Source organism: Mixophyes fleayi, chromosome 5 (assembly GCF_038048845.1).
Source record: "Mixophyes fleayi isolate aMixFle1 chromosome 5, aMixFle1.hap1, whole genome shotgun sequence".
NCBI lineage: Eukaryota > Metazoa > Chordata > Amphibia > Anura > Limnodynastidae > Mixophyes > Mixophyes fleayi.
In genome coordinates, this window is record NC_134406.1 from 175756188 (window position 1) to 176332903 (window position 576716).

The window sequence follows — 576716 nt, forward strand, 5'->3', positions numbered from 1 at the left end:
CAATAGTGATGAAATACATGCTGATTTGCACTGTAAAAAGCCACTTTAGTTTCTACATATACTTCACCAGACGCTTTGACACTAATCAACCTGGTTTCCGTTATTCGGATATTTAGGGGCTATAACGATGAGGGTAAGTAAGGATATGGGCAAGCAGGGCATGCTGTCACCTGTAGTTCCACGAAAGCTGTATAGGTACGGTATGCCCATGATATACAGTACAATAATATGGTTTCCTATGTAAAAATACATTAGCAAAACATCTTATCATAGATAACTTTTCAAATGATAGCTGTATACAGCGAGGGACACGAGGTATAAACTACTATATTACATTACATGTATACTGCTCGATATAAGGGCAACTATCCAATAGTCAACAATACATACACAAACACATACTCTTTGCTTACAGTTGAGTCATGCGTAAAATTGTATTTTATTTATCCTAGAAATATATTTATTTTAATAGAGCCGTCGTAGCTTTTACTGATTTCATTTAGCAACATTTCTGAACAGTATCTATGGAAAACGAATGGCTAACTACATCTATAGACAATTCGCTTTTCTGAAGGAAATTAAGATCATTTTAATTCCCATTAAAAAGTTTACAAAGTGTCGTTAACGGTCTTATTATTATTTTGCTAATGTGAAATAAAAATATGTAGCACATATTTCAATGTTACCCACGATCAGGGCTGGAGAATATGTTTGCTCTGGGATCAGACTGTTTGGCAATAGATTAAGGCACAATGCGCTTCACAATTGAGAATTAACAGTCCAGTAAAAGCGATGACATTTTCTATTGATAGCACTGACTAGTATGTTTGCAGACACTTTCATTGTGTATAGACTGGATTAAAGAGCAGGTACTTCACAAGTACATACTGTCTTCTGGTTTGTACATCATTTATTGGAGCCGAGTTTGTTTGCGAACCAGTAGCAGATTGTTGCTACACATTAATAGGAATAATAATGTATTTTGCGGTGTGTTTGAATTTGAGCACAAAAAGTTGGAGGGGATATTTGAATGAAATCCACTCAGCAAAATATGATTTTTTTTATAGACGCACTATATATATATATAATATATATATATATATATATATATATATATATATATATATATATATATATATATATATGTGCTACATCCGCTGTACAGTGAGATCTTTAGAACACAACATATTTCACATCTCAATCAGAGCGGTTGCCGTGAGAGTCTTGGTACTGTCACAGCTAAAAAGTAAAAACGTGCATATATTTTATCATATATCTTTATTTTATTATTGTGTATAAAGTTTATTCTTATTTTGTATTTTTTCCAGGAAATCTATGAGGCCTCTGATAAATACATTGCTATGTTTGAATCAAGCTAAAAGAAAACAAGTCTAATTTATTTCGTCTAATTCAATAAAATGACCCATATTTTACTAATAAAATATAGATACCACGAACGGTTTAATTTCGTCCTACTTTAAATAATGTCATTACTTGTTTCTATCTTGACGTCTTTTTCATCTGAATATCTCCCTTTAATTCAACCAAAGCGAGTATTGTTTATGAAATCACTCGGCGGCAGAACCAGTTATTTTTATCACAGCATGGGACTTTTGGAAGAGAGAAATGATTGTTGCATTTTGGTATGTTTCAGTTCTGTTGGTGTTGCGGGATTTTTCTATCGGTTATCTATATAATATATCAGTTCTTTTATGCCAATCATACGATAATGTATGCTATCTAATTGCTCAGTACAGTCCAAGCAGAGAAAACAGTCTGAGTTTATGTGGTGCACTATTCACTTACACTAAACTGCACGTTAATAAATGACCCTCTGAGTAATTACCATATATGAATCACACTAATTAATCTGTTGTATTTGCATATTTAGATTACACATAATTCTTATCAATGTATTATAATATAGATATTTTAAAGCTCTATCGTCATAATTTGAAACATCCACAGTTTATTTGACAGTTTTGCAGACCTCACATTTACATATGGTGACTGTCTGACAGACATTGCCAGGGGCTTTGCTTGTTCTAAGTCTGTTCAGCACAACAATTAGGATGTCATTGTCACCATTACTATTGTAAAGGTTTCGATAATTGTTCTTTTCAACAAGACAGCACATCAGATCATTGTACACTGTATTTAGTGACTGACTTCAATTCTTCAAACTTAAATGTCAGAAAATACCATAGAAAATTGTTCATTTCTTTCACTATTAGCAACAGGAAATAAAGAATGAATCTTTTAATAAACGGATAAACATTTAATTATTATATTATTGCTAATGTTATGTCCATATATTGTACTTGATGTGTATGTTAAAATATCCCCCACTTGCATCCCTATGTTCAATATCTATGACATACTGGAAGGTCAATTGGCTGCTATTAAATTGCCCTTAGTCTCTCTCGGTCTGTATGTGTATGTTAGGGGATTTAGACTGTAAGTTCCAATGGGGAAGGGACTGATGTGAGTGAGTTCTCTGTACAACGCTGCGGAATTAGTGGCGCTATATAAATAAATAGATGATGATGATGATGATATGATTAATTAGACTATATACTATGCTATATAACTTATATAAATGCATATATATTGCTAATGCTGAGAGTATGAATTGTAGCTGGGATTACACAAGTTCACCTGTCTATAATTCTTACTTTAACGTTTCATACACAATAAATATATATATATATATATATATATATATATATATATATATATATATATATATATATCATTCTTTTGTATCTAGTTGTCCTTAGGACATAATTTTATGAACTACAACACATGAATGGGCTGTAAATCTAACTGAGCTGTGTACCGTTCATCGGATGAATGCCTATGTACCGATATGATGTACCAGTAAATGTCAAAAACACACAGCGTTACATTACACGACATTCATTTTATCTTTATAGTCTTGAGCCCAAATTCATTTCTATATAACTACAGGCAACTGCAACTATACTCAACACATAGTTATAGCATTCACGTTATATATGGTAAGAGTTTCCTTTGATACACATTAATGCTAACATTCCTATTAGCTGTATTAGTTTATAGTTTAATGTTTTTAGTTCATTTTATGCTGTTTGCAAAGTTGTCCCCAGCTGCTCTTTTGATCTGATGCATATTACTATGATGTTTTGTTTCTAGCTTGTAAAGCAGGCATAATTACCAGTACTCCATGCATGCAGTGTGAAAGTATTTGTTCGGCTCTGTTTCTCCTAAAAGAGCCTGACTCTTTGAACTTAAATACACATGTACTGCGTTCCCACCTCAGCAGTGTTGCTTTAGCACACCACAAAAAAGCAGGTGATTGCAAAGAGCACAAAGGGTAAATACTAGCATGTCAACCGAGACAACAGCAAATCTGACTAACAGTGCTGTACTCACCTGTGGCAGTTTGGGGTCATTGATGTCCCAGGTTAGCTTCATCCCATAGGAACAGATACAGTCAGAGTCATCGTACATGTCCCCAGACACCTTGGACATGATTAGTACCGGTACTGTGAGACTGCGAAAAGAGAGAATGACAGTGTGAGCAAATCCTATACGGTAAGACAGGAACTATACACACATAAAATATATCTACACCTTCTGCCTTACATCTACAGTAGATGTCTGCATAGGAGTCAGAGCGAGTACACTCAGGACCCAGGGGGGGGGGGGGGGGGTAAAAATGACAGTCAGTGGCACAAACACTGTGACCTCTGTATGAAAGGAGCCTGGACATCTACATATAGTCGTATAAAAGCTGCAGTGTGATATACCTGTGTGCTGCTGGCAGGGTGTGATAACCCACTGTCCGCTGCAAGTGTCAGGTACAGGTAGAATCCTGCACTGCCCTTGTCCTACTCCTCCTCTTGCCTTATGTAGATGAGAGAGGCAGGTCTGTCTCATCACTACCTGTTGTCAGTTGTGCAACACTCACTAGTACTGATCCGTACGTCTGACCCCTCCTTCCACACACAACTGAGACAATGCTAGAGGAAGAGAAGGAAACTGGCAGATCAGAGACCCATTCACTCAGGGGTAAAAGAAAAAAACATCCAGGTGACAAGTGTAAAGAGATTTAATACAGAGATGACAAGAAGAGAAAGATTTGTAGAAGATAAATTCCACATCAAAGGTCAAGTGCTACACCTCATCTGGTCAGAGGACAGCACATAGACAGTCATTTAAATGTAATCCCAGGCGATACGTCTACTGATTGTACCTCTACGGTATCGTGGCTTAGCCTTTAACCGATGTATATGAGGTTCGCATCTGCTTGATCTTACAAATTAATTTTATTATTACTACTGCTACGATCACTATTATTTTTACAATCCTTTCAAAAAGACGCGTTGTCACCATACATTAGTTATTGGGCTGCCTTGGTTCGGAATTAATCGTTTCATTCATAAGTTTTAAGTTTTAACAAATAATCCGTCTGCGGATAAACAATATATATATAGAAATATTCTCCCACCCAAGCCGTTTTTATTAAATAATGTATTATTAATGTAAAAAAATGAAGTTATAACTGTACATGTGTGGTGCATTTCTTCTTATGTATATTTTAGAATCATAATAATATATATAATGCAGTATCTGTGTGCTACATTGTTGACACTATAAATATACAACATTGATGTAATAAGAATTGAACTAAATCAAACATCAGATAATACAATATTAAATACATTAAGCCACAATGTTGGACATTAATGTTTCAGATTGGTTTACCTACCAGCCTAAATATTTTCCGTTTCTGTTATCAGGTGTAAAAGTTAAAGACCAATTCCTGGGGTTGCTTTGTACCGCACAACAGACTTATTCAACCTACAGTTCTTGAGCTGTTGGTGAGCTACAGTAGAGTAGTTAGATCATGCTGAGACTTGTAGTCCCACAACAGCTTAGTGAATTAAATTCACTGTATATTCATATTACAATTGATCAAGAATAGAATATTAAGCAAGTTTAATATCAGAATTGTATTTCTTCAATATTTGACCATTTTAATATATGTAAATGTATTTTTGAAAGAAAGTACATTGAAGAGCGATTATACCTCTGGTTTTGTATTTCAACTCATACAAAATGGAAGTAAAAAAAATAAAGTAAAAAAAGTAAAGTATAATTTATCAAATTCTTCTGTAGGTTTGTTAAATATGATTTATTTTTAACTATAAGCACTGAAACATTATTTCATTTGAAAACATATAAACCTTCCATCATATTGTTCTGTAATCTTTCTAGCCATTTCCACTGCTCTGCATGTGCTATAGTTACAGTATTTCATATATGCACTATTACTTTCCCTTTATTATGTGCCCTCTTTGTGGATTAATGTTAGCCATGGACAGAGTACAGTACTTTATTTCCATAAATAGCTAAATGCTGTACATACATTTTCAATTCCCTGTTACAGATATGACAGCTTTGAGTTCCCTATTACTAGTGGAAACATCTATTTACTGAAATATGACTTAGCTATCACAAAAATCATATCTCATTTATTTTTAAGTTTAAACATAGGAGGGTATACATGTATTATCTGCTTGGACCACCTTTTACAAAAGTGTTAGTTTTTAATTGTTTTGAATAAGAGTTCCTAAATATCAGAACTGGGGTTTCTCCTCCAGCCCCAATAAATTGTCTCTTTTGTGTTGCAAAAAACACTTGTGTTCTTCGATTTGTGCAAGTGAGCCTAGATTTCCAGCAAAGTGCACAGGTTTGTGGAGCAAGATGGCAGCATTTTCACAGGCCGAGGGAAGAAGTTGGGCAGAGAGTGGACATACTTTACAAAGGACAGAATTGACACATTGGTGCACCTACTTTTGCAGAGCAGTGGAAAAAGGATAATTATTTTACAGAGAGTGATTATTAAAATGAAATAAATGGAAAGTGGAAAGTGTTTTTTTTATTTGCTTTGCAATGGACTCCTTGGCCATTTCCACTTGAATTTTGCAACAGATCAGAGCTGGTAGTCTTCAGGTCTTGTCCTAGACATTTAGGACCTCATTTAGAGTCGGATGCTAAGTCCGTTTTAGACGCATACAACAAAAAAACACTGCCATGCATGTGCAGAAAGCACTAAATCTGCCTGCATCTTGGATGCAATTAACACTTGCGACTCACTACGAGAGAATGGGAGGAACGCAGAATTGTGAAGGTGTGACCATGTAAATACATCCTAGTCGCAGTGAGGCGCAGACGCAATAAACATCAAAACAGGGCTAAAGCTGTGCGGAGGAATTAGGTGGCGCAAGCGTTAGCTAGCTGCAGGAACTGCTCGCAGCTCGATAGGGTATTACAAGTGGGATGCAACTGGGGTTGCTTGCCACTCGTAATACCCTACCAAGCTGCTGCACGCTCCCACTCCTACACTTCTTACACGGACTTTGCGTCTGACTCTAAATGAGGTCCTTAATGAAAAAAAATGTGATCCTCCATGTTGTAAATTAAGGCTAATTCAGTGAATAGAGCATGATGCATTACCAAGTGAGAGCACAGTGGATAACTCCATTAAGGAGTTGAATCAAGGACAGGTCTAGCAAAAGGAATTCCCATACAGACAAGAATCTCATAGTAAGGACACCTGTTAGCATGTAAATATAAATGCATCACAACAGAAGGGGAATTAAAACAAATACTAAGAAAATGTGGCCTTACTACAAATTTGTAAATAAATGATAATAAATAACTTTCATTCAGTTCATTATTTTTCAAATGCTGTTTGTGGTTAAACAAGCTGATGTACACACCTACTGTAACTGTATAAACATGCTTTTACATTTATTAGTAACTATATAGTCCATGTTTGCACATTTGCATTGTTCAGAACTGTTTTCATGATTATGATATAATGTTACCTACATGCTGATATAAACTATATGCTGTAATTCATAAGTTTATTTGTGTCAATTAACATCTTAACTGTACACAGATTCATTAATACTGGTATTGTGAATGTAACATTCCCTAAATTACAGGGTGATGCTCTCTTGCAGAATGGACTGCTTACTGAGCAGCTCAGCCCTACTGGATCCCAGGATATGTTGCTAGGTATTAGAGCAAGTTACAGCTCCAGTTTGTATTTTCTATCTCCTATCCTCAGTCATTGTCTTCCTTCCTTACACCTTTTTATACAATATATTACCACTTACAGAAAACCGATGAATTTATAATAATGTCTTAATGTTTTATTGATCTACCACACCTACTCCTATTGCAGTGTGTTGGTAGATAGAACATGATATACAATAACTCCTTTCTGTTTATGGCCTTTAATTAGTCACATTTATATATAATATATTTAAGGTGACAATGGGGTAAATTCCAGTTTTATATTAGGGTTTCCACTGAAAAGAACAAAAAAAAAAATATATTTTTACTTGTACAACCTGTAATATATGTAATAGTTATACCCTGCTAGACTTTACAGTGATGTTTTTGAGGAAAGTGATTCTCTGTTGTCTGTCCTCTTTATACCCTTCTCTCTGTTTCTCTTTATCTGTCTTATGCTTCCCCATTAGAGTAGAAGTTCATGTCAAAGGAGAGACATAGTATATTATACCTATATTATACTGTCTAGTTTATAATTGAGGAGTTTAGGAGCAGGCCTAGAATTCTGCAAGACTTATTGGAAGCAATCATATATTGCTCCGGCCACAGCCTGCAGCTTTATGTAGGTTTGAGGTGACGTTCACGGTAGCTTTAAAAATATTTGCTTGCAGTCTTGTTGGAAATTGCTCTGTATAGATTGGTGCATTCAGACGAAGGGGTCTATGTATCAATTAGATGCGGTGCAACTAAATATGCATCGCCGCACATCACAGTGATGCATAATTATGCACCGCTTGAATGCATAATGCCGGAGCAACTCTGGGAGCCCCGGCAAAGTGACCCCTCTCCTGCAATCTAATTTTCCTGCTTACCGGCTGCTTAGTGCTGCCAGTGACAGGAGGAGGTCCTGTGCGCATGTGCGCAGCACTAACACTGTATCGGATTCTGCAAAGCTGAAGAGGCTTCAGCAGAATCCCATAGGAAATGACAGGTAACGCCATCCGGAGATGGCGTTAACTGTCTGTGCAATCATCATCATCATTAACAGTAGTTTCCGAATCTTTTAAGTGTACTTTAAACTGGATGCATAGACCCCAGAGTGTGATATCACTAAATGTGATGACATGAGGGGCGTTATTTATTAAGGAACGGAAATGCCTATTTGTTCCTTATTTTGCATAAAATTGCTCTAAGCATGCTCAGAAACGGACTATATGCCAGTGAACACAAGTGTATGCAATTTATCTTCGAACGCAACAGACACTTCCAACAGCCTATGATGTAAAGGACTTAACAGGGTAGGCTAGGGGCTTATGCACGTAGTTACTGCACAGTAAGAGTGTGTCAAGGCAGAGAGCATGCTCGGGCATCTCTGAGGTACGTGATTGTTAGTGTTAGCCATATCACTTACACCAGCTATAGGATGGGTGTAAGTACCGATCAATAGTGATGACAGTCATGTATGCATGCCAGGACATGTGTTTGCCATTAGCAACTGTAAAAAAATAAATGCATTTTATCTACAGTAGACATTAATAACGTTGTGATAAATGTGTTTCTTGTAAAAAAAAAAACAAAAACAACGTTTATAATGTATTTTTATTAATGATTAGTCTATATTAACAGGTGTTAATGTATATAATAATATTTTTTTTTTATCTGTGCATTCTGATAGAACTTTAAATATACATATGCCTTGTACGTATTCTGCAGCGTATTGACAAGTGCCATATAGGCAGAGCGTACTGATGCACGTATTCAACTAGAAACGTTTCTTGAGATCCTCTTATTGTTGAATATGGGCATCTTTGCGTGCAATTTCCATCTAATTTTTATTTTAAAAAAATGCGAATTGTATTCACTTTGCATTCATTGATAAATCAGGACTGATGTGTGGTTTAAAGTGTTTTTTGTTTTTTTTTGTGGCCTTATGTGTATAGGTTGAGTTGGACACATCTCAAAATATAAATATGTCATCACGGTGTTAGTAGCAAATGGTAAAGACCCCTTACACTATTTGCACACAAAATAATAATGTAATAAAGTTGCTTATACACAAGAAACAATATTGTCTGGACAGTTATCAAATGTGCCAATCGCATTTTCAACTTAAAATGCAATGAAATACAAACACTTCCACATCTGTTGTTTAGCTCTTTCAAAATCAAATGGGAATCTTCTTTCCTGCAGTAGAAATACTAAATGGAAATGTCAATTGAATGAGAATAGACAGCAACTTCATATAATAGCGCCGCTATGCTAATGAATTAAGTACTATCAGCTGGAGGCCAATCAGAACGCAGTACTGCTGATTGTCATTGTCATCATCATTCCCGTAATTGCTGCAATTATGTGAACACTCCTTAACTGTACTCATTCTACGCTTGGATGCCCCTGCGAACCCCCTCTCTGCCTCTCCAGGCATCAGGGGATATAAATTAACAACATGCAAAAGTTTACCTACATATTGTATGTATGCATCTGAACTTTTGCTGCACATGCTCAGTACAGAGTTGTACAAAAAATTTATATTTGTTCAACTGTAACTAAGCCCCAAGTTGTCTCCAAAACTAATCAATGCGGGTGGTTTTCGTAGGTTTTGGTTTTAAAATATTATATGAGCATAAACATAAAAAATAACAGAACAGTTATAACAAGTCCAGAAAGTTATCAAAAACACCTGATATAGGGCAAAAATAGGAACTTTTCTAGGTTCCAAAAAAAAATCTTGGCATGGTCCCACTACCAAACTTATCACCCGTATATTACATACTCGTCTACTCTCCCAAATTTCATGGAGTCCTCCTGGACTCTCGGAAGAGTAGGCAACCCTCCTGGATCCTAAAAATTGCAGAAATTCACTGCATTTAATATGAGGGCGGGTGGCTTCATCATGTCATTAAGCCTTGCTATTCAATGCTGTGAATTTAGGCATTTTATAGTGGGGGCGTGGCTATGGTGACGCAAATACATCACCACGCCCCCTCCCACCCCTGTCACGTGACCTGTCGTCCCGGAGGACAGAGTCACAAAGTCGGCAACTGTGGTATAGTATTCCTAATATGCACATGTACACTGTGAAAAGTTACAGTTGACATGAATAAAATAATACTTTTTTTTCTTACTTATATTGTTGTTGAAGTCACACTGTATGAATGAAACATGCGAAAAAACATACGACTGTGCTTGAGACTTGGCACCAGAACCTAACAACTCCCTGGACAAGAAAAAGCTGAAATGAAAAAGTAAAGCATGGTGGATATGATTCCAATGACAGCACTTGCAATGTATTTTTGTATGTGTCCACCTATCTGCAATCCATACTGTTCTTGTTAGTTTCAGAATTGCAGCTGTAGAAATGTCTTCATAAAGAGATACATTTTAGTAATATACTGTATGTCCACCAACTCAGATCAAATGCTAAAATCAAGTAGAATGGAAATGATCCTGTTCCCTTTGAGCAACATGGAATACCCCTAAAAATACAACCTCTTGCACCCCTTTATCTCATTTCAAAAATCTCATTCAGCAAATTGAAATCTTGATTTTGCACTGCTCTTCAAATCTGGGCACATCAATGTACTTTACACGGAACTGCACTCTACTCCTCCTATAAGCTGTTGCACTCTTCTTCTCCCCACATGCTGCCATATTTCCCATATGCTTTAGTGGATATCTAAGTGCACTTGTACAAATGAGGAAAATGGCACAGTTAAAGAAGATTTTGCACTGCACCATGGCCTTTTTGTGCTTTGAAAACATAATTTGTGCAGAAAATGCTATTCAAAGTTGATAGACGGCTACCACTGTGTGTGTGTGTGTGTGTGTGTGTGTGTGTGTGTGTATAAGATATATGTTTGGGCAAGACAAAGGTTAATGCTGGCTATAATAGAATGGTGTCAGAACAAACAGTGCATCGCAACTTGCTGCATACGGGGCTGCATAGGAGGAAAGTGGCCTGGTTTGATGAATTATGTTTTCTTTTACATCATGCGAACAGCCAGGTGCATGTGCACCCTTTACCTGGGGAAAAGATGGCAGCAGGATCAGGGGCGGGCTGGACCGGGGGGCAAGGGGGCAGCGCCGCCCCGGGCCGCTCGGGACAGCCGCCCCCCATGCAATAGTGGCTTAATATTACCGGCGACCGCATCACTTGTAAGGCGATCACATGACACGCGATGCGGCCGCCTGTGCGCCCCCGGGCTGAAACCTGCCAGCCCGCGCCTGAGCAGGATGCACTATGGGAAGAAGGCAAGTCACAAGGCAGTGTGATGCTCTGGGCAATGTTCTGCTGGGAATCCTTGGGTCTTGGCATTCATGTGGATGTTACTTTGACATGTACCACCTACCTAAATATTGTTGCAGACCAAATACACCCTTCATGACAACGGTTTTCCTTGATGGCAGTGTCCCCTTTAGCAGCATAATGTGCCCTGCTACACTGCAAAAATTGTTCAGAAATGGTTTGAGGAACATGACAAAGAGTTGAAGGTTTTGATTTGGCCTCCAAATTTCCCAGATTTCAATCCGATCGAGTATCTGTGGGATGTGCTGGAAAAACAAGTCAGAGCCATGGAGACCCCATCTCACAACTTACAGGACCTAAAGAATCTGCTTCTAATGTCTTCATGCCAGATACCACAGAACACTTCAGAGGTCTTATGGAGTCCATGCCTCAATGGGTCAGAGGTGTTTTGGCAGCATGAGGGAGACCTACAATATTAGGCTGGTGGTTTTAATATTGTGGCCGATCGATGTATGCATTAGGAACAGCAATACTGGGATTTTCATAGTTCATCATGTTATATGTAACATTGGCCTCTTCCCAAATAACATTCTACGATTGTAAACAGACCATTAGTGAAAGGAAACAAGAGAGGTTGACTGACTTTACCAGAGATACTGCTATTTCATGCTGATGGAAGAAAATCAGACAAGTCCATTTTGGGACTGTGATCTGACTAATTCAGGCTGTTAAGAGGAAAATAGGGGAACAATTGCTTTTTGATAGATATTCGTGATTAAGTGACCACTCAGAGTATATCAAAGCAAGTTTATTACAGAGCGAAATAATATACCTGAAAACATTGATATAATACATTCACTAAATTTGTTCAGCATGTTGTGGGTACCTTCTGTTATAGTAAGCAGATATCACAAAATGCTTAGGAGGCTTGTGCCTCTCTATTCATGGCTCTGACACAGTGCACAGACAGAAATTGTACAGTTTGCTGTCTAGCCTAGGTAATAGAAATGCTTTGTATAGACTGCAGATAGGAGTGACTTCAACAACAATAAGTAAAAATAGATAATGTACTCTTTTATTATTGTCAAGTATAATTTTACACTGTGTGCATGTGCATAGTAGAAATGACTATAACCTGGTCTTTTGTGAACCTAGTAACTGTATTAGGTCTATAACATCCCTCTACACTCTGTGTAAGTGTTGCGGGCTTGCTATAACTGTTTGTGAGGTATATTTAATTAAATCTTTATTTTTTTAAGTTGCTGTGATGTTTGTTTTTAGTTTTCTGATTATATATTTCAAAACTAAATTCACTTTAAAAAAACTTGTGTTGAGTGGTCTTGGATACATCTTGGGGCCCATTTAGAGTTGTGTTGTGCATGTACACAAAAACTGCACACGCGTTTATTTATAAGTAGATTTTTACGTATCGTTGGCTGGTGTCCCATTAAGCCTGGAGAGTTAGAACTGGGATACACACTTGTACATCTGATGTACGTCTGGCGTAAATGCTATTGTTTTTGAGCTGGACACACCTTGAGATGCATCTAACTCAACATATACACTTTAGGACGCTTTTAAAGGTGTCCATCGGTAAATAAATTCCCCTATGTCATTATACATATATAATTCATGCAATAACATACAGGTGCTTTTTACAAATTGAGATAAAACTGCTATGTTGTGACATAAACAATACATTAATGACAATGAGAAAAAGCTGTTGGGGCATTGGCTCTAGTAGCCCATCCCATTCCAGTGTCTATGGTTTCTGTCAGTGAAGGGCTAAAGTGATCTCTGCCGCAGGGCTCCAAAGTGATGATGGGTTAATGGTCCAGTAGGTGGAGCTGGTTGATCAGTAAGCCAAGGTAGATTTGTACTTGGGAATGCAGCTCTTCAGACTGGTTCTACAGCCATTGTTGCCAACTTGATTGATGTGTTTCCCTGTGTATGCTAGGAGATCCAAGCACTTTTGTCAGCTGTGATGTCCATTCCTCTTGAGCACCTGGACACAGTCTCTAGAATGTTGAAGAAACACAATATAACTTCATCTTGTTGTTATTTCCGAGGGCTGTACATGTACAACACACTGCTTCGGTGAAAACATGTACCGTAGGTCACTATAAAATATTATGAATACACATGTTAACATTTTGTCAGCTACATATTAAAATATCTATTTCCTGGAAATGTGGAACAAAACAGACAAAACTTTATATTTTCACAACATCTTACTCCATTAGGAAGTGTTTTCATTTTAAGAGACGAGACAATTAAGAGGTCTTAATGATAGTGACTTTAAAGTTCGACTCTACAAAAAACACAAGTAGATCTAATATTAAAAAGGTGCCGAGTATCATTCACACATGTAGGTGTAAGTTCCATTACAGACTGCCAAAATGAAAGATGTTCTCCATTGTATACAATATTGTTATATACCCAAGTACAAGTTTTACACTTCTATACCGCTCCTGGTCCAATGTGCATGGAAATGACTGATCTCGTTCATGGAACTATGTTCTATTCCTCAAGTGTCCATTGTTGTAAGGTCCTCAAAGTTTTACATATGTAAATGGAAAAGTTATTCACACCTCTTTTCTATAAATGGTGACCTTTTATCTGTACAATATTACTAAACAATAATCAAAATAGTTCCCCTGTCAAAAGTTTATGTTATTTAAGTTGTGAACTTAAGATGAAAAAAAAACCACTCCAGCATAATTCAGTGGGTATATATTGGGCAATATGATTACAAAGATATCTACTATAAGAAGAATGCAACACATAAGTTATAGAAAAAATGCTAAAGGAATAAACAATTTTTGTTAGGTCACATGAGATTCAACAATACATATATTCAAACATTTATTCTACATTTAATTATATCTAAAACAACAACAACATACTGACACTTTAGGGCTTGGCCTGTAGGCGGTTGAGACATTGGCATCTCACAAGGGGACGTTATTGTGTTCCGATGGAATGGTCATGCCCTCTGATGGGCTATACCTAATGAATCTGAAGTGCTAGGCAGCCCTTAACACCCCTTTTCTCCTAAAAATTACCCTTGCAGTACTGCACACACAAGTGGCAGGTGTGTGCCGGATCGTACACCGCTGTTGTGCTGTGCATATTCCACAACATACCCAGCAATGTGGAAACTGGTATGGTATTATACAATATAATACATTTTTTCATTTTTCTATATGTTGTTTTATTGCTGTTTTGTATAGTGGATTTGTTTGTGGCTGCTGTTACTAGTAAATAAAGTTACCCAGGGCCGCAATGGAGGCAATGATAAAGATCCAATCATGTATCTTTATCTAAGGTGGAAATAAATGGTGTACAGCACAGTATATTCTTCTCTGTGACAGGACCAGCAAAGCCATGGAATGTTTGCTGTGTGCCTACGTGTGTCTTAGTCTTATCTTTGATGAACAGGTTTGGGAAGATGTTCACAATGGAAAGGACATCTTTGTTCCACTCTGTTTCAGAATTGTCTTGCTCTGAATAGTGTGATTCTACTGGCTGCTGTGACACCACTAAGATAAACTTGAACATTGGTTTCCAGACTCTGCACTGCAAATTGTGTCAAAGACAGGACGGTTGTCAATGGTGATGAGTGAAATTTTCAAAACCTATTGTGATTTCACATTTGATTGTGAAATTTTGCAGCCAGAATTCAGCACTAAATGTTCTTAGTTCCCCAACCACATCATGCAGCCACAGGCATGCACAGCACATTTCATTAGGGTGTGTACCCAGGAAAATCTAGAAAAGGATGCTCTGCTCCGCAGCTTGCCACCAGTGGGGCATGTCTAGAAGTGCCCTCAGACCATTTTATGACACACAGTAATACCCCCAGTTCATATTATGCCACACAGTAGTACCCCCAGTTCATATTATGCCACACACTAGTGCACCCAGTTCATATTTTGCCACACAGCAGTGCCCCTAGTTCATATTATGCCACAGTAGTGCCCTCTGTTCATTTTATGCCACAGTAGTGCCCTTCTCATTTCTGGAGTCAAACCAAGTCCAGAGCGCTTCAGTTACACAAAGAAACATGGTCGGAGTTGCTGAGGCTGAGAATGCTCAGCAGCTCCTTTCACCGTTGAAAGTATTGTGGCCACTTGAAAGAAGCAACTGCAGCATAGCTGTTGTAAATGGACCACTTGTGCCCCCACCATAATTCATGTGTACATTAGACTGTGTCAGTGCACACCCTGTGCACTTGCCTATGAACACAGCAGAGTAAATTGACAGTCATTGTTCTAGCTGTATTCATCGATGATACATTTTATGAAATGCAAATTTACAAGACTAGGGGCTAATGTAGAGTTGAACATACAGCGCGTCTGATGTTTTGCGTTGCACTGCGCATGCACACCAAAAATGTGTATGTATATGTGCATATGCAGATTTATCGCATCTTACACTTATGACTCTTTGCACATAGAGGGGCGGGCCGGCATAGGCTGAATACAGTAAGGGTGTGTTCTCATCAATGCGACTAAGGTAGAGCTGACGACAGACTCCTATATTTTCAAAAGAAAAAAGAGAGACAAACTAGGTGCACTATTTATAATATCGGAGATGAAACTGATAAAACTTAACTTTTATTATTTAATAAAGCGAAATATATGACAATATATTCCTCATATAAAAACAATGTATGTTATTAAAATTCGCTGGATGTAACCCCCCTTACTCTCTCTCCCCCCCTCCCGCTCTACCTTTCTCTCCCTCTCTCTATCCCTCTTTGTCTTTCCCCCATCCCTACATGATGTATTATTGAATACTAAATGGTACTATATTGTTATGCTGAACTATTGTTGAATCGTGTTCATGTATATGTGTCTTTACGTAATATTTTTGAATATCCTTAATGCATTGTTCTATACAAAATAGATATGTTTGTAAAAGCTGTTCAATCTTTCAATAAAAAAGAGATTTACAAAAAAAAAAAAATTCGCTGGATGCACTCCTAGCTTTAGTCTAATATAATGATTGAACTACCTAATATCTAAAATGAATCAAAAATAGGTCTATAATAAGACCACTCAACCAAGTCTGGTGCGTGTTAATATGAAATGAAGGTCCCAGATATTCTAATGGAATGAGTAGGCAGATTAGTTCTTAGTAATAAAGCATTCCAATGAATCGTGTCTTGCTAACTGCCTAGTATAAGCTCTGTCTAACTTGGGACCTAGTAGGAGCAATACAGCTTGAATTAGTATCTTCAATATATGCAGGCTATTGGAAGCATCCAGCGAAACGCTGGCGCGCATTTCGCTATGTGTGCTTAGTTTTGGCCAAGAGAGGATTGAACTGACAGCTCTTAAATACTGTCAGCAAGGGAAAAAATGCGCTGTCACATGGGTTCATTCTCCAACCATAGAAAAGTAAATTGATTGGCAGTATATGGAGCCAATCCATGATATCCATTCAGGCTGATGCCTTCTGCAGTATGTCACCAATCAGATTCTGTTACGTTTGTTTGCATCATGATAATAGAACCAATCCGAAAGCGCTACTGCTTTCAATCATTTCTCGGACTTCTTATTGGTTCATGGTAGTCATAGCAACTATTGCATACACTACCGGAATGTTCGTACGGTGTAAACTCAAATATTAACAGCTTTAGGGTCATCATTTTTGAGTTATCAAGTACATATGTCCATTGTTCGTTAGTGCTCCGTTGGATAACATCTGAATATTTCATATTTAAAGCCAATTTAAATATCGATCGTATTGAATGCATATAGGTGTTTTTACAGGTAGGTATAGTGATATCAGAAAATACATAAGAAAATCCTTATCTCACATCATAAATGTATTAGAAAAACAGTATAGGTAATCGGAGTGTGTACATTTGTCATTGTTTGAACCAGAATAAAAGCATTTCAATCTTTAAGCCTTTATAAGGATTTTATTTGTATCATAGTACATTGGATCAATCTAAAGATATTTAAGCCTCTGATCTTTTATGAGGCTTCTTATTGGCTGCTAATGGTCATGATGATTATTATATCCACTCCTGACAGACTCATATATGCCTGTCAGAAAGTGTTTGCGAGTGTTAGAGGGCTGGTGAAAATATATACACTGATAATGGATGATGTAGCATTAGCTTCCTCTTTCTGATTGAGTTACTGCATCTTAACCCCTCCCACTGATAGCACTAAATTCTCTAATCTCTAATATGACTGCTATATTATATATATTATGACAGTCTATTCACATTGCTTATTTGATATTTCTGTTAGGACTGCAGCAGGAAAGAAGATTCCCATTTAATTCTTAAAAGAGAAAAACAACAGATGTTTGCATTTAATTGAATTTAGTTTGTGCTCTCATTTTGTATTTCTATCTGTATTTATTTTTTATTATTTTACATAGTAAATGCAGTTTTTGCATTTATTAATAGCACTGTGCAGACACTATTCTCTCTTATGCATATGACACTCTATTACATTATTATATTCTGTACAAGTTATATAATGGGAATTTTGCATTTACTACTAACACTGTGGATATACATCTCTAAGCTATACACAATCTTCCTTTATGCCATTGTGGTGTATAAGTATACAGACATGTTACTCTTGATGTAAATCTGGTGCATATAATAGTATTGTAGAGCTGGATGCGTCTTGAGATGCATCCGACTGAGAATATGAACTTAAATTCGCTTTTTCATGCATTCATCTTTTCCTACTTCCTATTCTACATTTGCTGGGATCCTAAATTAAACCCTCCAAGTGAGAGTGGAGGAATATGACCAAAACTATTGAATGCAACTGAAACTCCTTTTTCTAATGAAAGAGGTAACAAAGTAAAAGTTATTTAGGTTTACATAACACTACAGTACTTATTACATGTTAATAGCATATAGCGTACATTTTAAATTTCCATTAAGAAAAACATGTAAAACACACTCGGTACAAAACTGTATTTAGAAAAATAGCAAGTTTGTTAATGCGCTTTACAAAATATTGATTGTATAATTCGCACCAATTTTCTTATCGTTTGCAATCATTTTGGGCCCGATTCATCTTCAGACATAAAGGCCCTTTTTGCGCCATATCTTGCATGAAATTTTTTTGCGCATGCACCAGAACGGGACTTACACCAGTGAACACAATTCAATACAATTCACGTCCAAAAGAAAATGATTATTCCGACTGCCTACAACTTGAAAGGCAGAACAGGGATAGAAAGAAGCGAATAGACATAGGCAATATACAGTAAAGGCATGCTGAGGTCGAGTGCACACACATTTGGCCGATTCAAGTTCAGGGCATGGCTTAAGTATGTGTTTTTATAGCCAAGTCACTTACACCAACTAGAGGACAGGTGTTAGTACCGACTGATAGTGATGAGTACACATATGCATGCCAGAACATGTGTTTGCAAGTAAGAGAAAATATAAAGATGCATTTTATGTACAGTGCACATATAAAACATCCTGATTTATGTATTCAATGTAGTATTAAAAGTTGTTCATTTATTTTATAAAATATGTATTTTTGCATGCGTTCTGACAGTGTTCTATCTGTCATACAGAGTGTATTTATACCCAAATTCAGATGGAAACGTTTATTGAGAACTGCTTGTATTTAAATACGGGCATACGTTTGTACCGATTGGTAGAAGAATGGTTTCCATTCTATTTTTACTTGCTGCCTTATGCTTTAAGCCACTCCACTTAATGAAGTCCTAGATGCTGAAACATGTTAGAGACATGGTTTTGGATGGAAATCTACAAGTGATTTGTATCAGCCAATGCAATAAGCAGATTACTACAAAGCTTCCAATAGAGGGATAAGTGATGTATGTTTTATATCTTACACATTCATATTACTGTTTTATGTTAAATAAAGATGTACGTGGAAATGCACCCAATGCAGTTGTACTGTTGACAATGCACCCTCACTTGTTGCAGTAGTGTTGACGGAGCACTGCAACCTGTCATCTGTAGCTGGTATTGTGGTGGATCCTCACAGTACATCTCCTTTAAGGGAAACCCTCTAGGCTATGGAGGATGCAGCCTGAAGAATTTTGTGAGAAAAGCAAGTGTGTAAACAACAGTCCACTTAACCCAAGAGTAGTCTTTGGGAACGAAGTTATTGCAGTGCACCAGGCATCAACTGGATGATGTATTCCTGTGTAATGCTCCCTCTGGCTTTGTTATTCACACCTCCCAGTGACGGAATGTGTGGCCCAAGCACTAGGACCCAGAGGAGACACGCCTGGAACAATTGCTTAGCAATATATGGCTGGTATGAGCTGAGGAGAAGTATGTGGGACCGGGGACAGAGGGGAGGAGGTACTGGGATGCCCTGACAATGAGTCCCAATAATAATAGAGAAGAGCACCTGATAGTAAATAAAAGGTGTGTAGGGTCGCTGCCCAGGGCCATCTGGGTCAACATCTGGGTCTGGGTCATAACAACATTATGGGCCCCCAGGCAAAGCAGTGCACTGTGGCCCTTACCTACACAACCACTCACAGGAATAAAAACGTAGCTTATCAATAAAATTAAGTTTATATGTAGAGATTAATCCACATTTTTTTTTTATTATAAACAAATTAATTTTAAACTATGAATAATTTATTATCAAAGTGTTCAACACACTGTGCCCTTCATTATGCTCGTTTGCCCCCCTTCAGCATGCTTCTGGTCTGCGCCTATTTCACACACTGAACCCTCCATTATTCTTCTATTTACACCATTCATCATGCTTCTGGTACCCCCCCCCCCCCCTGCCCCTGTATCAGATACTGTGCCTGTGCCCTCCAATATTCATCTATTTGAACCCTTCACCGGGGCCAGACTGGGACTAAATATCAGCCCTGGCATTTGAAGCATACAGGCCCACCTCTGTTGATGAGCAGGAGAAAACTGTGTGCCGATGCGCAGCGGCGGCGCCGCCGCCATCAAGGGCGTGGCCACATTATGTTGGGGGTGTGGTCAGCACTGATACATACATTATAATAAAAGATTACATTTATCAGGCCCTCCCCATCCACATCACGTCACCCCTCACCCCAGAAACACATTGTAACACCTCAGTCCACTGTACTTATCCACACTTCTGATGCTGCTGACATCCATCAGGCTGGGAACTTCCTGTAGAGTGAGCAGGGAAGCTCTTAGTCTCACAAGATTAATAAATCTCATGATACTTAGAGCTCCTCGGCTTGCTCTGCAGGCCGTGTCCTGTTCGGGGACTGGGAGCAACTATCAGATTCCTCCAGCTAACCAGAGCTGGATTAAGGCTCGGGGGGCCCTAAGCACTTAAGACAGGGGCCCCCCCGAGCCCCCAAGACTATGATGTAATATGATTATTAGACACATTTTCAACAAATACACAGGCAATACTGTGAGCACTACTGTTAGGTGCTGTCAGGTGTTTTGGCTGATGGCGTTTTTAGATCAGTTGCTGCTTGTCTGGATCCTGGAATGTTAGGGGCCCTATTTGGAGAAAAAAATGGGTGCATGAAATTTAGAAAACTCCAACCAGCACTGCTGTTAAATCAATATAGCACCCATGTTTTAAAATTTGGCCTCACTCCAGCCCCAACATTAAAATAATAGTATTCCCATTTAATAAACCTATTTCCTTCATTACATACAGACCCAGCAATAAATTAATAGTATTTACATTTCATAAATATATCTATTTCTTGCAACCATCACTGCCATTACATTGATAGTCACATATAATAAAGAGACCTCATTCTCCCCAAACTCACCAACACATTCAATAGCCCCCAAACATGTGCAGGGACCCTCTGGTCATCTACATCCACGCCCAGGAGATAGCCAGGGCTAGAGAAGGAGGTGCACTGCCTAACCCATGCACCTTAGGAACACACACAGTGACAGGGGATTTTCCTCTACCTCTACTGCGGGATGGAAGAAACATCTTTCATCATGGAAGCAGGTACTTCATCGACAGTTTCAGAAGGGAAATGTGAAACACTGTGGAAGGTGGTAGCTGTAGCCTGCATGCTCTGGATTCATCTTCATGCTGATTGGGCATGGACCAATGTACTCACGCCCCAGTTTGATATTGTAACCTTGGGAGCTGTGGAGGCCAGTTTATGTAGTGGAAATGGCATTGTTCCTTTTTTGCACAACAAGACAAAGTATATTTAGTAAACTGGGGGTTTGAAAAAGTGGAGATGTTGCCTAAAGCAACCAATCAGATTCTAGCTGTTATTTTGTAGAATGCACTAAATGAAAGCTAGAATCTGATTGGTTGCTATAGGCAACATCTCCACTTTTTCAATTTAGTAAATATACCTCAATTACCCTAAAATGCATTAATTTTCTCTTACTCCAATATATTTGTTTTGCACAATTAAATCTGATTAGTACACTGCTCCACAAAAGTGGTGTATCTACTCTTTACTTTGCACTTTCCCCAACTCTTCCCATCATGCGATGCAAACTCCTGGTCCTACGCAAATGCCATCATCTTAAAGCTACATTTTTGGTGAAAAACTAGGTGCACTTGCGGAAAGCAAGATGTACTGTCTGGCCATTTTGAGCTTCATAAATGAGACCAGCTAGACAACAGCAATTATTCTGAGTGGCAGGTTCATTCTCTCATTCAAGCTTCTTGTAGTCAGAACATACACGAACATCTACAGTTAACAGCCATGAAATAATGGGTTTCACCGGCTTGCATTTGGTTATGTATTTCTTATGCTATTTCTTGAGAAATTTACTGAGAAGAGATTTTCTACATGCGTAAAACTCTTCTACACTGCAAAAACTAATTTTTAAGATTAATTTACCTGAACATTTAACCTTGCTGTAGAATAGACTATGTTGCAAACTGCTAATAACTTGCAACAGTTTGGAATAAAATAGATTATGCTGTTCTATGGAGCAATGGAAAGCTGTGTGTGTCGTCTGACTAGTACAGGGAATTACTGAGAAATGAACTATTACATGCATTTTACAAAGTCATCTCCGTGAACACAGACTTAAATAAACAATTATGAGTATCAATGTCTTTGTATTTTAAAACATGTCACGTTGAGTGATATCATGATAGTATAAACAGTATTATTTAACTCCCTCATTTCACTCTCCTAGAAAATAATATCTGTTTATTGTTTTGTTACTTGTGTATTTCTTGGATGCAGTTATCTAAATATATGCTACAGATAGATTTGGTATTAAGTAAACAGAGTAAGATGACATTGTATACAACATCACCTTTAAATTAGACTGTACTGTTAGAAACCTTCATATGCCTACTACACATATACATACAGTATATCTGGACATCCAATGCTAGAAAGATGTATAACAGATTTAGGAATCCTTTGCAGAATTTGGGAAGGATGATTTGCTTCGTCAGTCTAAGGGCTAGATTTACTAAACTGCGGGTTTGAAAAAGTGGAGATGTTGACTATGGCAATCAATCAGATTCTAGCTGTCATTTTGTTGAATGCACTAAATAAATGGCAGCTAGATTCTGATTGGTTGCTATAGGCAACATATCCACTTTTTCAAACCCGCAGTTTAGTAAATCTAGCCCTAAGACTAATCCTAGCTGAAATACATATAATATACAGATACATATTCACAATCATTGTACAGGAAAAGTATAAAGGATTTTTTTTTCAATTAAATATTAGTGTATTAACAAACTAGTCATGTGTTTGAAAATGTGCTTTTGCAAGGGTATGGTCCTAGAAAAAGCAGGGTAAAGGTAAATAATTAAAAGGCTAAGGGGTACATTTTTCAAGCTGCGAGTTTCCGTCAGGTTTGAAAAGTGGAGACGTTGCCTATAGTAACCAATTAGATTCTAGCTATCATTTAGTAGAATGTACTAAACAAAATTATAACTAGAATCTGACAACATCTCCACTTTTCAAACCCGCAAGAAACTGGCAGCATGATAAATTTACCTCTAAGCCTTATCTGACAATAAAAGCTTGAGCTAAAAAATTGAACAAAAGAATATTCTTGTGTTTTTTTTCCAACAAAATACTGGGATTTCCAGGTATTGGGCAGTTGTCTTTAATTCCCTGGTGTTAAAGCTTTGTCCCTGGCAATGTCACTTTTTTCAACAATGACATTGACATAGTACAATTCTAATTATTTGCATTTTAGATGCATATCTCACTATGAGTTGTTATTCTCTGGGATTTTCAAGTTAATATTTATTGAAGTGCTCAAGATAAAATGCCAACTGATAATATTATACATACGATCAATAAAGCATTAGGCCAATAGGCCACAAAGGTCCACTCTACACTGTACCATGTGTGATGAGCTTCCTGAATGGTTTGATTTGTGTCCATGTTTCTGAATGTTTGTTCGCTGGTCCCATCCAACAATCAATATGCCCAACTAATTCACATTATAGTCTACAACTGTGAAAAACAGGTGAAAGTACTACATATATACTTGCCCATGTAGACCTTCCTTTACCTCATGGAGACGTGGGACAATCCTAACAGCCTCAGGCCTGTCACAAACTGCTACCATCACCAGTGGCGAAACTACCACCATTTAGGGGGTGTAGTGGATATGGGGCCTAGAGGTAAGGGAGCCTATCAATGCTGGTCCACGCAGATCTGTTCTTCTGGCATTGCAAGGCCCCTTTCCCCAAATTCTACTATGAGACCCGGCGATTGAATGTTCCATTTCCAACTACCAGTTATAGCCCTGTATCCAGCATAACTGCATCATGCCCACCACAGACATCCAAATGCTCATAATATTCAGCCCAGAGGCTGACTATATCCATATCCAACTTAGCCTAATTCTCACCACAATACAATACCTAATATAGACTCTAATGTGCCCATTTAATTAGTGTTATTACCACAACAGTGAAATGCCAACAATATGATTCAATATGGTCCCCCAAAATCGCTATTATCCCACCAGAATCAGACAGATTGCAGATTGTCGTTCTCTTCACACACCACATAACATTAATACCCCCCACCAACCTCAACGTAATATTAATACCAGCCCCCTTAACAGTAATGCCATTTGCTGCAATAATAGGCTGAGCGGCCCCTACCTTCACAACAGTGAAAAATGGGGGGGGGGGGGGAGGTTAGAGAGGTTACCCATTACCTGGTGCAGTTGCTAATAGGAGGTAGTGATTAGGGCACGTGTGGGGGGGGGGGGGGGGGGGGGGTTCTGTTATCTGAAATTTACTCAGTCAATAAAAACCACCCCATACTTCCCATTGGATGCCAGATATTATAAAACACCTGTAGGAATCTATTCGTAATACCTCTGTGCATAGGTGCAGATTATTAAAATGAGATAAAAGGTATAGCGTATACATTTTTAAGGGAGTGGTGAAGGGAGTGGTTTACAGCCATTTCCATTTAAAAGAGGACTTCAGTATTCCAACACATCAGAGCTTGCAGTCTTTGTGGTGTGTCCTATACCTTTAACGGAACTCTTTCTGTGCCTCTATGTTGCACTTTGTTGAGAAGAGTTTTTTCAGGCACACTCCAATCAATGTAATGAAAATCTTCTCACGCACACAAAAGTGACATATAATACAACTTGATGTCCTCTGACTCTTATGAATAAGCCATAAATTAGGCTAAAGTAAGCAGTTTTTTTAGGAGAAAAATATGAAAGTTTATTTAATGAAAGAGATGACTAAAGTGGCAGGAGTTTAGACTTCAATGTAATGTTTACACTTTTTCTAAAGATTTTTCCACACAGCTAGGCGCACTTCTAGGTTTTGGATACATTTCCCAAGAGCAGAGGGTAGGCAAGAGTAGGTATACAGGTGAACACAAGCAATAACCAAGGCATTTTGTGGTGCGCATGTCATAAATGTGGCCTGGTAAATTACAGTTTTTTTTTCATTTTTACTGCACAGTACAGCTTCTCTTATTCTATATGACTCATGGAGGCATATTTAATTGTGCGCGGAGTGCTTCCAGAACGGACACTAAAGCACTTCGCGTTACCACAACAGTGCAGGTAATTGAATATGCCCCATAAATAAAAATCTATTCTACTTAAGATCTACTTAACATAGAATCATTTTTGCTGAAGTAAAAACTGCCATCTTACCCTGTAATGCCCGTGCATAACAAAAGTGGGAAACAGCTTTTACACTTTGTGTTGCTGCAGCCGCTGGTTGTAGGCAAACCCCATTGTTCTGTTTGACATAATTAGATTTTCCTTATATCCAGAAAAGCCACTTAAATATGCGCAGTACTACCACTAGATGGCGATCATTACCATTACAAGATATATGTATAAACCTTTGCATTTTTGTGGAAACACATGAGCATTACATACAGTCAAACCCCCATTTTACATTTTTCAAGAGACCAAAGAATACAGGTGTAAACTCCAAGAAAGTTTAAAACGAGGGACAGTAAAATCACCAACACACACAAGGCAATATGCAGTTGCCCACAGTAGTCTATTAAAATAAACAGTTATTGCATTTCAAATTTCTACGTATGGTGGCCTTTTCATGAACAAAACCCATCTGTACAGTGAATAAAAATGGAAACAATCTTAAAAAATGTAATTATCTTAGTCTGAGCAAATATATCTAGTTCTGGATATGGCCATCACCAGGAGGGTACATGCAGGAGCCAAAGAGGGAACCAAGAAATTAGAGGTGGAAAGGGGACACAGAGCTGCAAAAGTTTATACCGCTGGGTCCCTTTGATGTAGCTTGATTGTTACTAGGAGCTGCCAGGAGCTGTTATTTAATGGGCTTTCTACTTTTAATAAGAATTTTACTTAATCTTCTCTCTTAGCAGTAGCAGTGAAGAGACATTGTGACTGCCTTATTACATGAGGCACTTTGTGCTTTGACGCTTTATTTCTACACTGGGAAATTGTCCTTATAAATGCACTGAGCCACTAAAGACTGAAAGATACAAATACACATCATATTACCTTATTAGCATTAGCAAAAAATTGGAGTGTTTTTGTGGAGTGAAAATGTCAGTCCATCCTTCCATAAAGCAAGAAATGCCCCTAATAATTTTGCTTCTGCACTACTCCGCAAAAGTAGGAACACCTGTGCACAGAAGTATTAAGAATAGCTTCCTATAGTTGTTTTATAGTATCTTAAAAAATGTATTTATCCGAGTCTGAGCAAATATATCTAATTCTGGATATGGCCATCCCCAGGAGTGAAGTATGGTGTGATTTGTATTGACTGTGTAAATTTCAGATAACAGAACCCCTCTCTGTCCACCCATTATCTCATATCAATGAGCTCTATAGAAGGAAATCTCAGATTTATACTGCTCCCCAGGTTTCACCAGGGACCCCTTTGTACTGCTCCCTGGAGTGGCGACCTGATAACATGAAGAAATGGAGTGTAAAGTGAAGGGAAGTAGAGGAATCTGACTAACTGGCACATGAGCGGATTGCAAGATGACAAATCAGAACCAATAGAGAAGTCAAATACCAAGCCAAGATCAACCAGAAGTTCACAGAGAAAATCACGAGCAGTAAGGAACTCAAACATCAGAGGCAGGGAATCTGATATTCTGTCACTAAAAAGTATTCAGTTTTGTTCCTGGTCCGAAATCCATTGATCATTCTGCTATGGCTTTTCCAGTTCTAACATTGGGCGAGTACAGTATAAGGCTTTATTGTGCAAATGCAACTCATGCATATAGGATTGTTAGGAGGGCGTATATTTTGCACCTTTTATGGGGCAGCTGTAGATATTCGTTAATGACTTATTGTAACCAGGCCATATGCTGCTCATGCAGAGGTGGATATATCTCAATATATTGATTTTGCTGATTTTTATCCGATTACACATTTTTTTATTTGTATATTTTCCACAGTCATTATTAATATATTTACTGGGTTGGTTGTAGTTCAGAAGGAGACAGTCTCCTGCGTCCCAGCCGTCTCCTTGACGACTGGGATGTCACTTCCGGCCCGACCATTGCTAGGGCAACAGTCAGACGGTGGTGCATTAGTTCGCCGCGTCCCGGCAATTCACAGCAGCCAGGCGTGTGCGCACCTGTCAAAATAACCTGTGGGCTAATTTACCCTAATGAGCTTAATTATGCAATGTCTAAGGGTGGCTGTCAGATGACCCTACTCTTGCTTCTGATTGGCTGCATTTAGTATTTAAGGCAGGGAGGGCTTAGTCTCCCTGCCGTTATAGCGTGGATTCTGTCTGTTGCTGACTTGCTCCTGTTCCTCTGTTATTGGACCTCCTGTTGACCCTTTGCTCGGTTTCTGTATTCTGCTTTCGAGCTGGTGACCCCGACCTTTTGGCGTGTTATTTGACTTCTCTGCTTTCTTCGGACCCCTGACCTCGGCTAACCTCTGACCATCTGTTACTATCTGAACTGCCTCATCTGGCCCTGCCACTGCGGTGTTGATAATAAACTTATACTTACAACAACAGTTAATTCCTGGGGGCATCCGAGTACCTGTGAGCACATCAAGCTCTACGGGAAAGGTGGCTGCTATAGGCGAAAACCTCTACCGCTAGTTCTGTAAGTTTATTACGAGACTGGCAGTCTAGCATTTACCCATTATTTTTATTTTCCTTTTGCAATTGCCTAATATTTAGTGATAAATGCTTAAATATATTCTTCTTACAGGACTTCACCTACTTTCTTTGATGGTGCTAGTAAGACTGCTTTCAGAGCTCAGCATTTAGTACAATTCCATTGTTTCAATTGAATTCCTTCAACATCTCCTGAAGCTCTCCTCTCAGTCAACTAAGATGTGAAAATCCTTTCACTATACAATAGCTTGCAGACATGATTTGGTGGCAAGGGATAGGTGACTCAGTATTGGGGCTGGGTAGAACATTAACTGGCGGCAAAAGCAGGACTTAAAATGTTAAAGCCAGCAGGTGTCAGACATAACTTGTTTATAATACAAAATTATTTCTAGCATATACACTCCCTTTTACTAAGCACTACAGTGTTGAAAATGTTTGAGAGTAGTATCACTTTAACATAGAATCATAAGCAGGTAGATACAGTAAACCACTGGGATTCCTGACACACATGCAGGCAGGATAAGACTTCAAAGATTTGCCCAGGCTTAACATGTCACTGACTTACATCATAGTTATTGTAATGGCATTCAGATTGGGTATAAAGGTCAGTGCTTGATTAGATATTAGCTGCCAAGTGTGTATTGTGTATTTTCACTGTATGTGTTCATGAATATGTCTGCTAGATTTGATATCACATACTCTAAAGGTAAGTCTATTTTAAATTCAGTCAACTAGAGCCAATGAATTGCACAATGAACCTGTAGCAAATAATATATCTGTAACCCACTGTCACTATGTGTGGCCTTAGGAGGGGTGCATAACTAGGTATTGCTCATTCTTGTGCTCTTCTCTGCCCTGGCTAGCCCTTGGGTGTGGGCATAAGTGACCAGAGTTTACCCGCTCATGTGGGTTTTCGTAGCTCCCAACTGTCCGATTTCAACGGGACAGTCTTAATTTTAGCGTTCTTTAATAGTATAGGGGCTCTCCCCCTTAGTTGTATTCTGCCCGATAATGCAGCAGCCTTTACAAAACCATTCCCTGGTATCCCAAAGAAGCCTGGGACCCCCTCTGCCCCTGGTCTAGAGTTATAACTATATAGAAACCCAAGCATGGAAACCAGAGTTCTTTATGGACTTGGATCCCACATGACCAGCCACATAGGCAAACTGAGGGGGGGTTTACTAGTGCATAGAAACCCCTCTCCAAGCCTGGAGGCACTGTATAATTGAGATGACTGGACCCTGCCCCCAGTTCACACAGCTCTGCTTGAAAAGGGAGAGCTGTGTGTACCAAACAGTAGTGCATGCAGCATTGCCCATGTATATTATAGGTATAGAAAGAGTTGGAGAGCAGCCAAGCACGGTTTAATATTATAGCCATGCCCCCATGGATGCTGGTCACGCCCACTGGCGTGGTGTGGAAACCCCCCCCCCCTCTACAAATCCTGCGTTTGTTCATGAGCCAAGCGAACCCTCGTCTTGCCACATGGCTCCTCCCCCTTGGTGATGTGGTCACCCATGTCATTTTCTATGCTCTTCCCTTGTGGCCCAGTGCTTCCGTTTCATCTTTTCCCTCCCTGTGACCCCTGCCTGCTGGGGGCATGGCCTAAACGCTTCGGAGGGGGTGTTAAAAAAATGAAAATCAAGTGAAAATAGCTTGTCTTCATTTAACCATTGTATTCCCCACTATCATCCTCATTCCCAGAGATTACAAAAATAAATAAATAAGCATAACAAGCCCCTCACCAGATTGATGTTAATATTAAGCATCTGACCAAAGCTACACATAACCACAGTAACCAGAGCACACCTCTTCAGAGGACCGTTTTTGTATTGAACCAATTATACTGCATACATTATATATTGTGGATGACTTTAACTATCACAAATACATAATGTTGTACGCGTAGGATAATTCCTGTTATTTTTTTCTCTTTCCGCCTATTTTCAGCCTATAGTCTATCTCGTAAGCTATGACTCTCATACTGGAACTACCACTCTTCATTGGACTACTAGGAACAAGATTGATTAAAGAATAGGGTCTAGTTCTATTAGTTCAGCTATTATCTTAGACAAGCTCTAATTTACTGCTTAAACCTACTGGACCGGGTTCATCAAGGGACGCAAATTGAGCGCAATGTGCGTTTGTTCCAGAATGCATGCAATTCTGGTCTTTGCACTCCAGACTTCACCAAGGAGCGAATGGGAAGATACGTGAGCTGATAAATATAGTAGTAAAGTCACTTCTGTGACGTAAAAACTGTGTGAGTGTGTACCACTGCGTTTTTGTTTGCCCTATGCATTTGCTTTGCAGATTGACAGTTGTACACATGTAAATGTAAAAAAATATATACTTATCCACCCTAGTGCTGTCAGACAAAATGCCTGTGGTCCCCCTGATTTTACTTACTGCCAGGGTGAGTGGCAGTATAGCAGGGTCCCTCTGCCAAAATGACATACCAGCCCCAGGCCAGTCAGCACGGGGCTGGATTCTCTAGAGACCAGGTCCGCCATAAGCGTGGGGCCAATAATAATTTTATAATACATAAAAGCATTTTGTCCCTTTTGCACTACAAGCATCAGCATACTCATGGCTGCCAAGGTATGCTGGCACTTGGGAAACCACAAGAGCCAGCATGCCTTGGCACCCATGGCCTGCTGGGAACTGTAGTGCACAAGGGAATATGTAAATAATACCCCATTCATCTTGGTGCAGTATGAATAGTCCAACCACAAAATCCCGGGTCTAAAATCCCGGGACTTAGACCCGGGATTTTGCGAGGGGTAATTCCCGGGTTGGACCCCGCTCGCCTGCAGTATGAATGGTGCAACCCGTGTAATTCCCGGATCTCACCATTCATACTGTAAAAAAAAAAAAAATGTCAAAGTAAAAAAAAAATGATTTTAATTAATAAAAAATACATAACAAATGTTTACTTAACTTATTTTCAGCCAGCGGTGTCTCCGGTGTGTTGCCGGCTGTCAGGGGGACCTCTGGGTACTAAAATGACGTCATTTCTAATGGACTAGAAATGACGTCATTTTAGTACCCAAAGGTCCCCCTGACAGCCGGCAACGCACCGGAGACACCGCTGGCTGAAAATAAGTTAAGTAAACATTTGTTAGGTTTTTTTTTTTAATTAAAACATTTTTTTACACTTTTTTTTTTTCTAAAACCCGGGTCGGGCAGGTGCAGTATGAACCCGCCCGACCCGGGAATCTTCTTATCTATACTGCCCTGTGCCCCGGCAATATCCCATTGCCGGGCAGCAGTATGATAGTGGTATTATACAGGCACACTACTTTTCAAAAACACAATTTTTTATTAGAATTGTAACAATAAATTAACAAAAAAAATAAAAAAACATTCTAATAAATTGTCTCATTGATGAGGTATTTCTTTACATACATATATTATTTTAATTTTTTCTTCTATATTTTTTACTGTTTGTTTTTAGTTTTTTGAAAACCCCCCAAAACTTGGGGTGGGGGTTAGAGTGGATAGGGGTCTGGAAACTGGGGCAGGAGATGATAACTGGGGTCCTGTTTAGGTTGGGGACCAGAAAACGTGCGCAGCCACAATGCTCAGAGGAACATTGCGACTAACTGAATATGCCCCTTAGTACATTGATAAAATATATATTAGCTCTATGGTTGTACTTTGTTCACACATTTTACAAACTCCGCAGAGTTCTGAAGTGGTTAAGTGCAACACTCTGCATTTGTTCATGTTATGATGAACACAGTAATAACTAGATAACTACTACTTTTTGGAGGCACATGTAGATTGGGGAGGGAGCTTTGCTTTGCAACAAAAACCTATTAGGCCTATGATGCCAAACACCTGTGGAATGGCCAAGTTTGCTTAGGCATAGGGAAAGTCACATTTAGGAAAGAAAGGCTTTCAAAGGACTACACTTTGATGCTGCAGAACAAAATAATTAATATTATGCAGCATTATAACATCAAGATACTTACATTCTTTTGCACAGGCCTGGGATGACCCTGTCTACTCTTCCAGGGTCTCTTCAACTATGTGCAGAGATCCCTCACAGGATTCTGCCCTGGACTGTTCCTCCCCAGTTGGGGAGAAATCTTGCTTGGGGAATGGTATATAGGCCGCCGACTCCTGCTCCTCTAACTCCTGGGCCTCCTCAGTATCAGGCGCATGCACTTCAGTCACGGATCCCTTCAATACTAAATCTAAAATGGCTGACTTTCACCTGTCAGTTATTCACTAATAATCCATCTATGTAATTAGGAGGGTGACACCCCTGCCCATTCACAAACAGGCAATCGCAGGAGGCACCTGCACACCGTATATAGCAGCTAGAGGAAATCATTCAGCCCTGCCATTATTTGAGACCACCACTTGGTCTGCAGAGGTCCATTGGGTTTTTTTTTTTTAAGTGAAGCAGAAGTTTCGTTTTCAAAGCATTAGTGAGTACAAGGCCCTATATGGGCCACTTTACAGGCCATGTAAATATTATTAACAATGAATGGGTTTTTTTTTTTTTTTTTTTACACCTCATTAACTAACCACGCGTGAGCAGGGCCAAGTCAGGCCTCGGGCTCCTATGGCCTCGGGCTCCTATGGCCTCGGGCTCCTATGGCCTCGGGCTCCTATGGCCTCGGGCTCCTATGGCCTCGGGCTCCTATGGCCTCGGGCTCAGGGGGTTAAGGCAAAATCTTCTTCCAATGTTGGCTGAAGAGGCAAGCTGGGCCGAAAAGTCTTTGGTTATTATTTATTTTGGACACCTGGAGTTTGTTTGCCTTAATACACATTTTAAAAAAGGAAGAAAACAAACAAAAAAGAACTAAAATCTCCTGGTGTTTTTTGTCAATTTAATGTAAGCATTACATTTAAAACAAAGACCAAAAGTTTACTTTACACGCTCCATGTAAAGTATAATGAACATTTATTTTAGCCAGAATAGTATTGTGGATCCTATGAAGAGTAACAACAAAACAAATTCGTTACTATTTATGCATACATAGTAGACGACACAGGCAAAATGTTAAAAATCTTTCACAGCACAAATTACAATGCACATGAATGCAAGCATGTAGTAACTATACAATATGAGCGTTTAAAAAAAACAGACAAACATTGCTAATGTTCAGACTGTGTTCTAATTTTTAAAAATGTATGAATAGAAACAACAAAAAAACATTGGCACAAGTATGCAGGGTTTGTAAAATAAAATAAAAAGACAATTACCTCTTTTGTATAAAACATTCCTATAAGGTTCAGCAAACACTGCTAAATAACATCCTTTTAATTAAATGACACCATAGTGATCTCCTACTTGTATGCCAGTAAATACTTTAATCTCCCATTAGATAATGAGGTTATCAATACTGTTTATGGTCATCACTATGGTTCAGACTAGGCCCAAAGCAGGCGCATATTTTCCATCTGAAAAACAGCTTACTTATGAATGTTCCGGAGCTTGAATCTGACATGTGTAGAGAAACGCTTTTACTGTACATTGCCCAGGTGCATGTGCCCCTTCCATATGAGTTCAACTCCCGACCATGGTCTTATCTGTGAGGAGTTTGTATGTTCTCCCTGTGTTTGCTCCAGGTGCTCTGGTTTCCTCCCACTCATTAAAACAAAGTCCATATCTTAACATACAGGTATATATTGAAATTACAGCAAACACCAAAAGCTTAGTAATAAAATCAGCAGGATACTAACAAGCAATGAATATAGAATATGTGACTGTATAAAACTTTCAAACTAAGGTATATATTTAGGGGCCACTCTTTTTAATAAAAAGATATTAAGAGTTGCTGTATAATCATGAGAAATCCAATATTGAGGCTACATCAAAACAATATCGGGACCCACAGTTGAACTTTATCCTTTTATTAGGCCCACAGGAACCTACCTAAAGTTTGCATACTGGTAAGGTCAGCCCTGTGAACCAAACTAAATTAAATGCCAGTAGGTGTGCTAAGCACATTTCAGCCCACTTTAGCGCAAAACAGTTTATCTACCTACACCTAAAACATATACCACTAAATATAATGATGAATTATGACTCAAGTAGAGTTAAAAAAAAATAAATAAATTTGGAAACTTGTTATTCAGCATGGTAACATATTTGGACACATAGCTGAACAGGCGCCGGCCCCGCCCCGGAGCTGCTCCAGCCAGCAGCCTGCAATGATCAGTAATTGATTGCACTTGTGCTGAGCTCTTTCTTGGCTCCGGCAAGATGAGAACTAGTGGGCGATTATCGGTGCGTATGGTTTGGAATGTAGTTATGTTATCTAAGTGTATTGTCTACATATGTGGCTGCCGTTCTCCATTCTCTTCGTGGCACATCAGCAACAGTGAAGATAGGGGCTATGTCCTGAGATTGGCATGCTGTTTAATATGGTAGATTTTATAATGAATTCTTTATTAAGTTGTAATAATGAAAGAGGTGTTTTTACAATATTTTAAGAGCCTATATAGACAGTTTGCATATGGAAAGTTATAATTTTGGTTTTGGAGTGTGTTGTGTTTAGCAACTTACATTCTGCATGTGTTGCTGTAGTTATTGCTGTCTGTCAATTGCTAAGTGACTTTCATTTTTTTTTTTTTTTTAATCAAAGAGGGCATGAAATAATACATTTAATCAAGCCGATGCGTTTATAATGAGATTATAAAGCCTGGTTGTCTATTTTAAGATTACTTTATTTTGGCTTGTACATGTTCAACATCAGCTTGTGCTAAAATATTGCTTTAAATTTTCTGCCCTCCTTTTGTGCTTTCCAGATATTTGTTTATATTGTAATATATAGAGGTTATTTTTTTTTGTTTCCCTGGTACATAACACAATTCTGATGTGCTCACATGTATCCAGATTGTTTTATGATTTAAATATAAAAAAATTGATAGAAATCAAAAATTGTAAAATATAACAACTTATTAAACAAATAAGTTTGTTTTTGGATGCCTGAAAATATCTGCTTTATGACTGCTTGTCCATAGTCTAGCAATGCTACACACTCACATATGCTGTGATTCAATTAAATGCCTGTTGCCTTGCACTTTATTTTTACATGTGGAATATGCTGTGAGCAATTCAGTGACAAGATCAGGAGGCTGAAGTTAGCTTCTTATTCGGCCAGCTTCTTTTTCGTTTGTAATTCATGCTCCAGCTTCTTGTTCAGAAAAGCTTATTTTTAAAGGATTAAATCAATTTGGATCACTGATTTCACATAAAATTAACACTACAGGGGGTCCCTTATACAAAATGCATTAGTATATCGCCTCACCCAACAAGGTTATGGGCATGAAATCAAGGGGCAAAGTCACCATATTTTATAATTTTGAATAAGTAGCTGCAGATTTGTAAGGGTTAAATGCTGTTGGGCCAGCAATTTGACAGTGGAAATCAACACAGGGTGGTCAGTTACATATAAAACATCTGTTTTTAGCCTGGCCCAACGCTGTTTTGAGCATGCAATCAGGTGGCAAAGTGGGCACAGATAACATTTTGAATAAGTAGCTGCAGATTTGCAAGGGTTAAATGCCGTTGGGCCAGCAATTTGACAGTGGAAATCAACACAGGGTGGTCAGTTACATATAAAACCTCTGTCTTTTGCCTGGCCTAACGCTGTTTTGGGCATGCAATCAGGTGGCAAAGTGGGCACAGATAACATTTTGAGCATTTTGAATAAGTAGCTGCAATTTTTCAAGGGTTGATGTTTTTTTTTATTAAAAATTGCAACAAAAATAAATCCAATATTTTGTCCAAGACAAAATAGACTATATACATTATCCAAAGGGTAAAAAGGACCAATATGAACAAACCTCCACACACCCAATTCTACTACAATCCCACCACAAAACAACAAATACACCACTTCACAAATATAAAAATAGACAAAAAAAACGCAAATCAAATCAAAAACTTTTCAGAGAAACATGCCAACCCTTAGCACAATACTCTGCATTACCACAACCCCGCCACCAATCTATAATACCACCCACACATCCTTTACTGTCAGGTAATGAAAGCAAACTTTAAATGTATGTAAACCTTATTAGAAAAAAGGGTTTCCCCAAAATCTAATAGTGATACAACAGGATAGATAGCCAAGAATGGAGAGACTGCCATGTGTTAGCTACCGCTTAGGGAGGTCTCAGCCCCCGCCAAAGTGTACCCCAACTCGCAGCATCCATCCGGCCCCTCTCCATGTCCCTTATTTTCGAAACCTCGTGCAGAATACTATCCACCACCTCACTATAGGGAAGGATTTTGCCCCTAATGGACACTAAACTCTGTGCGCTCCATGTGTAAAACCTAACAACTACGCTAACTAAAAAACGAGTGCTTAAATCAAAATCCCCACACCTTTTCAGCGCTCCATACACCCACTCAGGGTAACTAAGCCTCGAAAGACAGGGAAGGCATAAGGCGTGGGACACTCCCTTGTAAACCTCTATATTAAAAGAAGCAAGAAGTGGTCCATTGTCTGTTTTTGCCTCATCCACCTCAATCTGCCATTTCCTTGTCACCTTTAAACCCTGAACCACATAGGCCGGGAGGTATCCATGCTTAACTCGAAAAAAAATTCAAAAAGAAACTCCCGAGATGAAGCTTCAAGAAGTACTAAAGAACAGCACTGGGTTTACCACCATTCCCAGGCCACCTTCATCCTTCGGTTTGTAGGTCACATTGATGAAGTTCAACTTGTTCCCCCATAACAACTGAAAGAACAAGGAACTGACCTTGACCCTTAATGATTCTGGCAACAGACATATGTAACTGACGTACAAAAAAAATTTGGGATCAAGTAAGTCTTGATCAAATCAATCCGTTTTCTGTAGGGCAGCTTCCACTTCTTCCAGTTATCCACCTTAGAGCCGGCATCTGCCAGTTTCAATTCCCAATTTCGCTGGGCATAATCACCCGAACCAAATAGAATGCCTAAGATTTTAACCTCTTGACTGGCCTGAGGGAGCGCATCCGGAAGGACAAACTGCTGTCCTACCTCCCCTAACCAGAGAACTTGACTCTTTTTTCTTGGCTTATCTCTGAGCCCGAAGCCTCAGAATATTCGCAGATTAGATTTTCAATGCCACGCGCCTCGGCCATGTCTGACAAGACGACTGTGACATCATCAGCGTAGGCCGCTACCTTCATGGGAACATCCACAGCCAGCTGCACTCCTTTCACTGCACCGTTCTAAATCCTCCTGATAAAAGGATCAATCGCAAATACATAGAGGAGAGGGCTCAAGGGACAACCTTGTCTGACTCCAGATGACACCGCAAAAGTAGGACCCACCCAACCATTTACAAGAGGGAAGCTCTCGGCCTGCCTATAAATGGTACGCAGCCAATCAACCAACCTCACTGGCAGACCATACCTCTCAAGAAGTGCCCACAGATATTCATGATTGACACAAGCAAACGCCTTAGATTGATCCAGCACCAGAAGGTACTTACCCCACTTCTCAGCCCTGCACCGCTCCACGGCCTCCCGAACGCCAAGGACAGCATTAAAGATGCTTCGACCCTTCACCGTACAGTGCTGAGAAGTGGAAAGCAACAGGCCTGATACTTCCATGATCCTGTTAAAAATGACCGTTGCCAGAAACTTTCTATCAGAATTGACAAGAGCGATGGGGCGCCAATTCTTAATCCTGGTTGGGTCTTTCCCCTTGGATAGCAAAAGAAGGGCGGACTGCCTCATGGAGGGAGGGAGTAACTCTCTACCCAAGCTCTCTTTAAAAAAACGCCACTAGGTGCGGGGCCAGGAGGTCCACAAAGGCTTTATAAAACTCGGAAGTTAAACCATCCGGGCCTGGGATTTCTTATTTGATAAACTCAATCGCCCTCCTGACCTCGTCCACCGTTATCTCAGAATCCAAGGGCTAAAGAGAAACCTGATTGCCACCAAGCCCAGACACCCCCATCAGAAACCGTTCCATCTTCTCTCTGATAATTACCTTCCCAGACAAAAAGCCAGAGTAGAAGGAGTGCATGACTGACAAGTTACCTCCTTGGTCTTTCCGGAGAACCCCCTCTGTCATCGCGCAGTTCCCTCACCTCCTTTGCATCAACCGTACTCTTACAGTTAAGGTAAGGATCCGGAGAGTGGTACTTACCGTAGTCCCTTTCCAAGACCAAAGAGGCATAACGGTCATACTGGCACTCTTTTTTTTTATCTGGGATTTTACACGGGAGATTTCCCCACTATCTTCACCCACAGAAATCAGGAAATCGAGTTTCTGTCTCAAGGCATGGCAGACGTTTTTTTTTTTTTTTATCCAATTCTTCTGAACTACCAGTTCTTCCTTTGAATTTCTCCCACCACTCTGGCCTAGCCCAACCTGTGTCCAAAAGTGTTCCTTGGGTTTCAAGGAAGTCCCTAAAGGATTGTCTAACCTCCTCATCATCCAGAAGGCTGGAGTTCAGACGCCACAGGCCTCTGCCTTTCTGAGGGGTGAGAACGTGATATGAGAACTCTACCGCCATAAACTTTGGAGTTGATGTGACAGAGCTCCCTTTAACAAAAACCTATCTATTCTTGACCTACTTCTACCTCTAAAAAAGGTGAACCCCGTGAGGTCTGGAGAGTGCCGAATATGCACATCTACCAGCCCAGCCTGACTTACCATATTAACTAATAAACCTGCATCATAGCCCAGCGATGTCCGCGAGCCTTCCCTATCCTCTGGTCTAACAATGTTGTTAAAATCACCCCCGAAGACAATCTGCTGGCCCGTAAAAAGGTAAGGTTTAATTTCCCTGAAAAGGCATTTCCTGCCCCTTTGGGTCTGTGGACCTTAAATATTTATGAACCTCAGGACCTGCCCCCTTATGGAAACATCCATAACCATACATCTGCCCATGCTTATTTCTATAATCCGCTGAATGGTTACCATGTCAGTAAAAAGGACTGCCACTCCATCATACGGCTCGGCCGCAAGAGACCAATAGGAGGGACCTCGCCTGCACTCTCATTTGCATTTGTGGAGATCCGCGAGGCGCCCAACCCTAGTCTCTTGCAAAATCAACCTCAAGCATGTTGAAAAAATCAAGGGCCAAATACCGAGCTCGATCGGAACGCACAGATGCCACATTAATGGTGGCAAACTATGGGTTGGGGAGCCATCATTAAAGATTATAGGCATGGGCATTGCCTTCATTACCTCTCAGCATTATATTACCTAACACCTATAAGGCCTTTGACCCTATCCCCTGATCCTGTATACCATCACTTCTGGCCAAAGACTCTTCTGACCGAACCACACTGTCAATCCCAGGAATTGTCCCCCCCTTCTGGATATATTTCCTCCCCCTCCCCCCTGGTTCCATCCCACCCACCTCCCTCCTATCCTGCTCCCTATACACTTGATTATTTCCACCTGAACTACGAACTACCTCAAACATGGTGTCAGTATCCTCAGAAACCTTAGTAGGCTCCCCACCTACTTGAATTACAGACAGCGGAAATTTTACACCCATAATATTGATCTCCCCACAATTCTCACCCCCAGCTACACCACCTGTTCCAACCTCAGCACCCACCACCTTTTGAACAAAGGGTTCAGCCTGCCTAACCTCAACCTTTGCCCTAGTTCTCTGCACCAGCAGTACACACAATTTCCCAACGCCATTTAACCCTTGAAAAACTGCAGCTACTTATTCAAAATGCTCAAAATGCTATCTGTGCCCACTTTGCCACATGATTGCATGCCCAATACAGCGTTGGGCCAGGCAAAAGACAGAAGTTTTATGTGTAACTGACCACCCTGTGTTGATTCCCACTGTCAAATTGCTGGCCCAACGGTATTTAACCCTTGCAAATCTGCAGCTACTTATTCAAAATGATAAAATATGGTGACTTTGCCACCTGATTTCATGCCCATAACCTTGTTGGGTGAGGCGATATACTAATGCATTTTGTATAAGGGACCCCCTGTAGTGTTAATTTGATGTGAAATCAGTGATCCAAATTGATTTAATCCTTTAAAAATAAGCTTTTGTGAATAAGAAGCTGGAGCATGAATTACAAACGAATAAGAAGCTGGTCGAATAAGCAGCTAACTTCAGCCTTGTTACAAGATCTCCAGTTATCTGTCTGAAATTAGGTCTTGATGTTTTAAAAAATTTGAATAAAGGCCCATTTTCAGATCTGATCATTACTGCAGATCTTGTAATACAGATTAATTCTGATCTTTTACCATTCAGTAATCTTGAGGATTCAGTAATCTTGAGTGAGTGGGAAGCTCAATATAACTAAAATTACGGGGGGGGGGGGGGGGGCAGAGTAATAGACTTTACATGGGAAGCCTCCATTATGACTTCTTTTCTTGGCCCCACACAGCTTTGGATAATCTAGTTAAGGGTACAGTGTCTTGCAGAAATATCAGGAGCATTGCTGCAAGTTGCGCTTGCAGAGTTAACAACTGCCACAATAATTTTAACAAACTTTTAAAACTGCATGTAAAACTCATTTGAAAAATAAAAATGGGTATGTAGGGATAATTTTCTGTAGTTAAGTAACTTACAATGTTTTGTTTCGTGAAGATTTTCTGTTGCTGTTTTTGTCTGTACCGTTAATTTATTGTGCTTGTTTTGCTACAGGAAGAAGAAAATTTGCATCCGTGTGAAAAAATGGATATTGGCGAGTACTATGTATGTTTACTAATGATTGTTTTGTTTTAGTCACTGCAGCTTCTCACTACCTATGAGAGTGTTGTTATTCATTGCACAAGAATGTTTAAAAGAAACATTTCTTGTTTATAAGTTAAGTCATAAGAGGTATTGCAAACTTTTTTTATACTACAAAACTGTTCTCACAAGAAGGATAATTTGCAATCACCTAAGCATTGGTGTTGTACACTGCTATATATATATATATATATATATATATATATTTCTCTCTATATCATCGGCAACTATTTTTATATAATGCTACTATTTCCGCAGTGCTGTACAGAACACTCACTCGCATCTGTCCCTACCCCATTGGAGCTTGCAGTCTAAATTCCCTAACACACAAATACACACTTGTCTCCCAACCAAATATCACAATTCCCTTTACCTCCGTCATGTTTCACCATTTTTTGTTCTGTTGCAAGTGCTGCTTGTGTTTCATAAATGTTGAGATGGTGTTCCAATGTTAACCTTTGCAAAATAAGTACCATTGCCATTGTGTGCCAAGTTGTAGGGGGGGGGGGCAATAAAAAATGTTTTGCACTCTCCTGTTTTATAGCGATGATGCTCTGACCACCATCATTGTGTAGGATTGCTTTTGCAGACTAGTTCTAGAAATTCCATTATGTCATTTTCTGGACAGCATGACACGTAGGTGGCCACATAGGTATTGTGTGTTTCATTATTCATAGACCCCTCATACGTGTCAAAATTGCCTACACTGCTCTGGTTAAATGCATATATTGGGTCTGATAGAAATCTTTGTTTCTAATGTCACTGTAACCAATGGCGTTTTAACTTGTACTGCTTTCCTTTCCCTACCATGACCTCCAAACATTAGTAACAAAAGCTTATCAAATGCCAAAAGTAACTCCAGTGGGTGCCTGGACTGAGCAGTCACTTCTGGGAACATGGCAGCTCTTTTATTCAATGCTGTGCCCACTGGCATTCAGGGTATAAGTAACATGAGGAGGTATTTGATTCAATGAAATCTGTTTTACTGCTGAATTTACAGACTCAGTCAATAGGTAGGGACAGCAACATGGCTGTCTGGATATCTAAAGGGACATTATGGAATCAAACTTGTTTTACAAGCATTTTAGCTAACAACATAACATTCAAAAATGTGATCAGTGGATTTAAAAAAGGTAATTACTGGCAATCTTTATATAATTGTTTTTATTCAGTTGGAATCTCTTATAACTGATGCTGTTAAAGGCAAAGGATTTCAGAAAATTAGTGAATTCCTTGATGACCAGGGAGTAAGTTCTACGCAGCGACACAGCAAGGGGTTCTTAAACCAGCTGGACAGAGTAATCAATAAGGTGGGTTTCTAGTAGTACAGCTATGCCTAGCACAGCCGTTCTGTCACATGTTTGAAAAGTGGTCTTTTTTTTTTTTTTTTTTCTTTTAGGAATTAGATCGCAATGAATTCAAACACGTCTGTTTGGTAATTAAATGCATTCGGCACTTTTTCAAGAGTGAATGTCAGGAAGATTGTTCTTTGATTCAGCAGGGGCTGGTTCCTAAGATAAGTCTTATTTAAGAATTGCTTCTAATAATATCTAGTCTTGTGTGAAATGAATGTTGCCAAATAGCATTCTGAATTTGACCTTTAAGGCAACCAGTGGCTGTTAATTATCAAGTTCAGTGGTTCCCAAACTGCGCCTAGGCTCCTTGGGGTGCCACGGCGATCTCACAAGAGTGCTTTGGCCAGGGCCGGTGGGAAGCAAGGCAGGGGGCTACTTAGTAATTATTTTGACTTAGGGGTGCCTTGAAAAAATTTGGGAAACAAGAATGCCTTGAACTGAAAAAGTTTGGGATCCACTGATCAAGTCCATACCTCTTGATTTACTGTTGGCAGTTACAGGAGAAGAAGCTATTTTATATTCTCTCTGGTCATTTACAGTTTTGGTGCACATTACTGTGTGATCTACTGTATTGGGAATACATCTCACTAGTAAGTGGGGGGGCCAAGCAGATGCAGCTTCAAATATATATATATATATAATCGCTGTCAAAATATGACTTTAATCATATGATGTGGGACTATTCAGGATAGAGTGATGTTGTCAATAAGGGACCATAAATCCCCTCAACTGTAAGTAAATTACGGTAAAATTCTTCTATGTCCCTTACAGTTAATGCTGCATCCAGAATTACTGATTTAATGATATCAATACAGGTGTATGTGCAAGGTATGGGTAAAATGACTTGTGTTATCTAGGTCCCAAAGAAAGAAAACTTATAAATGCTTTGTCCACCCTAAATTTATCCCTCATTATGGATTACTTTATTTTAATATTAGTGACCGTATATACTTGTGTTAACCAACATCAACCGCTGACAACAACTGTTGTAGCGTCTGCAGTGTGCCGGTTGCAAGTCGTTTTGCTTTCAGCATTTGATGCAGAAGTTTCTGACGTATAATGTGCTATATTATGCAAATATATTACAGTATAGCACATTCTAGTGATCTAGAAGTGCTAGGACAGCTATAAAAGATAGGCGTTACATTTTAAGTGGAAATGCCTTTAAAGTTATGGTGAGGCGGCTTAAAGGAAACAAAAGGCATACACTGTAAATAAAATATGGTCAAATAATTCTTAAAAGTCAGTTTATTCACTGCCCCTATTGTAAAAGTAGTTTTACCCCCTTTTTAAAAAAAAAAAAAAAAGATTCAGAATGTAAAGAATTTTCAAGTGGAATCCATCCTGCAGTTTTGGGCGGCATATTCGTCCAATAAGGGTATACACGTTTGGAGGGTTCTGTATATTTTGGGCAGATTGTTTTTGAAGCATTAGTCTACAACTACATTTATAAGATGACACCACATCACCTGACAACTAGAGTAATTAATGTGTTCTGCAGGATGTGAGCATCTTGAGGATTGTGACACTTTGGATTATTGCTTTCCTCATTCATAAATTATTTCTTGTCGCAACATGGCATGTATTACTGCTACTGAAATTTTTTTTTTATAAACATAACTAAACATGCTTCTGTATGAGCATTGATTTTATAACTACATTGTAGCTCTCTTTGTAACATATTTTACCTTCATCCTAGAACGTGACATCTGAGAGGAGCTTAGTGATTTGCTAGTTAGCATCATCGGCTTCCTCCATGGTATGCCTTAGTAACAGATGCATTTAAATTCCGCGCTGGTTGAAATGTACGTAGGGAGCATAGAAGATCTAAAATGTAAAAAAGCAGCAGTTTGATGTGTCTATTTCATAAACTTTTATTTTCCTTCTATTACATGGCCCTGTGGTTTGAAAGAGCCATGGAATTTCTGAAAATTTATAAAGAAACAAACCCCTCAATTTCTGCTCTTGTGGAAGATTTTTTTGATACTGCTCTGGTATGTTTTTACATTTTAAAGTTTTGATAAACTAGGCAGTTATTTTAAACGTTGTGTAAAAGGGTTATGATTTTCACAAACTAGCCATTGTGTATTTAATAACTGGTATTGTTATAACTATGTCTTTATATTAAATTGACTAGTATGTTAGTACATTTGCAGCTGAAATTGAAATGTATTTTTGGGTGGAATTTTGAAAATATTCATCATTACAGAATATTACTTGCCTAGGGTCTGACATTTCATCCAATGTACTAGGTCCCCTCTGATGCTTGTGGTGGTGCTCTACTGTTCACAGGCTTTGTTTGATACAGATAGTGTATTGCCAACTAACACGCCTTCAGCGGAAGCAGGGCTAGCATCACACAACTGCAACAGATTTGAGTGAACTGGTTGGGTGTAATGCTAGCTATCGTGTAAGTAGTAATTTGTGAAAGTGTATTTATGAAACTCCATCCAAAATGCAGTTTTCAGTTTTGGGTGTAGATAAACTACAAGCATTTCAGCTCATATAGGTGAACTTTAGGGAGAACACAGTTTGACTTATTTAATACCATGTTGTATTAGTGATATTGCTCAGTTATGTTGTACTGAAGACAGCCACTCTGTGGGCTTTTTAAAGGACTGAATTCCTAGAATTTTCAGCACCTCTGTAATGTCTACCCAAATATTAATTGAGAGGGTACATTGCATGCCAAGGAGCCACATTCAGGTCATCACTTGCCAGGATTCTTAACTACAGTGTCCAGGATGCTATTTTGCTTGCCACATGAAAAGCTGGCAGGTATACCCGTAATAACACCAAAATATTCTACCTATATCGTTTTTGCAAGGAAATAGAATAAAGGAGCACTTTTCTAGGTGTGAAACTGCAATATCGAAATTGGGGCGTTCGCTGTGCAATGACTTATGCTTCAAATCTCTACAGTTTAAAGAGAGAGCGTTTTTTCTTCAACACACTGAGTCTCAATCTTGGCTTGAGTGTGAGAATCCTGTGGATGGATTTAGGAATGTTGTATAAGAAACCCTACCAATTTCACAAGTTCCAAGCGCCAGTCCCTCTAAGCAGCCACAGTACATTTTGCCAACTATCTTTATTTGTTGATGTAGTTTGGATTAGCTGGATTCTCTTTTGATTGTGATGGACTCAGTTACTTTGTTAACCTTCCCTTTTCACATTTGTGACTGGGATGTATAAGGGATATAAACACTCCTACGTTAGGGTGGTTGATCAAGCAACACAGGTTACCCTGACATTTTGAAAATGTCTTTTCCATTTCAGATATTTTTCTTATCCTTTCCTGTCCATTAATATGCATTACTATGTTCACAAACATCTCGGGGGTACAATGAAGGTACCAGATGCTCTGTGTTCAGACTATCGGGGGATATAACAGTTGATTTCCTTATCAACTCCATGGTCACCATAACAAATGGGTTAACTCCCTAGTCAGCTGAGTAGAGGCAGAAAAAAGAAACACCAGGAAGGTATATAGTGTGACAACTCCTTCCCCTGGTGTCTTTTTCCGGACTCTTGGCTGAGTAAAGCAGTGTGTGAGCATAGTGTAGCTGTTTGTTGTTCTCCATTGGGGGCCTTTCCTTTTTCCAGGTGGTTCTGGACTGTCCCTGCCACGCAGCGCCAGGAGTGCATACAGGAGCAGGGTGACTCCACTGGGGATGCTAGTTGCTACAATGGTATAGCAAATGTGGGACCTGGCTTCTGGGCCTTTTCCTTGGTTCATTCCATTATTTCAGCTTAAGTCACAGTCTGGCCTGAGGCCTAAAACAGCATGCGGAAACCTCTGACCCGCTTATTGATTGATGCGGGTACTGCTGTAGAAAATTGTTTTGATATGGATCCTGAGCACATCAAAGAAAGCTGAAAAGCACACATTTCAGGTATTGAATCTAAATCATATTGTTCACCTGTAAGTGTCAGTATCAGTCTATGAGCTCATCAGCCGGAGAGAATAAAATACACTGCAATTTCTGCGTGTACAATTAGATCTGATTTATTAGTTACAAGTCCAAATCTATAGAACACAAGATCACGTATTACAGAAAACTACGCCCCAAAAGGTTTTTAACCACTCATGCTTCCTTTACACAGATCTTGCTACATTTTCACATGGGAATTCTCCCCAGGGGGTGTTGGTTTATCTCCTGTCTGCTATATCCAAGGTCATGGGCATAGTTTCTTGCAAACAATGAATAACTCCTACAAACTAGCAGTATCTAAGCTGTCTTTGAGCTATAAGAGAATAGAATGGCTATAAAGCAACAAGATGGCGTCAGCTTAGCAAAATCGCATTTCTCACAGGTAGGCCCCTTGCTTAGGGGTACTTTCTACATTTTTATTAGTCTGTTATAATCCAGTTATTCTTCCTTCTCGTAATATTTCAGAGCCTGCTGAAGGAAAGAGAAGTGGCAAGCCTCATTACAGTGGTTGTGGAGCATGTGACAAACCTTTGAGAGTTGTGAAGTGGCTTCCTGTACAGACAGACACTTCCTCAGCCCAAAAGATCCAGTGCTCTGCCTCCTGAACAATTTTGCAGAGTTAACTTTATCAATGATGAGAGCATTGAAGGACACTTTCTTCACAAAGGGAGGTTTCTATGCAATGCATAAGCTTAAGAGCCAAACCAGACATGCTTGGATCTGGAGAGTATTAGTTCTTGTATGTCTGTCTGGGGTTTGTTGGGTTGTGTCAATGATCCCAAAGGGTCATCAGACAGTCGGGGTAAATCGAAGATATCCCAGGTTATTTATCCCCGAAGTTGTGAATGTACTCCTCAAACATATTAATAGAACCATGGGGATTGATTATACATCTACTCCTTTCTCTCAAAGATTTCCTGTTTAGGAATCATCAGCTTAAAGACAGTGTTCCAAGTGCACAACATTATGAAAGATCTCATTAATAAGGTATGGGAACAGCCAGACAGTCACCAGCTTAAGCACATGATGCTTGATTGCATGTATCCTATTTAGGACAAAGAAGTTTCAAGAGGTCATTGGTGCCTAAAATTGTAACTGCTGAAACCAGGACCACTATTCCATTAGAGGATGGAGGCCCATTGAAAGATACTGTGGATAGGAAAATGGGAAACTGTTTCAAGAAACTTTACATTTTCTTGGGTACTGTGCCTAAGTCTGGAGTGGTTGTGGCCTCTGTCTCCAGGGCACTCAGAGTAAGGGCTGATACCCTGCATAAGGATGTACAAGAACAAATAAGACTGTATCTGTTCAAAGGCATTGATGTCAGGAGAAATGGGATTCCTTTGTGAAGCCTCACTATATAGTTGGTACTTCTGCCAGAAGCTTAGCGTCAAATTGTGGTATCTAGAAAAGTTATCTGGCTATGTCCTTGGGTGGCGGAACCAAAACGTAAAGAATTGTTTGGCCATGCTTATTTTTGAAAGCATTAAATATTTACCGCAAGTACACGTTTCCCTTTCTCTACCTCTCAACAGCACTTCAAGGAAGCACATAGCAATCAGACGGGAAAGCAGTGTTCTAAGCAGTATGCTGGTAGTGCTTCTAGATAACCATTCCGTCCTATCGGAAGTAAGGAACAGTGGCCTGGACCGAAGCTCTCTAAATGACTCTTCCGGCTCAACCTTCAATTAGGTTCTATGGGTGGTAACATTTCAAGTTCCGCAGATATTTAGATGCATACCAGTGAAGTCCATGCTTCACCTGATGAAAGAACTTCATCAAGGTGCTAGGAGTTCTTGTGACTCCTCTCAAGAAATGGTAGGCAAAGACAACAACGTAGCAGAATATCTCTAATCCAACCAAGGGAATGGTCATTGCACAAAATATGTTGTGGCATCTTGGGATCTCAATGATATCTTGAAAGCCTTAATGCCTAATTTTCTTGAGCCTTTACAAGGTGTCTCGCTCATGTGTCTCTCACTTAAGTTATTATTACTTATAGCAATCGCATCTGCCTGACGAGTGGCCAAACTACATGCCCCCTGTAAGGTGCCATTTCTGAATATCTATACAGCAAGGTGGTAAAACAAACGAATCCTACTTTACTACCTAAGGTAGTTTCCAGTTTAATGTAAATCAGGATGATATACATTATTATTATTATTATTATTATTATTATTATTATCATTAATTTGTTAGGCGCCACAAGGTGTCCGCAGCGCCGTACATAGTACAAACAGTAAACCATACAGGGTAAACAGTACAGAACAGTAAACACAAAGTACCAGTGCTTCAGAAACTCCGGGACAGACAAATGGAGTAAGGACAGAGCAGAAGAACAGGTGTGGAGACACGAGGGAAGAAGTGCCCTGCTCAAACGAGCTTACATCCTAAGGGAGGGTGGACGAAACAGACACAAGAGGGAGCGGTGATACCAGGGGAGAGAGGGAAGAGCGTGCAGAGTAGGTGAGGGGTTAGGTGGATGATTGGTAGGCTTTAAGGAACAGGTGAGTTTTAAGTGCTCGTTTGAAGGAGCACAGTTTGGGAGCGAGACGGATGGAGCGAGGGAGGTCATTCCAGTGTAGGGGGGCAGCTCGGGAGAAGTCTTGGATTCTGGAGTGGGAAGTGGTAATGAGAGTGGAAGAGAATACATCCATCTATTTGCCCACAACCAACTTACGAGTAGTAAAGATTACATACAGTAGATCTTGTCAGAACAGTTTCGGTGTACCTCTAGACCAAAGGAATTCATAAAAACAGATCAATTATTTGTTCTACCTGTAGGACCTCCACCTATCTTTATCAAAACATACGCTTGCAAGGTGGATCAGAGGTCTGTTTCACAAGCTTGCAAAAGTAGTGACATGAGGTGCTGAGAATTCTGTTTGTACATACAAGAGTGGTGGCAACCTCCTAGTCGCACAAGGCTCAGGCCTTAGGAGACTATCTCAGCAAGCTGCAAGGTGGTCATCGATTCACCACTCTACCAGACATGGTAGAGTGCTCTTCCACTGATCCACTCAGACTGATGCTCGGTTTGGAAGAAAAATCTTTTCAAGAAGTTATTAAAAAATTCATTTGGCACTGTTGATTTTGCTTGGGTGCGCCCCATTCGTTTTAGCAGCTATGGAATTGATTAGGAAATGAGAATTATTACTAAAAAAAATTAAAATAATTTTATTTAGTAACCTCCACATACTCAAACCTCAACTCTACTTTTTCATTTTTGGAGTTGTCCCCACAACCCCATTTTTCATTAGACCATTCATCCAGGAAGCACTCTTCTGCGCAGTTAAAACTATGACCATATGATGGATATCAATCAACCCCATCACATTGCAGGCATGGAAAGCTCTAGTTGACAACATGGTTCTGTATCTTAAATACATACAAATTCAAAGAACCCATATCTAAATTTGAGATAATGTGGGGTAACTGGATTGTTTGCAACGGGCCCCCAGCTTGCATGTAATAAACTACTTCAAGCACTTTTACCTGTATTGTTAATCAGGATGATGCACTATGTAATTATTGTGTTATTTGGATCTGATATGTAATGCACTACTCCTCCCTTCTGTCTCCCCAACCTCCTTTAGGTCATTACGGGGCATGTTTGACTCTGCATCATGAAAAACCCTAATAAAAACAAATACCATTTTTCATTTGTATTTGGGATATGTTTAAGAAGATTCTCCTCGAGCCCTACTCGTAGTTATTTTTGATTGCTAATCCTTTCACAATATAATAGTTTGCAGGTGTTGCCCAATGGCAGGGAGTCTGTATTACATTCTACGAGTGGATAGATTGGACTTCTAAAAAAGTCTGTAGAGCAGGCATTTGCAGGCCTGTGCAAAGGGTGTAAACATATCTAGCATATGCTAACTGTTAAGGAGACAACACTTTCTATATTTGTGTACCTTACCAAGATGTTCACAAACTGTCCTGGGCAGTAATATTCAAGGGAATATCAGCTGCATCCTAAGGATCCCATGGTCATGGTGCTGACATGCTGAGATTTCTAAGCAGAAGTATATTTAGCAACCCAGTACAGGTAGGCTGGTGAATTTTGAGAAAACACTTCTTTCTGCGAATGTGTGTTCCTGGCATTCTGTATTAGCTGACTTCAGAAACGTACATTGCAAGAGCTGGGCTGCATATTAACAATGTGAATCCAAAAGTAAAGCAGAACTCCAGGAACATCATTTTACAGAAATGGAGGGCAAATAATTTACTTGTGTGGGGTTGTAAAGCACTCCTGCACCTAGTGTGTTCACGCCATGGCAGTGGGATCTCTGAAGTAGTACAGAAGCGTATGATCCTGTAAGAAGAACATTTTTAGTTACAACACACACATTAACATATAACTAAAATTAGATTTTTTTTCTGTTCCACATTGTACCCAAAACTGAATTGTTTGTGGCGGATCATTCAAATTTGAAACCAGATTTGAATGTCTCTCCGTTAGGATCTTTTTATAGTTATCAAATACAAGCGGCTAGCTACATTGTATTTTCACTGTGTTTTAGGAACACTGATCAGGAGTAGTCAACAAGTCGTAGTCCTATCATGAGTTAAGTTCCTAACTGCCAAATTAGATCACCTTATCGCTCAATACTCATTAGTATCACTGTTAAATCTCTTGTAAGGGATAATTCCTACTGTTGACAAAGCAGTAGTGAGATCCATATTACGTTCATATGAGGGAGACAATAATGCACTCTGTACAGTAAATAGTGTTATTAGAAGTCACCAACTCAGTGAGCTTTGTACAGGTCACAGAAATACAAAGTTACTTCTAATATATGTGGTAATTTATAGTAGGGGTGCATTATTACTTTTATAATTCACCAGGTTTTCTAATGAACACTTAAATAATAACCTAATGGACAGATTTAAATAGATATTTAAAGGGGTTTAAATATATAAAATTACTTGTGTATTATACAATGTATATTTGTACATTTTAAGTTTTCCTATATTGTAAAATATGTGAACAATAAAAAAAATAAATACAAGTTTTAATCACTACTTTGTTTTGTTTTTTCTCCCCCTGTTATTTTTCAGATAATTTGTAAATTTGGCAGTGAGGGTAAGTATTATGTTTTTTCACTTTTCTTAGTATTTATTGCACTTATTTCAAAATGTAGGATTTATTTCCAGTGCTGTATAGGTAGATAAAAAAATCATTTACTTACTCTGTTAGGAAATCGGCCATGTATATCTTGGTATATACCAAAACTCCAAACACTGCTTGGCTGCAATGCAATTAATTAGTTTTCCCACTTATTACCACACTGAATGCTTTTAATCTATCTGGTGTGCAACTGAGCTGCAGGTGTTTTTCATATGTATACAATACAACAAAATAGGTACTTCTAACAGGAAGAACACTGCTTATGAAAGTTTACAGTTTCAGGTTTCTGCTGTAATGTGAGAGGTTTTGAACACTGTTCCACAATCTGTGAATCCCCCCACTGTGTAACAATGTGTGTGTCCATGTCCTACTACCACAATAGTTACATTGTCCGACTACATCAGTTGCAGTGCAAAAGGAAAAGTATGTCTATACAAGTTAACCCATGCATAATACTCATGCATTCTAGTCAAATCAAGCTACTTAAGGTGTTAAAAAGGTTCTTGTCATGCATTTGGGGCCAGGCCTCCTCAGGGGAAGAGCGTTACTTCCCGACGCAAGCGCCCTTTTTTAACGTGGTTTTGTCCACATGTCACCACCTCATCATTTTTCTCCATCACCTCATCCTTCATCTTTATCGCCACATCTATCCAGATGTCTATCCAGACACAGGGATCTCTCTAAGCGGTCCAACCACTCCCAACTGTTACCCCCGGCAACCACCAACCACTCCCAACTGTCACTTTTCCTTCAAGAAATATAAATAAATAATATATATATATATATATATATATATATATATATATATATTTTTTAAATCTTTATAAACACTTTTAACAATTAACAAATTAAATTAACAAATTAAAAACATCTTAGTATACCAAATTTCAGCCCTTTCTGAGTTTTTTTCCCCACACACACTAAGAATTTAGTAGGTCAGTGTATAACTTCGCCCAGCAGGTGGCGCTGCAGCTTGTTTTGTTTTTTTTTCACACACAGACACACGCCACTAGGCTTTTATATAGTAGATAAATGGGACAAACAATTCACTATGCACTAAAAGTGTTTGAATGAAATTCGTTGTCTACATCCTCTGTGAAATTCGGATTCAAGGGTCACTTTTACGTTCACTTCTGCATTAGAAGTTAAAATCTACCTAGATGAAATATCCTTCAGTTTTTATTTGTCTCAATGTTTTGTGCACTGTAATCATAATTCATGTCTGCTGTAAACATTAAGCAGTTTTCATCATGCTAAAGTAATGGCTATAGTAGTCAAATTTATTTTGAATAAATTGTATAAACTATTTTCTGTTCTTGGTATGACTGCAGTTTGTTGTATTTTCTTTAGGAAAAAAACAATTACTGGATTCATTTTTCTTTACACTTGGTTTTATAATTATGGAAAACTGGGCTGCTTTTCATATTCGTTTGGAGGTGAGCCATGTTTATAAAATGTACTTTGTACGTTTGCCTGCACTATTGAAAACATCCTATTAACACTACATTTCTATTACCCAATATATGATCATCTTGGGGGGAAAAAGGCCTTAAAGACTTTTAACTTTATTATTGATAATATTTCACGTGAGGAAAAGAGAAAGCTTCAGTCTTCTGATGAGATCTGTGAACTAATGTAAGTATCTGTCAACGCCTTAACTTTTTTTTTTTTTTTTGTGTGCATACTTTGTATAAGTCAAGTTACATTGTGGTTGTGTTATTAATGTTAAATTTCAGAATTAAAACTTCTGGTGATAGTACAGTTATGTTGAATATTTAATCTATATGGGTGGTGTAGCTGAATGTGTATGTTACTGAAGGAGATTGGTCAATATTTACCAAAGTTAAATTTCTCTGTCTTCCTTTGGGGGACATTGGGGTATAGAGTAGGGACAGGGCGAACTGGCACTTTAAACTTCTGTTTAACTAAGCCCTAGCTCCTCCCCCTCTATACCCCACCTCATGCAAAGCCTCAGTCTACTTTAAGTGCCCGGCGAAAGGGCTGTGTCTGGGCTCAGCAGCCATCTTCTGTTACTTTTATTATTTTATGGCAGAAATCTGCAGTATGCAGAGCGCAGCAAGCGCTCTATGAAGGGGGGGGGGGATTCGGAGGTGCTGTGAGAGGTGCCTCTGTTGCCAGCCTCCCTCTCCCAACATTTTCATACCCTCCTGGGAGCCGGGCACAGTCGCCGCAGGCTGTGTCCGTCCTCCTGATCTGACAGTCAGACTGCAGACACTGTGAGGAGGGGTGGCAGAAGGTAAGTGAAACCCTCTCCTAGCACAATGTTGAGAGAGCGGGGTAGAAAATCGCAGTTTGTCCCTGAGCAGGCTGCTTCTTACTAGAAGCAGTCTTTTCTGAAAAAAAAAAAAAAAGATTCTTTTTTTTTTTTTTTTTTTTTTTTTTTAGCTCAGGAGACAAATTCAGGCTAGGGTCACTAACATAGTGAAGCCCTGCTAGGCACTGGATTGTTGAATGTTACCAATTCAGTGCTGGGCTCTGGGGGAGTGGTGTTTTTTCTAATTACACTTCCTCCATGGTGGTCTCTCACTATTATGTGTGCAGACACCAGAATAAACAGCCATTTTATAGCTCCCCTTTTCTGACCTGAGTCCTGATAGAAAGGTTTGGGGATTGTTATTTTCAAAAGTTTATTACTTTTACTCTGTGGGGCTTTATTGGCTGTATTGCAGGCTCACTTTCTGTTCAGTTTTGTGGGCTGCTTGTTATTTATATTGTGTTTTGTTACACTGTTTATTATTGTTTTGTTTGTGTTTTGTCCCATCTGTTAACATGTCAGAAGGGGAAAAACCATGCGTGGTAAAGCTGGTGTTGCATCAATGTTGTTTCACCTGGGCTGTCTGTCACGTTAAGTTACCATCAGATCAGTCAGACGCGCAGGCTCTGTGCGCAGCCTGCCGGCTTTCAAAGGGCATACCGTGTAATACAGCAGCTGCTGCTTTACATATGGCAACACACGCCTGGGTTCGGTCTCTCTCCAATACAGTGGCTGAGCTTGCTCAGTTGGTGCGGTCACAGGCTGTGGTCGCTCCCATCTTCTGATTCTGCTTGCACTGTAGCAACTGACATGGGTTCTAGTTTGCCAAGTCAAGGTTTGACTGTTTCTCCCTGGTGGAGTCTGTACAGCCTGCTTGGGTACAGGGAATTGCATCCTCTGTACAGGGTTTGGTTTAGGTTTCTTCCTATTAGAGAGGATGTTGCAATCTGCGGCACCGTCTTTCTCACGTAAGCGTAGGAGGATGGCGCCACAACTTCAGGAAAATAAGCCAGATTTGACTGTAGTTCCCAGAATGAAGGTAATTTAGCTGTGAATTCTGACATGGATGCTCCTTCGGTTGTGGAGGAGATTCATTTGGTTCGCCAGAGTGTGGAGGAATTAATACAAATTGTGTGCCAGGTGCTTCACTTTCCTAAAGTAAGAGGTTCCTTATGTTGCACAAGCTCCTCTTTTTGCACGGAGAAAGAATTTTTTTTTTTTAATTTTTTTTTTTTCTGGCTTCTTCCCTATTGGAAGATTTGTTGTCAGAGCCGTGGTAGCCAGATAGCAAGTTCCAAGTATTTCGGTGACTGCAGTCGGTCTTTCTCCCAGACAGTTCTTTGCCATAGGGCTTTCCACTTGTCCACGAAAGCGACTGGTTTTACGAGAAACTATTCTATCCCTCCTTTATTCTAGAGTGATGACTCCGGTGCCAGATTCTCAAAGAGGTTTGGGTTTTTATTACAACCTTATTCTCGTACCAAAACCAAAGGGCTTATTCAGACCAATTATGACTCTGAAAAATCTTTCAACACCCATGTCACAGTGCCCAGGTTCAAGATCGAGTCTTTGAGCTCGGTCATTCACGGCATTGAACAAGGAAAATTCATGGGGGTTCTAGACATCAAAAATGCCTATCTTCACGTACCTATCTAGAGGGGTCATCGGTCCCTTTTGAGCCTAAAATTGTTAGTGCTGTGACCGAACCGGTCACAGGACTAACAATTTCAGGCTCTTCCTTTTGTTCTGGCCACGACCCCACGTATCTTCACAGAGATCATGCCGGACGTGGCTGCTCTGCTAAAGTCCAAGAGGATTACAATCATCCCTCGTCTGGACAATCTTCTTTTAATGACCGAGTCTCCAAAGGTGCATTAACGACATATCCAAGTAGTAATCCAGACTCTACAGTTTCACAGTCGGATTCTCAACTTCAAAAAGTCCAAGTTGCTCCCATGTCAGCAAATGATCTTTTTGAGTATTTTTTTTTTTCACATCTGTCAAAACGGGTGTACTTGCCAACCAAGACAGGATTCTAGCCTTGTAGAACAGGGTAAGATCTTGGTTGGCGGCAAGGTAGCCTTCGGTACGTTTCGCCATGAGCGTTTTTGGCAACATGGTATCGACTTTCTAGCCGATCCAGTTTGCTCAATGTCATGCACGGCAGTCCCAGTGGAATCTTCTGTTGCAATGCAACAAATACCATCTGAATCTGGCGGCCCAGGTATTTCACCTGCCTCCGCAGACTAGTTAGTTGCTTGTTTGGTGGTTACATAAACAGATTCTCGCCAGGGGACGCAATATGTCAATTTAAAATTGGACTTTAATCACAAAGGATGGCAGCCTTTGAGATTAGAGGCCTTCTGTCTTCATGCTCGGTTTCAGGGTTTTTGTACTCAAAAGGAATCCAAGCTTCCAATCAATGTCTTTGAATTGTGAGCAGTCTTCATGCTCTTATAAGCGCACAACACTTGCTGCAGGGAAGGCCAGTGAAGATTCAGTCAGACCATGCCATGTCGGTGGCATACCTCAATCATCAGAGCGGTACCAAAAGTCCCTTGGCCATGTGGAAATTGTCCCTTCATCCTAAGGTGTTTTGTCAGTTGGTGGAATGGTGGGGTCACCCGAATGTCGACATGGTGGCGTCTCGGATGAACCGCAAGGTTCTCCTCCTCTGCTCCCGTCCAAAGATCCTATGGCTGTTGCAGTAGACGCCATGTCTGTCCCATGGAGGTATTGCTTAGTGTACCTTTTTCCTCCGGTAGCCATGCTTCCAAGGGCGTTAAGAAAGGTAAAGAGAGAGGGTGTTCCAGTTCTTCTGATGATGCCGGATTGGCCGCAGAGGGTCTGGTACACAGACGAGCTCGGAACTGGCGGTTGCCGTTACGACCAGATCTATTAACTCAAGATCCCTTCTGTCATCTACGTTTACAACGTCTGGCTTTAACGGTGAGACTGTTGAAGCTATGATCCTAAGCGCTAAGTTGTTTCCGAATTTGTGGTGCAAACCATGCTTTGTGCTCGGAAACCAGCCTTTGCAAAGATTTCTCATCCAGTCTGGAAATCTTTTATTGACTGCTATAAAAAGAAGGGATATCCTACTTCTTCTTTTTGCTTGGCCAGGTTACTTAGGTTCTTGCAGTACGGGTTGGATGCAGGTTTGCGCCTTAGTGCTCTTTAAGGTCAGGTGTCGGCTTTTTCTGTCTTCTTTCAAAGAAAACTTGCTGTCATTCCTTATGTGCACAACCTCCATATGTTCTTCCGTACCACCATGGGATTTGAATTTGGTGTTGAATGCTTTGCAGCATCCGCCTTTTGAACCTTTGAATACAGTGGAATCCAAATTTCTATCCTACGGCACGCACAGTTTTCAGAGCTTGCTGCTTTCTTAAAAGTCTCCTCTTTCTTGTTTTTCATAAAAACAGGGAAGTTCTTCGAAACAGGACCTCTTTCCTTCCTACGGTTGTGTCTGGTTTTTATCTAAATCAACACTTTGTCATTCCGGTCCTGATTGATTTTTTTGTTTTCAGTTTAACGATATTTCTATTAGTTTCCTCAATGTTGTCTAAGTCTTCCGAATTTATGTGCAGAGGTCTCAGAAGATGCGCAAGACTGACCATCTTTTGAGTCTCTATCATGCTCACAAAAGGGTCTGTAAGTGCTTCCTGGGCGTCCCGCTATGCTGCTTCCAGAGAACAGCTGTGTAAAGTGGCCACGTGGTAGTCTGTACACACATTCACTAACTTTTACAAGTTTAATGTGTTTGCATCCAAGAATGCAAGTTTTAGAAGATAGTTGTTTCGTGCCTTTTCTTCTGAGCGTTCCCTCCCGTAGGGCAGCTTTAGGATGTCCCCGGTGTCCTCCAAAGGAAGACAGAGAAAATGGGATTTTTATACTTGCGTAAAATCTGTTTCTCTTAGTCTATTGGGGGACACCAGGCGCCCACCCTTAACGCTCTAGTTTCTCCTTCTTTTGGACATGTCTTGTTGTGAAGAGAATGTTGGTTTGTTAGTTTATTCTCTTTTCTTGTTTTTCCTCTAGCTCCGCTTTCTGTGGGCTTGGTTAAACATAGACTGAGGCTTTGCAGGTGGTGGGGTATAGAGGGGGAGGAGCTAGGGCTTAGTTAAACAGAAGTTTAAAGTGCCAGTTCGCCCTGTCCCTACTCTACACCCCGGTGTCCCCCAATGGACTAAATGGATTTTACGTAAGTATAAAAATTCCATTGTTATGCTTGTACGCCTGAGTTATAAAGAATATACCCAGCAGGATTGCAAACCCCTATCTCCCCCCCCCCCCCCCCCAGTGTGCTCCAGGCCACATTTTATGTACACTAATATTAAAGGCCAGATAATACAGCTTAGGGTGTAGTAGTATAGGACAGGGGTTTACACGTGCTGCTGGGCAAAATAAAGCACACACTTCAGTGTGGCTGTGAGTATACACAGTGGAAGTTTAGTAGAGGCAGTATACCGGGAGTGTAGGAATATAAAGCAATTCTCTGGTCAGTATTTGTTCAGAGTGACTTTTTAATCAGATACAGTATTTTATTGGAAAAAAGTTAAAAGAAACTCACACACTTCTGTACTCCTGTTTATCCAGGTATGCTTGTGACCGTAGGTAAAAATCGCATTCAGTAAGTCTGCTATAAATGCCCATACAAGTCCTCCTACACGTGTCCACTCTTATGCACTTGTAGGATACAATTGCTGCACTCTCCTGTCGTCTTATAAAATCACAGGAGAGTGCAATATGTATATTTGTTCTAATATATTTTTTCATACTGATTGCATGAGATTTTGACATACAGGCAATTGCAGGTAAAAATTTACCATGTAGCCTAAACGTAGCCTGGCCAAATCCATTAATTATTGATCCCTAAAGATATCGGCCCTGATGGACTAAATTCTTGCTCTTGTTCTTGTTATAACTCTGTCTGGTCAGTTGTACAGAATAGATATATTTTTACGGCTGTCCCTGTCCAATCCTTTGCAGGTACACAGAAATTGTACTCTTGGCTGCTGATGTGTAGTTCTGTCTGCTAATATACAGTAACAAAAATATCACTGGATCCCCAACCTTTTGTGGTGTGTTATCTGCCAATTCAGACTGCACAATTGAATCTTTTCATAACAATGTTAAAAGATTATAATAAAACAATATAAATATAATAACATTATCTGCATTTATTTACATTTTAAATCTTAAGTGCATATGTATACTGTAGTAGTAGTAGTCATAGTAGCAAGTCATCTGGTGAGTTATGTTTCACCCCTAGGAGGCAGTGCACTGGAAAAAAGGGACTTCTCTCTATAAGGGTTTCCTTACTCCCCGTCCGTTCTCTTACAGTTCCTTGAGTTTTCTATATTTTATTTATCTTTTAACAGTAATTGAGGGACAGTCTGAAGCATGCCAGGGGTGTCTGTTTTACCCCTTCATCTGTCCTCTTATATCATGCGAGTCTCTCAGCCACATCTCTGTAACCAGCCACTGGCAAAATAGAGCGTTTGTCAAGTTGAAAACAGACAGAAATAGTCTTCATTCCCTGAAGGCTGCTTCTTGGAGGGTGTAGGACCAATCGAACCCTGCACAATTGACATGGACTAATAAATCTTAGGATCGTTTGTATAAAAACACCTATGCCTGCTATAGATTGCCTCTCCAGTGCTTCTGACATCCGTTTAACCTGTACTGCAACCACTCATTGGTCCATGATGCACATTGTGGAAGACCAACCAATTATAACTTTTAACTGACTGCTTTTCTCTTCATTGTGCTGGCTTTTCTGATATTCAAAACAAAGACTAGGGGGTATATTTATTAAACTGCATGGTTTGAAAAAGTGTATATTTTGCCTATAGCAACTAACCAGATTTTCGCTGTCATTTTGTAGAATGCGCTAAATAAATAAGTAGAATCTGGTTGCTATAGGCAACATCTCCACTTTTTCAAATCCGCAGTTTAGTAAATATACCTCTAGAGGTTTTAGGCCTCACCCTTAATTGTCCAAAGTTTTCTTTGTGCAAAATAAGACTGCCTGTGGGACAATAAGGTCCCCTCTGTGCTAGCAATATCACTCCATGCTTAATCCCTCAAGTAAGGCTTGTCCTTCCCCTCTGACTAGGCTTCTGGAGAGTGTTTTGGATGAGCTGGTGGTGGACTGTTCCTCAGTTAATGTGGAATGTGAATCAAAAGAAGATATTCGGGCCTTAGACAATTAGTTAGACCTTCCAGAATCTTACGAACCGTTCCCCGTCACTGATTCTGTCTTGGCAGGCCTGTACTTTCGTGTGCCAGGGCTCGGAAGACCAAGAAAAACCCCCAGCGTTCTCTCTTTTTAGAAAGTGATTCCCCCCCCCCCCCCAGTTGTTTTCCTCACAGACTACATCTTTAATGAGTTGGTGTCAAGGGAATTGGCAGATCTAGACAAACGTTTTGACCTCTCACACCAATTTGGAGCCTATTACCTCTTACTCTTTCCTACCATTGGGAGACACTGATACATTGGGGTATAGTAGGTAGACTAGAAGTTAAGGCACTTATTATACTAAAATACACACTCCTCCCCTACTATACCCTTCTCTGAAAGCAAACTCTGTTTTTAAGTGTGTAGGAGATGGTGCACATTTGTATTGGCTCCTACCCATACTAGAGATGGGAATAAATTTTCATATTTTTATTTTCTCCCTTCTAGGGTGTCGGCGCAGGGACATTAAGACCCAGTGAGTGAATAGCCTGTCTGTTTCCTTTTACTCTGGGTCCCTGCATAGGGGTGAGCAGCCCGTCTGCTTCACTCACCCCTCACACCATTTCCGGCAGTCGGGTTGTGAGCACCTTTCACTTGTAACCAACAAAAGGTGACATAGCCAGCAGTTTTGCAGTTTTGGGAGCTATATGTGACCAGGCAGGAGGGAAGCTGTCAATCCTCTCCTCCCGACCTGACTGACTTGCCGGCGTTCCTCCTAGCAATAAATATCGCTACTGGGGAAGCGGGCAGCAGCAGATCTAAATGCTGCAGATTCTTTAGTGCCCAAAAGACAGCATTTGACAGCCATAATATCGATGAGCTGTCCAGCTGCGCATGGAGGCGACTTAGGGAGGCAGTCCTGGGAGAAGGACTTCCCACTTATTTACCTTACCTTGATAGGCTTATTCGGAAGCAGCCATTTCCAGGGCACTCTGCATCTTCAGCTATACAGAACTCTCTCTGCCACGCTGCCCTTACTGTGTCTCTCCTGTTTGGTATCACTTGATTTGTTTTTCTTATTTTGATGCTTATAACCTAGGTTTCCCACGGGACAGAAGTTTTTACAGAGTACTGTGTCTCAGGGTGCTGATGTCTTAAATTCAGGATTAAACTTGATTATATATACTCTGTGTGAAATCCTTGCATATATAACTGTTATAAATAAAAAAAATAATAATAGAGTATAAGAGTGTGACACCTTTTGAATATAGCATCATGTCTGAGAAATGGACTTCTAAGGGCAAGGGGCTTGCTAGAACGTCTGTGCAGCATTATGCTTGTGCATACTGTAATGGTAAATTATCTTGTGGACAGTCTGACTCGGATGCCCTGTGTGCAGCTGAGAGCGGTTATCGGCGTGCACTCACCCTGGAGGAGCCGACCCGGGCCAGATCGCTGGTGCCATCCATAGCAGAGCTCGCTATGGTGGTGTCAAGGTCCACAGAGGTAGGTGATTATTTTCCTTCCTTGACTGCACCTCATACACAAACCCCGAAGTCCCGGCCTGTGGATCTTTCCAGGCTGAGGCAGGTTTACCAGTATGCCTACTCGATTCCTTCCACAGTTGCGTATGCTTGCTTACCGTCTCCCACAGAAGTAAGTGCATAACTCATGACTTCTTTCAGGCCCCCAATCCAGATACTGACCACTCTTCAGCTGAAGATGGCGAGACCTTTTTTGAATCGGAAGGAGAAGATGCACTTGGTTCAGAAGCTCTTTCCTGCTCACACAATGTGGATTATCTTATCCTAGGGGTCAGACACTCAATATTTGCACTCAGAGTACGTTTTGTTTAGACTCGACGGGCCTAAGTCATTAAGGAAAGTAAGGCAAACAATGGAGTAAATACTCTCCAGGACAAATCATGTTACAATGCAAAAGGTGCAAACTAGTTATTATTTTGCACATAAGTTATATACCGGCTGTTTTTTATGTAGCACACAAATACTTGATATCTGTATTTTTACACTGAAATTTAAAGTAGATCTAGGACATGCCCTACCCCAACTATAAATCTGTCCCCACTTTTTAAATTTACCTCCCCCTCCAATGCAACATGGTTTTGCCCATGTGCAAAGTTACTCTTTTTTTTATGCTTTGTTCTCCTTAATGACTCAGGCCCGACATGTTCACAGCCTGGTTTAATAAAGTCAATCAACTGTGGTCAGAGCAGTTTGTTAAGGGCCTCCAGGATAATATACTTAGAACTGAGCTTCTGACATTGGCAGAACACATCCAGGAGGCCTCTTATTATGTGGTCAGGCATCTATGGATGTGGTGTGAGACAACTCTAGGTTCTCGGGCCTCAGCATAGCGGCCCCTCACACCTTATGGTTATGCTCTTGGGCGGTGGATGCTGACTCTAAGCACACCTTGGAAGCTTTGATGGTTTCACACTGTTTGGGTCCGATTTAGAACATGTTTTTCAGATTGCCACAGAGGGCAAGAGTACCTCTCTACCCATCAGTTCCGCTATTCGGAGACTATCGCGTTTTTGGTCCTTTCATTCCTTCGGCAGAGCTCGTCGGCTCCTAGAGGAGCGCACCATAGAGGCTGGAGCTTGGCCAGACATGGAACCCCTAGGCTAGGGGACAAGGCTGTTGCTGACAGGATTTTACACTTTCTATACTAGTGGGAGCTCGTCTACGGTTCCAGGAATGATGGTGGGCATCAACCACAGATGCTTGGGGCTGTGGGGGGATTGTCACAGGAGGTTAGGTCATCAACCTTGTTTAGTTCTCCCCCGCAGAGATTCTTCACCACAGCTCTTCGCTCTTGTGCCATCAGGGGCAAGGCATTTCAGGATGCCATCAGGAAGCTTCTATCTTCCAGGGTAACTGTTCCGATCCCACATCAGGAAAGAGGCAGGGGATTTTACTCCAGACTTATGTCCTTCCGTCCCATCCTAAATATACAGTAACTCAACAAGCAAGTCTGCGTGCTCAGGTTCCGGATGGAATAACTGCGCACTGTTATTGCAAGCATGGGACCGGGAGAAAAAACTTATCTGAAGAGACTTTATGCCACCTGAAAGTTATAAAAAAACAAAACTGGCATATTTTCACCCTGGACAAATTCCTGAAACAGGGAATGTTCATGGCTTCAAAATGACATCAAAGATGCCTACTAACATGTGCCCATCTGAGAGGGACACCAGTGTCTCCACTGCTTTGCAGTTTAGCGACATCCGTTTCAGTTTAGGGCCCTGCCCTTCAGTTTGGCTACCCCCCCTGAGGGTATTCACCAAAGTGATGGTGGTAATGGCGGAAGAACTGTGCTTCTAGGAAGTCACGATCATACCCTATTTGGACGACCTGTCAGGAGACCACACTACCCATCAGTTTCTTAGAACTTGGGGGTTCAGAGAGTCTTAACTTCAGGGGGCAGCGGCTTCTGACCGGGAAACCATATAAGATTGTCAGACAATGCCACGGCAGTGGCTTATCTGAACCATATGGGTGGTGGTGGGGCACGCAGCTCCATGGCAATACGAGAGATGATCAGGATCATATTCTGGGGGGAACGTCATGTTCCGATCTCTGCCATCTTCATACCAGGAGTGGACAACTGGGAAGCCGACTTTCTCAGTTGTCACAGGGTCCACCCCAGGGAACGGACTCTCCACAAGGAGGTCTTTGCCCTTCTCATACAGTGTTGAAGCACTCCAGAGATTGACCTTATGGCGTTCCAACTAAATTTTCAGATTACTCTTTACTGCTCCAATTTAAAGGGATCCTCAAACTGGGTACACAGTTGCCATGAGGATCCCATGGCGTTTCACTAGTGTACCTGTTTCACATGATTTTGCTGGTGCGTAAATAAAAAAAAAGTTAAATAGAACGCGTTGCAGCAATTCTTGTGGCCCTACATTGACCGCGCAGGGCATGGTTCTCGGACATTTAGGGAGTGAGCGGTGCCTCCCTTCCATCTGTCTCTTCATCCAGACCTTCTGGTTCAGGGTCCTCTTCACTGCCATTACGTAAATTGGCTGACTTTGACAGCGTGGCTGTTGAGACCTTGAATCTCAGGGTTAGAGGGTTTTCGCAGGGTGTGGTGAGCACCATGATCCAAGCACGAAAATCTTCGTCCATTTATCATTGGGTCTGGAAGGTACACATCCTTTGGTGTGAATCTCAGGATTTTCACACTTCCTGGTTTAGTCTTGTTTGCTATCCTTTTTGCAGACGAGTCTGGATAAGGGACTTCGTCTTGGTTCTTTTAATGTGTTTCTGAACTCTCCATAGGTTCTCAACGCCGGCTGGCGGTTTTACGGGACGTACAGATGTTCCTTTTAGGGCGTTTTACACATTCAGCCACCCTTGTCCATCCAGTGGAACCATGAGATCTCAATATCGTGCTGAGGGCTCTCACTATGGCTTCCTTTTGAGCCTTTTGAATTCAGTGGATCTGCATCATGTTATTTGGAAGGCGGTGTTCCTCTTAGCCATTGCTTCTTCTTATCGAGTGTCTGAACTGGGAGCACTGTGCTGCTATCCAGGTTTTCCATGAGGATTGGACGATCCTAAGCACTAAATCCTTTGTTTCGAAGGTGGTGTCCCGGTTTCATTTGAATCAGGAGACTGTTGTTTCAGCATTCCCTCCTTCTTTGACGTCTTCGGATGAGGCTTTACCTTTGTTGATCAAATGGCTCCTGTCCGGAGTGCAAATGACCTCTTTATTCTCTTTGATGTGCATAAGAGGGGTTGGCCTGCCTCCAAGCAGTCCGTTGCTTGTTGGATCACATCCGTCATTTGAATGGCTTATATCTGTGCCTCTCGCCTTGTGCCAGTGACTTTGAAGGCTCATTTCACTAGGGCTGCGGAGCAGCTGTGCTGAGTGGAATCGTGGTCATCTGTCCATGCTTTTTCAAAATTCTACAGGTTGCAGGGCTTTGCATCTGCCGATGCGAGCTTTAGGCTCAAGGTGCTGCTCGCAGCTGTTGCAGAGCAAGCCCTCCCTTAGGGCCAGCTTTGGTATGTCCTCAATGGATCAGTGTCCCCAAATGGGGGTAAAGAGAAAAGAGGGTTTTTACTTGCCTTTTAAAATCTGTTTCCCTGCTTACATTGGGGGACACTGCACACCCTCCCCTTGCTCTGAAATTGGTTCTGTTAAACTTTACGTTCTGGTTTTTGTCTTTTTTGGTCATTCTTCCCTGCTTGGTTATACAAAACTGAACATACTGTCCAGAGAGGTGAGGCACAGTAGGGGAGGAGTGTGAATTGAACAAATCTGATTAGTGACTAAACTCCTAGTCCATCTGTTATGTATCACGGAGATTTCATTGGGGCAACCTTTGAGATTGGGGTTTCCCCCCCCCCCCCCCAATCTAAAAGGTTGGGTTGGAGTTGTGAGAATCGTTCGCTTTTGTTACTATATAGTACAGGCCTTGCCAACCTGTTGCTCTCCAGGTGTTGTGAAACTACAACTCATGGCATACACTACTAGCTATGACAGGCTATCGGCAGAAAAAGCATGCTGGGGTTTGTAGTTTTACCACACCTGGAGAGCCACAGTTTGGACAGGCCTGATTATAGTAGGATCAAGATTCCTGTTCAGAACATTGTGTACTTCACTGATACTTTTAGATTGTCTTTTATAGAGCTTGTATTTCACTTGTGGTTCAACACTTAGGCAACCCTTTGCAGCTACTTTGATAAATACTCAACAATCTTTTCCCGTTCTAGCCCAAAAAAGGCTAAGGATGCTAAAGATGAGAAGAGTTACAGGGCCACCATCATTTCAATCGCTTCCTTTTGGATTTTCATGAGCTCTGCTGGTATTCACCATGTTCATTGTCTCTAACTTTTGTGTCAAAGTGATAATTGTTCCTTATGTGGATGATATCCAAAGAGATGGTACTACACCATATCCAGCTTCTGAAGTTGCATGGCTGAATTATAAACCTGACCAAATTGTCACTGTTTCAATACGGTTAATTCTGAGGGCAAGATTCCTTCTTTGTAGGAGCTAATATCCCAACTTCTGTCTAACCCATACACTACCATCTGATACTGTAAGAGGGTGATGGAAATTGATTTTGAAAGTGAATCTCATTGATGCCCTGGCAGTTCAATTGTCATTCCACTTGGTTATCTTATGCCTCAAAATCTAGGGAAGGTTTTAGAAAAAGGGGTGCTGACCTTATTCATCACCCGATTTGCCCAGATGGTTCACAGATCTAATTAATATCTCTGAGTCAACCTTGACATTTCCCTTTGCAGCCAGACCTGTTTCAAAGCCCCTTCTATTTACGGTGCCTACCCTAGCTTGCTTTAATGGCCTTGCCATGATTGTTAAACGAAAGAACCATGATTGCCCACTTCTTTAGAACCATACTGTAGTCATTCAAGCTTTTTTCCTCCATAAGGTGAAATGCTTCACTAATTGGATGTGGTGCATTGTCTGTGGATCTAATCTAGCCAGGGCTCAGAAGTTTTATCATTGGAAACTCTTTATCCTTTTACGAAAGCCACAAGAAAGGGTATGGTGCCTCTCAGTCTCCCTCTGGATCATGATGGCAATCCGGCAGGCCTGTTCTGCTGCATAATTTCCCCTTCCCCTTCAGAATCCTCTTCAAGCTTCTCACTCTTACTTACAAGGCCCTCGCCAACTCCACTGCACCCTACATCTCCACCCTCCTCTCTATTCATGCTCCTTCCCGCCCTCTCCGATCAGTCAATGACCGTCGCCTCTCTTCTCCCCTGATCACCTCCTCCCATGCGCGTATCCAAGACTTCGCCCGCGCTGCCCCCCTCCACTGGAACAAGCTCCCTCCCTCTATCAGAACCTGCCCTAATCTGTCCAGTTTCAAACGGGCTCTAAAAACCCCACCTTTTTCTTAAAGCCTTCCAGTCTCACACTTAACTCCCTACCAGATCTTCTGCCTCTTCCCCTTCACTCCCCTTCCCTTATCCTCCTTCTCTCCCTCCCTCGTGTCTCTCTGTCTGTCTACCCCACCCCTTAGATTGTACGCTCCTTCGAGCAGGGTCATCTCTCCTCCTGTCTTCACCACTTTTAACTCTGCTCTCCAGCTACCTTGCCCTCCTCCTCCCCGTTCCCTCTTGCTCCCTCCTCTCCTCTCTGGGGGTTTCCCTGCCCTCCATGCCCTCTTGGGCTCCGCCGTATGCGGGACCTTCCCCTGTCCCCTCCACCCGCCCCTCTAGCTGTGCTTTGAGATCTCGGAGTTACTGTGCATTTTGTTTACTGTATCGTGCTGTCTCACCTTGTATTGTACTTTGTTTGTCCCTGTACGGCGCTACGGATACCTAGTGGCGCCCTATAAATAAAAATTAATAATAATAATAATTTACTTTGGGCTAATTGCACACTTTATGAGGGCATTACATCATAGCTGTCCAGATTTGCAGGACAGTCCCACGTACGGTTTCCAAATTTTGCTGCTGTTGGTAAGAAGGTTCTTTTTAGGTTGCTGTTCATTCTTAGACATTCCTTCCCTCCCATTGGCAGTGGCTTTGGGACATCCAACAGTCTGCTTCTTCCTACTATTGACGTAGGAAGGGATTTCATGTGCTTGCTGGTAAATTCTTTCTGTGGAGCTACTTGTTTTTCTCTGCTTTTATTCTTGTCTCTTTGGTGACTAATGGTAATCTTCAGAAGGGGGAACAGGTTCTAGGGAGGCACAGCTGTTCTTTTAGTTGCCCTGCCTCATAGGGGTAAAACATAATCAATTGAAATATTATAAGACCTGCTTTACAAATTGCTGCAGGTGCCTGTGGGTGCGATGAGCTTTGCCCAGGCATAAAATGGCTGCATCTCCCCGAATATGGCACCTAATTGGACAGTGATGCGGACACACTACATTTGGTTAAGTGGAGAGATTACCCATTGTGTGTTTGAAGGTGCCCATATTGTGGGTGTGTTTTTTTTTTTTTTTTTTTTTTTTTTTTTTTATGGTAAGCTGACCTAATTGGCTGTAAATCTGCGCTAGTCCAATAAGGCAATCGGTCATATTTGACACTGCATAGAATTCATCAGGTATCAAACAAGATGGGCAGTAAACTAAATCAGATAGTTACCATTCCTCAGAGTGTACATGGTCATTGTCCGACCACACTAATGGTGTTCATCCTGATCTAGCCAGATGCCCAGATGTTATAGATTCAGTCACCTACTTGTATCAGCCGTTGTGTGGACATCTATTTCTACAGTTTGTGAAGATACAAAACAATGTATGAACATGTTATCAACACTGCTTACTAATGGTGTATGATGTTAAAGTTGGTTGCCATCTTTTCTTTTTTTTTTTTTTTGTAGTGGAACGAATATAATGGTATTTTCTTTTAAAAAAAAGTCTTATACGTATGTATATATATGTGTGTGTGTGTGTGTATATATATATATGTGTGTGTGTATATGTGTATATACATATACATATACATATATATACATACATACATACATACATACACTCCTATCTATCTCTCTATCTTATGGTTTGTAACACATGCATGATCGAATTCCATTATTTTTTTCTACAGGCAATCTTTGGCAAGAAAATTGTATGACGTCGGAGGTATATTTTGTGTGTGTGTTCACTGTTAGAAAAACTGCATAGAAAAGCAATACAGTGGCACAAATTTAGTGTTGCTATGCTCAACTGATGAACTGGGCAGTATATCTTGTTGCTTGCTTGACTTCAAATAAGGAACAGACTCCATGATTAGAGTGTCTAAAAAAAAATAAATGCTTTGAATATCTAGTTTATGAAGATGGAGAAAGGCAGTATTTTATTTTACCCGATATGATCAAAACTCCCACTAAATTTCCATTCCACGACAGAGCATAAATATTTGTAATGTATGGAATCTTAATACCAAGTGTTTTCTACTATCCCCAATTTTAGACTCCAACATTCCTTTGTAGTGTTTTTCTTTCAACTTGATAGTCGAATGTCAGATGCATGTAGGAAGAAACAAATTCCCCATTATGAAGCCATTATCTCCAAATATCTTTGTTAGAACTTTTACAAATGTGTAGATGTATGTGATTAGTGGCTATTTTTTTTATATAAAGCAAATTTTATCATTTAATTTGGCACATTGTAGAAGTTGCTATGGTAAGGTTTCTTTTAAAGTTTGCTCCCCAATAGGAAAGGAAAGTAACAGTTGCTAATATTGGGGTCCTCCACGTAGGGGGACATCCTATTTTTTTTTTTTTAACAAACGATGCATAGCAACATAATTAGTCATTTATAGTGGATTATGTCAGTGATTGCTGTTTGTAACCAGGTAATAAGAACAGATGTAGAACATATTACCTTCAAAATAAGTAATTTTCCAAATTTTCACTTGAAAATGTGACTGTTATTCCTTCCTCTGTCCATCGTAGACTTTGATATCCAAGTTGCCATTTCTGAAGCACTCTGCAGGATGACGACTAAAAAGTTAAGAACTCATTTAGCTCATCTATGGTTTGAAGATAACTCTCTTGCTGAAGCCTTCAAAGAGATTAGCGATAAGGACTTTGAAACGGTATGCATCTTGTAAACTGTGATTACGTGTTGTCTACATTTTCGTTTTTTTTACTTTTTCTACATGTACAATATTGTATATGAACTGAAAGTTGTACATAAGTATGGCCGTTATTACATAATACATTTTATGTCCCTGAGATTCGCTATATCAACGAATAGTCACAGTAACACTGCATTTGGCTCCAACACAAGCATAGTGCATGAATAATAATAAGGTCTGAACTGATCAAATCATTATTGGTCATTGGAAAATTCAATTGGAAGATAATCGCTTTCGGACTGTGTATGTGGGATCATTATTCCAATCGCATTTATAGATTTCCGTGAGGCCTTTAGGTGTTCCTGGTGCTTGGACTGGGTTCCATCCGAACTGTGTGGCCAAATTGTACAGTGACCCTGTTGCTCTGTGAGCAGCTGGATTTCCCTGTATGTGTCCAGTCTTACAAGTGTTAATAACATCCGCTGTCTTATTACTTTAACTTCTATTTTCAGTTGAGTGCTGAACAGTCCCAGGTTTTAAAGATTGTCCCTAGAAAATGTTCCCACCCTCTGACCTGTGTTGCTGGCAGAACTGTGAGCACTTTCTTCCACATTTGTTGAACTTACTCACACATTATACTGTTCTGAAATAGAGTGCACTCTATTATCAACTCCTTATCAGTAAGATGTCCAGGGGTATTGGTTGTTCTAGCTTGTCTTTCACAGGATGCGAGTATACAAGCTAAAAAAAAACCAGATTTCTCTTTCATCCAGTCTGGGGGACACTGCTTACCATGGGTTGTGGAGGGGAGCTCGGGAGTTGGCACCTAGCTAGTTAACTTTAGCACTGCTGACAGACCCCTCCCCTCTACAATCCCCCTGCCTCTTCCTCTTCCTGTCAGTTTTTTCTAGGTGCCCAAAGGAGTTGGGCTGCTATTTTAGTGCTAGTGCTAATTTATTAATTTTTATTTAATTTAAGTACAGAGACTTTTATTTTGAAGGCAGACCTGGGAGTGTGTTCTACCATAGAGAGCACACTCCCAGACCCGCAGCGCAGACACGGCTCTGTCAGATGAGAGCCGAGGGCTCTCGCTGGCACAGCCTTGGGTGTCTGGAACAGAGTGACAAGCGTTCTCACCGGACCGCTGTCACTCTCAAAGACGTCCCGATAACTGGCGCTGCCACTGCAGGCATAGAGCGCCGGTTATCGGATAAAAAGAAATGCCGGCGGCCATCTTGGATCGGACCTCCGGAGTTAAGACAGGCGGGGACAGATGGGGACTATACCAAGATCCCCCCTCAGTAATAGGAGGGGGCATCGGGGTCAGAACTACTGCAGGTTACCTCAATCTTTTTGAGGTCTCCATTACTCTGCTATTTATTTATTTTTCTAAAAAAATGGAGACAGAATATGGAAGAGGGGTAGTTAAAATTATATAGAACTCCCCTGCTCTTCAATTTACGGGCAGTATTGCAGTCTTCTGGAGCATAAGAAGAAGCCTAGGGAACAGAGACTGCCTTGTGGGAGCAAGCATCAGGACATGGCTGGTGGACTTCTCTCCTGTTGGCCTTTTGGCTAAGTATTCTTTTTTTTGTTATTAAGCATTTATAAAAGCTGTATTGCTTTACTGACAAAGTGGGGCTAGTATGGGTAATATTTTAGTACTCTTACTTGCCAAAACGCAAATAACATTGTTTATTTAAAGGAACAAGTGCAACTTTTACTGTAGATTAGTTGATTACTTGTTTTTTCTCTCTGTCTCCTTCAAGTCAATGGTGTGCTTGTGACGCTTTCCTTTGTAAAATGTTAGATAAAGGAAAAGCTCCTATGGAAAAATATTTTACCTGTTTTAAATGCAAGGTTTACTTACCACAGTCAGTTTACTCTTTTTAGCTCAGCTTCTCACTAAATCTACTTAGTTATTGACAAGCTCCGCAACACTTTCTTCTATATTGGATAAGGTGGGGGTCCTGCTGTGTGGAACGGCTGTAGCAGGCCCTTCTCTTTTTCATAACAGATCAGACACATGTCTCCACAAGCTAGACCAGTTTCTGAATCCACATATTTGGCCCCTACTAAAGGAAATCTGTGTAGATCCGCAAATCCTTTTCTGAGGAAGGGGAAGCAAATTTTAATCCTGATCAGGTTCACGTGTCTAATTGAGAAATAACTGCCAGATATCAGGCCTTTGATGATTGCTATCAATGGTAAAGCAGGCCTTGGACCTCCCAGAGTCAGAGGATCCTAGTCCTATAAACAGAAGTCTCGTTAAGAAGGTCAGAAGAAAGGTTATTCGTTTTCCTCCGTTGGTGGAATTGCACAATGTTGCTGAGGGAATATAGAAACAACTTGATTTAAAGGTTTCTATTCCAGAAGATTCTCTTCCTTATATCCATTACGGGAAGAGGATCTGGTTCACGGGGAAGGAATCCCTAGGGTGGATACTCCTGTAGCCCGTATAGCCCCCCATGCTACCAGCGGGTTCTTCCTTTAGACCCACATTTGATTTGGCTAGGGTCCCTAGAGCCATGAAAGCATGGGCAGAGCAGCTGGCTGAGGCCTTGCAGAACTCATAATTGCTTCCCCGGCCTTTACATTTTGAAAGAGGCAGCTCAGAGTACAGTACACAACTGTGTCTTCTATTCAGGCTTCGAAAATTTCAGCAAAACAAATGTTATGGCTGAGATCCTGGAAGCCTGATTCGGAAACTAAGAAATCCCTAGAAACCATTCCTTTTTCTGCATCAGGTTGGTTCGGACCGAAATTACAGAGTTTGATTTCTACAGTAAACGGGTGCCAGGAGAACACCTTTTTTCCAGTGAATGTGGGTAGAGCCCGGCTCTCAGCTCCTTTTAGGCAGTCCTTTCGGGGGACCTCCTTTCCTAGGGGCCAGTCATCCTGCGTCAGACCACTCAAATTCTAGAAGCTTCTCAGTCAGAGGTAGACCCTCTTTCTCAGCTTCATGTCAGGCCTCCAAGGTTCAGGAGAAGCCTGCACCCTGACTGCCATTCTGCCCACCAGGAGGCGGCGAGAGGAGGGGGGGGGGGGGGGGCACCTGTCTCTTTTCTAGAACAGTGGACAGCGTCTTCTCAGGATCCCTGGGTTCGGGGCAGTATAACTAGGAGATACAGGATAGATCTCTTGGGTCCTGTTCTGCATGGTCTCTTTGTAACCCTGCTAGCTCGCGTTCCACAAAGTAGGCGGGTAATACAAAATTGGATCGCCTCTCTTCTTTCTGCATGAGTTATTTGCAGGGTCCCAGTAATCCAGAAAGGGAAAAGCTTTATTCAAACCCTTTTTCTTGTCAAGAAGCCGTATGGTTCCTTTTGACCCATCTTAAATCTAAAGAACCTAAATATCCACTTAAAAGTGGGTAAAATTCGGATGGAGTCCCTGAGGTCAGTAATAAACGGATTGGAAAGGAATCGGTTTATGGCCTCCATAGATGTAAAGAACGCATACCTCCACGCTCCTGTCTGGAACGGTCATCCGTCTCTCCTGAGATTGAGTGGGGGCCTTTCATTATCAGTTTAGGGCTCTTCCCTTCGGCCTCTCCTTGGCTCCAGGGGTTTTTCACAAGGAGGAACGAGAATGTCGGTAATGGCAGCTTGTCTTCATTCAAGGGGAGTTCAGGGCGTGCCTTACTTAGACGATCTTCTCATAAGATCCGCCTCAGAGATTTGCTTGCAACAGCACATGTCCTTTCTTAGCTTTCCTCAAGAGCCATGGGTGTTTAATACACTCAAGGAGATCCCAGGTGATTCCGCGCCAACGCAGGATGTTCCTGGGACTCGGCATGGACACCAAACAGCAGAAAGTGTTTCTGCCAGAAGAGAAGATCAGGTCGGTTCAGAAGATAACATCGCAGGTCTTGTCCTCTCAATACACTTGTGCATGCGTCTCCAAGGGAAGATGTTGGTCTCCTTCTTAACGGTCCCCTTCGGTCGTGCTTAATCCCGGTGCTTGTAGTGGGACCTCTTCACAGGAGGGTCGGGATCCCACCTACATTTGGAGCGCCAGAAGGTTCTCTGTCTCCGGATGCGAGAAATTCAGACACAGCCTGCAGGGTTGGGGCGGTATCCCTTCATCTCCGGCTCCGGGGTCAGTACAGGAGTCCTCTCTATCCATCAACTTATTAGAGTTGAAGGCAATCCTTTTGGCCCTTCGGTGGGCTCGATTCTTTCTCCAGGGTCATCTTCTCAGAGTTCAGTCCGTCTTGCCATGGCTGTGACATAGGTCAACAGACAAGGAGGAACGAGAAGAGCAACGGCAATGCGGGTATCGGCTCAGATATTCGCTTGGGCGGAACAGTGTGTTCCAGCAATCTCGGCTGTGTGCATTTCAGAAATAAAGAACCGGGAGGCCGATTATTTCAGTCGCAATGCGATGATGCCAGGGGAGTAGTCCCTCCATCCGAAAGCTTTTCAGTCTCTGGTTCAGAGGTGGGGTCTACCGGATATAGATATCATGGCCTCCATACACATCAGGAAGTTTCCCAGGTTTTGCGCAATTCCCATATTTCCTTGAGTACTCAGACGAGTGAGGCAAGGCGGTCTGTCGGTAATTTTGATAGCACCTACATGGCCCTGGCGAGTGTGGTACGCGTACATAATCTTTATGGCAGTAGGGCAAGAACTTTGTCTTCCGCACTGACAAGATCTTCTAATTCGGGGTCCTTTTCTTCACCAGGATTTACCTCGGCTAAACTTAACCGCATGGCTGTTGTAGCCAGGCTCTGGAGGGCTAGGGTTTTTTTCCCCCAGTGTAGTGAACACTCTGCTATGAGCTTGTAAGCCTGTTCGGCTTGCATATATCGTTGCATTTGGCGAGCCTATGTCACAGGGTGTGACAATAGGTCTTGTCATACGTCCTCTTTTCGTCTTATCCGAATTCTGGCCTTTTCTTCAGGATTGTCTTGAGGCAGGTCTCTGCTTAGGCTCCTTAAAGGTATAGGTTTCTGCCTTTCAGTTTCTTCCACCTGAAGTTAGTAGATCTGCCAGACATCAGGACGTTTCTTCAGGAGTTCTTGCATATCTAGCCTGCTTTCACTTCTCCTACAGCACCATTGGATCTTTTCCTGGTGCTTCATATGCTTACAGGGTTTTCTTTAAATCCTTACTTTCGGCAGATTAGGTCTCTAATACCCCATTCATACTGCACCAAAAACCCGGGTTTTTGCAGGGGCACGCTGAAAAACCCGGGTCTTGGTGCAGTATGAATAGTCCAACCCCAAAATCCCGTGTCTAAAATCCCGGGACTTAGACCCGGGATTTTGCGAGGGGTAATTCCCGGGTTGGACCCTGCTCGCCTGCAGTATGAATGGTGCAACCCGTGTAATTCCCGGGTCTCACCATTCATACTGTAAAAAAAAAAATATGGCAAAGTAAAAAAAAATGATTTTAATTAATAAAAAATTCATAACAAATGTTTACTTACCTTATTTTCAGCCAGCGGTGTCTCCGGTGCGTTGCCGGCTGTCAGGGGGACCTCTGGGTACTAAAATGACGTCATTTCTAATGGACTAGAAATGACGTCATTTTAGTACCCAGAGGTCCCCCTGACAGCTGGCAACGCACCGGAGACACCGCTGGCTGAAAATAAGGTAAGTAAACATTTGTTATGTATTTTTTTTTAATTAAAACATTTTTTTCCACTTTTTTTTTTTTTTTTTTTTTTTTTTTCTAAAACCCGGGTCGGGCAGGTGCAGTATGAACCCGCCCGACCCGGGAATCTGATCTATACTGCCCTGTGCCACGGCAATATCCTGGGTTAACAACAGTTAACCCGGGATATTGCCGGGGCACAGGGCAGTATAGAATAGTATAGGGCAGTATGAAAGTGGTATTACCTGCAAGGTTATGTTTCTCTTAGCCATTGCTTCTGCTCGTAAAAGTTCAGAGTTGGGATCTCTGTCCTGTCGACAACATAATTGATGCTACATGAGGACAGAGCGGTATTCAGAACTCTCCCTTCCTTTGTTTCGAAGGGTGTTTCAGCTTTTCTTTTGAGCCAGAAAACTGTGGTTCCGGTATTTCGGACAGCTTCCGTATACACCTGTCTGATCAGGTGTATACGGATATATATTATATGTGGTTAGGGCTCTACGCTTATATGTTAGAGAGCAAATTCGGTGTAACGGGTTTCTGTTTGTCCTTATTGATTCTCATAGAGGCTGGCCAGCCTCTAAGCAGTGAATTGCAAGATGGATTAGGGCAACAATTACTCAGGTTACATCAAGGCTAACCATCCTATGTCAGAGAGATTTAAGGCTCATTCCACCCGGGTGCTGGTCTTGGGCAGTCAGAAGTGGGGCTTCTGCAGACCAGCTATGCAGGGCAGCCACCTGGCCCTTTGTCCACACCTTTACAAAATTTTATCAGTTTAATGTATTTGCATCTGCGGATGCAAATTTCGCTCGTAGTGCTCTAGGAGCGGGCTTTCAGAGTTGTCCCACCCTTAGGGGGCTGCTTTAGAACGTCCCCATGGTAAGCAGTGTCCCCCAGACTGGATGAAAAAGAAAAGAGGATTTATGTACTTACATTAAATCCGTTTCTCTGATTCCGTCTGGGGGACACTGCGATCCCTCCCTTCTGCTTTTCTTCTGTGTGCTTTTGGTTGATTGGCCTTTTCTCCTTGGGGCTTTTTAATTAACTAACTGACAGGAAGAGGAAGAGGCAGGGGGATTGTAGAGGGGAGGGGTCTGTCAGCAGTGCTAAAGTTAACTAGCTAGGTGCCAACTCCCGAGCTACCCTCCACAACCCATGGTAAGCAGTGTCCCCCAGACGGAATCAGAGAAGCGGATTTAACGTAAGTACATAAATCCTCTTATCCCATATCCTTACAGCTGTTATACCTCAAATAGACAAAACATTGAAACCACAGGTACCCTCCTTAAATTCTGTCTTTAAAAATTGTCATCCTGCAAATCGCATGCATGGAACACATTACATATTACCTCCATGACAAACAGCCTAAATTTGATGTTCTATGTGTCCACTTGTTTTTCAGAGAGTTCTAGTCATTGCCAACTTCTCCCTAAGTCATACATCCACGCTTCACCATCTGCATATCTTACAAGCTCTGGACATCTTCACATAGGATAGTAAGGCTTCCTGATAAGTTAACCACCTTGTATTTACTAGGTGACTTACAGCCATATTAGGCCTTGAAACTATTTACACTCTTATTGTTACAGCAGACTCACAATTACTCTGTTGTGCACCTGTCTCAACACTTTCTTCCTTTTCCACCCTCCCAGTTTTATAAATCAAAGATTAATCATTTAGTTGTAGAGTTTGACTTAAAGGGTATGGAATAAAAAACAGTTTCACAAACACAACAAAAAATGAATGTGTTTTGTTTACAGGTGTGTGTGTGTGTGTGTGTGTGTGTGTATATATGTGTATATTATATTCTAAGCTAAAACCGTAGATGTCAGATGTTTTGCTGTGTCTGCATGTTGGTTTTTCAGGAATGGTAACATTGTATTTCATTTTTTTTCTTCCAGGATTGTCGATCATTTTTGAATTTCCTTAATTCTGGGCTTCAAGATGCAAGAAGGTATGATTTGTCTTATACTTAGCTACCTGTACTGTGTAGGTGACAGGTGCACTGTCTTTTGAACTGAACCAATAGCCTATCAATTTGCTGTAAACTAGTGACTCCATCTTATTCCTTAATCTTTTACTAGGGCAAGGGTTGGCAACTTTTTTTTTGATCTGTGTGCTGGTTAAAATGTAGTCAAGCCTAGTTGTCTTTCACCTTCCCTCTCTCGCCACAATAAAATATAAACGTTCATGTTGTGCCATATAGTAATGCCCCCAATTGAAGTTGTGCCCCTAGTTGAGCTTGAAACATATGTAGGCTGCTGTTTTTCTTGTGTGACTCTCCTCTGGTGTCAGCACACACATCTTTAGTTCTGCAACGGAACCTGGTAGGAGCTGCTGGGCATCCGCAACAGCTCTGTTTTACCCATCTTCCGTTGCTTTAGTGAAGCAGCTCTGGCGTGCCAGATGAAACGGATCCTCATGCCGTGGGTCGCTGACCCACGTCCTTGGGATTTAATAGGTTATATTCTCATAATATTTGCACAGCCCACAAAATGCCTACTTGTGTAATATGTCTAATTTTGTAACATGATGGAATGTCGGGGAAGATGAAAGCACAACTACATAGGAAATAGCCTTTACAAACACATTGCGTGGCTTGTTGTATTGAGGCATAAGAAATATACTATGTCATATAATTACATGACCTTTTTCATTCAGATTAGGGAAACCTTATGATCTATTCCTTGATTTCAAGGCTGATTTAAAATTCTGTATTTGTCAAATATTGCAACTTTGAATGAGTCATGCTATAAAGCAATGAATTGTTTGTGCATTTTTGTATATCTGCAGAATATGGGTATTGTGAAATTACCATTTGCCATTTTGGGAAAGTTACAGCTACATGATGCCAGCCAGCAATGCTATCCATATTATAGATTTTCCTCACTGGTTACTATATAAGCCCCCAAGCATATCAATGTGCTGAAATCTATAGCAACCAGTAATATTTCTGTTTTTTTGTTTTTTTTTACAGTGAAGGCTGGTCTCTGAGCAATAACACACTTGTTCACATTGCATCATGTTATTAAAGTAGTTTCTAGCAGTTATTCTAAAGCAATGTGAAATGTGCACAATACACAAATACTTCTTACTCTTTGACTCTTCTCATATGTCACTAGTTGTATTCAGTAGGTTTTATCTGTGTAGATGTAAGGTGGATGGGCCACAAAAGCTTTGCTTTTTAAGACTCCATGTACATTAATCCAATAAGTCAGTAACATTTTGTTAGATGACATATTTTTCAATGTTCAGTCTGACAACCTTTTTTAATAAGTTGTTATATGTCTTTATTTTAGGGTGTACACATTTCCATGCATTAATGTTTTCACTGATGTGAATGAGGTAATATAAATTTAGTAATTTTTGTTTCAAGATGTGACCTAATTGCTCAGTTATTTAATGGTGACTTTCACAGTATAGTGCATATATAAATAATGCAGGAGTGTAAGTACAGAGGTCCCAGAAGTGGCAGCTGCAAATGTGTTCTAGAATGTAGCACACAGAATGTTTGTCTTATTTGTTTGTGTTTTTTGTATAGCACCAAGTCGCAAAGAAACCAGAGTGCATGCTGAGCATAACGCAGTTTAATTCCCATCCCCCTCCTGAAATGTGTTGGATTATGTAATTTTCCCAGATAAAGTATGTGCCATAGGGAGTGCTTTTCAATACAATCCATGTGTAGCTCATGAACTTCATTGCTGTGACCTGGGGCTTTTTTTTTTTTAAAAGTAATTTTTATTGGGGTTTTTTCAAAACAAAACAATGAGATTGAAACATACCAAGAGAATGTATAAACATACTGTATACATATGAAATTCAGTAGAGTTTACACATAATAGAAAGACTTAGATTAATTCTCTAAAATCCGGTATGTTATTTATGGAAAAGAAAAAGAAAAATGTTGTTTGTTTTTATTTTTCACAGGGAGGGGGGAGACGAACAATAGGGGAAGGAAAGGGAGGTTATGGGAATAGGGAGGGGAACAGGAGAATATTCTACTCATTGTATTATGCCTCAGATTGTAGGGTAGAGAGTCATTGACCCGTGTGGCTATATGAAGAACGAATTAAATCAGAATTTTCCAGAACTTATATGCGCAATGATCCTTCTTAAACCTGACAACAGAGATTTGTCAACTGGTTGTCGACCTGGGGCTTTATAGCAATGTTAGAATAAAATTCAACTGAGATATATATATATATATATATATATATATATATATATATATATATATATATATATATATTATTTTCAGATTCAATGTGGATTGTGTACTTAATTGCTACGTGTGTGTGTGTGTGTGTGTGTGGTTTTTTTTTTTTTTTTTTTTTCACTTTTTTTTTTTTTATTTGGCCGTTTTAGTTGACAAAACCTGAGGATGATAAACTTGAACACTTCTGGATTGATTTTAATGTTGCCACTCAGTGTGTTTCCTTCTACATTCAAAATAGAGAGGCAAGTATGGCCATCAATACATTTATATCTTTGATCAGCTTCTATCATTTGTTTTTTACTCAATAAATACATGTAAAATCAAATTGTAATTTGTATTAAAGCTTTAACAAAGCCAAGTGAACTTGATATGGAAAATCTAGTAAATCCAGGTTGTTCCCATGACAGAGAGCTTCCATCACTTTTGGATTGGGTACCTGCTGTACTTGCCCCAAGCCTTGATAGTAGGGACCTTAATTCAGTCAAACAGTTAGCTGCAAAATGGCTTAAGCTACTATCAGGGCCTTCTCTTCCATTGGGCACAATGGGCAGGTGCCCGGGAGCCCTGCGGGCCCATCAGAGGCAGCGCTATAAAAAAATCCTGCAAAAAAAAAAAAAAAGAAGAAAATACTTACCTTGCGGTCAGCTGGCGATCCGGCTCCCTCCCTGGTCTCCTCCTCCGTGCGGCACTCGCAGTGCATGTCAGGCGTGACATCATCACGCCCGCCCGACATCCATTGCGGAGCGCAGCGCGAAGGAGTCCCCAGCGAGAAAACAACTTTAATCAGCAGGCAGCAGCAGTGACTTGGAAGAAGAGTGAGAATAAGGTAAGTTAAGGTTTTTTTTAAAAAAAAAAAATTATTTCAAGGGATGCTGACGGCTGACCAGTGTGTGTGTGTGTGTAAAACAAAGTGATATATATATTATATATATATATATATATATCTTTTTATATATATATATACACACACACACACATATATCTATAATATAAATGTCTAGTGGCGTATGTTAGTCTGTCTGTGTGTGGAAAAAATAAAACCAAGCTGCAGCGCCACCTGCTGGGCGGAATTATACGCTGACCTACTAAATTCTTAGTGTGTGTGGAAAAAAAAATTCAGAAAGGGCTGAAATTTGGTATACTAAGATGTTTTTAATTTGTTAATTGTTAAAAGTGTTTATAAAGGTTTAAAAAAAAAAAAAAATATATATTTCTTGAAGGAGAAGTGACAGTTGGGAGTGGTTGGTGGTTGCCGGGGGTGACTGTGGGGAGTGGTTGGTGGTTGCCGGGGGTGACAGAGTGAGAGGAGTGTGATACTCAGGACCGCTTAGAGAGATCCCTGTGTCTGGATAGACATCTGGATAGATGTGGCGATGGAAATGAAGGATGAGGTGATGGAGAAGAATGATGAGGTGGTGACATGTGGACAAAACCACGTTAAAAAAGGGCGCTTACGTCAGGAAGTAACGCTCTTCCCCTGAGGAGGCCTGGGCTATGGCCGAAATGCATGACATTAAGTAGCTTGATTTGACTAGAATGCATGAGTATCATGCACGGGTTAACGTGTGTGTGTATGTGTGTATGTGTGTATGTGTATATATATATATATAATCTTTTTTTTTTTTTTTTTTTTAACATGTATGTACATATGGGCCCCAGTCCACTGCTTTGCCCAGGGGCCCATAATGTTGTTAAGAGGGCCCTGGCTACTATTGCCCTCTTCACTGTTTTGTAGATTTTCCTTCTCCCTTTTCTGGGTGATGGAAAATGGATTTCTTAAACGGAGTTCTTCAACTTTGTATGTCCACACTTATGGCAAGATCACAGAAGATTTGTGAGTAGATGTAATTGCATCCAACAGCAAGTGAATTTTCATGTTATTTCTAACTTCACCATTGATCTAATAAAGATGGAGCGATAGGAACTGGGTCATCTTCCTCAACACCACTTCCTCACAAATTATGCCCATTACACCTTTTTGTTTGGTATATCTGCAGCGGCAGTGCTTTAGAGATGATGTTGCCCCTACCACAAAGTAACAGCCAAATCTACCCTAAGTGATCCAGATTAAATAAATAAATGGTGATGATGATATCACCATAGTTATAAATGTCAAACCTGTGCAGTGGACCGTCATCTATGCTACACTGTGGAAGCTGCAGCTTTGTTATTGCCAGCAGGGCTGTCACAATTTTAAAAATAAACATCATTGTGATAATAGTAACCGCAAATGAAAAGACATGTGAAACGTGTTTTTGTTTTGAAACCATTTTTATATTTCAAGATAAGCAAATGAGCATTTACCAGCATTTACATTTATAAACTAAAAACAGTAATAACAGATTGACAAGTTTCAATATACTAACAGTCAAATGTTTCTTGAAATATTGTATTGTAAAATATAATAAAATGTAGTTATGAAAAAAAAAACTTAAACAGGGGAGGAAAAATGGGAGAAGGAATGATAGGAGGGAGAATTAAACAAAGAAATGGGAGTGGAGGACAATAAATAAGGTTGGAAAAGGAGGAGGGACAAGGGTGTCAAGTTCTTCTGATTCTGAATCCCAGCGAACCAAGTATAAATGAGAATCAAGCTATCAGTATAACATTTCTTAAATGTTCAGTAGGTTTAAGGTGTAACCATATGCTGTTTAAGGATGGTGTTTAGACTTTAATCTTAAGAAGCTTTCCAAGTCTGAGTTGTAATCAAACCAGGGGTCCCAGATTAGTCAGCAATGTTCTTTAGAACATGTGTAATCTTTTCCATTTCTGATACAAACCAGATTTTATTTTCAACTACATGCCAGGATGACTGCATTTGTTTCCAACATGTATCTGTTAAGCTTATGTAGCCTGGATGATCTGTGTTGCTAGTCCATTGGCTCAGGCTAACCATCATTTGTAATGTGTCCTCAAATAATTGCTTATCTCAGTGGTTCACAAAGTGTGTGCCACGGCACTGTCACAGGGGTGCCGTGTCCAGGGGAAAAAAATGTACCAATCCGGCGGTGCCCCGGACCCAGCATACTCCTCCCTCCACGCATCTCATTAAATGTCTGGCATGACGTCGTCACGTCCGACATACTCAGTGAGCAGCGGCAGGAGAAAGGAGCCAGAAGACATAGAAGAAAGAAGGCTAAGTATGGTAAGTAAAGAAACGGAGGGGGAATGGTGATGGTAAACAGCAATGGAGGGGCAAGAGAATGAAGGAGGGCACAGAGTGATGATTTTTGTACATGTTTTATTTTGTTTGATCTTATTCCTCTTGATGTTAGCTGTAAATTATTCTTTGACAGAAATATAATTGAAAAAAATGTATAAAATTATTCTTCCTTGGATTTATGTGTATTATTTTTGCAAACAGCTTACTAAGTACTTCTGTACCAACCTAAATACTTATGTTATTTTGACCCAATTACTTATAAATTGGGACTGCTTTGTAATTATTTTGGAGAGGGGTGCCTTAAAAAAATTATGGAGCTTAAGCTTGCCGCGAACTGAAAAAGTTTGGGAACAACTGGCTTAACTACTTGTTTATGGTGACACTACAAACAATGTTTTCTACTTTCCTATCCATTTACCTGGCTTTTACTGGTGGTAAAAATGCAAGTAAATTGTAATGTCAGTAGTATAGAAATCAATAGCTTACAAATCTACATTATTAGCTATTTTAATGGTCGAGTATATTTACTAAACTACGGGTTTGAAAAAAAGATATTGCCTATAGCTACCAATCAGATTCTAGCTTTCATTTATTTAGTGCATTCTACAAAAATGACAGCTATAATCTGATTGGTTGCTATTGGCAACATCTCCACTTTTTCAAACCCGCAGTTTACTAAATATACTCCTTAAAGTTGTACATTATTCCAATACTGTGGACTGCTTTAAAGACGTATTTATATCATCCAGTGTCTATGGTGACCAGAATGTTTCAACCATTTTTCTATGATCTTCATGCTTACCTGGAAATACATTTATGAATCTCAATTTAATAATTTTAATACATATACGGCTATAAGTAACTTGCTTTTGGCAATCTCCTACCTGTTCTTGCTTTTTGTCCTGAGCAGCTGTCCGCATATAATACAGGAGACACCTATGAACTTACAGCGAATCAAAGGGACAAGGGACTGAAAGAGACAGGCAGGGTCATGAGCAGGAGTTTGCATTCTTGATTGGCCAGAGATTGTGCTGCCATGGAAACAGGAGTTGGTAGTTTCCATGTGCCTCTGACAAGTGACTTCCCTAGCAGCTGAATGTTGCCTGTATTGCCACATTATTATTATTATTATTATTATTATTATTATTATTATTATTATTATTATTATTATTATTATTATTATTATTATTATTATTTTTTATTTATAGGGCGCCACTAGGTGTCCGTGGCGCCGTACAGGGACAAACAAAATTACAATACAAGGTGAGACAGCACAGTACAGTAAACAATAATCACAGTAACTCAATGAGCTCAACGCTAGGGTAGGGGGAGGGGAGAGTCCGCATACGACGGAGCCCAGAAGGGAGGGCACGGTTGACAGGGAAACTCCCAGAGGGAGAGGAGGGAGCGAGAGGGGATGGGGGGGGGGGGGGAAGAGGGTCCTCGAGGAGGAGGGCTGATAGCTGGAGAGCAGAGTTAAAAGTGGTGGAGACAGGAGGAGAGATGACCCTGCTTAAAGGAGCGTACAATCTAAGGGGCGGGGTAGACAGACAGAGACACGAGGGAGGGAGAGGAGGAGGAACGGAGGATAACTATGAGGGAAGGGGAGTGAGGGGGAAGAGGCAGAAGGAAAGGTAGGAAGTTAAGTGGGAGACTGAAAGGCTTTAAGAAAATGGTGGGTTTTTAAAGCCCGTTTGAAACTGGACAGATTAGGGCAAGTTCTGATGGAGGGAGGGAGCTTGTTCCAGTGGAGGGGGGCAGCGCGGGCGAAGTCTTGGATACGCACATGGGAGGAGGTGATAAGGGGGGAAGAGAGGCGACGGTCATTGGCAGATCGGAGGAGACGGGATGGAGCATGAATAGAGAGGAGGGTGGAGGAGATGTAGGGTGCAGTGGAGTTGGCGAAGACCTTGTATGTAAGAGTGAGGAGCTTGAAGAGGATTCTGTAGGGGAAGGGGAGCCAGTGAAGGGATTGGTAGAGGGGGAGACAGACGAGGAGCGGCGAGAAAGGAAGATGAGCCTAGCGGCTGCGTTAAGTACAGAACGATGGGGAGCGAGATGAGATTGGGGAAGGCCAGTGAGGAGGAGGTTACAATAGTCCAAGCGTGAGATAATCAGAGAGTGAATAAGACATTTGGTGGCATCTTGGGAGAGGAAGGGCCGGATGCGAGCGATGTTACGCAGCTGGAAGGGGCAGGATTTAGCGAGAGAGAGAATGTGGGGGCCAAAGGAGAGAGAGGAGTCGAGGATGACACCGAGGCAGCGGCACATGTATGGCCTCCCCTTCTCCCCCAAGCAAGTTATGAAGAAATGGAAACCTGTGAACCGCAAAAATTTTGATATTTTATATGTATGTATATATATATATATATATATATATATATATATATATATATATATATATATATATATATATATATATATATATTACACACACACTTTCTTGTTCTCCACCTATCTGAGGTGTATTTATCCCCTTTAATGCTGCTAGAAGTACCTCCAAATATGTCCGCTATGGAGAGAAACGGCTCTGTACATACCAACATTAATTATCAACACTAAGGAACAAGTCAACACAGGAATTTTGATGAGTTAAATGGTATTGAAACTGGTATGCACTGACCAACTGATCTCAACAGGTGAGTGCTCCCTGTTTTGAGGTGCATTTTAGCTGCATTTTGGTGTGGATGGACACCCTTAAGATCGATGGAACACTGATGCAAAAAAAAAAAAAAAATGCCTATAATGTTTGTAAAATTAAAATTCTTGGTATTTTGATTTATACTTGTCATATATTCATTTTTATTTTTTTTAACCTTTTTTATGACGCCTAATGTGTAAATAAGAACTAGCTTTAATGCTACTATACTATTTATCAACACATAAAATATTGATCATTAAGAGACCATCAACACAAAAGCATTTAATTTATCCAATTAAAGAAAATCATGGCATTTTTTTAAAAAATAAATGTTAAATCAAGTAGGAAACTTTTACAGTTTTTTTGGTAATTGAAGATAGTTTACACACTGCAATAAATATGTGAGTACAATGCATTTCTATTTCTACACATAGTCCTAAGGAGCATATCCAGAGCATGCCTTCTTCATTCCAGACTTTGGTAACTGTCCCCACTTTAACCCATAGCATTCCCAGACTAATTTGCAAATAGTTGTTCAAAGGATGAAAACATCACAAACACCATATGCTTTATTAATGAGTGGGCATCGTTACTGTGGCTTTTGTGTGTTTTTAATGCTCTTATTGTTGGACAAATTGCCTATAAATTGTCTTTCCAGGAAAATGTACATCTGAAAAGTGCAAAAGGAAATGATTGGAAACCAATTGTTAGCCTGTACCTCCACCTGAAAAGATTTGTTAATAAAGTCCTTTTGCATGGAAAAAAGGGATTGTCCTTGAACGTGGTATTCAGTCTCAACAGTTCTGTACTCTGATGATTAACTTGCGATGTTGTCTCCTTTTAGGGTTGCCTTTGGGATTCTGTTAGGCTACACAAGGAAAATCTCAGCGGTTACAGCTTGGAAGGTACTTACTATTACTGAATGAACTCCATTTCTGTTTTCATTAAAATGTCACCTAACTTTATAGTTGAATACGTGCGTGGGCAACTAAAAAGACATTACTGATTGTATATAAACCGAATTTCCCTTTACTGCCACTGGGGGACACTAAAACATTAGGGTATAGTAGGTGGACTAGGTGTATGCACTTTGAGTTAACCTCTTTGAACATAGACTCCTCCCCTATTATGCCTCTCCCATCTGGGATCTCGGACCGCTTTGGTTAAAGTGCTCAATAGTCAGAGCATTTTATTTTTGGCTGCTGGCTGTTTCTCTCTTTTACTTTTTTTTTCTTTTTTTTTTTTTCTTTTCTTCATTTTTACAGCATCACAGGAACATTTTGTTAATTTGCCTAGGACTGAATAGCCTGCAGGCTGCCTTCACTCAGAGTCCCTGTATGGAGTGTGCATCCTCTGGGCTTCCCTCACCTTTTAATGCTCTGGCAACCGTCTGGTAATAGCTGTTGCACATACACATACAGCGCGGCTCTGTGAGAGTGAAGCTGTCAGCTGCACGGCTTGCCGACATCCCTCTAGCAACAGAGAGATGGGAAATTTTCGGCAGGGGTATAGGCCGCGCGACATGACTCCTCTATGGAGTACATGTCCCTAACTGTCCTGGAGCAGAGGAGAGCTCACCAGAGGTAAGCACTGACAGCTACAACCGTAAGAATCCTCATTTTTCTAACCCGAGCACTGGGACAGGAAATATGAAGAAAGGAAAGTTGTTCCTTCATTGAGGCAGCCTTTACTGGGAGAATATAGTTGAGGGGAGGGGCTTACTCTTCATGGGGTGTTGGCGCGCCCTCTCTAAGAAAGGCTCCCATCCAGTAGCAGTTCAGAATACATCTAACTGAAATTTTCACCTACTGTGCTCTCCCTGTTTGTGTTTCTAGTACAATCTAACAAACAGGGAAGTTATTTTTTGTGTCTGAGAGGACGGTTACTGGTGGTGTGAGGCATGCCTCCACTGCACACTATGTGGATAGCTTGCCCCTGGGTGTTTGGCAGTTTTTAGGACCTGCGGTTACTGATTTTTCTATCTTCCTCTTTTTTTCCCTCTTACAATTGGAAGAATCTATTTGCCCAAGACAAATTTCCCATTGCCCACCTATATAGAACCAGCGGATGCTGGCTCGAAGCAAATTCTGGGGGTTTACTGGCTCCTGACAACAAAGGAGTTTTGTACTGTTGCTACAGAAAACAAGAGCTTGCTATGACTGAGAGGGCCTAGATTTTGGACCTTCCGTGTCTTCGAGAGGATGAGAGCTACTTACACTGGCTGTGGTTGTTGGACTCATTGTTCGCTGAAATGGTGAGCCAAGGGAGTACCTTGCCTCCCTGGATGTGGAAGGAGTTATCTCCATATCCCTATGGTGGAGGGGTATCCGTTTTGCACTTTGTGAATGACAAGTGCCTTACACTCTCAGCACTTACCATATAGATATGTGTCGTGATGTTTGGGAAGATTTGATGTCCAGCCCCTGCCGCCCTCTGCTTTTCAACAGTGATTCTGGGGAGATAGGCTGGAATCAAGGAAGACAGAGAATCCAGCATAACAGCTGAGGGGTCCCATGATTGTTTTTTCCCGAAGGGCTTCATCCTTTTGTTCTGAATATTGCACAGTCTATGATGGCCAGATGGGCAGTGGCTCCTCTCTGGTGTGGGTTGTTCATGGCCAAGCAGGTGTTTCATATTTTCAAGTCCTGGGTGGTATAAAAAGTTTCAGGTGGTGATATTAGCCACATTCTTCCCAGTACTGAAGTTCTGGGAGATGTATGAGAAGCAGTTTTCCACCCTTGGCTTTGTTTCTGCTCTTCTGGTTCCTCAGTGCTGCTCAAGGTTTACAGACTTCTGGACGGTGCATGAGGATGCCTTGATGATCCCTTGAGTTTTGCAAAGGGTTTGTGTTCTTGGTGATTCTCATGATACTTGTGGGGTTGCCAATGCTACTACTATTGCAAGTGGCAGGCTTCTATGGGTTGTTTTTTTTTTTTTTCTTTTTGACTACCCCTGCCATGGTTCCCTGACATCTTGTAGTTGGCCATCGGTCCGCCTTGTGGTTACCTCCTTGCCTTGGAACCACTTGTTAGCCATCTGCTTTGGCGATGGGACTCCTAATTCCTTGATTCTATGGCACAGGGGTTTTGAGCTTCTCTGTTGTGAATATGGTGTGGTCCTTTTTCTCTCCAATATTAAAATGTATGTGCGGATTCCCTTCCTTAGAGATTTTTCGTTTTTAATCTCCCGCTTATCCTTTTCTTTTGATATGGTATGCACAAGTGTGGGTGGTCGGCACCTGCACACCCTCTTCTGGTTAGATACCTTCCTGGTTGTTCTGCTTCTCTTGTGGAGCAAGACTGGTACCATTTGACTTTCTTTTTACCCAGGGCAGTTGATGCTTCCTAGGTGGCGTGTGTTGTTGCTTCATCCAACTCACTTGTTGCGAGTCGCTGCGTGTTCATCTGAGAAATTGTGGACAAAGTTTTGCAAGTTTCAATGCTTTGCATGTCTGGTTGCTAGTTTTGGCTGAAAGTTGTTGTATGCAGCTGTTCCAAATCAATCCCTCCATTAGGAGGTGCTTTGATTTGTCCCCAATGTTTTCTAGTGTCCCCTGGCAGGAAAGCAAAGAGGATTCTTTTTCACTTGCCATAAAATCCGTTTCTCTGACTCCGTTGGGGTACACTGCGCACCCTCGCCTTGCTCCGACTGTTGATGTTTTGCAGTTGCATTTTCTCTTTCATCCATCTGGGGGACACTGCTTAACCATGGGGTTGAGTAGGTAGGGAGGAGTCTTGGCACCTAAATAGTTAACTTCTGAGCTGCCGACAGGCTCCTCCCCCTGCCAACGCCCTCCTGTATTCAGTTTAATGTAGGTGGCCAAGGAGTTGGGCTGAAGATTAAAGAGTTGCAGGACAGTGAATTAAAAATTCACTGTCGGGCTTTTATTTTATATTAAAATGATTTTTTACTTAATAGTACAGACGGGTGTGCTCTGTAATACAGAGCACACTCGTGTTGAGAAGCAGCTGCCAGCAGGGAGCAGAACGGCTCCTGCTGACAGCTTCAAAGAAACTGTGAGGGCTTCTCACGGAGTGACAGGCGGTCTGTGCAGACTCCTGTCACGCTGCACAGGATACTCGCACTGCCGCTGGCAGAGAGTGCCGATAGTCCTGTAAGTACCCTGGGGCAATGTTCGGAGGCACTGAGACAAGTGCAACGTACCAAGTTCCCCTCCTTAGCAGGAGGAGCGGGAACTGTGGAATGGCCATGCAGTGTGAGCGCTGCATGAAGGGCACTAAATGGCAGATATAAAAGGCGACACTACTTGCAGAAGAAGTAGAGATCGCCAACATTCTGCTAGAGAAAAGCAAAGGGGGAGTTAGATATGGAACCCCCCCTGCTGATGGATTAGTCGGAAGGTCCCTCTGGCACCAAAATGAGTTGAGGGGAAAAGGAGACAGCAGCCATTCTGGAAAGTCTGCAGCTGCTGACAAGCTTCTCTCTGCTAAGTATATTTTATACTATCTATATGTAGATGGGGAACTATATATTCTGGGCACATTTGGGGGAAGAGTGTAATATTTATAAGAGATTATTGCTCTCTCATTGACAGAAATACTATCTTTTGACTTGTTCATAAATTAGTTAGTATTTTATGTGTAAAGATCTTGTGTGTATGTGCCTATACTTCTTGCTGTGTGGTAGCTTTTTTTTTCTTCTTAAAATGTCTGAGAAAAGTAAAGCGACACGTGCAAAGTATTTTGCCTGTTCCAAATGTAATGCTAAATTAGCTGGTGAACATCAGGACCCAGGGGTGCTTTGTGCTGACTGCGCTTCGGCGTCAGTTGTGGTGCAGCTCCATTCAGGTTGCAGATCCTCCTGAGTGGGTGGCTGTTTTGACCATGGTTAAGCTATTGTCTAAGCCAACTGAAATTCCAGCTGTAGCTGCGGTGTTACCTTCTACCTCTGGAACGGTAGCCTCTGTTAGTTCAGACCTGTCTACGAAGATAAGTCCTTTACCCTCGGTAGTAGCACAATTTCCTTTCCTGGTGTCTCTGGTATCTTCCCCTGTGAGGGAGCCTGGATGGTCTGCAGTGGTAAAAGGTTTGGATCGGTTAAACCATTTGCTGGAGAACCCTAGACATTTACCTAAAAATAAGCGACCTAGATCAGAAATCCGCTGTTTCTATTGTCTGACTCAGGGGGATCCTCTTCGGAAGAAGGTGAATTGTTAGAGGACTCTGATCCCTCAATAGTAGAATTGGAGGAGAGTTCTAGGTATTAAGGTATGGACAATCTGGTTAGAACAGTATATCAGACTTTGGGATTTGTAGATGTGGAAGAGACTAGGTCTCTAGACTGGTCGTTTTTTGTTTTTTTTTGTTTTTTGTTTTTTGTTTTTTTAAAAAGGTTTCAAGACAGGTGATTAGTTTCTCTCCCTCTGCAGAGTTGAGATTGCAGAGGTTTCTTGGAAACAGCCAGACAAGAGGTTTACTATGCCTAGAAAGTATGGGTCATTATATCCTTTGCAAGAGGAGGATATGGCCCGCTGGGAACAGGTAGCAAAGGTAGATAATTCTGTGGCGAGGTTAGTCTGCCAGACTACGCTGCCGGTACCAGGAGCAGCTTCTTTACAGGATCTGACTGATCGTAAATTGGAAACTTGTTTGAAGTCTGTCTTTACAGCTGCTGGTACAAACTTTAGACCAGCATTTTGAACGGCTTGGGTTGCCAGGGCGATGGAAGCATGGGCTGGGCAGTTAGCTCCGAATCCTGCAAAGCAGATGCCGTTTCCTTTGGGCTATGCACCTGAAGGAAGCAGCAGGTTACGTGTATGAAGCGGCCCAGAATTCAGCATCCATATCTTCTATTTCGGCTACAGCTGTAGCAGCCAGAAGAACTTTATGGTTGAGGTCTTGGGATGCGGATGTGGAATCTAAGATCGTTCGAATCCCTTCCTTATGCTAGTGGAGTGTGATTTGGTCCAGAATTGGACTCCTGGATTTCGCAGGCAATAAGGGAAAGAGTATCTTTTTGCCTGTCCAATACTCCATGATCTAGGACTCCGAGGTTTAGTTCCTTCAGACAGCCCTTTCGAGAGGGTGTGTCTGGCAGAGGTCAGACAGTTAGGTCAAGATCTACTGGAGGTAGTAGACAATCTCTTCAGGGGAGATCATCTTCTTGCTCCTCTTCTGGACGTCCCTCTTCCAAGCTTCCGGATAAACTGGCAGCATGACGCCCACCCTCCTCTGTTAACTGCAGGGGGGTGGGAGGACGTCTGCTACTGTTCAGAGACCAGTGGGCAGAGTCATATGGGACAGATGGATTTGGGGAATCGTGACGAGGATATAGGATTTGGTGGGGCCAGCTCCTCACAGGTTTTTCTGTAACCAGTTTGCCCCGGCATCCACTCAAAAGACATGCAATGCTCCATTGTGTCGATTTACTCCTTTTGCAGGGAGTTATTGTGGAGATTCTGGAGGATCAAAGGTGGCAGGGGTTTTACTCCAACCTCTTTTTGGTCCAAAAGCCGGCTCGTTCAGGCCAGTATTGAACCTCAAGCAGCTAAATCTTCACCTGCGGGTAGTGTAATTTCGGATGGAATCTCTGAGGTTGGTCATCAGTTTGTGGCGTCGATGTACATCAAGGACGTATACCTCTGTTCCAATCTGGAAGGGGGATCAGCCTTTTCACAGATTCACGGTGGGATCGGCTCACTAATCCGTTCAGGGCTCTTCCATTCGGGCTAGCAACAGCCCAAGGGTGTTTACAAAGATAATGGCGGCTTTTCTTCATACCAGAGGGGTGCAAATAGTGCCCTATCTCAACGATTTGCTAAGCAAACCTGCATCCGAACAGTTGTTGCAGCAACATCTTCGGTTTACCATTCAGGTTCTGGAGAGACATGGTTGGCTCCTGAACAGGCCGAAGCCACAGTTGATACCCTGTCAAAGAATGTCATTCCTGGGACTAATGGACACGGCATGTCAGAAATTTTCTTTCAGAGGACTAGATAAGGTCCCTGCAAAAGTTGACGAACAGGGGGTTCTGTCCTGCAAGAGACCATCGGTTCTCCTATGCATGAAACTGTTAGGTAAGATGGTGGCATCTTTCGAGACTCCCTTACGGCAGGATTCACTCACTTTGTTTTCAATGGGCCATGTTGAAGAAATGGACATGGCCCCATCTGAAGTTAGATTGTCAGTTGGTGGTGTTATCCCCAGAGAGGAGACAGTCTCTCAGATGGTGGCTTGTGAGAGACATTCTGATGGAAGGCAGGTCTTTTGCTCCTTGGTCTTGGATCTTGGTATCCATAGACGCCAGTCTCAGAGGTTGCGGGGGCAGTGGCTCTTCACCTGAAACTACAGGGACTTTGGCCAGTACAGGAGTCTGTTCTTCCCATAAATGTTCTAGAACTGATGGCCATGTTGAAGGCATTGCAGGGAGCACAGAGTCTTCTGCAGGGAATGCCGATTCGTGTTCAGTCCGACAATGTCACGGTAGTGTCGTACATAAACAGGTAAGGAGGCACCAGGAGTGCAGGAGCAATGGAAGAGACGTTTCAGATTTTAGCTTGGGCGTTATCAGCAGTCTGTATTCCAGTAATTCAGAATTGGCAAGCGGACTATCTAAGCCGACACGAAGTTCTGCCTGGAGAATGGGCTCTTCATCCGGAAGTTTTTCAGTTGGAAGTGGGGACTTCCGGATCGAGATCTGATGGCGTCACATCTCAACAGGAAGGTTACAAAGTTTTGGGCAAGAGATCCGGTGGCAGTGTATGTGTTGACAGTGCCATGGGACTTCAGGTTAGGTTACCTGTTTCCTCCCATATCAATGATTCCCAGGATCCTTCGAGGAGTTAAGCATGGAGGTCGGCCAGTCATTCTGGTGGCTCCAGCTTGGCCACGAAGAGTCTGGTTTCCAGAAATTCTTAGTGGCAGTAGGTCCGGGTCTTCGGTTACATCTTCGGAAAGATCTGCTAATTCAAGGACCATTCTTGCATCAGGATATAGCCCGGCTGAATTTAATGGCGTTGCTTTTGAGGCCAGTTTGTGGAAATCCAGAGGGTTTTCTTCGAGGGTAATTGATACTCATTAAAGCTAGGAAGCCATTTTCGGCTCAGATTTACCACTGGCGTGTATATATAAAATGGTGTAGGAATAGGGACTGCAGTTCAGAGTCGTTCCATCTTGCTTGGTTCCTTGCGTTTCTACAAGATGGCTTGTATGGAGGTCTTAGATTAGGATCTTTAAAGGTTCAGGTGTCGGCACTTTGTGTATTTTCAGACGTTTGGCTGAGATTCCGGATGTTAAGACTGTTACAGGGAGTTCTTTATATCCAACCTTCCTATGTTCCACCCACGGCTCCTTAGATCTTAATTTGGTCCTTAATATGCTGCAGGAGCCTCCGTTTGAACCGTCGGCAGAGTTACGGTTCCTAACTTGGAAGGTGGTTTTTCTTCTTGCTATTGCCTCGGCTCGGAGGGTGTCTTACCTGGGGGCTGTCTTGTCGTGAACCTTATCTGGTTTTTCATGATAGAGCGGTTTCTAAGAACAATTCCATCATTTCTTCCTAAGGTGGTGTCTGGTTTCCATGTAAACCAGGTGATAGTAGTTCATGTGTTCAGAGAGTCCTCGGATCTGGAACAGGGAACATGAGATTTTTGGATGTGGTTAGGGCTCTACGAATTTATGTCAAGAGAACTGCAAAGATTCGCAGGACAGATTCTTTATTTATCTTTTCTCTAGACGTGTTTGGCCAGCGTGTAAGCATTCTATTGCTAGGTGGCTTACCCTGACTATTAAGCAGGCTTATGTCAGTGCTAGACGTCCTGTGCCAGAGCATATTGTTGCCCATTGTACACGTTCTGTTGGGGCGTCTTGGGCCCCACGAAATGGGACCTCAGTGGATCAGTTATGCAGAGCAGCCACCTGGTCCTCGGTCCATACTTTTACGAAATTTTACCAATTCAATGTCTTTGCGTCTTCGGATGCCTCATTTGGCCGTAGTGTTCTACGTGCTGGGCAATCAGCAGGTCCCCATGGTTAAGCAGTGTCCCCCAGCTGGATGAAAGAGAGAGGAGGATTTATACTTGCGATAAATCAGTTTCTCTGATTCCATCTGGGGGACACTGCGATCCCTCCCTTCTGCTTTCTTCTGTGTGTTCTTTGTTGATTGACCTATCTTCGTGGGGATTTAAAATCAAACTGAATACAAGAGGGGATTGGCAGGGGGAGGGGCCTGTCGGCAGCTCAGAAGTTAACTATTTAGGTGCCAAAATGCCTCCCTATCTACTCAACCCCATGGTTCATCGTCATCTATTTATTTATATAGCACTACTAATTCAGCAGCGCTGTACAGAGAACTCATTCATATCAGTCCCTGCCCCATTGGAGCTTACAATCTAAATCCCCTAACATACACACACAGACCGAGAGACTCTAACAGCAATTTTAATAGCAGTCAATTAACCTACCAGTATGGTTAAGCATTGTCCCCCAGATGGAATCAGAGAAACCGATTTTATCGTAAGTATCTTTTCTTGTTATCCCTCTCTTCTGAGCTTGGTTATATAAAAACAGATTTAGATCCCAGATGGGAGGTGCATAGTAAGGGAGTAGTCTATGTTCAAAGAGGTTAGGCGTTTGGCACGTTAAATTGGTCTGCCTACGATACCAAAATGGAGTCGGAGAAATGGATTTTGCGGTGAGCGAAAAACCCCTTTTATTACAGCATGTACTGTAAATAAGAAAACGGAACAGCACTATGGTATTGGTAAAATGAGTTTTTATAGTAATAAATTATATTGTCAGAATCTGATGAAAGTTTGCACAATCTATCCAAGAAAAACCTACTGTGTATTAATAAAATAAAAATATCCCTCGGCTGAAGCAAAAAATTCAAATGGGCAAATAGGCCCCCTTTTTTTTTTTTTCTCTTCTTTCAAATTGGTAACATACATCACCACAGATAGTATCACATAAATAGCAAAAGTTCAGGGATGTTACAAGTTTAAAATATAGGAATCAGCATAAATGAACCAGGCACTCTAGGATCTAAAGCCCTATATCTATATATGAACTTTAAAGGCTTTTTGCCTTTTGAGCCGAGGTTCACCAATAATTGTAGTGGAACTTTTTAAGCTGAACAAATAACCATCCCTCTTGTGCAATAAGCGATCCATGCTCCATAAAGACTGGTAAATGTCTCGCTACTCCCAAGATTTTCAGAAGGGCTCACCAGTCCTCAGACGACAGAAGCCTTGCTGTTTTCTTTAAACAGATTTCTTGGGTGTGGATCCAATGCTCAAAAACATAAATGAAGGATTCTCAATATGCCATGGCTCTGCAATAGAGCTTAGTGTGTTTCTCTGCAAGCTGCTGTTTTGTCAGAACTATAAATCCGTAACCAGAAAAGTGTTTAAAACCTAGCAAACTGTTTTCTTTTCTGATTTTATACTTCTAATAAAAATCTTAGATAAAATATATAATAAACATTGACTAATACTGTGTCAATTTATGTAAAACTTGCTATATATGTAATGTATATTCAAAGTTCTTTAAAGCGATCGTGACTACTTGTGTTTAACAGTTTGTTCCCATCCTATGTGCAAATGTTCATATCTAGTAGTCCTAACTGTGTTTCAGTATAATACATGAAAGTAATAAATATAATTTATACACAAATAATTAACTGCCACAGCGGCTCATAAGTCCATTTTTTGAAGACCGCAGTAAGTAAGAAGGGATGAGTTTTCCCGGCACTTTAAGATGTGAAAGAACTTATCCATAAGGAATAAGAGCAGATGGAGAAGCGCCAGTCTTAACTCTGAGATTGTAATGAATGTATCTGTACAGTGTTAAAGAGACGCCAAAATGGATCTTTGTTCTAAAAGTAGATGCACTTTTAGTTAGTATGTCGGCCAAAACTATTATCCCAATTGCAGGTGGTGGTCCCTTGAGGGATCCCATGGATAGAAAAATGAAATTGTTTTGAAGAAACTTAATATTTCATCTGGAAATACATTGAGGTCTGGCATAGCCATGGTCTCAGTGGCCAGGACACTGAGATGGTTGGGAGAGCTTTAAAGGCATTGTTTTGACTTTAAAGGCAAAATAATGCCTTTAAAGGCAATGCTGCTTTAAATGTTCACTGCAAACTCGCCGAATAGCTGTTGCTTGAATAAAATTGGGGGTTAATACATTTACCCCCTGGACTGTTCTTGCACGTTATATACTACCATTTCATATATATATATTTTTTTTTTTCCTGCCTGTAGTTGCAGTTATATGTAACTCCAGTGCAGGAGGGTTCAAAGGGTACACGGTCTCCTCACAGTAGCTCAGGCTGCTACTCATCCAAAATCTCTGGAAGGAACTGTTGAAGTGGGGATAAAAATAGTCATAAGTGGCCAACATGTCCATTACATACACATCAGCCATCCCACATATCGGACCTTTCCACATGCCATCAAATCTACCCACAGGCCCCAGAAATGTCTGTCTGATATTCCCTGACCTCTCCACATGCCCCTAATATGCCATCAGACTTTCACACATGTCTTACATGCCAATCACACACATTCCAACAGATTTCCTTGCATGTCAATTGGCCTCTTACATGCCCCTTACTTACCTGTCACACCTCCCACAGCGAAGCTGGAGCCCACGAATAGGAAGGAGGGAGAGGACATTACACACTCTGCTCCTCCTTCCCTGATTGTATTTCCTGGCATAACATGACCTCTCCATCATGCCGAGGAGGTCACATGACTGCTGCTCTTGATCAGACGAGTTGTCAGATGTTTTCCAGTTCGTGGCTGTCGGCACCGGGAGCTATGTGCTTAGATTATATCCTGGCCAGCAGCCACAATTCTAAGCTCAAAGAACTGAGGCTTGGCAAATGCTGAACTAGAGCTTGCAGAAAAATACGCTAAGCTCCTTTTGCAGAACTGTAATTACAATATTGGAAATCCAATATATGTGCTTTTCAATGTTTGAGCCATACCTAAGGAGAATATTTGTGTTCAGAGACTGAAAACAACAAGGATTCTGTCATGAGTGGTGGTGGTGAGCCCTTTCTGAAATTCTTGAGGTGAACCATGGACAGATGAACACTGGCTTTGCTTTTGGACCCTGGTAAGATTCCAATGCCTCCCCCCACTTTACTTTTGCTTGTAGTATTCACTAAGAGTTTACAGTCCAGAGCTCATTATAGGTGGTAACCTTAACTTTGTGCTTGATACTACTATTGACAGGTGCTAATGTCTCATCTCAAACTACATTATCTTTGATATATAGTGCTTAAAACATCCTTTCACAATGGACTACACCAGACATTCTTTAACATAGACATGCTCTTTGTCACTGCCTCCCTAACGCAACTAGCCTCCATTATTTCATTTGCACCTCCCTTTCCTTAGATAATGAAGCCATCGCATTTGGCTTCTAGATTATACTCTATTCTCATTCCAAAAGATCTTACCATTATTGAGTATTTTGACCTCAACTCCTCTTGCAATGTTTTGCCTAGGAGGTCAATAAGGCAACCATATCAAGAAAATTAATAAGCATCAATACAACAGTAGCCTGATTGCATCTGAGATTGCTACTTTTGAAGCCTGCTTAACTTTTCTGATGTGACAAAGGGGCCCCTTCCTCTGATCTCACACATATGTAAAAAACAAAGTCAATTGAATGTTTTGCTCTCTAGAAGACCTTCTTCCGCTTTGAAAAAGTTGCAGTTTATTGACCAACATTGTATTGGTTTTGTCAGTCTTATCATGCAGCAAAAAAGAGCTTGTGGCCTGATTGGGAGGTAAAATAAAGCTTGCTTATCTATGATTTCGCAGACTTAAGCTGGGTAAACACTGAAGAATTTTTCCGACCGAGGTGTTACCTCAAACGATTATACCTACTACTAAAGGTCCGATCAGTCTGGCGATTCATGCGTACACACTGACACGATTTACCTTTAGATCTGTGCTCTTCATCTGGTCCTTTATCTGGTCCTCTAGTCCGGAGAATGACCGCACAATATTCATTCATTCATTCACTGTTACATTATCACACTAATTAAAACCACCTTGTTAGAGCTATCCACATCTGCTAACGAAATTCGTTAGCACATCTGTGACTCTGAAACTAAATATTCTGTCTCAGAACGAACAAATGAATTATTCCTTCTACAGCACACTCTACATTTATTCACTCTGACATTCAGTGCTAACATCGGCTAAAAAGAGCCCGACTCTGTAAACTCTATGGAGATCGTCAGCATGAGTGCATACACACTACATGATCGAAAAATACTAAACGCTACAACCAACCAAATGCAATGATGATCGGCACTTTGGGACGACTTTACATCATCGTGTCACTATACACACTCGCACGATATCTGTCCAAATGTACATATCCTTACACAATCTGACCTTCCTTTCAATTTTTTTCCCGAAAACCAAATAGAGCTAATTGATTATCACGTAAAACCTTACCCAGATTGTCCCTAAATTGTTTTTAAATGACTATCACTCGACAAAACCCTGTGAGCAATCAAGTCATTGAAAGCATCTTCTTTTCCTGGCTCATTTGGCCTTACTGCTGATTACAAAAAATTTTAGAACGTGAAATTAATACCGTCCTGGAGGGGACAGCCTTCGTTCCAGCAGCCACCTGTGCTAATATTGTCATCATGCCAAATTCTGGGAGAGATCTTGTTTACTGCACTTATTACAGGCCATTGGCTAAAAACTTTGCAAAAATGTTTAGGTCTACATTTAGCAAACTGTTAAATGTCCTTCGCTCATCCTTAATCCACTTGATCAAAAAAAGTGGGTACATTTAGAAAATTCCAAATAGCCCCAACGTTAAATCAATACCACCCACGATTAATTAATTCTTCCTCCAGCTCCAACATTTAAAATAATAGTATTCCTATTTAATAAGTAATCCTATTTTGCTCCCTATAAACAGCCCCAGCAATAAATGGTATTTAAATTTCATAAATATACCTATTTCCCCCAACCATCACTGCCATTAAATAATTCATACTCACATTTAATATAGACCTCACGCTCCTCAAACTCACCCCCACATTCAATAGCCAACAATCCACCCCATCTTAAATTAATAGTCCCCACTATTACATTGCCCCAACGTCACCCCACAAACAAAATAGCACCCATTAATTAGCCACCACCTACCACACACACACTGCTGTGCCCCTTCATCATCACCACTCTGCCCTCTTATGATCACACTGCGCCCTCCATGCTGCTTTTCTTCCCTTCACCTGTCCCCACCCTTCATCATCCCGTGCCCTGCTGCTTTTGATTCTCTTTACACTGTCATGCTGCTTTAGAACAAAACTTGTCCTGGCCTTCAAGGGATCTTATTTGTTTGCTGGTTCTGTTTCATGAAGTACCAGCACATCTTGTTCCTCCTCATTACAGTGAATAATATATCCAATGTACCAGATGTTATCGTACATTGCTGCTATGTAGGTTCCAAGTTGCAGATCATTTTTTTTTTGGTCTACATTTTTTTTGTGACTGTGGTCGTACTGACACTAAATCTGGTTCCTGCTGTCTTCATGTCTTCTGATAAGTGGTATCTTTGTAGCTGATCATTACTAATAGGCTGAAATCTGTGATGAGCATGTGTTCCTGCCACAGTCTTTGTTTCTAGACAGCTTTGCAGCTTGGTTTTGCATTCTTGTATTTCACTTTGTGACACACAGAAAAACTTTATGCCATGTTTATTTTCGTTTGCCCAGTTATACAGGTCCAGTGGTGTCGAGATGTGATGGCTTTCCACTACTTGCAGACTAGTGCGGGTGGCTAGACATTTAACTGTCCATCACACATACTCTTACCATGAGATGCTTCTATAAAAAAAACTTCACCATTGAATTTTTTTTCTGCAATATAAGTTCAAAAAGCTTTTGCAGTTCTTGTATTGTGCACAAGCACCATCATTAAAGTAGTGCACATACTCCAATTTTGGTAATTTCGATAAGTGTTTCATAACTACCGTAATGAAGGCATGAACAGTTATGGCTACATGATCATGGGTATCACTTATCATGCACAGCCTTGCATAGATTAAAGTGTCACAATCAATTTTTGTAAAATGTAGTAACACAGTAGCTTTTGTTTCTGGTTGAATGGTTTCCTTCAACTGGCGAAGGTATTCAGCCTGGGACTGTGCTGTGTACAGATGGACTGTTGCATCCTCAACTGCACTACAAATAGTTTTCACAGAATTGTTCCACAGAACTAGTGATTGTAATGAAATTACTTTGGTCAATGTGGTCCCACTGCTTATAAACATTTGTGTTGTCCTTCCATGTTGCGATCATGAAACCGTTTTTTTAACTATTTTTTCTGAAGTGCTTCCAGACCTGGGCAATTGTCACACCAATAAAGCGTACAAGTTTTTGAGACTGAAGAACAAGCAAGGATTTCACTTGGGTCTTTGTAGTCCATATTTAGTGATAGAGCAGCAACTAATAATTTAATGTTTTGGTGAGATTTGCAAACACACACACAGAATGCATACCTCTTGCAGCAACACTAACACACCACGGAGGTCGTAAGGAACAGAACATAGACAATCCAACTCGAATGTCTGGAAAACGGTTTTTGAAAGGAAGATAAAGCTCTTTCAAGTTTAGTAGGAGTAGCCTTTTCTGTTTGAATTCTTTTTTTCCTCCTGGAACTTTTACAGAAACTTTTTTTTTTTTTTTTTTCTTTTTTTCTTTCCAAGGCACATCTGAGAATGTTCATGATCTTCGTAAAATTTCTGTACCTGATGAACAAATTGTGCAGGAAGGGCTTTCCCTTTATATTTTTCAGATTTTTCCAGTATGTCATGAGTTGCTGTGAGTATTCTTGATTGGTTTACTATGTACTCTGTGACATTAAATTCTTCTGCAGTCTGCTTAATTGTCTAGCTGTTTGGTGCCAGTCAATATTTTTATTACTTTTTTGCTTTAAGTCATATATCAGACTCTAAATCATCACAACCTGGACATTTGCTTACTCTCTAGGGTGATTCTAGAGATATGTTAAGAAGAGACAATATTTGAGTAAACTTGTCTCAAATGCCTGTACTTGCCTGAAAGAAACTAAGAAGGTCAAGAAAGTAGTACAGACAGTGACAGCCACTTAGATTACGGGCTGAGATTTTAGTACGAAGACGGGAGGCCAAGAGTTTGTCGGCCTTTTCTCCCTTTTCGTAGTAACATTGATTCAGCCATTTTAACTTATTGGCTACTCGGTGTGAAAGTAGAAGGTTAAGCTCGCCACGTACTTTGACAATCTGTTGAAAAATAATAGGGTCTGGATTGGCCTTATGTTGCGCTTTTAACTGTTGTAGGGAGGCAGTGAGGTGGATCGTTTTTGCGAGACTCTTTCCTGGCGCTTGATGCTAGGGCAAAAAGATGCCCTCTAATGACAGCCTTATGAGCATTCCATAGGGTCGTGGGCGAAATGTCTGAGGAGTCGTTAATTTCAAAATACTCATGAAGCAGGGATTCGTTAATCCTCCATGAAAAGAAGGAGGGGCGCAGTGCCAACAAGGAGAGATCGTCAGAGATCGGGGCATGATCCGACCATGTAATTGTGTGAATGTGAGAATTAAGAAGTTTAAGGGTGAGATTATGGCTGAGCAGGATAATGTCTATTCTGGAGCAAGGGGGTCAGAAATACGCCACGTGTCGTACAGGTTACGAAGTTTTTAAAAAAATCTTGTAAGGCTTTGGAGTTCATCCCATCTCTCTTGTTGGGAGGGGCAGCTGGAGAAGTGGATCTATCTAAAGGAGTGAGAACAGCATTAAAGTCCTCTCTAACTATTCGTTCCCCACGTACGGACCCGTGATATCAAAATACCTAAAGCGCTTAAAGAATTTGTGCTGGTCTTGGTTAGGGGCATAAATATTGACCAAGGTGCAGGGTAGATTGTTCAATTTGCCTACCAGAATGAGAAATCTGCCCTGCTTGTCACTATGCGTATCTTGTAATTCAAAAATGAGGTGGCGCGCAAAGAGGATAGCCACCCTGCGTCTCTTCTGAGTACTATCGCATGCATGGAAGGTGAGAGGGAATTGTCTGGATCTAAGTTCTGGGTGCAGATGTTTAATAAAGTGGGTTTCCTGGAGAAAGACTAGGGGGTAAATGTATTATGATGCGATTTTTTTTTTTTTTTTTTTTTTTCATCTCGCCAGAAATCGGCTAGATGACAGCTAAAATTTAAAGCGGCGCTGCCTTGTAAAGGCAAGTTTCCCTTTACAAGGCAGCGCCGCTTTAAATTTTAGCTGTTATCTCGCCGATTTCCGGCGAGATTAAAAAATTGCATCATAATACATTTACCCCCAGGTCTCCTTTTGAGAGCCTGCAGAGATGTATGGAGTTTGTCTCTTGTTTGGGGGGAATTAAGTCCCTTTACATTGAAGGATATAAGACCGAAGGTTGTGAGTAAGCTAGGGGTCGTGGAGCAAGTAAGGGAGACTGGAACTGAGCGTCATGGAGCTTACATTCAGAGGGAATAGGAGAACGAGACGACCCAGGAGAGATAGGTATGGGAAGGATGGAGGGGGCGGTGAAGGGAAACTGAGGGGAGGTCGGGTGTGGTGCAGAACACCCGCCTGTGACGCTGGCTGGTAGGGAGGAGCAGTACTCTAGGTACCTGGGGACCAGCTGGCAGACATGAACCAGTTGACGTGGGAAGATGTGCTGATGGGAGGAGACATGACATTTGTCTATAGTGGGCTTAGGAGGGGACAACAGGTCAGGAACAGAGGTGAGAGGAGAAACCAGGGAGCAATGTAGAGATATAGAATTGGCACCATTAGACAAAAAACAGAAAAATACGATACATCGTCAAAACTATTTGTCATTGTACGAGCACAGAGCCAATCACACCCTCAAGCAGAAAGAGAAAACAATCTCAAAAAGTAAATCTAAAAATAGAAGTCAATGATAAAAATAAAGATATAGACAAACAAGCCTGCAAGCAGGTAGCAGCGGGAGAACGAGGAGGCCAGTGCAGGCAGCATACTTGGAGGGCGTCAGTCTCGAAGAGCAACCTGAAATAAAAGAGAAGAGAAAAACAACACAACCATAACATCTAAACAATGTACCAGAAACATGTTGTTGGCAAGTCAGAAAGACAGGACAAAGCGGGCCTGCTGCAAGTCCCTGATGCCAACCCATTGGGGTGTCCGGTGGTCTGCAGATGTCTGTGAGGGCCTTCTTTTAAGTACATTTGCCTTCGCTGGTATGGGCCTCCTCGGATTTTAGTAAGGAGACCAAAGACTGCGGTATTAAGAGGAAGGCCTGTGAGAGGCGGAAGGCCTCGCCGTCATGGACCATTCGCTTGTAGGTGCTCTTTGAGGTCGAGGGGTGGCAGCTGGAGACCCCGCACCAGATGATTGAGAGTCGCCCGAAGTGGGCCCTGGAGCAATGTGCTGGAGAAGGGCCTGGGCCTAATCTGACAGAGACCTTACTATCTTAATGCCAGAGGAAGAGGCAAAAGGGGAATCCCCATCTGTGCCGTATATTACGAGCTCTCAGAATCTGATTCACAGGGGCCAGCTCCCGGCGCCTGGCTAGGGTAGCTGGCGAGAGGTCTTGGAAAATCTGTAGGATATGGCCCTCATATGTGTGTGGACAACTTTCTAGCACCTCATAGGATCATCTCCTTGGCTGTGTAGAAATGGAAGCGTAGAATAACATCCCTGGGTTGATTTTGGTCGGGCGACTTAGGTTTTAGTGCCCTATAGGCTCTGTCTAGAAGCAGGTGTTCCTCCAGGATCTCAGGGGCAAGTTGGGAGAATAGCTTCTTGAGGTATTGGTCAAGCTGCAGAGGTTCCACTGATCCATGCCCTTAATACGCAGGTTGTTCCGTGTGGCTCGATTGTCCATGTCCTCCTGTTGCTCTTGGACTGTCGTCAATTAGTTTCGGATATGCCGAATATCTTCCTCCATTCCGGTCTGGGAGGACACAACTGTATCTAGGGGTAAATGTATCATACCCCGGTTTTGTCAACTCCCGCGATTTCGGCGTCTTTGCAGCTTAAATTTAAAGCGGCGCTCCCTTGTAAAGGGAAGTTTCCCTTTACAAGGCAGCGCTGCTTTAAATTTAAGCTGCGAAGACGCCGAACTCGCGGGAGTTGACAAAACCAGGGTATGATACAATTACCCCCTAGTCTCTTTTCCACCTCATCAGTATAAACCGCTATAGAGGTCACTTCTGCTCGCAGTGAATGAGAAGATGTTTGTACTTCAGAGTGGACGGAGGACTTGAGCTTTCATTTCTTTAATTAAGGTCATGAAGTCCCTTCTAGTGATAGGAGCAGTATCATCCTCGTCAGACTCAGCGGACGTATGTGGAGAGTCCGTTCACTCAGAGCGCGAGGTGGGAGTCTTCTGCTTTGCAAAATACTGAAGAAGATATTTGGATTGGAACTTTTCCCCCTTGGGCATGATGAAGGAAGAGATGAGTAGGGCAGAAGAAGATTGCTGAACCAAGGACCTGGGTTAGAGTGTAGAAGTAAATTACAGAGAACGAGCCCACGGTGATGGGAAGACTTACAGAGACATTGGTCAGTAAATCGGCGTAGAAAAGACTCCTCCCCTCTATCAGCATGTGGTGGGTGTTTTAGGTCATTTGAGGCCTGCGGGGACGGAGGGCTCTCGGCTCCTTACGGATGCTGAGGGGTGTGTTGTCAGAGAAATTAGTGGTGCAATACAGTGAGGGTAGAGTTGTTGCTGAGGGGAGATGACATTTTGCACAAAAACCAAGGTTAAAGTCTAGGATACAGTACCTAATTTCGGCCACAGGAGGGCAGTGTCTCGTTAGTTGTATAAGGATGCGGACGACTCAGCCTCACTGTGCTGGAACTGAAGGACGTGTAATGTATTAGGCAGCTGTTAGACACCGACTAAGGCAAGAGGAAGGACCCAGCCTCTTGCCGGAGTTCCAGGCGCTGCTGACCAGAGAAGCTGACTGCAGAGATCGGAAGCAGTGAAAGGGGACCTGCCAGGTAAGATCCACTGTATGTGCCAGCCGGAACCCAGTGGGTAGTTGCCCCTACAATGGTGGGGAACTGTCACGGCTGGTCTCTCTGCGGTGGGCGCTGGAGGTTATGCGGGGCGCCCCCGTCAGACCACAGGGTGCAGGCCACTAGTCAGGGCTCTGATGGAGTCAGGAGCCCACACTCCGCGCGCTCTCTCCGTGTGCAGCTGAGCTGGGGCAGATGATGGGCAGAGGACAGTCGGGCCCACAGCCTGCAGTGTGGTGGGCAATCGCCGTGGGTCTCTCTGCCGGTTGGCCCTGGTGCCAGTGCTGCCGCCGTCAGTCCACAGGTCGGGTCTCGAGTGAGGAGGGTGCCTGCTTGAATCGGGAGGGAGGGGGGAGGGCAGGGCCTGTGGGCAGCTGAACCGGGGCAGACAGTGGGAGTGCCTGGGTAGGCCTCAGGGCTCTGTGGGGACTTGGGTGATCTCTGAGCGGCCCAGATGGAAACAGGTGCCTCAAACGTTGCCCAATCCAATAGTGGCTGGGCTGACACTTTTATTAGCAGGGAGAGCCCCAATAGTTGGTAAACTGGCCCCCAAAAACTCTGAGGACCACGCCCCTATCGTCTGTGCCTTTAAAGGTTTATGTGGATAGAACTTCTGCTTGTCGGAGGACCGACTTTCTTTTTGTACTTTTATGATTCTCGTAAGAGGCCAGCCACCAAGAGAACCATTGCTCGTTGGATCCGGTCCATGATTAAGCATGCCTTTGTGAGTAGGTATCGAGCTGCACCTCAGGTTCACATGGCGCTCTCTTCCTGGGAGGTGGGGGCCTTCTGGGCTGCTCACCACGGGGCTTCTGCTGATCAACTGTCTATGGCAGCAACCTGGTCCTCTGTCCATACATTTACTCTCATTTGACCGTTCAACATTTTTACGTCTTTGGAAGCCAGTTTTGGCTGCAGTGTCTTGCGTGCTGGTAGACCAGGTCTTCCTTCCCTCAGGGACTACTTTAGAAGGTCTCCATGGTAGCAGTGTCCCCCAGATGGACTCCTGAGAAAGAAAAGAATATTTTTTTTCTTAAGTTTAAATTTCTGTGTCTCTTTATCTGGAAAGTTTCAGTTTTGTGTATGGTTTGTAACCTAGCATGGTTTCTTGTGTAAATTACGTATGTGGTACAACATTAATCGAACATCAAGTTCATTATAATTTTTTCTCCACTATGAAATTAAATCCTATGCTAATTTTTTTTGTGTGTTGTAGTAATGTATACATTTTTGTTAAGCATTTAAAAATATCCCTTTTTTTTTTTTTTGATCCAAAAGCTTTTATTTTTGCTGTTACTTTATCTGCCCCTTTTCAGGTAATTTGGTTTGGAATCAGGAGGAAGTTACCTATTTAGGGGTCCAAATTTAGTGGTGATTTTATAATAAACACCCGTGATACTTCTAATATACTGAAATAAATAAGCTGCAATTAGTAAATAGTTTTACATTGAAAAATTTATATTTGGGAAACTAATGGTCAGACAGTTGTTATTTGGACATCCTCTCCTCAAAAACAAAATCTGAGATGGATGGTGGACAGTTCATATATTTTTTTTTTTTTTCCGGGTAATCTGATGTGGAATGATTCTCCCACCCCCTCCCTGACAATATCAGACGAATAAAAGATCTACTTCAATCCTTAAATAAACATCAAGGTCCGTCTCTCGTTTTTTTTGCTGAGAAGGCGTTTGACTGAATCTACAAGCCCTTCATGTTTCGTACTTCATTTCCTAAAGGCTTCACAAGTAAATTCTTTCTTTAAGGGTATTTTGGCACTATAATGCACTTTGGCCAGAGTGTAACATACTTGACAATGACATTACTAATGGCACGAGAGAGGGCTATCCTCCTCTTCTGTTTGTTCTCCTTGGTAATCAAACTCCTTGCACTAAGCATCTGCTCTAAGAGATTTATTGGGAGTTGTCAGGCAAATTGAAACGGAAAATTGCCCTGTATGCCAATGACGTTCTCTTCATGGTTACCCAACCAGAAAATTCTCTTCTAGCTCACCTGGTGGAGATCTACTTTTCTCTCTGGGTATAAAATTAAAATTCCAGAACCTCTGTCTTTTTTTTTATTTTTTTATTATCTTGCTACCCAAATTCAGTCCACCTGAGAAATTCAATTTCCTTTCAGAAACCTTCAAAAAGTATCCGGTGCAGTATCCTCAACTTTTATCTTTGGTTAGCTGGAAAGCTCAATATATTTCTTTGGTTTGGCTCATTAATACTATTATGATGCACATTCTCCCTAGACTATTCTATTTTCTTTCAAGCTCTCCACATGCATGTGTCCCTCCCCCACCCCCAAACCTTTAAATTCATACAAGACATAATCTCCGCTTTTACATGGCCCATTAAACACCATAGAATATGCTTCAATTTTGTAAAGAGACCATCCCAAGGTGGCATGCTAGGTGTCCCAAATTTCAGAAGGTGCTACCAAGCGGTACAACTGGTCCAATGAAATACAGCTCCTGATGCAAAAGTGTGGGTCTACTTCCTTTTATAGTTTCAATACCCCCACTCGCTCGACTCCCCCGCCCCCATGCTGCTCACCTACCAAAATCAGCAAAGTGACGACATCTTTCTCCTTGTCGGTCTGGGATCGAGTGAATAAAGGTCTATGCTCTAGCTCCATAGCCTTCTCTACTCATCCATATTTTTTGGCCATCCTGCCTTCACCCTGGGTCTTTACTCCACATTCTCCACCTCTTAGATTGCGGATGGTGTTAGATTTGTCAGAGTAGACTTCATTCCCTCAATGCATGGATTTCCAATCCACACTTAATATCTCAAATAAGCACTTATCAGTTTTTATAGGGCAGAAATTTTACTACATCGCAAGTGCTTAGCCCCCTTACTATTTTTGAAACCTCTGCTCGAGACAGGTTTCCACCCAGGGGCTCTTCTCTGCTTTGTATACCAAACTCTCTGCCTGGGTCCTGGATGGTAGGTACCCACGAACTATAACATAAACGTAAACAGATCTTATCTTCCCTCCTGCCAGAGTGATCAGCTCACCTATAATCTCCCTCACTATCAATAGCGCCACAATTTCTTTAGTGTCCCAAGCCTACTGCCTTGGTGTCACACTTGACTCCACCTTCTGCTTTATTCCTCATATCCAGACTCACTCCCAGTTCTGCTGATTCCACTTTAAAAACATTGCCAGAATACGCCCTTTTCTTACTCAACATGTTACCAAAATTCATTCTCTAATCATATCTAGTCTTGACTACTGTAACCTCCTGCTATCTGGCATTCCTGACACCGATATATCCACACTTTAAATTCAAAATGCAGCAGCAAGACTGATCTTCATCATTCACTTCTCCACATCTGTTGCACCACTTTGCAAATCCCTACATTCAGTGGCAGATACAGGGAGGTGATCGCCTAGCCCCCCCCCAGCAGGGACTTGCTGCCGGCAGCTGCACACTGTATTTTTTTTTTTTTTGTAAGTTGCGCCCTTTCCCACTTAGAATGTAAGCTCTCTATTGTACATGGTCCTCCATACCCTTTGTTTTAATGTCTCTGTATTTTGTCTGCTTTGTATGTCCTGTGTTCCCTACTGTTCAGCTCTGCAGAGCACTGTGGCACCTTAAACATCTATGATAATTAGTGTGGGAAACTGATCTCTGAGATCGCCTAGATAGAGAAGAATGTCTGAAATCTGAGAGCGCACCTCATCCAGCTCTAACTGCCTTAAGATTAAGGAAAATGCTTGCAAATTATTGTACGGTTTATACTATGTGCAAAGTAGAACATACTCAATCCTGAATGTTCCGATAGATGCTGGAAAGGTTGCCCAACACCCAGCACCTTTTTGCATATTTGGTGGCCATGTCTCCAGAATTTATTATTTCAGACCTGCAAATTGACCTATCATTCATACCGAAGTGTTTTTTGTTCTACGTAGAAATTCTAGACTTCTCCCTCCTCCCTCCTTTGCCATGAATATCTGGTAATGATACCATATGGAATACATGACCGCCTTAAAAAATAGCTCCACAAAATAATTATCCAAGACCTGGGAGTGTTGGGTTATTTATAATTTGAACCTCTAATAACCTTACTACGTGCACAAAATTGTCTCATTTCTGGCTCCCCCTGCACCCCCCCCCCCGCCCCGCCTGTATGTTATATTGTGTATGATTGTAATAAAAAAATAGAAATCAAGCTTTTTTTTTTCTTTTCTCTTTTCTTTTTATTCATAGTTTTGTTTTGTTGTTTTCTTTGTAGTCTCAGTATTTTTTTCTTTTTTTGGCTTATTGTGCATTTTCTTTTCTCAGACACTATTGGACTCAAACTCCTTAAAATTTTCCTTAAGAACCCACAGTCTGTCGATGAAAAAGAGACAAAACTCTTCAAGATTTTGTTTGAACCTAATCATGACATTCAGAGAGCCACAATCAAAACATATGGAGGGGAACTTCAAATGGTAATTTCAATTTCTTACCACAAAGTATATATGAAATGGGAGTACATACACACTGGTTAATCTGGTTGGTTCTCTGGCGGCTAATATAAAATACTGACTGTACTTGCTGGTGGCTAGCTTACCATACAGAGCCCTCTGCTTGGTGGCTACTGTTCAATATGGAGCCCACCCTACGGTGGCCTGGGTTCCAATATGGAACCTATTCCCTTATTTCCCAGGGTTCATAAAGAGTACGCTCGCAGGGACTTGTTTGTACTTACCACCCTCCACACTTACTTTGCGGTATGTTGGCTAATAGATCCATTTTTCAAAGTGAACTCTTGCAGTCAATTGAATTCATTGGTAGACTCAAAACTGAGCGTTGAGGTGCTGTGTTCAAAGCATAATTGTTTGGTAAAGCTAAGTAAGTATTGTGTGCTGGTTTTCTGTATAAATTGGGCCACTGAAGTCACTTATTGTTGGCCATTGTCATACTTATTAATAACTGCAAATATACAAAGGAATTAGATTCAGTGTTCGATTCACAATTGATATATGCCATTGTGTTACTATAACAGACGTAGCAAAGGGGCTCATTCTAAACTGTTTTTATGTAAATTGTGTCCAATTTTCAGGATGAAAATAATGAAAGTCTAAGAGAAGCAAATGCTTCTTCTGTGGGAAAAAGTACTGGTAAGCACTAGATATGTAATGCTATTTTAGTTTGTCTCCAAAATATTGTGTGACCGTTTCCATACTGCTACAATTCATCTTCTTGTTTTATTTGTATTTGTGACAACTTAATTACTTCTAACACAATGCGCAAAGGTTTTGTTTCTGTTTTTTTCCATGGTTTTTTCATGTTTATTAAAAACAGGGAATGCTAGTTCCACATATTGCTAGAGTACAGCTTGAAATAGTTAGAATAGCATTAATAATGTCTTATAGTGCAAAGAAGAATTTTTTTTTTGTTTTACACAATGTGGTTATAGCGCTCTTTCATCCCAGTTTTCATTTAATTTCTTTACGTTCATTAAATTTTATTGATAGCGCACAATACCTTATAGAGAATCATATTTGTGATTCTTAAAACCATTAAAATAAACTGCAAAATGTTGTGTGTCTGAGCTTTAAATACCTACATTTTATAGTGTCACGTTTTTTTTTTTGGTTTTTTTTAAACTTTAATCGCAAATATTACTGGAAAATAAATGCAAATATTACATGGAAAACTGCTAAAGTACTATGCAATATAGGTATTAAAGTTGAACAAACTTTAACTTGGTTAAACTTGTTCTCCTTGATCCACTTTAGCTTGTGTATGTGTGACAAGTTTCTCACAACCTTTTGAACTTTTCAGCTGATTCATAAAACTGGTTAAAGAACTACTTTTAGAGATTTTTAGCATCTCTAATATGGCTGTCATAAACTTGTGTTTATCACTAGATTTAATCTACTCTTGAACTAGTGCTACAGATAAATGGAGTAGAACGCATTTTATGTATATTAATAGAATCTGATATGTTGAGAAGTTAGTGTTGAATGGTAGAGCAAGAGTTGATGTCATGTTGCAAAAAGGCTAGAGAAAATAATTGCTACACAATTTGCTTGCTACACATGGTCTTCAAAGTCGTGTAATTTTGATATTTCTGATATTTTGATGCATTTTCCATGTCCCTGAGTAAAAAAGGGATTTCTCTAAATATCCGCCCTGGGGGTAAATGTATGAACATGCGGGTTCTTCAACACCCGTGTGTTTGGCGATTAAATTTCAAGCGGCGCTGCATTGTAAACGGAAACTTCCCTTTTACAATGCAGCGCCGCTTGAAATTTAATCGCCGAACACGCGGGTGTTGAAGAACCCGCATGTTCATACATTTACCCCCTAATGTGCTTTCATATGTTACATTTTTTGCCTACAGTGTGGTGTTCTGCTTTTTTTTTGGGCAGGGAAAGCTATAAATGCAACACTGCAGCCTTGGAAAAAGAGCCAATCAAGCCACATTAAGACTGCGGATACTACTTCTGACATATTACATTCTCAGACTAATGATCTGTCTTCACCTGTGAGTTCACATTTGTTTGCATATTTAGCTTGCATACGCCTGTAATTTCTTTTCTGTGTCATTGCTAAATTTTTGCTTTAAAATTTATCAGAGAAAGGTCTACTGGATTTTGTTTTACTGATTTAAAATGTTCCTCCATCTTTATGTAACATATTACAGTACATAATTTTAATGGTCTAATGATTTTTTGTCTTGCAGTTTTGTGACATTATGATTGTGATAAGTTTTCATGCTCCTGTTTTAATTATCTTCATATAATCATTTTTTATTTTTTTTTTGGTTTTCAGAAAGAGAGATCTGCGTCCCCAAAACAATGTGATGTTTTAACCGATTCACAAGATCAATTGAAAGGTTCTTAAAGGCATATTTATTAGACTATTGTTATGCTTTAACTCAATTGTCACACTGGCTATTAATATTTTATGTGTTGTCACCAGATTCTTGGAAAGCTGCTGTTCCCAGAACTGGAGAGCAAGCACCTGCATCAGTTCTTAGCGATGCCACTAGGTGAGATTTGTTGGAACTAATATGCACTATGAAATCCTGTGAGTTAATATTTTGCTAAAGGTTTCTGAATGAACATCAGTATTTTACCTGAAGAGAGGATTGCATGTAATCATACACCTAAACGAGAAGAAATCAATATACACCCCCCCCCCCCCCCAATTGCTGAGCAGAGTTCAAATGGATAAATGTTTTTGTTTTTATTTTGGGCTCCATCTAGTGGCTACACAACATAACACATGGCATTGGTAGAAGTGTACTTTATTAGCAGAACATGCAACACGTTTTGCCAAAGTATCAAATCACGTTTTTATGACATTACTGAGTACATCACAAAGTAAAGCAAAACTGTACATTGCGGTCTTAAATACCTGTACTGCACGCTGTCTTTTGAATCACAGGTATAATATTTGATTTACTATATTTGCAAGGCTTGGCTCAGTGATCACAGCAGGCTGCTTTATCTTGTTGACTGGGAGCTTCCATTTTGATCCCTTTTAAAAGTCTTTTTTTAGTTTGTGTAAAGTAATTTTAGTGATACCCTCCTACCCTACACATGTAATGGGGCTGCTTCAGTTGTTGTGTGCTTAATTCCTATGAACTGTAAATATCTCTTGTGGACTACTTTTACCAAAGCCTTTCAAAGGATTGTAATGGTTTACTTTACTTGGTAGTAGAATGGATTAAGGTAGACAAGGTTTACCGAACTCAAAGTTGCAGGAATTTTCATGAAGCAAGATAACTTTACCAGGTTCTCCTTAGAACATAGTTGCTGACTCCCTAGTTTGCAGTTAGTCCCATGTCTTCAAGATTTTACCAGGTATGTTTTGTCCACGGAAATGTCCATGTTCCTCAATATTGACCAACTGTACAGTAAAATTTCTTATGTAAATGTATTGATAAGTTAATAGAAGTAGATTGTTTAAAATGCATAAATTGTCATCAACAAGTTGTAAGAATGTCCCGATTGGGATGGCAATACACTGCTGTTTGTCTCTTCAAACTTTGGACTGAATCCCATATGCCTGGATGGGCTTAATCTGCCACCTGATTTTTTTTTTTGGAGTCTTACACAGTTTTTCTGGTTTTCTTTCTGTTGGTCAGTAACTTGCTGTTACTGACCACTCCTACTGGTGGCCACTGTCGCCAGACATTCACTGACTGTGTATGCCAACTGCACACTAGTTTTAGGAGGGTAGCTGCTGGCACCATAAGGCTTCTTCACCAGCACCTGGAGATGCTTAATTCTGGGTAGTTGATATAGCTGCTGCAGTACCCCTTTTACTGATGACTGGTTCCTCCTGATCACTTACTTTGGATCAGGACTGTGGCTGGTTCCTCCTGACCTCTTTTTATGGATCAGGACTGCTGGGTATCGGGCAGAGCATTGACGGAGAGGCATTGTTTTCTACACAGGGCAGCCTGGAAACAGATTAGAGTGTTAGCTCTTATATATTTGTCGTAAGATACAGAAGGCAGTAGGTATCGAGCAGAATCTTGAAGCTCTGATGGTTTATTGTTCTTAATGGGTCCTTATAAGGATCGTTTAACGCTTGTTAGAGGTACGAGGGATCATCCAGATGTACAGATGGGAATACAAGTTGAAATACAAAATTCCTCTATTTTTATACAGTTTCTGTGACGCAGTTGTAGGGGTGATTGAGCGGTCTGAATAATGTCCCCTGTACATTGAGGAGCTATGCTGTGAATCCCACACCACCTTTACTGCAGTGTTCCTCAGCACTCAGGCATCTGCTTCACCCAATGTTGCTGCTAAAAATGCAGATTCCTGTCTTACACAGTGTTTCCCTTTCATCACAACCCATGGTAGCTGTGTCTGGGCGACACTGCTACCATGGGCTGTGAGAGTGGAGGTGGAGTTGGCACTTAACCTGTTAACTTTGTTAATGTATCAAAGCTGACAAACCCCTCCCCTCTGCAGCCCCCTGTAGCCTCTCGAGTCTTAAGTGCCCTAGGGCGTTGGGCTTACTTTTATTACAGAAATAAATTATTTTATTTTCTTCTTAATTGAACTTATTTTTTGCAGCAGTGTGCTCTGTTGGCTTACAGAGCACACTTATTCAGACAGTGAGAGCCAGGCGGCTCTCGCTAACATCGGGAGTTATTTTATTTTGTGTTTTTCTTTTAATCTTTTAAAACGGTCAGTGCTGACAAGCGGCTTATAGCCGCTGCCAGGCTGCTACAGGTCTGTTACCAGCGCTGCCTAAGCGGCAAAGAGCGCCGGTAAATCAAAGCGTCTGGGGCCTCTATATTGGACTATACCAAGTCCCCTCCTCTGGAAAGGAGGGGGGGTACTTGTGCAATCAGAAAAATGTCCACCAGTAATCTGCTAATAGCGACTGCTACATAATATAGATACAGCCCTCTTTAACAGTAGAAAACTCGAGGAGGAGCAGGAAAAAGGTGCAGTCGGAGGGTACTAAAGACAGAGACCCTCCCCCCCCGGGACCCCCCCTGCAGTCTGAAGCAAGTGAACTATTCCAAGGGTGCCAAACACTGCCCGGGAAAAGAGAAACGGACAGTCTCTGAACACTGAGTCGCTGACAGGCCTCCCCTCCTCTATAAGACATATTAGCCTGATTTGAAGGCTAGCCTTTGCAAGGGATACTCATTTTTGACTCTGTCATAGATTAGATTAGCTTTCCTCTATCAGTAGAACTGAAGGAAATGGCGAATGCATCCTGGAAATAACCAGATAGGAAATTTGCTGTACCGCGAAGGTATCTGGCTTTATATCCGTTACTGGAGGAGGACCTCAACCGTTGGGAACAGGTTTCAAGGGTTGATTCACTGGTGGCGAACTTAGTACGACACACCACACTCCCTATCCCAGGGACAGCCATCCTGCAGGATAATATTGACCACAAAATAGAGAGATTTTTAAAATCTATCTACACTACGGCAGGTACTTCATTCAGACCTATGTTTTCATCAGCACAGGTTTGCCAGGGCTATGGAAACGTGGGCTGACCAAATAGCAGCCGGTCTGCAAAATTCGGAATTGCTCCCCCTTGCCCTGCATCTCAAGGAGGCTTCCGGATACTTATTCAGGGCCGCATAGAATGCAGCCTCCATTTCGTCATCTATTTCTACAACCGCAGGAGCCGCCAGGAGGACCTTATGGCTCAGGTCCTGGGATGCAGACACAAAATCAAAAAGTTGTTAGAATCACTCCCTTATCCAGGGGGAGTGTTATTCAGCCCTGAACTGAACAGCGTAATTTTTCAGGCCTCAGGAGGCAAAAGCAGCTTCCTCCCAGTAAATGTCCCAAAATCTAGGATACCGAGATTTGGTTCATTTAGACACATAGACTGAAAACTTCGGCCTCTAGAGGACAATCGGACATTTCGTGGTGGAGGAAGACCTACCTCTATACACCTCCCAAGCTTCCTGAAAAAGTCGGTTTGACTGTGTCACGAGCCGCGGCGGTACTCACAGCCGCCGCGGCTCACTTACTGTGCCCTCTAGTGTCCCGGTGGTCAAGGTGATTTCCGGTTCCTGCCCGGCCGTTGCCAAGGCAACGGCCGGACGCTTCTGCTTTAGCGCTGCGTCCTGGTGGTGCTAGTAGCCGGGCGCATGTGCGCAAAGTAATACAGCCTGTGGGCTGATTAATCTAATCATTTCAGGGGGCTGTGTAGGATTCAGAGCTAGGCTCTGATTGGTGGCCTTTTGTATTTAAGGCAGTGCGGTCTGCAGCCTCGCTGCCGGTTATAGCTTCCTGTTACCAGTTTGCTGACCTGCTCTGCCCTTTGTCCCTGTACTGTGGATACTCTGCTGGATTGCCTGTGTATGACCCCTTGCCTGGATTTGGACCCTGCCTGTTGTTTCCTGTGACCCTGACCCTTTTGGCTTGTACCTTGGACCCTGCTACCTAGCCCGTGACCCCGACCTTTGGCGTGTTTATCGATTAACCTGTTCGCTCGTGACCCTTGACCTTGGCTATCGTTTTGATTACCCGCTGCTTTCTACCAGTCTCCTGGCCCGCCGCTGTGGTCCTGTATTACCAACCCACACTACACCTGGAGCTAAGTCCTGGGGGCATTCGAGTACCGGTGAGCGCATCTAGTTCTAAGGGAAAGGCGGCTGCTAAAGGTGAAACCTCCGTCATCTAGTTCTGTGGGTTGGTGATCAGGGCCAGCAGCCTAACAGACTGTCTACATATTAGAGCAACCCATGCATCTCACTGCAATTAGAAGCAGGATTAGCGATGGTCTCGTTCTAACCCAAACTATCCCTCTCGTTCTTCAAGTCGGGATTTTACACAGGGAAGAGAGATCTCTCTTGGTTATTCCCAGGGCCATAAATTCCCTGATCTTGGGTCTTCTATGGCTTTGCCTCCATTCCCCTACCCTGGATTGGCGAACTGCTCAGATCCTCTCCTGGAGTTCACACTGTCATTCCCATTGCCTGGCCAAGGTAGTTCCTTTACGTACATCTCAATGTTCTCCTTCTCTTCCTCCTCACTACTGCTGAGTTATGCTGAATTTTTTTGTGAACGGGAGGCAGCAAAACTTCCTCCACATTGGATATGGGAATGTGGCATCTACCTCCTACCAGGGAAATCCATACCCTGTGGACGCGTTGACCTCTTATCTCTTCCGCAATCCAAGGCTATGTCTGAATATATTCAAGAGAACCTAAAAAAAGGTTCATTCGGAGATGGTCTTCTCCTGTGGGAGTAGGATTCATTTTTTCTAAAGGAGGAGGATGGTGCCTTTGTCCTTGCATTGATTTTAAAGGTCTTAATGCCATCACTGTTAAAAATTGATATCCACCGCCATTAGTCTCCAAGCATTTTAACTGCATTAAAGGGGCTGTCTTTTCTAAGCTGGATTTACGATTGGCTTACAACCTCATCCACATTAAAAAGGGAATTGAGGGGAAAGACTGCCTTTAACACCCACAATGGGCAGTTTGAATATCTGGTGATGCCCTTCGGGTTGTGCAACGCCCCAGCGGTCTTTTACAACTTCATGAATCAGCTCTTCTAGGACCTTCCGTATCGTTTGTAGTAATTTATCTTGATGATATTCTCATTTTTTCACAAGATCTTCCTTCTCACAGGAGACATGTGGCATAGGTACTCTCTCGCCTCGGGGAGCATCAGCTGTTCTGCAAGCTTGAAAAGTGTCTCTTCGAACAAGAACAGGTGCCTTTCCTGGGCTACATTATTTCTGGAACAGGACTCCAAATGGATACCGCTATTGTGAAGGCTATTTTTGATTGGCCACAACCCACTGGGTTGAAAGCTGTTCAGAGCTTTCTGGGTTTCTCCAATTGTTACAGGCAATATATTAAAGGTTATTCTTCCATCATTGACCCATAACGGCTTTAACTAGAAAATCGGCTAATACCAAGTCTTGAAAGCCTTGACGGCTTCTGGAGTCCAAGCAATTTAAAGCTGCCTTTTCTTCGGCACCTATATTACAACAACCTGATTGTCAGTGACCATTCTTCGTAGAAGTTGAAGCTTCCTCTGGAGCTATCCTGTCCCAACGTGATTCTTTGGATAAAGTCCACTCTTGTGGTTTTTTTCTCCCAATAGTGTTTGCCTGCTGAGAGAAACTACGGAATTGAAGATAAGGAGCTACTAGCAATTAAATTTGCCCTTTCCAAGTGGCGGAATCTCTTGGAGGGGGCTTTATTTCCCATAGCTATACTTACAGTTCGCAAGAATCTCTTATACATACTTTCAGCACAATGCTTGAATTCTCGCCATGCAAGGTGGTCACTTTTTTTTTTTTCCCCTCCCGGTTTGACATTAATTTAACATATTGTCCAAGCCCAAAGAACAAGAAAGCCGATGCAGTTTCCAGGTCCTTTGAATCTTTCGACAGTGATTCTCCCGAGAAGAGCAAGTTAATTTTTGATCCTAAGTGTGTCCTGGCAACCACTCCTCTTGTGGACTCCAGTTGTCCTCCCCAGGAAGTCTTTATTCTCCCACATTTACAAATTAAACTGCTTTGATGCGCTCATGCCTCCCGCTTTTCAGGTCATGCTGGAATCTGAAAGACTTGGGAACTTCTCTCACACAATTACTGGTGGCGCTCCTTACGCAAGGATGTGAAGACTTTTTGTCCGCCTGTTCTATGTGCTCTCAGCATAAAGTTCCTTGTGAAAAACCTAATGTTCCTCTTATTCCTTTACTGGTTCCTGGGACTCCTTGGTACCACTTGTCCATGGACTTTATTACGGACTTGCCTTCTTCTATAGCGTATACTGTTATCTGGGTCATCACTGACTGTTTCTCCAGGGCCGCTCATTTTGTCACTATTAAAGGTCTTCCATAATCTTCTACCTTGGCGGATCTATTCATGAAAGAAGTTTTTCGATTGCATGTTTGTCCTCTTCATATTGTATCTGACCGTAGTACACAATTTGTTTCTAAGTTCTGGATTTTTCTGGCTAATCGAGAGTTAAACTTAATTTTTTCATCTGCCTACCATCCTCAATCCAATAGCCTAATCGAGAGAAACAATCAGGAACTCGAGAAATATTTGCAGATGTATCTGTCGAATTTCTCAATTGGGCATAATTTGCCCATAATCAATCACTTTCATGAGGCCATCTCGAACTCTCCCTTTTTCATGATATATGGATGCCATCCGAGACTCCCAAGTTATCTCAGGTTCTGAATTCTCCAGTTCCATCAGTAGATCTATTTGGGCACAGGTCAAAACTAGTTTAAAGGAAGCTTCTAATCGTTCCAAGGCGAGTTTTGACAGAAGAAGGCGCGCTGTTCCTAAACTGGCTCTCAGAGACGTGTGGTTGTCCACTAGGAATATCTGGTTAAAAGTTCCTAGTATGAAACTGGCACCCAGATTTATTGGTCTATTCAAGATCTCGGAGATCATTAATCCAGTAGCCTTCAGGTTAGATTTGCCACCTTCTCATCGCATTCCTAACTTGTTCAATATCTCTCTTCTGAAGCTCGTAGTCCGGTGTCAATTTTCTACTTCCACCAACCCACAGCCTCCAGTGTTGACCCAAGATCAATGGGAATATGAAGTGAAGGAGTTTTGTATTCCCGCATGTTCAGAGGTATGGACCAATTTCTCTTGAATTAGAATGGCTATGATCCAGAGGAGCGTTCATGGATCAAAGCTTCGGATGTACACGTCGTCTTAAGCAGTTTCACAGAAAATTTCCCAAAACCCATTTTAGGGTGTCCTGAGACCACCCTTATGGTAGGGGGTACTGTCATGACTTGCCTGTCCTTGTTCCAGCACCGTCTTGCTTGCGCTGCTGCCCGGCATTTCCAGGTGTCTGCTCACGTGACTGCAGCTCGGGGCAGGTTTTTCAAACTTGCCTGGTTAACTAAACAGCGCTCTGACACTCGTCCAGTGTCAGAGCAACTTTATTGCCAGCTCCTGACCCCTGGTTTTCATTCCTGTGTCTTGCCCAACCTCTTCCCTTTGGAATCGCTACTGATTTGCTCTCTGTGTTCTGAACCTCTGCCTGCTGACCACGCTCCTGATTGCCCTCTGTGTAGCGAACCTCAGCCTGTTATTCTGTGTCCAGTTCCTATCTCCACAGTACTATGCCCTGGGGCATCCTAGAGGACCGCGACTTCCGAGTTCCCGCCAGCAAAATCCATCCTGCCTTGCGGTTCTTGGTGAATGATGGGGAATTTGTTAGACTTCGCACCTCCTAGGTTTGCCAGCATCAATCAGTGTTAGTACCTGGGCCCCTACCTTTCTGGATCGTAACACAAGCCTGCTTTATATCTGTTATCTGTGCGGGTCAGAGGTTAGATTTCTTTTTTTCTACTGCAGTTTAGAAGTTGCTGAGTTATGCAAATTTTACTATAGAAGTTTTTTGTTTTTTTTCTTCTTACTGTACAAGTATTTTTGTTTTGTATCCTACATATTATTTTTGTTTTACTCAAGCTGTTTTCACTTTGCATGTATACAGCTAAGGAAAAATATTTGAGTGTTTATTTAATTGTTTTATTTTTTCGATAGAATACTCTGCTGCGGAAATGTTGCAAAGCTTTTTCGTGACGGGAACATTGTGATAGCTAGGTGCATTCATAATCACATGTTCTATGGCCTTTGTTCAGTGCTCCAGGCATAAATGACTGGTGGAGTACATTATATGTTTTAACATGAGGTATTTGGTTTCTGTAACCTTCATGAGTAGAATGGTTGTATTTATCTTACACAAATGTTATGAAATCTACCAATTTGAAACTGGGCAGTTAAAATCATGAGTAGTTTAGTGTTTATCCCTTATAAAGTGTTAGTGTGTTGGTGAAAAGCACACAGATGTTACATACATGTACACACTGAAACAATGATAAAAAGGCCATGAACATAGGAACCTTGTGAGATAAATGCACTTAAATTTAAGCAAGTTGCCTGTCAGAGTGGCAGGCTTGTTGACAGGATGTTGATTAAAAAGTGGCGTCTAGTAATGATGGGGAATCTAGTTAATTTTGGAGATTAGTTCATTCTGATCTAGTTCACACAAAAAATTAGTTGAAAAGATTAGTTCATTTGGCTCAGTTAGTTCATTTGGCTCAGTTAGTTCACTAGCTCTGGAACACTGTTGAGAGAAGTGATTGGAGACATAGATCTACTGTATTACACATACTGTAGGCATATCTACTACTACCTCATTAGATGAGTTATAGTCCTGTTAAAATCTGGTAATTTTAATGTCAGATCATTTTTAATATTTTAAAAAGCGCAATCACTTATACAAAAACCAGTAGTGTTGAGCTCTGCAAAGTTAATTACGTTTTCATTATTATTTTTTACTTCCATAATATGCAAATGAGAGACCCAAATTCAGAGTATTATAAAGTGTTCCCTTTTTTGCTTTTATAATATTGATTAGATAAAAAACGCATTTTCTAGTTTCAACCATTAATGTCACTGAATGCATGCTGTAAAAAGAGGCATTGTCACTGGGGGCGGGGGCCAAAATTTGCACAATTCACAAAGCACCGCCCCCTCCACCCATACACCACTCCAGGAACTCCCAGACGTAACCAACATAATGTTGACAATTATGACTAATCAGCTTCTGTCATTAATCTAGCAGAGTCTTTAAAATGGCAGAAAATGATTGGTTGCTATGGGGTAATGTTTCCTCTTTATCTCTCTTGAAGGTTTAATACATCTCCTCTGTATATATGGTGGAGTAAACAGAACTACAGTATATAGCATGCAGCACTCAGCAGTGCAGTGTCTCTTGAGCCGACAGGGAAGGGAATGTGTCCTGTGACTCATGAGCTAAATGATTCAAAAGAGCCATAAGGGTGAATAGAGCCAGAAGAGTCCTAAGAACTAGATGAATTATTGAACTCCTGAGACAGGAGAATGTCTCATGACTCATAGTTCAGCGATCAGCTCTACAGAGTCTCACACCATGTCTGAGCACAGCAGTGACACCTTGGTAGTTTAGAGGTACTGACTCGTGAGTATTACATGAGAGAGCTGAATAGCAGTGGTGCTGTATTAGCACCTACAAACCCAGTAGCATATTTAGCAAAGATAGGAAGTCTACGGAGAGGGGGGGAGTTCAGGACCCATTACCAAAGCCAGAATTAAGACTAGTAGGACAGTGATTTTATCACAAAAAGGTGAGTAGCATGAACATAGACACTCGCACACAGGCTTTAGCTAGTCAGTACAATTTTAGATATTTTTTTTAAATTAGATTTTTTATTTCATGGACTGTGTTGTGCTTTCTACTTTACTTTAAGCTGGGTACACACTACACTGTTTTCGTCCAATAATCGGCTCAAACAGCCGACATACGACCGCTCGTTCGTTCAAAAGTCGGGTCAGTGTGTGCAGTGACACGATAGTGGAAAGTCTGCCCAAATGGACGATTATCGCCTCATTTGGTTGGTCGTACCATTTAATATTTTCGGTCCAATCTCGTTTCCGCTGTGTAGTGTATAAACTTCCGACCGATCCACAACAGTGAGTACGAAATTACAGTCATTGCTCACGACAACATGGCTGTAAAAAGTCGCTAAAGGGACGTCCGCTCTTCCCTTTATCGTCCTAAACAAGGGTAGTGTGTATGCAGTCCATGGACCGAGCGATCGGACCATCGGTCGCATGTAAAATCGCTCGGCATAAAAAGTTGGCCGAAATTTCTGTAGTGTGTACCCAGCTTTACAGTTAGAAACTAAAGAGCCATTGTGAATAAGACAGTGAGTGAGGCTGCTGGAGCTGCTCTGCTTTATCTCTAACTCCTCCCACTTGTTTTAGTTCCTGGTGAACTAATCTTTGCCAGAGCTGTGAACTAAATGAGTTAGTTCACTTTGAAGATTAGTTCATTTTGAACTGATCATTCTGAACTACCCATCACTTGTGTCTAGGTAATCTTCTGCTTAATGACATGGTACATTTAGTCCTCTGTTGCTGTAGTAGTGAGAATTTGATTATAGAAATCACTGAAGATGTAATGCTTGGCCCCACATGGTCCGGAGTGTTATGATGTTTTTATTAATCCGTCTGAAGTTAGTCATAAGCCAAAAGATCCAATCCTAACAATCTAACAATTGTGATGAAGAAACAATGCATTTGAACAGTCATATACTTTTTTGGTTACTGGCAGATTTGTAGTAACACACCTATTTTAGGACTCCATGTTTCTAGGTCTCCCTTCAAGGTTTTTGGTGATCCCTACTACAGGGTTTACTTTAACTACTGTGCAATTACCTGCACCTCCCTCTGGCAACAATAGGCATTAGTACAACAATATCAGTATAGTCCTCTGAGAAGAGGTTGCCCCCTGATGGAGCATACACATGCATGTTGCCCAAAAGTATTTTGGTGTTATTAACTTCCTCTGTTTATGAATATTCGAGAATATATATAGATATCGTACACAGTTCTATTTAGTTTTATATGGTATTTTGAAAAGAAAACTGAAATCTCTCCCATTCTGACTGTATCAAATGGGTATCCTGTAAAGAGAAATGCTGATGAACCGTTTATATATAACAAATTGTGTCCTTTTTCGAATTCATTTGGAGTACCATCCCCTTCATATTTATGTAGCCAAAACTTTCCAATATTTCTTTCAAAACTTGTTTGATTTTACTTCATACAGTATACTGTCGTGTCCTTAGCAACTACTAGTGGAACTCTCAAAGGGGGTGAATATATAATTGATTTGTTAGCCACATAGGCACGAGGAACATCAATCAATTTTCAGAATTTCTTCCCAAGATAGTGGGATCACCACTAGGGGAATAGCATACCTAGAATTTAAAGGAAGTTGTATACAGTCTCAAGACTTTCTGATTCATAGGGGCCGACTCAATTCGGCCACATTGGTGTAGGAATAACGCGGCACTAATTGTATTACCGTAATATAGAAACCTTAACCTGAATTTTTGCTCGAGGCCCCAAGGGCTGCGAGCAATAATCAATGTTAAAATTACTGTACTAATAGTAATACTGCGCACATTTACAGTTCTACGGTAGAATAACGCAGCCATGTCTAATTGGCCCCTTCTTGGCAACATTTCCATGTATCTGTAATTCAGAATTCTCTCCAGTAGAGTTTTTAGTTTTTGCTTGTCACAAAATCAGAAGAAAAAAAGACAATGATCCACTTCACGACAGTGCCCATTTTGAGCCCCCAGCAGTAGCCTGTTGCTGTCTTAACGTTGGGGGCATTATGTCCTCTAAAGGTCCTAGATGCTTTCTCTTAATCAGGTATAGCAGGACTGCCTAAATCAGTGTTGGCTAATCTGTGACTCTCCAGGTGTTGTGAAACTACAAGTCCCAGCATGCTTTGTCAATATATATCAACTTATTGCTGGAAGGGTATGCTAGGACTTTTAGTTTCACAACACCTGGAGTGTCACAGGTTAGCCAACACTGGCCTAAGTCTTAGCTTTCTGACAGGATCTCGTCCACTTGAGCCACTGGTTTAGGAGGGGTTACTTTTATGGTACTAGATGCCAGTAGTACCTTGTACTGTCCTTATTTCCTGCTTTCATGGAGTGACATTTGAAAGGCAGCTTTGGTTGTGTGCCTATCACAGATGCTTGCAATGCCTTCAAATCATTAGTCATTTTTATCAGATATTTCACTGTCACATCCAGGGCTGTAGTGTAGAAGTCAATAGCTGGGCTTAACACCAGATTCCCAATTAAAATTTTGTATGGGTGGTGATCAGAGGCCCTTTTGGTGGTGATGGGCCCTACCTCTTTTGTTACATGTGATAGTATTTAACACAAGAAGTAGGGTCTAGACCATTGTAGACCAGTCTGTTGGGTGATTTTAGCAAATATAACTTTGCTAGTACCATTGTACCTCTCAACTTTTCCACTAGCCTATAGATTATAGGGAGTATACAGATGTTATTGTTTACCCTCTACAATGTCACATTTTTTTTTTTTAAACACAAGTCCAGGAAATGGTTTCCTTCATCAGAGGAGATAACCTGGGGTGTATGCTATACTTGTACACAAATTCTGGCACTAATTTCTTTGCTGTTACACTAGCTGTCTGTGAGGCAATGGCATAGGCCTATATCCACCCTGAAAACAAAACAAGGCATACCAGTATATACTGTAACATTATCACCTTAGCATGTTGGATGAATTCAATATGTATTACCTGAAAGGGTCCTTCAGTTGGTAGGGGATGAGAAGGTTCTATGTGCACCTTCCTTCCCGTATTGCTCATCAAACATATTAGGCAGCCCTCACAATGTGTTTTTTGTTTTTTGTTTTTTTGTTTTTTTGTTTTTTTAGCACAAGTGGAGAATCCAGGGGCATACCTGTAAGTCTTGCCATGCCCGCTGGATTAGATAATTTAATCCATGTGACGGTTCAGCCAGTCGGGTAGAAGGAACTAGGTGCTACTGGCTTTCCTCCTTTACTGTGCCACAATCGCCTGGCATCAGTGATTCCTATTGAGAGCAAGCGTATTGCGTAGATATTAAAGTCTCCATCAGGTACCATAACATTTAGCATTACAGGGGCATCGAGACCTTTTTCAGTAGCTGCATTTGCAGCTGCATCTGTTCTATGGTTTCTTTCAAAACTTGGTTCTGACCTGATGTTTGCTTGGAATTTTTAATCCCCGCTATTTGTTTAGGCAGCAGTAAGGCTGCTCTGAGTTTTTACTGCTTTTGCATGTGCAATGGGAGAAAGGAATGTAAGGAAATTCTGGTGCTTCCAGAGAGCACTGCAATAGTGTTTCACACTATAGGCATAGCGAAAAGCTATGTAACTGTTCACTGCCTTTTGCTTCTGCTAGTTTACACGCTTGTGTTAATGCTATAAGTTCAGATACTTGTCTGAATGCACAGGTGATAATGTTTAACCTGTTGTCAGAGTTGCATATTTAGTATGTTTGTAACGTGTCAGGTAAGCAATTAGGAACGGGATCTCAGTGAGAGCCAGGCGTGATGAAAAATTTAGCCAACTATTTGTATGCAATCATGTGGTGAGATGGCTATTTCTCCCCCCTCCCTCTGATACTGTCCAGTACCATTAATGGACATCCGTGTGGTAAATGTGAAGTAATGCTACAGTGTGTGGAGCATAAAGAAACAAAGGAGAGTCTAGAACAATGTCAGATGATTTTTTTTCCCCAACAAGTAGAGCTGCTGCAGCTACTGCATGCAGACACAGGTAGTGCTCTTGCGACGGGTCCAAGAGGACAACTGTAGTATGCTACAGGTCTCTGATGGCCACCATGTTGCTGTGTGAGGATCCCTGTAGCAAATCCCATGCCCACGTACTCGGGACAAAAAGGTAAACCATAATTTTGGAGACCTAGCGCTGGAGCCTTAGTAAGAGATTTTTTTTTTAAGCTGTGTAAGACACATTTCAGTTTCATCAGTTTGTATATGTGGTTTTGAGACTTCTTTAGCACTCAATGCATACAGTGGTGCCGTTAACTGGGAATAGTTAGGGATCCACTGTTGACAAAATCCTGTTATGCCTTTAAAAAAAGAAAAAAAAAAAGCTCAAACTTGTTTTTTATTCTGTGGTAATGAAATTTGGAGCACTGCTTTTATGCGTCCCTTAGTTAAATGGTGGTAGCCAGGGTAGAGACTGTGTCCTATGTACATGACCCTGGAGGTACACAATTGAAGTTTGTCTTTGGATGCTTTGTCAAAGGTAAGCAATTGTTCTGTGTCTTGAAGAGTGGGTTTTTAGAGGGTGAGCAAAAACAAAAGGTTATCTACATACTGTATGAGTGTAGAGCCCTGCAAAGGAATAACACCTCTTAAATTGTCACTCAAAGCCTGACTGAATACCATGGGGCTGTTAATGAATTCCTGTTAAGTCTGGTTCACATTTATTGGTTACCCCGATATGTGAATGCAAAAAGAAATTGACTTTAAGGGTGGGTAGGGACAGAAAAAAAGACTAACAAAGATTAATTACAGAGAAGTATGTGCTGGTGTATGGTATGTGCATGTGAATTGTTGCTGGGTATGGTGCAAGAGGAGGCTGAACTACAGAATTAATAGCCCTCAGGTCCTGAATGAAGCGCAGCCACGCGCACCAGATTTCTTGATGGGAGAATAGGTGTGTTTGTGGTCCTTACAACCACATCCTGTGATAGTAACTCTTGAAGTACTGGAAAGATGCCTAACTCTGCTGCTGGTTTAAGTGGATACTGAGGTAATTTGGGTGACTGCTTGTGAGGTTTTAAGGATATGTGTACAGGGGAGATATTGGACATTTTGCCTACATCTTTAGGAGGTATGGTCCAAAACCTGCAAAGGGAAACATGCAAGCATATCCTGAACCTCAAAATCCAGGGGGAAATGAGTGTTTTGTAGTAAGGGAAAAAGTGAAACTGAGGGGCTTCGTAAACCTTGCACTTACTGTTCATGTTGTTCAGTATCTTTCAAGTGTACTCCATCCGGAGTAAAAAAAAAACAGTGTAATTTAGCTTACATAACAGGTCACGTCCTAACAAATGAACTGCTGCATCAGCAGCCACTAGGAAGGAATGTTCTGCGCGCAAAGGACCCAGAGTAACTTGTGTATGGTGAGTTTCTTGTAATGTGAGGGTTTTAATAGCCACCTCTACAGCCTGAATCAAATTTCCTGATCGTGGAAGAGGAGGAGGTCTTGCAATAAGTGATCTAGCGTCTCCTGTGTTTAGTAAAGGATAGTCTCTCCCTTCTATAGTAAGCTTAACAGTATGCTCAATGTTTTCGCAAAAGAGGAGGGAACATACGGGAACTGCAAGATTCCGTCATAGTGTCTTTTTGGAATCTTTTGTCTGGGTTTTCTACAATTTCTTGCTATGTGCGCTCTTTGGCGACAATTGTAACAGATTATGTCAGTCACCCTAGTTCTGACCATGGGGGAGGTGCTTTCCTGACTTGGTGGTTTTCTCGTCTGTATGCAGCATCCGTCTTAAGGTTTCTGCTGCTCTTATTTGCATATTCATCAGTTTAGTGGAAGCACTGTCCCTCTTTGCTTCTGTTATTATCTTGTTGTTTTGCCTCTACGATAATTTTAACTAAAAGTTTTTTCTTTCCAATCAGAAGAGGGTTTTAGTCTGTCTTTAATAGGGGTTGTAAGATTCTCGACAAATCTTGTTACTAACAGGGATCTTAAATCGGCTTTGTCAAATATATCAGTGAGTCCGCTACAGGACTTGGCCATATGTGAAAATGTGAGTGATTTTCATTTATAGTATCATTAGAGTTTTGGTGCACTGACGTGATTTTTATCCAATCTGTTTTAGGAGGGAATTATTTCTCTACAGCCCCTGTGAATAGTGTCCACAGTGTCTAATTGTTCTGCAGTTTCAACATCCTCTTTTCTATCTGATGTTTAGCCCAGCTCCCAAAACAACGTGTCTGCATCTCCTTTAGTAAAGATAGTAATAGCCAACTGTAGGAGGTCTCTATATATGGGCTTATGAATGCTGTATATCCGTGATAAGTAGGTAGTCCACTGGGTTTTAACATTATGTGGGGCTACAGCTCCTAGAGCTGGTGGTGGTTTGGTGACAGTATGCTGGCGATACAAAGGGGAGAAGGCAATATCTGCCTCTTTATTTTTAGCAGCTGCTATACTATTCCTAGTCTACTATACTATTATCAAGACTGAGTGGGAAAATTGGGGGAATTGTGGTGCTAGCAACAGGTACCATTTCACAATTTGGCTGCAAATGTAAGTGGCCAAATTGGAAAGATGTAGCTTATTAGGCCCTCTGGTCAAGAGGCAGATCCCATGTTGGTCTAGTAATGTGATGCGAGATGACTGAACACACTGGATGGCAGTGATCATCGCCTGAAGAGGTTTGCTGAACAAAAATATTAGAGGATATCTTGCAAGCAACTGTTTTTTGTTTTTTTTTTTTGATTTTTTTTCTCTCTCTCCACTACTATCATTTTACTACAGGAATAACTCTTAAATATAATTTAAAAAGGACAACAGTCTTTAAGACTGTTAGATGTGAGAAATAAAACACATTTTCATGTGGATCTGGTAGGGTAGCAAGGAAATATCCAAACTGAAAGAACATTCCGTAATTGCATGGAAGAGTTTCAAACCAGAGAAACCCTTTTTGGGTTTTTTGTTTTTTTTAAAAAAAAAAAAACGTGTTAACTTGCGCTTTTCCTTTTTTCGTTTTAGTCCTGCATTTCCAAATTCACCAGTGTCTGGCACAGATGTTAAGGTAAAGAAAGTCTTGAATTTTCAGACGCAAATACAGAAACCTTTTATGTGCAAAATAGAGCAACTTAATAGGACTATGTGAAAAATGTAAACTCTGCACATGAATCATGTTATTCTTTTTTATTTTTTAACTGAAGTATGCATGCGTGTACAGCTTTAAATTAAAAATCATGCAGTAAAAGATGATGTAATATGCTTCTTTTTGTGTATTTAAATACTTTTGAAAAGCAGGTCAGGGACTCAGATGGTGTTTCATTTTCAATAAATATCTGGTTCTTAAATGGCAAATGAATTATTTTTTGTATATTTATGTTTACAAAGATTTGTAAAACTGATATAAACATTATTGCTGAAATATTGTCTAGCATGCCTCTTTATGTTCTAGAGAATGTAGTTTACTTAATAGGCTGGTGCTTATTTACCTTGCATCATCTGTGGCTGTTCAGATGCCAAAGCCTTACAAGAGGCTAGTCTCATAGGCAACGGAAATACATGTGCATGTTTTGATTGCTAGTTATGATGCCACCATCATAACTGAGATTTATTTACTTGTATCATTTTAGCTTTTTGTTCAATGTCAATACCACTTGAGACAATTTCTTGGAGCTGTGGGGATGGCTAAACCATCAGTAGGGGGAGTAAGGGAGGGGCATCATTAAATTTAGCCTTATAACAAAGCTACAGTGGAAACCTAAAGTAAGGTCTGATTTACACAGGTGGTATGTTGCCAGCTTTAAAAGCAACTCATTCATCCATTTTGGATCAGATTTTTAAAACTGCAGAGAGTAGTTATCATTGATTCCTATGCAGAAACAGATGGTCTTTACACATGGGCTTTTAAGAAAATGCAGACAAGATCAAAAATGTAACTGCAATTGATCCAGCATACATTTTCTTAAAACCTGTGTGCACTTCCAATTTGTTTCTGCATTGGAATCATACATTCTTATGCTGTGCTGAGTTAGTCGCATTCACACAAGGGTGAGCACTGTGCTTTAAATTGGAATTATTATTATCGTTTATTTGTTAGGCGCCACAAGTCTTCCGCAGCGCCGCACATAGTACAAACAGTAGACTATACAGAGTATAACAGTACAGAACAATAAACAAAAAGTACCAATACTTCAGAAACTCCAGGCAGGCTGATGCAATGAACACGGAGCAGAAGAACGGGTAAGGAGACAGGAGGGAAGAGGGCCCTGCTCATGCGAGCTTACATCCTAAGGGAGGGTTAAACAGACCAGGCACAAGAGGAGCCAGTTGAGGCAATAGGAGAAAGGGGAGAATGAGCGGAGGAGATGGATGCATGAATGAATTACATGCATGTAAACAGGGCCTTACCCTAAGCAATATATATTTCAGTGTTTTGGATTTAGTTGGAAAAACCGAACCATATTCATTAATGCAAGCAAAATGAACGTATTGTGTGTCAGCACTTACACCTGCACTGTAGATGGTGCAAGTGAAATGACTGAAAAACACATACCTGAGAGATGCACAGAGCTTGAATCGGGTGTTTATGCGTGCTCTTAAGCTTGGCACATCCTTACTCTACATTTTCTACGTGCAAAGGCCCATTCCCCCCTCTGTTCTTCCCATAAAATCCTGGCGTATAGTCAGTTTCTTGACCTGTGCAGTGCCATTTAATGCAAAATACGGCACTTACAGTGAATCCGGAACACAACACTTCAGTTTTTTCATATTTTGCTGTTATAGCCTCATTCCAAAACGGAATAAATTCCTTTTTCCCCTCAAAATTCTACACACAATAAATACCCCATAATGACAAAGTGGAAAAAGTTTGGGGTTTTTTTTTGAGATTTTTTGCAAATTTATTAAAAATAAAAAATAAAAAACAAATCACATGTACATAGGTATTCACAACCTTTGCCAGGAAGCTCAAAATTGAGCTCAGGTATATCCGGTTTCCACTGAGCATCCTTGAGATGTTCCTACAGCTTAATTGGAGTCGAGCTGTGGTAAATTCAATTGATTTGGACGTGATTTGCAAAGGCACACACCTGTCTATATAAGGTCCCACACTTGACAGTGCATGTCAGAGCAAAATGTCAGAGCAAAAACCAAGCATGAAGTCAAATGAATTGTCTGTAGATCTCCAGCATTGTCTCGGCACAAATCTGGGCAAGGGTACAGAAAAATATCTGATTCTCTGAAGGTCCCAATGTGAACAGTGGCCTCCAGCATCCGTAAATGGAAGTGCGCACCACCAGTACTCTTCCTAGAGCTGACCAGCCGTCTAAACTGAGCGATCGGGGGAGAAGGGCCCTAGTCAGGGAGGTGACCAAGAACCCGAAGGTCACTTTGTCAGAGCTACAGCATTTCTCTGTGGAGAGAGAACCTTCAATCAGGCCTGTATGGTAGAGTGGCCAGACAGAAGCCACTCCATATTAAAAAGCACATGGCAGGCCAAAATACACCTGAATGAGACTGACCATGAAAAACAAAATTCTATGGTTTGATGAGACAAAGATTGAACTCATTGGCGTGAATGCCAGGTGTTATGTTTGGAGGAATCCAGGCTCCACTCATCACCAGGCCAATACCATCCCTACAGTGAAGCATGGTGGTGACAGCATCATGCTGTGGGGATGTTTTTCAGCGGCAGGAACTAGGAGACTAGTCAGGATAGATGGAAAGATGAATGCAGCAATGTACAGGGACATACTTGGTTGAAAATCTGCTCCAGAGCGCTCTTAACCTCAGACTGGGGCGACCGTTCATCTTTCAGCAGGACAATGACCCAAAAACACAGCCAAGATATCAAAGGAGTGGCTTCAGGACAACTCTGTGAATGTCCTTGAGTGGCCCAGACAGAGCCGACACTTGAATCCGATTGAACATCTCTGGAGAGATCTGAAAATGGATGTGCACCAACGCTTCGAATCCAACCTGATGGAGCTTGAAAGGTGCTACAAAGAGGAATGGGCGAAACTGCCCAAAGACAGGTGTGCCAAGCTTGTGGCATTGTTTTCAAAAAGTCTTGAGGCTGTAATTGCTGCCAAAGGTGCATCAACAAAGTATTGAGCAAAGAATATGAATACTTATGTACATGTGATTTTCTTAGTTTTTTATTTTTAATAAATTTGCAAAAATCTCAAAACTTTTTCACGTTGTCATTATGGGGTATTGTGTATGTGTAGAATTTTGAGGGGAAAAAAGGAATTTATTTCATTTTCGATTTCGAAGGCTGTAACATAAAATGTAGAAAAAGTGAAGCGCTGTGAATACTTTCCGGATGCACTGTATGTTCTTTAATGAAGCAGTAGTAGTGCAGCAGTATATTAGAAAACGTACTTGAAAATCATAACATCTTTTCCGCCATTGGGGGACACTGCGCAAATAGGGTATCATACATGTAATTAGAGGTAAGGCACATTAAATATTAAACTGTTGAAGAATGGCTCCACCTCTACTATAACCCTCCGAAATGGATCCATCTTCAGTTTTAGCTAAGTGCTCTTTGGAGTAGCACTGGCAAGCATCTGTGCCATCCCCTAGTAACTTCAGGGGCGACTGTCAAAGCAGATCTCCTTCAATGAGCAGATCTCCTTCAATGAGAGAATGAATTTGGTGGCTACAATAGGTATTTCAGCGAGTATCCTGGGTTCAGTGGTGGAGCGGGACATGTGCTGCACAAGAGGTTCCTACTGCCTTGTTTTTTGGCATGCTTCCTCGTCTGAGTCCTCCATTTTTTTTTTCCCCTCCATATCTGGATTTGAATATCTGCAAGATCTTGTCTGAAGGAGGAAATAACTTGACCTCAGGGAAGGCAATGGGTCTCCTATAAGGAGTGAACTTCGCTAGCTGTACAAGTACTTGAATTACAGCCAAAACTGTAAGTAGATATCCTAGTTACCATTGTATGCAGAACTAGATACTGTATCTCCTTGAGATACAATTTATTTGTAATCATGGCTTGCGTTTACCCAGTGTGACTGGTGTATGCTATTCCTTCTCAGTGTTTTACATTTCACCAATGTCTGAGAAAGAGACTTTCATCATCAGCTATTTATATTGCGCTACAAATTCTGCAGCGCTGTACAGAGAACTCACATCAGTCCCTGCCCCATTGAAGCTTCGTTTAAATTTACTAACATACATAGATAGAGAGAGACTAGGGTCAATTTGATAGCAGCCAATTAAGCTACTAGTATGTTTTTGGAACGTGGGAGGAGGCCTCCCCGTGTTTGCATGGGTTTCCTCCGGGTGCTCCGTACATACAAACTCCACACAAATAAGGCCATGGTCGGGAGTCGACCCCAGTGATGCGAGGCAGAATTGCTATCCACTAAGGCCCTGTGCCGACTTTCAAGACTATCAGAGAGATTTTGTGCAGTCATAGCACCAGAGCTGTGAGTAACATTTTTTGCACGGTGTAGTATCAAAGTATTAAAAAGTGAAAGTTTGATGTAGGATTGTTTAGTTTGTCCCATTACTTTTGGTCCCTTTAAAAAGTGGGAGGCACATATAGAAACTGTTGTAATTCCTACACTGTTCACCTGATTTGGATGTAAATACCCTCAAATTAAAGCTGAAAGTCTGCAGTTAAAGCACATCTTGTTAGTTTCATTTCAAATCCATTGTGGTGGTGTATAGAGCCCAAAATATGACAATTGTCGATGTCCCAATATTTATGGACTTGACTGTATACTGTTATTACTTAAATAAGGTAACGGGCCTGGTGTATATTTTTCTTTATCTAAAGTTCACCAACTTGTCTTAGAATGGGACTTTCACAACTAAAAAGTCTGCTTTATTTCAGTGGCGGCCAGAAAGTGTTGTGTCCCAAATGTAGGAGCAAGGAGGGGGGCTTCTGGCATATGCTCTGGGAATGTCCGCTGGTTTCATCCTTTTGGGGAAAGGTGGAGGACTGTATTAAAAGATTGGAGGTGGGAGTGAATGCCCTGACTCCAAGGCTCTGTATATTCGGTTTAGGCCTGAACAAAAAAACTCGTAGACTCATTTGATTGCTTATCAATACGTTACTCATGCTGGCAAAGGTAGTGATAGCTAGGAAATGGATGGCACCAGAAGGTCCGACATTGAATAGCTGGATTGACCTTGTTAACGATACAGTCGGGCATGAAAGGTTCATGTATACCAGCAGGAATTGGGTGGATAAGTATGAAAGAATATGGTATAGATGGAGGATATCCCCCGTATGTCACGGAGGGATTGAGAGAAGTGGAACGCTCCTGATTGAAGCTTGGGGCAGACATCCAGCCGCCTATTATGTTATTAAGATCAACGATTGTATCTTGTATTGCCAAAGCTGTACCATTATTTCACTATATCTTGGAAAAATTTATATATCTTTACTTGGAAATGCGAATGTCAATGTTTTTTTGCTTTTTCTAACTGCATGGTGTACATATACTTGACAATACTTGTATCACTGTATGGGGTATAGTTGGGGGGGGGGGGGGATAACCTACTGTGTTGTTTTTTGTTTTTTTGTTGTTTAAAGGAAAAAATGCAATAAAATTTTACCTGATTTAAAAAAAAAAAAAAAAAAGTCTGCTGGATATTCTGTGTAGCACTATACTTGTAATGGTCTAAATCCTCTTGTGGACAGATAGAACACAAGCACCGCTTCAGACCTTTTATTTTATTGTAGAGAATAACTTGCTCTGTCACAATAGTATGGTGTTGATAGTTAGTTGCACAGAGTAACGTGAGGACGTGTTTTTCTGCTGGGCTCCCTCATATGGTACCGTTTGCTCACGGGATAGTCTGAAACGATATTTGTTGGCTGCTTAACACTGTACTACCTTGCATAGGTTCAGTAGTATGTTTACGGTTTATGCAGACAATCTGGTCACTATAGGAACAGTCAAAGCATCATGGTTAACTGAAATAGACCCTTTTTTCTTTAGTTTACTTGGTGGGGTCTTACATTGCTGTTTGCTTTCTGTGTTTGTATGTATGTCACCACTGTGGCTGGAAAGCGACTTCCAAACCTAAAGAGTCTGCCTTATGTAATTCTACATTACTTTTTGGACTACCTGACCCATATGCAATCATGCAGGGTGTGACATGATCTGCACTCTTCTACGACTGCATCTGCAGCCATGGAGAATCCCCTCTGGGCTAAGTCAACAATGACATCCTTGGCCAGACTCTGGGTAATCTCTCAGACCAGAGAGATAGGTGTACCTTTTCCTTCTCAACATTAGGCACACATACCTGTTTCACAGCTAGTGCTGCCCTCTCATGGGCTTTACCAGACAGAGGTGGGGCTGGCGTTGCCTTTAGTCGAGTCCGCTAAAGGTCTGGTTAGGGCTGATTCCCCGCTGGTACTTGGCATTAGCCTTCGTTTCCCCCAGAGGAAAACGGGCTAGTGCCATTTTCCTGAAACGTTGCAGGCCTTTGTTTCTGATCTCTTCCGAAGAGGATTATACGTTTGTTCATAAGTTTGAGGGGAAAGACACTTGAGGGTAAATTTATCAAGCTTGTTGTTTTGTAGAATGTACTAAATAAATGCTAACTAGAATGTGTCATCGATTGCTACAGGCATCATCTCCACTTTTTGAAACCCACAGCTTGATAAATTTACCCCGTAGTGTGCAGTCATGTTCAAAAGTTGTGAGAATGACACAAATTATTTTTCACAAGTCTGCTGCCTCCGTTTTTTATAGCAATTTTCATACACTTCAGAATGTGATGAAGAGTGATCAGATGAATTGCAATTAATTTCAAAGTCCCTCTTTGCAATGACAATGAACTTAATCCCAAAAATATTTCCACTGCATTTCAGCCCTGCCACAAAAAGGACCAGGTGACATCAGGTCATTGATTCTCTCTTTAACACAGGTGAGAGCGTTGACAAGGACAAGGCTGGAGATCATTCTGTTATGCTGATTGAGTTAAAATATCAGACTGGAAGCTTTAAAAGGAGGGTGGTGCTTGAAATCATTGTTTCTCCGTTAACGTTATGCACTGTGACTTTACTCTTTTTTATTTATTTTTTTTATTGGTTTTAAAATAAGCAGATGTACTGTTTTAACACAGTCTCTTTTCAACTTGTATTTTTTTCCCCCTTGCCATTGGAAGAGCCTAGTAAATGGGGGAATTCTCCCAGGGTACATCCTCCCTTTTCCTGTCTAGAACCATTACTATACCGGTGCCTCGTTTTGGGTTTGTACGTGTAGAACGATCTAATTTTTCTCTTTGAATATACACATGTTGTGAGAAGCATTTTCTTCACACCAATCGTGTCCATGAAAGTAGTATCCATGGCTATTCTGATAGATGCGGAACAAGATTGGGCCTAGAGCTGGCTGTTACTATTGGGATGCAGATTCAGGGATCTTTGGACGCTACTTCTGTCATCCACTGGTTTTCTGTGCTTAAAACAGCGGTCCGTTGTTCCTTGAGGATACGCTCCTGAGCTGCAGAATCTAAGCAAACTGAAGTTCTTAGTGTTTGTTATTACGCTTTTTGGTCCAGAACTGGTACAGATCATTAATGTAGTTACAGGAGGTAAATGCTTCTTTCTGCTATACTAAAGCGACACAGCCTGCTTTTCGGTATTTTCATTCCTTCAGATTGATGATGGCAGCATCCACAAGTTGCTCTGATCAGTGCTCAAGGGCCTGGAAGGATGAGGAGTTCCTTGCCCTCCCTAGACAGAATCAATGCCTACTTCCATGTTCCCTGAGAGGAGAGGCTTCATTGTCTACTTCAATTTGCTGTGCACAATGCACATTTGACAGCAAATTCAGCTGACTATCCAAATTCTGACAAGTTATGGTTGGATTCTCAATCGTCCCAAGTCTTCATTGATTCCAGCACAACGGCTGCAGCTCTTATTGACTGTCGACAGAGTGTGTTCTAAGGTTGTTACTCCTGGCAGACTAGGTACTGTCCTAAACAGGGCCAAGTCTTAACTGGCCAGATGAGGGAAGTGTCTCTCTTCTCCAGTGCTTGAAGTTGCTGGGAGCCTGGGTGTCTGTGTTTAGCCCTGTTTTTTACTGAGAGCTTCTCAGGATATGGTGCAGGTTCACTTTGCAGCTGGACAAGGAAGATCATTCATTTGCTCACATTGGGGTTGATAGGTTTCAATCTATTGGGCAGTGACATGATCATGAGGGAGATGGCGTATTGAGTGCCTTGGGCGTTAGGCCAAGTTCAGTGATATCGACCACGTTCATCCCAGGGCTGTAGTAGTGGGAGACAGATTTACCTTAGCCGAATCAGGAGTATGGTCACTTCCATAGAGGTGCTGACTCAGCGCTCATGGCGATCCATTGAATTTTGCGGTGGGTGTACCTATTTCCGCCTATTCCCATGCTCCCACGGTTGTTCAGGAAGCTACAATAACTATGTGTGGCTGGTTTTATGATGGCTCCAGATTAGCCTTGCAAGACACTATATACTGATATCCTTGTGATGTCCGTAGTTCGGCTGACTGGTTACATTTGTGTCCAAGTCTTCTGGTCCTCTTTACTACCACTCTTTTTGTCGTCTGGATTGGTGGCATAGCTGTTGAAACTGTGATGCTTGGGCCGGGGGTCTCTTTCTATAAGCTTGTGCATACAGTGGTTAAGGTGAGGGAAATATCTATTAATTACTGCCATGTATGGAGTCCTTATATTCCGTGTTGTGACTGTCAGTTTTCACACTTCGTGATTTTTGCCTTCCAGGCTTGTTAACCTGTTCAGATTTTTCATTCTGGAAGAGCGGTACTTTGCACAAAGCGGTCTTATGTGCCAAAGGAGGTCTCTCAATTTCCCTTGAACCTGGAGATTGTTTTTAGACCTTTTGCTATGTGGACCATACAGCTCAGATTTGTCAAACCACATAACACTTTTCATTCTGTATGATACACACAAGTGTGGATGGCTGTCATTTGCGCACTGTTGCTTGTTGGATAACTGTTCGTTTGGCCTCCATTGGAGCGCTGGACCTATTCCGTGTTTTGAATTTTCAGTCAGCCAGGGCACCTGGTGCTTCCTGGGGACCATGTCCAGGTGCTTCGGCGAAACAGTTGTACCAGGCCGCTACTTGGCCGTCTGTCCTGATTTTTACAGAATTTGAAGGCTGCAGGGTTTTGCAGTCCCGGATGCCAGTTTTGGGTGCATGGTCTTATGTACAGTTGTTTCAGAGCAATTCCACACATAGGGGAATCTTTGTAATATCCCCATTGTTGCAGTGTCCCTCAATGGCAGGAAAAGAACATTTCTCTGTGTCCAATGGAGGACACTGAGCTCCATCCCCTTGCTCCGACTCTTTGTTGGTATTCTATTGTTACGCCTAGTTAGGCCTTCTCTTCTGAGCTTTAAAGCTGGATATGGCTCCAGTTCGGACGGGCATAGTATTAGAAGAGCTACCCTTCAACAGTTCAAGATTTAAAGTGCCCTAGCTCCAGTTCCACCTACTATACACCATTGTTGCAGTGTCCCCCAATGGGCAAGAGCCTCCTTTTTATTTTATTTTCTTTGCCTTTTGTTGTGCTAACAATGTAACTGTTAAAGACTGATACCTGTCCCAACCCCCCCCCCCCCCTCCCCCTCCCACTTCACTGCTGCCAACAAACATCTGAAATATCCTTTTTGTGGCTGTCTTCACTCAGGTTTAATATATTTCATTGTTTTAATGCCAGTGAAGTTGGTGCATAACTGCTTTTTCTGACTGCGCTAATGCCAAAAGATCATATTGAATAATAATTTGTATTTTTTTTTTATTTTGTTTTCAGGTGTCTGTGGCAAAGGAGAAAATCTTAAGCTCAGTGTCTTTATCCAACAGGTATTGATCAAGTATTGGGGGGGGGGGAAATTATAAATATGTTAAGTGGCCATTTTATTGCAAAGAAAAAATGAAGTTTTGCATATGTTTAGACATGCATGTGCACTACAGTAAACTTGGAGTTAAACTCATATAGGCATCTTTAGAATGTTGGCTCTTTACATGTGTTTTAGTACTGTTTATATGTCTAGGTCCTATACGGCCAAACATGTATGTGACCAAATTGGACTTGACTCAAAATGGCTAGATGACTAGATTCTATATAGTGAGGTCTCACCATAACCACACATGAAGTAAGAGAAAACACTTGCTATTGGATCACATTTTCTGTCAGTTTCCATTGACCTGTGAGCAGAATATGACACATTAAAAAGGAGGAATGTATTATTTGTACTTTAAAATATATGAAGTGCATGCCTTCATAGTTATAGTGCATGCAGCGTACATCTGACTTAGTTGCCATGTAATCCTGCGTTATTCATATTTAATTCAATATATCTGTTTTTGAAATTCCTAAACAATCGGCCCTAATGGATTAATAATGCAACTTCATTCATTGTACATATTGGGCCCATGTAGTCATACTTTAGCACCAGTGCCATATTAAACCTAATTTTCTTTTACTTAACATGAAGTCTATTTTTTGTGAGATGGCGTCTTACCAGTAGTTTAATACAATGTAACAAGTAAGGAAAGGAGGGGAATGGGGAAGGGGAAAGAAAGCTCCGCACTAGGTAAAAAACCAACCTCACCATTGAACCAAACTGAATTGTAAAGGTAGTGAGGGGGTGCTCTGGTCAATGTTAATAGTTATATATTTGCAAAAAAGGAGAGAATGACCTAAGGAGCACTCCAGGTATAGGACAATTTAAAAATAAAGTTTATTAATATTCATTAAAATTGTATGAGAATACACAAACTAGAAAGGCGAATATTTAAAATAAAGTGATGAATAAAGAGAATTCATACAATGTGTAAGGATTTCTTGCTTTTGGTCAAATTGTTGCAGAGAGGGACTACTTCACCTCTAAAGATGATAATACTCTTGCATGTAATCATTACGCACTACTGTATCCTAGTCTGGTACAGAATAGAAAAAAAACAAAACAAAAAGCAAATCTGGGTAGTTATTGGTAAATGCTGAATAAGAATTGATGTTTCATAGCAGAATTTAATCCAGCATGACTAGTACTACCGGTAGTAGTGGTAGTGTGCAACTGCTAAGTATTAGAAGATAAAAATAAATAAAAAATACCTGGGACAGCGTGAGATGTGTTAAAAACTAGAATGTTTCTGGAAGTTTGAGGTGGCTTCAAACCATGATATTCATTTAAGCATCTTTGCAAGTAAAAATTGGTGAATTTTTCAAAACTTTTCAGTGAAATATTAACCTTGTTTCCTCATTTTGATGTGAACACTTGGGGCCAGATTCCACTAGTGAAACATGCAAAGTCTTACCCCAACCACTGCACGCAGAATGAACCCACATTTTCTCAGCTCTATTCATTGAATATAAATTCATTGAAATGTAAATTTACAAGTACAGCTGGAATGACGGTGTAAAAGTGTTGCAGGTAGTTCTAGCTAGCAAACCTAACTTATGGTGTGTGTATGTATATATGCTTGTATTGTATATCTTATATGTACGTGCACAAAGTAACCTAAATTTTTATTTATCAAATATTTAGAGATCACATGAGTGATTACATTTTGCATTATGAGGAAATCTAAACATATATGGCATAATTTGGGATATATAGCAGTATACAATAAAATTATTTTGATTTAAGGGGATGCGATCTGTTATTAGGCAGTTTTTGCTTTTTTTTTTAATTCTCCTCCTCTATGGCAGCATATACAGCGTTTAATCCTCCCTTCCACTGAATTCAGGACAGGACAAGTGCTTTCGGAGAAGTGCAAAAGGCCAGTACTACTTTCTCCAGGTGTTCTTTCTTGTCTTCCTCAAAGAACCAGGTAGCAAGTTTATTGTTTTTTTTCTTAATCTTAAAGGGGCTTACCTGTCAGTAGAGGGTGAGGCTCTATTCCTGATGCATCTTTGGTGCTGGACTCTTGTATAAGTAAGCTTCCCAATTGTGAAGCATCCTTATGATGCTACATCAGGCTTCAAGTATGGTGGAAAGGGCTCATGGCACATAATCAAGCAATTGCAGCCTGATGCGTGTTGTGATGTTAGGACTCCTGGGGCTTGTGTTTTTTTAACTTGCACTCTTATGTGCAAAGCTTGGTTTCAGTTTCCTCCTATAGAGAAGATGTTTGGAATCCAGTATGCCATCTTCACCGCAAAAGCACAGGAAATTGATAGTGCCCCAACCAGAGAATGTATCAGATTCTGACTGTTCTAACTAGGAGAGGGGCAAACTGCTAGTTGAATCAGACATGGAGGGAGGACTTCTCTTTTGTTGAGGAATTCTCCTTTGGCCATCGGGGTGGAGGAATAGATACTGGATGTACGCCTGGCTTTGGACATTCCAGAGGCGGTAGTCATTGATAGTGCGGAGACTTCTCAGTTTAAGTGGAGATCGAAAAGCTCTCATTTCCCTCCTTATCCCAGCTGGGTGATATATTAGGTGATGCTTGGAACTCGCAAGTTCTGAAGTTCCATAGTCCTGTCATCCTCTTCCCCTAAGGATATTGCTAAATGGAATGCACCTCCCAAAGTGGAGGCACCTGTTACACAGTTGTCTAGTAAGACTACCATACCTATTCCCAATGCAGCTACACTTAAGGATGGTGCAGATCATAAGGTTTAGGGTGTCCTGAAGTCCATTTTTGTGGCAGCCAAAGGTTGACCTCCTTAAAGCCTGTTTTGGCATCTGCTTGAGTGAACAAGGCAGCACTGTGGCAAAGTGGTTAGCACTTCTGCCTCACAGCAATGGGGTCATGAGTTAAATTCCCGACCATGGCCTTATCTGTGTGGCGTTTGTATGTTCTCCCTGTGTTTGCGTGGGTTTCCTCCGGGTGTTCTGGTTTCCTCCCACACTCCAAAAACATACTAGTAGGTTAATCGGCTGCTATGAAAAATTGACCTTAGTCTCTGTGTGTGTGTGTGTGTGTGTGTGTGTGTGTGTGTGTGTGTGTGTGTGTGTGTACAGGGAATTTAGACTGTAAGCTCCAATGGGGCAGGGACTGATGTGAATGAGTTCTCTGTACAGCGCTGCGGAATAAGTGGCACTATATAAATAAATGGTGATGATGATGATGTGGCGTTGATCCAAGGAACATTGAGGGTTTGTTAACTGGCAAGCCAGGATCTGAATTGCTTTCTTTGGTGGAACAGATTCAGAGAGCTACAGTGTATTTGGGGGAGGTTCCGCTGGATGCAGGACTGATTAGGACTTGGATATCTGCCTCTGCAGTCTCTGCCCGTTGGACTCTCTGGCTTAAGTCCTCGGAAGCTGATGTGGAGTTTTTCTAGGGGTGTCCTGTTTGGACTGCAGCTTGTCAACATTATTAGTAAGGCAAAAGGAGGAAAAGGTGATTGAAGCATTAACAGGAAGGCAATCAAAGCCTATGGTGTCCAGGATTCTTTCCTTTTGACTAGTCCAGTAGGTCGCTGAGTCAGTACTCCAGCGAATACCCCCAGGGGGGGTGGTTTGCAGCATGGACAACAGGCCTGGTCCGCTAGGCGTCGGTTATCCATGTCTGCCAACGCGCAGTCGGCACGACGGGTGGTCTGCCATCCCGGTATCTGCTCTGGTGTCAGCCTGTCTGCTACTCTTCTGCGACTAGTGATTTCAGTTCACCACATGCCTGTGTGAAGGGAATCGTGGACTGGGGTTACATGAATAATATTCTCTGGTTTTTGAGCAGACTGTTCTTTACCAAAGGGCTTTCAGTGTGTTAAGCAAAAGCATCTTGCTCTGCTAGAGGCCATCCACTTAGTTTTCTTCAGTGATGGTTTATACTAGTTCTGGACCAGCAAAGAGGTTGTGTGTTTTTATTCCAACCTGGCTTTGGTTAAAAAATCCAATGGTTCACAAGACCGATCATAAACCTCAATTCTTTGAACACCCAGCTGCGGGTGCCCAGTTTTAAGGTCGAGTCCTTGAAGTTTGTATTTCACAACATGGAACAGAGGGAATTCTTGGTGACACTGGACATCAAGGACGCATATTTACATGTTCCCATCTGGGAGGATCCATCAGTTTCTTCTTAGGTTTGCTGTTCAATGCTCTTCCTTCTTGTCTTACCATGACCTCACGGTTCTTCACCAAGATCATGTCGGCTTTGTTTTCTGTCTAAGGGAGTGATGACCATTCCCTATCTGGACGATCTACTCAAAGCGGAGTCACCAACAATGCTTTTTTCCCATGTTCAGGTGACAGATCCTGGAATCCTACAGTTGTATTGTGATTTTTAAGAATCCTAAATGGTTTCCGTTTCAGTGGATGATCAATTAGACACCTGCAAACAGAGGTTGTTTGTTACCACCTGGCAAGATCCAGGCCAAATTATGGTAATGCCTCTGTTGGCTGTCATACAAACTGCATACAGGTTCTGGGCAAGATTGTATTGTCTTTATAACCTCAAACCCTATTCAATCGTTGGTTCTTTGTAAGTGTGACTGGATCACTTATAAATAACTTATGGTATAAATTTATGTAAAGGAAATGGCGTAGGGCGTTTATCTAATTCCAAATGTACTTATTTTTGATATCTTTTACCAACATACCCGCAATATCTTTATTTCTGAGACCAGGGGAAGAAATTTGTTTTAACTGAAATGCATGATTCGTGAGGTATATATCTGATAGGGTTGGGTACGGAATAATGATACTCATTATTCCGACACTACTTACCCCGACGTGGAGAGATCGAAGGGCTCCCTTCCCAACCAGCGTGTCGCGGTTATCTGTGACGTCATCAGCTTTCGCCGCCTTCTTCAGGGGTCGTCTTCACTTCCAGTCGCAATACACAGAAGTCGTCCTGCATGCTGGTCGGGGAAGGAGCCCTTTAGTCTCTCCACGTCGGGGTAAGTAGTGTCAGGTATATGCTGACTACCACCGATCTGATACAATAAGCCTTTGTGTAGGAAGTTTTTTGTGTATTGTGATGTGGGGAAATGACTTGTTTGGGAATCATCATCATCATCAACATTTATTTATATAGTGCCAGCAAATTTCGTAGCGCTTTACAATTGGGAACAAACATTAATAAGACAATACTGGGTGGTACATACAGACAGAGAAGTAAAACAACCCTGCTCGCAAGCTTATAATCTATAGGGAATGTGTATTATGCAGCTGTCTGAAGAAAAGACCCATGTTAATCTCATGTTAACTAGACCTTCTGATGTGTGAGGGTCCAGCACCTGAAGGCACAGGTTTACTTAGACTTGCTACATTTTCTGTGTCCAAACGAAGATGTAAGAAATCACAGTAAGTTTTAGGATATCACAGAGAAGTGTAAATACTGTTAGCTTTGCATTGCATGTAAATCCATGTTTGGGTAAACAAATTGCATCCTGATTTCTAAAAATAGCTCAGACCTCAAGGGGGCTAGCTCTTACCCTTTGAGGCTGTGTCTAAATCTGTATAAAAAGCACTGACTTGTATTGAAATTTGTTCTTCTCGTTCCATCTGACTTGCTCTCTGGTACCTTCAACCAGGGTGAGCAAATAAACATCACTTGCTTGAAAGACCTGCTTGGAAATGTCTCTCTTCCTGTGACCTACATATTAGACCCAACTCTACTCTGTTCCCGGCTGTTTCTGAGATTTGAACCCAGCATCCAGTACCGCCACTCTGTTCACTACCCAGCAGCTCTGGCTAGTGTGATAGACTAGGGGGGAGGGATCCATCCACAGCAACCCTGATCTATAGGAAGAGGTCAGGAGTACCAGCCCAGGTACACCACTAACTGGGTACATTAGCAGTGTCGCTTATCCAGAAAAACCTGGTTCTGGATGCTGGTAAGGAGTCCAGTGGTGACGGCATTTGTTAGTCCCTCCTACTGCAGTAAGAGGGCGCATTCGGAATAACGAAAAGGAACGGTGGCAAAGTAAGCCCAGCAGGTTACCAGCAACAACAGACATGGTGGTATAGGCAGCCAATCCTGTCACAGTAAGGATATCCTTATGTATATATTACAAGCATGTATACATTGCTCTAATGTATTATTCTCTACCACCTCTGATGGGAGGCTATTCCACTTAACCACTACCCTTTCTGTGAAGTAATTGTTCCTCAACTTTTCCCTGAAGCTACTTCCCTCCAGTTTCAGTGCATGTTCTAGTGTTCTAATACTTCTCTGCCTTGAAGAATGTTTCCCTCCAGTTCTTGTTAAGAATCCTTAATATATTTGAAAGTTTTTATCATGTCTCCCCTTTACCTTCTTTGATTCAAACTATACATGTTAAGATATTTTAGTCTCTCCGGTTAAGTTTTTTTGTGCTATAGACCATGCACCATTTTAGTTGCCCTTCTTTGTACAGTCTCTAATGTATTTTTATTCTTCTGGAAATATATGGCCTCCAGAACTAAGCACTGCATTCTAGATGAGTCTACCAATGACCTAACTTGCCTTTCTCCTTGCTTTGTTACATTGCTTACCTTCCTTTAAGTCACCTGAAATAGTGACTTCTATATCCCTTTCCTCCTCAGTAGTTTCCATTATAGTGTTGTTTATTCTATATTTAGCCTTTCGTTTTTGAGAGCCAAGTGCATGATTTTGCATTTTTTTAGCATTAAACTCTAGTTGCTACACACGTTTACCCTGTTGCATATCTTTGTGTCATTTGCAAAAAAGGCATACCTTCCCTTCAATACCATTTGCAATGTCAACAATAAAGATATTAAAAAGCACTGATCTAAGTACAGATCACTGGGGTACTCCACTGGTAACCTTTCTGTCCTGCGAATACACTGCTGTTACTACTGTCTGTTTTCTATCTTGCAACCAAGGTCTTATCCATTCAATCATCTTTGAATCCAGTGGAAATTGTTAAAACGATTACCACAATTCCGACACCGACGAAACCTACAAATAAAAAGTGAATTTACTAAATACCGATTTAAATATAAATATACTTACCTGAAAACAGTCTGTGCAGATCATCGATGGAGCAGCCTGCTGACCGCAAGTTATTCCGAATGAAGAGCTGTCCGTCCGGCACTACTGTTTGGCGTCATCACGACTTCTAGTAATGTTAATTTAAAGCGGCAATGTCAGGACCCCGCAGGTTAAGTGTTTAACTTTATACACTTAACCCGACATTGCCGCTTTAAATTAACATTAATAGAAGTCCCAATGACTCCAAACAGTAGTGCCAGACAGCTCTTCATTCAGAATAACTTGCGGTCAGCATGCTTCAGGTAAGTCTATTTATATTTTATATTCGTTTTTTAGTAAATTAGCTTTTTATTTGTAAGTATCGCATTTCATGTCTGTATGGACCATTTATGTTGTCTGCTATTACCAATTTTTTTTTTTTTTTTTTATAAACTACATGCTTGTATCCAAGCCCAAATTTGTAGAAAGGCTAAATGGGGCATTGGTCTTCATTTGCAAAGATAAATTGTGGGTCAGTACACTCCAAATTTTGAACATGAATAAAAATTTATAATTTCTATATTCTAAATATTTAACCATAGACTAGGCATGCAATATTTATTTTAATAAAGTATGTTATATATTCATTTGACCATGGGCTAAATTATTTGTTTATTTTCCATGTATAAGGCATGATGGAGGTGGGCGCCATGCCACTCTAATGCAGTGGTAATGGTGGAGTGACGCAAAAAAGTTGGCTAGAAAGACAAAAACTATTAATCCAAGCCCACTTTATAGCCTTACATGTTACCAAATAATAAGTTGCAGTTTAGAATTTGCTGAGCTATGCAAATTTTACTAGCCAATTTTTTTTGTCTTATTACTGTCCAAGTATCTTTTGTATCCTACCTTTTTATTTTTGTTTCACACAAGCTGTTTTTACTCAGGAGGTAAACAGTCAAGAAAAAATATTTCAGTGGTTTTTAAACTGTACCAGTAATGAATAACATAAAACCATTAAACTAGTAATAAAGTCTCCTCTGCTGCCCAAATGGAAAAGGGGAACTTGGCACATGTGTTCTGTGTTCCAAGCATAAATGACAGAGAAGTAGGTGTAGATTAACGGTAATAATGTGTGGGCTGCGTTCTAAAGAATGCGCTAATTGAATCTACCCCTATATCTTTTAACATGAGGTATTTGGTTTCTGTAATATTTACGAGAAGACTGATTGATTTTATAACATTTGTAGAAGATCAATACAAATTGAAACTGGACTCTTAAAATTATATTGCATGAGTAGTTTAGTGATTGTTTAGCATGTTGAAGTGTCAGGATGTTGGTGAAAAGTGCACAGATATTGAATTCAAGTACACACTGAAACATGATAAAACAAAGCCCAGCACATAGGATCCTTGTGAGAGAAGAGAAATGCACCTAAATTGAAGCAGGTGCCGTGTAGTGGCAGGCTTATTGAAAGGATGCCTGTTTCAAAACGTACTGGGGAGAGGGTACAGGAAGCTATCCATGTCTAGGTAATCTTAATGACTGACAAATTTGAGGAGAATATGATGCAGTGAGATGATCTCCAGAGCTGCAGCTCTGAGAAGTCCTACAGATTTGCATGAGAGATAAGATATGGGCATTACATTTTTATGTTTAGGTGGAGTATTCCTTTTAAAATTAATATATTTATTTTATCCTGAATAGCAAAATAAGGTTATTGCAAGTACTGGCAGAGTGGGACTGCAGAGAATGTGGGGCTAGTTGGGTTAATAAAACAGTCAGCATTATTCATCATAGACTAAATGGTGGGCAGTATGTGGAAAGTTAGTCCAGTTAGAGTTGCTATAGTAAAAATGTGACATGAGTGACCTAAGATGGCCCCACATTGTCCTGAGTGCTGAGCAACAGGATCCATTTCATAGTTTGCCCACACACGTAAGTGGCCAAATTGGAAAGATCGGCACTCAGACCAAGGTGCAAATCACATATTGGTCCTGTAATGTGGTTGGCAGATGACTGCACCCACTGACTGGCAGTGGTTATATTCTGAATAGGTTTCTGGCATCAATAGATCAGAGTATATCTGTCTAACTAGCAATTGCAATACAATTACAATAGGAATGATCCTTCTGCTATAGGAATATCACTTAAATATATTATAAAAGGGCAACAATCTTTAAAAACGTTAAATATGAGAAGGAAGACAAATTTTATTTAGGATCTGGCTGGGCAGCAGGGATGTAACTACACTGAAAGTACATTCCATGATTGAATGAAAGTGTTGAAAACTAGAGAAACTTTTTTTCACCAAAAATATTTCATCTTGCGCTTTTCCTGTTTTTGTTTGGTTTTTGTTTTTCTTTCAGTCCTGCATATGAGAAGTTTGAATTTCCAAATTCACCAGTGTCTGCCACAGATATTGAGGTAAAATTAAGTTTTGAACTTTCATAAACAAATACATTTTATAACGTCTACAAATGTTAAATAGAGCTTCTTAGTAGGTTGTATGTGAAAAATGTAAACCTTGCACATTAAACATTGTTTGTTTGTTTTTTTATCATATGTATGTATAGCTTTTAGTTTAAACATTATGCAATAAGATTCTCCTGTTTGTGTATTTAAATAATTTTGAAAAGCAGGTCAGGGACTTAGATGGTGCTTCATTGTCAATAAATATCCAGTTGTTAAATGGCTAGTGAATTCTTTTTTTGTACATTTATGTTTACAGTTTCTTTGTTTGAGACAGTTTCTTGGAGCTGTGGGGATGGTTAAAGCCATCAGTAGTGGAGTCAGGGGATTTTGCTTTTTAACAAAGGTCTAGTTGAAAACTTGAGTAAGGTCCCATTTGAATAAGCTATTTTTTTCCAGATTTAAAAGCAACTCTTTCACCCATTTTTTTAATGCAGCAGAGCATAGTTATCATTGATTCTTATGTAGAGACAGATTATCACTGCACATGAGCTTTTAAGAAAATGCAGACAAGATCAACAATGAGAAAAGGCTGTGCAACTGATCCAGTATACATTTTCTTAAATCCTGTGTGCACGTCTCATTCTTTGCTGCTTAAGAATCATAGATTTTTATGCTTTGCTGAGTTAGTGTTGCATTCACACCAGGGTGAACACCCTTGAATGTGGAATAAATATCCCGCATTTCTCGATCAAACAGGGCCTTAACCTAAGCAATATATTTCAATGTTTGGATTTAGTTGGAAAAACAATGTACATTTGTTCCCTTTTATTTAATAAGAATTTTAAAAATCCTTAAAAAAATATTTTTTTTTCAGATATTATTTGTTATGTTTTGATTTGAATTGGTGCCAGAACACGCCAACTTTTTTTCACTCAGGTCAAATATATTTGACGGTTTTAATTTCATTGAAACTGGTATATAACTGCTCCTTGTTACTGTGATATGTCCAAAAATCATATTGAATAATAGTTGGTATATCCTTTTTTTTTTTTTTTTTTTTCTCCTTTTCTTTCAGCTGCCTAGGGCAAAGGAGAAAATTTTAAGCCCAGTATCTTCATCCAGCAGGTATATTTCAAGAATTGGGAAAAACAATATTAAAGATTCAAAGTGTCCATTTTATTCAAGGGAAAAAAAATAATAATTTTGCATATGTTCAAACGTGCACTACAGCAAACTTGGAGATATAAATGGTACTAAAACACATGTGTAGATCATACTTGCCAACTCGCCCAGAATGTCCGGGAGACTCCCAGATTCCAGGTACGTCTCCTGGGCTACCGGGATAGTATGCCAACCTCCTGCATCTGCCCATTTCCTAGTGAAGTGGCAGAATTAGATCCAAACTGCCGCGATTCCCTGCATTTGGGGCAGGGCCAAAATGGTGCGATTTGCATAGCCCCACTCCTGAAACCGGCCACCTCCCCTAGGCAGGTCCTGGATGCCGACTTCAAGAAGTCAGCAAGTATGGTATAGATCAAACAATCTAAAGATGCCCAAATGATTAACCAAGTAGCAAGTACCTATAGCTAGGTTATATATGGCCAAACATGTATGACCAAATTGGACATGCCTCAAAATGGCTAGATCCTATATAGTGAGGTCTGACCATAACCACACAGGAAGTGAGAGAAAACTCACTATAGGGTCACATTTTCTGCCAGTTTCCATTGACTGGCGAGCGGAATCTGGCACATGCAAAAGGAGGAATGTATTATTTGTACTGTGTATTTTATTAGTATGAAAAAAGCACTTCAAATATTTTAGCCATGTAGTCCTGCAATATATGTATTTAATACAGTATATCTATTTTAAATTTCTGAACAATCAGCCCTAATGGACTAATCTTGCAACTCTTCAGTCATTCTACATATTGGGCCCATGTGGTTATAGTTTAACACCACTACCAAATTAAACTTAATTTTTACATTAACACACTCAAATGTAATATGGTGCAGACACAGCCTACAACACCTCTCAAGATGATATGGCTGGCTGCTGCACGCAATCATTATACACAACCATCGAGCTTTTTTGTTTTTTAATTATGTACTGTACCACGGTATAGTAATCAGTAAATGCTGAATAAGAGTTGATATTTTAGTATAGAATTTAATCCAGGATGCACAGTAGTAGTGTGCAACTGATAAGTATTATAAAATACCAGAATACCTGGGACATTGTGAGATGTGTTAAATGCTAGAACATTTCTAGAAGTTTGAGGCAGTTTCAAACCATGGTCTTCGTTTAAGCATCTTTGCAAGTAGAAATTTGAAAATTTCAAAACTATTCTGTGAAATTTCACCTTGTTTCCACATTTTGATGTGAACTCTGCATGTTTCACTAGTGGAATCTGCCCCTAAGTGTTCCAAGTCCTACCCCAATCACTCCACACAGAATGAACCTGCATTGTCCTAGCTCTGTTCACGGACTATAAATTCATTAAAATGCAAATTTACAAGACTTGATTTAAGTGGATGAAAATTGCATTGGCTGACTCATTTGTGACCCAAGGATCATTTTTGGCAGTTACAGCCTAGACGATCTTGCTGCCATCAAATCTAGACATTGCAGTAACTCATCACCATTTCCTCAAACTTGCTCCTATTTTGAATATAAAGTCCCAGGTCATACCAATGCCAGCCACAAAAGTTCTGTAGTGGTATTCCGGTGTCCCAAAATTAAGGATTCTGGTCTGCTTGATGAGGTCAGGGAGGTGATCCTGGGGCTTAATTTCCAGATTTACTGTGTTCCAAAACTGTTGGGAATAAGCCAAGCCTTAATGCAGAACATGGAGGCAGGTCTGGTTATAAACTAGATTATGTCCAGGGTGAAAGTGTGTGATGGGGCCCATCTGTTAAAATAGAAATACTAGCAATGTTTGGTGTTGGTTTTTTTTTTTTTTTTTTAAACAGTGGCTCAATTTTAACTGCTTTTATAAATTTTTAAAAGTGAGAAGCCCCCCTGCAAGATAAATACCCATATGCCATTCAAACCCAAGAAGTATTCACCCTGCAGCCAATCACTGTATACACCCCTGGCTTTCTAAATCCATAAATTGGTAATCGCATATGAAATTTTACATTACTGGATAAATGTAGATCTTTATAATATTTTAGTCTACTTCTGTTTTCTTTGGTTACCGCACCATGTTGGCATCAGCACATATTAAACCTTCCCACCTTGCTCCCCTACAAATGGAGGAACAGTCTGTTGTGAGCTTACTTACCATACCTAGATTTACTTTGGGTCGGCACTGCTGGATTGTGATTGTAGGGCCTGGGACACTGCACCCTTAAACCAGCCTGTGTTGGAGGTGACAGCAGTTGTACACATTGTCATTTCCATTAAAGACATAAACTTTCTCCGTCACCTGACTTGAGTTGCGGGAGAGCGTTTGATTTCCAGTAAGAGGGACCATTCGCCTTAGGTGTCTACGCATTTGGCTGCTGAGTGGTGTTCCATGGCATCAATTTCAATGGTCATAGATATTATGTAAGGTTTTAATAGGCGCTTCCGCTTGGTTTGTCAGTTGAGTAAATATGGTGTTTTTGTTTTACTTTTAGGGAAAGCAGGCAAAAAATATATACACACATTATTATTCAAAAAATAAAACGCACAAAATGGATTAAAGGCGCTAGATTCTTTGTCGTAAAAAGTACACAAATAGTACTACTTATCAGTTGATGTCGTCTTGAATCGCACTTTTTTTTTCTTTTCTTTTCTTTTTTATTCTTTCTTTTTCTTGGTCTCCTCACCACTCCACAGTTGCAGATATTCAACCAACAAAAAGAGAAATAGATACATATGGTGAAGTACATCAAAGAAGAATTTTCTGTATACATCTATAGAGTCCCTCACCAAGTCGATGAAATATCACCAAAAAATATAGCTCCCACTGTACTAATTCAGTCAGTGTGGGCTAATACCACCCACAATAGTATTATGCTTACATCAATTCTGAATCATATCAGCCTTGTAACATCAATCCTAAACGAACTTCCACTGCAACTGTTTTTTTTTTTACTGGAATATCACTCTCGCAGCAAGTGCTCGAAAAGACAAAAACTTGATCAGATGGTGCTGGAAACATAACCTATGAATGCAAGGAAGAAGTCAAACAGAGATGTCCCCAAACTTCAATGTGCATATCTTCTCCCAGCACTCCAATGGCAGGAACACACTGCACCACTAGAATTGCCAATGACAAACGCGTTTTGGTCCTATAGGCTTGGCTCTTTCTGAAGGTATAGATAGACCTCTTCACAGGCCTACTATATGTAGTGCCACACAACCACCGAACAACTTCAACACATTTCCATACAATGTTAATATTGGTGATATTTTGTTGACTCAGTGAGGTACTCTATAGATGTATGTAGAAAATCCTTCTTTGATGTACTTCACTATATATATATATATATATATATATATATATATATATATATATATATATATATATATATATATATATTATAATTTTATTTTTTTTCTTTTGTTTGAGAAGACCAAAGGAAAAGAAAGGGGAAAAAGTGTGATTCAAGAAGGCATCAATTGATAAGTAGGACTATTTGTGAACTTTTTATAACACAGAATCTATCCATTTTTTGTGTTTTATGTATTGGTCTTAGGATGGTGGTATCCTACTAATGTGATTTGGGCTGCTGTGATTTATTGAAGTGTTCTGTGATGTATCTATATTTCTTACTGCACATTGTTATTCACTGCTACTTTCACACATTTAATAAAACCCATGAAACATACCCCTTGTGGCGTTTTATAGAGATAACAAACGTGAGCTTCATTAGCGGTTTGGTGTATTTATGCGAGTCATAATAAAGTACCAGTGTAAAACACTGAAGCAAATGAAAGGGGCTGAAATAAGGCATATAAATTGTTGAGAAGTAGGAGTTTGTGGTGCTTGTAGTCTTACCACAGCACCCTCTCTCTGTCCTCTTCCCAACACAGACAAACACATTTGCTTCAAACGAGAGTTTTAAACGGTTTTAAAACATGCTGCTTCCAGAGGTTTTTGCATAGCTATGACCAGGAAATGGTCCTTTTTCTTATTTCAAATTACATTCATATTCGGATATCAATGATGTATAATATATAGGAACGATATTGTACTATTTTATGCTTTTTATACTTCTCTCCTGCATATTTAGAAATTCATGATTCATTTATTTTTTGCTGCACAGGAAGGGTAGTGATACACCCAGAAGGACCAGGTCACAAACAGACTCTAAAAAGGTTTGCTTATTTTGTATTTTTATTTAGTTGTGAACAATCTTTGTTTCTATTTCTGAAATATAAATATATAAACAATGCAATAAAGAACATCGGTATGCACATTATGTTTTGGAAACATTTGGGTAAGATATTACATATATTTTAATAGATGTAATAGTACGTGTTTTAAAAAGATAGTTATTAAAATTGAAGGAATGGTAGGATGAGTCACCCTAAAAAATCACTCCATGTGATCATAGGATTTAGTGTTTAGCCTGCATGGCATTTCTAAATATATTGTTTTATTAATGTTTACTTTTCAATATAGAAACTATTTGTCCACAGAGACCAAATTGCTCACGTGATTTGTTTTTCTTGCAAACATTTTGCTGTGTTTCCTTATAATTAATTTTGTCTTAACTTCCCAAATTGACAAGATTTTTTTCTTTCAATTATCAATATGCCTGGAGGTGTACAATGATGAACCTGTCTTAACTAGTTTATTTATTGACATTGCCACAAATCTTTTTTGTATTATATTCTCTAAAAGACTTGCAATATTACTAGTCTAATAAAGCTGATAAAGAGCTCCTGGCATGATTATAGTCTGAGAATAATTATAGCAGTAGTATGTTAATGTCACGATCTATTCTAATATCTGAATTGAAATGGTTCCCAGCAAATCCCTGTGTGTAAGCAAACAAGTGTGTATTGTATGATGCAAAAAGAAGGTATTTAGAGGCCTGCTTTCTGTCACCTTAAATTGATTGTAACAGAGTGTCTGAGTAGATAAAGATACCCTTTTAGCACAGAAGAGCAATCAATCCTTTTTATTTTATTTTAAGTACTCCCAAGGACCTTACCAGCTTGACTAAAATATCTGGGTCATTACAAGTTCATTATGTATTGATTCTAGGAAACCAAATGGAGCGAAGCAATACTTAATGTTTGTGAAGTTCTCTGCCTTAATTTGTAACCTCTGAAAGTGACCAGATAACCTGTGTCAATGGCCTATACAGGCACAATAAGAAACCTATAATGAGGATGTCTCTCGAAGGAATCCATGTAACATACTCATGTTTTCTGTGTATGTGTGCAGAAAAGTATACCTTGTTTTGTGGAGGTAATCGATTTGATACTTCTGCTATGTTCCAGAAGGGAGTTAAGAGGAAATAGACAAATTTAGAAGACTCATTGTTTTACAGAATCAAATGCAAAAAGTAGGGAGAAAGCTATAGTTTTCCGGTTTATTTAATCAAAAGAAATGTGAGTCCACAAATAGCCACTTGGGGGCAGCAGGTTCATGTTTTGATTAGAACAAGACGTATATAGGGATAGTCACAGTGCGAGTGATGCAATCTTGTGAAAAGTGAGAGAGCAGGTATTGTAAATGCAGGCTGTATAAATTTTAGCTGCTGATAAATGTGACCAATGTTAAGCTGCTGGGGATAAAAATGCTGGACCTTTAGCTTGGAGATGCAGGTGATGGTGTCCTTCAGTCATAGAGATCTAAATGTACAGCCATTCAAATGGTGCATACAGTGGATTCTAGAGACAGAGCTGTGATTTTAGTAGTGTCTAAGTACCGCTCACCTGTAGTCCTCTCCTGAATGTTAGTCAAGTGGGTTCTGAATAAGGGTGGAGCGAATTAAGTATGGCCTGAACAGTATGTACAGTTCATCCTGCAGGGCTGATGAAAATTGCGACAGTCTGCAGTGAGTGGAGAGGCGCTCCATGATCAAGACGGCATTTATAAGCCTCTCCACTGTTCTTGAATAGAAATTGAAACTATGCGTCAGATGATGTAGTGTCTCAATATTCTAATTTTATACAGAAGATTTGCACATCGCAGAATTGTAGGGTAAGAATAAAATCCTTAAAATGGGTAAAAACTATAATTTGTAGTAAGAGTAAAGCAGTGTGCTTCCACTCCGTTCGGCTGCCCAGCCACAGCCTATTACAGCCTCTCCTTCCATCCTGCCACACTTGCCGGCATTGCTCCCCCTAGACAACGAGCATAATGCACAGCCATGAACGCGGCAGGCATCCGCAGGTCTAAGGGGGGAAAAGGTGAAGCGCATCGCCTCCTATACATTTTCCTCCTAACGCTGCCTCCCTGATTTTATCCTTCTGTTTAATCCTACATATATAACGTTTACAGACTGCTTTGTTTCACTCACACACAGATAATATATATATATATATATATATGTATGTATGTATGTGTGTGTATATATATGTATGTATGTGTGTGTATATATATGTATGTATGTGTGTGTATATATGTATGTGTGCGTATATATATATATATATATATATATATATATATATATATATATATATATATATATATGTGTATATATGTATGTGTATATATATGTGTGTATGTATGTATGTATATATTATATCTATATCTACACACACACACACACCTAAAGGACAAGATACAGGTTTATTCTGTAACACCATTGTATTGTCTGAAAGGGCATCTACAGGGGTAAGACACCCTCTGGTTCGTCTGTACTGCATAAAGTATGTACCAAAATGACGAGATTCAGTTTTATTCTGTGACGCTTTGCTTTGAATTGTCTTATGTTTCACATATACTCGCTGATACGTATGAGCTGCATTATATTTGTGTCCAATATATTTTTATATTATTTTTTGAACATCTTAGCCCGGATGCTCTCTGTGCAGTTTACGATGCTAAGGTCTTCGTACGAGGTGCTCCCACTTCGGTGTTGGTAGCTCTGAAGAAGCCAATCTAGGCTAAATCACTGGCATCATCAATGGCTGAACTCGCTAAGGTGGTGATAGGGTCTGAGAAGATATGTGAATCCCCCTTTTCTCACACTTGTACACACATATCAGATCTGTCGCAGGCACACCTTTCCAGACAGAAGTGGCTATGTCTCTGTCCTGGTCTGAGTCCACCCAGACATAGACACATTTGCTCACCATCTCTCAGGGCTAAGCATAATCAGGTCCATTCCTCGGCAGAGGATGGCTATTTGAATCTTGATTTACAGGCAAAAATATTAACTCATCCACTCTCAGGATATGATGGATAGTCTCAGCTTAAGCATCAGACACACTTTAACCCTTGTGGAACTTGAGTCTGTGGCCCCACGCGCACCTTCTCAGATGCTGGACAGGGTGTCTGACCTTTGACAAAAAAGCCAAATAAACAATTATTAGACTGGGTGGATTTTCATCTTTCTCTTTCATCCTATCTGGGGGACAATGCTGCCATGGGGTTGTGTGAGGGGAAGAGGAGTTTGGCACTTAACTAGTTAACTCTGTTAATGTATGCTGCTGACAAACCCGTACCCTCCACAACGCCCCTGTAGCCATCAGTTTCTGTGGAGTGCCCAAGGTTAGCTAGGCAGTAAGTTGTTTTTTTTTGTCTTACTTTAAATGGTTTTTATTTTAATTATTTTTTATTTTTAACAGAGGTGTGCTCTGTACTCTTACTGAGCACACTTGTTACTTGAAGAAGCAGCTGTCAGTTAGAGAGCCGGACGATTTTCACTGACAACAGACTGATCCTTTTTTGATTTTTGTGCTGGCTTCTATACAGTGGTGACAGGCAGCTTATATAAGCAGCTGTCACACTGATCGCTACAGGTTACCGGCGCTGCCACAGAGGCAGAGAGCGCCGGTAATCGCCGTCGGAGGCTGACATGATGGACTGTTCCAAGTCCCCTCCTCAGAAAGGGAGGGGGGAAACTTTGTATTCATCCGCAGTGCCCAGGAAAAAAACGCAGAGGCGATTACTACTTACATCGTTACCCTGCTAAAATGGAGCAAATGCAGGACGGGAAGAGCTAGGATAATAGAGGTCCCCCCCCTGCAGAGGAATATTGGACTCATCCAAGGTGCCAAGATGTGCGCGGGAAAAGCATCAGCTCCTTCTGAGGAACACGCAGAGCTGTCTATTTCTTATGATTGCCTGTATTAGGGCAGCACAGTGGCCTAGTGGTTAGCACTTCTGCCTCACAGCACTGGGGTCATGAGTTCGATTCCAGATCATGGCCTTATCTGTGTGGAGTTTGTACGTTCTCCCTGTGTTTGCGTTGGTTTCCTCCGGGTGCTCCGGTTTCCTCCCACACTCCAAAAACATACTGGTAGGTTAATTGGTTGCTATCTAAATTGACCCTAGTCTCTCCCTCTCTGTCTGTCTGTCTGTCTCCCTGTCTGTGTGTGTGTGTGTCTATATTAGGGAATTTAGACTGTAAGCCCCAATGGGGCAGGGACTGATGTGAGTGAGTTCTCTGTACAGGGTGCGGAATTAGTGGCGCTATATAAAATGATGATGATGATAATTTACTGATGATGATTATTACATTTTATTGCTGTACTGTTACCTTTAAAATGTCTGACAAGCTTAAAGCACCTTGTGCACAATATTTTTCTTGCTTCAAGTGTAAAGTTAAATTACACATTGAACAGCAGGACCCGGGGGCGCTTTGACTACGGTGGGCGTCCCATTTTAGCGCAGACACAGACTAACGCCCTAACTATAGCGGAAACAGCAGCGTGGGCGGCTGCCCTGACACAGGGTGGTTGCCAAATTGGCACAACTGCTTTATAAACCCACAGAAATTCTAGTGGTTGCTGCGGTATTCCCTTCAACCTCTGGAACGATGGTTCCCCTTATTTCAGTGAGGGCCACGGGGACTACATAGTCCGTTGTCTCTGGACAAGCTGGAGATCAATCCACACTACCATCCCAAGCCCCCCTTTCGGGAGAACCAGCTTGGTCTACATCATTGGTCAAGAGCCTAGATTGGTTAAACCGCTTTTTGGAGGCCCCAAGACTTTTACCCAAGAAAGACGCAGATCCGCTAACCTTCTGTCCCTCTTTGATTCGGAAAGATCCTCGGAAGAGGAAGGAGAGGTTTTAGAATATTACGATTCCGGCACAGGTTACGGACCTAGAGGAGTCTCCCAGATATTGGGGGATTGATGACCTGGTAGTAGCAGTGCGTCAGGCACTGGGATTTCTAGACATAGATTACAATCTGTAGATCTAGTCTACTCTATTTAAGACGGGTGATCCTTTTTCCTCCATCTGTGGAGTTGAAAGAGATTGCAGAAGCATTCCGAAAACAACCTGACTGTAGGTTTGTTATTCCACGAAGGTATCTGGCTTTATATCCGCTACAGGAAGATGATCTAATCCAGTGTTGGCTAACCTGTGACACTCAAGGTGTTGTGAAACTACAAGTCCCAGCATACCCTTCCAGCAATAAGCTGCTATATTTTGGCAATGCATGCTGGGACTTGTAGTTTATCAACACCTGGAGTGTCGCAGGTTAGCCAACACTGATCTAATCCGTTGGGAACATGTCCCAAGGGTGGATATGCCAGTGGCACACTTAGCTTGCCACACCACGCTCCCTGTTCCAGGGACAGCATCCCTGCAGGACTCCACTGACTGTGAGATAGATGCTTTCTTAAAGTCCATCTACACAGCAGCAGGTACTTCATTGAGACCCATGTTTACATCAGCCTGGGTTGCCAGAGCTATGGAGACATGGACTGACCAGTTGGCTATAGCTTTGTAAGATCCTGACTTGCCTCCCCTGATCCTTCACCTCAAGGAGGCTTCAGGGTACGTGTATGAAGCAGCGCAGAACGCAGCTTCCATTTCCTCCTCTGTTTCAGCAAAAGCAGCAGCAGCAAGGAGGGCCCTATGGCTGAGGTCCTGGGATGTGAACACTGTATCTAAGTCCCTCCCTTATTCCAGTGGAGTGTTATTTGGCACGGAATTGGACAGCATAATGTCCCAGCCCACAGGAGTCAAAGGTACCTTCTTACCATTCATTGTCCCAAAGTGAAGGACACCCAGGTTTGTCTCATTTAGAAAGCCCTTTCGAGGGTGCCACACACTCGGCTCCAGACCATCTGGCACCAGAGGACACTCGCACCGAAGTAGGTGTTCCTCCTACTCCACAAGTCGTCCTTCTTCTAAGCCGGCAGTGTGATGTCCACCCTCCCTCCCCCCCCCCCTTTCTTCTAGCGGCGGCAGGAGTGGGGGGATGTCTGCTTCTGTTCAGAGATCAGTGAGCAGAGTCCTTGGAGGACAGTTGCAATGCTTCTCTGTGTTGCCTCTCTTCTTTCCGCAGGTATTATCCGACAAGTTCCGGAAGACGAAAAGAGACAAAGGTTCTACTCCAACCTCTTTTTGGTCCGGATGGCTCCTTCCGTCCCATCTTAAACCTAAAACAGTTGAACCTTCGCCTGCAGGTGGTCAGAATTCGAATGGAATCCCTGAGGTCTGTTTTCGACAGACTGGAAGCAAACCAGTTCATGGTGTCAATGGACATCAGAGACCCCTACCTTTACATTCCTATCTGGAAGGCACATCGGGCTCTTCTCAGTTTCACGGTAGGATCTTCTGAGCTCTCCCATTCGGCCTTGCATCTGCACCAAGGATGTTTACAAAAATTATGGCCGTGATGGCGGCTTATCTTCATTCCAGAGGTGTGTAATTAGTGCCCTACATTGATGATTTACTAATCAAGGCTGCTTCGGCTTACCTGCTCGATTCTGGAGAGGCATGGGTGGCTTGTAAATTGCCCCAAATCCCAGTTAACCCCTTGCCAGAGAATGACTTTTCTGGAACTGATAATGGATACCAACAATCAGAGTAATTCCATCCAGAGGACAAAATACGATCCCAGCGGGACTCGGCATTTTGAGTTTTGTGCTGCCGCAGATCGTCGGCCCTCTTGTGAATCTTCAAGGAAAGATGGTGTCGACCTTCGAGACTCACCCTTATGGTTGAATCCACTCTCATTGCTTCCAATGAGACCTCCTAAAAAAAAATGGTCAGGATCCCATCAGAAGTTAGAACGTCAATTTATTCGCTTGTCACAAGAAGCGGGACAATCTCTCAGATGGTGGATAGCTCGGGATAACTTGCTAGTCGGCAGGTCCTTTGCCCCATGGTCTTGCATCTTAGTATCCACAGATGCCAGCCTTCGGGGCTGGATGGCTGTGGCCCTTCATTTGAGACTTCAGGGGCTCTGGTCCGCTCAGGAGACCCCCCCCCCCCCCAAATCAACATACTAGAACTAAAAGTCATGTTAAAAGTTCATCCTTCACGGCCAACCGGTCCGTCTGCAGTCCAACAACCCCACGTTAGTGTCGTATGTCAACAGACAGGGTGGCACCAGGCGTGCAAGAGCAGTGGAGGTGACTACTCAGATTTTGACCTGGGTCGAAAACCACGTCCCCGCCATTTCCGCAATCTTTAGTTTGCTTGCCAGTTCTGGATGCCTGGAATATCTGTCTACATGCAATTCTGCCAGGGAAATGGTCTTTTCATCCAGAGAATTTTTTATTCTCTGGTCGTTCGATGGGGAACCCCGGACCGAGACCTAATGGCGTCTCGTCCCAAAGTAAAAGGTCCTACAATTTTGCTCAAGGGCAAGAGATCCCTTGGCAGTGGCCGTAGATGTAATGACAATGCCCTTGGACTTCAGGTTAGGATACCTATTCCCTCCCATTTCCATGATTCCCCGCGTCCTTCGGAGAGTCAAGCATGGCGGACTGCCAGTCATACTGGTGGCTCCAGCTTGGCTGCGGAGGGTCTGGTATCCAGAAATACTGTTGTCGGTAGGTCCAGGTCTTCTGTTACCTCTTCGAGAAGACCTTCTACTTCAGGGACCATTCCTACATCAGGACTTACCGTGGCTGAATTTAACGGCATGGCTGTTGAATCCAACCTTTGGAAATCCAGAGGGTTCTCTTCACAAGTAGTGGATACCCTCCTTAAAACTAGCAAACCAGCCTTTGCTCATATCTACCACCGTATCTGGCTTACATACATTAGATGGTGAGAGAACCGGACCTGCCACACGGATTCATTCCGCCTCTCTAGGATTCTTGTTTTTCTCCGGGATCGTCTGGATGGGGGTCTTCGTCTAGGACCCTAAAAGTGCAAATTTCGGCTGTGTTTTTTCACCGTCGCCTGGCAGACATACCGGATGTCAGGACCTTCCTAAAGGGAGTCCTTCATATCCAGCCTCCATATGTACCACCCACGGCACCCTGGGATCTTAATCTGGTCCTTAATAAGTTTCAGGAACCTCCCTTTTGAACCGTTGCAGACTGCGGAGTTATTGTTCTTAAAATGGAAAGTGTTTTTTCTACCTGCAATTGCCTCAGCCCATAGAATTTCCAAGCTGGGGGTGCTATCTTGTCGAGAACCTTATCTGGTGTTTCACAACGATAGGGCAGTTCTCAGAACAGTTCCTTCTTTACTGCCAAAAGTAGTTTCTGTTTGTCATGTAAACCAAAAAATAGTGGTTTCGGTGTTAATGGACAATCCACAAGTGTCTGGCACAGGATCTATGGAATTTCTGCATGTAGTCAGAGCTCTCCGAATCGAAGTCCATAGGACATCAAAGATACGTCGCACAGATTTTTTTTATTTTATTTGACTTCTCAAAACGTGGTTGGCCGGCCTCCAAGCAATCTGTTGCTAGATGGCTTACGTCGACTATTAAGCAGGCTTATATTAATGCTAACCAACCTGTGCCAGATCGCATTGTTGCCGATTCTAGCCGTTCTGTAATGGCGTCTTGGGCTGCGCAAAATGGGGCCTCAGCGGACAAGTTATGCAGAGCAGACCACCTGGTCCTCTGTCCGTACCTTTATTAAATTGTACCAATGCAATGTCTATGCGTCGGCAGACGCCAGTTTTGCCCGCAGTGCTCTACGTGCCAGGCTGTCAGAGCGATCCCTCACTTGAGGGGCTGCTTTAGAAAGTCCCTATGGTAGCAGTGTCCCCCAGATAGGATGAAAGAGAAAAGAGGATTTTTATACTCCCGATTTTAAATCCGTTTCTCTGATTCCATCTGTGGGACACTGTGTTCCCTCCCTTCTGCTCTTCTGCTGTTTTGGTCTTTGGTTGGTTGACTTCCCTTCCTTGGGGCTTTATACTTAAACTGAAGGCTGCAGGAGGGTTGCGGAGGGGAGGGGTTTGGCAGCAGCATACATTAATAATAGTTAACTAGTTAAGTGCCATACTTCTCTTCCCCTCACACAACCCCATGGTAGCAGTGTCTCCCAGATGGAATCAGAGAAACTGATTTATCACAAGTATAAAAATCCTCTTTTTCCTCTCCTGGCAGAGAAAATAGTTATATGGGAAAGAACCCTTGTGGTTGACAACCCTGCTACTCGTCTGTTCACTTACCCAGTCTTCCTACGCAGGGCCAGGCGCCCATGGAAGGTTTTTTCTGACGGGAAGTGTAACCTGTCCTCCATTCAGCTTAAGTGATGGTTGGCTGTTTGTTTACACCCAACAGGGTCATATCTGGGTTTTTAAAATGCCATTCAGCCATGGTCGGAGCAGTTAGCCAGAGTTATTCTGGAGGATGTTCCAAGAATGGAGCTTCTCGCTTTTTTCCCGTCGGCCACGTCAAGGGCAGTCTTAAACCCTTCGTTCCTTTTTTTTTTCGGGGTTGAGGTGCCCCATCGCATACTCAATTCTTGGCTCCCACAGGAGCATAAGGTACCTGCACAGGTGCAATTACGTGAGGAACCTATATACCTGGTGGAATTTGGGGTATTTTATTCCAACCTCTTCCTGGCCCATAGACGGATCCTTTAATTCAATTTAAGCTGGCAGTCCCTCAACAGGCAAGCCTGCATTACTTTATTTCGGATGTAGTCACTTCGCACAGTCAGTGCAGGCATGCAACAGAGAGTTCCTGACCTCAATATAAATCATGGAGATATTCTTGCATGTACCAGTCGGGAAGGGGACAATGGAATTTCTGTACAGCCAAAGCGAAAAAGACACCAGTTCCAGCTCAGGGTCCTGCCTTTTCATTCTGGACATTGCGCATTGTGGGTTTCCGAGGTTATGGCGGGCATGGCAGTGCTACGGCGCACCTGGCGAGTCACGATTGTACCCTATCTGGGCAACCACTTTTCTGAGCGCTTCGTCCTCTCACAGATAAATTTCCATTCATTTATCCGACTTGCAAGTCTGTGTGGGGACCTATGTAGTTTCTGCACCCAATCTGCCACGGCAGATACGTTTCTTAGACCTCATCTTTTATAGTGGGTCCCACAGGGTCTTCCTACTGGAGGAAAGGGCCCTCCCATCTCAGTGCAGGAAAGGATGCTCCTGGCACGGGGAGAAGTTTTCTCTTCTTAGTTGCATGAGGCTTCTGGAAAACAGGGTACCAACATTTGAAGTAGTAATGTTTGCTTGCTCCACTCTCAACATCTCCAGGGGGAATTTCTCCAGAAAGGGGCTTGTTCCCAGGTTATTGGAATCGCAGATCATCACTCTGTCCAAACTCACACGTCTATCTGTCTCACAGTGCTTAGTCAGATAGTCAGGAGTGAGGGCATTTTCATCATCCGTTCTCCTTGGTCTGCTATCACTACAGCATTGGGTGTGAATCCAAGTGTTTTCACACATCCCAGAGCTGGCTCTCCAAGTCGCTTTCTTTCGCAATCTGGCTCTGATATGGGACTCCGCCTAGGTTCCTGCAAGATGCAGCTCCCGCTGCTCTACATCAATTTCAGCGCTGGTTTACAGGATCACGGTATCTTCAATCTTTTTTTCTTCGATTTAAACCCGGGCGGCTTTTCGTGCAGCAGTCAGGAGAGCCGATTTATTCAGGAGAGGAATAACAGCAGCCAGGAGAACACACAGAATGTCGAAGTACAGTTAAATGTCCAAGGCGGACCTTGAGATACTGTGCCAAGCAAAGAATTTGGAATTCCTTACACAGCGACAAGCAGCGAAATGAAAAAGACACTGAGAGCCTGGGATGCGCAGTACGGGTCAGTAGATGTGGAAGCTGACAGTGACCTGGAGGAGACATTATCTTCACACCCACAGGTATCTGCAGTAACATCCCAGAACACAGCACCTGTTTCAGTCCACTCCAACAGAGTGAACCAGTGATTAAATTCAACAGCGTGATTAGGGCAACTTTTCTGTACTAATGCAGCAGCTGGGGGTCCCTTGGAGACAAAGCAACAAAGCCGAGGCGGAGCGGTTGCGCAATCGGTGGAGACCACCTCCTGCAGCAGCCCGTAAATGGTCTTCTGCTGTGCACAGATTGGAATCTCTTCACTTTTCCAAATTTGATGACACTGTTAGAGATATTGATGGAAGGTGTTTGGGCAAGTCATGGAGGCTACAAGACATTTCAAACAGGAATGGGTAAAGTATCTGGTTCCCACGCTACAAGGAGGTGCAGTGGAAGCTTATCGCAGAGTCCGCACAGAGGACTGTGCGGACTATGATGTGGTAAAACGGGCCCTCCTTAAGCACTGTTATTACCCTGGAGACCTACAGGCAGAAGTTTCGGGACTTGGCTAAAAGCACCCACATCAGCCATGAGGAATTTGCCAACCAGTTGTGGCAGTAAGATGGATTAATGTATCTGCGCCAAGTCCTGGGAAGAATTAGTTCACTTAAGTTGCAGAGAGCAATTTCACTGCCGGTGCGCGCTTTAGGTGAAGGAGTGAGTATTGGGCCGTAGCCCAGCAACCCTGAAAAATGTGGCCAGCTAGCGGATCGGTATGTGGCAGTGAGGCCACACTGGCAGAAGCGCCAGGTTAACAGCCAACCCCAAAGTACTGTACAGTTGGGGACACCCCTCTTCTACTCACCCCAAAAAGCAAGTACCTAACCCTTCGGGTACCCCTCGCCAGCCACTGCCCCGCCCTGTCCCTTGGAGTTATCAGTGACCATCGGAGCCCAGGCTGTAGAGAAAGTGCTACAACTGTGGAAAAACTGGTCATTTAAGGATGGACTGTCCCAAAACCCCAGTACCCCAGACTCGTGCCCCTAATCAGAGTTGCTTAACTGGCAAAGGTGAGCCTGTAGAGACTGTTTCCACCCCTGCCAGCTCAGTGGAGTGTGGCGTGTCTGAAGGTAACTCGGCAGAGAGAGTCACCTGTGTGTTTAAAAGACCCCCTAAAAACATGTGGAGAAAAATACAGCTGGTCCAAGTGGGGCCCCTGCAGGGTGAAGGACTGAGAGACTCCGGGGCCTCAATTACTGTTGTGAGTCCCCATCTTATTGATCCTGCTGCTCTTTTGCAGGTTCACACTGCCAAAGTTACTGTGGCAGATGGATTAGAGAAGGAAGTGCCTGTAGCAAGAGTGTATTTGGACTGGGTTGATGGCCAGGAGTTGAGATGTTGCTGTTATGGATGCCCAAAATCACATCAGTTGGGAGGCCAACGATGTTGGGGGTGGAATTGTGACTGCATTTCTCAACTCTATTACCCAGAGCCCAGCTGCTAAGCTACAGTCTTCAGGATTTACACCTGCCCAGCCCAGAGGAAAAAATCACAGCTGCTATTTCTTCAGGAAACAGCCAGCACTTTGCCTCTGGAAAGACTACGTCCCCTAGCAACGCAGAGGATGTTGACTCTTGCCAACCTGATCTTGGGTGCCTGGTGATGCCCCTGTCCCTAGCACTATGCCAGCTCCAGCAGTGAGTACAGCTGACCACAGTGACCCCCCCCCTTTGACGGACCCTAGTCACCCCAATATAGACCCCCCTGCAGCGTAACCTGGGCAGTGACCAAAGGCACACCAGGGCAGTGAGCATACACTGAAGCGCCTGACACAGAACTTTTTCTGGTCTGGAGTGTATGATGATGTTCTGGCCTACTGTAAGTCCTGTGATGTGTGTCAGCGTCTCGGGCGCCCCAGTGTTCGTGCTCACCTCAGGTCCTTGCCAATAATTGGGGAACCTTTTCAGTGAGTGGCTGTAGACATAGTAGGTCCCCTGCCAGTGCCCATGTCGGACACCTACCTTGTATTAACGCTTCTGTAGATGAGTTAGGCAGAGTTCAGGGTTACCTATACGACATTTTCAATTTCAGTAAGATTTGGGAAGATAATCTGGAGCAAATAGGGAAAGATTGGGTGGGCATTTTTGACTGTTAGGGCAGAGAAGTGCCAGATGGGGATGTCAGAGGTACAGTACCTGGGTGAACGTGTGGGGGGAGGAAGGGTTAGGTCAGAACCAGCTAAGGTAGGGACAATCCGAGACTGGCCCCAGTCCACGACCCAGTTACATGTACTGATGTTCTTAACGAGTGCAGGGGACTACAGACTTTCCGTCCCATACTTTAGTACTGTAGTGAAGATCTCACGAAGAATAAACTCTCCAAAGTAGCTGACTGGACACCCGCTTGTGTGCTGACATTTCAGTCATTAAATGAAGTTTGTGCTCCAGTACTGTTGGCGCCTAATTATGACAAGGACTTTATTGTGCAAACTGACGCATCATAGTATGGACTGGGAGCAGTACATGGCCTGATGGGCAGGAGCACCCCATGGCCTATTTGAGCAGAAAACGGCTTAACTGGGAGGTGGGGTATGCCACACTTGAGAAGGAATGTTTGGCCATTATGTGGGCAGTGAGAAAACTGCAATCTTATTTGTATGGACGACTTTTTACTCTTGTGACTGATCATAATCCTTTAAAGTGGCTACAACACACCTCAGGGGAAAATGGCCGGTTGTTGCGCTGGAGCCTTGCACTTCAAATTTATGACTTTGACATAATTCACAAGCAAGGAACGGCTCGCAGCAATGCGGATGGACTGTCTCTGCAGGAAGAGCCTGATCCCCTCCGGTAAACCTAGGATACTGCGGACCGGGAGCCAAATAGTTGGACATGGCACTCTGGTTGCCGCATGGATAAGTGGGAGGGACTGTGACTGAATCCCTCATAAATAACTTATGGTATCAATTTATTTATGCAGGGCGCATATTTTATATAATTGCATAGGCACTTGTGTTTTGTACTGTATATATTCTGAGATAGGAATTCATTATTTCTGAGACCAGGGTAGAAACTGTTTTTTCCGGCTTTTACCTTACTAAAGGATGTGCCTTATTTGCATTTCTGATGTATATATCTGATACAATAGGCCTTTGTGGATGGATTGTGTGTATTGGGATGTATTTTATATATATGTCATTTTTTTTAGGATTTGTAAGGTTGCTAGTGGAAAACTCCAATTAGGCATATGTGCAAGGGAGTCTGATAGCAGGAAGTGCTAACGAAGTTTTGTGATGAAGTGTCACGTCTGCTCTAGCCAAAGGCCCAGCAGGGGGTGCTACTGTGTGGCCTTTTGCCAGAGTGAATTTCATAGATGAGCGCAAATTTTATTAGCTTTGCAATGCATGTAAATCCATGTGTGTAAATAGAGAATATCCTGATGCTAAAAATAGCATGTGTCTGAAAGGTATAAATGCACTGACTTGTACACTGAAATGTGTTCTTATGATTTAAACAATTGACCTGATCACTGGTACCACTAACCAGTGTGAGCAAATAAACATCTTGCTTCAAAGACCTGCTTGGAAACCCCTTCAATATTGCTGTAATCCTGTGACCTGCAGATTGGACCCTAAAACAAATCTGTTCTCCAGCTGTCTGAGGTTTGGACCCAAGCTTTTTCAGTACCACCACTCTGCCCACTACCCAGCAGCCCTGGTCAGTGTGATAGGCCAGGGGGGGTCCATCCACAGCAACCCTGATCTATCATGAAAGGTCAGGGGTACCAGCCCAAGTACACCGGCAACTAGGTACGCCAGCAGCGTCAACTACCCAGAAGAAACTCGGTACTGGTTGCCGGTAAGGAGTACAGTGGTGGCAGCTCGTGTAAGCCCCTCCTACTACGGCAAGAGGGCTCATTTGGGATAACGAAAGGCAACAGTGGCAAACTAAGCCCAGCTGGTTCCCAGCAACAACAGACAGGGTGGCATAGGCGGTCCATCCTGTCACACCCGGGGTAGGGGTTTTCCCTTTGATAGTGCCCCTGTTCGCAGAATTTTGGTGGCGGTAGTGTGGATTGCACTCCCGCATTTTACTTTTCCAGGAGGATAGAGAAGTGCATCGCTCCAGCCAATATTGGTTCAGAGGATAGTATCTGTATTACACTTTACGCAGGAGTTTGTGGTCATGCATTCTGTTATTTTTCTCCTTTTCGTGTGATACGCTTCCTCGGCTGGATGTGGTTCGTGCTCTTCTGTGTCAGATTAACCACAGGGTCTCTATCCATGAGACTTATGTCCTTTCGGACACTCCATAGCGGCGGGGCTGTTCAGTTTCTAGACGTCTCATGCCTTCCGGTTGGCGCTCCTTGGAGGGCACGTCGGGGTGCTTTGGTAAAGCAGTTGTGCAGGGTGGCAAATCCCACATCTTCTGCAGAGTTTCTTGGTTGCATTTCTTTTCATCCACTAATGCGAGCTTTGGGCGCAGGATGTTGCGTGCAGCAGTTCCAAGGCAATCCCTCCCTTAGAGGCAGCTTTGGTATGTGCCCAGTGTCTCGCAATGTCCCCCCAATAGTAGGATAGAGAAAAGGAAGATTTTTACTCAGCGTAAAATCAATTTCTCGGACGCCATTGGAGAACCTTGCTCTGAAAGTAGTGCTATTTTCTATATTACTTCTCCTTTCTTCCTGGCTTTGTTGTACAAAACAGGTCTGAGCTGGAGAGAGGAGGGGCTTAATGCCCAATGCCTGCAACTGCTTATCTATCTAGGGAGAGATTTGCCGCAAGCTGTGCGAGGGAGGGGTGAGTCAGATCAGAAGATGCTGCCTCCTCCGCAGGGACCAGAGTCAAGGTAGCCTCAGGCTTTACACTCCTCTAAATCTTGGTTCAATCCCTGCTCCGCACTAAAAGTGGGAAAATAAATAAATAAGGGAAAAACCATAACTATTAGAGTTTAGGCAGGAGCCTATATTGAAGTGCCCTATCTCCGAGGTCGGAGCTGGAGAGGAGGGGCACAGTAGGGGAGGAGTGTGAGGAACAAACAAGTTAAGTGCCTAAACTCCTAGTCCCACATACTATACCCCAATGTCTCGCAGTGTCCCCCAATGGAGTCGGAAAAATCGATTTTATGGTGAGGAAAAATCTTTTTCCAACACCATTCTGTTTTAATAAACCTACCTGATCTTTGTCGATCAGGAATTGATTCAATCTTGACACTAATTTTGAGGATATAATCTTAATGGTGTTATTTATCACACTTATTGGGGCATAGCTGTAAATATTCTTTCAGTCTTGTTGTCTATTTTGCTCTCTGCTTTGTTCTGGATGAAAAAAAAAAGAGTACTTGTAGTAAGTCATGTTATAAACATTGTTATGATAAACATGAACTATCAAGGCATGGAGCTTTGGAATACTTTATTTTCTTTAAGATCATTTTATATGTCTACTGGAGTAAAAATGTTTCCAGCAAAGCCTTGCAGTCTAATATACTTGGCAAGGATTTTTTCTGCATGTGTTCCAAACAGATGTAACTTGTCATTAACTTTGCATCCTATCAGGAGAATATTCATGTCAAAGTCCTTGAGTATACTATTGTATCTAAGGGAAAACTTTGTTATTTTTTGCTTAAAACTTATTTTTGGGGTAAACTACAGGGACTGCTTGCCCAGTAATAGTTCTTAAATACGTTTCATGAAAGGGCAGTGGTTGCTATGCTTTTATAATGGTGGTACACTTGTTGCTTTGTAAATACTATTTTTATGCTTTCTGCACATATGTGAACATACAAATTTGAGGTTTTCTATAGTTTTTTGGCTCATTTTCAAAATGTTGTGTTTTCTGTGTTGGTTTGTTCTTTTTTTAATAGCTAGGCCTCTAATTACATCCTTACACTACTATTTTTAGAAAGCAGTGTTTTTGCAGTTTTTATATTGAGCTACTTCTGAAAAAATTATCTTCAAAAAATCTTTTAAAACACCGCTGTCTAAAACCACCTTGTGTTGTGGAGTTATAACTTCTAGACTACAATTGCTTCTTTCTTGAGATGTGGAAATCACTAAATAGATTATAAAAAATGCACTATGTGCACCTACACAAACGAAGCAGTTGGGGCGTTTGTTTCCAGTTACGTGTTGTGATTTTATGGGATAGCAGACCTACTCCGTTGCTATTCTGGATTGTGCTGGCCCATTTTAGCAGATAAGATTTATAAATGTGGAACAGTGGACTTGTAGACCTATTATTCTTTAAGTCATGAAAGTGGAAAGAGACTTTGGTTAGGGCCCATCATAAATTTAATTGAGGATGTTCAAAATAAATACAGCCTCAATGTACTTGCTATGAATACTACAGCTGGAACAAAAAATACACGTTGAGCAGATACAACTAATTACATTGTTCAATTTAACAATGATATTTGTCTGGCTTGGGAATGGCTGGATCTCATATAGCAGGTAAGCCTAAAAGGGTCTAGGATCATCCTTAAAATATTTTAGAATGTTTGTTTGAGACGAAGGAGCAATCTGGTCACCCCCAAACCCATTGTGTTAGATTGCAATAACTGCAGTAACTTTCAGCGATATTGGGAATCTAGCTTGAACAGCATGATTGCCACTACAGTGTTTTTACCACATTCTTATTCATTCTCTTAAGGCACTTAATCCATTTAAGAAATTGTTATACATAGATGAACAGCGTTTGTACACACACTAGTACACACTGTGGACTCTTAAAAAGCCCATTTACAATTTTTAGTGTTTTAGTCTTTTTATACAATTAACACAACTGCACCATTTATTTGGTATACAAAATAAGGGCATATAACCATACCTCCTAAATTTGTAGCACTTCAATTCAGACCATACAGCTAACCTAGCATGGCTGCATCACTGGCTGCACACCTACCACTTCTGAAGTATTGGGATGCCCCTTACATCCCTCCACTCTTTTCAAGACTCATTCACTGCTGTGCACACCTGCATGCATTCATCGCTTTACTGCTATGCCATTTGTAGGTACAAATAAGTAACTTTTAGTAAGTGATAAATATACTCCACTTTTCAGTTTCATTTATTCTTTTGAAACCCCTTGCACCCCAGTAGTATGATTTGTTTACTGTATTGCACTGTTATACCAGGTACTGTCTTGTCCGCAGCACCGTACAGAGGGCAAACTTCATGTGGTGCACTGTAAATAAAGGTCCATATTTATAAATCACTGAAAATATAGTAACTTTTTTATTTTCTGCATATAGTTTATTACAGATTTTGAAAAGCATAATGAAGCTAACAAAAATGTCAGATTTCCCATATTGAAAGTTAAATTATTTTAAAATTCCTGGCCCAGCAGTTACCATCATATTCCTATAGTTTTGATTGGGAGACTCTAACCGTCCCTCTGACAGCATATGGAACCATATTTCTTTTGAGGGGTAAAAAACATAACCTGGGCTCTGCGGATGAGTTGTGACTCGGCAGTGAATTTGGAAGGAGATACAGTAGCTTGTATAGGAAGAATGTGACAGATACAAAGGGTGAGGAGGGGGGGGGGTTCTGTCATGGAGGATACATATTTCCTATTGCCCCCCCCCCCCCCAGGTGAGGAGGCGTTAGGGAATAGTATTCACAGTATGGTAATATTTAACTAAAAAAATTATAGCTTTTAGAAGGGCAACATTTAATTGGCTCAGTGGAGCACTAAAGCTTGTAGACTGGAAAAGTGTGATCGTAAATTAAAGCAGAGACCAAATGGGAAATATTTTGCAACGATTTTAAATTCTGTTGGAAGTACTTACCATATGCCAATGTAATTTATAGGAAGAACACCAAGGGAGGGCTGGCAAATTTTTGTCTGGGGTGCAAGACAACATTTTGAAGGATAAAAATGCAGGTGGCCCAGTGACCTAGCCCAAGTTAGCCCACTATGACTCTGACCCAGGGGGCAGATGCCGCCCGGCCTGCCCGCCCCTCAATAACACTATTCTCTGCCTCCATAATCTGGGTCCTTACCTTGCTGAAATATCTGTATTTTCACTGACTTTTGCACCCAAATTGGGATAAGACCCACATTATTCCAATTTACATATTATTGCCTTGAGTTAGCCGTAAAACAGCCTTTGCAATGTGTCTCTAACGTTAAGCGTGAGATACCTACTAGACTTGAATTTTCTCCACAGCAATAGTAAAGCATGGAGCACATTTCCCATGCAAGTCCTTAGCTGAGCCAACATGGTTCTCAAAAAGCACAGAGCTAGAAGTCTCTAAAGAATTAAGCATGAAGACATCAAAAGTGTCAACCTTATATCGCACTAATATACAGTTCTAGCCAAACCAATAAGCATTATATAATCAGATGAACTTAATGGCTGTGTAAATCAATAATACAAACATATCTTTAATTATCTTAGACAGCTTATAAAACGTCAAAATGGCAGTTAAAATATAATTTTTAAAACTATAAAAAAGACAAAACAATGAACAAATGGACACAGAATAAACTGTGCTCTTTTAGATGTATAAATGCAGTGGTTAATATGAGCAGATCTCCAACCACAGTAATGAAATATTAAGGAACTCCTTTAGAAAATACTCATGGGGGGGTATATGGATTAAAGTGCGGATTTTGCAAAGTCGCTAAGTATCGGCGACTTTGCAGGGGAAATTTAAAACCACAATGGCTTTAAAGACAAAACTTGCCTTTAATGCCATTGCCATTCTAAATTTTCCCTTTGACTTGCAAACTCCGCACTTGAATATTTAATATATTTACCCTCAGGTCTCTAAACCTTAAACAGGCATCCCATATTCAAAAGGTAAACAAAATTAATTTTATTTCATTAACAAAATATCAGAGGTGATAATTCTTCATATCAATAATATTGATTTTAATTTTACAAAACAAATTAAAAACTCCTCTAGCACTTTGCAAACAGCCTTCAACTAATACAGACAGTGGCATTGATGCACTGCAAACTAATAAACTTAAGCTCTGAACAAAGTTATTGATATCAATGCATATATAGTGACACCTACATAATGTTAAATACCTTAATAGGTTCCCAAACTCAAAAAAGTCATACAAATAGAAACAATAAGATGTCCAACCTAATGATCGATCATGATTACAGTTTATATACGTCAATACCTCCATAAAATGGAATATTACATAAATAGGTTCCCAAACTCAGAATGTAAATAAAATGCCAGTCCCAATCCAACTACGCGTAAAACACTACGAAAGGATAGTATTGTGACTATTAAAAAATGTGCAGAAATCTTAGCTAGTGTTTGAGAGAGCATGAAATAAAAAGCATGGTTCTCCCCCTCAAAATTATTTATCAAGAGCAAAACAATAATCAGTCCTTTTTAACTGCTATGAGGCCCAGCAACACAAGGAGTCCTTCCCACTGGAAAGTACACACTATAGAAATTTCCAACCAATGTGTTATCTACAACGATTTTACCAATGTCTGAAGTTCAAGTTAGTCGGCTGATTCATGCGTACAAATTATACTCATTTTAAACTTTTAAACTTTTTTTTGTATGTCTTTGCGTCCAGGTAGCCATTTTTGTCTGTCATAACATCGTCTCAAAACATTGTGACTCCGTACACACTGAACCAATATATGGCATCCCAGCAGCAATATGCTAAATATATTTAAATAAAGGGCTGAATATCAGCGCTAAAGACTCCCACAAACAAGGATTCCGAAAAAGGAAATACGTAATTGCTATTCATTGTATAGCGTATGTTCGTTCGCAACTGCACATTTACTACGGTTTATTATAATATAAAGGCCACAATTGATCAATAGCAAGCCTGTGGTCTTTTGCTTGTCGCTCTGATAAGAAAACTTCAAGCACAGACCCGTAGGGAAAGAAGGCGAAAGAGTTGGGCTTGTGGTTCCAGAGGAGACGCTACTTTTCACATATGTCCCTGCTACAGGAGATATGTGACAACAATCCTTATGACTTCAGGAATTTCCAGAGAATGAATGACCTCACATTCCAGGAGCTGCTCCAGCTTGTCACCTCGCTCATCCAAAATGAGAATACCCATCTCTGCCGAGCAGAGACTGGTTGTTACCCTACGGTTTTTGGCCACAGAAAGGACTCTGGCTAATCTGAAATTCAGTCCAGCCCTGGGTTTGATCATACCTGAGACCTGTGAGGCTGTCGTACAAGTTCTGCGTGGACAATTATATGAAGGTTGGTAAAAGAAATAGTCTGACTCGTAAAAAGCAAAAACAAAAAAAAAACCCTTTTTTAATTAAACCGGAAAGTAAACATATTAAAGACCGCACAAAGCAAATATACAGTACCCAATACAGTAGATGTATAGTGCTGCTTTTGGCCTATATGCTGTCTGGATATGGAACCCGTCTCTGCACAGAGATGGAAAAGTGGAACTAATATTTGAGGGCAAAAATTTATTTGTGTCTAGAGGGGTATGAGAACTCTCTGGTGTGCAGACCAGAGATGGGCTGAAGAAAGGAAAGCAAAACGAATATTTTAACTTTAAATAGGGCATATAAAAAAAATATAAAATCATTCTTAATAAAAACCACAAAAAAACCACAAGTGTCACAGTAATTCATAATGTAAATGTTCACTGTTTTCCAATGGACGGAACTCCCTGTGTACTGAAGCAGACTTGTGCTTCCAATATGTGTTGAAGACCTGTAGGTAGGAGGGTTAATAAGCTTGGCCTCCCATTATGGGATATTGCCTGTGGAGTGGGCGAAAGGTATGAGTTTGGGTTGGCCTTGTTCCTGTGTGTGTAGTGTTTCAGTCAATATTGTGTCTTTTGTGAGAGATTCAACCTCTGTTACCTATAATTTGTCACAAGCCAAGCGTTTCATATAAATTCGCATCTATTTGGGAGGGGGGGGGGTTGGTAGTGTTGCTTTAAGCAAATCAAATGTATCTGGTTCTTTTAACATTAACTGGTTCTCATACGCTATCGTTTTTCGCGTAAGAGAGTAACTTTGCTCATGGCCCTTTTTCTTTCACCTCCTGCCACTTTGCTCCCCTTGTGGTTGGGTGGTTTTACCACTGTCAGTAGACAGCCAGTGAAGCACATTTCTACCGTCAGCTGGGTGACATGTGGCGTTGTCCCAAATTGCTCTGCCACAGCAATAAATCCTTTGGATAAGACAACTGGCTGTGTTTTTAAAGCAGAAAGTAGATTAGGTAGTATGACAGTACGTGCATGTATTGTTTTAACATTACACCAGTCTTCTTGCAGTTTCCTACGACGGTAGAAGAATGGAAACTTATTGTGCAAGAGTTTGAACCACTTTGGAATTGCCCCAATTGTGGCGGTCTCATAGATGGCAACCATACATTTTGTTTTTGTAATTGATGAAGCCTTTGTGCTGCACCCCAATGTATTAAAACCTCATCCCCAAAGATACCTCACATCAGAGAGGAGTATATTTAATTATAGATTTTTAGGAGCCAGGTGAGTTGTGGAAAATATTTTTTGGTATATTGAGCAACAGATTTAGAGTTTTCCATTCCGCCCTAAGTCTGCGCCTAGACAAAGTAGACAAGGTGGTGATGGTGTGTCCTATATAAGTTTCATAGGAGTAAAAGCCACGGTGTGCGCAGTGGACCTAGCAATATGGAGAGCGCTGTAGAAGTTGTGGGGTTGACACCACTGGAGTCTTCCAGGCAGAATTTTTACAACATGGCAAAGGTAAACAGGGAGGCTTATTTGGAATACTTTATTGGTGACTGTGCAGTGTCCTGGCAGAATGACATTTTGTAATGTATATGCCTTCACAATGAATATTTGTTTATAAACTTAATTTTCAGGTAAATGTAAACAAAACAAATTTATTAACAATATTGTATGTTTTCTACTTACTGTGCCACTTACCATTATTTCGTCTGTTTAATAACTTCAGGTGTGGTACTACTGTCCATCTCCATGTTGCAGGTAGACTGTCTTGCTATTTCTTCATTACTTGTGCAATGCAGGAGATCAAAATACCACAACTTGGACACATAAATATCCTCAGCCTCTGTCCCTGATTTTTTTTGAAGGCCTCAGTCTTAAATTCTTTTTTGAAGACAGTCCTCAGGTTCTGGATCTTCCCCTTGACCCACTCTACAGTTGGAAACACAAAAGAATCAAGACCGCACCAGTAATATAATATGACCTATATGTAAAATGTAATATATAACCTAGGAGAGAGACTCCCAGGGGGTGCTCCCAACACATGATAATTAGTTAGAACAAAAGAAGAGAAAGAAGTGTATCGGAGGGGCACTCCTTAGATCAGTAGGTAAATAAAAAAAATTATTTTATTAGGTATGCATTAAAATATTTGATAGGACAAGAGCGAAATATTAAAATACAAATAACAAAAAAACAAAACAAGGTGTATGTGAGTTAAAATGCCATGTAAATTGCATTGCCTCTACTACTCATGAATGCTGCACCTTGTTAAGTGCAGACGTTAGCCAAACTCCCATCAGAGATCAGTTCATCGATCAATTTCTTGGATTTAACCATTAGTAAAACCAATGAGGAACTTTAACTACAGATATTTTCAGAAAAAAGACTGCTACAATCACCATTTTACACAACAATAGTGCACACTTCCCACCTGTCATTAAGGGAATCCCTAAAGGTGAATACCTGAGAGTTAAACGAAATTGTTCTGATACTATCACATATAAGGAGAGCGCTGATGAACTTACTATGAGATTAAGAAACAGAGGATATAGCAACAGAATGCTAAAAGAAGCTAAAATATCTGTCAGAACGGAGTAGGGAGTCCCTTGTATACCCTTCAAGAAATTTAGGTATTAAAGATTCCAAGATCAGGATGGTTGGCACCTTTTGTAACCAATGGAAAGAAATCAAAGCTGTCTTTCAGAAACACTGGCACCTATTGCTTACTGATAGAGATTTAGAGAACAATCTTGATGAGACTATCTCTTTCAGTTGGAGAAGAGCCAGGAATTTGAAAGACCGATTTGTTCACAGCCACTTACAAAAGAAGAATACAATTGTGGAGAGACCGAAAGGTTTCTTCAAATGTGGCACGTGTAAGACATGTTTCATACATGGTCCCCACTAAAACTTACCAAGATCATTTTGGAAAGACATGGCAAATAGAGGATTTTCTTAATTGTAGCTCCTCTGGGGTCATCTATTGTCTTTCATGCCCCTGCCCAAAAATTTATATTGGGATGACAACACGGCCCCTCAAGAAACACATATCTGAACATGTATATAATATCAAGAATAGCGTTAGGGACCATGGAAATTTCAAAACTCTCACCACGGTTGCAAAACATTTTATGCTCCATCACAGTAGCGATCCGAAATTTATCAAAGTCTATGCCATGGAGAAAATTAAAATGGGAATACGAGGTGGCGACATCCAAAAAGAACTACTTAAAAGGGAAACTAGAAAAATCTTCCTAATGGGAAGCATGGTCCCTAAAGGACTGAATGACTAACAGTTATATGACCTTTCTGTAATTAAATCCTCGTTTTAACTGTAAAAACAAATATCTTTACTAATATACCATCAACCCTGTTCTGAAGTCCCGAACATCTGTTACATTACTCTCCTCCTGGGGGGGAATGTTTATTCACTCATTACAATGGATATTGTATGTTATTACCGTCTATTGGAGTAAAAACTATGACTTTTGATAATCTATGGACCCTCCTCATATATATTAATATGATTTATTTAACTTAGGAATATTAATTCCATTTATTTTCTTTATTTACCAATTATTTCGTATACCCCATAAATACTAATGGACTCATTAATATATTATTTCAAACCTAATATTATTTAGGATGATATATATTGTGGTTGGGAATAATAGATATCCCATTTCTACAGGTAGCCACATACGGCGCTGAGCGCTGTCTGAGGATAAAGTATATATATTGATCATCTAGTCCATTGAATATATAACACAGTTTTTTCCTGGGATTATGCGATCTTAATGACAATAATCGAGAGATCGTTATGTTTAGATTTATGAGGAGGGTTCATTTTTTAAGATCATGCAAACTTTTATGATGATATATTTGCCATACTGGTCAAATCGCATGACAATCAAGGGTGAACTCACCCTCCCACCTCGATTGAACCACATAGGATTATGTCATTTGACATGTTCATCACAATGTACTAGTTTTAACCCAGTATTATTCATGACGGTGCATACATTTCTTGGCTGGGAGCATAAGATATGTTCCATCATGACAGGTAACTACTAACAATGTTTAGTTCTCTCTGAGAATACATCGCATACTCTTATCACACAATTCATTTGGATATATAGTATTAGTGCTTCTTTGGGGCTACGCGATCTCTATAATATTATTTATGAGATTGTGCTGCCTATTTACATCCACGAGGATGGTATACACTAATGATCATATCAACTCTAATAATGATAAACGATATAATTCCCTTACTGGCCGAATTTCATGTCAATCAAAGGGTAAACCCACCCTCCAACTTTGATTGGACTATTCAGGATTGCGTCATCTAACACGCCTACTATTTTCACTACAAAAGAGCTGTCATTCGGTTCCCCGCTGCAGCCTTGAAAAAGCCAGAGAGCGAAACGCGCGTTGGTGTTTTGCCTCACTACTCCACCATTTAGCCTTTAACTATCTCCCTTTGATCGCTTCCCAGCTTTAGATGTAGGCAGGTCATTTCACATATACCCGCGATCACGGGGAGTCTATTCCTACCCGTCTGCTCACTTTGATTACCGCTGATTCAGATGAGCACTCTCTATTAATGGGATCATTTATGGAGGATTCTGATTACCAATAGCATTTTTCTGATCTATCTCTAGCTCCTATCTCAGCAGGGCAATAGTGGGCTTATCATACCTAAATTTTACGGGTGTCTCCATACTCGTAGACATATACGATCTGCCTCACACTATTTCTAGCATTTCCTACATCTCTACTATAGCTGGCTAACGGCTGCACTTAACAAGGTGCAGCATTCATGAGTAGTAGAGGCAATGCAATTTACATTGCATTTTACTCACATATACCTTGTTTTTGTTTTTTTGTTATTTGTATTTTAATATTCCACTCTACAGTTGCCCTGGCATAGTGGGGAAGGCACACTTTTTTATCATTTCATCCAAAGCCAAGCTCCTCTTCTGGCTCTTGAAGTACTGTTTGGAATAAGTTTTTCACAAGCAGGGATGGGATCTGTAGGCCTCAATGAAGTCCTTCATGAGCTCTACACATTTTTCAGATGCCATTTAAAAGTTTTCCTAAAAAAACATAACACATGTCTTGTCATATTTACATACACCTCCCAAAGCAAAAACTACTGGAAGCCTCATGCTATAAAGTACGTACTGATGAAAAGCTGAAAGACAGGTGACAGAAGTGATGGAGGAGTGGAGGGGGATGGAGATGGAGAAGAGATGATATTGGAAGACCTTAAAGAACCGAGCCAATGAGCCAGATGGAGATGATGGTGAGAGTGCTGGACTAGCATGCTTACGACTGTCAAAAGCAAGAATACTGAAAAATTAATCACTGAAAGTAACGAATAATGCAGAAACTCTTAAATCTGCTTATAAATAAACTCTCTCTTAATAAAAAAAACAAAGTTCCATGTTCAAAAAAAGGTGGTCCAACTTATGTTATGTCCATTTCTATCATCGCCAATAAAGATTGTCTGATGCGATTGTGGTTTCAACGCCCAAGTGATTTAATAGCAAAATATAACAAAATACAATAAAGTATAACCAATACAGTGCGCAGCGCACTGGATTCAGGATTGGTGGCTGTGTTAGCAAATCATCACACTCTGTACCCTCCTTCATTCTTTTGCCCCTGCATTGCTGTTCGTTATCACCATTTTCCCTCTCCTTTCTTTACTTGCCATACTTGGCCTTCTTTCTTCTATTTCTTCTGTCTTCCTACCAATCCGGCGGTGCCTGGGACCCAGCATCCTCCTCTCTGCTTCTGCTTCACACTGAACATGTCGGACGTGATGACGTCATGCCCGACATTCAGTGAGGAGGGAGAAGGCTGCTGGGTCACAGGTGCCGCCAGATTGGTAAGTTTGTTTTTGTTTTTTTTCTTCCTGGCCACGGCACCCCTGTGACAGCGCCGCGGCGCACACTTCCATGGGGAGCATGGGAGTTGACACTTAACTAGTTAACTTGTTAATATAAACATGCTGACAGAGCTCTCCCCTCTGTAACCCCCCCCCTGTAGCTCCTCGTGTAGATTAAGTGCCCAATGAGTTAAGTTTACTTCTTACTGACAAGTGAAAATTAGTAAGGCTTTTTCTTTTATTTCATTATTTTACTTGTTTTTATTTAGAAATAGGTTCACAGCCTGCTTAAGTGTGCGGTTAGAATCTGCACACTGTACAAAAAATGCAGGCAGTGTAGGAACTGTCTTCAGGTAAGAGCCCACAGGCTCTCACTGACAGCTCTCTCTGTATTATTCTTGTCTGTAATTGCTTTTCCTCTCAAAATGACTGAAAAAGGAAAAGCACCTAAAACAGAATACTTTACTTGCTCCAAATGCAAGGTAAAATTGCCAAATGTACAGCAGGACCCAGGTGCGCTCTGCGTATACTGCGAGGTAGGGCCACAGGCTGCACAGAGCCAGGGTAGTAATCCACTGTTAGCAAAAGATCCGGTGTAGGCAATATCACTGCTACAGTCGGTGGGCAATCTGGTGCAGCTACTCGTCCGACAGGCAGAGATTGCTGCGCTGTCTGCGGGTTCTCCTACCGATGTAGCGGGGGCACCCTTTACAGCGGTACTTCCACAACCAGTCAGTGACAATGCAGATTTAGGACCAGCTGGCCCTTCAGCTTCTCTTGCTCCCCAAGGGAGGGGCCTCTAGGTGAACCTGCATGGTCCACATCCTTGGTTAGGAGCATAGATAGACTTTTTCTGGACATAGGTGGTCTCGGAGAGTCCAAAAATCTGTTCAAACGGCAAAGGACAGGTCATCCTCTTCTTGCAGTCTCTGATTCAGAAATATCATCTGAAGAGGATGGGGAAATACCTTACGAAACAGACTCCCCATTAGTCATTGATCTTGATGAATCTCGCAGAAATCGGGGCATTGTGGATCTGGCCCTGGCAAAAGTTAGACAGACCTTGGATCTCTTAGACATAGATGAGTCCACAGCAGCGGATCAGGGTCTTTTTAAAAAACCAGAGACGCATCGTCTGTTCCTCCTACAGAGTTGAGGGAAAATGCAGAAGCAGGTTGGTCACAGCCTGACTTCAAGGTAGTAGTTCCTAGGAGGTTTGTGGCCTTGTATCCCTTAGTCAGATGACGTCTGTTGGGAGCTAGTACCAAGGGTGGACACTTCGGTGGCATTACTTGTGCGCCACACCACTCTGCCATTTCCGGGCATATCCTCACTTCAGGACGCTACTGACTGGAAAGTGAAAGGATTTTTAAAAATCCAACTGTGGCAGTGGGAGCCTCATTTAAACTCATGTTGTCTTCGGCATGGGTTACCAGGGGCATGGAAACATGGGCTGACCAACTCGCTGCAGGACTACAGGATTCGACCCTGCTTCCCCTTGCTCTGTACCTCAAAGAGCCGTTGGGCTACTTGTACGAGGCTGCTCAGAATGCAGCCTAGCCTCAATATCATCCACTGCGTCTGCTTCAGCGGTGGCAGCCAAGCGGACTCTCTGGCCCGAAAAGTACAGAGCCAGAATATGGAAGGGCCTCTAGGGAACATTTTGACTTTGCATCGGCTTTCCAGGATCTAAGCCAGAGCTTGACATCATTTCTCAAGCGACTGGTGGGAAAAGCACATTCCTCCTAGTAAATGTACCGAAAACACGGGTACCAGGGTTCAGTTCATGACGCCAGCCTTTTCAGGGGGGCTCCTCCAATAGAGGTCAGGCGAGGAGAGAGAGACCTTTTGGGTACAGAGGACATTCCCATAGAGGAAGGTTGTCTTTTCCTGCAGCTTGGGAGTGGCAAGTCTTGTGGAAAAAAACAGCAACCTGTCTCTCATCCACCTCTCCTCGCGGCTGTGGGAGTTAGGGGGGGGGGGGGTGTGCAGGTGGTTATTCAGGGAGCAGTGGATAGCATCTCCAGATCGATGGATTTAGGGGATAATGGCAAGGGGCAACATAATCAATCTATTGAATTAAGCTGTTTGTTCACACCTCCTTGCCGCTCAATCCCACAAGAAGGCAAGCGATGTTAAAATGCATTGATGCGCTTCTTTCGGCGGGATCATCTATATGGACTGGAACTGGAAGAATATCTGGCGTCCATAGATATTCGGGATTCCTGCTTGCACATCCCAATAAGGGAGGGACATCCATCTCTACTTCGCTTCACGGTGGGAACTTCCCACTATTCATTTTATTCTTTTTCCAGCACCCAAAGTGTTCAAAAAAATCTTCGGTCCAGGGTGGTCAAAATAGTGGCTTACCTGGAGGACCTTCTTATCAAGCCCGCATTCGAACACCTGTTACGTTAGCATCTGCACCTCACCATCAGGGTGTTTGGAGTCCCATGGCTGGATCATAAATCTAAACAAGCCAGTTGATCCCTTGCCAGAGGATGAAATTCCTGGATCTCATCATGAACAGCAGAGAACAAAAAAAATTCCTTCAAGAAGACAAAGCTCGATCTTTCAGTGCTGGATGGTCCAGAATCACTTGCTTGTAGGCAGATCTTTTGCATCATGGTCCTCTGTTCATTGTCACGATGGACGACAGCCTTCAGTGCTGGGGGGCAGTGGCCCTTAATTTTCATCTCCAGGGCCTGTTGGATGGAAAGGGAGGCTTCCCTTCAAATAAACATCCTGGAACTGAAGGCCATGTTGATATTGCTGAAGAGAGCTCAGGCTTTTCTAAACGGCTTCCGAGTCTGTTTGCTTGTCGACATATGCCACTGCAATGGCATTGTCAGATTGAAGAACGAGTGCCAAGGCAATGCAGGTGGCAACTCAGATCCTGGAAAGTGCGGAACTGTTCGTTCCCTCACTTTCTACAGTACTCTTCCCAGGTGTGCTAAACTGGGAGGCAGACTATGTAACTTGCCACGCTGTAATGCCAGGGAAGTGGTCTCTCCATCCGGAAGTCTTCCAGATGCTAGTTCCCAGGTGGGGTCTTCCACATCTGGACCTCATGGCGTCAAGGCACAACCGTCAGGTTCTAAGGTTCTACTCAAGGGCCAGGGATACTTTGGTGGTAGATGCTAATGTCATGACAATGCGCTGGGAATTTGGGTTGAGCTACCTATCCCCCCTCCCAATCCCAGTTCTTACTCATGTTCTCTGGCGGGTCAGGCCAGGGCTACGGCTGCCAGTTATACTGGTGGCGCCAGATTGGATGCGCAGGGTCTGACATGCAGACATTCTATTCATGTCATGTCAGTCTCCTTCAAGGCCCCTTTCAACATCTAGACCTGCCTCGGATGGCTTTAACTGCATGGCTATTGATGCCAGCCTTTGGCGGTCAAAGGGGTTCTCTTCCAGGGTGGTGAACACCGTTTTGCGGGCTACAAAACCTGTTTTTGCTTGCATTTACTACATGATTTGGTGAACCTACATTAGGTGGTGTGAGAGCAGGGTCCGCCACACTGCGTCATTTAACCTCCCCAGTCTTCTGGCTTTTCTCCAGCATGGACTTGAAATGAGGCTCCAATTAAGATCCCTGAAAGTTCAGGTCTCTGCCCTTCAGTTTATTTTCAGTTGAGTTTGTCGGACATGCCAGACATAAGGACCTTCTTGCAGGGGGTATTGCACATTCAGCCCCACTGTATGCCGCCCCACTGCTCCATGGGATCTAAATTCGGTGTTTACCATGCTTAATACACCTTTTTGAACCTTTGCAGTTTATGGACCTTTAATCCGAAGCAATTGCTATCAGAAAAACCAGAGTGTCTGTGCTTGGGACTCTTTCATGCAGAGAACCATACTTTATTTTCCATGAGACTGCACTGTTCAGTCCTTTGAACCAAAAATAGTATCTGGGTTTCACTTAAACCAAGAAATTGTAGTTCCAGTTTTTCAGGAGCCTTCTACTCTCTCTGGGGATAACCAGATTGAGTACTTGGATGTGATCAGGGCACTATGCATTTATGTTCTTCGGGCCTTGGGCATTAGGCGTTTCAGACTCTCTTTTTGTGTTTATATGATCCCCATAAACGTGATTGTCCTGTTTCCAAGCAGAGCATTATTAGATGGCTTATTTCAACAAATAAGTATGCTTACACCAATGCGAATCGGCCTGTGCCCAGTCCCATTACTGCCCATTCTACCTGGTCGGTGGGAGCTTCTTGGGCCGGTAGAATGGGGTCTCGGCGAAACAGCTATGCTGGACGGCTACCCCATCCTTCTTCTCTTCTGCTGTGTGGTCTCTGGTTGGTTGACTCCCCTTCCATTGGGCTTTAGAATTACACTGAGGAGCTACAGGGGGGTTGCAGAGGGGAATGGGTCTGTCAGCATGTTTACATTAACAAGTTCACTAGTTAAGTGCCAACTCCCTCGCTCCCCACCTACAACCTATGATGGCAATGTCCCCCAGATGGAATCTGAGAGAGAGATTTATAGTGATTTTTTTTATAATCATATTTTCTTAGGACCTGAACCATAAATACCCTTTTAAAGGTTATTTTATATGAAGATAAATTTACATTGTCTTACTAATATAATGATGTGCATTGGAACTTTATTAAAAGTGAACTATTTACAAGTGTAGGTGCAAATGAAAGTGTATTTGCTGTTTACCTGTGCAATTGCATATCTACCCTGGTATGATGTGGCGTACTGAGTAGTCGCACGGAAAAATATTACAATCAATATTCATTCATTTAGAGCGACTTCTTCCAATTATTCGACTTGGAATAAGGCGCAAAGTAGTCTCAAGAGAATCAGCGAAAATTTTAAAAAAAAAAGTGCGTATTAAAAGTAGTTATACTTTCTACAACTAGTTGGTAAACTGTAACAATCAACGGTAACAATAATGATTAGTATGATTAGTAAGTTTGATATTTATTTACAGAAATAAAAATAAGTGAAGTGTGCTGCATAGCTACTCAAGGTAAAATGGAAGATGATATAGCAACTATAAAAGAAGAAATTACTGTGATCGGAATTGGGGCAATAAAAGAGGAATAGAAATAAGGTAATTAAAGAACGTTAAAAAGGTTACAAAACGTAAGGTATACCCTTTACCTTTTTATATTTTAAAAAGGAAAAAAAAAGACTCAGGAGGGACATCAGCATAAATTGATTTCAGTTAGTGTCCAAGGTGAGCAAATGATAGTAGTCCCACTGGTAAAAATGATGTTGTGTTAAGTTTAATCATTAAACTTAATTAAAATATTTTTCCTTAAATCGTATAGGTGGATATATCTTTATATCCAACGAAAGTTCAGAAGGAGGGCACACGCAACAATATTTAAATAACTTCCGTTGATGGAAAAAGTATTTTAAAGAATTAAGGGCAAACATTAATGATATCAAGTAAACGTTCAAAAATTACCAGGACTTGTTTCACATGTATGAGAAAGTAATGTTTGAAGCCTATAGCTAGATTAAATGTTAAAATAATTATAATTACTGCAGAAGTTTTTTTTTTTTTTTTTTTTTTAGCAGATTAAGATGTTTGTTCCATCAGTTAAACAAACGAAAGTTTAAGGAGACTATATACTTTTACGTGTGTTCGCAATACATTTACACTTGCACACAGGAAAACATAAATGACATTTGGAGCACATAAAACAGGTTTAGTATTGCTTCTCCATTAAAAGAATACTATTGCCATTTTGATACACCACGTGGAAGACGGACAGACAATACCATAAATTTAAATATACACGCCCAGAGGCGTTGCTGTTGGAGGTGTGATCAACAGAATGTTGGACAATTCGTTGTGAGTTTGTACACACTGCAGGATTGGTACAACGTTCCATTGCTGATTGAGATTTTCGAGTTAGTTTGAAAATCTCGATTAGCTATTTCTTGTGCTTTGGAACGACCATGGGTCATTGTTTCACTGTACACATTTATGTGATATCAGACAAAACGGTCAGTTATAGTCCAATTGACCCAATGATCTGCTAAAAACACTAGTGTGTACCTAGCCTTCAATTGTAAGCATAATTCTGAAGAACACATCTATCCAGGCAATTGTTTTAATTGGAAACTGATTGTGTGTGTGTGTGTGTGTGTGTGTGTATGTATATATATATGTGTATATATATATATGTGTGTATATATATATATATGTGTGTATATATATATATGTGTGTGTGTATATATGTGTATATGTATATATGTGTATATATATATATATATATGTGTATATATGTATGTATATATGTGTGTGTGTATGTGTGTATATATATATATATATATATATATATATATATATATATATATATATATATATATATATATATAGTGTGTATGTATGATTGGGCGCAAAAGGGAGGGGAGTGACGTAAAAGGGGTTGTGAATCTGCTTTTAGTTACCTCTGAGTGAAAAAACGAAACCCCCCCCCTCAATGTTTATCTTATGTAATACTACATCAATTATATAAACCGTTTAAAATGTATAAAAAAATATTTACAATTACTCATTTTTATAAAGTACTGCTACTAGTGTCCATGTAGCACAATTGGTGGCTTGTGAGATAAATGGAATGTGGTATATTGTCCAGATATTATATTGATGTGCCCCCTTTCCAGTGGATATCTAAGTTCGATTAGGTGTTGCACCTGAAGCACAGTGATTTAGTCACACCTGCGTTCCGCTTCTCCCTCCATCGTCCTCAATAGCATGGTGTGCATGTAAGAGAGGAGATAAAAGCGGAAACCACTCGTGGTGCAGCATGTCTTTCATCTTTTATTTGAAAAGGTGCCGTATGGGTAGATAAAAAAATCCTCACAAGGTTTCTTTTCATCTACCCATACGGCATCTTCTAAAATAAAAGGTGCCGTATGGGTAGAAGACTACTAGTAGTTCCTTTGCAAGAGGAAGCAAATATGAAAGCTGTCACCCAGTTGCAATGCGGACCACAGACACCATGACAACTATAACGTGGGTGGCGGAGACCCTTTTTTAATGGGTTTACCTTGGCTGCCTGCGCTTGATTTGTGTGTCCTAGTGGTTGTTGCTGCCGTTATGGATTCTCCAGGCGTTCCAATTCCCGTGGTTGTCGTTTTCTGTGTCGTTGTTTCTGCCGTGGCGCAACCTATGGTCCCTTTAGTGGAGAGATGAGGGGTGTGGGAGGAGAAGAAAAGGAGGGGGGTAGAGAATTGCAATTGAAGCGGTGCAGACAATATACTTAAGTGCTAGCAAGTTTAGCAGATGTTTATAGCTTATTTTGCAGTTTTAAATGCTATAGCTCTTTTGCTTTGTTTATAGCTCTGATGCGGTGTATATTGTGCGTGGTTTTGTTTACCGCTAATTGCTGAGAGCGCTAGTTTATAGCTCTATGAATTATATGGTGTTGGTGGTAACGTTTATAGCTCTGTGTTTATAGCCTTGTTATTGGGGTGAGCGCATACTCGCTCTGGTTTATGGCTCTGAGGATATTCTAGTGTTTGGGGTAATGTTTATAGCTCTGGGTTTTATTTCCCTGCTGTTAGGGTTTAAATATAAAATTTTGGCCTGTATGTGTTGTTGTCCTGGGGGCTAGGCAATGTGTCAGTTCTTAAGGGATAATTATAGGTGTAATATCCTGTTTTTTAGAAAATTTAGGGCATGAGTAGGAGGATAAAAGAATTCCTAAAATTCAGTAGGATGGCACTAACAATTTGTAATATAGGTGTTTGTGGTTCTAAATATGAGGCAAACTGGATGGGTGAACGATAGTGCGGTGCCTTGGCATTATCGTGGATATGGGGCTGTAATAAGTTTGAAGGTGCTCTTATAGTTTGCTCTTATACGAGCAATTATGGTAAATGCCTTAGTAGGCTGATGCTGGTGAGGTTAAGGAGGAGGCCTTCTCTCTCCTTGCTTCCGAGATAGGGGAAAAAATGTAGCTATGGCCGAGCGGTTTCCTGTTTCGGCAGTTGGAACTCACTGTGCTTTCCAAATGGCGAACTTCCGGCTTGTGAGTGGAGCGCACAGGCGCCGGTGCGTTCCACTTCTGGATCTATTCGCCGCTAAGTTGCTTGTTTTTTTCTTGTAGCTGTGGTCTGGTGGGAGAGCCGGTGGTGGACTTAGTCAGGGATATCACTGATTAAGTCCACGGACAAAACACGTTGGATAAACTACAAGAAGCACCCGGATTAGAGGACCAAAGACTCCTCACGCCACCACCTATCCTAGACCGTCTCTGTCACCAGACCACAGCTACGAGGAAACAAGCAACTTTAGCGGCAAATAGATCCAGCAGTGGAACTCACCGGCGCCTGTGCATGCCCATGAAACAGTTACTAACAAGTGGTCATATACTTGGAGCCCTTTGGAAACTGTCCTCGAAAGGGATTTACAGTATTGAGAAAGCCACAATAAATTTTCTAGTGTGCTGCGGTCCTGGCTTAGACAACTTGGCTGCCATTTCCCCATTTGCATCCTGCCTGCCCTAAATCTGATCCAACAAAACTCTGCTCTAGATCTTCCTTGCCTATCCATACTTCCCTGTGAATACAGTTATTTTCAGCTGAATATGTGCTCTGTTGCTATTGATATAATTTTTGGGGATGTGGCGATCAACTATGCAATCATAAGCTCTGTGAAGTAACTTTGTAGGGTTTTAATTTGTATTTTCTGTTATTTAATGTGATATGTATGAATCTTGAATATATTTAACAGGATGCATTTCTTACACTATTGTCTTGTTTTGCATTTTTTCTTGGTTTAAAAAACATTGAGGGGGAATTTACAACTGAAATACCTTTTTATATTTTAATAAATTTATTATAATGAAGTAAAAAAGAAAAACCTTTGTTTACACTTCCTTTTTTTATATTGTGATCTGTGGGTGTTAATATTGCTTTTAATAGTCATAATCAATACTCGCCAAATTCCTCCTCTTGCAGGTCATAACCTACAGAGAGATGATTTCTTCTCAAAGTGATGAAGTCAGCGATGCCATCCAAAATGAAAAGATCTGGATCCCGGAACATCAAAAGAGATCCTCCAGAATATCTGCAGACTATAGCCGCAAGAAGCCTAAAAGTAAACTGAAAGGTATTGGGGTTTTCTGCTGATCTACTTTTGTATTGTCAAAAATTGCGAGTGTGTACCAGCCTATGCTCTTTTACGTTTAATTATGGGTGGCCTGTGAATACTTACCACATGGCACTCACTTCTATTAAAAACGGCTCGCTAAAAGGCACCATGACAATACAAATGAATTGATTGACAATAAATACTTCATGGGCTAATCTTCTGTTTCAAGAAACTGCATAATTTTTTCTAGCGCATTGTTTTACCTTCATGACATTGATGCAAGCCTACAGTAAGTATTGGATAAATGTGGAAGTTAAGAAGCCTAATATTTAAGTGTATAACAGTGGCTTTATATTTGCTGGATTTTGTTTTTCTTTCAGTGCTGCCATTATGTTGGGAAAGTAGTGATGAAGAGCTGAAAGACACAAAGAAAGTATGTATTTTATTCCATTTGCTGTATACTAGTCTGTAATGTTCGTCAAGCTTACACCACATCCAAGAAGGTAGTTTACGCATTGAATCCCTCTACGCATATAGCTGATTATAAACATCAACATTTGCAATACCATGCTGAATTGTTATGTTTAGAAACGTTATGGGCAAGATGTCAGGCTGCACACCTCCATCCATTTCTGGACTGTGAGTGACACTTATTGTTCCAGTACTGTGGCTAGCAACCCTGCTGTTTTTGCTCTTCTACTTGTGATTGTTGCATATTTTTATTTTTGCCTGACTTCTATATTTTAAGAGGTAGACTTTTATAATGTTACAAGGACAATCCATAAGAGGATGGAAATCCAGGGGAACATGGGAGACACAAATCTGGTCCTGGCATGACTATTACTATCAGATAGGTAGTCTATCAGGTTCACTGTAAAATAATAAATATTGACAAATGAACCCTGCCTCCAGGTAACCCAACCCTCACCTACAATTCACACAGCCATGTCACAAAAACATTGCATGTAAAGTAATTTTTCCTCATGTAAAAGTAGTGTATAGTGAAGCCACTAAACACCAAAGCAGTAAATAATCAGGTAGAGTAACTGTCCAAAATGTTACAACTGTGCTCTATATACTTACTCTTAACTGCCACTTCATCTCTTGATTTATTTTATCTTTTCTTGTTAAGGGCCTTTCTCTTGGATATACAGCAATTAAAAAAGCGACCAGAAAAAAGCGGGGTATGGCCAAAAGTCTCTCATTCTCCGAATTAGAGCTTCCAGGTGTATCTGCACTACTCACTCCAATGGATTCTGTCCAACAAGCGTCAGGTGAGTGTGTTTCATAGAATGGTTGTTTGGCATTATTTTTCTTCTAAACGCTATCTAGGGGACACTGCTACCTTGGGGTTGTGGAGAAGGCACAGGAGCTGGATACAACATTGTTATCTTCTTAGTAATTAAAGCTATTTCCCTCTGCTAACCCCACTGCTTTTCAGTTTTATTTTAATGCCACAGGAGTTAGTGTTTTTATAGGGCTCCCTGTTAAGTTTTCTTTTGCTTTTTTCTGTATTAGATTTCTGACAGAAGAGTTTTAACTCCTGCGTTTGGAATGAATTTTGTTGCAGTCGCTTCATTCATTATTTTTCCATCGCATGCGGGAGCTGACATGTCATTGAGGAGGTGGTGCAGATCGGCTACTCAACTCTTACCTCAATCCCCCCACCATGGAGGGTGCTTTTTGGAGGGTGTTTTCTTGATTCAGAATGTTTTGACACTAACTGGTATACCCGATTTCAAGATTGCTGCTGCCATCAGGAGTGCAAGGCACACCTATCTGTTCCCCTGCTCCCAGGGGAGCAGAAAAAATATTTTAACTGGTATAATACCAGGGTAATATGGTCAGCTGGCACCTCTTTAATAGGGCTAATGCCACCATGGGCATGGGAGCTGCCGGGGACCTGTTCTACAGACAGGAGGCTTCCATTGCGCTAGGACTGCAGTGAGAACAAACCTACTGTTTTGGTCTCTCCTCCTTGGCAGGTTTCCCTCTGAGAAGTCCCAGCAGAAGCTTACCCTTACCCCAGGAAGATCTACAACTGTGTAACTGCATTCCACAAGACTGTCCTGTGTCTGGGTCTGTTTTACTTGGGACTTTCCTTTTTCTGGATTGAAGCTTCTCTCTTCTGGGACTTTTTGCTTTTCTTTTCATTTTCTTTTTCTTTTTAAAAAGGGCTCCTGCTGCTGACTGGAAGCCTGGGGGTCTATATATCTCAGATTTTGAGATTATTCTCTTTGTACAATACCTTTATTGGGTCTGGAGCTGCAAGACGCCTAAGGACTAAGCCCTCTGAAAAACACTCGGACTGCTGTGGGAGCCAGTCTCTTGTTCCTGTACATGTGAATAGCCTCACCTTAAGGTCTAGAAAATAACCCCTCTCGATTATACCTGTTACCCACTGATCTTTAGGGGCTTCTCCCAAAGAGATATTTTTCCACCAGTCGTCTTGAAGAAAAGGCAAGATGGCTGGTTCTTCGGAAGACTATCACCTCTCCTCTTTCAGGAGTGATTACCCCAATCCTGGAACAGGAGTAGACTCGGTGGTTTTGCACAAGTCTATCCCTAGTCCCAAAGCCAGACAAGCCTTTTCATCCCATTTTGAAATTCAAGTCCTGGAACACCTAGCTACAAGTGGAAGGGTTCAAGATTGAATGTAGGACACCAAATTTTTAGCCATAAACATCAAGGACACCTCTTCGTATGCTGATCTGAGAGGTATACCATAGTCTACTCAGATTCACAGTCCAGAACTCTCACATTCAATTCAGACCTCTTCTGTTCAGCCTGGTCATTGATCCATAGATCTTCGCAAATGGTCTTCCCCTTTCAATTGGCGTTCCACAAGGCTTTGTCCTTGACCCTCTGCTCTTCTGTCTCTACACCACCTCTCTTGGTATACTTATTCAATCATTTGGTCTCCAATACCACCTCTATGCTGATGACATGCAAATCTGTCTTTCCTCCACTAACCTCTCTCCCGCCTTCCTAACCCAGGTATCTAGCTGTCTCTGCTGTAACTACCTGGATGTCACGGTGCTGCCTGAAACTCAACATCTCCAAATCCGAGCTCATCATCTTTCCGCCTGCCAGTGTTGCTGTCCCTCCCAATATGTCCCTCTTGGTCGACATCACTTTTTCTCCTCTCACCTACTACTGCTGTGGAGTCAATTATCGTAGCCCTGTTGAGATCTCAGGGAATCATCAATGTAAGGTCTGAATGGTCTGTTTCCCAAAGCAAAGTCGTTGCCCTTGCTGCAGATTCACCTGCACAGGACAGCTCACATACTGGAATCACATGGGTTGATTTTGAAATATTAAAAAATCCAAACTAGTTCAGAGTCGGAGGATGGTGTTTCTGGTTCTAATCTTCAACAACAGGAAGCAGAGGGTCTTCCTTCTGAAAAACCAGATCCGGACTCTCCAGTCAGTTTTTCTCATGAAATTGATTGGGAAGATGGTCTCCACCTTAGACATGATTCAGTACTGCAGGTTCCATTCTAATATTCCAATTGGATATCTTGAGGAAGTGGTCGAGGTCCAGGATTCTCAATCCATCTTGCTGTACCCAGAGACGCGCTTACTCACAGGTGCTTGTTGAGAGTAACAATTTGACCTAGGGTTGTCCATTTTCCATCCTCGTCTGGACTGTGGTCACGATGGACGCCAATGTCATCTCCCCTCCACAAAGGGAGTACGTTGTACCTTTGCTTACAGGTTATTTAGTCTTCTTTTTCCAAGGAGTATATTTACTAAACTGTGGACTTGAAAAAGTGGGGATGCTGCCTATAGCAACCAATTAGATTCTAGCTGTAATTTTGTAGAATGTACTAAATAAATAACTAGAATCTGATTGGTTGCTATAAGCAACATCTCCACTTTTTCAAACCCGCAGTTTAGTGAATATTACCCCCAGTACAGACTGGATGGCGGACTTAAGCCTAATTCCCTTAAGGTTCAGGCCTCTGCTTTCTCTGTGTGTTTTCAGAAAAATTTGTTCCAGATGGTGTTTTACCCATCCAGCCTCCTCTTTTTGCCTCCCACAACGACATTATATCTTAACTTGGTTCTGTCAGATCTTCAGCTTCCCCAGTTTGTACCATTGGAGACTGGTGAATTGGAATACTTGACTTTGAAAATGACTTTCCTTCTAGCTATTTCTTCAGCTAGATGGGTTCCGAATTGGGGAGGGGGGCGGGGGTGTCCTGGGGGTCCTTTTTGAATTTTCACGACAAACACTCCTCCGTTGTTCCAACCTAAGGTGGTGTCATGTTTCCACCTTAATCAGGAGATAAGCATTCTCTCCTTTCAGGTGTCTTTTTCTTCAGGTGACCAAGAAAAACTCTCCTGAATGATGAACCTAGACACTACTTCTGGTTCTCTATGACGCACAGAAGCGAGGTTGGCCGGCTTCTAAGCGGACTATAGCGAAATGCATCAGGTTCACTATTCAGCAGACTTATTTTAGTTTTGGGCAGCCTTTTCCCAAAAGTATTTCTGCTCACTCCACTAGATCAGTGAGTGTTCCTTGGGCAGAGCATCATAGGGCTATTGTCTGAGAAGGCAGCCACCTGGTCCTATAGACACAAGCACATAAAAACAGTAAAATCTGGTTAACATGTGGACAGAGATGCTAGCTGTTGATGACGAGTTTTGCTCCCTCTCATCGTACCCTCCCGTAAGGGCAGCTTTCGAACATCCTGTAGGTATGATGTGGGAGAAGAGAGGACTTTTGTACTAACCATTGGACAGCACAGTGGCTTAGTGATTAGCACTTCTGCCTTAATGCTCTGGGGTCATGAGTTCGATTTCCGATCATGGCCTTATCTGTGTGGAGTTTGTATGTTCTCCCTGTGTTTGCGTGGGTTTCCTCCCACAGTCCAAAAACATACTGGTAGGTTAATTGGCTGCTGTCACAATTGACCTTAGTCTCCCTGTCTGTTTGTGTGTGCATGTTAGGGAATTTAGAATGTAAGCTCCAATGGGGCAGGGACTGAAGTGAATGAGTTCTCTGTACAGCGCTGTGGAATAGTGGCACTATATAAATAAATTATTATTTCTTTGAATCCATTTGGGGGATCACTGCGCTCCTACCCTTTTACTCTGTGTTCAGTTTTCTGTTTGGACTTTAATTGCCGTTCTTGTGTTACCTAAACCTTTGGGGTTTGCAAATTGTAAACTGAGGAGCTTCAGTTCTAAAGTAGTTATGTATTTAGTGCCCAGCTCCTTCCTCACCACAACCTGATATCCGCCAGATGTATTTGGAGGCATGTTTTTTTTTTTTGTTTGTTTTTTTTTTTGTTTTTTTTAAACACTTATAAAAAAATTATTGCATCTGGGTTTTTTATGAGAAAAAGAGATTTTGTATAGTATTATATTAAGTAGTCAATCCAGCATTATGCAGTGTTTAATACTGAAGGATTTTAGGCAGACAGTCATACTTTAAAGTAGACCTGTCACCGGGTCCACTAAAATGATTTATTTTTGCCTTACCAGTACCTTATCTGCTGGTTTTCGTCCATCGGCTATTTATGTAGTGCCACTAATTCTGCAGTGCTGTACAGAGAAGTCGCATCAGTCCCTGCCCCATTGGAGCTTACAGTCTAAATTCCTTAACATACAAACACAAAGGCTAGGGTGAATTTGTTTGCAGCCAATTAACCTACTAGTATGTTTTAGGAATGAGAGAACACCGGAGCACCCGCAGGAAAGTCACGCAAACACGTGGGGAACATACAGACTCCATGTAATCAAACTCATTACCCCAGTGCTGTGAAGCAGAAGTACTAACCACTTAACCACTGTGCTGCCCTACACATCATAGCTCTGATGCTGTGCAGGCTGGAGGACCCTTAAGTGCCGCTAAGTGGCTGTCACTGCAGTCTCCTGGCAGGTCCGACGCTGTCTTTGGCAGAGAGCGCAGGTATCGGTCAGTGGAGCGGCCATGTTGGAAGGTACAAAGTCCCCCGCTGAAGCGGAGAGGAACTTTGGATCTCTTTCGGTTACAGTGGATCTCTTTCGGTTACAGAAGAGCAGCATCGAATGCATTTAAAAGGGCTGCACTGTGGATCGTGAGTGCCAGAAGCCGGGCCTCTGAGCGGGCAAAGTAAGAGAGGATGTTCCCCGGAGATGCAGAACTATCCAGGGAGATGAGTGTGGGATACCTGCTGGTATGCCCAGAAGTGGGAGAATTATGCACCAGAATGTGTTCCTCAGACAGACTCCTCACTGTCACTGGAGTGCGCACCGTCTGCTGATGGCTCCCCTTTCCTGGCTCTCCTGACAGGAAAAAGGCCTAGTAACCTGTGTGAAACATTCAGTTTATACTGGGCAGCATATCCTATTTAGACTAGGGTATATTGGGTCTCTGTATACTGTCTGCACCTAGGTCCTGTCTTACATTTATTTTCATATATGCTTCCCTTAACACAGGCACTGCTTTTACTGTTTTTGGAGGCCATCGGCCAGGGTCAGAACAAGTAACCGTTTTACTGTGTTTGTCTGTGGTGCTTGCAGATACTGTAATTCTTGTTGTAAAAGACAAAGAAGGGGGAAACACTGTGTGTGTGTGTGTATATATGTTTGTATTAGCAGTTGTTGAACGCACTCTGTGATTTTACATTGTCTTGCGCTTCGTGGCTGAGTTGCTGTTGTTCCTAAACACTTCCTCTTTCTAATACCATCATTTACAGTTAACCATGGAATATCCATCAGGGATGAAATTTCATGAACCGTCTTATTGCAAAGGTGGCATCCTATCGCAGTACCACGCTTGTCACTGAGCTCTTCAAAACGACCCATTTTGTATCACAAATGTTTGCAAATGGAGACTGCATGGCTAGGTGCTTGATTTTATACATCTCTGGCAACGGGTCTGATTAAAAAACCTCAATTCAATAATTAATGTGTAGCCAAATACTTTTGTCCATATAGTGTATATATCCATATTAGACACATGGTCTACCATTACTGTTTTGAGGCTATTCGCCAGGGTCAGAATAAGTAAGTAATTGAGCTACTGTTTGTGGTGTTTGGTTAACTAGTTAAGTGCCAACTCTCACTCACTGTATTGTTTTTGATTTTTTTTTCTTAAAAAAGAAAGAACTGAGAATGTCTGAGAAGGCCAAGAGTTAAATTTTATACCTGCTCAAAATGCTCTGCTATGTTGTCTGTGGGGCTGCAGGACCAAGGGGCTTTTTGTGCACTGTGTGAAGCTGAACACCAGGATGGTGGGCCCTTCTACTGTCGTGGAGGTGCCTGCCTGGGTGAACTCTTTGGCATAGTCTGTTTCTATGCTTGCCCAGTTTATCAACCACTAAGCAGAGGTTACTGCCGGAATGTTAATACGAGATCCTCCTCAGCAATCTGGTGGCTAATCCCGTTGCTTCTGAGGGTTCAGGCAGCGCTGTCTTCCCATCTCCTTTCCATGTCATTCAGGCTGAACCTGCGTGGTCATCCTCTGGGAAAGCGTTTGGACTGCCTGAATGGGTTTTTAGAGTCTCCTAGTCATTTGGCGCCTAGGGCCAAACGCTCCCAGCTTTCTCACACTTTGTTGTTTTCAGAATCAGAGGGTTCATCTGAAGAGGAAGGCAGATTAGTGGAGGATTCAGATTCCACGCATTTGGGTGACTGGGATGACAATGCCAGAAGACAAGGAATTGAGGATTTGGTTATGGCGTTGTGTCAAACCTTTTGACCGAGTTGAGGATGACCTGTATCTTCCTAAGCAAGGGTTGTTTAAAAGCAGTAAGCCCAGAACGGTTTGTTTTCCCTAATCGGCGAAGCTCACTGGGATTGCAGAATCCGCCTGGATGCAGTCGGACAAGAGGTGGCTCAGAATGTAGTTTCCAGTTTCTTTTCAGTATCTGCATCCGCAGTGGCGGCTAGGAGAACGCTTTGGCTTTGATCCTGGGATGCTGATGGAGAATCCAAGAAATCTTTAGAGGCCTTACCTCTTTCCAGATCGGTCTTTTTCAGCCCAGAATTGGGTAACATGACAAGTCGGACGACTGGAGGTAAGAGTACCTTTCTGCTGGTGAACTCTCCTAAACCTAGAATTTCTAGGTTTGGTTCCTTTCAGCAGTCCTTTCGTGGAAGCACGGCCCCGAAGGGTCAGTCTTCCATTAGAGGCAGACCATTTGCAGTTAAGGCAATCTCAGAAAGAAAGAAATTCCTTTTCCAAGAGGCGTCTTGGACAAGACTCCTGCATGATGGGACTCCTCCCTCTCCTTGCGGGGGTGGGGGTCGCCTACAATTGTTCAAGGATCAGTGGGCAGCATCCACCAGGGACATTTGGATCTTAGTAATAATATATAATCTATAAGGCTATATTGTAGACCTCATTGGACCCGCTCCTCGGCTATTCTTCTGTACTCCATTGCCTCATGACCTGATCAAGAGACGTACGATGCTCCAGTTGGTCACTTCTCTTCTTGCTGCTGGGCTCATTTGACAGGTCCCGGATGCTCAAAAGGGCAGAGGGTTTTATTCAAACCTGTTTTTGGTGCCCATCTAGGAATAGTCGTTTTGACCTATCTTAAACTTTGAAGGTCTCAATCTACATCTTCAGGTGGACAGGTTTCGTATGGAAGCAGTCCACTCAGGGATCCAAGGGTTGAAATCCCAGGAGTTCCTGGTGTCTATAGACATCTGGGACGCTTGCCTCCACGTCCCTATTTGGGAGGGACATAAATCCCTTCGCTTCACCATAGGCAGCTCCCACTTTCAGTATTAGGCGCTCCCTTTCGGTCTTTCCACCACTCCAGAGTTTTCACAAAGATTATGGCGGTAATGGTGGCAGGTTTGCATGCCCAGGCTGTGAACATAATTCCATACCTGTACGATTTAATCATCAAGGCCTCTTGGGGCCCTCTCCTGTCCCAGCATCTGACTCTGACTCTGTTTTCTGGAGCAGCACGGGTGGATAATCAATTATCCAAATTACAAATTGGAACCCTCTCAAGGAATGATGTTCTTGGGACTACTGATGGACACCACTCACCAGCGAGTTTTCCTTCCAGAGCAGATGATTCGCTCAGTTCGGCTACTCTTGGATCATCCGCTCCCTTCCATGCGATTGGGCATATGCGGGTCCAGGAATTGATGGTGTTCACATTCGAGACCCTTCCTTATGGCCTGTTCCACTCACGTGTCTTCCAGTGGGATCTTCTGAGACAGTGGTAGGGATCTCCTCTTGATCTGGAGACCCAGTGGATTCGACTCTGAAAGTTCCTGTCTTTCGCTGTGACATTGGAGGTGATATTTTTAACTGCAGTTATTTATAAAAATCACATTTTAGAGCTTCCGCTGATTTCAAGTAGGGGAAAGACTACTTCTCGGTTACATGGTACGTCTATCTTAACAGGTCTGTTAGATGTTCAGTCTATACTTTCAGATTGTTGCTGTTATATTAACCGCAATTTTAACGTCTGTGTCAACACTATCAGCGTTCTCACAGCAGATGAATCCTACCACACCCGCCAATCTACGTTTCCTGACGTGGAAGGTAGTGTATTTGTAGGCCATTGCTTCTGCAAAATGGGTGTTGGAGCTAGTAGCTTTGTACTGTAGAGTTCACTATCTGGTGTTCCACGAGGATAAGGTAGTTCTCGGAGCTGTGTCTACCTTTTTGCAGAAGGTGGTTTCAGGTTTTCATATAAACCAGGAGGTGGTGGTTCCGGCTTTTCGGGAAGGAATTTCTCTGTCCAGGCCCCCTCCTTCTGTCTATCTGGACTTTGTCTGTGCCTTAAAGGTTTTCTGTGGATAATACTTCTGCTTGCCCGAGGACCGACTCTTTTTGTACTTTTCATCTTGTAAAAGGCCAAGCACCAAGAGAACCATTGCTCGTTGGATCTTTTCCATGATGAAGCATGCTAATGTGAGTAAGTATCGAGCTGTGCCTCAGGTTCTCACGGCGCACTCTTCCCGGGCGGCGGTATTGTTGTACACTTTTCTTGGGACTTTAGTGATACTGAGGTCTATTGGTTGTAGAGGGGAGGAGTCAGCAGCAGCAAGTTTAGTTGTTAACTATTTATGTGCCAAAATCATGCGCCCTCATACATCCCCACCATGTGCCCTCATACAACCCCATGGTGTCTCCCAGATGGACTCTGAGAAAGAGATTTAACGTAAGTACAAAAATCTACCATCTTTCCCTTCCATTTAAATCTTTAGCACCTTAGTTGCATAAATATATGTTTCTGAGTTTTTAAGTCCCTAAATAAATATTTATCTTCTAGTCAAAGTACTTGAAACGACATTTTGACTTTCTCCTGAAGTGCCATTAAAGTTATAGAACAGGTTATATTTAATATTTATCACCCTGCAGAAATACTTTTTCTGTATTTTTCAGGTACTTTAGTTGTGTCTGACTTGGATGACCAAGATTTAATGGATCCATTACAAGAAGATGCGTCTTCCCCAGAACATCAACAACCTGTAAAGAGCTCTGGAAAGGTAAACTGTTAAATTACAATTATTTGTACGGAAATGTGCAGGCTGTAGAGAATACCAGTGTTTTTGATTCTGTGTGTTCATTATTTATAATGTGTTGGTCATGTAAGGTATTCTAAAGGATCATTTAGTCTGCCTGATTAACTCTTATGAGAATAACATCCAACTTTTTATGAAAGGGTATTTTTTGTACGTGTTGATAAGGGACAACACTATGGGGGTAATTTTAATAAAGTGAACAATATTGTTAAATGCACTGTAACCTTAGTTTTCCATTTCCATGTGTCATACTGATATATTAAGAGACATAAAGGGAAAAATAGGTTGGACAAAAGAGCACTCCGGTCCTATTCATGTGTAATTAAAAATTTTGATCTTTTATTGAAAATACGTTTAAAAAGCACTCAAAAAGTACTGATAGGCGAATTGTATTAAAATAAAAGTAACAAAGAAAGATAGTGTATAAAATATGGACCCTGAGGCGAGACTGTGTAATTAAAGTCCAATAATCGATATAGGGGAAAGAATGATTCATATATCTATAGTCTGGTAACAATGTAAAGGAGTTACTATAATCCTTGAGTATTATAGAAAGTATCATACATTTCTTATTAAGGTCTCCAATATAGTATTATATAAATGTAATTTTTAGTATTGGTGTTTGATGTGTGTTAGCGAAAATTGAATCATCTCCATATGTGGAAAGATCAATATTAAGCATGAGTTGGCTTAGATCGGATACTCAGAGATATTCACTGTCTTCCTTTAAGTGATATGTCTACAGACTATTCACAGTATCCGTTATAGATTGCCACTTTCATATACCCAAATGTAATTGATCTGCTGACGTTTTAGTACTTAATTATATGACAATGTATGCCATATGTGTTCCCTAATGTTGCTCTACAGTTAAATAGTACATCAGTATCATAGATATTCTCCCCGAACAGAGGCGCACATTCATACACGTATTGTCACAAATAGCAGCATAAGTTGACTTACATCGGATTCTCATATATTCACCGTCTTCCTTTCAGTAATATATCTACAGATCAGTAATATATCTACAAACTGCTCACAGTATCTGTTAAATGTTAGCAGATCAATCACATTTGGGTACATGAAAGTGGCAATGTATAAGTACTAAATCCTATGGCTAATTGTGCCACATGTGTTCTCTAATGTTGCTCTATAATTAAATAGTTCATCAGTATCTTGGATATTCTCCCCGAACAGAGGCACACATTCATACATGTATTGTTCACAATTAGGATTCAGATCCTTTTGATTATATTTCTTTTTTTCTTCCCTATATGGGCCGGTGAAACACAGAAAAAGTCAGCACATTCACACACTTCTAAACCCACTAATGAATCATTCGTTCCCCATATTAAACAGCCGAAGGCCACACAGTCTCCCTCAAACTTCCGGATCCAGCATCGCATGATCAAAGGTATCATGTGACGTGCATAAACCTGACATACGTTTCGCCTTCTCTCCCTTTGCTATGTTAAGAGACATGTCATAAAGAATCCCAATAATAAAGAGTTGATAACACAAAATACATGGATGGTAAGAAATTGGTGATTAAAAGAACATATTGCACTTACAAACCGTAGGTATACATGTAAAATAGAGATGAGCAAATTTTTCAACTGTTCTGCATAATATTAGCCTCATTGTGCATTACGGCAGCGGAGCTGATTTTTAAGTGTTTCTAGTTCTACCACAACCACCCCGCAGACCTGCTCCAATCATAGACAAATTCAGAGAAATGTGTGTACAAATACACTGCAAATCAGCATTCCATAGAGCGTGGAGTAAAAGCAAATCTGAGAAATGAAATCACCAGAACTTCACTCCTCTGCAAAGTGAAAAATTTGAACTACAAGAAATATTCAACTTTGGTTTATAAAGTCTGCCTTTTACAGTAAAGATGAACAGACACATGCAACAGAAATAATGTACAGGTAGAAATTGTCTATTACAATATTGCTAGGAAAAGTGCTCAGTATGTAGTACCCTTTGTTTTCATAATGTAAATCTGCAGGACACAATCGGTACATTAATTTTGATCAGATGCCTTTGAATAGAGAATGCTTTTATGCTTTTAATTTTTATTTTTTTAAATTTTTTATCAAAGTGATGCATAGGTGAGAGCAGATTACATATAAATCTGTGTATGTGTACCAATCAGCCACAACATTAAAACCACTGACAAGTGAAGAGATTTCTTGACATTGATATGTTGGAAGCAGGAAAAATGAACAAGTGTAATGATCTGAGCAACTTTGACGAGTCAAATTGTGATGCCTAGACTTGTGGGTCAGAGCACTTTCAAAATGGCAGCTCTGGTGGAGTGATCCCGGTATGCAGTGGTCAGTACCTACCAAAAGTGTTCTAAGGAAGGACAACCGATGAAGGCTCATTGATGCTTGTGTGGGCCAAAGGCTAGCCTGTCTGTGTTACAGTAGCTCTTCTGTGGGATTAAACCAATTTGCTGACAAATGTAATGCTAGTTATGCTAGAAAGGGGTCAAAACACAAAGTGCATCGCATCTTGCTGAGTATGGGGGTCCGTAGCGGCAGACCAGTCAAAGTGCCCTGTCCACTGCCGAAATCATCTACAATGGGCACCTGAGTGCCAGAACTGGACCATGGAGCAATGGAAGAAGGTGGCCTATTCTGAAGAATCACGTTTTATTGTACGTCATGTAGACAGCCATGTGCATTGTTTACCTGAGTAAAGAGATGGCACCAGGATGCTCTGGGAAAAAGGCAAAGTCGCAGAGTGAGGCAGTGTGATGCTCTGTTCAATGTTTTGCTAGGAAACCTTGGCTCCTGGCATTCATGTGGATTTTACTTTGATACGTTCCACCTACCTAAACATTGTTGCAGACCAAATATACCTATTTATAGCAACTGTGTTCCCTGATAGCCGTGGTCTCTTTCAACAGGATAATGCACCCTGCCACACTGCAAAAATTGTTCAGGAATAATTTGAGGAACATGACAGAGTTCAAGGTGTTGATTTGGCCTCCATATTCCCCAGATCTCATTTCGGTCAAGCATCTGTGGGATGTGCTGGAAAAACAAGTCCGAGCTATGGAGGCCCCACCCCGTAGCTTACAGGACTTAAAGCATCTGCTGCTAACATTGACAGATACCACAGGACACCTTAAGAGGTCTTGTAAAGTTTGTGCCTTGGTGGGTCAGAGCTGTATTGGCGAGGGGGGACTTACACACACACCGATCAGCCACAACATTTAACACCACCTGCCTAATATTGTGTATGTGTTTGTGTCTTGTTTGTTTTGTTTTTTTTTGGGGGGGGGGGGTAGGGTTCTATCAGTTCGAGGTTTTGAATATTTTTTTTTTGTGTGTGTGTCAAAGCAGGCTTCTAATAGTGACACTGCCAGCAAAATTGCCACAGAAAGCAAGGAAGACCAGATGGGTATATTTCATTTTTATTTCCTATTCCTTCAATATGCATGTCTGTACAGGCTGACCTTTTCTAGTGTGGCAAACATTTAGCTTGTTGTGTATTGTTTAAGTTATTGACTTGTGAATGTTCTTGAGCTCTGTAAGCATGCAAAATCTCTGGTTCAGCATTTGTGGCTCCACTGTTGATGCCCAGCACTCTACAATACCAAAAGGAAAGAAATTCTTTGGTCTATCATTATCATGAAAATTCTGTTACGAGTTTTAACTTTACAAACTCTTCGATTCTAAAAATTCACTTATCCAATGAACAGAGTTTCAGGACTGCTGGCTATATCCAGTATCAATGCAGTTATTAATTCTGAAGTCTGTTACATTAAACACAGTGCTTTTATGCACGCTTGCTTAATCTGTTTTACCTAGCCGTATTCATTGAACTATAATGAATGTCAAAGGCATATTTAAATGGAAAGCCGCTATTGATGCAGGCTTGATTGCATCTGTAACAGTATTGTAACATTTTTATAACTATAGGAAATGTGTTCTTATGATTTTACAATAATTTCTTTTCCTCTTAATTCCATGTCTCTCAGTTCTTCTGAAGGGGCTAAATACCTCGGACATAGTTGAGGATTTAAAGAAAAAAAGAAAGCGATCAAGCAGTGAAGACCATGGAGATTTCAGCTTAAAACCACGTAAACTTTTCAGTTCAAGTGAGAGAAAAAATGGTAAATGGAAAAGAGGTTTATGTATTTATTAACACGGCTCTAAATATCTAGGGAAAACTGGGTTTTGCTGTAATGTGAAGACGTAAAGAACATGTTTTAAGCACTATTTGGCTCTTCTGCCTAGGAAAACCTACATTGTTTCCATCCGCAAACCTATTTCACCTAAATTAAATGTTTTATAAGGACCATCTCGCTAAATAAAAATGGGAAATAGGATGGGGGACATAGACAGAAGCGGTAAGAAGATTATGTAGATCGGGAAGGTATAGAGGAAACATTTCACATCAATACAAAACATTAGTTATGAAATGAGTATTGCCAGAAATCAACTACATCTTTATATCTGAGATGTTAAATGCAGGGTGCCGAGAAAGAAATAAAAGCCCATATAGCCTCCCACAACCCCTACGTTTGTTTGATTTTCTTAAAGAATAGCTCCATGATGACTATAAATGTCTGTTTTAGCTAGAGAATTATCAGATGATTTCTACTTACAATAGGAAATGGTAGAACTGCATTTAACCACTCCTTAGCTATGGTCCATCACACAATGAAGAGGACATGAAGGACATAAAATTATAAAGGCCATTCAAGGTACCAATGATATTGGGTTATGGTACAAATCTCTGGAGAAATGTTCTATTGTGTGCACCAAAGGTTTCTGTCCCTGTAGAATCCCACCAGAAATATACCCTATGTGTCCCACTCAAATCATCTGTCAGGATCTGCCTCGTTTCCTTTCCAGCATCGTCAGGCTGCTGCTTCATCTCAGCAGCTCCTGCCTCTGGGATTTATTGGACTTTATTCTTGTGTTCATTGAATGTTCTCCCGCAGTATCTCTTATATACCAGAGGTGCTGTTGTTGTTGTGCTTGTTTCTTCCTACTACTAGAAGTACCTTGCTGCACTAATTAATCACCAGCACCTGATTGTCTCTATTTATACCTGCCACTCCCAATATACCTTGCTGGTCATTGTTGTATGTTGCTCTGCTGTCCCCTGTTGTGCTCCTGGTTCGCTTGTTCCCTGGGATTTCTACAAACTACCTGTTTGGCTGCATCAGCTGTGTTCCTGTTATTTGCTTTCTGCATTTCCCTGCAATCCTTGTTCTATATCTACACCATCCAGTTTGTACCATACTGCATTTTCTGGAAACATCTGCAATATATATTGTGCGTTTTCGCCATATTTCAGGCTCTTTAGCTGTGTTTCTCTGCATTGAAGCCTGACTACATCCCTATCCAGTTAAAATTTTATGGGATGTCTTGCTTAACTGCAGTCCAACTGGAGAACTGTGTACATGTTGTATATTGGCCTAAGTCTGTGACATTACATGTCCTACCAAGAAGGCTGGAAACACAATTTATTTTAATTTTCTACCTTGCATTCCTAATGTGCTCCAGCATTCTAATTTATAGAGGACTCTTTGTTTTCCCAAATTATTTTAGCCCACAGTTGCACTGTAACCTGTAGATAATGATTGTGGTGTTACAGTTCAATAATATGCTGATAGTTATCTTTTTCTTTATTAATGCAATAAACAAAATGTGCATTTTTACTATGGCAGAATCTACAAACTACATTACCCACAGGGCTTTCTTCAAAAAGCCTTTAATGTGTGGTGCTTTTCTCAGAGTGGCTTACTAGTTAGCGCTTCTGCCTCACAGCACTGGGGTCATGAGTTCAATTCCTGACCATGGCCTTATCTGTGTAGAGTTTGTATGTTCTCTTCCTGTTTGCGTGGGTTTCCTCTGGGTGCTCCGGTTTTCTCCCACACACCAAAAACATACTAGTAGGTTAATTGGCTGCTGTCAAAATTGACCCTTGTGTGTGTGTGTGTGTATCTCAGGGAATTTAGACTGTAAGCTCCAAATAAGCAGGCACTGATGTGAGTCAGCGGTGTGGAATTAGTGGCACTATATAAATAGCTGATGATGATCTAGTTCCCAGTATACTGGGTGATATGAATGGTTTTTTTTTTTAAAGTTGTAGCCCTTTTAAAACCCATATTAGGTCTACAAGGAATATATCATGATAGTATTGGGTCTAAATGAAGTAGGTGCCAGTGCTATCCTACAATCTTTTTGATTTTTTTTTTTATCAGTAGGTTTAAACTGGGTAACAAATGAGGAAAAAAAAAAAAGTATCTATAGTATTGGCAATTTCTTGTCCTCTGTTAAAAGAGAATCCTGTCCCAAATTTTTAGCTATTTGTAAACTTTTATGCTTCCTGATGAAATCCCGGCGAAAATGTAGCACAGACTCCTGGCAGTGAAAGGGTTAAGAAATACCTACTTCAATGTATTTAAATCATAAGTTCTTTATGATTTAAATAAATGGAACTAAAGACTTAATCAAATCAATGAAAATAATGTGTTTGAGTGCTTTGAAACACTTTGCCATACATGACTGAGTCATTAATAGAAAAACATGGTGGTGAAAGAAATAGAATCCTTTTTTAAATTACCATGAAAGTAAAAAAAAAAAAAAAAAAGTAACTTAATGCTTGTTGTATGTGCAACATTGTGTCCTAATGAAACTTTTTCTTATTTTTGGATAATTTTGTTAAATGATCATAAAAAAAGGATCACCAGATCAGTAGCTCTGTATAGGTCAATATAAATTCACCAGTTTGCTCACCAATGTTTGCAAATGAAAATAAATGACAGCTGATATTTAGCCATATTTACAAATAATTGTAAATGTAATAGAGAAACCATTTGGCAACAATTCAGCCAAAGAAATATGTATAAGTAATGAAACTTGGTTCCAGCCATATTTTCCTTTATTTAATAACAGAAGTGACCAGTTATGTATGTCAGAAGGATGACGTACAATTGGAAAAGGAAAATCCATGGCAGCCATTACAAATGGGTTAACTCCCTTGTCAGCTGCATAGCCAGGAAAAACAAACCCCCCAAAAGGTATACATTATGACTCTTCCTTCGACTGGTGTCTTACCTGTCTAAGCTGAGTAAGCAGTGTGTAAGTATGCTGTAGAAGTTGTTGTTTTGGGGGCCTACCTTTTTCCCTGTGGATCTGCGACGTACCTCCAGTTGGACAAACAAGGGCAGGGGTGACTTCCCTGAGTACATTAGTTGCTACAGTCGTGTAGCAATGCTTGGCCTGGCTTCTGGGCATTTTCCTTCTGGTTCAGAGGTCATGAACATGAGTTCACAGGTCATAGGCTGGCCTGAGGCCCAAAACAGCATGGGGTTCAGCTCAAAATGGTCTACTGTTCCATACACCACTAGAGTACTGTCTGCTGAATATTCTGCTTTTATGGAGCTTGACCCCATCCCAAAAAGCTGAACACCCTTTTCACGTAAACCCTTTAGTTAGGGGTGCTTTCTACGTATTTATTAGTCAACAGGTATTCTTCCTCTCAGTAGTATTTCAGAACCTTTGGAAGGAAAGAGAAATAGCAAATCTCATTACGTGTTTGTGGAGCATATGACACATTTTTCAGAACATTTTGATGGGACTTTATGTACAGATTGTGCTCCTCAGCCCAAAAGACCCACTTCCCAGCCTACTGAACAGTTTGTGGAATTAAATTCTGTATAAATGAGAGCAATACGTGACTACCGCCAACATAATCATGTACGAGAAAGTGAACAGACCATGGGGTAAATGTATTGAGCTGCCTGTTTGAAAAGAAATGTTGCCTTTAGCAACCAATCAGATTCTAGTTATTTATTTAGTATTCTACAAAATGATAGCTAGAATCTGAATGGTTCTTCTAGGCAACATCTCCACTTTTCAAACCTGTCGGAAACTCTAAGCTTGATACATTCACCTCCATGTCTATTAAAGGCATTGATGTAACAGAAAAGAACAATTGATTTCCTATGTGAAACTTCACTAGACACAATTACCCTTTCTGTTACAAACATGGCTTTATCTGTGGTCACTAGGAGCTTGCTCTGGCTGCATTCTTGGGTAGCGGTCCAATAATCACTTTCTCTTTCATGATAAACTTGATCCAATGATTGAAAGTATTACCATGGGCATATCTTATAATTTAAGAGAGTCATCAAGGTACTAGTAGTTTGCTAGACTGCTCTCAAAAGAAGAGAAGTCACTCTTTGGCTCCCTGGATAAGGTAGCATATGAGAAACTTTCAGCTGGGTCGTCTGACATCCCTACAGAACTAAAAGCGGCTGCACGCCAGCAGTCTAGGAACAGGAGACAATGTAATGGTAGACAAAGACTAAAGATTATCTCAGAAGATCTCTCATCCATTCAGGAAATTAGTCATTGCAAAAAAAAAAAAAGTTCATATTCCTGTCTGGATGTTTGCACCCCCCTTCCCCCTTGTTTTAAATTTTTATTTTGTTCATTTAATACTATATTATTAAAAGGTGACAATAACGGAACTTTTTTCTATTTTTTGCTTTCTTTTGGCATTTTATATTTCACATATGTCCTGCAGTGTGTTGTCTATCTCAATACAGCAAGTGCCGTAAATGTAGCGTGTACCTATACCCGTATTCAACAATAGACGTTTCTTCAGAGCAGCTTGTAGAATATGGACATTTTTAACAAAAACAAACGCACAATACATTAATTTTGCATGCCCTAATGCATCAGTCTCTAGGGATTTACATACTAATCCTACTTTCCAACACAAGGGAGTTTCCACTTTTCATATAAATCAGGAGATTATACATCAATCTCGCTGCCCACAACCAACTAATGACAAAAAGGAAAGATCACATATACACTTTGGTTAACCTCTCCAGAATGAACAGAGAAACATTGATCAATTATTTGTCCTTACTGTAGGAACTTGACAAGCATACACTCCATCCAAGCATACTCTTGAAAGATGGATTAGAGAGTCCTATGCACAGGCTTATGAGCGCAACGGATGTGTGGCTTTGGAAATTCTAAGAGCCCAATTTACAAAGGTGGTCCCAACGAGCTAGGCCTGCAGGGCTCAGGTCTCTGCAATGCAGCAGAGAGTAGTAATCGTATAGAGAAGATAATGTCTGATAAAGGTGTGAATTGATATCTTTTGCTGATGCCGTTTGGAAGGAAAATTTTTCAATAAGTTATTCAATGAAAATATTTTCACTTGACACTCAGTATTTGTTTTGCCAGGTCCACCATTTATTTTTATTCATGTGTTGCGTGGGTTTGTCCCACTTGTTATGACTTCCATTGAGGTGATAAGGAAATTAGAGAATTATTACAGTTCATTTTATTTCCTACATGGTAGCCGAATATTCCCATTCATATTGTCTGTGTAAAATGTTTCAGGAACAGTTTGGGATGTTTCTCAAAGACACCAGGGGAAGTAGGGTGTTACACTATATACTTTGCAGGATTATGTCTCTTTTCTGTTTTCAATCAGCTGACTAGGGAGTTTACCCATTTTTTTATGGCTGCTGTGGAGTGTCTCAAAGAAATTAAATTAATAAAAAAAAAAAAAAAAACACCAGCAGTTTCCTAATCAATGAAAAAATTATTACTAACTGGTAATGTAGTGGGGAATTAAGTCGCGCAGTCACCAGTAGGTTAATGCATGGTCAGTTATTCAGGCCTACAATGTCATATTATATATACTATAAACTAGAGGTTATATTATAAGCTATGTACACTCTACAGACTATATATTCAACTGCACAATGATTGCAACTAGGAAGGACATGGCTAAAAAGAAAAAAAAATTGAGTCCTTGATCTGTGTAAACAACAAATCTTGCACACCTAAAGGTATTTTTATAAATGGATAATCATTGATCCAGAGGCTATATAAATATTCTTTGTCGTGAATACACAGAGCATGAATGGAAATGTAACCGCACAAGCAGTTTTATGCTCCTTTACTGTTTTTTCGAAACATTGCTAAAATCTGGAAAAACGCATTTCTCCTGCAGATAAACGGATATTTTTTTTAAAATGTTTGCTTTTAATCTGTCAAAGTAGAATAATTGGATGAAAGAAAGTATATTGATTGATATTGTTTTACCGTGTGATTGCGATCAGTACGCCGCGTGTCATAGCGCAATCGCACGATAAATAACGCACGCATACACTCGCACTTACACATTCACTTGCATATAGTTCATCTTTATAATAGTTCCAATCCACAGTCATTTATGAACAGATGTTATTTAGTTTATAGTTAAATATTATTATAAGGTTATATGTACTTCAGTGAGATCTAAGGTTCAGGTCACAGGAAACATCATGTCTGATATCATTCTAATCCCCTATTTATTCACAGACGTCAGGTTCTATCGCCGAAAGGATCGCACCTTGCTTATGCTAGTTATGGATAATGGGGAATAAATTATTGGAATGGTATTGTCTGTGTAATGGTAATAGACCAGTTTAAACTAGTTCTTGGCGGGGAGATTAAGTATGCATCTTCCGGAGAGCTGACCCTCACCTTTGGATGGTTTTGTTTGAACTGACCTATGGACTGCATTACACTGGACCTTTCTGAAGCCTGATCCTATGGAAACATGCCAAGTCATCTGTATTGTATTTACTGTAACACCAAATGTGTATGTGTGTGTATGTATGTATGTATATATGTGTGTGTGTATGTATATGTATATGTATATGTGTATATATATATATATATATATATATATATATATATATATATATATATATGTATATGTATATATGTATATGTATATATATATATATGTATATATATATATATATATATATATATATATATATATATATATATATATGTATATATATATATATATATGTATATATATATATATATGTATGTATATATATATGTATGTATATATATGTATATATATATATATGTATGTATATATATGTGTATATATATATATATATATATATATATATATATATATATATATATATATATATATATATAATTTTATATTTATTTATTATTACTCTCTGGAATCCGCTTGCAGTCACTTTGACCACAGACTTCAGGATTGAATAACTGTATAGCTGAATCCAGCAGAGCACAGCGCAGTGTATGTATCGGCTGTATTTATTTATTGAACTGTTCTTCTTTTGCTAAATAAATTGCTTGTGCTTTGGAACCACACAAATCGCATAGACAATATTTTGATCTATTTTTTCAAGAGATACTGTAAGACTCAATATGCTAATAATTGAGAACACTGTATGCGTATTAAGGGTGTATTATATTTTTTTTAGGTGTGTTAAGGCCTAATATAATTTTTTATATTTTTGTTGCTGAAGTTTCAGAAGATCTGAAAGATGATGTTTTTCAACCAGATTCCCACACAATGGATGCAGGATGCAGCTTCCTTTCCTCTTTTGAAAGCTTCACCGAAGACCTTAATAGTAAAATTATGGTAAACTAATTTTATTTAATTGCCAATTTTCAATATGTTTCTAATATGCAAGTGTTATTTCATTTGAATTCTATCCATTCAGAATTTGTATCTTTTGATCATGAAACATCTTGGGAATCCCCATTAAACAAGCCTGACCAAATAATTGAAACATCCCTGACCTGGTGGGCTGCGATCACAGGAACCATAAAGACTGCCTGATATAGTGTCTACTGCAAGAGTGTCTCTGGGTCCAATGTGGTGGATGCAATAAGTTTCTGCAACCTCAAATGCGGAAATCCCGTTTAATTATAGAAATTCAGGATAACAATAAAGAAATAGAATTTATACCTTTTTGAATATTGGTCTTGATGAGTAAGTTGTTATAGTTAACTAGAGCAAAGAGATCCCACATAGCTACCTGTAACTAACATAATAGATTGAGAGTGCTTATGGTTCTCTGTCTGGTATTGAGTTACCACTAACAACATAAAGTGGCCTTTCTGGGAATTGTAATTTAGAAATTGCTGAGAAGTCACAGATTTACTTGTGGTATGAGCTTATGGAGGGCAATATCAAGAACAGCAAAGAGTATATGTTTGTCCCAGATAGATTTCAGACTACACTTTAGTTTCCCAACCATGGCATACATTCGTATTTTAATGTACTCAAAATAGTTTAATTTTTTCTTTTCATGATCGAAGTATATATGTGTGTGTGTGTGTGTGGATAAAGATATGTAGAGCTAGAGATATATTATATATAGACATAGATAGATATAGAGATATTTTTATTTTCTATGTCTTTCAAATTGAATTATCACTTTTTTGTTTTTTGTTTTTTTTTGTTTTTCACAGCATACATAGTTTTCTCTTTCATCCGGTCTGGGGGACACTGCTTACCAGGGGTTGTGGAGGGGAGCTTGGGATTTGGCACCTAACTAGTTAACTTTTAGTACTGCTGGCAGACCTCTCCCCTCTACAATCCCCCTGCCCTTTCCTGTCCTGTTTTTTTTAGGTGCCCTGGAGTTGGGGCAGTGTTTTAGTACTTAGGATAAATTTAATAGATTTACTTTATTTTATTTCTTTTTTCTAGGTTTTTTCTTTCAGCAGTGGCAGCGCTGGAGTGTGTTCTACTATAGAGAACACACTCACAGCTTCAGCGGCGCAGGCGTCCCTTTGCCAGATGAGCGCCAGCGGCGCTCACTGGTATAGATTGGAGAGACTAGAGGTGCCTGATTGAGGAGTGAACAAGCGGTCTCAACGGACCGCTGTCACTCCTCCAGCCTCCCCGATACCCGGCGCTGCCATTACAGGCAGAGAGTGCCGGTTATCGGCAACGGACAGACGCCGGCGGCCATTTTGTTTTGTTTTTTACAGCCATCGCTAGACGGAGAGGAGAAGAGGGGTCTATACCACGATTCCCCCCTCATACATAGGAGGGGGGCGCCGGGTAGCTATCGCTGCGGAGACCTCTGTCCTAGAGGTCTCCACTACTCTGCCACGCCTGCAGCTTTTAAAAGCAGGCTACAGTTCATTTTTTGATACAGCTGAAAAGCAGCAGTTACTGAAGGGGAGGGAGCTACAGCATAGAGTTCCCCCTTCCTTCCAGAGAGAAATGGTCTTTCCCAGCCTTCTGGCGCCAAGAGAAGCCCGGGAAGAGGAACAGAACGGAGGAAGCAGGCACAGGGCAAACTGCTGTTGGACTTCTCCCCTTTTGTGGCCTATTGGCTAAGTATCACCTTTATTACACACTTTCTAATGTTTTTAATAACTGGGCTAGTAGGATTTACACTATAGTCTCCTACTGGTTTATATATATTGGTGGTATTATTTTTACAAGTACAACTTTTATAAAAGATCTGTTGATTACTTGTTTTTTATATCTGTTCCTCCACATTTATATAAATATATATATATACTTGCTCTCTCTATCTCTCTCTCCATTTCCTCTCGGTGCTCAGCTAGAGTCATATTTTACTCTGTGTGTTTGGTGTGCCTTCCTTATAAGAATGACAGATAAGGGAAAGGGCCCCATGGCTAAATACTTCACATGCTCAAAGTGTCATGTAAAATTACCGTGTGGCCAGAAGGACCCTTTGGCGCTCTGCTCTGCATGCGAAGCAGGGGTTCCCACTGCACATACCCAGCAGCTTTCAGCCCCACCGACGGAGGAACCGGCCTGGGTGGCCTCCCTGACACAGTCGGTTTCCTCCTTTAGCTCAGATGGTTTTTCAGTCTAATGAGTTGTTATCTACTGTAGCAACTTCGGTAGCTAATAATGCTAACCCACAGTCAGACCTCCCAGCTTTCTCAGGTTCGAGTGCAGCGGGTTTGCCAGGACCTTCCTCATTGCAGCCTGACCCAGCCCCTGTTCTTACAGACCCGGCATGGTCTACGGCCTTTTTAAAGGGCTTGAACAAGCTAAACCAGTTGCTTGATACCGCTAATACCCCGCCTGCTAAAAGGAGACCTAGATCCGTAAATCCCCTTATGGTCCTATCAGACTCTGAAGAAGGCTCTGAGGAAGAGGGGGAAATTTATTCAGATCCTGACCAATTACACCAATTGCAACAGGAAGACAATCCCAAAAAAACAATTTGTTAATGATTTGGTTTTAGCGGTTAGACAGGCGTTGGACCTCCCTGAGCCGGAGGATCTTGCCCCCAGAGACAGAAGCCTCTTTAAGAAGGATAAGAGAGAGGCCAGACATTTTCCCCCTTCTTCTGGTTATTGCCGAAGGGGCATGGAAACAGCCTGAAAGAAGGTTTTCTATTCCTAGGAGATTCTCTTCCCTGTATCCCTTACAGGAGGAAGAGGTAGTTCGCTGGGAGACTATTCCCAAGGTAGATAGCCCTATTGCCCGTTTGGCAAAGCATACCTTACTCCCAGCTCCTGGTTCAGCGTCCCTTCCGGACGCCAATGACCGCAAGGTTGAATCCCAGCTAAAATCCATTTTTGCGGCTGCGGGTTCCTCTTTCAGACCTACATTTGCCTCAGCTTGGGTGGCTAGACCCATGGAAGCATGGGCAGACCAGCTGGCAGAGGCCTTACAGGACTCAGAACTTCTCCCCCTGGCCCTGTATTTGAAGGAGGCTTCCGGGTACCTATACGAGGCAGCCCAGAACTCAGCGGCGGTTTCCTCTTCCATTCAGGAGGCCTCTATTTCTGCAAGAAGAACGCTATGGCTGAAATCCTGGGAGGGTGATGCGGAATCAAAAAGGTCCGTTGAATCTATTCCATTCTCTGCAGCAGGTTTGTTTGGCCCGGAATTGGATACCCTTATTTCACAGGCAACGGGGGGGCAAAAGCACTTCCTTGCCAGTATATTCGTATAGGAGCCGCAACTCTCGGGGCAGCTCTTTCCGTCAGCCCTTTCGGGGGACCTCCTCTCATAGGGGACAGTCCTTTAGGGGCAGACAATTAAATTCTCGAGGCTCCTCCACTAGGGGGAGATCCTCGTTTGCATCTAAGCGCAGGAGAAACCTGCGTCCTGACGACCACCTTGTACCACAGGGGGCACCAGTGGGGGTACGTCTGTCTCTATTTTGGGAACAGTTGGCAGAGTCCTCCCAAGATCCTTGGATCCGGGAAATCATTTCAGAAGGATACAGGATAGACCTGTTGGGCCCGGCCCCGCAGCGCTACTTCCAGACCCCGCTCCCCCGGGATCCATTAAAAAGACAGGCTATACAGGATTGTGTCGCTTCTCTTCTGCTTCAGAAGGTCATCTGCAGAGTTCCAGATTGCCAGAAAGGGCGGGGGTTCTATTCCAACCTGTTCCTAGTCAGGAAGCCGGACGGCTCCTTTCGTCCCATCCTAAACTTAAAAGGCCTCAATGTTCACTTAAGGGTGAACAGATTTTGGATGGAATCTCTGAGGTCAGTAATAAACGGCCTAGAAAAGGACCAGTATATGGCGTCCATAGATATAAAGGACGCATACCTCCACGTTCCCATTTGGATCCACCATCAGTCTCTTCTCAGATTCTCGGTGGGACCATTTCACTACCATTTTCGGGCCCTCCCCTTCGGCCTCTCAACTGCGCCAAGGGTCTTCACGAAAATTATGTCAATAATGGCAGCATGCCTTCACCTGCAGGGAGTTCAGGTCGTTCCTTATTTGGACGACCTACTCATCAAGGCTTCCTCAGAGGATTGTCTACTTCATCATTTATCCCTCACCCGAGCGGTTCTCGAGGGCCACGGTTGGCTGATAAATTCAGCAAAATCCCAGATGGTTCTGTGTCAGCGCATGGTTTTTCTGGGACTCATCATGGACACCAGCAAACAAAGGGTGTTTCTCCCAGTAGAGAAGATCAGCTCTATTCAGACTGTAACTTCTCAGGTTTTGTCTTCCCCAAGTCCCTCAATACATTTATGCATGAGGCTACTCTGAAAGATGGTGGCCTACTTCGAGACCATTCCCTTTGGTCAGGCCCATTCTCAATGTTTCCAGTGGGCTCTACTGTCGAAGTGGTCAGGATCACACCTGCACCTGGAACTTCAGAGGATCTCCCTATCCCCGAGGGCGAGAGAATCTCTACAGTGGTGGCTGGTTCAGGATCATCTGAAAGTGGGCAGATCCTTCGCTCCATGGTCGTGGATCATAGCCACGACGGACGCCAGCCTGAAAGGTTGGGGGGCGGTAGTCTTGCACCTCCGACTTCAGGGACGCTGGTCGGTTCAGGAATCAGCTCTATCTATAAATGTATTAGAATTGAAGGCCATTCTCTTGGCCCTCAAGGGAGCTCAGCCCCTTCTTCGGGGTCACCCGGTCAGAATTCAGTCCGACAATGCCACGGCTGTGGCATATGTCAACAGGCAGGGAGGAAACAGGAGTGCAGCTGCCATGGATATCGCAGCTCAAATACTGGTTTGGGCGGAGTTAAACGTTCCGGCAATATCTGCAGTTTTCATTCCAGGAATAGAAAACTGGGAGGCGGACTATCTAAGCCGAAACCAGATGATGCCGGGAGAGTGGTCACTCCACCCGGAAGTCTTCCAGTCCCTGGTTCGGAAGTGGGGTCTTCCGGACATAGATCTCATGGCCTCCAGGCACAACAGGAAAGTTCCAAGGTTTTGCGCAAGGACGAGGGATCCCCTAGCGCAGGGGTGGGCAAACCAGTCCTCAAGGGCCATCAACTGTTCATGTTTTTAGGATTTCTTTAATCATGCACAGCTGAGTTAATCTATTTGGCTGGGTCAGTAATTATCCCAGCTGTTTCTACAGACAGAAATCCTAAAAACATGAACTGTTGTTGGCCCTTGAGGACTGGTTTGCCCACCCCTGCCCTAGCGGTAGCAGTGGATGTCATGACGATGTCATGGGAGTTCAGGATGGGATACCTATTTCCTCCAATTCCCATGCTTCCTCGCGTCCTCAAACGAGTAAGGCAGGCCGGTCTGCCGGTAATTCTAGTTGCTCCCTCTTGGCCGCGCCGAGTGTGGTACGCAGACATATTGTCAATGGTGGAAGGGCCAGGGGTCCATCTTCCGCATCGAGACGACCGTCTTCTACAGGGTCCATTCCACCACCAGAGTTTACCTCAGCTCAGTTTAACGGCATGGCTGTTGAAGCCAGCCTCTGGAGGTCTAGAGGTTTTTCTTCCAGCGTAGTTAACACTTTAATATTAGCTAGGAAACCTGCTACATCTCGCATCTATCACAGGATTTGGAAGGCCTACATTAGGTGGTGCGATAACAGGACATGCAATTCATCCGTTTTTCATATTCCTCGCTTTTTAGCTTTTCTTCAAAAGGGCCTGGAAGCAGGTCTCAGATTAGGTTCCCTAAAGGTGCAGGTATCGGCACATTCAGTATTTTTTCATATGAAATTAGCTGATTTGCCAGATATTAGAACTTTTTTTCAAGGAGTCTTGCACATACAGCCTCCTTATGTACCTTCTACAGCTCTGTGGGATCTCAACAGGGTACTGGATATGCTCAAGGGGCCTCCATTTTGAGCTCTTGAGGGAGACAGATTTAAAATGGTTGACCTTGAAGGTCCTCTTTCTTTTGGCAATCGCATCTGCTCGTAGGGTTTCTGAATTAGGAGCCTTGTCCTGTAGAGAACCTTATTTGGTTTTCCACGAGGACAGAGCGGTGTTAAGGACCCTTCCTTCCTTTGTCCCCAAAGTAGTGTCAGCTTTCCATCTTAACCAGGAAATTGTAGTTCCGGTCTTTTCAGCTTCTTCCCATTCAGATAAACAATCTATGGATAAGTTAGATGTTGTTAGGGCTCTCCGCATATATGTTAAAAGAACTTCCCAGATTAGACGAACTGACTCTCTGTTTGTACTTAATGACGCTAATAAGAGAGGCTGGCCAGCCTCAAAACAATCCATCGCAAGATGGATTACGTCTACCATCAGACAAGCATATATAAAGGCTAACCGTCCTGTGCCGGAGAGACTTACAGCCCATTCCACCAGATCGGTAGGGGCTTCGTGGGCAGCAAGGAATGGAGCTTCTGCAGACCAGCTTTGCAGGGCAGCCACCTGGTCCTCTGTCCACACCTTTACAAAATTTTATCAGTTTAATGTTTTTGCATCAGCTGATGCAGATTTCGCGCGTAGTGCTTTACGAGCGGGATTTTCAGAGTAGTCCCACCCTTAGGGGGCTGCTTTAGAACGTCCCCATGGTAAGCAGTGTCCCCCAGACCGGATGAAAGAGAAAAGAGGATTTATGTACTTACGTTAAATCCGTTTCTCTGATTCTGTCTGGGGGACACTGCGATCCCTCCCTTTTGTTTTCTTCTGTGTGCTCTTGTTTGACTGCCCTTTTTTATCCTGGGGCTTTTTAAAACTAACTGGACAGGAAGGGGCAGGGGGATTGTAGAGGGGAGGGGTCTGCCAGCAGTACTAAAAGTTAACTAGTTAGGTGCCAACTCACAAGTTCCCCTCCACAACCCATGGTAAGCAGTGTCCCCCAGACGGAATCAGAGAAACGGATTTAACGTAAGTACATAAATCCTCTTTTTCGGGATTTTGTTTTTTTTCCATTAATTGAAATTATCCAGTAAGTAAGCATTTTTTTTTCTTTCCCCCCTGCATTCAGTCTAGATATAAAAGGATGGGAGTTCGGGCTCAGGATGTTCTGTCAACGGCACACTCGCATGTCTCAAATTTAATAAACCAAATACAACGGTGCAAGTAAGTAATTAGGCTGAAGAGAATTGATTGAGTTCTGTTGCTGTGGGGATAAGGAAAAAAGCTTTTCTGCTTTATATCCTGGGTACACAAAATTTGGGCCTTCATCAGAGCTTGGTCCCAAATGAGGCTGATGATATGCTACATTTTGTTATGCAAAGCCTAAGATTATTGCCTCTTCACCCTCTTTGCATAACATCGTTGCTGTTCATTACATGATGTGCCAGTACACCATGGTACATCTACATGACTATTACAAATCCTATATATTGGGGCAGCACCGGTGGCTTAGTGGTTAGCACTTCTGCCTCACAGCACTGGGGTCATGAGTTCAATTCCCGACCATGGCCTTATCTGTGTGGAGATTCTATGTTCTCCCCGTGTTTGCGTGGGTTTCCTCCGGGTGCTCCGGTTTCTTCCCACAGTCCAAAAACATACTAGTAGGTTAATTGCCTGCTATTAAATTGCCCTTAGTCTCTCTCGGTCGGTCTGTGTGTGTGTATGTTAGGGTATTTAGATTGTAAGCTGCAATAAAGGAGAATATAATTGCATGTGTAGCTGTGTAAGAACAACTGAAAGTTTTTTTAACATCATTTGTTTCTTACAGTATTCGGAAATTAGATCATTTTCGCAGGATTGTTGTACAAGAACTGTCCAGCCTTGAAAGTGATAATCAGGTTTTAAAAGACCTAGAGAAGGAAACATTGGTAAGTAGTGACCCAGACACCATTGCTTAGTTTATTAACCATTTTGACTATTTCAACTGATTTGGGTTTTTCCCAAAAGCTCTTCGAGAAAAAAATACATTAGGCTTTCAAAGGGATACTTTTGTTATTGTCTAAAACTATTGTGCTTTTGTCTTCATTAGCAGAGGCTCATTGCATTCTTTCACTTTTGAATGATTTTTAGGTTGCAAGTATAAGATAAATCACCCAAGCCATTAAGCCTCTCCAGGTCAAGAGGGGGAGATTCTTCTGTAAATAGTCTGTACTTTAAATAAGGTGTTTTTTTTTTGTTTGTTTGTTTTTTTTCATGGGATTGCTGCTTTAACATAAATCAATGTGGCACGCTTTTAAGAAGCTTCATAATTACAGCTTTTCCTTGGTTTCTTCAGGCTGCTATTAATTTATCATTTTAATTTCCAGTGTCGTGACTACCATAGCAACCACAGTCACATGGCACATGATGTAGTGAGCAGAAGCTCTCTGAGCTCTTTCTGTACTGTAAAATCCTTCCTGGAGGGCAGATGCTAGTCGAGCACAAACCCAGAGAGATATAAAAAAAAAAAAAAATTCTGGGAGGACTGATCAGAAAAATGAAAAGCATGCTTCACTTGCTTTTTTAAAAAACAAACTTGTGGGATTGCTGCATTAAAGCATCAATCCCATGAAAAATGAGGTGTGTTTTCTCTTTGTTGCATTTGGGAGACACTGTGACAATAGAATATATTAGATGGACTTGAAGGAAGAGCACTTTAAATCTTAAACTGTTAAGTGGATAGCTCCTTCTCTACTATGACCCTCCCATCTGGAGCCTTCCTCCGTTTTAGTAAAGTGCCCTTAGGGATAGGCTGTTTTTGTCTTTTTAGGGCTGTTTTCCCTATGTCAATTTTTTGTCTTTTTTTTTTGTTTTGTTGTTTGTTTTTTGGTTTTCTTTTGTGTATGTGTGTATGAGCAGAAAACATTAGATGCAGATCAGACTGTTCACTCTCAAGAAGTGAATTTCCTGTTAAATGCCTTCTCGCTTGGTCTCTAATCAGCGGATATTAGACTTTGGGCTTCCCTCTACCTAGACATTTGCCAGCTCCTCTGCATTATCTTGCAGCAGTGCGACCGTGCTCTGCGTGCTGCAGAGATGGTGTTATGGAAACTAAAAGCGCCATCCTTGTCAACAAGCAGCTCGAACAAGTAGGGAGCAACTTCTTCAGGGAGAGAACAGCTTCAGCGGCAAGACCAAGGAAAACCGCTACAGTGAGACCCCCCTTTGGCAATGAGCACTTCTTCACTTGAAGATGCACCTCTGCAAGGGGAGGGCATCAGCAGCAGTCCTCCATTATTGGAGATTACATCTGGGGCTGAGGTTCTGACAGAGTGATGAGTAGACGGAGAACAGTGCACTTACTGGATGTGCTGATGGGAGGAGAACTTACTAGTATCGGAGTGTTCTCCTTCATTGCCATTTTTCGCTGCAGTGGGTCATTATCTCCTGCTGTGCTCCTTCATTTGGCAGCTGCTGCTCACAAAGTTAACTATATTTTTTTTTTAGACATGTGTAGTGTATTTGGCTCTATATCTGTAAGGGACTAGACTGTCTGTATTACATATAGCATTAGAGTTATCTGAACTTGTTCATTACTATTTATTTTTCTGCTGGCTATTTCTATATACTTTAATTTCACCTTTATGGCTGAAAAAGGGACTGCCAAGACAAAACCACTAGCGTGGCTTCCCAGGCTTATGCAGATCTGGTGTTCATTTTAGCAGAGACCTCCTTTGGAATGCTGCCTTACCTCCCCCCGTTGGAAAACAGGCAACGCCATATTTCTGAAACGATTGTTGGAGGTTTGGCAAACTTTGGGTTTTGCAGAATCTAAGGTTACAGATTCTACTGACTTTTTGCTTCTTTGTTTTTTTTAAAAAGAGTCAACAGTCTGTTTTCCACCATCTTCTCGTCCGTCTCGTTCGTTGGCGGGGGAGCTGAAAAAAAAAGCATACTCATGTGATCGCGGCGCCGGTGTCCCTCCTCTCTGCTCCATTCGCACTGACTGCCGGGCGTGACGTCATCAAGTCACACCCGACAGTCAGTGAGGAGCGCTGCAGAGAGGACCATGCAAGAAGAAAGAAGAGAAGACAAAAGAAAAGAAAGAAGCTAAGAAAAGGTAAGTAAAGAAACATAGAGGCAAGGGGAAGAAAACAGGGACAGTGCTATAAAGAAGGGGGGAGAGAGGCACAGAGTGAAAAGAAGGGGGGAGAGAAGCATGGAGGGCGCAGTGTGAGCATAAGGGGGGGCACAGTGTAGTTGTGATGAAGGGCCACAGTATTGTGTGTGTGATGGCACAGGGGGCTTGTTGCAATGTAGTGTGTGTGAGGTAGGTGGTGGCTAATTAATGGGTGTTATTTTTTTTGTAGGCTGATGGTGAGACAATTTAACAGTGGGGACTATTAATTTAAGATGGGGTGGTTTGGGGGCTATTAAATGTGGGCGTGAATTTGGGGAGAATGAGGTCTATTTATTAAATGTGACTATGATTTATTTATATGGCAGTGATGGTTGCGGGAAATAGGTATTGCTGGGGCTGTTTGCAGGAAGGGAAATAGGTTTACTTATTATATTATTTTAATGTTGGGGCTGGAGGAAGGCCTAATTATTAATCATGGGTGCTATTGATTTAACGCCGGGGCTGGCTGTAATTTTCTAAATGTAGCCATTTTTTTTTCCAAATAGGTCCTGCAACATTCCAGGATCCAGACAAGCCGCAACTAAAGAAACCAGCAGCCACAGGTGGTGAAAGTGAGAAGAACAGGTAGGAGAGAGCAGCAGTGTGTGTGAAATGTTGTGATTCTAGTAGGGACAATTTTTGGTGAGTGTTGTGCCCAATGTAAGGTGCAGGCCAAGACTGAACTCTTTCTGTACACACTGCAATCATTCTATACTACACTGTGGCGCTAGATGTCCTGAAAGTCAGGAGTGCTTGGACATATGTCACACTCCAGTGAATTCAGGACCTAGTGATTTTGATGTGCTAGTTACGCCCCAATGACGCATTGCCACGCCCCCAATTATGAGCATATCCCTGAAAAATTTTGCGCTGCCACTAAGCGGCGCAATTTTTTAAAGCTTACTCGACTATAAGGGGGGCCCAATGAATTTGTTGTACCAGGGCCCTGAATTCCTCTTGGCAGCCATGTTGTCGACTCCAAACTCAATGCACTCAAAATTTTGGCAAGGCATTCCCTGTGACTATGACCCTGATTGGCAAATGAAGAATGAACAGTGGAGTCTTTACCATTTGACGATATTCCTCTTTTTGGTTCAGAACTGGAGCAGATTTTTCAGGTAGCTACAGGAAGTAAGCTCCTTTCTGCCTGTAAGGAATATTAAACCGAAAAAACAAAGATTTCGGCCCTTAAAGATGAGAGCAGCTTCCACCAGAGGGCAGTCTTCTCCATCTCGTGGAGGTTTTCACAGAGGTGTGACCCCTAAGCCGAGAGAAAAGATCTCTGCGTGACATGACAATCCAACACATCACTATGGTGGGGACCCATCTCCCGCCGTTTCAAATTTCCCCACCTCTGATTCTTCACCACAGGCCTACCCGACTACAGACTCACAGAACTGGTGCAATGCACAGTTTCATGTTTTACCCTTTGGCCTAGCTACCACCCCAATGATGGTCATCAAAATTATGGCCATCGTTGCAAGTTTCCTGCGTTCAGGGCATAACAATTGTACATTATTTGGACAACCTTTTGTTAAAGGTGCTGTCGGAATCTGCTCAGCAACAGCACATTCAGCTGACTATCCAGATAATGGAGAGACACGGCTGGATTCTCAATCTTCCCAAGTCTTCCTTGATTAAAACAGTTTCTCTACTTCAGTTTCGACGGTGTGTGAAAAGGCATTCCTCCAGGAGGGCACAGTCCTTTTCATTCTGAATAAGACAAGCCTTACTGGTCAGACAGGAAGTATCTTCTCTGCATGAAATTCCTGGGGTCATGGTGTCTGTGTTCACGGTGGTGCCATTCGGACAGTTTCATACAGCAGGCGCTTCTCGGGAGGTGGTCTGTCTAAGTCCACCCTTCAGCTTGACAGGCAGATCATCACTTTGACCAGGGCCATGTGACAGTTCCTCATGTGGTGGTTGGCAAGAACAAATCTCAAACGGTCATTCCTTCCAAAAGTGGGGGTGGGCCTTAGTCACCGCAGACAAGAGTTTGTCCAGTGGGAGGAGTAGTCATAGGTCTTCTCTGGTTCCAGTAATTCTGGTCTCACCACAACTGCTTTATTGCCCATCAATGTCCTGGTGTTGAGAGCGATTGCACAGGGTTAGGGGAACATGGCCGAAAAGCCTAATCGGACAATGCTACAGCGCTAGCCTACCGGAACCATCAAGAGGGAACATGTAGGGCCATGCACAGTACGGATCATGTCCTGGGAGAGCGCCATTTTCCAGTGATTTCGGCCACATTCCTCACTTAAATGGAGAACTGAGAGGCCGATTCTCAGCCTAAACTGGAACCAGCTGGGAGAACAGTCCCTTCATGCAGAGGTATTTGCTCAACTGATATATTCCTGGGATCAGCCAGAGATGGATCTCATGGGATCGTGTCTGCACTTCAAAGTTCCGCTGTTCTGTGCCCATTCCAGAGCCTCCTAGGTACACTGATGCCATAGTTATCCCATGGAAGTTTCATCTTTTGTACCTGTTCCTGCTGATTCTTATGCTTCCACAGGTGTTAATGAAACTAAAATAAGTAGCCACCATTTTGGTGCCTCCGGCACAGGTCGTCCTAATGTTGGCTGTGTGTCCGCCTTACAATTTCTCTTTTTGTCCAGATCTTCTGATCCAGGGTCCTCTTTAAGTCGTCTGAATGTGACTTTGTGGCTTTGAAACAGTGATCCTTCAGGACAGATTTTTTTTGCACAGGGTTGTGCAGACTATGATTAAGGAGAGGAAATAATCTTCTGAAAATTATTACCATGCATGGAAAGCTTATATTCAGTGGTTTGAAGATCACAGTTTTGACACTTACTTGTTTAGTCTTTCCTGCTCGTTAACCTTTCACACGATTGTTTTTGACAAGGGCCTCCGGCTCTTTGAAGATGCAGGTTCAGTTTTCTTTCTGCACAAGGTAGCATTAATGAGAGAGATGCAGACCTTCCTATAATGGGTTCTACAAGGTCGTCCCACCTTTGTACATCCTGTAGAACCTTGGTCTGACCGAATGGATCGCCTAAGCCACCCTGTCGTTGCTGGGAACCGGCTGGGCTTACTTTGCCACCGCCCCCTTTCATTATTCCGAATATGCCCCTCCTGTTACAGTAGAAGGAGCCTGCTGCCACCACTGGAGTCCTTTATGGCATCCAGAACCATGTTCCTTCTGGGTAACTGTCACTGTACTCCCGTGCTGGTACACTTGGACTGGTACCCCTGACCGCTTACTATGGATCAGGGTTCTGTAGATGGATACCCCTGGCCTATCACTGGCCAGAGCTGCTGGGTAGCAGGCAGAGCGGTGGTACTAGGAGCTGGGTCCAAACTTCAGAACACTTGGAGGACGGATTAGATTTAGGGTTTAATCTGTAGGTCACATGATTACAGCAATATTGAAGAAGTTGTCGAGCGGGGTCTTGAAGCAGAGAGTGATGTTTAGTTCGCTCAAATGTCCTGACAAGGACAGTTCCACTGATTAAAGGTATCAGTGGTCAGATCTGATGGAGCATCAGCATGATACATTTCATTGTACAAGGGCTATTTTTATACAGTTTTAGACACAGTCTCACAGGGTATTTTTAGAATTGGGATGCAATTTGTTTACCCAAACATGGATTTACATGCAATGCAAAGCTAACAATATTTACACTTATCTGTGACATCCTAAAACCTTGCTGTGATTTCCTGCTTCTTATTTTGGACACAGTGGACATCTGACAGCAAGTCTATATACCCCTTCTTTTCCTTTAAGGGGTATTGGACACTTACATCAAAAGGTCTAATTAACATGCGCTTAGCATGGGAGCTTTCTTCCAACAGTTGCAGAATACACATTTCCTCCAAAAAAAAAAAAAGATTTCCCCAAGACAAGTTGCAAAACCCCAAACAAGACATTTCCTTACACCAAGATACACAAAATAGTTCCTAAACAAAGGCTTCTTGTATCAGATATATACATCAGAAATAATGCATTTACTCTAGCAAGATTAAATACAACAAATTTCTTCCCAGGTCTCAGAAATAAAGATTTATTTTACCAACATACCCACAGTATCAAAAATAAGTGCATTTGCAACTAAATAAGCGCTATGCGCTATTTCCTTTAAATACATTTTTATACCATAAGTTATTTATAAAAGTGATCCAGTCACACTTGGGATCATAACTTTAGTGCTTAAGGCACTTACTAGAGATCCCTTTTGAGCTTTTGGAATCAGTTGATCTCTTATGTTAACCGGAAGGTCCTATTTTTATCTCTACAACTCGTCATGTGTTGAAGTTGGGGACGTTGTGCTATATTTCAATTTTCCTGGTTTTCATTCTGACAGGGCAATGCATTGCATGTAGGTCTCTTTTGTGACTAAGGGGGTCTCCCATTTTCACTTGAACCAGGAGATTGTTGTTCTGACATTTGTCTTAAATCTCCGACTTTTGATTCATCTTTGCAGCTTCTGGATGTGTCTTTGCTTGTAGGAGAACATCCTCTATTTGTTTGACTTACTTTAAGATATCTAGATCGGTGCCGGTTGGCTTTAAGGCTCATTCGACCTGGACTGAGCAGTGCTTTCTGTGTATCATGCTGCTTCGGCCACACAGTTGTGCTACTTGGTCGTCTGTCCACACCTTCTCCAAATTCTACAAGGGCTTTGCCTCTAGGGATGCTAGCTTTGGGCGTGCCGTTGTTTCAGAGCAATCCCACCCTTAGTGGCAGCTTTGGAAAGTCTCCGTTGTAGCAGTCCCCCATTTGCAAGAAAGAGGAATTTGTCATATATTCATTTCTCTGGGTTCATTGGGGAACGCTGTGTCCCCTCCCCTTGCTCTGGATTTTTAGTGGTAGTGGTGGCTGTTTATGTTCTTGTTACACCTAGTTGGGCCCTCACTTTTTGACTTCTAAAATTGAAGAAGGCTCCATATCGGAGGGGCATAGTAGGGGAGGAGCTATCCACTTAACAGTTTAAGATTTAAAGTGCCCTTGCTTCAAGTCCACATACATTACCCCATTGTCGCACTATGCCCCAATGGACTCATAGAAATGGATTGTACAAATCACTGTAGCTATGGCTGTGGGGTCTATTTATTAAAATGTGTTAAGCCTAGAAAAGCTTTTATCGCTTATCAAAGGGTTAACGCCAGAGATCACAGATGTCTCTGGCGTTAACCCAGTTTTATCTCTAAGCGGCCATTTGCTGTGGCACAAGCTTTGGGATACTGTAGAAATTATTTGTTAAATTATTTTAAGGTAATTTTTTTAAATAAAGACTAATGCTGAGTTTATGTTGTACCTATATTTTTTATTTTTATTTTTTTTCTTATCAGGAATTTTGGGAGGCACAAACTGTGAAAATTAATGAATTTTGCACCAATCAAAAACAAAGGTACAGTAGCTGACTGTTCTACCAATGTTTACTTCTTTCGTGTCAGTCTCCTGTGCTCATCGCACATGACTCTCTTAGAAATGTGAGATGAATCTTAAAAGGCATGCAGATATTTAGAGATGCTCAGTCTTCTAAGAATAGTTGAAGTGAGAACTGCTGATACATAATAGAAATTGTGACTTTTAATTTTATATTTTCTCAATGAAACAATTTTATATTTTCTAAATGAAACAATTTGCTAAGGTTTGCTACATTTATAGCATTGCCATACTTTTCATTCTTTTTAGCACGCTGAAGTAATGGACTGTTTAGTAATGGAATATGAGCTATTTCAGAAACCTCGCTACATATGGTGAAATGTATGGTAGTGCTGGGTTGAGGAACCTAGCTAATGTCTGCCTCGAACTATGGGGTGACTTTCATTAAAAAAAAAAAAAAAAAAAAAATGTTTGCGACCAGAACTTGTAAGAAGATTGTGCAAGTTCTGTTTAGTTTTGAGATATTCAGAGCAGAATGGGAAGAAATTCCAGAAATCGCACTAGAATAAGAGTTGTATAATTGCTATTGAGAGCATGTAATACCATAGCATTGTGGTAAAGAAATAAAGACAAAAGTACTGAAGATACCTCTTTGGTGTATTTAAGAAATTGAAAGGTGACCGTTTCTCTGTGATTTATAAGGTTACCAAGTAGTTCCGTGACAAAATAATGGTACGAGACCACAGGTCAAATGTGTTTACGAAGGGCGTGGTCTACGATAATTCTTGTAATATATAGAAGGGAGTCTGTTTTTCTTAGATCGTTATTTCAGCATTTATTTTGGGACACTTGTGTATTCTAACACTTGTATAGATGTTAATTCCTTTTTTTATTTGTGTATTATTTCTTTATTAAATTTTGCAAAATAGTTAATAGTGGGTTAAATAATCATAGAACAAACCACTAGAGTGTTTTTCTGTAAAGAATATCAGATACATAGTAGTTGTTTGTCTTTTTTTTTTTTTTTTTTTTTACTTAAGGCCAATAAGAAGTGAGAGTGGGGGATGGCGATCAGGGGGGAAGGGAGAACGGGAGGGGCTATCTAATTGCAAATGTGGTTAGGCTAGAGAATTATCAGCTGAGGTGGTGGAGGTTGAACTCGTCAACCACTCTAATTTCCCTGCATCCTGGAATGCAAACCATAGACGCAATAATAGCATAATGATCTTCAAATTTATCAGCTGAGGAGAATATTAACTCATCCATTGATCTATAGAATTCTATTCTCTGGAGCCGTTCCCTGATGCAAAGCGGAGTGGGGGACCTCCAGTGGGTCAGTATCGTTGCTTTGGGGGCTGATACGAGATATTTCCCCCCAAAAATTTTTGAAGTTTGAAATCGGGGATTTTGTTTTGTTTAGTAACCAAAAGACAGGCTTGTCAGGGACCTCCTCTCTCAATATATCTGTAGAGACTGCTATGACCTGGGTCCATAAGGGTCGAAGCACTGCACAGTCCCACCATTTATGTAGGGTGGGGTGCATCCTGACATCTCCAGCAAACGTCCCGGACCCCCGGGTATATTCTTGCTAACTGGGCCGGGCATCTGTACCATCTTATCCTTGTAGTGCGTTTCCACGACTGCTACACTAGTGAAGCATGCATGTGTAGATTCGAAGAGGTTTGTCCAGTCTACTGCCTGGATCTGGTCTCCCAGGTCTCGTTCCCAGGCTCGGGTAAATCTGGTTAAGGCATTATATAGATTTTCAATGAGGAGTGTATATATAGTATAGAGGAGGTTAGGAGGGCAGCTGGAGGCCTGATTTATCAATTCAAAGATTGTAAGATCCCTTGTTGAGTCTTTGCGGAGAAGTCAGGAAATGGAAATCTGGAGATTTCTCCAAATTAAACAAGTTCGGAAGTTTCCATTTTGTCTGAATTACTGCGAATGGAGACGCACCTGTGGAGTTAATCAGCTGGCCAACCCGTGTGATTCCAACTCGGGCCCAGGTCTTGAATGGACCAACTCGCAGGCCTAGCAGAAATAGTGAATTGTCAAAAATGGGAAACACGGGGATATAGGTGGTGGTGATATGTGAGTGAGTAGTCTGAGTCTGGACCACCTTAAGATAGTGGGGCCAATAGTGGGATGTTGGTAGGTAATTTTCTCAGCCACAGGGTAAACCGGGGCAGAGAGGGCAGGTTTGCGCCCTCAATGTCAATCCATCGCTTCTCACCTCCACTCTCAGATCAGCTCAGAGCCATGCTATTAGAGGGCCACAATTGAGGTCAAATAGACTGGACAGTTCGCTAGAGAACAACACCCCTAGATACTTAATATGATTATTATATTTACCTTCAGCTACGCAAGTAGGTAATGAAATGTTAAGGGCCACTGATTTCAAGTAATTAATCTTGAAATTAGACAGGGAACCAAAATGCTGAAATTCCTTTACCAAATTTGGGATCAATAAATCGGATTAGTGACCATGGCTAGGAAGTCAAACATAGCTAATTTATATTCTACCCCTCCTACCTGTAATCCTAATGTCAGGGTTTTCTCTAATTTACCTAGCCAGTGCTTCCATACAGAGCACAAAAATTAGCGGGGAGAGTTTACAGCCCACCCTGGTATCATTACCAATCCTCGCCAGTTCCGAGAGTGTCCCATTAATTTTAATACGGGCTATGGGGGAGCGGTAGAGGGGATAAGTTTACATTTGAAAACCTTGTAATAAGCAATTGAAAATCCGCCGGGCCTTTTAACCGAGGGGGTGGATTTGATTGTTTCCGTTCGCCATTTCTGAAAGGGTGCTCCAATAGTTGTAGAGACGGGAGTAGTAGGAGGAAGAATGATGTCGCTATGTCCGACGTAAGCTGGCAATCTGTGCTTTTGTCATTTGTAATCGCTGCTATGAAAGACTTGCCTCTTTGGGACTTAGCCTTTGCAAACATGGAGCTGGTTTATAGCCCCACTGAAAGTATCTATTACGGCATTTATGGTAATCTAGTTTTATTCTGTCATATAAATAAATAAATGATGATGATATAAGAGTTTATTTAGGGCTGACTTGGCTTCAGCAAGCTCCGCTAGTACCTCGGGGGCCAAAGTGGTTCTGTGTCTGGATTCAAGATCTATGATTTATTTTGAGGAGCTGGTTTTTGAAAGCTTCTTTTTCTTATTTCATGTAGGAACCTAGTTGAATTAGTTTACCACGAAAAACACACTTGTGTGCTTCCCAGAGCGACACAGTTGAGACCTCCGAGGTGGAGTTAAATTTAGTATTTTCATCAAGGGCCTTTTCAGTTTGAGTCTTACAATATGAATCTTGTAGGAGAAGTTTGTCAAGTCTCCACAAACAGCTTTTTATCCTAGGTTGAGCCAAGTGTAGAGTTAGGGAGATAGGGGCGTGGTCATTCTAGGTCGCTTGGCCTATGGATGTGGAATGAACCAATTGTATGTGTCTTTGTGAGAGGAATAAGTAGTCAATGCGGGAGTAAACTCGTGTGTGGCTGGAAGAAAAAGGTATAGTCTCCGACACATGGAGGGTACAACAGTCAATCAGCTGAGAACTATACAAGTCTCGGATCTCCATCGGATGTGTCGAGGTCCAGATTCAGAGACCAATTGAAGTCGCCTCCTACCACCAGCATACCCTCCATCAAATCCTCAATCTTCTCCAGGACCGAAGCCAGGACGGCGTGTTGACCCTGGTTTGGAGAATATAGGTTAACAAAGGTATGAACAGTGTCGTGTAGCTTACATTAAGCCAAGAAGGCTCTCCCCTCAACCAGTCTGGTCCTCTTTTCTAAGAGACTCCCTTTTACCATATTACAGAGTATGGCTACACCAAGGGTTTTACTAGCGCTGTTGTTGCTAAAGTTTGAGCTAGGGTAATTTCGATGCTGAAAGACCAGGGAGGTCCCATATTTAAAGTGTGTCTCTTGCGCGAATTCCAGAGAAGGCGCTGATGCTATTTTCGTACAAGGGGTGTGAATGTTTCTCTGGTATTTACCAGACTTTAAGGCTGTTGGTCATGTGGGTAAGCAGGAAGTGAATACAGCATTATTTAACGCTTGATATCTATATCTTGTAGGAGGAAGCTCCTGGTGGTATGGAGGGAATGAGAGGAAGCAAAGAGGGGGGAGGAGGTGGTAGAGACAGAGGAAAAAAAAACTTTCATATATTGTAAATGGAACATATTATCCGCTCCAGATGTAGGGGAGGGTGGAGCCTCTCCATTCCCCTGGCAGAGTACACAGCATTGGGGGTCAACAGGGTTAGTGATCAAGGCAACTACTAGAGTTAAGTATTAAAGAAGTAACGAAGGAGGCTTGGCCTCCAATTTAAAATGTGCTGGATACAACATAAACAAATAGGTGTAAGTGTGAACTAAGGTACAAGAACCTGCGAAAATGTGTCCTCAGGTAGCCAAATATGGATTGAGGTGCTCGCTAGCGAAACTAATGGGGAGACCAAGGGTTATCTATTGGTGGCTACCTGTGAGGGGAAGGGCAAGAACGTCATCTGGCATGAACCTTCTCTTGGTAACCAGACTGCACTTGGTTATTAAGGCACATTGTGAACATTCAGTTAAGTTCAACAGTCTGTAGGCCCTGAGTCCGATAGATGCAGTCTACTGTCTGCTCCAGAGAACCTGCATTAGGGAAATAGGAAAGCAACAAACCAGAACAATAAGTCCCAACAACAGTATCAACTGGAGGCGCCTAAGAGGCAAAACTTAGGCAAATGCCAGGGCAGTCAGGTGACAATATTAGAAAAAGACAGAGGCGTATTGTTCAGGTGGTCGTATCTCCTTAAGGTGTATGTCTTCATTTGGCCGATGTCCTCGGATTACTGGCTACCTGCCAGTTCCCTGTTGACAAAGGATGGAGTCTCGCAAAGTAGTCCTGCCATTCCAGGAGTTGGACATTTTGGATGTCCAGGGCTGAGCAAAAGAAGGCAAGATCTGAGGGCACTCGCACAGTTTCGGTTCGCCCATTGAGTGTAACCTGAAGCGAAGCTCCACGTATATTTAATGTTCTGGTTGCAGAGAGCATTGGTCAGTGGCTTAATCATACATCTAAATTGAAGGGTATGCCAAGAGAGGTCCTGGAAAATATATATTTTCTGTCCATTATAATCAATTCCATCTAGATTCCTCAATTTTGGAATGATTGCCTCTTTCTGGGTGTAGGGGTGGAGGCGACATATAATGTCTCTTGGTCAATCCGATTGAGCTCCCTGTGGTTTCAGGGCCCTGTGGGCTCTTTCAAAGTGGATGAGTGCGGATTGGTTCGGAGCTAGAATTTCATTGAAGATTTTAGTTACAAACGGGACCAGATCTGGGAGCAAGATGCCTTCCGGGAGGCCACAAATCTAGATTGTTTCTGTGACCTCTGTTGTCTAGGTCGTCAACTTTATCATGGAGCACTTGAAACTCCTGGGCCTGCCTTTCCAGTGTCTCTTGAAGATTGTCCTGACATTCCTCCGAATCCTCCCTGTGGGTTTCCACCATGGCCAACCTCGACGGAAAGTTGAGCGAAGTCCGATTTGAAGATGGGCCACTTCCTTACGAATAGCCTCATGGAGTCTAGTTTCCAGGACATGGAAGTCTTTTTTTCGTCTGAAGTTCCTCTTTTGTGTGAAGTGACTTAATGAGTTGCAGAATAGTACTACGATCTTGGCCAGATTGAGAGGCTGGGTCAGAAGTCGTCATATCCGCCGAAGAGGAGGCTGTAGGTGAGATAACCGAGGTGGAGTTGGAAAACCTGTAGATACGCCACAGCGTTCTGACCTCCAACAGTTCCTAGAGTCCCATTTTGCAGGGCCAAATGAGCCAAAATATAAGATAATTGGTGAGGAGAACTGGGAGCTAGTCCACTCAATATGGCTGCCATGCCACACCCTGATGTTTTTATTAACAAAGCTAGTGTGTTGATGGGATAATGCACACAGTACTGTAAAGTATATAAATATTAGAACTCACTGAATTATGTGACTATATAGGTGCACTAGTCTGTATCCATTCCTTTTATACAGGTCACAGATATCAAAGGTGACTTGTAAAAATAATTGTTTAGTATGGAGATCTTCATTCTTTATAATGTATAATGTTTCCTAATGAACATTGAAGATAACATCATAACTCTCGGAGTGGAAAGCAACAACATCAGAACCCACTGTTTATAAAGATATTAACATTACTTTTGAGTATTCGAATACAGTAATTGGCAATTGGGTTATATGTGGTGGATTATAGTGTTTTGGAATTTTCATAATGTTTCTTTTACAGATTTGAAGCTGTGGATTATGCTCTTAATGATACTATGAGCATGCTTACAAACGTAAGTAATTTTTAAGATCCATAAATTTACATTGTAAAGAAATATATATTTTAAACATACAAACCCTGTTCTATCAACGTGTATCTAAGTTCAGGCCACATTGTGTTAATGATAGTGTAGTTAACTGAAAAAGGGATGGTTTTGTGCTGCATTTCATATAACACATCATACATTAATGTGGAAAGTATTTTTAGTAAACATACAGGGTCTGATTTATCAAGCACGTTAAACGTAATTTGGGCATACACCCGTCCGTATTCAACTACAAGCTGATCTGAAGATACATCTCTTGTTAAATATGATCTAGATATGCTCTGCATGTATGGCACTTGCCATGTTGAGAAAGACCCAGCACAGTGCAGAACACATATGTGCAATATAAAATCCCAGCAGAAATTGCACAAAAAAAAAAACCAGAACTCCCTTATTGTTACCTTTTAATAATGTAATCATCCGGAGACTTTGAGGGCCATGTCAACAATATTGAACACACTTACCATGAATGGGGGTTTACTTGGTGTGCAACAGTGTAAACATGGGTGTACAAGTCAAAGTAACATCCACATGAATGCCCGGACTCAAGGTTTTCCAGCAGAATATTGCTCAATGCGTTACACTGCCTCCACTGGCTTGCCTTTTACCATAATGCATCCTGGTGCCATCTCTTCCCCAGGAAAATGATGCACACGCACGCACCCAGCCCTCCATATGCTGTAAAAGAAAATGTGATTTCTTAGACAAAGCCACCTTCTTCCATTGCTCCACAGTCAAGTTCTGGCGCCCACGTGGCCAGTGTAAGCGCTTTCAGCGGTAGACAGGGTCAGCATGGTCTGCGGCTTCACAGCCCCGTACGCAGAATACTGTGTGTTCTGACACCTTTCTTTCATAGCCAACATTATCTTTTTCAGCAATTTGTGCTACAGCAGCTCTTCTGTGGGATTGGACCAGGCTGGCTAGCCTTCGCTTCTCACGCTCATCAATGAGCCATGGACGCTCATGACTGTTGCTGGTTCACCAGTTGTCCTTCCAACACTTTTAGTAGGTACTTACCATTTCATATCGGGAACACCCCACAAGACCTGCTGTTTTGGAGATGCTCTGACGTCCAGTCTAGCCAATTTGGCCCTTGTCAAAGTCGCTCAATTCCCACTTTTCCTGCTTCCAACACATCAACTTCAAGAAATGACTTTGTTTGCTGTCTAATATATCCCACCCCTTCACAGGAGCCATTTTAACAAGATGATCAATGTTGTTCACTTCACTTGTCAGTGGTTTTAATGTTGTGGGTGATGAATATCAGGATGTTCTTAATGTTGACTACATAAAATGCATTTTTTTCAGTTACTCTTAATTGCAAACACATGTTCTAGCATGCACACATGCTCATCATCACTATTACTCGACACTTACACCCGCCCTGTAGCTGGTGCAAGTGATACGACTGAAAATCATGAACCTGAGAGATGCCCAGAGCTTGAATTGAACGAAAGTACATACACCCTTTCTGCCCATGAAACTGCAGGCAATTGGAAGTGTCCTTCGAAGATTAATTGGATGTACTTGCGTTCACTGGCATATAGTCCTTTTCTGAGCATGTGCAGTGCAATTTTACACAAAATACGGCACTAATCTGCATTTACATTCCTTAATGGATCAGGCCTACAATGCCTATAAAGTATTCAGTCACCAGTGCAATTTTTAAAGACTCTGAATTTATTAATATATTTATGGATCAAACCCTATTTTAATAGGTCAAAGCAAAATAAATATAAAAAACAAACAAGCAAATGATATATTGCCTCAAGTCATACAATTTTCTTAATTTATTCTACTGGTGTAAGAGTTTGTGGATCAACTGTTCTGTAAATATAGGTCCCTCTGTGAGGTCCTACAGTGTGGTAGAATACAATGGGTTCATGAGTTCAATTCCCGACCATGGCCTTATCTGTGAGGAGTTTGTATGTTCTCCCCGTGTTTGTGTGGGTTTTCTCTGAGTGCTCCGGTTTCCTCCAACACTCCAAAAACATACTGGTAGGTTAATTGGATGCTAGCAAATTGACCCTAGTCTGTGTGTGTGTTAGGGTATGTAGATTGTAAGTCCCAATGGGGTAGGGACTGATGTGAGGGAGTTCTGTACAGCGCTGTGGAATTAGTGGCGTTATATAAATAAATGGTGGTGGTGATGATGAAGCGCTAGTAGAGGATTTATGGTAGGGATGCTGATGACACTGATCTTTGGTGCAGTGTGAATGCACAGGGACATGGGAGGTAACTATGAGGTTGATTTATTACTCTGAGTAGGAAGGCGGAGCGTCACACCTGCTGAGAAGATATCGGTAGTCAGACAGTAATAAACATCATAAGAATCAGACGCACACACAGAGACAACAGAGCACACTGATTCCGAACATCCCCCTTGTTTGAAACTGCCTCTAGTTAAAACTTCAAATGTGAATTAGTAAAGCCGGGTATAGCTAGACATAAGTATTGACTTCATACCTTTTGTCTAACTATTAAATACACAATATGGCATGCAAAACATTTTTAATATATTCCAGGCCACATTTCTGCAAGAAAACATTTAGGGGCGTATTCAATTGTCGGCGGAAACGGCGAAAATCCCGCAGTCCAGGCACGATTACTGTTATTACGGTAATCGTGCGCGGGAAAAACAGTTAATATGGTAATTTACTCGCTGGATTTCAGCTCGCAGCTCCCTGAGCCGCAAGCTGAAATCCAGCTACAAATTACCGTATTAACTGGCGCGGAAAAACAACAATTGAATATGCCCCTTAGACTAGGTAATGCAAGTCCCTTAGTTAGCATGTCTGCAAGATTTTCTCCACTTGCAATGTACTTTACATCAATCAGGTTGTTGTTCCTTATCAAATGGTGTTGGATTGCTGTATGTTTGGACCGTACATCGTGCTTTGAAATAAATTAATTGTCTTTGGAATAAACCCGTCGTCACCGGCAATCTTGACCACATCATTATCTTTGACTAAACCCAACTCCATATGGCCTCTTTTTCACCTTCAGTTAGCGCCATATATTCTGCCTCCGTCTTAGAAATGTCAACAGTAGCCTGTTTCCGACTTTTCCAGCAGATGGCTACCTCTGCCATCCTAAACATGTACCCTGTATAGGAACACCTCTCATTCTCATTGGATTCCCAGTCAGAATCACAGAATGCCTTAAGCTATGCGTTTCCATTCCTTGAGCAACATAATTTTAGTGTTGCAATCCCTTTCAGGTATCTGCGTTTGACAGCAATTCAATGTAGCTTCCCTGGATTTGCTGTAAACTGGCTGACACTGATTACAGCATGCATAATATCCAGGTGTGCGCCAATAGCTTCATACATTAATGTCCCAACAGCGCTTTGAAAATGAATTCTTTTAATTTCCTGTATCTCTGCTTCAGTAGTTTATTTATTTTATTTTTTATTTGTCAACAGGTGTACTGACTGGTTTATCCGCAATAATCCATGTGTTATTATTCTTTAAAGCCATCTGTTCTTTATCAATTGCAGATTTCAACTCACTCCAGTCACGTCTGTCTTTTTGTTTTCTGCAAAATTTGAACTTCTATTCTGCATTTATGTATCACCTGTATGATCCCTTTTCTCCAAAGCAGATTCACACACATCCACGCTTTTGCTTATTTGCATTTCCATCATGATCATCTTTGTTGTTGTAGTGTTTGGGTGCATCGACTTTTAATGTTTCGACTTTAGACTCCTGTTTCGTTAAGAACTACGTCTCAGGCTCCGAGTTTTCTACACTCAGTCAATAGCCCTTGCTTTCATTGCAATACCCCAACATGTCACATGATAGACTTTGGGTCAAGTTTTCGTATTTTCTCCTATGGCACAGGCGCAAAAGCTTTGCATCTGAACACCTTTAAGTGTGTGACATTTGACTTTACCTTAGACCAGCACTCTTTTGGTGGTTTCCCGCACACCGCCAAAGTCCGCACGCAATTCGTTTATGTATACAGCCTTATTACTGGGTCATGGAGCATTGTTTGCGTTCTCTTTTCAATTGTCCTGTTGGCCTCTCACGGACTGATCAGAAGTGTAGGCAATGGTCAATTTATGCATGATGCCATGCTTCTTTAAAAAAAAGTTAAAAGTTGTTTGACCCTTGTTTTTGTACTCGCCTCCATTTTTAAATGAGATTTTTAACTTGAAACGTGTTTGTTTCCGACAAGTTTTTATATCCAATAATTTTGCCAGTCACTTCACTTTTCTTAATTTATTTATACATGCATTTTTCGAGCTGCATCAATCAAGGTGAAGAAATATCTGAAGCCACTGAATGACTCTACTTCCATTGGACCACACTTGTCTGTATGTACTCATGCCAGTGGCTGCTCAGCTCTGCTCGCTGTTTTGAGAAATGGGCATGAATGGATAGCTTGTCTGCTTTCCCATTGTGCAGATTTCACACACGGTCTCATTATTTTTAAAATCACTATGTGATCTAGCATCTTTTGTACATTGAGCTAAGGCACAGAAGATTACGTCACGTGGGTTATGATAGAGTCCTTATCAGAGGCAGACATTGCATAACATGTTTCCATGTCCAGGACATACAATTGCTGGCACTAGGTTGCCGTGGCTTTCACAGTCCCCCTCCCATTTTGCACAATACACTGTCCTCTTGCAAATTGCTCTCTGAATCCCTTCTTTTCTAATACGCTAACATCTATCGGACTTGGTCCTCAATATAGGTGACCAATGTGTTTCATTTCATTTTTAGTCGAACATTTACTGTTCCAATTTCTGTGGCAATTAAAGAATAATTCCCTATTTCTCCAACTGTCACAGGCTCACATTTTTTCAGTGATTTCTACCAACCTTTCTTGCGGCTGAAATATCTTGTGGTTCCCGAGTCCATGTACCAGCAGTCTTTGCTGTGCAAATCTCCTAAATTTGACTGACTCATTCTATCGCTGGCGACAGCAAGAATCTGCACTTGGTTCCTTCACTTTACATTCAGAGGCTTTGTGTCCTGGATTCTGACACTTGAAACACTTGAATTTTATGTTCTTGGTTTTACACCCTTGGTGAGTAAGGCAGAACTATCCACAACTGTCTCTAATGGGTATGCCCTCTTGAAACTATAGTAATATGATTATGGAAAATTTCCGTTGTAACTTGTCGCACGTGACTCTAAAGCAACTGCCAGGAAATCAAATTACGGAGTAAAATTTTACAGCATCACCATTGCTACCTCCTCCTCGTCTATTTCAACTCCGATTGCAGTCAGTTGCTGTCGTATAGACATAATTTTGTCAATGTACTAATCCATATCCTTACATGCATTCAATTTTGTTCCATATAACATCCTCCTTCGTTGTAGTCCTCTGTCAACATAAGATTTTTGCAGAGCAATTTACAATTCATGCACTGGTGCCTTTCCACTAATGACAGAATATACATGCTGCTGCACAGCTAAACCGTTGGTGCCCATCGCTCTGTCCACATCAACCGCATTGGGAGTGGGTCCAGGGTGGGTAGTGACCTTCCATAGCTTTTTAGTCTTAAGCTGCATTTCCATTGCAAACTACCATGTGGCATCATTTTCAGAGCCTACTAACTTTACAAAACTTATGTGCGTGCTGTTGCTTGCAGCTGTCTTGTACATTTTTCATACACACTGAAAAACCTTTTCAAAGTAACTATTACTCAGCGCAGGAAGGCAGAACATCACACATGCTCAGAAAATGAATCAGTAGACCGTAATAAACATTGTAGGAATCAAACCTACACACACCTAACAGAGCACACAGATTCCTAATGAAAGTGGTAGCATCATGTTTTTTTGGGGATACTTTTCAATGGTAGAGACAGGCAAACTTGGGAAGATGAATGGTGCACATTACAGACAAATCCTGGTACTCTGCCAAAAAGCTCAAACTGATCCAAAGCACCACTGCAGGAGAAACAATGGAATGGCTTAAAATAAAAAAAAATGTCCTTTATTCATCAGTCTCAACCTTAATCTTGTTGAAAATCTGTGTCAAGACTTCAATCTTACTGTCCATTGCTGCGCCTTAACTAACCAGACCCCAACTCATGCAACTTTGGAGGAATTGGCAAATGTTGTACCATTTTGGTGTTCTAATAGAGACCTATCCAAAAAAAACTGTTGAACCACCCAGTTTTTACAGTCTGCAAAGTATTGACCAGGGGTGCTGACTACTTCCTAAACTAATAAAATATAAAAATCCTTTCATTTACTTTTTAGTTTCATCTATGCAAAGGGAAGGGGGGTACATTGAGGGTCATAAATATTCAATTCTAAATATAGCATTTATACACTGAGATTTTTCTATGTGAAAAGGGGGTGGGAGGCACTGTTTGTAGGATAGCCTGTTTCTGTGAACAGTACAACATCTACTAGCCAGTTTATATGCATATGCAATCATCTTATGTTTTAAGGCTGCATAAAATATTGAAATACACCATTTTCAGCAAATAACTCACCTACTGCTCAACATTGGTTGATTTGCAGGTATGGATTTTAGGTTTTGGGGGGATTCTTTTGTAAGGGTAGAAATTTCTAAGACACGCAAACTTATGACTGGTGTCATTTTTTTGCCGTTAACAACCGCAATGTTTTTTAGTATAAATATAACTTTTATTTGCATTCACTTAAAATGAAGAGAAAATGCAAAGCTTTTATAGGTTAGTGGGCTACTGTGTATTCCATAACAGAAGTCATGGAGATGGCAGGACAATATTCCTTATCGCAACTTCTGAAGAAATGTAGTCACATTCTCACAGTGATCGCAATGAATGTCCATCCTTGTTACTCCATGCAGAGTGCATAAAGTAGGAAATGTAATTTAAATAATTTCTTGATAATTTCACTATTTGCTTAAAATGGAAGGAAGTCAAAAAATTTGTATACAGTGGTTTATTTTTTGGATACTAAAACAATTTTCATATAATTTATTTCAATATTTAGAATGAAGAACAAGTAACTGGGGTCAAAACAAATCGCGACAAACCATCGTAAGAATGAGAAACTCTACAAGATTTTTGTCTCACACCGTTCTGTGTTGTGTATTTTCTGTTTAATCGTTTGAGTTTGAACAATGTTAATCTTAAATGTGTTATGGTTTAGAGTATTGTATTTAGTGAATTAAACTGACTAAAGGAACCCTTCAGGATATCTTATTGTTTTAATATACGAGTGTGGTTTTCTGTAAAGATGATACCCAATGTCAATGAGATTTTTATTTTTAGTTTACAGTCTTAGTTGTCAGTTGTATAGCAAATTTAATTGCAAACATAACAGAGGTTTTATATTGGATCCTATATAGTAATATTCTTTTTAAATGTAGAGTTTTCTAAAATATTTAGAAAAAAACACATTTTCCCCTTTTATGTTTGATAGAAATAAACATTTTCAATTACAGGAAGCAATTTACATATTCATACTCCACCTGTATTGCCCTTAATTTATTGGATATTACAATTATTATTAAATGCAATTACTGCTCTTACAGGGAAGCTGAAACCACAATGCTAAATGCTTACATGACATTATGATGGTCCCGACATTTTGATATGTGCATTTGTATTCTTGTGGGAAAAGGCTACTAAATATAAAGCTACAAGGAGCTACTCCGAGCCTCATAGGGAGGGTCACATAAGATTGGGACATACTTTGGAACAGGAGTAAAATCAGAGTAAAAGGAAAATATTTGGTTAGGGAAAGATAGCAGGCAGCGAAAGATGATCTAGACACACAAGAAGAAAAGAAGTAATAATTCTGGTAACTTAAAAGATTGTTCTTATTGTGGAAACTGATTCAGTTAGATAGTGAATTATAAATAATAAAGCTTCTCAAAAGATTCTTGCAAGAGTAATTTTAGTAAAAGAAAAAGACGAGAAGTATAGATGGGGAATCTAGCATGTAAAGAGAGCAGAGTAGAGAGAAGGTCATTGGCAGGCATGGAGATATTACATGAGGAAGATTTAGAGACCGTTTAAGATAAATAACAGACAGGTAGTGCATGTGAGACATTTAAGAGAATTGGCAAAGCGAGAGAGAGCGAAATCACCAGATACTGAGTCACTGACTTAGAAAATGACATTAAGAGGATGAAAGTGCAAGTTAGAGATAAGATTACAGTAGAGAGATAAAGATGTGAAACTAGAGATCCTAGCAACCCAGGACATCAGGAGAGACTTAAGTGGCAATTACGATTATGTCAGAACATGGGTCAAAGTTTCATAAATAGAACTTCAGGAAAAAGCCTACCTGAACAGAGTAAAAGGCAACACCACCACTCTAACTATGAATATCACTAGAAAAAGATAAGTGGTACCATTAATTGAATACACACTAAAAATTTGTGATACGGATATGTAAATTCTGGCTAGGTGAAAACCATCTTTATATAATCAATATCTACAAGCAATTGGACAAAAGCTGATGTTTGGAAACTGCACAATGAGGGGTCTTCACCTAATTGGTACCTTACATTGAAACTGTACCTCTTGTCTATGTGCAATGGACTGACAAAAATTTTTTGGGGAGGGAGGGATTTAGTCCCCACCCCGTTTTAATTCTGTCAGTGGGCTGCCTGTGGCCACACACTATGTGTAGGTTTGTGTCGGCAGAGACAGGACTGCAGAGTATGCTGCCCAAGCTGCAGCTGGACAGGATTCTCTGTCTGCTGACACAGACCTACACATAGTGTGCAGCCTCAGGCAGGACTCCCCTGCTAGGGTTCAGCCACTAAAACTGAACATTTAATCTTTCAGCAGGTGTAAGGTATGTTAATTATGCTGTCTACTATATGTATTGAGTATGTTTGTCAGATTCTCACATGATGTCCCTGAGGAAAGTTCTATACTGAAACGTTGGAATGGATTAAATACACAATACACAATTTTGATACTACAATTTGTCTTAAATCCCGGAGTGCCGCCTCACCTGGATACTATAAAATCTTTTACATATATGGTGGTATGGAAAGAATGCTGAGGCACCTTGAGTTTTTGTTTGATAATTGACAATAACTTTCTGCTGGTTATGTCATTTGCATTGGTCACTTTTATTTTGTTTTTAAACAGAGATCTGGATTGTTTGCAATATGGTTGATACTGCGTGTTCAATTAATGGTATCCCCATGGGTATTAATCTATTAATTGGAGAAACTGAGCTTTTCTGATATAGAGGCTGAAAATATCTTATTTAAAGAGAATTTACTAACTAGTGGAGGAGCAGCCACTATAGAAGAAATATATGGGGAGTTACTTAAGCTCAAGAAACATGAAATTGACCTTTTACATGCACGGTGTCACTTTATCTGATTATCATTGAGAAAAGAAAATACCCAGAAGGTTTAGAATAAAAAATATTCCTACTATTGCTCGATATAACATGGAATTTTGCAGACTGTGGGTGGCCATCTTAAATAAAAGTTCTTTTGGATTTAATATTATTGGTGGTGGAGTCGTCAAAGAGAGAAATGGTAGCAATTAAAGAAAAAGTCAGATCATTTGAGGTTCAACGTATTAACGAGTTTGCAACTTGACACCAATGATTGGTTAAAAAAATTACAAATTCAGATTGAAGTATACAGAAAGGAACTCATTTCTTTTAAAAAAGATAAATTGCATAAAATAGATTATACAGAACAAAAAGTGTATCAGTGGCTCATAGGAGCTGATCAAGCAAATAGTCGATCCAGAACCCCTAGAGTTACTAGAGAGGGGCAATCCCGTCAAGCAACCTATTCTAGTACACAATATTCTTAAATCAGTGACAGTGATGGTGGCAATTCTTACAATAAATACAATTTATCAAATGAGACCCCCTTTAGGGGTGACTACAAGGGCACAACTTGGAGGTCCGAGATTAAACCCACCAGTAGGGGCGGTGAGTGGAAGAGGGAGAGGTCAAGAAGGAATTACAACACAAAGGGGCATATTCAATTCTTTAGAATCCCCGTGGTGTTAAAACTATTACCGTTATTACGGTAATAGCTGGATTTCAGCTCGTAGCTCCCTGAGCCGCGAGCTGAAATCCAGCGAGTAAACTACCATAAGGGTATTTACGCGCACTATTACCATAGTAACGGTAATAGTGCATGTACCGCTAGATTTTTGGCTAGAACGCCAGCAATTGAATATGCCCCACATAAGCTCACTCAAGCAGAGACAACAGTGCTTAACCGTGGGTTATCGTTTGTTCACACTAATGTACTAAGTCAACTAAGTTGTAAGATTGACATTATGAAGCTTAATCCTCAATTAAAATTGAAGGTGTACTTTAATAAAGATAAAAACATCAATTCTGGCTTACAAGCTGCTATTGAGGAGCCACGAGGTTTCATTAAATGAAAATCAACATTTAACCCACCTTCCAATATGTCTCCATTAAATTTTTTACAAGACTTTTAGAAAATTCAGTGAATAATTCGACATCTAAAGCAAACAGATGGTCAAATCTCTCTAAGGGTGAGGCTAAGGCACTGAAAGATCTTACAAAAATACCAACATAGTTATCCGCCCCGTTGACAAAGGAAGCGCTATGGTCATACAGGATACCATCAAATCTAAATCAGAAGTATACGGCCAACTGAATGATGTCACTACATATCTAAAGTTAGCCAGTGATCCTTCCAATATGTACAGAAAGGAATTGGATTTACTTCTTATAGAAGCCACCAACAGTACAACAATCTCTAAGTCTACCTGTGATGCACTGATGCAGATGTTTCTGACATTCTCCAAGCTCCTATACGGTCTTCCCTTGGCTAGTATGGTGGTGATGCGTAATATACTGCCTGTCTATAAAAAGCGTCCTGCAATGCCTGCAAATTATCATTGCTTCTACAGAGCCATTCTTTTCTCAGCCTGGTGGACCAACTTAATCTGTATCCTGGGCCCCAGCAAAGTAAACTTTGGGGATGGGATATAACGTGGGATATTGAACTCAAAATTTAAGTTATGGTTGGAATCCTCCTCTAAATATTAACTCTTAAAAGTTTACATGAGTCCAGATGCATGATTAAAATTTAAATCACCAACCCCAATAAGATCAGAAGGCATTTACTGCAGGCAAAGGAAGAACTTTTACATATTGATATCTGTGTGTGCAATACTGTGAATTGTGAATTTCAGGGGTAGTAGACTGGTGTGCTAGAACGCTATGAAAGAATCTCCAATACCTGATTTGTTGAAATAATATACAGCAAGTCTTTTTTTTTAATATTTTTAATTTCACAGAATTTAAACTTTAGTATTTATAAAGGCCTACATTAAATTAAACATTGTTAAAACATAAAAGGATGTCAGTGGGATGTTATAAGGCATTTTCTGGACTACAATTAAAAAATATTTCCATCTGTATTCTTGTTATGACATCTGGATAAAAAAAACAGCTCCTGAAGCCATACATTTGTCATAACATACATAGCAAAAGATTAAAAGAATTGGGGATATTGATTACTTTTAAAAATGCTTTGAACGGAAACTGAATTTGGTCAGTGGTTAGGAGGAAGCCTATCCGTGTGTTTTAAATAGCACAGAGGTTGCATTTGGATAATCCATGGTCTAGTTCTGTTTCTCATGCGCAATGCCGTTACTCAAGACTTTATGAAATCCATTCTTCAGTTCTACGCTGGCTTTAGTTCCATTTGGGTCCGATTTTGATGTTTTTATCTTGTAAGCCTAAAGAGAAAAATAAAAACATGGCTGTAGTGTCTGTCTCTCACATTATTTTGATTTTCCTCAGAAGCAATAACCTTTTAGTGAATTCCCTCAGATTTCTCTGGACAGAAAAAAAAACCCAGTAGTGTCCGAAATAAAAGTAAACACTGCTTCCTGCTCTTCTATTTACATTATTTTGTCTTGCGTTTTACCAATGTAATTCTAACTTTTATCTTAAAGACCAGTTTTGTACACACAGTGAAGACATCTATTTTGTGAGACTATAGCTTTACTAAGAACAAGTACCTCATTAATACATATTCCAATTATGAGTACAGTAGTTCCTTAGGGATGTCTCTGGTTCCTAGCGAACTGGTATGTTGACTACAGATTTAGCCCACTAAATGGATCTTAAACTCTGCGGGCCTGAGTCATTAAGGAGAGCAAAGCATAAAAAAGGAGTAACATTTGCACCTGGGCAAAACCATGTTGCATTGGAGGAGGAGGTAAATGTAAAATGTGGGGATAGATTCCTAGTTGGGGTAGGACATGTCCTAGATCAACTTTAAATTTCAGTGTAATAATAAAGCTATCAAGTATTTGTGTGCTACATGAAAAAACAGCCAGTATTTAACTCATGTGCAAAATAATAAACTAATTTGCGCCCCTTGCATTGTAACATGGTTTGTCCCAGAGAACATTTACACTTTTTTTTTTTTTTTTGCCTTAATGACTCAGGCCCTGCATCTCTAACAGGTCCACTTTAAAGGGGATATTATATTACCTGTAGATACTTTACAGTGGTTAAGGGCTGTGTGACAGTGGTACCTGACTGGATGCTGAGAGAACTAAGAGGAAATCGGATGCTACTGCTGTCCCGAACACATGGTCCTGCCTCCTTTTACAGGTGAAGTGTACTAGTGATCAACCAATGTCCCCTTATTTTGCTCAGAGGTAAAGTTTACAAAAACCAAAGGTGCGTCATGTACTGGATATGTGCTGGGCTCTCAGGACAAGCTTAACGGTATTAAACGTCCGGTTACAATTTCAGATTGAAGCATTCACACTTCAGAACCATTTCCTGATGTAACAAAGCTTTTTGCAATTTGCTTAGTGTCTACTAAATTGGGAGAAGCTAAGCCTTGCATGACAATAAGCTATTTCGCAAGTAGTTTACCTCTTGTAATGTCCATGTGGTCTTGGCTATATAGGCCAAACCTCAAGGATTATTAATGTGAGATTTAACAAACCTAAATCTAATATTTGACCATTTAATTCAGAGATGAAGTGAGAAGTTGTAAACGCACAGCCCATTGTTTCACAACTATGTTGGCAGGTATTGGAAAAGGTACAATTATCCCCATGTGGTAATTTCAAAAAAAGCTTCTACTTAGGAAGTATTTTGGATGGATAAATTAGGTGCGTAATATATAAAAATTCTGAATGATGAATTCAATCTTTGATGTTTCCTGAATTAATAGAGTACTTAGAAATTATTGTCATTGTATTGCTTTTATTTATGTATGAATTTGTAGTTATTATATACAGTGGTGTAATATGTATTTTGTTTTTGTATTGTATGCACAATATCACTTAGCCATGTTCTCAATACCATGTTTTATATTTCATTTTAAAAATCTTTTTTAAGATGGGTTTTGAAAATCGTCCCTGTTTATAAAAGTTTTAATAATTGTTGTTTATGTTGGGTCACATCGCTGATTAAATAAACAATGATGATCTCACTATGGGTGACATCACAATGGGGCCCATAAAATGGACAGCATCATTAATGAACGCACCAAGAGAAATCACATGAGTGACATGAGTTGTTATTTCACACATGATAATGGGTTACATGCCTGACATAAAAATGTATGACCTTACAATTGTTGACATGACAAATGATCAAACTGGTTACATCACTGATGACAAAATGGGGATAGCATATACTTTGTACACTGTATAGGTTTGAATTCTGTTTGAAGAATGTTTGTTGTACTTTTAACACTGCTAAGAAGAAAACCCTATAATGAACGGATGAGTCCTAACGAGGACAAACTAATCTGTAGAGGGGAAATCTGTGCTAGCCCAGTGGGCACAGTATAGACCCAAGAGGTTGCTGTACAAATTTCTTACAAGTTTGTTCTCCTAAATTAATGTGGTTTGATGCTCTCCCTAACTTGTTAATTGTTACAATTGATATTTCCAATTGCATCACAACAGGTAACCAATCATTCATTGCTGATCAAAATCTGTGGCTACACTGATGACCCCAAAATAGATTATATCATTATGGGTAAGGTAACTGATGATGTCATATTGACATGAAAATAAGATGCCACGATTAGCTGGCATTGAGGGTGGCATAATATCACAGGTTTACATTGCTAATAAAAATAAACTGATTTCCTCGTCTTAAGTGTTTTTTTTTATTTATAAAACATCCCACCCCTTCTTACAGTGTAGAGGAGGAAGGTGCTAATTAAAAATATTTTAATATTTATTTTTTAAAAATCAAAAAATGTTCAACCGTTTCCCTGCCAGGGGTAATTGCCAAATCTGCACTGCAGGAGGCCACGCCAATTGTTCACACTGTTTTACTGTTAATAGCTTTTATTTTTTAGTCTGGCTTTCTTTTTGTTGCCATAATTGAGTAAAACTGTTTTCACTATGGTCATTACATGGTTACCAAATATGTGTTATTTATTGAAACTATCATCTGCGTTTTGGATATACATATAGAAAAAAAAGTTGTGTATTTACTTAACGCTGTTTTTATTATTTTTTTTTACCACTTTATTTTTTAGATTAGCTTCCAATTTGTTAACCAGCTCCAATGTAGGCAGGAAATGTCTGTGACATGCAAGCCTATGGTTTTTGCACGTTAATAAATGTTTTGACACTAAGGGGTATATTTACTAAACAGCAGGTTTGAAAATGTGGGTATGTTGCCTATAGCAAACCAATCAGATTCTAGTTATTTATTTAGTACAGTCTACAAAATGACAGCTAGTATCTGATTGGTTGCTAGAGGCAACATCTCCACTTTTTCAAACCCGCAGTGTAGTAAATATACCCCTTAGTGTCAAAACATGCCCCAAGGACCAGTGGGAAGAGTAACGATTACCTAACTCAGATTACTTCTCTCATCCAACAAACACTAGTGATCACCTGACGAGTGTTTCCTGTCCTGTGACATATTGGAATAGAGATCTCTAAGACATTTTGCTTTCTCCATGTGTCCTAGTAGTGCTCAATAGTTATAACTAATCAGAACTATATGTAATTCACAGCAGAGTTTCACAATATTAAGATAATTAATTTGTACAATGCATTAGAATTGCTTTTATTTTCCAATTATGAAAATAATTCCAATTTTACCCATCATGATAACTTACCTTTAGATAAAAATTTACAAATAATATAACCAATGTAGTCATATATGAGGACTGAAATATCAGACAGCCGAAAGGAAACCCACAGGGCTTAACCACTGCGCTGAGAGTGTGTGAGATGGTCAGCAGGAACTGGATCTGGAACAGCACAGAAACAATTTTAACTTCAATATGTACTTTATGTTCTAACAACGTACAACTGTAGACTTTTTGTTATTGGCATAAATAACCACTATTATAATTTAAAAGTTAGGTACATTTGACTAGGAGAGACTAAAGCAGCTGTTGTACTCGGCTGAACAATCACATGACACTCATCCAATCAAGAGACATGATATTTGTCTGCTTCATGTTTTTCCAAAATAATGGTATTACATGATGCGACTTGCCAGGGGTAATCCAACCCCTTTACCTACAGCAAGCTCTGTCCAGTTTGTGTCGTGTACAGAGAATGTATACTTTGTGTTTCATACAGAGGCGCAACTACTGAGCTAGGGGCCCTGGTGCAGGCAAGCAGGGGGCCACAGTTCGCTAGTTATGATCCTCTACATCTGCTGTGCATCGGGCCCCATTATTTCAATGGGCCCAAGTGGTAGTTCCGCCACTGTATACATACATACATTAAGTTAGTGTTTGGTTTGTTTGTTTTTTTAAAAATAAGCAAAAGTAAAACTTATCCTGAAGACCACTGTATTTATTTAAAGTATATAGGAAGGTTTTTGTTAACATGAATGACTTTTATAGTAAAAAATAGTGTGTTCATTGCGAAAGTTTTTAACCTACCAGTTGTGCCTGAGTGAGATACTTCTTCCACCAGAGGTATTTATGCATGGATGGAATAACTGACAGACCATAGTAGGAGTACATTAGAACATGGATGAAACTGTTTAGTGTAGGTCCAAAGAAACCTGCAATTGGTATTAAGAGTCATCAGTACCAATATATTATACACCAGCATGGCAACAATCCAATGTTATACAGTATATCATTTTTATTTATCTTTTCATGTTAGAAATGGTTCTACATATGACCGTTTTCTAAAAGTAACCACACTATTGCCCGATAATGCAGCCTATATTGGCACCGATGCTTGATAATAATCCTATAAAATTGAAAGGATGATCACCAAGCATAGTGGAAAGTGTGGCCAAGTGTTACGAGCCGCGGCGGTACGCCGCATCCTGGCGTGATCTAGCAGCCGGGCGCGTGCTCTAGTTTCTATGCTGTTCTTATTCTTTGGGATTATCCTTGTGGCATAGATGTAGGAAGGTGTAGGGACATTCTCCAACTCCAGGGGGAGCTCTCATGATTTAAACTAGTTCATTTATATTTGTATACATGCTTCCTGGTTTATGTTATTACCAATGCTAGTTCTAGCTAGTAATTAATTAGCTGCCTCCTGAGGCTGATTGTCAGCCCTGTCCTCCTCTGTCCTGATTGGCTCTTAGTACTATTTAAGGCAGTGACGTCTGAGCCTCACTGCTGGTTCTAGCGTTCTGTTCCAGTACTGCTGCCTGCTCCTGTTCTTGTTTAGTGTTTGGTGTTGAAACCTTGGATTGATTACCTGTGTATGACCTTTTGCCTGTACCTGGACTTTGAACCACTGCCTGTGACCCCGACCTTTGCTTGTACCCGGATTCTGAACCACTGCCTGTGCCCCTGACCTTTTTGCCTGTACCTGACATCTTCTCTGGTGCTCTGTCCAGTCCGCTGATCTCTGGCCTGCCGCTACACCGTATGCTACCTCCTGTACCTGTGCGTTGCAGTGTTAGCATAAACTCATACTACTCTGAACATAAGACCTGGGGCCATCCAAGTACCTGTGAGCATAACCAGTCTCTACGGGAAAGGCGGCTGCTAAAGGTGAAGACCTCTTCTACCCGTTCTATGAGTTTATGCCGTACTGGTGGCCATAACACCAAGAGACTGCAATGGGCTTGTGTGGACCGGCACTGGTCTAGTGGCCAAACAGCCGGATGTCATCCGATTTGGCCTCTCGTCTCAGATGTCAAATTGAACGATCATTTTTTTTCCTTGGGTTGAGCTTAACTAAACTGTTTTTGATAAATGGTGATGGTAATTTGAGCGTATCACTGAGTAACACAAAGTGCTGCTAAGAAATGTTAATAACAATTTGCAGCACAGGACATTGTCAGTAGCAGCTTTCTAAAAAGTTTTCAACAAAAATCCGCTACATTCTAATATAAAAACAATATTACATATCTGCTGTATATTATACTTAATAAGACATCAGTTCACTGAAGTGCCCATCTATACAGATGGTGCCTCATGGTGGATAACACTGAACTAACACCACCCACTGCCTAACAAAACTATGCAAGTGCAGTTAGATATCAGCAGCTTGGGTGGCAGCGTGAGCAACAGGCACTCTCGTTATGTTCACATAAACATTTAAGTGCTCCTCTCTATACTGGGTTTTCTTTGGACAATTAGTAAAATACTTTTTATAAGTGGTAGTGCAGCTTTAACTATGTACACATAATTATTTCTCATCAACACCCACACACAGGAACATTTTAAAATATCTAATTTCTGTAATCAATGTACGACTCATTTACACTGTCATTCCCTCTGTAAACACTCATGCAGAAATGTAAATTTTATTTCTTTCTTTCAATATTACAAAACCATTCCCTGTTTTTGCCTAATCTAATTTGTAACTTGGCAAATAAATAGCAGCGGCCCAGAGCCTTGATGTAAAATCTGAGATATGGCCGTGTAGACCTATGGAACCATCAGCACTAAACAATACAACTATAGCCGCTAAACAAGTGATGGTGCTTCTATAATCGCAAAGAGCGAGAACTCAGCACCCCTGAGCTTCGGTTGCTAGCGCTGCTGCACTACTGATGAACACTTACTCTGTCCACAAGGAATCCAGTTTAGTACACACCACCATATATTGAACATTGTGGCATGATGATAAACATGGAGGAATGTGATTTGGCTGTTCTTTTTCCGTAAAACGAAAAAAAATGTGTCCATAAATTCAATTGCTTTTGAAAAATAGTACCACCAAAGAACTTTGGCCACCTGTAAAGCAAAGATATAGAAACGTGAAAAAGCCAGTCAAGGTTACATAAACATGCATGTGGTGAGTGGTGAAAGTAAAATCACCCACTACACACCACAACTAATTCAATTAGCATATGATTTACATTTACTGACTACCTTTAGCGCTCCAAAATCAGTTTTCTTACCTCTTATCTGCCATGATGCCTGTCCGCTTCATTCCATCTCCCCTTGCTTCCTGTCTGCCCATTGTCCCTTCAGTGTGTACTTTCATGTCTGCCCTCCCTTGTCTCCTGTCTTGTACCCTTTAATTTGGCACCCTTGTACCGTGTTTGACCCGCTCATCGTCTATCCCCATTGAGTTTAATCTCTGTCTCACAAGACTGGCTGGAGTTCTATTTCATACTTACTGCTGAAATATCTGAGAAGTTTTTTAGGTGATATAAGACATATATTTTTCATTCTCCTTAGACTAATGTAACATCATAGCACAGTGCTCACACTTAAATAAGCTCCTACTGCTGGCATGTAATTGCTTGTACTTAAGGTTGCCGTGACAATGAATTAAATGCCATTGATTTCAGAAGCTTCAGAATCTTGCTTCTTACCCGAACATCTGCTTCTCCAGCACTGACCAGATTCTGGCATTGTAAGTTATAACCTCCTTCCCATGTGGATAGAATGAGCTGTAAGAAAGAAGATCCAATTAGATTTATTCTACATAAAAAAGACCCTATAACTTCTGAAATACATGAATAGAGATTTTCACGACAGAACAAAATTTCATATATTTACCTGAACTTTGCTGTGAATCATGGGCGTGCACATTTAAAATGTTTGATTTTTATCTTATAAATCCAAAAATAAGTCAGCTGGTATTTTGACAAGGCAAAAGAGAGTACCACTGCACTAGGTATCGCTATACCAGTATTATGATACCTATTAATTCTTAGGGATGAAATAATATTATTACTGGAGGGTGCACTTCTACACAGTAGCTAATGTTAGAGCAAAAAAGAGGGGATAGGGAAGAAATGTGTATTTGGAGGCACTCGGCGATCTTCTAAATAATAAAATATCTATTTCTTTATTGATATACTTTAAGAAAAATCCCTCCTAATTCAATAGCGAAATATTAAAACCAAAGTGACTACAAAAGTGAATTAAAATAGCAAAATAAAATTGCTATGCTATGCTACTTTGTATCAATATGTATAAATTCTCAATGTATAATGATGTAAATGACTCCATTATTAAACTGATTTAACAACTTGAGATACCACTCAATAAATAAAGTGATTGTGGTATGTGTGGTGTGAATTAATTACCGCGGTGACCTTGATTGAAACAGTTTATAGGTGATAAGCCTATACGTTGATTAAATAAGATCTCTGACAATTATTTAGTTATTGACACAGTCCATTGTCACAATAATCCTGTATAGTTGTTATCTTGTCAGTAATAGAATAGGACCCCTAACATAATAAGGACTCCATATGGGTTTCAAACATGCCCTTTTTACGATCGCACAATTCACATGCACGCTAATATATAAAGCCCAGTAAGGGTTAAGCGTTTGTATATACGTATAGTTAAATAACAGGGACTAAATAAAATCCATGGCTAGCAATCGCTTTGTTAGTTATATAATCTAGCAGGTACCCTGCTACTGTTAAAATTTTGACAAGGCAACCACTGAATTAAAGCCAAAATTACAGTGATTACAAGTGGCCAAATTATCATGAAAAATTAGAAGCATGTTCACTTAGGCAATAATCTATTAATAAACCATCTCATTTTCTGCAACACCTTGGTTTTTTATTTTGAAACAGAAACTATACTATAGTATGCCAAAATCTTCATGTTTACATGCTCCAAAATGCAGTGGTACCCATTTTAATTTTTTAATTAAAAAAAACCTTAAGGTAAATTACATACTTTTTTCATTGTAATTGATGTGTGCTGTGATGATGATTTACATGGCTGTTGTGCTTTCCCTTGAGAGATTGTTCCATCATAAACACTAATTTTTTTCTTTGTAGTGCCAGTATAACAAGAAAACGGTATAAAAAAAATACATAGCTGTGTTTTCTTTCCCATTATATTGATGTAGACCAGTGATGGCTAACCTGTGAGACTCCAGGTGTTGTGAAACTACAAGCCCCAGCATGCTTTGCCAGCTATGAGCTAGTTATCTACTGGCAAAGCATGCTGGGGCTTGTAGTTTCACAACACCTGGAGTGTCACCGGTTAGCCATCACTGATGTAGACATTGATTGATATTGAACACTGCCCTCTTGAATAGCCTCACATATAATGAAAAAAGAGTTTGATCATGTTACGGTTAGATTTACACCCCTGATATGCTACTAACTAGACTCCATGTCACTTATTTATCTGTCATGGGAGTATATTTACTAAACTGTGGATTTGAAAAAGTGGAGATGTTGCCTATAGCAACCAATCACATTCTAGCTGTCATTTTGTAGAATGTACTAAATAAATGATAACTAGAATCTGGTTGCTGTAGGCAACATCTCCACTTTTTCAAACCCTCAGTTTAGTAAATATACTCCATAAGTCTCCTAACTGAAGCCTCCCTCCCACTTGCTATGTGCAGGAATGACAGGAAGCAAGCCCCATGATTACAAGAGGTAGCATAAAAGGGACTCCACAAACATTTATTAAGAAGACACTGTTAGCCAAAATACAAAGCATTGCTTACCACATTAGTCCTCATCAATCTATTAATAATAATAGGTTTTCTTGTTTGTTTTTTTATTTTCAACACCTTTACATTTAAGGAATATTTCTAACCAATTTCCCTGCTCCCAAACCTATTCTAGCCGTAAGTACAACAGGGTTCATTTCTAACAGAGGCAGTGACTCCACAGCTTGGACTACGGAGTGCTTGTGTTCGAGGGAGGCAGTGCTATTGGGGTTTGAAACCTCCCAGATTGTCAAGGACCTTGTGAAGTACTGTTGGGGTGAGTTCTTGGGAACCGTGTGGGTCTCTGGCATGAGGGACCTGCTATGATTAGGAAAATATACTGCACAGATGGGATACGAATTCGGTGGTGGCATGCATTTATGAATGTGTGGATCTGCATTTTCTAGCACACAGGAAACCATAATCCTGAAACATGTTCTGAATATCAATACAAAATTTGCATATTCAGAAAAAGTAGTCTCTTCTGTGTCCTATGAGAATAAAAGAGATGTATCCTGAAAAAGTGTATGAGCTGAATGTAGCTGGCATTTGTCATTGTATTCAGTGGTTGTCGACCTTTGGCACACATCGCATTACTCGTAGATACAGCCAGACTATTTATACGGGGTAGCACTTGTGCGTGAGAAGAATCAAGGGCACTGAACTGTAATGTTGAAGTAAAACATGCTTAAGAATTTCTTTGACTATTCAACCACATTCTAAAAACAAGGATATTACAATAATCTGTTATGTATTTATTTTAATTCTTTGGTTTATTTGAGATTTATTTTAAAAAATATCATATTTAGTGCAAGTGGAAAAGCCTTATATAAGATGCAGCCTAAACATACATTCTGCAGAGAGCATATCCATGCAATAGCTATCCCTCAATTGGATCAGATCACACTTTATGTAGTTGAGTAAAGCTGTCTAGGAGAATTCTACAGTCTGTAGAATGCAGAATTTAGGGACATTTGCGTAGCGTTTCTTGCATGAAATAGCTGTGCGCATGCTCAGAAAAGGACCTTACACCAATATACGCAATTGCATGCAATTCATGTCCGAACGCAAATAACAGTTCACACTGCCTACGACTTGAGAGGCGGAACGGGGAAGTAAAAGAGTGGACTAACGTAGGCCACGACGCAGATCCTGGCGACTGAAGTCCCGAGTTTCTTGAAAGTACGCTTGGTGTCATCCATGTCATTTACACCCACTACAGGTCAGGTGTAAATGCAAACTCATAGTGATAACTGACAAGGCATAGTCTTTCAATTAAAAAGTACAAGTATGAATGCCATAAGCTAGCACAGGACATGTGTATACAAGTAATACAAAATGCATTGTATGAACAGTATGCACTGCAAGCATCTTTATTTACTGTAGAAAAAAACGAAATTATTTTTTAGGAATGATTATACAGTTAAGAGTTGTTATTTTATATTAAACATTTTTTTATGTGTTCTGATGTGACTTTTTATTGTACATCGCGTATACTAAAGTGTGTTATGTGTGTCTACGTACGGCAAGTACTGTTTAGCCAGAGCGTACTTCCAACCAGATATGTTTAGATTTGAATAGAATCAGAACTACCCGTTTTTAAACTGCAAGTTGCGTTCGGACTTGAATCAGGCCCGGAGAGTGGTGCTGGTGGGAAACTGAATGTATAAAAAGCTTATTGCTTAAGTTCTAGAATATATTTACCATAAATAATTTGGGTACATGTCCTGGAGGCCTCAATAAAAATTCAAAAAGTGCTAACTAGAAATGTGTATGTAGAAAGGACCTGATTGGACAGGAGCGTCCAATAAGGTGATTTCTACACGGCCCCTTTAATATTTTATGGTTTGTGATGGCACTTCCATCAGAGCCATTAGATAGAATTCTGGTGGGGTCCCCCATTTAGAAGCAAGAACTAGAGATGAAACCGCCTGGTTAGATTCAAGGTCATCTAATAAGTTGAGCTTTCAGTGCACACCTTTTCAGCACCTGCCAAGACTAAGGAGACACACCAGGTAACTTCCAACGTTTTCTAACCAATCGTCAGGCTCCAGTGAGCTTCAATTACAGAGCACAGTGCTTTTATTTGACAGCTATGGTTGTAGGCAACAGCACCAACGTGATTCATTTTATTTACCCATTCTTTAAGTGTTTATCTACCTGCAGCATGTATTTCTCTATATGCTTGTAAGCAGATATATATTTGACTCATTTTATTTTTATGCAAACAGATGGTGCAATATACAGCATATTTATCTGCAAACCACTATAAATGTTATCAGCACTTTCAGTATCCCCCATACAGTTTATTCTTTACCTCCAGTACCACATTCTGAACGCAAGTTTTCTATCTGTGTCCAATATAGGTTTATTTTCCACGATTCTTGTTAGAAAATGTGTTATATTTATGACTTTAGAGATATTTTAGTAAAACCTTATTACTTAAAAAACACATCTAGGCAGTGATTTAGAGAGGTAAATTGAGTGGAATATTGTTACATTAGTTTTACTTTGACGTTTCAAAATACAAGTGATGTGGATACTCTTACAAACAGCAATGAAATAGATTCTTATCTTTGGTGATAAGTTATTTCAGAGAATATCAGATATTTTCATGGCAGTTTCAGTGTTCATATAATATGTTTGAACAACATCTATTACTTCTCTTCTTCGATCTTACTTCAGTTATAGATTACACTGTCACAGGTCACCTTGGAGTTACTTGATCTGTATAAAAGAAAGTGGCCTTTGCGCTCAAAGATGAATTAAACGTTAATGTGTTCTCTGGCATATGGGTCATTTCTGGACATGCGCAGAGCAGTTTAACACAAAATACAGCACATATCAGCATTTACGTTCCTTAATGATTGAAAGCCAATGTCCCCTGCTTTTCTTTTCCCCTTCCTTCAAACCTTTGCATAGCTATACAGCTGGTAACATTAATAGCAGTAAAGGTAGGATTTGAAAGACAGTCCCCAAAGTGATTATCTCAAATTGGGTCAGGCAGCAGGGAACAAGGAGTTTGAGCCAGGTATCTGTGGCTCCTCCATTTTCAAGGTTATGATTCCCCCTCTATTTCTTATGTACACATTTATGAATAAAAGACCAAGGTCAAATAATTCCAAGAAAAATTGTTTTTCGGCTTTGTCTTCCCTCACAGTGTATATTTGTTATAGGGCAGTGTTGGCTAACCTGTGACACTCCAGGTGTTGTGAAACTACAAGTCCCAGCATACCCTTCCAGCAATAAGCTGCTATATATTCGCAAAGCATGATGGGACTTGTAGCTGGAGCTGAAGCCCCGGGACTCTGGGAGGACCAGCCACTGTCGCATCACCTACAATTACCGGTGGCATGAGTCCTATAAGCGCAGGACCGTGCTCTGGTAGGATGCGCTGGGAAGTACTACAGAAAGTACAAGCAATGGGAAAAAAAGGTGTTTGGTAATACCCATTATCTCACTTTGTCTAAACTATTTTATACGCTATTGTGGTGAAGTGACGGATGTCCTCTACCACAGGGCCTGTAATTGATCTCCGTGGCCCTGGCCTCTCTTATTAATATTCCTTCAAGGGACATAGAAAATAAAAATAAAACATTCAGACTCCATATATTACTTCTACTGAACACAGTAACAGTAGTGATCTGCTGGTTATATTGAGACACAATTTAAATGTTATTCTCTTTAAAGCTTTGGAGTTTATGAGAGGAAAATAAATTAAGTGATTTTCACTACTTAACAGAAGTGTGTTTAAAAAGGAATTCTCTCCACTTTATCTGCAGCATGAATTGTCCTTGTACGGAACACTGATGAAATCAATTAACCTCTACAGCCTCCTTCCTGTTAGAAATCCCCATTATTACAGCTCATCTTCTCAGCACTGACCGGAGATGTCCTTGAATGTGACTGGGTTTTTTTTTTACATATAATTGAAGTAAGAGAAAATGGATACTATCTATGGCAGCTCTCCCAGCTCTTATACCTTTGTAACTAGCTGGCGTGTGGAGATCTAGGAGGATTGCCAGCATGGCACAAAACTTAGGATGAGATGAACCATGTACTTAGCTAAGCAAATAATGACAGGGCAATGTATTTTTTCTGCACAGAAGGTGAACTGGGGTCCCACAGTTAGCTGACCTTTTTTTCTATGAAATCATGGCTGGTACTTATAAAGTTCAATAGTAATAAATGAGATGCTATATAGCTTAGTTTTGTGAAATTACGAAGTTTAGTAATGAGTTAAATGTTGATCACAATAATATACTTAATTTGTTTACAACAGTAGAGAAATTAAAAGAAGGAATTGTTTTTTTAGAACAGATTTGTACCAGTTGCACATAGACATCCTCCTCCATTGCCCCTTCATGCTGGGCATCAAGACATGTATTTATGGCCCTGTGCTATTGAAGGAAGCCATGTTCCCATGCTTAATACCATTGACATAGGACTTTGGGTGCTAGTGAAGACAGAGCTTTGCTTTTATTACTGAGGAAAACATCACAATTATTATCGTAGATTTGTAAAGCGCCACAGTGCTCTGCAGTGCCGTACTTTAGGGAAAACAGTACATAAATAAAACAAGGGCATACAAGGACAGCTGTAAGGGTGTATTAGTGTGAATAGTATCATCAGCGATAAGGTAAGCTTTAAAAAAAGAGATGGGTTTTTACAGAGCATCGAAAGATTTGAAGGCTGTGGGAAAGTCTGATTAGGAGTGGTAGGGAATTCCATAAGTGGGGAGCAGCACGGGAGAAGTCTTGTAGGAATGAGTGAGAAGTGGTTACCAGGGATGAAACAAGGTGCAGGTCAGAGGTAGAGCTAAGAGTGCAAGAGGGAAAGTATTTTGATATGAGATTTGAGATGTATTCAGGAGTAGGGTTGTTGAGGGCTTTGTAGATAAGGGTAAGAAATTTGAATTCGATTCTGGAGGACACAGGGAGCCAGTGTAGGGATTTGCAAAGTGGTGCAGTAGATATGGAGCGGTGAGAGAGGAAAATCAGTCTTGCAGTAGTATTTAGGATGGATTGAAGTGTGGATATATGGGTGTCTCAGGAATGCCAGATAGCAGGAGGTTGCAGTAGTCAAGACGGGAGAAGGTGAGAGAGTGGATAAGAGTTTTAGTAGCATGTTGAGTTAGAAAAGGGCGCATTATGGCAATGTTTTTGAGGTGGAATCGACAGGACTGGGAGAGATTGGATGTGAGTAAAAAAGGTGAGGGCAGGTACAAGTGTGACACCAAAGCAGCGGGCTTGGGAGTCTGAGGAAATTGTGGTGGTATTGACAGTGAGGGAGATTTTGAGGGGAGGTGGTGACTCTGGAAGGAGAGAAGATGATAAGCTCTGTTTTGGATATGTTGAGCTTTAGGTAGCATTGGGACATCCATGTGGAGATAGCAAAAAGACAGTTGGTTACATGAGATGGTACAGAAGGGGAGAGGTCAGGGGAAGAGATATAGATTTGGGTGTCATCAGCACAGAGGTGTTTTCGGAGGCCGAATGAGCGAATTAGTGCACCAAGAGGTGCACAATGAAAAATGTAAAGGGCTAAGAACAGAGCTCTGTGGGACTTCATCAGATAGTGGGAGTGGAAAGCCGGATGTGCCAGAGGTAGAAACACTAAAGGAGCAGTGTTATAGGTAGGAAGTGAACCAAGAAAGAACTGTGTCATGAAGGCCAATGGAGAATGTGTAGGAGAAGAGGGTGATCAACAGTGAAAAAAGCAACAAAGCGGTTCACGAGAATGAATAAGGAGAAATGACCCTTAGAGTTTGCAGAAAGTAGATCATCGATCACATTTGTGAGAGCAGTTTCAGTGGAATGTTGGGGACGGAAACATGATTGCAGAGAGTCGAGAATGGAGTGAGAGGAGAGAAAGTGAGACAGGTGTTTGTACACTAATCGCTGAAGTTTGGAGACAAAGGGGAGGAGAGAAATAGGGCAGCAGTTAGAGAGAGGCTGGATCGAGAGATGGTTTCTTTAGAATTGGTGAGATGAGCGCATGTTTGTTAAATGAGGATAGAAATGTGCCAGTGGAAGGGAGCAGAGAAGTTTGGAGAGAATAGGGTAGAGGGGACAGGTTGTAGGTTGAGATGATGAGATCAGTGTAGAGATTTTGTCTTCAGTTACTGGAGAGAATGAATTAAGGGTGAATTGGGGAGTGTAGGTGAAGGTGGGTAGAGTGGGTGAAGTGTGTGGAATTTGGCATGAGGAAATATCTTGTCAAATGGTGTCGATTTTGTCTTTGAAGTAAGTAGCAAAATCACGGGCTGTGAGAGAGGAAGGGGGAGGAGGTGCAGGCGGGCAGATAAGTGAGTTGAAGGTGGCAAAGAGGCAATGTGGGTTAGAATACTGGGTGGATATTAGAGATTTGAAGAATGTTTGTTTAGCAATTGAAAGGGCAGTGCTGTAAGTTGAAAGGATGAATTTATAGTGGAGAATATCGTGAAATGAACAAGACTTCCTCCAGAAGTGTTCTGCAGTGTGGGAGCACTTTTGCAGGTAGCAGGTCAGTTTGGTGTGCCGTGCTTGAGGTTTGGATTTTCAGATACTGTTTGTGGTAGCTGGAGGTGCATTGTCTAAGGTTGAAGTGAGTGTTTTGTTGTAGAAAGAGGCAGCCTGTTTAGGGCACGACAATGCAGACAATGGAGAAAATAGTTGTTTTAGTGAAAATGAGAAATGGATTGGGTTAGGTATTGTTGTGTACATGTGGATTTGGGTGCAGGGTGAGGGCAAGAGGCAAGGTGAGGCTGAAGGAAAGGAGCTTGTTGTGGGAGAGTGGGAATGCTAAGTTGGTGAGATGGAGCAGTAGTGGGAGAATACAAGGTCAAGGGAGTTTCCATCACAGTGGGTGGGAGATGAGGTCCACTGGGAGAGACCAAAGGAAGAAGTAAGTGAAAGATGTTTAATGGTAGAAGAGACAGTGAGATTAAAAATGTCAATGTTGAAATTGCCTAGTATGAGAGTAGGCATGTCAAAGGATAGGAAATAAGTGAGACAGGCCGTAAAGTTGTCAAGAAATTAGGAAGATGGACCTGGGGGGTGATAAATGACAGCAACATGAAGGAGGATAAAATAGATGAATACTGTGGACTTCAAAGGAAGAGAATGAGAGTGAGAGTTCAGAGGTTATGACTTGGAAGGTGTAACTTGGAGAAAGTAGAATGCCTACTCTACCACCTTGTCTGTTTCCGGATCTGGGGGTATGGCTGAGAGAGTCCCCCATAGGAGAGAGCTGCAGGGGATATAGTGCCAGAGGAGACAAGTTTCAGTAATGGTGAGGAGGTTAAGGGATTTAGAAATGAAGGGATGCAAGTTTGTTACAAACAGATCTGGCATTCCATAGTGCACAGGTGAAAGGAAGAGAGGGTAGTCGAGATATGTGGATAAGGTTGGCAAGATTGCAAGTACAGGGTGGAGCGGGAAGCATGAGCTGAGAATGGAAATTGTACAGGGTCCAGGGTTAGGTGAGATGAAACCAGCACCCATTAGAAGGAGCAGAGTGAGGAAGAGGATATGTGAGGGGGATTTGTGGGTGTGAGGTTTATTTCTGTTTATGTAGGCTGGTGAGTGTGGTGGATGCAAGAGACAAAACAGTTCATGTGTGCAGACTAGTGAGGAGGGAAGTAGTGAAGAGGAAATCATAATAGGGGAGGGAGAAAACATCATGATGGAGAAAGAAGAGAAGTTTGAAGAGAAGTGTGGTGATAGTGAATAGAAGAGAGTGTAAATTGAGTAGGTGTATAAATATTACAGTACTGACATTAAAAATATCCTGAGCAATACTAAGGGCTAGATTTACTAAGCTGCGGGTTTGAAAAAGTGGGGATGTTGCCTATAGCAACCAATCAGATTCAAGCTGTCATTTTGTAGAAGGTACTAAATAAATGAAAGCTAGAATCTGATTGGTTGCTAGAGGCAACATCCCCACTTTTTCAAACCCGCAGCTTAGTAAATCTAGCCCCAAGTCTTTGTACTACTCCATAATACTTTAAAATGTTAGCACAAATAGATCTTATAACATTTATTAGATTTTTTTCTTACTTACATTATTCTTAAACTTGATCTGAAAGGGTGTATTAAGTGCGTGCTATTAAAAGATTATCTGACTACTTTGCAATTAGAACACTGAGTGCTTATATATTTCTATGCACTTTATCTGCCTTCTTTTCCCATCATATAAAAAAGTATAGAATGTTCTAAGTGTTACTCGAACAAAAGAATATTGAATTAAGACAGACCCAGAGGTCACTTCACTGTGAAACAAATGTTCAACCAATAGATGCATTTTAAATGGAAAGCCTTTTATGCAACACAGAAATGGAACACATTGAGCCATTTTGTCCTGTGTGCTGTTCAAGTTATGTTTGTCACAAAGGCACAGCGAGATCTTTGGAAATGTCATTTCTGCATAACTCAGCCACACACAGAGTACTGTACTGTACTGTAAAATGAGAACTCTGCATCGAAAGCAAAAAAATGTCCAATGTTTGAATCACATTGCTCACGAAAAAGATATTTCATACCATGAAGATCCTTCAAATCTATATGAAATTAGCATTTTTTATTAGAAGAGTGATATTGTCTTAATATTTATTTGCATGATTGTTGTTGCCTTGTTTAAAGTTTGCTATTTGTTAGCTATTTCCTGTCATTTTTAGTCTCTTTAAAATCAGCAACGGCAACATACTTACTAAACTCTACTAGCTAATAAAATATACTTAAAACAGTTTTCATAACTAAACAACTAGTAGAATAAAAACAACATACTTGTTCTAATGAAACAGACTACCATGTCCGATAACATTTAATTTTACATATTTTTGAAATCTTAACAGTGGTTAATCAATAAAGATGGTCTTCCTTGAGACAAGATTTACCAAGGTGAATATCAAGCATTTTTAGGTGTTCAGACTCATTTTTACTGTTATACACAGATAAAACTCATATCTTGCACTACACACTTACATAAACAATGCCTTTCACACATTTATATCGATTCGGTTTTGTAAAGCTAGAGTTTTGATTTGGCAAAGTCTAATTCAAATGTGAAATTCATACGTACTGCATAAGATGCTGAAATTTGTACATTTCTATTTTTGACATTTATAGCTTTCCTAATAAATCCACCTGATTGCATTAGCATTTGTAGACACAGGTGGAGTGAGATTACTTGAGGAAAATCATATGATACATGGCGGCGTAGAGAAAATGCATGGTACTGCACTGCATTCAGTGTACCCAACTATGTACTGCAGGCATTACACAACATCATACAACAATTGCATATGAATACAAGGGCATTGCATAAATATAACTTGAATACAGTATGCAAGGATGATTCATGGGACCACAGCCTGCAGGTCCCTTAAGAGCTTACAATCTGGGTCATAGGAAAGACATTAAGAAACAAGTATAAGTCATGTGCATAAGAGTGGGAACGTAGAACATCTAGGACAAATATTAACACAAATCTGAAGGCGATTAAGAAGGTGAAAATTGATTATAAGGAGTGATTTTATTCTCTGTCAGATCTACAAATTGACATTATTGGGCAAATAAAAAATTTAGCTGTAAACAACATTTGTAAACACAACAAAAAAAAAAGTTTTTGCTTAAATGGGAAAATTGCTAATGCAGTCTAAATAGTTTTTTGTCTTCGTGGTCATTTTTAATGGTTGGGTCTGCAATTTAATGTTCTCCAGAATAAGTCATTTAAAGGTTTGATTTTAATGTGAGAAGCATTAGAAAAAGTTACAAGTTTTTAAAAATGACAAATTTTAAAGTCTACGGGCCTGATTCATTAAGGATCTTAACTTAAGAAACTTCTTAATTAAGCCTCCTGGACAAAACCATGTTACAATGCAAGGGGTGCAAATTATTATTCTGGTTTGCACATAACTTAAATACTGACTGTTTTTTCATGTAGCACACAAATACTTGATAGCTTATTTGTACACTGAAATTTAAAGTTGATATTTGTGTGCTACATGAAAAAACAGTCAATATTTAACTTATGTGCAAAACAGAATACTAATTTGCACCCCTTGCATTGTGACATGGTTTTGTCCAGGAGACTTAAATAAGAAGTTTCTTAAGTTAAGATCCTTAATAAATCAGGCCCTACATTTCTGTACGACAAACTCATGGATATTCCAGCAGGTAAAACTTAATTTGCCATCTTCTAAAAACAGATAAAGTAACAAATACACTTTATTAATTTGGGAGTAAAGCATATAGATTTATTTATGTATTTGTGTGAATTCAGCCAAATATCAGGAGACAAGTGAATTAAATAAATGTAACTCTTTGAAAGAGAGAAGCACTTTGTATTTTATTCCCCACTTGAAAGTAAGCTACTTAAGTCTAACAAAGCATCTAATAATATAAAAAGATATATAATAGACACTCACCTCTATCAACATGTACAAGGAAAGCAAAGTGACTGCGAAATTGTAAACAATTAAGTGACCTTTGAGAGAGAATGCAGGCCTGTTCTTCATATAGTTAGTCCCCAACCATATGGAAATTAAATAGAGGATAGTCAATGAAATGGTGGGAAGGCAGGAGTCCAATAGGAACCATCCTCTAACCCTTGGATCTGGAAAGGTGAAACAGTCATTAGAACCCAGTATACAAAGAATATCATGTTAATTACAAGCCCGATGATTACAAGTTCTAGAATGTGTATTTCATCCTTACCATGTAAAACAATCATCTGCACAATGCAATTAGAAACAGATAATTAAATAGGATTCATAGAACAGTGTGTATATATAGAATATAAAAACATTGGTGGGACGGTTTTATTTTATTACTGAAATGCTTTAGTTGTGCCTTAGCACCTCACGTAAAGGGAGGTACCGCAAAATAGCAGTCTTGTTATTAGCAGGCCATGGCTCCCACTACCTGTAGCCTGAGTTTCAAACAACCAGCTATAGCTACATTAAGTTCTGGTTTCTCAGTAATTGGAAACGGGCACAAGAGTTTGAATTCACATATACAGGGATGAGAACTTACAGGAGACATCGTTGTCCTTGCTACTGACAACATCTGTGGCAGCTGGTCAGTAATGGTTGAGCTTTTAGCACCAACAAAACTTTCCTTCTATCCGATCAGCAGTGAGTTATATTTCACTTCTGCTGGTCTGTTTTTCATCATTGTACCCAAACCACATGGACTGACTTTTCAATCAGAATCCAACCAGTAAGCGTTAAACCTTCTTCTACCCAATAAGCAGTGGCAGATCTTCCCCCAACACTCATAAGCAAAACTGTGTGCCTCTATGGCCATATGGAACGTTGGTATGAAAAATACTGAGGTCATTTGTAACATTCATTTAAGTTTAATTGTAAACATATTTAATTAATAGAGATTTGCAGATAAAACCTCTTTACTGTAAACATAGTTTTTGATCAGTTATTTTTTAAGTTTCAACTTTTTGTCTTTAAATTGTTTACAGTCATCCCATGTTTATATACCTAGCACCTACATTGTGCCACTTTTCTTGTTCTGCATGTTGTCTTCTAATATTGATCCTGCAACAATTTTAAAAAAGATGACTGATTTGATCAATATTCCTTTCTTGAACATTAACTTGGCTACGATTTGTGTGGGGAAGGACAGAATATCAAATTTTTATGACATTGCAGAATCTGCCTCAAAGGGAAAACAAATTCATAAATACTCAATGAGGTGGAAAGGAATCTTTCCCATGAGCATTACCACAAAGATTTATTAACAATGTTTAGCCATCTACTCTATTAAAGAGAATGGGCCAGCTTCCACCGTACCTCGCAGTTGTCCTGCATAGTACATTAAGTGCTCCCTCCTGAGCGTATGGGGAAAGCCAGTATTTAATAAAAGAAATAAAAAACAATAGAGCACAAGATGACCAGTTCTTTTTAGGAACCGAGATAAATCAAATTTAAAGTAATTAATTAAATCTATGTTGATCAATTGTTTGAAAATATATAAACCAGAGGTAGAAAACGTCTATATGAAAGCACGGTGGCTAAGTGGTTAGCACTTCTGCCTTACAGCACTGGGGTCATAAGTTTCATTCCCGACCCGACTGTTAGGGAATGTAGACTGTAAGCCCCAATGGGGCAGGGACTGATGTGAGTGAGTTCTCTGTACAGCGCTGCGGAATTAGTGGCACTATATAAATAAATAGTAATAATAATAGATGCTGTATGAACTGGATTAGATAACTAATTCATGTCCTAAAGTTAAGATATTTTGGGGATACAAGGGACCAGGGGAGGGCTGGCAGATTTTAGCCCAGGGGGGCAAAACTTGACTCAGCAGTCTATTTTAATGGAATAAAAATGCAGGTGGCCCACTATGGGGGGGCAGATACCCCCTGCCCCCCAGCCCAGCCTGCCCCTGCAAGGGATACATACTGTAGTTGTTAATCCAGGATATATGATTGCATAGAGGTGAATTTGACATCGTAGGCTTCCTGCACTTCACTTCACTACTTTTCTTGCTTACCGTTAGGCACCTTCCATTATATAACTCTCAATATATGAAGTCCCGCTTGTCTACATTCTCTTCCTCACATCATGACAATGCCTATATGTCACCTGCAGCCTTAATGTAGTCACACAACGCCAGGGGCTGGCTGGGCTGGGGTGGAGGGAGGCAACTGTCCCCCGGGCTGGTCCCAAAATGGATTACCTTGGGCTGGGTCACTGGGCCAACTGCATTTTTTTTTTTCTTTAAAATAGGCTGCTGAGTCCAGTCTAAAATTTGCCAGCCTTCCCCTGCACAGCGCTGCTGTGAACACTGCTGATCTGATTAGCTGAAAGTTGTTCTAGCCCTGCCCACTTCAATGGGTACACACAGAGGATCAAGAGATGATAAACCAATACAACTAAAATATATTGCTACAAATGATCTTACAAATATTTCACTGTATAATATTACAAAACTATTCTCCTTTTCAGTAATATAGAGGTGTTCTCCTTATGGCAAGTCAAAATTTGATCCGATTTCACACAAAAATACCACAAATTAAAATCTACTCACCTCTCGGCCCAAACATATAATCCACAAATGCATTCACTTCACGGTCTAGCGTTTGTATGTGTTCCTGGAAGAAAAACAGCAAGAAATTAAAAAGCAGTAAGTATTAAAAGTCTAAAAGACTATTTGTGTAAAAGTTTTACTTAAACTATTTGGCATTGCCTGTAAAAATACTACCAGTTTGCAAAGAGAAGAACCACAAGCAGTATAATATCACCAAGAAATTATTATATTTCTGCCCATTAATTTTCAAACTGTGCCCCCCTCCTTGATATATCAGTATATGGTTTTGTGAAATGTCTCTGATTCCAAGATGCAGTCCCTATTTTTGCCCGATTCGTCCTTAGAAATTTCTGCCCCTCAAGTTATATGGTCAAAATGCAAGTTACTTTATAAATGCTGTATAAGTGACCTGTTAATGAATGTGTCTGAAATACAAAAGTAGCACTCAATTGAGATTATTGTTTATTTAATTTGTCATTTAGAATATGTATACCTATTTGTTGCATGATTGCATTACTTAGACTGGCAGAACTCAAACTTATATATAACTATTTAGTGCTATAACTGTGCCAGTTTTAAGGGGCACATGTGCTGGGTTGTTGCAGTCTATATGCTATAATGTTTGGAAGCTAAAATAAGCCTTATTTAAACATATAATGAAGGTGATAAGAGCTTACACAATCATGAAGGATATTAAGATAAACTATAAAACATGTACCTAACACAGACATATCAGTCATGTATATAATATGAAACAAAAATATAATATAAAATAATTTTATACATTTGTTACATGGGATAACAAAATAATGATAAAAATGTAAGACTAATTAGTCATGCAAAGCAATATCATATCCTCGCATAAGGGAACTTCCTAATTAGACCATTTCAGGACTGACATACACCATCCAGCTAATTTTCAAGCAACAAAAAGAACAAAACCCACATTATTGCTATAATATCAACAAGCTAGCAATGCAGAAAATGCAAGGGTGTACTGCCAACCCCTCCCCCCAACTTCAGTTCTTCATTGGTAATAGTAGTAGGTTAATTGGCTGCTATCAAAATTGACCATAGTCTCTCTCTCTCTCTGTGTGTGTTAGGGAATTTAGACTGTAAGCTCCAATGGGGCAGGGACTGATGTGAATGAGTTCTCTGTACAGCGCAGCGGAATCAGTGGCGCTATATAAATAAATGGTGATGATGATGATAGTGTTTCCCACATCATCATCACCATTTATTTATATAGCGCCAGCAAATTCCGTGGCGCTTTACAATTGGGAACAAACTTTAATAAAACAATACTGAGTAATATATACAGACTGAGAGGTAACAGAACCCTGCTCCCACATTTGCATCTTATAACCATTACAGCAAGTGTGTGGCTACCTTTATTAGTCATGTCATAAAACATTAGTGTTAAAATGGGCCCTAGGAAGAAAAGTAATGCTGCCACTGAAAGATGTAGGGAAAATCTAGCAGCACAAGTGCATCAATTTTCGATGGTCATCCATGTGCTTGAATGACATCATAGAATCAGTTTGTTCTCTTTGCACTCTGACATCAATTATTTCAGCTCAGCTTTGACTACACAAACTCATTTGCAAGGACAATTATGACTTTTGCTGCAGTAAGTTTGCTTGTTAGAGAGGACAGTTGTATTATTTGGCAGTCTTTATATTAAGCATTTCAACATCTTTTGTTCACATTTAAAAAAGTGACTATGTAGATCAGTGTTGGGCAACTGTATACACTTCTGAGGCCACATGACGTGGCCCTCTAACGTTCAAAAGAGCCACACATAACTCTTTATCTCAGTAAGAAGTTAAAATACATTTAATCGCAGAAAGAGACACATATCTGAAATAACATATCAGCGGCCATTTTAAACAAGTTGTCACGAACGCCCAGTCTGTCTCAGACAGCAATCTGAACAGATGGCCATGTCCGGAGTCACTGTAGTCACTTACCAATGAAAACACCTTTTCTGCCACCATTAAGTATTTACTATGGCGTCCTTGCATTCACCAAAACCACTTATTAATGTTTCACACTTAAACCACATTCACATGTAGCATGAGCTTAACTTGACTTCGTAAATTCACAAAGAATCATGGAGAATATGCTAGATTAAATATATTTAACCCGAAAAATATTTCCAAGGCTTAGTTACAAAACAATTAATAACAAGACCTATAAAATAAGTTGCACAAATAAAACACTAGTCACTAGTTTAAGACTTGGCATGAGAGGAGTATACTTTGAGAAGGATGGCACACTTCATCTAGATACAGGGGTCTCCTCTTTAGAAATGCACACATCACTGTCTAAGTAGAAATGCTCAGGCTCAGTTCCCTGAGAACCGAACACACCCAAACTTAGCAGATCCGAGTACTTTCGCGCACTTTCGGAATTGAAAACGAGGCAAAACGTCATTGTTACGTAGTCATTTTGGACTCTATAAGTAACTCTCTCCACGGCGATCTAGCATCATTTCACAGAGGGACACAGAAGGGGTAGCACAGTCTGTAGAGCAGTTGGGCAGCGTCATAGGTAGACTAGAACGAGGATGGGGTAGCAGTATTCTCCAAAGTCTACAGTGATCTGCAGTCACATTGTACTGTGTTATATAGGTAACACACAAAGAGGAGAGCTCCATTGCTAATTGTCATTGCTGAAATACAAATACTAGGGCTGGCAGGCTTGGAGTAAATCTTCAGTCACATTGTACGGTGCTATATAGGTAACACACAAAGAGAAGAGCTCCATTGCTCCACTGCTAATTGTCATTGCTGAAATACAAATACTAGGGCTGGCAGGCTTGGTGTAAATCTGCAGTCAAATTGTACGGTGTTATATAGGTTACAGACAAAGAGGAGAGCTCCATTGCTAATTGTCATTGCTGAAATACAAATACTAGGGCTGGCAGGCTTGGTCTTCTGAATTTGCAACCAAAGTGTACGGTGTTATCAAAATGCATTCACAGCAGTACACACAAGAGCAGGAGCACCAAGCAGCTGCTGGCACCAGTCATGATGATCGTAATCTCTCTACGTCATCTGGTAAAGCCTATGTTAAAGTGCAGAGTGTTTGCAAGTCAGGGAAACCAAAATGTAAAAAACAAAATTGCCAACATGCCATTCTACACACGCAGTGGCAAGGAAAGAATGAGGCCTTCCCCTTTCTCTATGAGTACTAGTTCTGCAACTGTTACTGAGGCATCTTCTTGTAAGTTCAGTCGTGACCAAGCAAGACCTTGTCATTCGGACTCCAATAGTGCTGTAGATATACTTTTACGTGTAAAAACCGAGCTGGGAGAAAACAGTAAGGCATTAGAAGAAACTGTATCTTCAGATTCAGAAATGACACAAATCCTTGAGGAGAGTCTATCCATGAGTGCTATGTGTAATCCTGACCATTCTGATAGTGTACCCATAAAGAAGGCCCCTTTCAGCATTTCTGCAGATGTGTGCCTGAACAGCCCAAGTGTAGCCGGTGATACACAAATTGAGGAAGCAACAGCTTGAGGGGGATATTTATGTAGCCGACGTGGGCGCTAATGAGGATGATGTTGTTTGTGTAGGTCCTGCACCGGTTGAAACAGTTCTTGCACGTGATAAGAAGAAGGCCATTGTCATGCCTGGACATAGGACCAAAAAATCCACCTCTTATGTGTGAAATTGTTTTTACCAAAATCTTGACAACAGTTGTCTAGCCATTTGTAGTGTTTGTAAAGCCACAGTCAGTAGAGGGAGGGACCTTAACCATCTAGGAATCTCATTCATGTTACGTTCATGGCAAGCTGTTGGGAAAACCAGAAACTTATGCTAAAAAAATACCAACAAGCAGTCCATCATCAGCTAGGTCCCTTCTCTCACCTACATCCCGATGCCTGCAATCTACACCCACAACGCCATCCTCATCAATATCCTCAGTAGCGATCGGAGTTAGTCCTGCATCCAAGTTGGTAAGGCTAGATGCCTCCTCCACTATCCTGGATTCCTCAAAAGAATTCTTGAGTGTGAGTCCCACTGCTGCTGCTGCTGCTGCTGGGGGTGAATCTTCATCCCGGAAGCAGACCAAGAAGAAGACTACTAGTAGTTTACAACCATTGACTGTTAAACAATCCTTTGCAAGAGGAAGAAAGTATGAAAGCTGTCACCCAGTTGCAAAGCGGATCACAGACGCCATGGCAACTATGCTAGTATTAGATCTGCGTCCCATATCCACTATTAATGCAGTTGGTTTTAGACAGTTACTTGAGGTCTTGTATCCCCGTTACCAAATTCCATCACGCACCATTTCATTAGAAAAGCTATTCCTCGCCTCTACCAGAAGGTGAGGAAAAAATTCATTATTGGCCTACAAAATGCCATTCTACACACTGTACACTTAACCACAGATATGTGGAGAAGCGGAACTGGGCAGACTAAAGATTATAGGACTGTGACAGCCCACTGGGTTGGTGATTCGCCTTTACCAGCAGGAACAGCTGCAGCATGTACCCTAGGATGTCACATTTGTCAGAGGCAGGATACTCTGTGTAACACCGGCTTCATTAAGAGGCATACAGCTGACAATCTGTTGCAAAAACTAAGGGATGTCATTGCAACATGGCTTTTCTCGCTTGGACTCTGCTCAGGATATGTCATTTCTGATAACGCCACCAATATTGTGAGAGCATTACAGCTGGGTGATTTCCCTCACATTCCCTGTTTATCTCACACAATCAACTTGGTGGTCCAGAGCTTTTTAAAAAATGACAGGGAAGTGCAGGAGATGCTGTCTATGGCCAGTAAAATATCTGGACATTTCCGACATTCAGCGTCAGTGTGTAGGAGATTGCAGCAGCTACAAGAGAAATTAAATTTGCCCTGATACCAACTGAAGCAAGAGGTGGTGACAAGGTGGAATTCCACCTTGTATATGCTTCTGCGGATGAACAGCGAAAAGCTATCCACGCTTACTCCACAAGCCATGACATTGGGATAGGAGGAGGGATGTATTTTAGTCAAGAGCAGTGAAGAATACTTTCCGTGTTATGCAAGGTGCTGAAACCATTTGAAGTAGTTACCTGTGAAGTGAGTTCAGACACTGCTAGCTTGAGTCAAGTGATTCCCTTAATTAGACTATTGGAAAAGCAGCTTGAGAAACTGAAGGAGGAGATGAAACAAAGCAATTACGCTAAGTATGTTGGACTTGTAAATCAAGCACTATATTCGCTTTGCTAGGATCCAAGAGTTATCAAAATCTTGAAATCGAATCACTACATTTTGGCGACTGTGCTTGATCCTTGGTTTAAGGTGCTATGTCTTCTCTTTGTTTCCAACTGACCCCAATCTGAAGAGATGCAAGGAGCTCCTGGTGAGCAATAAGACAGCTCAAGAGTTACGTGACAGGACGGCTTCTCCTCCTTCAGTTTCTCACTCAACTGCTGCTATGAAAAAACTTTGCTTTCCCAAGAGACCCAGGGATGATGCAGATGACTCAGCAAAAAATTTTGACATCTGGTCTGGTCAAAAAGAATTGACCAAAAAATGTGACACTTCTGCCGTAACTCCACCTGATCCTACTAACAACATCCAAAGGATGGTGGAGGATTATTTTAACGACAGCATAGAAATATACACATCAGACAGTCTCCTTATATACTGGAAGGAAAAAGAGGGAATTTGGAGACCCATGTACCAACTCGCTTTGCACTGCCCTAGCTGCCCACCCTCCAGTGTGTACTCGGAAAGAGTTTTCAGCACAGCTGGGAACCTTGTCAGCGATCGGCGTAGGGGGCTACTTCCTCAAAATGTGGAAAAGATGATCATAAAAATGAACTTCAAGTTCCATGAGGAAGGCCTTTCCCACCAATTACATAAAAATACTGAGACTTCTGTAATGGTGGATTCCAGCAGTGATGAATTAATAATGTGTGAGGATTATGTAAAACTGATGAGGGTGAGGATGAGGACAACAACATCTTGCCACGGTAGAGTTCATTAAGAACACTGTTACCTTAGGTGCCTTAAGCCCATTGTTACCTTGTTTAGTGGGTGCTCAAACAAACCAAGCACTTAAGCCACAAGGAGTGGCACTTATGTGGCTGAAGTGCTTGATTTGTTAAAGTGTGCATGTCCTTTTTAAGATCCAACATAAGGGTGGGTGGGATGGCACCACTTTTCCTTTCAGCTACCACTGTGTGCCAATATTACCTACATGTGCTATATACTGTTGTGTGCTTAGTAAAAATCTTAGGAACCCATTGATGATGCAGATGACTCAGCACAACATTTTGACATCTGGTCTTGTCTACTGTAAAAGAATTGACAAGAATTAGTGACACCTCTGCTGTAACTCCACCTGATCCTACTATGAACATCCAAATGGTGGAGGATTATTTTTAATTATTTTGAACGGTATAAAGACAACAGTTTTATTAAGAAAGAACAACGTTGCTTGCAGAAGTCATGTAAGCATGGATGTCTAAATAGACGTGTATATGTATTACCTTCCACTTTGCTGATGTTTCATCAAGTGTTTGTAATCTGCACTTTACATCAAAGGTACCTAACTATATTATAATTTTGTGGGAATTGGGGCCGATTCGAAGCTCAGTGATGAACTTGCTTTTTGCTGGGAATTATAATGGCTCTTTTTAGTGCATTGTCTGGCACCCTGGATTGCTCTGGGTCTGATAAAAGCACGCCTCCCAGGGGGGTCAGCGCTAGTTGCTATGTATTAGCTGTATAATTACCACAGTTATCCAAGGAATGGGTGGAGCAATCAAATGAACCATAACTGGTTTCATGATCCAAGAACAATTCCATCTTGCACCACTTTTCTTTTCTGCCACTGCAGTGTGACAATGTTTCCTAGATATGCTAGGAACTGCTGTGTGTTTGAGTCATTGCTCTGTCGCTTAGCATCCAATCAGGTTGCTGCAGTATTTGTCTGAAAGTGTATGAAAATAATATTGTGACCTGTGAGGTGGTCAAAATTGACTGCAAATGACTTTAAATGAGTGTTATTGAGGTTAATAATAATGTAGGAACAAAGAAAGAGCAAAATTATGTGAATTTAGCATATTTTTGCAACTTTTCTAAAAAATACAGATCCAAAACCAAAACACCCGAGAGCGGTTTTGCCAAAACCAAAGCACAAAGTTAATCCAGATCCAAAACCAGAATACGTGGGTCAGTGAACATCTCTATGTCTAAGGTAGAGGATTTTAAACCTTTCTCGCATGGCTCTTCACCCCCACCTTCGTAAATTGAATTTTCATTTAGGGCAGATCGATTCCCAGAAAGACACAGGGCTTTCGAAGTGAGTTATATATATTTGGCATCTTAGAGGGCGTGATTTCTCATCTCTGCTTGAGTGTCTGGACTGTTTGCATAACTCTGAAGCGCCTCAAAGAGGTTATCTCTCTAGCCTGGTTACTTTCAAAAGAATCTTGACACTTGCATAGGTCAGACTCATGTCATCTAGCAAAGCACACTTTTACATTACATTACAAGGTTAAATACAATATACAAATTGTCATATATGAATACTAAGGAAAAATAACAATCAGTGATTAGGAATAATACATAATCGTCACACAAGTGTTACAAGCTATAACAAGCAAATCTGACAATAAAGAAGGGAGGAGTTGGGAGTGAGGTGAAAGCTCAGAGGGCCGCCTGTTTCCCATCACTGATGTAGATGAAGCATACACTGAAGCTCCAGGCCATATGAAAGTGCAGTGTGTAAGAAGAATAAAACAATTGCGGTAACCTATGCCAACCAATCATACTTGCCTGTTGTCGGTTATTGCACATTGCCCTTGTGCAGTAAGCAACCCCAAATTGCTTTACTGGATTAGAAATCTACAGAGGGTAGTATACAGGGTAATGCTAATGACTCTCTAGGTGTATATGTGTTTTATCCAGGGCCTGTTTTAGCATTCAGCATAGTAAGTCTGTGCCTAGTGGTGGCAGAGGCTGTGATGTGGCTTTTTCTTGCACAAAATTGTTTTCACTGACTAAGAAAATGGACTTGAAATGAAAAGAGAAACACAATCTACCAAAGTTGACTGTGGGGAGGTTCACTTGAGGAACACATGTAGCGGCACAACATTCTGCTTCTGCAGGTCCAGGAAGGCTATGGAAGGTTAATATTAAAAGAGAATGTGGGTAGAGAATGGCCCATGGCTTAGGACACCAATATGTTGCCAAATTATGCCTTTAGAAAAAACACCTATGTAATTGCAGAAATTCTATGGCTGGCTATTTGTGATCAGAAAACTGCAAGTCTGTAATGACCATGCTGCGTAAGAGATTGAGATTGTCACTCTCCTTGAGACGTGTGAGGCGTGGGATGCTTTGATCAGCATGTTGATAGGGTTCATGGGACCCAAGTGGTTAAAAAGAGTGACTCCTAATGGGAAGCTTGCTGAATTAACCCACTGCTGTATGAGTTTGTGAGCTTGTGTTTGGGCTGCTGAGATGCTACTCAAGTGTATCTAATTTCCACTGGCCTTTCTTTGAACACAGAGATACACCATTGATGCTGAGGAGAGTCAAGAGTGTCAACTCTTATGTCAAGTGAGGCTACTGTTTATGTAAATCGGTGAACTCTGCTAGACAGTAAAGTTGGAAGATGTAAAAAGATGTCTACTTAATTAATTTTAGCACTGATAAACATAAACTGCATCACACTTTGTTGTTATTAAAGCTGCATGCTGTTCACTCATAGGCGTCTGAGGTGAGAGAGACTGAGCTACCACTAGGGATTCTGCAGAGGTAGCCGTAATGAATCAATACACCTCTACAACGCACCATGCAAACAGGTTTACAACCCAAATGTGTCCCTTATTAATGGCAAATCCAGGTTTAGACCATTCAAAAATGACACGTTTCCCCGGAACAAAAATGCTCTATTTACAAACTTATCTTATTATTGCACTTGCCAGGGCTGAATTAATTAATTGAGAAGGGTGTTTTGACCACCAACTGTAATAGTGAATTAAGTGGGAGGTTCGGGAGCAGACCGTCAATTCTAACAACAAAAGTGTATTTTTGACATAAAGGAAGACAATAAACTGGTTGGATAGTCATGAAATAACTATTTACAAATATCATATTACACAGCGCTTCAAATACATTTGTAGGTCGATCCCTGGACTATGTATGGAAAAACTAAAAGCTGGAATCTATGATGGCCCTCAAATTGGCTTATCAAGGATTGTAATTTCACTAAATGTATGAATTTAGTAGCTAGCACAGTGGCTTAGTGGTTAGCACTTCTGCCTCACAGCACTGGGGTCATGAGTTCGATTCCCGGCCATGGCCTTATCTGTGTGAAGTTTGTATGTTCTCCCTGTGTTTGCGTGGGTTTCCTCCGGGTGCTCTGGTTTCCTCCCACACTCCAAAAACATACTGGTAGGTTAATTGGCTGCTATCAGAATTGACCTTAGTCTCTCCCTCTGTGTGTGTGTGTGTGTTAGGGAATTTAGACTGTAAGCCCCAATGGGGCAGGGACTGATGTGAATGAGTTCTCTGTACAGCGCTGCGGAATTAGTGGTGCTATATAAATAACTGATAATGATGAATGGTATTGAAGCTTCTGCCTGGTGCAGTTATGTCTCAGTTGTCAAGAACTTCTTGGGTAACCACAAAGCAGATAATTATGAAGAACTGGTATAAAACATGCTCACAAACTTTAAAGATTTGGGTACGAATATGAGCATAAAGGTACACTTTCTCCACAGCCACTTACACAGATTTAGGGATAATCTCAGTGATTTTAGTGAGGAATAAGGGGGGAGGTTTCATCAAGATATAAAGGTGATGGAGGAAAGGTATCAAGGCAGATGGGACAGACACATGATGGCAGACTATCACTGGAGCCTCCACCACAACTGTCCCGATAACCCACATGTATTTCATGTGCTTACTTTTGTATGATTTGAGGCAATTTCAGTGTGCTTTAGAAGTAGGCTCTGTCTGACCATTACATATTTTGCATTTTTATGTTTTTAATTTTTTTTGTTGGGGTACCAATTATCTAAAAATTTAGAGCTAAGCTAGAAACACTGGTGTCATATTCAGAATTAGTACCCCAAAGTTACCCCATAATCGCTCCATTGTGATTGACAATAAAATGAGTGTTGACCAGTGTTATTTTTCATAATTCTTTTGGATTTCAGTACTTGTTACTATCCCTGCTGAACAGTTCTACTTATAAAGCGGATCAATGCAATCCTTTATAAGTAATCCAGCTGAACTCTTTCCTGCCCCATCCCAGTGCATAAAGCATCAAACAGCACACCACCTAAGATTAGTAAGGTTTAGTTCAGTGCAGTATGCAGTTGTATTGTATTTTAATTACTTGGATGTTTTGAGAAAAAACAGGCAATATCTGATATTTATAAAAAATAAAGTAATACCTGCAAGATAGTGAGCCAAGGTTCCTGTATAACACAATCTACTTTAACATGGATTGTGCATATATATTTTTTTATCTCTTTTTATTAAAAGCAGCAACGCTGTGTGAGACAGTTATGTATTGTACCATTCTGCGTTGGATTTTACTTCCTTTTTGGATTTTTCAAACTGCACTGCCTGATTACACATTAACTATGATTAGGAATGTGAGCCAGCTTTCCTAGGACAAGCCCGTTTTTTTCTTATATAAATCAAATTAACCAGGATTATTTGGACATTCACTTGTAGTGGGTTTATTTGGTACTTCATGGACACTGCATTTGGTGCTATGGGTTGAACAAACTTCATGTCATACCAGTTTCCCAATCTCATAAGCAAAAAAGAAATGGAATGGGCTTGGATATGGTACACAGAGGTCCTGTATCAAGTTGCAATCAAAAGAAAACTTTTATTATGCCCTAATTGTACACATAAAACTTAACATGTATTTAAATTGTAATACAATTATCATTTGTAATAAAAGCAGCAAAATATGTGAAAAAGTGAGTGTGTGCATTAAAATTACTTTGTGTGTTCTTCAATTGCCATATGGTAATAATAATCATTATGAATCTTCATCTTGGTTTTAATGTTATTGTTTGAAACACTTGGTTCCTAAATATTTGTCCCTATCAAGATCAATGCTATTGGTGATTTTATAAGTAGTAGATCCCAAAATATAGCCACCAGGGATTGTAACCAAATAATCTTAGCGGTTCCCTGTATGTGTAAAATGATGGGAGTGGTTTGCTATCTGCCTATTGTAAGCTAATACTTGGGGATTGGGCAGTTTAAGATCTAGTGATAAACACAGGTCAAGCGAATTTTAATGAATCAAGATTTCATGATATATTGTATAATTCCTTAATGTAAGAAACATTTTTATTTTACCAGAAATTTTAAAAACTGTTTTATCTTAAATCTTGCACTAATAATCCATTGAAGTAAACTTATTGTGTCTCGCGCCTCAGTAAAATCCATAGTGGATTATAGGTAAAATATTGGTTCATTCAACAAAATGGCTGCCTCCACAGTGTGTAGGCAATGGGTCCAATTTAAGGAATAAAAGTTAGTGAAGCCATAATAACACACTCCTTTACAATGCATAACATAAGCTGTAGATGCAGACTAAATGTATATTAAAGGGAATCCAGCGCAAAATGAATCGTGTACAATATATTTTTCTATTAATTATTTTTCCTTTGCACTTCATAAGAAAGCACAGATTTGTTATGCTGATTTGTTAGAAAAGACATTGACGGGTGTGCTGGGATTTCACATTTCACTGTTTACCAAACCTGCAATCTGATGATACTCAATTAGATCTCAGGAGAAGTACTGTTAGTAATGCAATTTTATCTGCTGATAATTTAACAGCTCATGCAGCAGGAAATTAAATACACCCGAGGGATCCTCGGAACAGTATGGCGACTGACTTTGGGCATCAATCCTTAATTTGAAGTTTCCTCTTAAAACTGGCAACAGTTACTTATCACACATATATAAATGTGGGATACCCTTAACTTCATAAAAATGTACAGCTTGACACATTTTTAGAAAACAAATTGGTGTAGAATTGATTTAGTGACAAACTGTGGTAGGAGATGTTTTAAATTGAGTTCATAAAAGTTTTCCCAGCAAGTTTGAAATACTTCTGACAAACACAGCATGGTAGACAGACTGACTGCTGCAAACTGGCTCAGTTCCTACAGACAATTAGTACAGTCACCATTACCCCTAAATATTTTACCACCAATAACTAAATAGTATCTACAGACAATTAGCACAGCCACCATTACCCCTACATATTTTACCTCAAATCATTAAATAGTCAGGAACCAAGACAGGCTGCCACTTGTACAGCAATATAAATCTGCTCAAGCCACTTAGCCAAGGTCATTTTGTTTTTTGCTTAAATGTGTCTAGTACACAGTGACGTCAGGCCAGGCTGGCAAATTTTAGCCTGGGGGGAAAGACTCAACTCCTGGTGGCCCAGTGACCCAACCCAAAGTAGCCCACTATGGGACCGGCCCAGGGGGGGGCAGATTCCCCACTGCCCCCAGCCCAGCCTGTCCCCTGGGTGACACATAACTTAGGTACAGTTTTATGGTATTTCTATGTACAGACTATATGCAAAAAAGGGGAGTTGTGTGTATCTCTCCTTTGTCTGCGCTGACATCTTCAGACCATTACAAAAATGAGCATATCCTTAATGATGCCTTTCCACGCCCGCTATTTTGTCAGTTATCAAAGGACATGTACCATGCTTTTCTTATGTGCCAACCAGCCTTGTGTGCTTTAGGGCCAGTACAATACTACGTGTTTCATCCTGCAAATACAATCAACACTATACACTGACACATGTATTATTATGGAAATTATGTAAAAAAAAAAGCATGTAAGCTGCATAGGTGGGTGGGTATGCACTGCTATGCAATAAGTCACTTTGCACTGGTTTGTATTTCATTTTTTAAATATTCAAATAATTTATCAACAACAACAGTTTTTATTTTTCACTACAGTGTTTTCAAATCTCTCTGAACTATAACAAGGGAATATTGTAAACACTTTTTGCAGCTTGTGACAAATGTTAGAAGTCAAAATGCTTCATTTAAATCCAGAAACAAATACAAAATTTTCCAGTGCAAGTCAGGAAGGTAATACTGCACCCCCAAAACTGGGATTAAGTACAGCAGATAACCCCTCCTGGTACAGCTTGAGTGGATCACAGGAGATTTTCTAACACATGCTGCCCAGACTCTAGTGTTGTATAGTACAACATTGCCTGACCTTGTTTCACAGCAGAGTGCTGGATTATGTGCACATTTCTCATGTTACTAGAAGTAAGTGTAGCCCTAGACAGTGATATTCGAAACGTATGATCACTCTGCTTAGAATGCTGACTTAACAAAGGATACATCAGCTTTAACAGATGACTTCCATATTATAGCGGTCTGCTGATGACTCTAAAAGCTTACCTACTGCAGAAACAATAATAATCCCCTTTGCAAGCTAGACTTACAATGAGTTACTTTAAATCTATATTACACAACAATGAATAATGGTCCGAGCTCTAATGAGCCTTAAAGTGGAACAGAACACAAATATCTACATATTTTAAAACAGCATTTAAGATGCCTCTACAGCGTTCTATCTATATATTTGAAAGTGAAAACCGGGTATTATACCCATACATGAGTTCTGTTGACTTGATGCTTGCTGACTGGAAGCTGTCATGATGATGCTCTTTATAAATGGGTGGTAGTATGCTGCAGGGACTGAGAGTGAACAAATCCACAGTGCAACAGTAAAGCTCTATACAAGCTATGGATTAATTTAGGATCTCCGTATCCAGTAAGAGGGAACATGAGAGGGTGAGGAGGAAAGACACACCTATTAGGGTAATGGGTTCATTAAGGGTGGGATGTCCGACAGTGGACAATCCCTTTATTGTGTTTAATATTTAAACAGGTGAAGGTAAAAATAAGCTGCATTCATTTCTGCATATTGGGTGGTTTATTACGCCATAAAATCAGTAAGGTCCATTTTAATAATCCATTGTAATAAGTATATAGGTCAGGACAGAAATACTTATTTAGTTGTATGCAAAAATGCCCCCTCTGCATCCAGACACTCTGCCCCCTCTGCATCCAGACACACTGCCCCGTCTGCATCCAAACACACTGCTCTCTCTCACACTGCCCCCTCTGCCCTCTGTCACGCTGTCCCCCCTCCTCTGCTCTGTCACGCTGTGCCCCCTCCTCTGCCCTCTCTCACAATGTCCCCCTCCTCTGCACTCTCACACGCTGTCCCCTCCTCTGCACTCTCACGCTGTGCCCCTCCTCTGCTCTTTGTCCCCCTCCTTTGCTCTCTGTCCACCCTCCTCTGGGTCCCGGTGCCCGACGGATTGGTAAGTTTCTGTGTTTTTTTATGGCTGGCCCGCGGCACCCCAGTGACAGCGCCGCGGCACCCCTGGGAGCCGCGGCGCACAGTTTGGGAACCGCCGGACTAGGGCATAAGTCATTTTCTGTAGGCATGCGCAGTAGTGAAATTCATATTTTACACTATGTAAATGGACTTGCATCTCTACATGAAGCCCTATATACGCTGGGTGAGGAGGTCAAGATCTACACTGTAGCACAGGGTCTTCTAGCTATGCCATGACTTGCTATTATATTTAAGGTTCTGTATTGTAGATGAAAGTAACGCCAATGTAAAAAGAAATAATTGCACAATTTAAAATATTTCCAGTACTTGATGCCAACATGGAATACATATCACCACTTTCTTTTAATTATAAGCTTAAATAAAAATTAAAAGAGCACAGATGTCCCAAGTCCTCATACAATACGTGCCATATGACCAGTTCATTAATTATTTTCACATCTATCTTTCGGCAGTAAACAAACAAGTGACCATTATCAGTTTCTACTGAGGTCCAGTTAAATAATGTATGCTTGTCTCCACTTGCTTAATTGAGGATATATTGGATTACTCTGCAAAGTTCTTCTCAGGGTTAGCAAAGTTAGGCGACTAACTTGTATAAATGTATATTAGGTATTTATTATTTATCTTTGTGATATAATTTTTTCTTCTATTAACATAAACAAACCTTTATAATGGACAAGCCATATAAATAAATAACTTAACATTATAAACTGTTTTTCAACAATTACATTTTTCCAGATTATCTTTATGAAGGATTACCATTACTTAGGCATGAATAGCTAGTCATATGATCATAAAATCCAAACAATTTATCAATGAGACTTTTTTATTTTTAAATGTACTAACATTTTACGTACTTCTAGAATGGCCCAATATAACCAATCACCGTCTATCCTGGAAGGTCCTGTCTATAAAGCAGTGATTCCCAAACTCAGTCTGTATTCATTACGAACTGACACATTGTAACAGATCCACAGGTGGTATAATTATAATGTGTCAGTCAGTAATAAATACACCTGTGCCAGCAAAGAAGCTATGGAAAACATGTACTGTTAAGGGTACTTGAGGACTGAGTTTGGAAACTTTGCTATAAAGGTGATATCTTAACTATTCAAGTATCATATTGTTTGCTGTAAATTGGCAGTAGAAAGTGTAGATATTTTATCTGTGATAAAGAAATGACCATAATGTAGGCAATTCAGATTGAGCAGGGTATTTTTGAGCACACAATTTTGGTTGCAATACTTCACAACCTAAGTCGGTGTCATGTTACCAAGCGAACACAGAAGGAGTAGTGGCATTTGTTATTGGATTTAACTCTTATGGCTCAGTTCAAGAAATTACAGTGTTTAATATAATCCCATGAATACATGGGGTTATTCAGGGTTTCCCAAACCCAGTCCTCAGGGCTCCCTAACAGTGCAGGTTTTCTGGATCACATGTGACATAATTAGGACCACCTGTGGATCTGTTACAATGTGTCAGTCAGTAATGAATACACCTGTGCTAGAGCAAGGAGATATGGAAAACCTGCACTGTTAGGGAGCCCTGAGGACTGGGTTTGGGAAACCCTGGGTTATATAAATAAACAGGTTGTAGCTGTGACATGTGCCCAGCAGTGTGTGCACTAAACTCTACTCCAGCTGTATGTGGAGCGGTGGCACATATGATACATCCACGTTCTAGCGAGAAAAGCAGCACAATTGTTAAAATAAACATAGAAACTTCCAGATATTATAACTGCAGGCATGTAGACCATTATATCATCACAGAACAATGTCATAGAATTTAGAGTTGTCACCTGTCTATTTATAACCTACACATTAAGGCTATGGATGCATTGTCCTGGTCATCAGTAATCTCTGAAACCATACACACAGACACTTAAGTGATGCAGTCTTACATACATGTAAAATTTTGGTTACAAATGCACAAATGAAAAGTTACCACAATGATAAGGTTAGCCAGGTCAAGTTGAAGAAGAGCATAATAGGGGGCGTATATAGCAATTTACACTATTCCTGAAGCTCAACATTGTTACCATGTTAAGCTTACACCTATGTAAAAAGTGTTAACACAAAGAACTGTTCCTTTATACTCCAGACAGTGGGCCTGAGTCATTAAGAAAAGTAAAGCAAAAAAATGTTGCATTTGTGTGCTACATGAAAACAAAACAGACAGTATTTTACTTACATGCAAAATAATAAACTAATATGCCACCCTTGCGTTGTAACATGGTTTAGTCCAGGAGAAAACTTTTTTGCCTTACTTTCCTTAATGAATCAGGCCCAGTATGTTCACAATTATTTCTTTTTAAGAAGATACAATACATAAAGCAAAATATTATACCAACAGTGGTTGCACATATAATATCACTGTCATTGTTAATTAAACCAGCACTTCCCAAGCTGAATATACCAGCATGCCAAAATTGTGCCCCCTATTGATTTTTTACTGTGCCCTACTTATAACGCTGACGTTATTTTTACATTTAAAACCAGAACACCCATGTGACCTGAAGTCTACTTAGCCCATGAAATCCACCCCTTTCTCACTTTAGTGTCCCAATTAAAATACTACACATGCAGAAAATTATCCTGTTAACTTGGGTAAATTAAGAGTCTAAATTATGAGAAATATTTATTAATTGTAAGAGATTTCACATGAGAATAAAAACAACAAAAACTGGACTGTCCCGGGAAAAAGCGTCACATGGATGCAGCAGCCACTGGTCATTATCTGTATAATCTGCTCTGTATCCACCATTATTACCTGCCCTTTGCTCACCATTTATTACCTGCACAGTGTTCTATTATCACATCCCCCAATTACAGAATAAATACAAATAAATTAAAAGTGCTTGAATGCTTGATACGTTAGATTAGTTGGTCCTCGGAAGCTGTTTGTAGCTGTAGTGACGTCATAGTCTGGCAGGTGATTATGATTATGTGAACAAACCCATTAAGTCTGACTGTCTGAGCGGTCTTCACCCTCCCGCATTAAGCTGCCACCTGCTGTCATTTCAGCACTGACAGCAGTAACACTGAGAGTGGCAGTACTGGAGCAAGTCTGATTGACAGATGATATCTGTCCACACTTTCATCAATCCATGATAAAACTACTCTGAGTAATCTTGTGAAATGGCATTCACACTGGACTTTCATTCAATTTATATTTATTGTTGTATATTACACAATTAATTACACAGTTAATGTATTTGACTGGAGTTTAGTTTGGTGACTGCATGTTAATTGAAATGGCTTAATAATATTACCCAGGGACAGGGGCGGGCTGGCCTGGGGGGCAGGGGGGCCGCTCAGTCAGAACGCTATTAGGGCCTGGGGGTAGGCCGGCCGGCCGCCCCCCGGATGCAATATGCCACATTTTCACCGGCGGCCGCATCTGATGACATGAGATGTGGCCGAGTCAGCACACAGGCGGCCGCATCACATGACAGGCGATGCGGCCGCCTGTGTGCCCCCGGGCTTCCCTCTCCCAGCCCGCGCCTGCCCAGGGAAATCCGCTACCCACTTGCTGACTAGGACCCACACTGCGGGGCTCCCTGTTATAGTGTGACCAAGCTTGTCTGGCATAGCTTGGTGCTGGCTGTTGCTTTTGCAGGGGGGTAACCCAGCTTTTTGCTCCCCTCCCCACATTAGCCAGCTCAAGCTATAAGCATTGGTTCTGGTAATTTTTTTAGTGAAGGGCACATTCTTTTTATTTATCTTAATTACATGCAGCAATCATTATCAATCTGTTTATGACAGGCTTATGCTTACTGCGGCCACAGTATGGAATGATTAAAGGGTATCTTGATGCGACCACATGACTACACTATATTTTGAGTTGTACGTTGCATGCAATTTAAAATATAGACATTAGGCTACAATTATGTGGCCGTACTTTTACCTCAATGTTCAAGCTGCAAAACTGTCAATCTACTCTAACTCAGGCCCTTAGTGTGTAACTATATCCCTCAGTTAACATTCAAGATGATCCCTACAAATAAAAGCATAGCTCATTCAAACAGTCTTCTTCACATAACGCAGGATGGGGGTTGCTACAAAAAAAGAATAAAATGTCCGTCCTGAAAATAATACCCATCTGTGTGCTAGCCCTAAAATGTGATTTTTTTTAGGTATGTGTGCTACATAATACAGCATATACGCACTTTAACTTATTATTCATATTATGCTGGGACACATGAGGTGACAGATACAAAAAAATATTTTGGTTAGCAACATCATGAGAAAAGCAGGGCACTCTGATCTGAAATATGGTATATATATGAAATGAGAACCGTCATGAAATAAAAAATTGGGTATTAACACAAAGAAATACAGTTATGAATTTGGTCATTACTTTGTAAAAAAAAATACCTGTCTTTAAATTCCTATGGAGGCAGCTGCCAGGTTCAACATCTGACTCCTGTTATAAATTATAACCTGATATATTATAGCAGCTATATCTTTTTTACTTTTGAGACAGTCAATTTTATTTTTCTGCTTAAATTATATATAAGTGTTGGTGATGTGTTAAGAAATAGGAACTCTTGTTTGATGTATCATCTGTGCAATTACTGTTACTGCTATGTGTAGGATCGCTCCTGCAGTTCACTGATTCAGCTGGTTGCCCGGCAAATAGTCACAAGCTTCATTCAGCTCTCAGTCTGGCAGCCTCAGGTGTACAATCATCTACCACACTCATGCAGCTAATCATCCCGCAGTTATGATTGGTACTGCTACCTTTATAAACCTCTTCCTGGCATCATACCAATGCTGGTGATAGTTCCTGCTTGATCTAGTGTGCTCTATATCCTGACCTGTTCTGCTATAAGTGTTTGACCCGGATTGTTTATAGGAATTGCTGTCTTCTCCACTTCTGACTCTTGGCTTTGTTAAATGGATTTGCTCTCAAATCTCTACCTGCCCTGACCCCTGGCTTGTTTAAAGGATTCCGCTGTCTTCTCTACTCCTGATCCCTGCCTTTCTGACTCTGAGTTCTGCCAAATATATTCTGGTTGCACACTACCTGTTACCGTGAGCTGTCCACTACAACAGACAAGTGTCAAACTATGCTGCATTAATCCTTGGCTGTCTGGCTCAGAATTCTGCTATTTGCAGTCTTGTTGCTTACTACTTGCTGGTGTGTGCTGTCCACTTCATCAGACAAGTGCCAGACTACTCCACATTTACCCTTGCCTGTTCTGTTAATATATCCTGGTTGCTCATTACCTTCTACTGTGTTCTGTCCTTTCCACCAGGCAGGTGCTAGATCAACAACTGGCGGCAACCGAGTACTGTGGAACATAACAAGTTCCTCGGAAAGGGAGCTGCTAAAGGTGAACATCTTGCAAAGTGGTTCTAGCAGTTGAGGCTCTCACGCTATTCTGCCCTTAACAGGATGGCAATATATGATCACATATCACTAGGATGATACCAATCCTAGTAACAAAAATCCAAAACATATTTGATATGTCTACTGAAGGCTGTATTAAGTGGCTTTCCTGAGCAGGGTGCCTGGTGCTCCCATTCCGAATGACCTGACAAATCAGTCAGCATTCACATCCACAACTGGGATGCAACAACGTGTCTGCATACTCGGTTGCTGTACAATCGGCAGTTCGAACAAACGGTAATTAGTCCAGAAAGACCTGCGTCTTCCACAGAGCATGTATGTGAAGCCAACAGGCCTGTCTACTTGCCTGCCCTTCTGCTCCACGGGAGGTTTCTTTCAATAGATTGCAGCGAGGGAGCTGCTCTGCTACGCACAAAACCCTGACCCAGAATCAGGTCATCTACAAATGATTTAGCACCGGGTTCCAAACGAACATGCGATGCTCTGTGGGAGAGAGGCGGTCTGCTTCCGTCCACGCTTCGGTCCCGAGGCGAGCGGCCCTACCTGTGCCTTGTTACCTTTAATGAAAAGCAATGTATTCAGCTTGATGCTAGTTTGTAATCTGGCCGTGCAATTGTCCCCCTGGGCCTGTCCAATAGGCAATTACCTTGGGCTGGGTCACTGGACTACCTAGAATTTTTCCTTTAAAGTGTTCCTTATAAGCTGCTGAACTTTATTTCATACATAATTGAGTTACGCACATCGTTTTGCAGAAATGCATTACACACATCCATTGACAGGCATCAAAATCCATCAGCACTCTCACATATCACACAGCATCTCCAAATAGAAAATCAAGACAAAGTAACCACACCCCAATCTCTCTGAAGAACGTCTTCGTCTGAGCTTTCAGTGCTTAATTCTAATGAGATCATGCCCTTTCCTGACAGGTCCACAGAAAACTGGACTGTTATACAAAAATCAGAACTTGTATCAGGTAAGCTCACGCATAATTATACCAGAAATAATGATGCTCCGTTTTAAATTCTTTCTTCTATGGGAGTAATAGCGCCTAAAAGGGATGTGATGGCTGCTTTTGAAAAATATTTATCACAATGGAGAAATAGTTTAATAGAAGACTCTATGTTCTCAAAGCAATATTGGTAAAATGTGATAGTTGCCTGCCTATAATGAAACATCTCTGAAAGTGGAATGTCATATAGTTCTTGTAGATCTGTTCATTTGATCTTATTAAAGAAGTAAAAGTATTTCTCAAAAATATTGATCTAGCCACCATTTGAAACCATCTGTAGAGAAACCTGGAGAATGTTATCCCAGATCCTCCATCCAGGCAAGTAAATCTTTTGAAAAACAAGGAAGACCATGATTGCAGATACTGTTAAACTTATATTTTTGTAATTCTTTATCTACAAGATAAAGTATATTTGCGTCTGACGCATGAGATAAGGGACATAGGTCTGTAGTTGGCACACGTGGTTGGGTCCTATCTTGGTTTTGGAATAATCACCACTGTTGCTCTACACATAGTGGACAATACAGAGTCTGAGAGTACATATAGTCCCCAAGTGTGAAGATAGAATATACTTAAATTTCTTGTAGTAGATGGTCAAGAAAACATCTGGTCCAGGAATTTTGAAGGCTGAGTTCTAAAATCCCTTATATTAATCGGTCTTGTGAAATAGGGTAATCTACACATTTTATCTTCAGCAACTACAACAGGAAAGTTAAGGAGCAAAGACTATGTGCAATGAGTAGGTGTATGATCTATAGATGTTATATACTGTATATGTCATAAAGGTGGTCATAATGAGCCTGAAATTCTTGGGACAATTCATTCAAAAGGATAAGTGAGCTCATCTCGTTTAGTCAGTATAGCTAGAGTAGGAGCAGAATAAGATTGAGATTAACTTTTCTGGCTAACATGATCTGGTATATGGAATATATATATAGAAGGTTAATGGGCTGCTATTAAATTGACCTTAGTCTCTCTCGGTCTAAGTTTGTATGTTAGGTTAGACTGTAAGCTCCAGTGGGGTAGGGACTGATGTGAGTGAGTTCTCTGTACAGCGCTGCGGAATTAGTGGCACTATATAAACTGATGATGATGATTACTCTCAAATGTGAAGTAATGGCTTTCTAAAGTTGATGTGAGTAATTATTTTTAGAGCACAGTTTTTGTGCTTCAGAAGATTCTTGGATTTAAAATGATAGAAGTGTGGATTGGGTATCAGAATTAGTGTCTACTGGATACATTATATTATTAAAGTTACCATCAGTTATTACATGTATTATTCTATAAGCGTCAACAGTTCTTTGAAAATGACTATGGGTGGAGACCTGGGTCTATGTGTTCATAAGAGTTGATGAATACCTATTGACCGTGGCAAACCTTGCCTTTAAACACATTACTGTTTTAAATTTGTCCGGCAAAGTCCCCGAATATCGCCGACCTGCAAGAATCGCAGGTAAATATATTTACCCCCTGGTGTCATTTGTGAGCTAGAAAATACATCTTCACTGCACATATAAATATGCACAAATACGTTTGTCTGTCCACCAAGAACATACACACATGCACACCTCCATTTGGGAACTGTCTCAGTAACAAAATCTGAGTGTCGTTTTGTGGGACCAGGTGGAAATGTACACACTGGAAAGAGTAACAGCCTTTACCTTCATTCATTTTAGGATCATCCACTACATTGATTTAAACTTTTGCCCCCTAAACACTGCTCAATCCTCATCTACGTCTATAAATAAATCTGAGTAAATTGATATTTATTTTATACTGTCATTATTATGATTGTTTCACTATCGTATTGTATATTTGAATATTTATATTATATTTGTAGAATTATACCTAGAAATGGGCATTCTGGAGCTCATTTAAGTATCTCATCTGGCATACAGGAAGTATGGTTTATGCATGTGGTCACAATAGGAGTCACACTAGAGAATCAGATTCTCAGCCATCTCTTACAATCAAATCATGCAATCTAATACAACCCCGGTAGATATTCCATAATTGATGCTCTTTCCATATAAACTGGTGCATTTTCTTAAAATAGGGACATGGCATTTGCCCTGGGGACTCATATTTTTGCATCTTAGTAAATTACTTTTTATAGAAGCAAGTGTAAGGTTGTTATTATTTACTGCATTTTTGCATTTTGTTTAGTAAATAATACCTAGTGCAAAAGCCTGGCATGGATGTTTGTGATAAATTTCAATATAAGTGGTTATAAAAATGCTTCTTATGTATTAAAAGTGTTTTATCAAGTTGTGCAGTTGCCAAACTTCTTCTTGGTCTTTTCAAGTTCTATCTATAAAGACTGTTCATCCTGCACTTAGCAAAGTGCTGCTAGTTTGACCTCTCGGTGTAATGGCATTTTGCATCCCTGTTTTTCATACCAATAAGTGCTGACTGTATTGTATGTGTTAGGGAATAGTAGATTATCATGTGACCACAAGCTACAGAAGTGTTGCTACTACAACAAACCACCTTTATATGACTTCATTTTATTGGCTTACGTGCTCTTCCGTAACTCTTACTACATATAATGCGTTATCCTTCTGATTTCTGTCTGGTCTGGAGTTTTCAGCCATGTCTTTATATGAGAAAGCAGAGTTATTTATTTGGCTTGCTTTGAGTAAGACATAAAACTACACTCTGGATACTGTGCAATTGTATCCAATGCAGAGAGAATAACAGGTCTGCCATAGTCATGGGCAATGGAAACAACTTTTACTGGTTATTTAAACACACAGCTGAAAGGCACAGAAATAATTCAGAAAGAAAGATAAAGCAATGAATTTAAACAATGAATTAAAGTCTCTGAAAGTGAACAACCCCTCTAAAACGTAGCTTTGGCTGCTGGTGCAAAGAAACATGCCATAGGTAACTATTTCTACATTGTGAACTAAATATAGCACAGTGTTATAAAATTACAATGCTAATTTACCATTTTACCAATCTTTTTTGCAATTACTTTACTCAAAAGTTCCAAGCATAGCTTAGAGGTCTTAATCGAGATAATATTGCCCATTGGCAAAAGATGTCAAATTCTTTCTGTGCTTTCAGGAATAAAAATAAGTAGATTTCTGCTGAGAACATCTTGGAACATAGATGCATTGTTCTTGTACAGTGGGAGTGCATAGTCTAGGTATTATAGGAGTCAAATCAAAGCGCCCACATGACAGCTCTATAGCATTTCAAATTCTGGTCTTAAGGAAAAAGACTTACGCTTCAGTCCATATGTTCTGAAAAAATCATAAAGGGCCTGATTCATTAAGGATCTTAACTTAAGAAACTTCTTATTTAAGTCTCCTGGACAAAACCATGTTACAATGCAAGGGGTGCAAATTAGTATTCTGTTTTGCACATAAGTTAAATACTGACTGTTTTTTCATGTAGCACACAAATATCAACTTGAAATTTCAGTGTACAAATAAGCTATCAAGTATTTGTGTGCTACATGAATAACAGTCAGTATTTAACTTATATGCAAAACAGAATACTAATTTGCACCCCTTGCATTGTAACGTGGTTTAATCCAGGAGACGTAAATAAGAAGTTTCTTAAGTTAAGATCCTTAATGAATCAGGCCCAAAGTCTTTTACATTCTATTTAATTCTAGAAGTGGTTGCAATCTTTGTGTTGCTTTACTGTGTTGGCTTGGCCTCTGGCAACATTTACTAAATAGATTAGCTTTTTCTTTAAAGCTTCCTTTTGACAATTGAGCCATGCATTTATATCATCAGGCAAGTTGTTTCAAGATCAAGTACAAGCCAATACAATTTAAAAGTCATTTTAAGATGGAAAGCTGGTTTAAGCAACTATGTTTCTGTGATCTGACAAAAATCAATACAGAGTGGCACCAGTTCAACACAATATTTAACAGCATTACATTGTTTCATTCCTGTACATCATATCTACTTCTGTGGGCAAAATATAAATAAATAAATATTCAGCTTTAGCATTGTGAGTTTTGAATTGCAACAAATCTTTGTTTTCTTGCAGATCTATTTAGTAGCATTGTGAATTGACATGGCCTAAAGCAAGTCTGTCAATCAGTAAATTATGAACAGTTCATGTAAGCATAGAAAGGATCTGTAGTGCTTGGAAAGTAGTTAGTAAATTTGGAGCATGTGAAATAGTATTTTCAGTGTCTTTATAGCACACCTGAGACTCTGCAAGTAAGTGCAAATAGACCACATACTCTCATTTCCCCTGTACAAAGTCAGGCCATTACCTAATGCAGATTATGTGAAATTTTTTAGCATGAAAAACACAAAGTGCAAGTGGGAAATTTAGACTTCCTATTATTTTCTGTACAGAACTTCATTTCAGCTTAGTGCATGCACAAATTACACACACCTAGACATATAAGGCCCCATGTACAATTAGGTTCATTTTGTGCTCTTAGCTCTCAGTCTTTGATTAAATCTTGGTCTCCATGAAAATGGCCACCTCCATTGATAGGCATCAATACATGGACAGAGGACACAATTTCTGATAAAATGTCATCATGCCACAGATTTATTTTTTTAATTAAAAGCCTGTGAATCAGTGCTCTCGTGCCCAAGTGTCTGAAAAAAATAAGTGAAAACTTAAAAAACGTGCACAAGGGATGCAGAACTGGCCCTTCTCAAGAAAGGAAGGGCCCTAGTCCCCGACCCCCGGATCCATAAGGACCCTTTGGGGGCAAGGATCTTCAGACCCCCTTCTCCGCAAGGCTAGGGGGGTCCCTTTAGCCCCTGGGATCCACCGAAGCTTCACCCAGGGCCAGCTAGGGCTGGTGGCACTACAGCAGGTCCCCTGCCACAACAGACAGAGACGTACACCATATGCATGCATAGAAAAATGCATTTTGCATTACATTCAACTCTACATGAGCCCACAGGTCTTCAGTACCTGCAAAGCATATGTAACTGGGGATGTATCCAAATATTATTAGGTCACATAACCAAGAGGCATTACACTTACATGTAGTGGTCGAGGTGGAAATTTAGAAGTCCAGGTATGGAATGGAATCTGATAGATTGAAATTAACTTTATAACCCCCCTGACACCACTTAACATTAAGTTCCTAGGCCCAAAACCTTAAGCTGTAATAGCAATCATTACACACACTAACACTACACACATAGAAAATAAACACAGAAAACGATCTACCTTATCCCTAGCCAATTCTCCCGCAATATCTGCCATTTTCTACCATTTTAGGTGCAGTTTCCTTCACTCATCTAACACAATGGGAACCCTTTTCTCAGCATAGTTGTCTCCACTATCTGTGTATTCTGTTTTCCTAGCCTCATAGAAACAGAGAATTTGATGGCATGCCTGTTACCTTTACCTTCTATCACTTCCACATGTTTTAGCTGTCTGTTTGAATTATATTCTTCTCCCCAATGCTTCCTCTGCTCATCTCCCTAGGACTCTTGGCTGTCTATCCCTTTGTCTCCACGATCTGTCTTCTGCAGACCCCTTTCACACACCCACTTGCCTTATGTCTGTGTTTCTTGCATCCCTCATGGTCCCTTGTACTCTGACCACTATGTCCCCATTTTCTCAGCTATGTGCCCTTATATCTTGCTTTCTGTCTATTACTTCCGTCCCCAAGTGTTATCTCCCCAAACCGCTTGTGATTTCCATAGCATCTCTTACAGCATTTTGCTGCTCCTTGCACTCTTGCTTATGCTGACCACCAGTTTTTCTTAGTTTAGCGCCTGTCTTCCAAGTCTCTCTCTGCCTTTATTTGAGGGAGAATTTGCAGGGGAATCAGTGGCTTTATTACACACCGCACCCGGAAATAGACTGTTCTATATGTTTAATAGTGGAACTGCCTGTGGTGTAGACCTCCTGATGTGATTGTACGGGAGTACAAGGTGTGGGGATGTTTAGATTAAAATTAGGGTACCGGTAACTGTAAATTCTCTGACATGCACATCCATAGAGCTGATGCCTATAGCAGTAAGAGAAGTGGCGGTATGGCATACCGCCATATATATCATCCCAATTCGTGCACTGCTTACATGAATATGTCATTTCTGTGTCCCACTTATCTGCGGGCTCAAGGGGCTGCAAGTGTAACATAATCTAGATACACACGCATTCTGGTATGCATGTAAAGTATGGAATTATGTATATTCACAACACAAAAATTGACGTACGCCCAACTCAAAAGGAGGCCCATAATATGCTTCTAACCTTTGTTAGAACAAACACAATTGTCTCTGAAAACACTGGGGAGGTTTAAATCTTTGTGTGTTTAGGGTTTGAAGACTTTTTTACTATACATAACAACTCATGGATGATGATAAAAGCGGTTCATGGTGTGTTCATGACATGTCACGTGCTTTTGAAAAAATCCTGTACACACTGAAGGTCTGTTTAGTAATAGATTCAATGCTCCCTATGTTCAGATCAGTTAGCATTATGCTCACAACTGGGTGAATGGTGCATTTTGGAGTTTGTGTAACAAAGTCATTAGAGTAAATTATTGGTGTTGGGGGGAGGGGTCTCAGTGTCGGGTCATTAAGGTTTCTTTAAGACCCAGGTAACGTGTTTATGCATTGGAGCTTTTTTTTTATTAAACTAAATATATAGCATATGGTACAGTAAATATATGATTTGAATAGAAAAGCTCTGGTGAGATTTATTGGTACAGAAGTTTTTATTTCACAAAAAACTATCAAACCCATGTTTTTTAGGAGACTGGGTGGTGGCTGCTGGTGGTTTGTATGTAAAAAGGAAAAAACTGTCATTCTTTTCCCCAATCCTCTAATCTATATAGCTGTGAGGAACGCAGGGTCTTCTTACCTCTCTGCCTGTCTGTATTACCCAGTATTGTTTTATTTCTGGTTTTGTTCCCAATTGTAAAGCGCTACGGAATGTACTGCTACTATATAAATAAATGTCGATGATGATTTAAAAAAAAAAAAAAAAAAAAAAGGTGAATTTACTGAGCTTTTCCCATTTATTGCAATTTCACCATTCATTTCAATAAGGCTTCAAGTGTTTCTGGTATGTAGAAAACTAATTGAATGAATAAACATATTAAAATCAATGAGAAAAGTTTTGTCTCTGGAGCATTAGATTTTGTGATTAGAAAATTGACATATAAAGCGCTAAAAACAAAAAAACTATTTTTCTCACTATTTTATTACTATAATTACAAATCAACCTTATGTAGATGACCCCCTTAGTGTTTTAGCCAACACTATTACTTCTGAATAGAACCCTGTTTTTTTATCGATACGTTCATTGTTAAATATTTACATGTGAAATGTAGTAAAGGGCTGGTTTATTTCCCTACCTACAAATTCTTTGGATAAGCAGTTGTACCATTCTTTGTATAAAACATTAAAAACACCCCCACCCAAATCAATAGCAGCATCAAATGAATGAAGTCAAGAGTCTATATAGTCTTCTCTTCTAAATGGTTGGAAAGGGCAACTAATCAGAAATGGGGGGAAATGATTTGAAATATTTCCCACTTTTCTCATTGTTGGCTGGTCCAGCCATTCAGCTACTGAGAATTATTTGCCTGTTTTTTTAGCACTGGTCCTCTCTCAATAGGGAGTCCAGCAGTTCTTCAATACTGATGCAGGACAAGTGCTGCTAGTAAAAACAACAAATTAGTAGCATAGACCAGCAGCTCCTGCTTATTCTATGGCCATCCCTGACTGGTTACCAACAGGAAACCCCGTAGCGTATTGCCCTCCCAATTATAGACCCCCCTGGGCTATAGATTTAGGTTTATGAATGAATGGGACCACCCTGGAGTGGCAAATTTAACATCCCTGTATAGTGGACAAGGTTTCTTTAAGATCATTGCCCATTATATGGTCTTAAAGAAACCCTAATGTCCCTTAAAGTCTCACTCTGTGGAGCGTGATTACACTTTTGTGTGACTGTTAGATCTATATATAGTATTTTTATGCAGTTAACCAATGTTATCTTTGTTATCAATGTTTGTTAAGCCTGAACTGTGTACCTCGCCTGACACTTTCCTTTTTTGCCATTCACAGCACATTGTCGTATAAATTGTGTCTTGATTGGTGAAAGCATTTTATCACCTCATGTTTACGTACTCCAGTACTTTGAACATAACAAATATCAATGACTTTTATACTTGTTCAAACTAAGCCAGTCAGCACTTAAAGGGAGAGCGCATCCTGCTCAGAGGAACATGCAGAGCAACAGCTCAGATTTCTTTACTGCACAGTAATCACTAAAAAGATAAACCAACACATCAACAAACACACTGACAGTCTCAGTGTCGAAGTCAAAATGAATAATGAATATTTAAAAAGTAAAATAAAATCTAAACATCCATGTAAGCTAAATATAAATCATGCATGATAGCATGATATGGATGTCCTAAATTTCCTATAAAATAACTTTATTTAATACTAGCAAAAGAGACTTGGGGGTACATTTATTAAACTGCGGGTTTGAAAAAGTGGATATGTTGCCTATAGCAACCAATCAGATTCTAGGGCCTGATTTATTAAGGATCTTAACTTGAGAAACTTCTTATTTCAGTCTCCTGGACAAAACCATGTTACAATGAAAGGGGTGCAAATTAGTATTTTGTTTTGCACATAAGTTAAATACTGACTGTTTTTTCATGTAGCACACAAATATCAACTTTAAATTTCAGTGTACAAATAAGCTATCAAGTATTTGTGTGCTACATGAAAAAACAGTCAGTATTTAACTTATGTGCAAAACAGAATACTAATTTGCACCCCTTGCATTGTAACATGGTTTTGTCCAGGAGACTGAAATAAGAAGTTTCTCAAGTTAAGATCCTTAATAAACAGGCCCCTAGTTATCATTTATTTAGTACATGCTACAAAATGACAGCTAGAATCTGATTGGTTACTATAGGCAACATCTCTACTTTTTCAAACCTGCAGTTTATTAAATATACCCCTTGGTTGTTTCCCCTGGCACAAGAGTTTGGTGATGAAAGGAGGTTTAGCATGTGTATATGAGGGTGAGAACGAAGCAGCATATCTAAAGAACCATTACTGATACATGGCATACAACATGGCATACAACACTTGATGATTTTCACTGAATACTGGAAGAAGAATCGATAAACGTTTCATATATAGGGTTGTGGGAGAAAAATAAACGGTGTAATCAGGGCCGGATTAAGGGAATGGAGGCCCTGTGAGGGCCCCCCCCGTGATCTGAGCCGCCCCTTCCCCCCCGTGTTGATCCGAGCCACCCCCCCCCCCCTGGCACTTACCTCCCTCTCCTCCCCCGGAGCGCTGTACACTCTTTACTGAGGAAATCTCATGAGAGTGAGACTCACGAGATCTCCTCAATAAGGAGACTACAGCGCGCCAGGGAAGTACTGTAGTGAAAGTGCTCAGCAGCACTGATCGGGCTGGGGGCGCCCCTGCCCCCGACCGATCAATACTGCTGCTGAGCACTTTCAAGGGCCCCCTGGATGCCATAGGCTCCTGGGCTGTAGCCCAGTTAGCCCTATAGTTAATCCGGCCCTGGGTGTAATGTGTGTCTGTCTGATCTAACTTTGTAGCAATATTAGTGGGTGACAGTCAAAAGGTGGTTAGTGATGTGTGTTGAGGTTTTCCTATGGGTAAAAATATTGTTGGGCCTCCATCATTGTTTCCTTATATGGGCTAGCTATATATACTCATTTTAATGACCCGTGTTGAAAAAAATTGAATGAATGTATTTCTTCATTGCTTTCCGTACACATTTTTGATTGGAGAGCTATTAACAAAAGAAATAAATGTGCATAGATCAGAAAATTTAGCAAAATATAGTAAGTGCATACTTACCAACTTTATTCTCCTTTATTCCGGGAGCCTGCGGAAGAGGTGGGCGTGACGGGGGGGCTCCAAAATGCTCGTCATTTTGGACCCGCCCCTCCATGACGTAATGACGCAAACGCGTCATTTGACAGCGGGGGCTGGACCAAACACCGCGATTCACCGGGAATCGCTGCGTTTGGGACCTAATTCTGCCCACTTCACTAGGAAGTGGGCACTTCCTAGTGAAGTGGGCAGATCCGGGAGATTGCCACACTCTCCCGGGAGTCCGTGAGACTTTCACAAAATACAGGAGTTGGCAAGTATAAGTAAATGGCACTTAGACCGACACAAAACATCTGAAATCAAAATCAGAATTATACTTAGTCACCTTTTGCCATTGTCTGTGTTGATGCTAAGCATTTTAGGGACCTCCCCCTATAAAAGACAGTCTGGATCACTGTGTAAAAAACCTATTAACTTCATTGGTGTGTCAGTGTTGTTTGAAATCTTTTTTGATTCCAAAGGAGGCGCAGCTGGACAGCTTGCATTTAAACCTGACTTAAGTCAGGCTTACTGCCTACTTATATTCCCTGTGAGCACTCAATATCCCCAGACTGAAAAAAGAATAACATTTACGGCTTAATAAGTAATATATTTTCGCCATCCCCATAGAGCTTTAGGTTTGTGTTTGTTAATGAATCAGGCCCAATGTCTTGAAAACTTATTCATCATCATCATCATCATCATTTATTTATAGCGCTTTACAATTGGGGACAAACATAGTAAACTAATAAACAAACTGGGTAAAACAGACAACCCTCAACACATTTTTAATTTTTCTGCTGTCATTTATATAGACTGACGTAGAATATTTTAGCATTAATCCACAAAATATTGAGTACAATTTAATTAAAATAATTCATCCAAAACCTTTCACAAATTGCTAAACATAAAAAACTGAATTGATTATATTTGAATAGTATTCATATCCCTTGTAACTACCAATCTGCACCGGTGACTCCAACTGTGTAAATTAGTGGTTCACCTGTTGTCAATTCTTTTGAAAATATAAAAAGCCCTCTGTCTGTGATGTCCTACAGCAGTGATGGGCAACCACATGCACAGCCCTCTAACCTTCAAAGAGGCTTCACATCACCCTTAATCTTAGTAATAAGTTAAATCAATAAATTTAATCTAAGAGACACCATATGCAGAATAGATCCCAAATACACTCCAAAACTCCCTTCAGATTTCTCCACTTGCCATTCTCAAACCCCCATTCACCTCAAAACACTCCTCATAATGCCCACGAACCCCAAACTGCATCATAGGTTTGTAGAACACTGTTTACCCTAAAACACCTTTCATACTCCCACTTGCCCTAAACACAACTCAGTCTTCCCTCTCACACCTCAAATTCCCCTTGTCCATCTGACTCCACACATAGGGGCTGATTTAATTCTCCGCAATATGCTGCAGAGTGCCTCCGGAAGGATTGCGTTGCAGTGTAAGGGTGTATCCACGTCACATTGGGCATGGCCAGACTACAGGAGCGTGTAGCGTTTCTGAAGCTATAGGCCACCCCAACACCTCAACTCTCTTCAAAAAAATTTTTTCAATGCCAAGTGCATCAGAGGTACCGTTATGGTGAGCTGAGACTTGCCTACCAACTTCCTGTGAGTCTGAACATCCCGCTGACATCGGGACAGTTGCGAAATATGCTGTTCTCTTTGTGGAAGCAGTCACTAGACAGGAAGTGGCTTCTTCAACTGTTGTCTGGCAGAACAAACAATGAGCAATCATGACTGGTTCTAGCTGCTGCTTGTTTACATTATAGTTGCCTACTCTCCTGGAATGTCCAGGAGAATTCCAAACTTCTGGGAGAGCAAGGCAACCTTCTGGTTCCTGTCGGCTTCGATAATTTAGTTGTGGGGGTGGGGCTTAGGACACAATTTGCACATCATCGTGGCCCCACCCCTTGCTGTAATAGGTTGAAAATGTGCTGTTTGTTCAGGGGTCGGGCCCAGGTGACGTGTTTCACCAAGCTCCGCCTCCACACACACACACACACACACCTCTCCCCTCTGTCTCTTGGATCACTAGTTGCAGAATTTGGCAAGTATGGTTTACATTTGGCTATGTTTCACTTGAATCATATCACTTATAGTAATGTACAATTGAAAAACTGTCTAACAAATATGTAACACTTATTTATATTATAGATGTTATATACACAGGTAGGATAGTAAACAAAAACAACAGTCATAAAAAACATGGGTACAAAAAGTGACCTAAGACTAGAACTTATAGCATGACTATTCCAATGCACAGATCATGTGATAGAGCTCATGCCTTGTCTGCCCCGACATGGGAGCATTAAAACAAATACATTTTCTGCTGCATACAACAAACTATGCGTTGCACTGGTGGTGCAGCACTTTGAAATATATGGCGGTACTATATAAATAAAAGTAAATAAATAATTCTTTGGGTTTTATACAAAACAATTGTAACAATATTCTGTAAGCATGTCATGATGGGAACTCTAGTTCATCTAGATAACCGTGTCAATCCATCATGGCAACTATGACAGGCAAACCAACAATCCCTAACCAAGGGAGCACACTTGTGAGTCAAAATGTAATTGTTAGATATAGGCCATACAAAATATGCAATAAATTAAAAAATAACCTAGCACATAGGTGTTTGTTTTTATGTAAAGGGCCAATATAGGCTTACTGCATCCTGGAGTCATCTATTCATACTTAAATTGTCAGTCAGAGTACTACTTTAACATGACGGATCACTTCAGCAGTGGAGCAAAGGCTTTTTTCTAAAGGGAATTATTATTTCAAAAACCATCTGAAATGACTAACTATAGGGGACAGATGTGCAGAAGTCATCTCAGTTAAATATGTTGTCAAAATGAAATTATTAACAAAAATATGTGAACATTAATATTGAACCTTAAAACATGCTTTGGGGCAGAGTTTATTATACACATAAACGTGTCAGGTTCATGTTCCAAAGAACAAAGATAAATGATGCACTGGAACACACAGTATCAACATGACCATAAAAATTGCTATAAGTGAGTATGATTTGAATAAAATTCAAATATGAAAAACATCACACTTCCAATTATACAGTTGTTGTTATTAGAGCCAAATAAATGGAAAGTCAGTATGACCTTCAAATTTTCTTTTTTTGTCGCCTAAAACATTCCTGCGAAATCCGTGACATGTAGAACAAATATTAATCCTTATAATGTACAAATGAGCGATGCAGTACAGAAAAAAACCCATAACCCTGTAAATGCAAAGTTTAAAAGTAGAAGCTACTACACAATGATATAAGGTATATCCAGATATGACTTTTCAGAAATCTCAAAATAAATGACTGTGTGGCATAATATTGTTTGTGGCACTACTGTGTGGCATAACATTGTTTGGGGGCGTAACATTGGGGCACTACTGTGTGGCATAACATTGGGGCAATACTGTGTAGCATAACACTGTTTGGGGGCCCCTACTGTGTGGCATAACATTGGGGCACTACTGTGTGGCATATCATTGTTTGGGGCACCACTGTGTGGCATAATATTGTTTGGGGGCATAACATTGGGGCACTACTGTGTGGCATAACATTGTGGCACTACTGTGTGGCAAAACATTGGGGCACTACTGTGTGGCATAACATTGTTTGGGAGCACTACTGTGTGGCATAACATGGGGTACTACTGTGTGGCATTACATTGGGGCACTACTGTGTGGCAAAACATTGTTTGGGGGCATAACATTGGGGCACTCATGTGTGGCATAACATGGGGGCACTACTGTGTGGTATAACATTGGGGCACTACTGTGTGGCATAACACTGTTTGGGGCCCCTACTGTGTGGCACAACATTGTTTGGGAGCACTACTGTGTGGCATAACATGGAGGCACTACTGTGTGGCAAAACATTGTTTGGGGGCATAACATTGGGGCACTCATGTGTGGCATAACATGGGGGCACTACTGTGTGGTATAACATTGGGGCACTACTGTGTGGCATAACACTGTTTGGGGGCCCCTACTGTGTGGCACAACATTGTTTGGGAGCACTACTGTGTGGTATAACATGGAGGCACTACTGTGTAGCAAAACATTGTTTGGGGGCATAACATTGGGGCACTCGTGTGTGGCATAACATCGGGGCACTACTGTGTGGCATATCATTGTTTGGGGCACTACTGTGTGGCATAATATTGTTTGGGGGTATAACATTGGGGCACTACTGTGTGGCAAAACACTGTTTGGGGGCCCCTACTGTGTGGCATAACATTGTGGCACCACTGTGTGGCATAACATTGTTTGGGAGCACTACTGTGTGGCATAACATGGGGGCACTACTGTGTGGCATAACATTGGGGCACTACTGTGTGGCAAAACATTGTTTGGGGGCATAACATTGGGGCACTACTGTGTGGCATAACATTGTTTGGGGGCACTACTGTGTGGCATAACATTGTTTGGGGGCACTATTGTGTGGCATATCATTGTTTGGGGCACTACTGTGTGGCATAATATTGTTTGTGGGCATAACATTGGGGCACTACTGTGTGGCATAACATTGGGGCACTACTGTGTTGCATAACATTGTTTGGGGGCACTATTGTGTGGCATAACATTGTTTGGGGCACTACTGTGTGGCATAACATTGTGTGGGGCACTGCTGTGTGGCATAATATTGTTTTGGGGCATTACTCTGGCATAATATTCTTTTGGAGGCACTACTGTTTGGCATAGGGGGGCTGCCTATCTATACTAAACTATAGGGGGGCTGCCTATCTATACTAAGCTATACGGAGGGGGCTGCCTATACTAAACTAAAGTGGGAGGGAGGGCTGTCTATTCTAAACTATAGTGGGAGGGGGCTGCCTATGCCAAACTATAGTGGGGGGGCTACCTATGCTAAACTATAGTGGGTGGGTGGGCTGCCTATGGCAAACTATAGTGGGGGGGCTACCTATGCTAAACTATAGTGAGGGGGGGCTGCCAATGCTAAACTATAGTGAGGGGGGCTGTCAGTGCTAAACTATAGTGAGGGGGCTGCCAGTGCTAAAATATAGTGAGGGGGGATGCTTGTGCTAAACTATAGTGAGGGGGGCTGCCTATGCTAAACTATAGTGAGTGGGGCTGCCTATGCCAAACTATAGGGTGGGGGGTGGTGCCTATGCTAAACTGTAGGAAGGGGGGCTACACAGAGAAGACTATGGGGAGGGGTGCTATAATTTGTGAGGAAATGGTGGGGACTGTCTTAATAGTACATGGGTGGAAGGTAGGCTATTAATTTAATGGTGGAGTTTAGGTGGGGGCTAATTATTTAATGGAAGCTATTTTATTTGTGGGGTGATAGTGGGGCCATTTAATTTATTAGTGGGGCCTATTAAATTAAGATGGGGTGACGGGACCTTTAATTTAATGATGGGGTGGTTTGGGTCTATAATTGAATGTGGGGCTAAGTGTGGGGAGGAGGGCTATTTATTAAATGTGAATATTAATTATTTAATGCCGGGAATGGTCGTGGGAAATGGTTGTATTAAATTTAAATGCTATTAATTTATTGCTGGGGCTGTTTGGAGGGAGGGTAATAGGTTTACTTATTAAATGGGAATACTATTAATTTATTGTTGGGGTTGGTTGGAGGGAAATCGATCTATTTATGAAATGTGAGTACTATTACTTTAATGTTGGGGCTGGAGAGAGGCCTAATTATTAAATGTGGGTGCTGTTGATTAAATGGCGGCTATGGTTGGAGCTTTTTAAGTTTCATGTACCCATTTTTTCCCCCAATAGGGCCTCCGAAGATCCAGAGAAGCAGCAGCTGATCTAAAGACACCAGAAGCCACAGGTGGTGAAAGTGACAAGACAGGTAGGAGAGAGCAGGATCGTCTGCCAACTGTCCTGAATCTGGTGGGGCAGTCCTGAATTTGGATGACTGTCACGCTTAATCAGGATTTGGTCCCACTACAAGGACAGTTGGGAGGTATGTCCCGCTTCACACTGGACTGCTTGTGAGGGCAGAACTGCCTGCATCTAACAGTAGTGCACACAGTTTTGTTTGTGTATTAGTCTAAAATTTGTCTAAAATGATAATAAATGTCTTAAGTGCACCAGGCTCCCCAACACCCCCTTTGCAGCGCTACATAGTATTAGGTGGGCCTCAGTCATTGGTTTCCCTGGTGGGCCCTTCATGCCCTAGTCCGACACTGTATTTCTTTTATTGGTGAATGCACATTCAGGGATATGTCTAGTGAAGTCTCAACATAGCTATGCTGTGCTTCTCCACCTCCTTTTTATCCTGTATGTATGTATGTATGTATATATATATATATATATATATATATATATATATATATAGACTCTGAGATGTGGTATTAGCTTTGTAATGGAAGAAGAAGAAGAAATACTCAATTATATTCTTTGACAGAGCTGCAGTGGAAAATCAGAGTAACAATGAACATATAGCTTTAAGTTTGAAAAAAACAATATTTACATTTTGTTATTATACAGTACAGAAATCTGAAAGATTGGATGCAAACCTGCCTTCCAGTACAATATTCCTATTTATGTTGCTAAGTGACAAATCGCTGTTCCTAGTAGAGGTGTTTAGAGGTATGTGCACCTGTCACATATGTTTTCATTTTTGTTTGCTGTCTCAGATATCTTTTAAATGAAATGCCTTTTCTTTAAACTGCTTGTTGACAAAGGTTTGCTTCAGCTGGAATATGTCTCGGATATAGATAGAAGAGGGGGCCATGCAGGATTAAGGTGAATTAAGGTCATTCACTTGTATTGTAGTTCTACAAGGAGCAAGTATGTTGCTTCTTTATTTTTTTTTATTTGTTTTTTTAATCTACTTGTATTACCTCAGGAATACCTCAAAGTATAGTGTTATAGTGTGCTGAGCCTGCAGGGGCTGGCTTGTAAATTTTAGCCTGGTAGGTGAGACTCGGCTCAGCAACCTATAAGGAACATTAGGGGAAAAAATGCAGGTAGGCCACTGACAGTCCAAGGTATGGGACCCCCTGCCCCACAGCCCTGCATAGCTTAGTGCTGGTTGTTGCATATGCAGGGGAATAGAAAATGGCCTTCCCCAAACTGTTGCCACAAAGCTGAAAGCATAGCATTGTCCAGAAAGACTTGGTATGCTGAAGGATTAAGATTGCCTTTCACTGGAGATAAGAGGCCTAGTCCAATCCTTGAAAAACAGCCCCATACCATGATCCTTCCTCCACCGAACTTCACAGTTGGCATAATGCAGTCAGACAGATAATGTTCTCCCAGGATCTGCCAAACCCAGACTTGCCCATCTGGCTGCCAAACAGAGAAGCGTGATTCGTCACTCCACAGACCATGTTTTCACTGCTTCACAGTCCAATGTCAGTGTGGTTTACATCACTACATCCAACGCTTGGCATTTGTCTTTGTGATGTGAGGCTTACATGCAGCTGCTTGGCTATGACATAGCTCTTGTCGCACAGTCATCGTGCTTACATTAATGCAGTGGTAGTTCGAAACTCTTCAGCTATAGAATCAGCAGAAATTTGGCGACTTTCACGCACTAAGCGCCTTAGCAGTCTGTGATTCTATGTGGTTCCCAAATCACTCAGACACGGTATTAGAGGTAAAAAAGAATTATGATTTATTCTGCAGAACAGGATTAAATACAACACAGTCCCCTTAACAATAGCAGGTCCACCAAGTTAGAAAATCAGTTCAAATAAATCCAGTGAGCTAGGTTCCACAGCACATCTCTGGCAGAGCATCACCTCTTGGCCCGAGTCAGTCACATACATGTCCAGCTCCCAGGGTAGCCTCTTTTATCACCTCCTAATCCCACCTTGGGAACTGCCTGCCCAGGGGAGTTGCAAAAGGTCTCGATTGGTTGGCTTCTCACACTATCCTACTCCCTCCCCTACCTCCCCAGGTGTCCTCCCTCAGGTGACCTTTGCTGGGTCCTGCTCCTGGCTGACTATGGAGCTCACTAGTGGACAATATGGAGCAAACCGAAGGAACAATGGTACCTTATTCACTCAACTCCTGAGGGTTTCCTGTGGAGGTGGAATTTAAGCCCTGAAGTGCTTTTCCATGGAGGTGTTATATTTCTATACAATAACCTTTATATTGAGACAATGTTCCGATTACAAAAAAAATCTAAGCCACACCTCATAACAATGGAAATTTGAGACAAATGGTAATTACCTTAGCTAACACAAGTAAAATGATTTCTGCTGTCCTGTTATTTTCACACAGTATGGCAATATTCTTTATATTTATGCTACATACAATATTGTAGGTAGTAGCAAGGGCAAAATGTACCTAATAACTTGAACTAATAATACACATAACACACCGATGCTCTGGTGTATATACTTAGACTGGGCCAAGGATTAAAAAGTACATTAAACTGTGAGAAACAAAAAGTTCTCAGTCCAGTAGCACCCCGTTACCTAACATTGTCGTTGACTCCGCTCTGTGATTTTATGTGATCTTACTCTTTGTGGCTGAGTTGTTACCACTTTCTAATACTATCCCTTACATTTGACCTTGAAATATCCATCAGGGATTAAATTTCATGAGCCATTTTATTGCAAAGGTGGCATCCTATCACAGTATCATGCTTGAAGTCACTGAGCTCTTTAGAACGACCCATTTTGAATCACAAATGTTTGCAAATAGAGACTGCATGGCTAAGTGCTTGATTTTATAGACCTCTGGCAATGGGTCTGATTGAAACACCTCAATTCAATAATTAACAGGTGTGGTCAAATACTTTTGTCCATATAGTGTATATTTTGTTGCTGTTCTGTTGTTTGTTAAAGGAAAAGTAAACATTTCAGCACTTTTTTATTTTGTTCTTATTTAATTTATTGACAAAAAGTACTTCAGCACATGGCACTTTTAAATTTTTTGTTTTGTGTGTCTCAGGTTTTGTTGAGGGGTTTGTGCGAGACCCTTAAAGGCAGCCCTCTCACATGTCATTGTCATTCTCCCAGAGAGAAGCTTCTGCCGAAACCAAGGGGGGTGGGGGGTGCCCACTCGAGTCTTGCAGTGGAGGTGAAACTGAAGATCTGGGGTTCGGTGATATCAAAGGGCCCCTAGCTTTGTAAAAGGGAGCCTGAAGACCTATATCCCCTAGGGGGGCTAACACCACAGAGTGATTTGGAGCACCTTGGGATTCAATAAAAAAAAAACCACATTGTTATTTAACAGAGACAGGGGTCCTTCTTCAGCTGGACAGTCAAAAGTGTGAAACAGTGGCCTGTTTAGGGAGAAAATCCTAGAGCCTGGTATCCCCCATTTAGGATGCAAGCCTCTTCCTTTGCCGAAACTTGAGACAGCAGGGATTTTGTTTAGCAAATAAATATTTTTATAGCAATTGGTTCTATGTGGGTGTTGGGTACCCAGAAAAGCAAAACTAGTCTTTTGCAGGTAACACTGATACTCTGTGCATTATATAGGCTATCATTTATGTAGCACATTATAGAAAATTATAGCTGGAACATAATTGGTTGCTATGGGCAACATCTCCACTTTTCCTCTCTAGACGCTTTCATAAATCTACCTTACAGTCCTTGATTCATTCTCTTTAAATATGCTATGTTTATTTATTCCCTTCTACACTCACCTATTGTATTTAGCTCATCTAAACTGACAGGTTGTTGTAAATGCAATGTATATAAATGAGACAAAGAAGTGGCTCTTGGGTAGGATGCAAATGTTCTTGAACGTGTGCATCAATGACAGTGTGGGCATACCACACTGATCAAGTATGCGTGACTAAGATATTATGGTTCACATTTTATTATATATATAAATAACACTTATTTTCTAAACATCTAAATGAATGTGAATCTGTTTATGCATGGTATATTTGCTTGATTATTTTGTCTCTCTGATTTACATCTCTTTTTTTGCCCCATGGCACATTTACCTAAACAAGAAAAAAAGCTGCTTACCTGTATTTCAGTCATTGGATACAATTGTGTTATAGGGGTTATGGGAAAACACCCTATAATTGCTTTGCTACATTTTTTAATATTTTTTGTTGACTGGGTAAATATAATGTTTGATTGGGGTCACACATTTCTGCTTTAAAAACACGGAAGCCCACATTTCATAAAGTTGTGAAGGGAATTAAAAGCAATCAGAGATCAGAAAATGGGTTATTCTTCAGTTGAACAACTAAACTGTTACATCCCTGTTGTGCATTAATCCATATTCTAGTCTTCATCTAGAACACTTTTAATTTCTTCTTTGTTTCTTTCTTTTCTAGTGCTTTGGATTCAACCCCCTCCCCCACTCTTACATTACATTGTTGGAGGATGAGTGTACATCACTTAGCACCTTACCTGTAGAGATACATTGAAGTGTGCAGTTCTCCACAGAAAATTGACAACTTAATACGAGTTATCCTAGAAATATATTTAAGGAGCCTTTTTTTACAGAAGAAAGCCTAGATAGTAACTTCAACTGTTTGTCAGGATCCCAATGATGTTGATAGCAGCTGCAGAGATTAACACGACCCCGGTATACACCAGGGACAACCGCAATGAGATGTGGGCTTAGCTGCGTGGGACATGCAGGTCACGGTCTTCAATGTCAGTCTCTGCTGATGCAGCAGGTGAACAGAATGGTCAGACAAGTTGGGTGGGTAACTGGAGGGCGAACATGGGTAGAATCAGAATCCAGAAGGGTAATCAGGAATAGCATGGTAGATGCAAGAAAATGTAATGGAGCCAAATCGTATACCAGCAGGATAGTCAGGAGTAGCGAAGTCAGACTGGGTAATCAGAATAGTCAAAATCAAAATCCAAAAGAGTAGTGAGGAATAGCAGCAGAGGTCAAAACCAGAAGTAAAATATATAACACACGAACAATGCTGGAGCAGTGTGGCTGGATCACTTTATAAATAACATATTTGTGGCTGAATCAAGTAGAAATAACTTATTGTAGATATTTATTTTATTTAGAAGTGCAGTGCTCCTCTGTATATCATTGTAAATGTACTTATCTTTTTATATTGGTATGTGTGGAAATGTATTTACTTCTGAGACAGTATGTCATATTTAGGTTTTGCAACTGTCAGGAGACAGGCAATCTCATGTTAATTAGACCTTTCATTGCTGAGAAACCAAAACATCTGTGGAGCCAGAAAGATAGGAGGAGGTAATTATACTTGCTGGCAGACTCCCTATGCAAGTGAACACAGATGAATGTGAATTTTGCAAGTTAAATTACGATCAAAGCAAGATTAGAGAAATGTTATATCCTGATGGTAAACATTCAATAGAAAACCTCAGACGTAGTGCTGCTGCTAATAGCAATGTAAAAAGGTGTTAAACCCCTCCGGGCTGATTTATGTGCATGCTGTATGAAGCACCTGGATCGGTTAGAGGGGCAGGAGGCTGGATTACCTCCTGCCAGGATATCTGTGTAAATCTGTATAAAAAGCGCACTGTTTGACCATGTATTAGTATTACACCATCTGTGCTTTCTGGATATCACTAGTACCTCAAACTAGTGTGTAGTTTAGGATTTTCTGAGCTAATAAACATCACCTGCTGTAATTCCTGTGACCTGCAGATTAGACCCAATAAAATCCGTTATTGAGCTGTTCTGAGGTTGGTCTAGTATCAACGCTATACCCGCTACCCTGCAGCTCTCGCCAGTGTGATAGGCCAGGGTGAACCATCCACGGAAAGCCTGATCTGAAGGTAAGAGGTCACAACAGACAGGGTGGCAAAGGAGGTCCATGCTGTCACAAGCAGAACAAAAGCCCCAATACTCTGGCACCCTAGGGGTGTTAAGAGTCTCCTTTATATGGTGGGGGCTAATTACAGAATCGGCGGTCAGTGAAATCACTGACCTGCCGACAGAGAGAGAGGAATCAAAGGAAGGCGCCCATCCCTGTGCAGAGGAGAAGATGCAGGGACAGCGCCTGATACCGTTACTTAAAATACAATGTTTGAGGCTGTTGCTTTCCATTTTACCCAGGCAGGACAAAATAAGCCATACCCTTGATCTGCACAAGCCATTTCCCCAATTCACACAAACTCTGTCCCAGATGACCCAATCATACCCACTTTCTGACCATCCTTGCCCAATTTCTGACAAAGCTCCGTCCACTTATGTGTAAGCCTTGCCCCTTTTATGGTCCACGAATCAAGACTGTTATGCCAAATTCAGGACACTTAGGAGTTATGCTATACCAGCTTTTTTAAAAAGACCATGTGCCATAAATACATTTTATCCATTATATGCATTTGAGGCCTAAGTGTAGACCAATATTATAATTTAAAACTATAGCCATTCTATCTGATGATTATGAATAAGTATTCTATTATTAATATGAAATACTTCTGCTAGACAGATGCAGGCAAAGGTTACAATTAACTCTATAGTGAAAAAAAATCACAAGTCTTGCAAGTGTCTAGCACAGGGCACTAGTGCTTAGCAGATAAAACATTGTTACAGCAAGTTAATAATAAAGTATGTGATCTTGTTGTCACATTACCCTTGAGTGGACAATAAGTGACAAAGCACTAAATATGCACAGTACTAACTGATCATTCCATGAATTGGCAGCGAATCATATATCTAAGTGACTTAATCACCTTAACAGGAAAATCTTCTTATTTAGAAAAAATGTCACGTGTGAATGGAGTTGCTAGGGAAGACTGGATTGTGCCTTCCCCCGAATGGATTTGTTCCCATATAAGACACAAAGGCAGGTACTCATTAAATGAGGAAACTATACATATTTGTTAAAAGCAGTAAGTAATATGTATTTTTTTTTTCATAAAAAAATGTCATTGGGCCCATAGAAAGCACAAATGTATAATTGACGCTGCCTGTTGACAATTTTAGCAGATGCATAAAAATGATGTTTCTATACAAACTGAAAACTAAAATCGTAATCATTATTAACAGTGATGATGTCTAGATATGTAATTACATACCAGGCAGTATTAAGACCATAAAACATCTTCATACTTATTGCGTTGTCCTTTTTATCCATAAAACGCAGACACCATTTAGTGTCAGGGGGGGTTAGGCTGTGTCAGGGGGGACTTAGGCTGTGTCAGGGGAGGATTAGGCTGTGTCTTGGGGGGATTAGGCTTTGTCTTGGGGGGGGTTAGGCTGTGTCTGGGGTGGAGTTATACTGTGTCTGGGGGGTCTAATGTTGTGTCCGGCGGGACTTATGCTGTATCTTGGGGGGTTAGGTTGTATCTGGGGGGACTTAGGCCGTATCTGGGGGGACTTAGACTGTGTCTAGGAGGGGTTAGGCTGTGTCTGGGAGGTCTTAAGCTGTGTCTTGGGGGTCTTAAGCTGTGTCTGGGGGTCTTATGTTGTGTGTGTGGGGGGGGGGGGTTAGGCTGTATCTGGGGGGATTAGACTGTGTCAGGAGGGACCTAGGCTGTGTCTTGGGGGGGTTAGGCTGTGTCTGGGGTGGGGTTATGCTGTGTCTGGGAGGACTAATGATGTGTCCGGGGGGATTTATGCTGTATCTTGGGGGGTTAGGCTGTATCTGGGGGGGGGGGGGGGAGGCTGTATCTGGCGGGCCTTAGGCTGTGTCTGGAGTGACTTAGGCCATATCTGCGGGGGTTAGGCTGTGTCTGGGGGGGGGGACTTCTGATGCTTTAAGAGGTGCTTGAAAACAATAAATATATATGTATATATATATATATATATATATATGTGTGTGTGTGTATTTTTTTTTTTTTATTGAAGGTGGAGATTCCTGCTGTAATTGCTGTCAATGTGCACAGTGCAATGTCCGTGTACCCCATCATCGGGAATTGAATCTCCCCAATGTTACTTTATGAATAAATTAGTTTAGAGTTTAAAATTTTTATTAATTTTCTCTCATGATTATTGAGTTTATGTTTAAGGGTTTATGAACTTCTCTTAATTTTTATTGTGTATTTATCTTTGTATGGGGTTGCAGAGCCCCTAGAGGCAGCCATTTCTCTTATACAGTTACACTTGTGTTTCTTTATTCAAACATATAGATATCTATGATTATTTTTATCACATATTTTGCTTGTTATATAATTATATACTGTGTGATCTGTGTTGTGTACTGTGTTCACTAATTATTTTCCACATTTCATATACATTTTTCAAACAGGTCCCAGCATTCCAGGATCTAGACAAGAATCCAGTACCAGATTGTGAAAGCCGCAATAACAGGTAGGTGAGAGCAACACCATTTTAATACATAATGGGGGGAATTCAATTGCTGGTGATGTGGAGTGCAGACATCGTGCCGCACACATTGCCAGCAATTACAGTAGAAATTTATGTCAAAAGCACCGCTGCAAAGTGTCTCACATTGGGGCTAATTGAATTCCCCCCATAATGTCATGTGTAAAGAGGAGCAGCCGCAGTGTATGTTGGCCACATCCCCATCACTTTGTGACCTCACCCCCTTTCGACAGAGCAGCCACTGCGCAGCATCGCACATCCCTTCTCCTGCTGTGAGTGGAGGGGGACCCAGAAAGTTGTTGTACCGGGGCCACAAATTCCTCTTGACGGTCCTGCGGCACCGTATATAGTAATCTCTGCTAGTTGCCTAATTGGTAAAGAATCCGGTATTGCAAGTAGAACAGGAGAAGGAGAGAGGGAATCACAGTGTGGCTTGTAACCATCTAAAGCTAGAACCCTTTATTCCATATGGTTTTATCCCCACTAAGGCTTACTTGAAAAGTAAAGAAGTATACAGCAACCACATCTCTGCAAAAACAGCTATAAAATCCACAAAACACCTCTAAAAAACAGAAAAAAAGATTTGAGAAGCAAATTTTCTCCCTCTACCACTGAAAAATTCTCAAAGTTTCGGAGTGAACAAGCGAATAGTATTGTAGTACTTAAGATGATGTTTAAATATTGTTGGAATTAGATGATGATAATGATGATTGTTTGTCTACCATAAGGTTTCGTACTCATGAGCATTAAAATCTGCACACTTTTTTTTGCCAAGCTTTTTTTTAAAGCTTGGCTAATACAGTTCCATGTCTGAGGGCCAAATTTATTAAGCTGTGAGTTTCCAGCAGGTTTGAAAAGTGGAGCTGTTTCCTATGGCAACCAATCCGCTTCTATCTATCATTTATTTAGTACATTCTACAAAATGATAGCTAGAATCTGATTGGTTACTATAGGCAACATCTCCACTTTTCAAACCCGCCAGACACAAAGTACAAGATTTTGTTTTTGCTTTTACCTGGCATTGTTTTTCAGAACAATGTTTAGCAGGGGCAGGCTGGGCTGGAGGGCAGGGGGCATCTGCCCCCTGAGCCGTTGCCATAGTGGGCTACCATGGGATGGGTCCTTGTTCCACCTGCATTTATTTTCCTTTAAAATAGGCTGCTGAGTCGAGTCTTGTTCCCCGGGCTAACATTTGCCAGCCCTCCCCTGATGTTTGGAAGTCACCGCATTATAAAGTGGAAACAAATGAGTGGACTTCTCCTTTAAGAGAACTGATTCTGTCTGAGACATCCATGAAACAGGATAGTGCCAACATAGTATGACCAGGAAGAGATGTTAGCCAATGGTACTTAATCGGTATCTAAATTTAGACATGGAATGAATAATGAAACAGGATGCAAATGAAAAATAAAGCAACAAACTCCTATAGCAATACAGAGTCATCTTACCAACTTAGATTTGTGTCCAACCATCATGAGGATAGAAACCACAAAAAGAAAAAAAATCTCTTCTGTTGAGGCACTTTCATTAGGCCCACATTAAATTTATTAAAAATGTCATACTTTATTAAATGATCCAAATTACCTATTCTCCACAAAATGTAAAATTAAAATACTAGCGTAAGAAAATGAGCATTGAAAGTTAGAAAAGTGAATTAAAAAGATTGATAAAAATAACCTATAAGGATCTGTTGTTGTTAACAGATTCCTACATTATCAGCATATTATTTTTAATATATATTCTTAGTAAATATGTGTAACACTTTAATTCTTTGTAAATCATCCCCTTTCAAAATGACAAGAGAGAAGGGACACTATTTATTGTAATTATTTAATATATTGAGTTAAGGTACAAAATATATGTCCTTCTTTTAACTGAAATTATTTTTCTTTCTCATATATAGCCATAGATAAAAAAAAATAATGCACAAAATGACACTTTGATAGATATAAATAATCACATTTTGATGTAGATACAGGTAGGTGATAGTGAATATATACTAGAAAGAAAATCATTTCAGTTAAAAGATAGGCACAAAGTGCTTTCTTTGACCAGATTTTTAAAATCAAAACAGGGACAAATTAGTGATGGTACAAAATAATCAAATTAAATCAACTTTTTGCGACATGAGATTGAGATACATGGTTGTTGGGTGAAGAAAGCATGACAAATATTACAATTTTAAAATAAGCACTAAGCACAAAGCTCATTGTGGTGGCAAGTATACAAAACAAACCACAATCCCAGTAGTTTGTACAAATCACAATGCAGACCATATTTTGCACTAAAGTTTACCACATGCTGTATTGCTTTAATGTTCTTTAAAATTGTGCCTCAATATTTTCTCATGGATTCTTCTTGGCCTCACCTGGTGCACTAAGAACCCATCTAATGATACAGGTTTTTTTTTTTTTGGTTTTTTTTAAGGCCACCATACCAACACACCGGAAGGGGCAGCTAGGCATACCCATCTTGTGTCTCCCTGGAGCAAGAGGACTAGGAATTAGAGTCACCACTAAGTTGGGGGAAAATCATCTTATTATTTATATGTTATCTTTTTTATGCTTTTTATTTTTCAAAGCTTTACTACAATATGAACAAAACATATTGAAAGTATTGCACAATGAAGAGAAGGGAAAAAAATATACAGATTTATTATCCTTTAAATATAGTCATATATCAGAGTATATAATTAAAAAAAAACGTATGCTGGTTCTTCCAATTCTTGAACCCGAGGTCCCAGACACCCCTATATAATAAAGGCCATCAGTTGTTGGCATTTGCATTCCAAAGACTTATGAGGTATTTTGTAAAACCCTGGGTAGATTATTATGCATTAGGTGATAAAGCTATTAATTCTGATATCTGCAAGCTTAAAAGTTTCTGCAGAGGCAATTTGAAGGAACGCCAGAAAGGCACAGTGGCCCATTTTGCTGCAAACAGGATGTGTGCAATTAATTTGTGCTTAAGAATGAGAATCCATCCAACTGGTTTATTGACGAGAGTGGAACAGGGCATTGGGGGTAGATTCATGCAGGGGCGGGCTGGCCCGGGGGGCAGGGGGGCATCGGTTCCCCGGGCCGCTCAGTTTATCCATTGTTAGGGCTGGCCGCCCAGTTCCTTCCCCCCCCCCCCCCCCCCGCTGCACTATAACCTAATTATTACCGGCGTCCGCATCACATGACACGCGATGCGGCCGCCTGTGCGCCCCCCGGGCTGCATCTTGCCAGCCCGCACCTGGATTCATGTATAGTTTATAGTACACTATAAACTTTCTTACCATTGGTCACCACCAGACATGTTTTAAAACAGGTATTATTAAATACATGCATGTTTAGCAGTGAAGAGGAGGAAAAGAGTTTAGTGACCCTGGTAGCGGAATAAAACTTTGTAAGAGGTCTCCTTTACATATACACAATCAAACACTAATTTTGTGGCTAGAATATTTTGCTTTTAGATTGCTCTTATATCAAACTTCCAAAATAAATGGTTAAATGGTTGGCCTTTAATAACTTATAGAAATGAATATATAATGTTATATAATTATACAATGTTTTAACTGAAGATATAGCTAACATGTGAGAAACATTTTTTTTTCTACAGTCTTACATTTCTGCAGTTACCACCTAACTTATCTTTATTTAAGGCCAAGGAGAAGTCAGAGTTAATGAAAATTGGTTGTAAGGGTGGGTTTGAAGTCATAAGATTATATTTCCTTTTGTACTTATCCCATATTCATAATACGTAAATGATAATAGAGTTAGGTTGAAAAAGAGGGATAGGCTGCGCTTCCTCCAAATATATGAAGCAGCCAAATGCGAACCTGAGAGTGTATGGGGGACCCCTAAACTCCCAACAATGTTAGATACGTATAAAAATAGTCAGGTTCTGGGCGCTTGTAAAGGAAAGATATATCAATTTAATATGGATAGGTCCACAATACGCTCCGGCCGGAACGAGACAGCTTAGATGTGTTAAACAATTAACATGCATCAATTGACACTGCCGAAAACAATGATAATGGTAAAAAACACTACAAACTCAGTGTGATTGCAAATATGGTTAGAGTGCACTTGCAAGCTACTAAAATATGAAATGACAATTGATATGAACCGCAAAAAGAAAATGTAAGGAAATATAATGTCCAGAGTTGTAAAATAAAAATGTTGGTGATGATGAAAAATGCAAGCAAAAATGAAATTGGTAGCCGTTACTCACATGAAGCAGGGATGTCTGGCTGTCTATAATGCAGACAGGCACTTAGTAGCGGTCCCAAAGTCTGTGCTGATGAGGTTAGATATAACGTTGATTTCAATGATAAAAAGCACCCAGCAGAATGCCAATTATTAAAACAAGAATGAGGAAGAAAGTTCTTCTAGTTCCTAAAAGGAAATCCTCTCCTTCTTGTTGAAAGAAAAAAAAATGATCCCGCTCAAATAGCGTGTGCACGCTGCGGGATATCTCCGTGTTGAGATTAAATGTATGGATATCAAAAATGCCTCCAATAATGGACAGGTACCCAGCAGAATATAGGTGGTGATGATCCAAATGTAGTCCTCCTAATCCCCAACGTAGTCTCTCTCTTTCTCATAAAGTTGAGGCTAAACAGGGGAAGCGGTAGTGCCGCTGCGGATGAGCGCATACACGCTACAGGCTGGTCTCCGATGTGGATGTCTGTATATGGTAATGTAAGATGCTAGCATGCTAGTAAGTTGAATAAAACTGAGTTGAGGGACAGTCTCCAACGCGTTTCGCCCGGTGGCAATGGCCAGTGGGCTTCCTCAGGGATAGTAATGTCCAACTGGTCTTCCTAGCCAGTTTTTAAAGAGATCCGGATGTGCCAATCAGCCAAGAGGCAATGAAATAATTAAGTAATTAGTGAATAAATCTGAGTACTGGTGATTGCACAACGATCCAACAGGCATGATGGAAAACAATAGTGCACTAGTTGCAAAACAAAAAAGAGCATGTTTGAACATATATAGAAAAATATATATAAATAGATCTGGTTGCATAAATATTAATGGGTGATGTACATGGTATATATATATGAAATGAACAAAAATAAAAAATAAAAAAAAAAATAAAAAAAATAAATTAATTAATAAAAAAAAAAAATATATAAGAAAAAATAAAAAATAAAAAATAATAATATAAAAAATAGAGTTAGGTTTGTGACCAATGCTCCTTTAAGTTGATACAATCCAGAGAAGAGCTCTTAAGGTGGTCATAGAGATCCAAGCCAGTGCTCCAAATGTATATATTTTACAAGAGATGGATCCTGCCATGATAGCTGCAACTTGTTAGCTGTAGTTTAATGTGCAGCGTTGGAACCCAATTGCTGGTGACCTGATAGTACTCAGAAATCGTAGTCAGTGATATAGCCACAAGTTCAATGCACAAGTAAGCAACCTGGGAGCAGTTACTAAGAGCCGGAGAATATTCAAAAACCGTGGCCAAAGACAATGACCAGAATTCCGTACACAGGTAGTCATTCTGCAGCAGGATAAAGCACTTGAGACTAGGACACATGAAATATGGTACCTGGACCATTCTTCAAGGAAAGAGAAGAGAAAACTCAGGTAATTATGAGCATAAAGGTAGGAGGAATTCTTGGACAAGTTAACACCTGGGTGTGACGAAACAAGGGACTGACTTTAATCCTTGAGGCACAAAGTATGGTCTTTGGTTGGAGTAGTTTTTACTCCCTTTGTCCTCCAGCTTCCAGGGTTGCAGGCAAGACAGGTACTAGGCATGTTCAATAAAGGTTTAAGACAGCTGGGACCCGCTCTCCTTAAGATTACCCATTAACTTTTAACTGTATGTTGATGATATGCAGAACGTATGTGTCTCTATGTCTATCAATCTCAATATGCTATATGCAAGAGAGCTATAGCCACCTTGAGAACAGACCAATCCAGCTGAGACTGACCCAAAGCGTAGCCTGCTCCCTGGAATGTACAATGCCAGTCCCAGCCACTACTGACTCGGGACTATGACTATTCAAGCGCAGCTATACTCTATTTGAAGTACCAGACAGAAATAGTCTTCAGATCAGCAACAAATGGGTTACTCCAAGAAGAAGGATACAGCTAATATAATCACCAGTGATTAAACTCTTCTCTGGGAAATCTATTGTGTGATACTCAGTATCCATAAACGGCAGGGGCAGGGGTCAGAAGATGGAGATGGGCAGCATCTGTCAAAAGAGCCACCAATCAGGCAACTGATGGCTGAATAATCCCTGTAAAATGAGGACTCTGAATTGGGGGGATTAGAAAACACTGCCCCAAACTATATAAACCGATGCCTGAAAATAGGAGAAGTCGTTATTCGGATTCTTGACTTCAGGACTGGTGAATGGCTACTGCTCCCACTAGATTGACTGAAGAAGTGTAGGCTATAGCAAAGGGCTGCAAGGACCAATAATCATTTTTCGCCATCAGGTATACCTGCGTGTCTTGTGGATGTGTGTGCCCGGTCGAAAGAAAGGTGACAGTGATACAAACTACTGCCTTGTTAGCAGTGTTGGTAGAGGATTCTCTATAGAGAAGGATCAAGCCTAAAATGGATACCCTAAGGGTTCACTACAAGGAAATCATAAAGTATTCTTTATCCGGATATATTACTTCGTGTGAAAATATGTTCCCACGTCCACAGTATTGGAGGCGGGTGATAGGCTGAAGGTAGCCTGATGAGCTCTGGTTTGGTGCTGGAGCCTTTGCCAGTTAACTTCAGGTATACTCTCTGGGTGTGGGCTGGAAGGTTAAGTTCTTGCGTTACTGATTTTGGAAACAGTGATGCATAAACCAGACAATGAGGCAAATTTCTAAAGACGATTAAAAAGGTTTGGACGGGAGATAGGGGGTTTTGACAAGTATAATAGCTCATATGGCCCCAAGAGCATTCACTATGTCTGGATTCATTCTAATCGTTTCAGTGAAATGCTCTATTACCAAAGTGGAAATGTGAGAGTTCTATTTCCCCTCACTACTGTAAAGTAACACCGTATTTTTATGCAGGATGTCAGATTTTCTGCTCTAAGCTCTTGTGTGGACTTTTTTTTAGTTCAGATTGAAAAGCATTAGACATCTGTGTAAAATATTCATCCATGCTGGTTGTCAGATCTTACGTAGTGTCTTACTTATCTATTGGTTTGACTAGTTGACAAGAAAATCCGGGATAGAAGAGGAATCTGGGAGGCAGGTTTTAGCTTATAGCTCCTGATTGTGAAGGGAAAAAAGTCAAATACAGATTTTTATGCAAAATCTTGGTAACTGGATCTACAACCCAGTAAATACCAGCAAGTCACCAATAGATTGTTGCATTTCATACATCTAAAAGACAGTTGTGTTCTGGGGAGAAGGGTAAATAGTAAGCCATTTGGACTTAGCTTTCACTCAATTACCACTTCTTAGTAAGAGGATACCTACATAGGCAAATCAAGGGGAGGTGGGTTTCCTAGTGCCTGGAAACTCCCCTCCAAGCCTGGGGCACTGTATAATTGAGGTGGCTAGACCCTGCTCCTGCTTTACACCGCTCTGCTTGAAAAGGGAGAGCTGCATGCACCTAACAGTAGTGCACGCAGCATTGCCCATGTATATTATGGGGATAGGAAGAGTTGGAGAGCAGCCAAGCACTGTCTAAAATTATAGCCACGCCCCCATGCATGCTGGTCACGCCCACTGGCGGCGTGGTGTGGAAACCCCCCTCTACAAATCCTGCGTTTGCCCCTGACCTACAAAGCGCCTTCCAAACTGAATTCACTGCGTAGTTGGACACTACCAGGGAAGTGTGCAAGCTTAAAACAAGAGATGATTTAAGATTTAATATATTTTTCACAGTTTATTAGCAATCTGAAGTGTAAAAAGTTCTTTCTTTACTATAATAAACATAGCATTGTTGGCATATTGCACCATATGTGCATGAATATACTTTATGAAAGAAGCTCTATTGCAATAAATAAAAATGTGCATAAATAGTAAACATCACACTGTATCATAAAAATAAAAACTATGAGGGGGTTAACTTAACAAAACTAGAGCAAAAGTACACAGGTACAGTAACCCTAAGCAACCAATAATAAGCTTTGAGTGGTCTAGTGCATCAACTGTCTGGTTGGTTGTTATTACACTTGTGTACATTAGTAAATAATCTATGTGTCAAATTGTCATTACTCCAAAAAACTGAACATTACAAGTCCAAAATGCAAGTATATTGAAGATATCAAATTATAGCTAGTAGATAGTTAAAAGCCCTTCACAGTACAATGCACAAGTCAGCCTCTTCTGTCTATTGAATGATAACCCCAGTTACATCTAATGTCACAGATTAACGCACCACATCCTCCAATGTTCTGATTTTACTGAAATGTAACTTTTTTTTTTTTTTTAAAAGGACCTTGCTATCATTAACTGGATAATTTAAGATATTTTAGATATTACTTAATATAAACAGTCAGAACCAAAAATTAGATAATGTGATACTTCCTCTGCAAAAGTGACATAACATTTTAGTAATATAGCCAAATCCACCATAGTTATTAGCTGTCATCCATCACATTCCTGCTACAATTAAATGAATGTAACAATATATATTGAGTGAAAGCCAAGTTCTACACTCTTCGGTAAATAAATATCTACTTTGCTTTACTATGTAACAATGTAATGCTAACATATTTACAAACTTCTACAACATTATCTGTACAATTAGTGAGTTCTGATCATCACTTCAGTATTCATTATTACAACTTGAGTATTATAAGGAACAGCACACCCATACTGTAAGATAATACAGATATATTGAAACCATCTTGTATTTCTCTGACTGAAAAAAGCACTCAGGCTGTTGTACTGTATTTGTACGGCTATGGAACTGCTAGCTGGTTCATGATGTCCTTATAACTTACAGCTGGATTATATTACCCCATATGTAAAACTGTCCTTTTAGATGAAGAACAACATTTAGTACTGAATACTCATCTAACAGGTCAAAGTGTTCTTATCAAACAGATGTTGTGTTGAGGTGCATCATTGCTTAGTTACAGTACTTCTACAAAACAAATCAATCTCACAGGGTCAGAAGTTGCAATAACTATTGTTTTTTCTTTTCTGTCACAATAACATGTGAATGACTGTTTACATACCTGACCGTGGCTTGAAAATATTACCTAGGTTACAGAGTCACAGAAAATGTAAAATAGAGGAATAGGTATAGATCACAAGCTGAAGTTTATAAATCACATCACCTGGAACTCAGCTTCTTGACTTTTTTTTTTATAATATTGTGGCTTTGATGGACATTGTTTATGAACACTGAACAGGTGTGTAGCATTGTTTAAAAGAATAGTCCACTTTTGTGTTCATGTGTTAATAAATTAATGAAATAAACCCAAAGGGGCTATTCTGCAAATAAAACACGATACCTAGTAATAACTGTTGTTGTAAGTACCATAATATTCAGAAACTCTATGATCCTCTCTGTTCAGTTCACAGGTGGTGACAACAGTGCAACACAGCACCAAAGGGGATGGGTATATCTTTGCATCTTCATTGTATATATCTGATATCTGATTAACTGATACCTGATATCTGATTAAAGTAGATGTATCACCATTGATGATTTGGCCTTGAGGTCAGTTGTGATGAAGGTGTCCCAATGAGGGCTTCTTGCTAATAGTCAAGGTACTTGAGGAGATCTTCAAGTCAGTCTCTGGATGGATGAGTTCTTGTTGTGTAATTATGTAAAGTTCATAATAGAGTACTGAGAGGGGTTGGGTACTAAATTCCGAGTAGCCAAACCCCGACCCCAAATAGGCCTACATGACAATGCCTATGGAGGGCTTACCGATACTCTTTTCCCCGACAGCTTGGAAAAGAGACTTGAGAGAAATGTGGCGCACCAAGAGACCATCCGCCCCAAATGACGTCAGTACAGAGGGTGACACTGTCATTCCTGCTATTACGGTGCTTATTTAAGGAGGCGGGGGCTTTACCAGCATTACAATGTTTTGTTTTCCCTTTAAAAACAATTGTACCACCGGGCGGACGGCCTCTTGATGCGCCACATTTCTCTCAAGTCTGTTTTCCAAGCTGTCGGGGGAAAAGAGTATCGGTGAGCCCTTCATGTAGGCCTAATTGTTGTCGGGGTTTCTGTAGTCGTTTAAGTGACTACCACCGACCGAGAGATGGATGTCCAAACACCAGCATGGCCAGGCATGACTTGCAGCTCTGTTCCCTCCAACCAGCTGGACATAACTGAGTTAGTTAGCCCTCACTGGTGATACATCTACTTCCTCTACAACAGACTACTATTGTTTATACTTTCATGTGGATCAGTTGGACCCTTGTGAGTAGTTTGGTACTATTGCTATTTTAGGAATATATTTGGGACACTCATTCTGCACTTTACTGTGTTACAGGTTGATACACGACACTAATACTTTCATGATTTATTCGGTATTAATATCATAATATTTTCAGAGGATTGATTTGTTGTCCATTGTCATTGTGCTCAAGATTGCTGGGTCAATAGGTGTGTAACTTAGGTTCAATTATCAGTATCGGGACACTAATTATTTATGATCAAGTTTATTATGAGCGTGGATGGGACATCCAATATTTTCCCTTGCTATAGTGCCACCAGCCCTAGCAGGCACAGCCTAGAGCTGGTTCTAGTAAAATCGGGGGGTCCCCAAGCTTTTTGTTCTTGTGGTAAGTATTTATTGCTCAAAAAATTATCCAAATGAATAAAAATTAAAGAAAGCTGTAAAAATAACTCACTTGCTGAATAGATCTGATGTTCGTCAAGTCCTCGATAATAGGAGTAATAAATGGTAGGTAATAAGTGTAAAGGAGGTTACTGGCTAGCTCACCTCACTCTCGGCTCCTCGACAGGACTGTCCTCTGAACTAAGGCATTTCCTTACAAACGCTTTTTCAAAGGTAATGAAACAAAGCACTCAGCAAAATTATATATTCTCCTCAACTTAAAAGCTGTCAATCATGAGCTCAGCGATTAGTGAGGTTCATGGGGAAAACAAATTCAATTTCAAACAATAAGAGTACACATTATTTAAAGAAAAGCCAGTAGCCTAATCAGATTACATTAAATAATAATTATAATGTACTAATAAAATATAAAAATAATAATACCACTAAAAATAAAAATATATATAAAAAGATAAAAGCAAATTAATTATATAACAATAGGGATACTGTTGCAAAATATGTCTTTAAGAGCAGCTGAAAACTCCACACATATACCTAATAAAATAGGGTAATATAGAGAACACATAGGCAAATTGTACATAAACTAACTGTTTATGGACTGGTGCAACAATACGCAGTGATGATGATAAATATATGAGCAGCACTATCTAGCCCCTTCTGATTTGCTGATTACCTACTGATGCTCCAACTGATAGTATTTAAATCATTAGAATGGTGGCTATATTACATGAAGTCTTGGTTGCCTATTCATATTACTTAACTGACATTACCACTTGGACTTAATTTGTATTTGTGTTTGTATTTAATTACAATTTATATTGAAAATACGACTTTCACATTTATTAATAATTATAATAACACAATTTCCTCTTGTGTATATGACACATCATTACATTATTATGTTGTGTACAAATAGGGTAATGGAACCTTAACATTTACTACTAATACTGTCAAGCCGCATCTCTAAGCTATCTTTATGCTATCATGGGACATATCATGGGCTATACATACTTGTATGTCTGAAGTACGTCTGGCGCAAAAGTTGCACACATCTTTACATGCATACGACTCAACATATAGAAGCAAATACGCTTTCTATGTGCCTCTTTTCCTATGTATGTGTTCACCTCGAAATGAGTCGCAATCTGATTATCTTTATTAGTAAAGATGGTGAGTTATTAAAATAGCTACCTATAATATAGCTAGATTCTGCTAAGACAAAAAAGGTGTCTAAGCTTTGGATGAGTGAGGAATGAGTATGAATGAAATCCAAAGATAATATAAAGAGGTAGCATACTGTAGTCTAATGTATTTGTGTTATTCTTAATAGTATTACACATGTTCTTAACTCTGTATTACAAATAAGTTTGATGCTTCCCATATATCAAGACCTTCTGACAGGGTAACTAGACATCTGTGGGCCCCAAAGCAAATGTTTGTAAGGGCCCCATATACTGCCCAAAAATAAAAAACACATATACACTAGGGTTTTGACAAGGGAAAAGGGCCCCTCCCAGCTTCGGGCCCCATAGCAGCCTGGGAATAAATGATAGAATGCGTTATAACCTTTAAACTTCACTGCGCTCCGTTCCATTTCTTTCATTATTTACGGATTAGTAGGTAGCAGGGGAGGTAACTGACATGGACTGTTAAAAATATTAGAACTTTATTACAGCTTCTGTGTGCTGATTTTATCTTGCTTACGTACAATTAGCAGGGGTATATTGTTTTCGTCAAGGTCAAGATATATATTTGCAACAGTAAGATCGCATGTACAGATAGATAACAGCTGATACTGAGGTGATTAGTCCACCTAAACACTTTAATAAAGAGGATTTGAAGGTTCTGAATAAATCTCCCAAAAAAACATACTGAAAAAATAGCAAGCGTATGGGGCCCCTATACTCGTGAGGCTCCCTGGCAACTGCCTGCCCATGCATAAGATGGCTCTGATAGCAGCTGCACCCCCCTGCTACTATAATAGTTACACCTTTGATTACGGGTAGCTCAATGGACGATGGCTGTAGTAAGAAAATAAAACTATAAACTCTTGTGCTGGAACTAATGTATATTAAAATGAAATTATATTATTGCACTGCAATGTAGAATATGTTGGCCCTATATAAGTATTATAATAACATTAGTAATAATAATTATTATTATAGGCCATTGCTATAGTAACTGCCAAGAAATGATGCTTTTGCTGGTTAGTAATAGCAGTGACTTAAACATTTATGTACTTTGGGAAGACTCATTTGGCATTTAATCAGTTTCAGCTTTCAGAAGCCTTCAAGTCTTTAATGACATCTGTTTTTCAAGGCACACAGACAGTGTTAATACAATACTTTTCTACAGAGAGTACTCTGAGAAATCTAGCATCCGGCTCCATTACTCAGATGACAGAGGTGTATTATCTGTATGGCTCTGTGTTCTTGGCAGAGTTTTTAGGTCATCCCGTTGGATTCTCCTATTCCCCCACCCCCACTTCATAGAATGAAATAAGGCATTCCCCTCCCCTTTCCTCAGCCCACTATACTCTCCTCCCCTTTACAGCCCCCTCTACAGTTTGATGGTTACACTGGACTCAGAATTGAGATTAGAATAGTGAGTTTCCGCCTGTTCTCATGACCCAGTGAAGGGTCACATTTTTGCACTTGATGAAAGAATAAATGCTATTGATGCAGTGATTTACTTCCCTGCACTTCTACCCCGCTATCCTAAAAACCATGGGCTCTGTGTCTGATTGAATGCTATTGAGGGTCCAGACAATGATGACAGAGTGAGAGCACAATGCTTTGCATCAGATTGACAGCCAGATTCATTGTTTTCAACAATGGCCAACAAATCAAGGCTTGCTTAAACGAAATAAATGTTTACATTGTTACAGATACACTGATGTTAGGGAGTCATTTGACAGCAAGACATTGCACTCCAGGTCAGCCAACTACCTGTCTAATCTAAGACTCCATGCTTCTAAAACAATGTCATAAATTTGCAATCCCCAAAACATCTTGTGCTAATATGTTGCATATCCCGGTGGTAACACTGGTACAGCTGTCGTACAATATGGTACAGCAGAAGTCTGATAGTGAATATACTATGATATTGGACGGCTCACAAATAAGCATGTGAGAGAAACGAGTCAGGCAGCTGCTTCACCTTACATACAGTCTGGGTGAAGAGGATAAACTGTATTACAATGTGTCTGGTGAAGGAGGGGCAGAGGAATGTATTCCCAGACCCCGGAGAGCAGAGAGGCTACTTCAGCAGGTGCACGATTTATAGAAGTAAAATAATCAGTGTAGATGAGGACATTTCCAGCATGCTAAGCATTATTTAAAGTAAATCTTACTTTGCATGATTTTTTACATGCAAATGAAAAGCGAGAGTCCACTCCAAACTACATTGTGTTGCTACAACAGAAACAGTAATGCCTGCTTTTTCAACCTAATACATCTTGCATTATCCCCGGTCACCTCCCTCAAATCACAGATTACAATACAGGATCTGCACAGTAGAAGCTAGAATAAAATTGTACTACACCACTACACAGCACAGCTAAAATAATGAATGAATCAAGTGGTGCTGATCTTTCAAATGAATGCACTTACCATACTGGTGAGATGTGATGAGAGCCGCACCGACAGGAGCAGTAGCACCAAGAATTGCAGCTGATTGGGCGAGCGCTGTCCAGGGTATCCAAGTGGCGCTGCTGCACAGCGCTCCGGGTTGGAGGATGTCGCTGTTAGTCCTGTAAAATAAAAGAGGACGGCCACCGTCAGTATGTGAGGCTTGATGAGGCTATAGCATTGTGACGTTATAAAGGGGCGTGGCCCTGCTGCTTCAACTTGTAGTGTAGTGTAGTGTAGTGTGTTTAACCGATTGTTGTACAGTAGGGGGCGCATAAAGACACCACCTACTCGCGCTTGTCACTAATGCTGGGTATTTACAGCAGCATGCATATCTCTATGCTCTTATTGATCTTGTTAATGGAAGCATTACCAGTAAAGGCTGTCCCAGAAAATAAATGCATTTTTTGTATGGTTGCATAGTAACCAACTGTGTCTAATTTCCATAGACAGTCTCAAGCCTTTAACCCGCTAAAGATGCAGAGTACATTGTATATTTATGACAGTACAGTAGCATTTGTTTGCTATGTAGTGATTAAATGAGAATCTTGTTATTAGGGTATTTGAGTGAACTTTATATTTTTACATTCTTTTGACAGCATTTTTAAGTACTCTTGTTTTTAAGGTTATATAGATATGTATTTATTTTGATTCCTAATATATGCAATTTTGTCTAGCTTGGGAAAGGTTAATGTGTGTTTCTTTTTAACCTTTTTTTATTTTTTTTATTTGGATATTATATTAATGTGCCCCAGTTGGTCAGAATAGACGTTGTAGGACATTAAACTATATTTTGATTTTTATGTAGCACCTGGCACTGCCATATAATTAAAGCAGTTGCCCTTACCTTTGATAGCGCTAGTGGAGCAGAGATTGTGATATATGACAGATGTGCATGAGGATAGGGACAGACTGCAGAAGGGCACTGCTAGAAGGAGTTCACGATGGAATGGACAATTGGTTCTTCACAGTTGGAGAAGTCAGGGAGTGAAAAGAGGGGAGATGGGAGTTTGTTATCTAGGTGGCTACCTGGAGACCTAGTTATTTGGAAAATGGTGATAGTTTTTGACAGGGCTGAGTATTCTGGATGAGAAAGCATATTAGAGATCATTCTACCAACATCTCAGTTGATTCACTAAGGAAAACGTCCAACTGTGGTAAAGGTGACAAGGTCATATGTGTCAAAATCACTATTGACAGTTGTTGAGGAAATACAGATAAGTGAGACATTTATACTGTGGAAAATATATGTTGAATAATTGTATTAGCTGACAGACGTTAAATGCAGACAAGTGTAATACTCACTGCTGAAAGTACATTAAGCACGAGGAAAGGGATGTTGATTCACACCCATTGGAAAGTGGACATATGTATGTACTACAAGTTAACCCATGCATGATACTCATGCATTCTAGTCAAATCAAGCTACTTAAGGTGTTAAAAAGGTTCTTGTCATGCATTTGGGCCTAACCCAGGCCTCCTCAGGGGAAGAGCGTTACTTCCCGACGCAAGCGCCCTTTTTTAACGTGGTTTTGTCCACATGTCACCACCTCATCATTTTTCTCCATCACCTCATCCTTCATCTTCATCGCCACATCCTTCATCAAGCTACTTAAGGTGTTAAAAACTCCCCACTGTCACCCCCGGCAACCAACAACCACTCCCAACTGTCACTTCTCCTTCAAGAAATATATAGGTCAGTGTATAACTCTGCCCAGCAGGTGGCGCTGCAGCTTGTTTTTTTTCCCCACACACGCCCCTAGGCATTTATATAGTAGATACTGTATTGCAATCTTCCTCAAGTAGAGATAGGAAATTATTAGTATGCTAAAAGATACTACACTACTTTTTTATTGAAAAAGTATATTTGTATAAAGGTAAAAAAAAAACATACGATACATTACATTCAAGTATACGTAGTATACCGTAAAACATAATCATGCATACTTTTTAGCACAATACAAGACATAAGGTGCACGATATGACATCCTACACTATACATCAAGTATTGCACTAACCATGCAAACTTCAACCATATAACAGATTCAAATAAGCAATGGATGTAAGGGGACGGTAGGTGAGAGGGGTAGGGTGGGGAGATCACAAGCACAAAGCTTTATTGAGAGACCGACACAAATATAGGGAAAGGTGCATAAATTAAGGCAAAACGTCAAACAGTGATGGGGTAATGGGTTGGAGGGGGAGTCACAAGCCCAAAGCTTTATTGAATAAACACACACGTGGGGGAAGAAGGATAAGAGGGAGACAACAATGAATCATCTTCTTCCTCAGGACTGTCAGTGGTGTTCTAGCAATTTAGCAGGCTGTGGATCAGCCTGCGACAGTTCTGGATGGTCATGTTCTCGCCTTTCAAAATAAGGCGATTCCTGGCAAGCCTTATAGCATCCTTAGATACTACGCTACTACTATATGTAGTAGCCATTCAAATAATATATTACTCTATACACCAATATAAATATCTCTATTCAGACATAAAGTTATTAATCGTATCAAATTGCAGTGCCACCTGATGATACTTGTTCCGACTACTTATCTTCAATAGTCAGGCTATAGAAACTTGTTCTAATTTGACTAAGGAAATATCTTCATTTAATACAAAGTTATAAAAGATTATTTATATACTCTTCATCATTCTTCAATTATTTTATATCTCATTTTATAATATCAGAATTCAGCCATAGTTGAATGAGCTCACTGACTGTGCACATACAATCCCTTCCCCCACCTGTTACTATGGAACTTGAATATCCGAGAAACAAGGTTTGAGCAGTTGGTCAAATTAACATGTGAAAGGCTGTGGTCTGTTTCCTGTGGAAAGGTAAACTCCGCCCACAAGAAAGGTTTTTGATCTCATGTAACAAGGGAAGTGAAGAACTTCTGGCTATTTTTCTACCTGGGAGGACACACATGGCCGAACTGCTGGAATGGAATGGTGGTTTATATAAGGGGCCTGGAGAGGCCATTCATATTAGAACCTGGCTAGCAGGAAAAATGGTATATTGGAGTTTGAATGGAATGAATGAAAGGTGAGTGATTCTGGGAACATAGTTTAATGTGTTTTTGAATGGAAGATGGTTGACTAATGTTGTAATGGAGTTTTGTTAGGTTATTTGAATGAAATTTGTCTGAGTTCAGATAAAATGGAATTAGTGAAGTTTTGGTCATGGAAGCATTTGTGGTTTTGGCAAAGGTTATTCTGGGAAAGCTAATGAAAATTGCAAATGTTGTATAATAGAAGTGTATAGAAATAGTTTGCTTTATGCAGTTTAGTGTAAATGTATAGTAAGTGTATGGAAATTGTTGTGCATAGTTTGCTTGTTAGATAGAATGGTGGTTTTGGAAAAGTATTTAATCGGAAAATGAAGAAACCATGTAGATGGTATTGGAAAGTCTGCTATGCTGCTGTTGAAAAGTGTTGCGAAAATTAGGATTTAGATGCATAGCAAGTGATTGGATTGTTCAGGAAGTGGTCAGATTGTTCAATATAATGTCTTGTTAGACTGTCGGTTTAAAGGGTAGTTTTTAACTCTTAGGGCTAGATTTACTAAGCTGCGGGTTTGAAAAAGTGGGGATGTTGCCTATAGCAACCAATCAGATTCTAGCTGTCATTTTGTAGAAAGCACTAAATAAATGAAAGCTAGAATCTGCATACGGATTATAAAATAAAGGGATAACAAACAATTGAGTCAGTGACTGTTCTGACTCCTTATTACATATACAGTATATTGGTGCAGTAAATTTAGGAAATCCAAAAAATTGCTTTTGCCTGTTAACTTTGATTGAAAGACATATTACTTACCATGTAATATAGACTGAAGAATATATTTATGTGCACCAACCAAGCCCAAATTGGCCATCTGGCAAATGCCAGAAAGGCCGATGGACACAGCGCCGACACTGCCCCGCTCTCACCAGACCCTACTGTCACTGATTGATGTTTTTTTAAGATTCACCGATGTTAATACAAGCGGCTTTTGGCTTTGAAAAATGGCATGCGCATCAGCATCTGCTCCTCTCATGGCCATTATGCATTAATCACAGAACAGGTGGGCCTGTGAGCTGTCAATGCCAGGGCTGATTTTTAGTCCAAGTCCGGCCCTGGCACCAATGATCAATCAGTGGCACCAGTTGTGTAATATACAAACGGCATAGGTTCTCTTATGAATTTATACATTTATGGAGTGAAATTTTAAGGCTGAAAGTGTAAGAGGGAGGGTGACTTGAAATTTTAATGTGTAGGTTTTTTTACGTCACTTATTCAGAAAACTCTAAGTTAGCGGTTTTCTTCACCATGATGAATAGGAATATAGTAACATAGTAACATAGTTGATGAGGTTGAAAAAAGACACCAGTCCATCAAGTTCAACCTATAATATACTTATGTGATTCGCATTGTATTGTTGTATTCTATTACTTACTGTGTTTTGCTATTTATTTAATTTTCAAAATCCAAGAAATGTATTCTGTTCATGAATTATCGAACATATCCCCAAAATAAATACTTGCCATACTTACCTAGATTATCTTAAATGTTTTGGGATTTGGTTTACAAGGTACTCAGGAGTACTCAGGTACTTGGGCGGAGGTTTCCTGGGACAACTTCTGGTTTTCAGGTCTAGAACATTTACCTGTAAAGACCAAAGATCCATTTGGAGGCACCAATTCAAATCAACTGGAGTGAGTATCTCTCCATTCAATTAACAGCACCTTAGTTTACCTAGCTCAGTATTAGGGTTCAGCCAAACAGCTGTTACATTTATATCACCTGTTAGTTTATTCTAATGGAAGATAATGTATCAGCTGTAATTAAAGCTAAAATGAGCTAAAACAAGTATTTTGAAATTATTTATTTACTGTTTTTCTAATTGTTCCATATTACAATTTTTGGAACATATAGCCTGGAAACTAAATATTCTCTTGCAGCAGACTGAGCCTGAAACATTCATGAATGTAAAGCAGCAATCCCACCTTTTAAGCATGTATCTGACTTTTTTTTAACTACCATCCTACAAACCATTACCTTATTTTCAAAATCTCTCTGGAGAGACGCACACAAACTTGTTTTTATTGCATCGTGAAGACCCATGTATGGAATGTGCCACATAGGGACACCCCATTCCTAAAGCCCTGTCCATAGGACATTCATATGGGTATGTTTAGAAGCTGTTTGTCACCACAGTTACCACCTGAGATTTTCAGTTTAACTTTGAACAAAAAATTGCATGCCTGTATAAATTTAGTAATGTGCTTCTCCACAGCTTTATGTAGAATTTCATCTCCGTCCCAGGTTTTTTTTCACACTTCTCTACAGCCTGAAAGGAAGCAGAGTTGTCCATTGCAAATCTGTGGCAAACAGAGAAAGCAACATTCTTTTGCATAACAAAACCGTGATCTACACCACACCGACATTTGGAAGTCTTGGCTGGGCCTTGGTCCCATGTTGCCGGGTCCATACATTGTATCCCTTCTGACAGGGAAGTGTGGACCTGTATGTCCACTTGTCTCTCCGTTTCAGGGGTTTGCTGATCCTCTGACTCGTCACTCTGTAGCTGGACAGTTTCTAAAAAGGAACAGATATGTAAATGACAGAGTTAAAAGTGAAAACCATACACCAGATACAAGAATTGCAACTTACCGTCTGGATCAATGCGCATCTCATCCAAATTCTTGCCTTTGAGTTCAGTCAGTCTTCCCCTCTCGGGAGCCATTAAAAGTTTGCTGATCTTGGTGAGTTGGAGAGTACTTTCTGGGAAGTAGTTATACTACGGGTGCACCCTAATGTCGTGCCCAAAGAAATCTGCCAATTTTCCCAATTCTGTGTCGTTGAGGTTGAGAACCTTTGAAAGCGCGGCAACATGCTTTCAAAGCTACATAGAAGACAGTGTTGGAGATTTTTAGTTCCGCACTCTCGAGAAAAGAGTGCATGCAATCAAAGCCTCTAAAAGGTGGCAACACAGCTGGTCTGGCAAACATATAGACATTTTCAGTAGCCACTTCACATTCTTCACATTTCTCTGCAAGAAGTTCCATTTCTCTTTGCATTGCTGGTGTCAGCATGATTGGAACTTGTTTCCCTCATTTTCCCCAAATTTCAATCCATGTGAAGTACTGACAGAGCTTCTTCTCAGGCTTAGAAAGCAGTATGGCAACATCTTTGTGGAGATCTGAAGTATCTCTTGAAAAGAAGGTAGTCAAGAGCATCTTGGAAACTTCCACTTCCCTTCTTCGATTGAAAAAGATCACATGTGCCATAGTGTCACACGGCGCTCATTCGGCATCCATAACCTTTCCTCATTGATTCATGCTTCAGCTGCTGGTGTTCTGAATTTGGTTCTGCGCATGCGCAGATGTTAACCTTTGTGTCCTCTGTATGTTTCCTATTGGATATCAGTTTGGCTCCAAACTTGAAAAGGCACTTTCCCCTTCTCTACAGTGCCTGTTGATCAAGTTAATTGCCTGATTAGACTTCGTCTGTCTCCTGAGCGTTTACCTTGGATCTTCAGCGCCTCCTTGCTCTCCGTTGCCTTGTTGGCTGGACTGTCCACGCTGCATCTGTCTCTGCTGTGCGGCTATACTACGGGCTCAACTGCTCAAGCTGCACCTGCCTCCGTTACCTTGCTGGCTTGACTGTTCACGCTGCACCTGTTTCCGCTGTGCGGCTATACTACGGGCTCAACTGCTCAAGCTGCACCCGCCTCCGTTACCTTGCTGGCTGGACTGTCCACGCTGCACCTGTCTCCGCTGTGCGGCTATACTACGGGCTCAACTGCTCAAGCTGCACTTGCCTCTGTGACCTTGCTGGCTGGACTGTTCATGCTGCACCTGTCTCCACTGTGCTGCTATACTACGGGCACAACCGCTTAAGCTGCACTTGCCTCTATTACTCTGCTGGCTGGACTGTTCACGCTGCACCTGTCTCCCCTGTGCTGCTATACTATGGGCTCAACTGCTCAAGCTGCACCTGCCTCCGTTACCTTGCTGGCTTGACTGTTCACGCTGCACCTGTTTCCGCTGTGCAGCTATACTACGGGCTCAACTGCTCAAGCTGCACCCGCCTCCGTTACCTTTCTGGCTGGACTGTCCACGCTGCACCTGTCTCCGCTGTGCGGCTATACTACGGGCTCAACTGCTCAAGCTGCACCTGCCTCTGTGACCTTGCTGGCTGGACTGTTCATGCTGCACCTGTCTCCACTGTGCTGCTATACTACGGGCACAACCGCTTAAGCTGCACTTGCCTCTATTACTCTGCTGGCTGGACTGTTCACGCTGCACCTGTCTCCCCTGTGCTGCTATACTACGGGCTCAACCACTTAAGCTGCATTTGTCTCTGTTGCCCTGCTGGCTGGGCTATTCTTTCTGCACCTATCTCTGTTGTGCTGCTGTACTACGGACCATATTGCTCAAGCTGCACGTGTCTTTAGTGTGCCGCTTTATTACTGGCTATACTGTTCAAGCTGCACTTGTCTTCATCACCCCGCTGGCTGAATTGCCCACCATATATCTGTCTTCACTCTGCCATTAGGCTAAAGAGCTTACGCTCCACTTGTCTCCATCGTGCCGCTGGCCAAAGAAAGACCTTATACTCCATCAGTCTCCATTTGCCCGCTGGCCAAAGACCTTATACTCTATCAGTCTCCATTTGACTGCTGGCCAAAGAGCTTATGCTCCATCTGCCTTCACTGTGTCTCCCTGTAACATCTCCTCCTATCTACTCCCCTAGGGTCTCGCCTGACACTCCTGGTAGGGGCAGCGACCTGCGGGCAGACGCCGCTAAGCCCAAATCACCTTGCGGTGGTCACTGGGGAAAAACATCCGTCCGTTAGACTCCGCGCTGGGAGTAGCACCAAGTTAGGCAGATCCAAGAATCCAGTTTACCAAACTGTGACAGTATCAACAGGCCATGACGGATTCTGCTGGGGAGCCTTCTGCCAAAGATATGCTTCAACATTTACTCACCCGGGTGGAACAACAAGATGGGGTTCGGCGTCAACTCCTCCAGTGATTCCAAATACTGCCTTCCAGAATGGATTCTATTCAAGTTGCTGCTTCCACACCTCCTCCTGTCATTCCAGCACCGAACCTCCCGTTCTTGAGATACCCGCTAACTCCACCTCTTCTCTCCGGATTCCTTCTCCTTCCAAGTTCGATGGGGACCCCAAGATTTGTAGAGGTTTCCTCAACCAGTGTTCGATTCAATTTGAACTACAACCTCAGAATTTTCCTACCCAAAAGGCTAAGGACGTTTATCTAATACCTTTGCTCTCTGGTCAAGCCCTAGCCTGGGCCTCCCCCATCTGGGAGCGGGATGATCCACTCCTTTCAGACAGTGCTGCCTTTATTGCTGCCTTTCGTGTTACATCTGCTGCATCTAGTATCCTTAGACTCCGCCAGGGGTCATGATCTGTGGCCCAATATGTCATCACTTTTCACACATTATCATCTGAATTGCGTTGGAATAATGACGCCCTGGTGGCTACCTTTTGGCATGGACTATCCGATAAAATCAAGGATGCCCTGGCCTCTCAGGAATTACCAACTACTTTAGATGTGTTAATTTCCCTATGTAACCCTATGTAACCTCGTCGATCTCCACTTCCACGAAAGAGCTGCTGAGAGGGATAACTCCCGACGTTCTGTGCCCAGGACTACACCTTGTTACTTTTCTTCAACTTCTGAGGATGAACCTATGCAACTAGGATGGTCACACTTGACTTCGGAAGAGCGCGACCGAAGATTTAAAAACAAACTGTGTATTTATTGTGCCGATCTGGGTCACATGCTGACAATTCTTGGAACAATTGTCCCAAGAAGTTGGGAAACGCCAAAACCTAATTTGTTCTGAAGAGGTCACATTGGGTAATATTAAATCCTCTCCTTAGTCCAGTTTACCTAAGGTCTGCTCTTTCCCCATTACATTGTATGGCCCATTAGGCATTATCCATTCCTATGCCTTGTTGGATTCAGGAGCTGCTGGGAACTTTATTTTTCATTCCCTCGTGTCTCAGAGTTCTTTGGCTACCCTTCCCCTGGAGCATCCTGTTTTCTGTTACGGCTATTGATGGAGCCTGTATCTCTAACGGACTTATCAAGGTTAGCACTAAGCCTATCCTTTTGCAGATGGAAGCACTACATAAAGAGATGATCTCTTTCCATGTTTTACTGTCCTCCACCAGTCCGGTCATCTTGGGGCTGCCTTGGCTCCAACAACATTCGCCTCAAATGGATTGGGTCACTTCCCAAGTCTTATCCTGGAGTCCAAACTGTTTTCAGAATTGTCTTTCTCGTGTTCACCCCCTGGCCTCTACTAGCATTTCTTCAGAAGTCAAATGTAATCTTCTTCCAAAGCAATATTGATCATTTTTGGATGTCTTTGATGAAACCAGTTCTGAACACCTTCCTCCTCATCGAGCCTGGGACTGTCCTATCGACCTCCAACCTGGTCAAATTCCTCCTTGAGGCTGTGTGTACCCCTTATCGTTGCCAGAGACCCTTGCCATGTCTGACTATGTACAAGAAAATCTTCAACGTGGTTTCATCAGACCCTCTTCTTCTCCTGCCGGGGCTGGATTCTTTTTCGTTAAAAAAAAAGGACGGTTCGCTCCAACCTTGTATTGACTACAGAGGCCTTAATGATATAACGATTAAGAACCGATACCCCATTCCACCCATTACTAAACTTTTCGACCGTATTAAGGGGGCCAAGATATTTTCCAGGTTGGATCTTAGAGGAGCCTATAATCTCATCAGAATCAAAGCAGGCGATGAATGGAAAACGGCCTTTAACACCCGTGACGGCCACTATGAATATCTTATGATGCCCTTTGGTTGTGTAATGCCCCGGCGGTGTTTCAGAGTTTTGTTAATGAGATTTTTAGAGATCTCCTCTATGACTGTGTTGTAGTCTACCTGGATGATATCTTGATTTTTTCCCAGAATATTCAATCACATCGTGTCCATGTGGCAGAAGTTCTCTCACGACTCCGCAAGAATCAACTTTTTTGTAAACTTGAAAAATGTTTGTTTGAACAACCACAGATGTAATTTCTTGGCTATATAGTCTCTGGCACGGGATTGGAGATGGACCCAGAAAAGGTGTGAGCGATAATTGAGTGGCCTCTTCCTCTGGGCTTGAAACCTGTACAGCGTTTTCTGGGATTTTTAAACTATTATAGACGCTTTATTAAGGGGTATTCTACCATTGTGGCACGCATTGTGTACCTTACACGGAAGGGCGCCAATCCTAAATCCTGGCCTCCGGAGGCCCTGAGAGCCTTTGAATTTCTTAAATAAGCATTCTCCTCAGCACCTATTCTTCAGCAACCCAACACCTCTCAGCCGTTTTTTCTTGAAATTGATGCCTCTAATGTGGGAGTAGGGGCTGTCCTTTCTCAGAAATCCCATCTCAATCAATTTCATCATTGTGCATTTTTCTCCAGGAGATTTCTACCGGCAGAGAAAAATGATGCTATTGGAGATAAAGAGTTACTTGCTATTAACACAGCCCTGGAGGAGTGGCGCTATCTGTTGGAGGGAGCTAGACACCCTGTTACTATTTTTACAGATCATAAAAATCTTCTGTATTTACAATCCGCTCAGTGTCTAAAGCCTAGACAAGCTAGATGGTCTCTTTTCTTTTCTCGTTTTGATTTCCGCATCACATTTAAACCTGGATCAGAAAAACAAACATGCTGACGCCCTATCTCGGGCTTTCAATATTTATGCCAATATTGAGGAGACACCATCTCGACCTATTCTGGATCCCAAATGCCTACTTACATCTACTTTGACTACTGCCTGTTTACCGCCGCCTGGGAAGACTTTTGTTCCGGCCAATCTCCGGAAAAACTTCTAACATGGTTCCACTCCACTCGCTTTGCTGGTCATACCGGAGCTCGCAAAACCACTGAATTGGTTTTTTCGGAACTATTGGTGGCCAAAGCTCCACCTTGATGTCAAAGAGTTTGTTTCCTTGTGTAATATTTGTTGCCAACACAAGTCTTCCCGTCAGTCGCCTGCAGGTCAATTAATTCCTCTGCCCATTCCGGACAAACCATGGACTCACCTTAGCATGGACTTTATTACCGACCTACCTCCTAGTAAGAAACATAACACCATCTGGGTTGTGGTAGATCGGTTTTCGAAGATGGCCCATTTTATTCCACTCATTGGACTTCCGTCCTCCTCAGTCCTTGCTGTGCAATTCATCAAGGAGATCTTTCGGTTGCATGGTTGTCCCGCTAAAATTTTTTCTTGGATCGAGGTGTCCAGTTCGTGTCCAAATTCTGGCGAGCCTTGTGTAAACTTCTTGGCATCCAGTTGAATTTCTCATCTTCCTATCACTCTCAGTCTAATGGACAGACTGAGCGTGTCAATCAAGATTTTGAGACACTCCTCAGAATGTTTTCCTCTGCAAATCAAGAAGATTGGGTAGATCTTCTACCGTGGGCTGAATTTGTACATAACAACGCCCTTCACGAATCTACTTCTGCATCGCCCTTCCCTATTGTTTATGGGATCCATCCATCATTTTCCTAAGTTCACTTCCCTCCCTCCCACCCAGGTCCCTGCTGTTAATACCTTTCAGCGCAGATTTGTGTCCATTTGGAATCAAGTAAGGAATTGTCTCAGGAAATCTTCGAAACGTTATAAGTTTGCGGCTGATGGGAAACGCAGGGCTACACCTGCCTTTAAGATTGGTGATAAAGTATGGCTTTCTACAAAAAATATTCACCTCAAAACTCCTTGTATGAAGCTAGCTCCTCGGTTCATTGGTCCTTATACCATTTCCAAAGTCATTAATCCAGTATGTGTTAAATTGTTTCTACCAGCTGCCCTTCGGATTTCTAATTCCTTTCACGTCTCATTGTTGAAACCGCTGATCATCAGCCGGTTCTCCTCTACCCGTACTACTTCTACAGTGCCCAAGGTTCATCTGGATCAAGAGTTTGAAGTTAAGCAGATTTTGGACTCAAGATTCTGTAAAGGAGGATTGAAGTATTTGGTGGACTGGAAGGGCTTCGGTCCTGAAGAGCGTTCCTGGATCCGCGCTACGGATATTCATGCTCCAATTCTTGTTAAGAATTTTCATAAGAGATTTCCGTTGAAGCCGAACACAAGGTGTGCGGTGCCCATCTTTAAATGGGGGGGGGGTACTGTCACACGACGGTCATTCGGCTTCCACAGCCGAAGACCGACACGCTCACCTGTTCCTCACTGATTCTTACTTCAGCTGCTGACTTTGATTCTGCGCAGGGGCGGACTTTACAGTTGATGCCCTCTGCATGTTTTCCATTGGCTATCAGTTTGGCTCCAAACTGTAAAAGGCACTTCCCCCTTCTCCGCAGTGCCTGTTGATCAAGTTACCTGCCTCATTAGACTTCGTCTTGTCTCCTGTGTGCTTTACCTTGGATCCTCAGCGCCTTTTTGTCTCCGCTGTGCTGCTGGCTGAACTGCTCAAGCTGCACCTGTCTCCGCTATACCGTTGGCTGAACTGCTCAAGCTGCACCTATCTCCGCTATATCATTGGCTGAACTGTTCACGCTGCACCTGTCTCCGCTGTGCCGCTGGCTGAACTGCTCAAGCTGCACTTGTCTCCACTATACTGCTGGCTGAACTGCTCACACTGCACCTGTCTTCACTACACTGCTGGCTAAACTGCTCAAGCTGCACCTGTCTCCGCTATACCATTGGCTGAACTGCTCAAGCTGCACCTATCTCCGCTATACTGTTGGCTGAACCGTTCACGCTGTACCTGTCTCCGCTGTGCCGCTGGCTGAACTGCTCAGGCTGCACTTGTCTCCGCTATACTGCTGGCTGAACTGATCACGCTGCACCTGTCTTCACTACACTGCTGGCTGAACTGCTCACGCTCCACCTGTCTCCATAGTGCCGCTGGCCAAAGAGCTTACACTCCAACTCTCTCCATTGTGTCACTGGCTAAAGAACTAACACTTTATCTGTCTTCATTGTGTCACTGGCTGAAGAATTTACGCTCTACCTGTCTCTACTGTGCCGCGGGCTTAAGAGCCTACGCTCCATCTGACTCCAGTGTCCCATTGGCTTCTGACCTTGTGTTCCTGCTTCCCTACATCTTGTCCTACTTACTCCCCTATAGGGTCTCGCCTGACACTCCTGGTAAGGGCCGCGACCTGTGGACGGACGCAGCTAAGTCCAAACCACCTTGCGGTGGTCCCTGGTGAAAACCATCCGCCCGTTAGACTCTGCGCCTTAATGGGAGTAGCGCCGAGTTGGGCAGACCCAAGAATCCAGTTTACCAAACCGTGACAGGTGGGGTGTACAATAGCAAGAATACCCAAGGGTCCTTTCCCACTGAGGACTCAAAAAGGCTGTTCGGGAGTCTATTTACCATTTATGGTGCCCTTGTGGCCACAGTCTCTCAGCAATCAAGCAGAACAGGGGGAAACTTTTTCTTGAGCCTTTCTGAGGTATAATAACATTGGTAGTATACATTTTTTAGGGCATTTCCAGTTTTTAGGGCATCATAGTTGAGAAAGAGCTTTTGGTGTTTCCCACTCTCAAGCCCTCCCAGGATCCCTAATCCAGTGGAGGACCACAATCCCTTTCCCAATCCGCTTCATGGTAGAGCATTGGCGGGGGCTTGTTGCTGGCGGCTGCAAACTGTGCAGGTCCGCTCCGCAGTGACAATTTGCTCCCCGGCTGCTCTGATTGTGTTTTAAACACAATCAGAGCAGCCAGGCAGCACATTGTCACTGCCGAGCGGACCTGCACATAGTGTGCAGCCGCCGGCAGCCTTAGAAGTCAGAAAGGGGGCGGGGCCTAAATGCCCCCCCCCCCTAAATCGCCCGGGGTAGAAATTTTTTCTAGATCCGCCCCTGTGGTAGAGCAGCTTCGAGCACAATGCTATAAACTTGGAATATTATATTTTTGTCGGTTGGTGTCTACAGGAAGTGGTAAGATCTTGGAGAGTGTGAGTCAGGGGTAAGGAATATAGGAAATAACGTATTTGGAAGAGCTCAAATAGGCTTGGGTGGAGGTCTCTGTTGAAATTCTGACAGTATTAGCCACTGACCGAATCTGCAGAAATTAGCAGGGAATGTAAGGTCAGCTTGGTTCCAGTCCTGGAACCTGGCCATAGACAACCTCGGGAAGAACACGGGGTTGCCCCAGATAGCAGTCAGGGTGGAATCCAGGGAGGCGATCTTCAGTTTTGTATGGCAATATAAATGTCCATATATGTATACAAAACAAAAAGAGTTGTAAGCGCTTAACCTTAACACTGCATATCTGTGTGTATCTATCAAAATGAAAACATGAGATATTAGTTCATATTTTGATCAAAACATTTACACACATAGATATGCAGTGTTCAGGATAAGCGCCAACAACAACTGTCTTTTTGGTTTGTATAAATATAAGGGCATTTATATTGCCATGCAGCTGGTACCACAATATGGGATATTCTGAGCACGTACTTATTTCTTCTCTGGAATAATTGCTTTAGTCTATTGGGCAAGATTTTAGCATACATTTTGAGATCAATTTTAAGGAGAGAGATGGGCCTATAGCCAGCACAGTTAGGTGGAGCCTTGCCCTCCTTATGGATCATTTCTATCCTGACCTCCAGAATTTAGATGGAAGGAATTTCCTATAAGAATTTTACTGAATAGAGAGTGGAGGTGGTGGACCAGCAATTCAAAGAGTTTTTCATGGTAAATGTCAGTAAACCCATCTTGATGGGGAAATTTACCAGTCTTTTACGATTTCTTGAAATCTACCTGCTCAAGTACTCTGCAGTGCTGCTAGAGAATTTAGGCAGCTGTGCCTCAGCAAGAAAATTAATTATCTCATCAATGGACTGTCTAAAATGAAGATATGGCAAGTAGATAGGTTGTATAGTTTACTGTAATAAGTTTTAAATTCTGAGCTTATACCTTTGGGATCACATTAATTGATTTTGAGTATTTTTAATGGTTATTATGTTTTTATGAGATCTCACTGATATCAATCTTGCTGCAAAGATTTTATCTGCTTTATCCCCCTTCTCAAAAAAATGAGCCACTTGAGGCGTTTGGCCATTTGCTTAGAGAGAAGATCAGCTTTAGTTGTATTGAGGTCAGCAAGAATGGCTGTGTCCAGTGTCAGCTTGTGTTTAGACTCTAAATTTTCTGGTTTGATGGACAATGCATTGACCTTGGTAAGAGATCTATTTCTCCCAGAAGGCCATGCTGATTAGGTGTCCCCTCAGCACCGCCTTATGAGCCATCCAGAGAGTGGATGAGCATGTGTCAGGGAGGTTGTTGAATTCAAAGTATTATGTAATGAGATTTTTAATGCAAGAGACTGAATGGCTATTTTTAATGAGAGAGTCGCAATGTCATCGGATGGGGGCAGCAATTAGGGTGGACAGATTAATGGATATAGGGGCATGGTTAGACCAGATTAATAGATGAACCAGTGCTGATTTCAATTTAAAGATATATCACAGCTGAGCAGGATCATGTCTATATGGGAGTATGAGTTGTAAACTGAGGGGTAATAGGTGTATTCGCGGATTAGTGGTTCCTTAATTCATAGAGGAGTTGGTATTTCATGAGACTTAAGAGAGATTTGGATTTTTGGGGATCTGATTTATCGTGGGAGGCAGCCACAGAAGTGGAGCGGTCCAAGAAGTTATTCTGAACAGCACAGAAGTCCCCAGCAACAATAAGATTTTGTAATTTGGGAGATGAGTCTATCTAGTTTGGTAAAGAAAGAATGTTGATTCTGGTTGGGGTTGTATAAGTTATCTATAATGCATAGATTATTATTTTGTTTCCCTACCAGGAATAGAAAGCATCCTCCTTTGGCTACAAGGGAGTCTGTAAGTTCAAATGTTAGGTTGCAGGCAAACAGAATTTTGTGTATGATCGCAGGCATGGAAAGATTCTGCATATGCCTTATATAATTCAGGGTGTAAGCTATGAATTAAGTGTGTCTTCAGGAGAATTATTAAGAAGTTTCCCTCTTTTCTGAGGACTGTTAAACCCTTTCACTTTAAACAAGAGGAAAAGAGGAAAACAGAAGCTTGAGACAACTTCGGAAATTGAGGACTATACAGATACCTAAGATGAGGTGGTGAAAGGTTTAGAACAATGGAGTCCTGCACCACCTCTATTTGATATTTTGTTACTGTAGGTCAGTTGTGATGGGCTTTAAGTCCCTTCTTCTTGCTAAGATAGATTGTGAGATATCCTGGAAAATCTACAGACCGTCATTGTTGAAGGTGACCTCCGGCAATTTACGCACTTCTCGCAGGATAGCATATTTTGCCGTATAGTAGTGCATTTTCAGAATGATAATCCTTGGCTGAGATGGATTCAGAAAACAAAGTTTCAGCGCATAAGAGGAGCTGGTCTTCTGGTGTCACAGGGGTATTTCTTCAAGTTGAGATTTAGATGGGTAGGTTTAAACTCAACAGGAATCCCCTGATCCTCAGATTATATCATTGTCTTTTTTGGCCTCCTATAGGTGTGCGATATCCTGGTGCATCTATTGAAAATCAGTCTCAAAGGATTGCTGGTATGTCACCTCCTCCTCAACCCGGTGTTCCAGGTGATCTGTTCTACACCCTATAGTTGCAATATCTGCTTGAATTTCATGCAGGGCTTATACATTTATATATACATTTTTCTTTTCCCTAAGGAGAGATAGAAAGTTTCTGCGCAATATTGAGGTAAGATCATCATAATCAGATTCCAAATCTGTGGGATCACAGGGTGATTCAGGTTTGCTAGTTGGAGCCTTGGAGGGAGTTTTCTTATTTGGTTAGATAACAGATGAGGCCATCCTCTACTGATTTCTTACTTCTGGCATTTTGTAATGATAGTTGTATGGATTGAGCAGAATATTTTCTGAGAAGTTGCTTGCGGTTACTCCAATTTTGTATCTCTGGACTAAGAGGGGAGAGGCAGAATTTTAAAACACATACATTATTACATTATAGTGAGGCAAATGCAAAAATGGAGATCTTCGAAAATAAAGTTATTACTTTCTGGTTTGTTCAATCAAAACAATTGTGAAGAAGTAGCTTCAGGGCAGCAGAGTCTCACTTTTGATATAACAAGAAGTGTGTAAGGCCTAGGTTCCCAAACTGTGCGCCGCGGCTCCCAGGGGTGCCACGGCGATGTCAAAGGGGTGCCATGGACAGGAAGAAGAAGAAGAAAAAAAAAACATAAATTAAAAAAAAAACAACTTACCAATCCGGCGATGCTAGGGACCAAGCATCCTCCTCCCTCCTTGCTTCTCACTGAATGCTGGGCGTGACGTCATCACGCCCGACATATTCAGTTAGAAGCGGCAGTAGAGAGGATGCTGGGTCCCGGGCGCTGCAGGATTGGTAAATTTTTTGCATTTTTTTGTTTCTATTCCTGTCCACGGCGGGATACAGAGGGGGCAGAGCGCGGATGCAGAGGAGGTACAGTGAGGGGGCAGAGCGCAGATGCAGAAGGGGCAGAGCGCGGATGCAGAGGGGGCACTGCGAGGGGGCAGAGAGCGGATGCAGAGGGGGAAGAGCGTGAATGCAGAGGGGGCACAGCGAGGGGGCAGAGCGCGGATGTAGAGCGCTGATGCAGAGGGGGCAGAGTGCGGATGCAGAGGGGGCACAGAGTGTGTGGATGCAGGGAGCACATAGTGTGTATGTACAGGGGGCACAGAGTGTGTGGATGCAGGGGGCACAGAGTGTGTGGATGCAGGGGGCACAGTGTGTGTGTGGATGCAGGGGGCACAGTGTGTGTGTGGATGCAGGGGGAACAGTGTGTATGTGGATGCAGGGGACACAGTGTGTGTGTGGATGCAGGGGGCACAGAGTGTGCGGATGCAGGGGGCACAGAGTGTGTGGATGCAGGGGGCAGAGTGTGTGTGGATGCAAGGGGCACAGTGTGTGTTAGCTGTAAATTATTCTTTGACAGAAATATAATTGAAAAAAATATATATAAAAATATTCTTTTCCCTTGGATTTATGTGTATTATTTTTGCATACAACTAAATAAGTATTTCTGTCCTAACATAAATACTTATTACGTTTTTTTGACTACTTATAAAATGGGACTGCTTGATAATTATTTTGGAGGGGTGCCTTGAAAAAATTATGGAGACTCTAAGGGTGCCGCAAACTGCAAAAGTTTGGGAACCACTGGTGTAAGGTATTTAGATCTAAGAAGTGTAGAGAACGGATGCCCTCTGCTGGTAAAAAGTGAGAAAGCAGAAGTTGGACTCTAATACACTGCTCCTCAGGATTCTCTATCTTTATGTTTCAGTCTCTGTCAAGAGAGGGAATGTGGAGGTGTCTGTTCGTGTGCAAGCAATACAATAGGGATTAACAGGTCTGGAAGTATCATTTTAAAATTTACACCAATGAGCAGGTGAACACTCTTGCAGTGAGAAATTGATGGTCATATTGGTGGTGAGCTGCACTGAAAACTGCGATCGGTATCTATGTCAGCAGAATGAGTGATTCTGTCATAGCAGCAGTCCCCTGGATAGGTGCACCAGAGGAAATTGTCTCTGCTTTTAATGTAGATATGGAGGTTGGGCAATTTACAGGAGAGAAAAAGTATGCTGCAAATGAATGAGAGTGGAGAGCAGTCCCATAGAGGGGAGAGTGGTGATTGGGCAACACTGGTTCCCCCTTAAGGGAATGTCCCTTCTCTTTATTCTCCTGAGGGGACTCACCAAGAGTTGTAGGGTTGTACATGATGGTGGTCCACAGCAGGGGCCACAGGTGTGGAGCAGTTTTGTCACTATGCGGTCCTGGCCCAGTATATGTCAATTCCTATGTACTACCAGGGACCGTGTGAAGACAGAGCTGTGCTCATTGAGTTTCGGATGATCATCCCAAGTCTTCATGGGGAGAAGGTGGCCACAGGGTATGTTCAATAGCGGTGAAACACCGATCAGTTGTAGTTGCCTCTTGATTGCTGATCGGGGGGTTCCAAGCTGTTGGGAAGCTGCTATGATACACAATAAGGCAATTTGGGGCTCTTGAAGTTTTTCCAGTGGTCTTTAATTTATAAGATGTCTGACAGGTGATTGGAGAGCTGTCCCTGCTAGGATTCTTTAAATTGCTGGTACTGAAATGACAGGGATGGAGTCAAGCACCTCCAAGGCCTAAGTGATGGTCCTGATCACATGGGGTGGTGTGGGTGACACTGGGAGCACCAAGTCAACCAGCACCCTGTGTGCTGTGTTAGGGGGAAGTCTCTTAAGGTCGCTCCTCGAATTAAAAGGGATTCTGGGAAGCAGGAATGGAGCCGTTGGGGAGTGGCTGTGTGTTTCCTGCAAGAGACTATGGTGTAAGATCCTGAGGTGAGCTGGGTTAAAACTGATGCTGGAGCAAAACACAGATGAATGGATCCTCGAGACCGAGGGCAAGGAGAAGCCATGGGCCAGAGCGGTAACTTCAAGTTTTTTAGCGCCTTAATAACAAACCAACCCCAGGCTGTTCATCGCTGGGCTGGATTCCCTAGGGAGAGGGGTCCGCCGATATAAAGAGTGCTCCCCCCCCCAGGGACACCCAGCCCAGTGCTGAAAGCACTAGAGCTCTTCCTACACCCCTGGGCGGTGGGTGTAGGGTAATAACGGTGATATAAGTGTTAAAAAAAAAACTGCCGCCATTTTTTATTGTGGAACTACAAGTTCCAGCCAGCCATGTTGCCCTAAATAGTGTGGGCACGCTGCTACTTGTATAACTACAAGCACCAGCATACCCATGGCTGCCAGGGCATGTTGGCACTTGGAGAACCACAAGTGCCAATATGCCCTGACACCCAGGGCTGGCTGGGACCTGTAGTTCCACAAAATGTTTATAAAATCACAACACCCTCGTTAAAACCACTAACATTTAATAAAAATAATAAACCCACAATAATGACAGTAAACACCCTCATTTACACCATATATTTTTATTAAAAATAATAAATACCCTATACATACCACTGATGTTTTCTTCTGCTGTCAGCAGCTTTCAATCCAAAAATGACTGTCACCAAAGTCCAAAATAAATTTGTAATTCTAAAAGTCCTGCTTGTAATGTCTTCTGTTCTTCTGGCCAGGGGGGCCCCATTGTTGAATGCAGTCTTCTGTTCTTCAGCCAGGGGGGCCCTATATTTGTAAAATCGCTGGTTCTTCTTGCTTGATTGAAGGAAAATAAAAAAAGTGCCGGACCGCCTCAAACAGCTTCTACACAGTAGAAGCTCCAATACGCAATGAGCTTAGCTCATTGCGCTAGGTCTATTTATAGTATTAGGGGATTTTCCCTCGACCGTGGGAAAATCCCCATAGACTATAATTAGAACTACCGCAATTAGCTAAACTCATTGCGCATCGGAGCTCCTACTGTGTAGAAGCTGTTTGAGGCGGTCCGGCACTTTTTTTATTTTCCTTCAATCAAGCAAGAAGAATCAGGGATTTTACAAATATGGGGCCCCCCTGGCTGAAGAACAGAAGACTGCAATCAACAATGGGGCAATCCCCTAATAAAAATCCCCTAATACTATAAATAGACCTAGCGCAATGAGATAAGGTCATTGCGTATCGGAGCTTCTACTGTGTAGAAGCTGTTTGCGGTGGTCCTGCACTTTTTTTATTTTCCTTCAATCAAGCAAGAAGAATGGGGAAGTTACAAATATGGGGCCCCCCTGGCTGAAGAACAGAAGACTGCAAGCAACAATGGGGCCCACCTGGCCAGAAGACTGCAATCAACAATGGGGCCCCCCTGGCCAGAAGAACAGAAGATATTACAAGCAGGACTTTTGGAATTACAAATTTATTTTGGACTTTGGTGACAGTCATTTTTGGATTGAAAGCTGCTGACAACAGAAGAAAACATCAGGGGTAAATATATTGGGGATTTATTATTTTTAATAAAAATATGTGGTGTAAATGAGGGAGTTTTGATTTTGTAAACATTTTGGTTTGTGGAACTACAGGTCCCAGCCAGCCGTGGGTGTCAGGGCATGTTGGCACTTGTGGTTCTCCAAGAACTGGGCTGGGTGTACTTAGGGGGGCGCTCGTTTATTTTGACGGACCCCACTCCCTAGGGAATCCAGGCCTAGCGCTGAACAGCTTGGGGTTGGTTTGTCATTATGGCAGGGGGACCCCTGCCGCGTGTACCCTGCTATAGTATCACTAACCCCGGCTGATTTGCCTATTGCTGGTTCTGTGAAAATAGGGGGGACTCCACGCAAAATTTTTCCCCTATTTTCACGGAACCAGCAGTAGTCTGGCAGCACTAGGGTTAATACTGAATAGAGGGGGGACCCCACGCTTTTTTTTTTTTTTTTTTTAAACTTTTATCTATTATTTACTGTTTTGACAGCTGCTGGAGCTCCGGCAGTATGACAGGCAGTGTAACAGTGATGTGTTTATACAACACGCTGCTAGCAAGCAGCGTGTTGTATCTGGCGTGTTTTAAAGCAAACTCTTGTTTAATCGCAGCTTCATACATTTGAGACTTGTATAGCTACAGTGACAAACAGTCGGGAGTTTGATCTCTGGCGATTTTGCAAATAGCGATTTTGACAGAAGCACATCTCTGGCAATTTTACATGAAATCTCAGCTTCATACATCTGCAAGTTTCAACTCTCCCAAGAAAATAGCTGGATTTGCAAAATCATGATACATTTACCCCCTGTTGTTATTCATTGTCACTAGGCTACGATTAGTACACACACAAATTAGTATCACATTGCCTACTTTAAATAATAAAAAGGACTTGAATTCACTTTTCCAGACTAGTGGAAGCAAAGAAACAAGATCAATAAATCTGTCAAATAAATGGCCTTTCCTTGCCTTGCTTTCTTCAATCAACTCGAACTCTGTGGGTGTGTGCATACGTTTTTGCACAATGAAAGTGTGGTGACACTAGGCTGAACCACTGCCTTGCTGGCAGGTATGAGAAACATAACTTGATATCCATTACATCACTCCCCATGGATTGGCTCTATTGTATGTATATATCTGGTTCTATTCCCATGTATTGCATACTTGTAGTGTAATTTTTAAACTGCTTTAGAACTAGTGAACCGGTGGTTATGGCCACATATGGGTGTGTAACTGGTGCTGTTTTCAGGGTCTTTCCCTCCTTTGACCTACTATAATTCGCGCTACTAACATGGAATTTGGAAAGCGGGTTCTTATGGAAAAGATGAGGGAAATCTACTCTTGCTGTTTTGTCATTAATGTGATGTTCTGCCAGAGAAGAGACCTAAGAGGGGGGAGAGAAGCCCCCCTGAGGAGAGAGCCCACAAAGTGTCGTAATTGGAAATACTCATCGAATTTAGGATGGAGACTTGGATATTTAGAGCGTAGGTCATCCCAAGAGATAAAGGCCCCCTGAAATAATAGGTCTCCAACAAATCGAACTCCCGCAGTGACCCAGGGACTATAGAAGGCAGAGGAGAGCCCAGGAGAAAAGGCAGGGGTTACCCCAGAGAGGTAGGACAGTAAGAGAGGACAACGGTATCTTGAGATGGGGTCGGCAGGTCTCCCATATTGCAGCTGAGAATAGAAGGGTAGGGCATTGGGAGGTGAGGGGAGACCTAGTTTGTTTTGAGAGACCCCATATACAGGACAAAATTGGAAAATTAAGATAAGCGGATTCGATGTCAACCTACGACAGTGCCGCGGGGGGGGGGGGCAAAGGAGGCTACGATTTGGCTCAGATGAGCTGCCCAATAGTAAATTTTCAAATCCGGGAAACCCCTACCACCATCTTTAAGAGAGCCAGCTAAATCCTGGGAGACCGGCCTTTCCAGATAAACCTAGAGAGACATTTTTGGATAGATGCCAGATCCGAAAGGGGGACTCGGACAGGAAGGTTCTGGAAATAATAGAGGAGCTTATAAAGGAGGTTCATCTTGACAGAGATGATCCTGCCCAGCCACGAAATGTTCAGTGAGCGCCAGGAGAGCAATTCAGACTTGATCTTAGCAAAGAGGGCCGGGTGGTTCTCCCGGTAGAGGGAGTCATAGGAGTCGGTAATGAAGATACCTAAGTATTTAATCTTCCTTCTCTGCCGCCGAAAGTTAAAGTGGGAGGTGAGTACCAGTCCTTCAGGGGAGGGAATATTAAGGAGGAGAGCTTCCGATTTTGTAATATTGATCTCGTACCCTGAGATGTGCCCATAATGATGTAATATGCTAAAGAGTCCAGGGAGAGACCTCTCAGGCTGCAGGAGAGTCAGAAGGACATCGTCCGCAAAGAGAGAGAGCTTACTCTCCAGATTCCCCGTCCGCACACCCTGTATGTTCGGCCAGGCCTGGATTGAGGCCGCAAGAGGTTCTATAACAAGGGCAAAGATGAGAGGAGACAGAGGGCATCCCTGGCGCGTACCGTTGGATATGGCGATAAGGTCAGAGGGAGAACCGTTGATCATGACTCTTGCGGAGGGTCGAGAGTATAAGGCTTGAATACCTGTGAGGAGGTTACCCGAAATCCCAAATGCCGACAACGCTCGGGACATAAAGCTCCAGGAGATCCTGTCAAAAGCCTTCTCGGCATCAAGGGAGAGAACAATGGCCGGGGCCTTCCTGGTATTAATGATATGAATCAGATCAACGACTCTACTGGTATTATCTCTGGCCTGACGCCCCGGTATAAAGCCAACTTGGTCGGAATGTATAAGGGAGGGAAGGACCGAATTTAGTCTATTAGCTAAAATTTTTGCATATAACTTGACATCTATATTAAGCAGGGAGATAGGGCGATAACTAGCGCAGTCATGCACATCCTTACCCTCTTTATGAATGACGGAGATCCGAGCCTCCAAAGAATCCCTAGACCAGGAACCCCCCGTCAGGACTGAGTTGAATAGGGTGTGCAAACGGGGGACCAGGAGGCCAGCAAACTTCTTATAGTACACAGCAGTAAAGCCGTCTGGCCCCGGAGCCTTTCCTGTTTTCTGAGACTTTATGGTTTGTACAATTTCATCGCTAGTAATCTCAGCCCCCAGAAGAGTACTAGCCTGTGGAGAGAGTTTCGGAAGCTTAGCAGAAGAAAGAAAAGATTCAATCAGTTGCGAGTGTTGTTGGGAGACTAAAGGATAAGACGGTTGGGGCAGGTTATAAAGTTTAGTGTAATAGGATTGGAAGGCAGCACGTATCCGCTGAGGGTCATAGTGTAAAGTTCCATCGGAGTCCCTGATAGCCAGGAGATTCTGGGCCGCTATCTTAGCTCTAAGTTTGGTGGCCAGCAATCTATCGGCCTTGTCGCCCTTTTCCTAGTAGCGCTGATTGAGCCACTTCAGTTTATTGGCAACCTGGTGAGACAACAAGAGATTTAATTCACCACGACAGAAGCAATTTCCTGGAGAACCAAGGGATCAGGGTTCAATTTGTGGCGTTGCTCTAAGGTTCTCAGCGAGTCCGCCAATTGAATAGTTTTAGCCAGACGGAATCGCTTAGTCCGAGCCGCCAAGGCAATAAGATGACCCCGTATTACAGCCTTATGGGCGTCCCAGAGAGTCATAGGAGAGATTTCAGGGGTGTCGTTCATCTCAAAGTATTCAGAGAGAAGAGAATTTAGGTGAGTAATGGTTTCTTTATCATGTAGGAGTGATTCGTTGATTCTCCAGGTTGCTCTAGGAGGGCGGTGAGTAAGGGAAGTGAGTACAGCAGAGACAGGGGCATGGTCTGACCAGGTAACAGGGAAAATTTGGGAGGAGCCTAGTTTAAGAGTGAGGTCGTGGCTGCACTAATCCAATTTTATTTGTCTGGCGTCACCTATTGAATGTTATTGGGTAGAATTTACATCAGAGTTCAGGGTGGAGGATATGGTAAAAATGTGTCTCCTGCCTAAAAACTAGGTCCTTTAAATGGGTTTTAGTCGGGCAGTTTAGCTCTCTTTTGGGGACTATTTTAGCAGTGGAATTATGGTATAAATAAACAATTTTAAAAGCATTAGAAACACTGTAACTGGCAAAGAGAACTGATAATTAAGACATCAGTTATGTAATTAGGTTAATATAGATTTGTGTTCGAGCTTTGAATAGCAAAGTTCAGAACTACTCCTGTGACAGGTGCTAAGATGGGTACAAAACACGCAGGCAATCCCCTATCCTATACCCCAGTTACTCACCTGTTCCCAAGGGAACACTATGGAGCACAACCTTACAGTACGCGAACTCTCGATCCGGCACTCACCCGGCTCCCCCTTCCCTCCGGCATGCCTACAGGTACGGCCCCTGCGGAGGAAGCAAAAGGTGAGGACCCGCTATCCTATGAAGGAGGGGTTTTCTCTGGGCTACTACTGCGGCGCTGCCAGTACCAGGGTCTAGTAAAAATCCCACCCAAGTACTCCACCTACCAGCAGGTGGGAGCCCGTACCGACCAAGGAGACTTAGGAATATACTGACCCGATAACACCTCCGCTTCATCCCCACCTAAGTGCGTCCTTCTGTACCTGTAATGACAACACGGCACCACCTACAACTCTAACTGTGAGCCTATGGTGAAGGGATACAACTGCCTAACTTCTAGGGACTTACCAAGTCGCTAGACTTCTTTCTAGGGGGACATGCACAGTGCCAAGGCACCGCAGTGGAACCCACAGAAACCGCTCGCCACCTGGTCAGGGTCCTCCGCCTGGAACTGTCAGCAGCCGCTGCCGGAACTCAGGCTAGACCCGCCGAACCCTGTAGAGCATTTATGAGGTCAGGCACTGATGTAGGACAAGATGGCTTGGCTCGCAACCTGCATTCCAGTTCATCCTAAAGGTGTTCGATGGGGTTGAGATCAGGGCTCTGTGCGGGCCAGTCAAGTTCTTCCACAATAAACTCATCAAACCATGTCTTTGTAGTCCTTGCTTTGTCCACTGGGGCACAGTCATGTTGGAATACAAAAAGGGTCTTCCTGAATCTGTTATTAATTCCTCCCCCCTCTCCTTTAAATACCCTCAACTTGTCCTGCCTCTTGTCTCACCCCCTCCCTTGCCTGAGTGGCTACCTGCACCACTCAGGTGTAAAATATAGGACGGACTTCATAGTCCATCCCCCTTTCTTCCTGCAACTCATCCAAGCCACCTGGCGACCATCCCCCCTTATCCCTCTTCGACGCCATTGCGGTGTCTATGATTCTTTTAAGATGCTAATGTCTTTGCAACCGATATGAATCAAAAATTTATATAACCAATATGTGTCTCTGTTCCTCTCAGAAATCTTCTGTCTAAAATTTCTCACTAATTTTCTTACGATTTGGAAAGCGTATAACAATAGGAGAAAGAAGGTATTATAGTGTAGCATCATGGATCATGGATAATATACAACACCTCAAAAAGTGTTAGAATGGTATAATAAATCCAGAATGTAGATATGTAAATCACCTGGATGGTGTGTTTTTACAGACAAGCAACCTCCACCATGAAACATGAGCACTAGGGTAAGTATAGGATAAATCTTCCCGAATACTACCATCATGTGTATGCACTCACGTTGTTTCCACTGTAACTGTAGCTGTTCCTTAAGGTAAACTTGGGAAGTCTTCTATAATAAATCCTCTGGACTCACAAATTGCCACTTTATCTAACCTCACTCAAAATATCATATGGCATCATAAATTAATTTAAAAAGGGAAGAAAAGTGCATATTACCCTTTATTAAGAATTGATTAAAATAATTAAAATATACTCACATAGGACCTGATTCATTAAGGAACGCACTTTGCACTTATCTTAATTAGACGGAAACTGCACGCTAGTACAACCATATCAAAGTACAAGCATATCTGAAGAAAGGTTTCTAGTTGAATACAGGTCTAAGTACACTCTGCCTTTATGGCACTTGCCATATGCAGACAAACACAGCACACTGCAGGATAAACACAAAGCATAAGTGCTATGTAAAGTCCCTTCAGAACAAATAGATAGAAATAAATATATAAATACATTAACACCTGTTAATAATAATACATTGCAAAAAAATTTTTTATTTTTCATGGAATATCAGGATGTTCTTAATGCCTACTGTACATAATTGCAAACACATGTTCAGGCATGCATGCACGAGCTTGAATTGGATGGATGTGTGTGCGCTCAACCTTAGAAGGCTCTTACTGTACATTGCCTACATGCATGAACATTATTTTGCTTCTTTGGGCATGGTGAAAGACAAAATTGTAGCAGGGATTCGGAGAAAAGTATTTTGAATGTGAATTGGATGCTATATCCTAATGAAATTTCATTGAGGCTTTGAGATCCGGAGGTAAAGTTTTTTCTCATTATTAGGTGTACATATTGTTGTTTATGGATCAGTGTTCCTTGGAATATTAGTTGAGGGTAGTCAAGAGTTTAAATAAGTTTAAGTCACATGCTCAGATTTTAGATAGTACTGAACTACTAGCCAGAGAGTGAAGCCTTGAATCCTTCTGGTGGCGGTATAGGGTATAACGTGATTGCAGCAGAAGTCAGCTAAAAATATATACAGTTGTAGAGGAGTAGGGAGATGGCACGGCAATAATGGGCTCAGTATGTGCCACTCAGGCACCTTGACTTTAGCATAGCAAGCTTGAGTTGCTTTGGGATGAGGAATCCCTAATGTGCGAAGATTTGGGTCCTGATTCCTCTTGAGATGTAAGTCTATTTGCAAAAGACAGTTGTGTCAGCGCTTGTCCTTAACACTGCAGAACTGTGTGTATCTAGCAAAATAGAAACATGAGGTATAAATTCATATTTTGATCAAAACATTTAAGCCTGCATCCCAGGATCAAGGGCACCTCGTTATATAATCAGGTCTTACACTGACCAATATTCTTTAAACCACCGTTAAAATCAGATGCACTCACCTCTCAGGTATAGGGGCTTACATCTAACAAAGACTGGCTGGTGAGCTCCACCCAAATGAGCCTTAAATAGGCCTGATGGACAGCTGCCAAGACAACATAACGCAACATTTTGCTTTTTTTTCTAAGCAAATGTATAATAATAAGGCCTATTTGTTAGTAAAGTATGTTACAGAGGTTTTTTTGTTATCCTGGAATAGTGCAGGTTGATCAGTTAATGTATTGAAAGGGTTAATATGATGTAAGTGTCATGAACCATGAGTTTTTAGGGCTAATAAGGTTAATTAGGGTAAATAAGGAAATGCACACGTCTGTTCAGATGTGAATTAGGAGTAGTGAAAAAAGGTGTAATTGTTCCTAATTCAAGTTGAAGAGTGAATAAAAACGCGATGACACTTTCTTTATATTTTACGTCATGTAAGTGAGTTATTACTGTATTCATCTCCGGACAAATTCCTCATGTATAAGTTATGCATTTTCTTTTAAAATACAAATTGCATTCAAAGGTGAACCAGGCCCTTTGTGTCTAAACTCTAGGAACCACACAACAAGACGTGTCTGCACAGTACTGCCGTCAGGACACTCACTTATTTTCATTATATTTAAGGATGGACTATTACAATCTTTTTTTCACTTTTCAAGATTGATTTCAGTAACATATTCCATCACTACATACGCCTTTAGAATAAGCATGGTAATAATAGATCTATCTGACCAGGCCAATTTTGCAATTGTGTCTATTTCACAAGTTTGTTAATATTTCATCAGACTTGCAGAAAAGTATAGATTTTGTTTATTTTTTTGCTTGCATGATTGCTTCCTCTATTAGGAGGGAAGTTCAAATTTCTGAATCTATTTAAGAGAAAACAGGCTGAAATTTGTTTTGTATAAAAAATCTGTGCATACCAACCATTCCTCCTTATTGGTTGTAAAGTATTCCAGAGAAGGTAAATATAAAAATTTGGTTCCTATAGAGTGTTGCTTATTGCAACTAAACTGCCAGGCCTTTATAGTAACGCTCAGTAGAATATTTTGCTAAAATTCTGATAGGAGTGAAGTTTTTCCAACATGTGGTAGATGGTATTCTTGATATTATTATTACAGTTATTAGTTATAAACCTCTCTTTCAAATGTACAGTTATAGAAGTGATGTGTTACTTAGCCAATCAGTGGCAGTGCTACTCTATTTTTTCTTGGTTGCCTGTAGTTTTACCAATTTGATCCTTGGTTTCTTCCTATTCCAAATAAACTTAGGAACATACTATTACATTGTTTAATATTGTGATAGCAAAAGAGACAACATTTGAAGTTTATATATCAGTCTGGGTAAGTTGATTATTTTAATCACTGCTACAGTACTCTTCCTAAAACGGAGAGAGGGTTAAACATTTCCAATTGTCCATGGACTTTGATATTACCAATAACTAGAGTATAATTCATTTTATATAATTAAGTGGTGGGTAATTTTATACCCAAGTATTTAACTTATATTATTATTTTATTATATTATTTTTATTTGCAAGATTCTCAGTGTTGCAGGGCAGTTTGAACTACATCAATGTAAGCAAATTTGTAATTGGTAATATTTCTGATTTGGCAAAATACATTTTAACCTGAAAATGAGTCATAATTTTCACAAACATATTTAATGACTGGTACAAAGATTCCCTGGACATCTCCACCTCTATAATGGAGATATCCATATTATCAATTAATAATCTGACAGTAGTTTAAATGCTCTCTACCTTCACCAAATGTGCAAACAATCTACTAGGTTTATTACCATAAGTAAAAGTAAAGTGATTCAGGCACTAGTGAGATAGAACAGTGCAAATTATATAAATAGTTAGGCTAGGTACAGACTATAGCTTTTTCGTACAATTATTGGGCCAACTAGCAGGCGCGGGCTGGCCCGTTTTGGCCCGGGGGGCGCAGAGGTCATAATGACGCGGCCGCATCATGTGTCACGTGATGCGGCCGCCTGTGCGCTGACGTGGCCTGGGGGAAGCGACCGCCCGTAATATTGATCAATTATTTCATCCACGGGAGGCGGCCGGCCCGAACAGCCGTTAGACTGAGCGGCCCAGGGGCCCCCTGCCCCCGGTCCAGCCCGCCCCTGCCAACTAGGCAACATACAACCGTTCTGTCGAAAGTCAGGTTAGTGTGTACAATGACACAATGGTCGAAATCGCAACAATGTGGCTGTGAAGAGTCACTGCCCGGACGGTTGGTCTTTAGTTAATTGTCTAAAACGTGACTAGTTTGTACGCATTAATCGTCCGAGTCTAAGGTAAAGTCGTTGTAGATAACACGCCTGTCGAAAAATTCTTCAGTGTGTACCTAGCCTTAGAGCATACAATATCATAGTAATAATTTATAATTATTTTGCCTAAGGACACAGCCATAAATATAGAATGGTACCAAAACATCATCCAAGAGGAACTTCTCCCAACCATCCAAGAACAGTTTGGTGATGAGTAATGCCTTTTCCAGCATGATAAAGCACCTTGCCATAAGGCAAAAGTGATAACTAAGTGGCTCTGGGATCAAGACATCTACATTTTGGGTCCATGGCCAGGAAACTCCCCAGACCTCAATCCCATTGAGAACATGTGGTCAATCCTCAAGAGGCGGGTGGACAAACAAAAACCCACAAATTCAGACAAACCAAGCATTGTTTAGTCAAGAATGGGCGGCCATTAAATGGGGTGGTTTGGGGGTTATTAATTGAATGTGGGGCTAAGTTTGAGGAGCATGAGGCCTATTTATTAAATGTGAATATAAATTATTTAATGGCAGTGAAGGTTGCGGGAAATAGGTATATTTATTATACATAAATGTGATTATATATATTGTAGGGGCTGTCTGGACGGAGAGAAATAGGTTTATTAAATGGGAATACCATTACTTTAATGTTGGGCCTGGAGGAAGGCCTAAGTATTAATTGTGGGTCCTATTGATTTAACGCTGGGGCTGGTTGGAATTTTCTAAATGTACCCATTATGTTTTCCCAACATTCCAGGATCCAGACAAGCCGCTACTAAAGAAACCAGCAGCCACAGATGGTAAAAGTGACAAGAACAGGTAGGACAGTCTGTCAAATATTCTGAGTCTAGTGCAGGCTTGGCTAACCTGTGGCACTCCAGGGGGTAAATGTATGAACTGCCAATTTTTTCAGCTTGCCGCTATTCGGCGAGTTTGCAGTGAAAATTAAAAGTGCCAATGGCTTTAAAGGCACGTTTGCCTTTACAAGCCATCGCCGCTTTAAATTTTAGCTGCAAAGTCGCCGATTTCCAGAGATTTGAAAAAATCAAAGCATAATACATTTATCCCCTGGTGGGTACTTGAAATATTGAAATAATGGACTCTTGATGTTAGAGAGATATTGGTACACCTGGACTCGCTCATGGCACCTGGGTCACATCTCGACTCTCTCAGGGCACCTGGACCACATCTGGACGACTCCTCTTCTCTCTCCACTCCTGGGGCCTAGCCTCCCTGTACAGGTGAGCACTGGGTCCGGGTTTTACGTTTCTATAGAAATGTCAGTAAAAAGAAAATGACAAGAGAGTCCATAAGCCAAACTCACTTAAAATATTGTATTTGTGTCTGTCATGGCACTTACCCATTCAGGGTTAAGTCTCCTGCATACCCAGCCAATAATATCCACTGGGAGTGTCTAGGCTTCTCTGTATATTCCTACACCAGGGGCTGCTGAGTCTCTTGCTCCTGCAGATGATACCTCCCTCCCACCTTGTAACTGTCATCATTGTGTGATTGCACTAACCCTCTCTTTTTCCCCTGCACAGACGAGGCACAATTGGTAGGAGAGCATCGCAGTCAGCAACTAGTAAGCATATGGTGTTTCTGTGGATTGGCCACGGATCACTGTTTACGTTCGAAGCAACCAGACTCTTGCTCCTTTTGTGAGGAGGACCCCTTAATCTGCTCTGTGAGGACACATCACTGTTGAGTCCAGAAGGGGTGTAGTCACTCTTTTGCTAGAATTTAGCACCGGCTAATAGTTAAGGATTAAATCCTGGGTCCGTGGTGAAATGATCTGACTTTCCACCTGTATTAGCTTTGCAAATACGTTGGCTGACTGCACTGCTGTCGCTGCAACCATTCACTATACAATTTATAATTAATAAACTGTGACCTTTCTTCCAAACGTAATCTGGTGTCTGCGTGTTCATTTCATGGTATAAATACAGTAATAAGTCGTACACTAGAAGGAGGTTGGGTACATAAAAAGAGAACATCAACATTTTAATATATTTTGCTGAGTTGACGAACCTGTTTGATAGAAATTCTCCATATGAATAACTGATATTTGGTAACTGTGAGAGTAAACATTTTAACCATTAGTCCAAAATGGCTATATATAAGTGCAGGTAAAATACAAGTGATTAATTCCAATAATTTAATAACTAATTTGGCAATGAAAGCAGCTTTGCCTGTTTGGGAGGAGTGAGCAATGAACACCTGCCCAGTGGCAGGTATGCTTGACGTTGGAATAATAATGGGCTTACTGGAACAGTTCACAATCAATTAGCAGACAAACATGTTATACAGCTTTGATGCTGTGTATAGTACTCAATTATACTTTATTAATTACCTGCTATGTTTATGTATTATTCATCTTACCTTTTGTATATTCTAGTTTGGGAAATTGACAACAATGTGCATATATGAAATAGAGGCACAGGATACCCTACTGTGATGGCTGGGAACATTGCAAGTTACACACTTATATATCTTACGTATATATATCTTACAATGAGCAACAAGTTATTAAAATGTTTATTTGAATAAAAAAATAATTCCACAATTAGGTATTACAAAACAAGTATATTGTCACATTTGTGCCTACCATCCTATAAGACAAATGACTAGTCAACCATGTGTCTAGCATCCCCCATCCCTTACAAATGGATGTGTTTATCTGTACTCTGTTCCTCCAGGATCTTGTGTATGAGGCAGATATATTTGTTTTTAAGTAAGGTTGGGAGCCATATAACTGACCGGTGGTTTAAATAATAAGAGGTAGAAATAATACTACCCAAATTACACTAAGGGCTAGATTTACTAAACTGCGGGTTTGGTAAAGTGGAGATGTTGCCTATAGCAACCAATCAGATTCTAGCTTGCATTTATTTAGTGCATTCTACAAAATGACATCTAGAACCTGATTGGTTGCTATAGGCAACATCTCCTCTTTTTAAAACCCGCAGTTTAGTAAATATACCCCTAAGTATGAATGAGTGGCCTGAAAGATAGCAAAGCAGTGTTCCAATGTTAGTAATGTACTAAATTGCCCCTGTCTGCTTATGGGTCTCAGACATCTGCATGGGGCTCTATGAATGTTGAACGAAACTTGCCTATTAAGTAGACATTTATCCCATAAAGATTTATATGTATATTACAGTTAAGATTTTTTTTAATTATGTACTTTTCCCATATAACATATCTACATAGATTTGAACCGCGCTGGATTAAAGAGTATACAGTGAAAATGCTTGTCTATTATGTCACTTGCCAACTTTTGCGCAATAGCACCTGGTTCTACAGGTATGTGCATGGATTTGAGAAGGCGCACTAAGGAAGGTGTTTATGGGTAGGCGCACAGCCCTTCCCAAAAAAGTGGATAAAATATCAGGCTGAACAGAGCTGCCAGAAACCCAACCTTCTTCCTATACTTTAAGAGACACATTTTGCACCTTCAAGTCGCACTTTTGTGGTAAAGCACATTTTCAAGTGCTCTTTCACCAATGTTACAACAACCTTCAAACACATAAAAGGGACATATCAAAACAGATCTAATGTTCCCCCATTACTGGTAAATTCTGCAGAGCTGGGTTTCCATATAGACATATACGTTGCTTAGCTAAACTGTATAATGTACAGTTTTAAAAATGGATAACAGTGTGACAGATATGGATTTGATAGCAAAATATAAAATGGTACCTTGATAATTTTAACCCAGACATCTCTATCAGCTTTACCTCTATTAGTAATAGCATAGGCTGCGTCCCGTGGGAGAGAGACACAGAGAACACTTTCCCTTATGACTTTAAATAGGCCCTAAACCAGGAGATTGTAATAATGAGGGTTCCATAATGAGCTGCTAATGTGAAAACAAAACTAGAACCTTGGGACTTTCAATCCTCTGTCCTATTGTTGGAGTTCAAGTTTAAAGAAATACATCATTGTTGTTTACTACTGCTGTAACTGACTTCATCGAATACAAAACACTCAGGAGCACTCTTAAGCACTAATGACATATCAATGCCAATATGAGGTTTTGTGTAGCAAACTGTACAATTGCTTTATAACAACTGGAATAAATATGAGGTTCTTAGAGCACATTTCGATAAAAAACAGAAATAAATTGTTATGCAGGTATCCATCCATGTGAATAAGAACACCTTGTCAAAGAAGATGGGTATCCACAATTTGCTCTTAATGAGTACTAAGCAGCTCAAATTTATTCCAGTTATTAAATTATAAAGCACTAGTTTACTACACATATTTTTTCTAATTTGATCAATGTCTTTAAAGTGTGATCCTGCATTTTTTTATGTTCAGGACCCAATTAAGGGTTCAGGACGCACTAAGCTATTATGCACATAGTGTCAGGTGATTCCCAGGTCTCCCATCGCTGTTAGTGCTAGGGAAAGACTTGCCTTTAAAAGCTGTGTGCAGGTAAGCCTTAAGCCCAGATAAAATAGCATAGCATTTGATCATGTTAGGACTGACCAGATTGGGAAGACTTTGGTGTGAGTTGGTCAGCTTAACATATATTGCAATATGTGGAACTAACATTCCCTGTTTTTAATATAGAACAGTATTTAGTACAGCATTAATTATGTGTTTGGAGAGTGCAGAGTATCCCTGTTTTTCTACATAGTGTCGCCTCGCTTTCAACGCCAGGCTTGGAAGGTAAAAACAAACTTGTTCTTAATTTAACACCCGGCATCATTCGCCCCCTACTAATATTTATACTCTGTTTTCAAAACTCAGCTCCGTTTGGCTTTTTAAAAGGCTTGCGGAAATCTTTGTCGCTCATTTAGTTTTCATTATAATCAGAACTTTATAGCAGAACATTGGCATGAGCTTGTGTTACTGAGGGTGAAGGTGGGGGGGGGGGGGGGGGGGGGCCTGTCACACCTGCACCTGTTGTCAAACATGTTTCTCCTGTTTATTAATCTTCAAGCGCCTGCCCAAAGTTGACTCATTATCATCAGCCTTTACCAAGGGAATATGTCAAGGTTAAAACCTTAATACATTTTTCTTCCAAATTTATACCTCTCCTTGTCACATTTGAACACCTTCTCCGTCACAATTTTGCTCCCCCCAATATTTGGCGTGATGTGACCATACCCGTTCCAATGGCTCCTACCCAAATGTTTGGAGGTATGGTTTGAATGAAGTTTTTAAAAAAACATGGATCCAATATTATAGAATTAACATATCCCCCAATAGCACAGTTTTTGTCTAGATATTTCCTTTTTGGGGGCCTGAAGGTGCTTGCTTTTATCGGGCTTGTGTGGAAGAGTGTAATTCGTCCCTATTTGTGGTTTCAAAGTCTAGGAGCTGCAATCAAAACACAATCACAGTCATTTCTGTAAGCGCGTACCCATTGCTGCAATGAGTACCAGCCTGTCACATACTCTACAGCGCCATCAGGTGGTCGTCTGCTGTACATGCACTATGCAAGCACCTCCCAGTGCAGCTGCCGCAGTACCTACTCCTACGCCCACTTCAGAACTGAACAGACAGACAATGGGCGTGTTTGGTGGCGTCAGGAATGCCTGAGTAATGAGCCGCACTGGTTGGTCGGCGTTGACTTGTACATCAATGTGTGCGTGCAGAGGAGGGGTCATGCGGTGACCGTGTCGTGAGCGGCCCTGGGAAAGTCCATTGCATTGTCTGCGACTACCTGGGACAAGCGGAGCACAGGTAAAAGGCTCGGGTTATACGGGGCACCGGGCTCTTACTGCGGCCTCAGCTGGCGACAGCTGCTACCCTCATAGACCTGTGGTAGTGACTTGCACAGATCGGCTTTCAAGGGCATTGCTAAAGATTGCAGATAAGTGCATGTGGGCTGCACAGATGTTCAGACTGCTTATTTCACTCTTAGTGATATTAATGCCCTTACTGTAATTGGAGGAGCGTCTATATAAAGCAGCAGATATTTAATTGAGAAGGACAGTCCTGCTCCTTGTGTAGCGGGACCGAGTATAAACATTCTCATTCCCTCAGCTGCTCAGTGTTTTAGCCTGCAGTAAACAGTGAGACTCAGTATTCCCACACTGGGAAAGACTGTCAGCTGGGGGCCAACAGCTAGACCTGGAAAATTCACATCCTCACCCATACATAGAAAGACAGGGACTATTCTAGTGGTCTTCTGGCAGGGGCTAGCTGGCACATTCTAGAGACTTTGCTCAGCAACCTATTGGGAACACTTTAAAGGGAAGCAATGCAGGTAGCCCAGTGTCTCAGACCAAGGTAGCCCACTATGGGTCCGGCCTGGGGGCAGATGCCCCCTTCTCCCTCAGACAGCCCCTGGCCTTTGGTATGTTTGTGGAATACATGAAATATGGTTTCATATTTATCTAGCACTGTGTTTTGGTGTTGCACAAATACATTGAATAATGCCTGTGTTAGCCTTTTTTTTATCTGGATATGATGAATATTTAATCACATTGATAAAAAGTTCTATGTTGCTGTAGTGATGCCTGCAATATTAAAGCAGCTGGGAACACAAATTGGATGCATTTCAGTAAATGACATAAGCTGGCATTTCCAGATTTGTACAAATGTGAGGCGTACCAGTGCAGTGTTCAGAAATCAGTGTAATAGACCAGCATGTGCCAAATACAGGAGATTACCTCCAGGATAAACTACGTATATAGTTTAGAAAATATGAAAGAATTTGTTGGACAGTAAAAATTAATTCATACATTTGTGTTTGGGTTGCTAGGCAACTGACAAACATTGTGTGTGAGTAAGTAAACGGTGGTAAATTGGGGCAAAGTAATATGAATGTGTTTGGGCATATTGAAATTTTGGCTCAGTTAACCAAATGCCTTCCAGGCCAGTGACATTTTACTGTACGTAAAATAAAAAATTAAGTATGAGCTGTTTTGCTCAAAAAAAATCTGCTTTATGTGCCCCATAGGCCTAATTAATATGGCTATTATAATTTTGTGTTGCTTTCTGGAAAAAGGCTTTGGAGGGGGAGGGGGTGGTTGCAGGGGAATGTATCCTTATCATTGGTAGGAGAATGCCTGCGTGACATGGTCCTTTAAAGAGTGCGGCAAAATATGAACAGATTACATGCTGTCACTTTAATGCATTTTTTAGAGTATGATACTGGCAAAATTAATAGCATTTTTTATGTATTCTACACATCTTGCGTTTCTGTTTTAATGTTTTTATGTAAATGATCATTTTTAACTCCTGCATGACAGGAGCAATTATGTAGAAATTACAAAGATTAGACTTGAAAGTAAAAAATGGGTATTGCACTGCATCGGCTCTACAATCTTGGCTATCAATGGCTAATTGGCTATCAATGGCTAATCAATTGGCTACCAAGTGTTGGCTATCAATGCAGCTCAAGCTGCAGTCAGCAAACTGCACAGGATATTAGAGAACATATTGCGTACCTTCAGGAATGCTATAAGTGCACAATGCTGACATTTCTTATACTACTTATTCCTTTTTTTCCTTATGCTAAGCCTCTTGACGCTACTCCCAGCATGTTAGCATCCTATTAAACAGCCTATGGCCACCAGGTTCTGCAGGCCCAAGGTGAACCCCTATACTGTCAATATGACCAATATACTTATTTGATCTGTAAACAGACCCAATTTGACAGTGACAAGAAGGAGCACTAATTTCACCAGTAAAGAGACCCACATGTGACCACTTCACAAAGCAGCCACATTTAAACCATAGAAACATGTAATTATCCACAAGTAAATTGACCCCCGCTTCATAAGTTCATAATGCAGCTCCATTTTGAACAACGGAGAGATCCCATTGGACGAGTAAACAGTACTGCACCAATTTGACCTGTATGTATGCAGCACCTAATTCACCAATAAACATACAGTACCTTGAACATACTTCACTCATGTGCTGCCACTGATGCTGCGGTGAACAGTGTTGTAGATGGTAGTACAGTGTATGCCAGTGTTGGCTAACCTGTGACACTCCAGGTGTTGTGAAACTACAAGTCCCAGCATGCTTTGCCAATATATAGCAGCTTATTGCTGAAAGGGTATGCTGGGACTTGTAGTTTCACAACACCTGGAGTGTCACAGGTTCGCCAGCACCGGTGTATGCCAACAGCCAATTAGAGTTCACTGAACTTAAATGAAATCTGATTGGCTTCTGTGGGTCCTATGGAGGAGAGGCAGACAGGTAATACTGCATACTTTTACCGTAGTAACGGTAATAGTGCGCAGGCCGCGTTATTTGTAGAATAACGTGGCCGGATTGAATCTGCTCCTAAAAGTCTACTGTTGTATATTTTGAAACTAAAGGACATTTCGTCTTTCTTAGGCTATGCCTAAAACAAACATTCTAAGTTCCAAAACTTCAATCAAATTGAGGTAGATCCAAAATCCAGGTCAGCTGATTATCCTCAGTCCCTTATTTTGGTTCAGTCCATTTTTAAATTCTGTCTCTGTATTTATCACCACTTTGTGTGGTAAAGAATTCCACAGCATAACTACCTTTACAGTAAAGAACACCTTCACTGTACTTCTTCTTTTATTACATTTTATTTGATGCTGATAAACAATCTTAAGTCTGTAGTTAAAAAAAAAAGCTATTGACTTACAATTATTTTTTTAATTCTGAATATTTTCAAAGATACTGTGCATCCTGCAAACATAATTTCTCAGTTAATTCAGCATTAACAAGTTTTGCAAAGTTAGGCAAAAATATGTTTTGCTTTCCAATGTTGCACAAGACAAACCAGATTACATGAAACAATCATTCATTTCCAGTAGAATGTAAGAAAGGGTTCCTGGAAGTCTGAAGTTCCCAGAACTTCAATGTGATCATCATTTACTCCACCTGGCCTGTACGAGGACCAACTCTTGGTACTGACATGTTATGAGCAGGGAACTTTATGCTGCCATACTTAGTATTTGTACTGATACTAATATATTGACCTGATGTTGTTACATGTTTGTCTGCAAAATGATTGAGAATACATCTGGTTAGCAGACTATAGCTGTGTGTGTGTTTTTATTTTATTGAAGCACAAGGTGCTGTGTTTCCAATCGCCCAGTACAGTGATAAGACTGTGCTAGGGTCTTGGGACTTTGGACCCTTCCCTAAAGGGAAAGTGCCCCATTCTTTCAGGAGGCCTCAGAGTGGAACAAGGGTCTATAGGCCCTCCTTTTGGAGGTTGGAGATGTCAAGGGTCCCTAGCTAGCTTTGGCAGAGTAAAGAGGCCCATTAGGGGGCAAGGGTCTTCAGACCTACCTTCACCACAAGGCTCGGGCAGGCCCCTTTCTCCCTGAGGACGAAACTTTCCACGGGGAACTGGTTCTTCAGCTCCCCCTAGAAGGATGGAGCCTTTGATGACATTAAGGATAGGGTCACCCATAAGGGTCTATACCCAAACCCTGAAAACAAGATGTGCCACACACAGAGAGAGAAAAAAAAATGTGCAAAATTGTGTATTGTGCGGTGATAGTGTCCAATAAATAAAGAAGTGCCATGAAGGCCCCAGTCGTTTGGCCGGCAATATAAAAATTATCCTTGCACCCGGCCAGAAGGCTAGAGCAAAGGAAAAATGGTGCCACCTGACATGTAAAAGTGCCTTACTCTGGGCATGTGGCTGCTCTTAATGGGTCACCATGCAGGGTCTGTTCACTTCAGCCACATGTGTGGTAACACCGCATCTGTCGGCTCTAGTGTGACTGCTGTTAGTCTTGTGGTGGCTGCTGACTATTCAAAGTACTGATCTGCCGAAGTGCATGTTCTGTTTTTAGATTAGATACATTATGCTCCTGTTCCTGGACAGTTATTGAGATTGTCTCAATGTCAGTTTTGAAATGTAAAAAGAATGTATGAAATGCAATAAGACTGCCTAGCTTGTGAATAATGTCCATTTCATGTTCCTGCAGTTGTAAGAGATTAAAAATAACTACAATTTTGAAAACAGTTTAATTTATTATAATAGCTTGCTGAGTTAAACATTTTGATATCTCTGTCTTAGCTAAAAATGATTAAAACAACCTTCATAACATGCTTGGCAAATCAAGTATGACCACTTCTGCTCTGTATGTATTACCCAGTATTGTCTTATTAACGTTTGTTCCCAATTGTAAAGCGCTACGGAATTTGCTGGCGCTATATAAATAAATGTTGATGATGATGATGATGTTGATTCTGCTAACGTTGATAAATTAGAACATGCAGCAAAATAGTTCTATGCGCATAAAATATATTTTATGCCCGCTGACCATTTAGTAAAATAAAGGGAAATTGTAAATATGTTTAGGAATTATTTTTTTTTTTGGAAAGTGAATGTACATTTACTACATATTTACATTAATATGTAGGTAGCTTTGCATTTATAGTCGCTGTCATAAACTAGGCCTGCACTGTAAAAGGCTATAAACACTGTAAAATACATATTGATGGCTCCACCAGTAGTGGATAAACAAATTGCCTGCCACATCCAGTAGGTTATTTTAACCTTTATAACCCTTCTTCAAGACATAGTAGTTTGTTTCATCATGTACAGTATGCACTAATACTTTTTTTTTTAAAATTATTTTATATATAATATTTCTTCTGTTTTTTTTATTTTTCAGAATATAGAAAAAAATGTGGCAGAGTGTTGGTTTAACATTTCTGGTCTTTGTGGCCACACTAATCTGTGTTCTGCTCTTTATGCTTTGTGGTGAGTAAAATGTTACCTTTGCTTCTATTGACACATCTGTATTTCCCAACTTCGGTACGCAAGCCCCCTGATAGTACAGGGTTTAAGGATAGCCATACTTAAGTACAGGTACATAATTAGTGCCTCTTTTGATTCAACCACCTGTGCTGAAGTTTGGATATCCTTGTAAATGTGGATTATTATTTGGGGAGAATAGGGGTTTGGGACTGGAGTTGGGTATATGGGTTTGGGACTGGAGTTGGGTATATAATCTTTTCAAACAGCTGATAGTCCACAGTATATATAGTATATACTTAATAATATTTGTAGTCTCCCACCAGTTTAGGACACTCTATTGGTGAGTATTTTAGGCTGAACTGTATGCTAAATTATTTACCATTGTATTTAATGAACATGTTGGTAAATTCTGTTAAAATAAAGATTTCGGTTTTAGTCCTCTAGCTTGATGGGCAGCTTGTGCTTGTAAAATTGTTCAACCGCGCAGTCTCATCTCGCGCGAATATTTAAGGAATTGAACCTGCCCCCTTGTCTTTTTCCACCCCTCCCCCTTTTCTCTTGTCTAAGCCTTACCCCTGCCCATTATATTTTAAGCTCTCATAGCAAGACCTTGTCACTCTGCCTGTTCCCACCTCGCAAATCTGTGAGTCTTTGTATTATGCCTTTCACATGTCCTGTGTTCTATATTTTACCTATTGCGTATTATCCTTCATTTCTTGGCATGCTGAATGTTCTGGATTTTACCTTTGCTTGGTGGCCCTCTAAGTTTAATACTCTTTCCTTCACTGTAAGGTGGCTATTTGTTTAGACATGATGTTCCATAGTAGCCTTACACGATGCTCTTCTTCTTAGGTTGGTACGTGGTGTGGCATCTCTTTCTGTCTAAGTTCAAGTTCCTCAGAGAACTTGTATGTGATAGTGGGTCTCTGCAAGGAGATAGTGAGTCATCAGAATCTGTTGCAGAGTCAGAACCTCCATCCACTCCACAGAGAACTAGACCGAAGTCTGCGCGACAGAGGAGAGCTCCGACAGAAGAGGCAACTTAAGAATGAACTACATCATGGAGGATATCTGACACTATATTTCAGCATATGCACTGTAGGAGTCCACACTATGACATTATGGAAATGCTGGCCTCATAAAAGTGGGGATACATTATATCTATCATCAAACCTTCTTGTCAGGCTATACCTATATAATACTTCATCAATGGATAGGAAATATTAATTGCATGCCATTGGACATGGAGACAAAATATACATTTTGCAGCTGCCCCGATTGTCCAACTAGCTTCAAAGTATGAGCACTGCAGCTTAAACCATTTCTGTTCTGCGTTTACATATGCTAAATTATTTCATTTGAACCAGTTGTTTTTCTTAGTGAGAACATTTGGTTACCTGTTACCACCAGTAGCCTCCAGTAGCACTTTTTGGGTTCATACATCTACTGTAATTGTAAAGGAACACCAGCCTAAACCACCATGCTACTAGTTAATGTATTTATCCTGCACCATGGTGTCCTGCAAAATGTACTATGACAACAGCCTCCAGAGTGCAGGTTTACGGTCCCCTCTGCTGCACTTTCTGCCTTGCCTGATGTCATTGGTCTTTTTATCATTATGTATGCAAGAACAGAACGCTATGGAAACATCATTAATCAGGATTATCAAATTCATAACTGCAACGAGTTACAAGCATTTTTATTTAAATAAGGAAACATTTATCAGGTGCTTTTTGATTCCATTTGTCAAATAGAAGTTATCACCACTGTCCAGCCTCAAGGAAGTAGGTTGGTGTTTCTTCATCCTGGACTTTAGCTCTTCATAGTGGATTTATCTGATCACACAACGGATGTTACACCACAACAGGGACATGTTAATGTCTACGAGTGCATGTTCTCCCATTGTAAGAATGCCTGCACATGGAAGCTTTGGTTGTTTGTAATCTGTACTCAACATTTTTATCACCTTTCTTGTCTTACTGTGAAGCTGTTGTCCACTAGGTGACGATGAAGGTGTGACTATTACCATTGCTTTTTGTTGGTTACAAAATGTTTACTTTTCACAGTCCTATATCTAAATATGAAAAATCTCCATAATTAAGTGTACACTATGAGTATGTGTGACAGTCTATGCTAAGTTAGGTTTCATAATACCATTACATATGTTTTTTGTAGAGATTCATATCTATACATTGTAATACCCCAGACAGATGTAAGGTGAGTTTAACCTGATATTTTTTTATGAATTGTAATTCATTTTATAGAATGGCCTCGCCCTAGTCGTTGTTATACGCAAACCACAAAATGGCAACACCACCGCTGGATGGCAGCAGAGCAATTCTTTTCTGCCCAAGTGTTGCTGATGCTATTTTTGTACAGTCTTCAGTTTGGTTCTCGTGACATTTTACTATTTGTAAAGATTTTAGTTGGAGTCCTGTAAGTGACATTTACTATAATTTAATATATCTGTATCAATTTAGAAGAGAAGTTCACTGACAACTTTGACACTTGAAATACAGTGCCTATACTTAGGGTGAAATTGTTTTTAGAGAAATGTTGGTTCCGAATAATGGAATGATCTATTTGGGACACTGAACACATATCTGATCTATTGGTTTAAACCAAAAGTGGTCATTTTGCGTAATATCAGTACATCATGTAATCATTTTTTTTCAACAAGTGCATACTATTTATAGCCACTGATGAAAAATGTTGACATAGCTATAATATGAATTGCTCAGTTACAAGGTTTCTACATATGTAGAAACACTCATTAATCACACTGACTGTGGTTTGGCTGCACTAAACTGAATGAAATGGAAGGGTTTGCTGAATCATTAATGAGCCATGAATATGTGGTGTTTTATTCTATGCAGAGTATAGTTTCATTTTCTTTTTAAACTTATGTTTACTCTTTGTATTTTGAAGGAATAATTATAGAGGTGTTTTAAGAGCAATATGTTGAAAACTTCACTGCATAGTTCTGCAATATGTTATTTACTTGTGTTGCCTGCCAGTCAAAGTATTCACGCCATGATAGATTTAAGTTTGAGTGCAACTGGTACTTTGGTGGTTTCTTTAATACACTGAATACTATAGCATGTTGAAGGCTGTAATTCAGCAACTCCTGAATAGCAGCACCATGACTGCCTTTGTATCAGTGACACCCCCCCCTTTGTTAGAAAATCATATTGTGTAGTATAGTGCAGTACAGTTAGTTTTGCATTATATATTTTAATAAAGACTTGCTTCATATGAATGATCTGTTTAATATATAGCATAAGAGGTATTTTTTATTTGGCTGCAATAAGATTTAGTTGAAGCTGTCCAAACCACCTTCTAGATTTACGACAGCCTTGCCTTGGGTATACAGTCATTATTCTGTCATTACATTGCATCCTCTTATTAATACCCTACCATGCTAATTATATTTGTCATATAAGCTAGTGTCTTTAAACTGTGGTTGTCTGTGCCTCACCAAATGCACTTTACACTGTATGCACAATCAAGGTTAAAATAATTAATTTGTTAATTATATGATTGCACATACAGATGGACAATTCCATTGTAATTATAATGAATTTGAAATCTTGCCTGGGTCAATTGACTTGGAAATATATGTACATTTTTCTTAACAGCATGACTGCAGATTGTCCTAGCGGACATAGTATGGTTATGGTTAATTACATTGCACCAGCAGAATTTTGCAGATTGTCTCCTTGTTGTGTCATCCTATATATTTACACCAAATGGCATCTGTGTACAATTTAAGGTATGTCTCTTTCAGGTCTTCTATAGATGGCCGTTAATTTTAAATGTTTAACATGCATTCATGTAGCCTATTAAACGTGCTTTAGTGCTGATAGTCCAAAAAATAATGTAAGACGTCTGCAGAGTTCAGAAATGCTAGCGCTAGGTAACATAGCTGGGTCCAATGGGAGCGCCCATTAAGTGCATAGTACACTATGCTGCAGGGAAGCTTGGAGACCTGTTAATAGGGAAGACAAAGTGCTTTCAGCTAGCATTGTTTTTCAGCATGTACAAGCCCCAAGGATTATCATGTTGGTCATTTTATTAAGACTAATGGAAAAATGTTTTCTCTTAGCTTTTGCGTCTTCAGTGTTATGAACTATCATTAAAGATGATACAGAACAAAGTTTTTTTGTTTTTGTTCCTTTTGTATGTAAATGTCCTCATTCAGGAAATCGGGATGCTAATGAATATGGCTGAATCCATGTGTGTGTTAGACTTTTGCTATCCATTTTATTTTTTGCTTATATAGGTAAATTGCACTCCTTTTTTTGAATGTAGGGTGTGTCTGTGTTTTTATATAACTTCAGTAAAACAAATTAAATATGTAATTGTGCATGGAGTACATCTATTTATTTTTACCACTTGCATACTTTTTACCCATTAAAATTTTAAGGTTATTTGCACCTTATCCCAGACTGACATTTTTGTGATATGTTGGTTTCACCATGAATGCTCCATTTGCTTATTTTATGGATGTCTATGTGAAAATATATTAACACACCTTCTGCAGGGTACAGCGATCACATACTTAAACACATTTTTAATGCACAATTATTTTTTCCCTGAATTTGACAGACTAAAAAAATGAAACAATGTAAAATGCAAAATTGTGAGCACCTCCAGTTTATTTTTTTATTTATTTTTTTTTCATCCCATTTATGGCTTCAAAACACGAATGATTTACACAGCTAGGCAAACCTTTGCGGAGTTAAATAAATCATCTAACCTCACAGGGTATTGTGTTTACTCTCAACAACCATGGGTTCCAGTCTAAGCAGCTGATTGAGGACTTGAAAATAAAGAATAGACAGTTACAAAGCAGAGGGACCCTATCCCCACTCTCACTGTGACCTTCTACCCTGACATGCTCTTCTCTCCTTTGTTTAAAATAATAACCAGTGTATTGAGTCTCAGTTTTAATGGTATATTTATTTATTGTATGTGTATTTATATAGGAATCTGTGTTTGCTCTCCATATTAAAGCATTAGTCTTACATATGTTTTGTTCTTCTTTTAAACGGCAAGTTAAGTACCTTTTTAAGAATGCATCTGATGGTTATTTTTCTTAGCTGTCGTCCTTCAAATCCTTATCAACCTTTCAAAATCTCTGTAGGGCTGCCAGTCACTCACTCTCACACACATTTGTTTTTATTGCATCCTAAGGACCCATGTCTGGGACATGGTGCATACAGAAACCCCTTTGCTAATGCCCTGTTAACAGAGCAATCATATGGGTATGTGTAGGAGCTGTTTATCATCAGTTACCAGTTAAGATTTACACTGACTTTGCTTAAAGTACTGCCCAAGACTGCATGTTGGGGAAAGTTTCATGTATTTTGGGCGTCTGAGAACATCCGCATGCCCGCCTACACAGACACTTAGCCATACAGGTTACAGCCCTTTTGAACCACTGCTTATCATTTCAACAAGTTTGATCCCTCTTTAAAGCTGTTATGCAGTTCTTTATGTAGCATTTCACCAGTTCCGATCTTTCAGTATTCATGGTTCAGCCATGATGCATGAGACACAGTCACGCTAGTTGGGCACCTGACATGTTTGGATAAACTTGATTATGTGATTCTCCACAACCTGGATCTCCGCTCTGTCCCAGGTTTTTCTCCGCCCTTCCTCTGGAAGGAAGTAGAGTGGTCCATTACGGCTCTGCAAAATACAGAGAAGGCAAAGTGCTGTTGCCTAACGAAACCGTGCTACACCAACCTGTGGAAGCCTTGGCTAGTCACTGGTCCCGTGTTGCTGAGTCCCTACACCACCTCTCTTCTGATGTGGAAGTGTTGACCGAGCGCTTGACCACTTGCCACTCTGTCACAGGGGATTGCCCATCATCCGACATGTCTCTCTCTGTCTCTCTAGCTAGAACGGTTCTGAAAAGAAACAGATATGTAAATGAACGAGGTAAAAGTCAAAAGCATACATCAGACACAAGGTTTCCAACTTACCGTCCGGTAAATGTGGATCTCATCCAAATTCTGGGCTTCGGATTCAGCCAGTCTGCCACTTTCGAGAGCCATTAACAGTTTGCTGATCTTGACAAGTTGGTGGGTACTTTCAGGGAGGTGGTAATACTGCCGGTGCACCCTGATGTCGAGGCAAAGGATGTCCGCCAACTGATCCAGTACTGTGTCATTTAGGTTGAGGACGTTTTGAGACAGTGTTACCGTGCTTTTGAAGCTTTTGGAAGATAGTGTAGGGATGTTTGGCCCCACACTCTCGGGCAAAGAGTCGCATGCAATTGGAGCCTCTGAATTCAATGACAAGGTATCTGGTCTGGCAAATGTGTAGGCATTTTGTGTATCCACTCCACAGGTAGTCAGCAACATCTTGGAAACTTCACCTTCCCTTCTTTAATTTAACAAGATCACCTTGGCCAGGGTGACTTGCAAGCAGTGCCTGGTGGTTAAGCGTAGGTTCGGTGGAGAGGCTACTGCGGTAAGCTTGCTGCTTCTCATCGAGATACAAGTGCATCTTTTTCACATCTTCCGTGAAAGGTAAGAGCTGAGGCATATTTCACTTGATCTCATTGGATGCCTTGAAAACTCTTAAGGAGTCCAACTCGTTCCATCTTGCCTCATAAATATTGTGGCAAAGAGGCATATTTGTCACAGTTCCCCTATAAGGAAATAGGTAAAAACACAGCTAGTCTGCAGCTGCAGACTGCAGACAGGGTTTAATTTTCCCTGGGATCCTCTTTTAGCGCATACACACACACAGGTGTAATTAGTTTGTGTTGCATCAAGGCTTGGCACTCCACAGTGCTCGATTTTGTAGGCCGTATCCAACCTTGCGTGCCAGCGAGGGTTTTATATATGTACCTACCAGCTTCACAGCGTCTACTACATGCAGAAAGTTTGATGGGGTGGTAAAGTCTTCTATCCTCTCCAAAGGGGTAGCTCATCTGGCCTGTAGCAGTAGCCTGCCCATTTCTCTAAGCTTCTTATGGATGTACTTGTGCATGCTAACATCTGAACCGACCCGGTGAAAGAGATGCTGCCCTATCACCATGATGCATCGGCCGTTTTTGACTGATAGTAAGACGTCTTCCTGGGCCATGTCGCTCAAGAGCTTCTAAAAGCCACCACTGATGTCAGGTCGAACAGGCTGAGCAAAGGCTCGCAGTGCCTAGACTCTGATTTTTCCAGGTGTGGGCTTGTTGCCCCTTCGGTTTAGCTTCCATCTCTTTATGTGTCGCCACAGGTATTTTCTTGCTAACAAGCTTTGGCAGGCTCCACAGTGCATGAAGCCTTCGGCATCCACAGTGCATGAAGCCTTCGGCATCCACCTCTTTATCTGAAAGTTTGCACGGTACCAGAAGGCCATATCATATCCTCAACGTTGTACGCAAAGTTGCCCCTAATGCGACGATGTGCTAATTGCATGCACCTTCTTTCAAGTGCTTAGGGAATTTCATGGCCTAGACGACTACAGTCTCATTGCAGTGAACATCGGACAAAAGTGACCCGCGGTGGCATGCCAGATTTTTAGGTTGAGCATAACAGCAAGGTCCCCTGCGTTGATTAGCCTTGGTAAGCTTTGTGGAGACCTCATTTTTGTGTCCCTACTACGTCTAAGGTCCGCACAGTGTTGGTGTGTAAACAGGTCAATGTCCCCGCAAGCATAGTAATGCAAGTACACACACACACTTAGGGGTAAATGTATAAAACGGCGGATATGTGAAGTGCAGATGGAGCTCAAAAGCACATTCCAAAGCCTCTGCTCACTACATCATATGTGATGTGACTCTGGTTGTCATGGTAGTCACATGACACTGTGGAAACTGTAGAATTATAAATCATTAATGGCAACCTGAAGAAACACGCCAAGGAAAACGGTGATTACCAAGCTGCTTCTTGTAGCCGGTCACATTGATTTATGTTAAAAACTAAATTTTTTTTTTTTCTGCATTGAACTGCTGCTCAATAAACATAAAATGCACTAATAGCACAAAAAAATGTATCCTTTTCTTAAAAAAATAAATCTGAAACACTTTTCCATGGTATATCAATATAGTTATTTTTATGCAATTATCTAAAAAAAAAAATGTATAGGGCTAGTATCAGGCTGGTCCCATCACTGGCATACAGATATCTTGGTTGTTGCTGCCACCAACTTAACATGACCTTTATAAATGTCAATTTGTTGTGTTATTTGCAAATATCCTATTGTAGGGTAGGTAGCAATGTACTTACTTTGCCATACCTTGAAGTAAAAGCAAGGGTGGATACATTGAAGTAAATGTAAGGGTGGATTAACTATCCTTAAAACTTAAGAATGCTTTTACAATAACTGTCGGCCGGGAACTGGCACTCTGCTGTGGTTACCAACTGCCTGTAGCCAGGAGCTAGTACAGTGCCTGTAATCACGTAATCACCACCTGTTCAGCGTATCTATGAGTATTTGCCTATGTTTATATCAACAAAAAGGGCACTGTTACTGATCTTCGTTTTTGACTCTAGTGCATTTTTGTTATGCTTTGTATCTAATATATATACACACACACACACATACTAGTATTTCATGGCTGCCTAATGTCTGTTCTGTGTGCAATTCTGAATTATTTTGTTCTACTGTACATATCGACAACTGCACATCACCACTTTATGTAATTTTTTTAGCATCTGTTATGCTTAGAAAAGTGCACTTCTCTTGTCCTGTATATTCTGTGTGTCATTTTTTTACATAGAGTTGTAATATTCAAGGTGGGGTCCAGGCTTGATATTTGCCCATGCCCCTTTTACTGTAAAACTAGCTCTGGTTCTACCACATACTTACCAACTTTTTACTCTTTCCCTCTGAGAGATCCCAGAGGGGAGGTGAAGTATGATGACGAAGTGGGGTGGGGAGTGATGAATCACATTTTGGACCTGCCCCCGTAATGCAATTTTGCAAAAACGGCATTTTGCCGCAGAGGACAGGGCCAAACTGAAGCGATTAACAGCGAATTGCATTGTGGAGGCTTCCATCCTGCCTGCTTCACTCCTCAATAGTTGCTTCTCTAGAAGTACTGCTTGTCGGATAAATGGTCATTAATATCAATTACCAGTTATCATTTGTGATTTAGAAACACTTTCTGACTTAGCAAGCTTGTTATTTACTGTAAAACAATTTGACCTAAAAAAAAAAATGTATTTTGCAGGGTTTTTGCAGCAAGGTTTTTCTGTTTCGTACTGAAATCAGTCATTTGGCAAACCACCCCTAGAAATTCTGTATTTACCCCAGTTTGTGTACCTTGATTTTTTGAGATATGCAGGGCCCTCTTAAGACCATCTTTGGCCCCCGGGCACAGCAGTGCACCGGGGCCCCTATATATAAAAAAGAAGAAAAAATGATTATATGGGCCCGTCGGAAGAAGCCAAAAAAAAAAAAAAAAAAACCTGGAAAAAGAAAAGAAGAAAATACTTACCGTGCTGTTAGCTGGCGATCCGGCTCCCTCCATGGTCTCCTCTGCCGTCGCGCTCCGCAATGGATATCGGGCGGGCGTGATGACGTCACGCCCAACATGCACTGCGAGGTTTTGTTTTTTTTGGCTTCCTCCGACGGGCCCCCCTGGGCTGCAGGGCCCCCGGGCACCTGCCCATTGTGCAGATATGCAATACATTCTATTGGAAAGTACCTTTTTTTGGAGTCCAAGAATAATGGCATACTGACACTTTGGAGTTCACTTGCAGTAGATAGTAAGGTAATATTCCCTGTAAGATTAATCGTCACCCCATTCTCCCTTTCTATACCTTAATAGGATAACACAGTGGTTCCCAAACTGGTTGCCGCAGCATCCTGAGGTGCTACGGTCAAGGTCGGTGGTAAACTGGGTAAGAATAGTGTGTGGGGGGGATGACGGGGGTGCCAAGTCTGAGAGGCTTGGCCCTCCACCTGTCATGCCCATCTTGTCCATCGGCCGGCCAAGAAAACAAATACCAATATGGTGGTGACCTGGACTGGCATCCTCCTCATTACTCCCTGTTCCCTTATCACTGATGGGCGTGATGTCATCTCGTCTGAGAGGAGCCAGAATTTAAGCTTGAAGAAAGATAACATAATAAAAAGGGAAGAAAACAGAAGAAAGAAGGCGAAGTAAAATGGAAGTGTGATACCCAGAAACTGCAGGGCACTAGGACCCTGTGGATCAGAAGTATTGGCATATAGGATTATTATTATTGCCTTTGTTTTACTGGAAGCAATGCCCGATTGTTTTGCCTATAGCAGCAGCCAAGTAAAATGCATTATAAAGTACAGTAACTGACACCTCTATTAGCTGATTTGTGAACACTGTATACAGATAATTATTCATTGTCCAGAAATATTTTAGTGATGTATTGTTCCTGCATTATAAATCTAATGTCACTTCATTCATTTGTTGTACTACTTGTATTGGAGACTCGGGGGTTCTCTGTCCCACTGCCAGGCCATGACCGAAAGAAGAGCATCCGGGGACCAGGTACGGTCCACTCAAAACCAGCCTCTAGGGGTGTCGCATAAGTAAAGGAATGGAGGGACAACACTGTGATGAAAGTTGCGGTGTGATAAAGGCACAGTGTAATAAAAGGTAAACTGATGAAGGGGAACATGATAGAGTAAGGAAGACAGGAGGGGTAGTAGTGTTTTTTTAAAAAGTCTCCAGTGACATTCAGAACAGCTCCATTGCTAATTGTCAATGCTGAAATAGAAATAATAGGTCTGGCAGGCTTGATATTCTAAATCTGCAGGCACATTGTACTGTGTTATATAGGTAAAACACAAAGAGGAGAGCTCCATTGCTAACTGTCATTGCTGAAATAGAAATAATAGGGCTGGCAGTGTTCTTAATTTGCAGTCACATTGTACTGTGTTATCAGAAAAGATTCACAGCAGTACACAGAACACCAGGAGCACCAAGCAGCTGCTGGCACCAGTCATGATGATAGTAATCCCTCTAGTCATCTGCTAAAGCCTATGTTAAAGTCCATAGTGTTTTAAAGTCAGGAAAACAAAAATTTTAAAAAAACACCTTTTACCTTGGTCAAGAAAAAAAGACCTGTAAAGCAGGCAAAGTTATCTGCAGAAAAAAATAAAATTGTCAACATGCCATTCTACACACACATAGAGAAAGAATGAGGCCTTCGCCTTTCTCTATGAGTGCGAGTTCTGCAACTGTCACTGAGTCATCTTCTTGTAAGGTCAGTCATGACCAAGCAAAACCTTCTCATTTAGACTCCAAGAGTGGTGTCCAAATACTTTTACGTGTAAAAGCCAAGCTGGAAAGAAAACAGCAAGGCATTAGAGGAAAATGTATGTTCAGATTCAGAAATGACACAAATCCCTGAGGACAGTCTATCCACAAGTGCTATGTGTAATCCTGACCTGTCTGATAGTTAACCCATAAAGAAGGCCCCTTTCAGCATTTCTGCAGATGTGTGCACGAACAGTCCAACTGATGCCGGTGATACACAAATTGAGGATGCCACTTTGGAATTGCAACAGGATGAGGAGGATATTTGTGTAGCTGACAAGGGCGCTAATGAGGATGTAGATGAGGATTATGTTGTTTGTGTAAATCCTGCCCCAGTGGAAGCAGTTCTTGCACGTGATAAGAAGAAGGATATTGTCATGCCTGGGTATAAGACCCAAATCCTGACAACAGTTGTCTAGCCATTTGTAGTGTTTGTAAAGCCACAGTAATGTAAGCATGGATGTCTAAATAGACCTTCCACTTTGCTGCTACATCAGTATTGCACAAAGTGTTTTTAATCTACACTTTACATCAAAAGTACCTAACTATATTATTTTTTTGTGAGAATTGAGGCTGATTAGAAGCTCAGTGAGCTTTTTGCTGTGAATTACAATGGCTCTTTTTAGTGCATTGTCTGTCACCCTGGATTGGTCTCGGTCTGATAAAAGCACGCATTTGGGGGGGGGTCAGCGCTCGTCGCCATGTATTATCTGTAGAATTACCACAGTTATCCAAGGACCGGGTGGAGCGATCAAATGAACCATAACTGATTTCATGATCCAAGGACAATTCCATCTTGTACCACTTTTCTTTTCTGCTACTTCTGTGTGGCAATGTGTCCTAGATGTACTATGAACTACCGTGTGTTTTAGTCATTGCTCTGTTACTTAGCATCCAGCCAGGTCGCTGCAGTCTTTGTTTGAAATTGTATGACAATAATATTGTGACCTGTGAAATGGTCAAATTTGACTGCAAATGACTTGAAATTAGTGTTATTGAGGTTAATAATAATGTAGGGGAGAAAAAAAGCAAAATTATATGATTTTAGAAAAAAAAATAGGGATCCAAAATCAAAACACGCAAAGGTGGTTGTCACGGTTCCACGTCACAATTCAGCGACAGGAGTGGCAAGGAGCGGATAACAAGCCAGGAACTAATATAACTCCCAGCAAAGCGTGGAGTCTAACAAGGGAGAGGTATTCGCCAGGGACCAGCCGCAAGGCAGTTTGGACTTAGCTGCACCCCCTTGCAGGTCGCGGCCCTCACTGGGAGTAACCAGTTGAGGTAGGAGAGAGATAAGCCACAGAAGTAGTAGGTTACTCACGAATGATGATGAGATATAGCAGGATATAGCCAGCGGATATGCTGATCACGAGGAGATGCTGTAGAGTGTCAGCTTTGCGGACAACTGTTTTACCACGAGAGTGGCGGCAGGATTTCTCATTCAGCAGTCAGCAGGATAACTATACAGCGGTCAGCAGGTAGATAGTCAGCTCTTGGAACGCGGCGCGTGATAGTGGTTTTGCCAAAACCAAAACATCGAAGTTAATCCAAATCCAAAACCAGAACATGGGGGTTAGTGAACATCTGTGTTAAAAACACATCTTCATCATACAGGGATATCTTCTATTGCTTGGTTCCAAGACGGATGCCAGTTATGTCAGACGGATTTTGTCAGGGGTTCAATACACATTCTGGCCACTATGAATATCTGGTCATGCTGTTTGGTCTTAGCAACACACCTGCAGTGTTCCAAGATCTGATTAACGAAGTTCTTCGGGAGTTCCTTGACTATTTTGTGGTTGTCTATTTAGACGATATCCTCATATATTCTAAATCGTTATCTATACACCTTGGTCACGTCAAACAGGTTCTACAGAAATTACAGGAACACCACCTTTACGCCAAACTAGAAAAGTGTGAGTTTGAGGTGCAGAAGGTATCATTCCTGGGTAACATAATCTCTTCTGAGGGATTCTCCATGGATCCAAACAAGGTCCAAGCTATCCTGGATTGGGTGCAACCTAATAATCTCAAGGCAGTGTAGAGGTTCCTGGGCTTCGCCAATTATTATAGAAGGTTCATTCTTGGCTTTGCTGACATTGTGGCTCCTATTGTCGCCCTGACCTGCAAAGGAATGGATTCGACGAACTGGTCGCCCCAAGCAGTAACCGCATTTGAAACCTTGAAGAAAGCTTTTGTATCTGCTCAGGTCCTTAGACACCCAGATCCCGAAGTACCATTTGTTCTTGAAGTCGATGCCTCCAACGTCGGTGCTGGTGCCATCTTATCTCAAATGGACCCTCATACTCACCGCTTGCATCCATGTGCCTACATTTCCCATAAGTTCTCTTCAGCAGAAGCCAACTATGACGTGGGCAATAGGGAACTATTGGCGATTAAATGGGCCTTTGGGGAGTGGCGACATTGGCTGGAAGGCGCTACACATCTAATTTCTGTTATAACCGATCACAAGAATTTACAATACATACAGTTGGCCAAACGCCTGAACCCCAGACAGGCCCGTTGGTCGCTATTCTTCACCCGTTTGAAATTTGTGATCACCTACTGACCAGGTTCTAAAAATGTCCGAGCAGATGCTCTGTCTAGAAGCTTCTTGGTACATCATGTTCCAGTTACAAATCCGCAGCCTATCATTCCCTCTTCCATAATCCATGCTGGGCTAACCCAAGACCTGAGCATCACACTTCAAAGGTTTCAAAGATTAGCTCCTGATAATACTCCGGAGGGATGTTTATTTGTTCCAGTTCATTTAAGGAAGGCGGTTCTTGCAGAAGCACATGATAGTAAGACTGCTGTACATCCTGGAATTCATAAAACATTGGAAGTCCTCTCCCGTACTGTCTGGTGGCCATCATTGTCTGCTGACATCAAGAGTTATGTCCTCTCTTGTGAGGGTTGTGCCACGAATAAAGTCCCCAGGAGTCGTACTGTAGGCGAATTGGTTCCATTGCCCATTCCTGCAAAACCCTGGACACACTTATCTATCGACTTTATAGTCGATTTACCACTCTCTGCAGGACACAACACCATATGGGTGATAGTAGACCGCTTCAGCAAAATGTCACACTTCATACCACTGCCCAGACTCCCTAGTGCTCGGGATTTGGCTGTCCTGTTCATCCAGCATATATTCCGCTTCCATGGACTTCCTACTGATATCGTTTCTGATCGTGGTTCCCAATTCGTAGCACAATTTTGGAAATCCTTTTGTACCCTGCTTGGAATAAAGATTAGCCTTTCGTCTGCATACCATCCTCAGTCTAATGGGTAAACGGAAAGAGTTAACCAGTCCTTAGAACAGTTCTTACAATGTTACACTTATGAATTTCATGACAACTGGTCCTCCTTATTACCCTGGGCAGAATTTGCCTATAATAATTCGTCATTTTTCTACTCAAACTTCTCCATTCTACTGTAATTTTGGTTTTCATCCCAGGTCCAATTCCTTGTATTCCCTAAAATCCGCTGGTATTCCGGAGATTCGTTCCACAGCCACTGATCTTAAAGCCATTTGGAAGAAAGTACAGTCCTCTTTAAGACGAGCCTCATTTTTTGCAAAAAAAATTTTGGATCACCACCGTACCACCTGCTCCTTCAAAGTGGGCCAAAAAGTATGGCTTTCAACACGCAATATTAGGCTCAGACAGCCTTGCAGGAAACTGGGGCCTAAATTCATTGGTCCTTTCCTCATTGTCAAGCAGATCAACGCTGTACCTTGAGGATCCCCAACACATTCCATTGCTCTCTACTTAAGCCTGTGTTATATTCTGACCAATCCCAGTCTTCAAGTTCGCATGTGCAGAATCGGAACAAACCGCAAAAATATATCATCCAGAAAATTCTTGACTCTAAGAGAGTGCAGGGTCAAGTCCACTTTTTGGTCCAGTGGAAGAATCGTAGTTTGGAGGAGCGGTCTTGGATTTCGCAAAGCCGACTCCATGCCAGGGGCCATCTGAAAGAATTCTTTAAAAAATTCCCTAGGAAACCTGGGTGTCGGGGTTCCTTAACCCCTCCTCAAGAGGGGGGTACTGTTACGAGCCGTGGCGATACTCACAGCCGCCGCGGATCGTTTCCTGTGCCCTCTGGCGTCCCGGCCGCCACCTTGATGACCGGGACATCATTTCTGCTGAAGACCCGACCATTGCCAAGGCAACGGCCAGATGCTTACCCCTGTATCGTATCGTCCCGGCAACAGAGGACAGCCGGGCGCATGCGCAAATCTAAGTAACAGCCTGTACACTGTTTAGGTAATTTATTAATTAAGCAGGGGGCTGTGAGTGAATGCAGAGCTAGGCTCTGATTGGCTGGCAGTAGTATTTAAGGCAGTGAGGACTGAGCCTCACTGCCGGTTCTAGCTTTGCTGTCCCAGTCTTGCTGACCTGCTCCTGTTTCCTTGTTCCTGTCCTGTGGATGCTTTGTTTGATTTCTTGTGTATGACCCCCTGCTTGGATTTTGACTCTGCCTGTTTTCTCTGACCTTTCTGGCCTGTACTTCGGACTCTGCAACCTTGCCCGTGACCCCGACCTCTGGCGTGTTATCTGACTACCCTGCTTGCTTGTGACCCATGACCTTGGCTATCGTTCTGACTACCCGCTGATTTCTACCAGTCTCCTGGCCTGCCGCTGTGGTCCTGCATTACCAACCCATACTACATGTGGAGCTAAGTCCTGGGGGCATCTGAGTACCGGTGAGCGCATCTAGCTCTAAGGGAAAGGCGACTGCTAAAGGTGAAACCTCCATCATTTAGTTCTGTGGGTTGGTGATCAGGGCCAGCAGCCTAACAGTGTACTGTGTGTTTAAAAAAAAATGCATTAAAAACTATCCTTATCACTAAAGGCTATCCAGTGCAATCCCCACAAAGGTGAAATGCTTCAAGCATCTGCAAGAAAACACTTTTTTTGTAACAATTGTGTATTAGCCCTAAATGTGCTCAGTGATTGGGGGATTGATTTGACTTAATAACAGTGCAGGGAGGGTTGGCAGACAATGGCATAAGTGAAGGGGAGAGCTATTCCAAGGGTTTTCTGGTGATATATTAAGTGCAAAGGAGGCAGGATTAATGATATTATCAGTGTAATTGGGGCTTGCCATATATTCAACAAAGTGATCTGAGAAATGGATCAGTGCAAGGTAGAAGGCAGGCAATGGAATCAATGCAAGAACCACTAAAGGATCACCAGAGCTGGAATAGGGCTCTGAGAGGCCCGAGACACTTAACCCTCCCCTCTGTTTTATCTTTTTAAATACATTTTAGATACATTTTAAATACATTTTAGACAAATACACATGCAAAACTGTGTGCACTACTGTTAGATAAACGCAGGTCTGCCGTCACGAGCAATACACAGCTAAGCGGAACTTACCTCCCAACTGTCCTTGTAGTCGGACCAAATCCTGACTAAGCAAGAGAGTCACCCAAATTCAGGACTGCCCCACCAGATTCAGGACAGTTGGCAGACTGTCCTGCTTTCCCCTACCTGTTCTTGTCACTTCCACTCCCAGTGGCTGCTGGTGTCTTTAGATCAGTTGCTGCTTGTCTGGATCTTGGAATTCTGGAGCCCTATATTAAAAAAATAATGGGTACATGAATTTATGCCAACTAGCCTCAGCATTAATTCAATAGCATCCACATTTAATAATTAGGCCTCCCTCCAGCCCCAACATTAAAATAATAGTGCTCACATTTGTAATAAGGTTTCCGTCCAACCTGCGCTGACATTAAATTAATAGCATTCACATTTAATAAATAGACCCATTTCCCTCCAACTAACCCAGCAAAAATGAATAACATTTAGGTTTTTGACAGTACCATTTCTCACAACCATCGCGGCATTAAATAATTCTTATTCACATTTAATAAAGAGCCCTCCTCCCCAAACTCAACCCCACATTCAATTAATAGCCCCATACCACCCCAGCATTAAGTCAAAGGTCCTGTCACCCCGTCCTAATTTAATAGGCCCCACTATTAAATTAAATAGCCCACCAATAAATTAAATTGCCCCACCATCATCCCACAAATAAAATAGCACCCATTAGCCCCCACATAAACTCCACCATTAAATTAATAGTCTACCTCCCACCATTTCACTATTAAGACAACACCCCTCCCTTCCCTTATATCACACATTATATTAAGATCCCCACTTTCAATCACTCACACACAGCATAGCAGGCCCCCCACTTTCAATCAATCACACACACAGTATAGCAGGGCCTCCCCTTTTGTCATACACACACACACACACACACACACACACACACTATAGCAGCCCCCCCCCTTTCTCTCTCACACACACACAGTATAACAGGGCACCCCCTTCTCTCAGACACAGTATAGCAGAGACACACACACTTACCTGTTTACAGGAGCTGCTGGAGATTCCCATGTCTGCCCACATGGGATGGCACCTGTCACATGGTGCACGTCCCATGTGACATCTAGCACTATTGGGACTGGAGGAGGGAGGTAGACAGGGATATATAGATTCGCGGCCACAGTACAGAAGGTGGCTGGTCCCGGAGGAGGGGCCAGCCACCCCATACCACACTGAGACCCCCTCCCCGCCGGAACCCAGTCCAGGGGGGTGGGGTGGTGGGGCTGCGCTTGGCACCCACCACCACCCCCATTCGGGCTTTTTTTTTAAACTCCCCTCAAAAAACATCAGCCAGCCTCCTGTGGCCACCAGCCTACTGGGAAAAGTCCTGGTAGGCCCTATGGCCAATCCGCCCCTTCACATGAAACCCTCAATATACCCTACCACTTGCACCTAAGGCAATTCACCTGGATGGAAGTATATTGATTGATATGTGAATATATGATTTTGAAAATTGGTGTTTGATATAGATATAGAGTACCTCATTTTCAAGTCAATGAGGGCATTTAATCTCTGTGCGTCTTCACGTTTAGCTTTACTCCTAGAACTGAATTGTAAGATGTTGGAAAACTAGTCATAAGGTTTTGTGGGGTCACTGAAACTCCGAGCTCCAGTGAAGCATGAAATGGGTTATTTTTCAAATGAAAATATCAAAGGCGTCATTTACCCAGCGTACACTGCTAAACCATCTGCAGATAATATGCTTGGATGCTTTTAGTGCCTTTGCAGTTTTTAAATCTAGTTTATTCTTCTTTTTGGAGTAGAGTGCCAGGAAGCACTACCGACTGCTGGAACATTTTTAATGCCTTGCCTTCAACCTAATTTTAACCCCAGGTCATAAATGCTTATATTGCATAATTCCTAAAATTTCAAATGACTAAAGAGAGACACTAAAGTATAAAAAGCACCTTTTTTCTCATGCTTTCATAGACACTCATGCACCTAGACAGGCTTGTACGTATTAAATTAAGTACAAATTTAAGCATCATTAAACTGGCAATATGCAGCTGAAAACATCATAATATATAGAGTGACTAAATTAGAAGCCAAACAGGCACTTTCTAAGCTGGGGTGCTGTTGCAGGCTGGGATGCCTAGTATTATAGGCAGGAAACCAAATTATTACTCACCGGACCTAGATATAAGGACTTATAAAATCTTGCCATGTTAACAGGGTGTCGTAGTCAGCAAATTGGATAAAGTCATTTCAATTAAAGTCGAGCAAACTTGGTTGTCTTTGTCTGAAAAGATGCGTACGGTACGCTACGACGTACAAGGGCACGCTACGGCGTGAAAGGGCGTACGCATCCACTACACGTGGCAGCAACAGCAATTGGTCTTTTACCATACATTCGCACAAACACGCATACTAATAAAATAGTACACATTAATGGTAGTTGCAACACATAGTCAGTTATGTCGAAATATAGTAGTATTTATATGTTATATTAGAGTTACATGCATATTAGTGAAATACACGGAACAGGTTGAAGGAATCATATCATGAGTGGTATCATAATAAACCTCTTTACATATCCTACTGTTTGGTTCACTCTGCGAGGGAATCGCAGAGTGCATACACAAGTTATGAATGATAGGGAATTATGAACTACTTAAGACTAAGGAATCTTGGCGGGAAGAGCCGAGCATACCCCCTGGAGAGGTGACCCCCTCCTTTGGATTCCTTAGGATGAACTAGCCAATGATTGACAACCCCTTGGACCTTCCTGAGACCTGGACCAATAGATGCAAGCTATACCATCTTCATTGTATTACTGTATTTCATTGTGTATATAAGCAGCAGCTTCACATCCAGTGTTCAGACATCTTGTCCCCAGACTTCAGGATTGAATGACTGCACTGGATCCAGAGCGCCTGCGATAAGTAACGGCTGTATTTATTATTACTTCGCTTGAGCATATTATTCTACTTATTGCGAATAAATCTTTGTGCGTTGGAAACACAAATCGAGGTTCGACAATCGTTATTGGTTAGCGACAATACGCACATAACAAGGGGCTCTTCATTATGAGCCAATTTACTCCATCAAGACCTTGGCTATCAGTGAGAAATGACATCTCATGTCTGCACTTCTAATATCGTACACATTCTATAGAAGTTTTAAACCTGCTATATTAAGCTTATTGTAATAGTATGTTCTCAGGCACCCAGACCCTGAACTTCCGTTCATTGTAGAAGTAGACGCCTCAGATGTAGGAGGAGACGCCATTCTCTCTCAAAGGGATCCTCAAATCAAGAAATTGCACCCGTGTGCATATCTGTCCAGGAAATTCTCATCTGCCGAAATTAACTACGATGTTGAGAATCAAGAGTTATTGGCCATCAAGTGGGCCCTTGAAGAGTGGCGGCATTGGTTAGAAGGAGCAACTCACGTTATAACCATCTTCACTGACCACAAAAACCTTCAGTATATTCAGACTGCCAAAACTCTAAATCCTCAACAGGCCCGCTGGGCTTTGTTTTTCACCCGGTTCAACTTCCTCATCACTTACCGTCCAGAATCAAAGAATACCAAGGCTGATTCTCTGTCTCTGAGTTTTATCAGCCTCCTGACCCGCAACCTATAATTCCCTCGACCTCCATTCATGTCAGTCTAACTCAGGATCTTGAGGCCACACTCCGCCACTTCCAGAAAATTGCTCCAGTTCAGACACCCACTAATAAACTGTTTGTCCCGGTTCATCTGAGAAAGTCTGTCCTCATAGAATGCCACGACAACCGCTCAGCAGGTCATCCTGGTATCCAGAGGACCATAGAAATACTTTCCCACTGACTTTGGTGGCCCACCTTGTCTTCTGATGAGGAAAAATACGTCAGCACCTGCCCAGAGTGTGCCAGGAACAAATCCTCCAGAATCCGTTCTCCTGGTCAACTGCTTCCCTTGCCAACTCCAAGCAAGCCTTGGACCCATATTTCTATGGACTATATAGTTGACCTCACATTGTCCTCAGGTCATAACACCATTTGGGTAGTCGTTGATTGATTCAGCAAGATTGCACACTTTGTTCCCTTACCCAAGTTGCCGGATGCCAGAAGTTGGGCCATCTTGTTCATCACTCATATCTTCCGTCTCCACGGCCTCCGAGAGGACATCGTCTCGGACCGAGGGTCCCAGTTCATTGCACAGCTTTGGAGCTCTTTCTGCACTTCCCTCGGAATCAAGATCAGTTTGTCCTCAGCTTACCACCTTTAGTCAAATGGTCAGATGGAAAGAACCAATCAATCCCTGGAACAGTTGCTGCGCATTTATGTTTCCAAGTTCCATGATAACTGGTCCTCTCTCTTACCCTGGGCAGAGTTTTCTTATAACAATTCTTGCCATTCTGCAACACGACCCTCCCCGTTCTTCTGCAATCTTGGGTTTTACCCGAAAGCTAACTTTTTTTCTTCTGCTCTTACAGTTGGTGATTCTGGGACACCTACTATTATTTCCCGGTTGAAGTCCATCTGGAAGAAGGTACATTCCGCACTATGTCAAGCCTCCCTCAGATCCAAAACCTTTGCTGATCGTCATCGTGGTCCGTGTACATTGAAAGTGGGGGATCAAGTCTGGTTGTCCACTCGGAACTTCAAATTGAGGCAACCCTGCAGGAAACTAGGGCCCCGATACATTGGACCATTTTCAATTGAGAAAAGGATAAACCCAGTGGCATTCAGGCTTAAACTACCACCTATTCCCACATATTACATATTTCCCACTATTAAGCTATGTTTCTACATTACTGAAGGCAAGAAAATTAAGCATTTGAATAAAAATACAATTTGTATCAGTAATTAATAAATTAATCCATAATTATTTAGACACATAGGGCCTGATTAAGAATGGAATGCAAGCTTAAGCGTAACTTATGATTGAAAACGACACATGCAACTGTAGGCATATGTACGCTGTAATCATAGAAGAAGATGTTTCCAGGCCTGAATGAGTAGCAGAAGTGTCCGCTGAAACACACTATGCTCCTTCTTAGATAAAAAGTTTAAGACATCACATCCTCACACTCAAAGGCATATCCTAGCATAAAAAGGGCTAGAACAGTCAAGCAATCAAAGGGTTGACACAATTAAACACTAAAAAGTTTAACACTGTCAAGGCAGTACTTCTTATCATAAAAGGCTTATGGATTCGTTAGTGTACCAAGGACAAAGTTATTGCATTTTAGATTTAATATAAGAAAGTGCAGGGCATTGGCTATAATAAAAATTATAATAAAACTGCATACAGATAACTGCAATACAGTTACAAAGTAAAGGAATAAAAATATAGAAATATAACACATAGTTAATATATTCTGTATGTCTGGGACAAATATGGACAGTCCTCAATTATAGATAAAAAAATATATAGTCCTCAGGGCTCACAATTTTCATAACATGCAGTTCGATTATAATCATGTTCTCCTGGGAAGTTCCTCAGAGGGGCAGTGGATATGCTAATATGGGGAAGAGATCCCCCTGTGATCTCCCCATAGCTTGTTCAGAAAATAGTCCAAAATATTTATCCTTCCATATGTTTGCTCTGGCATATCAAAGAGACATAATCCCCCCATTCAAAAGACAGGTCGTAACCTCCTGCACAATTGCATAACAAATAAGATAGTATTATCATATTTGTGTTAGGAACCCCTCTAGCCGGTACAGCACAACCCGGAGTCTGCTCTGCCAGTCAGGTGTTCACTGGAGCCCCTAGTGGTGGGGACAGACTTGGCCGCAGACTAGCAGAGGGTCGTGAAGTGCGTACCGACTAGGGAGAACCCAGGAAAGTGGAGTAAAGTCCAGGCAGGGGTCGAGGGCCGGCAGCAGACAGGAAATCCAATACACAAGCCAGGGTCAGGGGTCACAGGCACGGTAGCTAGGTCCAGTTACAGGCAAGAAGATCAGGGTCACGAGAAACACGAGCAAGGTCCAAATCCAGGCAAGGGGTCATACACGAGCTATCCAACACGATATCCAAAGGACAGAACAAGGCAGGGAGCAGGTCAGCACACTGCAACAGAAACTATAACCGGCAGTGAGGCTGCAGACCTCACTGCCTTAAATATACACATGGACCAATCAGAGCCTAGCTCTGCAAGCACACCCAGGGGCTGGCTAATTAACATAACTAGCTTAATAGCCATCAGGCTATTAAAGACCTCCACGCACGCACCCGGCTGTCCCCTTGTTGCCGGGACGCGGCGCTGCCTTGCAAAGCATCCGGCCGTTAGGAGGAAATGACGTCCTGGTCATCATGGTGATGGCTGGGACGCCAGGGCACACAGGGAGCGAGCCGCGGCAGCTGTGAGTACCACCACGGCTCGTGACAATTTGTCTAATTTTGGAAGAATAGAGCAGTTACTTATAATTCGCACACATTATACATTTTCTGTCCTTGGGTTTAATTCGGCACAAAGATTTCTCAAAACATTATGAAGAAGATTGTTATGAAGCTTTATATTTTCTATAAATGCATAGAAAACAACAACCACAATATACAAAGTAGTGCGGGCCAGCAACCATCTCACAAATGGTCACAGGTCTACCACAGCTAGCATCAGAGTCTTCACACACAAGGTGGCTACCATTACTAACCTGATCCACCAGTATCCGCTGGCACCTAGCTATACCACAGGCCTCTGCCTGTTGCCTGGAACCCCATCCTCCTAAACTTCAACTTTAGGAACTCAGGACTTTTTGGTAACCTGTCCTGCTAACAGTAAGGACTTTGTGCCTTGCTAACTCTAGGGTCTTGTGCCCTGTCTAAACTCAAAGTCCTGGTGCCCAGTTAAACCTAAAGGGCCTGCTGCCTAGGGTAACCAACCTACTCCTTAATGTGGCTGGGCCTTGAGCCCACTACTTGCCCACAGGCATAGTTTCAGTATTGCGCCATGTGCCTTGTGCCCAACCTAACAAGGACTAATTATACTTACCTGCTCCGCATAGAAAATTTAACTTTTCACCGGCCTCCTCGGATCTTCCAGTCCTTCTAGCTGGCGGTGCCTCCTCTCCTCTTTGGTGTGCTGTCTTCTTCTGTCTTCTTGGCGGGGCGCTCTTAGCCCTTACAAGGGCTCCCTAGCGTCAGAGTCTTCTTCCGCTTCTTTCTGGCTTCTTTGCTCTCCTGTTCGATGGGTGCCGCTTCCGGTTTCTTCTTGTGGCAGGGTAGCTCCTCGCCCTTACAAGGGCTCTCTGCCACTGCCACCGCTTCTTATATAGCCTCTGGCACACCAACGTCATGTGGCATAGACGCGTAGAGCCCTGATTGGCTTGTAATGGTGCCAACAATTCAATCAGCCGGAGGGGAGCTGTGATTGGCTCCCCTTCCTGGCTGCTGATTGGCCGACAGGGGAAGCTGACCCCGATTTGCTCAGTTGCCCACTGTTAACAAGTTCCAGGTCCTATAGGGAAAGAAGATCGGAATATACCGCCTAGATCCCAGGAATGGTGAGTCATTTACTTTTTCTTCTTTCAGTCTTCTTCGCCCTCTTCATGGGGCTCAACAAGCAGGCTCTGTTTCACACAAACATAAAGGAGCAGCCGATAGCTTCATAATAAGAAGCTGTCTGCTGCTGTCACTCTATTTCAGTGGCATCTGCTCCATGTAGGGATGCAGTGGTGACAATCCTATACTCTGGCACCCTAGGTAACAACCTACAGCTGTGACCAAAAATATTGGCACCCTTGCAGTTTTTTCTAATAATGCACCATTACTTACAGAAAATTGTTGATAAAATAATTTAAAAATGTATTTCTTTCATTTGCAGTTGAAAAATAAAACACAAAAATCAGTTATTGGTTATTCCATACAGAAATTCCAAATTATTGATATCTTTTAAAATTAGTTAGAATAGTTAGATTTCAAGCAGGTGAATCTCCTTAATTTTGAAACTGAACTCACCTTTGGTGAGTAGCAAGTGCCTCTAATATAAAAATTACTCATTAAACAAGCTTGAATATAGAAAAGCAGTCACTCTTCTGTTTTGTGTCACTGTATGTACTACAATGAGCATGGAGAAAAGAGAGAAAGACAGAGAATTTGAGGAGGTCAGACAGAGGATTGTAGCCAACCGTGGACAATCACAAGGCTACTAATCAATCTGTAGCCAACCTTCCTGGAAAGGTAAAAATTGATTGAAGATTGCAGCACAGGTTAGATTGAATGGTGGAGAAAGCACCTCAACTGCCAAACAGCTTCACATTGACTTTCAGTTACAAGTTGCAACAGTTTCAACTCTCACTATCCATCACGAAATCAATGAGTTATATGGTAGGAAGTCAAGAGAGGCCCCCACTGCTGACACAGAGTCATAATAAACCCCTACTGGAGTTTTCCAAAACATCTGAACAAGCCAAATTCCTTCTGAGAGAATGTCAGGTGGACAGATAAGACCAAATTAGAGTGTTTTTTTTTTTGTAAAGCACATCATCCCTATGTTTACAGAAATCAAAGAAAGCCTTTGCTACAGTTAAGGATGGAGGAGTTTCAGCGATGTTTTGGGGTTGCTGCATCTTGTACTGGGTGACTTTAACATGGCATCATAAAATCTGGAGATTGCCAGGCCATTTTGGAGTCCAGTGTTGAACCCAGTGTCAGAAAGCTATGTCTGCTTTAAAAGTAATGGTTCTTCTAGAAGGATTATGGAACCAAACACAATTCAAAAAGCACCCAGGAATGGTTCAAGAAAAGATGATGGATTGTTCTGAAGTACCAATAATGACTTCAGAACTAATTCCCATAGAACACCAGTGGAGACACCTGAAAACAGCACTTGGGAGAATGTGCCCTTCAAATCTGGGAGAACTGGAGCATTTTGCATGAGAGCAGTGGACCAACCTGCCAGTAGAGAGGTGCAGGAAGGATATCCATGGCTGTAGGAAACGCTTGACAAAAGGCTGTCCTACCAAATTTTAAATCTAGTGTGCCAATAATTTTTGCACTGCCATTTCTTTTCATTTTCTGATTTGAAATAAAAAACAAAGGTTCTGTATATTAAAAGAAAAATAATTTTGGAGGCCAAATATTATTCTTAATTTCACCTTATGTTTAGTGACAATTGCCCACAACTGTAGGTTTGACTGGTGGTAGCACTTGCCCTGGGTAAGAGTCGAATGTATCATGCCTTGAGTAGGGGTATTTTAACTCTCCAAATATCAAATAATCCAGCCTCAGTCATATGTCTGCTAAAGGCATGGTTACTATGGGTGAAGTATGTTGTAAAGTGTGACCTGTCCAGAGAGGGGATAAAACTGTGTTAAAGTCAGCCACTTTATGAAGTTCTAAAGCTCTGAAAAGAAGCTATGGAAGTAACCTGATTAACCTGTGGTAGGTGCGTTGGCATTAGTAGATCTACCTTCAGGGTCACATGTAATAGGTACTGATTTATCAATCAATATAGCCACTCCATTGCATTTGGAATAATGTGAAGCACAGAATGAAATTGGGAATCTCTAAGAAGCCAGCATATTATGTTTGTTTTTTGTGTGTCTTCTGCAGTAAAATAAAATAACTTTGTAGTTTGTTTATAGTAGAGCAACATAGAGCATTTCTGTTGGGAGTTCAGTCCCTTAAATTTTAATCTCATGTTATAACCACAGCTTTTGGCAATAGATTAAGCATTAGGTAAGAAAGTAACATTTTAAAGCTATCATGTCGACAAGGAATCTCACATCATTTGGCACCCTGCCGAAGATGGATCAGGAACAATCAGGAATGGAGGGTAGAGAAGGGAAGGCGTAGAGGTACTGAAATGGACAGTCAAGATTACCTAAGGATTCGGGACAGATTGCTTGTTCAGAGTCCAATAAGTTGTAACTATACAAAATAATTTAAAGCAGCAGCCTAGATAAAAGTTTTTGCTTCTTTAAACAGCAAGTTAAGTACATATTAAGAATACACCATATTAAGACCTGTCATTTTTTTTTACCTATCCTTCTACATATCATTATCTTCTTTTCAAAATCTCTTTGCAGGTTGCAAAGTATGTGTTATGTTGTTGCCCTTAGATTTGCCCTCATTCAAGATGGCCGTGATTGCCTCATGAAGTTTCCATCTTGGATCTCTGATATGAACTTGCCCTTACAATAGCCCTTATCCAAGATGGCCAGAACTGTCTCAGGAAGATTCCATCTTGGATCTCATTTCCTGTTTGGGCCTAGAAAAGGCACTTCCTGTTATGCAGCCTTTGCTCGAGTATTGTGTTTGTGTCTGAACCAGATGCTTCCACAGAACCTTGCTCCCTTGTGATTTGGAATACAATTACTTGGTACCTCTACAGGATATTTATCCAGTTGATACTTTGGACTTGCTTGCTGGACATTTAAGATTTATTTCTGTATCAAAATAAATCTTGTTTACTACAGTACTACCTGGCTATTGGGTTCCGTTTGTGATACCAGAAGTGTGACAGGATACTCAAGCCCAATATGACAGACCCCGCCGGGACAGAACCATCTGCTTTACAGCAACTTTCAGATCTGAGTTTCCACATGCATTCTGCTTCAAGACAACTGCAGGAATTTCATGCAAAATTTCAAAAACTGGAGACCCAGTGTACAAATAATTTTCAACTGCAAAATCAACAGGTAACTGAGTTGCAAATAAATGTTCATAAACTCAAAGATCAAATAGTTAATGCTGTAGCACCTTCAGCTGCAGTACATCAGCCCACACTCCCACTACCTCTGGCTCGATTCTCAGGTGATCATAAAAAATACAGAGGTTTTATTAATCAATGTAATATGCATTTTGATTTACATCCTACTTATTTTTTGACTGATGTACAGAAAGTATGTTGTATTCTTTTATTGTTGAAAGATGATGCCTTTGATAGAAGCAAAAAGTCGCATATTACAAGATCTTTCTAATTTTATGGATGCAATGAACCAGATATTTGATGATCCAAATCGAAGTGCTACTGCTGAGTCAGTTTTATTAAAGATGCGTCAGAGAAGACGTTCAGTGGCTAAATACACCTGTGATTTCTGAAGATGGATCTTGGACACAGATTTGAATTCGGCAGCTAAGCCGTCTGTTTATCGAAAGGGGTTATCTGAGTTCATTAAAGATGTATTATGTAGAGCTGATGCACCCACTGAATTTGAAGCCTTTGTTAAACATTGTATTCGTGAAATGGAGAGGAAACAAGATAGATGGGGTTCCATGTGGACTCGTCCTAATTATCCAGAACCAGCAATATCAAATTACTCTGGAACTCCTGCAACACAACAAATTGAGGAGTCTGAGCCAATGCAAATAGATACCATTCGCAAACAGATTTCTATTGAAAGAAGAGATCAACGACGACAAGAAAATCTCTGTTTGTATTGTGGTAAATCTGGACATTATGTATCTAATTGTTCTCAACGACCTCGCAAGACAGTTGCTACATTGATGGAACAATTGCCTATTCAATATCAAGATTTTGCAGATATCTGTAACAAACAAAATGCTGACAAATTACCACCCCATCGACCATATGATTGCCCCATTGATCTATTACCTGGGGCTGCTATTCCTTTTGGTCGGATCTATTCATTAGCTGATCCTGAATTAAAGACGCTAAAGACTTACCTGGAGGAAAATGAAACTAAAGGTTTTATACGTCCTTCAAAATCTCCAGCAGGGGCTCTTATTTTTTTTGTAAAAAATAAAGATGGATCTTTGCGGCCATGCATTGATTATAGAGAATTAAATAAAGTTACTATAAAGAACAGACATCCACTTCCTCTCATCCCAGAATTATTGGAAAGACTGCAGACAGCAAGTTTTTTACAAAGCTCGATTTAAGAGGAGCGTACAACCTAATACGCATTTGACCAGGTGATGAATGGAAAATGGCTTTTCGAACAAAATATGGACATTATGAGTACCTTGTGATGCCGTTCGGGTTATGTAATGCCCCTGCTACTTTCCAACATTTTATAAATGATGTCTTTCGAGATTTGCTTGATCTGTTCATTATTGTATATCTTGATGATATTCTTATCTTTTCTAATTCTTTACCAGAACATCAAGAACATGTTCGAATTATTTTACAATGGCTACGTATAAACCAATTATACATCAAGTTGGAGAAATGCGAATTTCATCGTACTCAAATAAAATTTTTGGGTTACATTATATCCCCTCAAGCAGAGCCGTAACTAGGCAGGTGCGGGCGGTGCTGTCGCCCAGGGCGCACACCCAAAGGGGGCGCAGTAGCCGCCCGCTACTTGCCTCTGTGCCTGGCTCTGTGACAGCAGGCTGCTGGGGAACCCATGGTCTCTATAAAGGCTGGACTTTGGACACTCCACGCATCGGCACTAAGCATGTCAGCCTCTCTCTGCTATCCTCTACCTGGGATAGTCTCTCTCCCCTGTGTGTGACAGCTTCGGCATACCTGTCATTCACGGCGTTTGGATGGGCGGAGCTTTCAGAAAGTGGGCAGGGCTACGATCAAACATCCATTTTCTGTATTTTCAACAAATCACCGAGTGTGACAGCTTCTGTATCCAACCATTTCCTTCTCTGCTTGTGGGAGCCTCTTTCCCCTTTCTCTCTGTGTGTCAGTCAGCCTCTGTCCCTCCCCTCTCCTTTGTGCGTGAAAGTTTCTGTCCTCCCTCCCCTCTTCACCCCTATGCAAGTATGCAAGTGAAAGCCATTGTCTTCCCTCCTCTGCCTCCTGCATGTCCCAGTATGGCTGGCATTGGTGCAGTGTGGGGACAGGGCTGTTATTGGTGTAGTGTTGACAGAGGGGATGACAATAGTGTAGTATGGGTAGGGGGGTGACAGTTCTGTAGTGAGGGTAGAGGGTGATATTGGTGTAGTGTGGGTAGGGAGGTGATATTGGTGTAGTCTGGGTAGGGGGGGTGACATTAGTGCAGTGTGGGTAGGGGGCTGACAGTGTAGTGAGGGTAGGGGGGTGGCATTAGTGCAGGGAGGGTAAGGGGGTGACAGTGTAGTGTGGGGGGTAACATTGGTGTAGTGTGGGTAGGGGGTGGCATTGGTGAAGTGTGGGGCCAGTGCTGGCATTGGTGTAGTAAGAGGATAGGGCTGGCAATGGTGTAGAGGGGTGGCAGGGGACAAGGCTGCCATTGGGGCATGGTGGGGATATGGGTTGTACTGGTGCAAGGTGAGGTTGGTATAGCCAGTTGCTGTAATGTGGAGAGTTGGCAAGGTTTTGTTGATTTCAGTACTGTGGAGCAGAGCCATAACTAGGGTGGTGCTAAGTGGGTGCAGCGGCTGCCTGCTACTTGCCTCTGTGCCCTGGCTCTGTGACTACAGATTACTGGCGCTGGATGCCCGGCGGCCCAGCACTTCCAAAAGGGCGCTCAGTACCCGGCTCCTCCTGGCTTGTGAACTCTGCCCTCTGTCCCCGCAGCATCTGACCTCACAAAGCTGCTAGTGGATTTAGAGGAGTCGAGAAGAGCCAGGAACTATAGCACAGAGTGCGACTGGACCGGGGAGGTAGAAGAGGACTGTCTTCAGACAACAGAACACAGAAGAAGGATAATGAAGAAGAATACAGCAGTATAGAAGAGAAGCTGAAAAGGTAAATATGAAGCAATAAAATGTCCACGATCACATATGCAAAATCAAAAAAACAAATGAAAGTCACTTTAATAATACAGTCTGTGCTTTTTCCCCACATGCCTCTTTTATATTCCCGGCAAACCAAATCATTTAATATCCTAAACCGTGCGAGCATCTCTCTATAGAAACATAGAATTCGATGGCAGATAAGAACCACTTGGCCCATCTAGTCTGCCCATTTTTTAACCTATGATAATTTCCAAACCTATTTAATCCTCATTTCTTTTTAAGGATATCCTTATGTCAATCCCAAGCATGTAGAAATTGCTCTTCTGTATTAGCCTCTACTACCTCTCATGGAAGGCTATTCTACTTATCCACTACTCTTTCTGTGATGTCAATTTTCCTCACATTTCCTCTGAACCTACTTCCCTCAGTGTCAGTACATGTCATCGTGTTCTAGTACTTCTCTTCCTTTAAAGAAGTTTCCCTCCTGTACCTTGTTCAAACCCTTGATATATATGAAAGTTTCTATCATGTCCTCCGTTCCCTTCTCTGCTCCAAACTATACATATTTAGATCTGAGTCTTTCCGAGTAAGTTTTGTGCTGTAGGCTATGCACCATTTTAGTTGTCCTTCTTTGTACAGTCTGTAATGTATTTATATCCTTCTGGAGATATGGCCTCCAGAACTGAACACAGTATTCTAGATGAAGCCGTACCAATGACCTATACAGTGCCATTATTACTTTCTTCTTTCTGCTACTGTTTCCTCTCCCTATACTACCAAGCACCTCTCCGCCTCTGCAATTTATAGATTTCAACATTTAAAAAGAATACAAGGAGTTATTTTATTTATTTGTGTCAGGACATCTTTAAAATCAGGGAGCGCACATCTTCACATGGCCAAGACTCCGGAATGAGAACACGGTCACCTGCTTAAGTGGAGTCTGTTACCCCTTTATCGCATGAAAAAAAAAATCCAATTTTACTGCATATTTTTAATATGCAGAAAAATATATAGCCGATATTGCCATCAAAGCAGTTGCATTGCTTCAAATATACCAACACCTTTCACTCTGACAAGAGTGTTGTTTGTACATTTTGCTTGGGATTGTGAGAGTAATATGTATATGAAAAGGCTACACTGTCTGGGATTGCTATATTATTTTTATTTTTGTTTTTAAGCCAATTTTTTTGGAATGCCTCTCTGGAGCGGCTTACCCTTGTGCCCCAGCCCAGGACCAGGTGCAATAACTAGAGATTGAGAAACACGACACTTGACCTGTCTCAGGGCATAGTGGATGGATCAGTCTTTTTATATGCAACACATCACTGAGAGAGGGACTGTAAGTCAAATTCTCATATATATCACATAATTACACCAGGAGAGGGTTTACTAGTTTTTGTATAAATATATATATATATTAGTTTTTTCACCATTGTTGGTCTGCTTTACAACTTTCAAGAATATCAGTTACACACGTAAAAGAAAAATTGCTAGACACACCCCCACAGGTTGGCCACACCCACTCAACAAACGTCACTCCCATTAAGATGGGGGGCGCCGATGCCCTGTCTCGCCCAGGGCACTAAAATGTCTAGTTACGGCACTGCCCTCAAGGACTGTGTATGGATCCCTGTAAAGTGCATGCTGTGGTAGATTGGCCCATACCTAAAAACGTCAAAGATGTGCAACGATTTATGGGCTTTGCTAATTTCTATCAACGTTTTATAAAGGACTTTTCTGGAATTGCTGCCCCCATTACTCAGCTCACAAAAAAGGTTTCCTCCTTTCAGTGGTCACCAGCAGCTGATGAAGCTTTTTCCATTTTGAAGACGACGTTCACGTCAGCTCCTATATTAATTCATCCTGATCCTACACTCCCATTTGTTTTGGAAACTGATGCATCGGATTCAGCTATAGGAGCAGTAATTTCACAAAGAGTAGGAGAAAAAATGTTACTTCACCCCTGTGCTTTTTATTCAAGGCAAATGACTGCTCCTGAAAGAAACTATGATGTGGGAAATAAAGAACTTCTTGCCATTATAGCTGCTTTTTCAGAATGGAGACATCTTTTAGAAGGTGCAAAGCATCAAGTGATAGTCCTCACCGATCATCGGAATTTAGAATTCCTTTAATCAGTAAAAAGATTATCTCCCCGACAAGCTCGATGGGCTCTCTTTTTAAGCCGTTTTGATTACCTAATTTCCTATAGACCTGGATCGAAGAATGGAAAAGCTGATGCCCTCTCAAGAGCCTATGCGGAGAATTCCTCAACAGGTAAAGCCTGTTCAAACAAATAATTCCTGATTAAAAATTTTTGGGGGTTATTTGTACAACTGAGTTATTAACAGAGATCAAGAATGGATACGATACGGATTCTACCCTCATGAATCCTCCAAAAAATTTTAAATTATCTTATGACAGCAGTCTGGCATATGGCACATCAACTATACGTTCCAGAAAAAGCACAGTTAAAGGTCATGCAACTATTCCATGACTCTAAATTAGCAGGCCATAAAGGACTTCAGAAAACTCAAGAACTGTTAAGCCGTTCATTCTGGTGGCCCAACTATAAGAAGGATGTAGCAAAATATGTATCCTCTTGTACAACGTGTGCCAGATTTAAGACTCCTCGTGCTTCTCCTTTTGGACTACTGCAACCTTTGCCAATACCTACACGTCCATGGGATTCCATTTCCATGGACTTAATTGTAGAACTTCCGAGATCTAAGAATATGACCACTATCTTTGTGGTAATTGACAGACTGACAAAGATGGCTCACTTTATACCCTGCCAGGGTACTCCTACAGCAAAAGAAACAGCCGACTTACTTATAAAAGAAGTTTTTCGTTTGCATGGTGTTCCTAATGATGTGGTGTCAGACCGAGGCGTTCAATTCACATCATGATTTTGGAAACAGTTTTGCAAATCCCTTGGCATTGTGGTGAACTTGTCCACTGCATTTCATCCACAGTCAAATGGACAAACGGAGCAAACAAACCAAACACTTGAGCAATACCTCAGATGTTATATTTGTCACCTACAAGATGATTGGGTTGATATCCTCCCCATGGCTGAGTTTGCATACAATAATTCTCAACATTTATCTACAAGATTTAGCCCTTTCTATGCTAATCTAGGATATCATCCAAATATTTGTCCCAATCTACCTTGTGACTCTCCAATTCCTGCTGTGGAAGATAGACTGATTATTATGCAAAGTAATCTTGAATTATTAAAGGAGACATTGAAAACTGCTCAAGAAAGATATAAACGTGATGCTGACAGATCACGAAGGGCTGCTCCAACTTTTAATATTGGTGATGAAGTATGGTTGTCAACTAGACATTTAAGAATGAAGGTACCATCTGCTAAGTTGGGAAGTAAGTTTATTGGTCCATATAAGATCATTGCACAGATTAGTTCATTGGCTTTTCGATTGGATCTTCCTGATTCTATGAAGGTACATCCTGTTTTTCATGTATCATTACTAAAACCTTCAGTTAAGAATCCATTTCCTGGTCACTCTTTGCCTCCTCCTGAGCCAATTCAAGTTGATGAGCATGAGGAATTTATAGTCGAAAAGATACTGGACTCTCGTATGTTTCCAAACCAATTACAGTATCTGCTACGTTGGTAGGGATATGGGCTAGAAGATGACTCTTGGCAATCTGCAAAGGATGTTCATGCCCCACTTTTGGTAAAAGCATTTCATCAACAGCATCCTGGATAGCCTGGTCCTAAGTCGTCTAGAGGACGTCGTTGAGAAGGGGGCATCCTGTTATGTTCTTGCCCTTAGATTTGCCCTCATCCAAGATGGCCGTGATTGCCTCATGAAGTTTCCATCTTGGATCTCTGATATGAACTTGCCCTTACAATAGCCCTTATACAAGATGGCCAGAACTGTCTCAGGAAGATTCCATCTTGGATCTCATTTCCTGTTTGGGCCTAGAAAAGGCACTTCCTGTTATGCAGCCTTTGCTTGAGTATTGTGTTTGTGTCTGAACCAGATGCTTCCACAGAACCTTGCCTCCTTGTGATTTGGAATAAAATTACTTGGTACCTCTACAGGATATTTATCCAGTTGATACTTTGGACTTGCTTGCTGGACATTTAAGATTTATTTCTGTATCAAAATAAATCTTGTTTACTACAGTACTACCTGGCTACTGGGTTCCGTTTGTGATACCAGAAGTGTGACAGTATGGATGCCAATTACACAGAAACAGGCACACAGCTCTCAGCATCTCATGTGAAGGCATGAGAAAGAGGGGCAGAAAGAGGGGAAGCATCTTACAAGACACAGAGCAAACAGAGTTCAGAGGGATGTCCCAAAGCCTCTCTGCTCACTACATGATATGTCACATCGCTGTGGTTGTCTATGAATTATAAATCATTAATAGCAGCCAGAAGAAACAAACCAAGGAAAATGGTAAATTCCAAAATTCTTCTTATAACCTGCCACAGTGATCTATGTTTAAAAACACTTCATGTTTTCATGGAATTGCTACTATAAGGGACTCTCAGCTGAAATAATTTTAAGCCCAAAAGAGAACAAGGAAAACCTACATCCAAATCATCATTACTTAAAGAGCTCAGAACAGTTTTCCATTGATTTCTGAGCACCATATAGTTTATATTTTTAGTGTTTTATGTAATCTTTTATCAGAAAGTCTGCTGAGATGTCTCAAAACCCCCCCAAAAAACCTTACATGCAACAAAAATGAAGTTAAGTTTTATTTACAAAAATCTAAGGTATGCAGAGCAACAGTAGCAGCTGCAAATTTGAGGAGTTATTGTCAAATATATTAGGAGGATAAGCTTAATAGGAATACATAAAACAATTTTATATATTTTTCCAATTAGATAAATTGAATTGTTTAATTGTATCATTCATTAAAACTTAGTTCTCTACAATAAAGATTAGCTCAAATCAAGCGGTTGTATGAAGGATAACATTAGGTTATTAATGAATCCCTCAATACATGCAAAATTAATACAGAAGAGACTAAAAAAAGACTGTAAAACCACATAGGATGACTGTAGATTTCAGTTTCTATTTAAAATGAGTGATTCTTTCTGGGTTTGTGTTTTGTTTTTACTTTTATCAGTAATAAAGTTTGATCTGCTAAACATGTGTTCAGTATAGTTCTTAAATGTGAAGTTTAAACAAATGACATTTGTTTTAAGGGGTTGCAAGTGTAACGCCTGCGGGGAACAGGACAGACGCACACAGATGAACTTACCTTACAAACGATGGTCACCTCCTGTCCGCTTCTGATGCACCCCAGCCACTGTCCTATCCCAGCAGACCAGCAACCAAACCTCTGTCACCTCCAGCCACTTCCCTCGGGCACTCCAACTTCCGGTCCCTGCTCTCCTGCTCCTTCCCGACACCTGTGGATGACAGACAACACACAGCCTCCCTCTACTCTACCAGTGAGGCTAGTATGTACACCCACAGAACTGCACTAACAACAGGCCACCCGACCCTAACAACTAACTAATGGCCGGGAACGCAAAGTGACTATACACTCAAATAGAACCATGGGCCGCCTCTGGAACTCAATTGAGCTGTGCTGCACTGCCAGTAATCCCAGGGACCTACGGGACGGGAAAACTACTGTGTGCTCTTTCCCTGGCTATGTGTATGCTCTTAACTACACCTTGTCCCCACAGTACAGGTTATTGCAGGAAAACAGCAAGTACAAGAGCCTACCTTTAATGGGGGCCTGATGTCTTGCACCTGTGAAGAAACACACAGCACAGCCCAAATACAATACACAATGCACAGGCGGAATAATACTCTGCTTCTGTACCTGGAAGCTGTCACTTAGTACACACCTGCTATCTAACCTGACGATTAGTATAGCACTAACCAGAGCCTCCTGCTCTACGGTTACCTAGGACTATCACCTAGCTACTTACCACACACGGGACCGCACCCTACTCTCTCAGGGCTCTCACGCCGCTGCACACAGGGTCTTACGCCCTTCACACCATGGGCCTCTCTGCCCTACACCATGGGCCTCTCTGCCCAGCTGACTACAGGTCATTGTGCCCTGACTATGGGCCTTAGCCTCCTCTCTGCCTTGGGCTCTGAGCCCACTGACTAGGGCCTTGTGCCCTTCTAACTATGGGCTATGCGCCCCTACCTAGGTCCTTATGCCCTTATACACTGTGGACACTATGCCCCCTGACTAGGCCCTGTGGCCTTTCTTGACTATGGCGTCTAGGCCACTAACTAGGGCCTTGTGCCCTTTATGTACTATGGGCTTTAAGCCCACTAACTACCTAATAGGGCCTTGTGCCCAATTGCCCTGGGCTTTGTGCCCCTAACTTATGGCCACGGGCCTAGCGCCCAACTGTGCTCACCGGCCTTGTGCCCAACTTAATGCTGAATATACTTACCTGCTCTGCGCAGGATACTCAGCTTAACCCGCAGTCTTCTTTCTCCGGGTCTTCCAGACCCTCCAGCCGGCGGCGCCTCTTCTCTGCTTCGGCGCGGTGTCTCCCGCAGCTCTGTGGGCGGGGGCGCTCTCAGCCCTTACAAGGGCTCCCCGCCGATGTCTCTGGCAGTGATTGTCAGAGGCAGGGTAGCTCCACTTCTGCCGGTTCTTCTTGCTTGATTCGGCGCTCCGGACGTCCTCTCTTCACTCCGCCGGTGAACTTCTGCCATAATAGCGATGCCCGGCGGCGCAACGTCATCACTGGGCGCCACCACAAGCGCCCATTGGCTCGCTGCGGCGCCAATCCTTTGAATGGCCAGAGGTGAGCCAGGATTGGCTCACTCATCCGGCCGCCGATTGGCAAGCTGAGGAAGGCGAGCCCTGATTGGCTCATCCTCCCTCCGCTGTCAACTCCTGCAATAAGAAAGGAATACTCACCACTGGAACGCTGGATCGGTGAGTAGATTTTCTTTCTTCACCCTCTTCGTGGGCACAGCTGCACGATCAGCGGGACATATCTCTACACAAGCTCAGACAAAACCTCCTAGTTAGGTACCCCCTAACCTTTTGTGGTCCACCTCCAATATTAACTGTAACTTAATGAACTGCTTGTCCAAACATGCAGAAGGAAAGAGAAGAATACTACTACTCTGGAAAGGCGAGTAGTTCTGATTTACAAGAAGTAGTATATCAACCTTGAAAAAGATTGCATTGAAGTCGAAACGCGTTGGTTTTAATCTTGCTTCCATATCGGGATCGTGGAGAGCGCATATGGACACACGGGACTTGCTGTGGTGAGGGACTGTGGTGACTCCAACCTCACTTTGACTACGTGTATTTCCACTGTTTTCCGGTACGAACATATGTCTTTGTAATATATTTTTCCACATTAAAAAGTTAATGCGCTAGATTTTTTATTCTTCTTTTACTTGAGCATGTGATGCCGTCGGTGTAACCCGGGGTCGAGTGGAATATTCATCTCTCTATTAAGGGCTTGATTGCGACATTGTTCCAGTAAGCATATACCCTATAGGGGTCTCTAATTTGAGTGAAGACACGGGTGCTGTGTTTTTTATTATTCATGCACGGGTGTTTTTCAGACTGGAATATATCTTTATCATGTTGATATGTTAACATACTACACTATCTGTTCCTTTTGTGTTGTATAACCTTATGTTCCAGAGAACTGTACATGGGCATTGATTCCATTTGTCCATCCATCATTTCATAGTGTGCGTGAAGGCAGCGCCACATGTATGTATCATCTGTGTTTTACAAGAAGTAGTATATATTGCTCCTGATTGGATGTGGTCAATCAAATCAGGTGATGCTTGTACTGTACACATCCTTTTTAAACTGAATAGTAAGAACTGGTTTAAACCACTTTGTCTGACAGCTCTTTCGTCTCCACATTGTCTGCTACGGCTTTTGTGCAGATAATGGTGGTGGTCCTAAATGGGGCCCCAGATTAGGGCACTACTCAATTAGGAGACACTTGTTTTAATTATTATTGTTTTGGTAATTATCTAATTAAGCCCAGTTTACTGATGCTAAAAAAATAAATGGAAATAATTTATGTTGGAGTAGGAATAGTTCATGTATGGTATGACATTAGGAATAGTGAATGTTATCCGTTACATATAAAAATGAGCCACATGGCCCATAAATTAAGGTGGCTTGTTCCACAAGACAACAGGATTCAAACAAATGGTTGTACTGGCCTCCACTTAGGTCAGTGTCCTGACATTCCCCCTTTACTAGAAAAACCAGCTCAAGGCATCACCTTGATGTCATGGGGCCTTCTGGTCTAACTTCTAGTGAGATTTATAGCCAATCCGCCTCTGCATATAGCCAATGACAAATACTGTGCAAAATGGATCTAGATTCTAACAATAACCCTAACTAGGTCGGGCATATGATAAGCAATACTGCTGTGCTGTTCAGAGAAATATAGCCAAAAGTAGTGTAAAAAGCAGTGGAGAAGATTCTAGGCCACTGATAGTCACAGCTTACATCATACGTCACAGAGGGTAGCGACAGACAAATCCACAGACCTTTCACTTAGTACAATCCAAGAAGAATGAGGTTATAGAATCCTTCGTATCTACATTCCATCCACTCTGATTGGTCTGAATATTTAGTGGGTGTTATGTATTCTCCAAATTTTTAGCAAACTGGGAGAAATATGCTACATAATTTGAAGAGAGCGACTGTCAGAAAATGTCAGAATCTTGAATTGACTCGTCTGTCTCTAGAATTCATCTCAAAGCCCTCAACAACACCACCTCTTTATACATATTCAATTTCAATTCAAAATACTCTCTCTCAAGCCTTCTTAAATTCCCCTCTGACCTATGCGTCACCTTGTCTGATAACAGCTTAAAAACACTATTATTATTTGTTTACTAAAAAGATGCAATTCATCATCATCTAATGCCACCACATTATGATTCACTTTAAACATAACATCATGCAGACCCATTTCTGCATTTATTTTGAATAAAAATGTACACACAGTTATGCTTTTTTTTGTGCAGCACCCTATATCATCAGTCTATTTTTGTCACTGACTTCTTCATGTACAATTAGAATATAATGAATAATTAATTATTGCTAATTATCGTGTCTTTCCATTTGTTCCAAGAACATCACAAAGACAGAGGCAAATACTGATGACATCAAGCTTTAAAATTAATTTGCATTTCATTAATCTTGTTTGGCCAAGTTTACTGTGGACAGAACTCACAACTTATAGGACACACTCATTAAATAAATAAAGCTGTTCTTGTGTGTAACCACTAGGTGGCATCATAAGATCACAATGTGTCATTCATAGCTGTTTTTATTGGAGTAGACAGCTTTTTTAAGTGGAGTTGATTTTTTTATGTGATATATCTGTGAAAGCACTTGCAGCAGCTTACAGTATTTTTGTTCTCCACACTACTTTTGTTATGCCACATTAACTTCCAATACCATTGTTGCTCCTATTCTGTCATTATTGTACTGTATTGACTTTACCATAACTTTGTTATGCCACAATATTGGTTTGCCATATTATTGCCTTGCAACATGTTCATGTCGGCAACCTAAGTGCTGAAATTTCCACTGTCGGAAGTATGACTGCCACCGCAGCTCACACTCAGCTGACAACTGACTTAACCAAAGATGAGTGACATCACAAAGGATGTTTACAATGTAAGTCAGTCACATAGTCAGCTGCCTGAATTTCACCACTGAATGTAATGTGGTTCCATATAGGGAACTAATGAATGCTCCGTAGACTTGAACAATTACTCTAATTAAGGTGTTGAGGAATTTTTTCTGTCAATTGTGACCTAAGAGCTGCCAGTGTGCCACATTTCAACTGTCTACTTTTTATCTATGTGGGTTAAACATTTCAGGGCATACATTAATCCACCCTGTTTTATCTATATATTAAGATATGTTTTAGAGGCAGACCATCTTTGTGTTGCTATATTTCTGTTAAAGTCTCTCCAGGGCCGTCTTTTCCATTGGGCACGCTGGGCAGGTGCCCGGGGGCCCTGCAGCCCAGGGGGGCCCTCCGGAGGCAGAAAAAAAAAAACCCTGCAAAAAAAGAAGAAAATACTTACCGTGCTGTCAGCTGGCGATCCGGCTCCTCCGTCGCGCTGGCAGTGCATGTCGGGCGTGACGCCGACATCCATTGCAGAGCGCGACAGAGGAGGAGACCAGGGAGGGAGCCGGATCGCCAGCTGACAGCACGGTAAGTATTTTCTTCTTTTTTTGCAGGGTTTTTTTTTTTTCCTGCCTCCGGAGGGCCCCCCTGTTCTGCAGGGCCCATATATATAATCATTTTTTATTTTTTTTGTATATATAGGGGCCCCGGTGCACTGCTGTGCCCGGGGGCCCAAGAGGTTCTTAAGAGGGCCCTGAGTCTCTCCTCTTCCCAACTCACTGCTTTGATTTGCAAATAATGTGCCACAATGTATGATTTGTCACTCTCTTTTTATTACCTCCTTTACCTGTTACCTTAAAGAAAAATAACATTTCTGTTATCCTAAAATGTTCCTTTCTCAGCTGCAGAATATCCCGGTTCTCCCAGATTAATGTACCTGAGACTATAGTGATGTAAAGAGTATAAATACCATGTTATCACACCACCAATTGTCATTTTATCTTAACTCTGTATAGATGCCTCATGCATTCAGTTTTAAAATGAGTTTATTTTTATCGTATTGCACCTTAATTGGATTTTACAAAGACAGTTGGTAACTGTGAAGAAACTGCTTATCTGTAGCCTGCTTGTCATTAATTTATGGATGTACAGTATGTCCATGTTAAATAATGCTCATTCTCCTGTTGTAGTAGCCAATTCTATATTATTTGAAACATTATTTGAGCTCATTTCCGTACTTTACATGAAGAAACATTATTTGATCTTATTTCTGCACTTTACGTGAACAACAAAAATCAGTAAGCATAGTCTGTATATATATAAGCATAGTCTGTATGTAGTTTTTTTTTGCACTGATGACTGATGTCTCCTTGTGTCTGGAGAGGCAGAATTGGTGCCTGCAAGCCTAGACTGAGTACAGTAAAGTTGTGCTCATCTAATAGTGTCACAATTAGACGTGGATGCTTCCAGAGATATGCCTTTAGGAAGCCTATCTCTTGTGGATGCTGGCAGGCTGGTGCATTGATATGCAATGATGATGATGAGGGTCAGCAGCCCCACCTAGCCACGTCTGATTGGCTGATTGTGTATTGACCCCCTCCAGCTGATAGTAATTAGTTAATTAACTTTGCGGAAGTCACAGACGTCTATTATTAAATTGGCATTTCCATTTGGATTACTGGAAAAAAGATACATATTTCATTTTTAAAGAGGAAAACAGTAGATGTTTTTAATTTGTATTTGCGTTTGTTTAAAATTATATTTTATATGGACTTTCGCATTTATTAATAACTGTCATAACAATATTCTCTATTTTGTATACGACACTCCATTATTACTATATAGTATTCACATAGAATATAATTTGCTACTACTGTGTAGCCACATCTCTACAATATCTATATGCTATTGTGGGGAGTAAGATACAGACTTTTTACATCTAATGTAAATGAGACATATGCGCATACATACAATTTCTATGTGCTTTATTGACCCTACGTGCATCCTGAGTACTTATGCGTCCACCTCTTAATGACCCTCATATTGCATAAATAATAACATTGTCCATGTACAATTAATGTGAGGTCATTTCTAGCAACCCATCACATATCAGCTGGGATCATATAAATATAATGGTACATATGGTTCTTACTTGGCGTTATATTTGTGTGATTTGCAAATTATCTTTAAACTTATTTTCGCCTTCTTTTAAATCAACTGAATAGGGGTTGCCTGGAAGTTAACAGCTGAACATAATGATTTTGTGTCTTTTCCATATAAATTACTGTGGTCATTCAGTCTTAAAAGGGAAAAGACTTGAGCTCTCTAAAGTATTTAACACATACAAAAACAACATACAATTAATCAAATACTATTCATGTTTAACCTTGAACAGTGCTGAAGCCTCCTACTGAGTCTATTGAAAAGTCAGTAGACAAGTAAATGTAAGTTAATCATTGAAGACTAGCCTACATCTATCTAATCACCAGTGAGAGACAGCCTTAAAGCCTTTGTAGCTGAATATTACAAGGCAACAGAAAGAGGAGTTCTGGGATTTTCACTGACTCTTTGGGGATATATAAGGTCAGAGGTCATGTGTCACTTGGCCTTCTCCTGATGTAAAGAGCACAGCACAGAAATGAAGACTATTCAGAATGGCAGATACATACCTGTCAATATAAACACAGAAAGAGCTGTTTTCTGCGTGGGAATATTGGTGGTGGAAGGAACTATTTATAGTTTTTATATATGTGAATAATAACGTAGTTTATTCATATTTTGCCATCTAAATTGAAAGATGCAGTATCAAGCTCTTTTTCCAATTTGGGGCTAACAAGTAACAATGTTTTTCCAGTAGACATAAGCAAAAATCTTAATCTTCGTAAATTGTCAGAATTTGGGCTAATTTTCAGAGTGACACTTGTGAAGCTAACTCATAGGGGCGTATTCAATTGTCGGCGGAAACGGCGAAAATCCTGTGGTCCGCGCACTATTACCGCTATTACGGTAATAGTGCGTGGAAAAAACGTTACTACGGTAATTTTCTCGCTGGATTTCAGCTCGCAGCTCCCTGAGCCGCAAGCTGAAATCCAGCTAACTATTACCGTAATAACGGTAGTAGTTTTTATGCTGCGGGACTTCCGGACAATTGAATATGCCCCATAGTGATCATTACCAAAATATGAAATTTTACTGCAGCTGCTCTTTATCAGTGTGCAACACGTACCAAATGCTTCCATGTATGTCTCAAAATAACTCAAATGTGTAGAATAAAATGTGGGAAATTCGCTTATCTTTGTTTCTGAGGAAGTAGAAGAGCTTAATCATGCTAGAAATACTGGTTGTATTAAACTGTTAGCTCATAATGCTGTAAGTAATACCACTTTCATACTGCCGCCCCGGCAATATCCCGGGTTGTTAACCCGGGATATTGCCGGGGCACAGGGCAGTATAGATAAGAAGATTCCCGGGTAGGGCGGGTTCATACTGCACCTGCCTGACCCGGGTTTTAGAAAAAAAAAAGTGTAAAAAAATGTTTTAATTAAAAAAAATACATAACAAATGTTTACTTAACTTATTTTCAGCCAGCGGTGTCTCCGGTGCGTTGCCGGCTGTCAGGGGGACCTCTGGGTACTAAAATGACGTCATTTCTAGTCCATTAGAAATGACGTCATTTTAGTACTCAGATGTCCCCCTGACAGCCGGCAACGCACCGGAGACACCGCTGGCTGAAAATAAGTTAAGTAAACATTTGTTATGTATTTTTTATTAATTAAAATCATTTTTTTTACTTTGCCATTTTTTTTTTTACAGTATGAATGGTGAGACCCGGGAATTACACGGGTTGCATCATTCATACTGCAGGCGAGCGGGGTCCAACCCGGGAATTACCCCTCACAAAATCCTTGGTCTAAGTCCTGGGATTTTAGACCCGGGATTTTGTGGTTGGACTATTCATACTGCATCAAGACCCGGGTTTTTCAGCGTGCCCCTGCAAAAACCCGGGTTTTTGGTGCAGTATGAATGGGGTATTACTGTTATCATCATCATCATCTATTTATTTATATAACACCACTATTTCGGCAGCGTTGTACAGAGAACTCAATCACATCAGTCCCTGCCCCATTGGAGCTTACAATCTAAATCCCCTAACATACACACACACACAGACCGAGAGAGACTAAGAGCAATTTAATAGCAGCCAATTAACCTACCAGTATGTTTTTGGAGTATGGGAGGAAACCGAAGCACCCGGAGGAAACCCACGCAAACACGGGGAGAACATACAAACTCCTCACATATAAGGCCATGGTCTGGAATCGAACTCATGACCCCAGTGCTGTGGGGCAGAAGTGTTAACCACTAGGCCACTGTGCTGCCAACCTTTTGACGTTAATAAAGGTGTTCAGCAGTGTTAATGTGGATGTTAAGCCACAAAGCTTTTGTTTCAGGTTGCTGTCTATTTAAAGATGATACCACAGTAGAATGCAGTTACTCACAGTTGCTTGTAGTACAGCAGCCAATACGGTTTATACAATAAAAGATGCAGGCTAGCTTGGTATTATGCAGCTGGGTATGCTGTCACAAACCAAAAAAAAATTCTACTTACTCTGTCAAACATTTCAATAAAGTCTCTTTTTTTTTCCTGTAACAAGAAATTCAAGGGTTAAGTGAAACAAAATAAGCATATGGTGAAACATATCAACATTACTCAAACATATTCCATTCCACATTTTCTCAAGAACACAATTAACAAGTGTGATGTCAATCGCTTCCTTAACATGTCAGCAGGATTGTCCTCACTGGCTATATAACTCACACTGACAGACTTCTTCTCCACAAACTCACGAATAAAGTGGTGTCTTATGGCAATGTGTTTGCACTGTCCATGGTGCTTTGTACTTGAAGACAAATCAATTGCTCCAAGGTTTTTACACTCAATGTTGACGATCTCACTTTGGTTAAGAAACCTGATTTCACATAAAGTCTCCTTTATCCATAAGGCTTCTTTTGCAGTTTCTGTGATTGCAATGTACTCCGCCTCAGTGTTGGATAGGGCAACAGTTGGTTGTTTTCAGCTTGCCCAGCTGACGGCTGCGCCTGCTAAGACAAACAGGTACCCTGTGTTTTCTAACAACGATCATCCTCATCAGATCCCCAATCAGCACCACAGAAAGCCTTTAAAGTTGAATTCTTGGTTTTAGTAAACCCTAACTTTAAAGAACTCTTACCTTTCTGAGGATTCCCTGGGAATACCAGGGGCACGTTTGATTCCACACCTTCCTCTGAGTTGCGCCAACAATAGCAGGTATGCAATATAGTTGTGACAGGGAGACTGAAGAAATTGTGGTGTTATTGACAGTGAAGGATATTTGAGAGCAGGTGGTGACTCTGGCAGATAATAAGCTCTGTTTTGGACACGTTGAGCTTTAGGTATCGTTGGGACATACATGTGGAGATAGCAGAAAGACAGTTGTTAACACAAGATAGTACAGAAGGAGAGAGGTCAGGGGAAGATATATAGATTTGGGTGTCATCAGTATGGAGCTGGTTTCGGAGGCCGAATGAGCGAATTAGTGCCCCAAGAGAAGAGGTGTACAATGAAAAAAGTAAACGGCCAAGAACAGACCCTTGTGGGAACGCAAAAGATAGTGGGAGTGGAGGGGAGGATGTGCCAGAGGTAGAAACACTAAATAGCCGGTTTAATAGGTAGGAAGTGAACGAAGGCCAATGGAGTGAAGGGTGTGTAGGAGAAGATGGGGATCAACAGTATCAAAAGCAGCAGAGAGGTCCAGGAGAATGAGTATGGAGAAGTTACCATTAGATTTTGCAGTAAGTAGATCATTGGTAACTTTTGTGAGGCAGTTTCAGTGGAATATTGGGGGCAGAAGCCTGATTGCAGAGAGTCAAGAATGGAATGAGAGGAGAGAAAGTGAGACAGGCGTTTATACACTAATCACTCAAGTAGTTTGGGGGCAAAGGGGAGGAGAGAAATAGGGTGGTAATTGGAGAGAGAGGCTGGATCGAGATATGGTTAGAATAGGTAAGATGAGCAAATGTTTAAAGGAGGATGGAAATGTGCCAGTGGAGAGAGACAGGTTGAAGAGGTGAGTTAGAGTTGGGCATGCAGTGGTGGAGAGGGAGTGGAGTAGTTGGGAGGGAATAGGGTCAAGTGGACAGGTTGTAGGTTGAGATGAGTGCTGAGACTTCGTCTTCAGTTACTGGAGACAATGAATTAAGGGTGGATTGGGGAGTGTAGTTAAATGTGGGTAGAGTGAGTGGAATTTGGCATAAGGAAATATCTTGTCGAATCGTGTAAATTTTGTCTTTGAAATAGGTGGAAAAATCATGGACAGTGAGGGAGGGAGGGAGGAAGGAGGAGGATGTGCAGGTGGGCAGAGAAGTGAGTTGAAGGTGGCAAAGAGGCGACGTGGGTTAGAAGACTGAGTGGGATTTGAAGAATGCTTGTTTGGCAATTGAAAGGACAGTGTTGTAAGATGAAAGGATGAATGTCAACAGTCTTGAGAATGTCAGATTCACTCTGACGAAACGCATCTATTGCTCAATACTTTATTGATGATTTGGTCACTGGACTCCTTCCATTGTATGGTTTTCTTCATTATTTACAATATTTCCATTGCTTTTTACTGGATGTTACCCTTCTGTTATAGCTCATAGTTACTTCTATTTTGCACCTCCCTTGGGCTGTACATATCTCATGATAGGGGATTCCTTTTACATAGAAGCCAGCACGTTCCACTGTGAGAAACTTTACAGTCTTTGTATTCAGAACCTATTTATTTGTCTAATAATTGGATCGTGGAAATCATCTTGACTGAGTAAATAATAAGAAGGGGCGGTGGTTTCTCACCATCAGTCACCACATCACATTGGACAAGTTTGTATTTCACTTAATTCAGAGAATGAGCAGCTACTACACTCCTCTGGGAGGGATTTCACAGTCCTTGCTCTCAGAATCCATCTATTCGCTTATCAGCTGGATCGTGGACAACTAGTTTGGCTGAGTAAACAACAAGAAGGTGGGTGGTTTCTCCCCACCAGCCACTACATTCTGTGGGACAAGTTTGTACTATACTTTATCCAGGAAACAAGGTAGCTCCATATATGGCAAAAATAGTTTGACATCTGCAATATCGAATATTGACCTTTATATATACAGTTATTTGCGGATTTGGACTAGTGAGTGGACTGGCCACCCACTAGTCCATTTACTCATTTGCATTTACTCATTTGTGCTATATTTGTAGCTAGAAAATACCAATAACAGTTTGGAAGGTTTTATTCACACCCAGTGTTTTATATATATATTTTTATTTATATTGTTTTTGCTATGCATTATATATTATATTATTACATTTGCACACTTTTTACTTTAGGTTGGCGCACCTTTCTGTTTTTTTCTAGCATTACTCCAACTGCTATCCACATGCCATGTGTACTGAATAAAGGATATAAATCATTGAACCAAATAGCACTCACTAATTTCAACATGTAACGGTGTAGAAAGTGCCAAAATGTGCATCAATCAGTGGCTATTAAGGTATAACAATCGTTGGTGGCTTAGCAAATACCTAGTTTTGAACCATATGAAGATCCTCTGTGGAACCGTAGAGCCGCGCTGACCACCTTTCAAATACCAGATGATACTGTGCAAAGGAATCAATTGCCTAGATAATAATCCGTATCGGAGTCCTCCGTGAGGTTTAGGAGCCGAGCTGTCTGCTTTTCTTGTAACAAGTGGTGCATCTCTCAAATGACTCTCTCCGTATAGGTTCCAGGGAGAAAAGTTCCTATTCTCAGATGTACGTCTGTATATTAGGTTAACAGCCAGATGAAACGAAGATGGACCATGTGTATTAAACCAACAAGATTGTTTCCAAGGGTGATACAGTGCTGTCAATAATTCTGACTGACGCGTTTTGTTGCCCACAAGCGACTTTTTCAAAGTCTTAATACTACCTTCCAACCTTCATCCATATATAACTATTACTTCATTAGTTACATGTTTCACACCTGTTAAATGGTTAACCCTTATGTATCTGTAGAACACTATTGCCCTTTAGTGAACAGTTAAACTATATAACACATAATAGTCTATAATATAATAATCATATACAAAAAAAGAAAAATATCTTTATCATAAACAAAAGGAGACAATTAAAAACTAAAAAATACCCATATAAATTAATTGCAAATAAAGAGTTTTAAAGAAGATTATAGAGCATTAAATGACTATAATACTTAGACAATGATATTTTAATTACCCAGAACCCATAGTTTTCTTTTTATTGTTTATACAAAAAAGAAACTTGATGTTTCACATAGAGTTTAGTCAAACACAATCTATATGGTACCTCTTTAAATCACCTTAAGATATGTAGATATTGTACAATATTAACCTCTTACATAAAGCCTTTAATAGGCTAACATATAATTTGATTCAATTGGATCTTCATTAATAATAACTTACAGAGAAAAGGAGAAAGAATGTCATAAAACAAATAGAACAAATATAGTAACCTCCAGAGTCATAGTAGGATACAATATATAGAAAAAAATCCCCCATTTCATTTATTCATACAATCTCATTGAGCTCTAAGGATTCCTTTAAACCCATTGGTGACAATGTGTCGAGGAGATAGATCCAAAAAGTTTCTTGTCTTAATCAATTTTATTCCAGTAATAGACAGGCAGTTGGGATTATAATTTTGTTTCAAAGCAAAGTGTTTTGGAACACTATTTGTTTTTAAGCCATATGTTATATTGCGCCTATGTTCATTGGATCAGTAGACAAACTTCAAATCTCAAGGTGCACTGAATGTGTACCGCAAATAGATTTGGTTTTCCATTAGAACACTTAGATGATCTGCCAGTGCACTTTGATCATCATGCCTACTTTTCAGACTTAGAAGACTTCTCCACAAACCACAAGTGCACATAGGTATGCAAGATGCACCCTGCAACAGTCTAAACGTCCCAAACTCGAGATTCCTGGTACTTTAAAACCATCTATTTTATTAAATAATTTGTAAAAGGTTTTATTTGAATATACAGTTTGTATTATTCTCATTTACGGCTTAAATTAATCATGAGAGAAGGTGACATTGAAAGTGCTTTTATTATGGCACCATTGTGTTTTTGAAGCTTTATTTTTACATTGCTTAAAGTGTGCTGAGAAATTTGCAGAAGCTGCGTTCCATAATAAGTGTAGGACCTAATTTCCTCCAAGTTCAAGCAATCTTGTGCCATGAAAATGGCTGTATGCCTTTCCGCAAAGCAGGAATCTCTCCTAAAAGTATCCACTACATCACTTTACTTCAATAGTTTTGCTCTTTAAAACAAAATCACATTTTGCCAAAAAACTAGGTGCATTTGCACACATACAATTCAATGATATTACAATTCAATGGTAGACTTTGCCACGCATGACATTGTGATTGACTGGGTTTACTCTAGGGACAAATCACAATCCAAAACATTGGTATTAGGGCTCATGAAGTGAAACAGACACACATCAAATTAAAACTTTACTATTTAATTGCATTTATTATGTGTACTCTCAGCAGGTCTCCTACCTTCCAGCTAACTTAATTATGCCGACTCCATTCTGTAATGTTTGTGGGAGTATTGTTTTGTGATTGCAGCATTATTATCTAATAAACCTTACTTCTAAAGTATATAAGTGCATTTGTTTGAGTACAAGAAATAAAAGTAAGATCAGATGCTGAAAGACAAATGAAAGTCTTACAGCTGCTATATAATCACACTGTATTTAGCCCTAAAACAAGCATGATGCTCTGCTAATCGGATTATTATCAGACATGTTAGAAAATGCGATTGATAGATGACCAATATCTGTCTATGGAGTATGGTCATCATCAGAAAGCCATGGTGAAGCCAGAAATAATCTGATCTGATTTCTCAGCCCAAGTGCCAAATGGCTATATCTCGTCAAATTTCCCCCACCCACATGGGGGACCAGATTGTGCAAAGATCTCGTTGCTCAGCACTCTAGCCAACCAGTTGGATCAGCCCATGTGTAGCTAACTTTAGAGACATCAAAAATGTCATGGAAAACCATGTGCAAACAGTTTTAAAATATTTGTCAAGACAGCATGACTGATAACCTGGAACGATGCAACCAATTACAACACCAATATATTTCTGCAAATCTACAGACCAAGACCTTCAATTTGGTATATAATGTTAATAACTGCTCAGACAATGGTATTATAGAAATAAGTCACTCATAAAACTTGTACTTATGCTATTAATATATAGATATCACTTTGGTAATCTTTAGACAAGTAGCACCCTGGACATGTGAACTTTAAAATCTTCGGCGTTGCAAAACTTTCTTACTTTCATTTCTAGTACGTTTTTGATGGATGCAAGTTTGTAAATATTATATTTGAGTCTAGTTCTTGGCACCCTTGCGTTCATGTTTAGCTTCACAATACGCAACAAATTATATTTCCATGTGATTTGTTAGGCCTCTGCCATTTTAAAACCCTGCACCAATGTATGATAACTACATTTAGGTAAATGTAAACTTAAAACACAGATTACAGTACTGTTCAAAGCCACAAACACAATAAAACCGAATGCACATAGTGGATAATAAAATAATATATATTTCATTCATTTTTATACAGTATTTTAAACTGCATGTATGCAGCGCCGGTGCTAGGGTTCACGGCGCCCTAGGCAAAATAACGCCGCCGCCGCTCGCTCCCTCCCCGCCCGCCCCCCGCTCATCGCTCACCGCACACCCCCCCCAGACACCAGATAAAAGAATAATTAATTAAATGTTACTTACCTTTTCTTCCTCTAGCTGCTCCTCGCGATGCATGCTGAGAAGGGAGGGGAGAACTCAGAGGCGCCGCCGGACAGACTATCACATGATCACTGACGTCAGTGTGACTAGTGTGAGATGGAAAAAGCACCCCGCCGCCGCTGCCCTTCTCTCCTGAACCGCTGACTAGATTAGAAAATCTAGTCAGCGGTGCCCTGCAGGTCCCGGCGCCCTAGGCAACTGCCTTAGGTTGTCTAATGGGAGCGCCGGGCCTGCATGTATGCTTCATGTTCAATATAACATAATTAGAGGTTCGGTCAAGCTGTCACGCGGGAGGTTAGGGTTAGACTGCAAGAAGGTATATAGACTTAGTCTGTGGGTGGTTAGGATGTATGGAGGAGAGATGGGGTTACTGAGGGGGCTTGAGTTACGCTGCAGAAGGGTTCTAGGATAATATACTGGAAGGGATGAGGAGACATAGACTGATATTTGGAGGTTAGTGTTAGTGTGCTAGGGTTAGGTTGCTGAGGTTTAGAAGTGGAGAGTTGTTAGGGCAGCGTTAGCACTTTGGTCCTATATCCACTATAATGTCGACAAATCTTGGCACCCAAATTAGTCAAGAGCAATGAACCTAAAACTTGGGAGACAACTTTTGTATCAAAATTATTTAGAAACAAACAAAAATAATATAATATTTTCTTATGCAGAAGGAACTTTTAAATAAGTCTTTCACTGAACTCCACCAGGTGTCACTATGATAATGAGAAATGTGCTGGTTTTGTTTACTTTTTGCTAAATGAGCTTAAAATAATAAGATTACGTGATTACATTTTTCATTAGTTCACTTGTAATAATGTACACGGTTGAGTATGTGCAGTATTTGGTAATACATCTTTTTTGACTAATTGCCTACAATGTTACTTAACCCATGAAGGACCTGTCTTGCAGAAATTTAACTATGAGTAGAAATAAAATCTCAATAACCACAGCAGTTATCAACTTTACTTTTCAATTCTTACTATTCCTTTGTATTTGATGGTTATTGGAGAAACTGTAACATAATATGTATCTTGACTGTATGCCATTCACACATATCCAGGATTTGGATTATCTATTTCCTATATTTTTATATAACATGTAGAACTTTCAAACAAGACAGTACACAGAATTGTCCATTTGTTATTCTCCTGTTCAACTGAACTTATTTATATTGCAGGTTTTTTTTGCCTGGAACGCAGGGAGACAAAGTGACTTGTCCAAGGTCACATGTAGTTGACATTGAGATTTATTACATGGTCAGTGCCCCTAACTGCTGGCGTAGTGATTAGAATGATAATTTTCTGTCCTCACTCCATAAGCACTTTTAAATATTGATTTTGATTATCATCATCATCATCATCATCATCATCATTATTATTATTATTATTATCATCAATGGTTGAAGTGGAAATTTAGAAGCGACAATATGAAAAATGTTAGTCAATGGAATTTGGTAGTTTTACAATGGTAGTTTTACAATGACAGCAGTAGGAGAAGTAGCGGTATGGCACACTACCATACCCCCACTTCTATCTATTTCTAGTGCAGTTTGCCAAAGAACATAAAAAGGACTTGTTTCATGTTTTAGTACAAGTGCTGCTATCACCTCTGCAGGCATTCCTGCCCATATAACTATGTATCTGAATTTGGAAGCCATGAACCATGAAAGCCATGTATTTCAGAGACCACACTCCAAAAAAGGTAATCCTCATTCTTTTTGGCCATAAAAAAAATAGATTGTATGAGAAGCTCACATTTATTTATTTATTTATTTATCCTCAACTAAGTAGGGGAGAAAAGGCAATGCAAAGTTTTAGGAAGATTTTATTCATTGGCAGAGACTGGTGTAAAATTTATGAAATTTTCATTTTAGTGCTAGTTAGATTCAATCATTTTGCTGTATTTGATATGAATATAAATGACACTATATATTGAAAGAAATAATCAGATACAGAAAGAGGATAATAGTTTCACCTTTTGGCTTTATACATGGTATATATTATTTCCATATAAGAGTGCCTATTATGTTTTTCTATTATTTGTTATTAGTGATGTAACCCCCTGTCACTGTGTGTAGTGTGGTGTGCAAAGGGTACACAGTGCACCTCCTTCTCAAGCCCTGGTTAGCTGATGGGCATGGGTGTAAATGATCAGGGGGTTTCTTTGTAGTTAGTGGGACACAAGGGATGTCACTTTGGTGCAGTGTAATAGAAGTCACAATAATTTGGGCGCCAGACCATCTCTATGATAAACTGAACTTTTATTTATACTCCTCTTCCTCCAGCATGATAATCATAATGGTTGCAGCAATAAAGAAAAATATATACATCTCCTTACTCTCTCCAGCACAGTTCTTAATGAGCAATACGAATATGGTTGCAAATATCTTATCACTCCTCCTGCACAGTTCTTAATGTTATCCAGATGTTAAATAACATAAATCATAGGTCTCTTACACTCCATACTCACTGCAGATCACCCTCCGCTGCAGAGGCACTCACATGGATGCTAACAGGCAGGCAGCTTCTTCTCCATGCAGCTCTGACACACGCTGTGTACCTCTCAACTGCAGCTCATCCCTCCTCTGCGGGGATAATGTCTCCTGTGCTCTGACACTTCACTCTGTGTACTCTCAGCCTCAGGATCTGACAATACAGCTACCATGCCTCTTGTAGCTACCCTCCTCCAGGGTCTCTTCCATGCAAAGTGTCCCCCTCTCTCTTGGGTTCTCTATAGTGACATGGAGTTCTCCCCCTCATCCAGGGCACACATTCCTTGCCCTGGTGCAGTCACCATGCTCAGACTTCCAGGGAATGCTGGGGGAGCCTGGGAGCTTCCACCCCTTTCTCCCCCAGGTCCCCAGCTACCATCTCTCCTCTCCTGTGTCTCCTCTCTCTTTTTTTTCCCCCCTTTCTGACAGCCCCTCCTTCCTCTCACTCAGTCTCACAGGCTGGGCAGGGTTATCACCATGGTAACCAGTTTATGTAACTTTTCATAAACTTCTAGCTTACCCTCTAGGTGACCCCTACTGTATTCACTGAAGTGCAGGGTTTTACTAGAACATCACTAGGGGGGTGTTACAGTGATTACATAGGTGTGCTGGCACTTTATGATAAGCGTTAGCTAGCAGTTATTTCTTCATCTTTTTTGAAAAGCCTGTGAGGATAATTTTCTTTGTGTTGAAGTCTTATTGCCAGAAACTCCATAACATCTGTGATCCTCTCTTCGCTATGATTATTCCAGGTATCCTGGATCTATATGGAGGAAGTCATGCCAGCAGTTGACAGTCTGCAGCTCTGTCCTGGCACACCATGCACAAGCTGGTTATCGCCACGCTGGGACTGCTGAAGTGCTCCATAATCCAGGCCTGCAGAAGGATATATATTCTGTGTTACTCAAGTCCTTCTGTTTGAACATCTAGCCAGCTGCAGTTATCACATCTGCAAACTGTAGAACCGTGTAAAATGACCTAGTTGTTACCCTGGCTTATTCCTGTCAATGGAACTCTATTGTTGCTGATGCTAGTATTGTGGATGGAATTACTGCCTCCCCTGGTGAACTTGACCACGCTCAATTATAAACTGTAAGGATTTACCACCTTTAGCAAAATTTGAGGTCACCACATCCTGTCTAGCTTCAGCCTTCTGCCCATGTGCACCACAGTTTATTTGGGATAACATTGAAATGGTTATCTACTGATCCTACTATATTTGTGCACACCATTCTATGGGCATCTGAAGCTTCTTTCAAATTGTTATACATCATCATCATCATCATCATCATTTATTTATATAGCGCCAACATATTCCGTAGCGCTTTACAATTGGGACAAACGTAATAAACTAATAAACAAACTGGGTAAAACAGACAAAGAGGTGAGAAGGCCCTGCTCGCAAGCTTACAATTACATGAGGATAATGGGAGGCCTCATGTGTCTTTTGAGCCAAGAAGAAACAACTGGTACCTCTGTAATAATGTCAGCAAAATGAATGAGCAGCACCATGTAGTGATGGGCAGTTTAACTCTGCTGCATAATCTGTACTCGGGGTCCTTCCTTGAGGAGACTTCTACAGGTATCCTACTGGAGCATAGAAAGAGCACAAGAGGGGAGGGATCCATTCAACTCAAGATACAGGTGCAAGTTCACAGTGGTTCTCCAAAAACTGATCATATCGGATGAGTAAAGTAATACTTGTACTGTGTTTTATTTTAGCACTTTCAGTCAGTTGTAGGTCTCTTATAAGAGACACTACTGCTCACATTAATGTGACTTAAGGCAAAATCATATTATGTCTTGTTAACATATTGTGGTTATACAAAGAGTACAGAAACACAAAACTTATTTATATGTCCACCATAAGTTCTTTCTGATCCTTCCAGTAAATACATTCTGTCTGTGCATATGATTTTAAATATACTTTATAAATATAAATTTTAAATATAGTGTACAGTCTGGTAATCCAATGCTGTTCAGTTTTTATTTTTACCTAAAACACCAAGAGTCATTGTACCATAATTCAGGAACCCCAGGTGTCAGTGTACTCCTATTCATAGAAAGCAAGAGGTGGTTCCCAACTGACTGTATTGCGTATCTATCTCACTGTTAGGAAACTCCAACAGATTCTGTGCCCCAGCTCCTGGTCCGGAGTTATATGGTGCACATTTGTGCTTTCATTGTTGCTACAGAATTGTAATCTCTCTCTGCAATCCCAGTGTCTCTATAGTGTCTCTTACAGCAGTCAGGTCTTATCTGATGCCTAATATCTCTTAAAGACACACTACTTTTATATTGTGTCTAATGGAAAAACGAAAAGCTGAAAGTATAATTATATTAATCAGATTGCAGGATCAATGCCATCTCAACAATATATAGGCCCTGAAACAAAATCAAACTCTGGGGACCCAAGTACACTTAAACTATAAAATATACTAGCTTGGTGACCACATACAAAGCACTGGCTTCATAAATATAAATGGGGATACAGAAATACAGGGAAAACCAGTGGCAACAGGAAGAAATCTAAGGGAAGGAAATAAAATCAATGAAATCGTAAAAAGAACAATTTCTTAGATCTTAAGCTGAAATTTCACACTACGGAAATTTCAACCAACTTTTTATGCCGAGCGATTTTACATGCGATCGATGTTCCGATCGCTCGGTCCATGGACTGCATACACACTAGCCTTGTTTAGGACGATAAAGGGAAGAGCGGACGTCCCTTTTAGCGACTTTTTACAGCCATGTTGTCATGAGCAATGACTGTAATTTCGTACTCACTGTTGTGGATCGGTCGGAAACTTATACACACTACACAATGGAAACGAGATTGGAACGAAAATATTAAACGGTACGACCAACCAAATGAGGCGACAATCGTCCATTTGGGCAGACTTTCGACCATCGTGTCACTGCACACACTGACCCGACTTTTGAAGGAGCGGTCGTATGTCGGCTGGTTGAGCCGATTATTGGCTGAAAACCATGTAGTATGTACCCAGCTTTAGGCAATGAATACTGAACTTTGAGGGGATTGCGGAAAATGTATTTGGAAACATGTTTACAAAGTCTTGTATGGAAAGAAGTACTCTGTAAATCTCCAGGAGTGGAGGACAAAGACAGGAGAGGAAACACCCTGGGCTTTTGTTATGGGTGGTTGTTATGTTACCAATTATGTTTTTCTTCCTGTAGTTCAATATACAAAGTAGTGGTAGTACTGTATTGTATTGTACTGTACATAAGGAACCTTTGGGTTCATTTCCCTTTTTTTATTTTAATCACTATATTGCCTTCTACTAGGCCCAATTAAGCAAGTAACTATTTTGAAGTTGGAATTTATGTAATTGTTTTTAAATGTACCTTACAGTTCCACATAAAATATACTATAAAATATTCTTAAAAATGTAGTATGCACAAGTGTCTAATAAATGACTAAAAACAATAGTATTCTACACTAGGTACAGAGATAATGCACCCTCTTGTGCACAACTCTGTGTAAATGTTTACAGAATTGTATCAACACTGAAATAAAAATAAACAGTTTAGGAATTTATTACAGGAATGTGTTGCATGTTCTGTGAAAGCCACTGGGTTGTTTGTGATTATTTGAGCTGTTGCTTAGTTTCAACCTTAAGTAACATGTGTTGCTGCTTATATACAGCCTATTACAGTACCAGAAATTGTAGTCTAGTGACTGCATCTTTTTAAATTGTGAAGTGTTGGCTGATAGCTGGTAAGGGGCCAAAGTTGCTTAAATAAGTAACCCATCAGAACACAAATCACAGCCTGGATATATTAAGTTCCTAGAAGATAAGGGATACTATATTGCTTCCTTCTTAAAAAAAACACCATTCATGATATGAATTATATAATAATTACAATTATTTAACAATTAGTTCTATTTAAAGTACTTCTACACAGGCATGGATATGTCCACGACAGCCTATAAATGCATAGGGCATGGAATCCTTAGGGACAAGCTATCAGGTGTCATCTGTTTTCTCTGCCTTATTTTCTGATTATCAAAGATTACTGTAGAATGGGTTCTGTATAAATATATACACAGTGAATGTAAACAATATTAGAGGCGGAGGAAATGTATGGAACACTAAGCAAAGCCAGATAATCTGTTGGCCGGTGCTGATGGTCATCTAGTGCCGGTTGGTTCCTAGGGGGCTCGTCTGCCAACCACCACAGGCCATTTAAATGGATTTATTTTTTTAATTTTAATAAAGATTGTAGCAGGACACTCCAAGGCTGTGCTGCTGAGCTAGAGCTTGAAGTATTAATGGAAGGACGCTGGCCCAGCGGCTATACTGACAGACTAGCCGGGGAGGTTCTTCCTGCTGCTGTGCCTCTCTAATGACTCAGCCTCTAGACTGTGCTGAGCTCTGATTAGAGGAGCTCAACACATGCCCTTCTGACCCCTGGTGCTCAGCATCAAGTAATCAAGGCTTACTGTAAGGTATTGGCTAATTTGCCTTCAGCTAAATCGCCTTCCAGCAACATGTGACTGTTGCAGTAACAAGGTAAATGGTGCAGTCGGGCTGCTGCAAATATTCCTTTGTAGCCGAGAATCAGGATTGAAGAAGGGGTAATGTGGGACACACTGATGAAGAGGGATATGTCCTGATTAATCTGATGATGAGTGAGAAAAGCTGGTGGGCATGCAACATGAGAGAAAATCTGGTGGGCAGGGGTCAGGGTCGGACTGAGCCACCGGGGAGCCAGGCTATCCCCCAGTAGTCCCCGACCCTGATCACTCCCCTCTTCATTGGTGGGGGGAGTGAGTAACTTACAAAAAAAAAAATACTCACGTGACCGTGATGCTCCCCGACTTCTCTCTGCTTCATTCGCACTGAATGTCGGACATCATCACGCCCGACGTTCAGTGAGGAGTGGCGCAGAGAGAAGTCGGCAAGAAGAGAGAAGACAGAAGAAGAGAAGAAAAAAGCCGATAGAAAAGGTAAGTGCAAGAGCGGAAGCAAAGTCAGCATGGCAGAGTGAAGGGGGGGCACAGACAGCATGGCAGAGAGTGAAGGGGGGGCACAGACAGCATGGCAGAGAATGAGAAGGGGTCAAAGCAGCATGTGAGGGAAAGGCAGATGGGCAGCAAGGGTTATGTAAGAGAAAAGCTGGTGAGTAAAGGGTGGCATGTATGAAAACCTGCTGAGTATGGGGTGCCATGTGATAGAATAGCTGGTGGGCAAAGGGTCATATGAGAGAAAAGTGAGTAGCCAAAATGGAGGCATATCTGTGAGTACCAAGTGTGTAATATCGGTGTGACCTGTGCATAATGATGTGTGAACCAGGTGTATGATGTCAGCGTGTCTTGTGTACACTATTCAGTGTATATCGGGTGTGACTTGTATCTAATTGTAACATATCTTTTTGTGCATTTGATTATTAATATAATTATTATCAGAGATCTGTAAGGTGCCACAGCGCTCCACAGCATCGCACAGTAGGGAAAACAGGACGAACAAGGCAGACTTAGAGCTGGGTCACCTGCATTTTTTTCCTTTAACATAGGCTGCTGGGTCGAGATTCCCCCCCCCCCCCCCCCGTCTAATATTTGCCATTCCTCCTCTGGTATTAGTGTTTATTTATCTATTTATTTGTGATTATTGCCTGTTGGCATATGTTGGACTACTGAGTCCTTTGGAGATAGCAGCAAATAATAAATGGTTTGCTGACATCAATGGATATTAATCATGTTTATGTTATTGCTAATTGTGGCCTTAAATTAAAGTAAGCATTGAAAAGTCGGGGAAAAAAAATGGTGTAAAAAATGTGTACGGAATATATTTATTTTTAACGAGCACGTCACTAATAGTTAACATGACCTGATGCAGTAATTTATATATAGCTATCTACCAGTGTATGTCGTCATGACATGCATTAGTTCCAAAAACAATTACTCTTTAATCAATCACTTTTATTCTAAACTATCCTCCCATCTATCCATTACCAGTTGACAATTTATGCCTAATCCAAGTGGCAGCTACATGCACAGGAGAAAAACAGACAAAGCCACTGGCAATCTAGCAGTGAAGATAAAATAAAATAGGTCATTGCAAAAGTTTATTTACATTTTAACATACAGTCAACTACACAAGACCTCATTTGATATTTTAGAGCCACCAATGTCTGGCCAACAGTTTCACCTGCTGCATGACAATTATTATTTGAATTAATACGATGTGCTGTTTGGTCCATCACACCATAGGAAAATATTATAGGGGTTTCCAAATGATTTTAATTTATTTATTTGTGCATACCACCCTGCAATTTTTGATAAACACGTTGTTTACTCCAGCTTACTTTTGCGCTTTGTTTCAACTTTGCCATGTATTTAAAGCATTAGGCTGAGCTGGTTAGTTTTTGCTCCAGGATACAATACTAAACTGCTCTCTAGATAGGCCCGCACTCACCGCAAAAAGCTCAATAGAACTGTGTATATATATATATATATATAAATGAATAAATGTCTAAAAAGCACAAAAGGACTCTAGAAAGCCAATATAGTAAAGTTATAGCACAGTGTGTAGATGAATGCATAACTAACTAGACTGGTTGCGGATGTGACATCATAACTCTGAATGGGAGTTCTTGTGTGCTAACTGCAGAATGCCCTGAATCCTAAGCAAGATGAAAAATGGAGACTCTACCTTATTTTCTACACCATTACCATTGTCATTTTGTTTTAGCATACAAACAAGGCTAATTATTGTTCATGAGAAAGAAGCATTATAATCCTATTATATCTCTGTGTATGTTCTCCCTGTGTTTGTGAGAATTTCCTCTGGTTTCTTCCCAGAGTCCAAAAACACACAGGTTAATTGGCTGCTAACAAAACTGGTCCCTACTGAGTATGTGTTTGTGTGAAAGAGAATTCAGATGGGACACGGACTGATGTGAATGATTAAATATTCTCTGAACAGCATTGTGTAATATGATGGCACCATACAAATAACTGGTAATAAATATCTCTAGCAAATATAACCCTCTGTTTCGTTTCATTGTATGCTAATGTATTGTAAATCATGGCATGTTCTCTCGGACTGCTCAGAGTGGCAAAATATGTTGGTATTGTATAAATAAAGTATATTAATAAAAATAACAATGATATTTACATAGTTTGGAAACTTTATACATGAGTACCTTGAGATGGTTTTACAATATGATGCCAGCACCATCAAAATGTTGTAAGAGAGATAAATATTATGCTATGCTTCATTTAAATGTGTAAAAAGATGTCACAAAATTGAATTAAGCAGGGATTTCATTTTTGGCTTATATATGTGAAAAAAAACTAATATAGGGGTCAGTAACCATAGAAAAAGGGAGACCATCAGTGGAAGTCAGTAAAGAATATGTGGAAAAGGACTTTGGGCTGACGGATTCAAAGAATATGGCCATGACAATGAGACACCTGAAACCTATAAACTGATAATAAAGCATATACAAAATATATGCACTGAAAATGTAATAAGAAAAAAAACCAATACTACTTTTGTGAAGTTTTTCAGAAAAATCATGTTTTGCATTATAGATGTTACATAAAACATGTTTAACCAGTTATCTCAAACAGTAATTTGATATTTTACAAATATGACTTTCTCCCACAAAAAGCTTTTTTCCAATGTAATTTCATACATGTTAATATTACTTTAAAAAAATTGGGAGCTCTTTCAGGTGACGATACCTGTACTATTGTGGAAGGACAAACAACAACATTTACACATTGGCCCAATAAATTCAATTTCATATGTGTGGTCACGTCTGCAGATTCTCTGCATAGATCTTAGAAAATACAATACATTCGTAGAGATAAACTACAGTAAAGGTTTGTAAAGTATTTCACTGTCTTTATATATGTCATAAGGTGCTTATTAGGGATATTAGCATGTAGCATGTCATTGTATATCAATAAGCAGGATTCCTGGTCTAAACAACATAGTCTAGCCAATAAACAGATTTGTTCTTTTTGTTAAAACGATAAAAATTCTACAAAAATATAATGTTATATTTACATATACACTCTGAATTCCTAATCATTGACAATATATATATATATAAAAATATATACACAACTATACTGTCTTCTGTGTGTTTCATAAGGAGGCCATTTGAGCCAAAGAAAGTTTAAAAAGCTGCGCATGATTAGACAGTTCTGTCACTCTATCCACCATTTCCTGCAGTGATGCAGAGCTTGGGTAGTTCAGAGCGGCCATTTTGGTGGCCATTACAATGCTTTTAAGCAGTTCACACAACTGGTTGCTGGAATTCATCAGTCTGTGGCAGATTTCCTTTGTAGAAACTTGTCTTGACAGAGTGTCTCCGATGAACACTAGTTTGTGGGCACTTAAAATGACAAATTTGCTGTGAGCGACAAAAATCCTGGGAGGCTGGGCTGTGCTCATGCAGCTGAAGAAAGCATCAATGGAGTTTAAAAGGGAGATAAAGAGTGTCTCACACTGGTCCGAGTAGAAAGAGAGCAACTGCTTATCTTGGGGAGTCAGGGTACTGTTTTCAGCAGGAACACTGTGAGGCGATTTCCACTTTGAGATATCATTTTCCATTGGTGCGGTAATCTCTTGCTCCAGCTGCTGGAACTGACTCAGCTGCAATACAGATAATGAACAATCACGATCTTACTTTGTCATCTCTAAAAATAGATAGAAGTAAAATGAAAAAAAAAAAGTATTTACCTGATGCTGTTCCAGTTGTGGTTTTCCGTGCTTGATAATGTTTTCCTTTTCTAAAAGTTCTCTTTGGTGACGTTCAAATTCCTCTTTCCCCTGAAACAAAAGTTGACAGATTTAAACATTTCAGCGATTATGTAGTGGAAAGACCAAATCATATTACAAATGATAGTGAAGTCATTCTTATAATTTAGAAACTGCAAAACAAATCTTCAGAAACTGCCTAAACATGACAGTAGCATCTAACTCCTTACCCAGCTTGTGTAGAAATACTTTAAACATTGTAACACTTGAAGGAAGCAAACTGTCAGGTTTACTTGGGGAGAGTTAGACTCACAGCAATTTTTAATGAAAAACAAAAAAAAAAGAAGGCTTATTTTTGCTATGTTACATATCATTTGGCTGTCAATTTTATTAAGCAGAAAACAGTTTACTCGGTTCAGCCAGATATTGCTTGTATTTTGGTGCTAAATCCAGTAATACAGCTCTAGAATCCTGCTTCGACTATCTGAGCTAATCTAGGTATATCTGTTGTTTGAATTCTAGGAATATATCATTCGGAGTTATAAAACTCCACTCAAAGGTGCATATTCAATTGGCTGCGTCACTGTCAAAAGTAAGGTGGCTTGCGCAATATTACCGTTATTACGGTAATACTTTTAACGCCGCTTTACTTTTGCGAGTAACGTGGCTAATTGAATATGCCCCCCCCCCCCCAAAAAAAAACAACATTTGTTTCTGCAAAGAAACATCCCTGCCTCCACTACCAAAACTGCAGGTGTCCCCAACTTACTCCCGCTTGTGTCTCAAGGCCCATAATGCTCCAGGACTCACAGCCTTGAAAGGCGGGTATCTTTTCTGGAGGACAATTATTATTGCAGGAATAATTGTTTCTTTAAATATAAGCATACACAGGAAACCTCCAGATGATAAGCCTTTAAGCACTGTAACTTTTGTTGCACATAAAAATGAACTTTATTTGCAGCAGTTCCCATAAAGCTACATTACCACCTAGGAAACATTTTCCTGGCATTTTCTTCCCAGGGCTACTCTATTCCTCTCACAGCCCCAAACAAAAAACAGGGGTTAGGGGGGGGGGGATAGACCATCAGCAGCTATCTAAATATGCTTAACAAAATAAATGTACCAGTTCTTTATTACAGAACCTGCAGAAATGGCTGCATTCAGGGCTAGGGCAAGAGGAGCCACTTTAAGAAAAATGTTTTGTAGGTAGTGCTGCAGCTTTAAGAACTGTACATATTCAAGAAATAATAAGTATTAATTAATACCATTAATACAATGCATTCACACCGTCTATGAACTAGGTTAGTCTGTAAATGTATGGTTAGCTTAAATACCTATGGTTAATGTGTTTAGCTAAGCAAATCTAGCTCAACCTGTTTCTGTATGTGAACACTTCATATTACTGCTGTGTGCCAATGTGGTCTGTTGTAAGGTATTAAGTGGCCCCCTGGGCCACTTAATACCTTACAACAAGGTCCACTTGTGAGGCAACTGCAAAATGTTATGTGGCCTAAATAAATTCTTTCAATCCACAAGACATTCCACTTTCTTTTTTGACAGGATGTATTATATTGTTACCTGCAAGTGGACATAATCATAGTCATCCATCCAACTTCTCATTGAACCATCCCGACTCTTGTAATTAGGGCTATGGTCTTTGGCTATTTGTGGCGGTGGTTGAATATTATCTTGTTGTATAATCTGAGCACTGTTGATAGTATCTGAAGGTCTTTTATTATGTAAATTAGCAGTAACTTTCTTAAATAAATGTTCTGCATTAACACTGATAGTGGTGGTTAGCTGTTTAGCATCATCTACGATTGTCCTAGCTACCATGACAAACCTTTCAAGACTGTCACACTTGCTGGCTGCTTTATTGTAAGCAAGTACATTGAGTGACCAGTGGCAGTTGCTGAGTTCCTGACTGGTCTGGGCCAAGATCTGGTGAGAATCATCCAGTCTCTGTAACTCCCTTTTCATTTTATTATAAAGACCAGGCTCCGGCACACAAGAGGCATTGGTTGTAGCCCCTTTAGAAAACTGGAGAAACTCAAACAGAGATTGTTGTACTTTGTCTACAGCAGAATGTATTTCGTTAATATGTCTCTCCATGTAAACATATGAGCGCCATTCGGCACTGACAAAAGTCAATAACTTAGAAACCGATATTTCCACCATTTGCTGAAGTCTGAACAATAATTCTATGGCAGAGTCGGGGTCCATCAGGAGTTTTTTGTCCTGAGAGGGTGAGGATGCCACAGAGGATTCCTTGGAAGTTGTGGAAGATGTAGACATGTTGCTTCTAGTACTTCCAGTGCTAGAAAAGGACAACCTATTTACACCTTCAGTTACATCCTGCATTCCTTTACAGTCCTGTTGTACCTGTGGTGGGAAATCATAGATTCCTTCCTGGTCCTCCGATACAAAGCCTTCAGTCTCCCCAGAGATGTGAACTCCACGAGGAAAGTCATAGTCATCTGACGGTGGATGATGACTCTGCTGGTTACGAGGAAAATCATACAAGCTGGGTTTTCTGGAAGTAATCTCAGAATGAAATTGGTTAACTCCATTCATTTTCCTGCACTGGTCTTGACATGTTTTAGAACTTGGGGGCAGCGTGTCATATGTTGCCTCGGGCTTCTGTTTTGCTGACAATGGAAAGTCATAGGCTTTATCCTTAGGTGATGGTAAGATGTTGTAGATCTGAAAATACAAGTGTAAAATATCTATGTCATTTACTGAAGTTGTTGTTTTATATTGGCAAAACTAATGTCAATTAAATATGGATGTCTTGCTGATGCAAATTGTCCCGACTTAAACTAGGTATAATATTATTAATATTGCTTGTTATATAATGCCAACGTATAGCGCAGCATTGGTCAGAGAATATATATTCCTTCATGCGAGTCCCTGTCCAAGTACAGTTTATAGCTAAAAAATGGCAAACATACACCCACTAGGGCCAGTTTAAAGGCACTTAACCAGCCCTTTTTTTTTGGACTGTGATAGGAAACCCATATGGAGAATACATACAAACTCCACATATATAGCATTCAGTTTGGATTTTAACCCAAAGACCCAGTAATATTTTAGAAAACAAAACATTTATAACAGTCACTGATAATTACCCCTTGTGAAGGAGGAACATCATAAATTCCTTGTTCTCTGGATGGACTTAAATACATGTTATTTTTGGCAGTTGGTGGGACATCATATACCTGTAATGAAAAATTAGATAGAATATATTTTATTTTATAATAAGTAATGTTACACAGTATGTAAGATTCCACAAAATATCAGGTTGGTCAGTTGTTGTATATTTACTTCCTCTGGAGCCAGTATGATTTAACATGAGTATACTGAACAGAGCTCCTTTAAATTTGATTAAAACTGGCCAGCGCAAGCCCTGGAAGTGCCCTAGGCAGTGCCATCCCCTTGCCAGAAGCGGCGCTAGCCCTTTCACATTGACCCCCATCACCACTGCTCGACTTAGGAGGCAGGAGTGGTGTCCTCTCCTCCTAGTACTAGGTATGTAGCGCTTGGCTGTAACAAGAATTACACTCCCAGCGTATAACTGACATCGGGGAGCATATCTTTCATGTCAAAGGCCAGTTCTCCACATGGGTGGGCACCATGGGGCATTAAAAACACTGAATTAGTGACAGTATACACTCATTCACTGTTTTAGATGCCCCTTAACCACTGGCACCCTAGGCCACAGCCTTGGTTCGCTTAATGGTAGTACCACCACTGTCACTATTTCAGTATCGTGCTAGAAGGCAAAGTATTACAGTACTATTTACTGATTCTATGAGTAACTTTCAACATTGACACATTCTACAAGCCACCTATTGCATCCATTGTGCCCGGTTACCTAAAGTGGCCATAAGCAGCTATTAGTGATTCATTGTTGACTTACCCCTTGAGGTCGAGTGGGAGGGATATCATAGACATTGGTCTGCCACTTGGGAGAAGATTCATAACTGTATCCTTGTCCCATCCTAATTGGGGTTATGACCTACAAAACATAAGAAAACAAAATAACAGATATTTTAGGTGAAATGATAAAACAAGATATTAAAAAGGAATCTCAAGCTTCAGAGAATTCTATTGTCCAGGCAGATTTGTTTCTTCTCATTGCAATGTAGACACAATTGTGTCCAAAGCCCAGATCTGAACTTATCTGTTGTTATGCCCAAAGGCAACAACAATTCTCTAGAGGTGGTGTTCAACCTTAAAACATTTTCAATATTATCCCTTTTATATCCTTTTTGCCTCCTTTATCGTATGTCTACGATAAAGGAGACTAATTAAACAAAAGTATTGAGAGAGTATGCTTTATTCTGTACACTGTATATGAGCTGTTCACACACAAAAACAGGGGAACGTAAGGAACATACAGACCAAGCACAACAGGGTTTTCTTGAAATGTATGTCTCTAAAGAAGAATGTTCTTATAGATAGACAGTTGCATATTAAGGCTTTCATCATCACAGGATGGTACTAAAGCCTTGGGTCCCCCAATCCATATAATTCTTTGTACCCGATTACCCAGTGAAGCACACATAATGAAACCTTTTAAGGTTTAACATACAGCAAGCCCCTTATCACAAGGTCGCTTTATTTCTTTTCAAGGTCATGCTAATGCCACTGAATCGCAAAATGTATGGATTAGGACCTATTACAGACCTGGATTCCAGGCTACTGTACAAAGTCACCTCATTAAAATTTGCTATTGTCAATAGAGCCTAGAGCACCTTTAGTTTAAAAAAAAATGACTACTTCAAGTCACACTGGTTACTGAAGCGTAATCTTATGTGACATCTACAACTAAAGGTTAATAACATTGCTGATATCACCATGTGGTTTAAATAAGTAACAGAAAGTCCATGAATTTTTGATTAAAAGGTTAAAAAATAAAGCAGTTCAGCTCCGTGTTAACACAAGGAAACCACACTTTCATTGCCAGTGATTGGGCAGCAGACGTATAACCCGGTCGTGAGTAAAAGACTTATTTTAGCTTCTTCCCTCAGGGGGTGTGTGTGGGTGGGGGGTGGTTGTCTACTTATATTTTAGTTTTTGGGGAAATTGCAGGAATTCACTTTAGCAGTGATCCTCTGTGCTGCAACAATGTCACTAGGTCCTAGGGATGCATCTTGATTCATTTTGATTGAGCCCATAAAAAGAGCTGCATCCAATGTGTTAAGACTGCAATATAAAACAGCAACACTAGAAAAGCAGGCAAGGAATGAATGCACAAAACACCACATTTCTTCCATAGTGTCCCCAAACAACTCAGCTCCACAACAAAAGCACCTTCACAAAGACAAGAAATATGACAGACAGTGCGTTTCTTCAATAAACCATGAAAATGCAGCACAGTAATTATAGACATGTAGGATTACAAATATTTCTCAGGAATGGAGAATATTTTTATTGTAAACTCCTCATCCAGCAAAGAAAATCCAGGGACATTCCAGCAAATGAAAAAATTTCCATCCTCAGCCGCACAGGCTGACTCTCTCGGAATGTACTTCCTGACTTACATGTTAATGAACTTCAGGCCATTTCATTTATTTAGATTTCTACTAAATTCCTGCAGTTCTTTGGTGGAACACAACAGTGAATTCCAATTGTATAATTCCTCACTTGTTTGTGCCATTAAAGAAACAGCTGGAGAACATGCTGATAACTATGGCTATAACCCAAACATTCAAACGTTCAATCGTTTGCAGGCCTGCATTATTCCTCTGTAAGCAGAGGTTAAATTACCTACTAGCTTGCATGGCCTGATTTGGTTTCAGTCAAGCATAGTACAAGATAGACCAAATGTGACAGATAATATGTATCTGTGTTTTTAATCACAGCTTGAGACAAATAGTAGCAACTAGAACCACTGAGGTAGTACTTTAAGCAAACGTGAAATCTCTTGTTAAGTCATACTTGCCAACATTTGTATTTCTTTTACCGGGAGATGCTGGCTGGGACGTGGGCGTGCAGGGGGCGGGGCGCCGAAATAGCGTCATTTTACAGTGGGGGCGAGGCTAAACGCCGCGATTCCGGGTGAATCGCGGCGTTTAAACCGCATTCTGCCCACTTCCTATCAGGGAGATTGCCACACTCGTCCGGGAGACTCTCGCAAAATGCGGGAGTCTCCCGGACATTCCGGGAGAGTTGGCAAGTATGTGTTAAGTACAATATAATCCATAATTATGTCTTCTAGTACAGGTACAGTATGGGTATAGTAATTAATGTAAAGCATCATGCCTAAGCCCTACCCTATCAACAATACAGTTGTCTCTGTCTTCAGCAGCGCAGTCAGGCATAAACCGCCTCAATACTCTGTGTTGCAGTGCTCCTCATAGTGACTAAGAGTTAAGTTGTATGTTAACTGCATTCCTTGTCACTGGTTTACTGATCCCCTAAAAAAGGGCATCCCTATGTTTAAAATGTATTTGAGAAGATCAATTTCTATACCTGTAACTTCACTAAACAGCTGCCAAACTATCAGAAAGTGCATGGTTACTTTAATTATTTCACAAATATTTTGACATTTATATTTTCTTGTATTGTTTATATATTATATATCTTTAGTCAGGCAGTTAGAATTTTTTTTTTCTTTAACTAACTAACTAGCTATACTTTCCTCCAAGTTCATTCTACACTCGGGTTCCACTTTGACTTTAAAATGTAAAAAAGTTGAAGCACTGTGTGCAGCATTATTACACCAATGTATTAGTAATTGTCCTCCTACGAATTCTTTCGAGCTCTCCATGTAAAGCAGGCCTTGTACAATGCATTCATAGTGAAAGGCATGAAAAAAAAAGCACAAGGTCATAAGCAGTAAAAGAATACAGAGACTCAGATCAAAACAACCTATTACAGTAACTGCCCACACTGAAGAAATGCGCTGTACTGTGTAATTTCCTCTGTACAATTTACAGTGAGGTTACTTTACTTCCTGTTGCTCACATTTCAGTTCCTGGTGCTTCCATTAAGAGGGCGATTTTCTCAGGGAAAAAGCAGGGGGAGAACAATGAGGTATTTTGTATGGGAAAATAATAGTGAAACAAATCATTTCTTTCCGCTACTGGACATGCTCCAGACATCTGAAAGGCAAGGTGACAGCGTGTAAACCGGACTGAGATCAGAGCGAAAGAGGTCTGACCTCTAGCCCTGACACTGCTGTCACTCCTTACAGACAGAGGCAGGTGATCCAGCTAGTAATGTCATCAATGCTAGCCACTGTCTTTTCTGTCACTGGCATGGCAAAAGCCTTTATCAATTGTCTTAGTTACTGTAAGAGGCTTTTGTTTTACTCACATATTAGCTGCAATGTTTAAAGCAGACACCAATATCCCAGAATACGATCTAGCTAGTTTTATCACCATCAGCTATTTATATAGCGCCACTAATTCCGCAGCGCTGTACAGAGAACTGACTCACATCAGTCCCTGCCCCATTAGAGCTTACAATCTAAATCCCCTAACATAGACACACACAGACCGAGAGAGACTAGAGTCAATTTTTGATAGCAGCCAATTAACCTACCAGTATGTTTTTGGAGTGTGGGAGGAAACCCACGCAAACATGGGGAGAACATACAAACTTTTTTATTACTTACTAAATTATATTTAAAGCTGCATTGCTACTTTGGAAAGGTGGCCCCTCCCCATAGCCCGACCTCTGAGGGGCACTCTGTGCAGATGGTGTTCACAGGGCTCCTCTGTTTCCCTGAGGACTACTTTAGGAAAAAGGGAGTCCTAGGTAGTAATGCATCTTTAATTCTGACACTTCTATTACAGCAATCTGATTTCATAGGCATAAAGTCATAGTGGACACTATTGTATCTTCTGGATGAGATAAGCAGTTTGGCACATGTAGTAAGTAAACATTCTCATGTCTGTGGAAATCACGTTGTGTCATGCGTCACACTGGATGTACTTAAACACAACACCTCTATTTATATGACCGCAATGGGTGACATATGAAAACTCAGGAAGAGCGTAAAGGTGATGTTGCCCGTAGCAACCAGATACTGGTATTTATTTTATAAACTGTAATAGAAATATGCCTCTTATAATCTGATAGTTTGCTATGGGCAGCAACACCTTTTTCATTTTTACCAATTTTTGTCCCCTCGATGTGCTGCATCCAGAAAAAGTGTTAGATTAGGACAGATAAAGCTGGACTGGACTGGACTAACAGTCAAGCCTGTTGGAGTCCCATTCTTACCTATACAGGATTTAAGGCCACACAAAGAGCTGCATGACGCTTAAATCCATAAATCTTGAACTACAACAAACAATGTATGCAAAAGTTTTTCAAGAGTAACAAACGCTTTACAAGCTGCTCTTCAACAGCCAGGGCTGCCCCAGGTAACAGACAAAGGGAGCACGTGGGCTTGGGCAAACAGCAGGTGTTCTTACTGTGCAAACACTCAAGACAGAGCAGGACCCAGGACCCATCTATTTAAGGCATGCTATCATTTTAACCCTTGCAGCACAGCACTTAAAGCAAAATTACTGAATAGTCTAAAACATAATACTCCAGAACAGGTACTAAAAGGCATTTTCTATTGTCCACAAGAACCCCAACAACTCCTACATTGTCTATTTAATACATATATAAAATATATAAAAAGTGTAAAAGCACAAAAGTTTCTGCCACTGAACATCCAAAATAAGAGGTCACAGCAGGTGTGAGCAAATATATAGAGGTCTCAAGCGAACACTTGAACCATTTCACACACCACAGACGTTTCCAATAATGTGGACAGACTTTTTTGTTATTTTCCTGGCATACTAGTGGAATTAACAGACATCCACCAATTTCCAATAGGCAGCTTAAAAAATTTAAGAGGACAGCTATTTTATCACCACTAGCTAAGAAACTGTATAGTTGGTGAAGAGAATTAACCATATTGACGGGCACATTTAGAGATAAATATAGCCGTCTCAATAGGCCTATTGCTGGGTATATTGTTTCATGTTATTACACTGAACCACAAAGATGTTTACATTGCTGTGGCTAAACTAGTAGAATTTTCTTTAAACCCAAATGGTCATGGACATATGGTGTTTACTTCTGTATTCTGCATACCCCTAGCTGTATTTTCTCTAGGGCTGGATATTATTCTTGTGTGGCCAAAAATGTGAATCATGTTAACCAACACTGTTCCCTCAAACTCAGAGGCTAAAAAAAGCAACAAGCCTCTGGCTGTAGTAATGATTTAATCTGTTTACTTACATAGCAACAAGCTTATGAATAAAACCACCCTCTGGGGTGGAGGCAATGAAGCAAGCAAAATGTGGTCAGCTCCTGTATTTATTTATTTCATTAACCCAAATTATGTTTCCCTTATGTCTTTATAAAAGGAATATATAAAAAATCCAAAAATCATTGTTGGGAAATAGTTCTGAAATCTGGAGGCTCTATCACATCATTTCAGGGAATGCTTAGGCCTATTCCACTTTTCAGCATTGCTTCTTCTCTTTGATATTTTAGGTTGTCATATCAGCTACTTGCTTCACAACAGGCTACAATGCTTTAAATAGTTTACAGTAAGGGTCGCGTAACTACAAAACACAACATTTGCTTTTCAGCCTCTCTGTAGAATTCTTCTAGCACAGTTTAGAAAATAAACATGATTGGTTGCCATTAGTTGCAGTGCATTTTCTGCATAGTTAGGTCAAATTTTTCCCCAATATACCTCACTATACAAGAACACCATGAAAAGATAATTGTAAATATATGTATTGTTGTCTATATGATACTTGTCCACTCTCCCGAAATGTGCGGGTAGGTCTCCCGAGAGAGCAGTCCATTCTCCCGCATGCTACGCTTCCTAGTGAAGTGGGCAGATTGGAACCTCCATGACGTGGTCACTGTGAATTGCAACTTTTTGACCCTGCTCCCACGGAAAAATGCTGTTTTCGTGTCACTGCGGCACATCTTGCCCCCTCCATCCTCACAGTTTACTCTTTTCCTCTGGGAGATCCCGGAGGGAAAGAGTAAGAAGTTGGCAAGTATGATCTATATATATATATATATATACTATGTACATACTCGAGTATAAGCCGACCCGAATATAAGCCGAGGACCACAGAAAACTGGGAAAACTAATTGACTCGAGTATAAGCCGAGGGGGGGCTTTTTCAGCATAAAAAAAATGTGCTGAAAAACTCGGCTTATACACGAGTATATACGGTATACACTTTAGACTGTAAGCTCCAATGGGGCAGGGACTGGTGTGAATGATATATAGTATGTCACCAGGTCATTGTAAATGACAGAAAAACAAAACAAATCGCATAAAATTTTCTACACACTATAAGCTAAAGTAAAATAACAATATCAATATTGTATTTTTTTTATATATTATCACACAATATTATTATATTATTCCTATGAGAAGCTTTACTTTGGGATTTGAAGCAATTACAGTATGAGCAATTCAGAAAGGAAACAAATGACTGCACGGTAACATTTGGTACACAATTACATCACAACAATGGACTTCCGCTAAGGCTCTACGTGAAGAAGATAACACAGAACAGCAAAGTCATTGTCGTTATCACTCAGACCTTTGGACTATTGTAAAATGGCGGTAATAAGAACACAGTGTTATTTAGATAACAACTACTGAAATCATTTCAATGAAATCACTACTGTGTAATATTATATTTTGATATTAGTTTCAGTATTTACCAGTAGTGCTTAGCAGTTCTTTAGCTGGGACTTCAGGGAGTATATGTATTAACCAGCGCATTTTTCAAGTCGCCGATAATCGGCAAGTTTTACAGCTAATTTTAAAACAGCAATGTGTTTAAAGGCAAAGCTTTGCCTTTAAAAACATTGTCGCTTTAAAATTAGCTGTCAAACTCACCAAATATCGGCGCATTGTAAAATGGGTTGGTTAATACATTTACCCAAGGTGTGCCATTGTTTTGGGACTCCAGAAGTGGTGGTTATTAATGATGTGTACTGCATATTTGGCAATTAGGGATCACCAGAAACAAATTCTGAGACCCCATTTGAGGTAAAGACCCACAGACTGCAGACGTCAGATCTCCTCTACCATGAGACAACCAGCCTCTGTACATTTATTTTTAGATGTATATTACAGTTCACTTTTTAATGTCTCATTTCCATTTCTATTGTAGTAGACAAATGGTTCTGCCATCATCTGTGTGGTAAACGTTCTAATGCTATGATTGGGTTCTGATTTGCAGGTTGGATATTGTCTCACTTTGAAGTTGCTTTCACATTAATTATACAAAATATAATAGATGCTCACACCCTAGCAAAACATGTCAAATGGTTTCTTGAGCACTTACTATTATTATGGAAATTAATTTCTCTTAAAGAGCACCAGAAATTGATATTTTCAATCTCCATTAGCCATAGTAAATAACACAAATTAAGTATATTATCCCATGTGTTGAGCTAATCCTCCCTTAAAAGTACCATGGTAAATGCCCAGATTTCTATGGAATTTCACTGTAATTTGGTTGTTTACCACAGTATTTCTCTGCCGTTTTCTGTAAAGATTACCAGTCATTTTTGATTAGGGCAGCACGGTGGCGTAGTGGTTAGCACTTCTGTCTCACAGTACAGGGGTCATGAATTCAATTCCCTACCATGGCTTTATCTGTGTGGAGTTTGTATGTTCTCTCTGTGTTTGTGTGGGTTTCCTCCGGGTGCTCCGGTTTCCTCCCACACTCCAAAAACCATACTGGTAGGTTAATTGGCTGCTATCAAAATTGACCCTAGTCTCTCTCTCTCTCTGTCTGTGTGTGTATGTTAGGGAATTTTAAGCTCTAATGGGGCAGGGACTGATGTGAATGAGTTCTCTGTACAGCGCTGCGGGATCAGTGGCGCTATATAAATAAATGGTGATGATGGTGATGATGAAGGGTTACCACCTCCAGGAAAATTATAACTTTTCTTTATGTGTGAAGGCACCTAGCATAGTGCTTATTACACAAGTTATCATCACACTCTGTAAGAAAAGTCTATTTCTATGTCCGCGATTACGCCTCTGTTTATGGGATTTGGCATATCTGTTTATAGAACATTTCAAAATAAGAGAAGGAAAAAGATAATAAGCACAATAGAGCTTACAGGGTACCTACAGACCACGGAGGCAGCCAATTATTAAGCCTATCTATTCTCGAAGAGTTAGTGACACCGCTGGAGAATGAGGAACAAAATGTATGAACACAAAATGACTCATGTTTTATTGATGTCATTGGTTCTAGCTTACCCTAAAATATGGCTGCCTCTACTGTGAGCAGTGAAAGTTAAATAAACCCAGTGAAGACGGATTGTGATCTGTGAACTGAGATTTTTAAGTCGTAATGCGCTAGGCTGTACAGGATTTGTCCAAGATCACAATGTGGCTTGTTGGCGGTTTTCATCAGTACTTTATTGCATTCCAATGTAACAGATGGACAAGTATAATATGTTTGACTTTCTCTGAACTTAACAAGATCACAAAATAAGTTTCAAGGTCTCTGTAATGCAGAGCCTAATCCACCCTAAGATATGTAGAGATCCAATGGGAATTAACACCATGTAATTGCTCAGTTTCAGATAATGCCGTGAATTACTCTAATTTATTTCCAAGATGCTCTAAATAAATCTTTAAAGAAGTGTCACCAAACTTTTAATAAATTGCAAGTTCATTGCCAAAAAAAAAAAATTAAATGTATTTTAACAATGCAAAACCATGTCACTTTACTTGCCTAGTGAACTAAATCCACAAAAATAGAAGTAATCATTAGAAAGACTGAAGGAATGCTGTGTGGATAGATAATTAAATGGAAGCATCTGTTACCCCCGCAATTTCCGCATGAGCTTCGATGATTGTAAGGTGCTGTATTCTATCCCTGATTCAACATGAAGTTGCCCTATTGTTTGTTACCCTGATTCCGTTTGACATTGTTACAAAAGAAATGCACATGAAAAAAACAAGTTGTCCTTAGTTGAATGGGCCAGTAAACAAAGGCACCGGCTCTAAAGCTCTTTCTACGGGTAATGTATACTGGTTTAGTAATAATCCTGCACCTGGCTTTAATCAAAAGTGGGAGGTGCTTATCCAAGTGTTATGAAACAGAAATTCCACATATGAATCTTGGTTTTCCAAATATGCATTAGAGCGACTTACAAAAATGTAGGCTGGAGTACAAGTCCCACAAGAAATATTACAAAGGTCTGTGAGCAGCAGCATTAGGTCTAGAAAGGAAAATGTCTGACCTCTCTGCCAATATAAGCTGGCGTTCAAAGGCTAAACTGCAATAGCAGCCAAGCATTTCCTCCGCTGTCCTGTCTGTGTCTGCTCGGCAGTCATGAATTGTAAAAACACATTGACAATAAGTCTGTAAAGTCTGATGTTTAAAAATGCAGTGAAACTATCTCAGTTGCTTTTTGTAATTTATATTCTCAAGGAAAGATTTTTTTCTAATATGCATCAAAGATTTTTTTATTTAAAAAAAAAACCAAAAAAAACCAACTTCTCTCTTGGGAAGGCTCCATATACTACACTAATTAGTTCTTGTACTTTATCCCCAGAATACCACAGAAACTGGAATTTTCCTGCAGACCGAGTTTGAGGCGGATTAGCTCATAAATTAATGTTAAGCTTTCAGTTTCATCCAATTTTTTCCTTCCTTTAGAAACCCTTTTGTTTTTCTATGAGATTAGTGCATCCACTGCTTAAATCGTATAGCCAACTTTCTTACACTAAATAAGATTTTAATGTAATTTTGTTTTTGCTGTTTAAATACCAAAACAACATCACAATCGGACAAAATTGCACTTTTGTGATTTTTTTTCCCCTATATCTTCTATCTATTATAAATTGAACCATCTACGTATCAGTGACATATGAACACTGGCTTTCTTACATAGAGCTCTTAGTATGTAACTTATTACACAGCATGCAATCTAGATAAGAAAATATATATTTGACTTAATGCCCATATACGTGCAATTACTTCAATATTTCCCTCCAATAATAATAGCAACCATTATTAATGAAAATTATCGGTGCAACATTCTATAAATTATACACCGATATAAAAGTTTTATATAAACACTAAACTGATTAACTAGATGTAAAACCTTCCTAAGGCTGACAAACAGGGCCTGATCAACCACTAGGCTTATCAGGCTGCAGCTTGGGGCGCTGAGTCCTGGGGGCCACAGTGCGGCACACTAACAAGCTGTTTTTTGGGGTTTTTTTTCTTCAAATGCCAGCGATCGGCTTCTGCCTCCTCTAATGGGGCCGCCCCTGTCCCTGTACCCAATCACGCAGTTAACAGCACATCCAATGCTGTTAGCTGCCCTGTCAGTGTGGCTGTGGTGTATTGCTTAGTGTGGTCACGTGAGATCTAACATCTCACGTGACCACATTCATCCCACAGAGCGCGCCTGCAGTGACAGTGCAGCTAACTGTGTTGGATGCAGTTAGCTGCATATGAAGAAGACAAGAGCGCCGGCGTCTGGAGAGAGGAGGAACAGAAGACAACAGGGCAAGTGCAGTTTGTTAAATATCAGTGTGGGGGGGGGGGGGGGGGGTGACACATCGGATGTGGAGGGGGAGAGATGACTGGGGGGGATTAATGAACTGGCTAGATGGGGGGGGGGGCTTATGAATTGGACAAGGGGGGATTAATGAACTGACTAAGAAGGGGGGCTTATGAATTGGATATGGGGGATTAATGAAATGGCTAGGGGGGGATTAATGAAGTGAAAATGGGGAGGTAATGAACTGGCTAGAGGGGGGGGGGGTTAATTAATTGGATAGGGGGGGGGTCACAAACTGTCTGGTGCGGGTTAATAAAAATGACAGGGAGGATGAATTGGCTGGTGGGGAAGGTGATGAAATAGCTTGTGGGGGGCAGGATCTCTGTATTGTGTGGCGGTGATGTAGATGCTCACTGTGGTTTCAGCAGTCACTAGAATACTAAATACTAGATAGACAGGGCTGGTAGATGCTACTATATGATTATAAATAATTTTCATATATTTTATCGTCTATGTCTGTACTAGGGGGTTGTTTTATATGGTCAGAATGGAATGTTGTGTTTGAACCAATCAGACTTTCTAAAATTTTGTCTTATAATACAAATTTTGCACATTTTAAATACAGGACTCCCAAGTTTCCAGAAGCCAGTCAACGGACAGCGCTCCAAGAACAAGCAGAGGAGAACATCAGGTAGTCTACTCTGCAAGATCAGGTAAGACAGGAAGTGCATAATGAAGAAGTGTGTTTTATGTATTAATTACTGTTTTACAATTTTGTTTACATATCTCTCTCTCTCTCTATATCTCTATCTATATATATTTATTTACATTTACACACACATCGGTGGGGAGCGCCAACCAGTGTAGTAGCCTAGGGCGGCTGTGACCCTTAATCAGGCCCTGCTGACAAATCTAAATTTGCTCTTTATAGTTCAATCTCCAATATAAAGAGTGTAATATGTTTAACTTTATTTTTTATGCCAATTTTTTTCATTTGCAATTGACACATGAGATTATTTATACATCACTTAACAGTCCCAATCCAAATCAGTCATTTAAATTATTCTGGTTTTATAGCAAATTAAAGCCAAGAAAACATTTTCTACTGAAATTGGGCATTAATCCTTTTGAAATAGTGTCAAATTGCACTTTTTCATCCTTCATGAACACAAACAAAGGGTTTAAGTTACTTACTTTGTTGCCTGGAGAACCCTCCATTGTTTCCAAAAATTTCGGACCTTGATTTACGTCTTCTAAATCGTGACCCCGGTAGGCCGTAAAGATAGCCGGACTGTGGTGAGATGGTGGCACCTGGTAGACAGCATCCTGCAAAGAACTCTGTGGCACTTGGTAGATCTGATGCTGGTAACAGGATTGAGGTGATGCTTCTTGCTTGGGAATGTCTTGTTTGGAAGTATCCGACACAGGACCAATGAGAAGCTTCAGTCTGTTTCCTGGTGCAATGCCTTGTCGTCCGTGCAATGAGCAGAGCCACCATCCTTCTAGACCCCCAGTGTTCTGCTCAATAACTGTTAAGATATCACCTTTTCGAAATGATAATTCTTCTGCACATTCTGGAACATTATCATATAAAGCTCTTGCCATGAGGTTCTGAAAACAAAACAAGTATATTTTGATTACAATGAGAATGATTGCCAACCTAAACATTAGCTTAGAGATAGTGCATGTCCTTCATTGTGTCATGAATTCACTAGTTATGTGTGAACATGTTCAGTTTGTTTAACTGACAGAGCATGCTGAGAGTTGTAGTTCAACAACTACTGGAGACCTACAGACTATAAATGATCTACAAAAGTGTGACCACTGGACTCCTTTTTATTTTAACATTACTTATAGATCTTTAAGATTCCAATCCAATATACCTTCCAAATGATTCATTGTTTTACCTTACTGGTACTTCTAATAAGAGATGAATGGCTTAGTTCTCCAGTAAACTTCAAAGCAGATATTTTTATTTACAGATTTATGTTAAACTGGTAAAATTAACCAAAACACTAAACTGCTGTAAAATTCCCATGTCATTGGCTTCTTATCACTGAACTTGTGACCACTTGCTACACAATACAGAAACAAAGTTCAAATCAGCATAGAATGCTCTCACTGTGACTATTCCCACAAACCTATAGTTGCTGTTTGCCAACACTGCTGCAAGCAGGTTCACTTGATAGTCAACTGTTTGTTCTTGTATTCTGAATTTGCATAAGTGACACTGGTGGAACCAAGGACACTTCAACTTAAAAACCGATTACAATTATATATAGTAAACTGGTCTGTTCAGCATTTTTTAATATACAAATGTATAAGGCTTATTCTTCCTTATAACGATATCCTACTTGTACAGCAGATTGTGTAACTTAACTATCCTACTGGTATACGTATAGCTTAATAGACAACTCTCTTTGAATTTCCCACTATTTCACATGCAGGATAGGAGAGTGTTGTTGTGGAACTACAAATCCCACCATGCCTTGCTAACTACTGTCTGTTAGAGCATTCTAGTACAGAATTCTAGTACAGCTTGGAAATCGACAGGCTGCCCAAGCCCAGCAATAAATAGAAGAGGTTTCTTTACAATAGAACTATTTCAACTTTTACTTGGTCTTTTCTACTTTAATACAACACTATCATAGTTTTCAACTGTCCCTAATTTTTGGGGACAATCAGAGGTTTTAAGAGTTTGCCCCTGGATGTGTGAATTTGTGAATTTTCTTACCTTTTGTCTAAAATGCAATTCTCACTATGTATTTTATGGGCTTTATAAAATTAATATTTATTATGGAACAGTATTTAAAATACAACAAAAGGACATTATAGCCATTTCAGTGAAAAGCTTATCAAAGTATACTTGGACTGTACCATGTACGACATGCTAAAATGCACCTGCCCAGCAATGTTTCCCTGAAAATAATTTTAAAACATTAATAGCTGCGCACTATATCACCCTTAATAATGGGGGCACCATATTTAATAAATCTGTCACTTCAAGGAAGAACATGATCCTCAGGAATGTCATAATAGTTCAGACTGGCGAATTATGTTTCAGTAACTTATCCAAGTAAGGGCAAGATCTAAAAGCAGACTGAGTAATCCATTTTGGCTTCTAATCAATGGTGAGATATAAATATATATATATATATATATATATATATATATATATATATATATATATATATATATATATATATATATATATATATATATATATATAAACAGGGATACTCTGCACTCTCCAAACACATAATTAATGCTGTACCAAGTACTGTTCTATAGTAAAAACAGGGAATGTTCGTTCCACATATTGCAATATATGTTAAGCTGACCAATTTACGCCAAACTTTTCCCATTCTGGTCAGTCCTAACATGATCAAATGCTATGCTATTTTATCTGGGCTTAAGGCTTACCTGCACACAGCTTTTAAAGGCAAGTCTTTCCCTAGCACTAGCAGCCATTATATATATATATATATATATATATATATATATATATATATATATATATATATATATATATATATATATATATATATATATATACACACACACACACACACACACAAACTGTACATACATACATACATTCTCTATCCAGTCAGATAAGTTGGTAGCGAGGGATCACAGCTAAACTGTGAATAAGGTAGGTGATGCAGACAGAAGCAATATGGGTATGGCAAGGATCAACGAGTGTATCAGTCCATTTAATTATTAAATTAATACAATGACTAGCAAAGTGATGCCAATGTGACATTATGAAAAAAAAGAGTAACTATTAAGGTTCTGCAAAGAAAATGTTTACATAGCATTGTGTGTGACACATTCAGGTTCACGGGAACAATTTGGAACAGTAAGAGCAAAAATTACTAATTATTTTACGCTTTCGCTTATTTATTTTGAATGAATTTGGTTATGATGGTTATAAATCTAACGCCTCTTAAAAGTTAAAAGAAAGTGATTATTTTTATAAAGATTTAGTAAGATTGTCATCTTTGTACATCATATGATGCAACGATAGAAGGGAAGATACAATAGTGCTGGCACAAGAACTACAAATAACATCATAAACACAAACTGTTTGCTGGCCACAAGGTTCAGTGTTACATTATTTGCATGCTTTACCTATGGGTGTTACCAAGTTCTCCACCATGGGACCAAGGAAGAATATAAGCCCAGCTGGCCATGACCCTGTTAGGAGTCTTCTCCCTTAGTTACCCCATCAATAGGAGGGATGTGACTTGAATTGGATATAATGTAAATGAATAGATGGCCCCCTGTACGACAGGGGGAAAAGAGAGTGCAAATACTTTTCTTTCAGCTTGTCCTATTCTAGAGGATCCATATAAAGAGTCGGGGCCACACTAAGAAGACAGAGTGGAATAAACCTCATTTACTATGGGAGAATTATAGTTGTTGATATTGGATGAAAAGATATTATTCAATGACCAAAGGTATTCACGAAGCATAATTGTATGGTACATTAATCCAGTTCAATGTCCACTACAGAAAAAGGACTTGATATCTCTGCAACATTCACAAAGAATTTAGTTAATAATTTACTTTTGAAATAAAGGAAGCTGAAGAGTTCTATCTAAATCATGTAGTAAAACTTTGATAAACATAACTTTATGTTCCCTGGAAATTGGCAATGCTGTACAACTCACGTCCCACACAGGTGAAGAAACTTATGTGTTTGTTATATAGCTCCTTTATTGTCACCAAGCACGCTATCCACCATTACTGCTATGTTACCAAGAAAACAATCTTTATTTTCACACACACACGATGACATTTATCATATGAGGAGGATAACTAAACATGTCATACATTGTGTCACTATGCACATTGGGCATAGCTTGTGCCTGGAGTGTGACTTGCACATACAACCAGCGGCGCTTTGAGAGGCGAGTCAGGAAATTCATGCACAAGTGCAGTACAATAAGGGCCTACAAGTTTACCATGCAACGTTCAGATATGTCCTGTTTTGGGTTACATGTATATTTAGGTATCCATTTAAAAGGCGCATCTATATACGCCCATAAGCCATGTGCAAGCTTACAAGGTGATGGTGATGAATGGTGTATGTAGGTTTCGGACACATCCATCCACGTGTGCAGGTGTACTTTTATGAGGTCCAATGATTTGTTTAGAAGCTCAAAATGGTAAATCCTTAAATATGATCTGAAGAGACACATCAAGGTAATGTGACCAGTATCACAATATAGGTCAGTTAATAATAATTTCGTGAGAAAAAATTCTGTTCATTAACCCAAGTTAATTTCCAAAGTAATTAGTACAGCTGAGTGCTGGGAATTATGCTATGATTATTACTATTATTAGGAAAGAATTACACTATTCTTTTTTCAGATTTTCAAATTATGTGAATACGATGGACAATCAGTCAATCAATCATTCAATCATCTCCAGCTGTTAATTCTTTCAAAGATAATATTTGATAATGGTAGCAACATGAAAGTTGGATTCAAGCTGGCTAAGTAATATGACAATCATGGAATTTGATAGTACAAAAGAAATATATCTAAAATAATAGAGGATCACGAGAATCCCTGAAATATTGAATGTGGCATGTCTGAGAAGCAAAAATTAACTCTTAAGTGCTCTTAGTAATTGTGATGTTAAAACAGCAGGAAAGTGCAAAACCATGGTCTACAATCTTCTCTCTGAGTGGACGTAATGAGTACTCAATTGTGGTCTCATTAACACACTTTGATGGTTGTTTGATGATGAACTAGTAGGTTAATTGGCTGCTATCAAATTGACCCTAGTCTCTGTGTGTATGTTTAGACTGTAAGCTCCAATGGGGCAGGGACAGATGTGAGCGAGTTCTCTGTACAGCGCTGCGGAATTAGTGACGCTATATAAATAAATGCTGAATATGATGATGATGATCAGAAAATGCTAAAGGACTTCTCTACCTTTTCAGTCATAATGTCAATTGCTGGTACTGAAGTTTTTCGGGGGGTGCAAACAGGTGGTTAGCTGTTGCTTCTGACAACTCATGGGCGGCCTTTCCACAACAACCCCCACACTTATAAAAATAATAGATGAAGTGCCAACAGAAAAAAAAAGTTTCCCTCCTCAGGAATTAATACATTTTCTTAGAATGGGGCAAGTATTGTAGCTTATGTAAAATGCATATGAATCTGGTGGTCCTATTCTGTGGACCCAGAGCTGCAATTCTTCATTATCTATGTGATGATACACTTTAGAATCACCACCTGAGTTATATTTTTCGAGAGTTTCCCTTTAAGTGCACTTTTAATGACCTTTGATTCGACTTTGCAGAAGTGCAGTAAATTCCACCCACTTATTTTAATAGTCTTACAAGTACCAGTAAATTGTACAATGTGACTGATCACCAACCATGGGAGGACAGTGACACTGTTATCAACTTCTCTTAAAGAAGATAGACAGACAGATATGTAGGTGTGGGCATGTGTGTTATTTGAACCAATGAAAACTGTCCATATCCATGACAGCACAAGCAAAATAAAGCAAAGTATGGTGAAATGAAATGATCTCATTGTGACTAAGATAGGCCCCACCAAAGCAAAACACACGTTTTCATGTGCGTGTGTGAAATCCTAGGTTCAGTTCTTCAGATGCTGGGTAGGTGTGTTATTATGTACTTAGGAAACAGACTAAAGGTGTTCATGCCAGAGGCTACTAGAATGCAAGTAGAAACACTGTGTTAATTAATAAGATAAGTAGTTATTGTTAATAGGATGAAAAAGACTTTCAAATGCTACTATGTGTTTAGAATCTGCACCTGTGTCATTACAGCTGAACATCAGTCAGAGAACTCCTGTAATTATAGATTGTAACATTATAAATAATAAACATCCTCTGTTCACTCAAAAGTAATGTCAGTAAACATAAAAGGGTACTTAAAACAATATTTAGCACCAAGAATTGTCATACATTGCTCTGAATAGCTAACTACTTTTATTTATATTTATTAATATCACTCACCATATATGGCTTAGGGTTGCCATAGTAATAGGACCAAATCACTATAAACAAAAGTTATATTGAATATAATCCATAGTGGACAAATACAACAAAGTCACTATTAGGGTTTTTTGAAGACTCACAAATTTTGTTCACCAAGATTTGGTTGAATTTGAGCTCCACTAACATGAACTATTGCAGTAAGATTTTTAAAATTCTGCTTTCAAATTGTGATTCACTTAGAATCATTACGAATTGCGAGATCCCTGCTCCGATTCACACTGCTAACTTCTCCTCAGCTAGGTACTAAGTACTTGCTATTTCGGTACTCCATAATCTATCAATTCCCAAAAGCACGCAGGTTAAACAAACTTGAGGCATCATTTCTAAAACAATTATACGGGTAATACGGAAGTATGAAAACAATGGGTTTTGGAGTTATTACAGTACAGAGTGGAATAAAAAGGGGGAGGGGGCTTGTAATTTATGGGCACTAATCCACAAACATTTTGGAAAGCAATCGACTCAGTCACTATAGGGCAAAGTAGGATGTAAAATAAAAATAGGCAAACCAAGGCAATGCTGTGTAGCAAGGTGCACAGAACAGGCGTGAAGATGATTAGAATTGTAACAGGTCAGATCACTGATAAGTCATAAATTCAGCAGAATTTTAGAATTGCCTGAATCAATTCTCCCAGTTTTAGTCAACATATATGGGTATTAAACAAAATAGTATAAACAGCACAATTGTAATATAATCCAAATAAGGCAGTAGGATGGAAATGCACTAAGCTATCAAAGCTAATATCTGATTAGCTGCTATATGAGGAGGTGTAAGCATCTGACGATGCATTGAGCTCTGCACCAGTAACATATGTGCCCGGCTTAGGTCATGCGTGAAATCAGCCAATCCGTTTAGCTATTACTGGCAACTATTGTCGTCATCAGCATGTATTTGCCCCAGACACCACTGACCTACAATTGATAAGACTAAGGACAAGCATATATGAGTCTCCATGCGGGTCTGCCTTAGTTTGCAGAACTGTGAGTACTTGATCACCCATACAGTACTTGGTCTACATTTGGATGCATCTTATCTCCCCCGTCTCGCCTCTCCAAGCGTAAGGACCTGTAAGTATCAAATCTGCATACGGACCTAGCCCAACTCAGCATGAGCCTCATAGTTCTTAGATGCCTTTGCTGCACAATAACATTCATTGCAAACCAACTAAAATTCCCAGGAAAGTCCTGCATCCATCAGCACCTATTGTCCGTGTGGAATTCATGGGCCCTCATCCAGTGAGTTTCCAGCCTTGCAATGAATAGGATACTTTTTTCCTAAAGGACTCCTGATTTGATTACTGCATTCATGAGCATGACCAGTTCTCTCTCTTTATCTCACAAACAACTCATTCCTTGGATCTTTTTTTTGGTGTTTAATAACTGCATCATCAGTTAGCAATAGATGTCATTTCTTAGGCCTTTAACACAAAATAATAGTCTGACACAAAAAGGACCACTGCATTTAGTTTATATTAATGAATTTGCCCTCCTATCAGATCTACGTGTAGAAATATTTGTTATCTCTTGGCAGGCAGTTGCTTTATCTAGCGTTGAAAATGAAAAGTATATAGTACACCTCCAGACTGTAGAATTCTTTATTATTCCACCCATTTCCTGCCACTGAAATGACACGCCTAAGTGTTTTAGGAAAGGGATTGTTTCCTCTGCATGTTCAGTGGCTTGTAAGACATTAATCACAGATCTAGTCAGTATTTATATAATAATGAGTTTATTATAGTGCAGTGCATATATTTTGAAGATTGAGATAAGATTTTTAAAGACAATAGCCAGCTGAAGAGGTTACAAGCTCCAAGCCAGCATAGGGTATGTGAGAATGTTCCTTAATCCTTCCTACTAAAATACAAATAGTCTACTATAGTGTTCTATCCACCTAGCCTGTCCTTATCCACAACAATTAGGATTATTTCCAGTTTGTTACCTATTGTTAGACAAATGGCTAATATCATATCTTCTGCATAAGCTTTCTGGACCCAGGTTGTCGCAATGGCAATTAGCTGTAAAACCATTATTTCTCTAGAAATAATGTTCTTTGTAGGTATAGCTCTAACAATTGGTGTCTGCAGTTAATCTTTTCACTATCAAGTAATCTGAAACTGCAAAGATTTTGATGAAAACTTGATGATTGATTTGATTTAAAGAAATACTGGACACATTATAACAGATAAATAGACAGACCGAGAATCGATCTAGAAATTAGCTTATTGTGAACTGTGTGATCAAAAAGAAGAATATGATCATCATCACTTATTTATATAGCGCCACCGATTCCGCAGCGCTGTACAGAGAAATCATTCAAATCAGTCCCTGCCCCATGGGGGGGGAAGAGAGACAGAGAGAGACAGAGACAGAGAGAGACAGAGACAGAGAGAGACAGAGAGAGACAGAGAGAGACAGAGAGAGACAGAGAGAGACAGAGAGAGACAGAGACAGAGAGATCAATTTTTGATAGCAGCCAATTAACCTACTAGTATGTTTTTGGAGTGTGGGAGGAAATTGGAGCACCCGAAAATAACCCACGCAAATACGGGGAGAACATACAAACTCCACACAGATAAGGCCATGGTTGAGAATTGAACTCATGCCCCAGTGCTGTAAGGCAGTAGTGCTAACCACTGAGCCACCATGCTGCCCGTGACCTTGTAATTAATGATTCATAACATACAGTATTTTATGTTAGGTTGTGTTTTCAGTTTACCTCTTGGTCCCAAATTTAATCCAAAAACACAATACCCTACAGATTATATCATAATATCAGCAGTAAAATGAATGCAACTGTGAAAATAACAATTTGTTTCAGAAAATGCTGAATTGAAGATCACTTTCATTATTTTTCTGCTTGCCATGAAGATTAGAAAATGTAATTTACATTACACTTCACATAACAGCCAATTTTCAATGGATGTGACATACAAATCTATTTTGGTATTGGGCATGCCAGAAATGGAAAGTTACGTCATGCTTTTTATTAAAACTTAGTTTGTCCAAAGGATGTTCTTTAGAGTTTTCCAAAGTACTATTTACAAAGTTACCAGACATTTAACAACCGCAGGATTCAGGAATGTGAGGGCTAAGCAAATCCGAGCCTACAAAGCACATGCTGTTCTTTTTTTTTCTCTGTACATTGCAAAATACATTGAGTCTTGTGTTGCCTAGGTAATCAGTGTCCATCTATTGCTATTCTTGTGAAATTCTACAGCAAAGGTTTCTGTGTTGTTCAGGCATCAGGACTGTGCAATAAACATCTATTCTGCCACTGCAAAAGCACAACTTGTTTAAGTTAATCAGCTTAGCTGTTAAGAGAAATACAAAAGTACCTATTAGCAGGAAATCTAGACAAAAACAGCCTTTTCTTCAAATACTAATGAGAGGCTGTGGAAATTTGGCCTTTTATAAAGTAGGACATTTAAAGGTTTCAAGGTAGACACATTATTTACTACACTAAGAAGTCTCAAGTGCTAACTGAATACAATCACCAAAGCAAGAATGTAATAGCATAGATCACCCTAAGCCAGGAAAGCCAATTGTTATAGGGGGGCGCTTAATATACTGAGGCACATCATACTGTTTCTGTTATACACAGTACCTTATAATATTGTTAGAGATCAAAGTGGGACCCTCAATACTATGCATATACGTCAAGTCACAAATTATTATAACATACCGACATACACCACAAATCATTAGAACTCACAATATTACATTAAGTTAATATCATTACATTGAATTTAAGTCAGGTAGACTCTCCTGTGAGTCAGACAAACAGTGTATTGATGAAGATCTTTATAAGAGACTCAAATAGGAATGGAAATAAGAACAATGGTATTTGAGGCTCATAGGAGAGTTGGCAAATAAACTGTTCATTGCCTAGTATGGACTGATAGGCAGAGATCAGAGATGGCAAAACTCTACTCTTGATGCAATAAATAATAAAATATGTTGATAGAGTAATGATGTTAGTCAGAGTATTTGACAGACAATTTAATTTATTTATTTTTAATTAGTATAATAAAATGTCTTAAAGCCAGTTTATTTTTCCTGCTGTGTGCAGAGCCACTGAATATGTTTGTGCCATGATTATATATGGATAATAATCAAATATCTATACTTCTTGGGCCATAAATTCTCACTAACATTAACAACAGCAGTCTTAATGAATGCTGACATTGACAAGACTCAGTTTGCACAGGAGATTGACCAAATGGTGTTGGTCTATTAGCAATTCTGTATCCACTCCCTGCCTCTCCAGCTACTATTTACAGGAAATTAACAAGGCTTTAGAAACCTTAAGGCTTTAAGCTGATCCACTGAGCTGGGCATATTAAGTTTCATTTTACTATACATAGTGTGGTCTAAACAATTCATTTTCTCTGGGTTTTTTCTAAAGCCTTTAACAGAGCTACTAAACTGGAAAACCCCAAGATTGTACTATGCAAAATGATTTTCCAATCATCTATACCTAAATGTAATCTTACACCAATAAGCTTTCTTAGTCATAGGCAGCAACCTAAAAGACATGAAATGACAAAGTGTAAAGTACACTTGCATTATATTATTTACTTTTAATCTATTTTTCTTAAGGAGATATACCAATATGACTATATATTATTACATTATGGTCAATACCACACTGTACCACTTGAAATAATGGCGATACGTGACAGGTCGATCACTGTAATGAGCAATGACTGTAAGGACTTTGAAATTCCTAAACTGATAATAAAATACTTTTCAGACATACAGAATGGGTGGTTAACTGAATGATGTCACTTAAAAACACAACGAGGTAAGTTTATAATGTTTGTCATAATAACGATTAGGATCTTTTCTTTTTTAAAACACCTGTCACCCTGGTGTATATTAATCTATATATGAATGGCAGACCAATGCTTCTCCACACTGAATTTAATAAGTGTTAAAATTACACAATACAAGGAGGCTGTATATCTGATTAATACGCCTTCCTCCATGGGTCTCCATAAAGTATCCTCCCCCGTAAGAGATGAGGCAGAAATACTGATCAAGAGTGTATTTTGGCATCAGGCTTAGGGAAACACAATAAGTTGTGTGATTCTGTGGGAAAGTGCTAGTTTAAATTAGCCTGAGAATTGTAAATGTGCGTACAAAGGATTTTTTCTCTGGATAGTCTTTTTTACAAAATACACGCAATGGGTATGTATAACTATAACAAGCTCTAAAGCTAGATGAATGTGAGTTGCAAGCTGATGTGAGTAGCCTCAAGGTCTATTGAATAAACCCTTAAGAATAATAAGTAGCGTATTGTTTTGCTCAGTCTTGTTGGAGCTTTCATTTCAACTGAGATAACATGTCAGGAACCAATCACAAAAGGCCTGTTCTGGGGGGGAATACAGTAGACACAATGCCATGTAGATGAGGCCAGGAGATTTGTACATGCTGAAACAGGAATTCCTCACTTGTTTAGCTTGCTGCTACTTGTGAATGCTGACCTTGGAGCGTTCATAGGTTTGTGTTAGCAATAGCACTGCATATATGATATTTGTACTCTGATAATCCCAATGACACATTTTGAACTAGGTACAGTAGATTAGTTTTCGGTCCATAATAGTTAACTTGAAATTTTTGATGGTCATAATTTCAGCATTTCTCTATCACTTTTATGAATAAAGGCATATTATCTCTTAACATGCTTATTTGGTATTTTCTAATTATTTTCAAATCACTGTGTACATCTCTGTCATCAATGACTACCAAGAATATAGCAAAAATGGATTTGTTTTTAAACTTCCTCCTATTTTATTGACATCAGGTCCAAACCACTGAATATTATTACTACAAAAAATATATATATATTTCAACCTCATTAAGAAAACTGAACGGATAAAGCTTCAAATTCTAAAAAAAAAAAAGTTTAAAAAGTGAAAGTTTCCAATACAACTCAATGCATGGCAATTATGGCAATATCAAAGGTAACTGCAGTCATTATGCCTACTGTCACATTAGTAAGAGCAGTGGTGTAACACAAATCCTTCTTCCCAGAATTCCTTCAAACTGTTGGAACCTTGATGAGACCAGCATTGAGTCACAGTTTGTCAGTGGCAGGGAGCTTGAAGCACATTTTCACACTGAGGGGTTAACCTTTGCCATGGAGCCTCATTAGAAAGTCAGACTGCAATCCCTCATTCACATATTGGAGCTGGGAGAATTCCAGGCTCATATCATAATGAATGCATGCAGCCCACTCATTGAGACACCACTGACTCAGGCTGGATTACTTGATTGCAGTCTGCACAACACACACCAGTAGAGGAACCAAGTAGTACACAGAGCAGATCGCACTTACAGCAACCATAAACAAACCCATACTAGCTAAAACATTTAGGATAAAATGCAACTTGTCAAGGATAAAGTATTAGTAAACTTTTCTTTCTGGATATTCCACTCTAAGCATAAACAGTTACAACTGAATCATATACTGTCAAGATCTGCTCCTCCCATACATAAACAAATATATTATTTCATATATACATAAAAGGCTAATATTGAACTTAAAAAAAAAATACAAGACAACAAAACTAAAATGTTGAAATAAGTAGTTCTCCTCACCTTGTACTTCATCTTTGCAGTATCTCCCGTGTCTAGGATTACGAAGCACGCATTGGGGAAGTCTGCTGGAAAGTTATGAGTGTAGACAGAGTAAAGCGAGGAGCTCAGTCACCAGTGGAAGCTGTACTGTTATCTGAGAGCACGGTGTAGCTTGCACACTGCAGAGTGTAAGCCTTATTTGCATACCGTCCCCTGATTGGTCGGGAGGAAAGTCTTACTGGCAACCAGGTTTGCCATTCCCCACAGTGAGCACATTACAAGTTATGATGACCACTATAAGCATATGCTTACATTTCTATATCAGGGCATAGCTTTATATAACAGAACTGTACTCACAGCAAACAGCTCACATAGTTATGCACTTACAAATCAGCTTCCTGTGACCTAGCAGAGACTTTCACATACTACCTTTAAAAGCTACTCCTTAACCATCTAAGAGATAGGAATAGTGGGGGACAAAGGAGTTTTTTTTCAATTTTTGTTCTGTGCCCACTAGTATTTACCATAAACCCTGATCGCTGCTTCGTTTCCTCGGGCTCTTGTTTTTGTTCCATGGAACTTCAAAGCTTAGAAGCTGTCAGACTGTACAAGTCAAGAACCAATGTGTCGGCAGAGGGGGGACAGAAATTTGGAGTCTTGGACACAATATGAGGAATTTATTGTACACTGACTGTACACATTGACTTTCTTGTATCTTTCTATAGAAATAATATATGCAGAATAGCGAGGGAAACACTGAAACTAATGATCTTGTTTTTTATTGTAATAAACAATATGCTCTATTTATGTTTATTCCAAATACAATTAAAAACCTACACTACAAGAAGTACAGTTATAAAACACACAGCAGTAAAAAGAAAATTATACCATAACCACAGTGCACTGCAAAATTAATGTAGAGAGTGTTATGGGTACATAGAGTGGCAAAGAGGAATTTCTGGTCCCAATAATGCCAGAGGCCCCTTCCATAGCTGCTGAAGGGGGCATGGCCAGACCAGGTTGGTGGCTCTTCCCAATACACAGGCAGCCCAAGTCTCCAAGGCAGGCACCCTTTGGTACATAATATGGACATTTGTGTCATTTTTGCATACATTTATCACTGATTTCTTGTGGAGCAAGTAAAAGGGTTACTTCAGTACCAATACTGACAAATAAATACATAAATAAACAATTAAATTTGTGTTAACATCAGACAACAGAATACATAAGATAATAGTAAAGTTATAAGACTGACTTCCTTGTAGAATGTTCTCCGAAGTCAGAGATAGCGGAACATGTTTATGAATACTGGTGCAAAGGAAAAAGCTGGTGTTGCCCAAAGAAATCCATCACACTCTGTCACTTTTTAAGTGTGACTTAGAAATGGGACATCTGATTGGTTGCTATGGGTAACACTAACTTTTTCCTGAGCGCCAGTTTTCATAAATATTTGCTAGCGAGCATATGTCACCCAGGGCACATAGTTACCCTAGGGATTGTAGGAATTGCTCCACCATTCAACTAGGATATAAAAAAAACCCACATCATATCATCATACATCCTGTGTATCTGCGACTACTCCCCCTTCAGCATAGTACGTAAGGAGAGTTAACACGCCCTTACTGCACTATGCCCACACCTGTCTGGCGACTATCTACCCCATTCCACCTCTCTAACTGGCACAAGGGGTAAATAAGTTTCCTACTGAGAACAGACTGAGGCGTAAATTTTTCTACTGTGCATGCGCAGATGTAAAAGGCGTTTTTTTTTTCAATTGCCAATCGCACTTACGTCTAACTATACATGACCTCTAAACGGGCAGACTTAGATTTCTTTTACAGGGGCTATTTTGCATAGCCACACCCCCTTAACTCTGATTGGTGGTATGGTTGGTTCCGCTCCTTCCACTGATCATCGGACCTCTCCACCGTAATTTAATGGGATGAAGATTGCTGCTATGGGGGGGGGGGGGGGGGGGTATAGCCCTGATCGCCCACCTCTGGATCCGCTAGTGCCTCCAAAGTGTGCAAGCCTTCATGTTTAAAATTATGGCTACTCTGCCTGTGAGAGGAGATTGCTGTTAATTTTATAAATGATTTGAAGGGGCTTCTGTGACAGTGTAAAGCTACACACTACACAGTTTTCATCCAATAATCGGCTAAATCAGCCGACATACGACCGCTCGTTCAAAAGTCGCGTCAGTGTGTGCAGTGACACGATGGTCAAAAGTCTGCCCAAATGGACGATTGTCGCCTCATTTGGTTGGTCGTACCGTTTAATATTTTCGTTCCAATCTCGTTTCCGTTGTATAGTGTGTATAAACTTCCGACCGATCCACAACAGTGAGTACGAAGAGACAGTGCTGCCTTCTCTTTTTATGCAGCTTTGGGTGTTAACTATAGCGAAAGCTCTGCCCCTTTATGCTATTGTATTTGGTATCTCGTTACATGCCCCGCAAATGTCGCTGCAGTGTGTACGAAATTAAAATCATTGCTCACGACAACATGGCTGTAAAAAGTCGCTAAAGGGACGTCCGCTCTTCCCTTTATCGTCCTAAACAAGGCTAGTGTGTATGTAGTCCATGGACCGAGCGATCTGACCATCGGTCGCATGTAAAATCGCTCGGCATAAAAAGTTGGTTTACATTTCTGTAGTGAGTATCCGGCTTAAGAAGGAACCTCGAAGTCATGGGAGTGCATAATAAATAGCCAGTGCTTTTTTCTGAGTTCCGGTATCTTTTTTGAATGAATTTTCCAAGTTTCAAAAGTAACTTTTGAACATTTGATGTTTAGTCCACGTGTACTTGAATCGATCTGTCGAGCGTAGCAGGTCGGCGGCAAAATCATTAAAACGGTACATGTGGGCTGCTTGTGTGTCGAGTCCGGTGCATGCGTACTTTGTCTGCGCTGGTTGTGATGGCGCTGCTCAGCTTGTGGGACTGCTCAGCTTGTGATTGGTTGTGTGGTCGCGCGCTGAGTGCTTACTGCGGGGCGGCGACCGTTATGTTTTGTTACACAACTGGCGTGTGTGGGTGTGTGTACAGTGATTGACTACGTGATGTGAGTTCCAGCACCTTTTTTCTTACAAAAAAAAGCACTGTAATCAGCAATCCAGAATCCAATGTGGTTATATGTCATTTAAACAGCATTTGTAATTTTATATTACATATGTCACCTATAACATTGTGCACAAGTCATATAGCTTATATGTGAAAGTACAGGTCTTATGGTAAGTAACCTAAACACCTATTGACCCTTGAAACTGTTGATGCATTTCCATGCATGTAGGCTATGTGCTAATAGTGTATTACAAAATGCAGTCCCTGAGGCTACTAGAAGTCAGCCAAAAAGAGATTACTAAACAATACAAGAGCATATCCTCCACTAATCAAAGTATGCACAGTAGGAATTATACTGAACTAATTTATTTCCCTGCCCACAATAGCAAGTAGGTCTGTCTTCCAATACAGAGATTTCTGCATGATAATTCTACAACCCCAGAAGTCCCAGCATTTGTGGCTTCTAGACATACTCCTTAAATTAGCAATACATTAGATTTAAGTCTCTGTTTTGCATTGTAAATGTCTGGACTCTGTGCAACTCCACCCTTCTAAATAAGGCTTAATAAAAATGTGCCTTTAGGGTAGATAATGTGTGCTGTCACTCATTGTTTGGTAGACTATAATAAATAAAGGGAGGGTTGGTTTGACTCAGTCATGTGGTTTACAGGCTAAATTAGTTCAGGTGACTCAATCCATCGTCCTGTCTTTGAGATTGATGGTGGTAAATTTTCTGGTTTTAATAGTACAGTATTTTACTCTAATTATATAATAGATTATGTTAGTGTGGGCATATTAATTACATGTTTCAACAAGTGGTCAAACAAGAACACATGTAGAGCCGCATTTATATTTAGGCAAAAAGCAAAAAATAAAAGGAGCAAATTTGCACCTTGCATTTTTTTGCTTTGCTCTTAACTCTAAATGAAGCCCATGGTGTTGTAAAAAGAGACACTCCTCTTGTGGAATGTGATTTGATACAAATTATCATAGCACAAGACTTTAAATATATATATATATATATATATATATATATATATATCATACTTGCCAACTTTTCATCGTTGGCTTCAGGGAGATCCCGGGGGAGGTGGGCGTGCGGGGGCGGAGCTTGACGAATCACATCATTTTGGCCCCACACCCTAAACGATTGTCACAATTTTGGCCAATTACAGCAGGGGCTAAGATGACACGATATTTGCATCATTAAGCCCCCCGCCCCTTCCCCGCCGCTTATCTATTGCGGGTACGAGAACTGGGAGGTATTCCGGGAGAGTAGGCAACTATGCGTTAAAGAAAAGCAGCTAATAAATCTCTAGAGACTGAAGTGTCTTTTACATTTCTGTCTCCATTACTAAAGTCATGTTGTCTTACCTGCCAGTCTTTGATTAAATCTTGGTCTCCATGAAAATGGCCACCTCCATAGGCATCAATACATGGACATAGGACACAATTACTGAACTGTGTCATCATGCCATAGATGGGGAAGCCAACCATGTCTTGTACTGGCTCAGCATCAGGGAGAATGCCGGACTCTTCAGGGAGTGAGGGAGATCACCCCTATTTCAGGGAGTCTCCCTGACATTCAGGGAGAGTTGGCAGGTATGATATATATATATATATATATATATATATATATAGCACTGCTGCCTTGCAGCACTGGGGTCATGAGTTCAATTCCCGACCATGGCCTTATCTGTGAAAAGTTTGTATGTTCTCCCCGTGTTTGCGTGGGTTTCCTCCGGGTGCTCCGGTTTCCTCCCACACTCCAAAAACATACTGGTAGGTTAATTGGCTGCTAACAAATTAACACTAGTGTGTGCGTGTGCGTGTGTGTGTGTGTGTGTGTGTGTGTGTGTGCGTGTTAGGGAATTTAGACTGTAAGCCCCAGTGGGGCAGGGACTGGTGTGAGTGAGAACTCTGTACAGCGCTGCGGAATTAATGGTACTATATAAATAAATGATAATGATGATATATATATATATATATATTACATAGGTAAGGCTGTTATACACACACTAGTATTGTAAAAATATTACTCTACTTAATATATCTACTCAGAAACCTTTTCAGTGAAAAGGGAAAAAACATCTGCCAAAGCATGAAAAGCGAAACAAACTGTGAAGCAATTACCTATAAGAAAGCTTACTTATGTTTGGCTCTGCTAAAAATCTGTCAGACAATGAGCTAAATCTTGAGGTATGGCTGGTCTGTAACTCATGTCTGGTCTGCCTGGGCTCCTTGAGTCTACTTGGCAAGCTCAGCTTCACTGTGGAGCAAAAAAGCAAAGCAGTGAGGAAGAATCCAAACTATGCGTGGGCCAGAAAGGAGGAATGCAGGCACAATGAAAACAATTACAGGGAAGAAAGCCTCCAATTCATCGCTTGTTGTTTAATAAGCTGTTTCTGTCTGATACAGGCTCTCTCCTACCTCATAATACACTTGTTTGATTTATTTACTGCAATTCAATATGTTGCCTATTTTAATCTTACAAACCATCTATTAAACATACAATTCATACCACTTGTTTGTGTTGTTCGTCTATCCTGCAGGTGGCCTAGCAGAGGCCTGCAATTTACACGGGAAATAGCTTGGCTACTAAGGGGTTATTTCTTATTTTCTGCTCTCTGTTGATGCTTTCTGGTAGAGATACATGTGATATACTGTTATATACTTCAGGAAGTGGTCATCTGGTTCCTGATTTCTTTCAGGGATCTGCTATATACTAAATAAGTAATATAAAATATGAATGTATCCCCATTTCTAGGGACAATGTGATGTTTAGAGTTTTACAGGGCAAGAAAAGTATGTTTTCTAGATAAAAGTTGCTGAAGAAAGACAGTGTTTTATTTATGTATTTGTTTTGTTGTTTGTGCAATTAAATCTGAATTGTAGATACTCCAGCTGTCTGTCCCTATTTGAAATCCTACTTGCCAACTCTCCTGGTATGTCCCGGAGACTCCCGCATTTTGGGTGTCTCACGGACTCCCGGGAGAGTATGGCAATCTCACGAATTCTGCCCACTTCGTAGTGAAGTGGGCAGAATTTGGTCCAAAATGCATTTGGCCCCGCCCCTCGGTGTAAAATGCCACATTTGCGTCATTACGTCACAGGGGGGGTCCAAAATTATGCGACTTTTGGTGCCCCGCCCACCTCCTCCGGCAGGCTCCCGGAAGCCAACTTCAGAAAGTTGGTAAGTATGTTTGTAATATTAACTCTGACCTCACCGTAATTTTTATGGCATAATTTAGTGCTCTGCTCACATTACAGGTGAACAACATTTTTAAAACTTCAGCAAAATATTGTTCTAGTTACAAATTTGGCAGTGAAAATTTTCGTTGCCTTCTGTGTTCCTACCACAAACACAAGACAGAGCACTATGAATTGACCATCGTTCTCCCAGCTCTATTCATAAAAAATTCCAAATACAGTGCGAAATGACAAACTGCAGAATATAAAAGCAGAGTTAGAACTTGAAGATTGTATTGCCGAAAATACGCACCTCAATGGAACAGAAATTTTGCACAGTTCATCTTATCTCTAGTTCACATGTAGCATACACAGAAACCAGCACCTTCTGTGATGAGCACAATGTTACCATTGAATGTTGTATCTGTAGGGGTGCTATAGTTTTTAGGCAATATGGGGCCTATTTACAATTTTCAGATTTGTGTATCATCTGTCATCACAATGATGATAGACGATTTTTCGGGGCAATTTTATATAAAAGTCATGTGGGGACAGCACCTCCGATAGGAGGCTGTCCCGGCTATGACTCTTTTCTAATGAAGGCTCCAGGTTCTGACCAAGAGTTGCCATTTGTGTGAAACAGTGCAGGAAATAGCAGCAAGGCTGCTGGAGGTGGGTCCGAAGAACCCTCTGCTGTGATGCTCTTCCTTTAGGATTGACCATAGAGGTCAAGCTCCGAAAAGCTAAGCTTTTTGGAGCTTGATAAACTTTCCCACAGCACAGTCCCCATTGAGTATTATGGGGACTGCTGGATTGTGCAGGACTTTGCCTATTGCAGGAGATTTCTCCAATATTTCCTGTATAAGGCTTTTCTTAAATTACCATTTTACTTAAAAATGCCTAAACAATACGGAAAAGCTGTTTCCGTTTGGTTTGGGGTTTGATGAAAAAAAATAAAAATGATTAAACCTAGAATTTTGTTCCATTCATAACTTTGGCGTTCCTTTGTTTACTAACTTTCATTGACCTGCACAACATGACATTGTTCCAACTACTCCTTCACAAATACTACCTAGAAACTAGGAATAGAACACACCTGTATTTAGTTTGATGCCTTTCTTCCTATGCATCTGGAGCGCTATTCCTGAAAATAATCTCCTACAGGAATTCCCTTTTCCCTATTTATTGTTTACTGCACCAAAAGATTGCTGCAAAACTGGTCAAACATTGCCTTAGTAATATTCATTCTTTTAAAGTACATATTTTCATGGAAGATAAATAAAAATGTAGAAACTGTATTTAAAATGGGATATGTCTCACCGACTCAATTGTGGTCTTTCTATTCTTTCACATCTTGCTTCATATTAATAGAACCGTGTCTACCTTTCTAGCACAGAATTCAATATGCTCATAAAATTTCTGTTTCCTTTTTATAATAAAAGGTCTTATAAGAGGTCTTTTACAACTATATTTAGAAAGCCCATGAATTTTACATTGTATTGCTGGAGTTTAGAGGAAGCAATCTCTTAAAATCTGCCTTCCTGAGAGAAAATGTCCCCAGCTTAGCGAAGCACCAAGACAAGAAAGATTACTATGGTGATAAGGGGAAGCAAGCATATGGAAGCAATGTAACAAATAAATATTAACAGAATAGTACACTAGGCATAGTAGAATTTGTACAATATTCTCCCTAGTGCCTGACTACACAAACCTCTCATAGGCAAACTGAGGGGGGTTTCCTAGTGCCTGTAAACCCCCCTCCAATCCTGGGGCACTATATAATTGAGGTGTCTGGACCCTGCCCCTGCTTCACACGGCTCTGCTTGAAAAGGGAGAGCTGCGTACACCTAACAGTAGTGCATGCAGCATTGCCCATATCTATTATAGGGATAGGAAGAGTTGGAGAGCAGCCAAGCACTGTCTAAAATTATAGCCACGCCCCCATGCATTCTGGTCACACCAACTGGCAGCATGGTGTGGAAACCCCCCTCTACAAATCCTGCGTTTGCCCCTACCTCTCTTAATCTGTTCTCCTGAGTTTAACTTGGTGTTAAATGTTCGTTCCATCCAAACTGAAAAACATGCAGTCTACTGGTAGTGTGCTGCTAATGGACAGCTGTATTTTAGGACAAAAAACTTTATCTAATAAAGAGGATGGTCCTAAAGTAGACTAGACTTGATTCAGTTCAACTGGTAACGTGTTTTTACTGTAGTCACCTGGGAAGGGAGATTTTATTGTACATTAGCCATCAGAAATTGAATACTCATTACAAGACTGGGCTTGGAATCACTATTCTGGTATAATTTGTGGGGGTCTCTTCTTTTATCATCATCATAATCATAGTTTATTTCTGTTATAATGTGTGGGTTCATTGCTGGGTGTAGTGCATTGGCCACCATTGTGTAAATGGGGCTTGCTTGTGGCAAGGGTTAGCTGATGGTCACAATTTTCCAGCCTTCCCTTGGGTTCCAAAACAGCTTTTCCAACCATTACTCTTAAAGGGGAAATATGACCTGTCAGATCAATAATTGTAACAGCTGTCAGCCCACCCCCGACTAGCAGAGTGTGTGCGCATAATACTCTGAGATCCAGAATGGAAGGGAGTTGTCTGCCCCCAGGCAACTTTACTTTCCTGATGGCTCATTATAATGCAGGAAATTCCATAGACTGTTCAGAAAAAAAGAAAACAGAGACCAAATTATCTATGAAACTAAGCTGTAATGCATTATAAGTAACATGGTGATTGGCCCTTTATATGTGATAAATAACTTACTTATATAAACATAGTTAACTGATGCTGATTAAGTTTTTTCTAGCAATCATAATTAGGTTTTCGGGTTTTCAGTATTTATTCTCCTGGCTTATTCATGTCAGAATTCAGTGTTTATTATTCATATTTTTTCAAATGCAACAAATCTGTGTTTTTCAGTGTAATGACTAAATATACCTTAGACAACGTTTTTTGTTTATAGTCATGTCTTTAAAAAAAAAAAAAACAACAATGTTTTTTTTACTGCTTCCCATTTGCAAAGCAATAGAGAGTAGGTAGGCACCACTGTATTAATATGCTTGGTGGGGCCATACTCTTCCTGGCAGTTTAGCAATGTTCCAATCTGCCCTACTAATCAGGCCCTAAATTGATGTGCTTCTCCGTTATAGGAACAGTAATCTGCTTAGTTCACCATCACCACTAGTATATAATTACAGTGATAATGGAGCCTCAGGGAATCCTAGCCTGTTTGGGAAAGCCTTATCATTGAGAAGCACATTTGCCTTATATATATATATTGGTGTTGGGTGGGGCACTTGCCAAAGTGCCAGCGGAAAGTGTGGAGTATCCCTGAATGCAGTGGGGAACCCTAACTGATAATCAGATCTCTGGCATTTCAGTGTTACTCGAAAACACCATGATATACTCTTGGGGGGTTTTCAGACTTTCTTGGTTAAAACTGAAAACTGGAATACTTAATCACAATGTACATATCATGTACATTAGAAAAGAGCAACGTTTACTCTCTTTATAGAAATGTTTAAAAATTTCCAATTAAGTCAAAAGAAATGTTTGCACTATTCACCTTTGTAACCATTTAAACAACAGTCAACAGCAATTATGACAAGAGAATGGAGATATGTAATTTCAGGCTTTTATTATAAGTAGCTAAGCAATATATATATTGAACAGCCATACATTTGATCAATTAAAGTGGTAAAATAAATATATCTATCAAGAGGCTTGATATTTGTAAGTCGTAAAAATAAGATATCAGTTAATATTGTACTGTTGTATCTGGCAACTTGGCACACTCCGATTATAAATTATTACAAACTCTAAAAACAGATTGCAGGGCCAATAGAAAATCAAACCCTGTCAAAATCATTACCTTTTGTCACATTACACCATGAAAATGGAAATAACTTAAATCAAACTTTTCCATCTGTATTTACACATTAAAACCTTCAACATCAAAGTGAAAATGACGTTTGCAAAAAATTCTTAACAATTAACAGGCTAATTTTTTTCAAATAAAACCACTGATCCTTGAGAATTCCACTACTAGTAGTGCATGGTAAGGCAAATAATTTACCATAGTTGGAAAGGTGCTTTACAGAGGGCTCCTGGATAAAGTTGTAGAAAGGTACAAGTTAGTGTAAGAATAGAAAAATATATCAAAGGCTTTTACTGTCCCTCAAAGCATTATTAAGAAGTGGAAAGTGTATGGCAACAGCAACACCTTGCCTAGATCGAGGGATCTATCCAATCTGGATGTCAGAGACAGGAGAATATTGATCAGGTAAACTACCAAGAGGCCAATGGCAACTTTGAAGGACAAAAGGTTGGATGGTCAGATGAGACCAAGACAGAACTTTTTGGACAGAACTCCAAGTGCTATGTTTGGCGCCAATACAACACATCACCCAAAACACACCAGACTTACTGTGGAGCATGGTGGTGGCAACATTATGTTGTGCAGGTGTTTCTCTTCAGCAGGGACTGGGCGATTGGTCAGGATTGAAGGAACAATGTATATTGCCAAGTACACCCAAATTCTTGAGGAAAACTTACGGCCATCTGCTAGAAGCTGAAGATGGGCAGGTGGTTCACCTTCCAGCACAACAACATCCCTATACAGACTGCCAAGACACCAACGCAGTCACTTAAGGATAGGAATGTGAAGGCCTGAACTGCTGACTTAGTTGAATGTTGTAAGGCAAAATGTGTAAATAAGGCTGGTAAAAAAATTGATTTAATTTATTTAAATTTCCATGGTGTAATGTGACAAAAGGTAATGATACTGACAGGGTATTATGATTTTCTATAGGCATTGTATCTAGAGGGAGATTTATTAAAAGTCCATTTTGTTCAGTAGTTAAAATCGCCAAAAATTGTCATAAATTTGAAATTCATCTCCCAAGTTCTGCAATCTATTAAAATATAAATTCAGGCAATTTGGGGGTTTTTCATGAGTAGAGTGCAGGAGGAGGACATACCTCCCGACTTTCCATGCATTCAGGACTGTCCCAATGGCATTGACTACCTGCTGCTGCTGGCATCTTAAGATCAGTTGTTGCTCATTAGCTGTTGACACCCTGTTTGGAAAAAACGTATGTATTGTTCAACTCTTGGGAAGCTGAGCATTAAGCGAATGATCTAGGAGACTTCCCTCATTCAAATAATAGTACCCCTAGTTTTTTTTAAGTGCCAGGGATAGGAAGATATAGGCTCTAAATGAGTCTCCCTCTAACCCAAATATTCCACATAGTCATTAATAGATAATGCATGTGCACTCTTTTAATGCTGAAAAGATTTATTTATTTATTTTTTTAAGTTTTATTTGTGCAAGGTCATGAACAAAAATACAACCGACATTGTATACATGTACAAGCATAAGGAATGAGCATTACCTACAACCAGCGTAGCAATGCAGGGGTACTATAAAATTGGTTACATTGAGTGATGAAGAATTTTTTAAGAATTCGGGAAGGGAGTGAGAGAAGAAAAGAAGAAAAGAAGGGGGAAGAGGAAGAAAGAAAAGGGAGAGAGAAGTGGAGTATGCTGGAAAGATTTCTTTCCTCTGGCAGTATTGGAAAACCCACAGACCATGGTGGGAAATGTTCTGCGGGTTTTCTTAACCCTTTAAATTCAGAGGACGTGGAACTCATCCTTAACACTTTAGCAGGTCATGCAGAGGATGAGTCCCACTTATCCTTAGCACTCAAGGGGTTAAAGGTATACGACAAGAGCTGAAGAGGTTCCAGTTCTGAGCTGGTACAAAATTTAAGTTCTTTAAGTGGAATTGTCATGTGCAAATCTGCATGCGCAACAGCAGATGCTGCACATGTAGAATAGCAGGAGTGTGACCGTGCGCACCAATAGGAAGATATTGGTCCATATGTCATCTAGACCTTTAATGAGGTCTAGATGGGGTTGTGGATGGGAAGATGAGGTCAGAGCTCCATTAGGTCTCACCATATTCTGCCACTACCAGGCCCCGAAGAAGGACCCAGGTACATTATCAGGCCCTATTTTCTAAAATAGCTGAGGGCAATGTTTTATACAAATATTGTTAGCAGGGGCGGGCTGGGCCGGGGGGCATCGGTCCCCCGGGCCGCTCAGAGTGACCGCTGTTCAGGCCAGCCGCTCCTTCCCCCGTGGATGCAATATTACCTCAATATTGCATCTACGGACACGCGATGCGGCCGCGTCATCAATGACGCAGCCACATCGTGTGTCATGTGATGCGGCCGCCTGTGCGCCCCCCGGGCTACATGTTGCCAGCCCGCGCCTGATTGTAAGGATGATGGAATTAGTTTTTATGAAAGATGTTGTTTTGACTTTTGTTGTCAATATGTTCTCCTATTTGTTAGTAAATTCCAGACTATGTGAGTGTACCTCATTGCTCTGTTGTTCAGTGTGTGAGGCTATGATAATCCTAGTGTACAATATGTGATTTTTAGAGGTAATATTTATTTTCAGTTACAGTGGTCAGGTCTGTTGAGGAAGGGATGGCAGTAACCAGAGCAGGCAGCAGGTTGTAGAATTCATGGGAGATAGTCACCTTGTCATATGGTATTTATATAGGAGTATACATATGTCCTCAGGATAGTAGAGGTGCGAGGAGGTAATGAGAAACAACTTTGTGTGTTTAGCTGGTGTGGTGCAGTTTGCAGAAGTTCTAAAATGTGGGAAAGAAATTGTGTGAAAGCACATTTTACTTTTTTTTCCCCTAGAAGCTGTATGTTGGCATCTGTTCAGTTTTCTCTGCATGTTAATTTGCTCTTTGCGGTGTATGTTACACTTTCCTGTCTCTCTCCCAATTGACTTGAATGCTCAGCAACATACATTCAAATGTAAAAGTCATTTTCTGCTAATATTAAGGAATTGTTATAACGTAGCATTAGGTTTATGGATTCTATGTAAACTACACAGTTTACTTTCACACATAGAGATATACTCTATATTTCAAATCACGTCTTATATAATCATCTAACTCTCTGCCTGGCATTTTAACATAAATTGTAACTCATATATAATGATTAATTCCTTGGATCAATAAATGCAAGATAAACTAAAGTTATTTTGATCCTAGCGTAGAACATTCAGCTCTAATGCTAACAATGCGGTACAGAAGTTTAGAACAGATACCCACGGCATTGCGTTTGCTTGAGCTTTACACAGGTGACTGTATATGATAGACATAGTTTAGGTCATCTCTTTGCATATGCAATGAGTGAAATCAAGGGGTTGTGTCTGATACCACTTTGCCTGCTCTATGTCATATTTACAGTGCCTTCCAGAACTCTTTATAACCTCAATCATATCAAACCCTCCTCCCAGTGATGACACGCGCATCCCTTGACTCTAGGTCAAAACCGCAAGATATTGTATTTTAAGAGACTCTTCACATCTCAATAAAATTGACAGAGGAAATATGTGAGGAGATTTAGGTGTTATGATAAGAAAACTGAGACAATGCCAACTGTACTGAATGGTGAGTTTAGCAAGCAGACTTACTAGCAAGATATTGAAACTAAGCAAGGCTGGGTACACACTGCAGAAAATTTCTCCCAATGCGATATTGTTAACGATTTTAATAAAGACTGAAATAAAAAAAGTCCCGATCAGCATGCCCATTCATGTGTACACACTAAACACATTTTACAAGATTTATCATCAGATCTGTACCCTTCATCTGTCATAACCATCGGCTGAAAAGATCGTGACTCTGCACACTTATCATCATTATCAACATTTATTTGTATAGCGGCAGCAGATTCCGTAGCGCTTTGCTCTTTACACTCCACAGAGATATATGGACACTGCCGGTCAGGAGTGCATACACGCTGCAGTATTGGAGCGACATTGTTCCATTGGTGAATGAGGTTCTTAGTTCGGTCTAAAAAGCAAATGAAACAATAGGATGTGCTCTGGAACGATAATCGTTCATCGTTGGAGCGTACACACTAATGTGATATTGGACCGAACAGTCGTTTATTGTGTGATTGACCCGTTAATCTGCTGAAAAACCTGGAGTGTGTACACAGCCTAAGTACTTTATAGATAATATTTTTATACATTAATTCCTTAATAGTTACATTAAACAGCCATAAAGGGAAATAAAATATATAAGTTTAGGGTATCTTTAAAAGCAGCATATTGATGTTTTCTGATGCTGGCAACCATCTTTTTTTATAAAACTGAGTAAATTCAAGATGATAATACATCATTACAGCCAGAAACATAGTCATATACAGATAAAAATCAATTTGGTGAAAAAATAAATATATACGTCTAATGTCTAGAATGACTATAAAATGCCTAAAGGAGAAAAAAAATAAGATCACAACAGAAGAAAGGGCACATCTTGAATATATTAAATAGCATACAAACCATTGTAATGATGGATTAATGATATATTTTGTCTGCATTCATTTTCTACTTTTGGATGTGCCTTTTATGTGTTTCCATTATGGATTTTAGAAGCCTGTGTGCAAATGTAATCTGCAACATTTGTCTTGGCCAACAATTTTGCAGAGGGTAAAGTCTTCAAGGATGATATTTCCTTGATATGATTGTCCATAAGCCAAAGGTGTTTTGTAAACTTTACATAAAGTATCAATTGTGCTCCATATCACAAAACAGCACCCACTCCTATAACAAGCACCCTGAGTAATACACTGATATACTTACTGATTGTTTCCTCTGCAGAAGTGGCAGGAAGCAAATGGCAGCTGCTTGCCAATAAACTTGGCAGAAACTGGCCTCCTACAAAGTAAGGAATTTATTTGTTTGATAGATAATCAGACAGGAATAAAACGTTGAGTGTATATATATATATATATATATATATATATATATATATATATAGATATGTATATATATATATATACATATGTATATGTACATGTATGTATTTATATATGTATATGTATGTATATATGTATGTATATATGTATATATATGTATATATATTCGACCACTGTAATATAGTGTGTGTGCGTATATATATATATATATATATATATATATATATATATATATATATATATATATATAGTGACATGGACATCCTTATGGTGATGTGCACACAAACAACTTATTATGGTATAAGCAGTATTTTTATTGTTCCATCACTATAAACAGCATACACTTCTGCCAGGATCACACCAGGCAACCTAATACTGGCTAGACATACTTTTCGTGTTTGGTCACTGGCCACTGTTTGGCATTGGTCGATTTGCACAAGTGCACATTACAGGTTCATATAATTGACACACTTTATACATTTACTTTGTCACACATGACCTACACCTGTTCACCTTAACCTAAGTGCACTGCTTTACATGTGTGTAACCCTGTCTGCAGCCTTTACCTGCAGACTGTCAGTTGGACACCTAATCCCTCTCTTAGATGCCTGTGGCAAATCACTCCCTCTGTCATATATATATATATACCGTATTTCCCCATGTATAAGACGCACCCATGTATAAGACGCACCTCAATTTTGGGGCCCAAAATTTAAATAAAGATGTATTACAATAAGTTACTGAAGCAGAAGGCTTGTCTGGTTGTGATTTTAGTGAGAGATCTCACATCAGGTCTAGAGGAGCAGAATTTACAATAAAGTCCCACATTCAGTTACAGGAAGGCAGTGCTGTTGCACAGCGCTATACATACCATACTACATGCTGGGCTAAATTATCGGCAGTCAGCGGAGACTGGGAGGCGCCTGAATGAACTGATGGTCTTTTTACCTGAAACTGGCAGATCTGTTCACAACAGGGGTCATCTGGGCTCAATTATCGGTGGTCAGCGGAGCTGCCGGTCACGTGACTGACAGCTCCGAGACATCAGAGACTGTGGGAGGCGCCTGAAGGTCCTTCAAGCGCAGATCTGTTCAGCGGGGACTCCTCTCTCATAACCTCACACCAGGGATCATCTTCTTCATTCAGGTAAGTAGCGCTGGCAGTGTATAAGACGCACCCTTTTTTTAGACCCAAAATTTGGGGGAAAACGGTGCGTCTTATATATGGGGAAATACGGTATATATATATATATATATATATATATATATATATATATATATATATACACTGTATAGCTCAATGGCGGGCATCAGGCAGCCCTCTAAGCCTTCACTTGTGGCCCCAACTCCTTCCTGCATTATTGTCAAACTTGTCTGTTGTAGCTTGTGTCAGTTGTTTAAAATGCCTGCTATGTTATTACAGATGGGTATCTCTTTCTTTGATTAAATGTAGTATTTTAACTTATTACTGAGATTGAGGGTAATGTAAGTGATAGAAGGCCCCACCATGCGGCCTCCTAAGAATGTCAGGTTGCCCATCACTTTTGTCCGTCACCAAAGTCTGCTCCCCCACCTGGCTCTTATGTCACACTGGGGCTGTTTCTACCTATGGACCAGTAGTGGTTTAACCATTGACTTTCCTGGTGAGGTTCAGCTGATCTTACACAATCTCGGCTGGACACTGGGGAGATAATCAATGTGCAATGACGTTGCATGTCCGTGTTCAGACATGCAGGTATGTATGTTAATATAAATAGAAACCTAACACATTCGTCAGCAAAAACTGTGGCCACCACCACTGGCTTGCTGGGAAAAACACAGATGAATACGCAAAACTGTAAAGTTTTTTTATTAACAGAGTTCAAACATATAGACTTTTGTTTTTATAAAAGCTAATTGCTTGATATGGATTATTGCACATTCACACTGTCACACATTGATAGTAAATTAACCCTCATCTGTGTTTGTATGTTTTGCTCTCATGTATTTGACACACAGCAGGTTTTCTTTAATATTCCCATACATAGTCAACTATTATATATATATATATATACATTTATCTTTAAAATAATGGTCTAATTGCTGCCGTCTGATGTTAGAAATGATAAAGATATAAATATATTTCCCTACTAACCCACTGACTTCATAGCTGCTGAACTCCTGTGGTCATATGCAAATATTGGCCACTATAACCTGCCAAGATGACAGCCGTACACATGCTTTAATAACATACCATAGACCTGTTAGTTGATTTATCCATGTACAAGTCCATGTATGAGACTCCAAGACAAGGGTCTCATAGAAGATCAATATCTCGGGTCTCTATTTTCTATGACTTATTCTCTTGTGTCCTCCACACCACCATCCATAAAAAAAAATGATGGAAGTCCATTGCAGAAGGATTTACAGCATTAGTCCTATTGTGTTTTCATATAGTGACAGTGGAAACCTACTTTTCAGGACACAAAGAAAGATAATAAAAACATTTTTGGAGGTGCAAAATTGTGACAGGGAGCAGTATACACTGAAACTCAATTTAAAGTATAAGAGAATAGTTGTTTTCCAGAGTAAAGGAAAACATGGAAAAAAATGTAAGGTTTTAATCTTGAGGTATTCTCCTGATAAAGACTGAAGACAATGAATCATTCTTGGACGTGTGCTTTAGGATAAGCGAGTAGGAGACAATGTAGGTGACAGAAGCATGCGTGACAGGTCCCTCCACCTCTAAGTCTTCACCCTGGCTCGTTCAAGTGAATACAGATCATGTAAAGCAAAAATATCAAAAATCTGCCAGCGTTTATAAGCTTTTAGCATAAATTTCATTGGCTGGAACCACGTTCCTCACAGTGACTGTAGGAAGAGGCGCTTGGTGATATTGTCTATGTATGACAAAATCACCGAAAAGCACCAAAAAACAGCAAGCAGTTGCCTTTTATTAATTTCTGTTTTTCAGAACTTTTTGAATTGTGGGTTTTTTGGTACTAGAACTCATACCTGCATCTATTGAAAATGTATTTAAGTACTATCATTACGTATTATAATGTCTTGTATACTTTATTAATTGAATGCAAATAAATCCAGTGCTCCATTTTTGTACCCCATTTATAAAACCTCCCTTGCTTACCACTAGATATATTATCTGTAAAAAAAGTGCAATGAAATGTATTAATTTTGTTATTTCTCGCGCTCTGTGTAATGCTTTCCTTGTTATAATGACAGTTTTGTCTGTCTATCTATTTGCCTACATATTAGGACATAAGTGGCAATCATCCAGTCCTCACCAAGTACTAAAGCTTACAATAAGTGTTAGGGCTAGATTTACTAAACTGCGGGTTTGAAAAAGTGGGGATGTTGCCTATAGCAACCAATCAGATTCTAGCTTTCATTTATTTAGTACCTTCTACAAAATGACAGCTAGAATCTGATTGGTTGCTATTGGCAACATCCCCACATTTTCAAACCCGCAGCTTAGTAAATCTAGCCCTTAGTCTTTATTTATTCAACAAAAAATAAGTCAACCTAATAAACCATATGTGACTAAGTAATTTCAACTTTACTGTTTCAATAAAGCAGGTCATTTGAGCCAGGTGATGCTAACCAAGTAGACTCCATTATTTAATCATCAGGAAATGCTACCACCTCTATATAATACCAGAACTTTATGGCAGTTTGGTCTGCAACAATCAGGTTTGTGTTAACACCATGCTAAGGTTTAAATACATCTGCAATTGTTGCTTCTCATCTGGAAAGGGTTATAAGGTTAAAGTCCATCTTTTTACAGTGAGAAAGATTGTTTACAAATGGAGAACATCAAAGCCACTTGACAATCTTCCAAAGAGTTCACACCCAGAGAACTCACCCAAAGGTCAGAACATATCATGCTCCAATAAATTACAAATAACCCTATAGCTACATTCAGGGATCTACAGGTCTCTGTCAATATGGTAAATGTTAAAATTCACAAGATTACCATCGGAAAAAGACTGAACAAGAATGGCTTTCATGGAATGTTAGCCAGGAGAAACACAAGAATTTTTGAATAATGTCCTCTGGTCACATGAAATCAAAGTGGAGTTGTTTGGTATTAATGCACAACGCCATGTTTGGTGAAAATCAAACACAGTAGATCGCCACAGAAACCTCATATCAACAATTGAACATGGTGGTGGTGGGGTTTCATTTTAGCCACAGGGCCTGGATGCCTCACAAACATTGTGTCCACCATGAATTGCTCTTTATAGCATTGTATATTAGAGAAAACAGTGAGGCCTTCTGTCTGACAACTGAATCTGGTCTGAAACTGGTTTATGCAACAAGTCAACACAGGAGCAAATCTACATCTGAATGGCTGAAAAGGAAACAAATTAAGGTTTTAGAGGGGCCAAGTCAAAGCCCAGACCTCAAACCTATTGAGATGCAGTGGCTGAATTTTAATATATCTGTGTGTAAACAAATGCCCTCAAACATCAATGAATTGTTGTAAGAGAAGAGGTGGGATAAAATTCCAAAAATGTAAGGTAAGAGATTGATAAAGCCATATAGAAAATTATTGCTGCAAGGTTTACCCTCCTTTTCACATAATATATATTACAAATAATATATGTTATGGAGTATTTGCCACATGAGATTAGATTTCTCAAGTTTTAAGACTTGGTGAGGACTAGATGATTGTTAATTATGTCCTGGTAGTATGTACCAAAACAGATTGTAAAGAAGGTGTACTTTCTTATTTGTATGACTGTGTTTATATATATATATATATATATATATATATATATATATATATATTAGGTAAGATATTTTGGGAGTAGCGATCCTAGGTTAGAGTGTGGAGGGGAGATTGCAATACAGAATAATATTAATAATTTTAATAATACCCTCTGAAGAGATGCCTGAATTCTTCAGTAAAGATATAGAATAGTGTAAATGAAAAATTGGGATAAAGGCGCAAATGCTGGGGACAATGGAAAAATAAATAAATCACTAGGGTAATGTTTTCAGATAAACTTGCCAATACTATGAAGCAAGTATTTACAGCTGTAGGATAATGCACATAATGCAAAATTCTTAAGTGAAATGCTGTGGTTATTGACCCATATAGTTTCCATGTGAAACGTTTAGAAACAATGTATGTTATCGAGTAATCTTTAAAGAGAGTGACTGATGGACTAGAAAAACCAATATCATCCTGCTTGTGTGCCCACATTAAAGTAATGGCAGATAAAGATCAAAAAAGCTAATTCCATTTTTTTCTTAAATTCCATCCAGGTAATAATAATAATAATAATAATAATAATAATAATAATAACAATAATAATTTTACTGCCTAGTAAAGGTCAATCTTTTGGCAAAGCAACATTTTTTGCTCTCTCTCTTTGCTAATGCACAGAGAATAGTAGTACTAGGGAATGTGATTGAAGCATACATTAAAGAATAATTGTACTGCTAAAGTTGGCAAATACGTAATCACTTTGTTATGAGAGGGCCCATACAGTTCAGAATTTTCCACTGAATGTGATCAGATTTAAAGTTATTGCTGAAACTGTCCAGAAGTTCATTTATGTTTCAAGCATCATATCAAAAATAATTCAGAGTGAGCAAAGTATATTTTTTTAAATGTAGCTGCATAGATGAATCTGTGGCCCAATGCAAGTAATAGGGAAAATCCGCTAGTATTGGAAAAGTGCTGAAACTCAGTGCATGAGTCATTAAGGAGAGCAAAGTATAAAGAAGGAGTAACTCTGCACCTGGGCAAAAGCATGTTACATTGGAGGGGGAGGTAAATGTAAAATGTGGGGACAGATTTATAGTTGGGGTAGGACATGTCCTAGATCATCTTTAAATGTCAGTGTAAAACTAAAGCTATCAAGTATTTGTGTGCTACATGAAGAAGCAGACAGTATTTAACTTATGTGCAAAATAATAAACTAATGTGCACCCCTTGCATTGTAACATGGTTTGTCCAGGAGAACATTTACTTCTTTTTGATGCTTTGCTCTCCTTAATGACTCAGGCCCTCAATGTCTAGATTTCTGACACCCATCTTTGCACTGGTGAGTTGAGATTATGGTTAGTATTTCAAGATGTTATCAGAAAGAACAGGGCTGCCTTAAAGTGGATATTCGAGTGGGTGCTGCCCTTGATTTGTGGATCTCCCAAATCCACTGGCTAAAAGCATAATTCACGAAAAGATGTAATAATCATTCTAGGCACACTCCAAAATAGGAGAGCACCTAGATTATTACCTCTTTTTTGAGATTATGGCTAGGTTATAAACTATAAACTACATTCACATCATGCATTTATAACTAACACTATCAAGCTGTGTCTCTACACTATTGCTTGGTGTATACATATTTGTATGCCTGGTGGACACCTGGCCTAAAAATACCGCTGTGCTCTGATTTGGACGTATCAAGACATACACACGTTAAGTAATAGTGTTCACAGTTTGAATTAATAAAAAAGACCTCTGATTGGCCTTCTTACATTGCAATCTTGAGACATATAGTCAAATGACCAAATTGAGTCTAAGCTTTATCTATTTGCCCCACTGGGAACACATGAGGTTGGGACTGACCTACAGTCCAGTCTGTCTCTAGGTACATAGGTACCACAATATAAGATAAAACACCTTTCATTCTTGTTGTCATATAGTTTTCTTGCAGAGCACTGCAATATTACCCATTCAATTCTTGCTTTATGGAACTTCTGCTGGAAGCACTGCACAGTGAATGTTGGATTTGGTAAAAGAGTATATGGCATTTAGTACGTGTATTACTTTATGTTTATCAACTGATGCCTTGTCATTCTCTTCAACCCTCTTGTAGGTTTTATTTCTACTTTTTACATGTAATCTAACTGGCCATTTAAACTGACCATAGGTTTTACAATGTAATATATTATATTTTTATTTTTATGGTAATCAAACAATATAATGAAATATAATTAAACCCATATATTAGTTTTCCCTTCATGTATGGCCTAGAAGAATAAAAACTTCCCCATTGAAAGGCAAATCTGAATTCTCGAGGCACTGGTGCCAGTCTAAATGAAAAATTAGTGGAGATAATATCTGTAGTCTTCTCCCGACCTTTTCCCCCTGCTCCTCTCTCGTGTATCTGTCTGCCTTTCCGCCATTTCCTCTTGGATGTCTTCATGTATTCTCAAAATTAACATCACTAAAACTGAGCTCATTGTCTTCCCTCCTTCTAAATCTTCTTCCCATCTTGATCTCTCTATCACTGTTAACAATACCACCATCTCGGGCTAGATTTACTAAACTGTGGGTTTGAAAAAGGGGAGATGTTGCCTATAGCAACCAATCAGAATCTTCCTAGCTGTCATTTATTTAGTACATTCTGCAAAATGACAGCTATAATCTGATAGGTTGCTATAGGAAACATCTCCATTTTTTCAAACCCGCAGTTTAATAAATATACCCCCTCATCTGTTTCACTTCTCCGCTGCATGGGCGTCACCCTTGTTGACCCCTCCCTCCCTCTCCTTTACCCCCCACATTTAATCTCTCACCCAATCCTGTCGCCTTCAACTCCGCAATATCGCCCGCATCCGGCCCTTCCTTTCTCAGGATGCCACTAAAACCATTATCCACGCACTCATCATTTCCCGTCTTGACTACTGTAACCTTCTCCTCATTGGTCTCCCCCTCTCCCACCGTGCCCCCCTCAGGTCTATACTTAATGCTGCTGCGAGACTCATCTTCCTCTCCTGCCGTTCTTCTTCTGCCTCCCCTCTCTTCCTTGCTCTTCACTGTCTTAATTTCCCCTACAGAATCCTACTCAAACTCCTTACCCTTACCTACAAGGCCATCTCTCATTCCACTGCCCCTTACATCTCCAACCTCCTCTCTACTCACACCCCATCCCGTTCCCTGCGATTGGCCAATGACTGTCGCCTCTCCTCCACTCTGACCACCCTATCCCACACCAGAGTCCAACATTTCTCCTGGGCTGTCCCCCTCCACTGGAACGACCTCCCTCGCTCCAACCGACTCTCCCCTAATTTGTGCTACTTTAAACGGTCACTTAAAACTCACTTTTTCCTCAAAGCATACCAGCAATCCACCTAACCTGTTCTCCACGCCTGTTCTCCTCTGTTTCCTCTATTCCCTGGTCCCACTTCTCGCTTCTCTTGCGATTGCTCCCCTCTGACTCCCTATTGTGCCTCCTGTCTGTTTGCCCTCCCTTTAGGATGTATGCTCTCACCAGCAGGGTCCTCTTCCCTCCTGTCTCTACCTATTCTTCTGCTCCATCTTCAATGTATATGCTATGTTTGGAGCTTTGAAGTCCTGGTACTTTTCGTTTATTGTTCTGTATGTTTTACCCTGTATGGTCCACTGTCTGTAACCTGTACGGCGCTGCGGAAACCTTGTGGCGCCCTATAAATAAAAATTAATAATAACAATAATAATTGAAAAGACTCAATTTAGAAATGTGGAAATCCCCTATAAATTGTTTGATTTTCGTGGCAAATGTCTGTCGAATAGTAGTCTATACTTGTAATTACCTTTAGTTATTTGTTCAGTTACATCCTTCTGCTTTCCCATCACAATGAATTCTTTATGGTTATCCTAGAATTCAGTTGTAAAAAGTTTAATCTGTGGTTCAAATGTGAGTCATCCATGTGGCCTTTTCTATACAGACTGCAAAGGTCGATACAGCTAAGAAAAGGTCACAGCTACCCAAGTAAAATTATATTCTATTCTATACACTTATATTTTAAATGGATCTCACAATTGTCTTCTGCAGTTTTAATACACCAAGTTTCACTTATAAATTCCAAAAAGTGTGGATCACAAATCTTCTTTATGTATGCAAATGCACTACTTTCTGCCTATCACATTACAAGGTACTTGACATTTTCAGCTTTTTGAAAACACAAACATAAATTCAAAGGAAAAAAGAAATGTGTTCAAGATGGACATGACCGACTGAACTCTACAGCAGAGGAGACAACTTGACCATGTCAAATAGGAGCACAGACAATTACTAGGATTCATAGTGGAAAGTCAGTGCGGGCGCTGTTCAGTGTGGTCACGTGAGATGTTAACATCTCACGAGACCACACTAAGCAGACAGACCGCGCCCGCACTGAATAAACAGTCACCGCCGGACGCCGGAGCGCACAGAAGATTTCTCGGCAGGTAAGTAAAAAAAGTAAACTGCACTGTGGGCTGCCCATGGAGTGATAATAACCCAGGGGGAAGAGAACCTCAGGCACCAAAAATTCATGGGGGGGACCCTCAGGCACCAAAAATTCATTGGGGGGCCCTCAGGCACCAAAAATTCATGGGGAAGGACCCTCAGGCACCAAAAATTCATGGGGGAGACCCTCATGCACCAAAAATTCATGAGGGGGGGACCCTCAGGCACCAAAAATTCATGGAGGGGACCCTCAGGTACCAAAAATTCATGGGGGGGGACCCTCAGGCACCACAAATTCGTGGGGGGGACCCTCAGGCACAAATAATTACTGGAGGGGGCCTCAAACACAAATAATTACTGTGGGAGGGCTCAGGCACTGATCATGACTGGTGGGGGGGAGTGGCACATATCATGACTTGGGGCCGGGGGGAGGGATAAGGTGCAGGGGGATAAATATTTTTCTCTATATGGGGGCCAGAGGTGAGATCATGACTCAGGGGGGGAGGAATAAGCTGCAGGGGGCATAAAAATTATAAATTGGCTAAGGACTGGGGGATTAATTAACTGACTGTCAGGGGTTGGTAGATGTTAGTATATTATTATAAATAATTTTCATATCTTTTATTTTCAATACAGGACCCCAAGGTTCCAGAAGCCAACTGACAACAACGCTTCAAGAACAAGCAAGAGAGAACATCAGGTAGTCTACACTGCAAGATCAGCTAAGAGAGAACAGCGTAATCTGTCTTAACTTTGAATGTGGATTTTTACTTTAGTGACATTTTAATGTGTTTTCAAACTAATGTGGGCCTGATTCATGAATGTAAGTAATTAAAAAAAATAAGTAAGTTTTCACCTGGACAAAACCATGTTGCAATGCAAGGGATGCATATTAGTTTATTATTTTGCACACAAGTTAAATACTGGCTGTTTTTTTCATGTAGCGCACGATTACTTGTTAGCTTTATGTTTACACTGTAATTTAAAGTTGATCTAGGACATGCCCTACCCTAACTATAAACCTTTCCCCACATTTTAATTTACATTCCCCTCCAATGCAACATGGTTTTGCCCACGTGCAAAGTTACAATTTTTGGGGGATTTCCTTTTCTAAATGAATCAGGGCCTGTGTGTTTTTATGTATTAATTAATATTTTAAATTTTTGTGCATATATATACATACACACACACACACACACACATGTATACACACACACACACACACACACACACCTCCACTTCTACTGCCTTAATTGTAAAACTGTTCTAAGCGTCCACTTTGAAGACTGTGTATAAATATAGAGATATAGGTATTGGTTGCGCACGGGCGGGGGGGGGGGGGGGGGTAAGGCGGCTACAGGTGTGTTAGCCTGAGGCGGCTGGAACCCTTAATTAGGCCCTGCTCCTACATACAAGTGGAAATATTTCTAGAAATCGCACTTATAATTAGTTTTCTCTATTACACTAGTTAGTAAGTTCTTTGAGACAGGACGCCTTTCATGTGTTACCCTTGTGTTTTACACTTTTCCATTGTAAATAAATAATAGATACAAATAGTTTTTGAGGAGAGTGAACGTACTATAGATATAGATGGTGATGGATGTTGATGGAGAGCTCCTAGAAAGTGTTCAGGATGCTGTAGTAGCATTCTCTCAATACATTTCATACAACCTTTGGTCAATTTCTGTAGCAAAAATAATTATTCTGAAAGCAGCAAATGCTTGAGCCAAACATTAGCGTCAAAGCATTATATGGTGCCAGACAATCCTTGTCTGAAATGGTGCTTCTGGACACATTCATTCAGGAGCGTACTTAGTTTTTTTTTCTATGGGGTGGTGATTTAGTGCCCCGCCCCTTTTTTTTTTATCTTCTAGCAGTAGTGGGCTACCTGCGGAAGCACACTATGTATTTGTCCCTGTTGGCAGAGACAGGTAGACGGAGGACATAATCAGAGCGACCGCCCGGATTCTCTGCTTGCCTCTCAGCCGATGTGGACTTGCATATAGAGTGCAGCTGCAGGCAGCCCATCCCTGCTAGGGAGGCGATTACCTAGCTCGTCCCCCTCTTGATCCGCCACTGCATTCATTCCATGTAATAGTAATAGTAACAGAGCACACGTTAAATAATCTGCTACTGAAGACAAATGTGGCTTATCCTGAATAATATCAATAAGGAGAATTTGAGAATAAGGGCTATTATTATTATTAATTTTTATTTATAGGGCGCCACTAGCTGTCCGTAGCGCCATACAGGGACAAACGAAATTACAATACGAGGAGAGACAGCACAGTACAGTAAACAATAAGCACAGTAACTCGGTGAGCTCAAAGCACAGCTAGGGGCAGGGGAGGGGAGAGGGGAAGGTCCGCATACGACAGAGCCCAAGAAGGAGGGCACGGATGACAGGGAGACCCCCAGGGGGGAGAGGAGGGAGCGAGAGGGGACGGGGGGGGAGAGGTCCTAGAGGAGGAGGGCAAGGTAGCTGGAGAGCAGAGTTAAAAGTGGTGAAGACAGGAGGAGAGGTGACCCTGCTCAAAGGAGCGTACAATCTAAGGAGTGGGGTAGACAGACAGAGAGACACGGGGGAGAGATGGAGAGAAGGAGGAACGAAGGATAAGGATAAGGGAAGGGGAATGAAGGGGAAGAGGCAGAAGAAAAGGTAGGAAATCAGATTCTAGCTATTTATTTAGTACACTCTACTAAATAACAGCTAGAATCTGATTGGTTGCTATTGGCAACATCTCCACTTTCTCAAACCCGCAGTTTAGTAAATATACCCCTAAGTCTGCATCCTGAAGAAAAGTTGTCAAAAACTCCAAGCCGTGTATTGCGGTGGGACATTCAATTGTTGTTGTCAAATTGATGTCATGTTGGCACATGCAGTATGTATCCCAATATGACCTGTTGCAGAAATGTAAAGTGCATGTCTGTGTCATTGCACAGACATGCAATGAGTGTATCAGTTAAATGCAAACAATTCATTTTAAAGTCTATTTATTTACAGGTAACTTAAGATTAATGAAGGTTATGCACAATGATATGAACTGACTGAAAAGAAAAAGGAACACTTACTGCAACTGTTTACATTTATAATAGCTGATCTATATGAATATACAGTAAACATCCTGATTTCATAAAACACTTTACAGTTTAGTTAAATGATCCAGGGGAATTACGTGAACACTTTGCAAAAAGTTAAATGAGGTTATCTCTTACAATGTAACAATGAAATATTATTTATATAGTAATGACAAATAATATACCATGGTGTATAACTAATCGAAATGCCTGTACATTGCCTTCTTGCCAGAGTAACACAGTACGTGAATAAAAACATGGATTTGCTGATTAAGTGACACAATGCACAGTTCTAATAAAATTAATGATTTATCAGCATTTTGAAAGAACTTTATTGAGCACATTTGTATTTGTGAACGCATGCAAAACACACTGAAATACTAGTAGTGAGTGTGGATGTGTGTGTATGTGTATCACTTATGTTTATAACTTTTGAGGGGCCATGATGATGGGAAGGTAGAGAAATCAGATACTTTGATTGCAGAGATGCTTAAACTCACAGATATTAAGTTCATGCATTAAACACAACTTTTCTATACAGAGGAAATTAAGATGAGCTGTCTATTTTCTGTACCTTGGTCTCTGGTGTATAGTAATCTGCAATGAAGCCCACCCCTGAGCTAGGACAGGAAATCCACTGGTATTTTCTAGTCTGGGCACCAGCAACTTGTAGTTATTTCCAACTCCCATTTATACAACTGTGTGAAAATAAAACCCCTCACAGAGAATGGACTTCTTCGTAATGCCATTTTAATTACCAATAAGTCTATTCTTCTCCTTTTCTACTATACATTTTATTTGCAGTCCACTGCCTGAAATACTGTGTTTGTACAAAATGAAATACGTATTTAAGTAAAACATATTACCATCAAAGAAACCTATTATATGGATATGTAAGAGCCCTTACCTACTTGGTCTTAACAAGCCATACTATCTGGCTTTTTTTTAACAGAAATTAAAATTAAAAAAAATAAATCCATTATTTTCTATGTGTTCAATTGCACTTATACTTCATCTGCATGTGTCTGCCTTGTGCCACATTTTATATGCTGCTTTCTCCATTCAGAGTGTTCCAGGCATGTCATTGCACTTGAAAAAGTATATTGATCTCTATAGGAGAGCATTACGTTCAAGTCCACACTATACCACAGTATTGTGCTGCATTTTTCCCACGTCAATGGCCCATTCATTCCCATTGTCAATTTGTTCAATGGCATTGTGCACTAGATGTAGAAACTCCTTTTATCTATATAAAGTACATATATTAAATTTAGATAAATTTGTACTTGAATGTATACATATTCACCTGTGAAGTTTTCTGTAGTAAATTATTATGGTTTATGACCTGTTAAATAGTAAAAAAGTCTTAGAATATATATATTATGCATTTTATTATGCAGGTAGCTCTTTTATTTGCACAATATGTAGTTTATTCCCTGGTAATACTAATTTGTTTTGATTCTCCGAATAACAGTACATGCTCAAGAGTTTAGTTGAGGATTTGGTGGGAATATAGCTGAAAAATGGTATTTCCTGTTTTATATATAATACATTGATGTGAAACTGGGTTGTGGTTTATGTGTGAATTAAAAAAATGTTTTTTGTTTTTTTTGCTCTGTGTAAAAAATTATGCAACAATATTACAAAATACACATTAAACAATGTTACTATATTCTTTAAAGACATGTCCAATGTGTGTTTCTCAATAGCCACTTACTTTTGTTAGATCCCTCCATACATACAGCTGTCTTGTGGTGGTCCCTTAACTGGGACCTCACCATTACTTTAAATTAGTGTGCTTCATAATTTTTAAAGCAGAGACTTTTTTTAAAAATGAAAGGCATCTCGTTCCTTGAAACGCTTAAATTAATCTTCTCTTTTCATTGGACTGTCAGTGGGTAACTGTCAATAAAGCTGATTGGACGGCTGCCACATGGACAGCACCCAATGCAGAAAGCATTAACTTTAAAGGTTGACTCAGCTATCAGCCAGGAATGATTACCATAACAGACACCAGTATAACTCCTGAACAGCATTGGTCGCAGGCATGAGACTCTTATGGCTCTAGTGGGGGATTGAGGATCATTATGGAAACTCCATTATGAAGTTCTTCTTTAATATTACACACTGTTATACTATATGTTCATCTAGATATAGAACTTTCTATGTAAGAATAGATCCTGCCTCATTTTAATTGACCTGGTACTAAGTTCAAAATTCACCCATCACACTCCAGACCAGGGACCTGATTCATTAAGGATCTTAACTTGAGAAACTTCTTATTTCAGTCTCCTGGAGTGCAAATTAGTATTCTGTTTTGCACATAAGTTAAATGCTGACTGTTCTTCATGTAGAACATAAATATCAACTTTAAATTTCAGTGTACAATAAGCTATCAAGTATTTGTGTGCTACATGAAAAAACAGTCAGTATTTAACTTATGTGCAAAACAGAATACTAATTTGCACCCCTTGCATTGTAACATGGTTTTGTCCTGGAGACTGAAATAAGAAGTTTCTCAAGTTAAGATCCTTAATGAATCAGGCCCCAGGACAAACTGGCATCAGAGTATTCTTTTGCTCCAGTGTTCTCAGTACTAGTTTTCCGGTGTGGATTTCCTGTGAACCAGTTTATACAGTTAGTTTAATATTTTGAACCTCTGCTTGTGACCCTAACCTTGGATTGACCCGATCATTCTTCTTGCTTTCTGATTTTGTACCTTGTTGCTGCCAGTAAGTTATCTACCCTGCTTGTTCTGACATTCCTATTGGTTACTGTGTTAACAACTTGGAACCAGAGCAGAGGGCCGTGATCAGCATGTCACATTGCAGCGGTGCAACACCCCGGGGAAATCCCTGGTGAAGACCAGTGACACATTAGATTCTGAGCCTCTGTTGCTGGCAGTGCTAATCCTGGCTGACAGCATAGGATACATAGCTTCTTAGTGTGAGTGTGATATGACTTCTGTTTTTTAACTCACCAATATAATCAACAATTCCAGATGCAAGAATCTTAAATGGATATGGTATTGAAAAAATATATTGCCTAATAATAATAATAATAATAATAATAATAATAATATATTTTTAAATTTGCAGAGCAAGATGGCAACACTTGTAAATGAGTAGACATTTGCACCAACCAACTGGAGTGTTGGACAGATATAAGCGTTCCTTGCCAAGTAAGATTCAAACACACAAACCAGAGTCCTAATGTCCTCTCACTCCTATAACTAAGCCATCAAGGAGGCTAAACCGAGAGAGATCATTTGAAATGTTTTATTTAATGAAAGAGATGGTTCTAAGTGTTCGAAGGGTATTATTATTTTTATTGTCATTAATTTGTAAGACTTCACAGAGCTCTATAGTGCCAGACAGTGGGGAAAACAAGGCATACATAAAACAGGGACATTTAGGTAGAAAAATATTTGCAGACATAAAAACAAGAGGTAGGGAGTGTCATGCTCATAAGACAACTTACAATGTAATTAGAGTTTAATGTGACACATACACTTTAACACAGTGCGCTGTTTCAGATTTTTCTACATCCCTGTAAACCTAGATGTACTTCTACTTTTCTGGGTTATGTCCATGGCCTGGATAGTACACTGTGAATTGTGCTGGTTGGACTAGATAAATTAACTAGTGAAAGAAAGAGGTTTTGCAGCAAGCATCTAACGCACTAATAAAATGAGGTCCTGTGATTTCCCAGCATTCTTTTGGGCTCAATCTTTCCAAAGCTAGTGTGGCACAGAATAGCATTTGCAAAGTTGTTTAAGCTTTAAGAACCAGCAATGATCATATGTATTCTGAAAATAAAATTTTGCGATACAGACAAGATTGTGTTCACCAATTTTATTCTTAAAATTTTCCATAAAAAAATTACTTGGCAAACAGTCAAATTAAGTTTGAGATCTCATTTTTTGGGTAAATGGGCATCTATTCATTGTTCTGTGAATAAAGCTCTTAATTATATACCAGTTTCATCGCTATTAATCTCCTATTCTGTAGCCTTGTCAATTATTGTTAAGTGAAGTTTTTTTTAAAAAAAATGTGTTTGAAAAAATATGCAAAACGCTTGAATTCTTGCTCTTGAGTATGTGTAGCATTCAATTATTGTTGATGTAAGTGAATGGATATTGAAGTACTTCATTTAAAAGGCTGATCCCTGTAATCTTTCAGACAGTGCAATTAGAATTCTTTTAATCCAGCTTTCAGTAGGTAATTGTTGTTCTCTGCTATAAAAGACACATGTTTCAATACGAAAGGCTGGAATTTGACATGGAAGTAGGTGAACTGGTAGAATTATTTGATGTACAGTCATGGCCAAAAGTTTTGAGAATGACACAAGTAATGGTTTTCACAAAGTTTGCTGCTTCAGTGTTTTTAGACCTTTTTGTCAGATGTTGCTATGGTATACTGAAGTAAAATTACAAGCATTTCATAAGTGTCAAAGTCTTTTATTGACAATTACATTAAGTTTAAGCAAACAGTCAATATTTGCAGTGTTGACCCTTGTTTTTGAAGACCTCTGCAATTCGTGCTGGTATGCTGTCATTCAACTTCTGGGCCACATACTGACTGATGGCCACCCATTCTTTTCATAATCAATGCTTGAAGTTTGTCAGAATTTGTGGGTCTTTGTTTGTCCACCTGCCTCTTGAGGCTTGTCCACAAGTTCTCAATGGGATTAAGGTCTGGGTAGTTTCCTGGCCATGGACCCCAAATTTCGATGTTTTGATCCCCGAGCCACTTAGTTATCACTTTTGCCTTATGGCAAGGTGCTCCATCATGCTGGAAAAGGCATTGTTCGCCACCAAACTGTTCTTGGATGGTTGGGAGAAGTTGCTCTTGGAGGATGTTTTGGTACCTTTCTTTATTAATGGCTGTGTTTTTTCTGGAGAGAAGTGGCTTCTTTGGTGGCCTTCTTGACACCAGGCCATCCTCTAAAAGTCTTCGCCTCACTGTGCGTACAGATGCACTCACACCTACCTGTCTGCTGCCATTTCTGAGTAAGCTCTGCACTGGTGGTGCCCTGATCCTGCAGCTGAATCAACTTTAGGAGATGGTCCTGGCGCTTGCTAGTTGTTCTTGGGCACACTAAAGCCTTCTTCACAACTATTGAACCTCTCTCCTTGAAGTTCTTGATGATCCGATAAATGGTTGAGTTAGGTGCATCTTACTAGCAGCAATATCGTTGCCTATGAAGACCATTTTTGTGCAAAGCAATAATGACTGCACGTGTTTCCTTGCTGGTAACCATGGTTAACAGAGGAATGTTTTCAAGCATCACCCTCCTTTTACAATTTCCAGTCTGTTATTCTAACTGACTGGAAAGAGTGACAGAATGATCTCCAGCCTTGTCCTCGTCAACACTCTCACCTGTGTTAAGGAGAGAGTCACTAACCTGATGACAGCTGGTCCTTTTGTGACAGGGCTGAAATGCAGTGGAAATGTTGTATTTGGGATAAAGTTCATTTTCATGGCAAAGATGGACTTTGAAATGAATTGCAATTCATCTGATCAATCTTCATGACATTCTGGAGTATATACAAATTGCCATCATAAAAACTGAGGCAGCAGACTTTGTGCAAAATAATATTTGTCATATTCTTAAAACTTTTGGCCATGACTGTATACACCCAAGAGAAAAAAATGGATTGATTGGGAATAATAACTGTGGAAGATATTGTGGAAACAAAGGGGATTGGTGGGCAGTAGTAGGAATTGCATTGTTATGTACGTTTAGAGTAATCAGGTGACACAATAACTCAATTGGTACCATGACAATTTCCACATAAGTGACTCTGATATAGGCTTGTGTTCCTTACATTTTTAATTCTTCCTGTCCCCCTCCCTATATTTCTCATAGAATATGTTTGATTTGAAAATTTAATTGTGACATTTTATTGTGTACAATCTTATACCTTATTGACACTTATTATATACGTCATTGTAGTTAGATAGTTAATTGTACAGGACCTAAAGGATCACTTGCTAACGTCTTGGTGCCAGATACCACAGGTCACCTTCAGAGGTCTTGCAGCCAGTGGCAGATCCAGGGGGGGACAATCCGGGCGATTGCCCCCCCCTAGCAGGGGCTTGCTGCCAGTGGCTGCACACTATGTGCAGGTTCGTTTGGCAGAGACAGGCAGGGAGAGTGTGCTGCCCGGCTGCTCTGATTAGCACAATCAGAGCGGTCGGGCAGCACACTCTCCCTGCCTGTCTCTGCCATACTGACCTGCAAATAGTGTGCAGCTGCAGGCAGCCTTAGCTGTCAAAAAGGCCCCCATAAAATAAAATTCTAGATCCACCCCTGCTTGCAGTGCCCATGCCTCGAAGGGGCAGAGCTGCCTAGCGGCACAAAGGGGACTTACACAATATTAGGCAGGTGGTTTTACCACCTTGTGGCTGATCGGTAATATGTGCAATAATAACACTTTAGTATGTAATATACTGCAATGTATACGTGCTGCAAAACCTGTGCCGAGCTATGGTTTATCCTTTTAAACTTCAATTTATTTATAGATTCAATGCAAATAGTTTTCAATTTCCCATTTAAAAAAGAAAATAAGACATTAAAATAAAGATATTGGAAATGCATGATATACATAAAATTGACTCTTTGTCAAATAAAACATAATTACCCGAGGAGTTAAAAACAGTAATATGTACCGACTCTAATGCTGTATCACCTAATTAAATGTTAAATGAGTCTTCTGTGGTTAACCCCACTGTAAACTGCTAACCTCTATTTCTTTACTAGTACATAGAACTCTAGGTCATGACACATTTGGGTCTGCATGCTGTTTCTCATTTAAAATAAAATGGATGTTTGAACTTTGGTTTATTTGACACCACAATTCATCCTGCAGCAATTTGTCAGAAGTCACATATACCGTACTCTGTGTTCTTACTTATGTTTAGATGCTTAGACTTGCCTATGTAGAACTGGGGTCTTCTACGTTTAACTTGCCAACACTTAACAACACATAGACACAAAGGAGCTGACTGGGATAAAATATTATGTGCTATTGTTAACAATAACTTGTGTTGCTGTTTTATCCGGTCAACTAAATCTCCTGCATGTGTCCCCAGCTCTGCTCCTTGTCAAAACCTTCAAGGGTCACTGAGCAAGTACATATATCTATCTCTATCTCTATCTCTATATATCTATATCTATATCTATATCTGTATCTCTATACATATATATATATATATATATATATATATATATGTAGGGGCCCCGGTGCACTGCTTTGCCCGGGGGCCCATAATGTTGTTAAGATGGCCCTGCTCTCCTTCATCATTGTGCCATGCTGCCCCCCCTCTCCTTCATCACTGTGCCATACTGCTCCCCCCTTCATCACACTGTGCCATCCTGCCCCCCCTCTCCTTCATCACTGTGTCATGCTGCTTCCCCCCTCTCCTTCATTACTGTGCCATCCTGCCCCCCCTCTCTTTCATCACTGTGCCTTGCTGCTCCCCCCCTTCACCACACTGTGCCATCCTCCCCCCCTCTCCTTCATCACTGTGCCATCCTGCCTCCCCCTCTCCATCACTGTGCCATGCTGCCCCCCCTCTCCTTCATCACTGTGCCATCCTGCCCCCCTTTCATTACACTGTGCCATCCTGCCTCCTCTTCTCCATCACTGTGCCATACTGCCCCCCTCTCCCATCACTGTGCCATCCTGGCTCCCCTTCATCAATCACTGCCATCCTGCTTCCACCCTCCTTCATCACTGTGCCATGCTGCTCCCCCCCTCTCCATCACTGTGCCATCCTGCCCCCCCTCTCTTTCATCACTGTGCCTTGCTGCTCCCCCCCTTCACCACACTGTGCCATCCTCCCCCCCTCTCCTTTATCACTGTGCCATCCTGCCTCCCCCTCTCCATCACTGTGCCATGCTGCTCCCCCTCTCCTTCATCACTGTGCTATCCTGCCCCCCTTTCATTACACTGTGCCATCCTGCCTCCTCTTCTCCATCACTGTGCCATGCTGCCCCCCTCTCCCATCACTGTGCCATCCTGGCTCCCCTTCATCAATCACTGCCATCCTGCTTCCACCCTCCTTCATCACTGTGCCATGCTGCTCCCCCCCTCTCCATCACTGTGCCATCCTGACCCCCCTCTTTCATCACTCAGTGCCTTGTTTTCCTCCCCTTGCTTCTGTTCCTTTACTTACCTTCGTATTGGCTTCTTTCATTTCTTCTCTTCTCTATTCTGTCTTCTCTCTTCTTGCTTGCTCCTCTCTGCACCGCTCCTCAAACGGAGCATAGAGGAGGGAAGAGGGATGTTGACCCTCTGCCATGCCCGGGCCCAGGTAATTAGTACCCACCTCCCATCTCTCGGCAGCCCTGCTTAACAGCTGCGCATGCCCAATTCAAGTAGTTCATCCATATACAACACACAGTCCACCTATATCAAACCTTAACACGTGTTGATAAGTATTATCATTGTGGCGAATAAGACAACACCAAGTTTATATTTCCATATTAAGGACTAACCATGATGTCATATTTGAGAATAAATGGAATACAACAGAAAAGACTAAGGGGTAAATGTATGAATCTCCGGATTCTTCATCTCCGGCGTGTTCAGCCTCTTCAGCGCTTAAATTTAAAGCGGCGCTGCATTGTAAAGGGAAGTTTCCCTTTACAATGCAGCGCCGCTTTAAATTTAAGCGCTGAAGAGGCTGAACACGCCGGAGATGAAGAATCCGGAGATTCATACATTTACCCCTAAATATGGATATTCATGACATGAGCCAATTATACCAAACAAATGAGCTTCAAAGTTCTTCATTGTTTTATAGCACCACTCAAATTGATAAAATTCTTAGGAAGTGTTATATATGGAAGCCTTATTTATGGCTGGCAACGTTAAGTACACCATCAGTTCAGGTCTTGTCTATCTACAATCCACCAAAACACTAAAGCCACAGCAGGTATCTCATTTCCTGATCACATCCATACTGGACTATGGAAATTCCTACTACATGGGCCGTTATAATGAACAACATCTTCAAATTATCCAAATTTCAGCAGCTTTAATTATTATGATCCTACCGACATAACTGGTACCCTGAAGACACCATATTAGCACTCTCCACAACTAAGTTTCTTCAAATTACAAGTGAACACTTGTTTATGTTTCCTGAGTTTTAATATAAAATGTTTGCAAAACTGCCTTTTCACCTCTAGTCTCAGAGACAACTTCCATCAAGCCTCAGGACCTCATTCAATCTAAAGACTGTAAGCAAAGTTCTAAAAATAAAACCTTGAATCATGCACTAAAAAAATAAAACCTGACTCATCACCTAAACAATTGGAACATAATAGTATAGACATGACATCACTAAACGGGCTTGTCAATGTGATGTCACTAGTCCGATTTCACTTACTGGCTCAATACAGGACCTATCATTAGATGGACAGGTTCCAAAGCTGTAAAAATGTGATTCTGTGGCTCTTCCTCAGCACTCTGCATTGGATGAACAGGTCATTCTGGGCAGCAGTAGTTTTGTGCATTATTTTGGTTATATTGTTTCAGTGGAGGATAATTAGTAGCCACAGCTGCTCTTGTTGTAAGAAGATAGTTTAAGTTCTATGATGCGGACGTCATAGAAATAGACAGCTAAATGCAATACAATAAATCCAATTCAAGTAAAATCATTTCTATGCTTCCCATAAGCTTTGTTACATGAGACATCCACCTATTTGGCTTATATGGTAAATACAATAAGTGTAGGCCCACTCATTTGTATTACATTATATGGGTGGGTGATCTGCAAAGGTGGATGGATCACAGTGAAATTTCATCAGAAGGGAAACATATCTTTTTATATGTTTCAAATCATCTCGAGGAACACTCAATGATATCCCTTAGGACAAGTTGAAAAGGGTGGGAAGGTCTTATGAAGTAAGCTTTTAGGGAAAAAAACATTTTAAAAAATATACAGTTTTAGTAACATCACTTTGTGCTACAAATACAATCTTTTTGCTGCTTACCATTGTTCAGCTCTTCCTCTGTGAGTCAGACAATGTAATATTCTGACTTGATAGCAATCTCCATAGGAAATCCACTTTGGCGTTAACTGGCTATATTTCAAGGGGCTTTAGTCTATCTTCATTAATACGTTGCTTTCCCTTTCCTGAATTTTCTTGTCTCGAAATTTGCTTGTTTATCCTGAAATAAAATGTATAATGACATTTGACTTTAAAAATGGATTAAGAATACATATATAAATGGTTAATTCAGTACCCTCTGTGGAAAACTGTCCTCCAATGATCTATGTATTTGTAACATTTTGGTCGCATATCTACTGGGGTTCGGAACGAATTTCCGACACTGAATCTGTGATTGTCAACAGTAGTAATGCCGACAGTCACCATGTCGTTATTAAACGATTAATGCCGGCACAAAACAGTTATTACATATGAATTAAAACACTAATAAAGCTGTAAACTACTTCTCCCCTCCTCAAAACACATGAAAACTTTTGTTGGTAGTGGGCGGCACACAAAGGGTTAAACCATAAACTAAACAAAACATCGTTCCCCCTCTCAATTAGATTAACCCTACTGCTGCCAGCATAGTGTTGGTACTATCAACTATCAGGGTTAATCTGATTGGGGAGCGGGAGGGGGGGGGTCATTGTGACTTTAGACATTATTACTGTCGACAATCGCAGTGTCTACCTTTTAAGCATGTAGACAAATTGAATCTCAACATTTTGATTCAGCATCGGAAAATACCAACAGCTCTGTATCAGACATGGAGCCATTGTCAATATTCATGTAGTTCACCTATCTTTTTTGCCAAAATTTCAGGAGCATACAATGAAAAGTAAAGCAATGACACAGATTTAGCATTCATTGGGTTACTCCTACTTTATATAAGTGCTTGACGGAGTAATTGTAGGGCCGTTTTTATTATTTGTTTTTTATTATTATTATTATTATTATTATTATTATTATTTATAAGGCGCCATTCAGTGAGGAAATGGATCACAGTGCATAAAACGTAGTTGCCCAACAGGCAAAATACTGGACCAGCATAGTAGAAATGACTCAAATTGAAGCAGCAATAATACCAAAAAATAATCATAATATGTAACAGGTAAAGTATAGAAAAAACATCAAGCGAAGTGCAGAAAATGAAAGAATCCGTGATCAAATGTAGGATTCTCATAGAAGAGTTACTAAGTGGCCGATTTTTAAAAAAAAGCAAAGGTGTGATTCTGATCAGTGGGAAGTCCCCAAGTGCACATCTGCACCCAATTACATAACACCAATGTAGCACCAATCTAAAGCAGTGTTAAAAGACTCTGTAGTACAATACAGTCCCACATACACTTTGCATCGTAACAGAAAGCCCCTCTTAAAAACTCTGCAGCACTTCACACAACCTTACAGCACACTCTGCAGTACAGTCCCCTCATCCTTTGTGCAGCACAGCCTCCTCATGCACTGTGTAGCATATCACACAAGGCCTCCTCATGCACTGTGTAGCATATCACACAAAACATCCTCATACAGTCTGCAACATATCACACAAAGCCTCCTCATACTGTCTGCAGCATATCACACAAAGCGTCTTTATACTGTCTGCAGCATATCATACAAAGCCTCCTCATACTGTCTGCAGCATATCACGCAAAGCCTCCTCATACTGTCTGCAGCATATCACACAAAGCCTCCTCATACTGTCTGCAGCATATCATACAAAGCATCCTTATACTGTCTGCAGCATATCATACAAAGCCTCCTCATACACTCGGTAGCATATCACACAAAACCTCCTCATACAGTCTGCAGCATATCACACAAAGTCTCCTCATACACTCGGTAGCATATCACACAAAACCTCCTCATACAGTCTGCAGCATATCACACAAAGCCTCCTCAAACTGTCTGCAGCATATCACACAAAGCCTCCTCATACTGTCTGCAGCATATCATACAAAGCATCCTTATACTGTCTGCAGCATATCATACAAAGCCTCCTCATACACTCGGTAGCATATCACACAAAACCTTCTCATACAGTCTGCAGCATATCACACAAAGCCTCCTCATACTGTCTGCAGCATATCACACAAAGCCTCTTCATACTGTTTGCAGCATATCACACAAAGCCTCCTCATACAGTCTGCAGCATATCACGCAAAGCCTCCTCATACTGTCTGCAGCATATCACGCAAAGCCTCCTCATACAGTCTGCAGCATATCACACAAGGCCTCTTCATACTGTCTGCAGCATATCATACAAAGCATCCTTATACTGTCTGCAGCATATCATACAAAGCCTCCTCATACACTCGGTAGCATATCACACAAAACCCCTCATACAGTCTGCAGCATATCACACAAAGCCTCCTCATACACTCGGTAGCATATCACACAAAACCTCCTCATACAGTCTGCAGCATATCACACAAAGCCTCTTCATACTGTTTGCAGCATATCACACAAGGCCTCCTCATACTGTTTGCAGCATATCACACAAGGCCTCCTCATACTGTCTGCAGCATATCACACAAAGCCTCTTCATACTGTCTGTAGCATATCACACAAAGCCTCTTCATACTGTTTGCAGCATATCACACAAGGCCTCCTCATACTGTCTGCAGCATATCCAGGGCCAGATTAACCATAGGGCTAACTGGGCTACAGCCCAGGGGCCTATGGCATCCAGGGGGCCCTTGAAAGTGCTCAGCAGCAGTATTGATCGGTCGGGGGCGGGGGCGCCCCCGGCGCGATCAGTGCTGCTGAGCACTTTCACTGCGGTCCTTCTCCGGCGCGCTGCAGTCTCCTTACTGAGGAGATCTCGTGAGTCTCACTCTCACGAGACCTCCTCAGTAAAGAACGTACAGCGCGCCGGAGAAGGAGGTGAGTGCCAGGGGGGAAGCGCTGGCAGCTCGGACCACGGGGGGGACTCGGGCAGCTCAGATCACGAGGGGGGGCCCTCACGGGGGAATGGAGGCCCCCTTAGCCCAGGGGCCTCCATTCCCTTAATTCGGCCCTGAGCATATCACACAATGTCTCCTCATACTGCCTGCAGCTCATCACACAAGGCCTTTTCATACAGTCTGCAGCATATCACACAAAGCCTCCTCATACTGCCTGCAGCATATCACACAAGGCCTCCTCATACTGTCTGCAGCATATCACACAAAGCCTCCTCATACTGTCTGCAGCATATCACACAAGGCCTCCTCATACTGTCTGCAGCATATCACACAAGGCCTCCTCATACTGTCTGCAGCACATCACACAAAGCCTCCTCATACTGTCTGCAGCTCATCACACAAGGCCTCCTCATACAGTCTGTAGCATATCACACAAGGCCTCCTCAAACTGTCTGCAGCATATCACACAAAGTCTCCTCATACTGTCTGCAGCACATCACACAAAGCCTCCTCATACTGTCTGCAGCATATCACACAAGGCCTCCTCATTCTGTCTGCAGCATATTACACAAGGCCTCCTCATACTGTCTGCAGCATATCACACAAGGCCTCCTCATACAGTCTGCCGCATATCACATAAGGCCTCCTCGTGCTGTCTGCAGCATATCACAAAGAGCTTACAACCTAGAGCACATCAAACAGCCCCATGTGCACTCTGCAGCACAACATAACCATAGTTTATTTGTAAGGCACCATAAACCTCTGTAGCATCAGACAGTCACAATAGCAGATTATACAAAAAATAGTCATATATAGAAACAGAACAAGAACATATGAGGTTGAGCTATAGTCATGACTGGCACCCTGGTTATGTACCACACTTCACATCTACTGGGAATTCATCAACTTCCTCCTAAAACTTTACTTATGGTGCCATATCCTAATATGCAGGTAAAGTGCATGCAAAGCTTAGGCCTCTTATGTGCTGTATAGAAGGCCTGCATTGGATGTTTGGAGTTTCATAATAGGAAATCATTATTATTATCCAGCATGTATGAAGGATTGGTACCTCAACCTTTAAGATGATCATTTCATGTCACTAACTAAATGAAGTTGAACTCCACCTTCTACTTAGTTTACACAAACAAGTCATGAAACATGACACTGAGCCATTGTTAGTGCAAAGTGATATTGGGAAATGAATGAGGATTGAATTAGCCTGCAATCCTCCATAGGAAATGCCAGGCTTATCTTTTGTTTAAGGAGTCTTTTATCAGCCCTCAGCAGGGTTAGTATTATGTAAATATGAATAGCTTAGATGTAAAGTGTATAGCCAGACTTTCTCCTGTTATCTCCTCAGTTTACTTTACTTGGTGTCTGGCTCTGCAGGTCGACCTTAATGATCTCCTCCTCTCTACTGTAAAATGGTGAATTAATAAAATATTGACTTCCAGCTGTTATAGAGCAATGGGCCACTTTTACAAAGTGTGAACAATGCTTTGGTTTTTCACTGGTGCATCTGGATGGTTCACTCACTGTTCATCATGATGCATGCAGAGCTTGATTAACCAATGGGCTAATCTAGCTTCATCCAGGAGCGCTATGTCCTGGGGTGGTGAGGCGCAGCCATCAATTAATATAGTTTTAACATATTTTTCTTTTTTTTTAAGTTACCGGTGGCTAGTGCTTCCGGGACTGGCTGGCATCATCAAGCCTGCCCATGGTCTTAAAGCGAGTGGCCCTGACAATTACTATAGCAAACCGATGACAGCAAATCTTGTTTGTCAATGTGGCTGCAGTTACTATGCTGGGTACACACTACAGAAAATTTCTCCTGATGTAACATCTTTAACGATTTTACCAACGACTGAAAAGAAAAAGTCCCAATCACCATGCCAATCACCATGCCAATTCATGTGCACAAACTAAACACATTTTATGTGACTTGCCTTCAGATCTGTGCTCTTCTTCTGTCGTAACCATTAGCTGAAAAGATCGTGACTCTGCACACTCCATAGAGATCTATGGACACTGCTGGTCATGAGTTCGTACACACTGCAGAATTGGCACGACATCATTCCATCGATGAACAAGATTTTTAGTCTGGTTAAAAATCAAATGAAATGATACAATAGGCTTTAGAGTGATAATCGTTCATTGTTGGAATGTACTCACTAATGTGATATCGGGCCAACCAGTCGTTTATCTACTGATTGACCCCATAATCTGCTGAAAAGTCTGTAGTGTGTACCCAGCCTAAATCTCATCTCACAACATTACCACATCTCACGAGACTGGATTAAGAACTGTTTGCAGCGCACTGTCAGACAACTAACGGCAAGAATATTTGTTGCCAAGCTGCTTGCCATGTAGAAAACGAGGTAAGTGACTGTGGGGGAGGGGTGTATGGCTGAAGGAAGGTGAAGAAAATGGCCGCAGGTGGGGGGGAGAGGGATAGGTGTAGCCTAGGGCGGCCAGAATCCTTAATCAGGTCCTGGAAGCATGTCTACTCTCTGGAAGCTAGAAGCCTAGGGCGGCCAGAACCCTTAATCAGGTCCTGGATGCATGCCTACTCTCTGGAAGCTAGAAGCCTAGGGCGGCCAGAACCCTTAATCAGGTCCTGGATGCATGCCTACTCTCTGGAAGCTAGAAGCCTAGGGCGGCCAGAACCCTTAATCAGGTCCTGGATGCATGCCTACTCTCTGGAAGCTAGAAGCCTAGGGCGGCCAGAACCCTTAATCAGGTCCTGGATGCATGCCTACTCTCTGGAAGCTAGAAGCCTAGGGTGGCCAGAACCCTTAATCAGGTCCTGGATGCATGCCTACTCTCTGGAAGCTAGAAGCCTAGGGCGGCCAGAACCCTTAATCAGGTCCTGGATGCATACCTACTCTCTGGAAGCTAGAAGTGCGCCTAGATGTGCGATAAATCTGAAGAGTTGCGCTGAGCAAAGCGTAAGCCTCCCATCAAAGTTCATCCTGCTGCCACTCAAAAACCACCCATTTCATTAATTCTAACTTTCTTCTGTTTCTCCTAAAACAATGCTCTGTTTAGCTTAATTTATAGCTTGCCTTAAGGTAATCATGATATGGAGGCGTCACCAAGACTCTATTAACTACATGTGTCATTGTTTTATGTGCTTGAAACTTTGTATTACTTTTCCCATTGCATTACCTGGAAAACTGCTTTTCTTCTTGGCAACATGGAGGCACAAAATTGGTCCCATTAAAAGTATAGAACAAGACGTGAAGACCACAAGTACTGAGCTTGTGCTAACATTTTAATAGTTTTTGGATGCAAAGAAAGTTCTGAAAATGCTTTCTCTTCACCCCTATATCTAAATTAAATCTCATTTTTGCTTCTATCTGGAAAAGTAGGTGAATTGTGACATGTTTCCTCTATGTTATTTTAGTAATTTTCCATATACAAACAGTGGCAAGTACAATTCTGTATTTTGCTGAGGCTACTAGTTTCAGTAAGATATATGTATGAAATTCTTACCACCTACTTGTATAATGCCACTACCAACATAGATAGTAAAGAAAACTGAATTTGTTATAGCCATAACTTCCAACGTAACATTTCTCTCACTTATTCATGCATTCAGCTGCCTTTTGAGATGTATTTGAGATTTAGAGACTCATTTTAGCATGAGTGCAGTTATACATTTGAGGGATACAAAGGCACTTGTTGTAGCCAATAATAGAGCTTATACATACAGATTTATAATGCATCACAGTGGCTAAGTGGTTAGCACTTCTGCCATACAGCGCTGGGGTCATGAGTTCAATTCCCAACCATGGCCTTATCTATAAAGAGTTTGTATGTTCTCCCCGTGTTTGCGTGGGTTTCCTCCGGGTGCTCCGGTTTCCTCCCATACTCCAAAAACATACTGGTAGGTTAATTGTTCGCTAACAAATTGACCATAGTCTGTGTGTCTGTGTGTGTGTGAATGTTAGGGAATTTGGATTGTAAGTCCCAATGGGGCAGGGACTGATGTGAGTGAGTTCTCTGTACCGTGCTGCAGAATTAGTGAGCCTATATATATAAATGGTGATGATGATGATACTGGAGACCCAGAACAAGGACAATTTGGAAATAAAAATGAACAGAGGGATTTGGTTTCCAATGAAATTAAGCTGGGAGATACAATGAGCAGCATGAAAATAGCAGTATACAGATATATCATGATTTGTCTGTTGTTATTATAGATAAACTACTTTCTTGGGCATTAATTCAGACTGTTTTTTAGGGCCTTGTTATTCTGTATTTTGCCATTTGGTATTAGAGGTTTCTAACCTTGGGAGCCCCCTTGGGAACCCCCTCTTCCAGTTGACATCCATACCCTAGCCACTTAGTGCTTACTGGGTCGGTAGTTTTTATACAATGCGCAACTCCATGAGAATAGTCCGATAGTAACTCATTAGTGGATCACCATTGCACCCCCCTCTAGCATAGAGCTGGAAGAGGTGCCAACAGTGCTCTTAGGGTAACAAGGTCACTCAAATTTTCACTTTAAGTACTAAATATTATAACTAAATATATATTACCAACGTTATCCCAGTTCTTGAACCTCTGTCATTCAGTGGCGGATCTAGAAAATTGCTATACCCGGGGCGATTTAGGGGGACGATTTAGGCCCCGCCCCCTTTCTGACATCTAAGGCTGCCGGCAGCTGCACACTATGTGCAGGTCCGCTCGGCAGTGACAGTGTGCTGCTCTGATTGTGTTTTAAACACAATCAGAGCAGCGGGGCAGCACACTGTCACTGCCGAACGGACCTGCACAAACTGTGCAGCCATCAGCAGCAAGTGCCTGCTAGGGGGGGCGATTGCCCCGATCGCCCCCCCCCCTGGATCCGCTACTGCTGTAATTACAAAATATTTTGGTGTCATTACATATAGATTGAGATACCACATTCCTGGCATTATTATAAAGGACAATGAATCTATTTTTTATTTTTAGAGCCTTTAAAAGAATGCTGGTTGAACATGTACTTTTTTTGACATAAAACACATTTATGCAATTATCATGCCAACTGTTTTGCTCAGAATTTTACAGTTTACGGAAAACACTGCTATATTCAGCCAGTTTGTTGTCTTTCACAACAGAGAAACTTGGCAAACGAAACATATTGAACAATCTGGAGGAAGCTAAATGAACTCAATAGCAATATCAACATATTTCTCCAGTGGTCTCAACAATGTTTTTTTGGGTTTGGATCCTCTGTCTACAAGTTCAAATGACCAACAGAAAACATTAACAAGCAATAAAACCACATTGTACACAGATATACTATACAGGAATATTATTTGACTGTGTATGGTGCAGGCATCTGAAATATTCACATAATATATTTGTTAGATTACTACAGATATGAAAGTTGAATATACATTATCTCATGCTGTTACATAAAGATAGTCTTGTATGAAGAACACCTTTCTTAAGCCACTTTCCCATGTAAGAGGAAGGAACGGAAGCACGGGATACAGTTGCAGTTAACATTGTTACGTTTAATCAAGGAAGTCAGTTAAAAGTCTGAATTTAATACAATAGCATGATCTCCGGTTAACTCCATAAAAGTGCACACTAACAAGATAAAAGGGGTTATATGCATATCATCTATATTTAGAAAAGATTTGTAAAAAGATTATGGTTGTGAAAACTGTCCATGGAATTCCTGTGACATGCCTTCCAACTGTACCTTCCATTTTCTCAGCATTAGAAACAGTTTATTCTGTCTACACATTGACAGATCTGGTTGTTTAACCCAAATGCTGAATGGCCATATTTGTAACAGGTTAGAGGTCATTTACGAAGGGGGGAAAGGGCTGCTATGTAGTGCAAAATACAACTTTAGATCCGCTGTGCATGTTGAATTGCAGAGATTTCCACCAGTATATACAGATTTGTGGAACCTCATTTTACTTAGCAGAAACAAGATGACATTTTGCAGAGGGAGATTATGTGATAAAGAGGAGTATTCCATGCTGTGCATGACCGCTCGCCCTCTGCTAAAGGACTTCAGTTCTGCACCAGACCTGTCACAGATCAGGGGTAAATGTATCAAGCTGAGAGTTTTCTGGCGGGTTTGAAAAGTGGAGATGTTGCCTATAGCAACCAATCAGATTCTAGCTATCATTTTGTAGAATGTATTAAACAAATGATAGCTAGAATCTTTTTTCAAACCTGCCGGAAAACTCTTGGCTTGATACATTTACCCCCAGGTCTCATCCTTTGCTTTTAATGATAAAGGAAAACACTTCTCATACACAGAGCACTTGTGTCATAAAAATAAATAAATGAATAAATAAATAATGAATAGATAGTTACAAATCTGGCAGTGTGCCCCCCCCCCTCAATCAAATCCTCAGACAGCCCCAGTGCTAGACAGCCTGGGCTGGATTCCACTATAACTTGGAGAGCATGAGTGTTGGGTTCTCTGCTGTAGTGAATACTAGCCCCAGCCTAGTCAAGGCTGGTGCCTCTATGAGGGAAAATGCCAGCCTGGAAAAATAGCAAAAATTTCACCCATCTCTATGGCCTTGATTGTAACTCCTACAGCGGCGGTTCCCAAACTGTGCGCCGCGGCTCCCAGGGGTGTCACTGTCACTGGGGTGCCGCGCGCCAGCCATAGAAAAAAAAGAAAAAGCACAGAAACTTACCAATCCGCCGGGCGCCGGGACCCAGCAGACTCCTCTCTCCCGCAGCTGTCACTGAATATTGACGTCAGTAACAAGCTGCTGCGGGAGAGAGGAGGCTGCTGGGTCCCGGCGCCCGGAGGATTGGTAAGTTTTTGTGCTTTTTCTTTTTTTTCTATGGCTGGCGCGCGGCAGAGGAGAGAGGGAGCGTGACAGCGGGGAAGAGAGGGTGACAGCGGGAAAGAGAGGGTGACAGCTGGGGCAGAGAGGGTGACAGCGGGGAAGAGAGGGTGACAGCTGGGGCAGAGAGGGTGACAGCGGGGAAGAGAAGGTGACAGCTGGGGCAGAGAGGGTGACAGCGGCGAAGAGAAGGTGACAGCTGGGGAAGAGAGGGTGACAGCTGGGGCAGAGAGGGTGACAGCGGGGAAGAGAGGGTGACAGCTGGGGCAGAGAGGGTGACAGCTGGGGCAGAGAGGGTGACAGCAGGGCAGAGAGGGTGACAGCTGGGGCACAACGGGGCAGAAGAGTGTAACAGGGGCAGAGAGGGTGACAGCTGGGGCACAATGGGGCAGAGGAGTGTAACAGGGGCAGAGAGGGTGACAGCTGGGGCACAACGGGGCAGAGGAGTGTAACAGGGGCAGAGAGGGTGACAGCTGGGGCACAACGGGACAGAGGAGTGTCACAGGGGCAGAGGAGTGTAACAGGGGCAGAGGAGGGGGACAGCGGGGCAGATGAGGGGGACAGCTGGGGCACAACGGGGCAGAGGAGTGTAACAGGGGGCAGAGGAGTGTAACAGGGGCAGAGGAGGGGGACAGCGTGAGAGAGGGCAGAGGAGGGGGACAGCGTGAGAGAGGGCAGAGGAGGGGGGACATCGTGAGAGAGGGCAGAGGAGGGGGGACATCGTGAGAGAGGGCAGAGGAGGGGGGACATCGTTAGAGAGGGCAGAGGAGGGGGGACATTGTGAGAGAGGGCAGAGGAGGGGGAACATCGTTAGAGAGGGCAGAGGAGGGGGGACATTGTGAGAGAGGGCAGAGGAGGGGGACAGCGTGACAGAGGGCAGAGGGGGCAGTGTGAGAGAGGGCAGTGTGTCTGGATGCAGAGGGGGCAGTGTGTCTGGATGCAGAGGAGGCAGTGTGTCTGGATGCAGAGGAGGCAGTGTGTCTGGATGCAGAGGGGACAGAGTGCCTGAGGGCAGAGTGTCTGGATGCAGAGGGGGCATTTTTGCATACAACTAAATAAGTATTTCTGTCCTGACCTAATTACTTATTACAATTTTTTGACCCAACTACTTCTAAAACAGGACTGCTCAATAATTATTTTGGAGGGGTGCCTTGAAAAAATTTGGAGACTCTAAGGGTGCCGCGAACTGCAAAAGTTTGGGAACCACTGTCCTACAGCATTGTGGCCGCTCTAAGTTTGTGTGACTGGATTAGATACCCATATACAACATGAATTCAAAGAAACCTGGTAATTCAATATATTTTGTGTTACTTGCTATAGCAGCTCCACAGAACCATTGAGTAAGTGAGGGTTAGTATACTTCAGGGGTAGGTTTTGGAGTCAAGGAACATTAGGTCAGTTTGAGAGTAGGTTAATGGCATACATCATGTCATAATGTACTGTATGCATAGTGTTGGAACCGATTGGAGTTACAGTCAGCACATTACACTGTATTTTAGATTTCAGCAAATTAATATTAATGTTTGGAGGGCACAAGGAGGTTAATGGGAGCATGTTTGCCTTCCCAAAAAAAAATATTAAATACTGGTAGCATCACTATCTTACTTTCATAACATAACAATGTCTGATAATAAAATTGATATTCCACGGCATATGGGAAGGAAGGAAAGTGCATAACTAAAAATCGCTGATACAACCTCTCATTGAATAGGGGTAAAACACTTTCTATTCTATGAAATACTTACACATAAGTGTCTTGGAGCCGTAAAACTTTCACAGCCACAAGGTAATCAGCTTAGTGCTCATTTCTGGTAAGTAAATACAAGGTTTATTTGCATGTGCAAATTTCTCTAAGTGCCATCAGACAAAGGTAAACATTTCATTAACACACACACTATAAAACTAATAGAGTACTTTGGACAATAATTCATTAGTTAAGATGCTAAAGTATAATCTCACATCAATATTTGAAACACATTTTCCACACACACATTAATATACCTTTTATGTTGTCCATGTACACTACATGTTATGAAAATATCATTGTGACATATCTACCTCAACATAAGTATCTGTGCCGACGTAGATGAGCAACTAATGTATTAGAAACAACTTAAGAGTCCAGTGAGGGTTTTCTTTATTTTCCAGTTACTGGAACACAATGTTCATTGTGAGCTATGTTAAAAATGCTGGAGCACTCATGAGTGCAGTAAGTCACTTGTACATTGCACGCTGGTTCTTGGCAGGTTCAGAAATCTTTTCTTTTTTCTTTTCAGTTCGAAATTGGAAGTGGCATGTATTGTAAGGAACTGTTGGGTGCCATTTCATTCATCCCAGAAGTTTTGCCTACGCCAGCTCTGTTTCTGTATAATTGGATAGTTATAGTCTTGGCAACTGCTCTATGGGCAGAGAGATAGAGAGAGAGAAAGAGAGAGCAATTGAGTGAAAGAAAGAAAGTAAGAGAGAGAAACAGAGAGAGTCAGGATTGTTCCCCTCTGATGTCAGTAGCAGGTGTAGGAATACAGATGATTTGGTAGCTGGAGGAATAGACTCATTCTCTAACCCTACTTCCCGCTCTGTTTTTAGAGTCACCTCTCTAAAAACAGTTTGTCAATATCTCTGCTGAGAGTTGTAGCACAATGCTCCATTGTCAGCAGTCTACACTGAAGGGAAAACTGCAATGGGTAAAAAGGAATGGTGATATCACAGCATGTGATGTTTATTTGCATTTTGATTGCTTCCATTGGTTCCATTAAGAAGATCTTTGGACCCATTGGTCAAAATGGATGAATCCAAAGCGGTGCCATGTCAATTTGCTTACCTCTATATAAAATATTTTGATACACAAAGAGATATGCCTAAATCCTGTATACATAACCATAGTATTACTTGGTGAGTTGAATGGTAACTACACTGAACTTTAGCAGCAATTGATATTCATAGTTCTTTAATTAAATGCTTTCATGTGTCCTGCTTTTCTCAGGGCAGTCCTTGTTTTGCCCATACAAAATCTTTTACTCCTAATTCAGATTCACTATTAGCCTAAATTAGCCCGCCCCCCCCCCCCCCACACCCTCTACCGTCTTCTGCGCTTGAAGGCATGACAGGTTTCCACTATAAAAGTGAGACCACGAGTGGGGACCCCTGTTATTATGAAAACCAGTCATGGATTGGTGCCACTGTGGGTGGGTGCAGGGGCGTAGGAATGAAAATTTTCATGGGAGGTGCAAAAGGCCAAGGACTTGTATAGGGCTTGGAGCCCCTTTTTCTCGCACTTGGTATCTCCTTTTACATCAGTTGTAACAATGATTGTAGATATACAAAAACTTCCAATCCTATGTTCATTTTTATCAGTATTTCAGGGGTTGGCCAACCCCAATTTCATTGTTTATTTTACTATAAAATGTATTTATAAATTATTAAATAAATATTATTATGAATATTAACTACCAATTGGTACAATACTGTTAGAAAGATAGATAAATTCAATTGTTCATCTTGAACATTTTCATTTTTCATAGTCATTAATCTAGTTTTTATTCAGATTTCATTGCCAGTCTAATCTCATTTGATTGGGAGTATTCTAAAATCTATAGTCACTGCCTCACTGTTTATGGTATGTGCTATAAATGTAAATTGCTATATCTTATGTTTGTTACTGGATTCCCGCATAACAGTAATGTGCATAGATGTTCACCATCAATACAGGTTATTTATGAAATGTTTATAAACAGAGCACTAGAGTTTTTTAACTAAACAAAACAATCAATCTGTATAAAATATATACTATCTTATTAATCTATATTAAAGAACATATGGTAGTTATACTAAGACAATCTATAATTTTAAAAAGTTTCACAAGTTTATTACAAATACCATGACTTCAGAAAGTATCATTAGTCTTTGGCCACCCAACAGAATTCCTGGGGGGGCAACTGCCCTCTCTGCTCCCCCCCCTCTCCTGTTCTTACGTCCCTGGGTGGGTGGAGCACAAAGAAGCGCACCCTCTTGCAGATGGTACAATCCCTGTGCTGAAAAGCTCTTTCCGAACTTCTTGAGCTTTGGGGGCCAAGATAATGAAAAAGACTGGGCCTCCTGGAGTGGCAACTTGTCCTCTTAAAGGACCCAGTATAATGAACAGAAATCCACCCAGGAATCGGCACAAATCAAGGTACATAGCAGGTCCAAAGCTGTATTTGCACTATGGAGGGTCTGCTTTGCACTTCATAAATTGCCTCCATTGTGTACAGGTGACAGGTACACTTTAGATACTAACTAAAATATTTTTTATAAGCAACTGAGCATCACTTTAATTGAACATAAATGTCTGGATCATGTGATTGTTTTATATATTTGTCCTTTCAAAATAAGAGACTATGGAACTACTAGACAGTTATTTTCCATTTTGCAAAGAGCAGACATACAGTTCCACAACTCTTCCCTCTCTTTCCACAGGGAGCAAGAACTGCTCATGAGTGCTTTTGTTTGTAATTCTTTTAACAAGCAAGTGAGATTTTAACACTGCACACAAACTTTTGGGAAAATGTGCATCTCTCCAGACAGGATGAGCTCATTGGCACAGTATTGTGACTGTGGTTGTTGATTTATGAGACCAATGTTTGGAAGTAGCGTTAATGTGCAGAACATTAGTCTGGCCTCTTCTGCTCAAGGGAAATTAATAGTAAATAGTTTTTGAAAAGCAAAATTTCTGGATGTCAACAGGATACATAAATGCACTGTGTATTTTGGGAAAAGAATGCTAATATTGTAAACTAATCTGCATGTAGCGGTTTGTCATGTCAATTGGTTAATTGCATGGCTGCCACACTTGACACGGATGCAGGGGCAGATCTAGAGAATACTTCTACCCAGGGCGATTTAGGGGGGGTGATTTAGGCCCCGCCCCCTTTTTGACATCTGAGGCTGCCGACGGCTGCATACTATGTGCAGGTCCGTTCAGCATTCGCCGGCAGCAAGCCCCGATCGCCCCCCCCCCCCCCCCCCCCTGGATCCGCCACTGCACGGATGAGCTGTGCGCTGTGCTGGGTCCTGCCTTATGTCCTCCGCTGCTCTGCGGTATTAACTTTTACCAGAGACCCTTGTGTAGATTTATCAAACCATCTAAAAATAACAGTGGAGACGTTGCCCATAGCAACCAGATTTATTAGTACTATCTAGAAAATGATAACTAGAATCTGATTGGCTGTTATGAGCAACACCTTCACTTTTCCTTTGTAAACGGTTTGATAAATCTACCCCTTACTAATGAAAACTAAATCCTTGGAATGTCGGGTGGGCTCCTAGTTTTCTAGTGCGGCATCCAAGCAATTAACAAGTACCAATAAATTTTTATTTTGACAGTCACACAAATCTGAGTTTTACCACACCACACACTTCTGCAAACTTCAGAAGACTCCTTTATGTATGGTGCAATTACAAGACATTTTTTGATAAATAATAAAGCAAAATGCTATAGTAGCAAGTGAAGTTTAACATTCACAAAATAGTGAATATGGGTAGGAACAAATATGAAGCACAATTACATTTTATTTACACTGAAGATAATTGATGTAAAGGGGCTGCAAGCACAACAGAAGGGTGAAACGACAAAAACTTGAGAGCCCCCATCAGTCATTGATTGATTGTCATATGATATGTCATAGATTATTTATATATGATCTGCTTTATTTGGTGCACCCTTACTGTTTTTTCAGAAGGATGAAACATTTTATACCGGCTGAAGGATAATTTCATGGGTCAGCTGGAGAAGATGTTCTGTTGAATCTTGTTATCACAAACAATGCAGTGCTGATTACAAATGGATGGGTATCCGTGGAATAGTGATCATACTGTAAATAGTTTGATTTAAGCTATAAAAAAAAGTACCTGCTGGTATTATAAAACCACAACTTTAAGATAACTAGTTTCCCAATTTCCTAATTTCATCACTTCAACACATATGGGAAGATGCAATTGCTGTCAATGTGGTCACGAGTTCAAGTCCCGACCATGGCCTTATCTGTGTGGAGTTTGTATGTTCTCCCCGTGTTTGCGTGGGTTTCCTCCGGGTGCTCCGGTTTCCTCCCACTCTCCAAAAACATACTAGTAGGTTAATTGGCTACTATAAAAAATTGACCCTAGTCTCTCTCTGTCTGTCTGTGTGTGTATGTTAGGGAATTTAGACTGTAAGCTCCAATGGGGCAGGGACTGATGTGAATGAGTTCTCTGTACAGCGCTGCGGAATCAGTGGCGCTATATAAATAAATGGTGATGATGATGTGGTGGACATTCCGCCATGCACATTGCCGTCACTGGTGGTAGAAATCTCAGCTCATTTTCCCTTTCACCCTACAAAATGAGCTGAGAGTTCTGTCAATTCGCTGCCATGAGGTGTCTCGTGGATGTTCCAGAGACATTTCGCCGCTAATTGCATTCCCCCCATAAAATGGCATAAAGTATTTTTAAGAAAAGACACAAAACAAAAATTTAATCTTTTAACCACTTTATGGCCTTGTTCTACGTTGGACCACATCTGTCTCTGATATAAAACAGACAAGCTGCAACCGTTTGCGCTGCCATTAATGAATATTGGTTGTCAAGGACAGTCCAAAGGTTAATGGAGCAAGCTGGAACTAAATGATTTGGTTCCTGCCCTCCAGACGGCTTCAGCAGAGTGCTCAATGTGTTTGGCAGTTTAGCCCCTTTTCACACTGTTGTGGGTGCTCCTCCTATATGCACCTACCTCTTTCTCTGGTTTCTCAGGCTATGTGAGATATAAGGTGTATATGGGCAGTAATATTTAATAACCAATTCAGCAGTTGAGGTGAGACAGATAAAGTAGTGCAACAAAGAACACAGCTGTTAGTTGAATAATTGCAATCTCTTGATGAAATCACACACCTCTATCTACTCCTCCAAGACTTCAGGTAGAAAAAATCATAGACAATGGTCCAAATCAAAGCTGACTCTCACTGTCTTCCAGTTGTCTCTCATCATTCAGGTGGACAACAGAATTCACAGGCACCTATTCTCTTATCTCGGGTAACCTGTCTCTGCATTCTCTTGGCAAGTCAACCTGACAACTTGGTCCCAGCTTGCATGCTATTACATTTCATTTCCACTTAGCTCTACAAAGTGTCCATGGGAAACCCGGAGCCTCCCACTTGGAGCTCAAGCTAACTTGTCTCTTGGATGCAGCTAACTCATCCAGTCATCTCAAAATGAATGAAAAGAAATGCATTATTATTTGAATAAAGCATTTTTTCCTTCATTAATATCCCCTCAAACTGGCCCGTCAAAGGGGTAAGATAACCCTTATCCCCTCAGCTGCTTCTGCAAGATTTTAATAATAAATTACCATTTTAAGTGTTTTTTGCTAGATACTAGTAAATAGACCCCTAAGATAGAACGGTATAATATTGTATCTTTATGAAGAACAGATGACACCTCACCTTAAATTTACAGTTCAGTTTTCATTCCACAAAACACATGCCTAGAACCAGAGACGGAACTAGCGAGCTTTGGGCCCTAGTGCAGGGAAGCCGGGAGGAGGTAAATAGGGCCCACAACTAGCAAGTTCCCCATGCAGCGGGCCCCATTATTTCCATGGGCCCTGGTGCACTGCACCTCCTGCACCAATGGTAGTTCTGCCTCTGTATGGAACTGCAGTGGAGGGCAACTAAATGTTGTGGAATATCTGAGTTATCAGCACAGCTCTGCTTTGCCCTCTGCATAGAATACAATTGCTTCCAAATACCAGCTTTGTATCGTATTCCAGGACAACAAAAACAAACACCTCTGATGATATAAAACATGACTGGAATGCATAGAAGAGAGCTAGAAAGGGTAAAATATCCAGACAAAGTTTCAGGAAGGACTTCAGATTTTCAATTCTTTTAGTTAGTAAAAATAGATAACCAGAGCTAATAATTGCCATTATCACAAAATGTTATCTGCTCTCAGCAATGCAGAGAACAGACAGTCCTGTACACATTGACTGAAGTCAGCATGGGTCTATTTAATAAGCTGTGATAAACCAAAAAACAGAGAAAACAGCTGGTTTCTCTGTAGAATGGCTTAAGGGGTTAAAGCAGAAGAAATCAGAGATTTTTCATACCTTAACCTATGTTACGCTGGTTATTGAAGTTCCATAGACTTATATGGGAACTGAGATGTGACCTAATTTAACAAACTTTCCCATCCATTCTTAAAAAAATGGCATCTCAAGATAACTTACCTTTTTAATAGGGTCCATCATCATCCATCAGCGCCAGAGAAGCTGCTGTGGATCCATCGCCCGTTTTCATCGTCATGCGCATGCGCAATAGCCACAGAGGGGTCATTTCCTCCTCAAGCCAGCAATGTTAGGGTATTTTCTTAGTTTAGGAGGAGAGTTTCACCAGGGCTCGCCAACGATTTCTGGCATGGTAAATATCTTGTATCAACGATGCTAAATGATATTGCTGCCCATTGATCACCAAACAGACCCCTGTATGTTTTAATCTTTTTATAACTTCTGAATGCACATATAATTACAACTAGGTTTAATATAAATGCTAAATGATTGATTGACTTTACTTGCAATACAACAATAGTTGTTTTGCGTGTCTTTTTATACCAGGTCTTAAGCTGACACCCAGGTACCATAACTGACACCATAATGCACCTTATGACCATATCAATAAGCAGACACAACAATTATGTCATAATACATTGTGAGTGAATAAGCAGAGTCTACTCTGTACATTTTCATACTAAATTGACAGATATATGACACCACATACATACACGAGATGTACCAAGTAAATACATAAACAGCATATCAACTATATCTCTGGAACACAAATGTACTAATTCACTTTCTCAACTGCTCCATCAGGTTTATTACATTTGCCTGCCTTACCTCTGAATGAACCGAGCACAGAACAATTGTTATTTAGTCTTCTTGTCCATATTTGGGTAACTGGATAATATCATTAGTTGTTTCCGTCCATGGCAACTGCAATCAGTTCAATTACAGCTCTTCCACACAAATTGACAATGCATGACTCTAGTTATGCCTGAGGATGCGTGATATGCCTTCTCCAAGCAGAAGCCTCTCAAAGGTCACTGCTTTTGCTTTGCACATTATAATTTCAAAATGCCTTTTATTTAAAAGGAGACTGTTCTATTTCTCTGTTAGTAGTATATTCCAAGTTTAGCTGTACTGCAAACAATAACTATTATTGTTATATTTAAGCAGTCTGATGTTGTTTTTTTAAATAAATATTTACTTGCAACCATCAAATTTTGCTATGGAACCACAGGGACAAGGGGAGTCCAAAAACTGGAATTAAAAAGGGTTCTCCAGTCGAATCATAACGTAAATAATAGTAAACCCCATTTTATGACTCCTTGACTTACAAATATTTGACTTGTACTCACGTATCCGGGGATTTCTATACATACTGATTGGTGTGCAGTCAATGTACACTGATAATTTGTCTGCTTCCAGACATAATGGAGGAATTTGATGGGTGCAGACCATGCAGCACTCCTGTCTGTTGAGCACATTATAGTAAAACCTAAAATCTCTGATTTTATGATATATATATATATATATATATATATATATATATATATATATATATACGTATATATACATACAGTAGTTGAACGCTTTTTTCCACAATAGTATGCCATACCACCACTTCTCCTACTGAGAGGGAGAGAGAGAGAGAAAGAGTGAGAAAGAGAGAGAGAGAGACAACAGTAAAAGAACTGCAAATCAAAAACATAAATCCAATAGTTAGGGTGCCGGATGAAGCAATAGGCAAAACAGTCCAACCAGGTATAAGGAATAATACCAGGTAACCAGCACTCCACATATTACAAAATCTCCAAAATGCATTTCATAAAAAGCAGGGAAGAATTGCAATACTTATCACAAGCCCATGATGTCGGGGATGCCCAACAGCCATTCAAACAAAAGCCCATACAATGCTTCCCTGCGCATACTCTATTTCCCGCACTTACGGATGGATCAGCATCACTGACCCCGCTAGCTGCCTGGCCCCATAGCAGTCATATGGACTGCTGTAGAGGTACCTCCTCCATTGTACGGATGTGCTGTGCCACATAGGCTGTGTGGTCTTCATTTACGACCCGCATGAAGTCAAAAAGACTAACGGTTCCTTTTCTCTATCATCTAATAAAATACATAATATTATTTAGTAAGGAAATAACAAAGCCAAATCTAAATAATATGAATATAGTAATTCAAAAACATAGTAATGATATAATCTAAATTCTAGTCACATTGCTTGTATACCTACATGATACTGTTTGCTACTATATATGTTTCTCAATAGTAATGTCCTTTTTTTCAAAGCTGACTACATGCCATGCCTTTTTGTATTGTGAAATGTACTACACCCTATCTGTAATGCATTTAAAAAAGACATCATCAAATGTAGTACATATTATATGCAAATTAATTGACTTCACATACACAAGCAATTTTTGGGCTAGATTTACTAAACTGCGAGTTTGAAAAAGTGGAGATGTTGCCTATATCAACAATCAGATTCTAGCTATCATTTTGTAGAATGTATTAAATAAATGATAGGTAGAATCTGATAGGCTTTTCAAACCCGCCGGAAAACTCTCAGCTTGATACATTTACCCCTTAGTCTCTTTTCTCCCATTTGTTTTTTTTTCTCCTTTCACTTCTTTCCTCAGTGGTGTAAGCGCTTTACAGCTTCTTATATGATTTATTGTATAGCGACTTTACAATAAGCACAAGGCATTTGGAAAGGTTTACAAAAGTATCTAAATGTGCTTTGCTACAAAGTAGGTTATAGACCATTGGGAATCTTGCCAAGTGGGAATGCAAAATTGATGATTTCCCCAGTCGGAAAGATGTTATTCCTGCATTAATACTAACGATAATGTTTAATAAGTGACTAAAATACAGGGCGCTAAAGTGCCTTTCCGTTCTATTTAAAATAAAACCACTTGTTTGTATGTGGGGGACAACGACATCCTTCGTAGTGAGGATAAGATGACAGGTTTAGGATATATACTTCCAACTTTAGTCTTCTCAAAAGTCACACACTTGCTGACAAAGAGAATGCATTTGAAACCAAGTCTTACATCAAAGAGCAAGACAACTTTACGGAGCATAACTGCTGATGACAGCAATGAATGGCCTTAGGGTGCTAATTGACGCTTCCTACAAATTAGTTGAATCATTAGCGTCCAGGGGTTTTTAATAAAACAAATCCGTCATAGCTTTTCATTTATGTTTATATTAATTTAGCAAATAAAGATAGATGTTTAAGCAGCATTCTCATTTCAAATATTGGCAGCTGTATATACAGCCTGTCATGAATCACAGGAGTGGCATATGATGGGTGGAGCAATGTGGGTAATTGACCAATCATCCATGCCTCTGGAGGTGTTGGATTAATGTATGATAGATTAACATATGGTAGGATAACATATTATTATCATAATTCATTAAAAAAGCACCAACAATTTAATTTTCATGTACATATGGAAAATAGAAACATACAATGACAATTCAATAACATAACCCTGCTCACTAACGCAAAAACTCTACAGTAATCAAGGAAAGTGAAGCAAAATGCAAAAGTGTATGGTGCTGATGCTGAGTTATATATGTGTCCAAAAAATAAAAAGCTAAATAAAGATGCACATACCATTACATATACCATATGCATAAAATATACATATGCTAAGCCGGACGCATTTAAAGATGTGCCCAGTAGAATATGCGTCAGGTGCATGACAGGCGTATATCAGATATCACTACGCTCAACTCAACCCACTTGTGCATTGTGAATGTTCTGCAACTGCCCCATTTATAAACAGTTTTGCAACATTTGTTTTGGTAGCAAAAGACAAATTTGCTTTTAGGTTTGCCTTGAATAAAAAAAGACTATAAATCAAAGCAGGTATAATTTTCCACATGTGGAACTAACATTCCCTGTTTTTAATATAGAACAGTACTTGGTGCAGCATTAATTATGTGTTTGGAGAGTGCAGCGTATACCTGTTTTCTTGTCTATAAAATGTGGGCAACCCCCTCTTGCATCAACATGGAGGAAGTACTGAGAACCCTCGTGAATGTGGCCGCTGCGCAGGAGCAGCAGCAAGCTCAGATGCTACAAGTCGCTGAGGCACAGGTGGAAAACACAAGGCTCTTAAGAGAAGAGTTAAGCCAGGTGAGACATGACAGAAATGAACCACCTGGTCCTGTTCTCCTGAAAATGTCACCAGCTGATGACGTAGAAGCATATCTGGTGTCCTTTGAGAGACTTGCAAAAAGGGCAAAATGGCCTCCTAAAGATTGGGCTGAGAGACTGGCGCCATATCTGACTGGTGAAGCTCAGCGAGCTTATATAGATCTAGATGAGGAACGGGCCTCTGATTATCTGTGCCTAAAGTCTGAGATATTGGCTCGCATTGGAGTTTCCGGGCCAGGCCGAGCCCAGCGCTATCACCAATGGCGCTATGATAAAGAAAAACTGGTCAGAGCGCAAGTGGCTGAGCTTTCTAAAATTTTAAAGAAATGGCTGCAGCCTGAGGAGAATTCGCCTTCTCGGATTATTGAAGTTCTGGCGATAGATCACTGCATCCGGGGGCTGAACCGCGATTTGCAAAGGTGGGTTCTAAAATCAGACCCACACACTTATGAAGAGCTTGCCACCGTGGTAGAAAGGTTTTGTGCGCTACAGCAAATGACTAATGAACCTGCATTTTTGCCAAAGCCGCTGCCACGCCAAAAGCCAGGTTTGACAATCCTTGCTACAGGGCCCAATGGCAAAACTGCTACAGACAGAGGGCCAGGTGCAAAGCTGTCTAATCTGAAGTGTTTTTAATGTGGTGAGCCAGGCCACTTTAAGGCAGAGTGTCCTAAACTACAGGAACCCATGGACTGTTCTGTGGCACATATTGGGCCTGCATTTCCAAGCTGTTTTACCATGAGTCCCACATCAGGAAGTCCTTGTTTGTTCCGGGTGACTGTGCTAATCAACCAAAACCTTGTTCTGGCCTTGCTTGACTCAGGGAGTGAACTCTCATTGGTTTCCAGCTCTGCCTTACCCGAAACCATAACTTCTCGGTTGCCCAAAGTGAAGGTTCTTTGCGTACATGGCACGACAGAGGAGTATGAAAGAACAATACTACCAGTCACACTCAAAGACAAAACTGTTATGGTGGTAGCTGCCATAGCACCTAAACTCCCATATCCACTCATTTTGGGGCGAGACTTCCCACTGTTTAATGATGTCCTCGTTGAGCGGATCTGGCCGGACATGCCGGCAACTGATGCAACGGTCGGAAGCCCGGTCTTAAAGAAGCCGCCTAAGAATCCACAGCATCTGGACATCGATCTTTTGGAACCGCCAAACCGGAATGCCATCCTGGGAGTCACAGCAGGAGTTCCACAAAAGCATCCACCTGCAGGGAAACATGGACAGTCCAAACTAGCATTGGTCGGTGATGTTGCAGATGAGCCCACCCCGCCTGTCAGTGAGGATACGGACTGGTCCGTAATACCAATTTTGTTTCCTCTGCAGGACTTTGCTCGAGACCAACTTAATGATGCCACTTTGGAACATGCCTTTAAAAGTGTGACTGAGGTAAATGGGGTAGCGAAAGCCGCCCAGCCTGCAGAAGGTATACCATATTTTATTGTTAAAAATAATTTCTTGTATAGAGTTGCTACTGTACAGGGGGAAAAAGTAGAACAATTAATGGTTCCTCAGGTCCATGTAACCCTAGTGTTAAAAGCAGCACATACACATGTCTGTGGGGGACACCTAGTGGAGGATAAAACACGGGAACGAGTTCTGCTTAGGTTTTACTGGCCCGGTGTACACATGGCAGTAAAAAAGTATTGCCGGTCCTGTTCCATTTGTCAGAGAACCTGTCCCAAACAAATGTACAGGGCACCTCTCATTCCAAATCCAATAGTACAAGTTCCCTTTGAACGGATAGCCATGGACCTTGTGGGGCCACTGGAAAAATCAGCACGTGGGCACCAATATATACTAGTGGTGCTTGACTATGCAACCAGGTATCCAGAGGCAATTCCCCTACGAAACATAAAGTCCAGCACCATAGCTAAAGAACTTGTATTGATGTTTACACGCTTGGGAATACCCAAAGAAATTCTCACAGATCAGGGTACTCCTTTCATGTCTAAACTGATGAAGGACATGTGCCTGTTGCAAGGGGTTACGGCGCTTCACACCTCTGTATACCATCCACAAACACATGGCTTGGTGGAACGCTTTAACCGCACATTAAAGCACATGCTGAGGAAAGCAGTGGCTCAAGAGAAAAAAGATTGGGACACTCTTATTCCCTATTTGATGTTTGCCATCCGTGAGGTACCTCAAGCTTCAAGAGGGTTTAGTCCCTTTGAGTTATTGTTTGGGAGACAGCCCAGGGGTATCTTAGATATGTTAAAAGAAGGCTGGGAGCAGCAAGGTCCCAGGGAGCCAAATCTGGTACAATTTGTGTCCCAAATGTATGAGAGGCTAGGAAAGATAGGGCCCATTGTGCAGCAACATGTAAAAGAAGCTCAGGAACGACAGAAGAAAAGTTATGACAAAAGTGCTGTTGTTCGATCTTTCAAGCCTGGGGACAAGGTCCTAGTTCTGGTTCCTACCCAGGAAAGCAAACTTTTCACCCATTGGCAAGGTCCATATGAAGTTCTAGAGGCTGTCGGTCCTGTCAATTACAGAGTCCGCCAGTTAGGTAGGAGAAGGGAGGAGCAAATATATCATGTGAACCTCCTTAAACCCTGGCATGATGAGGAAACCTCTCCTCAGGTAGTGAGTACTGCCATTGAAAAGTCTGAAGTGCCCATAGAGCCAGCCTTGTCCATTCAGCAGAGACAACAGACTGAAGAAATGATTCGCCAGAACAGGGATGTCTTCTCTTCCATTCCTGGGCGCACTACCTTAATCGAACACGACATTGTCACTGCGCCAGGAGTCATTGTGCTTGTCCCGAAACCCAATGGGACAATAAGGTTCTGCAATGACTTTAGGCGCCTAAACAGTATGTCGCAGTTTGATGCCTATCCGATGCCACGTGTGGATGAACTAGTGGAAAATCTTGCTGGTAGCAATTATTTCACAACCCTTGATCTAACAAAGGGTTATTGGCAAGTTCCCCTGACTTCCACGGCCAAACCAAAGACTGCATTTTCCACCCCTGATGGTCTCTACCAATATAAAGTCCTACCCTTTGGGTTGAATGGGGCACCTGCCACCTTCCAAAGGGCCATGAATAAATTGCTACGACCTCACACGGCTTATGCAGCCGCTTACTTGGACGACATAGTGATTTATATCCCAGACTGGGGATCACATTTAGCCAAATTTGAGGCGGTTTTAGCTTCATTAGGGTCAGCAGGGTTAACAGGTAACCCAGAGAAATGTGCCATAGCCATGAGAGAAGCCAAATATTTGGGGTACATTGTTGGTCGAGGGCATGTAAAACCCCAGCTAGACAAAGTGGAGGCAGTCAAAAAGTGGGCAAGACCAGAAAAAAAGTCGCAGTTAAGAACCTTTCTATGCTTAGTAGGTTACTACAGGCGGTTTGTAAGCCACTTCGCCACTAGAGCTGCTCCACTTACGGACATGTTAAAAAAAAGTTGTCCAGATAGATTAACCTGGTCTGACTCTGCAGAAACCGCCTGGTCTGATCTTCGGTTAGCTCTTTGTTCCTCTCCAGTTCTACAAGCACCGGATTTTACCCGGAGGTTCTTCCTCCAAACTGATGCTTCTGGTGTTGGCTTAGGTGCAGTCTTGTCACAGGAGAAGAATGGAGTAGAAAATCCTGTCCTGTACCTAAGTCGTAAGTTGCTTCCAAGGGAACAAAAATATGCCACTGTAGAGAAAGAATGTCTCGCCATAAAATGGGCTACAGAAGCTCTGCGCTATTATCTTCTAGGCAGAAAGTTCACCCTAATAACAGACCATGTACCATTAAGATGGATGCAGAACAACCGGGAGGTAAATGCCAAGGTAACCCGCTGGTTCTTGGCACTACAACCTTTCAAGTTCTCAGTAGAACATAGACCTGGGATTCTACACAAAAATGCTGATGCGTTGTCACGGAAATATGCGCTTCTCGCGAAGTCCGCGTCCCCCTACTTGGAGACGCTAGGGGGAGGGATATGCAACAAAAGGAGGCATTTAGCTGGCAATATGCAGAGAAAGCAGGGAAGTAGAGTAAAACATTGGCACAGTTATGTACCTAGGTGGAGATTAAACCAGGTAAAAACATATGTGTAGTAAAAGTTGGTTTACTTACAAGATTTAAAAAGCTGCTTCCTCTCAGCAAACAGACAGGGTGTATCTGAAAGTCTAAACAGAGCCAGAGATGGGCATGTCCTTTTTAAAGACAAGGTGGGTGTGTCATCTGTCCATCAAGCTAGGCCTGTGGGAAGAGTGTCAGGTATAAAACACTGCTTGTTTTATTGTTCAGGGAGATCAATGCTGGGATAGCTGGCTGATCTTGATAGAGAGCTGGACTATGTATAGTAAGCGTTTAGGGTCTCCATAATTGCTGTGCAAGTATACGGTGTCAAACAATTATTACCATCCTGACAATAAAGAACCATAAAAAGGAAGAAGTTGTACGCGTGTGCTTCACCAGTAGCGGGCTCTTGCCACAATATATATATATATATATATATATATATATATATATATAACATTCACCATATATGTTAGATTATCATTAAAGTAAGTAAGTAGATCTATCTGTATATATATACAGTATATATACACACATACAGCGATCAGCCACAACTTTAAAACCACCTGCCTAATATTGTGTAGGTCTCCCTAATGCCGCCAAAACAGCTCTGACCCGTTGAGACATGGACTACACAAGACCTTTGAAGGTGTCCTTTGGTATCTGGCACCACGAAGTTAGCTGTGACTTCTTTAAGTACTGTAAGTTGTGATCCCACAGATGCTCGATCAGATTGAGATCTGGGGAATTTGGGGGCCAAGTCAACACCTTGAACTCTTTGTCATCTTCTTCAAACGAATCCTGAACAATTTTTGCACTGCGGCAGGGTACATTATCCTGCTGAAAAAGGCCACTGAATACCACTGCCAGGAGGCGGTGTTTCCTTACTGAACATTGCCCAGAGCATCACACTGCCTCCACCGGCTAGCATTCTTCCCATAGTGCATCGTGGTGTCATTTCTTTCTCAGGTAAACGACGCACATTCACTGGGCCGTCCACATGATGTAAAAGAAAACGTGATTTATCAGACCAGACCACCTTCTTCCATTGCTCCATGATCCAGTTCTGGTGCTCACATGCTCATTGTAGGTGCTTTCAGTGGTTGACAGGGGTCAGCATGGGCACTCTGAGCAGTCTGCAGCTAAGCAGCTCCATATGCAGCAAGCTGTGATGCAATGTGGTTTCTGACACTTTTCCATCATAGCCAGCATTAACTTTTTCAGTAATTTGTGCTACAGTAGTTCTTCTGTGGGATTGGACCAGACAGGCTAGCCTTCGCTCCCTACGAGCATCAATGAGCCTTGGGCGCCCGTGACCCTGACTCCGGTTCACCTTTGACCCCATTGTCCTTCCTTGAACCACTTTTGGTAAGTACTAACCATTGCATACTGGGAACACCCCTCAGGTCCTACCATTTTGGCGATGCTCTGACCCAGTCATCTAGCCATCACAATTTGGCCCTTGTCAAAGTTGCTCAGATCTTTACGTTTGCCAATTTTTTTGCTTCTAACACATCAACTTCAAGATCTGACTGTTCACTTGCTGCCTAATATATCCAACCCTTTGACAGGTGCCATTGTAATGAGATAATCAATGTTATTCACTTCACTTGTCAGAGGTTTTATCTATATCAATATATATACACTATATGGATAAAAGTATTCAAACGCTTTACCATTACACCAACAGGGACTGTAATGACATTGTATTCAAACACATATACTTTAATATGGAGTTGGTCCCCCTTTTGAAGCGATAATAGCTTCCACTCTTCTTGAAAGGATTTTCACCAGATGCTGGATTGTTTCTGTAGGAATTTGTGCCTATTCATTCTGTAGAGTATTTATAAGGTCAGGCACTGACGTTGGGCGAGAAGGCCTGGTTCACAATCTCCGTTCCAGTCAGTGGCGGATCCAGGAGGGGGGCGATCCTGCCCCCCCTAGCAGACACTTGCTGCCGACGAGCAGCCGGACAGCACACTGTCCCTGCCTGTCACGGCTGGACGGACCTGCACATACTGTGCAGCCGTCGGCAGCCTAAACTGTTAGAAAGGGGCGGGGCCTAAATCGCCCCGGGTAAAGTCGTTTTCTAGATCCGCCCCTGGTTCCAGTTCATCCCAGAGGTGTTCGATGGGGTTGAGGTCAGGGCTCTGTGTGGACCAGTCAAGTTCTCCCACACTGATCTCATCAAACTATGTTTTTGTAGTCCTTGCTTTATGCACTGAGGCCCAGACATTTTGGAATAGTAAAAGGCCTTCCTCAAACTGTTCTCACAAAGTTGGAAGCATAGCATTGTCCAAAATAACTTAGTATGCTGAAGCATTAAGATTGCCCTTCACTGAAGATAAGGGACCTAGCCCAAACCCTGAAAAACAGTCCTATACCATTTTCTCTCCTTTATCAAACTTCACAGTTGGCATAATGCTTTCAGGTAGGTAAAACTCTCCCGGCATCCGCCAAACACAGAGTTGCCCATCTGACTACCAAACAGAGAAGTGTGACTCGTCATTCCGCAGAACACATTTACACTGCTCCACAGTCCATTGTTGGTGTGCTTTACACCACTCCATCCGATGATTGGCTTTGGTCTTTGTGATGTAGGCTTGCATGCCGCTGCTCGGCCATGGAAACAAATTCCATTAAGCTCCCGCTGAACAGTTTTTGTGCTTACATTAATAGCAGTGAAAGTTTTGAATTCTTCAGCTATGAAATCAGCAGAGCTTTGGCAGTTGTTGGGCCCACTCTGAGATTATACGTGGTCTTCCGCTTCATGGCTGAGTTGCTGTTGTTCCTAAACACTTCCACTTTCAAATAATATCACTTACAGTTGACCGTGGAATATCCAGCAGGGATGATATTTTACGAACTGTCTTATTGCAAAGGTAGCATCCTATCACAGTACCAGGCTGGAAGTCACTGCGCTTTTAAGAACGACCCATTTTGTATCACAAATGTATGCAAATGGAGACTGCATGGCTAGGTGCTTGATTCTATACACCTTTGGAAACGGGTTTGATGGAAACACCTCAATTTAATAATTAACAGGTGTGGCCAAATTCTTTTGTCCATATAATGTATAGCAATCTATCTATCTATCTATCTATCTATCTATCTATTAATAGTGATCTAAAGCATACTTTAATTTTGATAGATTAATGTCAGTTAAATAGCATTAACGTAATATATTCATAGTGAACTGTGTTATGGCTATTCTATTTTCTCCATTTAAAAATGGTTAGCATGAACACAGAGTGTGCTTTTTTATAACTGAGCAGGTCATTGAGAAAAAGTGGAAGCTAGCATGAGATCTGAATCATCATGTTCTAATTTAAGAGAAAGACACTAGAGCCAAGAGTTCATGTGACAGCCAAGCTACAATTCTTGGTAGAACACAGGCATAAATATTACAAGACAGTTCACAATTTTTAAATTTAAACTTCGTAATAATGATGATCTAGCTTAATTACGCATGTTAAATAAAGAACATGTAATACAACGTTTACAAAACATCTGACTACTATGGAAAAATATTAGTCCATGTCCACTATGGGATGACTTAAACGTTTGTGAATTCCATTATTCTTTTCCCCTTTACTGGTGAATGATTTATGATTAATTCATGACAAAATACAAGCAACCTTGCTGCCCTTACAATGTCCATTTACTGTCAATCTAACAAGTCCAGAGCAATATGATTTTTTTTTACATCTCTTTTATTGAGTCTGAAACAAATGCATTTTGTGGCTCTAAGGTTATATTGTTTAAACTTGACCTTGACTGCAGAATGTAAAACTTAATTTTAGCAACAACTGGAGGTCATCCCCCAAAATGAAAAGAGGGGAGTGTTAAACTGTGCAGTCTCTTGATATAAGAATAACTTGTCTTATTTTAGCCATAAAAGGTTCTAAACATACTGCTGCCAAAGCCTTTATAAAATCCGTACTTACCAAATTTAAATATAACCAAGAGGCTAAGACTGATTCAAAATGACTCACATTATGAAGCAACACTTTATAAAAAGACCACTTGAATCAAACCTTTCTGTTCTGGACATAATCTACCCCTCTGCAGTAATAATACTTATTCTAAGATTGCCAAATATTTAGAAAAAGGGGGTTTGCAAATAGGAAGTAGAACACATATTTGCTGTTATTAAGGGTTATTTTCAAAGTGTAAAACTATGGGTCCTCAGTGCATAAAATGTGTTGTGATGTCATGGGTGATGTGATCATGAATGTTTATATTACATGACATTGTATGCCTATTCTAATGGGAGGATCTATGTGGATCAGGGACAAGTTTTGTGAGACAACATATTTAAATGAGATACAAAGGGTGGTGAGTTTGCATTTTGCAGGAGAGATCAAAGCAAAGGTCTTATTTTTTTACATGTCATCATAGGTAGTAAAAGTCAGGCCTCTGTCTATACTTTAAATGTGATGCCTTTTGCACTTTCTAGTTGCACTTATGCATAAGCATATTTCTAAGTGTATTTTTACCAGGGTAATGTAAACATTCAAAGGTATGATAGTGACACATGTAAAAATTACAGTCCTGCTCCCTAACTCTATGCCTCCCAACTGTCCTGAAAGTCCCAAATTGTGGTCCTCAAAAGCAGTGGAGCTTGCACAAAGTGGGTAGAGTTTCACCCAAAAGCAGATCGGAATGATCTTATTTTTCCCCGATTTTAGAAATCTAAGGGGCCATATCAATTACTAGTTATATGGCATTGAGTGCATCAGGAATGGTCACAAAGGCACTCCACGCTAAGCAACATCACAGACCTGCGCAGGAATATTTGCAATGTTGGGGTACTGTAGTACCTGGGTATGTGCACAGCTAGACAGTGCGATGATGTTCAGGGGCACATCGCTAAAAATTGAATTGGCCCCTAATTGTTGAGGGCAATTCTTATGCTTAACATATAACATATAGAAGGCAAAAAGGAGAAATATTTTAATGGAGAACAATGGAAAAGGTTAAATTAATGAAGGGTGGGCCTAAAGTGGTAGTAGGTTGGAATATGTAGTTATGTTTTTACAGTTTCCGCTATGAGGATTTCCAGTCAGACCTGCAATCCCATATTAGAAGTCGCAGACTGATATTACAGGGTCAATTACAAAAGGCAGAGTGTGGAAATTCGAATATTTCTTTGTAAGGCCTATAGTTGTGCCCACTTCACAAAATGAAATGCTCTGCGTGTCCATATATTTCTCCCCTCCAGAGATGCTGGGGTTGAGTGAGGGGCACGTGGCTGTGTGTCATTAACCCCACCCTCACTGTTTAATACAGTGGTTTTCTCAGCTTAATACAATGGTGCCAGGATGACGGGATTCACTGTGAATCACTTCATTAAGCCCCGTTCCCACCCACTTCACCATGGAAGTGAGCAGGATGCGGGAGAACTCCTAGAAATCTGACAAAAACTATGCCCTTAGTGTGTAACTGTAATTATATTGATCAAACTGATAACTAACTGCCCTGGGTCACTATAGAGGCAATATCTCAAGGACCACGCTCATTGCATACTTAGGGGTAAATTAAACTGCTGGCTATAATGACAGTTCTGCTCTGTAATTTATGCTAGCATTATAAAGAATGGGCACTATAACATGATTCTTCTGAAATGCAGATTATGAGTTAGCAAACTATATTCTCAGTAACAGGAAGCGTCACACATGCTGATATAGATATTTTAAAATTCAGTAAAGTATTTTATTCTCTGTAAGTACTTCCCAACAGATGTATACTAGCTCATAGATTTTTAATTGTAATAATATTTAATAAGCTGAAGATCATAAAATTTCCATATCTCCATGACAAATAGATATATACAAACTTTTCAAAACCGTTCCACAGAATATTCACCTCAATTTGCATTTGGCTGCAGAATTTTTCTCATTTAGCCAGTGGAATTTTTAAAAAATAATGCTAGTAACTCATGGAATTCCCCTATTAGTTTTGTTACTATAGCCTGAACACACAACAGAGCAGAATGAATTGACCACCATCCCCATGCATTGGCACCATTCCACCGACTGGTGAATTTACACATTTAATGTGGAAGGTCAAACTTTATGTAGCCCACCAGCTACTGAGGCAGTGAAGTGATGCGGGACACAAGTCCTGTATACTTTTTCTTGTCTGCCGCTGGGGAACTTCCCTGTGCATGCACAAGTCTGGTCTCCTGGTCTCTCAAGGTCAAAGACAAAGCTGGATTGGATTACATCCCATGGAATTCCTGGTGGCCAGGTGACTTTATGGCATATGTGTGATGACAGAAGGAGTGCCAGCTGACAATGGAGAGGTACAGAGCTAGGTCAACAATGACAGAAGAAGGAAGAAAGCGTGTGAAGGTTCTGTGCAGAGAGGCTAGAGTGAGAGAGAGCTCTAGGGTCTATAAAAGAGAAGATAAAGGAAGCATCAGTGAGCCTTGCAGTGTGGGGATAGGCAGATAGACAAACCCTCTATAGAGAGAGAGATACATTAGGGCAGTGGATCCCAAACTTTTACAGTTCAAGGCACCCTTAGGGTCTCCATAATTTTTTCAAGGCACCCCTAAGCCAAAATAATTACCAAGTAGCCCCCCGCCTTGCTTACCACTGACCCTGGCTGAGGCACCCCTGTGAGATTGTTGAGGCACCCCAGGGAGCCTAGGCGGATAGTTTGGGAACCACTGCATTAGGGTATTGTTTTACAGAAGAGAAAGGAGAGAGAGAAAGAGAAAGGGACAGCCTGGCAGATCAATGAATGCACAAGGAGACCGTCACTGAAAGTGGTGAGTCCAGACTTATAGTTAAATCAATAGAGGACCGATGGATAGAGGAGCTACATCATCAAATGGTGAGAGACCGTGACAAGGGATCTCAGTGATCAGTAAGTGAAAACTGTCCTATAAATATTTATCTCCTGCAGGGGTGGACCCAGACATTTGCCCTACCCGGGGCGATTTTAGGGGGGGCAATTTAGGCCCCGCCCCCTTTCTGTGTTCTAAGGCTGCCGGCGGCTGCACAGTATGTGCAGGTCCGTTCAGAAGTGAAAGTGTGCTGCCCCGCTGCTCTGATTGTGTTTAAAACACAATCAGAGCAGCTGGGCAGCATACTGTCTTTGCTGAACGGACCTGCACAATGTGCAGCTGTCGGCAGCAAGCCCCTGGTAGGGGGGGGGGGGCGATCGCCCCGATCGTCGTCCCCCCTGGATCCGCCACTGATCTCATGGAGAGGCAGAGTTTGATGAGCAGAGGATTACAGCAACATATATTGAGAAGCTGTTAGAATGGGCATTTCAGTGTCAGATAAGCCATGGTGCCTGGAGAGACATTTGAGCAGTTAAGTTATGTTTGTACACTCAATTCCTGTTATTAAGACACAGAGAGCCTGAGTCATTAAGGAGAGCAAAGCATAAACAAGGAGTAACTTTGCATCTGGGCAAAACCATGTTGCATTGCAGGGGGAGGTAATAAAGGTTTATAAAGGGGACAGATTTATAGTTGGGGTAGGGCATGTCCCAGATCAACTTTAAATTTCAGTGTAAAAATAAAGCTATCAAGTATTTGTGTGCTACATGAAAAAACAGCCAGTATTTAAGTTATGTGCAAAATAATAAACCAATTTGCACCCCTTGCATTGTAACATGGTTTGTCCCGGAGCTTTTACGCCTTTTTTTGCCTTACTTTCCTTAATGACTCAGGTCCAGAGAGCGAAATCTACCCTTAATAGAGTACTTCCATTTAACTACGCATTTCTGAATAAAAACTAGAGACAATACTAGTAATTTCTTGTTTATCATTCAATTACCACTGATATTTTACCTCAGCTTGCTAAAGATTCAGACATTGGGACTTTCATATTCAAATTATATTCCAGTAAGATTAACTCAGGTTACCACCTACAAGAAAAGTGCACCAAAAAAGTGCAGCACCGCTTGGATAGGACATCATTCATATTTAGTTAGTGTTAGGCTTATGCAAGAGTAACTGGGTTGGTGCCAGTGACATGTAGAACTGTTTATATTTATATTGCTTCTGAACTCTTTTGAAGCAAATTGCTGTCACTACTGGTTCTCATATTTCCTATTCAATCAATGCACCGTAGTTATTTCTGCAGCTAGCTTATGTGTGCTAAGCATTTTGTTGATAAGTCTGTGTTGGTAAAAGGGGTCTGCCAAGTCGCCCCTGGTGGTCCCCAACATTCATACATTATACACCATAATACCGAAGAAGTGGGTGTTACATGTGGAATATTGATGCAAAAATGGAACTTGAATCACTGGAACTTCGTTCCTCTGCAAAATGGCCTGTCATTTTGCAAAACTTGATTTGGAAGAAATCTTGTTGGAGTTCTCATTACTACTCAAAAATCTGTTATTAAAGTTTGTAGTGCTCTAAGCAACCATGTCTAAACACACCCTAAATTAGTAGTTGTATACTAACACTGCCCATATCATACCTCCCTACATTGGGGTAGGTGGCATCAGGACAGGGGGAGTGGCCACTGTTTTGAAGCTGCCCGTTCTCTCCTTCCCTCCAAACACCTTCATTGCCATACGCACAAGTGCGCGCGACACCCATTCACTGCTACTCTGCCATACAGAACAGCAGTGAACAGAGAATACTTCCCAACAAAGCTTGTCCTGATTGGAATGAGGGGACAGAGCCCTCAAATCAGGACTGAAATTGGTATGGTTGGGAGAAATGCCAAATACACCCTACTCCACAGTTGTAGCTGGATTAATGGGGCAGCTAGTACAGAACAACTACCCAATCAAATGATAGCCAAGTAGGCATTTAAAAAAGAAAACATTGCCCTATTGGATTGAGACTACAACAGTAAATAGCATTTTCTGTTTTGAAAAACTAACCTGAGATCACAACCACAGTTACATACATTACAAGCACTAAAACCTGTTATGATAGAGAGCTGTGAAAAAATGTACATATACTGCTGTATTCTGGTGTATGTTATTTACTGTACTTCCATTGTATATAATGTATGTGCTGGATGATCAGGAGCGAGGATTGGGAGAGAGTTGTGTGTTCTGTATTGATGGAGGTTGAAGGAACTGGAGTGCGAGCAGCTTTTCTTGTTGGTGACAGTAGTGTACATCACTATGATTCAAGGTGGGGCATGTGCCGTAATGAGCTTGCATGAATTCAGTCAATTATGTTGGAGCGAGAGAGGTCTGCTCTATATGTTGTAGTGATACTCCAGGTCTCAATCTGCTGCATAGAAAGGAGTAGTATAGTACAGTAGAGTGGCATGAGGATGACATTAGGAGTAAGCTGTACACTGGTTTAGATCTTTGCCCAAGCTCCCACTTTTCCTTATTCTTACAAATATACAGCATTGGATATTTCAGACTATTGCTGCGCAGCGCTGAAGATTGACTTTGTACCAAAAACAAGGCTGTTTTAGGATCTACTGAACTACTATCTTTATTCACTTGTGGGACCCACAGAGCTCAACTGTCATTAGTTTTTCAACATCTGTTCAGCTGCCCACTGAGCTCAATTGTGATCGCTGTTACCATCTCTGTTTGGCTGCTGGGCAATCTGCACCCAACTGTCAGCATCCTCCTGGACCTGCCTACTCCATTAACCCCAGCAGGGGCGCTAAAGTATCCTTCGCCTCTTCCATTGCTCTGTACCATTTGGAGCAATTGTTACTTTCTGCTCCCTCATTACCTACCCCAGCTAATACACATTCATTCACATCTCTCACATCTCTCCATCATGCACCTACTCAATTTACACTCTCCCCTCTTTACTATCTTTACTCCATCCTTCTCTCCAAACTTCTTTTCTTTCTCCATCATTCTATTCCTCCCACCTCTATTATGATTTCCCCTTAACTATTTCTCGCCTAACTAGTCTGTACACATGAACTGTTTTGTCTCCTGCACCCACCACAATCCCCAGCCTACATAAACAAAAATAAACCTCACATCCACAAATACTCCTTGCATGTCCTCTTTCTTACCCTGCTCTCTCTCATGACTGTTCTCACCTAACCCTGGAGCCCGTACAATACCCACTCTGCCCATGCTCCTCTTTCCATCCCAAACCTTTCCTTCTACTTGCAATCCCGCCAACCTTATCCACATATCCCCACTACACCAGAACTGCTTGTGACAAACTTGCAATCATTCATGATTTATTAGTTTCCTAAATCCCTTCTCTAACACTGCAGCTCTCTCATATGAGGGACTCCCCTTCAGTCATACCCCCAGAACAGGAAACAGATAGGGTGGTGAAGTAGGCATTCTACTTTCTCTTTCTCCCTCACTCTCATTCTCTTTCTTTGAAGTCCACACTCTCTGTCTATTTTATCCTCTTCACCTTCATGTTGCTGTCATTTATCGCACCACAGGTCCAGTTTCCCAAATTTCTCAACAACTTTGCAGCCTGGCTAACTTATTTCTTTTCATTTGACCTGCCTACTCTCATTGTCGGTGATTTCACCATTCCCACTGATAATGTCATTGATCCAAATCTGGCTCTGACCTCCGTTGTCTCGTCTCTGGTAACCACCTCTCACTCGCACCTACAAGATTTCTCGCGTGCTGCTCCTCCCCACTTATGGAATGCCCTACTATGCTTAATCAGGCTTTCCCACAGCCCTTTAAATCTTTACACATTCTTCTCTAAAAACCCATCTCTTTTTTAAAGCTTACCTTATTGCTGATAACACTATTCACACTAATACGCCCTCACAACTGTCCCAATCTCTACTCTAAGCCACACTCGCTCCTCTTGTTTCAGCTGTGCCCTCTTCCACTTAGAATGTAAGCTCTCTAATGAGCAGGGTCCTTCATATCCTTTGTTTTCTTATCTGCATTTATTTTATCTACCTTGTATGTCCTTGTTTTATGCATGTCTTGTTTTCAATACTGTACGGCGCTGCGGAGCACTGTGCCGCTTTACAAATCTACAATAATAATAATAATAATAATAATAATAATAATAATAATAATAATAATAATAAAGAATGATGGCTAATATGACTATGAGAGTATTATTCTGTATGAATGCATGTATGTGTACTAAAAATACATAAATATCAATATCAGTAAACTGAGACACCAAGAGGAAAGGTGCCCTGTGGGACACTAGATACCAATATGTTATGTAACAAAGACTGGGTATAAACGGTTACAATATGAATAGCCAGTAAGTTGAGGAATGGGTGGGGCGCCTAATATGGCAGGAAGAGCGTGCTGTAATCTAATACTAACCATACTCCTGCACATATTTTACAAAGGATCTTTGATTGTAACACTGTGTGTACATAGGACTGAGGACTGATTAGAATATTAGCATGTCTATGCTATTGTTTTTAATTTGATTACTATACAATAGATCAGCTTGTTGTGATTAAATACAGCTATTCATTGCTTATTATCTAATTGATTAATTTGAGGTGGTGCCAGGAGTATGGTTATTATTTTTATGGTCTAAAATTTGTAGCAGCTCGAATACTGCTAACAACCCTGACGCTATACATTGAAATGTGCTTAGTGTATATTTAGAATTGTATCAGTGATAGGCGATCGCCACTATACTACAAGGGAGGCACTATTTCATTGATTTTGGTATTGTAATCTGATACTGTTGTATTATAAAACCAAGCAGGGCCAGCACTACCATTAGATAAACCTTGGTGGTTGCCAAAGGTGCCAAATGTCAGGAGGCGCCTAAAACACTGAATGAGTTACATATTTTCACCCATCCCGTAATACATGGAGTGCAGGCTGCTGACATGAAGGAGAAGCAGTCACACTCTGGGAATGTGGCACATGGCTATGATGCCGACTATCACACTCCCAGCATGAGGAGCCAAGGATGCCGTCCCGACCTCCCGCTTGTTAAGTAGCAGGGTGGGGACACCGCTTATAAGTGTGTTTTTAGAAGGGGAGGGGGCACCACAAAGTGTACCCCTAGGGCTTGCACCAGGCTTGCAACCAAGACTTTGTAAATTAATTTTAGAAAGATGTGTGGTAAGAATAGCCAGCAAGCCAAGGCACTGAGACATTTAAATCAGACATAATATATGTTTAAGGAGCCATCACTATTGTATTATTTCTTAGAGCCTGTGAAGGAGTGAGTTACATTATATTTATAACAGTAAGTTATAGCATTGTATAAACTAACTAAACACTGACATAAGAAAGTGGCATAAAAAGTGTTGGAAAAAATATTGAATTAAGTAAAATATTTGAAAACTAACCCTTCATTTGTAAAAAAGAAAGTAAAATAGTTTGTCAACTGAGTAAAGTATGACGTGCCGCCTCCTCCTACTGTATACTGCTATGGCCGGGGTATAATAAAATATATAGCATGAGGCATACTTAGGGGACCCATAATTTGAAAACATAACATGACATCTATTAGACCTGATGGTTTCTCAGTCTATAAAAGCCAATACATATAATCTGTTCAGACTAATACTAATACTCCATAGTCAAAGATGGCTACTTTTCTAATCTTTCTGCTTTCAGGAAAACATTCCTATATATTTCCTGTAACCAATGAAGCTATACATAATAAGTTATATATGGGCTCTCTGCATGTCAGTTTGCCTTCTTATCTCCAGCAGATAATTCTGTATACTGTACATAGACATGGGGCTAGATTTACTAAGCTGCGGGTTTGAAAAAGTGGGGATGTTGCCTATAGCAACCAATCAGATTCTAGCTGTCATTTTGTAGAAGGTACTAAATAAATGAAAGCTAGAATCTGATTGGTTGCTATAGGCAACATCCCCACTTTTTCAAACCCGCAGCTTAGTAAATCTAGCCCATGGAGTTTTTCTTTAGATAAGTTTGTCATTTTACCTCATTTACAGAAATGAGCAAAACTTACACATTTTGGTTTATTTGTTGGTTTACAGTTTTGGGCCATAGTTTAATTCTTAGTGAATCAATTCACAAATGTTTTACTTATGGTGAGTTAAGTTTGTAGAAAATATTTTTTGTAAAATATTACATTTTTGGGTTCCCTGGAACTATCTGCAAAAAGCAACATTTTGAAATAAATGTTTTTTTTTCTCAAAAATTACTTCTTAAATGACCAATTTGTTCTGAATGCTAAAGCTTTTTCCAGCAAAACATTAGCAAACAGATCCAACTGTGAAATGCCATTATGTGCAGAAACTCTAAATTTCATGCAAGTTTGCTAATCTCTGCTGCTTTATCTACTAATTTTTGCTATTGAAAATCTTTATGTTAATTATTTTTTCCATTTTGACTCATGAAAAGTAGGTTGGGTTTAGGTTTTGTGGGATTTAATGAATTTATTTAATTAATGTATTTAATTTGGGAACTAAAAAAATAGTACTAAGTCATATTTGATTAAATTTCTTGAATTTCAAAATACAAGATTTTATCCACCAGATTACATAAAAATGTAATGTTTTGGATTACAAAAAAAACCCCTCACAAAGTTGTTCTTTGCTTCGGTTAAATGTACAGTTTAGGTAAGGTAGAAAGTGTTTTATTTATATATAGCTGCAGGTTACAATTCTTAAACTGTTGTCTTGTTCAAATCTTCTTGCCTTAATCTGACAGCAAATGTTATATTATGTCAAAATGTCACAGAACACAACAACATTCCTTTAATTGGATGACGTGATACGCTTCTCAGGTTGTGATCCATCAGTCTATCCCAATACCATATATTTTCTTTCTAGTTTCACTTGTTACGAGAAAGGCTTGTTAAATAGCTTGACCAAAATACCACCTACCAACCTGATGAACAATCAACTGTGTTTGGTTGTTCATCAGTGCGCTGAACCATTTAGACTTGGAGCCGACCATAGCACCTTCTGGTACTGTCAATGGCTAGTGTAAGCCTGACAAAAAAATAAATTAAGATGTAGCTTTTATGGGCTGGACAAACTTGATTGGCCCAGTTCTTTTTATGGGGCGGCTACATGTCGGTAAAGAGTTTTTCCTAAAATTAAGATTGCTGCATTTTTTTTATACACTGTGGGCCTGATAAGGAAAGTAAAGCAAAAAAATAAGTAACTTTACACCTTGGCAAAACCATGTTGCATTGGAGGGGGAAGGAAATTTAAAATGTGATGTCAGATTTATAGCTGGGATAGGGTAAGTCCTAGATCAACTTTAAATTTCAGCATAAAAATAAAAGCTATCAAGTATTTGTGTGCTACATGAAAAATCAGCCTGTATTTAACTTATGTGCAAAATAATAAACTAATTTGCACCCCTTGTATTGTAACATGGTTTTGTCCTGGAGTAAACATACTCATTTTTTTGCCTTACTTTTCTTAATGAATCAGGCCCTGTGAATTTATAAATAGGTAGAGCCATGAAAAGCTCATCAAATCTGCCGAGTGTGTGGAGAGACAGTGGTTACACTTGCTGCCTTGCAGCAAGGAGACCGTAGATTTTCCAGGGCTAGCTGTGTGAAGTGTGTATGCTCTCCTTGTGCTCTTGTGGGTATTTTCTGTGTGCTTCTATTTTTTCCCATAGTCTAAAAACATGTTACTAGATTAACTGACTTCTGACTAAAAGTTCCCAGGTTTGATTGTGGTAGGGAAATTTAATTGAAAGCTCAACTGGGGAACGGAATAAGGTTTTCCCACACAATATTGTGGAATATGTTGCTGATAAATAAGTACTATGAAAAGGAGATAAACATCAGATTTCTGTATTTATTTTACTTTAGAATAAAAACAGTGAAATACATTTCCTTGGTTGTCAGCACAGCTCTGTTTACCAAGAAAACATTTATCCTGTACGTCTGAGGATTTCAAACTTAAGACAAAGATCTGGTTAAAATGATATGACCTACCCCGTTAACAAACAATGTAGTGGCAAAGAGAGTTATGTTGGACAGTGGCAGAGCAAGCTGCTGTGGCACCCATGATGAAGTTAGTAAAAATACCTCTCTCACCACTCATTGAAGGAGAGTAATTCCCATCATATCTGTTCATCCATTATACCCTAACACTCAGCCTAGCCTTCATATACTAAACCAATAAGTCACTAACAGACATTACATGAGAGCAGTGTCACTATACAATATTCAATACGAACCAGTGGCCCGTGGCCTGAGCAGAGCCCATATCTATATTTTGACAATACAGACACCATTCTGTGAATGACAGTTCTGGTTGGTTGTTGGAATACATTGAGCTAAAGCCATCAGGCATCACTGCTTTTGGCGGCATTGCCTGCTTTATGCAAATTAAGCAAATCACCTGTCTCAGCAGTGGCGGATCCAGGGGGGAGGGCGATCGGGGCCCCCTAGCAGGGGCTTGCTGCCGGCGGCTGCACACTGTGCAGGTCCATTCGGCAGTGATAATGTGCTGCCCGGCTGCTCTGATTGTGTTTTAAACACAATCAAAGCAGCGGGACAGCACATTATCACTGCAGAACGGACGTGCACATACTGTGCAGCCGCCGGCAGCCTTAGAAGTTAGAAAGGGGGCAGGGCTTAAATCGCCCCCCCCCCCCCTACATCGCCCGGGGTAGAAAAAATTTCTAGATCCGCCCTTGTGTCTCAGACTGTATATTTATCATGGCATGAGCTAGATAGTGAACAGGTAGGCAGGGCTGCCGTGAGGGAGGGGGGGAGGGTACTAATTACCCGGGCCCGGGCATGTCAAGGGGCCCGGCCCGGGCCCTTGCGCTGCTGATTTTTTTTTTTTAAAAAAACTTCTTTTTTTTTGCAGCGGGAGGGGGCGGCGGGGCTCGTTCGTTGGTGGGGGGTGCTGATCGCGGTGCCGACATCCCTCCTCTCTGCTGCTCTGTGCTCCATTCAGACTGTCTGAATGCTGGGTGTGATGTCATCATGTCATGCCCAGCATTCAGTCAGTCTGGAGCAATGGAGCACAGAGCAGCAGAGAAGACCAAGAAAGGAGAAAAGGTAAGTGAAGGGAGGAAAATGAGGGGGGGCACAGAGGGGTTAAAAAAGGGGGGGGCAGCATGACAGAGGGGTTAGAAAATGAGGGGGGGCAGCATGACAGAGGGGTTAAAAACAGGGGGGCAGCATGACAGAAGGGGTTAAAAAATGAGGGGGGGCACAGAGGGGTTAAAAACGGGGGGGGGGGGGGGGGGCAGCATGACAGAGGGGTTAAAAAATGAGGGGGGCACAAAGTGGTTAAAAAACAGGGAGGCAGCATGACAGAGGGGTTAAAATGGGGGGGCAGCATGACAAAGGAGTTAAAAAATTAGGGGGGGCATAGTAGGGTTTAAAAATGAGGGGGGCACAGAGGGGTTAAAAACGGGGGGCAGTATGACAGAGGGGTTAAAAAATAAGGGGGGGCACAGAGGGGTTAAAAAACGGGGAGGCAGCATGACAGAGGGGTTAAAAATGGGGGGGGCAGCATGACAGAAGGGTTAAAAAATGAGGGGGGCACAGAGGGCTTAAAAAACAGGGGGGCAGCATGACAGAGGGGTTAAAAAATGAGGGGGGGCACAGAGGGATTAAAAACGGGGGGGGGCAGCATGACAGAGGGGTTAAAAAATGAGGGGGGCACAGTGGGGTTAAAAAACAGGGGTCATCATGGCACAGTGGGGTTAAAAAATGGTGGGCAGCATGGCACAGTGGGGTTAAAAAGGGGGGGAGGCATGGCACAGTGGGATTGAAAAGAGGGGGGGAGCAGCATAGTATAGTATGATGAAGGGGAGTCAGATGAAGGGGCAAAAGCAGCATGGGGGGCGCAGTGTGATCATAAGGCATGGCGATGATGAAGGGGCACATTATTGTAATATTGGAGCTGGAGGAAGGCCTAATTATTAATCATGGATGGTATTGATTTAACGCCAGGGTTGTTTGGAATTATCTAAATGTAGCTATTTTTATTCCAAATAGGGCCCCCAGCATTCCAGGATCCAGACAAGCCGCAACTAAAGAAACATGCAGCAACAGGTGGTGAAAGTGAGAACAACAGGTAGGAGAGAGCAGGACAGTATGTGAAATGTTGTGACTCTAGTAGGTACAATGTCAATTTTTGGTGAGTGTTGTGCCCAATGTAAGGTGGAGGCCAAGACTGAACTCTTTGTGTACACACTGCATTTTTTCTATACTACACTTTGGTGCTAGATGTCCTGAAAGTCAGGAGTGCTTGGACATATGTGACGCTCGGGCGAATTGAGAGCCTAATGATTTTGATGTGTTGGCCACGCCCCAATGGCACATTTGCCACGCCCCCAAATGCATGACCACACCCCCAATTATTTTTTTTACCATACTCAACTATGAGGGGGGCCCCATGAATTTGTTGTACCGGGGCCCTGAATTCCTCTTGGCAGCCCTGCAGGTAGGTGTTATTTGATGAGCTGTGCGGAGCCCAAGAATTTACTGAACCAGGACCTGGACACTCTCTCAGCAGCCCTGCTAGCTTGATTTTGATTTATTTTTCACATTAGAATTATAGGAGATAATAAACAGAAGAAAGAAGAAAATATTTTATTTGCCATTTGAACTATATATTTTTGTAGCACTCCTTATATAGGCACCAGTGCCTTGTTCGACCTGTTATAGTGTAAACCAGCAGTCTATCACTGTTTGAGGTTTTTATTTTTTTTTATTTTTTTTGAAGGGGGGTGGGGAGATGGCGCATTTCCTGTTTAGTTATTTATTTATTGTGCCCGCCCTGTAAAATTAATGGAGGCTTGTCAATTAGATATATAGTAGATTCTACAGCTCACATGCTTTAGACAACACTGAAATGAATGTGCCATTAAGATGAATGGTAACAACTTAAAGATTTTTAAAAACATGAATTACGCTGATGAAATCACATTTTTTAAATTATTACAATTCTCATGTTTTTGAAAGTAAATTGCCGTTAGTTGGGACAACTAATTCCCTATTTTGGCAAAAAGTAATAAAGGTAATAGCACTGGTATCAGTTTAGATATCCGTATAACTCATACACAGGGCCTGAATGGTAATGAATCTTAGAATAATGTGACCGTTTAACAAGATGGCCAGGACAGTACTAGGCCCAAACTATCCTCTGTCTCTTGGGGTAAGGCAGAGACGTAACTAGGCAGGATCGGGAGGTGCCGTCGCTCAGGGCGCAAGCCCAAGTGGGCGCAGCGGCCACCCACTACCTGCCTTTTTACTGACAGTTAACAGACCTGCCGCCTGCCCGGAGCATCCACAATGGTGGCCGTCACCCGGCTCCTCTCCTCTTCTGAACTCTGCCCTCTGCCCCTCATATATATATATATATATATATATATACATACATCTTACATACATCTTAGGATTGGTATTGAACAGACCTGCATATACAGTCCTATATTTGGTATATGCTGTCTTACAGTTCAGTAGATAAAGTCCTTTGGGGGTTCCTATCTGGAGTTCGTTATTCTCCTAATTAGGTCTTCCGTGCCTTTCCTGTTGATTTCACTTGTGCTCTCGGCCCAGTGTGAATGCTTCCAACATTTCCTATACAATACACAGCACCCTTGTGACTGCCACACAATACAGAGCAACCTTGTGGCTGCCGTGCAATACAAATGAGCACCCTTGTGACCGGCACACAATATATAGCACCGCCACACAATACAGAGGGCAGCCATGAAACGCTACACAATACAGAGAGCAAAATATAATTTTTATTGATACAAACAAACTGTACAGTTAATGTGTGAGAATGTGATTATCAGCTTGATTGTTAGTCATTTTCATACCTCAAAATGACCAAAGGAGAATGTACAAGATTTGTTATATATATTTTTTCTTCAAGTATACATACATCTGAGCAGATTTCAACATACAAATAGTCAAACACAGTTAACGGTCAGTGGCACTAGGGTATAATCTCCATGGAAAAAGTGTGGAATTCTGTTGTAAGAAAAGGAACTTATCCCTATGCCAAAACACATGGCCATTCACACATGCATATTAGCAAAATTGACAAAATAAAATGTATGAATGTTGTTTCTTTTCTGTTTGCTACCTGTTTTGCTCTTATGTATGTGTGAACATCCTTATGCTTACAGTTGAAAATTATCTATGATGTGTAACACAGTCCTATACATGCCCACCAGGCAAACTTATCAAACTGACAACATGGTACAAATTGACTAATTTTAAATGGTGCCAATTTGTCATTATCTCATTTTTTCACATATACCACATATCCCCTGTTATCACATATATCACATATCCCCTGTTATCACATATTCTGTTGTCACATATATCACATATCCCCTGTTGGGCCTGTTTTCACATATCCCTTGTTGTCACATATCCCTGTTGTCACATATATCACATATCCCCCTTCGTCATCTATCCCCTGTTGTCACATATATCACATATCCCCTGTTGTCAAATATATCACATATGCCCTGTTGTCACATATCCTCTGGCACCAGGGAAGCCAGCAGCAGGCGGTCCACATAACCACCCCGCACCGCTCATCAGCCTGACCCCCCATATGTCCAACACCCCTGCGCCAGGTGCCCACACACACGAAAAAAAATTAAAAAAATAGCAATTTATTCTGGCTGGCCTGAGCCTACTTTTGTGGAGAAGCCTGGGGCTGCGGCCCCATCAGGCCCATTGTAAATCCAAGTCTGCCTCTATGGCTGGACTTTATCTATATGCAAGAGCTGCTAAGCTATCTTCAGATGGTATTACCAATCATTGCCAAACTACGAAAAGCAAAGCTTTTCACGGCTTGTTAAATGCCATACAGAATTACAGGGGTGACAGTTGCGAATTAAATTGTAGTGAACGCCAGAGATATCTAAGATATTTCCAGCGTTAGAGAAATAATAAACAGGCCTGTTACTCTATTTGGATATAATCCTGCTGCACAGTAATACATAAGTATATTTATATAATGTAAATATACATGTATAATGTATATATGTGTATATGTATATATATATATATATATATATATATATATATATATATATATATATGTATATATATATATATATATATATATATATACTCATGTATGTATATATATATAGACACACATATACACACACACACAAAATATGGATGTTTTGGTCTGGTTGTCAAGAAGTCTGAATTTCTATCCCCATGTTTTCCTTTGACGGGCATGCTGGTGGGGCCCCCTGATGCCTGAGTCATGACTGTGGATTCACTGGGAACGTGAATGGCTAGTCTGAACCTGTATGGGTCTGAGTCAGTCAGGTGTAAGTCATTTGCAACTTTTAAATATTTTATCTATATTACAATAGTATCAGTTCAACAGTAAGTATCCAGGTGTTATATTCAATGCCTATGATATTATGTACATTTTAGGATCAAGTAAAATCTGTGTTTCTGCAAATGCAATTTTTATTGTCAGACACCTGCATTAGAATCAATAAAAATCTATAGCGCAAATCACATTGTACCATTTGAGAAAACTAACAAAACACATAAAATAACAACGCAAACCACAATGCCCCTAAAGTAACATTCTAAATAGTGTAAAGAAATGTGCCCTAAAGCAAGATTCTTTACTTTATGCACCAAGGTAAACATATTCTCTAGCACAATCTTTTGTGTACATATAATGCTAGTATTTTCAATGTGACTTCCTGTTATTTTAGACTTTACCATAATGATGCATATTCACAATGATATATATTTATATACTTAATAGGATGCCCACACAAGGAGAATAATAGTGTAAACTCTAATTTTTAACATAAGGTTGATATTCCATCAGTATTCCAGCAATCTGTGCTGTTTATACAACCTTCAACAGCGTGGAAATGAGACACTTCAAACACATATAAAGGCATTACAGTGAATCACAGAGACGATCAAACAAAATCACTTTAAATATGCACAAGTGATGCAAGCATTTAAAGGACACTTACCAGTTACAGGTCTTTCATTTTTTTACTATAAGCAGACGAAATGTTTAATCTTTGCAATGACCTTTTGCAAGTTGTCACTTGCAGCCAAGAATTTCAGTTGCTTTTGTATCGTCAGACAAGATTCATAAAACAGATTTTGTTTTAGGTTTTTTTTTTTTTTTTTTGCTAGCACAAAAACCACAAGATTTTGTGTTCCTTCCTGTGAAGCTTGAAGCTGAAAGCTCACACACCGCCACTCATATTGAGATAATATTACTCTGTCAGTCAGAAGATAAATGCCTTTTTTGATGCTGATCCATTTTTGTCAGTTTAGTCCTAGAGGGAAAGTGTCCGTTTGCACCTGCTCGTAAATGTAAGAATGTGACAGTGCGATGTAAGATATAAACAGCTACAGCTATGAATAGTTAATGCTTTTACTCCTAGAATCTAAAGAGCTCTTCTTGAATGGTCTTTAGTTTTCACTTGGATTCATGTTTCAAATATTTGGAACTAACTATGGAATCCAAGGCAATCAATGAAGTATCGGATCCCAAACATATAATATTACTAAAAATACAAATGAAAAATCTCCAAAACAGATATATCTATAGTAATATCCTTTTCTTTCTTTTGATCTTTAAAAAAAACCTTAAGGAAAGTTGCATGTTTTAGTATGCTAAAGTAAGGCTAAGTGCAATGTACTGCATAATGGGCCTCACTTAGAATAAGGAACAAATTCAAGGGTGCAAATTGTGTGATGCAAGGCGTGCAGATAGCATTTTCTTTGAATGCCTGGGGGAAAACCTGCCTGTTTTTGCATACAGAGCACAAATACTGGCCAACCGTATTTTTACTCTGCGATTAGAGTTGAGCTAGGGCATGCCTTGCTATCAACTCTAAATCCGCTCATTTGAACTTTACAGTGCAAGGTAGTGTTAATAATAAAGTAAATAAACTTGAAATTCAGTGGGGTGCCATTTTCGTCTTGTACTATATGAATATAGATACATAGGGGCATATTCAATTGTCAGCGGAAACGCAGAAAATCTCGCGCTCGTCGCACTTTTACCGTTACTACTGTAATAGTGCGCGTAAAAACCATTAATACGGTAATTTTCTTGCTGGATTTCAGCTGGCAGCTCCCTGAGCCGCCAGCTAAATCTGGTTAATTATTACCGTATTAACGGTAATAGTTTTTCCGCGGCGCTTTATAATAACTAGAGATGCTCGGGCTTGGTTCCCCGAGAACCGAACACACCCGAACTTAGCAGATCTGAGTACAGAGCCGAGTGAGCTCGGTACTTTCGCGCGCCCTAGTAGGTGAAAATGAGGCAAAACATCATTGTTACGTCGTCGGATCTCGCGAGTTTTGGATTCTATAAGTCCCGCCCTCCACTGCGATCCAGCACCATTTCACAGTGGGACACAGAAGGGGTAGCACGGTTCTTGGCAGTTTCTAGTGCAGTGGGCAGCATCATAGGTAGAAAAGTAAGACGATGGGTGCAGTGTTCTTCAAAGTCTTCAGTGACATTAAGGAGAGCTCCATTGCTAATTGTCATTGCTGAAATAGAAATAATAGGTCTGGCAGGCTTGGTCTTCTAAATCTGCAGTTACATTGTACTGTGTTATATAGGTAACACACAAAGAGGAGAGCTCCATTGCTCCATTGCTAATTGTCATTGCTGAAATGGTAATAATAGGTCTGGCATGGTACTAGACCAACTTCCTCAGCAGCAATCAGAGAGCGATATAAACAGGCACACATCATTATTCCCGAGAAAGCCCGTGTAGTACCAATGAAAAGACCAAATAAGGAAGGGTGAGACCTATAACTTAAATGGCACACATTGTACTTTTGGGACTTGTAGAGCATGTGTGGTGGACCACCTGGATCACTAAGATGACAAAACAACTGAAAGATGAAATCACGCATGCCTACTTAATTCCAAATTATTTTTTAAAACGTTGGTTGGTTCACACATAATTTTATCCATTCTTAAAAAAGACAAATGCACTGAAAAATCACTTTAATAAGAACCTTTTTGCAGCATACATGCATATTATAATGTTTTTACTGAGAAATTGAAATACAAAAATAAAGTGTCTTAAAGGAAACCTGAATGAAGTGTTAATGCAGAATGAAATATATCTTTAAAAAAACCCACAATCTACCGAAAACAGACTCAGCAAAGACCACAGTGGCTAATACAATATGGTACTTTATAAATATACCTGCCTTTCTATCTATTCTGGCTCATAGGACCCTTACTACCTTAACAGTGATTACCATTATATGGCACTCAAGATACATTCACTGGATTACATTAATTTATTGATATTACCTCCATACATATACTATTACTGTTATCAAATAACAACAATATCAATAACAACAACTAAAACTAGCTAATTATCAGATTTATAATTGTCATTGATGCAAGCATTGTCATATGTCTTAATCAGCATCATACTTGGGCATAAAAGGTATGCGAAAGAAGGGGCCTGTGAAATATGGTCTGCTAAAAGAGGTGTGGTCAGCCACCAGAGGGGGCGTGGCCATTTGTTAGAGAAAGCAGAGGTAAAGAGGTGTAACTGCCACGTTCACTTCACCTGACTGGTTCTTCTGTCCTTCTACCACAGTGTTCGAAGGCAAGAAGAATCACTCAGGTGATCCCGGGAAGTAATTCTTCTTTATATACCACAGGGTATGCATTGAAGGGTGGGGCTGAATAGGACAGAGGCTAATGCAGGATCTTTAGAAGGGGGTTTATATTGCATGATGCCAGAGTGGGCACAGCGAGGCTCCTCTCCAATCACTTTCATCCACTTCAAATACATGGCAAATGCTGTGTTACTATTAGGTTACATAGCTACCCCTTCAGAAGAGCAGTGTGAAGCAGGACATACCTTCCAACTCTCCTTACCATAGGAACAAAGTTCTGACTGAACAGGAGAGTCATCCAGAATCGGGGCTGCTCCATCAGAATCAGGACAGTTGGCAGGCTGTCCCACCCTCTCCTACCTGTTCTTCCAGCTTTCACTACCTGCTGTTGTTCATGTCTTAAACTCAGTTGCTGCCTGCCTGGATCCTGGAATGTTGTGGCCATGTGTGGGAAAAAAGGATAAGTACATGAGATATGTAAAGTCTAGCAATGAATGAACCATTTAGGCATCCCTGGTCAAACCAGTCCAAACATTAAATTAGTTGCACCCAAGTTTAATAAATATTCCTCTCTACCTGTAACCAACCCCAACATTAAATTAATTGCATTTAAATTGAATTACCCAAACAGCCCAGAAATTAAATAATTAGTATTTACATTTCAAACTATACTAGCATTAAATACTGTATTCATCCACCTTAAACTAATAAGTACTACCATGGGGCCCCACTATCAAAACAACTGTCCCCACCATAATCACACCAACTGATTAATATCTCCTACCATTGAATAAACAAGGGAGAGAATTGGCTGCACCTACAATCGTATTAAATAAATATAGGAGAAAAATATATATAAAACTATTGTTTTATTGCTTCCAATAATCCATTAGAATGATGTAAATAAAGTCTACAAATTACAAATAAATATGTATTATTCTTGTGTCTCATGTGGGCTGCCTCAATATTTGCTCCAAAAAATAAGCATTATGGTAAGCCTGCCTCCCCACTCCAGTTTACTGTGGGAAACTGGTGTCTATTTTAAACACAACCCCTCTGGTTCTCTACAGTGACACCATAAATACTCCCCTCCCTGTGGTTCTCTCCATTGACAGCAAACAAATCACCCCACCTACCCTCTGTAATTCTCTCCACTGGTAGCAACTAAACCATCCCACCTCTCCCCCATAGTACTGCCAGCAACATGCACGTGACCTGATGACATCATGGTGCAGTTGGGTTTAGTCTTCAGAATTCAGGGAGATGTGCATGGTGTGGGCCTGCCCCTGTAAGCTAGGGACAAGACCTTCAGGCAAATGGGGCCAACCAGGGATTTACCAAGCCAAGTACCCAAGTGCGCCAGTCCGACCCTGGTCTTAATATTATGACATGCAAGACTAATGATAATCTAAAAACAATCCTATTTCTGTTTAAATTAATGCTTGTCATTTATTATATTCAAATAATTATTGAAAGCTATTTCTGTCATGAAAGAACCACTTGGCTGGGGTAGTAACGAGAGACACACCACGTCCGGCCAAGCTAAAAAAAGGGATCCTGGTATGTGGTAATCTTTGTAATTCTCAGGCAAAAGTAAAAGGTTAAGCCCAGAATTGTGGTTTATTTCTACATTTGATTCAAGATATTAATTTGTATCAGATGCTACTGGGATATTGAAATACCCAAATATAAAAGAAACAAGTATGCCTTTTATATGGGCTTCTGTGAGAATGGAACAAAACTAACATTAAACGGCCTACCTGACATATTATTATTTGAGAAATTACTGATGACAGAGGATATCCAATCAGTATCCAATCATAGAAAGTTTCATCATTGCATCAACTTGAATTGATAGCAATAATATTTTCAGAATGTTTAAATATTTTCTGAATGTCCTAGCACTAGACTTTTACCAGCCTATTTCTATAGTAAAGGGTACTTTTATGATACATGGTAAATTCAGTAATGCTGCCATTTTAAGTGTGCTGGATTTACCAAGCGGAATTGTTTTAGCTTTCACATAAGCAACATCATCACTCACACAATGTCCCATATTTATATTGCACACATATACCCCACACTCCCTGCAGTTGGCTGGCATACTGTCATGCATACCTTTCAACATGAGACATTGCACCTGGGGCACAATGTTCTGCTCCCATATTCCCCACTGATTTTATGATTAATGTAAACAGAAATAACCTTAAACGACCAATATTAAAATTACTTTATCATCAATTACTTAATTTATGCATTTTACGGAGATATCAAAGTGTGGACTGGCAGCACATTTAATTATGACCAGCTATTTGTCTGTCTTAAGCTGGGTACACACTACAGGGTTTTCAGCCGATAATCAGGCCAATCACACGAGAAATGACCGCTTGGCCTGATATTGTATTAGTGTGTACGCTTCAACAATGAAGGATTATTGTTCCAAAGCTCAGTGTATCGTTTCATTTGCCTTTCAAACTGAACTAAAAATCTTGTTCAACGATAGAACAATGTCGTTTCAATTTTGCAGTATGTATGCACTCACGACCGGCAGTCTCCATAGATCTCTATGGAGTGTGTAAAGTCACGATCTTTTTAGCCGATGGTTATGACAGATGAAGAGGACAGATCTGAAGGTAAATCGTGTAAACTGTGTTTAGTGTGTGCATGTGAATTGGTATGCTGATCGGGACTTTTTTTTTGCAATCGTTGGTAAAATCTAAGAGGATATCGCATTGGGCATCTGGAGAAATTTTCTGTAATGTGTAGCCTTACATACATTCCACTTTCTTGAACTATAAAATGCTCTTTTACTGGATTGTGTGTTCAGATGGAAATTTGCATGGCCGAACATATAAAAATGTAATTTCAAAGCCCAGACATCTAGCACTTTCTGACCACCAAATTCATTAATTATAAATTTGACATTTTTCTCCTAAAATACTGTGCCTCTCCACCCTTTGATTTAAATATCTTGTTTCACAAAACTAAATCTTCTTTTTACATTTAGGCTCATTGCGATATGCATGAGTAAATTTATCTAGCATTCAGCCAGGAACACTCTATTCCACCCAGGCACTTTTGTCACAAACATTTGAAACCTAGGGTGGTCCATTTAAGAATTTAATTGCAGCATAACATTATAAACAACAAAGTTCTCTTTGTGGCTTGGTCTGGCTTCATAGCTGCATTACACACAATCTCAATATGTATCAATGGTTAGATAATGATTGAAATGAATAAACCCATTAGCCGAAAAAGGAACAGAAAGTCTATGCAAAGTGACTGTCATATGGATCAGACATTGCTGTTTTTACAGCCATTTCTAGTATACTTGATGCATGGCGAGAGGACACAATGAGCCTTTTTTAGAGTTGGAGTATGTCAGTCTAGCTAGAAGGTGCAATTTTGTACATTGGTAAAACTATGGTGTGCTGCGGGAGGCACATTTAGAGTGTGCAGACAAATTTTGAGTTTTGGGTGTGTGTGTGTGTGTGTGTGTGGAGGGGGGCGCAGCCTAGCTGAACTCTAAATTGCAGAGTAAAAATAAAGCTGTCCAATTTTCATGTGCTACATGGAGAAGCAGCCAGTTTTTTCCCTTCAATTGCACACTTTACATGGATTTGTGGAACTGCATGAACTATGAATGTGTAAAATAGAAGCATACTACAGTTGTTTATTTAATGTTTAAGACCATTTATCCTAATCTGCCCTTCTGGGGCAGATTAGGTCAAACGATTTCAACAGAGTAAAAAATGCATTTCCATGCCTATAAGCCACATGAACTTGTGAAATGAATAATTTAATCCAATATCATATTTTATGCAACTGTTCTGAGGAAATGTAATTATATGAGCAGATGAGTAATAGAAAACTAATTAAATTCATTATGTACGACATGGTTTACTTGGTAAATTAAAATTTCACTATTGGGCAAATATAAAATGGCCAATTTAAGACGTAACTGGCCATTTTGGATCAACCTATTCCGTTAAGGCAGAGGAATGTTTTATCCTTCTTAGACACCAATGTATGTGTACAGATATGTTCTTTTCTTAAATGCTCTCTGGTTTCTCTAGTGCTACCACCAGTAGCCTGCCATGTTCCACATCAAATCCATGTTGTGCAAAAGAAGAATATCTGTTTTATATTTCTATAGATTGTTGTTAGAATTTTTAAAAAAAGCATAGTATGGTGACCTAACTACACCTGACCTTGTTATTGATCTCATCACATCTGTCATTCATTACCTTGAACTCCAAAGAAGCCTTTACTTAAGAGCTGTACATCAATGATGAGCAAGAGGAGGGCCTAAAGCAGGCTTGGCTAACCTGTGGCACTCCAGGTGTTGTGAAACTACAAGCCCCAGCATGCTTTGCCAATATATAGCAGCTTATTGCTGGAAGGGTATGCTGGGACTTGTAGTTTCACAACACCTGGAGTGCCACAGGTTAGCCAAGTCTGGATTAAAGCCACCTGCAGTCCTCCCAGCCATCACATGTGCCTCCAGCTTCTACCTGCTTTATGTCCAGTTGGCCCCAGTTCTTATTCTCTGCTTTATTCCCCACCTTCTAAGTTTCACCCATTGCTCCAGTTCCTATTAAACACTTCAATACTGAGGTTTTTCTCACCCTTGTAGTGGGCCTAATTAGGCACTTTTTGGGCTGGTCACAATCCAACATCAATATCAATGTGTTTATGAAGTGCCCACACGGATTGTACCTCACTTTTTTTAAAATACTATCATTTTTCCTAATATACTACTAGTTTGCTTATATCTCCTTTCACTGTAAATAAAATCTACACATAATTGCCGAAACTGGTGTTATTTTAATTGAAATTGCAAGTGAACTAAAAGTAAATATGTGTAAGCTATTGCTTTGGCATCAATCCACCTTTCCAAAACAACAAAAAGCAGCATTCATAATAAAAACTGTACTTGAAAACGATTGCATTTTGTTTTTGCTAGTCTGTCTTGAATGAAATGCATAAAATGTGTAGTAGTAGTATGGGCAGCCCAACAAGGAATAACATTTATAAAATTAGAAATGAGGGTAATCCTCATTCGTAGAATGGGCAAGGAGTGCACCTCCTCCTATCCCCTAACTGTACATTTTGGGTCATTCCCACGGTGCCTTCCCTCTCATTTTCCTCCTTTGAAGTCCACTCTATCTGTCTCTTTTTGCCCATCCACCTCCATCTACTGCCCCCCTGGCTCCACATTCCTTTTTCTTGACAACTTTGCAGCCTGGCTTCCTCACCACCTTTCCTCTGATCTCCCCTCCATCATACTAGGTGATTTTAACATCCCTATTGATAATCCCACTGACCCTGTCTCCATCAAACTTCTGACCCTCGCTTCCTCCTTTGGCCTTACTAAATGGACCTCTCCCCCCACCCATTGTCTTGGTCACTCACTTGACCTTGTCTTGGTCACTCCCTTCCCACGCTCGGACTACCATCTCTCTCCTTCACTCTGTCCTCTTCCCCGACTCCCCCACTTCCTAAAATTACCCTCACTAGAAGGTCTTGACCCCTACCTCACTAAATCTTGACGCTGTAGACCCTACTTCATTCTCATCCGTTCTCTCTCTTCCCTCCCTGGTCTGCCCTGCCCTGACCATGCGATCTCCCTCTACAACCACTACCTCACCACTGCCCTGGATGCTGTCTTCTCCACCTCTTTTGTCTGCCATCACTACTTGATACTCCAAACTTGACACTCCAAATTCACCCGCTTCCTTCATAAGTGTACTTGTACTGCTGAACGCTTCTGGAGGAAATCTCGCTCCCTGGCCGACTTCCTTCATTTCAAATTTATCCTCTCTTCCTACCTCTCCATCCTCTCCCTAGCTAAACAATCCTTCTTTAAGTCCTTCATTTCTCCTCAGTCTTTCAATCCCCTCCGCCCAGTGTAACGGTCGTCTGAATTTCTTGATCCGATTCGGGACCCTTGGGACTAGCTGGAGCAGGAGTGAAACAGAACTTAGCAGCCTGGATGAACTTCTTGCTCATGTTCGTGCTGATTGTAGAATATAACAGGGGAATTAGCAGTCTGGAAATGTAGACAGGAACACTGCACTTGTAATGCAGTCAGGAACACTGCACTTGTAATGCAGTCAGGAACACTGCACTTAGGAGTGCAGACAGGATTACTGCACTTGTAATGCAGTCAGGAACACTGCACTTGTAATGCAGTCAGGAACACTGCACTTGTAATGCAGTCAGGAACACTGCACTTAGGAGTGCAGACAGGATTACTGCACTTGTAATGCAGTCAGGAACACTGGAGCCAAGAACTATCCTCTGGAGAGAAGTGTGTTGTTCTGGCAATGAACAGATCACAGCAGCAGGTTTAAATAGGATGTCCCAAACAACTATTGGCTGATCAGTTCATGTGATCACAGCTTCTGAATCTGGTTGGTTTGGAATGATCACCTGACTGCATCCAAGATGGCCGCGCCCATGCAGCAGGACAGACAGTATGTGTTTGTTTACAAATGAAGGTGTGGAGAACGGGAATGCTGCAGATGACCAGAAGGGACCCAGGTAGCCGTGGTATGACAGCGGCGGATGAGGTAAGTGCAGCTAAGATCCCGATTTGTGACACCCAGGGCCTGATTAAGGGTTCTGGCCGCCCTAGGCTAATACGGCCGCAGCGCCCCCCCCCCTCCTCCGAATATATAGGTGTATAGGAACACTCCTGAATATGAATGTTCAGGTGTATTCTCCAGCATTCAAATTTAGACAGATTGTGCCATTGTCTCTTACCTGTCCTTGCTCTTCTCTCTTGCAACTTTGTTATCCTCTCGCTGGCTTCTGGAAAGTTGGCGTCCTTTTTTGAAAATGCAAAAATGTATTATAATGCAAACCCTGAATGATTAGGCCCTTTAGTTAAAACAAAACACTCCATTATGGCAAGCTAAAAGTACCCCATTGGACAGGCATATATAAGCAATATCTGAATATTTGTTGTCAATCAAATACAAACTTCTACCAGCCCCATCTCACTAATATTTAGTATTCTAGTGATTGCTGAGACCACCCATGTGACCACCACACAATCATGAGATTCTGCCCCCCAAAGCTGCTCTATTTTTTAAATACCCCCTGCAGCCATTTTCCTTAACCACAACCCCCCCCCGCACAGCCATTTTCCTTAACCCCTGCTGCAGCCATTTTCTTTACCTCCCACCCTGCATCCATCCCCCTTGCAGCTATTTTCCTTACCTCCACTCTGCTAGCTAGCTATCCCCCCCCGTCACATCAAAACTCCCCCAGTCACATATATCAGCCCCCCTCCTCTGCCCTCCTTTATACATATCAACCTCTCTACCTCCCTATAGATTTTCATGGCAGCCCCCCCCTCCCACCCTATAGATTTGTATGACAGTCCCCCTCTCCCTCCCTATACATATGCATGACAGTCCCCCCTCTCCCTCCCTATAGATATGCAGGGTAGTCCCCCCCCCTCCCTATAGATATGCAGGGTAGTTCCCCCCTCCCTATAGATATGCAGGGTAGTCCCCCCCCCTTCCTATAGATATGCAGGGCCGTTCCCCCTCCCTATAGATATGCAGGGCAGTTCTCCCCCTCCCTATAGATATGCAGGGCAGTTCCCCCCCTCCTTATAGATATGCAGGGCAGTTCCCCCCCCTCCCTATAGATATGCAGGGCAGTTCCCCCCCTCCCTATAGATATGCAGGGCAGTTCCCCCCCTCCCTATAGATATGCAGGGCAGTTCCCCCTCTCCCTATAGATATGCAGGGCAGTTCCCCCCCCTCCCTATAGATATGCAGGGCAGTTCCCCCCCCCCTCCCTATAGATATGCAGGGCAGTTCCCCCTCCTCCCTATAGATATGCAGGGCAGTTCCCCCCCCCTCCCTATAGATATGCAGGGCAGTTCCCCCCCCTCCCTATAGATATGCAGGGCAGTTCCCCCCCTCCCTATAGATATGCAGGGCAGTTCCCCCCCCTCCCTATAGATATGCAGGGCAGTTCCCCACCCTCCCTATAGATATGCAGGGCAGTTCCCCCCCCTCCCTATAGATATGCAGGGCAGTTCCCCCCCCCTCCCTATAGATATGCAGGGCAGTTCCCCCCCTCCCTATAGATATGCAGGGCAGTTCCCCCCCCTCCCTATAGATATGCAGGGCAGTTCCCCCCCCTCCCTATAGATATGCAGGGCAGTTCCCCACCCTCCCTATAGATATGCAGGGCAGTTCCCCCCCCTCCCTATAGATATGCAGGGCAGTCCCCCCCCCTCCCTATAGATATGCAGGGCAGTTCCCCCCTTACCTTACCTGTAGTTGTGCCAGCGTCGCATCCTCCTCAGATCAGCAGATAGGAAGTGAAGATGTCCTGCTTCCTGTCTGCTGCACAGCAACAGGCAGCCTGGCGATTGGCTGTGTGTTGCTAACCACTGACCACCAATGCTTTTGATCGTCGAGCCCTCCACCCCCCCCCCGCGGCAATCCCCAGCGGCGACCCCCCCCCTCCCCCACCCCGAAAAAAAAAATGAATGAAGAAAAAAAATAAATAAATAAATAAATAAATAAATAAAAAAAAAAAAAAAAAAAAATACCCACAGTGCAGCGCCCCCCGGGACCCAGCGCCCCAGGCTGCAGCCTGGTCAGCCTAGTGGTTGATCAGGCCCTGCCTCCGCCTCTTTGCGATGTTCAGCTCCCTCCTCTCTCTCCCTCCTATCCCGCTCTACCTTTTTTCTACTGACTTTGCCTCCCTTTTTTTCTTCAAAATTCAGACTTGACATCTCTTCCTCGCGTCATACTGCTTCTAACCTCATCTCTCCGTCTTCCTCCAATAACCAACCTTAGTGCACCCTATTTCGGGTGAAGGAATTCACTCCCTCATTCTTTCCACTCCCCCATCTACCTACCACCTGGATCTCAACCCCGCTCACCTTATTCGCTCCCTGTCCCCTACTATCTGCTACTACCTTGCTCACCTCTTCAACCTGTCACTCTCCACAGGCATCATCCCCTCTTCCTTTGAACATGCTCTTATCTCTTCCATTCTCAAAAAACCCAATCTTGACCCCACCTCACTTACTAACTACCGCCCCATTTCACTTCTCCCCTATGCCTCTAAATTACTTGAGCGGGTTGTCTGCAACTGCCTCACCATGCGACTCATCATGTCCTGTGTATATTCCTTGGGATAAAAAGTTTCCATGAAATCTCTCTGCATTGACCCTTATTGTATTTGTACATAGTAATCATATCTCCTCTTAGACGCCTCTTTTCTACAGTAAACATGCCTAAACTGGCTAGCCATTCCTCATAACTTAATGACTCCATACCCTTTATCAATTTTGTCGCCCTTCTCTGAACCCTTTCTAGTTCCAAATTATCTTTTTTATAGAGTGGTGCCCAGAACTGTACTGCATATTCAAGATGAGGTCTTACCAACGATTTATACATTGGCAAAATTACACTGTCTTCCCTTGCATCTATGCCCCTTTTTATGCATGCCAATACTTTATTTGTCCTTTCAGCTGCTGCTTGACATTAAGCACTATTGCTAAGTCTAGTGTCTACGAACACTCCCAAATCCTTTTCCATTATAGATTCTCCTAAATTAATTCCATTTAATTTATAGATTGTGTTCTTGTTTTTGATCCCTAAATGCATAACCTTACATTTATCTGTGTTAAACCTCATATATATTTGGCCTCCCAATCCTCCAGTTTATTTAAGTCCCTCTGTAGAGAAGCTAAATCTTGCTCTGATTTTATTACCTTACAGAGTTTAGTGTCATCTCCAAAAATAGAAAACTTTACTCTCTAAACCATCACCAAGGTCATTAATAAATATATTAAAAAGGAGTGGCCTCAGCATGCAACTTTGAGGTACTCCACTTAAAATTATTGACCAATTAGAAAATGTTCCATTTATCACACCTCTCTGTTCCCTATTCTCTAACCAGTTTTCGATCCAAGTACAAATGTTGTTTCCTAGACCCAGTTCCCTTATTTTGTAAACCAACCTCTTGTCTGGCACTGTATGAAAGGCCTTTGCAAAATTTAGGTAGACCACATCTACTGTGCTACCTGGTCTAAGTTCCCACTAACTTCCTCGTAGAAACTAATAAGATTAGTTTGACATGACCTATCCCTCACAAATCCATGTTGATTCCCACTAATAATCTTATTGCGCGCCAAGAAATACTGAATACTATCCCTTAATATACCTTCCAGTAGTTTCCCCACTATTAATGTCAGGCTTACAGGTCTATAATTCCCTGGTTGTGCTCTTGTCCCCTTTTTAAACAACAGCACCACATCTGCTATTCACCAATCCCTTGGTACTGAGCCTGATGAGATTGAATCTCTGAAAATGAAGAATAGCGGTTTAGCTATTTCTGAGTTTAGCTCCATAAGGACCTTTGGGTGTATGCCATCTGGACCTGGAGCTTTATTTATATTAATATTCTTCAGTCGGCTTTGGACTTCTTCCTCTGTCAACCAAGTGTTAATTAATGGTATGGTTTCATTTCCATTTTTATGTATTATTCCTACCATTTGTTCCTCTCTAGTAAATACTGAAGAAAAGAAAGTGTTTAATACCTCAGCTTTTTCCTTAGTATCATTTATCAATTCACCCATCTTACTTCTCAGCGGTCCTGTATTATCTTTTTTAATCCTTTTGCCATTTATATACTTAAAAAACTTTTAGGGGTTTGTCTTGCTTTACTTTGCAACTTGCTTTTTTCATTTTCTAATTTAGCCAATCTAATTTCCTTTTTGTATGTTTTATTACATTCCTTGTACCTACGGAAGGACTCCTCAGACCCTTCAGACTTAAACAATTTAAATGCATTCTTCCTTTGCATTTCATACCTTAACTTTTTATTTAGCCACATTGGTTTAGACTTAATTCTTTTACATTTATTTCCCATAGGAATGAACTTATATGTGTATGTTTCCAACAACATTTTTAAAAACAGCCCACTTTTTTCCTTCAAAAACTTCCCAGTCTGTGCACTTTATAGACTCCTTTCTAAAGTTTAAAGTCCTAGTTGATCCCTTATACCGTTGCTTCTATAAACTAATTTCTAATGAGACCATAAATAGATCACTATTTCCCAAGTTTTCCTTTCATCATCATCATCATCATTTATTTATATAGCGCCAACATATTCCGTAGTGCTTTACAATTGGGGACAAACATAGTAAACTAATAAACAAACTGGGTAAAACAGACAAAGAGGTGAGAAGGCCCTGCTCGCAAGCTTACAATCTACTGGACAATGGGAGTTTGACACATGAGGTTAAGTCTACCTCCCGCTGCCTCCCTGGACTACTGCGTGGCACAGGTAGCATTTCCGAAAAATACTACCTTGGATGTCCTTGCCTTAAGTTTGCGACCTATGTCCCTGAAATCATTCTTTAGGACACCCCTTCTTCCTCTAACTCGGTCATTGGTGCCAACATGCACCAAAACCGCTGAGTCATTCCCAGCCCCTTCCAACAATCTGTCCACCCGATCCGCAATATGTCGAGCCCGAGCACCCGGTAGACAACACACTGCTCGGCATGCACGGTCTCTGTAACAGATTGCCCTATCTACCTTTCTAAATATTGAATCCCCTATCACCACAATCTGCCTGGGTCCCTGAGTAACTTTTGTCCCCTCTATGCTGGAGAGACCGTTCCCCTGGTTGCTAGAGGAACCAGCCTCACCCAACTCTACCAATTCTGAAATGCCTTCCACAGTATTTTCATCAGGCAAAATCTGGTGGGTGTCACTCACCGGACTGTGAGTGCTTCTTCCCGTATATTTAGGAACCGTGGCCGTCCTCCATCCTGAGGGTCTGCGCATGCGCAGCCCTTTCAAACCCTTCAGTACCTGTTCCTTTAACTTAATTGGCAGATCAGGCAACACTCCCTATATTAAGCACCTGTGGTCAATACCACGTTGCCTGATCTTGGAGTCTCATTCCCCATGAGCCTCTGAAGGTGTTCCTGTGTTTCCTCGTGTATTCAGCGCTGCTGATTCCTGTGGTTTCCAGACCACTTCTACTCCTGTGGTTTCCAGACCACTTCAACCCTCCTGTGTTTCATCGTGACTGTTAGCTGATTCCTATCCGCTGCCTCCGTGCACTACAGTCTTCAAACCACTTCAACTCTGCTGTGTTTCATCGTGACTGTTAGCTGATTCCTATCCGCTGCCTCTGTGCACTACAGTCTTCAATCTACTTCAACTCGCCTGTGTTTCATCGTGACTGTTTGGCTGATTCCTATCCGCTGCCTCCATGCGCTTCAGTCTTCAGCTCATCTCATCTCTCCCGTGTTTCCTCGAGACTGCTACAACTGATTCCTATCCGCTGCTCTCCGTGCTCAACAGTTCCAGCTCAGCTCTGCTCTCCCGTGTTTCATCGTGGCTGCACCTGCTGGTTGCTATCCGCTACCTCCGTGTACCTGCAGAGTCCTGCTGACTGCTACTCCTCAGTTCTACTCGTGTCTACAACTGCTGATCCGCTCTCCATGCTTCTCTGTGTTCCTGCTGGTCTCTACTCGCCAGTCTGCATCGGATCTGCGCCTCACTGCTTTCATCTCGTCTAGACCATCGCTACTCTTCAGGGTTCTCCAGGAGTCCAGTTCTACATACTACTGCTTCCTGAGTATTTGTTCCCCTGCTGGTCTACCTACCTGTGCGCTGCACCTACTTGATTACCGCTTCACCCTTCAGGGACTTCGCATCCTGCCGGCCTCCAGCCGTTCAGGTACCTCTGCACTCCTGTCTGACAGCCTGCTCCTGAATCACGGTATGCATACTTCTCATTGACTGTGCTGGTGTATTGCATATCTTGCTGGACTGAGTTTGTTCTCCTCTGGAGTTTACTATCCGCTGGGACTATTACCATCATTGACTGTGTTATCTTTTGCCCGGATTGTTTCAGTGACTTTCTACTATTGCAGTGCTGTTCAGTCATTACTATATTGTGCATGTTATTGTGGATCAAGTTTAAGGTGCCCGTGTATCCTCTGTATTGCAGTCTCTCCCCGTGCTCCTCCTCACATATATATTCAGTGGTACAACTTGCTTGAGGCAGACCACTGATCCCTGTTTCCTGTGTCACCTGTTCCAGTATCCTCTCACATAGCAGTGGTACAACTTGCTAACGCAGACCACTGACTCCCCGGATACCTCCACTTGGATTTCATTCCTTCACTCAGACAGCGGTACAACTTGCTATCCGCAGACCGCTGGCTCTCATCACCTCCTCGTTTCTGTTGGACATTCCTCCTCACTATAGCAGTGGTACAACTTGCTACCGCAGACCACTGACTACCCTCACGTGTCCTTTGTCCATACAGTTCCTCGTGTATTACTACATCCATATTACCAGTGCTGCTAGTCATAGACTTTCCTGAGCATCTCTATCATCTGCTATTTACTGTTCCGTGATCACCCTGCTACCAGAGTACCATATTACCATCTATACTGCTCTGGTAAGCCTATCACCTGGTGATCCCTGGGTAAAGACTCCTAGTGCCCGTGACAGTGGGATTGCTTAGCTCAGAACTGGCCTGCCTCTTCCTCCCTCTGCTACCCCTAGTAGCTGTTACCCAGCTGCCTACCTGTACATCCTCCCCTGTCTCTGCTCCACCCTGCTCAGCTAACACATCAACAGTGAGCTATAAACTCTGCTCCAGATTGGCAATGTCTCTCAATGTTGCAATGGTCTGCTTTAGATCAGTTGCCTGGGCTTCCAAAGAGACCAATTGCTCATATTTCTCACAGAGGTATAAACCTTGGAACAATTGCTCCAGGTGTGCATACATATGACAAGATATGCATTGAGTGAGATCATCCAGCCTGCTACCACTCATCTTATTATGGCTAACCTAACATCTTAAAGCCTACAGTAAACTTGAGAGTACTAACCTTTGCTAGCCACTTACCAGATTAAACCCCTTCCTGGTTCAACTCCTTACTGGATCTAACTCCACACTTGAAATCAAACAGCAGTGGAAATCAAACAGCAGTGGAAATCACAAGCTCAATGAAATCGCTTGCATCAATTAATGCAATTAAACCACACCCACTAGCTCTAACAGAAAGAAAGACCCTTTATAAACACACAGAAAAACAAATCCCCTTCAATAAACACTCAGAATAATTTCCCAATGTATATTACTATCTCAACACAGCACAGCAATCCTTACTGGATCAAGCTCCATACTTTAAACAAATAGCACTTGAAATCAAACAGCAGTGGAAATCACAAACACAGATAAGGCCGTGGGCTGGAATTGAACTCATGACCCTAGTGCCGTGAGGCAGAAGTGCTAACCACTAAGCCACCATGCTGCCCACAACACCCTCCTTGACCCTTTGCAATCCGGCATCCACCTCCTCCACTCCCCTGAAACAGCTCTGGCCAAGGATACTAACCCCTGGTTTTAGCCTCCACTCATCCATGGCACTGAAGGAGTTAAATAAGAGCTAAGGGCAGTGGGTGAAGCACACCGGGGAATAAAACAGGAGAACAAGACTGAACTCAAGCTTATTCAGTCCATTTTTAAGCAGGCACTGTTATGTACTGGTTTACACTTCTGAACAGACATTCTCTATCATGTGGCATACTAAAAACAACAAGCATAAAAGCATGATCGATGGAAGTATTGCTGGTGGAAAATCTGGTCACTCAGAAGATGCAATGTATTGCCAAATTTATTTGTTATAGCTTATAAACTTGTTTACATTGAAATGCCTGCTAAAATATTATTACATATTTATGTTCCTTTGGTTATATGTATTTTTCCATTTATTACTGAGATTAAAGATAATGCATACCTCCCAACTTTTTGTCTTGTGAAATCAGGATACTTTGCTGTATGTGCATGAGAATGATACATGGTCCCATTACACAGGGATTAGGCCACATCAACTTGTTGATGATGACTGGCATGTTTATGTGTTATTTTAAAGACGTCCTCCTGACAAGAGTGCTACCAGCACAAGAGGTCATAGCCTAGGCTAAATTAAGATCAATTATTGCCCCACACAATGACCCTAGGAGTGTGTGTAGAGCACTAGTGCTTTTAGCACTGGACTGTTTTCACTAGGGCTCATTATTTTGCAGGCTATATTGCCCTAGGAAATTCAGCCCAATGCTGAATGGGCTATGACTGGTTACCATTATGGAACAGGGACCCCATGCTGTTAGGCTTCTTGTTATAATGTCACCAGTCCAGCCTGTCATAAACTAGTGCTGATAGTGGCTTTCTCGAGGAGGCCCTATGCTGTTTGTCCCAACAAATTTGCCACTACCAGTCTAGTGTATGAGTGCTAGTGTGGTATGAATAGGTTACAAGAGGTATAAAAATTATTTTCATAAAAACATAAAAATAATTTCCAAAAGGACTTTCTTTCACACAGGTATGACATGTGAACTCCTTAAATAAATAGTATTCCAGTTACTGTAATTTTTATTTAAAAAATTGCAAATCAAACTTTACCAGATGTGGGATGTTGCCAAAGGGTTTTGCAAAAAAAAAGTCTAAATGCACTGGATAAATACTGTTATGTTATCTGTTTCCATTTACTACTCTGTAAAGTAGTTTTTTTATTTGTGCATAAATTCTGCCGTAGCTGTTCATAGATATTGCAGTTTAGGTATTTGGTTTGCCAATTGGCAAATCTGGGAAGTGATGATTAAAATTGATTTAAGTATGCATAAATTTAGCAAAATGTATTAAAATTGTAATATTTTCAACAGCATTTCCTACGGTTAAAACTCAGAACATTACACTTTGTTAGTTTATATTGCACATTCATCGGAAGGTTTATGTGGTTATTTACCTTATTTAAGATTACCGTAGATCTTGTTCTGTACGTCTTCTTTTGGGTGTCTCTGCTTATTGTATGCTTTATACCCCATTCATACTGCACCAAAATCCCAGGTTTTAGCCGGGGCGAGCTCAAACGACCCGGGTCTTGGTGCAGTATGAATGGTACAAGTCAAAAATCCCGGGGTCTAAAAACCCGGGTCTTCAACCCGGGATTTATCGAGGGGTAATTCCCAGGTTGGACCCGGGTTGCCTGCACTATGAATGGTGCAACCCGGGTTTTTCAACCCGGGTTGCACAGAAAACAAGCTGATTGGCTGTCTACCTGTCACAATCACCACCCACTTTTGCATCATCTTTATGCGTCAAAAAAATGAGTCACCTTTCAATGACATCACCATTTTTCAGCCAATGAAAACTGCTCTGGTGATGACTCCCACAAATTGCCAGGGCACAGACTTGTGCAGTATGAATGGGGTCAACCCGGGAAATTCCCGGGTCCGAGGTGCAGTATGAATGGTGTTTCTGAGCTGGGACGCTCCGAGCCCCGGAAAAAACCCGGCTTGAAAAACCCGGGATATTGCCGGGGCGGCAGTATGAAAGTGGTATAAGTTACATACTTTTGCCTTCCATATATTTTATTACATCATAAATATGTTCATGCTGAAAAAGAAAGATGTGCACAGCAAGAAAACAAGGATTATATAAATTCACAGCTTCTAATTACACTTCCAAAACTACAGTAATAAAGAGCAACTTACATCTTGTTTATTTGTATAAAACCTGAACTATCCTTTGGCCTTTTTGTCTGAATCTCTGTAACTCTAATGGTTCATCTGCCAACTGTATTTAGCTCACATATTCTCAGTGTAATCTTCAAAGATCGCAGAGGATCTATATATAATTATAGGATTTAACACACATGGAAAAGTACAACTGAGCCTTGTATTACTGACATAATAAGATGTTATAGAAAATCCACTAAGAGAGAAGAGTATCTTTTAGCCAAGGTGCATGTCAGTGACAACGTCATGCCTTGTCATAAAGATAACTGTAACAAAACTCACAGAAAGTCATTTATAAAAGACATCTTGGTTTTGTACTGTGTGCAAGATAATCTACCCACCCAGCTCACATCTAGATGCACACCTCTGCTCCATACTTGGGAGTGCCTCTGAAAACTAAAATATTCTTCAATGTGCATATGAAGCACCTAGAAATGCACTTCTACACCAAGGCTGGCATAGTTTGGGTCTTGTTCTTTACTTTTAATGAGACCCATTTGGCAGAGAAGCGCATTTGCATTTATAATATAATACATTATCCACCTGTAAAAAAACAGTCCCCATGCACAAGGCACTGTGTACAACAAAACAAACAGGGAGAACACATGCAAGGGTTCTACTTGCTATAGTGAAAACAAGCCTTGGGCTGGTCAGTGCAGGCAGGGCCGCCGAGAGGGGGGGGGAGCGGGTACTATTTACCCGGGCCCGGCCATGCCAGGGGGCCCGGACCGGGCCCCCACCGCTGAATTTTATTTTATTTTTTACACTTTTCTTTATTGCAATTTTTTTTTATTTTTGTCTTCTTTTTTTTTTTTTTTTTCCCGGGGAGGGGGGGGGGGGGGCTTGGGGTGTCCGACCCGTCCGTTGGTGGGGGGAGCTAGATAGTTAAAAAAAAAAAAATTTTACATATTCACCTGATCGCGCCGCCCTCCCTCCTCTCTGCTCGTTTCACACTGACTGTCGGGCGTGACGTCATCAAGTCACGCCCGACAGTCAGTGAGGAACGTCGCAGAGGGGACCAAGCAAGAAGAAAGAAGAGAACACAGAAGAAAAGAAAGAAACTAACAAGTAAGTAAAGAACAGAGAGTCAAGGGAAGGAAAGTAGAAAGGGAGAGTGTGACAAAGAAGGGGGAGAGATGTACAGAATGAAAAAAAAAGTGGGGAAAGATGTACAGAATGAAAAAAAAAGTGGGGAAAGATGTACAGAATGAAAAAAAAAGTGGGGAAAGATGTACAGAATGAAAAAAAAAGTGGGGAAAGATGTACAGAATGAAAAAAAAAGTGGGGAAAGATGTACAGAATGAAAAAAAAAGTGGGGAGAGATGTACAGAATGAAAAAAAAGTGGGGAGAGATGTACAGAATGAAAAAAAAAGTGGGGAGAGATGTACAGAATGAAAAAAAAGCAGGGAGAGATGTACAGAATGAAAAAAAAGTGGGGAGAGATGTACAGAATGAAAAAAAAGTGGGAGAAATGTACAGAGTGAATAAAAAGGAGGGGAAGCAGCATGGAGGGCGCAGTGTGAACATAAGGGGGCACAGTGTAGTGATGAAGGGGCACAGTAATGTGCACAGGGGGCTTGTTGCAATGTAGTGAGTGTGAGGTAGATGGTGGCAAATTAATGGGTGCTATTTTGTTTGTAGGGTGATGGGGAGGCAATTTAATAGTGGGGACTTAATTTAAGATGGGGTGGTTTGGGGGCTATTGAATGTGGGGATGAGTTTGGGGAGAATGAGGTCTATTTATTAAATGTGACTATGAGTTATTTAATGGCAGTGATGGTTGCGGGAAATAGGTATTGCTGTTTGCAGGAAGGGAATAGGTTTATTTATTAAATGTGAATACTATTATTTTAATGTTGGGGCTGGAGGAATGCCTAATTATTAATTGTGGGTGCTATTGATTTAACGCCGGGGCTGGCTGTAATTTTCTAAGTGTAGCCATTTTTTTTTCCAAATAGGTCCTTCAACATTCCAGGATCCAGACAAGCCACAACTAAAGAAACCAGCAGCCACAGGTGGAGAAAGTGAGAAGAACAGGTAGGAGAGAGCAGCAGAGTGTGTGAAATGTTGTGATTCTAGTAGGGACAATACCAATTTTTGGTGAGTGTTGTGCCCAATGTTAGGTGCAGGCCAAGACTGAACTGTTTGTGTACACACTGCATTCTTTGTATACTACACTGTGGTGGTAGATGTCCTGAAAGTCAGGAGTGCTTGGACATATGTGACGCTCCGGCGAATTGAGTGCCTAGTGATTTTGATGTTAGCCACGCCCCCAAATGCCTAACTACAACTTTGAAAAAATTTGCGCCGCCGTGAGGCGGCGCAAAATTTTTTTGCATGCTCAACTATAAGGGGGGGCCCCACAAATTTGTTGTACCGGGGCCCTGAATTCCTCTTGGCAGCCCTGAGTGCAGGGCTGGTGTCTCTATAGGGAGAGTGGGGACACAAAGAACAGCCTGCACACCCTCCCAGAGTCCACCAGCTATGTAAATGGACCAATAACACAAGTCTATTGTGAGCTACACCTGTTTGTGACATCACCTGTTTCAAGCAAAGCTGCAAAAGTACAACATACTTACAGAGTACACAAGTATTTTCTGTTTTAGACTCTTTACACAAATGGCAGCAAACTTTCTCAGGGCCACGTCAAACAACTAAACAATAGTACGTTGCCTAAAACAAATATGATAGGGGCAGGAGACTTGTGCTTTCCTATGGATTACAGGCCAAATTGGGCTGTCATTCTCTATTTTCACTGTTACATCATGTTGACAGTAAGTGCTAGATAGATAGAATAACTATTGATGTTCCTTGAGTTATAGCAGGCAGGCAGGCAGGCACAAAGCCATCAACATCCCTTATAATTGATACTTTTAGTGTATTGCATAGCTGTTTTTTGATAAATGCTATTGCACTGTTTATTTCAGCTGAGGTCCAAAAAGCCTTATCTGAATTTTATGGCAGGTTTTAGCTTGATTAAAATGTAGCATGCAAGCTCTGTGATCAAAGCCACAAACACAGTTACCTCCCCATTATGGGTATATTTATCAAAGTATTAAATAGTGATTTAATGCACCCATTGGTGCTCTATGGGGTCAGGATAAATAATAATATTGGGACCCCTGGTTGGCAACATTGCCATCCCAGTGGTCCCAGTGTAATGGGCCACTGGGGTGGCAATCTTGTAATCATTAGTGCAATGGACTGCAGATTATATGAAATTAGTTAAAAAATCAGACACATCTACAATTTTTAAATAATCTTTAATTAAATGTAAGACACCCCCACAAACCCTTGTTCACCATTTTATTAACTATAATTTATTGTCTTCAGTATTGATCCATCATAGTAAAAATTATTTTTGTTTACTTATATAGTGCAAATCTTTTTTCTCAGCACTGACCTGAGACTATGTAGTTATTTTCATCACTCCCTGCCCCATTCAAGCTTTTACATTTCCTACCACATACACTAGGGTCAGTTTTGCCAACAGTCAAATAATCTACCAGTATGTTTTTGGACTGTGAGCAAAACCGAAGCACCTGGAGTAAACCCACACAAAAACAGGCAGAACATACGAAATCCACTTAGACAGGGACTTGGTTGGAATCAAACTGTAAATCAACACTGTAAAGAAGCAATCTTAACCACTGTGCAACTGAAATGACTACAGCTGGAAGTAACAGGGACTCCCCTTCACAAGACAGCCAATCTCAGGCATTATGCCACACTGCCAACTTATAATTGGTCTCCTGGGACTCCCCTTCATGACTCTAATTTTCTTTAATTCTTTCTATTTGGACTATGATTGGTCAATAAAGAAAACAATATTTTCAATTTGACCTAAGACAAATCAAGAAAGCAAACAGAAAGATTTTTAACCTATTAAATGGATGAACAAATGTTTGTGTAGTATTTTATTTAATTTTATTTTACACAGTTGCTACTTCCAATTTTGTTAATTACCACATCCTCATTTCAGCTAGGGACTGGTAGCCCCTGGGTGTGGCATGCTGTTACCCCTACTCCTGCCTCCCAATAGAGGAACCAGCACTGAGCTGACCAGTCGGCGTCTAATTTTTACTTTGACAGAGGGAACTTATTCTCATGGCCTCCCTGTGATAATAAAAATCAGTCCAAGCTTTCTAGCACTGGGGCTGGTTGAGGATTTGGGGAGGGGGCATGAATATCATTTTTTAATTATTCATTTAATTACAGAGCAATTTTGTTTTATTAAAAGTACTGGACAAGACCCGATATCTGACAAATCTGAACGTGTGCAGAATTCAAGTCCTTTTGCAGAGATGTATTGGCCAAGCATGGCAAGAACTGCCAGTAAAAATGCTCCCTCCTTTATGTCATTGAATGAAATTACTAGACTGCTCCACAAAATGAGGCGTGCAGGTCTACATCTGTTCGCAATTACATGAACACACCCTTTTAATTGGAGATGAGCGCACTCGGATTTATGAAATCTGAGCCCACCCGAACGTTGCCGATCCGAGTCGGATCTGAGACAGATCCGGGTATTGGCGCCAAATTCAAATCTGAAACTGAGGCTCTGACTCATATTCCCATTGTCGGATCTCGCGATACTCGGATCCTATAAATTCCCCGCTAGTCGCCGCCATCTTCACTCGGGCATTGATCAGGGTAGAGGGAGGGTGTGTTAGGTGGTCCTCTGTCCTGCTATATCTCGTGCTGTTCAGTTAAGTTCTGTGCTGTTCAGTTAAGTTCTGTGCTGTGCTGTGCTGTGCTGTGCTCAGTCCAGTGGTGCTGTGTCCTGTGCTCTGTCCTTCTGAGGTCAGTGGTGCTGCTGGGTCCTGTGCGGTGTCCTGTTCAGTCCAGTGGTGCTGTGTCCTGTGCTCTGTGCTTCTAAGGGCATAGTTATTTCCCCAATATTCCCAAGTGTTTTAAAAAATAAAAAAAAGTTATTTAAAAAAAATACAAAAAACTAATTACATTTTTTTTTAATTACCACAAAATTTGCACAACCAATCCTGCAGTATAAGCCCATTGGTACTGCAATATTACCAAGTTCACACATTCAGCAGTAAAAGTACAGTGGTTCTGCAATATTACAAAGTTCACACATTCTGCAGTATCAGTCCAGTGGTGCTGTGTCCTGTGCTCTGTCCTGCTGAGTTCAGTAGTGCTGCTGGGTCCTGTGCTGTGTCCTGTTCAGTCCAGTGGTGCTGTGTCCTGTGCTCTGTGCTTCTAAGGGCATAGTTATTTCCCCATTATTCCCAATTTTTTAAAAAATAAAAAAAAAGTTATAAAAAAATAAAAATAAAAAATAATAATTATAACCAAATTTGCAAAACCAATCCAGCAGTATATAAGCCCATTGGTACTGCAATATTACCAAGTTCACACATTCAGCAGTAAAAGTCCAGTGGTACTGCTATTACAAAGTTCACTGATTCAGCAGTGTATAAGTCCAGTGGTACTGCTATTACAAAGTTCACTGATTCAGCAGTGTATAAGTCCAGTGGTACTGCTATTACAAAGTTCACTGATTCAGCAGTGTATAAGTCCAGTGGTACTGCTATTACAAGTTCACTGATTCAGCAGTGTATAAGTCCAGTGGTACTACTATTACAAAGTTCACTGATTCAGCAGTGTATAAGTCCAGTGGTACTGCTATTACAAAGTTCACTGATTCAGCAGTGTATAAGTCCAGTGGTACTGCTATAACAAAGTTCACTGATTTAGCAGTATAAGTCCAGTGGTACTGCTATTACAAAGTTCACTGATTCAGCAGTGTATAAGTCCAGTGGTACTGCTATTACAAAGTTCACTGATTCAGCAGTATAAGTCCAGTGGTACTGCTATTACAAAGTTCACTGATTCAGCAGTATAAGTCCAGTGGTACTCTCCTGTGCCGCATATAATTTTTAAAGGCTTTGCCGAGTGTGTGTGGCTTAGGGGTACGCTCTCTTGTGCTACATATAATGGAAAACCAAAATTTGGAGGATAAAGTAGGGAAAGATCAAGACCCACTTCCTCCTAATGCTGAAGCTGCTGCCACTAGTCATGACATAGACGATGAAATGCCATCAACGTCGTCTGGCAAGCCCGATGCCCAATCTCCTAGTACAGGGCATGTAAAATCCAAAAAGCCCAAGTTCTCAAAAAATAACAAAAAGAGAAACTTAAAATCATCTGAGGAGAAACGTAAAGTTGGCAATATGCCATTTACGACACGTAGTGGCAAGGAACGGCTTAGGCCCTGGCCCGTGTTCATGACTAGTGGTCCAGCTTCACCCAAGGATCTAAGCCCTCCTCCTCCCCCCCCTACAAAAAATTTAAGAGAGTTATGCTGTCAGCAACAACAACAAAACAGCAAAGAACTCTGCCTTCTAAACAGATGACATCACAAATCCCCAAGGCGAGTCCAACGGTGTTGTTGGTTGTGAACCCTGACCTTCCCATCACTGTACGGGAAGAGGTGACTCCATCCAGCATTTGCAGCACGCCCTCTGCATATGCTGGAAGGATCACCCACAGTCCAGTTACAGATTTGGCTAATGAAGGTGTGAATGTTGTACACCGGGAGGAGGATATTGATGTAGCTGGCGCTGAGGAGGATGTTGATGATTATGATGCAGACAGATGCCAAATTGCCTTTCTCAATTTCTATTTATATTTTAGATTATATAACGGCTGAAAAGTTTTCTGTTTTACTCCTAGTGGAGAGGGGATCTGATGCAGACAGATACCAAACTGCCTTTGTCCATTTCTTTGTATATTTGAATTTCTAGTTCTACAGTCTATGCAGGCTGCTTTATTTATATTCAACTACAAGTGTAGGGTGGGGGGGGGGGCATAGATAGCCACCAAAGTAACGTGGTCCATTTAATTTCACTTTCTAGCTCCACAGTCTGTGCAGCCTGCTTTTTTTATCTTCAAAGTATTTATATTTACAAGCCTTGCAATCTAAATTAACTAGAGGTAGTGACGTGGTAGAACTCCAAAAGGCAGTTTGGAAGCCCCTGTACAAACTGGCTCTATTTTTAAACTGAGTTGTCCCCCCTCCAGTGTGTACTCGGAAAGAGTTTTTAGTGCAGCGGGGAACCTGGTCAGTGAGCGGCAAAGGAGGTTGCTTCCTCATAACGTTGTAAAAATGATGTTTATAAAAATGAATAATCAATTCCTCAATGAAGTACAGCACTGCCCTCCAGACAGTACAGAGGGACCTGTGGTTGTGGAGTCCAGCGGGGACGAATTGATAATGTGTGAGGAGGAGGAAGTACACACTGTAGGGGGAGAGTAATCAGAGGTTGAGGATGAGGACGACATCTTTCCTCAGTAGAGCCTGTTTAGTTTGTACAGGGAGAGAGGAATTGTTTTATTGGTGTGGGGGCCCAAACAAACCAATCATTTCAGCCACAGTTGTTTGGTAGGCCCTGTTGCTGAAATGATTGGTTTGTTAAAGTGTGCATGTCCTATTTCACCAACATAAGGGTGGGTGGGAGGACCCAAGGACAATTCCATCTTCCACTATTTTTTTGCCATTATGTGACCATTCAACAGTCGTTTGCCATGTTCAAAAAGTAAAAGAAAATGCCTACAAATTCAATAAATTAAATCAAAAGTTAAATGCCCTGTCATTATTTAAAACAAGAGGTTTGGACGTGCTAGAATTAGTGTAGTGTTAAGATGTTATAATATAAACACTACACTTGGAACTTGGAGGAGGTATTGTGGCCCCGGTATCAAATTAGGTACCGGGGCCACCCCACTACGCAGTCCAGATACTTGTTTGGTGGAATTCAGACCAGTTGAGGGTGTATTTATTTTATTGTGGTCCCGGTATCAAATTGGGTACCAGGGCCACCCCACTACGCAGTCCAGATACTTGTTTGGTGGAATTCAGACCAGTTGAGGGTGTATTTATTTTATTGTGGCCCCGGTATCAAATTGGGTACCGGGGCCACCCCACTACGCAGTCCAGATACTTGTTTGGTGGAATTCAGACCACTTGAGGGTGTATTTATTTTATTGTGGCCCCGGTATCAAATTGGGTACCGGGGCCACCCCACTACGCAGTCCAGATACTTGTTTGGTGGAATTCAGACCAGTTGAGGGTTTTATTATTATATTGTGGGGACCACTCTATACCACACTACCACTCTATACCACTCTATTTAATACTTTAATTCTATTTAATACTTTAATTCTATTACTAATTCCCATAAAGAGGAACTGCCGCTTCTATTTAATACTTTAATTCTATTAGTAGTTACCATAAAGAGGAACAAAATAAAGAAATTTTACCAAAAGTATAATATGACTTACAAACAATACACTTGAAAGATGGTGCCTTTAAATGAAAAAGTCAGTCTTCATTGCACGACTATGTGCAACAGGGACAGTTTTTTGGTTTACAAAGTCAACCAATAACACTTCGACCCTGTCTGTCTTTAACATACTTGATGGGATCTCAATGACGAATGGTCTGTACCATGGTTGGAGGAGGTATTGTGGCCCCGGTACCAAATTGGGTACCAGGGCCACTCCACTATGCAGTCCAGATAGAGGTGTATCAGATATTAAACAACGTTGACTGTTACTGCAAAATTTTTAAATAATATTGTGGGGAACACTACACTACGCAGTCCATAAACTTTTTGGGTTTAATTCAGACCCGTGTAGGGTTTTTTAATAATATTGTGGTGACCCACTCCTCTACGCAGTCCAGGTACATTATTGGTGCGAATCATACAAGTTCAGGGTTTTTAATTTATATTGTGGTGACCCACTCCTCTACGCAGTCCAGGTACATTATTGCTGCGAATCATACAAGTTCAGGGTTTTTAATTTATATTGTGGTGACCCACTCCTCTATGCAGTCCAGGTACATGTTTTGGTGCGATTAAGACCAGTTGATGGTTTTCTTATTATATTGTGGGGACCACTCCACTACGCAGTCCAGAAAGATACCTCGTTGCAACGTTTTGGACTAATAACTATATTGTGAGGTGTTCAGAATACAGGGTAAATTAGTGGAAATGCTTGTTATTGAATGTTATTGAGGTCAATAATAGCGTAGGAGTGAAAATAAGCCCAAAAACTTGATTTTTTAACTTTTTATGCTTTTTTCAAAAAAAATCCGAATCCAAAACCTTAAATCCGAACCAAAACCTTTTGGCAGGTGTTTTGCGAAACAAATCCGACCCCAAAACATCGAGAAAATCCGGATCCAAAACACAAAACACGAGACCTCAAAAGTCGCCGGTGCACATCCCTACTTTTAATACCCAGTCTACATTAGACCCTCCTTTCCCTCCTCCATCTCTAGTATCTTAAGTGTAGATGCATATAACTCCACATATGTGCATATGTGACCGGCTTTTTTCTTGGGCATGCACAGTTTTACGCCAAGCAAACATAGCGTATTCCAATTCAGTATCAGGTCCAATGTTTGGTGGCTGGAGTTTCATTGTCTATGGTTGTAGAAAGAGTCTGTCATATCAGAGCTAGATAGGGTAGTAATACGAGAGATATGTGATACAAGCCAGGCTAAAAAGAGGATCAGTTTAAGGACATTTAGATGTCACTGCGTGAGAACAGATTTAGATGCAGGGGGCTCCGTGAGGCAGAAAAAAAAGAATGTTGTGTTTGGAAAGTGGGAAGGTCACGTTGGAAAAGCTGGAAATGAAGAAGACATAGGAGAACACAAAGTCCAGGGAATGTCTTGACTATGTTATGTAACCAGCACTACTGCTTGCAGTCGGGTCACCCCCTTGCATTTACTATAGATACAAGCAGTAGTGGGTATGGGATTATTGGAACCAATAAGGTGCTTTTAATGGCATCAACATCTATGTTTTTTTAACTCAAGCAGGTAATTGGTCTTAGTGCAGATTTGCAACCTTGAAAAGTATTACTAAATAACTATACGTCATTGGTATACTTTAGTAAGTGTATAATATTCTACAAAGATTTGACACGCTGAACTTGATTGTGAAACCTATTATGTCATTTTATAAATTACATGCTGCTAAAAGAAAAAAAAAAAAGAAAAACAAAGGCATGGCCTACTTTTAAATACAATGTTTAGCTAACTAGACCACAAGCTGCCTAAGCTTGATCTAGGCAGTGTGGGCTGTGTGTATAGATTTATCATGCTTTCTGCCTGCTCCAGCATGACTCTTTAGTCAGTTGTCAACGTGTAAGCATTCATAAAATACAGCTGGAAAATATGGCAAATTAATTGAGCCTGAAGGGCTACATTCCACACCCAACACAGCTCACAATACATTACCACTGGCTATGAAATATGCTTTACAATAGTGATATAAAGTCAATAGAAGGATAAGATGAAAATGATAAGTGAGATTTTATGACATCTCATATCACGTACGCTGTCATTAGCTTCAATGCTTATTTTTCCATCACCATTCCTTAGGGCTTTCTTCTTACACCTGTCATACATAACATATAACCCAAAATTAACATTGACTTGTTTCTTACCTCCTTCTCCGTGACATTCTGTTAACATTTATAGCACTGTATATAGTTGGTTAAACATAGCTGATTTTCCTCTTGTGCACCAGTGATCCTATTAAAATATCACATTTCGTAAAGGTAAAGAGCATTGGTTGAATAATCACTTTTGACATGACCTAGAAGATTGGTATCACTGAGTTTTACCTATATGGTCCCCCAAAAGTGTTGTAAAAACCAGTATATGTGTGGTATACATTTTTTGAAATGTAGAGGGAAAAGCATCCAATTTGTTTATTTCTGATATGGTATTTTCCGCAGTATTTACATATTGTAGCGCTAGTGGTGGACTAAGATGATCTGGGGCCCTGATCTGTACATAAACCATGGACCACATGAGACTCTGCTACATGGATAGTGTGCTGCATAACTCATACTTGCCAACCTTTGAAAAGTGAATCCCGGACAGAGGGCGTGGTTGGAGGGCAGGGCACTGTCAATCGCGTCATTTTTGTCGCGGGGGCAGGGCCAAAATGAGGCGATTCACTGCGAATCGCATCATTTTGATGAGTAAGTTGCCGTATGCGGGATACTTCCCTGCTCTTCCAGGTGTCTGAGCCTCCCACCCCAACAAATTCACGGGTCGACCAGATTCACACTGAACCCGGGTCTGCCCAGGTTTCCTTGGCAACATCACAAGAGGAGCATTGATTGGCTCCTCTTGTGATGTTTTTATTTTTTTACTTTTCAATAGGTTCTGTCTAGTGAGACCCGGGTTGAAAAACCCTGGTCTCACCGTTCAGACTGAAGGCTACTCTGGTCAGACCCAGGATTAACCATGCAAAAGTCCCGGGATCAATTGCCGGGTCATCCGACCTGGGTAGATGTAGGGAAGCCGCGTTCACACTCAGCCTCGACAATGTGAACGGGGTATCAGATAATCATTTGCCACTTAGATAAGCTGGAACAATTATTAAATGTAGAAGGATAATATTTTCAAATTACATGATTAGCATATACATACAAAATAGTTAGTAGATGTTTAAAGTAGTTAAGAAATTATTTCTGTTCGCATTTTTAGTTGCACTGATTATGGTGAAACTTAGGTTAAGCGCTACGGAATATGTTGGTGCTATATAAATAATTGATGATGATGATGATGATGATGATGATGATGATGATGATGATGATAAAGTAGAACCTTAAGAACAATATGATGGCATCATGGCCATTAGTCAAAGAAAAGAATATAAAGCTTAAATATAGCCATGGGAACATGGCATTATTATTCATTCTGAGATTGCACATTGTGTCAATATGAAACCAACAAGTTCACTAACTTATAAATGTGTTCTAGAACTGTTTAAAGAGACTTTGCAAGAAATTTGGACATGTAATAAAATATGTAATAAGAACATGTTCCTTTGATACATCATTATATACATTTATAAAAGGTTTTATCAACCCAGCAATGGATGTTTAGAGAAGAAATGATGGTAGAAAAGGCAAACTAAATACCTATTAGACTTAATGCATTGTGCTTAGAGACAGACTGCCAAAAGAGAAAACATCTAACATTTGAGGCAGTGGTAGAACTACAGTCAGTGTAGCCTCTATGGGGCCTACACAAACACACACACACACACACACACACACACACACACACACACACACACACACACACACACACACACACACACACACACACACACACTGTGCCCCTTTAGTATCACAGTGCATCTTCTGTATCACACTGTGCCCCTGGCCCCCTTCTGTATGACATTGTGTCCCTTCTGTATCATACTGTGCCCCTGGATCCCTTCACCATCAAACTGTGCCCCTAACCCCCTTCACTATCACACTGTGCCCCTTCTGTAACACACTTTGCCCCCCCTTCATCATCACACTTGTGCAACTTCTGTATCACACTGTGCCCCTTTTGTATAACACTGTGCCCCTTCTGTAACACACTGTGCCCATGGCTCCCTTCAACATCACACTGGGCTTCCGATACTGTGCACCGGCCGCACCACGGAAGTTATGCCCCTGCTCTCACACTTGCAGGCTCCTGCAGCACTCCCCAATGCCCCCTCTCTGCTCTGAAAAAAGCTAAACCAGATTGTAGATGCTTAAAAGAGACCCACTCTCTCTTTTCTGAGCAGACACTAGTATACTACATAAAGAAGTATTCACACTCATAATATGGAGACAGCAAAGATTTATGAATCCCTTACATAATGGCCTACTCCTCAAGATCTTGCTTCATTTTGCTGTAACAAAAGAAAATATTAGTAATGGATGTTGGCCATAGATATATTTTTAGAAAACTGTCAATACAAATAATTACAGGTATTGGCAAGTCTGCTGCCCATTATAATCCTTGTTGTCTCTCTCTTTCTCTCTCTCTAAAACGGCAAATTCATCCAGGTTCGCCAAGAGGGGGTGGAGAGTGCGGGGCTCTGCAGTCAAGTAATTATTTTTTTAAATGACCATGTTTTTTTCTTCCAGTGTGTGTGTGTGTGTGAGTGTGTGTGTGTGAGTGTGTGTGAGTGTGTGTGTGTGTGTGTGTGTGTGTGGGGGGGGGGGTTATGTTAAGGGGGATGGGGAGAGCTGAGAGTTGTCAGTCTCCCAGTCACCGGACAGTGTGTGTGGCATACTTACCTTACAGCTTAGGTAAGTATGCCGGGCTTGGAAGGGGGTTAAGATATGTCTGAGGGGGGGCTTAAGATGTGTCTGGGGGACTTATGATGTGTCTGGGGAGATAAGAGGTGTCTGGGGGGCTTATGATGTGTCTGGGGAGATAAGATGTGTCTGGGGGCTTATGATGTGTCTGGCGGAGGTTATGATGTGTCCGTGGGGGCTTATGATGTGTCTGGGGGCCTGTAATGTGGCTATGAGGGGTGCTGTGATGTGTCTGGGGGTCGTCATGACTTGTCTGCGAGGGCAGCATGATGTGTCTGGGAGAACGGTGTGATGTGTCTGGAGAAGCGACATGATGTGTCTAAGGAGTGGTGTGATGTGTCTGGGGGGATGGTGTGATATGTCTCGGGGTAGTGTGCTGGGGGTGGCATGTTAAATGTAATGTTTTATTTTATTGCATCTCAATTAGGCACAAGGTTTCTCAGGAATGTCCACAAGACACCTCAGGGTGGGGATTCCTACTATAATTGCCAGCAATGTGCGCAGCGCAATGTCCGCGTGCCACATCGCCAGCAATTGACTCTCCCATATATTATTACTTTATGAATAACGTAGTTTGGAGTTTAAAAGTTGTATGCAATTTTCTCTCATCATTATTGGATTTTCGTGTAAGGGTTTTTGAGCGCCTCAACTTTTATTCTGTATTTATCTTTGTATGGGGTTGCAGAGCCCCTATAGGCAGCTATTTCTCTTATACAGTTACAATTGTGTTTCATTATCTGACCATTTCCAAAACGTATAAATATCTGTGATTATTTGTATTACACATAATTTGCTTGTTATATAATTATATACTAGGTCTCAACATTCCAGGATCCATACAAGAATCCAGTACCAGGTTGTGAAAGATGCAATAACTGGTAACAGAGAGCAACACTCTTTTAAAACACAATGGGGGGAATTCAATTGTCGGCGATGTAGCGCATGGACATCGCCCCACATACATTGCCGACAATTACGGTAGAAATCTCTGCTTATCTTTCCACCACAAAGTGTCTCATGGACGTTGCGGAGACATTTTACGGCTTATTGAATTCCCCCCAATACTGTCATGTGTAAAGAGGCCCAGCCACAGCCCATGTTGGCCACACCCTCATCACTAAGTGACCACGCCCCCTTCTCCTGCTATGTGTGTGTGTGTGGGGGGGGGAGGCAGAACGTTGCAAATTCCTCTTGGTGGCCACAAATTCATCAACACAGAAACCAGAAATATTGACAAACTACATAACTCCTGTATTATAAGGAAAGGTGACTTTATTTCCTTTATGGCTCGTACACAGCAGTGCTTTAAAATAAATGCTAATTGAGACTGTAGAAAAGATTTTGCTTTCACAGCATGTTTGAAATGTGCTGAAGAACACAAAGCTTCCCTGCAGCATTCAGTGTGATCAAATTCAGGTAACATGTCCTGAGAAACTAATGAGGTATTCTCCTAGAACTCCATTATATCTGAATGAATTTTGTTTTCTAAATGCTTGAGGCACTGCTGGGCTCCCCTTACCTTGAGATCCTGCAGCCGCCCCACCTCCTGCACCCTGTTTATTACACCCCTTCACTCCAGTGTTATCACATTGCGCAAACCAATTACACACTTGAATGCTGTTTGTACAACTTGAGGGGCCTGGAAGCAAAAGAAACATTTTTGACCCCATTGATACACCTGGCGTCTGTAGCTTAAAGCAGTGGTCATTAGATATAGGGCCCGGGCAGGAGCACGATGCCCCCAGGCTAGTGTCCTTGATGCTGTTTATCGATCTGTGTTATGCCAAATGTTACATTTGTATATGTCATTTTGGGTTAAGGTATATAATTAACCCCTAAAAATTAACAACACTTATTATAAAGTTTCACGTGTGAGCAGCTAATCTACACAAGGGACAGTGATGTATGGTATTTTATACAAAATTCCATCAGTTTTGCAATCTCTTCTTTCTCTTCCTTTATTGAATAATGAATTGGCATATTGGAATTGTTTCATCTGGCCTTGATGATTATGTACAGTCAGGATTACAAGCAGGATTTTCTTGTCAGGAAAAGTAGAAGCCCCATACTATTCAGATTAACTAAAATAGACAATAAAAATCAAACAAGTGGTTAAAAGATCATTAACTGTAGTAATAGGATGCTATTTCATGTATACTGGAAAACAGTGAAATATAAATTCAAAAGCCGTAATGCAATATCCACTCTCACATGAAGCAAGAAACCAGCTGTATGAGTATGGTCCATACATAGGATAAAGGCATATCTTGAAATTGTAAATATTTTCAATGAAAAATATAGTTGACAAAAAAATTCTATGTAAACTAGTGTATAAAACAAAATTATGCAAATTATCCCCAGTTATAACTATTGCTGTAATGATACCTCTCATAACTACAATTTAAAAGATGTATTCCCTAAAATATCAGTTCTTCATCATCATCAATTATTTATATAGCGCCACTGATTCCGCAGTGCTGTACAGAGACCTCATTCATATCAGTCCCTGCCCCATTGGAGCTTACAGTCTAAATCCCCTAACTTAGACAGAGAGAGAGAGAGAGAGAGAGAGAGAGAGAGAGACTAAGGTCAATTTTGATAGCAGCCAATTAACCTACCAGTATGTTTTTGGAGTGTGGGAGGAAACCGGAGCACCTGGAGGAAACCCACACAAACATAGGGAGAACATACAAACTCCACACAGATAAGGCCATGGTCAGGAATTGAACTCATGACCCCAGTGCTGTCAGGCAGAAGTGCTAACCACTAGGCCACCGTGCTGCCCACCTTTTGACGTTAATAAAGGTGTTCAGCAGTGTAAATGTGGATATTAAGCCACAAAGCTTTTGTTTCTTAAACAGGTTGCTGTCTATTTAAAGATGATACCACAGTAGAATGCAGTTACTCACATTTGCTTGCAGTACAGCAGCCAATACAGTTTATGCAATGACAGATGCAGGCTAGCTTGGTATAATGCAGCTGGGTATGCACTCTCATTCATATATGCAGTTACAGTTCATCTGATAAGAGAAAAGGTGAGGGCAGGTGATGTTCCGGGATTTGATAGGTATTCTAAAACTTCAATAGCAGTCATTTCACATAAGGTATTGCTTAAGGTCTTATATATTTTGAGCCTTATACTAACATTTGACATGTGAAACATGACTATATGACACGCATATATGTGTCACTGGAAAATCCCATTTAATTATACAATGGGGAGCTTCTAGAATGAAAATAGTGTGTGGGTTGGTCTAGACAAGCAGCACAAATAATGCCTTGTCGGTTTTCTATGATGTCTCACTAAAGTCAGCTAAGAGCACAGATATTACATTTGTGAATTGAAAAATATTTTCAAAAATTGATCCAGCTCAGTGCAAACTACAAAGTATAAATACATGAAACTAATAAGATGCTGTTTATCTTATTAGTAACAATACAAATATGGTTTTCAAATATAACTATCGATTGGTTAAATAATATAAGATTTCCAAAGTTTTCAACAAATAATAACCGACAATTTTTTTTACATGAAACGTTTCTTGCAAATCTGCACTTTTCATGCACCAGACATTTCCATAGTAAGAATCTTACTGGTTGCTATGGCCATTTTTCTTTTCAGACGTTTTAATAAATCTACCCCCAAAAGAGGTGCATCTGCACCTGAGAAAACAAACAAATGAGCAAAAAAAATGCAACATTTTCTCATTACACCATGAAAGAAGAGACAGTTAGCAACATAGAGCAGAAGTTTAAGATAGTAGATCTGAAGAATAGAGATATATTTAAGTATATTCCTCCTATATAGGCAATTCTGAAGGGGTCACAGGACTAATATCAAAAGGAAAAGGATGAGGCCAGGATATAGAGATAGAGCAGGAGACACAGAAAGTCTAGTCAGATAAGAGGCGTTCCAGATAATGCAGTGCCCCGGGTTCCAAATGATGAGAGAGTTTGGTGTCCCATATGGTAATTAACAATATCAAAGACAGCAAATAGGTTCACCAGAATCAATAGGCAGTATTGACTTTTGGATTTAACAGTAAGTAGATCATTATCAACTTTATTAAGT

General features: G+C 40.8%; 6 protein-coding genes across 8 annotated transcripts in view; 3 read left to right on the forward strand and 3 right to left on the reverse strand.

Moving 5' to 3' along the window:
• GCM2 (glial cells missing transcription factor 2) overlaps positions 1-3513 on the reverse strand; it is a 10599-nt gene extending 7086 nt beyond the window's left edge. Inside the window, exon 1 of the mRNA XM_075211318.1 lies at positions 3415-3513. Coding sequence (XP_075067419.1) covers positions 3415-3513 — 99 coding nt within the window. The remainder of the gene's footprint in view (positions 1-3414) is intronic.
• Positions 3514-34167: 30654 nt separating this feature from the next.
• Positions 34168-42052, forward strand: LOC142159501 (synaptonemal complex protein 2-like). The gene is made up of 4 exons (XM_075214399.1): positions 34168-34224; positions 40435-40485; positions 41694-41831; positions 41921-42052. Exons 1-4 carry the CDS (start codon positions 34210-34212, stop codon positions 42050-42052), a joined length of 336 nt encoding a protein of 111 aa, XP_075070500.1. The 5' UTR covers positions 34168-34209.
• Positions 42053-43774: 1722 nt separating this feature from the next.
• LOC142157776 (synaptonemal complex protein 2-like) lies at positions 43775-239525 on the forward strand. 2 transcript variants are annotated; one of them, XM_075211319.1, is made up of 32 exons: positions 43775-43870; positions 50873-50897; positions 52293-52378; positions 52489-52577; positions 67960-67994; positions 68810-68952; positions 76442-76494; positions 77840-77885; positions 78906-78998; positions 85405-85465; positions 108862-109010; positions 109625-109682; positions 110940-111055; positions 111343-111406; positions 111493-111562; positions 128178-128220; positions 137938-137987; positions 147369-147426; positions 148490-148539; positions 152673-152724; positions 188507-188657; positions 189020-189072; positions 189772-189913; positions 198991-199094; positions 202484-202544; positions 203125-203259; positions 210475-210590; positions 217627-217721; positions 218326-218425; positions 225970-226028; positions 232302-232353; positions 239331-239525. In XM_075211319.1, the coding sequence occupies exons 1-32, from the start codon at positions 43793-43795 to the stop codon at positions 239379-239381; spliced, it is 2538 nt and encodes an 845-aa protein (XP_075067420.1). In that variant the 5' UTR covers positions 43775-43792; the 3' UTR covers positions 239382-239525. The 2 variants fall into 2 exon arrangements, with proteins under 2 accessions (XP_075067420.1, XP_075067421.1); XM_075211320.1 differs by having other exon boundaries at positions 202487-202544.
• A 4075-nt stretch (positions 239526-243600) lies between these two features.
• ELOVL2 (ELOVL fatty acid elongase 2) lies at positions 243601-325549 on the reverse strand. 2 transcript variants are annotated; one of them, XM_075213070.1, is made up of 9 exons: positions 325358-325534; positions 266200-266263; positions 263869-263884; positions 263580-263767; positions 251070-251147; positions 250311-250482; positions 248212-248336; positions 247432-247566; positions 243602-244054 (listed from the first exon to the last, which is right to left on the reverse strand). In XM_075213070.1, exons 2-9 carry the CDS (start codon positions 266230-266232, stop codon positions 243938-243940), a joined length of 864 nt encoding a protein of 287 aa, XP_075069171.1. In that variant the 5' UTR covers positions 266233-266263; positions 325358-325534; the 3' UTR covers positions 243602-243937. The 2 variants fall into 2 exon arrangements, with proteins under 2 accessions (XP_075069172.1, XP_075069171.1); XM_075213071.1 differs by lacking the exon at positions 263869-263884 and having other exon boundaries at positions 243601-244054; positions 325358-325549.
• A 35412-nt stretch (positions 325550-360961) lies between these two features.
• On the forward strand, positions 360962-370275 carry SMIM13 (small integral membrane protein 13). Its single transcript, XM_075213072.1, has 3 exons — positions 360962-361147; positions 366034-366122; positions 366972-370275. Exons 2-3 carry the CDS (start codon positions 366047-366049, stop codon positions 367163-367165), a joined length of 270 nt encoding a protein of 89 aa, XP_075069173.1. The 5' UTR covers positions 360962-361147; positions 366034-366046; the 3' UTR covers positions 367166-370275.
• A 56468-nt stretch (positions 370276-426743) lies between these two features.
• On the reverse strand, positions 426744-456295 carry NEDD9 (neural precursor cell expressed, developmentally down-regulated 9). Its single transcript, XM_075213073.1, has 7 exons — positions 456155-456295; positions 443699-444115; positions 431892-431990; positions 431101-431190; positions 429551-430675; positions 427955-428044; positions 426744-427867 (listed from the first exon to the last, which is right to left on the reverse strand). Exons 1-7 carry the CDS (start codon positions 456164-456166, stop codon positions 427358-427360), a joined length of 2343 nt encoding a protein of 780 aa, XP_075069174.1. The 5' UTR covers positions 456167-456295; the 3' UTR covers positions 426744-427357.
• Positions 456296-576716: the final 120421 nt, after the last annotated feature.

What these genes read in the sequence shown, in the direction of transcription:
- SMIM13 (XM_075213072.1), top strand. Translation starts at nt 366,047, where the DNA reads ATGTGGCAGAGTGTTGGTTTAACATTTCTGGTCTTTGTGGCCACACTA. An exon ending in TCTGCTCTTTATGCTTTGTG is followed by an intron (nt 366,123 to 366,971) that starts GTGAGTAAAATG and finishes TCTTCTTCTTAG; the next exon opens with GTTGGTACGTGGTGTGGCAT.
- ELOVL2 (XM_075213071.1), bottom strand. An exon ending in CTGGATTCCTTGTGGACAGA is followed by an intron (nt 248,337 to 250,310) that starts GTAAGTGTTCAT and finishes TACCAATTGCAG; the next exon opens with GTTTCTTTGGACCTACACTA. An exon ending in TTGTAAATTTTTATCTAAAG is followed by an intron (nt 244,055 to 247,431) that starts GTAAGTTATCAT and finishes TTTTCTCTTTAG; the next exon opens with GCTTACAAGATAAAAACATC.
- LOC142157776 (XM_075211319.1), top strand. Translation starts at nt 43,793, where the DNA reads ATGGAATTTCTGAAAATTTATAAAGAAACAAACCCCTCAATTTCTGCT. An exon ending in AAAATTGTATGACGTCGGAG is followed by an intron (nt 67,995 to 68,809) that starts GTATATTTTGTG and finishes TGTCCATCGTAG; the next exon opens with ACTTTGATATCCAAGTTGCC. An exon ending in ATGGAGGGGAACTTCAAATG is followed by an intron (nt 109,011 to 109,624) that starts GTAATTTCAATT and finishes TCCAATTTTCAG; the next exon opens with GATGAAAATAATGAAAGTCT.
- NEDD9 (XM_075213073.1), bottom strand. An exon ending in AGGGTTCTCCAGGCAACAAA is followed by an intron (nt 431,991 to 443,698) that starts GTAAGTAACTTA and finishes TATGTTTTGTAG; the next exon opens with GTCATAACCCCAATTAGGAT. An exon ending in ATGTTCCTCCTTCACAAGGG is followed by an intron (nt 430,676 to 431,100) that starts GTAATTATCAGT and finishes TTGTATTTTCAG; the next exon opens with ATCTACAACATCTTACCATC.
- LOC142159501 (XM_075214399.1), top strand. An exon ending in TGGATATTGGCGAGTACTAT is followed by an intron (nt 40,486 to 41,693) that starts GTATGTTTACTA and finishes GTTTTTATTCAG; the next exon opens with TTGGAATCTCTTATAACTGA. An exon ending in TGGACAGAGTAATCAATAAG is followed by an intron (nt 41,832 to 41,920) that starts GTGGGTTTCTAG and finishes TTTTTCTTTTAG; the next exon opens with GAATTAGATCGCAATGAATT.